This window comes from Lepus europaeus, chromosome 19, assembly GCF_033115175.1.
Source record: "Lepus europaeus isolate LE1 chromosome 19, mLepTim1.pri, whole genome shotgun sequence".
NCBI classification, from domain to species: domain Eukaryota; kingdom Metazoa; phylum Chordata; class Mammalia; order Lagomorpha; family Leporidae; genus Lepus; species Lepus europaeus.
Window position 1 is genome coordinate 14071684 of NC_084845.1, and position 420790 is coordinate 14492473.

General features: G+C 42.2%; 8 protein-coding genes and 1 pseudogene across 32 annotated transcripts; 7 read left to right on the top strand and 2 right to left on the bottom strand.

Annotated features, from left to right (window-relative positions):
- Positions 1 to 11856: 11856 nt before the first annotated feature.
- Positions 11857 to 109128, bottom strand: LOC133747810 (zinc finger protein 585A). 14 transcript variants are annotated; one of them, XM_062176167.1, is made up of 7 exons: positions 108774 to 109128; positions 93655 to 93735; positions 92828 to 93044; positions 74206 to 74332; positions 73860 to 73952; positions 69940 to 71875; positions 11857 to 14445 (listed from the first exon to the last, which is right to left on the bottom strand). In XM_062176167.1, the coding sequence occupies exons 3-7, from the start codon at positions 92915 to 92917 to the stop codon at positions 12681 to 12683; spliced, it is 4011 nt and encodes a 1336-aa protein (XP_062032151.1). In that variant the 5' UTR covers positions 92918 to 93044; positions 93655 to 93735; positions 108774 to 109128; the 3' UTR covers positions 11857 to 12680. The 14 variants fall into 14 exon arrangements, with proteins under 14 accessions (XP_062032151.1, XP_062032148.1, XP_062032146.1 ...); XM_062176156.1 differs by lacking the exons at positions 11857 to 14445; positions 108774 to 109128 and adding exons at positions 94198 to 94226; positions 95314 to 95429 and having other exon boundaries at positions 69526 to 71875; XM_062176155.1 differs by lacking the exons at positions 11857 to 14445; positions 108774 to 109128 and adding exons at positions 94198 to 94226; positions 95341 to 95414 and having other exon boundaries at positions 69526 to 71875.
- LOC133748597 (mesoderm induction early response protein 1-like) lies at positions 76336 to 78133 on the top strand (annotated as a pseudogene).
- Positions 109129 to 109191: 63 nt separating the features above from the next.
- ZNF383 (zinc finger protein 383) lies at positions 109192 to 123712 on the top strand. The gene is made up of 7 exons (XM_062176236.1): positions 109192 to 109282; positions 110240 to 110296; positions 113030 to 113160; positions 116680 to 116730; positions 119043 to 119169; positions 119455 to 119550; positions 121678 to 123712. The coding sequence occupies exons 4-7, from the start codon at positions 116722 to 116724 to the stop codon at positions 122871 to 122873; spliced, it is 1428 nt and encodes a 475-aa protein (XP_062032220.1). The 5' UTR covers positions 109192 to 109282; positions 110240 to 110296; positions 113030 to 113160; positions 116680 to 116721; the 3' UTR covers positions 122874 to 123712.
- A 15303-nt stretch (positions 123713 to 139015) lies between these two features.
- Positions 139016 to 139327, top strand: LOC133747840 (histone H4-like). Its single transcript, XM_062176255.1, has one exon. The coding sequence runs from the start codon at positions 139016 to 139018 to the stop codon at positions 139325 to 139327; it is 312 nt and encodes a 103-aa protein (XP_062032239.1).
- Positions 139328 to 140508: 1181 nt separating this feature from the next.
- Positions 140509 to 154407, top strand: LOC133747667 (zinc finger protein 875-like). The gene is given in 6 exon segments (XM_062175990.1): positions 140509 to 140566; positions 141444 to 141609; positions 153099 to 153472; positions 153475 to 154233; positions 154236 to 154259; positions 154262 to 154407. Coding segments are annotated over 6 exon segments (1527 nt in total).
- An 11841-nt stretch (positions 154408 to 166248) lies between these two features.
- On the top strand, positions 166249 to 180701 carry ZNF527 (zinc finger protein 527). 3 transcript variants are annotated; one of them, XM_062176944.1, is made up of 5 exons: positions 166249 to 166411; positions 168559 to 168636; positions 170873 to 170999; positions 171624 to 171719; positions 178411 to 180701. In XM_062176944.1, exons 2-5 carry the CDS (start codon positions 168604 to 168606, stop codon positions 179979 to 179981), a joined length of 1827 nt encoding a protein of 608 aa, XP_062032928.1. In that variant the 5' UTR covers positions 166249 to 166411; positions 168559 to 168603; the 3' UTR covers positions 179982 to 180701. The 3 variants fall into 3 exon arrangements, with proteins under 3 accessions (XP_062032928.1, XP_062032930.1, XP_062032929.1); XM_062176946.1 differs by lacking the exon at positions 166249 to 166411 and adding an exon at positions 166449 to 166515; XM_062176945.1 differs by lacking the exon at positions 166249 to 166411 and adding an exon at positions 166450 to 166515 and having other exon boundaries at positions 170873 to 170989.
- Positions 180702 to 190908: 10207 nt separating this feature from the next.
- On the bottom strand, positions 190909 to 221812 carry LOC133747815 (zinc finger protein 569). The gene is made up of 8 exons (XM_062176189.1): positions 221676 to 221812; positions 221291 to 221338; positions 212475 to 212634; positions 210239 to 210398; positions 205686 to 205743; positions 202586 to 202712; positions 202175 to 202270; positions 190909 to 193711 (listed from the first exon to the last, which is right to left on the bottom strand). Exons 5-8 carry the CDS (start codon positions 205698 to 205700, stop codon positions 191898 to 191900), a joined length of 2052 nt encoding a protein of 683 aa, XP_062032173.1. The 5' UTR covers positions 205701 to 205743; positions 210239 to 210398; positions 212475 to 212634; positions 221291 to 221338; positions 221676 to 221812; the 3' UTR covers positions 190909 to 191897.
- A 7907-nt stretch (positions 221813 to 229719) lies between these two features.
- Positions 229720 to 417348, top strand: LOC133747816 (zinc finger protein 568). 10 transcript variants are annotated; one of them, XM_062176199.1, is made up of 12 exons: positions 268130 to 268817; positions 268995 to 269107; positions 269928 to 270064; positions 275680 to 275740; positions 283236 to 283371; positions 284477 to 284572; positions 287685 to 288614; positions 307667 to 307680; positions 350095 to 351288; positions 385961 to 385986; positions 412380 to 412480; positions 412640 to 417348. In XM_062176199.1, the coding sequence occupies exons 4-12, from the start codon at positions 275726 to 275728 to the stop codon at positions 413587 to 413589; spliced, it is 3462 nt and encodes a 1153-aa protein (XP_062032183.1). In that variant the 5' UTR covers positions 268130 to 268817; positions 268995 to 269107; positions 269928 to 270064; positions 275680 to 275725; the 3' UTR covers positions 413590 to 417348. The 10 variants fall into 10 exon arrangements, with proteins under 10 accessions (XP_062032176.1, XP_062032177.1, XP_062032178.1 ...); XM_062176190.1 differs by lacking the exons at positions 268130 to 268817; positions 268995 to 269107; positions 269928 to 270064; ... (5 more) ...; positions 350095 to 351288; positions 385961 to 385986 and adding exons at positions 313277 to 313582; positions 318111 to 318390; positions 321004 to 321062; ... (3 more) ...; positions 395122 to 395245; positions 395746 to 395841 and having other exon boundaries at positions 412145 to 417348; XM_062176196.1 differs by lacking the exons at positions 307667 to 307680; positions 350095 to 351288; positions 385961 to 385986; positions 412380 to 412480; positions 412640 to 417348 and having other exon boundaries at positions 268130 to 268702; positions 287685 to 289679.
- On the top strand, positions 362239 to 363141 carry LOC133748598 (double homeobox protein A-like). Its single transcript, XM_062177539.1, has one exon. It carries the CDS (start codon positions 362239 to 362241, stop codon positions 362803 to 362805), a length of 567 nt encoding a protein of 188 aa, XP_062033523.1. The 3' UTR covers positions 362806 to 363141.
- Positions 417349 to 420790: the final 3442 nt, after the last annotated feature.

Sequence of the window (420790 nt, forward strand, 5' to 3'; positions counted from 1 at the left end):
TAGCCAGACCACTAGTAAGAGATAAAAGTTAAGAGATGCTATCTCCTTGGCTGCAGGTAACTTAACTTCTTCCTCACTGACAAACCATCATAATTTAAAGGGCTGGCCTAGACAAGAAATGAAACCAATACCCATTTTTACAAAGAAAGCTAACCTGATAATAAGTTTATGCTTTCCCTTCCCATGCCTATTGTTCTAAATTTTACTGAATGCTCACTTTATTCCAGCCACTATGCTTATTGTTTAGAATGTATCAACGAACAACTCTTGTGTGGAGAGAGAAGATAATGAATGTAGAATGTTAAAACAGTGGTACAGAGTGAAAAAATCATTCAAGAAAAGTTGGTAGGTTATGACAGTTTAGCTTGATACATGAAACACAATGACTCAGGATAGACCATTAAGGAGGAAATATCAGAATCAAGATTTGAAGGGGTGTAGAGTAAAGGAAAAAAGAGGAAGAGCCCTATAATGAAAATTCTATGGTGTGTTTAAGAAATAGCAGGGATGTTACATAATTGTGTACAAGGAGGTGACTGATCAGACAGGAAATTGGGTAACACACGGTCTCATCCAAAGCCTTATAGTCAATGTGGATTTTATTTTAAGGGAAATAGCCATTGGTGAGTTCTGAGCAGAAGAGGTGATATCACATGCGGCTACTGTTACAAAAAAAAAAAAAAAAAAAAAGTTTACCATCTATTTTTTTTTTTAAGTATGTAAGAGTAGGATACTAAGGCAGTAATTCATATGAAAGATGGTGATGGCTTAACCAAGGTGGTAATGATACATTAAGAATTTTACCCTAAATATATGCTATGTAATGAAACAAGCAAATTTTCTTTAGTAGTTAGATGTTAGGTGTGAGAAAAATGCAAGGGGAAACGGACATGGAGACTTTGTTCTTCAGCAAATGGAAAGACAAATTCATGAAACAAGGTGGGGAAAGCTGAAGGTCCAGAAAGTCTGTTGGGGAAACTGGTAGTTCAGTTTGGAATAAGCTTGCAATGTCTTAGACACAAAATGGCAATACTGACTACAGCTATGGATATAACAGCTTCTAGGAGAGATTATCCTTATTTGGTGGTTAGTACTTACATTTATCTAGAATCATCAGGCAACAGGATCATTATTGAGTATAAAGAAAAGAGAAACATGAAGCATTCCAGCATAACACTTCAAGAAGAAAAAGGACATGCAAGGTGGACACATAGAGAAGGCCAGCCTTGCTTCCTCCTCCACCAAGGAGGCCCAGTGCAGCTGCATCTGGAGGTAAGTGCCTAAGCAAGAGTACCTGACAGAGTAGAACAGTGACAACACACTGGGTCACCGGTAATAGGCAGCAGCACAGGGAAAGGAGAAAGAGTAACAAACACAAACCAGCAGTGTCAAAAGCCTCCACCCTGAGGCCAGAGGAGTCCCTATTCTGCGGGGAAAGGTGAATAGGACAGTCAGTGTAAGCAGAGCCTACAGAAACCTCTTATCTGGGTTGTCCTCCCCAGGGAAATCCAAACAGCACAGACCAGCAACAGTCCAGATCTCTAACAGCTACCATCAACAACAGCAAATAAAGGCATAGGGAGCCTATAAAATCTAATTGGAACTAAAGCTAAAGCACTCTACCAAACCAATACCCAGAGAGACACGTCTCCATCAATAAAGCCTTCAAAACCATCCTCTAGAACTGATAGAAACAAGAGATCCCCTAGATGTGTAAAAATCAATATAGAAATACCAGAAGTATGAACAAACTAGGCAATATGATTCCTCAAAAGGAACACAATTAATATTGGACTGTGGAAAAAGGGAGATTGATAAAATTCTTGAGACAAGGATTCAAACGAATGATTGTGAGGTTACTCTAAAAGATACAAGAGTATACAGAGGAACAGTTAAATGAAATAAGGAAACTGGTATATGACATGGATGACAAACTCAAAGAGGTTGAAATATTGAAGAACCACATAAAAATAATAGATATGAAGTACCAATAAGTCACATAAAACAATTCAGTGAACAGTTTTACAACAGACTAAATGAGGCTAAAGAAAAAAATATCTGATCCAGAAGATAAGTCTTTTGAAATATATCCCCCAAAAAGAATAAAAAATTAGAATGAAAAGTGTTTTGGATCTCTGGGATATCACTAATCAACATAATACATATATCTTAGGAATTCCTGAAGGATTAGGAAAAAAACGCATGGTCTGGAAAACTTACTCAATGAAATCATTGAATAGGAGAATGAAATAGCAGAATATTTCCCCAATTTAGAGAAAGATACTGACATTTAAATAGAGAAGTACACAGACCCCAGATAAATGTTATCAGAAAAGATCCTCACCACAACACATTATAGTCAAACTTTCAAAAGTAAAGCATAAACAGAATATCCTAAAATGCAAGAGAAAAGCATCAGGCCATTTTTGAAGGAAATCTCATCAGACTGGTGGAGAAAGATACAACAAAAACTGAGAACTACAGACCAATATACCCAATGACATAAGTGTAAAAACCCTCAACAAAATACTAGCAAATTGAATCCAACACTACCTCAAAAAGATCATCCACCTGGACCAGGTGGAATTTATTCCAGTGAGGCAGGAATGGTTCAACATATGAAAATAAATGTGACACAGCTAAGAAAATGCTTTATGGTTTATTTTAAAAAAGCATGGCCAATCTTAGACCACCCATAACGCAGACCTCCAGCTGCATATACTGTAGTTTTACAAAAAAGTGGGGGAAAAAAACCCCAACTACTAAACTTACTAAACATGTTTTGCACACTCTGCTATTTGTGCGATCCGTAAAGCCATCTGTAACCACAAGGCTCCTGTCCTTGGGATAATTCTGAACAACTTTAACAAGTCTTCCCATACAAGGCCTCTGCCACAATCCCAGCCAGTACCCTACCCTTCTGTTTGCCTAGCAACTGGTCTGGGCACCCAGTCAATCACCTGCCCTGTCTTAGGCAATGTCCAAGGAATCAGACTGTGACTCCCAAAGTACTCAGCCAATGAGGAAATGGGGAAGGGATCTGCACATCGGGGGATGACAGAATGCTTGGTTCCTGTCTGAAGTGTACCTGCCACCAGACACCAACCCTGCAAGGTCATGAATAAAGCTTTGGTTCTTATTACCTTCATGTGTCCTGAGTTCATCCTTCGGTGGGTAAGTCATCTCAAGTGGGCTTATATCCTACATATATCACATCAACAAAATGAAGAATAAAAATCATATGATAATCTCAATACAGAGAAAGCATTTGATAAAACACAACCCCCTTTCAAGATTAATACCTTTAAAAATTAGGTATAAGGAGAGACAGAGAAAGGTCTTCCATCTGCTGGTGCACTCCCCAAATGGCCACAATGGCCAGAGGTGGGCCAATTTGAAGTTAGGAGCCAGGAGTTTCCTCCAGACCTCCCATGTGGGTGCAGGGGTCCAAGGGTCATCTTGGGCCATCTTGGGCCATCTTGGGTCATCTTCCAATGCTTTTCCAGGCCATAAGCAGAGAGCTGGATCAGAAGAGTAGCAGCCAGGACATGAACCAGTGCCCATATGAGACACCAGCACCACAAGTGAAGGCTTAGCCTACTACACCACAATGCCGGCCCCAAGATGATTTTTAATATAGGGAAACCAAGAGACTCCTTTAAAAGCATGCAAAGTGATAAAACAATTCAGCAAAGTTTCAGGATATAAAATCAACACATAAAAATCAATTATATTCTTATACACCAAGAATGAGGTGGTTAAGAAAGAACTTACAAGGTCAGTCCCATCCACAACAACTACAAGAAAAATTTAAATACCTGTGATAAATCAGAAAAAACAATTCTAAAGTTCACATTGAAACATACACAAGAAAATAGAATAGCCAAAGCAACCTTAAACAATGAAAACAAAATTGGAGGCATCACAATCCCAGACTTCAAAATATACTACAGTGTTATGATAATCAAAACAGCATGTAGACCAATGAAATAGAATAGACAGCCCAAAAATAAATCTGCACATCTACAACCAACTAATCTTTGACAAATGGGCTAAAGTCATTCCCTGGAGAAAAGACAGTCTCTTCAACAAATTGTGGTGGGAAAATTGGATTTCTGCATGTGAAGTCTGAGACAACACCCCTAAATCAAATTAAAATGGACCAACAATCTAAACTCATGACATGAGACTATCAAACGACTAGAGGAATTATTGGGGAAAATTCTGCAACATACTGGCATAAATAAATACTCTTTAGGTAAGAGCTCAAAAGTGCAGGCAATAAAACCAAAAATAGACAAATAGATTCTATCAAGCTAAAAAGCTTCTGCACAGCAAAGGAAACGACAAAGTAAAAAGACAACTGACAGAATGGGAGAAAATGTTTGCAAATGATGCATCTGATAAAGGATTAACATCTAGAATATAAAAGGAGCTCAAGAAACTCAATGACAAAACAGTCCAGTTAAAAAAATGAGCAAAGGATACAAACATTTTTCAAACAAATGGTCAACAGGTACTTGAAAAAATGCTCAGGATCACTAGCCATCAGGGAAATGCAAATAAAAACCACAATGAGATTATCACTTTAGAATGGCTATTATCCAAAAATAAGAAAATAACAAATGTTGGCAAGGTTGTGAAGCAGAGTACCCTATAATACACTGTCAGTGGGAATGAAAATTGGTACAACCATTAGGGAAAACAGTATTGCAATTCCTCAGAAAATGAAAAGTGGATCTACCACATGACCCAGCTATCCCAATTCTGGCAAGATATCCAAAGGAAATGAAATCAGCATAAGACAGATCTGCACCCCCAAGTTATAACAGCCCAATTAACAACGGCATAGATGCAGAATCAACCTAGATGTCTATCAGCTGGTCACTGGATACAAAGAATGTGGCAGATATATACAATAGAATATTACTCAACCATAAGAATGAAATTCAGACATTTGCAACAAAATGGACGAACAGAAGATGATTATTTTAAGTGAAATAAACCAGACCCAGAAAGACAAGTATCATGCCTTCCCTTATACACAGTATAAAAATTGTATGGATATCATATCATTTGGTATAGTTATACATATTGCTTCAGTGGATTATACCAGATACATGATAATATATCACTCTTTCTCCACATTATGATCACTGTCACAAATCCTTCATTGTATGATATTAATATCCCTATTTTCAAGAATAGTATATATGTGTATGTATATAATATCTACACAGGAAGTGAACTGACAAAATGTCTATAAATAGTTAAATTTTAAACCTAAAAAATTTACCTAAAAAGAATTTAAAAAGAGAAAAAAATGATGGATCAGTAAAGGAACTAAGATGGAGGAACAAATGGGTGGAAATAAACAGAAGGGAATCGTAAAAACAAACAAAGGTGAATAGAAGGATGATCACTGACAAAAGACACACTGGCAGATTAAATAATACCAGGCTTTGAAAATGACTGTTATATTTACAATTCCAACAATGATAATGTCCATGAGATGAATGTAACTGTTTCTTTCCAAATAACAGGTAGAAAAGTGATAAGGAATAGAGGACAAAATGACCAAACACATACCAATGGGGAACAAAGCACTTAATATGCACAAAGGCAATCTTCAATGAGATATGAACACAGATAGTGGCAGCCGATGCCAACACTAGTAAGTGAAGTCAACATAATATCGTCAGTAAGTCCTGCAGATTTGGAGTGACCAGACTCCTGGGTTGCTCCCTGCTTGGAAGCATGATATAGGAAGAGCTGACTCCCTCATGGATCTGGCTGCAAAGCCGAGATGGCTTGGGTGGGAAGTCTGCAAAATGGTGGCAAGGATGAAATCTGGGCATGGGGCCTACTCAGGACGTTGACACTGTTCAGTCTGAAAGTGAAGGTGTCAACTAAAAACACACTGACCCTGGGTCTGCTGTCTCTCTTCCACCTGGACTCAGCAGGCCACCAGAGAAGTGCTGATGGAGGCTAAGCCAAGTTCCTGGAGAGTGGCAGAGATGACAAAGAGGCCTCTCAAAGGAGCATGGGCCCCAAACAACCAGCACTCCACTCACCCACACTCCAAGTCCTATTTCTTTAGTGAAAACTCTGAAAGCTGAAACATTCACTGTAGACACGGAATCATAGGGTAAAGCAAGAGCTGGATGTCCCCCCGATAAAAAGGACAGGAAATGACACTGCTGCCGACAAGGTGAAGGCTAGTCAGACCAGTGCATCCCATCAAGGGTGGGTCAAAAGGGGCATCTCTGATTGATTACTGAGACCAACAGCTACCTGATATGCAGGAGGCAAAGACAGGTACCCAGAACTCCATGGTAATCCTACCTGCATGGCCATTAAGACATGTGTATGGAAAAGGAAAACCTTATTAACTGTACCCCCAAGTATCTGTCCTTGAGTAACTGAGAAACCCATCTTACTTACAAGTGACCAAAGAAAAACTGGAGCACATGAACCACATGAAAAAAATGTAAGAGGGCACACAGGAGAAATCACTCAGCAGCCAGGTGAATCTGACATCAGTGGGCAATTGCTGAATGGGCCACAAATGTACCTCACTTAGCTAAACAACCTGTTGCCCAAGTTTCTCGCCTTTTCTTGATTACCGAGCTATGGTGAGGATTCCTGTTTTGAAAGACAGGAACGGTGAGACCAGCATCTTCTTTGGCCTGCATGTCACTTTCCTCTTAGGTCTAAACTACGTTCCCGGGTGAGTTCCTGTGAGTGGAGTGGAGTGGGGTGTTGGTTCTGTGCTCCTTCTGTGAGCTGACCTCTAAAGTCCGAGACGACCATTCACGATTCAAGAGCCCTAACAAATTCAACTGAAAAAAGAAAAAAACCACCACATCTGGCCACAAAACACCCAGACAGCTAGACGGGTGCTCAGTCCATTCACAAATCCTTGTACAAAGATGCTTCCCAAGCTACAGGGCTCTGCCCCAGAACCTATGACCCTACGGAAAAGAACAGGGCAACTCACAAGCACCAGCAGTACCTTCCTGAGGTGACCGGGCGGATTCCCCTGAGGGGATGGTAATACGCTGGGATCCTGCAGTCCACCACTTGCTACCAAAGCCGCTTCTTCCGGCTGCCCCCTGAACTCCCGCGACTCTGGCACCATCACTCTAGAACCACACGTGGAGATAGGCCTGAAGGAGCTGGCAGGGCGCACAGTAAGAGATGGCGACCAGATCCTCCCTGCTGTTGGCAAGCAGCCGCAGGCCGAAGCCGGCTCACTGTGACGTCAGCACCAGGCTTGAGGCGAACGCATGCGCTGTGGCAGGTCCTGGAATGCCGGGCGGCTGCTGCCTGATGGGAAATGAGTGCTGCCGCCTGCACGGATGAGGCGGGCCAGCCCCGGCCTCGCCTTCGCGTTCCGTTCGACCAGACGCCTTGCTCACTGCCAGGGGACTCCCCTGCGGACGGCCTGCGTGGGAAGTGGGCTAGCTGACGCCCTGACGAAAATCGGTAACAAGTGAAGGGCCTTGCGAATTCCTCTCCCCTTGCTCATCACGGAGCTATGGTGGGGTTTGTCAGAACCTTTTAAAGGAAGAGTAGGAGTTGTGTCACCAGCAACTGGGTACTCCTCTTCCACGGATTTAAACGCAGCTTCCTGGAAGATTTGTTTGGCTGCGCATGGCTACTGAGTTCCTTCCGCTAGTTGCTCCCCGCTGTCCGGGACAACCACCCAACTCAAGACCCCAAAATACCTGTACAACTGAAAATGGAAAAACCCACACCCTGTCACGCAAGGGATACACCACACACCTGAAGCTGGGATGGTGCAGCTGACTGACGAACCACGCCGCGGCTTCCTAACGATCCGCTCTCCTGGACTCCTGGGATTCCCGCGCTGCACCCTTCGGAGGTGCGAGGAGGCAGGCTGGAAAGCACAGGGGTGCGAAGAGGCAGGGAGGGCACTTACTTACTCGGCTCTTCTGCCCAGCCTCCAGGAAATAGCTCCAAGCAAGCGTCGGGTTCATTGTGACGTCAGCGCCAGGCGCACGCATGCGCATTGGCAGGGCCGGACTGGCCTCTTAGATGCTGGGGCTGCGGCTGCCGGCCCCCAGACAGCTCCTCACAGTCCCATCCACCAGACACCTGCATTGCTCCGTGATTCGGGGCGTGAGATGGGCTCGGTAGACTACTCTGGTTTTGGATGCAGAGGCTGGGTGGAACTGGGTAGAATCCCGGCCGCGAAATCGCCTAAGGTGGCAGTGGGCCTGCCCAGGACAAGGACTTCTATGTCCAAAACGCAGTGAATATTCACTCACTCTGGGCCCAGTGCCCCCTTAGACCTGGGCCTAGCAGGGGCCAGCTGTGCACTCAAACCCCGGGGGCCACTCATTCCATGAATCACCTTGGTGAAAATGTTGATGTAAGTGCCTCAAAGTGTTACCATTGTCAGATGGGCCACACATAAAACTGGGATACCGGGGGTGGGAATGGGAGTGATCAGAGCAAGAGTGGGTTTCAGACTGATAGTGACGCTAAGGGGTGTTTCCTGGACCCTTGAGAGGGCAGCCTCTTGGGCCAAGAAAAGCCAAAATCATAACCTGGAGCTGCAACAGAAGCTGTGCTTAAGGCCAAACCAAGTTACTGGAATGCTACAAAGAAGATAGGCCTCTCAAAGGCCCACTGGACCTTCACCTTGCATGGCCACCATCCCACTTCCACTCACCCAGCCTCCTAGTCCTATTTTCTCAGTGAAAACACTGGAAGCCAGAACATTAAGTGCGGGGAGGCCGTCACACACAGGCAAGGCGGGTACTAGGTATCACTCCAATGGAAAAGGAAATTAGAAATGAAAGACACAGCCCCTGACAAGATGAAGGCTGCTCACACGTGTGAACATTCCATCCCCCCATGAGTCACAAAGGGCTTCCCTCTGATAGGGCACTGAGACCAAGAGCTAGCAGTGAGCGCAGGACATACACAGGGAAACCCAGAACTCCATGGTAATCCCCGGCCTGCACAGCCATTAAGAAGTATGCATGAAAAAAGGCACATGAACTGGAACCTCCAAGCGTTTGTCCTTGAGTACTGAGAAACCCATCATGTTCAAGAGTTACCTAGGAAAAAATCAAGTTCCACTCAGCACATTAAAGATAGTATGATGGAGCACCCAGTAAAGGCTAGAAGTCAGAGGAGAATCGCTCCCCAGGGGGCAGGTGGATCAGGTACTGACAGCGGGAAGCTGCCCAACTGGCTGTAGCGTGTCCCCATTTGAAGTGACCATCTCCTCCCTCAGGTTCCTCTCCTCTTGATCACGTTGTTATGGTCAGCCTTATTGTTACCTTTCACAGGGAGGATGGGAGCGGTATCCTGTGAATCTCCTTTGATCTGTGCTGATCTTCTATAGATCTAACAGAGTTCCCTGACAAGGTTGTGTGGTTGGGATTGGGACACTGGTGCTGAGTTCTTTCAGCTTTCTGCCCCTATACTTCCAGGCAACCACCCAAATCACAATCCCTAGCAGATCCACGTGAGACCCAAAACAAAAACACATCCTGCCATGCAAAGAAAAGTACATACACTGGTACAGTATGTCCAGGAATGAGGTAAACTGGGCAAAGGGCTCAGTCACCATCATCCAAGCCAATCATACTATGGGGCAGTATGCCAGCCCCGATTCCCTAGAAAAGAAAGCTAGGCACAAGCATGTTGGGGGCAGGGGTCCCCTCCTCTGGGTGACAGGGCACATTCCCTTCAGGGAGAGCCACATGCCCTTCCATGAAGCAGGAAATTTGAGGTCCCACAGTGAGCCAGAGTCAACAGGTGCTACTTCTTCACCCGCTGTGATCTCCTGGGTTCCCAGAAGGCTAGCACCATCCCTTGGAACCACCTGAGGAACAAAGAAGCACTCAGGTGTGGTGCAGGGACAGTGTGTTAGGTAAGTACACAGATCACTAAGACCACAGCATCAGGAGGGTCTGGATTGCATGTACGTGCTGTGGCAAGGCCAGTTTGGAACCCTGGAGGCTGGGCAGGAGTCAGGGCTGCAATCTGCAAGGATCAGATGAAGGGCTGGCCCCGACTTGCCCTTATGTTCACATCAATGAGATGCCTGGTTTGCTTAGTGCTTTGGGCTTGATTCAGCCACAGTGAACTCCCCTTGGGACCAAATACAAACACCAGATAGCCTGGGTGGGAAGTAGGTCAGATGATGGCTGAGATGAAACCAGTTAAGACAGGGATGTGGCCTGTGTAGGAACTACAGACCACTGTGTCCAAATGTGAAAGAGTCAACTGTTAACTCACTGACCCTCAGGCCTACCAGGCACGAGGGGTCCCAGGTTAGGAGAAGCACATTTAGGGAAATGTTGACAAGAGAGCTACTTAAGTACAAGATACTTCAGTAGTCACATGGGCCCCACTAGAGTGGGATCCCAAGAAGGCAGGTGGAACAAGAGTGATTAAAATCCAGTATATGGCAATTCCAAGACTGCCCATGATGCCAAAGAGCGCTTCCAGGAACCCTGAGGACCCCAGCAGGCTCAGGAAAGCCGAAACCATACCCAAGACCACTCAAAACGCTGTGTTGGAGGCCAAGTTTTTGGAATGTTATAAAGAACACAAAACATTCCTCTCAAAGGAGCTTGAGCCCAACATCTTGGGTAGCCCCCACCCCACCCAGCTTCTAGTCCTATTTGCTCACTGGAACCAAGAAAACGCAGTGTTAGTAGGCAGTCACACACAGTGAAGCAGGAGCTGGAGGAAAAGAAAGGAAGTGAAAGAGAACAATCTGACAAGGTGAAGGCTGGTCAGAGGCATCTCATCCTAGGGGAGTCATACGAGGCCATCCCTCAGATTGGCATTGAAACTGAGACACTTAGTGCATAGAAGGTATGAATGGAAACCTAGGACAGCATGGTAATCCCGTCTGCCCAGTCAGTAAGACATATGTATGGGAAAGAAAATGCTCCTGGATTGGATTCCCCAAGCATTTGTCACGGAAAGTGACCTAGAAAAAATAAATTTCTATCCAGAACACAAATAGGAATGCTAAAACAGGAAAGGTGGGTGTCACGTGGGAGAAATCACTCCCAGCTGCCCAGTGGATCCACTGACGTTTAAGGGAAATTGCTGAACTGGCCATAATAGGACACCATTTGAGCACATCATCCTGCACCCTAGTTCCTCTCCTCTTTGATCACGTAGGTAAGGTCAGGTTTGCTCCCTTTCTACAGGACGAGGTCAGTGGTATCATAAGCATCTTCTTTGATCTGTGCCCACCCACCCCACCTTCTGTTAATTTAATCAGAGTTCCCAGGATGTTTATGCAGCCAGTGGTGGGGCAGAGCACTGGTGCTCTGTTCTTTCAGTGAGTTGTCCCATAGGATCTGAGGTGACCACTCAACTCACCACCCCTAAGAAAACCCATACAGGAATCACATAAAACCACATTGGGATCCACAGGTAAAACAGAAACACAGGAAGAGAATCCCCAGGAGTAATGTGCACCAGGCCAGACTCTGGGACAAGCCACATTCATACACACACTCATGTAGATCCTCAGGCTATGGGGCTCAGCTCTGGTGCCTAGACCCCTATGACAACAGAGCAGCCCACAAGCACATGAACATTCTCATCCACTGGGTCACAGGGCCAGTTCCCTGAGGAGAGAGCCACATGCCCACCCACAGTGCAGGTCCTTAGGCTCATAGTGACGAATACTAGGAAAATTATCTATTGTTAAAAGAATAGTAAGGTATACACATTGTCCTTATGCTTAATGTATGGAACATCACAAAGGAGGATGGTTGAAGAGCTACACTTTTGAACTAGCCTGGTAGGGATGGGTAGCAAAGGACTCTGAGAATTTTTCCTTGTAGACAGATATGAGGTAGAAACCCACACAGATATAATCATAAACTCTGCTCCTTTTGTAAGCACTGCAAATGCCAAGGCCCTGAGGCAGGAACTAAACTGATGTGTTTGAGGCACTTGGCAGAACAGGTCCTGAAGTATGTATAGCATGAAGATGGACCTAGAGCAGGTAGTTACAGTATGTTTGTATTTGTTTTAACATTTGTTCTTGGGAAATTCAAAGACACTACTGGTGGGTAATAAGGGAGATTACAAGTTGAAAATATACTCTCAGCTTCCCATGTATATAAATAGTTTTTTTTTTAAAATTATACACTTTTTCTTCAAAGAATTACTCAGTGATAGAATAGACATACACAAATGTGTTAACAAAAGAATGAAAAACACCCACAACTGTTAGACAATGTGTTCTGCATCAAACTACTCACAGAATTTAGAATTATCATTATGGTATTTACGGGTATTAGTATTTTTTACCAATTTGTTGAACTGTACCTATTCCACAGCAAACATAATTATCATTAATAGGATTTAACATGATCTTCCCTAAAATAGTTTGCTAACAGTATTCCATGATATTTTAAACATTATTCCATGATGTCTTCTAAGACGTCAAATTGACTCAGTTCCTTCTCAACATGAATGTCCCAGGTTTAATGAGGCTGACAGCAATGAGTTGGAAGTCCCATTTACTTCAGTGCCTTCTTCAAAGTCCTCATTTTAAGTGTGACATTGATGGTGTGGATATTTCTACTTAATCACATAGTATTCTATTGGACGGATTCAAAACTGTACAACCAGTGTCTTCACTGAGGTTTTTTCACTCTATCTCAAGTGTGAATACTCTGATGCACACTGAGCACTGATTTCTGCACAAAGCCTTTTCCACAGACTGCACACTTGTAGGGTTTGTCACCTGTGTGTGTTGTTTGATGTTTATTCAAGTTTGACCTGTCAGTGAATGCCTTCCCACACTCAGCACACATATAAGGCTTCTCTCCTGTGTGAATTCGCTGATGCACTTGGAGCTGTGATTTCTTAGTGAAAGATTTCCCACAGTCAGTGCATTCATAAGGTTTCTCTCCAGTATGAATTCTGTGATGTGTAATCAACTCTGACTTTTGTCTAAAGGTCTTCCCACATTCAGAACAGATGTAGGGCTTTTCTCCAGTATGAGTTTTCTGATGTTTACTGAGATTTGACCTTCCACTAAAGGCTTTCCCACATTCAGCACACACATAGGGCTTCTCTCCTGTGTGAATTGGCTGATGTACCAGCAGCTGAGACTTGGAAGTAAATGATTTCCCACAATCACTGCATTCATAAGGCTTCTCTCCAGTATGAATTCTTTGATGAGTAACAAAGTTTGACTTTCGAATGAAGGCTCTTCCACACTCACTGCATACATAGGGTTTCTCTCCGGTATGAATCTTCTGATGCACGATGAGTATTGATTTTTGATTGAAGGCTTTCCCACATTCATGACATTCATACTGTCTCTCTCCAGTATGAATTTTCTGGTGTATATTAAGGTGTGACTTCTGGGTGAAGGTTTTTCCACAGGTACTACATTCATAAGGTTTCTCTCCAGTATGGATTCGCTGGTGAGTAATCAAGTCTGATCTCTGGGTGAAGGCCTTTCCACACTTAGGACACATATAGGATTTCTCTCCTGTATGAGTTTTCTGATGCGTAACCAGATTTGACCTGTTGGTGAATGCCTTCCCACATTTATTGCACACGTAGGGTTTCTCTCCTGTGTGAATTCGTTTATGCACGTGGAGTTGTGATTTGGAAGTAAAGAATTTCCCACAGTGACCACATTTATAAGGTTTCTCTCCAGTATGAATTATTTGATGTGCAATCAAGTGTGTCTTCCGGATGAAGGCCAGCCCACATTGCATGCAAACGTAGGATTTTTCTCCTGTATGAATTCTCTTATGCACTGTGAGTGCTGACTTCTGAGTAAAAGCTTTACCACAGTCACTGCACTCATAAGGTTTCTCTCCAGTGTGAATTCTCTGATGTATAATTAGTTCTGACTTGTAGGTAAAGGCCTTCCCACATTCAGTACATATAGAAGATTTCTCTCTAATCTGCACTTTCTTTGGTGAAATAAGGTTGGAACTATTGTTGAAGACTTTCCCATATTCAGTGCATAAATAAGACTTGACTCTTGTGTGAATTCGTTGATGTACCTGCAGTTGTGACTTAGAGATGAAAGATTTTCCACAGTTATTGCATCCATATGGTTTTTCTCCAGTATGAATTCTTCGGTGTGCAATCAAGTGTGTCTTCTGGATGAAGGCTTGTCCACATTCGATACATATATAGGATCTCTCCCCTGTATGAATTTTCTGATGCATCTTGAGTGTGGACTTTTGCGTGAAAGCTTTGCCACAGTCACTGCATTCATGGTGTCTCTCTCCTGTATGAATTTTCTGATGTATAATGAGATCTGAATTATAAGAGAAGCCTTTCCCACATTGACTGCATTCATATAGTTTTTCTCCAGTATGAATTCTCTGATGCCTAAAGAGAGAAGATACTTGGAAAAAGGATTTTCCACATTCATTGCATTTATAAGGCTTTTCTCTAGTATGGTTTTTTTGATGTGTAATAAATTCTGGCTTCTGTACAAAAGCTTTCCCACATTCAATACACACATAGAGCTTTTTTCCTGTATGAACTTTCAGATGTACTTTGAACAGTGATTTCTCAGCGAAGCTCTTTCCAAATTCGTCACATTCATATGATTTCTCCCCTGTACGAATTTTCTGATATTGAGAGGATGCTCGTTTATAACTGAGGAGTGTTCCATGTTGCTTATGGTCCCATAATTTCTCTCCTGTTGGAGTATACTCATGGTCAGTATAGGAAGAAATTTTACCATATCTGGCAATTTTCTATTATAACTGTGTAAGTCTAAATTATGCTTCAAATTATTTCCAAATGAGTTGCACTGATGAGGTCCTTGGGGGAAAAGAATAATGCCTGGGCTCAAATGAATTGCTTTTTAATATTCTTATATTCATAAAGGTTTTTTTGGTAGTCAATATTTTTTGATGAAATCTCAATATCTCTTAATGCTCTTTGCTGACAGCTCTCTTATGTGGTCACCAATCTACCATAACACTTCTATAAAATGATATACACACAGTATCACTGGTACCATCACCTTCCCTCTTGAGGTAGAAAGCTTTCATTGAAATTCCCTGCTTAAGGTTGGAAACCCAAACTCTCCTTCTGAAAGAAAATACAGGTGATTTTACTTTAAGGAACAGCTGAAAGAAGCTAGAAAGAAGGGTAGATAGGGCTAGCCCAGGTTGAACACAGAGAAAAGGATGAAGGAGAATAATTTATGAGATTGGTGACAGTGTTGACAGGAAATATTCTGGGACAGAATTCAACAGTTAGAGGAAATAAACTAGATGAACAGACTGTACTATAGCCAGGTATGGGAAAAGTAAGGCAAAGAACAAGATATATGGAACAATGCCATTTGTATAGGCTAATTTTATATATATCCCTAACTCACTTTATATTTTATAATATGCATGAATTTTCAAATGTTTGCATCATATAAAATAGTGACCTATGGTAGGAAAGACAGATGTGGGGATAAGAGACAAAAGACAGTAAGTCAAAGAATAAAATAAAAGAGAAACTTCATCTGGACTCATAGTAATGAATCCTAAACTAAGGACTATGATTAAACTCACACCTCAGCAGGTGAAGAAGAAAAGCAAAACAACAAAACTAATCAATTAACTAGGCAGAGACCCTAGTCAGTATACAATCACTCAAGCAACATTAGTAAGAAATTTTAGGAAGGGTGATTAATAATGTCAAACACAGCAGAAGGGTACCCTTCCCAGGTTAAATGCCAATGATAAAGTCATCGGTAGGATAAAATGTATAGGAAATTGAGAATTTAGTGATCTCTGGGGAGAAAACAGGAATACAGCCTGGTTAGATATAAGGTTCTGAGGTATTTCACAGAAAAAAAAAAAAAAAGAAAAAGAAAAAGCAATTCATAGGAATTATAGTGTGTACCATATTGTAAATTTACAAGAAAGCAGACCCATGAATGCCTGAATGTAAAAAGACAAGACTCTAGAATTATGGGGGAGGTACGGGGAAAATAATAAGAGAAAATGAGAATACTCAAGAAAGATCTCTAATCTTTGGCACATGGCCTAGAATCCAAAAACCTAGAGAAGACAGAGATAATAGATGTCATCTAAGTAGAAGATATTTAGTTACCTTAGTGGTAAATTATCAATAGTTTTCAAGCAATACAAAAATTAAGAACCTTCCAGAAGAGTCTTAAATCTCAACGCTTTTTAAAGGTGCCAGTCTTCCTCATAACAGCTGAGATTAAAAACAAAAACAAAAAAAAAAAAAACCAAAAAAAAACACAGCTGAGATTTATTCCCCTGTCTCCCTCACTCACCTGGACAGAACTGACGTGGGTTCTTACTCTGCAATTCCCGTGGCTCATTTCCTTGCTCCAACATGAAAACTTCTGGCTCAGGAACTTGAAACCCTGTTTGTGGGAAATGATAAAACATTGAGTCCAGCTAATTAAATGAAGTCCAGTTGTGCAATGAAGGCTTGTTCTTCAGAAAAGTAATTATTTCTGTCTGAACAGAATATTACCAAAAATTATCAAAGGACAAGAATCCTGGACAAATCAAGGACAGAACTATCATATACTGAAAATGTCTTATAGCATTTATCAAGAAAACCTGTAACATCCCAGTGAGGCCTCCTTTCAGATACCAAGGCGACTCTGCTTACCTACTGAGAGCAGGTGGCTGAAGGTCTCCTGCATCACATCCCAGTAGAGACTTCTCTGAGCAGGTTCCAGGCGCTGCCATTCCTCACTGCTGAAATCAATAGCCACATCCCTGAAGGACACTGATCCCTGCAAGGGCAAACTCCTGTTCAATGTGAAGTTAGCTTTGGGGGATGAAGAGACTATACTTATGAATATGGAACGTGGATTTTGTTGCTTTTGTTAATTTGTCTCCTCTTTTTTTTTCTTTTTAAAGATTTATTTATTTATTTGAGAGGTAGAGTTGCAGACAAAGGGAGAGTCAGAGAGAAAGGTCTTCTATCCACTGGTTCGCTCCCCAAATGGGCGGAATGGCCAGAGCTGGGCTGATCCAAAGCCAGGAGCCAGGAGCTTCTTCCAGGTCTGCCACACAAGTACAGGGGCCCAAGCGCTTGGCTCATCTTCTACTGCTTTCCCAGGCCATAGCATAGAGCTGGATCAGAAGAGGAGCAGCCAGGAATGAACTGGCACCCATATGGGATGCTGGCACTGTATGCGGAGGTTAGCCCACTATGCCACAGTGCCGGCCCCTGCCTCCTCTTTTTTAAAAACTCAGTGCCAGAGTATGACATCAGCAAGATGACTAACTAGAAGCCCCTAGCATCTGTATACCCCCCTCAAATTTTGATGAAAATAACTGAAGGCAAGTGCTGGAGCATATAAAAGGAATAGCAGAGGGGCCGGTACAACACTGGTATCCTGTATGGGTGCTGGTTCAAGTCCCGGCTGTTCCACTTCCAATCCAGCTCCCTGCTAATGCACCTGGGAAAACAGTAAAAGATGGCCCAAGTACTTGGGCCCCTGCACCCATGTGGGAGATCCAGAAGAAGCTCCTGTTTTGGGCCTGTCCCAGCCCTGGCCATTGTAGTCATTTAGGGAGTGAACCAGTGGATGGAAGATATTCTCTCTTTCTCTGTGTCTGTCTCTGTCTCTGTAAGTCTACCTTTCAAAATAAATAAATAAATCTTTTTTTAAAAAAATAAGGAATAGGAGCTGGCACTGTGGCACAGCAGGTTAACACCCTTGCCTGAAGTGCCAGCATCCCATTTGGGGCTGGTTCTAGTCCTGGCTGCTCCTCTTCCAATCCAGCTCTCTGCTATGGCCTGGGAAAGCAGTGGAGGATGAATCAAGTCCTTGGACCCCTGCACCCATGTGAGAGACCCAGAAGAAGCTCCTGGCTCCCGGCTTTGGATCGGCACAGCTCCAGCCATTGCAGCCATTTGGGGAGTGAACTGGCAGATGGAAGACATCTCTCTCTGTCTCTACCTCTCTCTGTAACTTTCAAATAAATAAAATAAACCTTATAAAAAATAAAGAATAACAGAAACCTTCTTATAGAGCACAGAAAACCAGGAGAGCAGGAAAAACCTCACTTTCATCACCCTATCGCCAAGCTCTGATGAGTTTACAAACAGAGGGACTTCTCCCTGTGGGGAAAAGCTAAAAAAAAGGACCCCAGCAGTCCCCATCAATACCCCAGAAACCTACAGGCCTCACTACTGAGGACTCCTACAGTCCTCACTGGTACTAAGCCTAACTTAGGAGGCTGCCTGGAATCCATATAGCTGCACTTCCCACAGAGAAGAATCTGACACTGTTCTGCCCCTTGTGGCCCACACAGATACTCAGCTATGTAATCAAAACTGGCAACACTGATGGGTGAGGCCATTTCCAGGGCTGAGTAGCCAAGTACCCTTTCAATCCCTGAGGCTTTGTTGCTGTTGAACTGCACCTGTCTGATGACTGACCAGCTGCAAGCTGAGTTGCTGCTTTATCCTACCCCATACAGCCAAGCTGACATAGCTGCTCCATCCACCCCTCTCACTCACTGCTGCACCCGCTCCTCAGCGACTGAGCTGAGAACACCGCCTTCCAGGGAATAGATTACTTGCCTATCCAGAGAACCATGCCCCCCGTCCCTCAACTGCAGCAGCTCCCTGCCTTCTAGGGAACCAGTACTTCTTCCCAAAGCAGTACATTACCATGTACATCACCTCCTGGAGAACAGGTGCCTTGGCTGGCACGAGCAGAGCATGGTCAGCTCTCTGGTCTAACAGGAAACAAAGCACTGGCTCAGCTAACACACCCTGCCTACAGGCCAGAGAATTGGGATGGCCCCTGGTACCCAGAGCCCAAGCAATAGCTGCTCTCCACCATCACGAGACCGTTGTTGCTTCTGCATCTGGCTCACAGATCTGATATACTGCTCAATGTTCAACCACTCCAGAGTCCAGAATCACCACCAGACAGCACATCATCTCCTGGGGCCTGAATTGTCACTATGCCCTATTGACTGTGATTCCTAAATGACAGCTGTACCCTGCTCCTCAGGCCCAAACCCCCAGAGCACCCTCACTCTATGGAGCAGGGCCAGAGCTGTGCTTTGCCATACAAGGTCAGGGTCACAACTACAACCAAGCCCCCTGACAATGAGCTCCAGGGGGTGGGGTCAGAGTCACAGAATTTGGTTTTGTGGGCCTTCTGCATCCAATCCTGCCTCGCAAAGTGAACCTGCATGCTCAAACCAGGTGCCACAATAGATTCAGGAGACCCTAAGCCCAGGATGCCAGCTGCACAGCCACTGTCAGCAAGCAAGACATGGACCCCAGTGCTGCTGTAGCTGCTTGTGAGCCATGTCAGATCCAACAAAAGGATGGATCCCCTCAACTACAACTCCCTGCTGTGAGAAAAATGAGAGAAAGACAATTTACACTGCTATCTCCACTTCTACAAACTCCTACAGCCTATGCCACTGAGGCACCCACAGTGGTCACTGATGTCGGGACTAATGGAAGATGCTGCATACAACTATCCCACTGCATCTCCTTGGACTACAACTACCACAGCCTTCTCAACAGCCACACTAAGACCCTTCTCAGGGGAAACTACTTCTCTATAGAAGTCACTCTGTAAAGTTTGGAAGAGGTATTGCTCTCCCAGATGCACAGATCTTAACACAGGAACACAATAAACACCAAAAAGGTAGAAAACATGACATTGCCTAGAAACATAAATTATCCAGTAACTGAACCCAAAGAAACAAAAATTTACAAAATGCATGAAAAGGAATTCAAAACAAAGATCTTAAGGAAACTTAATGAAATGCAAATAATATAGACATTCAACAAAATCAGGAAAACAAATTATGATCTGAATGAGAAATTCAACAGTTATAAAAGGAACCAAACAATACTTTGGAGATGAAGAATTCAATGAATAAAATTAAAGATACAACACAGAACTGTATCAACAGACTAGATCAAGAAGAAGAGTCTCTGAACTTGAAGACAGGTCTTTTGAAATTAACAACTCAGTGGGCCTGCAGTGCCAGCATCCCATATGGGAGCCAGTTAGAGAGTCCCGGCTGCTCCACTTCCCATCTAGCTCTCAGCTATGGCTTGGGAAAGCAGGAGAAGACGGCCCAAGTCTGCACTTGTGTGGGAGACCCAGAAGAAATTTCAGATTCCTGGCTTCAGATTGGCACAGCTCCAGCAGTTGCAGCCATTTGGGGAGTGAACCAGCAGATAGAAGACCTCTCCCTCCCTCTTTCTCCCTCTTTCTCTTTCTCTCTCTCTCTCTCTCTCTCTCTCTCTCTGCCTCCGCCTCTTTGTAAATTGGCCTTTCAAATAAATAAATAAATCTTAAAAACAAAAAAAAAAAAAGAGTGCTGTGGCCCAGTGGGTTAAAGCCCCAGCCTGCAGTGCTGGCATCCCATTTGGATGCCAGTTCAAGTCCAGGCTGCTCTATTTCTGATCCAGCTCTCTGCTGTGGCCTGGGAAAGCAGTGAAAGATGGCCCAAGTCCTTGGGCCCCTGCACCTGTGTGGGAGACCAGGAAGAAGCTCCTGGCTCCTGGCTTCAGATAGGTGCAGCTCCGGCTGTTGCAACCATTTGGGGAGTGAACCAGCAGATGGAAGACCTACCTCCCTCCTTTCTCTCTCTCTCTCTCTCTCTTTCTGTCTCTGTCTCTCTCTAACTCTGTCTGTCAAATAAGTACAATAGATCTTTTAAAAAAATTATCAACTCAGAGGAAACAAAAACTAAGAAATGAAAAAGAATAAGGACAGCCTATGAAACTTATGTGACACCACAAAGCAAACAAACTTTCACATCAGTGGAGTTTCAAAAGGAGAAGAAACAAAAATAGGGACAGAAAGTACGTTTAATGAAATAATTGCTGAAAACTTCCTAAGTCATAGAAGGGACATGAATATCAGATCCAAGAAACTCAAAAGTTCCCAGGGGCCAGCGCTGTGGCGTGTTGGGTGAAACTGCCACTCGCAGTGCTGGCATCCCATGTGGGTGCCAGTTCAAGTTCCTGTTGCTCCACTTCTGATCCAACTCTCTGCTATAGCCTCGGAAAGCAGCAGAAGATGGCCCCTTGTTCCCCCGTGGGAGACGAGGAGACTGTTCCTAGCTCCTGGTTTCGGATTGGTGCAGCTCCAGGAGTTGTGGCCATCTGGGGAGTGAACCAGCAGAGGGAGGACCCCTTTCTCTCTCTCTCTCTCTCTCTCTCTCTCTCTCTCTCTCTGCCTCTCTGTAACTCTTTCAAATAAATAAATAAATCTTAAAAAAAAAAGTTCCCAGATTCAACTTAAAGAGGTCCACTCCACAGCACATCATAATTAAATCAACAAAAGTCAAAGAGAATTTCAAAAGTAGCAAGAGAAAAGCATCAAATCACATAAAAAAATCTCTATTGGACTATCGGTAGATTTCTCAACATAAACCTTGCAGGCTAGGAAAGAATGGATGATAAAGTAAAAGTGGTAAAAGAAAATAATTGTGGGCTAAGAATGCTGTATTCAATAAAACTCCCTTCAGAAATGAAGAAATAAAGTCTTTTCCAGAAAAGAACTCATCACCAGTAGTCCTGCCTTATAAGAAAGGCTTACAGAAGTTCTTGAAGTAGAAAGAAACAATATTAACTAATAGGAATACATATGATTATTTATGCTCATGGATCAGAATTAATATGGCTAAAATGTCCACACAACCTAAAGTAAAAAATTATATAATATAATCCCTATCAAAACTCCAATGACATTCTTCTCAGAAACAGAAAAAACAATCTTAAAATAAAAGACCTCCAATGGCTAAAGTAATTCTGAAGAGGGAAAAAATAGCTATAGACATCACACTTCCTGATTTACAATTATATAGCAAAGCTACACTAATCAAAGCACTATCATACTGGCAGACACAAATACCAATGGAACAGAATAGAGAGGCCAGAAATAAACCCAAACACATATGGTCAACTAATTTTTGACAAGGGTACCAAAAAGACACAAAGGGGAAACAATAATCTTTTTAGTAAATGGTGTTGGGAAACTACACTTCCACATGCAAAAGACTGAAACTGGGAGCTGGAGCTGTGGCATAGTACACTAAATTTCTGCCTGCAGCACCAGCATCCCATATGGGTGCTGGTTCTAGTCCCAGCTGCTCCTCTTCCAATCCAACTCTCTGCTATGGCCTGAGAAGGTAATGGAAGATAGCCTAAGTGCTTGGGTCCCTGCACCCATGTGGGAGACCCGGAAGAAGCTCCTGGCTCCTGACTGGCTCAGCTCTAGCCGTTATGGCCGTTTGGGGAGTGAACCAATAGATGGAAGACCTTTCTCTCTGTGTCTCTCTCTCTTGCTGACTGTAACCCTACCTCTCAAATAAATAAAACCTTTAAATAAAAGAATGAAATTGGTCCCATATCTTATGCCAGACATAAAAATCAACTCAAAATGGACAAGAGACCTTAATGTAAGACCTTAAGTCATAAAACTCCAGAAGAAAACATAGGGGAAAAGCTCTTGGACATTGGCCATGGCAATGATTCCTTAGCATATCACATCAAAAGTTCTGAGTATAAAAGCAAAAAATGAATAAATGGGACTACATCAAACTAAAAGGCTTAATCTATAACTGAAACAGCCAACTAGCTTTGGAAAAAACGATTTGCAAACCATGTTATTGGATAATTGGTTAACATCCAAGGTTTTTTGTTTTTTTTTGTTTAATATTTATTTATTTGAAAGGCAGAAGTAGAGAGAGAAGTCTTCCATCCATTGGTTCACTCCCCAAATGGCCGCAACAACCAGAGCTGGGCTGATCCGAAACCAGGAGCTTCTTCCGGGTCTCCCACGCGGTGCAGGGGCCCAAGGACTTGGGCCATCTTCTACTGCTTTCCCTGGCCATGGCAGAAAGCCGGATAGTTAGTAGAGCAACTGGGACTAGAACCAGTGCCCACGTGGGATGCTGGCACTGCAGTTGGTGGCTTTACCCCCTATGCCACAGCACCAGCCCCAACATCCAAGGTTTATATAGAATTCACATACTCAATAGCAAAAAATATATAACCCAACTAAAAGGTGGGTAAAAAAACTTAAGACCTCTCTCTAACGATGACATTAAAATGGCCAAAGATACATACTTGAAAAGATGCCTGACTTCACTAATTATCAAAGAAAGGACATCAAAACTATAATGAGATAAACCTCACCCATTAGGATAGCTATTATCAAAAAAATAAGAGATTACAAGTGAGTGTGGTAGAGAAAGGGAAGCCTTTACACTGTTGATGGGAATGTAGACTGATGCAACCATTAAGGAAAACAGCAGAGAGGCTCCTAAAGAAACTAAAAATAGAACTACTATTTGATCCAGCAATCCCCCTTCTGGGAACATACTCAAAGGAAATGAAATCACCCCCACATGAAGATGCTTGTATTCCCATGTTCATGGCAACATTATTCATGATAGCTATGATTCATAAACAATCTAGATACCCACTAATGGGCAAATGAATAAATATATATTTAATATAAAATATATACATACAGCTAAGTATCATTTATCCTAAATGTGGGGGTTAAGTGTTTCAGAATTGGGACTTTTCTGGATTTTATTCAAATGCACAAAGAATAAAACAGTGGTTACAACAGTTAGTGTCAGGGGAACAAAACAGAGGTATATGTCAAAGCATACACAGTGACAAACATGTAGAATGAATAAATTGATAGAGGTAATGTATAATATCAGGATGATAGTTAATAATAGTGTGTGTATTTAGGATTTTTGCCAAGTGAGTAGATTATAAATTGTTCTTGGCACAATTTATAATTGTGGGGGTGGGAGACAAAATTTGGGTAGTTAAGTAAGATGATGGATATGTTAATTTGTTCTACTTTAATGACCATTTACTGTAGGTATACATTAAGGTTTTCAAAAAGTCCATGGGGGCCAGCGCTGTGGAATAGGCAGGTAAAGCTGCTGCCTGCAGTGCGGCATCCCATATGGGTGCTGGTTCAAGTCCCAGGTGCTCCTCTTCTGATCCAGCTCTCTGCCGTGGCCTGGGAAAGCAGTGGAAGATGGCCCAAGTGCCTGGGCCTCTGCATCCGTGTGGGAGACCTGGAAGAAGCTCCTTGTTTCAGATCGGCTCAGCTCTGGCTATTGCAGTCTTCTGGGGGAGTGAACCAGCAGATGGAAGACCTCTCTCTGTGTCTCTCCCTCTCTCTCTCTGTAACTCTACCTCTCAATAAATAAATAAAAATCTTAAAAAAAGTCCATGGACAATGCATATTATAAAAAACTATGCAGGAATTTTAGAAGTTTTTATACCAAAACTCACTTCCCTTTAAATTCCATTTTTCCCATGGACTTTGTTAAACCCTCAGAAATATGTGTATCTTAAAACCTTAAGTTGATACCTTAAATATATACAATAAAATCTATTTTAAAATAAAAATAAAGGGACTGGGGCTGCAGTGCACTGAGTTAAGCTGCCACTTGTGACATCAGTATCCCATATCCAAGTAGTATTAGTTCAAGTCTTGGCTGCCCCACTTCCTATCCAGCTCCTTACTAATGCTCCCAGGAAAGCAAAAGAAGATGGCACAAGTATTTGGGCTCCTGCCACCTTGATGGTCCCTGGCTTCGGTTTGTCCCAGCCCCAGCTGTTGTAGCCATTTGGGTAGTGAACCAGTAGATGGAAGATTTCTCACCCTCTCTCTCTGTCACTGTGCCTTGCAAATAAAATCTTAATAAACACATCTTTCATAATTTTACTATGAAAATTTTCAAATATACAGGAAATTTTTAAAAACTGAAGAGTAAAAATCCATATATACATCAAGTAGGACCTTTTATTAACATTTTCCTCTCCCTACTATATCACTTATCTACTCATCCCTTTATGCGTTGACCCAGCTTACTTATTTGAGCATTTCAAAGAAAACTGAAGTATACTTCCTCCCAAACACTTCAGAATACAAGTCATTAACAAGAGGATAATATTTGTTTACCTTTCTTACGTAAAACTTACATATACTAAATGTACCAATCTTTAGGGTTCAATTCTGTTAAAGTTTCAACAAATGTGTATACCTGTGTAATCCAGGAACTGCCACAAAATTATCTTTTACATAGGGTACACATTAAATAACTAGTTTTACATATTTTGTACAAGAAAGAAATCCAATAAAGAATTTCTACTATTTGTTATACAGTCATTCAATTTATTCATTTTTCAAGACTGCTGATGGAAATAGGCACTCTTTTAGTCTTCTAGCAATTGGAACAATGACCTGTGATACTGTTTCTGATACTATTCCTGGGCAAGCAGAAATGAATTAATTACACTTCTAATCTTTTAGAATCTTAAAAGACTTTAAAACAAACTAGAACAAAGTTTGGAGAAAAAAAAATGGTATAAATTCATTAGGTTGTTGAAAAATAGTATCTACAAAGGATACATGGAGGGCCCAAATGAAGAAAAAATGCCTTCTACATGGGAGAGTGAGTTATATTCCATAGAGTTGATGAATTTAAGCTGAAAGTTAAGTAGTACAATACAGAATAGGAAGTGAGGGGGACATTTCCCACAAAAGCTAAGAGCAAGGTTTTCAGACAGGAAAATATGTAACAAGTTCAGTGACAGTGAATAGGTCTCTATAAATGAAGAGAAGTCTGCATGATGTGTTAGGAAGGTGGTTACTGGAAAAATAGTTTGCTCATACAGCAAGTATGATTTTCCTTTAAGTAAAGGTAATTAAGGTAATCAAATGTACATCTAATCTTTCCCCTATATGATCAATATTACAGGATAGCTAAATAATGGAAAAGTTCTTTATAGACTGATTCTAGATAATACAGAAAAAAGAATACAATAAAATGTTACCATTTGACATTCCAAATGGAATAATGAATTTGGACAATCATCATAAGTGGATTCTCCAATGTTTAGGGTGAAATAGAGAAATTTTAGAATGGACAAGACTGGAAGATCAGTCACAGTCACAAGACCTACTGTACAATTCATGTACTAGAGTATAAATTACGTACTCACCTAAAGTAAGGTAAAATGAATTGCTAAAAGGGATATAGAAGGAAACCAATATTCATTATTAAAGCGGTAGAAATAATTTTGAATATAAAGGTGAGAAAAAAGGATTTAAAAATAATTGTTAGCTTTCATTTTTGAATAACTACGAAGACTGTGATGCAACAGGTGGAAGAACAAAAGGAAGGCCGGCACCGTGGCTCACTTGGTTAATCCTCTGCATTGCGGTGCCGGCATTCCACATGGGTGCCGGGTTCTAGTCCCAGTTGTTCCTCTTCTAGTCCAGCTCTCTGCTGTGGGTGGCGGGGAGGGGGCAGTGGAGGATGGCCCAAGTGCTTGGGCTCCTGCACCCGCATGGGAGACCAGGAAGAAGCACCTGGCTCCTGGCTTCGGATCGGCGCAGCGCCGGCGATATCAGCCATTTGGGAGTGAACCAACAGAAGGAAGACTCTTCTCTTTGTCTCTCTCACTATCTATAACTCTACCCGTCAAATAAAAAAAAAGAACAAAAGGAAGGGGCTAAAGAAAGAAGGCAAGAGAAAGTTATTTAGATTTTGTACATAGTGAGATTCAGTGACAAGAGATGTATGAGGATGTATACATAGAAGCTGTGTAGAAATCTTTTGTGGAGCACAACATGAAACACAGCTTTCCACTGGTAAACAGAAGAGACACATAAGGACTCTGAAAGATGACAGTGAAAAGATGAGCAAAGACACACATGGAAATATCAACAGAAAGGAGCTGAAGTGTAGGGGGGAAATATTAAACATGACAAGGATGCAATGTGAAATGCATTTTAGATGCTATTAATATCACTATATGGATTTACATAGCACAAAGATTTAAATACTAAAACTATAGTAAGATACAGAGAGAAGTTCATTTTTTTTCTTTCTTTTCTTTCTTTCTTTTTTTGGACAGGCAGAGTGGACAGTGAGAGAGAGAGACAGAGAGAAAAGGTCTTCCTTTGCCGTTGGTTCACCCTCCAATGGCCGGCACGCTGTGGCCGGCGCACCGTGCTGATCCGAAGCCAGGAGCCAGGTCTTCTCCTGGTCTCCCATGGGGTGCAGGGCCCAAGCACTTAGGCCATCCTCCACTGCACTCCCTGGCCACAGCAGAGAGCTGGCCTGGAAGAGGGACAACCAGGACAGAATCCAGCACCCCGACTGGGACTAGAACCCAGTGTGCCGGCGCCGCAAGGTGGAGGATTAGCCTATTGAGCTGCGGCGCCGGCAGAAGTTCATTTTTAGTAAGAAACTTTAAACATTTCTCAGATCCATGAAATAAAGTGAAAAAAAAAAAAAAGCTAATTCTGTAAGAACCTTGTAATATCTTGTAGAATCATGTTTCATATCCTAGAAATAGATTTCTTTTCAAGTATCTGTTATCTTTTCAAGTGTCTATGTCACATTCAGAAATATTTATCATAAAATTTACAAACAAAAGTCCTAATGACACTCCAAATGGCAAATGTATCTCTCCAATGTGGCAATACTAACTTTATTAAAAGTGGAATTTTTAAAATGAAAATCTGAACATCTACAAATGAAAATGTGAGACATGGCAATTAAAGATATGGTAGGAAATTTCATGTTTCTAGAAATTCACCCTTTTCATCTAGATTTTAAATGTATATGCATGATATAAATTACTTTTCTAAATTATCTTTAGACTGTAAGTTTCTAGCATTTCTTACAAAGGCATTTAAATCTGTATTAACCCTCTCCCCACCTGGCTTAGCTTTACCTTACAAACTTTAAGATATAGCAAGTTATTTACTGAAATATTGATTTTTTTAAATTGTGACAAAGCGTACTTAACCAAATTTATCATTATAATCTTAAGCGTGCAGTTCAGTACTATTAACTACATTCACAATGTTGTACAAAAGCCTTTTTTTTTTGTTTCTAAATTAATGTTTTTGCTTAGAGAAGAAAAATAATAATATTATGTCAAAGATTTACAGGTTTTTTTCTTCTTTAATCACTAAGCTTTTAAGGGTAGTGTGAATGGTATATTTAAATTTTTGGGGGCCGGCGCTGTGGTGTAGTAGGTTAAGCAACCACCTACGGCGCTGGTATCCCATATGGGTGCTGGTTTAAGTCTCAGCTGCTCCACTTCCTATCCAGCTCCCAACTGATAGCCTCTCTCTGTTGATGGCCTGGGAAAGCAGAAGATGACCCCAGTGCTTGGGCCCCTGAACCCGCATGGCAGAGCCAGAGAAGCTCCTGACTTCTGGCTTCAGATTGGCCCAGCGGCCATTTGGGGAGTGAACCAGCAGATGGAAGACCTCTCTCTGTCTCCTCCGTCTCTGTCAGTAACTCTGCCTCTCAAGCAAATCAATGAATCTTCTAAAAAATATTCTGTTCATGTTTACCTAATAGAGTTAAAAGAAACGTTATCAGTTAAATAAATGTTGATAATTTTATAACTCTTTGTAAACTGTTCCTTTTATAAGTATGAAACATCCTTCTTCATCCCTTTAGGTGTTTTTCAAATTAAATTCCTTTTGATGTATTACAAAAATTATAGCCCTAGCTTGCTTGCTTGCTTTTTTTTTTTTTTTGACAGGCAGAGTGGACAGTGAGAGAGAGACAGAGAGAAAGGTCTTCCTTTGCCGTTGGTTCACCCTCCAATGGCCGCCGCACGCGCTCCTGCCGGCGCACTACGCTGATCTGAAGCCAGGAGCCAGGTGCTTCTCCTGGTCTCCCATGGGGTGCAGGGCCCAAGCACTTGGGCCATCCTCCACTGCCCTCCCGGGCCATAGCAAGAGCTGGCCTGGAAGAGGGGCAACTGGGACAGAATCCGGCGCCCTGACCAGGACTAGAACCCGGGGTGCCGGCACCGCAAGGCGGAGGATTAGCCAATTGAGCCACGGCTTGTATTTTTTTAAAAAGATTTATTTTATTTTATTTTTATTTGACAGGTAGAGTTACAGACAGTGAGAGAGAGAGACAGAGAGAAAGGTCTTCCTTCTGTTGGTTCACTCCCCAAACGGCCACAACGGCCGGAGCTGCGCTGATCCGAAGCCAGGAGCCAGGTGCTTTCTCCTGGTCTTCCATGTGGGTGCAGGCGCCCAAGCACTTGGGCCATCCTCCACTGCCCTCCCAGGCCAGAGCAGAGAGCTAGACTAGAAGAGAAGCAACCAGTACTAGAACTAGGCACCCATATGGGATGCCAGCACCACAGGAGGAAGATTAACCTAGTGCACCACGACACCAGCCCACTTGCTTGCTTTTTAAAGATTTAATTTATTTGAAAGTGAAAGTTACAGGGAGGGAAAGACAGAGATCTTCCATCAGCTGATTCACTCCCTGGATGGCTGCCACTGGGCTAGGTCAAGCCAAAGCAAGGAGCCAGGAGGTACTTCCAGGTCTCCCACATGGGTGGCAGGGGCCCAAGCACTTGGGCCATTTTCTGCTGCTTTTCCCAGACCATTGGCAGGGAGCTGGATCAGAAGTGGAACAGCTGGGACACAAACCAGCACCCATATGGATGCTGGTGTTGGAGGTGAGGGCTTTACCTGCTATACCACAATGCTGGCCCATTCTAGATTTCTTTTGGTTCTTTTTTCTGAATCAATCTTTTTTTTTTTTGACAGGCAGAGTTAGACAGTGAAAGAGACAGAGAGAAAGGTCTTCCTTCCGTTGGTTCACCCCCCAAATGGCCGCTACGGCCAGTGTGCTGCAGCCAGCGCAATGCGCCGATTTGAAGCCAGGAGCCAGATGCTTCCTCCTGGTTTCCCATGCGGGTGCAGGGCTCAAGTACCTGGGCCATCCTCCACTGCCTTCCTGGACCACAGCAGAGAGCTGGACTGGAAGAGGAGCAACCAGGACAGAACCGGTACCCCAACCAGGACAAGAACCTGGGGTGCCAGCGCCGTAGGCAGAGGATTAGCCAAGTGAGCCGCGGCGTCGGCCCTGAATCAATCTTTTTCTGCTCCTTTTTTTTTTTAATTTTTTTTATTTTTTTTTTATTTTTATTTTTTTTACTTTTTGACAGGCAGAGTGGACAGTGAGAGAGAGAGACAGAGAGAAAGGTCTTCCTTTGCCGTTGGTTCACCCTCCAATGGCCGCCGCGGTAGGCGCGCTGCGGCCGGCGCACCGTGCTGATCCGATGGCAGGAGCCAGGTGCTTCTCCTGGTCTCCCATGGGGTGCAGGGCCCAAGGACTTGGGCCATCCTCCACTGCACTCCCGGGCCACAGCAGAGAGCTGGCCTGGAAGAGGGGCAACCGGGACAGGATCGGTGCCCCGACCGGGACTAGAACCCGGTGTGCCGGCGCCGCAAGGCGGAGGATTAGCCTAGTGAGCCGCGGCGCCGGCCTGCTCCTTTATTTTTAAATGAGGAATTAGCTAACTAATGGTATTATCCATGGTGTTATACAAAAACCAATCTCACAAAACAAGCAAGATCACTATTCTGACCATCATGACACAAGGCAAAACCAAGATCACTTTCCAATCATGTCTGAGCACAAAGATCAGAATACTATTCAAACCACAAAAGTGAACATTCCCTTTTCTAGTATAAGTGATTGCTGCTTCTTTACCATAAGTTTTGTCTTACTGCATTATACTTATCTTCCAAATAAAAAGAATGAAGATACACAATCATAAAAACGCCCAACACCAATGGCAGTGGAGGTTCATGGAGATTTGGTTAAAATCTCACTACACTTGACTGACTCCTTGAAATGAAATTCTACTACTTCCTATATATTCCATAGAAAAGGGAGCAATGACAACAATGTCCACTGCAACACTGTTCATAACATGTTCTGCATTTTACCAAACATTAAAAAAGCAGTAAGCGGGGCCAGAGCTGTGGCATAGTGGGTAAAGCAACTGCCTGCAGTGCCAGCATCCCACGTGGGTGAGGGTTCGAGTCCAAGTCCTGGCTGTTCCACTTCCAATGAAGCTCTCTCCTGGGTCTTTTTTTTTTTTAATTTTTCTTATTTCTAGGGACTGGGACTGTGGCATAGGAGATCCAGAAGAAGCTCCAGCCTCCTGATTTGGATTAGCCCAGCTCTGGCCATTGCGGACATTTGGGGAGTGAGCCAGTAGAGGGAAGACTTCTCTCTCTCTCTCTCTCTCTCTCTCTCTCTCTCTCTTTCTTTTTCTCTCTCGGTGTCTCTCTGTAACTCTGCCTTTCAAATAAATAAATAAATCTTTAAAAAAAATAAATAGGCAAAAGTGTTTCTAAAACACAATTTCTGTGAAATCAAAGGAAAAACAATTTGTGGTTGTTTTTATTTATATATAGAATGAAGAAATCAAAGAAAACTAAAAAATGAAACTGGTCATCTATATTAGGAGATGTGGGCAAGTAGGGGACAGAGGTAGGGGCACAACAGTCCCACTTTCTTCCTGAACTTCTATCACCATAATCCTTTTCATGTGCTGCTTTCTAGACTTTTCTAATTTTTAAACTAAGTGAATACACTTCCTATTCTACCCTTCCTAGTAAACTATCATCTTTATCTTCAGATGAATAGGAATCACATAAAAGTCATAAATAAGAACAGAATGCTTATAAAAAAGAATGTTTAGAAAACAAACTAGAATTTATGAAAATTAAAACACTGAATTTAAAATGTTGATAACAGGCCGGCGCCATGGCTCACTAGGCTAATCCTCCGCCTTGCAGCGCCGGCACACCAGGTTCTAGTCCCGGTCGGGGCACCGGATTCTGTCCCGGTTGCCCCTCTTCCAGGCCAGCTCTCTGCTGTGGCCAGGGAGTGCAGTGGAGGATGGCCCAAGTCCTTGGGCCCTGCACCCCATGGGAGACCAGGAGAAGCACCTGGCTCCTGCCATCGGATCAGCGCAGTGCGCCGGCCGCAACGTGCCAGCCGCGGCAGCCATTGGAGGGTGAACCAACGGCAAAGGAAGACCTTTCTCTCTCTCTCTCTCTCTCTCTCTCTCTCTCACTGTCTAACTCTGCCTGTCCAAAAAAAAAAAAAAATGTTGATAACAGTGCTAAGCAGCTCAACAGAATAACTGGAAGACAGGCTTCAAAGTTCTCCAGAATGGCGAATAGTAAAGAAATAGAAGACAGTGGAGGAAAAAAATGGAGAAAACTAAAAAAGAAATTTCAAAGAGAGAATAGAGAACATACTTGTATTTGGGGAGAAAGTTTAGAAAAAAATGGAGAAATACCTCTAAACTCCTAAACAGAAGTGAATTCTAACCACAAATCTTGCCTGCAGCCAAAGATCAATACATTGTGAAGACAAACAAGTCTTCTTTCACAGTCACCTTTCCACTGTCATACAACCCACCTCTAGAGATGGAGATATTATCCATGTGTTGTTCATTCTTGACAGAAAGATCAAATTTTGGGGGTGGCACTGTGGTGCCGTGGGTTAAGCCACCACCTACAATGCTGGCATCCTAATGGTCACCAGTTCAAGAGCCAGCTGCTCCACCTCCGACCCAGCTCTCTGCTATGGCCTGGGAAAGCTGCGGAAGATGGCCTAAGTGCTTGGGCCCCTGCACCCACGTGGGAGACCCAGAAGAAGTCTGGGCTTCTGGATTTGGCCTGGCACAACTCCAGCAGTTGGGCCATTTGGGGAGTGAACCAATGGATGAAAAATCTCTCCTCTCTCTCTATCTCTGCCTTTCAAATAAATATTAAAAAATTTTTTTTTTCTTTTAGAAACAGTAGGTCTACAGTCTGGCTGCTTCCTGTGGCCCATGTATCTCTGCCCTGAGGTTCTGGTGATAGATCAGAGATATATATTGTGGGATGAACTGCCAGCCCCTGGGACCACCTCCTCACCTCACATGAGCTGCCATGATCTTCTGGAGCTAGGGCTGGGGACTGCTGGGTAGAAGTCCAGTTAGCTGGCATGGCCACACTGGGTTTCAATCCTTGTTCTCTCAGGAGTTGAAAGCTTAGGGCTCATCTATAAACTCAAGAAAAACTGTTGGGAAGAGATCGCCTGGAGTTGGAGAAAATCTGGTCTGGGGCTTCCTAGAGACATCAAGAAACCTGGAAGGACAACAGCCATAGTCAGTCATTCAACATTCATTATAAAAACATTCCCAAGTATACCAAAGTACAGGTCCCCGAGCTAGAAACGCAGAGCAGTGGCTCCCAAACCTGACTATACACTGAATCACCTCGAGGGCTTATTACAACACAGTTAAATATTCTCAGCCTCACCCCTCAGTTTCTGATTCACTGGGTCTATGACAGGGCCTAAAAATTTGCCTTTCTATTTACGGCCCAGGTGATACTGATATTGTTGGCCCAGGGATAACACTTTGAGAAAGTGTACTGGGAGAATAGAGTATAAGAAATCTGTCGGGGCTGGCGCTGTGGCACAGTGGGCTAACGCCCTGGCCTGAAGCGCCGGCATCCCATATGGGTGCCGGTTCGAGACCCAGCTGCTCCTCTTCCAATCCAACTCTCTGCTATGGCCTGGGAAAGCAGTAGAAGATAGCCCAAGTCCTTGGGCCCCTGCACACGCATGGGAGACCAGGAAGAAGCTCCTGGCTCCTGGTTATTGATCAGCATAGCTCCGGCCGTTGCAGCCAATTGGGGATTGAACCAGCAGGAAGACCTCTCTCTCTCTCTTTGCCTCTCCTTCTCTCTCTGTGTAACTCTGACTTTCAAATAAACAAAAAATTTAAAAAAAAATTCTAGCAGGACTGAACATTTAAATATATGTACTTTTTAAATTCCTATACAATATTAGAATAAATTTTACAAGTATACATTTCTATAACATTATGGTAGGCTGAGAGGGATATTATTACACATAAGAAGAAACCCAGAAGCTATAAAGGAAAAAACACAGATATTTCTGAATTAAAAACTTCCTAATTATGTTAAAATATACCATAAAAATCAAAATGGTATAAATTTTTTCATGATATTGAAATAGGTTATTTCTAGTGTTATATCTAATACAGTCACTAAGGTGAACAAAAGACCAGGGGAAAAAACTAGACAAAGTATATGAATATTCAAAGAAAAGAGAACTTACATGGCAATTAAATAAAAAGATGTCAACTTTAGCAACAGGAAAATACATTAGAATAATTAAGTATAATTTTTCCTCAGAATGATAAAGCTTTTAAAAAAGGCAACAATTGGGGCCAGTGCTGTGGTGCAGCGGGTTAAAGCTCCACTCTTCAGCACTGGCATCCCATATGGACACCGGTTTGAGTCCCGGCTGCTCCACTTCTGATCCAGCTCTCTGCTGTGGCCTGGGAAAGCAGTGGAAGATGGTCCAAGACCTTGGGCCCTTGCACCTGCATGGGAGACCGAGAGGAAGCTCCTGGCTTCAGATTGGTGCAGCTCCAGCCACTGTGATCATCTGGGTAGTGAAACAGCGAATGGAAGACCTCTCTCACTCTCTCTGGCTCTACCTCTCTCTGTAACTGTCTCAAATAAGTAAATCTTAAAAAAAAAAAAAAAAAAAAAAAAAAAAAAAAAAAAAAAGAAGGCCGGCACCGCGGCTCACTAGGCTAATCCTCCACCTTGTGGCGCCTGCACACTGGGTTCTAGTCCCAGTCGGGGCACCGATCCTGTCCCGGTTGCCTCTCTTCCAGGCCAGCTTTCTGCTGTGGCCAGGGAGTGCAGTGGAGGATGGCCCAAGTCCTTGGGCCCTGCACCCCATGGGAGACCAGGAGAAGCACCTGGCTCCTGCCATCGGATCAGCACGGTGCGCCGGCCGCAGCGCGCCTACCGCGGCGGCCATTGGAGGGTGAACCAACGGCAAAAGGAAGACCTTTCTGTCTCTCTCTCACTGTCCACTCTGCCTGTCAAAAATAAAAAAAAATAAATAAATAAAAATAAAAAAAAGAAAGAAAGAAAGAAAAAGAAAAACTGCTGGACACAGCAATTTTCTAAAAAATAAATAAATAAATAAAATTAAAAAGCAGCAATACCCACTGCTAGAAAGCATTTAGGGAAATGTTTTATAAATTTGTTGCTGAAAGCTTGAAATGCTGTATCTTTTGACCTATTCACTGATGACTATTATTTTAAAATACACATAATTGTTTATAATAATATGGTTTCGAACGTACAAAGAGGAAACAAGAAAAGGACACACAGGTAGACATGCTTCCTCTCCACTGTGAGTTTACCTTCTTAGACAAAATAATTTGTAAGGAGATGCAAGTAGATATGTATGAAATATACGCTCAACACGTATAAAAATACAGTCAGCGAACGCACAGTTTCTATGTAGTAGAGGTGACATTTACGAAAACTAACCAAGACCTAGGCCATAAGGCAATTTTTCAACTCCAGCACTACTCAGACATTATTTCAAATAGAAAACGCGCTTTTTAGGTAAATCATGAGTCAACTAAAAAAGTGATTACAATTCTTTTAAAAATCACTTACACTTGAGCCATAAAGAAAACCGGTGAATCATTATATTAAAGAATGTTGAAAATTAATGAGCTAACGTTCCACCCCAGGTTAGAAAGAAAGCGGTCCCTGGATTCGAGAGACTCCTAAAGCTGACCCCACAGGTTCTCGGCTCCCGAATCCCAATAACTCAGCTCAAAAACTCCACCACTGCCCAAGGACTCCGGTCACAGACGACCACCAACCGACGCCACACACCTTGCCCCACGCCCCATGTCTGAACTCAGAAACCATCAGTATTAACCCCACGGACCACTCCTCACTCCCCCACCCCGCCCTCCATTACTAATTCTACGCAATCCTTAATCGCAACTAACCCAAATCATCTCAGCGACCTCTTCGTATTAAAATAGGGAAATACGTACTCCTGTCAGCGGCGGCAAAAAGCCCCGAGGGCCACTTCCGCTTACGCTCCCATTTCTACGACCGCCCCTTCGTGCTATTGGTGCTGCGCATGCTCCGTATTTACTTGGAAGCCGCAATTCGCCCACAGTCAACAGGGCGCCGAGGCGTCGTTAGAGACAGTGACCAGTACCATAGGAGAGGCTGCGGGCGGAAAACATGGCCGCGCCCACTGGAGTTTCTTCGTGTGAGCCGCCATCCAGGCAGCGGCTCCATTCCGTACGGCGGAGCCATGGGACTCCCGCCCAGAAACTGCCTTTGGAAGTGGGGTAGGCGTCAGGGTGGTGGGGACTCTACAGTTCTGTTCTGGGAAATAAATCGGAGCGAGCAGGGGGAGAAGTCAGGGTGTCCTTTTCTGACAGGCTGGTGGAGGGAATGGATGCTTGAACTCCCAAGTTTTGCCATCAGCCTCTTCTCTAAGTAAAACTATAGCAGGCAGCAATAATTTTAAAATGACAATGGTGTTTAATATGGTCAATGTGTGACTAAAACCACCCACAGAAAACTTTGCTGTTTTTTTTACTTGTACATTAAAACAAATCATGAATAACGTTCTTACTATGTAAATAAAGGCTTCAGTCCACTATTTCATTGTCCCCTTTGCTTTTCCTAGATGGAAATTCTGAAGCAACTACCAATCCCATCATCCCCCCACCCCTCTATGAAGATGCGCACGTGCAGTTGTAAAGAGGCAATTCCTTTCTCGTTGTTAAGACCTAAATATGCTTCAAACCCCATCATAAATACTGCTTCTAACAGCAAGTCTTGCATGGCACTGCTGGGAGGTTCTATGCTCTCCTCAAAATGTTCAGTCCCTGCAGGTGCGGAAAATTTTTTAAAAAAGATTTATTTTATTATTTGAAAGACAGAGTTGCAAAGAGAGATAGAGAGAGAGAGGTCTTCCACCTGCTGGTTCACTCTCCAAATGACCACAATGGCCAGAGCTGAGCTGATCCGAAGCCAGGAGCCAGGAGCTTCTTCCTGGTCTCCCTCACAGGAGCAGGGGCCCAAAGACTTGAGCCATCTTCTGCTGCTTTCCCAGGCCATAGCAGAGAGCTGGATCGGAAGTGGAGCAGTTGGGACTTGAACTGACATCCATCCCAAATGGATGCTGGCACTGCAGGCCTGGGCTTTAACCTGCTGCACCACAGCGCAGGCCCCGGGAAAACTTTTAAGAGGATTGGACCTATACTGTAATGTAAACATCCTAAGTACTTTCAGGCCAGTTATGTCCCTCTCTGGAACTCAGCTTAAAAATAGGTTCTGGGTGTTGGCACCATGGGGCAGCAGGTTAAGCCTTGGCTTGGGGCACCCACATCCCAAATCCAAGGGACTGTTCAAGACCTGGCTACTTTGCTTGGGATTCACTCTTCTGCTAATGCACCTGGGAATGTAGCAGATGATGGCCCACATACTTGGGTCCCTGCCACCCATGTGGAGAGACGTGGATGGCGTTCCTGGCTCCTGGTTTCTGCCCAGCCCAGCCCCAGATGTTATGGACATTTGGGAAGTAAACCAGTACATGGAAGATCTCTCTGTCTCTGTCTTTTGAATAAATATCTTTAAAATAAAGATAGATTCAATTACAGAATTTGACTGCTTATCCTAGGTTCTTTTCTTTCCTCTCAAATGATATTTAGTCTAATGAAAAGACTTTGAGATCCACTAGTGAACACACACTTCTTTCAGAGGCCCAAGAAGCTGTTAATGTTTTTGTGCTGTGGTTTTGTTAAAAAGAAATATTTTCAGAAATGCATGTGCACATATATGAGAAGAATGCTATTAGCCTCTTAAAAACTATCTAAAGAGGACTATAAGTGAATAAGACAAGAATAACGGAATTTTAATAAATGTTGAAGTAGGGTCATGGTACATGGAGTTCCTTATAATGTTCTCTCTTTATTATTTGTGTGAAAATTTCATACAAAAATTAAAGAATAAAGAATTTAAAAAACATTTACAAAGAAATATGAAGACAAAACAGGTATGGTGATACTATTGTGCAAATACAGATTTCAAAGCAAACAGTATTAGTAGAAATAGTCAATATTTTAAAATGATGTCGTTGCCAAGAGCATGCAACACTTCATATATATATCTAACAATATAGTTCTGAAGTAAATACAGCAAAACCTGATAGATTGGGGGATATCTGGGAATCTACAATCACAATAACAAACCAACACATCTCTCAGATCAAGTAGAATAAATGTAGGTAGAAGGCTTTACTGAAATAGCATAATAATTGACTTTATGCATCACATATCTGCACTTTTTTTTTTTGACAGGCAGAGTGGACAGTGAGAGAGAGAGACAGAAAGAAAGGTCTTCCTTTGCCGTTGGTTCACCCTCCAATGGCTGCTGCGCTGCGGTCGGCGTACCGCACTGATCCGATGGCAGGAGCCAGGTGCTTCTCCTGGTCTCCCATGGGGTGCAGGACCCAAGCACTTGGGCCATCCTCCACTGCACTCCCAGGCCACAGCAGAGAGCTGGCCTGGAAGAGGGGCAACCGGGACAGAATCCGGTGCCCCAACTGGGACTAGAACCCGGTGTGCTGGTGCTGCAAGGCGGAGGATTAGCCTGTTGAGCCACGGCGCTGGCAATATCTACACTTTTAAATCAGAGAATGAAAATTTTTTCAAATATACTGAAAAATTCTGAACAAAGTAGCTCATAAAAGAAATTATAAATCCCTCAAACTGACATCACACAAACCACATTTCCCAGGCTTGACTTCAATTGGAAATCAGTAACAGGCAGCTAATGAAACATGCCAAATACCTGGTACTTAAATACACAAATGTAATAACCTGTGGGCTAAAGAGAACACAGGGATATCACAAGCTACTAAGAATAAAGAGGAAAATAATAATATTGTAAATGTAAAAGCTAAGGGGTCCCGGCACTGCAGCAAAGTGGATGAGGCCACTGCCTGCAGTGCTGGCATCCCATATGGGCGCTATTTCAAGTCCCGGCTGCTCCACTTCCAATCCAGCTCTCTGCTATAGCCTGGGAAAGCAGTGGAAGATGGCCCAAGTGCTTGAGCCTCTGACCCAGTGTGGGGGACCCAGAGGAGGCTCCTGGCTAATGGTTTCAGATCGGTGTAGCTCCGGCCATTGCAGCCAATTGGGGAGTGAACAAGCAGATGGAAGACCTCTCTTTCTCTCTCTCTGCCTCTCCTTGTCTCTCGCTGTAACTCCAACTTTCAAAGAAACAAATAAATCTTTAAAAAAGAAAAAATGGTAAGGGATGGGCAACATGCAACATGATCTCCAGGAGGAAATTTAAGCCTAAAATGTATTTATTAGGAATCTCAGAAGGGCAAGATTGATCAAGTTTTAATCCAACCACATTCCAGTTTCATTGAAGAGCACATATAGTCCATTAACATTTGAAGAGATTTTCATCATTAATGATCCAGGAAATGTAAATCGAGCTGATAACAATATAATTTTATATTTGCTTAACAAAATTTAAGACTTCGCTAATTCTGGGGTGGGTGTTTAGCCCAGTAGTTAAGATGCCCATATTCCATATCAGAACACCTCGATTCAATACTGGCTAATGTAAACCCTGGGAGGCAGCAGTGGTGGCTTCAAGTAACTGGGTTCCTGCCACCCACATGGGAGCCCTGGACTGAACTCCTGGCTCCTGGCTTCAGCCTGGCCCTGCCACTTTGGAATGAACCAACAGATGGGAGCACTCTCTTCCCCATTTGTCTCTGCCTCTCAAATAACTTTTTTGAAAACATGATTTTGCTGCATCTCATAAATTTTGATACATTGTATTTCATTTTCATTTGTCTAAAGATAATTTTAAAATTTCTGATTTTTAAAAAAGATTTATTTATTTATTTGAAAGAGTTACAGAGAGAGAAGGAGAGGCAGAGAGAGAGAGATCTTCCATCCTCTGGTTCACTCCCCAGTTGGCTGCAATGGCCGGAGCTATGCCGATCCGAATCCAGGAGCCAGGAGCTTCTTCCGGGTCTCCCATGTGGTATAGGGGCCCAAGGACTTGGGCTATCTTCTACTGCTTTCCCAGGCCATAGCAGAGAGCTGGATGGGAAGAGGAGCAGCCAGGACTCGAACTGGTGTGCATTTGGGGTGCTGGCACTGCAGGCCGGGAACTTAACCCATTGTGCCACAACGCCAGCCCCCAAAATGCTAGTTTTTAAAAATGAGTTCTGAGGCATACCAGTCTTGCCTTCTGAGATCACCACGTCCTGTGGAAGTCACTCATAACTCTTGGTTCATGTCTGTGATTATGCTAGTACAATTATAGCTCAGTTGTTTTATTAACCATAGTTCATTTCCTCCCAGATGTAGGAAGATAAAACAATGAATCTAACTCATACAGGAGTCAACTTTTGCAACCAGAACAGCCTAACTTAAATGGAATATGCTAATAACTTATTTGCCTTCTGGACAAAAAAAAAGTTATTACATGAACTAACACTGAGAACTACATCTATATAAATATATATAAACATGGGACAATAGCTAGATTTATTTGTTAAAATAACTCGTCTTTATAAACTGATTCTAGTAAACATCAGACATTACTGCAAATTATGTACTTGGATCTTGTGTCCTCAGGGGGTTCACATGTTGGAGTCTTGGTCCCCTGTGTGGCAATGTTAAGCGGTGATAGGACCTTCAAGAGGTGGGGCCTCCTGAGAGGCCCATGGGTCACTGAGGGTGCCGCTCTCAAAAGTGACCAAGGTAGTTCTCATGGTATTCTGATTAGATTTTGTGAGAGGGTTATTATAAAAGAGCAAGACGAAACTTTCCCTGTTGCTTCTGGCTTCCTGTCTGTGTGTTCTCTCCCTCTCACACAAGTTCCCACCATGATGCCATCAATCATTAGGCCCTCACTGAGTTGAATTGATGGAGTCACATGATCTTGAACTTTCAGCATCCCAAACTGGGAGTTATATAAACCTCTATTCTTTGTAAGATACCCAGCATCAGTATTTTATTATAGCAGTGGAAAACAGCCTAATACAAACCTACATGATTATACTTACAATACTATATTTACACGGTATATTAAATGACTGTTCTGCACTTGACCTTAGCCAAAAGGCTGAGAAGCGATTAAATGACTGTTCTGTACAATGATATCTTAAATATATTTTCCAAAATTTCTAAGAATCTTTGGGACATTGGAATTTTAATTCTTGAAGAAATCTGAATTTACCAAAATATTTAATGTTAATATTTACATATTCTTATGTACAACTCAGCAATTATGATCTCAAACCATTATAAAAAGTTCAATGACATAGATTATTTTAAAAACTAGAGTTGAGCCAGTGCTGCGGCTCAATAGGCTAATCCTCCGCCTTGCAGCGCCGGCACACCAGGTTCTAGTCCCGGTCGGGGAGCCGGATTCTGTCCCGGCTGCCCCTCTTCCAGTCCAGCTCTCTGCTATGGCCCGGGAAGGCAGTGGAGGATGGCCCAAGTCCTTGGGCCCTGCACCCCATGGGAGACCAGGAGAAGCACCTGGCTCCTGCCATCGGATCAGCGCGGTGCGCCGGCTGCAGCGCGCCAGCTGCGGCGGCCATTGGAGGGTGAACCAACGGCAAAAGGAAGACCTTTCTCTCTGTCTCTCTCTCTCACTGTCCACTCTGCCTGTCAAAAATAAAAAAATAAAAAATAATAATAATAATAAAAACTAGAGTTGTGGGGTCAACTCTGTGGTGCAGCAGGTTAAGCCACCATGTGCATGCCAGCATCCCATATGGACGCCAGTTCAAGTTCCAGCTGCTCCATTTCCAGTCCAGCTCCCTGATAAATCTGCCTGGGAAAGCAGCAGAGAATGGTCCAAATGCTCAGGCCCCTGCACCCATATGGGAGACCCAGAAAAAGTTCCTGGCTCCTGGCTTTGAATTGGCCCATCTCCGGCCATTGCGGCCATCTGGGGAGTAAACCAGTGGATGGGCGATCTCTCTGTCTCTCTGCCTCTGCCTCTCTGTAACTGTGCCTTCCAAATAAATAAATAAATCTTAAAAAAAAAGACTTCCAGCATACCCCTCACTCTGCCTCCCAATAATTATCATCTCACACTTGCATTAATTTTATAGTAACCTTCTCACATTAATACACAGCCTCCCAGCCTTTCCTATTTCTTTTCTTTTTAAAAAATATCCTTTCTCTATGTTAGCTACCACAAATAAGAGAAAAACATGTGGCACTGGCCATTTTGGATCTGGCTTATTACACTTAGCAAAATAATCTCCAGTTGCATCCATTTTGTTGCAAATGTCAGGATTTCATTTTTTTCATGGCTAAACTGGAAATGGAGGAACCAGGACTCAAATCAGGCATATATGGTTTGGGGGTGTCCCAAGTGGTGACTTAGCCACACCCCAAATACCCAGCCTAGACTGCGTATGTCTAATAATTCAAAGTAAACAGATATTTTCTTCTCCGTATTTATCATATTAGAAAATAGACCTATTATTTTGGATTTTTATAAAAAAATGTTTTAATTACATACTGAAAATGAGAATACATTTTAGTGCTTAAATGAATTTAATGAAAGCTTAAACACCTATTGTTAATTCTTTTGACTCTTCAAGGCATTGTGTAAACTTTTTCAGTCAGCAGGAAAACTTACAAAGAGTTATAATGAAGCTTTACAGAAACATCCTTTACAAAGCCTTCATTACACACATAATTGGAAACTAACATGGGAATGATATTTCAAAATAGGTTTGTGTAGAAGTTAGACCAAAATGACCAAACTCACTGTCCACAGCTCTCATAAACGCAAGGAATGCAGCAAATAGCTAACTTAAGCTTTCTATGGGCACTATTAATGAACAGATTAACAGTGGCATCTCACAGGCAGAACTTTCATGCTAGATTATGTAGGAATATATTACTATAAAGCTCATGGAACGATGCCAAACCATCCCTTTCACAGCTGTGTGAAGATCTAGCAAGTGACACAGCAGGATAGTGTCACCCTGGAAATCCCATCATTGGGTTTACATCAAGCTTTACCAGGTACCGGCTTGAGTCTTATAAAAATGACCTTACTATCTACTGATGTTGCAGTCAAATGCCAATGAGTCTCACATTCATGTCTTGCAGAATGCCTTCACTCTTGAACAAATCCTTATCTTAATCTGATTTTCTTTTAGATGGATCATCCAGCAGCACCTTTCTCATTTGTGGTGAGAACAGCAGTATCACTCAGAGCAAAAACTTGGTCAGATGCAAAGAATTCTTGACTGCCAGTAGACCCCCTACTTTAACCCTGGCCCTTTTTCCCTTGAACTATAACTCCTATACCAACATGTCTCCAAATCTGTCACATCCAAGTTCTTTTCACTCATGCCCCTATCCTATTCAAGCTCGAGAAATAAGAGTGACCAATAAAGTTAAAAATCTACATACTGGGTCGGGGCCGCGGCTCACTAGGCTAATCCTCCGCCTTGCGGCGCTGGCACACCGGGTTCTAGTCCCGGTTGGGGCACCGGATTCTCTCCCGGTTGCCCCTCTTCCAGGCCAGCTCTCTGCTGTGGCCTGGGAGTGCAGTGGAGGATGGCCCAAGTGCTTGGGCCCTGCACCCGCATGGGAGACCAGGAGAAGCACCTGGCTCCTGGCTTTGGATCAGCACAGTGCGCCAGTCGCAGCGTGCCAGCTGCAGCGGCCATTGGAGGGTGAACCAATGGCAAAGGAAGACCTTTCTCTCTGTCTCTCTCTCTCTCACTGTCCACTCTACCTGTCGTCAAAAAAAAAAAAAAAATTCCACATACCGTCTCCACATAAGATCCTTATTCATTATAAAAGGAAAGAGTGACTTTATGGAAGAGGAAACTTACAGATATCATCATAACAAAGATAAAGGTTCACATCACTGGCCGGCGCTGTGGCTCAATAGGCTAATCCTCCGCCTGCGGCGCCGGCACACCGGGTTCTAGTCCTGGTCGGGGCGCCGGATTCTGTCCTGGCCAGCTCTCTGCTATAGCCCGGGAGTGCAGTGGAGGATGGCCCAAGTGTTTGGACCCTGCACCTGCATGGGAGACCAGGAGAAGCACCTGGCTCCTGCCTTCGGATCAGTGCGGTGCGCCGGCCGCAGCGGCCATTGGAGGGTGAACCAACAGCAAAGGAAGACCTTTCTCTCTGTCTCTCTCTCTCACTGTCCACTCTGCCTGTCAAAAAGAAAAAAAAAGAAAGGGGAAAAAAAAGGTTCACATCACTGTCAACAACATATGACTATACTGGCAGCATGTCACCTGTGATAGGACACAAAGTATTCCTGTTGCAAAGTATATAACTTCAATATAATCATGAAAAAAATGACTCAAATTGAGGTAACTCTCCAAAAAATCAATTTTACTTCAAAAGCATCACAATCACGACAAGGAAAGACTGAGGAGATGTCACAGTTTATAGAAGACTAAAGAGACTCAAAAATGAAGTGCAGTGGAGGATCCTGGACTGGGTCTTGGATTAGAGAGACTAAGGAAGTAAGTTCTGTAGTTATATCGTCTTACAGTGTTATATCGCCATCAGTTTGTTAGCATTGGTAATTGTATTATTATGTTAGATGTTAACTTTAGGAGAATCCTTTGAAGGGTACACAGAAGTCCTACGTACAATTTGGTTACCTTTTCTGTGAGTCTAGAAATTTTTTTTGAAACAACTTTTTAAAGAAATTCCTAATCTTTTGGAGCCTGTGTTCTAATAGGGTATAGAGATTTTCAAAAGGTAAGTAAAGCATCTATTATTTTTAGATGGTGATATGTTCTAGAAAGAAAAATAAGGCAAGGGGGAAGAACTAGAAGTATTGGGGGGACCATGTTCGATAGGGTGGCTATGCTGAGCGGCTACACAGCCACGTTTATGGGCTGTTACAAAAGATAGTGGCCCATGGGCTTGAAGCTTCTCAGACAAGTGGATCCCACACGCACCAGTATGAACCCAGGCAGTCCCACTCTCCTAGTGACAGGGCAGACTCCCTGTGGGGAGTCATTCACCAACCTGACCAGCCATTCTCCACTCCTCAGACTCCTGGACCATCGATCGACCCCCTGGAGTGGGCCAGCCAGAGCCCAAACCCAGGGAAGTGCCAAGAAAGCTTCTGCTTGTCAACGCTTCAGGGACACGTCGCTAGGCAACCGAAGCTGCCATTGCAACCGAAGCGGTTGCAGCGTGCGCATGCTCAGTTCAAGGACCCGTTGCCTGAGCCCTCCCCCCTCCCTCCAAGCCAGGGTTGGGGGCAGGGGGCAGTCTGCAGCCTTCGTCTCCTGGAGACTGGTTCAAACCAAGCTTTGGGTCACTTCTCCCACCCCAGTGACGGCAGAGCTGTGTGGGGCTGTGGTAGACAAACTCCTCCGCGGCTCGGATTTCAGAGAGGATGAGAATGGAGTCAGACTCAGCGGCGGATGAAACCAGATTGGCTGTGGACAGGCCAGGGAGGCGATGGAGGAGTTTCCTGAGTGCCCAGGTGAAGCTGTCAACGGAAAACTCAGTGCCCCCGAGTCCAGTATCCCTCGTAGGGCAGGGCCTAGGAACCCCTTGCCCTGTGCTCAGACCTCTGAGGAGGGCTTTGTCTTTGAAGTGTGTTGTGAGAAATGTTGGCAGTCTGCGAACCCGTGCAGAACCCTGTCACCCCTGACCTCTTCAGGTACCTGGGGATGTCCAGGAAATACCTGACCACGGAGGAATCATCCCTCTGGAGGGAGCACACATTTTTCAGGCATCTTCTGTAACTCTAATGAACATCTTTCTTTCTCTAACTGGTGATCCTGTGACTAACCAGAATGTTTGCTCTACAGATAAAATAATGCCTACTTAAGAACTCCAGGGGCTGACTGCATGGAAATGGCTAGAATGGTAGATCTCACCTGAAGAGGAAATTTGCCACCACCAAGCCTACTTTTATTTGACATCACCACCTGGACAAGAATCTGTTACTACCAGCTGCAAACAACCATGCTTTATGTCAAAGGAAACTCCACCTAATTGGTGTCAAGAAGATTATCAAAAATGATGCTGGGAGCTGCCTACCAGGCTTTCCAAACTCCCCTTTCTCCAGCACTCTTTGTTATTATTAATGTAAGGGTCTGACTGTTTTGGCAAAATTTCAAAGGATAAATTTTTTTCTTTCTTAATTTTCTTTAATTGTATTTTATTCATATTTATTGTTTTCTTCAACTTAGCTTGGGTTTGATTTGTATATCTTTTCCTATTTTTCTCAGGTAATGACTTAGGTCATTTATTTATTTTAAAGGTTTATTTTATTTACTTGAAAGACAGAGTTACAGAGAGGAGGAGCCAGAGAGAGAGAGAGAGAGAGAGAGAGAGAGGTCTTCCATCCAATGGTTCACTCCCCAAATGACCGCAACGGCCAGAACTTAGCTGAACCAAAGCCAGGAGCCACAAGCTTCTTCTGGGTTTCCCATGTGGGTGCAGGGGACCAAGGACTTGGGCCATCTTCTACTGCTTTCCCAGGCCATAGCAGAGAGCTGGATGGGAAATGGATCAGCAGGGACTAGAACTGGCAACCATATGGGATGTCAGCACTGCAGCCTGGGGCTTTAACCCCCTGTGCCACAGCGCCAGCCCCTAGGTAATTTATTTATTTATTTATGACAGGCAGAGTGGACAGTGAGAGAGAGAGACAGAGAGAAAGGTCTTCCTTTTTGCCATTGGTACACCCTCTAATGGCCGCTGTGGCCAGCGCATCGTGCTGATCTGAAGCCAGGAGCCAGGTGCCTCTCCTGGTCTCCCATGGGGTGCAGGGCCCAAGGACCTGGGCCATCCTCCACTGCCTTCCACGGGCCACAGCAGAGAGCTGGCCTGGAAGAGGGGCAACCGGGATAGAATCTGGCGCCCTGACCCGGACTAGAACCTGGTGTGCCGGCGCCGCAAGGTGGAGGATTAGCCTGTTAAGCCATGGTACCGGCCCTAGGTTATTGATTCTTTTCTAATACAGGTATTTAATGCTGTAAATTTTCCTCTGTGCAATGCTTTGGTTACAAAGATAAGCTTTTTGCCGTTGGTTCACCCCCCAGTGGCTGCTGCGGCCGGCGCACCACGCTGATCCGATGGCAGGAGCCAGGTGCTTCTCCTGGTCTCCCATGGGGTGCAGGGCCCAAGGACCTGGTCCATCCTCCACTGCACTCCCGGGCCACAGCAGAGAGCTGGACTGGAAGAGGAGCGACCGGGACAGAATCCGGTGCTCTGACCGGGACTAGAACCTGGTGAGCTGGGGCCGCAGGCGGAGGATTAGCCTAGTGAGCCACAGCTCTGGACAATAAGCTTTATTTTCATTTTCATGTTATTCAAAATGTTTCAAAATTTCTCTTTGGACTTCATTATTTACAAGTGTTTTGTTTAACGTCCAGATATTTTAGGATTTTTCCATCTTTATTTCTGTTGTTGATATTTAGTAACATTTCATTGCAATCTGACAGCAAATTTTGTATGATTTCCATTCTTTTAAACTTGGTAAGGTGCTGTTAATGGCCCAGAATGCAGTCTACTTTGGTGAATGCTCCACGTAAGCTTGAGAAGAATAGGTAGTCTGCTGTGGTTGGACAAAGTTTTCTACAGATGTGAGTTAGGTCCAGTGGATTGATGGTGCTGCTCAGTTCAACTATTTCCTTTTGATTTTCTACTTGGATCTGTCAATTACTTGAAAAGGATACTGAAATCTCCATCCATAATGTTGGATTCATCTGTTTCTCCTTGCAGTTCTATTAGTATTTGCTTCCCATATTTTGATTCTCTATTGTTAGGCCAATATTTATATAATTCTCTCTTTATCCCTGATAATTTTCCTTAACTGGAAGTTGGTTTTCTTGAATTTAATAAAACTTTCATCGTTTAGTGTGAGCATGGCATAACTGTCTAATGCTTCACTTTTTAAAAAAAGAGTTATTTATTTATTTGAAGGGCAGAGTTAGAGAGAATGAGAGACACAAAGTCTTCTATCCACAGGTTTACTCCCCAAATGGCTACCACAGCTGGGGCTAGGGCAGGCTGAAGCCAGGAACTAGGTGCTGCTTCTGAGTCTCCCCAGCGTGAGGGGCTCAAGGACTTGGGCCATCTGCTGCTGCTTTCTCAGACACATTAGCAGGGAGCTGGATCAGAAGTGGAACAGCCGGGACACAGACTGGTGCCCATATGGGATGCTGGTGTCACAGGCAGCAGCTTTACCCACTGTGCTACAATGCTGGCTCCTACCCCAGCACTTTTAAACTTTCTCTGTCTTTATATTTAAAGTGAATTTTCTGTAGACAACATACAGCTGGATCTTGTTTTTATACGTATTTTGGCAATCTCTTTATGGCTTTTGCATGCTTGTTTTGTGTACAATTTATATACAATGAAATATATAAATCTTAAGTGTACTATTTTCTGGCTTACATTTAGCCACTAACATTTCAGCTAGAAAAACTAGAGGCATATGCATACAACTTGGTAAAAAGTTAGTTGATGTTTGTTTAAAAGTAATGATTATAATATCACTTTAAAATGCTACAAAATATAGGCCGGTGCCGTGGCTCACTAGGTTAATCCTCTGCCTTGCGGCGCCAGCACACCGGGTTCTAGTCCCGGTCGGGGCACCGGATTCTGTCCCGGTTGCCCCTCTTCCAGGCCAGCTCTATGCTGTGGCCAGGGAGTGCAGTGGAGGATGGCCCAAGTCCTTGGGCCCTGCACCCCATGGGAGACCAGGAGAAGCACCTGGCTCCTGCCATCGGATCAGCGTGGTGTGCCGGCCGCAGCGGCCATTGGAGGGTGAACCAACGGCAAAGGAAGACCTTTCTCTCTGTCTCTCTCTCTCTCACTGTCCACTCTGCCTGTCAAAAATAAATAAATAAATAAATAAAAAATTTTAAAAAATGCTACAAAATATAATTCCACACTGGAATATTTTTTTCAATGTTTGAATTACATTCATTATGAATAAACTATAATCATTACCTTCTTTCTTTTACTGATATTTCAGATAGTCATATTATACTTTTTTCTATTAAATCTATAATGCAAGCGTCTTTGTAATTTTTTTTTTTAATTTTTGACAGGTAGAGTGGACAGTGAGAGAGAGACAGAGAGAAAGGTCTTCCTTTTTGCCGTTGGTTCACCCTCCAATGGCCACCACGGTAGGCGCGCTGTGGCCGGCGCACCGCGCTGATCCGATGGCAGGAGCCAGGTGCTTCTCCTGGTCTCCCATGTGGGTGCAGGGCCCAAGGACTTGGGCCATCCTCCACTGCACTCCCTGGCCACAGCAGAGAGCTGGCCTGGAAGAGGGGCAACCGGATTCTTTGTAAATTTTTGAGAATTGAGACATAAAATTCCAGTAGCCAACTACAACATTTCAAAACTTAACATAGTCTTGGGGCCAGCACTGTTGTGTAATGGGAGTGGCGCAGCTCCAGCCATTGTGGCCATCTGGGGAGTGAATCAGCAGATGGAAGACCTCTCTCTTTCTGCCTCTGTCTCTCTGTAACTCTGCCTTTCAAATAAATAAAGAAATCTTTTTCTAAAAAAAACAACATATTCTCACATTTTTATAGCCATTATCAAATTGCTGTTGCTTCATATGTATGTATGTATATTTAAACTACATATATATTTAAACATATGTATTTATGTATATATATTTAAACTAATATATGTATTTAAACTAATATATAAATATGTATATTTAAAGTAATATATAAATAAAATAAATATTTATTTATTTGAAAGACAGAGTTACATAGAAAGAATAAGAGACAGAAAGAGATCTAACTCCATCTGGGTCTCCCACATGGATGGCAGGTGCCCAATCACTTGGATCATTTCTATACTTTCCCAGGCATATTAGCAGGGGCCTGGATAGGAAGTGGAGCAACTGGGACTTGAACCAGCGCTCATATAGGATGCTAGCATCATAGGCAATGGCTTAGCCTGCTGAGCCCCAACACTGGCCCAACTGCTCTTGGCCATGTTTTTAAAAAATAATTTCCATCTCTTGAATAAGATTCCCTATTTGATGAGACATTGTCATCCCAGTGTCCTTTACTTCTCTAAGCATACTTTTTATAGTTATTTGAAGGTATGTGTCATCTACCAAAACAGATTGGAGGAGTTGCTATAGAAACCCCAAGCTGGTGGACCTCTGGTTGATCCACAGTGCACACAGCTTTCCTTTCATTAGTCAGTGATCATGGTGAATGACCTTTACAACATATTATTGAATTCAGGTTTGTAGTGAGGTTCTTTGTTTTTGTTTTTGTTTTAGGATTTTTGCATTTGAAGTCATCTGAGATGTTGTAGTGTGTTTTTTTGTAATGTTCATATGTGGCTTTGGTGTCAAAGTAATGTGAGCCTCATAAAATGGGTTTGGACATGTTCTCTCCTCTACAGTTTTCTTTTAGATGTAATTATTTGAAAGGCAGAGTCACAGAAAGGCAGAGAGAGAGAGAGAGGTCTTCCATCTGCTGGTTCACTCCTCAGACCACAATGACCAGAGCTGAGCCAATCCAAAGCCAGGAGCCAGGAGCTTTTTCCAGGTCTCCCACATGGGTGCAGGGGCCCAAGAACTTGGGCCACCTTCAACTCTTTTCCAGGCCACAGCAGAGAACTGGATCGGAAGTGGGGCAGCCGGGACTCGAACCAGAGCCCACATGGGATGCCAGCACTGTAGGCGGCGGCTTTACCCTCCATGCCACAGAACCAGCCCCCAACCTCTACAGTTTTCAAAGTGGGTTTGAGATGAATTGGTAAGTTCTTCTTTAAACTTTTTATAAATTTCACTAGCAAAAATGTCTTGATCTACACTTTTCATTGTTGCTAGATTTTTAAATTATTGAATCAATCTCCTTAAATTTGTTAAGACTTGTTTTGTGGCCTAAAATATGATCTATCCTGGAGAATGTTTCATATGCACTTTATTAGAAAAATGTGTACTCTTTCTGTTGGATGGAATGGTAAATATATGTTATATCCATCTGGTTTAAAGTACAGTTAAAATTTAATGTTTATTTTTTTTTTCTGTCTGGGTGTTTAACCCATTTTTGAAAGTGGGATATTGAAGTCCCCAGCTATTATTGTTTTGTTGTATATTTGTCCCTTCATATCTAATAGTATTTGTTTTCTATATTTACATACTGTGATGTTGAGTGCATATGTATCTATAACTGCCACATCCTCTTGCTAAATTGATGCCTTTACCATTACATAATGATCTTGCCTCTTGTTAAAATCTCTTACAGACTATTTTGTCTAATGTAAATATAGCAATCCTCGCTTTTGATTTCATTTGCATGGAATATATTTTTCCATTCCTTCACTTTTAGTTTATGTGTGTCCTTAGAGGTGAAGTCACTTGTAGGTACTCTATACTTGAATTTAAAAAAAAAAAAACATCCATTCAGCCACTCTGTCTTTTGGAGAATTTGGTTAATTTATATTTAATGTAATTACTGATAAATAGAACTTACTATTGAATTTTGCTAATTGTTTTCTATCTTGCATACTCTTATTCCTTTCTTCCTCTCTTGCTGTTCTACTTTGAAGATTTTGTATAGTGGTACGTTTTTTTTTCTCTCTTCATCTTTTGTGCATCTAATATAGGTTATTCCCCTGAGATTACCATGAGGCTTGCATAAAATATCTTATAGTTATAATAGTCTATTTCAAATTGTTAACAACTTAACTTGGAGCACATGTAAACATTCTGGACTTTTATCCCTCACAAACACATATATGTTTTTGATGTCACAATGTATAACTTATAATTTATACTAGGTGTCAATTGACAAATTACTGTCATCATACTTTAAAAATATTTTCATCCTTTAGCTTTCATACTAGAGTTATAAGTGATTTATACACCACCATTAGTTTTATTCTCAATTTGTACTGTATACTATTTTTACCAGTGACATTTATCTTGTCCAATTTTTTCATGTTGTTAATTAACTTCTTTTCATGTCAGCTTGAAAAACACCCCTCAGCATTTTTGTAAGGAAAAACAAGTGATGAACTCCCTCAACTTCTTATACATTTTCCTAGAATGTAGTCTTTATCATTTTTTTTCATTTTTGAAAGGCATATTTGCCTAATAAGTAACCTGGGCTGGTGGTGTTTTTCTTTCAGTACTTTGAATATATTTTTTCTGATGTCTCCTGGCCTGCAAGCATTCTGCAGAGAAATCCCCGGATATATGCGTATCTGAATATATTATAAGTCTCTCCTCTTGCTGCTTTCAAAATTCTCTCTCTCCTTGGATTTGGATGGTTTGAATGTAGTATGTCTTGAAGAATCTCTTTGGGTTTAGCCTGTGTGGGAACATTTGAACTTCATGTCCTGGATGTGTTTCTTTCTCCCCAGACTTCGGAAGCCATTATTTCTTTAAATAAATCAAAATGTCTTTCTCCTAGTCTTGTAAGATTCCAAAATGGATATATTAAGCAAGTTGATGGTGTCTCATAAATTCCATATGCTCTCTCGTAATTCTCACTTTTCTTCTTTTTGTTACTCTGTTTGGGTAATTTCAAACAACTAGTGTTTGAGTTCACAGATTCTTTCATTTGTTTGAGCAAGGCTGCTATTGATGCTCTCTGTAGCTTTTTTCCCCCTTAATTTAATGCATTGTATTCTTCAGCTCCAGAATTCATTTGGTCCTTATTTGTGATTTCTATTACTTTCTTGACATTCCCATTTTGTTCATGTTTTGATTTCATGATCTTGTTTGTTTTCCCTTCCTTAAGACAATTATTTGGAATTCTTTGTCCAGCAATTCATAGATCTCCATTTTTTGAGGTCAATTACTGGAAAGTTATTGTTTTCCTTTGTTGGTGTCATGTTTCTTTCATTTTTTATGTTTCTAGTTGCCCTATAGTGATTTTCCCCTCTTGTATTAAAGGATTGGATCACAAGGAGAAGACCTTTACCTGTGGATGGTCCAAGGACTCTGACTGGATGTGGTGTAAAAGTTCTGGTTGTGAGATTGCCACAGTATAGTCTGTGTAGCTCAGTGGCCAAGGCAGCAAGTGTCCATAACAGCAGCAAGAGCTTTTGGGGGTCTTCAGAGGCAAAGGTTACTAGGGTCCTCCTAACCTCTTTTCCTTCAAAGTAAGTTACAGAAAGAAGTCCCTCTCTGCACTGGGTCCAGCTTACAGGTGCACTTGTCAAGCGGGTGGCACTGGTGCAGAGCACCTGTAGAGCAACCATGGAATCAAGATGAGATTGGATCATAGGTCTGGGATCCAAGATGCCTTGGGCACAAATTCCCTTGCTGCAATGTTAATAATGGTGTATAAGGCACAGGCACCTGTAGAGCATCTAAGGAACTGTGTCCAGAGCATGGGCACATGTAGAGCTACAACACCTGTGGGATCCAGTGCTCTTGCTATAATGGTGACTCCAGGGTCTTAGGCACGGGCCCTTGTAGGGCACCTGCAGAGGCAGGTTCTGCAGTTTGTTCATTGCCATTACCACATCTCACAGATATGTGAAAATCCCCAGGCAGCCTTTTGGCATACTGTTTTTCATTGTTCCAATGTGTCGCTGCACATTCTTAGTTGGACTATCAAGCTCTGTCAGGTTTTTGTCCAATTTTTAATCTAATTGTTCTTAGGGTTGGGGAGGCTGGTATCTCCTATTCCAAAGACTGACTCCAAAGTCCAGGTCTTGGACTACACAGCAGCAGCGATGACTCCAGTCTGAGGTGAGGGTGCAATTAGGGCAGCTCCAGAGTTGAATGTGTGGAAGTCATTGCTTTGTTGTCTAGGGTATACACAGGGTTTCAATATAATGGCCTGAGTTCCTGTGCAGCTCAATAGTGGCTCCTTCTTAGGTTGGGGGATTACAATCTCTCCCTCTCCAGGAAGCCACAGAAGCAAAGGCTGCTTACCTCAGGAGCAAAAGTTGCTGGTGTCCTCTACAGAGCAGGCTACTGGGATCCATGCTAAGGAACACTAAGGAGAACTCCACTGAAGGCAGTCTACTGCAGTTATGGGAGCTGTTAGACCTCCCAGCGTGAAAGACTTCTAGGATCCAGTGTAGAGCAGGCCCCTGCAGACCATCCAGCCACCACTTGATTGACACTGAAAGATCCCATCCTCTTGCTTTGTTCGTAGCCATTACCACATCTCACAGATATGTGAAAATCCCCAGGCAGCCTTTTGGCATATTGTTTTTTATTGTTCCAATGTGTCACTGTACATTCTTAGTTGGACTATCAAGCTCTGTCAGGTTTTTGTCCAATTTTTAATCGAATTGTTCTTTGGGTGGGGGCGGCTGGTATCTCCTATTCCACTATCTTGCCAATAACATTTCCTCTTATTCTATATTTTTTAAATGGCCATCCTATTGGCTGTAAGCAGTATCTCATTGTAGTTTTGATTTTCATGTCTCTAATTGTGTTGAACTTCTTTTCACAGGCTTATTGAGAATCTATACCTTTTCTCTGGAGAAATGTCTTTTCAAAAACTTTGGTCATTTTATTTTTTTAAAGATTTATTTATTTGAAAGACAGAGTTACACAGAGAGAGGAGAGGCAGAGAGAGAGAGAGAGAGAGAGAAAGAGTCTTCCATCCGATGGTTCACTCCCCAGATGGCCATAATGGCCACAGCTGTGCCGATCCGAAGCCAGCTGGGACTCCAACCAGTGCCCATATGGGATGCTGGCACTGCAGGTGACCACTTTACCTGCTATGCCACATCACTGACTCCCAGGTTATTTCTTCTTATTGTTCTTTATATATTCTGGATACTAGACTCCCATAAGAAAAATGATGGGCAAAGATTTTTTTTTTTTAATTCTGTGGGTTTTTCCTCCTACTTTTTGGCACTGTCCTTTGATACAAGAAAGGTTTAATTTTTTTTACAAAGTCCAACTTAACTTTTTAAACTTTTTTTCACTTTAAGGTGCCAGATAAAAAAAAGTGTTATCTAACCCAAGGTCACTAAGACTACACCCATGTTTTTTTTTGCAGCACAGCTATGGTGCAAATCACATTTCCCCATTTCAACATACCCCAAAACTCATTCTAAACACAACTAAATTTCTTTCCACTGCCTTCCTCACTCACAACTTTGATGGCTCCAGATGTGCCCTTCACCACTGACCTGTCTTGGAGATCAAGAAAGATTCCTACAGTCAATATCACATCTCTGGCAAAAGGATATTTGTTGTACCTCAGCCATCCATCCCCTTCTCAACTGTCTTTTGGGTTCTGGCCTCATACTTGACAGTTTCAACTCCCATGTCTACTCTTTAGTAAGCTGTGACTTTGAGTGAACCACTGCGTTTTCCAGGTCTGTGGGCTCACACTGTGGTCTGAGTATTGACAGCATCAATATCACCTGAGAACCTGTGATAAAGCAGATTTTTCAAAATGTATTTATTTATTTATTTGTTTGAAAGGCAGAGTTACAGAAGGAGAGAAAGGGAAAGACTGAGGGAGAGAGAGAGCTTCTAACTGTTGGTTCACTCCCCAGATGGCGGCAACAGCCAGGGCTAAGCCAGGCCGAAGCCAGGAGCTTCTTCCAGGCCTCTCACATGGGTGGCAGAGCCCCAAATACTTGAGACATCTTCTGCTGAAAAGCAGATTCTTGGATCTCACCCACTCTACTAAATCAGAAACTGGTGGTCCCAGAAATCTATATGTTAAGAAGCTTTCTTTTTTTAAAAAAAAAATTTTATTTATTTATTTGAAAGTCAGATTTACACGGGGGGGGGGGGGGGGTCTTCCATCCGATGATTCACCCCCTAGTTGGCTGCAACAGCCAGAGGTGCGCTGAACTGAGGCCAGGAGCCAGGAGCTTCTTCAGGGTCTCCCATGTGGGTGCAGGAGCCCAAAGACTTGGGCCATCTGCTGCTGCTTTCCCAGGCCATACCAGAGAGCTGGATCGGAAGTGGAGCAGCCAGGACTCAAACCGGTAACCATATGGAATGCTGGCACTGCTGGTGGTGGCTTTACCCGCTACGCCATAACGCCAGCCCCGAGGTAAAGATATTTTAAAATTACAACTGAGAAAAGGGTTGTTGGCTCTTATTATTTGTATCAGAATGCATATAGAAAGTTTCTTGGGGCTGGTGCTGTGGCGTAGCAGGTTAACTCCCTGACCTGAAGCACTAGCATCCCATATGGGCGCCGGTTTGAGACCCGGCTGCACCACCTTTTTTTTGTTTGTTTTTTTGTTTTGTTTTGTTTTATAGGCAGAGTTAGAGAGAGAGACAGAGAGAAAGGTCTTCCTTCCGTTGGTTCACCCCCCAAACGGCCACTACGGCCGGCAATGCTGAGCCGATCCAAAGCCAGGAGCCAGGTGCTTCCTCCTGGTCTCCCATGCGGGTACAGGGCCCAAGCACTTGGGCCATCCTCAACTGCACTCCCGGGCCACATCAGAGAGCCAGACTGGAAGAGGAGCAACTGGGACAGAACCGGCACCCCAACCTGGACTAGGACCTGGAGTGCCAGGCGCCGCAGGTGGAGGATTAGCCTAGTGAGCCGCGGTGCCCATCCCAGCTGCACCACTTCTGATCCAGCTCTCTGGTATGGCCTGGGAAAGCAGCAGAAGATGGCCCAAGTCCTTGGGCCCCTGCACCCACATGGGAGACCCAGAAGAAGTTCCTGGCTCCTGGCTTTGGATCAGCACAGCTCTGGCCACTGTGGCCAACTGCGGAGTGAACCGGCGGATAGAAAACCTCTCCCTCTCTCTCTTCTCTCTCTGTGTAACTGACTTTCAAGTAAAATAAATAAATCTTTAAAAATATATGTATCTTGGTCAGCGCCATGGCTCAGTAGGCTAATCCTCCGCCTTGCGGCGCCGGCACACCGGGTTCTAGTCCCGGTCGGGGCACCAATCCTGTCCCGGTTGCCCCTCTTCCAGGCCAGCTCTCTGCTGTGGCCAGGGAGTGCAGTGGAGGATGGCCCAAGTGGTTGGGCCCTGCACCCCATGGGCGACCAGGAGAAGCACCTGGCTCCTGCCATCGGAACAATGCGGTGCGCCGGCCGCAGCGCGCCTACCACAGTGGCCATTGGAGGGTGAACCAAAGGCAAAAGGAAGACCTTTCTCTCTGTCTCCCTCTACTGTCCACTCCGCCTGTCAAAAATTTATATATATATATATATATATATATATATATCTTGGCCGGCGCCGCGACTCAATAGGCTAATCCTCTGCCTTGCGGTGCTGGCACACTGGGTTCTAGTCCCGGTCGGGGTGCTGGATTCTGTCCCGGTTGCCCCTCTTCCAGGCCAGCTCTCTGCTGTGGCCCAGTAGTGCAGTGGAGGATGGCCCAAGTGCTTGGGCCCTGCACCCCATGGGAGACCAGGAGAAGTACCTGGCTCCTGGCTTCGGATCAGCGGGATGCGCCGGCCGCAGCGCGCCGGCTGCAGTGGCCATTGGAGGGTGAACCAAAGGCAAAAGGAAGACCTTTCTCTGTCTCTCTCTCTCTCTCACTGTCCACTCTGCCTGTCAAAAAAAAAAAAAAAGATAAAAGGAAAAAAAATATGTATCTTTACCTCATGAGGAACCTAAACAATTTGTTTTTAAAGATTTTCTTATTATTACTTAAATAATTACTGGGTACAGCATGATAATTTGATACATTTATTCAATGGGTGATGACTAAATCAGACTGGCATTTACATCATATTGTTTTCTAAATTTTATTAACATAACTGTACACATTTATGGGATACACTGTGATGTTAGAATAAATATATACCATGTGTAGTGATCAAATCAGTGTAAATGACATTTCCTTCTCCTTGTCAATAATTTGTTTGGAGTGTTTTTCTAATGGTTCATAAAATACATAACAGTTACTGCAAACTATCATCGCCCCCAATCAATACGGTTTTTACTTCTTGTGTGCATCCTCTTCTTTCCTCTCTACACTTTGAAAATCTTTGGGATTCCACTTTCCCCTTAGCATTCACTAGTAATTCCAGCATTTCAACTTGAATAATTCTAGGCCTTCTTATTGTTATGAGAAAAAATTTCAACAGAACAAGGGATAGAAAACACCATTTTTCTCTATAGCTTCTAGAAAAGTAGATAATCACTAGTCTCTATTCACATGCTGTACAACAAATCAGCCTTAGGAAGCCACTGGCCATAAGAGGTTGATGATGTTTTCCAAGGTGTTCCCCTGTAATGTCTGCTCTGCCTCTGACCTTGACCTTCTGCTCTTTCTACCTCAGAATGACTAGCCAATTTATAGGTACATTTTTGACAGAGAGCCAATACTTGTGACTCTCGTTTGTGAAACAGTAAGGATGGCATTAGAACTTCCTTCTTTCTCAACTGAATGAGGTAAAACAAAAAGGACTGCTGAATTTGTTTAAGGCTTTTGAGAGTATTTCATCTAGCAGTTAGCTGCTACCACCTAGTGGTACTAGCAATTAGTGGCAGCACCAGCAGATAATCACTCTATGAAAGGTCATAATGTGGGCTATCGGGAAGTGAGACAAGGATTCCAGAACCAAGGGTGACTAGGCTTTCTGATGTTGAACAATCACATACTGCCCATCCTTTGATGGTTGTGATTAACATCACAGATGTCACAGAAGTGACTTGTGTAGGGTGGTATAGTCTGAGTTGTGTAACCCTTAACTTCATTCTAAAGCTGTAAGCCCTATTGTGACTATATTCGGGAGACTAGGATTTCAGAAGGTATTTAAGCCTAACTGTAGTCATAAAGGTGGGATCCTAATCTAATAGGATTGGTAGTCTTGTAAGGAAGAGGTTCTCTCTCTCATTATGCATGCATCCAGGAAGGGACACACAAGAAGAATACAATAAGATGGCAGTCATTTGCAAGCCAAGAAGTGAGCTCTTGACAGAACCGGATCATGCTGCCATATTTATCTTGCACTTTCCAGCCTACAGAACTGTGAAAAAACAAGTTTCTGTGGTTTAAGCCGCTCAGCCTATGGCATCTTGTTATTGCAGTCCACACGGAAGAAGCCAGAGAAGATACTAATTAAATAGGACTCAGTGGAGCTGCTCTTCTCCTGTTTTCATGGGCTGCTCAGTGCTACCGTGAACCTCAGATAGGGAAAGACTTCCAGGGAAAATAAATGAAGAAATGAAGCCATGTCATTTAAAGTGTTCATCACTCATGCACAACTTTAATATGAAAATATTAAAAGTGTGTCCATGTGGTAGGAGTGAAGGTATAGGAATAATGAACTTTATTAGATAAAGTATTACAACTACTCTATCTATGGTATGATTTATATATACAACACTGTAACCCAGATTGTATTGACCATACTTGTGACATGCTCTGAAAAGCAACACTACACAGAGGTTAATATAATGGACACTAGTCAGCTGGTCTGGGTTTTAATTCCCTGTGCTATTTCCATTACTTTGTATACTTGGGCAAGTCCCTTTAACTCTCTGAGACTCAGATTTCAGATTCTTCATCCATTAAATAGAAATAACAAGTGTGTCTATTCCCAGAATTGTATGGAAGGAGTAAGTTTAAATTTTTAAAGAGTTTAAGTTCAGGGCTTGGTGCATATTAAACACTTAACATATGTTATCAGGAGTGAATTAAGCTGATGGTTGGGATACCCAGGTTTCATATCAAAGTACCTGAGTTCAGCTGGTGCCGTGGCTTAACAGGCTAATCCTCCGCCTTGCGGCGCCAGCACACCAGGTTCTAGTCCCAGTCGGGGCACCAGATTCTGTCCCAGTTGCTCCTCTTCCAGCCCAGCTCTCTGCTGTGGCCTGGGAGTGCAGTGGAGGATGGCCCAAGTGCTTGGGCCCTGCACCCACATGGGAGACCAGGAGAAGCACCTGGCTCCTGGCTTCGGATTAGCGAGATGTGCCAGCCGCAGCGGCCATTGGAGGGTGAACCAACGGCAAAAAGGAAGACCTTTCTCTCTGTCTCTCTTGCTATCCACTCTGTCAAAAAAAAAAAAAAAAGTACCTGAGTTCAAGTCCTAGCTCTGTTCCCAACGCCGGCTTCCTTCTAATGTGCACCCTGGGAGGTAGCACAATAACTCAAGTACTTGGGTCCCTGTTATCTACTTCCGAGATGTGGACTGCATTTTTAGCTCCTGGCCTCAGCTTGGCTCAACCCTGGCTTTTGTGGCTATTTGGAGAGTGAGCTAGCAGATGAGAGTGCTGTCACTTGCTCTAACAAAAATTTAAAAATAAAATTTGCCATCATCATCAACACCATTATCACTTCTAGCACCATGTGCTGGGTTCTATATCATTTAACTCTCAGACATCTTGTAATCTGTGATAAAATGTGAAACCTATTTCCTTCTGGTTTACAAGACTGCTATCATTCCTAATAGTGGTATCAACTGCAATGATAGTATTATAAATGCAAATAATCACAATGTCATCTTGGTAGCCAGCTTCCAAAACTGTTCTTAATGACTCAACTTCTGCTATTCAAATTTCTGCTCTCAGAATGAAAAGCACTGACCATTATAATCAATTCAGCCACCATATGAATATATTCAAATAGTCCTATGGTAGGCTCCATGTCGTTACGAGTTGGTGCCTTCAGCTTTCTGCCAGTAGTCATGTGAGTGGGCTAGGAAACACATCCCCCTCGCTCCAATCACCCTTCAGATGATTGTACCTCAGATAAACATCATGACTACAGTCTCATGAGAATCCCTGCCACCTACTTAAACTCTTCTTAGATTTCAGGCCCTCAGAGACTGTGAAAGTGTGTGTACTGTTATTTTTTCACTAAATATTTGGTCATCTGTCCCACAGCAACAAATACTGTCGCTCTTTAGTATTGTTTGGGCTGCTGTCACACAGCAACTTGCACTGGATCATTTCTAAGCAATAGAAATGTATTGTTCCCAGTTCTGGTGGCTGGAAAGTCTAACAAGCAGCAGCAGACTCAGTGTCTGGTGAGGGCTCTCTCTCTCTCACAGACGGCACCTTCCGGCTGTGTCCCCACATAACAAAAGGGGTAAACAAGCTCCCTTTGGTCTCTTTTGTAAGAGCATTAACCCCATTCATGAAGGTAGCTGCCTTATAACCTATTCAGCTCCTAAAGACCCCACTCTCCTAACATTATCCCATTGGGAATTAGAATTCAACATATGAGTTTTGGGGGATATACAAACATTTACATCACAGTGGTACTCAACACTGTATTATAAGTGTGCACATTTTCCAGAACTTCACCCTGGAAAATATTATTAAGTAGTATGATTGTGCTGATTTCAAAAGAAGGGGCAATATATTATCTGTAGAAGGGGAAATATTGTTAATATAATACAAATACCAATATGAAGATAGCAAATAGCAGACATTTTATTTTTTAGCATCAGAGTTGATATGTTAGATGTGACACCTTAATAATTAGAGGCATGTGGTAATGACAAGGATCTTATGTTAGGTATAAATTATAATTGTTGGGGCCAGCTCTGTGGCGCACTAAGTTAATCCTCCACCTGCAGCGCTAGCATCCCATATGGGCACCAGTTCTAGTCCTGGTTGCTCCTCAGCTATGGCCTGGGATAGCAGTGGAGGATGGCCCAGATGCTTGGGCCCCTGCACCTGCATGGGAGACCAGGAAGAGGCACCTGGCTCCTGGCTTTGGATCAGCGCAGCTCTGGCAATTGCGGCCATTTGGAGAGTGAACCAACGGAAGGAAGACCTTTCTCTCTCTTTCTCTGTAACTCTGTCAAATAAATAAAAATCTAAAAAAAAATTATAATTGTTAATTATACTGAAAATCAAAAGCACATAATTGTGGAATTAAGTGTAACAGTTAAGTGGCATGGCATGAGCAGTGAGAAGTAGGGTAGGATAAGGTTGGTTAGGATAGGATATATAATATAGGTAACAGTCACACTAGCATCAGTAGGTGATTGAATGGTGACGGTGAAGGGCCCAGCTCGTCCTGCCATTAACCAAGCTCAACCCAACTTTGACCATAGGATCAACACTTGCCTACTAAATCTCATTCACTGTCTGATGTGGTGCCGGAAGCCCAGAAGTCTCAACCACAATATTTTTGTCAACTGTATTACAAATCTGCTAGTGATTGCTGTAATGCAGGGAGTGAGGCAGACAGCACTGATGATTGGGGTCTAAGATTAAAGGTGTTGGAGCCAGCATGGTAGCATAGTGGGTAAAGTTGCCACCTTCAACAGTGGCATCCCACACAGGTGCCTGTTCATGTCCTACCTGCTCCATTTCTGACCCAACTCCCTACTAATGGCTCGAGAAAAGCAGCAGAAGATGGCCCAAAGTGTTTAGGCCTCTGCCACCCATGTGGGAGACCCAGAAGAAGTCCCTACCTTACCTGAAATAGCTCTGTGTATGGTCCCTCACTAATGTGCCCCACCTTGTATGCAATCTGCACACTGGGACCAGGAGGAAGCAGAGTAAGGAGACCTGGTAGACACAGAGGGGGAGAATGTAGGTAGGATTTTCTGGGGTAAGAAGATGCAGGATGGTTGGGCAACAAAGAGTTAGGGCTCTCTGTGCTGCAGCAGGGGGAGGAACATTAAATATAGAATTAGAGGAACTGTAACCACCTCCATCCCCAACTCCATGTATTTAGTGCCCTCTGTGTGGTCAACCTTAGTGCTACTGCTTTCACTCAATGATCTATTTAACAAGCTTGTAGTATTTGTGCAGGTGCTGTATTCGGTGCCTTAGACACAGCACAAAAAAGACAGTTTCTGTCCTGTGAGGCTGATGGTCTAGCAGAGGTGGGGGTATGAAAAACAATAGCAAAAACAAAATATTACTATCAGGTCAGACACTGCTACTTGCAACACAAAAATAGTACAAATCCTGGGGTCAGAAGACATGACCCCAGGAATATGTTATTTCAGATCCAATGATAGAAGTGGAAGCTCTCTAAAAGAGGAGAAGACCAAGAGCTGCAAGGGCAGCAGAATATGCTCAGAGATCGCAGTCGACGTGAAGGCCCAGAGCCAGAGCAAGCTTCCTTGATGTTACAAAAGCCAGAACTGGAACTTTTGACAGATAAGAAACACATGGACCACCTAAATCTAGTGACTTTCCAAACACTATGACCCTTTTTATTACAACTTTACACTATAAACATGAAACACAAATAAGTGAAAACAGAAGTAACAATGCTATGTGAATGTTTGATATATAAAATATAAAAATTACATAATCTAATATAGAAATCATATAATAGATATTATATAAAATGGAAACTATATTATTACATTAATATGTAATAATTATTACAGTGGGTCACAAAATATACTATAAATATACAAGATGACTATACAATGATATGCACATATAAAATTATGATAACTCCACTTTTAAACTTTTATCAAATGTAACATGTTCTCATATAAGACAGTAAAATATAACAATACTTTTGAGATTAACCCACGTTGCACACAGTGTCATATCATTTCTTTTCATGTCTGAGTAACATTCCATTTTAGACATGTACATTTTGTTTAATAATTTATTTACTCATTGATGTACCTTTAGATTGTTTCCAAATTTTTGACAATTATTATATAGTTGATTTTAACATCTGAGTATACGTATGTGTGTGAAAATTTTTTGGTTGTTAAAGATAAATACCTAAAGAAGGAGAACCATTGGGTCATATGTTAAGTGTTGTTTAACAATACAAGAAACTGCCAAACTTCTGTGTGGACCTAAGTCCATTCGTGGCAGAAACGCACGGAAGTTTCCACTGCTCTGCATCATTGTCAATGCTTGGTATTTTTACTTTTAGCCATTCTAAAAGATGTGTAGTAGTATCTCATTGTGGTTTTAATTAGCATTTCCCTAATCATGATTTTGACCATCTCTTCATCACCTTATTTTCTCTTTGTATCTCCTATAACCAGATGGATAAATCTCAAGTATATCAAATTTAACAAAAGTAGTAAAATCAAAAGGAGACATCCTCATACATAACATACATTTAATTCCATTTATACAACACTGTAGAAAATGCACAGCTGTAGGCACAAAATATAGGTCAGTGATCAACAAGGGTTGGGAGTAGGACGAGGGACTAACTAAAAAACAGGAGGGAATTTGGGGCAGTGATGGAACTGTTCTATCTTGAATGTTGTGCTGACCACATGATTGTAACACATGTGTCAAAATCTCATAATTGTATAAGAAGTGAATATTACTGTAAAAAGGAAATAACATTTTGAAAATATTTGTTATGTTCACACAAAAACCTGCACAGCGATCTTTATAGCAGCTTCACTATTTTTTTCCAAGAGGCAGAGTGCTAAAGAAATAGAGAGCACACATCCACTAGATCACTCCCCAAATGCCTGCAATGACTGAGGCTGGGCCAAGGCCAGGGGCAAAAATGGAAACACAATGCTGGTCTCCCACATGGATGACAGGAACTCAATTTCTTGAGTCAATACTGCTATCTTCCAGGGTCCACATTGGCAGGAAGCTGGCTCAGGGATGGAGCTGGCCATCAAACCTAGACACTCCAATGTGAGATACAGGCATCTTAAACACTAGATTAAATGCTCACCCCAGCAGCTTCAGTATTAATTGCCAAAATTTGGAAGCAACCAAAGTGAATGGATAAATGAACAGTGATACGTCTAGACAGTGGAATATTACTCAGTGCTAAGAAGAAAGAAACTATCAAAGCCATGGCAGAAACCTAAATGCATGGTATTGATTGAAGAAGCCAATTTGAAAAGGCTATATGTTTCCAAGTATATGACATCAAAAAAAAGGGCATAAACTATGGACAAAGTATAACTTGCCAGAAGTTAAGGCGGAGGGAGGGATGTATAAGCAGAACAGAGATTTCTAGGGCAGTGAAACAAGTTTGTATGCTACAGTATCAATGGATACATGCCACTATTCATTTGTCTCAACCTATAAAATATATAGTGAGCTCTAATGTAAACTATGGACTTTGAGTGATAATGAATGCTAACATAAGTTTATCAATTGCCAGAAGAAAAAAAAAAAAACTCTGGTGGCAGGTGTTGATAATGGAGGTGACTATATGGATATGGGGAGGCAGTGGATATACAGAAAATCTGTTTACCTTCCTCCCAAGTTTGCTATGAATCTAAAACTACTCTAAAAACAAAAAAAATTCATATTATCTATTACAATATTATAATATAAAAGAGGGAGTATCCTCAGAAAACTAGAAATAGAACTACCATATGACACACTGATACCATTATGGGTATAGACCCAAAAGAAAGGAAATTAGTATGTCAAAGATATCTGTACTCCCATGTTTTTTGCAGCACTATTCATGACAGCCATGATATAGAATCAACCTAGGTGTTCCATCAATGGATGAATGGATAAAAAAAACCTCTGGTTACATACCTACAATGGAATAATATTCAGCCATAAAAAAGAACAAAATCCTGTCACAGCAACATGGAAAAGCCTGGAGGATATTATGTTAAGTGAAGTCAGTCAGGTACAGAACGACAATTACTGTATTTCTTACTCATATATTAAAGCTTAAAAGTTGATCTTATAGGAGTAGAGTAAGGCAGTTACTAGAGACTGGAAAGCAGAGGGAGGAATAGGAATGAACAGAGAAGTGGTTAATGGGAACAGAAGTGCACTTGGATGGGAGGAATGACTTCTAATGTTCTACAGCAGAGTCAGATAACTGACAAAAATTCTCTATTTCAAAATAGCAAACAGAGAGGTTTCTGAATGTCCCCAACACAGAGAAAGGATAAATGCTTGAGGTGATGGATATGCTAATTACTCTAATCTGATCATTATATGTTGTGTATTGAAATGTCACACCGTAGCCCATAATTACAATCATTGTGTCAATAATATACTGAAAAACATAAAAGAGGAATAACTTAAATATATGTCTTTCCCCATATGAGGCATGGGCATGCAGAAGACAAATGCTGTGTCAACTAGCTAATATGCTCATTGGCTTCTGCCAGTACTACAGCTATCATGGACCCATATTAAACCACTTCATCCTATAATCCCTGGTCTAAGTCCCCTATGCCTTGTGAGGCACTCAGAGAGAGGCTGAAACCTCGTCTTCATCCCACTCCTGGGGCTCTTGTCCTTGTAAATGTGGAGAAGAAATATTGGGGAACTTGCCGTAGCCAAACATAATGGAGGAGCCGTGTAAAGTAATTTGGTAATGGGGAATCAGCAGACATTGCGTTGGAGACCAACGAGGAACCAGCAAATGTCACCAGGATATAACAGAGGGGTCACAGATGCTTTTAGTGGTTAATGGGCATCAACAGGTACTGTGCTTGTTGCTAATGGAGATGGGGGTAACAGAGGCTCTAAAATACAGATGGGAAATGTAAAGATTGATTCACTATCAGTCATTGCCATTCTTTGAGAGGAGGGGGGCAGGTTAACAATATGTACCATTTTGGTGTTAGGATATATAGATACTGCTAGGAAAGCAGTGGAGGAAACTGGTTATCACAGTGATGGAAAAATAAATGGAGGAAACCCCACCTTGCTAGAGGTTTAATGTAAGTATCATGAGGTAAGAGTTGGATTAGGTGGAGTACGCCACTGTTCTCCATTCTGGGGGTTGTAACCAGTGGTTAATGCTACCAGGCATTATTACAAGTGAGATGAAGTACAGATACTACAGTGGAGTGAGGTAATTGAGGGAGTGGTAATCTGAAGATTTGCAGACACCATCTTCTGGAATTAATGAGGAATAACACACACAGTACTGGAATAAGGTAGGAAGGAGATAAAGAGGATATCCTGACATTGTTTTGGGTTACAAAGGGGAGAAGAGGGTGCTCTCCAGACACTCTACTGAAGGATCAGCAAATATTATCGTAACTTGGGAAGTAATGGTAGCTCAGAAGACATCCTAAAGTGGGGAATAAATACAGTGCTGGATGAGGTAAAGGGGAATAATAGTAGGTCACTAGACATTGTTCTAAGATGGAAAAAGGGATATGGTGATTCATCAAAGATTAGGAAGACATGAAGAAGAACTAATCATGATCAGCAGATATTGACCTAAAGTGGGGTAATTGGATGTGTCAGCAAGCCCTGCCAGATTAGGGCTTGGGGGATGAAAGGGGAATCCTTGGCTCTGTTCTCTCATCTTCACCTCCCCATGCTGGTCTTCACAAAGGCAAGACCATCTTTCTGCCCAGCTCAACAATTCCTCACTGCCAGTATTGCCAAAGGACACCCTCCAAACAAATCTTTCCACTGGCTCCAGTGAGGACACCCAGCAGCTCAGCATTCAGCTGAACATCTGCCAACATCTGTGATCCACTGCTGCCTGAATTAAGTTGGGCACTCTTCAGGAAGATCCACCCCTGTCTGCTCTGAGCCCCTCCACACTACAGACTTTAGGCACACACACCAGGGCAAGAGGTCTGTAGGTTGAGTTACTTGATGGGCTGGATCCTTCTGAGGTGCAAACGAATGGTACAGCTAAGAATGCAGTGGCAGTAAGTAGGCTTTCTTTCCATCACTTTGGAACTGACTTGGGATTTAGCAATCATGGCAGAAAATTTTAGAAACAAGCATTGACATGGGTCTTCCTGTGGTTTATTTTCCATTTTTTAAAATCGGTTGGCTTTGAGACTGGCACTGTGGCTTAGCAGGTCAAGCCACCGCCTGTGATGGCGGCATCCCACATGGGTGCCAAGTTTGAATCCTGGCTGTTTCACTTCTGACTGAGCTCCCAGCTAAAGTGCTTGGGAAAGCAGTGGAAGATGGCCCAAGTGCTTGGGCCCCTGCACCCAGATGGGGCGGGCTTCCAGCTCCTGGCTCTGGCCTGGCCCAGCCCTGGTTTTGCAGTTATTTAGGGAGCGAACCAGTGGGTGGAAGATTGTCTCTCTGCCTCTCCCTCTTTCTCTGTAACTCTGCCTTTCAAATAAATAAATCTTTATATATATATATTTAAATATTAAATAAATCTTTATAAACCTTTGGCCTGAAACATACATACACATACATATATGTATACACACACACACATATAAGTATGTATGTATGTTTCAGGCCAAAGGTTTATAATGACTTTTTTTTTTAAAGATTTATTTATTGTATTTGAAAGTCAGAGTTACAGAGAGAAGGAAAGGCAAAGAGAGAGAGAGGTCTTCCATCCACTGGTTCGCTCCCTAAATGGCTGCAATAGCCAGAGCTATGCCGATCCAAAGCTGGAGCTTCTTCCGGGTCTCCCACATGGCTGCAGGGGCCCAAAGCCTTGGGCCATCTTTTACTGCTTTCCCAGGCCATAGCAGTGAGCTGGATTGGAAGTGGAACCGGCACCCATATGGGATGCTGGCACCTCAGGTAGTGGTTTTACCCGCTATGCCACAGCACCGGCCCCTATAATGACTTTTAAAAAACAGGAAAGGGATATAGGCCAGGTTTAAAGACAGGGTAAGAAAATACCTGGTGTGTTTGAAGCAAGTTGGTTCTCCATTCTGGAGCTTCTTATACTGCAATATATATTCATGTAATGAAGAGGGGCCAACATTCTGTAATGTGTATTTACAGAAAGCGTGCTCTGTGACTGGCATGTACCTAGGTTCATAGTGGTAAACTGAAAAAGGAAAATGGGGGCCAGTGTTGTAGTGCAGCAGGTTAAGCTGACACTTGCAATACTGGCATCCCGTATCAAAGTACCAGTTAGTACTGATAGCTCTGCTTTTTATCCAGCTTCCAGATAATGTGTCTGAAAAAGCACAAGATGGCCCAAGTGCCTGGGCCCCTGCCATCTACGTGGGAGATCCAGATGGAGGAGTTCCTGGCTCCTTACTTGGGCCTGGCGCAGTCCAGGCAGTTGTGGTCCTTTGGGAGGTAAACCAGCAGACAGAAGATATCTTCTCTTTCCCTAGCTCCTTCCTTCCCTCTCTCTGTCACTCTGCCTTTCAAATGAATCTTTTAAAAAAAAAAAAGGAAATAAAATCTTTTAAAACATATGTAGTGTGGGAATCAGACAAATAAGTGAAATATACAGAATACCATGTTGTTAAGTGTTATGGAGAAAGATGGAGGCGGATAGAGCTGGAAATTTATACGACAGGGAAAAACAGGAGAGGACCACGAGGAGGTGTCGCTGAAGGAAAGAAAGAAGCAAGCAAACCACACAGATGCAATGAGTAACTGTGCTCTTTGCAGAGGAACTACAAATGCAAAGGCCCTGAGGAGGGAATTGAACTGCTATGTTTGAGACACATGGGAGAAAAGGTCCTTACAGAGGACATGGCATCAAGATGGACACAGAGCAGAAAGTGAACATATATTGGGGTTTGTTACAGCATGATATAGCAGGAGTACAGATTTGTTATTATGAAAACCCGGTCATTAAGGCAAATGAGTTGAAAGAACTGTGACAGCAGAAGGGAAACTTAAGTTGATCCAAGGTAACCTGAATATTTGTAACTCAGACGCTTTCCTGAGGTTAATGGAGTTCACAAGACACTATGTTGGTGTGTCAGAAGACAACAGGCTGACGGCTTCTGAGTCTCAATGACACTACAGGTAGGCTAATAAGACAGGTAAAAGTAATGGTGCTAAATGAAAATACACTCTGAGAGTGCATCAGAATACAGGATTTTTAATGTGATATCTACTGACAGAAAAAGTCAATGATGGATTTGATATGCACAAATGTGTTACATTAAAAAAAAGAACACAGATAACTGTTAAACATTGTGTTCTGCATCAAATAACTCATAGATATTAAAATTAATCACTATAGTATATATGAGTATGAAGCTGTTTCACCATTTAATTTGTTGGCATTATATTTATTCCATAGTAAACAGGATTATCATTAACATAACATCATCTTCTTTATGAAGAAATTGCTAACAGCATTCCATCAGGTTTCATGAGAAGGCTACTTCTAAGGCTTCAACTTGACTCAACCCCTTCTCAGTATGAATGCCCCAAGGTTCAATAAGGCTGGTGAAAACATAGGAAGCGATACCCCCTCAAGTGCTTTCTCAGAGGTCCTCTTCTGAACAGTGAGTATGAGTGACACTGACATGGGCATTCCTACTCACAATATATGTAGCATTCTACTGCACGGATTCAATAATATACAACCACATACAACCTCAGTGAGACTCCTCATAGTGTTTTTGTCAAGCGTGAATATTCTGATGCACATTGAGCACTGATTTCTGCACAAAGCCTTTCCCACAAACTGTACACTTGTAGGGTTTGATTCCAGTATGTGTTGTTTGATGCTTATTCAAATTTGACCTGCCAGTAAAGGCCTTTCCACATTCAACACACACATAAGGCTTCTCTCCTGTGTGAATTCGCTGATGCACTTGGAGCTGTGATTTCTTAGTGAAAGATTTCCCACAGACACTACATTGATAAGGTTTCTCTCCAGTATGAATTCTGTGATGCGTAATCAACTCCGACTTCTCTCTAAAGGTCTTCCCACATTCAGAACAGAGGTAGGGCTTTTCTCCAGTATGAATTTTCTGATGTTTACTGAGATTTGACCTTCCACTAAAGGCTTTCCCACATTCAGCACACACATAGGGCTTCTCTCCTGTGTGAATTGGCTGATGCACCAGCAGCTGAGACTTGGAAGTAAATGATTTCCCACAATCACTGCATTCATAAGGCTTCTCTCCAGTATGAATTCTTTGATGAGTAACGAAGTTTGACTTTCGAATGAAGGCTCTTCCACACTCACTGCATACATAGGGTTTCTCTCCGGTATGAATCTTCTGATGCACGATGAGTATTGATTTTTGATTGAAGGCTTTCCCACATTCATGACATTCATACTGTCTCTCTCCAGTATGAATTTTCTGGTGTATATTAAGGTGTGACTTCTGGGTGAAGGCTTTTCCACAGGTACTACATTCATAAGGTTTCTCTCCAGTATGGATTCGCTGGTGAGTAATCAAGTCTGATCTCTGGGTGAAGGCCTTTCCACATTGAGAACACACATAGGATTTCTCTCCTGTATGAGTTTTCTGATGCGTAACCAGATTTGACCTGTTGGTGAATGCCTTCCCACATTTATTGCACACGTAGGGTTTCTCTCCTGTGTGAATTCGTTTATGCACATGGAGTTGTGACTTAGAAGTAAAGGATTTCCCACAGTGAACACATTTATAAGGTTTCTCTCCAGTATGAATTACTTGATGTGTAATCAGGTGTGTTTTCCGGATGAAGGCCAGCCCACATTGCATGCAAACGTAGGATTTTTCTCCTGTATGAATTCTCTTATGCACTGTGAGTGCTGACTTCTGAGTAAAAGCTTTTCCACAGTTAGTGCATTCATAAGGTTTCTCTCCAGTGTGAATTCTCTGATGTATAATTAGTTCTGACTTGTAGGTAAAGGCCTTCCCACATTCAGTACATATAGAAGATTTTTCTCTAACTTGTACTTTCTTTTGTGTAATGAGGTTAGAACTACGGTTGAAGACTTTCCCATATTCAGCACATATATAAGGCTTCCCTGCTGCGTGCATTTCTTGATGTACCTGGAGTTGTGACTTGGAAGTGAAGGATTTCCTACAGTTACTGCATTCATACTGCTTTTCTCTAGTATGACTTCTTTGGTGTGCAATCAAATGTGTCTTCTGGATGAAGGCTTGTCCACATTCCATACATATATAAGATCCCTCACCTGCGTGAATTTTCTGATGCATCTCAAGTGCGGACATTTGTGTGAATGCTTTGCCACAATCGCCACATTTGTGGTGCATCTCTCCAGTATCACTATTTGGATACATACTGAGATCTGAGTTAGAAGAGAAGCCTTTCTGACATTTATTGCATTCATCGAGTTTTTCTCCAGAATGAATTCTCTGAAATCTAAAAAGAGAAGACACTTGGAAAAAAGATTTTCCACATTCATTACATTGACAGGGCTTCTCTTTAGCATGGTTTTTTTGATGTGTCATGAATTCTGGCTTCTGTACAAAAGTTTTCCCACATTCAATACACTCGTAGAGTTTTTCATCTGTATGATCTTTGAGCTGTGACTTCTGGGTGAAGATCCTTCCAAATTCAGCACATTCATAGGATTTCTCACCAGGATGAATTTTCTGATACAGAGAAGATGTTTGTTTATAACTGAGGAGTTTTCCACACTTTTCATGTTCCCATAATTTCTCTTCTGTTGGAGCACACACATCGTCAGTATGGGAAGAAATTTTACCATATTCAATCATTACTTTAACATTTTTTGATGTGTTACTTCTATCAAAATTGTGTCAGTATAAATTATGCTTCATACCATTTACAAATGAGTGGCACAAATGGGGTCATTTGGGTGGAAGAATGTATGGACTCACCTAAATTATTTTTTAATGTCCTTATATTCATAATGACTCTTTGTAGGCATTATTTTCTTGAAGAAAGCAACATCAGTTAAGCATTTTTTTTTTCTCTTTACTGATAGCTGTCTATCTGACCACCAATCTACTAAAATACTTGTAGAATGAAAAACAAGGGGTCTTCAAAAAGTTCATGGAAAATATCTACTATGAAAAAAACTAGCTATAAATTTCAACAGTCTTTGCACCAACATAAATTTTTCAAACAAACTTTTGGAAATATCCCTATCAAATATCAAATTTATGATGACTTTCCCTTTCAATGTGGGAAGGAGCTTATGAGAAATGCATTACTTTAGGTTTGAAACCCAAATTCCTCTTCTGAAAGGAGAAATGGGTGATTTTAGCTCAAAGAACATCTCAGCAGAGGCTGGAGGAGGAGGTACATAGAGAAAAGGGTGAGGGGGAGGGGAGTAATCTGATGAGGAAGGTAGTGTTGATAAGAAACCTTCAGAGATATAATTCAATCTAGGTGAGCAGATTATACTATGTATAGATATAGAAAAAGGCAAAGAGCAACATATATAGAACAGTGATATTTATAAAAACTAATGATACTGATCTCTTAAATTTTATAACATGCATGAATTAGAAAATGGCTGATGGGGCCAGTGCTGTGGCACAGTAGGTTAATCCTCCGCCTGCGGTACTGGCATCTCATGTGGGCGTTGGTTCTAGTCCTAGCTCCTTTTCTTATCCAGTTCTCTGCTGTGCCCTGGGAAAGCAGTAGAAGATGGCCCAAGTTCTTGAGCCCCTGCACCCACATGGGAGACCAGAGAGGAGCACTTGGCTCCTGGCTTTGGATCAGTGCAATTCCAGCAGTTGCAGCCATTTGGGGCGTGAACCAGCGGATGGAAGACCTTTCTCTCTCTCTCTCTCACTGTCTGTAACTCTACATCTCAAATAAATAAAATCTTAAAAAAAAAAAAGGCTCATGGTGGGAAAGTACAAGGTTATGGGGAAAAGAAAAAGGATTTAAATTTCAAAATGACAGAGAGAGAGAGAGCGAATCCTCACCTAGATTCATGCATGAGTTCTTAATTTAGGATTATGTTTAAACTCCACCTCATCAGGTAAAACACATAAAGTAGTAACAAAAACATCAGCCACCTGGGCAAAGAGATCCTAGTCAGTATGAAGTCACTCAAGCAACATTAAAAGGAAATACCAATTATGGTGATTAATAATGTAAAACAGCAGAATGGTACTCCCAAAGGTTAAGTGACAGTGACCCTAGAGTCATTAGTTGGATGAAAGGAATGGGGAATTGAGAGTAAGGGAAAAATCCTATGACAGTGCCTATGGAAAAGATAAAGAGAAAACCTGGTTAAAGATAAAGTTCTGAGGCATTTCACTGTGAGAAAAAATAAATAAAAGGAACTAGCCAGAATGAGAATGTGTGCCACACAGGGATTTTCAAATACAGCAATCACCTGAACATATAAAGACAGACTCTACAACTATTGATAAAGTAGAAAAATGAAAAAGGACATTAGAAAGAGTGTCACAATGAAAGATCTTTAATGATACAAATTGGCACATGACCCAGAATCCAAAAACTCAAAGAAGAAATGGCAAAGGTCATGTAGATAGAAGATCCTCAGCTAGTTATCCAAGAGGTCAATGTCAAGGGTTATATATAAGCAATACAAATAATTTAGAGCCTTCCAGAAGAGTCACCTTAATACCATTTCAAAGTTGTCCATTTTTCTCCTGACTGCTGACATTGACTTCCCTGGCTCCCATCTACCTGGTCATACTCACCTGAACAACTCTGATATGGGCTCTCATTCCACAATGCCCACGGCCCCTTTCCTTGCTCCAACATGAAAATCTCTGGCTCGGGAACTTGATAGCCTGTTCATATGAAATGATGAAGGATTCAGTCCAGCTGATTACATTTCAGAGCACAATCAACAGTCTTATTGTTAATGAGGATTTGTTCTTCAGAAAAGTAACTGTATCTCTAGAAATACAGTATTAAAAGTAACCAAAAGACACAGAAAATCCTGAACAAATTAAGGACAAATCATCACAATTTGAAATTCATCAACTGAAAACAGTACACTCTTAGAGAGGCCTCCATTCAGATACCAAGGTGACTGCTTACCTACTGAGAGCAGGTGGCTGAAGGTCTCCTGCATCACATCCCAGTAGAGACTTCTCTGAGCAGGTTCCAGGTGCTGCCATTCCTCGCTGCTGAAATCAATAGCCACATCTCTGAAGGACACTGATCCCTGCAAGGGCAAATTCCTGTTCAATGTGAACAGTTAGCTTTGGGGGATACAGAAACTGTAGGAATATCAAGCTAGGGTTTTGTTATTCATTTACCTCCTCTTTTAAAAATTTTTACTTATTTATTTGAAAATCAGAGCTAGAGAGAGAGAAATCTTCCATCTACTAGTTCACTTCCCAGATGGCCACATATCTGGGGCTGAGCCAGACCAAAGCCAGGAGCTTCCTGCAGGTCTCCCACATGGATGTCAGGGACCCAAGTACTTGGCCCATCCTCCACTGTTTTTCCCAGGCCATTAGCAAGGAGCTAGACTGGAAGTAGAGCAGCTATGATATGAACTAGCACCCACATGGGACGCAGGCATAGCACACAGTAGCTTTACCTGCTATGCCACAATGCTAGCCCTAATTTATCTTCTCTTTTAAAAAATGTATTTGAGGCCGGTGCCGCGCTCACTATGCTAATCCTCCGCCTGCGGCGCCGGCACCCCGGGTTCTAGTCCCGGTCGGGGCACCGGTTCTGTCCCGGTTGCCCCTCTTCCAGGCCAGCTCTCTGCTGTGGCCCAGGAGTGCAGTGGAGGATGGCCCAAGTGCTTGGGCCCTGCACCCGCATGGGAGACCAGGAGGAAGCATCTGGCTCCTAGCTTCAGATTGGCGCAGCGTGCTGGCCATAGCGGCCATTTGTGGGGTGAACCAACAGAAGGAAGACCTTTCTCTCTCTCTCTCACTGTCTCACTCTGCCTGTCAAAAAAAAAAAAAAAAGTATTTGAAAGGCACAGTGACAGAGTGAGGGACAGAGTGGGTGGGGGAGATCTTTCATTCTCTGATTCAATCCTCAAAAGACCACCAGTGGGCAGGCCTGGGCCAGGCTGAAGCCAAGTGCCAAGAACCCCACTGTGGTCTCCCAAATGATGGCAAGAGCCCAAGTACTTGGCCCATCTTCTGTTGCCTTCCCAGGTGCATCAGCAGAAGCTGGATATGGAGCAGAGTAGCTGGGACTCAAACCATCACTCCAATATGGGATGCAGGTATCTCAAGTGTTAGCTTAACCTACTAACCACAACATGGGCCCCAACTGACCTTCTGTTTTGCTTTGTTTTGAAAGATTTATTTACTTTATTTGAAAGGCAGAGTTACAGAGGGAGGGGGAGAGGGGGAGGGGGAGGTCCCTCTCCCCCTCCCCGACTCCCCCAGGTTTATGAGGGGGAGGGGGAGGGGAGGGGGAGAGGGAAAGGGGGAGAGAGGGAGAAGGGGAGAGGGGGAGAAGGGGCAGATGGGGAGGGGGAGGGAGAGAGGGAGAGGGGGAGGGGGAGGGGGAGGGGGAGGGAGAGGGAGAAAAAATCTTTCTTCCATTCACTGATTCACTCTCCAAATGGCTGTAACAGCTGGAGCTGGGACTGTCTGAAGCCAGGAGCCTGTAACTTCTTCTGGGTCTCCCAGGTGGGTGTAGGGGCCCAAGCACCTGGGCCATCTTCTGCTGATTTCCCAGGTGCATTAGCAGGGAGCTGGACTGAAACTGCAGCAGCTGGGACTCCAGCTGGCACCCATATGGTGTCACATATAACCTGCTATACCACAGCACAGGCCCCTTACCTCCTCTTTTTAAGAACTCAGCCCTGGGCCGGCACCATGGCTTACTTGGCTAATCCTCCACCTGCGGCGGCGGCACCCCGGGGTTCTGGTCCAAGTTGAGGTGCCAGGTACTAGTCCCAGTTGCTCCTCTTCCAGTCCAGCTTTCTGTTGTGGCCTGGGAGGGCAGTGAAGGATGGCCCAAGTGCTTGGGTCCCTGTACCTGCATGGGAGACTGGAAGGAAGCACCCAACTCCTGGCTTTGGATTGGCACAGCACTGGCCGTAGCGGCTGTTAGGGGAGTGAACTAACAGAAGGAAGACCTTTCTCTCTGCCTGTCTCTCACTGTCTATAACTCTCTGTTTCTCTCTCTCTCTAACTATGCCTGGCAAAAAAAAAAAAAAAAGAACTTAGCCCTGGTGTTCTCATAGAGGCCATGGGGTGGAAGTGACAGAGACGGTGGCAGTTAGAGTCCCATTGCTGAATCTTACATCTGGGTTCTGGTCATGACCCAGCCATGGCCACTGGGGAAACATGACCCAGCAGCATGGCAGATAAGACAGAGAAATCTGTTCAGTCCATAACCCTGTGTCGAGTCCCTCCATCACTACTATAGTGGTTTACTAAAAATGTCAGATGTTTCTTAATTTCTTGAAGAAATTAAAGAGGTTCAGCAATATTAAATAACCATGAATTTGATCAATCACCTGATATACAGGTATATGATTTTGATGATAAATGAACAGAACAGGAAGAAATGATGGAAGGAGAAACAAACTTCAGTTCTGACATAAGGGATGTTACAAGGGAAGTGACACACCAATTAATTTCTCACCCTTTATGGTTCTGATAGTAGTATTTGACTACCTGAAGAAGATGAGGAAGAAGACAGGGGAAGAGGATGACAACAGAGGCTGTGGTAGGGAAAATAAATGAAAGAATATAAAGGATTTTTTGGGACAGGAGGATGAAACTCAGTCTTCCATAATGATCCATCACAATCTGTTGCTTTTCAAGATGCCCAAGAAATAATCTCCCCATGTTGATGTAAATATTTTGATGCAAACAGTGAAATAGAAGAAGCATGTGAAGAAAAGATTATATTCTATCAGACTGAAAAAAAAGGCGATTATGGCAGGCTCTATGTTTCAGGCAGAAAGTCCCATTGGCATTTGTGAATACAAAGAAAATGAAAAAGTTCATCAGCTCCTGTGGGATTCTGAGTACTCACCAGAAAATAAAATGATTAACTTTCTTAAGGACACATCTAGAAGAACAGATGATGAGAAAGGGGTACAAGCAATTCCTGAAGGATATCACACAAAAGATAATGAACAGGCTTTATATGAGTTGGTTAAATGCAATGTTGATACAGCAAAAGCATTAATATTCAATGTAAAAGCAGCTAGAGAGGAACTGTCTGTATGGACAGAGTGTAGAGCTTTTGAACAGAGTCTGAAAGCCTACAAAAAGGATTTTCACTTGACTAAGAGTAATTCAGTGCAAACAATGCAGTACTGCTGCCCGCAGTGCTGGCATCCCATACACCTGCTGGTTCAAGTCCCAGCTCCACTTCCAATCCAGCTCCTTGATAATGTGCCTGGGAAAGCAGTGGAAGATGGTCCAAGTTCCTGGGCCCTGCCACCTACATGAAAGAAGTTTCTGGCTCCTGACTTCAGCCTGGACCAGCTCTGGCTATTAGGACCATTTGGGAGGTGAAACAGCAGATGGAAAATATCTCTGTCTCTCCTTCTCTCTCTGAAACTTTCAAATAAATAAATAAATGTCTAAAAAATAAAAATAAAGTACAAACAAGGAAACAATATGAACACTACAATCTTGTTGCTCTGCAAACACTATTTGGAAAAAAAGAAATAAAATCCCCATACTGGTGTAATAAACCACTTTGGATGCAAGCGAAAGCACTGCTTTTAGTCTAGCAATGCCCCACATCCCAGTGCTTCAAACAGTACTAACAGCCAGAGAAAGAAGATGACACTAAAAGCAATGGTAATCAAAATAGGGTGTCATCTAAAATACTAACCAAAGAAGAAAAAGTTGAAGGGTTACACATTAATGGACCAAAAGATGGGAATGAGAAGCCATTTCACACGAATATGGACACTAACAGTTATGAAACAGATAACCCTTATCACTGACCCAAAACTTGCCCATATGACCACAGAAATGAAAATTATTTTGATGATGAAAGTAAGAGACGTGCCGAACGGTGAAGGATTAACAGCAAAGGAAAAGAAAGCCCAGGTTCTTCTGAATTCTCCCAAGCCATCTCATGTGGAAGATCTGAAGAACTTGGAAACACAGATGACTAAATTTCAAATATATTTTACTTTCTCTGGAGTAACTAAAATGTTCAGGGTTGATGGGTTACCTTATAAAGCTGATTTCCTGTAAGCAGTTAAAAATTGAAAATCTGAATTGGGTCTTCACTTTAGAGAATAAGATAAAAAGATCCTTTTAAGGATACAAAAAAGGGGCCGGCGCTGTGACATAGCGGGGTAAACCCACCACCTGCAGTGCCGGCATCCCATATGGGCGCCAGTTCAAGTCCAAGCTGCTCCTCTTCCAATCCAGCTCTCTGCTATGGCCTGGGAAAGCAGTAGAAGATGGCCCAAGTGCTTGGGCCCCTGCATCTACATGGGAGACCCAGAAGAAGCTCCAGGCTCTGGCTTCAGCTCAGCTCAGCTCTGGTTGGTGTGGCCATCTGGGGAGCAAACCAGTGGACTGAAGACCTCTCTCTATATACCTCTGTGTAACTCTTTCAAATAAATAAATCTTTCAAAAAAAAATTAAATAAGGAGCCGGCATTGTATCAGCAGGTTAAAGTCCCAGCCTGCAGCGCTGGCATCCCATATGGGCACCAGTTTGAGTCCCGGCTGCTGCTCCACTTCTGATCCAGCTCTCTGCTATGGCCTGGAAAAGCAGTAGAGGATGGCCCAAGTGATTGGGTCCCTGCACCCACATGGGAGACCCAGAAGAAGCACCTGGCTCCTGGCTTCGGATCAGCTCAGCACTGGCTGTTGCAGCTATTTGAGGAGTGAACCAGTGGATAGAAGACCTCTCTCTGTGTGTCTCCACCTCTCTTTCAAATAAATAAAATCTTTTTTTTTTTTTTTACACAGTGAGAGAGAGAGAGCAAAAGGTCTTCTTTCTGTTGGTTCACCCCACAAATGGCCACTAAGGCTGGCGCACTGTGCCGATCCGAAGCCAGGAGCCCGGTGCTTCCTCCTGGTCTCCCATGCGGGTGTAGGGCCCAAGCACTTGGGCCATCCTCCACCGCCTTCCCAGGCCACAGCAGAGAGCTGGACTGGAAGACGAGCAACCAGGACAGAATCTGGAGCCCCAACCGGGACTAGAACCCGGGGTGCCGGCGCTGCAGGCGGAGAATTAGCCTAGTGAGCCACGGCGCCAGCCAATAAAATCAAGCTTAAAAAAAAAAAGATATAAAAATAGTTCAGCAAATTTGAGTGAACTAAAGACCTGTATATTCTCAGTTGATGTATTAATCATAAAATTTCACTACAGGGTAATTTTTGCTTAGTTTGATACAGAAGAGTAGAAAATAAAGTTCTAATTTCTGCTTAACATTTTTTCTGAATTTTTTTAAATGGCCTTAGACATTTTTCCTCTCCAGAAAATTTGAATATTAAGAAAACCCTTATATATTCTGAAAGTTATGTTGGCATGATTTATTTTTATATAGAGAACTTTAAAAATAAACGTTAAGTTTGTGTATATAAAATTGTTGACATCAGTTATGTCTTTCCATATTTTTATCTGGACTTAAGGGATGTATTAATTCTGTATTTTTCCAGATTCTTTGTAGCTTTTTAAAGATGTTTACATTATGTAGATCTTGAGCTGTCCTTTCTTAATATAAAAGTTGGTATAATTTTCTTAATTTGGGGTCTGGTGCTGTGGTCTTGTGTGTGTGTGTTTGTCTAATAAATGACTTTAAAAAAAATAAGAGGTCTTCAGGGCTGGCAAGCTAAGTTGCCACCTACAATGCTGGCATCCCATATCAGTTCGAATTCTTGTTGCTCTGCTTCTGATGCAGTTCCCTGTTAACACAAGTAGGAAAGCAGCAGAGGATGGCTCAGATACTTGTGCCCCTGCCACCCACATAGAAAACCTGTATGGAGCTCTCTGTCCCCGGCAGGAGCTCTTGCCTGGACCAGATCTGTCAGTTGTGGTCATTTGGAGAGTGAATCATAAGGTGAAAGATTTCTTTCTCACTTGCTTTTCCCCTCTAATAAAATAAATAAATCTTTAAAAAGCAGCAGCAAGTCTACTTTACCTAATGTCCTAACTTAAAAAAAAAACAAAGCAGATGAAGAGGATCACACTAGAAATAAACTGTCACACAACAGAACACTTTCAATATAATTCAAGGAATTCACTATAAAATCACTTAAAATAATTAGGGATAAAAGAGCCAAGAAGTAATATTTAAAAAGATAAGCTAAGGAAACAGTTATGGACATATTTGAAAAATAAACTGGTAAAACTCAGTAAAGAAGTGCTAAGGAAAAAAAGATGTTCTCCCTGAAAACAATTAAAGAATCCTGCTAAATCACAAAAGGTAGCGAAGAGCACATCAAGTGTGCATTATTCACAGTAGAAATTTAAAAGATACCGTGTTAAACAGATTAATTTCATCCAAGAAGTTAATGCTATAAAGATAATGCTTAAAGAAAAAATAAAAATGTATCTAAGTATTTCAAATTGCTAGAAGGGTCAGAAAAACAATGCAAACCCACAGATGATATAGAATGATATATAAAAGCGTTCATATCAGAAGTAGAACATAACCTGCACCTTTCCAATGCTAAAAAGAAACAATGCAAAAGGACCCTGACAGTGACAATAAAAGGATGAACAAGGGTATTATTTGGAAATGCCAGCAGAGAGGAAACAACAGCTTCTACTTAATATTAGAGCTGAATTCTAAGAAAAAAATATTAAACATGACAATTTAGAATGAATTTCTATGTCATTACAACCACTTCACCAAATTACATAGCATCAAAATTTATAAACAAAAATTACAGGAAAATATTTACCGAAACACACTTATAGTAAGAGATTTTAAATATCTCTCAGCTCTATAAAATAAGGTAGAATAACAAACAAGTAATACTATAGGAAACTTGTAGCAAAGGTATCTTACAGATACCAAGTTCTACATCCTGGAAACAGCACCTACGTGACATTCAGAAATATTAAATATAAAATTTACAAAAGTCCTAAATGATATTCTAATAGGCAAATAAATCTAATAGTCATCTTATTTATGAAAAATAGGATTTTTTGAAATGAAAATAACACCTAGGAATTAAAATGTGATAGATGGCAATTAAAGATTTGGTAGGAAACCTAATTTTCTAGCAATTCACCCTTTTTGTGTTTTGAATTTATTTGCATGAGACAAATTGTTTTTCTGAATTATATGAATAATTACTTCAGTTTTTTTTTTTTTTTTTTTTGACAGGCAGAGTTAGACAGTGTGTGTGGTTAGGCAGAGTGTGTGGTTCACCCCACAAATGGCCGTTGCAGCTGGCACTGCACCAATCTGAAGCCAGGAGCCAGATGTTTCTTCCTGGTCTCCCATGTAGATACAGGGCCCAAGGACCTGGGCCATCCTCCACTGCACTCCCGGGCCACAGCAGAGAGCTGGACCGGAAGAGGGGCAACCGGGACAGAACCGGCGCCCCAACTGGGACTAGAACCCGGTGTGCCGGCACCGCAGGCAGAAGATTAGCCTCGAGCCGCGGCACTGGCCATATTATTTCAGCTTTGCTATATAGCTATCTTCTAACATACAATGGTTTATTATTTTTTCAAGATACCTTATTTTAGTTTTGACTTCTGCTGAGTGAGAAAACAGTGTTTGCTTCACACTTCCCGCTGATAAATTGTATTAGGGTACTGTTTTCATCTACTCTTGAATGTAGTTAATTAACAACTTGGACATCAGAACCCATGTTCATAATTTATAGTTCTTTAAATAACCTTTGATTTGGGCATCAGATTAACACTGTCCATAAAACAAAAACCAAACACAAAGTAGGAAATAATTTTAGGCATTATCTTTTACCCAAAACTTTGTAATAAAGATATAACTTTAAACGCATGACGTCTTTCCATCATTTTGACTGTGCTGAAAGTGTTGAATCAACATTTTGATCCCTTCAAGGGCTTCTGAACCATATTTCTTATCAATTTTTTTTTTTTTTTTGGACAGGCAGAGTTAGACAGTGAGAGAGAGACAGACAGACAGAGAGAAAGGTCTTCCTTTTTCCGTTGGTTCACTTCCCAAATGGCCGCCATGGCCGGTGCTGCGCTGATCCGAAGCCAGGAGCCAGGTGCTTCCTCCTGGTCTCCCATGCGGGTGCAGGGCCCAAGCACTTGGGCCATCCTCCATTGCCTTCCCAGGCCACAGCAGAAAGCTGGACTGGAAAAGGAGCAACCGGGACAGAACCAGCGCCCCAACCAGGACTAGAACCCGGGGTGCTGGCCTTATCAATTTTTATATTTGTTTTTAATTTTTCCCCTTTTGCTTAGGTTTTATATTATTTGTATTATTTTATATAGTATTTCTCTTTTTTAAAAAAGATTTAATTATTTATTTGAAAGTCAGAGTTACACAGAGAGTGGAAAGGCAGAGAGAGAGAGAGGTCTTCCATCCAATGGTTTACTCCCTAACTGGTCGCAACGGCCGGAGCTGTGCCAATCTGAAACCAGGAGCCAGGAGCTTCTTCTGGGTTTGCCACATGGGTGCAGGGGCCCAAGGACCTGGGCCATCTTCCACTGCTTTCTGAGGCCATAGCAGAGAGCTGGATCCGAAGTGAAGCTTCAGGCCAGGGCATTACCCTGCTGCACCATAGCGCCAACCCTATATAGTATTTCTAAATGATTGTTTTAATGTTAGGTAGAGCAGTAACTGTATGTCCTATTTTATTATCACTGATTATATATTTCTTTACTCTCTTTTCTTGATCATCATCACATAGAAGCAACTTGTGTTGCTGTCAGACATCTTTATCAACTTATCCTCAATCCCTAAGAAACTGATTTCTTCTTTTATTGTTTTTATTCCAGATTGTTATTATACAATTATTGAGTTTTACCTTCTTTACTTTCTTCAGATGAAACCATGACATATTTTAGATCTTTTGTTCCTTCTCACACATCCAGAATTCCTTAAGGCATTTAAATCTATATTTCCCCCTTCTATCTAGTTTAACTTTACCACACAAATTTTAAAATATAATGCCTTATTTATTGAAATATTTTTTAAAATTTGGCTAAATATGAACATTAAATAAAAATGATAATTTTTAAGTACAATGTTTAGTAGTATTAACTAGATTCATATTATTGTATAAGTCTTTAATGCTTTTTTTTTTTGTTTGTTTGTTTTGTTTTGTTTTTTGACAGGCAGAGTGAACAGTGAGAGAGAGACAGAGAGAAAGGTCTTCCTTTGCCGTTGGTTCACCCTCCAATGGCCGCCGTGGTAGCGCGCTGCGGCCGGCGCACCGCGCTGTTCCGATGGCAGGAGCCAGGTGCTTATCCTGGTCTCCCATGGGGTGCAGAGCCCAAGCACTTGGGCCATCCTCCACTGCACTCCCTGGCCACAGCAGAGAGCTGGCCTGGAAGAGGGGCAACCGGGACAGGATCGGTGCCCCGACCGGGACTAGAACCCGGTGTGCCGGCGCCGCAAGGCGGAGGATTAGCCTAGTGAGCCGCGGCGCCGGCCAAGTCTTTAATGCTTTTGGTCAGAGAATAGAATCAACATTATAATTAATATTTGTAATATATTTTGTATGTCTCATAAAACATTGGTAGCAATAATATGACTTAAACCAGTATCGTCAAAAAAAAAAAAAATAAGGAATGGAAAATGATTGACTCAGAAACAAGATCCAAAACCTAGGGTTGCAAATTTTGGAATCAACCAAAAGGAATTTAAGATGATAAATAAATCTTTTAAAAAATAAAATAAAATAAAGCAGGGCCCAGCACTGTGGCACAATGGGTTAAAAGCCCTGGCCTGCAGCACTAGCATTCCATATGGGTGCTGGTTTGATTCCTAGCTGCTCCACTCCTGATCCAGCACTGCTATGGCCTGGGAAAGCAGTGGAGGACAGCCCAAGTCCTTCGGCCTCTGCACCCTCGTGGGAGACCTACAAGAAACTCCTAGCTCCTGGCTTCAGCTCAGCTCCAGCCATTGCGGCTAATTGGGGAATGACCAGTGGATGGAAGAAGACCTCTCTCTTTCTGTCTCTACCTTTCTCTCTAACTCTGTCTTTCAAATAAATAAAATAAATCTTTAAAAAAAAAAAAAAGGAATTTAAGACAAAAAACAACTAAAGGGATAAAGGACGGTTCATACTTAAAGAAATATATACAAATAACCGTAAAAACTGCTAGCATTTAATAACCTATCTTTGAACTCTATTAAGTAAGTGAGAACAGAATAAATATATCATTGCTATTGTATAAATTTCTCTCAAAATAACTGATCAAAGCAGACTCCTGTAAGGTTTACCAAGGTTCATCTTGTAGCATTCCTTTGGCACCAAAGAGCCAAACTGTAACATTTTTTTTTTTTTTTTTTTTTTGACAGGCAGAGTGGACAGTGAGAGAGAGACAGAGAGAAAGGTCTTCCTTTTGCCGTTGATTCACCCTCCAATGGCCGCCGCGGTAGCGCGCTGCGGCCAGCGCACCGCGCTGTTCCGATGGCAGGAGCCAGGTGCTTATCCTGGTCTACCATTTTGTCTATTCAGTCTCGGCTTTGAATGAAGATGACATTATCTCTGACAGGCCAGTGTTTTCTTCAGGATTCAAGCACCTTTCAATTCCAGGTTCATTTGTGTGGCAGCCCTCAGAATTCAAAGGTATTCTGATCTTCCCACAATCCTTAAGGTAGGATGTTAAGTTAAAGCAGCCTTTGACAGCTGGGAGTTAGCCTGGAACTATCAGGTAGGCCTCAGTGTTGCTAAGAGCTAGACTGGCAGGTTTCATCTGTGGTGTTACACAAAAGTAGTATCACAGATAAAAAATAAAACCACCTTATGCACATAGTGCTAGATAATATCAAGGCTACTCTAGGATCATATCAGCACAGACAAAAGTCAGAAAACTGTTCAAACCACAAAAAAAATCATTTCTGGGGGCCGGTGCCATGGCTCACTTGGTTAATCCTCCGCCTGCGGTGCCGGCATCCCATATGGGCGCCGGGTTCTAGTCCCGGTTGCTCCTCTTCCAGTCCAGCTCTCTGCTGTGGCCCGGGAAGGCAGTGGAGGATGGCCCATTTGCTTGGGCCCTGTACCCGCATGGGAGACCGGGAGGAGGCACCTGGCTCCTGGCTTCAGATCAGCGCAGCACCGGCCGTGGTGGCCATTTGGAGAATGAACCAAAGGAAGGAAGACCTTACTCTCTGTCTTTCTCACTGTCTAACTCTACCTGTCAAATTAAAAAAAAAAAAAAAATCATTTCCTTATTCTAACACAACTAACTGTGGCTTCTTTACTATGGAGTCAGCCTCACTCCATTCTTCATTCTTCTAGTAAAAAGTACCAACACACTCATTCATAAAACTGCAAAACAGGAACAGAAGCAGAGGTTCACTAAGATTCAGCTGAGACTCCCACTACATTTGATGAAACCCTGAAATGAAATTTTTCTACCTTTTATGCATCCAACAGAATAGGAAGACATGACAAGAATGGCCACTGTAATGCTGTTTATTTTACCAAATAAACAATAAATAAGATGCAAAAGTATGTTCAATGTATAATTTTTCATGAAATCAAAAGAAAAACAATGTTGTAGTTGTTTGTATTTGAATACAGAACTAAGCAGTTAAAAAAAAAAACTAAGAAAACATGTACTGGGAGAAATGGTCAGGGTGGGGACACAGGTAGGTGAACCACATGTGGTGGAATGAGAAGCCCATGCCAAGATGGCCACTGGCAAGTGAGCATCAGTTACTCAGGAATGGCTTCGGAAACCCCTTGGGAAACCACCTGGCAGTGGAGCCTGCCTGGCAACAGGCTGTGATTGGTTAGGGCAAAAACTGCCCCTTGACCGAATTGGTAGCCTCAGCTATATAGGTTGCTGCACCAATTGAAATAAATGAGCCTGTGGGCTGCTTGCCTCTGGCCTGCTTTCACCTGACTCCCGGGGTCTGTGTGGTAACTCCGCGCCTCTTGGCCCCACCACGCTCCTCCTCTCAGAACGAATCCACAGCAACATCTGGTGCCAATGTGACTGCGTGTTGGACTCAGTAAGGTCCCTCCTTGATTTCGGCAGAATTCGGAACCAAGTCATCTCCCCTCACTCAAGAGAGAGGACACTCAGGAGACACCATGTGGGCATACAGTGTTGACCTAACGAATCAAGGAAGTCCCCCACTAAGCACAGGACATACTTATGATCTGATACAACACTGTCTGTTCGTCTAATGTAGGGAACCCCCTGAATAGTGCCATCAGCCGCTGAGGTGCTAGGAATTTGTGTAGTTATGGCAGTAGTGCTGTGGGTGTCTTTCCTTTGGCTAGAGCTGCTGTGGCGTGCTGCTCTTACGTACTCAAACATGGGAAAGATAGCCTCCTCTCAGAAGCCCACATAGATTACCAAACACAATGAATCTGTGAGTGAAAAGAGCCTGACACTCTAGGCCTCTGCCTCATAAGTAACAGCTGATGACTTAGGGAGAGAGAGCTCTGACAGTGAAAATGACAGTCGACAATGCAGCAATGCCTAGTCAGCCATCCCCCAAATATCCGTGGGAGGAACTTAGATGATCTTGAGGCAATAATCCATGCAAGGTCATCCCATCTGCACCCAGTAAGGATCCCCACATTTGTGGCAATCCCTGGGCACCCCAGGCTCTCAGGGCAGCCGCTAGACCCCATCCCACCTGCATGTTTGCTGTTAATGTAGGAGTGAGTAGACGCAGAATTCAGGCCCTGGATTCCAACACCTTTAAATGACCTCACTATGCTAAAAAAGGCTTCTCAAGAGTAAGGCCCAGGCCGGCGCCGCAGCTCACTAGGCTAATCCTCCGCCTGCAGCGCCGGCACCCTGGGTTCTAGTCCCGGCTGGGGCGCCGGATTCTGTCCTGGTTGCTCGTCTTCCAGTCCAGCTCTCTGCTGTGGCCCGGGAGTGCAGAGGAGGATGGCCCAAGTGCTTGGGCCCTACACCCGCATGGGAAACCAGGAGGAAGCACCTGGCTCCGGACTGGTGCAGCGCACCGGCCGTAGTGGCCATTTGGAGGGTGAACCAACGGGGGGAGCGGGAAGACCTTTCTCTCTCTCTCTCTCACTGTCTGAACTCTGCCTGTCCAAAAAAAAAAAAAATTATATATATAAAAAAAAGAGGCCCTGACTCTCCCTACTTTGAACAGGTGCTCACACAATGGGCAGCGAACCTTCCAACTCATTTTGACTGGGTTACACTGCTCAAAGCATGTTTGTTGAGACCACAGTTCTTACAGTGGAAAGCCTCCTAGGAGGAAGAGGCTGAAACTATGGCAAGGAATAATGCTGCCTATGGAACAGCAGTAACCTTTGATATGCTTACAAGCCGTGGCACCTACACATATCCTCATGAACAGGCCCACATTGGAGTAGTTGCCTATTTTGGTCAGGTTAGAGATTTGGCACTTAGAGCCTTAAAAAATATAAATCCTCCTAATGATAGTTAGCTCTTTAGAAACCTAGTTCAAGGCCCAGGCAAATGGTTCCCAGATTTCCTTGCCAGAGTCTTGGAGGCAGTGGAGAAAATATTACCACTTGGCCCTGATCAAAACAATCTGGTCACACAATTAGCCTGGGAAGGTGCTACCAAAGAGGCAAAAGCTGCAACCGCCCCAGTCTTGTAATAAAGACTTTTCTAAATGGATAGTAGCTATAAAGGAGGTAAACTCTGCTGATACACACATACAGGCCCTAACTACAGCCATTAACATACTGAACACAAGGAAGTCTAATGATCCTCTGGTTTGTTGGGGATGTCAGGATACGGGACACTTACGGCGAAACTGGCCAAATGCTGACAGACGCGGTAAGCCCAAAATGCCATGTCTCAGATGTAAAAAAGGCTTTCATTGGGCAAGATTGCAAGACTAACCCTTTAAACTCCCAGTGCGGCGGCCCTCAGCCCAGCAAGTAAGAGTGAGTTCTACCACCATTAACTGGTCGATGCCTATCTTCAATCTGAGGTCAAAATTAACCCTATATTTAGATGACACTGCATTTGTGGGTTTAATTGATAGGGGGGCAGATGCCATTGTCTTGAAAGCTAGGGATGCAAGGAAAATGCAACACTGGAAGACAGTGCCTGGGCCAGACCTCCAAGGTGTTGGAGGATTAAAATCTGATCAGGCCATCACGCCTGTAACGTGGTGAGATGACAATGGAGATACGGGAACCATCTTTCCACTAGTTGCTGAGGTTTCCATGACCTTATGGGGGAGAGATGTGTTCTCACAAATGCAAGCGGTCCTTACTATGGATCATAAATCTCCACGAGCCAACAGCTTTAATGGAGAGCCTACAAGTAAGATTCACCCCCAATTCTAGGGGCCACTGCTCACCTCATACAAAAGCCAGGCCCAATCCCCATTGAATGGGAAAAAACAGGAAACATCTGGGTAGAGCAGTGGCCAATATTACAACCCAAACTTGGCATCCTTAGAGAATTGGTATAGGAACAATTAGAAAAGGAACACACAGAGCCCTCCACTAGCCCTCACAATACACCCATTTTTGTGATACCAAAGAAACAGGGAAAATATAGGCTACTACAGGATTTGAGAGCCATCAACAAAATCATAAAAAAGATGGGAACATTCCAGGCTGGCATTCCCCATCCAGGGGCCATTCCTAACGGATACCACATAGTTACCATTGATATCAAAGATTGCTTCTTTTCCATTCCCATCATGGAGGAGGATAAGGCCTACTTCGCCTTTACAGTATGGGAGCCCAATTTCCAGCTCCCCGCAAAAAGATTTCAGTGGACAGTACTCCCACAAGGCATGAAAAATAGCCCTGCCATTTGCCAGATACGTTTCTCATGCGACCAGCACACTTAAAGATCAGTGCTTGGTCATACATTATGTGGATGATATCTTACTTGCTCACAAAAATGCAGCAACTCTGAATGCCTGTCTAAGTGAAACAGTAAGAAATTTACAATTCCTGGGTTTGTCTATTGCCACAGGAAAGGTACAACATTTTCCTCCCTTTCAATTCCTGGGTTATCAAACCTCCTCCCATATATCTCCAATGGGCCCAAAACTAAAAGTCAAGCACAAATACTCACTGAATGAATTTCAGCAACTATGCAGCCAAATCAGTTGGCTGAAGCCCTTCCTTCCCCTAACACCTGCAGAGCTTACACCGCTATACAATTTACTAAGGGGAATAGCCCTTTCTCAAAAATCACATTGATATCAGCAGCCGAATCCACTGTAGAAAAGATCAACACCCAGTTGTCAAGTTTAAAAACCTTTAGATATGACCCTTGGGTGCCTCTATTTGCCATAACCCTGTCTACCCTCAAGGCCCCCTTAGGAGTTATTTGGCAACAACACGGACCACTTTTTTGGGCTCACATAGCCTGGAGCGAGTATTGAAAAATAGTTAACAAAGTAGATGCCATCCTTATGATGGGACTTAAATTAAGCTATTATGCCAATAAGATAGTTAACACAGAGCAAGACATAGTTGTCCTACCCCTATCACAATTAGAACTATCCACATTGGTGCATAATAGCACACTCTTTCAAACTTTAATGATACATTTCCCAGGACAGGTTGACAATCACCTGCCGGCGGACAGGCTACTCCACACATTACAAACCTTAGAAATAGACTATCCAAAACTTGCTTTCCCTGCTAATCAACATATACCCCTGGCACCATGTGTGTTTAACAGACGCCAACAACTCTCTGTTTGGAATAGTGATCAAATCCTCCACAGAAAAAGATCCATGCAGAACCCCACGGGGGATCAGTACAGTTGGGAGAAATACGGGAAATAGTCAAGGTTCCACTCCTTAGCCAGGATGGGCTGGTAAATATATTTTCGGACAGCAAATACTCAGTACAGGTAGCAAAGACTTTAATCCGACCAATAAACCTACTGACCAGATGTTCACAACACTTAAAGAGCTAACTGACAATAGAAAACACCCATGGTATATCTCACATGTAAGATCACATACTGGGTTACCTGGCTTTATTTTCCAAGGCAACGAAAAGGTTGATCGTCTTATCTCCTGCAACACAGCTTCTTTGACACCTAGAACAAGACTGTATTCTACACCAAAAATTTCATATGTCAGCAAGCAACATAAAATCACTTTTCCCAGAGCTAACAATGAGCCAATGCAAACACCTAGTGCACTCTTGCAAGAATTGTGCCCCCCTCGCCCCATTAGGCCCACTGCAACAAGCAGGAGTGAACCTGTGAGGCCTTGCTCCTAATAAGTTCTGGCAAGTGGAAGTCACCCACATTAACTCCTTTGGTCAACTTAAGTTTGTCCATGTGGTGCATTTGCAACAGTCCAATCCGGAGAAAAGGCTAGTAATGCGATAAAGGCGGTTAAGTCAGCCATGCTGGTCCTCGGTGTCCTCTGGACCATAAAGACTGATAACGGGCCAGCGTATACATCACAGGAATTTAATTCCTTCCTGAGGTCCTGAAACATACAGTCTGCCACAGGTATCCCATACAACCCACAGGGACAGGCAATCATTGAAAGAACTCATAAGACGATTAAAGATCTCTTACAAAGACAAAAAAAACAATCATATGCCCCCAGACCCACAGCTTGCTTTGAGGTCCTTTTCACTATCAATTTTATTACTCTTGATTCCCAAGGGATCAGCCCAGCTTATAAATACTGGGGATCCTTTCCATCTCAGACCCCGGACCCTATGGTTAGGTGGAAAGACCCCTGACAGGAGAATGGAAGGGACCACACCCTCTGCTAACCAAGGGCCAAGGATATGCTTGTGTCTTTCCAGAGAATGCGGGACAGCCCATTTGGGTACCAGCCAGAAACATCAAGCCTGCAACTGACAGCCAACCAGAACCAGTTGAACAAGACTGAGAGTCACCTTGTTAGCGGACGCATCTGCTACCGATTGTCAAGCTGCTGCCCTCTCATCTTACCCTGAGGAACTGCCCATAGCCACATCCGCTACTGCTTTATACCCCACTTAGCTCTGGTCAGCCACTCGAATGGCCCATAGCCTGTGTGTGGTCACACCATTCCTGATTACCATTGTTCCTCATTCCTACCCCTATCTGAGCAAGCATGCCAGTGGTCTCCCATTTTGAGGGCTGGTTAGTCAATGACAGGTAAGATCCCCTGGGGGACAACCTAAGACAGGCACAGCCGTGTACAGAGACCCCATGGAAATGGGGTCAACAATGGTATGGCCAAGAATCATGCCTCTCATTGCTCAAAAATAAACAAAAAGGGGGAAATGTGGTGGAATGAGAAGGCCATGCCAAGATGGCTGCTGGCAAGCGAGCATCAGTTACTCAGATATGGCTTCAGAAACCCCTTGAGAAACCCCTTGGGAAAGCACCTGGCAATGGAGCCTGCATAGCAACAGGCTGTGATTGGTTAGGGCATAAATCGCCCCTTGACCGGATTGGCTGCCTCAGCTACATAAGCTGCCAAACCAACTGAAATAAATGAGTCTGCGGGCTGCTCGCCTCTGGCCCACTTTCACCCGACTCCTGAAGTCTATGTGGCGACTCCATGCCTCTTGACCCCACCATGCTCCTCCTCTCAGAACGAATCCACAGCAACAACCACACTTCCATTTTTACCTTGAATTTCTTTCACCATAATTCTTGCATGTTGCTTTTTACATTTCTGATTTCTGAACTGTATGTACTGCCTATTCAAAAAATTAGACTGTTTCTAATAAACAATCATAATATCTTCAGAGGAATAAGAAATACATGGTAACCATAAAATAATAATAGAACACCTATAGAAAAGAATAGTTAGGTGTTGGCATTGTGGCACAATGGATTAGGTCACTGCTAGGGACTCCCTTGGCAATTCCACATCTGCGACTGAGTCCTGCCTCCCCCTCAGATTCAGCTTCCTGCTAATCAGTGTGCACCCTCAGAGGTAGCAGGTGATACCTCAAGGATGTGGTTCATGTCACCACTGTGGGAGACTCAGATGAAGTTTCTGGCTCCTAGCTTTGGTTTTGCCAGTCCCAGCTGTTTCAGGCATTTGGGGAGGGAACCAGCAGATGCAAAAATCTCTTTCCCTCTCTGTTATTCTGCCTTTCGAATAAATAAAAGTAAGTATACTTTAAAATATATTTAGACAACTAGAATTTTTGAAAATTAAAACACGGAATTAAAATAGTGATACCTGCCATGAGAAGCTCAATAGAAGGACTAGAAGACAAAATTGACAAAGTTTCCCAGACAGAAGAGTAGCAAAGAAATAGAAAATAGTGGAGAAAAGTGAAGAACCAGCATCTGATAAACAGAATTTCAAAAAAAGGAATACAGAAAATATTTGTATATGAAGAAGTTTAGGAGCAAAATGGGGAAATATTTCAAAATCCCATCCAAAAGTGATTTATAACCAGGAATCATCTGTGGCCAAAAGATCTAAACAGTGTGATAATCAAATAAATTTTCATTCACAGTTTACCTCTCCACTGTCTTACACCTGGCCTTGTGAGTTAACACCCATGTGTTGCTCATTCTTGACAAAAAGATCAGAATTTGTTTTAGGAGCACCAGGGTCTATAATCTGGCTACTTCCTGGCCCATCTGACTGCCCTGAGGTTCTGCTGACAGGTCAGAGATATTTCTAGAATCAATTCCCACACCCTGGGACTCCTCACCTCGCATGAGTTGCCATAACACTCTGAAGCCAGGGCTGGGGGCTGCTTGGATGAGGTGCAATTAGCTGGCATGGCCACACTGGGTCTCATTCCTTGTTCTCTCAGGGGCTGAGAGTTTAGTGCTCATGTATAAACTCATGCAAAACTGCTGGGAAGAGGCAGGCTGGATTCCAAAGGAAGATATGGCCCAGACCTCTCCAAGAGACATCAAAGACACCTGGAAAGACAATAACACATAATCAGTCATTCAACATTACCACATAATCCCTGCCTGGGCACACTAAGGTTCAAGTCCCTGAGATAGAAGCCACAAAGCAGTAGTTCTCAAACTCGACTAGGCATTTGAATCACCTGAAGGGGTTGTTATAACATAAAAACTCCCAGCCTCACCCCCCACATTTTCTGATTCAGTATTTCGAAGACTTGGCTCAAAAATTTGCATTTCTAAGGCCCAGGTGATCTTGAAACTGTTGGTCCAGGGACCATATTTTGAGAGAGAGGACTAAGGAGAACAGAGTTAAACAAAATCTGCGACAGCCATTAGTCATGGGAAAAACCATGGGAGTTGGAGGAACATCACTGCAGAACTGAACTGCAGCTTGGTAATTTTCAGTTATGAAAATATGAACAAGTTTCTTAAGTATCAGTTTTAAAACTGAGGATGAAAATGCCTATCTCATAGCCAAGAAAAGCAAATGAGATGATGGTTGTAAAGTACTAAACACCTCACTGGCACATGAGAATCATGCAATAAATATTAGCCTCTTATGAAGTAAAATTTATAAAAAATTAAAAAGCATGTAATCAAACAGACAAAATAAGCATACCAGACAACTGTTATTTACATGTCACAGAAGTGGTATTTGTGCACAAGACATTCACTGCAAAAATGGTGCTGTTTCATCCACCTGAAACAAAACATCACACTAGTCAGTAGACACACCCTAACAGGACTGAACAGTTAGATATATGTATTTTTTAAACCTCAAAAAACATTAAAATAAATTTTAGTATATTTTTGTGTGCCTTTGAGGTGGGCTGGGAGGAACGTTACACATAAAATTCAGCAACTATAAAAGTAAAGGACAGTTATCTCTAGATGATACTTCCTAATAATGTTATAATACACCATAAAAATCAACATGAAGTTATATGCATAATTTTTTATTCTGTGACAATAGGTTATTTCTAATTAAAAAAAATATAGGAGTGGGCATTTGGTGCAGCAATTAAGTGGCACTTGGTACACCTGCATCCCATATCAGAGTGTCTGGGTTGGAGTCACAGCCCTGCTCCCAATATCAGATTCAACTAATGAGCACTCCAGGAGGCAGCAAGATGGTTCAAGGACTTGGGTCCCTTCTACCCACCTGAAAGCTCTGGGGTTCCCAGCTCCCAGCTGCAGGCATTTGGAAAGAGAACCAGCAGATGAGAGGTGTTTTTTTTTTTTTTTCTATCTTCTCCCTTTCTGCCTCTCAGATAAAACTAATGAATAATTTGAAAATTTTTTAAATCTAGCAATCACTAGGAAAAAGTAAAAAGAGCAGGAAAAAAATCTGGACAAGAAAATGAAAATTCACAGAATAGGAAACAAGTGATAATTAACCTAAAAGATTCCAACTTTACTAACAGCAAAATATATTAGATTAAACCTCACTGCCTCTTAGAACTGTAAAAACTAAAAAAGTAGCTGGCAGGCAGGAGCTCAGATGTTAGAAAGCATTTGGGAAAATGAGCTGCTTTATAAATTGTTGACAGAAGCCTCAATTGTTATATTATCCTTTGAGCTATCTAGTCAGGTCTATATTTAACAATACACATAACTGTACCTAGTAATATACTTTCAAAAATATAAAGCAGAAACGGCCAGAATGAGTGGACATATCACTTAGCCAATGTGAGTATTTTACCTTCTTCTGTAATTCAGCAGACAAAATAATCCAAAAGGAGCTAATATTAAGTTTAAAGCACTTAAATGTAAATATATGCTTAATATATAACATACAACAAGGACATACATTGTTTTCAGGCTATAAAGCCATTTTTTCAACTCAAGTATTAGCCAGAGAAATTAATTGAAACAGAAAATGCACTTTTAATAATGGGTCAAAAAAAAAAAAACCCCTAACACTTTAAAAAATGCAAAAATGCTACACACCAAAGCTTTTCAATCTTTATATTAAAAAAAAAACAAAACAAAACAAAAAAAAAAACAAAAACCTGAAAACTAAACAGCTTAACTTTCAACTCAGGTTAGAAAACTAGCTGAATACAAATCCCACAGACTCCCCATTACTGACCCTACAGGCCTCACTCATGGACCACCGAATCCCATTACTAGCCCCCCACCTCCAAATCCCAACAACCTCATCCCTGAGAGCCGCTCACTGTCAAGAGAAAACGCCTGTCACAAACATTAACGGCTGCCAGCCTCTGCCAGCATTTAACTCGGGGACCACCATCACTAACTCCAGTCCATTACAGACCCCACAGAATCCCTAGTCGCGACCAACCAAAATCGTCTCAGAGACCTCTTGACGTTAAAATATGGAAATACGTCCTCTACTCAATAGCAGCGAAAAAGCCCTTGAGGAGCACTTCCTTTCACGGTCCGCTTTCCAATACCGCCCCTTCCGGGCAGTAGTACCACGCATGCGCGGAATCCCCTTTGCGGTCACGTGGTGCCGACAATCACGATGGCGTAGAAGCGTCGTTAAGAGACATTGTCCCGTTTCCCTAAGAGGCGCCGTTGGGTAGAGAACGTGGCGGCGCCCGAACGGCCTCTTCGTGTGGGCCGCCATCTTGGAGTTGTATCCGCTCGTATGAACTCCTTAAGGGGATTCACGGAGCTGGCAGGGAGTGTCCTATAGAACGCAGACATGCAGGGAGGGGCAGGGTACTGGAGATAGGATCTGGAGCTCTATTTTACATCCAGGACCGCCAGTCACCAGTTTGGAGCCGGCACTCTGCCGGAAACAATTATCCGCGGGGAGAAACCACGGGGAACGCGGCCGGGGGCCGAGGGGGGTTGGAGACAAAGGGAGAAATCAGGGTGGTACAATCCGCTTCGGGGAAAACAGGATGGGAGTCAGCCCATGGGCAAAACCCCAGCAAGACCAAGACACGCTGGAATGGGCAGTACGCTGCAGAAAGTGTGCTATAGCCTCTAACGGGAGAAACTACCTTGGAAAATAGGGTGGAAAGCCGGAAAGGGGCGACACGTCAAGATACGCCTTACTGAAGGGTTGGTGGAGGGGCTACAAGCTTGAATTTCCATCAGTCTCCATTAGCCTCCTCCCTATCGCAAGTTAAAAACTACGTAGGCAGCAATAATTTAAAAAATAACTAAATGGTGTTTCATATGGGCCAGTTGTGGCTAAAAGCACCTAAAGAAAACTTCACTATTTTTACTTCTAATTAAAAGTATAAACAACGTCCTTACTACGTAAATGATGCCTTCAGTCCATTCTCTCATTCTTCCTTCAGCTTCTATGTGGAAGCTGTGAAGAGGTAACATTCCCCTTGCCTCTGCCCACACCACACTTAGTTGTCAAGAGTTCTTTCACCTTTCCTAAACATTCTTCAAAATCCAACCTAAATACTGTTTCTGCCAGGAGCTCCAGTCTGACGGTGGTGAGAGGTTGTGAGAGCTCTTGAAAACATTCAGTCCCCTCCAGGCCAGGGAATTCCCTCTCTGGGTCTCAGCTTAAAAACAAAACCCGTTAGAAGGCCAGGCTGCTTGTCCCAGGTTCTTTTTCTTCCTCCAAAGTATACTCTGAGGAAAAATCTGTGAAATCCATTCTTAAACACACATTTCTAATGGAAGCCAAAGAATTACTGTTAATTTTGTCGGCAATGTGGCTTTTGTTACAAAGGAAATGACTTCTTTTATTGATTCATGTGAAAATATTTATGGCTAGAATATTATGAATTGTAAAGACTCCATTGAGAGGGGCATAAGAATGAAACAAGAATAACTAAATGTTGATAAATGTTGAAGAGTAGATGGAGTTCATTGTAGTGTTCTCTTTTTACTATTTCTATGAAAATTTCATATAAAAATTCAACTTACACACTAAGCAATCAAAAAATTACAAAAAAAAAAAAAAAGTGGGGAAAGCATTTGAGCCAACTGAAGATAATAGTTCCTGTTACCAAGACCTATCAGATATGAGTTAGGTTTCCCATGCTCTGAAGATAAACAGACCCTTTTTCTGGACCAGGTACATACCAATTTAGACAGCCAAGACCTCTGAATCTATGTCAATAGATTGACCTACATTATACATTCATTGTAATTTATTAGCATGTTAAATTACACACATACCAGCCATCATGACAGGAAACATCAAACATATAGAGCAGTAGCTAGATTCTAGGACATCACCCATTTCCTGGGGGGAAAAAAAAAGTATTTCTCCTGCTTATTAGACTATACCTCCCCTTTCACCAAATGACACATGTAATGTTAAACACAGTTTAGAGACAAGGACATTCCTCTCGTGTGTAGGTTCCACTCTGCCTGCAGTGTGTATCTTTACTTTCTCAGTAAAACATTTGCTGCTCGTATGAACTGTTCTCCAGCTTGTTCTTCAGTTTCTTTTTGAAGCAAAGTTAAGGACCTGGGTATGAGGCATCCGTCCTCTCCAGCAGCACAGCTACCAAGATTATACAAAACTTTTAATATTTATAGCAATATATACTGGAACTTTTGGAAGTTTGTGGAAAATGGAATTAAAAGATAAATATAAAAATTGTCAAATTTCTCAAAATTTGTTCCTTCAAGATACTTTTTTAAAAGATTTATGTATTTATTTGAAAATCAGAGTTACACAGAGAGAAGGAGAGGCAGAGAGAGAGAGAGAGAGAGACAAGTCTTCCATCCACTGGTTCACTCTCCAATTGGCTGTGATGGCCAGAGCTGCACCAACCCGAAGCCAGGAACCAGGAGCTTCTTCCAGGTCTCCCATGCAGGTGCAGGGGCCCAAGGACTTGGGCCATCTTTTACTGCTTTCCCAGGCCATAACAGAGAGCTGGATCAGAAGTGGGGCAACTGGGACTCGAACTGGTGCCCATAAGGGATGCCGGCACTACAGGTGGCAGCTTGACCCACCACGCCACAGCACTGGCCCCCCAAGACACTTTTCTAAGTGATGCTACCAGCCATTTGGTCCATACCTAAATACTCAGGGTTCTAGGAATTCAACCATATCACTACAGCTTTTTTTTATTATTATTATTACAATATGCGCTAAGGAAAAATGGTACTCATTCAAAAGTTTTTGTTTCGAAGAGATTCATTTTATTTTATTTATTTGAAAGGCAGAGTTAGAGAGAGAGAGGGAGAGAACTTGTGTCTACTGGTTCACTCCCCAAATGGCCACTAAGCTGGGGCCAGGCCAAGCTGAAGCCAGGAACCTAGAACTCCATCAGGGCCTCCCATGTGGGTGCAGGGGCCCAAACACTTGGGTCATCTTCTGCTTTCCCAGGCACATTAGCAGGGAGCTGGATTGGAAGTGGAGCAGCCAGGTCTTGAACTAGTGCCCACATGGGATGGCAGCATTAACTCATTAAGCTACATGCTGGCCCCTCTCTAAGAGCAAGAAACAGGGGGCCAATACTATAGCTCAGTTTGTTAATGCCCCTGCCTGCAGTGCCAGCATCCCATATGGGCGCCAATTCGAGTGCAGCTGTCCCACTTCCAATCCTTGCTAATGCACCTGGGAAAGCAGCGGAGAATGGCCAAGTACTTGGGCCTCTGTACCCACGTGGAAGACCTGGAAGAAGCTCGTGGTTTCTGACCCAGCTCCAGCCCTTGAGGCCATTTGGGGAGTGAACCAGTGGATGGAAGACCTCTCTTGGTGTCATTACCTCTCTCTGTAACTCTTTCAAATAAATAAAAAATAAATGTTTAGAAAAAAGACCAGGAAACAAAAAGCTAAGCAACCAAATCAGAACTGTAAGGTGACTGCCTAATGATTCCCCATCGAATTGCCCCTGTCTAATGAGAAGCAGGAGCAGGAGCATTGTCCTGTAGCGAAGGACTCCTTGGCATTTTTCTGTTTATGCTAACTTTCTCAAAATGGTCATCATCAGCAGGTGCTATCATGCTTCGGGCTTTCAGACACTTAATCAGAAAATGCCTGAGCACCCCAAAAAACTGTAGCCAACTTGCTCAACTCTCAGATATAACCTTGGAAAGGTGAGTATGTGTACACAGAAGGTAATTAAAGAGTAGGTTAAGTCAGTGTTTCTAAAAGGTTGCAACTTGAAAGCTTGTCAAAAATACATGTGGCACTTCACATAAAGTACTATTTCAGATCAATTGAATCAAAATTGGAAAAAAATCAAAAACAACCTTGGCTTTAGGAAAAATTTCTATTGATTGTGATGCAGTCTGAAGTTACGTTTGCCTTTGTACTTAGTATTTTTCTGAATAACTTAGTGTTAACTACAAGGTGATTCCATCTGCTTTTCCTATCTAGCATTTCACTGAGTGATTCTCCCTCCCCAGTTCACTGTACTCTGTTCCAAGAGCAGAGTGTTTCTCTACATCAGTGATTTTCACTGCCATTCTCTCAATCAGTTAACTCTCAATGTAAATAGAGTTACAAGATACTAAAAAGTGCTGCTTTGAAACAGCATCAGATAACACCACTCTTGTTCTAGTATCCAGATAGCTACCTGCAGTTGTTTTCCCTGGACTGTTTATCTAATTTCCTCATTCTCTGCACTAGATTTAAAGTTTCCTATTGGAAGGGACCATGTCTCCTTTAGCTATTATTGTTTAACCAACTTCTAGCACAGCATCTAAGTTATAGTAAGTTTTCAATAAGTAGCTATTAAATAGTGAATGTCAAGGAAAAGGAATTAAAATGGAGATACTGGAATACATCAAGGAGTTAAAACATAGGAAACTAGTTAAGGATCACTAACATCATTTTTTTTTTTAAATCTCTGATGGAGTCAGAGGAAAGAAAACAAGTCACAGTAATATGCACTTGTTCTCAATGTAAATTGTAAATGTCTTTTGATTTCTGTGATTCTGCTCAGATGTTGTACTTGGCTGTCTTACCAAAGAGTAAATTTCTACTTATCAAAATCTTGCAATCACTAATTGTTCCTTTTTAAGATCTTGGGGAACTTCATGTCTGTAAACATCTGAAAAATCAAAATCAGATTCCAGGATCAGAAACTCTGAACTCTGATGATTCCCTCTTTTGGAGGCCCTTCTAGCGGAACTAATATTTCTAACCATCCTTACGTGTCTGTTATGATTTGGGTGCAATTTTACTCCAAAGCCTCAAGTGATGGAAGGTCTCCAATAATAATAGTTTTTTTTAAAGATTTATTTATTTATTTGAAAGGCAGAGTTACAGAGAGAGGCGGGGGGGGGGGGGGGGTCTTTCATCTGCCGGTTCACTCCCCAGATGGTCGCAACAGCCAGAGCTGGGCTGATCTGAAGCCAGGAGCTTCTTCCGGGTCTCCCACGCGGGTGCAGGGGCCCAAGGACTTCAGCCATCTTCCACTGCTTTCCCAGGGCATCTCTCTCTCTCTCTCTCTTTTTTTTGTGTGTGTGTGTCTTGCCTGCTCTCTCACCATTTGCTAGCACCATTGGACATCTCAGCCACCAGAATCATGAGCCAAATAATACTTTTTAAAAAATTTATTTATTTATTTGAAAGTCAGAGTTACACACAGAGAGAAGGAGAGGCAGAGAGACAAAGAGGTCTTCCATCCACTGGCTCACTCCCCGATTGGCCGCAGCTGCGCTGATCCAAAGCCAGGAGCCAGGAGTTTCTTCAGCATCTCCCACACAGGTGCAGGGCCCAAGCACACGGGCCATCTTCTAATGATTTGAAAATATTACCCAGTATCAGGTGTTTTGTTGTAACACAAAGCAGACTAAGACAGTTGCCATTAATAACATAGCTAAGACCACAGTCAGTTCTCATTTCAATTATCTTCTATTGTAGAAAACTAACAAGTGTTCGCAGGTCTTTTTTTTTTTTTTTTTTTTTAATGTTTCCTTCCAATAAGGCTAGACTCTAAATCCATAACCTTTGTAGTCTGCAAAGATATCCTTTGCACCAGATCATCTTTATTGCTCCCCAGGAACTGCTTGATAATATCAATGCCTTTCTGGTATAACTCAGGGCATGACATGACAAAGAAGGGGGTGGTAGGGAAAGGGAATGCTAGGAATTTATCAGCCATGATGCATGAATTCCAAAAATATTCAAGGTTATTAAAACTGTTATAATTGTCATAATTTGTCCACATTATTATAATTTTTAAATTATTTAATTATAAATTATTCAAATTATTTATAAATCAAAATAAATCATAATAATATAAATTAATATAAATAATTATTATAAATTATTTAAATTATGACTATTATAAATTATTATTTGTCATATTATTGTCTATAATTTTGGGGAAAGCCACAGAAAATTACAACAGTTTAACATCTCCTCTTTAGGGGCCCCTTTAAAAAAGAATTATTTTTAATTCATTTGACTCTTTCAGATTTTCTGTAAACTTTTTCAAGACAAAGGAAAAGTTAACATGAAGACTGACAGCAGGAAACTTCAGAAGACTTAGTCTTGATGCTGACAAATATTTGGACTTTACAAATGTTGGAAAAGCCTTTAATGCATACATAATTGTGCATAATTGACAGTGAGAGAGAGAAAGGTCAGAGAAAAATGCTGCTCATATAGGAGAGAACCACAATAAGATTAATGATGAGGCTTCTCATCAGAAACAATGGAAAGCAAGAAGGTAATGTCATAAACTATTCAAATTGTCTCCCAACATTCTAAAACCCTGGCATTTAAGAATTCTATGTCCAGAAATTATGGTATCTATACACTCTGGAGTACTACTCGGCTGTAAAAAACAAAAACAAAAACAAACAAACATGAAATCCTGTCTTTCAACAAAATGGGTGCAACTGGAAACCATTATACTTAGTGAAATAAGCCGGTCCCAAAAAGACATATACCACGTTTTCCCTGATCTGAGGTAACTAATACAGTATCTAAAATGCGATGTATTGGGGTGAAATGGACATTTTGAGATTCCATGATTGTTTACAGCCCTTGTCTCTTCTGTTGAGGAACAGTGTTTTTTATCTTCATACTATTTGTTGAACTATTTTACTTAGTGTAGAGCTGACTTTATGATCATCAAGCTAACTGAAAGTAGGTGTTTTTTTTTTTTAAGATTTTATTTATTTATTTAACAGGTAGTTACAGACAATCACATAGAGAGACAGAGAGAGAGGTCTTCCATTTGCTGGTTCACTCCCCAAATGGCCACAATGGCTGGAGCTGGGCCAATCCAAAGCCAGGATCCAGGAGCTTCTTCTGGGTCTCTCATGTGGGTGCAGGGGCCTCTTCTGCTTTTCCAGGCCATAGCAGAGAGCTGGATCAGAAGTGAAGCAGCAGGGACTAGAACCGGCACCCATATGGGTTCAGAGGATTAACCTACTGCACCACAGCGCTGGCGCTGAAAGTAGATCTTTATAAAAATTAAGAATGGGAATGGGAGAGGGAGGAGGAAGAAGGGTTGGAGTGTGGGCAAGAGGGAGGACAGGTTGTGAAGTATCACAATGTTCCTAAATCTGTATATATGAAATACATTAAACTTGATAACTTAAATAAATTTTTTTAAAATTATATATCCAGAAAGGGTATTTTACAAAATGAAAGAAAATTAAGACATTCCCAAATAAACAAAACTGGATCATTTGTGGCTAGCAGACACGACTTACAAGATATACTAAGGAGGGGCTAGAGCTGTGGTGTAGCGGGTAAAGCCACTGCCTGCAGTGCCAGCATCCCATATGGGCGTCGGTTCCAGTCTCAGCTGCTCCACTTCTGATCCAGCTCTCTGCTATGGCCTGGGAAAACAGTGGAAGATGGCCCAAGTCCTTGGGCCCCTGCACCCACGTGGGAGACCCGGAAGAAGCTCCTGGCTCCTGGCTGTGGATTGGCACAGCTCTGGCCATTGTGGCCGTCTGGGGAGTGAACCATCGGATGGAAGACCTCTCTCTCTCTCTGCCTCTCCTTCTCTTTCTGTGTAACTCTGACTTTCAAGTAAATAATAAATAAATCTATAAAAAATAAAAATGAATAAAGAGATATACTAAGGAGATTCTTCAGCTTGAGAGCAAGTGGCCCCAAACAGAAACTGAAATTGACACGAAGGAACAGAGACACTAGTAAAGATAATTCTCTTTATTAGGATAGTATAAATGAATATTTCTTCTTTCTTAAGTGATTTAGAAAATGACTTTATATAACAATAATTACGCAATGGCATTTTCAGACTCTAATAGATGGGAACTGAATATATTTGGCAAGAAAAGCACAAAGGAGTTTGAAGCAAGGCTCTATTAGGCTAAGCAATTGAATCCACAGGAATAAATGAAGAGACTAGGCATGGCAAATAAGGTTAACATAAGAAATGCTATAAATACAAGGGGTCTTCAAAAAGTCTTTGGAAAATGTGTACTGTAAAAAAACTATTGGGGCCGGTGCTGTGGAGTAGCTGGTAAAGCTGCCACTTGCAATGTCAGCATCCCATATGGGGTCAAGTTCGAGTCCCAGCTGCTTCACTTCTCATCCAGGTCTCTGCTATGGCCTGAAAAAGCAGTGGAGGATGGCCCAAGTCCTGGGGCCCCTGCACCCACGTGAGAGACCCGGAAGAAGCTCCTGGTTCCTGGCTTCGAATCGGTGCAGTTCCAGCTGTTGCAGTCATCTGGGGAGCAAACCAGCAGATAGAAGACCTTTCTCTCTCTCTGCCTCTGCCTCTCTGTAACTCTGCCTTTCAAGTAAATAAATCAATCCCCTCTCTTGTTAAAAAAAAAAAGAAACTATGCAGGGATTTAAAAAAATAAATTTCTCTTCTAGTTTGATTTTTCTATAAACTTTTCAAAATATGCTTGTACTTGCTCCACTTTTTCTATCTCAGTTTCTTTAAAATATATACGATATATACAATTATAAAAATCTTGCTGTACTGGCCGGCGCCGCGGCTCACTAGGCTAATCCTCCACCTTGCGGCGCCGGCACACTGGGTTCTAGTCCCAGTCCGGGCACCAGATTCTGTCCCGGTTGCCCCTCTTCCAGGCCAGCTCTCTGCTGTGGCCAGGGAGTGCAGTGGAGGATGGCCCAAGCCCTTGGGTCCTGCACCCCATGGGAGACCAGGAGAAGCACCTGGCTCCTGCCATCGGATCAGCATGGTGCGCCGGCCGCAGCGCGCCTACCGCGGCGGCCATTGGAGGGTGAACCAACGGCAAAAGTAAGACCTTTCTCTCTGTCTCTCTCTCACTGTCCACTCTGCCTGTCAAAAATTAAAAAAAAAAAAAAAATTTGCTGTACTATGCCTTTGAAATAAATAAATACATAAATAAATAAAATCTGTTTAAAAAATTGAAAAGTAAGGTGGACATTTTGCCTAACAGTGAAAATACTCAAGTCATACATTTAGTAATTTTGGGGTTTTTAATTTTTTTTATTTTTCATTTTTATTTATTTGACAGGTAGAGGAAAAGACAGAGAGAAAGGTCTTCCATCTGCTGGTTCACTCCCCAAACGGCGGCGACGGCAGGAGCTGAACCGATCCGAAGCCAGGAACCAGGAGCTTCTTCCAGGTCTCCCACGTGGGTGCAGGGGCCCAACGACTCGGACCATCTTCTACTGCTTTCCTAGCCCATCAGCAGAGAGCTGGGTAGGAAGAGGAGCAGCCGGGACTAGAACCAGCACCCAGATGGGATGCCAACGCCGCAGGAGAAGGATTAACCTTCTGTGCCACAGTTCTGGCCCCAGTAACTTCAGTTTGATTCCTGGCTCTGATGCCTGATTCAAGGTTCCTGCTGATGTAACCCAGAGGACAGAGGTGATGGATCAAGTAACTGTTCATGCTACCCAAATGGGAGACCTGGATTGAGTTCTTGACTTTGGCTTTTTCCAGTCGTTGTTCAGTTGTGGCCATTGTGAACATCTGCGGAGTGGATTTGTGGAATATTATTCAATAGTAAAAAAAAAAAAAAAAAAAAAGTGCTACCAAGCCATAAGACATGGAGACAACGTATTACTAAATGAAAAAAGCCAAACTGAAAAATCCACATGCTCTATGATGCACACTGCATAACATTCTGGAAAGGTAAAACTATCTAGACGGTAAAAAGATCAGTGGTTGGGGCCAGCTCTGTGACACAGCAGATTAACACCCTGGCCTTGCCTGAAGCGCCGGCATCCCACATTAGCACTGGTTCTAGTCCTGGCTGCTCCTCTTCCTTTCCAGCTCTCTGCTATGGCCTGGGAAAGCAGTAGAAGATGGCCCAGGTCCTTGGGCCCCTGCACCTGCGTGGGAGACCTGGAAGAAGCTCCTGGCTCCTGGTTTTGGATTGGCGCAGCTCCAGCTATTGCGGCCATCTGGGGAGTGAATCATCAGATGGAAGACTCTCTCTGCCTCTTCTCTCTGTGTAACTCTGAATTTCAAATAAATAAATAAATAAATCTTTTTTTAAAAAAAAAGATCAGTGGTTTTTCAGGAGATGAGGGTGGGGGTAGGGAAGAAGATTAGCAGACGGCAGCACAGAGAAGATTTTTAGGGCAGTGAAACTCTTCTGTATGACACTATAATTTGTGTCATACACAAATTATTATAATGATGCATATCATTAAACGTTTGTCCAAACCCTTGGAACACATATCGAGTGAACTCTAATGTAAATCATGAGCTTTGGATGGTAATGTCAATCTAAAAGTTTATCAATTGTAACAAATGTACCAGTGTGATGCAGATAGTGATATGGGGGTGGTGGGTGCAGGAGATATATAAAAACTCTCTGTAATGTCTATTCTATATTTCTATGAACTTAAAACTAATCTAAAATACAGCCTATTGAAAAAACCTTAAAATAGCCTAGAAGTTATGACACCTGTGTCGACACACTGAAGAACCTGGGTTTCATACCTAGCTCCTGATTCTAGCTTCAAGGTTGTCGTGATAACTCAAGTAATTGGGTTCCTGCCACCTACATAGGAGACCTGAGTTGAATTCCTGGCTCCTGGCTTCAGCCCATCCCAGCCCTGCCTAATTCAGGCATTTAGGAATGAACCAGCAGATGGGAGAACTCTCTGTCTCTACCTTTCAAATAAAATGAAAGTTTAAAAATAGGTAAATTAAAATGTGAATAAATTACACAATGTAATCAAAAGACCAAGACTGTCAGACTTGATTAAAAAAAAATAAAGAACCAAATTTCTGCTTCTTCAGATAAGCGGCAAAAGCTATCTAGAGACTGAAAGTGTAAGGATGGAAAACATACCGTGTAAAAGCAACCATAAGAAAACTAGTATTGTTAAACTAATACCATACAAAATGACTTTAAAACAAAAACCATTACTAGAGATAAAGAGAAATTTATATTATCAACAGTCCATCATTCTTTTGAGTGATACAAAATTATAAACATACATGAAACTAGGAGCTGGCCCCAAAACACATGAAGCAAAATCTGACAGATTAGAGTGCAGAAATGGTTAATTCAACTACAATAGTTTAAGGTTTCAATGTTCCACACTCAATAATAGATAGAACATCTAAGTAGTAGGCCAACAGGAAAACAGATGATTTAAGCAACAACATGAATTAGACCCACAAGACATCTTCATAGCCATTTTCATGCAACAACACCAACATTCTTTGGAAGTACATATGGAACATTTCCTAGGATAGATAATATATCAAACCATAAAATAATAATCAAAAATTTAAAAGGAATGAAATCATATAAAGTACATTGCCCAGCCACAATGCAATGAAGCTAGAAATCAATAGTATTATCTTATAATTACATAGGTCAAAAGTCTGAAATGAGTTTTCTTGCAGGTAAATCAAGAGTTGGAATGGCTGCATTCCTTTCCGTAGGCTCTGGAGAATGTTTCCTTCCTTTTACAAATTTAAGAAGTTGCCTGTCTGTATTCCTATGTGCAGACTGGCTGGATGGAAAAAAAAAAATTGCTGCCTACAAGAAACACATCACTCCAACAAAGATACACACAGACTGAAAGGATGGAAAAAAGATATTCCATGCTAACAGAAACCAAAAAAGGGCTGGAGTAGCCACCTAAATATCATACAAAATAAACTTTTTTTTTTTTTTTTGACAGGCAGAGTGGACAGTGAGAGAGAGACAGAGAGAAAGGTCTTCCTTTGCCGTTGGTTCACCCTCCAATGGCCGCTGCGGCCAGCGCGCTGTGGCCGGCGCACAGTGCTGATCCGAAGGCAGGAGCTAGGTGCTTATCCTGGTCTCCCATGGGGTGCAGGACCCAAGCACTTGGGCCATCCTCCACTGCACTCCCGGGCCATAGCAGAGAGCTGGCCTGGAAGAGGGGCAACCGGAACAGAATCTGGTGCCCCGACCGGGACTAGAACCCGGTGTGCCGGTGCTGCTAGGCGGAGGATTAGCCTGTTGAGCCACAGCGCCGGCCCACAAAATAAACTTTTAACACAAAAACTGCTAAAAAAGGCCAAAAAGTGCATTGTGCAATGATTAAGGGATCAATTCAACAGGAAGATGTTATTATAATAAGTATATATGCACATAATTACAGGGCACCTAGCTATTTAAAAGAAATGTTGATAGATCTAAAGGGAGACATAGACTCCCATACAATAGTAATGGGGGACTTCAATACTCCACTTTCGTAATGGATAGATCAACCAGACAGAAAATCAGTAAGGAAAGAATAGTTAATCAACACTGTCGACCAAATGGACCTAACGGGTGTCTACAGAACTTTTCATCCTACAGTTGCAGAATACACATTCTTCTCATCAGTCCATGGAACTTTCTCTAGGTTTCTAGGACAAACCACAGACCAGGCCATAAAGCAAGTCTCAACAAATTCAAAGGAATCAAAACCATACCATGAGGGTCTGAAGCTATGGCGCAGTAGGTAAAGCCATCGCCTGCAGTGCCAGCATCCCATATAGGCACTGGTTTGTGTCCTGGTTGCTCCACTTCCAATCCAGCTCTCTGCTATGGCCTAGGAAAGCAGCAGCAGATGGCCCAAGTCCTTGGGCCCCTGCACCTCTGTGGGAGACCAGGAAGAAGCTCCTGACTCCTGGCTTCGGATCCACACAGCTCGAGCCGTTGTGGCTATTTGGGGAGTGAACCAGTGGATGGAAGACACTCTCTCTCTCTCTTTCTGCCTCTCCTTCTTCTCTGTGTAACTCTGACTTTCAAATAAATGAATAGATCTTAAAAAAAAAAAAGCACTGTGAAACTGATTCTCAATGAGGCAGTTTCTTCAGAGCACTAACTATACTTTCTCACTTTCTCCTTTGTCACAAATAAATAAAACGTCAAGCAGCTCCTGCTGCAGCCTGATTACTTAGTGACACCCAAGTGAACATGGAACATAAAATGGTGATACATTGGATTCTATCAAGAGTGATACATTGGATTCTATCAAGAGTGAAAACTGCTTTGAAAGACACTGAGATGCTGAGAGCAGATAAAAATATTCCAAGAACCAAAATTAAAAGGGATGTGAAAACTTCATACAGTGCTGGTGAGAATGTAAATGGTACCACCACTTGGTAAACACAGTCTGCTAGTTTCTTGTAAAATTAAATATTCACTTGTGATCCACCAATTCCACTATTTATTTCCCAATATAAACGAAGGCATATGTTTACAAGAAGACTGGTACACAAATACTTCCATCAGCTTCATTCTTATCAAACTGGAAACAAGACAAATATGCGAAAGCACTTGCATGGATGTACAAATTTAGATGCATTCATAAAACGGCACACTAGTCACCAATAAAAAGCAACACTGCCCCAGAAAACAGCACAGACCAATCTGAAGAACGTGCTGAGAGAAGCCAGACCACCCGCACCCCCAAATACCTACCATGTGATTCCATGTATATGGGACGACAGACAAGTAGGGCGACTCTACAGCGACAGAAGGTAAGTCAGCGAACGTCGCGGCTCGGGAGGACAGACGGAGACGGAGCAAGGTCACAGGAACCTTGCGGAGGGAGGGTGTCCTGCGCCTCACACTTCCCAAGGAGTCTCACAGCCCCCGTCCACTTCTAGTGCAAGCGGGCGACCGCCTCCGTTCTCTCAGGGAATGCACGCGTGCAGTGTGCCAGGCCGTCCGGCACCACGGAGGACGCCGGCGTCGCCGGGGAGTTTCAGTACGAGTCTGCGTCCGGGCCGGGTGGCGCGGGGCAGGGGTGGGACCCCCACAGACCCGGGTGCCATCTTCGCCTCGCCGCCCGCCGCGGGACTACATTTCCCAGAGTTCCCGCGCGAACAGGGCTGCCCTTTCGATTGCCTGCGGGACGCTGGGCGTCCGGGGACGGGAAAGTGCACGGTGAGCGGCCTAGGTCTTGCGGACTCCACGAGGCCCCGCGGGTGCGTCCCTGGGCTCCGAAGGGAGGCAGCCCCGGGAGTGTCAGCCGTGTGCGGGTGGGTGGGGTGTGGGCGTCTGTGTGTGACTGTGGGACGCTGGGTGTGCGGGTGTTGGAGCCCTGGTACGTTCCTCTGTTAGGTGTGTCCCTGTCACTGTGACCGCGCGTGGAGCGGTCTGTGCAGGTATCTTCGTTGTAGGGGTGTAGCTGCAACCGCGTGTGGCTGTGTCCTCGTGGGGGGACTGTGACTGTTGGCGACTGTCTAACTTTGTGTGACTTGTGTGCGGGCCGCCAGGGCTTGGGGTGGGAGCTGAAGAGTCTGGTTGTTCGGTGTGGTACTCTGAGGTACGTGCGTGGAACTGGCTTTGGGGAAGTGTTAGGACCACGCTGGCTGGATGCCTGGGACGGTGAGGGTGTGGGAATGTGATCACAGAAGTTTACCTGGCACTGTGTGTGCAGGTGGAAGGCGCATCTAGTTGTGCGCCAGGGTGACAGGACGCAGTCCTGTTGGCCATTGTGTTATTTTGGGTGTGTGATTATGTGTTGTGCTCATCGGGGGCGAGGGGTGTTAGAGGAACTGTTTCTCTGTGTGGCTGTGCACTGCATGTGGTGTTGGGACTGCAGCACTGTACCCCCGTGGCTTGTGGGGTGCTGTGATTGAGGGGTCTGTACGTGATGTATCCCTCAGAGTGGGTGTGGAGCTGTGACTCTAGGGCCACATATAGAGCTGTGGTTTGGGTGAGGTTGCCTGTGAGGGCGGAGAATACGTGGGTCCCCACGGTACGTGACTGTGACATTGGGGATATGGGTGAGGGGTGCCTGACTTCTGCACAGCCGCGAGCCCTCTGGCTGTATTTCCTTCTCTGCCGAGGCGGTGGATGTAGGTCGAGTGGCCTCTGACTTGCTCAGTCTGGGCCACAAGAGAAGCCTGGCATCCCATGATCCCTTTCTGCTCCTGTAGTTTTGCAGAGGTATGGAGAAAGAAAGAGGAATGGCTGTTGACCAAGCCAAGTACAAGGTATGCTGGGATATCTTTCTGCTCTACTTTGCCTGCATGACTCATCAAGTGACCTGGTTCTAACAAACTCCATTCAAGAAAACGATGGGAAGCATTGAGATGGACACACCGATCTCAGTATTCTCCCCGACTTCTTTCTACATAATATTCTCATATTAATTTAGAAAGTAGATCAGTTTCTCTTGTGTACCTAGTTTTTACTTTTTAAATACAAACACAACGTAGGCACACACATATACACACAAAAGTCTTTCAAAAAGTTTGTAGAAAATGAAACAAAGGGGCCGATGCCATGGCTCACTTGGTTAATCCTCCGCCTGCGGCGCCAGCATCCCATATTGGAGCCGAGTTCTAGTCCCGGTTGCTCCTCTTCCAGTCCACCTGTCAGCTGTGTCCTGGGATAGCAGTGGAGGATGGCCTGGGTGCTTGGGCCCTTGCACCTGCATGGGAGACCTGGAAGAAGCTCCTGGTTCCTTGCTTCGGATAAGCACAGCTCCGGCCCTTGCAGCCAGTTGGGGAGTGAGCCAATGGGTGGATGACGTCTCTGCCTCTCCTCTCTCTGTGTAATTCCAACTTTCAAATAAATAAATCTTTTTTTAAAAAAAAGCTTTAAAGAAGAATGATTTATAATAAAAAGGTCAATCTCCCTTCATAGAATGGATTCAAATATGTTTGACAGAACTAAAAGTACTAATACAGAAATTACAGTCATAGTGAGGGCTTGGAACCCCAGCCAGGTCTCTCACATGGGTACAGGGGCTTAAGGACTTGGGCCATGTACTGCTGTTTTCCCAGGCAGATTAGTAGGGAGCTGGGTTGGAAGTGGAGCAGTCAAGACTTGAACCAGTACCCCCATAGGATGCCTGCATTGCAGGCGATGGCTTAACCTGTTGCACCACAACACTAGCTACATGTTAGTCATTATTAAATGTATATTTCAAGAAGTATTAAGTATATTCATATTGTTGTACAACAGATTTCTAGAAGGTTTTCATCCTGCAAACTAAATCTATAATCATCTAACAACAGCATCATATTTCCCACTCTCCCCAGCCTTTGGCAGCCACCTCTACTTTCTGTTTCTGTGAGTTTGACTGCTTTAGATACCACTGTAAATGGAATTACACAGTATTTGCCTTTTTGTGTTTGGTTTATTTCACTTAGCATAATGTCCTCAAAGTTCAAAAATGTAGCTTGTGGCAGTGACATAATTTTTTTAAAAGCATGTAGCTACATTTAATTTAGACAATCTGTGACTTTTTTTTAAGATTTATTTATTTGAAAGGCAGGGTTACAGAGAAGCAAAGACAGAGAGAGGTCTTTTTTTTTTTTTTTTAAGATTTTATTATTTATTTATTTGAAAGGCAGAGTTACAGAGAGGCAGAGGCAGAGAGAAAGAAAAGAGAGGTCTTCAATCTGCTGGTTCACTCCTCAGCTGACTGCGACGGTCAGAGCTGTGCCAATCCGAAGTCAGGATCCAGGAGCTGCCTCCCGGTCTCCCAGGCGGGTGCAGGGGCCCACAGACTTGGGCCATCTTCCACTGCTTTTTTCAGGCCATAGCAGAGAGCTGGATCAGAAGTGGAACAGCTGGGACTCTAACTGGCCCCCATATGGGATGCTGGCACTGTAGGTGGCAGCTTTACCCACTATGCCACAGTGCGAGCCCTGAGAGAGAGGTCTTCCATCTGCTGGTTCACTCCCAAATGGCTGCAACAGCCAGAGCTGGGCTGATCCCAAGCCAGGAGCCAGCAGCTTCTTCCGAGTATCCCACGTGGGTGCAGGGGCCCAAGGAGTTGGGCCATCTTCTGCTTTCTCAGGCCATAGCAGAGAGCTGGATCCGAAGTAGAGCAGTGAATCTCAAACCAATGACCATATGGTATGCAGGCACTGCAGGTTTCGGCTTTACCTGCTACACCACAGTGCAGACCCCAGCAGTGACAGAATTTATTTCATTTTTGTTTTGTTTTCAGTAGATTTTATTTTGCAGAGCAATTTTAGGTTCACAGTGAAATTGCAGAGATTTCATATATAGCAGTCAACATCCCTCACACAAGGTGGTATATCTACTTTTTTTTTTTTAGATTTTATTTATTTATTTGAGAGGTAGAGTTACAGACAGTGAGAAGGAGAGACAGAGAGAAAAGTCTTCCTTCCATTTTTTCACTCACCAAATGGCTACAACAGCCAGAGCTGCGCTGATCTGAAGCCAGGAGCCAGGAGCTTCTTCCGGGTCTCCCATAGGGATGCAGGGGCCCAAGCACTTGGGCCATCTTCTACTGCTTTCCCAGGCCATAGCAGAGAGCTGGATTGGAAGAGGAGCAGCCTGGACTAGAACCGGCGCCCATATGGGATGCCGGCGCCGCAGGCGGAGGATTAACCTGCAGCGCCATGGCACTGACCCCGGTATATTTGTTTCAATTAATGAAGCTACATTAACACATCATTTCCACCTAGAGTCCATGGTTTATGTTAAGAGTTCATTCTTGTTATTGTATGCTCTGTAGGTTTTGACAGATGTGTAATGATATGTATCCACCATTACAGTATCCTATGGAGCAATTCCATAGCTCTTAGAAGCCTCTGTTCATCTCTCCTTCTCCCCACCCCTACTCTCAGTGCCTGGCAACCACTGATTTTTTTACTGCCTCCATAGTTTTGCCTTTGCCAGAATGTCATGTATGTAGCTGGAATCATTTAGTATGTGATCTTCTCATATTGGCTTCTTTCATTTAGTAATATACATCTAAGTTTCCTGAACCACTGATCATTGTGCCACGTCCCTTTGTATACATCATCAGACATGTAAGTTGCTGTTTTTATTACAAGCATACTTCAGAACATTCATGGAGAAAAGGAATTAAAAGGTGAGTTTATTTTGGTGCAAAATTTTTTTTGAGATCCATGCATAAGTTTTTTGTAATATGCATTGTCCATGAAATTTTTGAAGACTACTCAGAGAGGTTCATTTTTGTAACTTAATTTGTTTATTGAACAAGCTCTATGCTTTAAGTTTTATATGGTCTACAATGCCATTACATTTTATTGTCATGAAGGTATATGTGTTTTTTTTTCCAAAATGTACATCTCTCTTGTTGATACCACTGGGTAATTATTAGGAACTTAATAATCACTCCCTGGGTGATAATGGGTTGAGCATCCAATGAGCTTCCACTTGGGACAGTCAGCTAATTTACTGTACTTGGTTTTGCATGTCCACTGGTGCCAACTGCAGCAGATCCCCATTTTATCTTGTGTTAAAGTTCCCTACATTTTTTCTTATCATCTTGTGCAGAGGAAAGAAGAATCTAATGTCAGAACTATAAATAATATGATATTACAATGTATATATTTTGGTTATTATGCACAATCCCTGGCTCATAACTCCCATACCAGGGCAAGTCATAGAAACCAGAATTTTTCTGGGGTGGATGTTTGGCACAGCATCTGAGATCCTGCTTGGAACCTCCATACCCAATAATGGAGTGCTTGGGTTTGAATCCTGGCTCAGGTCCTGATTCCCGCTTCGTTCTAACGCACAAAGGGGGTGGCTCGAGTTGTTGGGTCTCTGTAACACACATGGGAGACCCAGACTGAGTCTCTAGTCCTGGCTTTGGACTGGTCTAGCCCTGGCTTATGCAGGCATCTGGGGAGTGAACAAGTAGATGAGAAATCCCTGTAACTTCTGTCAAATTTCTTTGAGGGCCAGCTGATTTCCTGCCCCGGATGAGTTTTTCCATCAGTAGTGGATCATAAAAAGTTTAGTTTCTTTACAAAATCAGTTTTATTTTAGTAATTACAGTGTTCATTTCACTGTACTAATCAATGCCATAAGGTTTTGTTTTTTTTTTTGTTGTTGTTGTTGTTGTTTTTTAAGATGAATGTATTTATTTATTTATTTGACAGTCAGAGTTAGAGTCAGGGTCAGGGTTGGGAGGAGACATCTTCATTCCACTGGTTTCATTCCCCAGATGGCTGCAAAGGTCAGGGCTGGGCCAGGATGAAGCCAGGAACCAGGAGCTTCATCCAAGTCTTCCACATGGATGGCAGGGGCCCAAACATTTGGACCATCTCCCATTGCTTTCCCAGGCCCATTAGCAGGGAGCTAGATTGAACTGGCGCCCATATGGGATACCAGTGTCAGGCAGAAGCTTTATCCACTATGCCACAACCCTGGTCCCCATGAGCTTTTTTTGTTTAAAAAAAAAAAAAAGGACCGGCACCATGGCATATACAGTTAAGCTGCCGCCTGCAGTGCCAGCATCCCATATAGGTGCCAGTTCAAGTCCAAGTTCAAGTGGCTGCTCCACTTCCTATCCAGTTCTCTGCTAATATACCTGGAAAAGCAGTGGAAGATGGCCCAAGTACTTGGGTCCCTTCCCTACATGGGAAACCCGGAATAAGCCCTGGCTCCTGGCTTCAGACAGTCCCAGCTCCAGCTGTTACAGCCTGGGGAGTGAACCAATGGATGGAAGATCTCTCTGACATTTTCTTTCTTTCTCTTTCTCTCTCTCTCTTCCTTCTCTCTTTGTCTGTATCTTTCAAATAAAATGAAAAATGAGTAGTAAATAAAATAAAATAAAAACAACAAAACCTCCTTAATTTATAAGCTTGACATAAGCAGTTTTTTTCTTTCTAGGTAGAATATAAAAGAATGGTGTATTTCTAAGTCCCATGAAATAATTTATTATTCCTATGTGGCTTTGGTACAGCTGAGTATCCCTCTCTGGGGCAAAAATTAAGTAGGCATCCTAATTCATATTAAAATAATAAATAGGAGCCGGCACTGTGATATAGCAGGTAAAGCCAGCACCTGCAGTGTCTGCATCCCATATGGGTGCCAGTTCAAGTCTCGGTCACTCCACTTCCGATTCAGCTCTCTGCTATGGCCTGGGAAAGCAGTGGAGGATGGCCCAAGCCCTTGGGCCCCTGCACCCCCATGGGAGACTCGGAAGACGCTCCTGGCTTCTGGCTTTGGATCAGTGCAGCTCCAGCTATTGTGGCCAATTGGGGAGTGAACCATCAGATGGAAGGCCTCTCTCTCTCTCTCTCTCTCTCTCTCTCTCTGCCTTTCTATGTGACTCTGACTTTCAAATAAATAAATGAATCCTTAAAAAAAAAACACAAAAAATAATAATATATAATAAAGATAATATAAACATAAGTAATATATGAATATATAATTGATAGCCATATACCATAATCTTTTACCAAATAATCTTATACCAATTTAAATAATTGATTAAAATATTTACTTACAACAAATGAAAGCATTAAAATTGTAAAAGAGAGAGACATTTATAGAAATATGGAAGGTGGAAAAAAATCTTACCCAGAAGCTATAAAAGAAAAGCTGACAGTTTGTTTTGCATGGAAAAACATAGATGAAGTAAAAGCAAAGCTAGAGGATAACAGTGAGTACCTGTGTGTGCACGGACACTCCTACACCCACACCCACACACACCTGCCTGCACAGCAGTGGAAGGTGACTGCCTTTTGGGGTTGGAAAGCAAAAAGAGGTCAGTAGGGAAGTCTTTGGTCCTTCTGGTCTGAGAGAGTACTATGTTCCCAGCCAAAAGTCCCCATTTGAGTGAGTCTGGCTTGGGTTCTGGGGGCTGCAAAGAGGGGATTTTTCAGGGCGGGTTGTAGCAGCTCATCCTTGTGTTCAGAGCACCAGCATCACTAAGGTTGGGCAAGGTCTGGCTTCAGTCCCTTGGCTGAGGCAGAAACCTTAGTGGCTTGGGTTAGAGAGAGTAAATTTCAGCCTCTTCCCTTGGATTCAGCTACTGTGTTCTATCTTGCTGCAGCTAAAGCCTAGAGTTTTTATGGGTATAGGAGCAGTAGTATTTGTTCCATCGTTTCACTAGCTAGAGTTGTATCATAAGAACAAGGGAAGTGAAGGTAGTTTTATCTGGCCATTCTGAGGGATGTAAGACCAGTGTACTCTCTAGAGAATTTCTTCCTTTTTTTAATAATCTTTTTTAAATAATCATTTTTAAAGATTTATTTATTTATTTGAAAGTGAGAGTTACACAGAGAGAGGAGAGGCAGAGAGAGAGAGAGAGGTCTTCCATCCGATGGTTCACTCCCCAATTGGCCGCAATGGCCAGAGCTGTGTCAATCCAAATCCAGGAGCTAGGAGCCTCTTCTGGGTCTCCTGCGCGGGTGCAGGGGCCCAAGGACCTGGGCCATCTTCTGCTGCTTTCCCAGGCCACAGCAGAGAGCTGGATTGGAAGAGAAGCAGCCTGGACTAGAACCAGCGCCCATGTGGGATACCAGCGCCCCAGGCCAGGGAGTTAACCCTCTGTGCCACAGCGCCAGCCCCTCTAGAGAATTTCTTTACTCCCTCCCTGTCTTGCCTTCTCACAACAACTGTCTTTTTTCAGAACAGCCCTGGGGAAAACTGATCATCTTCACTGCTGAAAACCATGGCTGGGGTAAGTTATTGCTTTACCTTGCCTTCCTTTTTATTAAGGGAAAAAAAAAAAAAAAAAAAAAAAAGGTAGGTGAGCATTTGATTTCCTTATCCTGACACCTTGGTGAACAGGTTGCCCCTGTAGGATCCTGGTCCCCATTTCTTCTAGCTAGCTAACCCTATACAATCTGTAAGTGCCCCTCTTTTTTTTTTTTTTTTTTTTCCAACCAGTTTTTCTCATCCCACTCCCAGGGACTATGTTGGAAAGGAAATGTATTCTTTTTAAGGAAACAAGAAGGGAAAATAGATTTATAGAATGAACTTGTCCTGTCTGGAATATGACTTGATGAGGTATGAATTGCTTAACTGAGAGCAAACATGGAAAAGCCAAGATTATCTCTACAGAGTTAACATTCTCCAGTAAAACAACATGAAAAGTAGTATTCGTAGCTCCAAATGATAGTCTGTCACAAGATCTCCTGGTCTATGAGGATTTGAGAATCATGGGCTTGGTGGCTGACACAAAGCTCGATGACTGTTTAGAGTATCCATGGATAAAGTCCAATTTAAAGCTGAACAGGGTTTTGAGAGATTTCTATATGAATTGTCAGGTTTTTTTTATCTCAGAAATAAGGATAGGGGGTGATAGATGTTCCAATGAGTTTGGCCATTGTATAAGTTATTGAGATATTACTGTCATGGCCCAGAAGAACCTTATAATTTGTGTCTAGTAATATAGAAAATTCTGCTAGCATGGTAATAATTAATTTGTATTGATAGAAAATAATTCTTTTTTATAAATTTATTTATTTGAAAAGCAGAGTTAGAGAGGCAGAGAGAGAGAGAGAGGTATCTTCCATCTGCTGGTTTACTTCCCAGATGGCCACAACAGCCAGGATTGGGCCCAGCTGAATCCAGGAGCCAGGAGCTTCTTCCAGGTCTCCCCGGTGGGTACAGAGGCCCAAGCTCTTGGGCCATCTTTCACTACTTTCCCAGGCACATTATCAGGGAGCTGGATCAGAAGTGGAGCAGTCAGGACTTGAACCAGCATCCATATGGAATGCTGGGATGCATCAAGAGTGAACTAGGATGTCTGTACTGTGGCTTTGTAGGAGGGGCCACCGCCTGCAGTGCCGGCATCCCATATGGGAGCCGGTTCAGGTCTTGGCTTCTCCACTTCCAATACGGCTCTCTGCTATGGCTTGGGAAAGCAGTGGAGGATGGCCCAGGTCCTGAGGCCCCTGCACCCATGTGGGAGACCTGGAAGAAGCTCCTGGCTCCTGGCTTTAGATCAGCTCAGCTCTGGCCGTTGTGGTCATCTGGGGAGTGAACCAGTGGATGAAAGACCTCTCTCTCTCTGCCGCTGCCTCTCTGTAACTCAGCCTTTCAAATAAAAAATAAATCTGCTAAAAAAGAAAAGAAAAAAAAGAAAAAGAAAATGGGTAAATATAAAAGCTTTAATATATTCAATTGGATTTTTTTTCAAAATTATTTCATAAGTCAGTGGTACATAATTTCATCAGGCATATTATATCTGGTTATGTTTCTTTTTGTAATATGGCAGCAATTGACAATTATTTTTAGATTCATTGGGGGTTGCCAAGTGATAATTTAATTTTGCCATTCCTTTTTCCTAGATTAAATACTTCTATCTATAAAGTAAAACTTTTCCTCATCAACTGCTTAGTTACCCATAGAGGAAAGAATGTTTTGATTCTTTCCATTTATTCATCAATTTTCAAAACAGTAAGTTGGCTTCTTAGAATCCTCTGAAAGTGATCAATAATTTTTTTCAATATTACAAGCTCAGGGCTCAAACATCTTAATGTAATCAGTCCATGGCAGTTATTGTCCTTTTAGTTTGATATACAAGTGGACCATTTTTGGCCAGGAGTAGATTCCTCAAGTTGACTCCTGAGTCTTTTCAAGTTGATCTTAGTAGTTTGGGGTCACTTTCTTGCTTTTTGATATAATAATATGTTTGATATAATAATATGTTCAGACTCATCCTGTGCATTTTTAATTTTTTCTTGAAATGCATTCTTTCCCCAAAGAACTTTAGTTCTTTTTATTTGAAAACGATACTTAGAAACTACAGTCTATATACTAGTGGTGCTCCTTGCCATTATGTCTAGGTCTTTTCAATAGACACAATCAGGAATTCATTCATTTGTTTAATATAAAATAAACTTATTACTCTTCCATCTATTCCTGAGATACAAAAATACTAGTTCTCAGTGATACCAGTAAAATTATTAATTTGTTTTACCTTAAAATACTTGCATTGAAGTATTTCTTTTAGTATACAATTAGTGCATATGTTTATTGTTTCAGGGACCGGTGACATTCAGTGATGTGTCTGTAGACTTCTCTCAGGAGGAATGGGAGTGCCTGGACCCTACTCAGAGGGACTTGTACAGAGATGTGATGCTGGAGAACTACAGCAACCTGGTTGCCATGGGTAAGGGCATCTGTACGAATGATTCAGAGTTCTATGGGATGTCTGCTTCTTCCACAGTGAATTTCTTGGCTGCTTTTCAAGTTTCCAGCTGAATTTCTGCTCCTTGCTCCCAAACAAGTAGTTTGAGCTGAAATGAAAAGGAAGAGTAACCAATGGGCTATGGCTGAAGCTTCATCTTCATCCTTCTTTGGCTGTTCCTGTAGTGGCATCCCTTCGTGAGCATCAAAGGACTGGATTTGATTTACCCACAACATAATCATGTCCCATATCTTTTCTCATGAGCAGGACTTTATATTCCTAAACCTCAAGTGATTTCCTTATTGGAGCAAGGGAAAGAGCCCTGGATGATTGGCAAAGAGCTGACAAGAGGCTTGTGTTCAGGTAAGTGAGAAAGGCCTCAACAGAAATCAGGACAGCACAGGAAATATCTCCTGCTGGTCAGTGGGAAACAACACATTTTAGGTATTACCATGGTCACTTCCTCTAAGATTCTAGGCCTCTGGAGAAAACTGAAGTGCTTTTAGCAAGAGTTCACAAATAACTTGTTTCATCTCTTCCCTCAACTCTACCACTACTCTTCTCTAGCCCTCTCAATTTCAGGCAGAAGGTACCTTTCACTACCCCTCCAAAGAAAACTCTTTTACTCATACAAGCCTTTAGATTGAAGTCCTTGCTAGCTTTTTTGCTTTTTTACATTAGACTTTTGTAGGTGTTTTATATGTCCGCCCTCAAAAGAATATAACAGTATGTACTCGTGCATATGAATCAGTATCCCCAGTACTGGTCTTCATTACAGCTATCAGTGACTTTTTTATCAATATGACTTAGAACTTTTTCTTTATCCAGCATTTTTTATGTCTTCGTTTGTGTAAGAGACTCCGCTAAGTGCTATAGTTCGTGTCACCCTTAGGAACTTGAAGATTGAAAATGGTGCTAAAATACGCCCAGAAAACAATAAAAGAAAAGTCATGTTAAATATGTAGAAGTAGGATTAGTAGATGCTAACATCTACATACATGATTATACATGATTGAGGTCACTATGTATAGACAGACATTACTGGGGGCCAAAAAGGGGGAGATTCTATGCCTACATTGAAAAGGGGCTGGCGCTGTGGCTTAGTAGGTTAAGCCTCTGCCTGTGGCACCAGCAGCCCATAATGGTGCTGGTTCTTGTCGCAGCTGCTCCTCTTCTGCTCCAGCTCTCTGGGAGAATAGTGGAAGATGGCCCAAGTACTTGGGCCCCTGCACCTGCATGGGAGACCCGGAAGAAGCTCCTAGCTCTGGCTATAGATAGGCCCAGACAGCTGTTGCTGCCATTTGGGGAGTGAACCAGGGGATGGAAGACCTTTTTCTGTTTCTCCCTCTCTCTGTCTGTAACTCTGCATCTCAATAAATAAATGTTAAAAAAAGAAAAAGTAAAGGGAGAGATGGCAGAGAAGAGAGATTTCAGATGAGGTAGGAGAACCAGAAGGGTACTTGCTGAGTACTATTATAAACCAAGAATCAGGCCAGGTGCTAGGATTATAGTATTAATCAAAATTTTTTATATATTATTTATATTTTTTGAGAGAGAGCTTCCATCCACTGGTTTTTTCCACTATATCCCCATAACAGCCAGGGCTGAACTGGGGCTGAAGCCAGAAGCCAGGATTATAGTCTAGATCGCCACATAGAACACAGGCACACCAATGTGGGATGCAGGCATCCTGTCCACTAGGTTAAATACCAATAAAGCAAACCTGTTAATAAAGGTATTAAATAATTTTTTTACAGAGTATATACAGAGTTTTAACTATCCCAAGGAGTCAGCACTACTAACCTCCATGTTGTTCAAGGGTTGACTATTTAATATATGTATTTATTTATTTAGACCACAAATAAATATATAATGTGCTCATGTTATTTATCAAACATATATTAGTACACATATATGTATTTCATAATCACACACACAGACGTGTGCACTCTCTTTTACCACTCAGGAAATGCCAAAGGTTTTTGAAGCTCTGTGCTAGGAACCAGGGACAAAGACTAAATTTATTCTTTATTATACCACAGAATACCCAAGAATCTTCCTCATTTGCATTTATTTCTATTAGGTGGCCTTTAACAGAAGCTAGAAATTCACTTTTCATTACAGTATGATAATGTACTTTATCTTATACGTACATATTTATGTAGATATATGTGACTAGTCATGTTTTAATATGGGAGATGACCCAAGCATTGTATATTTATCAACCTTTCCAGATGACTCTGACCCTCATCAATATTTGAGAATCATTATGGTGACTTATTTCTGTTGTCCCTTCCCTTTGCTGTCTGCATTATATTTTGTTATTTTCTGTGTATTTCTTGCCCATTTTTAGATTAAACAGGTACCCTTGAAAACTGTATGACATTTACCTGCTAGATTTTATTTTTGCTTTAATTTCTACATTTCTGTTATAAAAGGTTAACTTTTCTCAAGTAGGGAAAAGGAATGTTTACTATTCTTTTCTTTCAGATCTGGAGTCAATGTGTGAAAGCAAGTTGTTATCTCTAAAGAAAGAAGTGTATGAAATAGAGTCATGTCAGAGGGAGCTAATGGGACTGACGAAGCATGGCCTTGAGTTCTCCAGCTTTAGAGATGTTTTAGACTATAGAAGCCACTTTCCAAGTCAACCAGGCTATCATAATGGGCATTTGAGCCAAGAAACATACACTCATGAATACATGCCCACATTTATTCAACAGACATTCCTTACTCTACATCAAATAATTAATAATGGAGAGAAACCCTATGAATGTAAGAAATGTGGAAAGACCTTTAGTCAGAACTCACAGTTTATTCAACATCAAAGAATTCATATTGGTGAAAAATCTTATGAATGTAAGGAATGCGGGAAATTCTTTAGTTGTGGTTCACATGTTACTCGACATCTGAAAATTCACACTGGTGAAAAACCATTTGAATGTAAAGAATGTGGGAAGGCCTTCAGTTGTAGTTCATACCTTTCTCAACATCAAAGAATTCATACTGGTAAGAAACCCTATGAATGTAAGGAATGTGGAAAGGCCTTTAGTTATTGCTCAAATCTTATTGACCATCAGCGAATTCACACTGGTGAAAAACCCTATGAATGTAAAGTATGTGGGAAAGCCTTCACTAAGAGCTCACAACTTTTTCAACATGTACGAATTCATACAGGTGAGAAACCCTACGAATGTAAGGAATGTGGCAAAGCATTTACTCAGAGCTCAAAGCTTGTTCAGCATCAGAGAATTCACACTGGTGAGAAACCCTATGAGTGCAAGGAATGTGGCAAAGCTTTCAGTAGTGGATCAGCACTTACTAATCATCAGAGGATTCACACTGGTGAGAAACCCTATGATTGTAAGGAATGTGGGAAGGCGTTTACACAGAGCTCACAACTTCGTCAACATCAAAGAATTCATGCTGGTGAGAAACCCTTTGAATGTCTTGAATGTGGGAAGGCTTTTACCCAGAACTCACAACTTTTTCAACATCAAAGAATTCATACAGATGAAAAACCATATGAATGTAATGAATGTGGAAAGGCCTTTAATAAGTGTTCCAACCTTACTCGACATCTGAGGATTCACAGTGGTGAAAAGCCCTATAATTGTAAGGAATGTGGGAAGGCATTTAGTAGTGGCTCAGATCTCATTCGTCATCAGGGGATTCATGCTAATGAATAATAAAAAAAAGCTCTGTCACTTTCCTGGCATTTTTAAATAGAAATTCATTTTTGCTAGTCTTTCACTACTTTTGGTTTATTTGTATTTAAGTTTTTAGTACAGATGTATTTCATTATAAGTTATGGATTCAGAGTCTGACATCCTTCCCCCTCCCCAACCTGTATCAGTGTCAATTATTCAGTAATTCTTTCCTTTCTCGTTGTTTTGTTTTACCTTGGTGATACTCTATATATTATTCTTCATATTTGCTTGTGTTTGTAGAACTATTTTTTCTGTTTTGTATATTTGTACTTGTGCTAATATCACACTCTTTAAATTGTGTGACCTTTGGTTTTTCTAGTATACTATGGAATTAATACTTTGTTGTTTAAGTCTGTTCATCTTTTTCATTGTAAAAGTTTATATCTTTTATTGTAAAACAGAATAAGAAATCAGAAGCTGAAAATCTAAAATGGTTTTAATTATACTAATTATACTCATATATGAGTGCTGTCAATTTGGTAAGTCTAATCCTGCTAGACTTTTTACAGAATGCTCATTTATCTTCATCTACTTGAAAGGCAGAGCTAGAACTTCCATCCATTGGTTCAATCCCCAAATGCTCAGCAATAGCCAGAGCTTGGCTAGCGGAAGACAGGAGCTTGAAACTCTGTCAAAGTCTCCTACATGTGGGACAGGGTCCTAAGCATTTGGGCCGTCATCTTCTGCCTCCCAGGGTGCATTAGCTGGATCAGAAGCAGATTAGTGGGGACTCTTTAACAGGTACTCTGATATGAGATGCCAGCAATCGAAGTGGTGGCTTAACCCACTACTCCACAACACCTGCCCCTAGACTTTCTTTCTAAAGAAAGTAGTCATGGTGTACATGCTGTGCCTTTACTTGCTTTTATCATGCCAAAAACATGATTTCAATTTCAGTAAGTTTAGATTTTATTATTTTAATGACGTATTTAATAACTTTATAGTGACTAATATTCTTATTATGGTTGCCTCTAAATTTTTAGTTACAAAAACTGTCATTAATAGGAACCAAAGTTTATGTTTGAGTCCTTTTTTTTTTAAAGCATTTATGTTAATTGTTGAAATTATCCATATTTTCTCCTATAGACTGTTTCACTCTTTTTCATTAACCCTAATTCTAGTGCCACACTAGAAAGGTAATTACTGTTACTAAAGTGTTGTTTATATTTCCAGATACTTTAAACTTTTCTTATATATGTTAATGATGTTTTCTTATGTATAACTATATGCAAACATGCTGAATGTATTGGTTTGCTGTGAGGAGTCAATGAGTTAATAAATGTAAAGTACTTAGCACTATTCCTGTCACAGAGATATGTTTAGTAAAAGGGTCCCGCTAGTATTGTGGATACACTAATTATCACAATTATTTCATTATGATTGGTAGAAAAGGTTTTTGTTGTCGCTGTTGTTGTTATTGTTGATCTAAACCTCAGGGCTCTAGGTATTACATGCTTTTTAAATTTTTTTCTCAATGTATTTATTAGAGAGCTCCCATCCTCTGGTTCACTTACCAAATGCCCACAACATCTGGAGCTGAGCCAGGACTGAAGCTGGGGCCTGGGACCTCACTCCACATCTCCCATGGCAGTGGCAGCAACCTAATAACCTGAGTCATGACCAATGCCTCCAAGATTCTGGAATTGAGAGCGGGAGCTGGGAATTGAACCCAGGCACTCTGTTGTAGGACACGGGCATCTTAACTGGTGCCTTAACCACTAGGCTAATTGCCTACCCCTGTGGAAAAGATTTTAACATGTTGTTTATCTTTGTCAAAATTAGAGAACTCAGAATGGATAAAGAAATAATTGTAATGAGTATACAAAAGCTGTTCCCCATCACTCATTTATTATTTATTGTGGAATTTTAAAAGGAAAAGATAAAATATGTATGGGCGATCTTTGTTTAGACTTCATCTTTTATGCTGTATGGAGAATATCAGTTGGAAACTTTGTGGATACAATGATGGATAGTTGGATAGTTGAAGGCACAACTACCAAAAAAAAAAAAAAAGGTAAGAAGAGATTAGAATACCTTTCCTAATAATTAGTTCCAAAAAGAGCAGAAAGCATATAAACCATAGTCTTCAACCAGAATGGAAAAACAGTTGTAATAGGCTAGCCATCAAAAACCTGAGCATTAATTCAGTATCCTACTAACAAAACTAAGGAATTAAATTCTTAAATACAAATTTTTTTTAAAGATTTATTTATTTGAAAGACAGAGAGGTAGAGACAAAGAGGTCTTCCATCCGCTGGTTCACTCCCCAGATGGCTGCAACGGCTGGAGCTGCGCTGATCTGAATGAAGCCAGGAGCCAGGAGCTTCTTCCAGGTCTACCACATGGGTGCAGGGGCCCAAGGGTTGGGCCATCTTCTACTGCTATCCCAGGCCATAGCAGAGAGCTGGATTAGAAGAGGAGCAGCCGGGACTAGAACTGGCGCCTATATGGGATGCCGACCCACTGCGCCACAGTGCCAGCCCCAAAATACAAATTATTTAAATGGTAATGAAAATGAGAACACAACTGAAAACCTGTGAGTCATAATTAGTTTGTATAATCCAATATGCATGCATATATATATATTTTTTAAGATTTATTTATTTGAAAGGCTGAGTTAGAGAGACACGGAGGCAGAGAGAAGCCTTGCATCCACTGGGTCACTCCCCAGATGGCCACAACAGCCAGGGCTGGGCCAGACTGAAGCCAGGAACCAGGAGCCTCATCCGGTCTCCCATGTGGGTGCAGAGGCCCAAGCATTTGGGCCATCTGCTGCTTTCACAGGCTATCAGCAGGGAGTTGGATTGGAAATGGAGCAGCTGGGACATAGGAAGCCATATGGGATGCCAGAGCTGCAGAGGGCAGCTTAACCCAGTATGCAACAGCGCCAGCCCCTCATGCATATATTAAAATACTAGAAAGAAGAGAGGGAGCAAGATGGTGGCCAAGTAAGCCGTCCCAGCAACTACCTCCTCTCAGAAACACCAATTTAAACAGCTATTCAGGCACCAGTTCACCTGGGTAAGAGCTACAGAAAGCAGATGAGAGATCACAGTGCCTGATTTTTGTAAAATAATGAAAGTCATATTCCAAGTAGCACTGTGCACAGAAAGATGCCACCTGCTTGGGGGAGAAGGCATTTAACCCCAATGTTAGCTCACTGGAATAAAGTTCATCATCACATAAGGCCCCTACCCCTAGGGCCCCTACCCTGCACACTGAGTATTTGGACCTCCACAGCCAAGCAACCTCTGCCATCCACTCCCCAACTATTGGCAGAAATCGGGGTAAGACCCCAGCTTCTGGAAGCTAGGCAGGAGAGGGAGTTTTGGAACTTGCCTTGGATTTCAAACTTGACCCACCACCTTGAGACATAACACCTTATGAAGTTCAAAGAACTCTACCACCAGACCAGTGCTGGCAGGCTGAGCCACTAGACTTGTCCTGCATCAGGCAGAGACCACACTCTGGTAGGATGGACTGCTGGTGCGTGTCACCACTAGCTTCAGGCAGGCCTGGCACGCTTGTATCCCTATGACTTTGGGAAGCCCACGGACTGTGGGACACAGATGAGACCCAGCCTAGTGCCAGTCTGGCTGACCAGGGAGCTTCCTTTATCACCCTCTGCCAGCCTTAGGAAGATAAGAAACCACAGGGCTGAGATGGCATGTAGGTAAAGGCCAGGTTTCTCTTCCTCTTAGGCAAGTGCCGTTGGACAGCGTGGGCCTTCCTCAGTATCAGGCAGGCACCTGGCCCTGTTTAAGATGGACTTGATTTGGTATGTGTGTTATCACTAACCTCACATGGGCCTCATGTGCACACTCAAGATTGCACAGGGCCTAATGTCTCTGAGACCCAGGTGTGACCCACCCACGAAGATGAGGGACTGCCTTTATCACCCCTCCTACAAATTTGGCTGAAGAGCAAGGAACTACAGGACTGTTGGGGGATTCAGTACCAAGTTGGTAAAACCCAACATTGGGCAGATCCAAACGGTTCCTGTCTCCAGGTCTACCTACGGAGCTTCTGTGCCTGCTGCAGTGCCAACTGGAGTTCTGTAGCCCCAAGAGATTATACACTAGCCAGCAACACCAGTGACCATTAGGAGTGGCATCAGACAGTGAGTCCTCCTCAGTGATAGATAGACCATAGTAGGGTGGCCTTCAGTCCTAATCCCAGGTGGGCTGTGGGCCACAGGTGTGAGCTAGCATCATGGCATTGTTGGACACAAGACTAGGAGTCTGGGTTATTTTTTTTTTTTTTAATTTTTGACATGAGAGAGAGACAGAGAGAAAGGTCTTCCTTTGCCGTTGGTTCACCCTCCAATGGCCGCCACGGTAGGCGCACTGCGGCCGGCGCACCGCGCTGATCCGATGGCAGGAGCCAGGTGCTTCTCCTGGTCTCCCATGGGGTGCAGGGCCCAAGGACTTGGGCCATCCTCCACTGCACTCCCTGGCCACAGCAGAGAGCTGGCCTGGAAGAGGGGCAACTGGGACAGGATCGGTGCCCCGACCGGGACTAGAACCCGGTGTGCTGGCGCCGCAAGGCGGAGGATTAGCCTAGTGAGTCGCGGCGCCGGCCAGGAGTCTGGGTTATTAAGATCTTTCTTAGTAGATGTATTTATAATTGTACACATCTGTCTATGTTCTGTTTTAGCTGAATACCATAAGTCTTGATATGCTGTATATTAATTTCATTCTTCTGAAATTATTTTATGATTTCTTCTTTGACCAGTTGGTTGTTTAGGAATGAAGTGTTTAATTTCCACTTATTTGTGAATTTCCTCAATTTTTTTTTTTTTGACAGGCAGAGTGGATAGTGAGAGAGAGAGAGACAGAGAGAATGGTCTTCCTTTTTGCCGTTGGTTCACCCTCCAATGGCCGCTGCAGCCAGCTCATCGCGCTGATCCGAAGCCAGGAGCCAGGTGCTTATCCTGGTCTCCCATGTGGGTGCAGGGCCCAAGGACTTGGGCCATCCTCCACTGCCTTCCCAGGCCACTTTTGCATTTTGGACTTCAGCTCTGAGATGAAATATGTGAGGCTGAGTTGACTGCCTCTCCTTGAGGATTCATGGGTTAGACATACTGGACTGAATGGTATCTGGATGCCCTAAGTTCTTTTGTAAATCAGGACCATCCCAACTTGGGATCATAACAAGTAGGGCTTTCTACAGAACTGGCCTCTGTTCTTCAAAAACGTTCATGTTATAAAAAGCAAAGAAAGGCAGAGGAACTGTCTAGTTGACAAGACTCTTAAGATATGTGTGGGGCCAGAATTGTGGCCTACAGCACAGGCATCCCATGTGGGTAGCAGTTCAAGTCCCTGCTGCCCCACTTCTAATCCAGCTCCAGGCTAATGCACCTGAGAAAGCAGTGGAGGATGGCCAAGTGCTTGGGCCCCTGCTATTTATATAAGAGACTTGGAGGAAGTTCCTGGATCCTGGCTTCAGCATGGCCCAGCCCTGGTCATTGCAGCCATCTGGTGAGTGAACCAGCAGATGGACGATCTGCCTCTCTCTGTAACTCTGACTTTCAAATCAATAAATAAATCTTTTAAAAAAGAAAAAGACTAGGGGCTGGCACCATGGCTCACTGGGCTAATTCTCCACCTGCAGCGCCGGCACTCCAGGTTCTAGTCCCAGTCAGAGCACCGGATTCTGTCCCAGTTGCTCCTCTTCCAGTCCAGCTCTCTGCTTTGGCCCGGGAAGGCAGTGGAGGATGGCCCAAGTGCTTGGGCCCTGCACCTGCATGGGAGACCAGGAGGAAACACCTGGCTCCTGGCTTCAGATCGGCGCAGTGTGCCGGCCGTAGCAGCCATTTGTGGGGTGAACCAATGGAAGGAAGACCTTTCTGTCTGTCTCTCTCTCTCTCTCTCACTGTCTAACTCTGCCTGTCAAAAAAAAAAAAAAAAAAAAAAAGACTGGGGCCGGCGCTATGGTACAGCGGGTTAACACCCTGACTTGAAGTGCCAGCATCCCATATGGGTGCCGGTTTGAGACCTGGCTGCTCTACTTCTGATTCAGCTCTCTGCTATGGCCTGGGAAAGCAATAGAAGATGGCCCAAGTCCTTGGGCCCCTGCACCTGTGTGGGAGACCCAGAAGAAGCTCCTGGCTCCTGGCTTCAGATCAGCACAGCTCCGGCCATTGTGGCCAGCTGGGGAGTGAACCAACGGATGAAGACCTCCCTCTACCTCTCTCTGTAACTCTTTCAAATAAATAAAATAAATCTTTTTAAAAAAACAAAAGAAAGAAAAAGATATATGTGACAACAGATTTCAAGACATGATCCTGAAATAGGTTTTATACCAGAGGAAAAAAATGTTATATAAAGAACATTATTATTAGGGCAACTAGAAATGCAATACTGCTCACAAATGCAATACTTTTTAATGTAATCTATGTGACACCTCTTGAATTTGATAACTATACTGTGGTTATGCAAAAGAATAGCGTTGTTCCTGGAAAAGTCACTGGAGAATTATGGGCTAAAGAGACATGGTATATGTATCCTACTCTTAAATGAATCAGAAAAAAATTGTGTGTGTGCGTGGGTGTGTGAGTGAGTGGAGAGAGAGAGTGGAGAGAGAGAGAAGGAGCTGGAATAGTAAAGTAAATAAAGCAAAATTCTTTTTGAAAAGGGTGAATCTGAGGGTCTGGTGTTGTAGCTCAGTGGTTTAAGCTGCTGCTAATGTGCTTAGGAAAGCAGACGAAGATGGCCCAAGTGCTTGGGACCCTGCCACCCAGGAGAGAGATCCAATGGAGTTCCAGGCTCCTGGCTTCAGCCTGGCCTATCCCTGTCTATTGCAGCCATCTGGGGAGTGAACCAGCAGATAGAAGACCTCTTTCTCGGCCGGGGCCACGGCTCACTAGGCTAATCCTCTGCCTTGCGGCGCCGGAACACCGGGTTCTAGTCCCAGTTGGGGCACCGATCCTGTCCCGGTTGCCCCTCTTCCAGGCCAGCTCTCTGCTGTGGCCAGGGAGTGCAGTGGAGGATGGCCCAAGTCCTTGGGCCCTGCACTCCATGGGAGACCAGGAGAAGCACCTGGCTCCTGCCATCGGATCAGCGCGGTGCGCCGGCCGCAGCGCGCCTACCACGGCAGCCATTGGAGGGTGAACCAACGGCAAAGGAAGACCTTTCTCTCTGTCTCTCTCTCACTGTCCACTCTGCCTGTCAATAATAATAATAATAATAATAATAATAATAATAATAATAAAAGAAGACCTCTTTCTCTTTCTCCTTTCTCTTGTCATTCTGCCTTTCAAATATATATATATATATTTATATATTTAAAGATTATTTATTTATTTGAAAGCCTTACACAGACAGAGGAGAGGCAGAGAGAGAGGGAGAGAGAGAGAGAGAGAGAGAGAGAGAGAGAGAGAGAGAGAGGTCTTCCAATTGGTTCACTCCCCAATTGGCCACAACAGCCAGAGCTGAGCCGATCCAAAACCAGGAGCCAGGAGCTTCTTCTGGGTCTCCCACATAGGTGCAGGGGCCCAAGGAATTGGGTCATCTTCCACTGCTTTCCAAGATGCATGAACAGGGAGCTGGATTGGAAGCAGAGCAGCCAGGACTCGAACTGGCACCCATATGGGATGTCAGCACTGGCAGGCCACAGCTTAACCTGCTGTGCCACAGTGTCGACCCCACTTTATAAATTTTATTATAAATGTTAATGAGTACATAGTACTTTTAGAAAATCTAGAAGGACAAAAAATTCATAATGTCATGGCTGGCAATGTGGCATGGTAGGCTAAGTCTCCATCTGTGGCACTGGCATTCCATATGGGCACCAGTTCAAGTCCCAGCTTCTCCATTTCCAATCCAGCTCCCTGCTGATGGCCTGGGAAAGCAGTGGAAGATGTCCCAAATGCCTGAGCCCAGCACTCACTTGGGAGGCCTGGAAGAAACTCCTGGCTCCTGGCTTTGGATCAGCCCAGCTCTGGCCATTGCAGCCATTTGGGGAGTGAATCAGTGGGTGGAAGACCTCTCTCTTCCTCTTTCTCTCCCTCTTTCTGTCTGTAAATCTGCCTATCAAGTAAAATAAATAAATAAATCTTTAAAAAAATTCATGGAGTCATCAGCTTTTAATAAAAACAGTGACTTTCTCCATGGCACTTGCCCTAGTGTCCTTAGCCCACCTTGGACTCCTTCTCTAGCCTCTTCTCTGATTTAATCTCAAGCTTACACTCCCGATTTGTAATCCTGATATACACTTCTGGAACTGTATAGCTTTTGGTGTACTCTTGTTGAAGTTTTGCATCTTTTTTTTTTTAATTTTTTATTTTTAACAGGCAGAGTGGACAGTGAGAGAGAGAGAGAGAGAGAGAAAGGTCTTCCTTTTTTGCTGTTGGTTCACCCTCCAATGGCCGCCGCGGTAGGCGCACTGTGGCCGGCGCACAGCGCTGATCCGATGGCAGGAGCCAGGTGCTTCTCCTGGTCTCCCATGGAGTGCAGGGCCCAAGGACTTGGGCCATCCTCCACTGCACTCCCTGGCCACAGCAGAGAGCTGGCCTGGAAGAGGGGCAACCGGGACAGGATCGGTGCCCCGACCGGGACTAGAACCCGGTGTGCCGGCGCCGCAAGGCAGAGGATTAGCCTAGTGAGCCGCGGCGCCGGCCGAAGTTTTGCATCTTGTCTCCAAAGAAATTTTAAGGGCTGAAAAGTAAAAACATACCTCATGTATCTTTCCCACTTTCTACACAAAATAACATAAACAGGTACATGGAAGTGCTCCAATTTAAATTAGCCTAGGATAAAAACAACCAATTAACCTCCTTGCTCCATGTCAGCAGGAAGTAAAGACAGATCTACCCCTCCTGGACTTTTGGGACCGATATAATCCCATACAACCCCAGCTTTATAAAACAAAAGGGGGGAATGCTAGTAAAATGGTGCAATCTTATCTACAGCTTGATCTACACCCTGGCACCCTCCCAGGCTCTAGACCCTCCCACTACCGCCGCCACTGCTGGAAGCCAGGTGGCCACATGGCCAAACCACCACTGGTGTCAAGCTCCACCCCCATCCTAATGGGATTCGCTGCTTCTGCTTCCCTGCTTAGTCCCTGGCACAGTTTTAAAAGGACCTGTTCCTGAACACGTGGCTCTCTCTCTCCTCCTCCTCCTCTCCGTCTCCTGACCTCTGTCTCTTTCTCTCTCTCTTACACTTTCCTTCTTTGCCCCTTCCCTCCGTTCTGTCGGGTTTCCCCCAATAAACTCTTTCCCTTAAAAACAAAAACAAAGCAAGCCACTTATACATGTCAGAATTCACTGGTACTTGTCAGTAGCACATTCCTTTGGGGAACCGATATGGCTGAGAGTTTCTGGTATGTTAGGAAGTGGTGACAGTCATAGACGTGACTGTGGACTTCACACAGGAGAACTTTACACACTGGATCCTTCTCAGAGGCACCAGTGCATCCTGAACTTATCTGCTCTCCAAGTCACGCAGTGACAGTGCTTAGATCCTGAAGATTTAACTCTATTTGGAGTTTGGGGTTCAGATATTCCAGATTCCTTTGTTACAGAAATCTGAGGTGGGAAGACTCCCTTTGTTCAAACAGCCACCAGAGACAGTGGAGGATCGAAGTAGTTCACTACGCCAGCGGGCTCAGCTGGAATCATTTCCCGAGAACTGAACGACAATCCCAAGTTTCTTATAACATTTCAGGGTTCATCAGCATCATACCTTAGCTGTTACAGCATTGGTGGGTTTAAAGTGCAGCCTACATGACTTAGGACCACACTTTTAATGGTTGGTGGGCCTGGTATGTTTGTAGAAGAGACCCCAGAGGTAGATTTATTAGGACAGATTTAGGACTGGAATTTACAGAAACAGAACCTCCATAGACAAGATAACAGTGGGCAGTTGCTTCACTAGTTAATTGCAAGCAGCCACTTTTCAAGGTCTGTGTTAGAAGGCGGGGCCTGCTTTTCTTTCTTTGTCTCTGGTTGTGGCTGTGTTTCTTCTACACCTTATTGTAGTGGATATCAGATTTAGAGAGTACATAAAAATATCTGAGAAGATACAGCATCCTACTGATGTGCACCCTGGGAGGCAGCAGTGATGGTTCTGTGCTATGTAGGTCCATGTTTGTGACATTCTGGGAGGGTGGCCCAGGATGTGATTTGCCATCTACCGTCTATTATAGGTCATCTTCAGAAAGGAGAGGAGGAGCTGTGCTCACGTCCTGAAATGCTATGCACTAAGTAGAGGGACTTTCTCTCTATATAACTGCTTTGTTTTCACTTTATCTCCTTGCTGACTTCACAATGCCAATGCAATTTGTGTAAAGATCTCTACTGGGTGACACATATCTGTAAGTTTACATATGAACCTATAAAGTCTGCACATCTGGGTTAACTCCTTATATGGTGTCATTTATTTGTTCCTCAGTCCATGTTTATATCTGTGGTATCTAGCTCATTCCTTCACCTTTCTGATCATCGTACCTATCTCTTCCTGAACACATAGTAAATATTTTACGAATACACAAATATTGTGTTTCCTCTGCTTTTTCCTCCCCTCAAGCCTCCTTCCCATTGTGGGACCAGTAGGTCCCAGGGCATTCTCAGAGGTCCCAGCTTCTCCTGCAGCCTTCCTCACTTCTGCTCGAACCACTCTCTCTGGCCACTGAGCCTGATTCATTAAGTTCTGCTGCCATCTGGTAACTGTGGGTGACAAGCAAGGGTGTGGGTATCTCTCTTGACTAACACCCCAGTCTTGCCTTGAACCGCAGTGTTTCTAAATGCAGGGTTTAGATGCTGTGTCTGGGGGCAGGACTGTGTGCCTCTTCTTCATCTTCCAGTGTTTACTGGCTCTCCTTTTTAAGAACTTCTTGCATTCATTACCTGCTGATGTTATCATGTTGCTTCACACTTAACTTTCTTGGGTTTTCTTTTTTTATTTCATTTTCATTTTAATTAATTTTAACAGATTCAATATAATTTATACATACAAGTCTAAGAACATGATATTCTCCTCCTCCCTCCCTCCTTCTTTCCTTCCTTCTACCTTTTTTTTTTAGTTTTTGAGATAACATACTTTAAACTTACTTTATAGTAGAAAGGCTTAATATTTCACCAAATAAGAAGTTTAACATGTAAAAAACAGTTCAGTGGGATTATGCACGATAGCTATACATTTCTTGAGTTTTTTATCCAAGCCTCCTCTAGGGGGTGCCTGTCACCTTATATCTACACCTACGGTGCTCCTTCTGCATGCACTTCCCTGAAGATTATCTCTACATGTTCTTCCTGCTTCCTCTATCCAATCAGCTCCCCGGCCTCCTCTATCAGATTATTTTCTCCCTCTCTCATTTGCTACTGTTGCTGTTGGTTTTCTGCCTGAAGGGTGACTGCTAGCTCTTTAGTGTTTTTTTTTTTTTTTTTTTTTTTTTTTTTTTTTTGACAGGAGGAGTGGAGAGACAGAGAGAGAGAGAGAGAGAAAGGTCTTCCTTTTTGCCTTTGGTTCACCCTCCAATGGCCACTGTGGCCGGCGCATCGCGCTGATCCGAAGCCAGGAGCCAGGTGCTTCTCCTGGTCTCCCATGCGTGTGAGGGCCCAAGCACTTGGGCCATCCTCCACTGCACTCCCGGGCCATAGCAGAGAGTTGGCCTGGAAGGGGGGCAACCGGGATAGAATCCGGTGCCCTGACGGGGACTAGAACCCGGTGTGCTGGCGCTGCAAGGCGGAGGATTAGCCTGTTAAGCCACGGTGCCGGCCTAGTGTTCTGTATTTTCTAAGACACAGGTTACTTTCAGACCAAATTTTTCTCTCTAGCCACCATTTTGGCCTCATTTTAAAGTCTTGGTTCACCATTTTATTCATTAGAAATTAAATGAATTTTAATGATTCCTTGGACTTATCAGTGATTTAAAACTTTTAATTTATTCAAACTAAAATTCTATAGATGTGTATAGAGCTTAGAAACTTTTTTTTTGGGGGGACACCATTTTTAAGATGATGTCTGGGCCCCAAGCTAGTCTAATTCCACAGGTCTAGATCTGAAGTATTTTCACTATTGTTTCTTCCAATATATTTCATGGTTTACAGTTCAGTTTCTTCTTTGGCTCATCAGTGACAAAGTAATTTTTTTTAAGATTTATTTTATTTATCTGAAAGAGAGTTACAGAGAGAGGTAGAGTCAGAGAGGCCTTCATCTGCTGGTTCACTCCCCAGGTGGCCGCAATGGCCGGAGCTGTGCTGATCCGAAGCCAGGAGCCAGGAGCTTCTTCCAGGTCTCCCACATGGGTGTGGGAGCCCAAGCACTCGGGCCATCTTCTGCTTTCCCAGGCCATAGCAGAGAGCTGGATTGGAAGAGGAGCAGCCGGGACTAGAGCCGGCGTCCATGTGGGATGCTGGCACTTCAAGCCAGGGCTTTAACCCACTGTGCCACAGCACCATCCCCTTGTTAATATTTTTAATTTCAAAGAATGTTTTTAAATCTTTCCCTTTTTATTCATTTTTATTTGATATATTGGGTTCATTTTAACTAGATATGTTCCCTAGATGGGGATGACTATGTTTTTTTTTTTTTTTCACTGTGTTTATAATTCAGGTAGATTTTCACATTTCAAGTCAGATAAAGTGTAGGAAATAGGACTACCTAAAACACAGACATCACAGACGGCTCAGGTCCAAGTTGTATCTGGCCCATAGAACACAGCACTCAGCTTGTATCACCTTTGATTTAAATGCATGTAGCTGTAAATGCTTTCTTAGGTGTTTGTTCATTTCTGTGGATTTTAAAAGATACTGCTTGAATTCGACAGCTATACTTCACTATAATAAAATAACTGACATAGGCTACTTATGAAGAAAGAGGTTCAAAGCATGGTGTCTGCATCAGCTTAGATCTGTTGAGGGTCTTCTCTTGGCTGTGTCACACCTTTGTCACATCTTGAGCCAGGAAGCAGAGAGAGCTGGATGGAGCCAGGTCAGAATCTTTTATAACCCTCTCTTGAGAAGTCAAGGGGTTCTGTGAGAACGACTTCCTGTTCCCAGTGACCTAAGGCTTTCCTGCTGTGCCCTACCTTGTAAAAGTCCTACCAGCTCTAATACAGCATCCTGGAGACCAAGCCTCCAATTACATGAACTTTGTGGAACACAAACCGTAGCACTGTTGCTTCCCCAGGCTCTTGTTTTTCCAGAGTCCCACTACCTTCTGATCTGCTCTGTTAAATTCTTGGGTTAATTAAAACACTGTTTCAGCCTGGGTCTCTGTACATAGGAATCTGATTTACCTCAGGATCCTAAATCCTCACTCCACTCTCCCTGTCTCTCCCAGAAGTTTTCCAATTCCTCCACTTCATTTGTGCCCCTCAGGGCCCAGCTGCATACCTGATTTTGATTCACACTGAATTGTTGCAACAATTCTACATTTGTGGATAGTAAATCCCTGTGGAAGCTGTTGGCCTAGGCCGGAATAGGGATCTGGACTGACCCTCTTTCCTAACACCCTCTCAATAGAAGAGGCTGATACTTAACACACAAACCTTGTTTTTACTTCTCCAGGTGAATGGATGTTGGAAGACACTCTGGAGTGGGGTGTAAATTGTAGTGGAACGAGCAGGCCACGCCAAGATGGCCACTGGCAACAGAAACTGCCTGGCAACAGGCTGTGATTGGATGGTTTTGGAAACCACATGACAACGGAGCCTGCCTGGCAACAGGCTGTGATTGAATGGTTTTGAAAACCACATGACAGTGGAGCCTGCCTGGCAACAGGCTGTGATTGGATGGCTTCAGAAACTGCCTGACAACAGGGTGTTATTGGTTAGGGCATAGACCGCCCCTTGACCGGATTGGCTGCCTTGGCTATATAAGCTGCTGTAGCAACTGAAATAAATGAGTCTGCAGGCCTGCTTTCACCTGGCTCCCAGGGTCTGTGTGGTGACTCTGTGCCTCTTGCCCCCACCACACTCCTCCTCTCAGAACAGATCAACTTCAACATCTGGTGCGCTAATGTGACTGAGAGAGAGACAGCATGTCAGACTCCGCGAGGTCCCCCCTGGATTTTGGCAAGTAGGCCCCTCGGTGTTTTGTGTGCTGTTCAGTTCTGTGAGGTTGAGCACAGAACCCCCTCCTACGCCCCTTTCCTTGTCCTTGTCCTCAGTCTAAGTGACCCCAGGTTAGGCACACACTGCCCAGAAGTGTAATGCCACTTCTCAGCTCCTCCTCTTACTTTCAGTTTGCCCGGAGAATTCACATAAGGGACTGATCATCCCAGAATTCAGAACCAAGTCATCTTCCCTCACTCGAGAGAGGTGACGCTCCAGAGACACCATGTGGGCATACAGCCTTGACCTAACATATCAAGGAAGTCCCCTACTAAGCACAGAACATACATACGATCTGATACACCACTGTTTGTCTAATGTAGGGAACCCCCTGTATAATGCCATCAGCCACTGAAGTGCTAGGAATTTGTGTAGTTATGGCAGCAGTGCTGTGGGTGTCTTTCCTTTGGCTAGAGTTGGCGTGGCGTGCTGCTCTTAAGTCCTCAAACATAGGAAAGATACCCCCCTCTCAGAATCCCATGCATATTACCAAACATAATGAATCTGTGAGTGATAAGAGCCTGACACTCCAGGTCCCTGCCTCACAGACATCAGTTGATGACTTAGGGAGAGAGAGCTCCAACAGTTAAAATGACATGACAGCAGCAGCAGACAACATAGCAATGCCTAGTCAGCTACCCTCCAGATACCCGTGGGATGAATTTAGATGACCTCGAGGTAATAACCCATGTGAGGTTATCCCATCAGTACCCAGTGAGTATCCCCACATTTGTGGCAGTCCTCAGGCACCCCAGGCTATCAGGGCAGCCGCTAGACCCCATCCCACCCATATGTTTGCCATTAATGTAGAAGCAGATGCAGAATTCAGGCCCTGGATTCCAATGCCTGTAAAAAGGCTTCTGCTAACCAAGGGTCAAGGATATGCTTGTGTCTTTCCAGAGAATGCGAGACAGCCCATTTGGGTACCAGCCAGAAATATCAAGCCTGCAACTGACAGTCAACCAGAACCAGCTGAACAAGACTGAGTCTGCCTTGTTAGTGGATGCACCTGCTCTATCATCCTACCCTGAGGAACTGCCCATAGCCACATCTGCTACTGCTTTATACCCCACTTAGCTCTGGTCAGCCACTCAAATGGCCCACAGCCTGCATGTGGTCATGCCATTCCTGATTACCACTGTTCCTCATTCCTACCCCTATCTGAGCAAGCACTCCTGTGGTCTCTCGATTTGAGTACTGGTTAGTCAATGATGGGTAAGATCCCCTGGGGGACAACCTAAGACAGGCACAGCCATATACGGAGACCACATGGAAACTGGGTCAACAATGGTATCGCCAAGAATCATGCCTCCCGTTGCTCAAAAATAAACAAAAGGGGGAAATGTGGTGGAATGAGAAGGCCATGCCAAGATGGCTGCTGACAACAAAAACTGCCTGGCAACAGGCTGTGATTGGATGGCTTCAGAAACTGCCTGACAACAGGGTGTTATTGGTTAGGGCATAGACCGCCCCTTGACTGGATTGGCTGCCTTGGCTATATAAGCTGCTGTAGCAACTGAAATAAATGAGTCTGCAGGCTGCTTGCCTCAGGCCTGCTTTCACCTGACTCCCAAGGTCTGTGTGGTGACTCCACACCTCTTGCCCCCACCATGCTCTTCCTCTCAAAATGAATCAGCCACAACAGTAAATGTTTAAGAATAATCAAGCTGGTCACCTGCAGTGCCAGCATCCCATATGAGCAAAGGTTCTAGTCCTGGCTGCTCCTCTTCCAATCTAGCTCTCTGCTTTGACCTGGGAAAGCAGTAGAAGGTGGCCCAAGTCCTTGGGCCCCTGCACTGGCAAGGGACACCAGAGGAGGCTCCTGGCTTCAGCTCAGCCTAGCTCCGACCGTGGGAGACTGGGAAGGAGCACTGGCTCCTGGTTTCGGATCAGGGCAGCTCCAGCCGTTGCGGCCATTTGGGGAGTGAACCAATGGATGGGGGACCTTTCTCTCTGTGTCTCCCTCTCACTGTCTGTAACTCTACCTCTCAAAATAATTTTTTTTAAAAAAAAAAAAGAACAATTGGCTACTCCTGAGCTGGTTCTGATAGCAGATAGAGATGTCTGGTCGCGGCAAGGGCGGGAAGGGCCTGGGCAAGGGTGGTGCCAAGCGCCACCGCAAGGTGCTGTGCGACAACATCCAGGGCATCACCAAGCCCTCCATCCGCCGCCTGGCCCGGCGTGGTGGCGTCAAGCGCATCTCGGGGCTCATCTACGAGGAGACCCGCGGCGTGCTCAAGGTCTTCCTGGAGAACGTCATCCGCGACGCCGTCACCTACACGGAGCACGCCAAGCGCAAGATGGTCATGGCCATGGACGTGGTCTACGCGCTCAAGCGCCAGGGGCGCATGCTCTACAGCTTCAACGGCTGAGCGGCTCGCGCATTCCCAGACCCCCACCCAAAGGCCCTTTTCAGGGCCATGAAAAAAAAAAAAAGAACAATCATTGAGTATTAGCATCATTACAGGTCTTGGAAGTACCTTGGGGGGTGGTTACCAGAAAATTGTGGGTTTTCAGGAAATCAGGGAAGGAAAAGATAAGAGAACTTACAATTCAGCAATTCAGGGAAAGCTCTTAAGGGACTCTGACTAATGAATGCCTGCAAGCATTCACTTCCTGCCAAGGCTACAGACCAGTGGGTGCCAAAGAGATTCATGTAAGAGATAAGTTCTATTCATAGCTTTCATCAGGGTCAGAGCTATGGGAGCAAAAGTTAAGGGGCACAATGTTAGGAGTCCCATATGGGCACTGGTTCAAGTCCTGGCTGCTGCACTTCTGATCCAGCTCTCTGCTGTGGCCTGGGAAAGGCAGTGGAGGATGGCCCAAGTCCTTGGGCCTCTGCACCCGCATGGGACACCAGAGGAGGCTCCTGGCTCCTGGCTTTGGCTCAGCCTAGCTCTGACCATTACAGCCATTTGGGGAGTGAACCAGAGGATGGAAGGCCTCTCTCTCTCTCTCTCTCTGCTTCTCTGTAACTCTGCCTTTCAAATAAACAAATAAATATAAAAAAATAAAAACTTAAAGGGCACCAAATAAACTCAATAATCAGGATAAGTAATATTTTAATGTAGTGTTTTTAAAAGTAAATTTACAATAAGAGCCCATATTTAACATAGCTGTCAGAATGAGGCCTTTTCAACATCCCTCCTTAACCCTAACATAATCATAGGAAGGGGCATTTCCTCCAAACAAAACCTGTCCTCCAGCCTCCAATAAAAGCCTCGAAGACTTGTGGGTCAAGCCTCGGGTTCTCACCGCCCCCATCACCAGGGGAGCTTTTTCTGCTGACCCCAGTTCCAGGCTGCTTCGCCCATTAGAATCCTGGGGGAAAATGACCAGAGTCTCCCTCACTTCCATTCCAAAAGCTTGGCCTAGGCCATTCTCGCTCTCCCGAAAACAACGTTGGAGTTTGTCAATCCTGGAGTACTCGCCTATTCTTGAATCAAGACATAGGACAGTTGTCACCCTCAGACCTGGAGTCCGGGCAGAGCATTGGCCCCCACCTCCCACCCCACCCCTCAGCAGCATCCACAAGCACCTGGCTCAAGGCACCATGCTCCCGACTCTGGTTCTATTAGCGAAAGGGCTCGCGGGGGTGGAGACTTGGGCGGGTGAGCTTGGCTCACCTGAGAAATGAGAGAGCCGCTGAAGAGCAGTGCACACTGGCCACTGCAGAAACACATCTGTAGAGAGCAAGACCACATTTTCCAGAACCCTTAGGCATTCCCGCGACCCTCTGGAGGTGAGCAGATCTCAGTGGCCCTTGGGGACCTCGAGGTCTGGGAATCTTAATGGAATCCTAACTTGGTTGTATGAGCTGTGCGGGTTTCGGAGGAATCCTGCGTGAGTGAAGCCAATCCCCAGTCCTCCGCCTTCCTCCAGAACTACACTCCCCAGAGGCCTCTGCGGTCACTTCCGTCCTCCCTTACTGCTGCCCCTCTGGGAGCCTCGCTGACACACATGAGCACTTCCGGTCGGTGGGTCCAGTAGGGTAGGCTTGTGGGCAATAGGGTAGACTTCTCTAGTCGGGGTTTTTCGCACGCTTCAACACTTCATTATCCGAGCCTCGGCCCCAGGACCAGCAGCGTGCACCCCGCGTTCTGCGAGTGCCCAGAAGTCAGCACGTCCCCCTGCTTGACCCTGTTTTACTCACGGGGACCTGGGATGGAGAAGCAGCGCTGCCTCTGAATTCGGTCACTCTAATATATGCACTACCAGGCTATTTGCCTTTATTTGAGCCCGTAAGACTCAAGACAAACCCCACTTCATTGCTGGGGAACAAGGGTTTCACTGCTTGGCTAGAGGTTGGGACTTACTGAGTCAACCTAGGCCCCTTTCCCAGAATTCTGGATGGGAATTGGGCTGCACTGGTGATTTCTGTAACATCCCTGATCCCTAATTGTGAGGGTCCGGTGCAGACTCCGCTTCAGTTCATGGGGAAGGCATTTCCGTCTAGAGGCACTCTCTCATTTCTCTTCATATCCTCAGATCTGTCTTCTGAGACTTTACCCCTCTCCAGGGAGAGCACCAAGGAGACCAGGAAAATGGCCACCGGGCTCCTGAGAGCCAAAAAAGAGATGAGAATTACCCGCCATTCCATCTTGACTGTCAACAGGATGGATCAGTTACCTTTTCTTGCCCTGGAGGCTGCCATGTTGGTATTGGGCAAAGTTCATTTTTAGTTCTGGAAGAGTGGTTTGTGTCACATATACTCCTCCCTCAATATTCCTTTCTGCTCCATCTGTCCCTCAGTCATTCAAGAAGTGGTTAACTGAACAATACACAGAGAAGTTTAAATTAAAAAGATAACTGGGACATCCATGCATAATTGTACAGTAACGTGGATGACACTCACTCCTCTGTGTTACACTTGTGACCTGAAATGGTTGGGGAGGACTCTGGGGAGAAGTGGAGCTGTCAGAGCTGCCCCTCAAGGATTTGTTAAGTTGGAGAATTGAGCAAGAGATAGGAGTGGTAGGAGATCAGAAAGCATGGTTAGTGTCTCAGACTGGGCCACTGGGCACAGTGTCCTTGCCACAGATTGGGATGATTATAGTGGCCAATGAACCTTTTTTTAAAAAATTAATCTTACTTATTTGAAAGTTACAGAGAGGCAGAGGCAGAGAGAGAGAGAGAGAGAGAGAGAGAGAGAGAGAGAGAGGTCTTCCATCCACTGGTTCACTCCCCAGATGGCCGCAATGGCCAGAGCTATGTCGATATGAAGCCAGGAGCCAGGAGCTTCTTCTGGGTCTCCCATAGGGATGCAGGGGCCCAAGCACTTGGGCCATCTTCTACTGCTTTCCCAGGCCACAGGAGAGAGCTGGATAGGAAGTGGAGCAGCCAGGACTTGAACCAGCGCCCATGTGGGATGCTGGCACTGCAAGCAGTGGCTTTACCTGCTATCCCACAGCACTAGCCCTGGCCAATGAACTTATTTAAGGTTGATTTTTAAATAGTACATGTGAAGATATAGACAGGTATCTATACATAGAACAAGGAGGCAAGGAGTGACTTGAATTTTGTGTTTGAGATTATTTTTAGCACCTGGCAAATGGGAGATTTCACCAAAAATTCGGACTATTTGCTTCTCTGAAAAGTGTGCCCAAAGGCAACATGGTCCTTTGGTGTCAGATAATTTGTGCTGAACAGTATCTTTATCTTTTGAATGAGGTCTGTAGGGTCTATTTGCTGAAGTTTTCTGGAATCTTCATACTGGGGTTGAAACCATTGGCCAGCCACCATTTTCATGCTGCTTTTGTTTTTATTAGCTATTTGTCTCCTCATTGATTTGCATTTTCCACCTCTGGGTCTGAGTGGGCACAGATCAGATAAAATCATGAATGCCAGACTGATGTATATAGAATGTTTTTTGAGTAATTTGAGTTTGGAAGAATGTTGCGAAGAGATTTGAATAAGTAAATAGATGCGCGCTCTCTCTCTCTCTGTATATATATATGCATATTTCTGATATGAGATAATTTAGTTATTTCGGACTTGTTTTTCTTTATAAAAAAATGATAATTTATTTGAAAGAGTGATTGGGAGAGAGATTTCTCTATTTTTCATCTTACTGGTTCACTCCTCAAATGCCCACAAATGCCAAATCTGGGCCAGGACAAAACCAGGAACCAGGAACTCCATTCAAGTCTCCCACAGAGGTGGCAGGAACCCAAGCACTTGGGCCACCATCTGCTGCCTTCCCAGGCACATTAGCAGGAAAGCTGAATTGGAAGTGGAGTTGCTGTGATTAGATCCAGTACTCCAGGATGGGATGCTGGCTTCTCAAGCAGCAGCTTAATCCACTGGACCAAAAGGCAGTCCCTTCAGACTTCTTTGTCCTTCACAACAAATAAGAATAGAATTTAGATAGGAAAAGAAATTAGGACTTATTCTTAATCCTAGACCCTTATGCTGATGATTTGTATGTTCCTGGATTTTATTGAAAAACTGATAGTTCTATGTCTCTTACTTGTAAAATATTTCATTAATATGAAAATGTAAATACCGGCCAGCGCCGTGGCTCACTTGACTAATCCTCTGCCTGTGGCGCCGGCACCCCAGGTTCTAGTCCCGGTTGGGGCGCCGGATTCTGTCCCGGTTGCTCCTCTTCCAGTTCAGCTCTTTGCTGTGGTCCAGGAGTGCAGTGGAGGATGGCCCAAGTGCTTGGGCCCTGCACCTGCATGAGAGACCAGGAGAAGCACCTGGCTCCTGGCTTCGGATCGGCGCAGCGCACTGGCCACAGCACGCCGGCCGTAGTGGCCATTTGTGGGGTGAACCAATGGAAAAGGAAGACCTTTCTCTCTGTCTTCTCTCTCACTGTCTAACTTTGCCTGTCAAAAAAAGAAAAAAGAAAAAAAAAAAGAAAAGAAAAAGAAAATGTAAATACCAAGAATGCATGAGAAATCCAATTCAGGAATTTGCCAACATGATATTGAATCATGTGTATATGTACTTGCTTACTACTCTTAGTGTTAGTAGGGAACCCTTCTGATTTGCTGGGAAACACCAGAAGTTTGTGCAAGTTGAATATTCCTATGCCACTTCTTCAACTGTCAGTTTACTAGCCATCATTTTAATGTTTTCAGAGGCCTTAAAAGTTTGAGTTCTTCAGCCAAACTCTTGATTTGATCTTCATTCTGAGACCATTTGGCATTTTGAGACTCTCTTTGGCTGCAGATATAAAAATGATTTTATTCTCTAACCCAATAAGTGCTGACTTGTATGTATTTCCTTTAAATTATACTTGTAAACTGCCTAGTTGCTTCTTTAGTTTGTTTATATCTTATCATATATATACATATATTTATATTCTCACCTTTCAAAGTATAGCTCTCTAGGGTGCAGAGATTCATCTGAAATTTGCTACTGAAATATAGTAAATAATTTTCAGTCATTTAAAAATATTAGGTTGATAATGTTTGCAGGTTCTGTTTCTAGGTAGCAGGGCAATAGCAGTGAACTGTGTAGGTGGAATTTACAGTCTACTGGAAGACAGGAAAATAAAAATAATACATGTATTATCTTAGAATACAGTAGGGGCTGGCATTGTGGCACAGTGGGTTAAGTTGCTACTGCTCCCACTTCCGATCCAGCTCCCTGCTAATGCACCTGGGAAAGCAGCAGAAGATGATTCAAGTACTTAGGCTCCTGCCACCCACATGGGAGACTCAGATGAAGCTCCTGGCTTCACAGATGGCAGCCATTTGGAGATTGAGCCAGGGAATGGAAAATCATTTTCTCTCGTGCACGCTCTCTCACTCTCTCTCTCTCTCATTCTGCCTTTCAAATAAGTAAACAAATTTTTTTGTTTTAAAAAAGAGGTACAGTAAAGGAGGAGAGGGATAACACCCAAGTGAGGGATGGAATTTTATACAGAATGGCTAGAGAAGTCCTCCCTGGATCCTTAATTGTGTTCAGTATTCAGTTGTCTGAGTCCTTTACAATTAACAGCTCATCTAATCCTCACCAAAACCCCCGAGATGAACACTAATTTTCACTTCACAGAAGAAGAAACTGAAGGTTTGAGCTGTTAACTAATTAGTTAACTTGGTCGCAGTAGTTGAGTACAGAAATGGATTCCAAATTCAGACATTGTAGTTTGAGTCCATGGTCTTCACCACCATTCACTTCCCTTTGGACCTGAGAAGGGTGCATTTTGGAGTGAGATTGAAGGAGACTCCTGCTATATGAGGTAGTCCTGCTATATAGAATATTGGTGGGTTAAGCACTACCACCACTACCACGACCACCCCAGATTCTCTGCTGCTTGAAGAAGAGCAGAAATATTTAAACCAAGCAGTCTCTGAAATTCTTCAGACTCTGCAAGATGATAATTTACTGTATCATTGTAAGTGGCTTCTACTTGTTTTTTTAATTATTTAAAAGGCAGAATGGGCAGTGGGAGAGTGAAAGAAAACCCTCTGATTCATTGGTTCACTCCCCAAATGCTTGCAACAGCCAGGGATGGGTTAGGACAAAGCCAGGAGCCGGGAACTCAGAGTCTCCTGCCTGGGCAGCAGGTACCAAGTAATTGAGCTATCACTTGGTGCCTCCCAGGGAAGGAAGCTGGAATTGGGAGTAGAACCATAATCAAACCTAGGCACTTGGATATGGGATGCAGGCTCCCAAGCAGCCTCTTAACTGCTATATCAAATGCCTACCCCCGTCAGGTTTTAAAACTCCCCATATGTAGAAGCTTTTGTTTTGTTTTGTTTTTATCCTCCATAGCATCTAGCCTAGGCTATTGGCACTAGTCTGCACAAATGATGCTGACTGGTAAGAGCAGAATAATGGTGTTTGAATCCTTGGCATCAGCATTGCAATCCAACATAAAGTCTAAAAATCTTCTCTGTCTCCCTCAGGGAATCCTCTCAGCCTTCCATTCTTACCTGTGGGTAAGGCAGACTCCTGGATGATCAGGGCTCTGTTTTGTGTTAAAGGTATTCATGGCATTCAAGGATGTGGCTCTGGACTTTACTGAGCAAGAGTGGAGGATGTTGAGCCCTGCTCAGAGGACACTGCATAGGGAAGTAATGCTGGAGACCTATAACCACCTGGTCTCTTTGGGTAAGAATGGCTTCCCTTAGCAATTAAAATTTGTCTATCAGAGTATGCCTATTTTCCACTTCTTCAAAAGATTATAACTTTTTTCTTTGTAAATAGAGTTTATGTAAATAAAGTTTTATTAGAACACAGCTACACCCATTTGTTTATAAATTTTTCTGGCTGCTTTCCTGTCATGATAGAGTTGAGAACTTGAGTCAGAGAATGTATGGCCCACAAGTTTACAATAGTTTATTATCTGGCCCTTTAAGAAAAATTTCCAGATGTTTGCTTTAGAAGATTGTATACTATTCCTTTTTTAGTCTGTTTATATTGTGAATTTTTTTTTTTGGGGGTGGGACAGGCAAAGTTAGACAGTGAGAGAGAGAGACAGAGAGAAAGGTCTTCCTTTGCCGTTGGTTCACCCTCCAATGGCCGCTGCAGCCAGCGCATCTCGCTGATCCGAAGCCAGGAGCCAGGTGCTTCTCCTGGTCTCCCTTGTGGGTGCAGGGCCCAAGCACTTGGGCCATCCTCCACTGCCTTCCCGGGCCATAGCAGAGAGCTGGCCTGGAAGAGGGGCAACCGGGATAGAATCCGGCGCCCCAACCGGGACTAGAACCCGGTGTGCTGGCGCCACAAGGCGGAGGATTAGCCTGTTGAACCACGGCGCCGGCCTATATTGTGAATTATATTAAACAGTTTTTGAAAGTTGAACCAGTTGTGCATTCCTGGATTAAGCCTTCTTTAGTCATATAGTAAATCATTTTTATATATTGTTGGATTTGATTTGCTAAGGATTTTTTTTAATCAGTGACCATGAAGGATTTTGGCTGGTAGTTTTCTTAAAATGTCTCGTCTTGGAGCCAGAGCTGTGGCACAGTGGGTTTAAAGCCCCAGCCTGCAGCATCAGCCTCCTATATGGGTGCCAGTTTGAGTCACGGCTGTGCCTCTTCCAATCCAGCTCTCTGGTATGGCCTGGGAAAGCAATGGAGGATGGCCCAAGTTCTTGGGCCCCTGCATCTGCATGAGAGACCCGGAGGAGGCTCCTGGCTCCGCTCCTGGCTTTGGATCAGCTCAGCTCTGGCCGTTGCGGTCATTTGGGGAGTTAACCAATGGAATGGAAGGCCTCTCTCTCTCTTTCTCTGGCTCTACCTCTCTCTGTAACTTTGTTTTTCAAATAAATAAAATAAATCTTTAAAAAAGAGTCTTGTCTGAGATCAGAGTAATAGTGACCTCATAAAATGAGTTTGGAAGTATCCTGTTTTTTAAACAAAAATGTCTATTTCTATATTTAGATGCTATATCTTTTCTCTCATTGGCATCATATTTTCCTTTAGTTCTTTGAACATAATTTCCTTTAATTATTTGAAAATATTTATAATAACTATTTTGAAATCTTTGCTAAATTCAAGAACTGGGCCCACTCCATTGCATAACTTCTATTTCTGTTTTATCATACTTTGCTGTTTCTCATCTGAACTCAAACTGCGAGCCGTGTCTTCCTGGAAGCATGTAGCAGCTGGTATTCCTGCAGCTCTCACCCCAGAAGGAGCTTCTTTTATTTAGCCTGGCCTCATGGGGAGGTTCTCCCATGTGGCTGCACAACTCTGCTGTCATCTGAGGAGTTGAGCAAAGATCATATTCAGATTTTAGAGCCATTTCCAGTGGTTTTCTTGATTTTAGTGATTCACTAATTCCCAGCTATTCTTCTGGCCTTTGGTTTTCTGATATTTCAAGCTCATAAGCCTTCATCTCTACCTCATTTCCCCTAGTGGTAGAACACATCAGTTGAAAATGCAGCAAATTCATAGATCCTATTCCATGCAGCTCTTTCAGGAATAGATTTATATCTTCTCTCTGCCTAGTTTTCTTTTGCCATGCCTCTGTCACTCTCTCTCTAGTAGCATAGGCTACTAGTTGGCCAGTGATTTGAGCAGTTTATTTTAAGGTTTTCTATCTTATTCCTTTTGTGGTTTTCTTGCTCTTAGGAATTCTCAAATCTGCAGCTGCAGTTCCAACTCTGAATACTGATTTCTAGAATCTTGAGCCAGTAAGGCTATGGTTTTTCATCACTGGTGTAGCTGTGGATTTTGCAGGTGCTCTCAAGAAATTATTAACTTTTCCTGTTGCAATGTTTTTTAAAATTATTTTTAATTTTTTTAAATATTTTTTTTAATTTGAAAGGTAGAGTTGTAGACAGAGAGAAAGTTTTTCCATCCATTGGTTCACTCCCCAAATGACCACAAGGCCAGCTAGAGCTGGGCCGACCCGAAAGCCAGGAGCTTCTTCCAGGACTCCCATGTGGGCACAGGGGCCCAAGCAGTTGGGCCACCTTCTATTGCCTTCCCAGACCACAGCAGAGAGCTGGATTGGAAGAGGAGCAGCCAGGAAATGAACCAGTGCCCATGTGGGATGCTGGCACTGCAGGCAGAAACCTGGTCTTCTATGACACCGTGCCAGCCCCTATTTTTTGTTTTTGAAATACACAATGACAGAGAGATGAATCTTCCATCCACTGATTCACTCCCCAAATGCCTGCAATGTCTGAGGCTGAGGCAGGCTGAAGCCAGGAACCTGGAATTCAATATAGATCAACCCCATAGGTGGCAGGGACCCAAGTACCTGAGCTTTCTCCACTCTACCTTGTGGGTACATTAGCAGGAAGCTGGACTCTGCAATAGAGCCAGGATTCAAACTCAGGCCTTCAGATGTGGATAGGAGTGTCTTTAAAAAAAAAAAACAAACTTTTATTTAATGAATATAAATTTCCAAAGTACAGCTTATGGATTACAATCGCTTCCCCCCCCCCCAAACTTCCCTCCCACCCGCAACCCTCCCCTTTCCCACTCCCTCTCCCCTTCCATTCACATCAAGATTAATTTTCAATTCTCTTTATATACAGAAGATCAGTTCAGTATATATTAAGTAAAGATTTCAACAGTTTGCCCCCACATAGTAACACAAAGTGAAAAATACTGTTGGAGTACTAGTTATAGCATTAAATCACAATGTACAGCACATTAAGGACAGAGAGCCTACATGATATTTTTTTAAAAATTGATTAATTTTCTATGCAATTTCCAATTTAAAACCAAGTTTTTTTTTCATTTTCAATTATCTTTATATATAGAAGATCGATTCAATATATACTAAGTAAGGATTTCATCAGTTTGCACCCACACAGAAACACAAAGTGTAAAAATACTGTTTCAGTACTAGTTATAGCATTACTTCACATTGGACAACACATTAAGGACAGATCCCACATGAGACGAAAGTACACAGTGACTCCTGTTGTTGATTGAACAATTTGACACTCTTGTTTATGGCGTCAGTAATCTCCCTAGGCTCTAGTCATGAGTTGCCAAGGCTATGGAAGCCCTTAGGGTTCGCCGACTTCAATCTTATTCCAGCAGGGTCATAGTCAAAGTGGAAGTTCTCTCCTCCCTTCAGAGAAAGCTACCTCCTTCTTTGATGGCCCCGTTCTTTCCACTGGGATCTCACTCGCAGAGATCTTTCATTTAGGTCTTCTTCTTCTTCTTCTTCTTCTTTTTTTTTTTTTTTTTTTTTGCCAGAGTGTCTTGGCTTTCCATTCCTAAAATACTCTCATGGGATCTTGAGCCAGATCCGAATGCCTTAAGGGCTGATTCTGAGGCCAGAGTGCTATTTAGGACATCTGCCATTCTATGGGTCTGCTGTGTCTCCTGCTTCCCATGTTGGATCGTTCTCTCCCTTTTTGATTCTATCAGTTAGTATTAGCAGACACTAGTTTTGTTTGTGTGATCCCTTTGACTCTTAGACTTATCAGTGTGATCGACTGTGAACTGAAGATGATCACTTGGACTAGTGAGATGGCATAGGAACATGCCACCTTGATGGGATTGTACTGGAATCCCCTGGCACGTTTCTAACTCCACCATTTGGGGCAAGTACGATTGAGCATGTCCCCAATTGTACATCTCCTCCCTCTCTTTTTCCCACTCTTATATTTAACAGGGATCACTTTTCAGTTAAAATTTAAACACCTAAGAATAATTTTGTGTGTTAATTACAGAATTCAACCACCAGTACTAGAACAAACAAAAAAATACTAAAATGGATAAAGTATTACATTGTACATCAACAGTCAGGACAAGAGCTGATCAAGTCATTGTTTCTCATAGTGTCCATTTCACTTCCACAGGTTTCCCCTTTGGTGCTCAGTTAGTTGTCGCTGATCAGGGAAAACAAATGATATTTGTCTCTTTGGGACTGGCTTAATTCACTCAGCATGATGTTTTCCAGATTCCTCCATCTTGTTGCAAATGACTGGATTTCATTGTTTTTGACTGCTGTATAGTATTCTATAGAGTACATGTCCCATAATTTCTTTATCCAGTCTACTGTTGATGGGCATTTGGGTTGGTTCCAGGACTTAGCTATTGTGAATTGAGCTGCAATAAACATTAATGTGCAGACGGCTTTTTTGTTTGCCAATTTAATTTCCTTTGGGTAAATTCCAAGGAGTGGGATGGCTGGGTTCTATGGCAGGGTTATATTCAGGTTTCTGAGGAATCTCCAGACTGACTTCCATAGTGGCTTAACCAGTTTGCATTCCCACCAACAGTGGGTTAGTTTCCCTTTCTCCAATAGGAGTGTCTTACATGGCATCTTAACTGCTAGGCCAAATCCTGACTCAGCCATTATTTAAGGAGATATGTTTTCTGCTCTTTTCTCCTTCCTCAGTTTCCATCCCACTTAGGCTCACTGCTTGATGGCACCTCACAGGTTTCTGGGGCTCTGTTTTTCTTTTTTCTCCCCCTCCCCCATCTCTCTGGTTCTTCAGTTTAGTTAATTGCTTTTTGATCTATCTCAAGTTCACTGGTTTTGTTCACTCAAATATGCTACTGTATCTGTCTGGTAATTTTATAATTTCAATTATTTTACTTTTGAATTCTAGAATTTCCTTTTGTTTCTATATAGTGGTTTCTTTATTTGTTTAATCATTGTTTTCTTTAGTTTTCTAAACATATTCATAATATCAGCTTTGAAGTATTTTTTTTCTTAAATCTTGGCCCACTCTAATGTTTTCTGTGGACTTTTTTTTCTGAGTATGGATCACTCTTTCGTGTTTTCTCAAAATTGAATGTTTTAAATGTTTATTTATTTGAGAGGCAGAGGGAGAATGCTGTAGTCCACTGGTTCACTCCTAGTGCCACAATGCCCAGGGCTGGGCCAGACTGAAGCCAGAAACCAGCAAAACTAAGTTTCCCATATGAGTGGCAGAAAACCAACTACCTGAGCCCTCACCTGCTGCCTCCCAGAGTGCACATTATCAGGGAACTAGAACTGGTAGCAGAGCCGGGATTCAAACCCAGGCACCAACTAGTGTCCTATCCACCAGATAAAACATCCGTCCTATAATTGGGCATTTTAGACATGATATTTTAGCTCTTCTGGTACATTATGTATTTCCTGCCTGAAGATTTTTGTTGTTTCTGTTTTTATTTGCTTAGTAACTTTTCTAGATTAATTCTCTGAAATGTCTCTTCTGTGAAGATGATACTTTGGTTTGATCTTTAAATTTTATTCTTGTTTTTATTTTTAATCCTGGCTTCCTAGCTTTCAACCTTGTGGCTACAGAGCTTGGTGGTCAGCAAGAATCGATCATAGCCTGTATTCAAAGACCTTGAATGAGGAAGACTCCTATGTATAGTGACAGTTAAGTGTGTGGGTTGGGGAGTACATTCAAAAATCAGACAGTTTTCAATTCTTTTACAGTATTTTACTGCCCCTGAGCCCTTATTTCCCCTCGGCCTGGTTGTAGCCTCCTTGTCAGGGATGTGTAGATAGCTTTGGCTACCTCTAGTCTTTCCTTTTTTGCCCACAGCCTTCCAGTCAGCCAGGGTTGTGTGGAGACCTTATCAAGCCATTCTGGAGCTGGCTCACTTCCAGGGTTTGTTTCCTTGCTAAATTTCTGAATAGTCAACTAGGGTTTTTTGTTTTGTTTGTTTTTTTGTCAACCAAGACTGCAACCTAAGACAGCAGTTTCTAGCCTTCTCTGTTACACTTAGTTCTGAGATCATTATTTTTTCGACAGCTTCACTGGGTGCTGGTTTCTTGCTTCCACTCCAAATCAAGTGAACCTCTCCAGTAGCAGCAACACTGATCATTTTACAGCCTGTCCTGCTACAACCACCACAGTAACTGTGTAAGAAGGAGAGGGGAGAAAAGGGAAGAGTAACTCCAATAATCTGGGGCTCCTACTGTTTTTATCTGAAGTTCAGTGTTTTCCATGAATAAATACTTCTCTATTTGTATTCTTTTGATTGATTTCTGAAATCCTTGAGCATTTATGGACTGTCAGATAATATGAAAATAAGTCCTTGATAGGAGTTTTTTATACTGTAGTAGGAATGGGATCAATAAACTTTTTTCTTTAGATTTTTTTTGGTAAGACAGAGTGAGGGAGAGGGTTTGAGGTAGGGGGTGCAGAGAGAGAGAGAGAGATCTCCATCACTGATTCACTCACCCAAATGGCTGCAATGACCAGGGCTGGGCCAGGTTGAAGCCAGGAGCCTGATACTCCATCCAGATTTCCCACATGAGTGCCAGGAACCCAATGCTTGGGCCATCTTTTGCTGTTTTCCTAGATGTATTAGCAGGTAGCTGGATCAGAAGTAGAACAGCCAGGACTCCAACTGGTGCTCATATGGGATGCCAACATCTCAGGTGGCCAACTATGCCAGCCCCAAACATTTTCTATAAATGGCAAACACTTGAAGCTACATGCATTCTCTGTCACCTTGTCTATTGCTCTATCCTTTTTCTTTTTTTCATTCTTTCTTTATTCCTTTTTATTTCAACTCCTTAAAAAGGCAAACACCATTTTTAGCTGGTGGGTTATGCAAAGAGGTCACAAGCTGTATTTGGCCTGGCAGATGAATTTGCCAGCTCTGACAATTGAAAATGTAACTCATAAAGTGAAATTAAAAATAGGGAAATTCATGTGTGGGTGAGAGAGAGCTTGTAAATGACAGTTATGAATGACCAATAAGCAAGGAAAATTGGCACTGGCAGAGCCACCTGTGACTCCTCTGAAAATGTGCTTTCTTCCGCGAGATCAAAGCCAGAAATTCAACCTTCTCCCTCCTGCCTTCAGATATTCTCCAGTAGGCAAGCCCTCAGCCAACATGTGTGGTTCAGCCATCTCCCTCAGCTGTTTTCGTGTTTGTGTACAGAAAATCATCCCCATCCGGGGAAATACTATGCAGATGATCAGAAACAACAGCAGGAAAAACTCTTTGATCAATCCTACTTGAACAACACAGCGGAAATTCAAGAGAAAGAAGATTCTAAGCCCCTGTTTGGAAGAGTAAGCAAAAGTGGCACTTCACAAACATTCTCTAGCCCACCTGACAAACAGCCAGTAAGGTCCAAGGAAGACATCACAGTGATGGATATAAGGCCTAAGCCAGAACAGAAAGCAGACTTTGAGAAAACAAAGTATTGCACGGTTTAGAAGTCTCAAGATTTGGAGCAATCAAATATGAAGACTTTGGGCCAGGCTTTACCAAGGAGTCAAACCTACTTAACCTCCAGAAAACACAAACAGGGAAAATACCTCACTTGTACTCCAAGTGGGGACAAAACTTTAGCAGTATGTCAGTTCTCATCAAAAACCGGACATGCTCTGGGGAAAAGCCTTATGTGTGCAGCAAATGTGAGCGAGGCTTTTCCTGGAAGTCAAACCTCATCACACACCAGAGGACACACTCAGGGGAGAAACCTTATGTGTTCAAGGATTGTGGACGAGGCTTTACTTGGAAGTCAAACCTCTTCACACACCAGAGGGCGCACACTGGTGAGAAGCCTTATGTTTGCAAGGAATGTGAGCATGGCTTTCACCAGCATTCACACCTCATCAGACGTAAGAGGACAGATTCAGGAGAGAAGCCTTATGTTTGTAGGGAGTGTGAGCAAGGCTTCAGCCGGAAGTCTCACCTCATCAGACACTTAAGGACACACACAGGAGAGAAGCCGTATGTATGCACAGAATGTGGGCGTCACTTTGGCTGGAAATCAAACCTCAAGACACACCAGAGGACACACTCAGGAGTTAAACCTTATATGTGCCTAGAGTGTGGGCAGTGCTTTAGCCTGAACTCACACCTTAACAAACACCAAAGGTCACACACAGGGGAGAAGCCATTTGTGTGCACAGAGTGTGGGCAGGGTTTTACCCGGAAATGTACTCTCATCATCGGAGAACACACTCGGGAGAAACTTCATGTGCAGGGAGTGTGGGCGAGGCTTTAGCAGGCAGTCACACCTCATTAGACACCACAGGACACATTCAGGAGAGAAGCCTTATATCTGCAGGAAGTGTGGACGGGGCTTCAGTAGGAAGTCAAACCTCATCAGACACTAGAGAACACACTTGGGATAAAAACTTTACATGTATAAGGAATGGAGTGAAGCCTTTGACCAGAAGTCACACTTTCTCAGTCATCAGATTATACATACAGGGCTATACCTTTAGCAAGTTATTCATTGCTAGACACCAAAATGGAGGCATCTTACGTGTGATGGTAGTATGTGTGACTCTACTGCTAAGTGTCACATCTCTAGTCCACCCAAAGGAGAACTGCTGGCTCATTTAGGAGCTCTGACCTTCCTTAACAGATATGGGGGGTTGTAGAAGGTCTGTCCGGCAAATCTTGGAGGAAGTACTTTTAAATATGTTGAAATTAGGGAATGGAGGGGCCGGCACTGTGGCGCAGTGGGTTAACACCTTGGCCTGAAGCACCGGCATCCCATATGGGCACCGGTTTGAGACCCAGCTGCTCCACTTCCTGTCCAGCTCTCTGCTATGACCTGGGAAAGCAGTGGAGGATGGCCCAAGTCCTTGGGCCCCTGCACCCACGTGGGAGACCCGGAAGAAGCTCCTGGCTCCTGGCTTCGGATTGGCGCAGCTCCAGCCTTGTGGCCATTTGGGGAGTGAACCAGTGGATAGAAGACCTCTCTCTCTCTCTCTCTCTCTCTCTCTCTCTCTCTCTCTGCCTCTCCTCTCTCTGTAACTCTGAATTTCAAATAAAATAAATAAATCTTAAAAAAAGAAATTAGGGAATGGAGACTATACCTGTATCATTTTCCAAGTACACTTGAACACCGATTCAATACTGAGTGTTAAAGAAACATCACAGTAGGTTAATCCTCCACCTGCAGCGCTGGTATCCTATATGGGCACTGGTTCTACTCCTGGCTGCTCCTCTTCCAACCCAGCTCTCTGCTGTGACCTGGGAAAGCAGTAGAAAATGGTCCAAGTCCTTGGGCCCCTGCACCCACATGGGAGACCTGGAAGAAGCCCCTGGCTCCTGGCTTCAGATCGGCGCAGCTCCAGCTGTTGCGGCCATCTGGGGAGTGAACCAATAGAAGGAAGGTATTTCTCTCTCCCTCTCACTGTCTGTAACTCTACCTCTCAAATAAATGAATAAAATCTTTAAAAAAAAGAAATAAAAGAAACAACACTGGAGGTTGTCAGATGGCTGATCTTCTGTGAACAAGAGACCTGACAGATACTGTGGCTGATTTAACCTTGGTTCCCCAGACCAAACAAACAGAACAAACAGGATTGTCCCAGAGCAGCCACTGTACCCTGTACCACTCTGTGGTGAGTAGTAGACTATATTCTTCATGGAAGAAACTTTGAAGCAAAGATGGTAAATAGCATGAAATAGTGAATATCACCTTAATTCCATAAGTCTATTATGGTTATCATTAAAACATTCTCTTATTAAAAAAAGTGGCACTAAGTTTTTCATTATTTAATTCTCCCTGAATTCATTAGCATGTGACAGTTATCTGAGTGTGATAAGATGATGTTTGTGGGCCCTGAGACTCTTTTAGGGAATGGTTAAAATAAATTACATAATAACACTATGGTATTACTTACTGTTTTGACATTGTGCTGAATTTTGCACTAATGGTGCAATAGAAATAGTAAGTAAAGCTGCTGGGGCCTTGGCATAAACCAAAGCAGTGTCACCAAATTGTACTACTAGTTACTGTGTTCTTCACAACCACTTACTTGTTATAAAAATAGCCAATTCCACTTAAGAATATTATTCAAGAGGCTGGCATTGTAGCACAAATTATACTTTTTTTGAGATCATTGTAGATTCACAAGTAGTTGTAAAGAAATATACAGCACAATTTCATCCACTCTTTGTCCAATTTATCCAATAGTTAACATCTGAAAAACTGTACTACAGTACCACAATATATTGAAATATATACATGTATATATATATATATATATACATACACATCTGTTTGATATTTTGCATCATGAAATGGGAAATGCACACAAAGGTTTTTTGTGTGTTGAAGTATGATAGGTTATTTCAAGGAAATCTACTTCTGTGATAGTTTAGCTGAACTAGCCACTTTTTTATGGATACCATTTCGGGCCGGTGCTGTGGCACAGTGGGTTAAAGCCTTGGCCTGAAGCAACGGCATCTGGTATGGGAACTGGTTCTAGTCCTGGCTGCTCCTCTTCCGATCCAAAAAAAAAAAGATGGTCATTGTTTATGGTTACCATTTCTATTTGAAAGGATAAATGTCAAATTATGGTGAGTCACATCCAAATAGTAGACTTTTTGTCAAAAATGGAGTACAAACACAAAATTCTTCAATATGATACTAACAAAATGAATTTAAAAGTTCATGAAAAGGATTATATACCATGCATTGGCCAAATGAGTTTTATCTCAGGAATACATGGAAGGTATAACATAAGAAAATCAATTGGCATTATATAACACATTAATAGAGAAAAAGGGGAGAAACTACAAATCTTCTCAATAGACATAAAAAAAGTTTTGACAAAATTTGACTCCTTTTCATGGTGAAAAAAAAATTCAACAAACTAGGAATAAAAGGAAACCTTCTAAACATAAACAGCATCTATGAAAAACTCCTAGCTAACATTATACTAAATGGTAAAAGATTGAAGTGTTCCATCTAAAGTCAAACAAGAAAAGGATGTCCACATTCAATACTGCTGTTCTACATACTATTACTGGAAGGCTAAGCCAGGACAATTAGGTAAGAAGAAGACAAAAAGGTACCCATGGGCATGGACATTTTGCGCAGTGGCTAAGGTGCCACTTTGGTCATTTGTATTGGTATCAACATGCCTGGGTTCCAGTCCTGGCTCCTGTTCTGATTCTAGCTTCCTGCTGCCATGCAGCCTGGGAGGCAGCAGGTGGTGGCTGTGTTCCTGTCATGCATGTGGGCAATCCAGATTGAGATCCAGGCTTCTGATTTTGGCCTGGCCCAGCATAGGTACTGTGGGCCTTTGGGGAGTAAACCAGAGGATGGAAGATCTCTCTCTCTGTGTCTCTTCCTTTCAAATAAATAAAATGAACACAGAACCTTTAAAAAAGGTGTCCAGGGAACTGACTTTAGCCTGCATTCCACATCAGAGCACCAGGGTTTGATTCCCTGCTCCAGCTCTCAATTCCAGCTTCCGGTCAGCTAAAGCAGACTTTGGAAGCAATAGTGATGGCTCAAATAATTGGGTTTCTGCCACCCACATGGGAGACCTGGATTGTGTTTTTGGTTCATAGCTTTGGCCCTAGCTGTTGCAGGCAATGCATGGGGGTTCTCTCTATTTGTCTCTCTTTCTGCCTCAAACAAAAAAAGAGTTTAAGGCAACTAAATTGGAAAGGAAAAAATAAAACCATTGGCAATGAATCCACAGAGAAATTACCATAAATAAATCAATTCAGCAAAGTTACTGAGTACAAGATCAACACATAAAAATAAGTTGTTTCCTTACACCAACAATGGACTATTTGAAAATGAAATTAAGAAAATAATTCCTTCTTATAACATCAAAAATAATAAATTTAACCAGAGGTGAAATACTTGTGTAATAAAAGCTACAAGAAATATGCTGAAAGAAATTTAATAAATGTAGAGCATTTTGTGTTCATGGACTGGAAGACTTAGTATAGGAGTTCCTCCTTACCTATAATATCACTTTGCATATTTCAGTTGCCCATGGTCAACCACGATCTGAAAACATTAAATGGAAAATCTCATAAGTAAATAATTCATAAGGTTTAAATAATTTATTATAGCATATTGTCATAATTATTCTATTTTAATATTGGTTATTCTTATTATTCTCTTCCTGTGTATAATTCATAAATTAAACCTTATCATTCAAGGAGGTATGCATGTATAGGAAAAACACAGGGTTCAGTACTATCCACATTTTCAGGCATCCACTGGGGATCTTGGAATATATCCCCATGGATAACAGAGGATATATATACTCTAATATGAATGATCGCATAATTATTAAAGAAATCAAATCCATAATTTAAAATTTCTGAAAACAAAATCTATAGTATAATTATTTCACTGGAAAGTTATAAAATATTGACAGATATATTAAATCTAATTATAGAAAACTATTGTAGGAGGCAATACTTCTCAAATCATATAAGGCAAAAATTACCTAGCTTTAAAAAAAACCAGAAATAGTACAAAAGAAATAAAACCCTACAGAAAGTATTTCTTATAAACACGGACAAAAAAAATCCTCAATAAAATATTAGCAAATAGAAGCTGCTATTGTGGCACAATTGGTTAAGCTACCACCTGCGACACTGGCATCCTATACAAACACCAGTTTTTTTTTAATTTTTTTTTTTAATTTTTGACAGGCAGAGTGGACAGCAGAGGGAGACAGAGAGAAAGGTCTTCCTTTTTGCCGTTGGTTCACCCTCCAATGGCCGCGCTGTTCCGATGGCAGGAGCCAGGTGCTTCTCCTGGTCTCCCATGGGGTGCAGGGCCCAAGGACTTGGGCCATCCTCCACTGTACTCCCTGGCCACAGCAGAGAGCTGGCCTGGAAGAGGGGCAACCGGGACAGGATCGGTGCCCCGACCGGGACTAGAACCCGGTGTGCCGGTGCCGCAAGGCGGAGGATTAGCCTGTTAAGCCACGGCGCTGGCCCCTATACAAACACCAGTTTGAGTCCAGCCTGCTCCTCTTCCAATCCAGTTTCCTGGTAATGCACCTGGGAAAGCAGAAGATGGCCCAAGTACTTGGGTTCCTGCCACCCATAGTGGAACCTTAATGGAATTCCAGGCTCCTGACTTCATCCAAGCCCAGCCTGGGCCTTTGCAGCCATTTGGTGAGTGAGCCAGCTGTTTGGAAGATCTCTCTCTCTCTAACTCTGCTTTTCAAATAAATAAAACCATCACATTTATCGGAGTGTCTGGTTGGAGTCCTGGCTACTTTGTGCTTCTGCTCTGGTTTCCTGCTAATGTGCCTGGGAAGGCAGTGGAAGATGGCCCAAGTGCTTGAGTTCCTGCTAACCTTCTGAGAGACCTATAAATAATTCCTGACTCCTGGCTACAGCCTGGCCTAGCCCTCCCTAGCTGTTTGACCTTGTGAAGAGTGAACCAGAGAATGGATGCTTACACTTTCTCTTTCTCTCTCTCTCTGTTGCTTTACCTTTCAATCAATAAAATTTTTTTTAAAAATTGGAGTGTCAAATGATGGAGTTAGAAAAGTGCCAGGGGATTCCAATACAATCCCATCAAGGTGGCATGTACCAATGCCATCTCACTAGTCCAGGTGATCAATTTCAGTTCACAATAGATCACACTGATAGGTCTAAGAGTCAAAGGGATCACACAAACAAGACTAATGTCTGCTAATACTAACTGATAAAACCAAAAAAGGGAGAGAAGGATCCAACATGGGAAGGGGGAGACACAGCAGACTCATAGAATGACAGATGTCCTAAATAGCACTCTGGCCTCAGAATCAGCCCTTAAGGCATTTGGATCTGGCTGAAGAGCCTATGAGAGTATTTTAGGAATGGAAAGCCAAGACACTCTGGCAAAAAAAGAAGAAGAAGAAGAAGAAGACCTAAATGAAGGATCTCAGCGAGTGTGATCCCAGTGGAAAGAATGGGGCCATCAAGGTAGGAGGTAGCTTTCTCTGAAGGGAGGAGAGAACTTCCACTTTGACTATGACCCTGTCAGAATAAGATTGAAGTCAGTGAACCCTAAAGGCTTCCATAGCCTCAGCAACTCATGACTAGAGCCTAGGGAGATTACTGACGCCATAAACAAGAGTGTTAAATTGTTAAATCAACATCAAGAGTCACTGTGTACTTACGTCCCATGTGGGATCTGTCCTTAATGGGTTGTCCAAGGTGAAGTAATGATATAGCTAGTACTGAAACAGTATTTTTACACTTTGTGTTTCTGTGTGGGTGCAAACTGATGAAATCTTTACTTAGTATATACTGAAGCAATCTTCTGTATATAAAGATAATTGAAAATGAAAAAAAAAAAAACCCTTGGTGTTAAATTGGAAATTACATAGAAAAGTAATCAATCTTTTTAAAAAAATATCATGCAGGATCTCTGTCATTAATGTGCTGTACACTGTTATTTAATGCTATAACTAGTACTCCAACAGTATTTTTTCACTTTGTGTTGCTATGTGAGGGCAAACTGTTGAAATCTTTATATATACTAAACTGATTTTCTGTATATAAAGAGAATTGAAAATGAATCTTGATGTGAATGGAAGGGGAGAGCGAGTGGGAAAGGGGAGGTTTGCGGGTGGGGGGGAAGTTATGGGGGGGGAAGCCTTTGTAATCCATAAGCTGTACTTTGGAAATTTATATTCATTAAATAAAAAAAAGAAAAAAAATTGGAGTGTCTGGTGTCCCCGCCATTCATGTGTAAAAACCTGGATTCAATTCTGGACTCCTGGCTTTGGCCTGGCCACACCCCAGCTGTTGTGGCCACTTGTTGAGTGAACCAGCAGATGGAAGATCTGTGTGTGTGTGTGCCTCTCTTTGCTTTTCAACTAAAATGAAAATGAAATTTTAAAAAAAATAAGGTTTAATGTATGTATCTATGAATATTAAAATAAAGCCTAATACATATTTAATGAATGATGGGTGTTACAAAGTTGAAAAGATGTTTAGAGTCCATTGGATAGGTTTTAAAGAGAAATATATTAATCTTGTTTTAAAATATTGTAGATGTTAACTTAAAAATGTAAAAAGGGGTATACTATATTTCAAAATTTTTTCAAGGGGAATGTAACAAAACATTTTAAGGAATACTGCTTTGATGAAGACCAAGCTTAGGTGGTAGGTATTTCGCACAGCAGTTAAGATGCCTCTTGGGATGCCAGCATCCCATACCAGAGTGCCTGGATTTGAGCCCTGCCTCTGTTACTGATTCCAGCTTCTTGCTAATTCATATCCTGGGAGGTAGCAGGTGGTGGCTCAAGTAGTTGGGTCCCTGCCACCCAGGTGGGAGACCTGGATGGAGTTCCTGGTTCCTGGCTTCAGCCTGGCCCAGCCCTGGTTGTTACAGGCATTTGTGGAGTGAATCAACAGAAGGAAGATCTCTCCATCTGTTTATCTCCTTTAAACAAACACATAGCATTGTGGGGCAGCAGGCTAAGCTGCTACCTATGACACCAGCATCCTATAAGAGTGCCTGTTTAAGGCCTGGCTACTCTGCTTCTGATTCAGCTTCCTGCTAAAGTGCCTGGGAAGGCAGAGGACAATGGCCAAGTACTTGAGTCCCTGTCACCCACATGGCAGACCTGGATGGAGTTCTTGGCTCCTGGCTTTGGCCTGGCCCACCCTTGACTGTTATAGCCCTTTGGGAAGTGAACTAGCAGATGGAAGATTCATTGTCTCTCTTTCTCTCTCCATCGCTTTGCCTTTAAAATAAACAAACCTTTTAAAAAGAAATAAAAATTTTAAAAAGGTCCAAGCTAGTAAAGAAAAGATGAAGCTTAATAAACTATGTATTGAAGTGTACTTCATGGGCAGATACACTAAAGTGAAATAGTGTTGCCTCTTCTCAGGAGGCTAATGACTCTTGAGAGTTTTGTCCTAAAAGGGCACTGCCTTGGTGTATGGGAGCACACAAGGGCCACCTAAAACTGGCAGTTATGTACTCCCTTACAGCTTTTGCTGTCATGGTTCTAACAGATGGCCAGAGGGCCCATGGATTATGGGCATGAACATATTTCTGTATATATATATCAGGTATGTTGTTTTACAGATTTTTTTGTGAACTACATGTTTTATATTTATGTGCATATTTACATATCTATCTGTTTATGTTCAGATAAGTTGTCACACATCTGAATCCCAATTCCCCCAACTGTAAAACCAGATAAGAATATTTACTTGATGTATTATGAAGAACAAATGTGAACATTTAAATAGGTCATTGCACTGTTTTTGGAACTTAGAAGTTACTTGTTAGGGCCGGCATTGTAGTATACCAGGTAAAGCCACTGCCTGTGATGCCAATATCCTATATGGGGGCCAGTTCGATTCCTGGCTGCTCCATTTCCAATCCACCTCCATGATAATGGCCTGGGAAAGCAGCAGAGGATGGCCCAAGTGCTTGGGCCCCTACACCCATGAGGGAGACCTAGAAGAAGCTTCTGGCTCCTGGTTTCAGATCAGCTCAGCCCTGGCTGTTGCACCCATCTAGGGAGTGAACCAGTGGATGGAAGACCTTTCTCTCTTTCTCTAACTCTGACTTTCAAATACATAAATAAATAAATCTAAAAGCAAGTTACTCATTAGATGCAAATTCTCTCCCTCGGAAATTAACCATGAGCTTTTTATTTTCATGCATTTGAAATTTATGAGTTGTATGGTGTGGTTCTTCATTTGCATTAATTCTAGGGTATAGATTTATTTTAAATGCCTCAATAATCAATGCCAAGTAAAATTATGCTTCATCTTTCCTCCATAGGCAGAGCTATGGAAAATTATTTTCAGTGCAAACACTATGGGTGGTCAATCAAAATAACTAAACCATTCTTGGTTTCTTTGTTCTTTTTTTGACAGGCAGAGTGGACAGTGAGTGAGAGAGACAGAGAGAAAGGTCTTCCTTTGCCGTTGGTTCACCCTCCAATGGCCGCCATACTGCGGCCGGCGCACAACGCTGATCCCAAGGTAGGACCCAGGTGCTTCTCCTGGTCTCCCATGGGTTGCAGGGCCCAAGCACTTGGGCCATCCTCCACTGCACTCCCGGGCCACAGCAGAGAGCTGGCCTGGAAGAGGGGCAACCGGGACAGAATCCAGTGCCCCAACCAGGACTAGAACCCGGTGTGCCGGCGCCACAGGCGGAGGATTAGCCTGTTGAGCCACGGCGCCAGCCGTTTCTTTGTTCTTAATTTTACTTCATTTTCAGTTCAGACAAGAACTCGCTCCTTCAAATAATCAATAGCTAAGATACATAACAGTTTTTAAAAAATCACAGTATCATAAGTCTAACACTTCCTAGTGATATTGAGAGCTGTGTACTGATAGGGACAATTAGTGATTTTTTAAAAATAGTGTCTTATTAACTACCACACTGTTATAATACAGTTTAAATGTACAATAAGGTAGCCTTTATCTTAAGAATAAGAAATGAACAGAATTTCAAATTTTTGAAATAAGTGAACTGCTGCAGTTATAGATATACATGTAGGAAAATTGTGCAGCTCTTACAAGACCGACAATTAGTGATTTGCTACAAAATATATTAGATAACATCAAGAGGAGAAAAATGTATATTTTTAGTAAAAATCACAAAGAAGTAGTAAAAATACGAGTACATATGAATAACTACATATTTAACTAGATAGGATAAGCTTTGCTATTAATATATCTTTACTAAATTTGCACCAATTTTTGGCATTTAATTAGAATTTCCCTGTAAGGAAGTAATATTGTTAAGAAAAATTTCTAAGATGAAAAATTATACCTGGAAAATTATATAATTATATTTTCCAGCAAATTTTAAAAAGATATGCTGATTGCTTTCCTGTCACCTTTCAACTCCAAGCATGCCTTTCTCTGTTCTGTGATGCTGGGCCTGGGACTCCACTGAAGACATTTCCCACACTCACTTGTCAATGGTTTTTTGTTATAGTTTGCCTTAATCTACATTTAAGGGAGATTGCAAAGCAGAAAGGAGGAAGGAACTAGCTTCCTGCTTTCCATTTCTGCCCATGTCTCTCTAGCAACAGAGGAGGGCAATGCCTTGCCTGCAGACTCCTGTTCTCCCAGCCCCGGATTGCAAAACCCCCTGATGGCCGGCCAAGTTGAAATAATTTCCCAAAGCTCTTCCATTCTGGCAAATCCATCTCTTCCTCTTTGTTCCCCAAGAGTGTTAGTGTTAGTGACTTCCTGAAGTTAAAACCTTTCCCTTTTTGCTCTTTCAGTCTTTTAACATCATGTAACCAATTTCCTGTAATTAAATCTATTTGACAATCCCTGTGTGGGTGTGCTGTCTTGGCTAATTGAATTCCTGCTAACACATCTGGGTATATATATGAGAATATGGATGTAATTGTGGGACTGTGTCTACATATGTGATTGGTTGAGAATTTGTAATTGAATGTGAGATCATGAGCTTGACTGTATGGGACCTAGTGGGCGACTGGGAGGCACAGAAAGAATAAAAAGTGACAGAGTGCTACCACTGTTTTAGCAGTGCAATTACTTTCTTGGCTGGCATACTTTGAAGACCACTACCTCACTCTATGGAAATGACAAGTCAAACTTGTGTTGGACTTGGTAATATAAGAAAAATAAATATAAGACAGAATGCCTTCCTATGGCCAGTTACTGATATATGAAGAGGCAGTTGTTTGCTTGTTCAATGTGGGCTTGAGTGCCCTGGTCTTCTTTTTCTTCTTTTTTTTAAAAAAATATTTATTTGAAAGGCAGAGTTACAGAAAGAGAGGGAGAGACAGAGATCTTCCATCCAAGGCAGTCTTACATAGCCAAAGTATGTTCAAAACTATACCTTGCTAGTCAAGAAAGGAATATCTTTGAGTCTGTACCATCTCACTATGAAACATCCCAGATGATTTTTTTTTTTTTTATTTGACAGGCAGAGTTAGACAGTGAGAGAGAGAGACAAAGAAAAGATCTTCCGTTGGTTCACTCCCCTAATGGCCGCTACGGCCGGCACTGCACCGATCCGAAGCCAGGAGCCAGGTGCTTCCTCCTGGTCTCCCATGGCCCAAGCACTTGGGCCATCCTCCACTGCCCTCCCAGGCCACAGCAGAGAGCGGGACTGGAAGAGGAGCAACCAGGACTAGAACCCGGCGCCCATATGGGATGCCAGCGTCGCAGGCGGAGGATTAACCAAGTGAGCCACGGCGTTGGCCCCAGATGATCTTTTAATATAATTGTCAAGTACCAAGCCATAATTATCATCCAAAGAACACAACTAGTAACTTTCATTAAATGAACCAAACTATTAAATGTAGAGTCTTAAAAAAAAAAAACCTTCTGAAAGTAAAATGCTCAGCTTCACAGAGCAAGTAGCACTCATTTCAGCCCCAGTGGTCAGTCTCCTTTTGTCCAGCACTCTCTGCTCCCTGGCCTTGGCTATTACAGGGCTCTCTGGGGCAGGGAATTGAATGAGTTCTCCAAGAACAGATTTTCAAAGAACTTCCCCTGGCTTCCTTCCATACACTACCACGGACTGGGAGCTTGATTTGGGTGCGCACCTTCCGGGAATTCCATGGGGGTGGGAGAGAATTTTGCTTTGTTTGGAATTTTCAGTCAGGGGATTAATTTCCTGTCCTGCTGCCATGGGCGGTTTTCTTAATTAGAGATATAAGGTGAAAAGATGGAAAGAAAGGAAGAACTACACTTGAGCTACGAACTGTTACACTGCTACTAATACACACACACACACTCCTCTCAGACTCCTCCTTAAAGGAAAGCCCAGAAGCGGCTCCGGTGCCTGTCTCATGTAGACTCCTATGACTTCTAGGACAAGAACAGTTACTGAACAGGTCGACCCAAAGTCGGACAGACTCTCTCACGCAATCGCGATCACTCTCACTTTCTCAACGTGACACGCCCCACATTTGTCACACTACCCACAACCACGTCGCCCCGTTGGTGTGTAAGCACAAAAGTGTGCAACATTTACACACAAACCGCCACACCTGAGTTCAATGAAGTTAGCCACGCGTTCAGCCTCACCGCTTCCTCAAATACAACTGTGAACAAAGCAAACCGCTTTCACTTCAGCGCCTAGCGTCTCACACAAGCCCTCTCCACCGGCACTGACCGCGGGCGCCTAGGGCGCAGGCGCACTGGAGGTGGGTCGTGGAGCCCTCTGGGAAATGTAGTTCAGCAATGAAGGCCGCGGCGCAAAGCGTTCTGGGACTCGTGGTTCGCGGGGGTCCTAGAGAAACGCTGAGATACTTGTTCAGATCCCGCCGAGCTAAGTCCTGGACGCTGTGGTTCTCATCCGTGCTCCGCCACGCGGAGGATTCTGGGAGGTGACGTCGCAGGTCTCGGTTACGGGTCCCGTTTTCAGAGCCCGCGGCCCGGGAGGTGAGTTAGGCCCGGCCCTGGGCGAGAGTGGGAGGTCAGGGCCGGGCTCGGAATGGACCAGCCGCAAAGAGGGGGAGGACTGGGCGAGCGCCGCCGGGAAGAATGTGTGTGAGAGAGTGTGTCACTGTGTGTGACAGGCAACGGGTGTGACTGATTTTGTGTGTCACCGAGTGTGCGGGTGCGCGTGTACTTATGCATGACAGTGACCGTCTGTATGTGGGGAGAACTGTGTCTATGTGTGTGACTGCCTCTGCAGGTATAACCATGTATTCTTGTGTATGGGTTTGCGAGAGACTGAGGATCGACAGTGTATGTAGGATATTGTATGTATGTGTGAGTGTGTGTGTGACTGTGTTTGACCCCGCTGTCTCTGGGGATACAATTGCATTTAAGTTTGTGTGACAGCGTGACCATGACCTCGTGTGATACCCAGTGTGTATGTGTGTGTGTGTGTGTGTGTGATTGTGTGTGACTCTTCCTGTTCAGTAATTGTGTGTGACTACATCTTCCTGCTAATACATCTGTGTATATGTATGCTAATACATCTGTGTAATTGTGGGACTGTGTCTACATATGTGATTGGTTGAGAATTTGTAATTGAATGTGAGATCATGAGCTTGATTGTACGGGACCTAGTGGGTGATTGGGAGGCACAGAAAGAGTAAAATGACTTGTCCAAGTTCTCCTAGTTAATAAGTGACAGAACCAGGACTCAAACTCAAGCAGTTTAGCTTGAGGCTTCTGGCTTTTAATTACTAAATTTTCTTAATATTTCCCACACTGTGGGAGTGGAAAATGGGAGCCCTGGGTTCTGAGGGTGTAGGAGAGGATGATCTCTGGTCCTGGACTAGGATCCTTTGGAATGTGGGAAGTTAGTCTGGGCCTCTTCCTTCAGTCCCCTTATGATTCACAAGACCCATTCTAAAGACAGTGTAGTGAGACCTAATATTGGTTGCTTCTGCGGAGGAAAGCCCAACCTGAAAGCCTAGTCTTCCCTTAAGCCAGTAAGTCTGAGATTGTTAAAGCTGTTCCATGTTTGGTGCTGAGACAGGCTGGGGCCAGGCTCTTTTTCTGATGCATCAAGTGAGCTAAGTTTTTGGTTTTTGCTTTCTCAGTTAGTAAACTGCTCTCTGTTCATTTCCAAATGTACAGATTTAAATGGGAACCAGGGCGGCACCTCTCTCTGCCAATCGAATTCTTTCCCATCACACCTTTTTGTTTTTTCATTGATGGCACAAGTCAAACTTAGAAACATACTGTCCAAGGAATATACAACTATTTAACAAAAGAAAATATGCAGGAAATTTCTTTTTTGCAGGTACTAAGGCTTCTGCTCCCAGATGCCAAGAATATATTGATTCTCCTCTCAGGTTGCAGAAGCTTTTATGGACAACTTAAAGCTGCATTGAACTGAGGAAATAAATTTCCTAGAGTCTGAGTTGGCTAGGACAGAGTAGCCCAGAATAGGCACTTATGCATCCTGAATCCTAGATCAAGAACAAGTGTTCTCATTTTCCAAATGAAGAAATGTTGGCTCTGAGAGGACAAGGAACTCCTTTCAAGCCTTACAATTTGTCGTTGGCTTTGTATTTGTAAATAAATCTTGGGCCAGCACCGCAGCTCACTAGGCTAATCCTCCGCTTGCGGCACCGGCACCCCGGGTTCTAGTCCCGGTCAGGGCACCGGATTCTGTCCCGGTTGCCCCACTTCCTGTCCAGCTCTCTGCTGTGGTCCAGGTGTGCAGTGGAGGATAGCCCAAGTCTTTGGACCCTGCACCCGCATGGGAGACCAGGAGAAGCACCTGGCTTCTGGCTTTGGATCAGCGCAGTGCTCCGGCTGCAGCTCGCCAGCCTTAGCGGCCACTTGGGGGGTGAACCAACGGAAAAGGAAGACCTTTGTCTCTTTCTCTCACTGTCCACTCTGCCTGTCAAAAAAAAAAAAAAAAATCTTAGAAACAAACAAACAAAAAGACTTCTAGAACCAGGTTCTGTATTTACCTTTTTTTGAGGTCTTGAAAAATACGAGACTGGCCCATCTAAGAAAGATATGAGGTCAATAAAGGGGCAATAATTCTATCTTTGTGAGTCTCAGACCAGAAATACATTGCTGGGATGTTAATTTTTTTCTTCCAATTTCTCCCTTCTCAGGTCTTTCTTCTTCTTCAAAAGAGAAAACTAAATAAGGAGGCAGGAATGGCTGTTGGACTTTGGAAAGTCATGTCCCAGGTAAGTTTACGTTTTCACTCTGTAGATATTTCACCTCATTTTTTTAAGGACTCCCTTTCACTATAGGGAGCATCCCTACAGACAGCCTGGTGAGCACCCTCTCTATTTTCCTGTCTTCTTCTTTTGTTCATCTTTGCTTCTGTAAAACAACATCCTTTTTACTCAGTGTTGTGCTTCAATGTGTGATGGATCCAACATGTGTGGACAAGTGGAGGGACTGGTCTTAGAAAGGAGCCTAAAGTTTTATCCATAGTAACAGAGGCAAGATAGACTGTATGATTACAAATACAGCTTAGTAGGTGAATATGGTAGCAAGAGGATGAAGAAGTTTAAGATGAGAACAAGAGAGGAGTTTGTAGCAGTTTGAGAGAGAGAGAAACAGAAGGCATGCAATAGTTGTTATGACAGGCTGGCGCTGTGGCATAGTAGGTTAAGCTTCTGCCTGCAGTGCCAGCATCCCATATGGGTACCTGTTAAAGTCCTGGCTGCTCCACTTCTGATCTAGCTTTCTGCTAATGACCTGGGAAAGCAGTAGAAGATGGCCCAGGTGCTTGGGTCCCTGCACCCACGTGGGAGACCTGGAAGAAGCTTCTGGCTCCTGGCTTCGGATCAAGTTATAACTGTAAGCTGTGTTATAACTGATAAACATCTAGTATCTACTATTCTTATCACCCTGTCAACAGTAAATATTTGCTATTCAGTGAATAAATGAAATTTCCTATCACGTATCCATATGAAGAAAGAGTACTATCATGTATCTACATGAAGAAAGAGTACTCAAAAATGATGGGGTTCTAGTGTGTGGAGTATGTTCTTATTTTCTGTCAGAACTAATTCTATATGGTAGAAATATGGCTGAATGTGTCTGGAGAAAACAGCTACACAATTTTACATAGTGTTGTAGAACTCCCAGCTGCCCCAATGCTCCTTTCTGAGTACCAGGAGGTCACCCTCGTGCAGCTTACAGTTCAGTGGTATAGCCTAAACTCAAGTCTGTCCAGATTTTTTGTATAATTTCCCAATGAAAATTGTATATAAAAATCATCATATATACTTCTTTATTTCCCAGTGTTCCTGGAAATTTCCCATTACATATAGAGTCTAAATTTCAGACCATACTAAAAGCCCAATTTAGGGGCCAGCATTGTGGCACAGTGGGTTAAAGCCCGATCCTGAAACCCCGGCATCCCATATTGGTGCCAGTTCGTGTCCTGGCTGCTCCTCTTCCGATCCAGCTCTCTGCTATGGCCTGGGAAAGCAGTAGAAGATGGTCTAAGTCCTTGGGCTCCTGCACACACATAGGAGACCCAGAAGAAGAACCTGGCTCCTGGCTTCGGATCGGCACATCTCCGGCTGTTGCGGCCACCTGGGGAGTGAACCATTGGATGGAAGACCTCTCTGTCTCTCTGTTTCTACCTTTCTCTGTAACTCTGCCTTTCAAATAAATAAAAATAAAAATCTTTAACAAAAAAAGAAGAAAATAGTACTGAAATTAAAAAAAAGCCCATTTCAGGACGTTCATTCACTATTCTACCTTGGCCAGTAACTCAGCTTGGAGAATATGAACACATTTTCTGTTTGTATAGTATTTGTAAATACAGCTTCGACCTTGCTCATGTATTTCTTCATGTTAGAAGTTAATTATTTTTCTTGTGTATGTATTTCTTTTTCACAATATATAAAAAATTTAAGAGGTGAGTCTGTTTCTAATATTTCTCTTTCTCTCAAGTTATGTTACAAATAGGTATGTAATTGTTCTGTAATAATTATTTCTCCAGGATCACTTAGAGGTGTTTTTTTTTTTTTTTAAGATTTATTTTACTTATTTGAAAGTCAGAGTTGGAGAGAGGGAAAGACAGAGAGAGAGAGATCTTCCTTCTGCTGGTTCACTCCCCAAATGGCCACAATGGCTCGGGCTGGGCCAGACCAAAGCCAGGAACCAAAAGCTCCTTCCTGGTCTCCCATGTGTGTTCAGGGACCCAAATTCAGTGGGCCATCTTCACTGTTTTCCCAAGCACAGTAGCAGGTAGCTGGATCATCAAAAGTGAAGCAACCAGGACTTGAACTGGCACCCATATGGGATCCTGGCATCGCAGGTGGCAGCTTTACCCATTACACCACAAGGCCAGTTCCTAGAGCTTTAAACTATAGAATTCATCTTGTTTGCTAAGACCTATTGGAGGCCTCAACACTTGGTGAACTGTTTTTTTGTTTGATTGTTTGTTTGAAATTTCAGGGATTGGTGACATTCAGAGATGTGGCCCTGGACTTTTCCCAAGAAGAGTGGGAATGGCTGAACACATCTCAGAAGGATTTGTACAAAGAGGTCATGTTGGAGAACTACAGGAACTTGGTATGGCTTGGTAAGGATGTTTCTCCCTCATAACTCAGAATCTTCCCTCTGGAGCGCTTTTTGTTTTTTCCATTGGGAGTATCTAGGACATCTTGAAAATGCTTAGTTGAATTTCTACTTCCTGTTCCCAGGAAATGATTTGAAGTAGTTTCAGATAGTTGGAAATGAGTAAATTTCCTTTTGTTTTAGAATGGTGGTTTGGAACAGCAACATGAGCACAATATGGGAACATTAAAAATATGGGGCCCCATTCTAGACCTCCAAAATCAGAAACTCTGAGAATAGGACCACTAATATGGTTTTGATAAATCTTCCAAATAATACTGATGCCCATTACAGTTTGAAAGCCCCTGAACTTTATGATTCAGTAGGTCTGGGGTGGGACCCGAGAATTTCGACTTCTAGTTAGTCCCTAGGTGATGGCTGCATTTGCTCTAGCACTTCAGAAATTGTGCCTGTGGATGAAGCTTCACCTTCCTCATCCTCCATACAAACATCTTTCTATTCTTGGGCCCTTCCTCTATTGCCCTTTCTTGCTTGATGACTAAGAGATTGGATTTGTGTTCTGGATTAGCTGTAGCATGTTGGTTTGTCTATCTGTCTCTCGCTGTCATTTTTCTTCCTCTCTAAACAGGACTCTCCCTATCTAAGCCCAATATGATATCCTTATTGGAGCAAGGAAAAGAACCTTTGATTGTGGAGAGGAAGCTGTCACGTGGTCATCGTGCAGGTGAGTGACTATCTGGGTAAGGAGGGCTGAGGTTAGTGCCCACCCAAGTGGTCAGGAGAAGGCTTTCCTGGACTTCAGTGGGAACTGACAGCTCTTTAGCATGCAGAAAATTGCCCTAGAAAATTCATCTACCTTTGGAGTTTTTTTCTGTCTCTATCAAATTATTTTCTCTAGTCTCTGTCTATACCCTAAATCTCAGACCCTCTCAGATATTTCTTCATCTTTATAGTCAAAATATTATATATTTTTAGATTTATTTCTAGAGTTTTTATTTTTATGAAAATTATTATTGATAATATGCATGCACATTGTTTATAAAGTCAAATGGTTTTGTAAAACTCTTTGCCTTAAAAAAAAGGAATTCTCTTACCCTTGTCTTTCAGTTGTGTTCTTGATAGGAATCTCTATTCTTTGGTAACTTCTTTTGTTTTTTCCTTCATATCTGTAATATACATTTATGTTTATGTTATGTTGTCTTTTCATTTTATTCCTTATTAAATGTCTTCTTACTAATAAAGGATTTAGCACTTTCTTATCTTGCATCTAACACATATATACACAACATACAAATACATGTATTTCACGTCCCTCTTTCTTATTAATGTTAAAATTTCAACTGAATCACTATTCAGGGTTTAGATTATTACAGCTGTTTAGTGCTAGTCATAGCCATGCTGTGCATGTACCTAGAATGCTTTCTGTACAGCTTTTTATTTTCTCCAGAGTTAATAAAACCTGGATTTGTGTGTGTGTATAGTTTTGCTTAATTTCCTGTATATATAGGCTTAACTGAATTACCAACTGCCATCAGTTGTCTAAGTCTCTTAACTGCTTGCACTCAGTTTGAGTTTACCTGATATATTCTCATGATGAGATTGAGGTAATACAATTTTGAAAAGAATACCACAGGTATAATGTTGTATCTCTCAGTACATAATGCCATAGGATTCATAATATTGATATGTCTTGCTAATGATGATGCTAATTATTGCTAATTATGCTCACTTGGTGAAGGTGATGTTTGCTTATTTTCTCCATTGTAAAGTTCCTATTTTTCGATTTATAATTAATACCTATCTCAGGAGAGATACTTGGAGACTATTCAGTTTCTTCTGAAACTATGCCCACTGTTTTTAGCATCCATTGGTGGATCTTGTCTGCAATATTTATTACTGTGGTGCTACCTAATGTCAATTTTTTCATTCTCCCTTTTCATGTATTAATTAGGACTATTCTTTAGAAAAAACTGTTACTGCTCCCCTCATATGCTTATGTGTTCAATTATATTTATAGATTTATGGATTTTTATTTTTTCTATGAGATAAATCCAATGAGTCATTGATTTGATGTTCATATTGTACCAGATTTGACAGTTGGGATCTTCTTCATGTTGATTCCTTTGATCTTTTCATAGGCACTCATTCATTTTTTGAGCACTTACTTCTGATACCATAGTATGTTCCAGGTATTAAAACTATCAGTTTATGTTAATAAGTTGATTCTAGTCCTGCTACACAGGTTTTAGTATAGCCTTTCTTCTTTACTTATTTGTAATTTCTTTTTCTTTCTTTTTTTTTTATTAATTTTTTTTTTTGACAGGCAGAGTGGACAGTGAGAGAGAGAGACAGGGAGAAAGGTCTTCCTTTTGCCGTTGGTTCACCCTCCAATGGCCGCCGTGGTAGGTGCGCTGCGGCCGGCGCACCGCGCTGTTCCGATGGCAGGAGCCAGGTACTTATCCTGGTCTCCCATGGGGTGCAGGGCCCAAGCACTTGGGCCATCCTCCACTGCACTCCCTGGCCACAGCAGAGAGCTGGCCTGGAAGAGGGGCAACCGGGACAGGATCGGTGCCCCGACCGGGACTAGAACCCGGTGTGCCAGCGACGCAAGGCAGAGGATTAGCCTAGTGAGCCGCGGCGCCGGCTTGTAATTTCTTTTTCTAACAATGAGAAGTTTATCTACTTCTGAAAGTTTTCTCAATTTTAGTATATAGATAAAGTCATTTCAAAATTCTGTGAGGAACGAATTTTCTGACTAAATTCCAGGATTTATGTATACTTAATTTTTTTAAAGATATTTTTATTTGAAAGGCAGAGTTACAGAGAGGCAGAGAGGTCTTCCATCTATTGGTTCACTCTCCAGATGGCCACAACGGCCGGAGCTGTGCCGATCCAAAGCCAGGAGCCAGGAGCTTCCTCTGGGTCTACAGGGGCCCAAGGACTTGAGCCATCTTCACTGCTTTCCCAGGCCATAGCAGAGAGCTGGATTGGAAGTGGAGCAGCCGGGACTCGAACCGGCATCCATATGGGATACCGGCACTGCAGGCGGAGGCTTTATCTGCCTCACCACAGCGCCGGCCCCTGTGTAGTTCATTTTGTCTTTAGCCTTGCATTATCTGGTCAGAATACTATTTCCAAAGTTACTTACGTTAGTTCTTTTAGGTTCTCCGTAGATCCCAACCTTTCCACTCAGGTGTGCCAGAATCTCCTGGGTTTCATGCCATTAATACAATAATGATTTACTCACTAGTACAGTTGGCACTCAGTATCTGTACTCAGAAGATACTGCAGAAATTTAATTCCCTTATATAAAATGGCATGGTATTTTTATATCACCGACACACATCTTCCCATGTTCTTTAAATCATCTCTAGGTTACTTATAATATTTAAAACAATGTGTGTGCTATATAAATAGTTGCCCTGTGGGTTTTTTTTTTTTCCCCCAGAGAATAATGACAAGAAAAAAGTTTGTACATGTTCAGTAGAGGTGCATTTTTTTCTGAATATATTTGGTCTGTGGATATCCACCAGTTCAGCATGTGGGAGACTAAGTCCACAATAAAGCCTTTCCTTCTTCAAAAATCATAAATCAATCTACTTACAATATAGTTCTGATTAAACTTCAAATCTGATCATAATCTAACTTTCAACTTCTGTCGAGTTACAGGTTATAGCCAGCTGGAATTTATGTATCTCTTAATATCTAATACATTGCCTGGATACATTTTATCCCCAAAAAGGTTTACCCTTCCTAGTTTTTGTTTTGTCCTATTTATAATCCCTGTTTAGAGATAGATATAATAACACCTGAACATACTATTGGTGTGAGTGCAAGAATTGTGTAAGGAATATAGAATATTTTATTTTATGATGAGCATTACAACGTGTCTGCAGTGAGGCATGTACCACAGGTATGTTACAAATATATTATTCTCATGCCTCACATGCAGGGTAACATCATTTTGCCAAACAAGAAACTGAGCTCAAGAGATATGTTCATGGTGGATGGATAGATGCAGAACTAGGATTAAAACTCACCTTTGACCCTAAAGCCTATATTGTTTGTCCTGTGCCATTTGTCTCCCTCTTTGCCTGAATCCATAATTTTTCTTTTCCCTCAGTGAGTTACTGATGATAGGCGAATTCTCTTCTCTTTTTTGCTGAATGCCATTAAGATATCAATTGACTTCTAAGTATTTTGCTGCTCTAATCGTAGTAATATATCTTCCATGTATACTTACTCCCTGCTCTGTACTTTCCTCAGGCTACTGTCTATGTAGAATTTCTTCCCCTATAGTATCTACCATATCTCTTTTTTGTTTTAAAGAAAGTGGTTGGAGCTCACTCCAGGCATACTTGGCATCTCCTTTGTTGGAAAATATCTGATGTCTTCTCCCATCAGGCTTCTACTAAACATTACATTAGGTATTATATAAACCTGCCATTTACCTAGAGGAAAGACTTATTCTTAGTATAAAGGGAATACAGTGGCCCTGTATGATGGATTCAGGAAAGGAGGGCCAGGAGAGTGAGTGAGGGAACAGAGGTAGCTGTATTTTCAGGGGAAAGAATGACAAATACTATGGATCTTAACAGGGGTGGGAGACCTTTATTATTAACTTAAAAATTAACGTGCTATAGATTTTTTGAATCTTGAATCCTGAATCCTCCTTACAGTTGCCTTGGCAGGGCCAGACTGAATGATTTCATGGGCCTTACACAGTCCATGGCTGGACCTTACCCACCCCTGTAATAGAGTATTAGTGTGAGGCAGCCAGCAGAACCTTCTCCCAAGTCCAGTTGGTTTCCTGACACATCTTAGCTACTGTTGCTTTCAGGATGTCGTTAGTCTTTTCAGCATTTCCACTTAGCTGGGGTGTCCAGGAGTTGGGACCGGACATAATGGAACTTGCTGTGCTTTAACTAGAGTGACTTCCTGACAAAAATGAGGACCCTTCCAGATTAACAACTAGAACATTTCCAGTTCTGCATGATACAGCCTTAAAGGGTTGCAAGATGGAATGGAGTTCTCATTACCCACTTGTCTCAGATCTGAGAAATCAAGTTATAAAACACGTCTAGCAAGCGACAAAGTGGCCTCTCAAGGCAGTCTGTTTGAGCACAGAAAAGGAAATGCCTTTGAAACTCAACATTCAAGGTGGAACCAAATGAGCAGTGTCGTATATTGAGCTCACTACTTGCCATCTTGTCAACTGTCAACTACTGCGGTGTATCTCTGAGGCTAACGAGTGCTTGGACAATTGCAGGACTGTGGGAACACTGTCAGTCTGAGGTCAGTGTATCACAAGAAAGATATCACCTGGAACTAGAGTTCTTTCCCAGGTGCCAATTTGTCATAGAACCTCAAATAAAACCTGATGCGTAGCAAGCCAAAAAAAAAAAAAAAAAAAGAGTATTAGCGTGAAAAGCCCTCTCAGGCCAAAGTTTAGATAGGAATTCAAGTAAGAGAAAATTTAAGGTAATGCATAGTTAGGGTTGGGGCCTTTCCTTGGGTAGAGAGTCTACTGAAAAAGAAGAAAGACATAAATACATAATATGTTCTTTGTTTTTTTTTAATTTTGTGTGTAGGCAACTTTTGTTGTCACTACATGGGAAACTATTATGAAAGGCTATATTTAATTAATATGCAGATGCTGAAATGTACAGTTCTAAAATAACCCCTAATCACATTCAAACATGAAAACAGCTGTTACTGAAATAGTCACTAAATTTTGGAAGCTTTGGAAACCAAGCTCATTTTCCCCAGAAATTATCCATAACAAATCCAGTGAATTTTGATCATGTTTTTCAGATATTTATACTACTAATATACGTATATGTATATATATATATATATATATATATACTAATATACTACTAATAGTCTTATCATTTAGCTAGTCCTTTATTATGTTCCATACTGAATCATTGTATGTAATTTAAGCTCTTTTTGTACATAGTCCCCCGTTATTAGGTTCTGGGAACATAAAGATTAAGTTCTGTATAGTTGAATATACTGTGTGATTATTGTGGTATGGACATGAAAAGGACTCTTTTATTTCTCTTGTTGAGACCATCTTTTAAAAAGTGAGTTTTCTTTGTGCCTTACCCCAACCAATATCCTCTCCTGAAAATATCAAGTATCTCTTCTGTAGGCACCATTTACTCTTAAAAGCCAATCTTTATATTTCTTGTAGCCACAGACAGAAGAAACCACCAACTTTTCTGTGGAGCCTGATAAAATCTTAGAATTTGTTGAGCAGCATTACTAGGAAAAGTTACAGAGATGAATCTGGCAGCATTCTTCATTTCACAGCGTGCTGCTCTTTTCCTAAGCAGTGTATGCAGCAGCAAGAATAGAAAGGAAAAAGCATTAGTCCTTGCCCTCCTGGGACCTTTAGTCTTTTTTTTTTTTTTAAGATTTTTATTTATTGATTTGACAGGTAGAGTTACAGACAGTGAGAGAGAGAGAGACAGAGATAAAGGAAAGGTCTTCCTTCCGTTGGTTCACTCCCCAAATAGCCGCATTGGCCTGAGCTACACCGATCCGAAGCCTGGAGCCAGGTGCTTCCTCCTGGTCTCCCATGTGGGTGCAGCGGCCCAAGCACTTGGACCATCCTCCACTGCCTTCCAGGGCCACAGCAGGACTGGAAGAGGAGCAACTGGGTCTAGAACCCGGCGAGGGACCTTTAGTCTTATGAATATGCATGCAGATTGGATTGGAGGCTTGGAAGAGCAAAGGGAGCAAAACTTTGATTGTGATCTAATCAATCATCCTCAGATCTTTGTCTCCCTCTTGATCCCCTGCATTTTACTTACTTAACCTATACTGCCTTCCCCATCACGAGCACCTACACCTTCCTCCATCAGCTGTCTTCGTAGTTCCTTTGTATTTTTTTTTTAAGATTTATTTATTTATTTGAAAGAGCTACACAGAGAGAGGATAGGCAGAGAGAGAGAGAGAGAGAGAGAGAGAGAGAGGTCTTCCATCCGATGATTCACTCCCCAGCTGGCTGTGATGGCCAGAGCTGCGCCCATCTGAAGCCAGGAGCCAGGAGCTTCCTCCGGGTCTCCCACGCAGGCGCAGGGGCCCAAAGACTTGGGCCATCTTCTGCTTTCCCAGGCCATAGCAGAGAGCTGGATTGGAAGTGAAGCAGCCAGGTCTCGAACCGGCACCCATATGGGATGCCTGCACTTCAGGCCAGGGCATTAACCTGCTGTGCCACAGTGCCAGCCCCAGTTTCTTTGTATTTTGTTCATATTGTGTGGTCATATTTGGGAAATGTTAGAACCATGTAGTTTCCCCCAGTTAAATTCTTCCTCCCAGTGAAATTCTTGAATTTCTTCTATAACAGTGTTGTTTCTCCTAGCAAAGGAAAGAAAGGATACAATTGTTTTCTTGATATTTTTCAGACTGGGAACCTTGGTGTGAAATCAAGGAATTATCTCCAAAATGCTTCATTGATGAAGAAGAAATACCCCAAGGGATGGTAATGGAAAGACTTATAAGAAATGGCCTTGATTGTTCCGGTTTCAGAGAAACCTGGAAATGTGAGGGTGAATTTGACCATCAGGGAGATCAGGAGAGACATTTCAGGCAAGTGACAACTCTTAAGGATATCTCTACTGGGAAAAGAGATAATGAGTATAAAAATTCCGAGGGAAGCATTTCCTTAAAGTCATTATTTTTAACACAACAGAGAATCACCACAGTACAGCAAATACATAAATATGATATTTATGATAGAATTTTCCCCCCAAATTCACTCATAAATGACTGTAGAAGACTTCATTCTGAGAAGGAACCTTTGATAGGTAATGCATGTGAAGAATTCAGCCAGAATACACACTTTTGTAAGGCTATAGGAATTCCTTCTGGTGAGAAACCTTATGGAGGGAGTAATTTTTCAAATCTCTTGGGTTTCCATTCATTGCTTTCTCAACATCACACTTCTCATTTTGGAAAATTATCCCACGAATATAATCAGTGTGGTGATGCTTTCAGCTGTTACCCATTGTTTACACAACCTCAGAGGATTCACAGAGGGGAGAAAGCATATGCATGCAATGACTGTGGGAAAGCCTTTAGCCGTGACTTCTTCCTTAGTGCACGTCAGAGGATTCGTATTGGAGAGAAACCTTATGAATGTAAGGAGTGCAACAAAGCCTTCAGGCAGAGTGCACACCTCGCTCAACATCAGAGAATCCACACTGGAGAGAAGCCCTTTGCATGCAATGAATGTGGGAAGGCGTTTAGTCGTTACGCCTTCCTCGTTGAACATCAGAGGATTCACACAGGAGAGAAACCATATGAATGTAAGGAGTGCAACAAAGCCTTCAGACAGAGTGCACACCTCACTCAGCATCAGAGGATTCACACTGGAGAGAAGCCCTACGAATGCGAGCAATGTGGAAAGGCCTTCAGCAGACGCATAGCCCTGACTCTGCATCAAAGAACCCACACAGGAGAGAAACCCTTCCAGTGTAACGAGTGCGGAAAGACTTTCGGCTATCGCTCACACCTTAATCAGCATCAGAGAATCCACACCGGAGAGAAGCCCTACGAGTGCATTAAATGTGGGAAGTTCTTCAGAACTGACTCGCAGCTTAATCGACATCATCGAATTCATACTGGAGAGAGACCATTCGAATGCAGTAAGTGTGGGAAGGCCTTCAGTGATGCTTTGGTTCTAATTCACCACAGGAGAAGTCACGCAGGAGAGAAGCCCTATGAATGCAGCAAATGTGGCAAAGCCTTCAGCTGTGGCTCATACCTCACTCAGCATCAGAGAATTCACACCGGAGAGAAACCCTATGAGTGTGATGAATGTGGGAAAGCCTTCCACCAAATCTTGTCCCTTAGGCTACACCAGAGAATTCATGCTGGAGAAAAACTCTATAAATGTAATGCATGTGGGAATAATTTTAGTTGTGCCTCCGCTCTTAGACGACATCAGAGAAGTCATAACAGAGAAACGCTCTGATTATAATAGGTGTAGGAAAGAAAACATGTAGTCATCCCTCCATTTTTATTTAATATCAGTGAATTATTTTTGGTTAGTAATTCTGTGAATGTAGTACATATAGAAAAGCCTTCAGTTCATAAGCATCCATTATTTGGAGTAGCCTGAGTGGGAGACATCTGCTCTTTTCCCCTATCTACGCCATCTTCAGTGCATACAATTCCAATGGAACTTAATCAGGGAAAGCAGTGGATTGGTCAGACTGGCCAGTTATTTCCCCAACCTAGTGACTGAGAAGGGATTGGCAAATTAGCCCTTCTAGGCCCATGAAACCCTTTGGGAGTATTGCTGTGGGTAGTAAGAGAGTTGTTTCCTGGAATTGGAGGTTTTGAGGGTTCAGTAAATCCAGTTGGCTTTTTCCACACCTTCCTAAAGAGAAATTCAACTCAGAGGAAAATGGACTTGAAAGACAGAAATCTGATAACATTGATCTTCCGGACCCAGTCATGCTTAATATGTATACCATTCTTTACTTCTGCATCTTTGTGAGCCAATAAATTTATTTTTATTTTGTGTAATTTAATTTAAATTAGGTTTTTGCCTCTTGGGATTAAACTACCAACTCACCCTATGTTTACTATACTTGTATGATGGCCTTAATCTTTTATATGACATATTTGGTTATGCTGAGGATAAATCTTATAATAAACATATGAAAGGTGAATATACAGCCTTCATAAAACTGGGAGAATTATTATATTTTACTTGTTGATAGAAATTAATGTTTATTAATCTATTTCACAACAAGGATAAATATTTTTTAATTTATCCAGTAAAATTCCTTGACAGGCTTTCCGTTAAGGAGTTGAAGTTGTTTTTCCATGGCCTGTAAAGAGCGAATGGAAAGCTAAGAGGATAATGAATCCATCAGTTTAATGAGTGGTTCTTCATCTTAAAGGGATTATTTGATTTTCTTCTTTAATATTGGCTTAAACATACTGTGTAGGAGTACATAATAAGACAGGATTATATATGGGGTCTTTTGTGAGTGGGCTACAAACATGGTTATGAAGTTTATGGATAAGTTCCTTGTATTAGAGATACCAGACAGAGACATTGATGGCAAACAGAAAGAATGAGCCATTTTCAATAAATGGTAAACAGTTGATGACTGAACATTTTAGATAATACATTGTTACCATTATTCACAGTAATGGGGAATGGGAGGGTGTGGAGCAATATATTTCTATGAGTATTTTATCTGAATGGGTGTTGATATTTCTATGAGTATTTTATCTGAATGGGTGTTGATATGTAAACTTAGCCATCTTAAACAGAATCTTTGACATTGTCAGAGCATTTATGAAAGCAGATCAGAGCAAATAAATTAAGAAAGAATGAAGGATTTACATCTATGCATAAAGCAAAATAATTAATTTCATAACTTATTAGTAAATTTCTATTTAGATCTAATAAAGGTCTAAAATTATTTTTCTTAAATATTGACAGATTCCTTTTAAACAAACTATAAATATATTATGACCGATACTTCAAACTATGAGTAAAAACTAATGTAATTATTATAAAACATTACCAAACTTATTTAGATCTAATATAATCTAATATAAAATGTTAATATCCAAAGCTTAATTCATGTCATCATTTTTTGTCTTATTTCTCCGAGGTATAGGAATGCTTGTTCTAATAATTTCTGAGTATTGAGTAACAATTTATTTTGTTTTAATTACCAAACTTTGCAAATATATTTTATTAAGATTACATACTTACCAGGCCTAAAGGAAGAATAATAACTCAGACCAGTAAAGAGTTTGAGTTATTCAGTAATTGATTTTTATCTAGATATTGTGTCTCATTTCTTCCTCCATGATGACATAAACCAAGACAACTGGTTGATTCTCTGTATTATCAATCAAGCCTTTTTTTAACCCATGTCTTTAGCATAAGTATATTTTGCGGTCATATGTTTTCCTCACAATGAGGTACTAAATTCTGTTTATCTGAGACTATATAACCTATTGTCTTTTAGTGACACATCAACCTGATCTTTTAGCATTGTTGAAAATTTATGCTTTTTTAGTATCTGATTGTTGTTGGGACCATTTAGAGATTTGTATTTCTGTGAGTATGTGTGTACATGCATCCAAAGAGGTGTATTTAATTTAAAAATTTTGTATTATGTACCTCCTGTGTGCCAGACTTTGCCAGTGGAGACACAAACAAAATAGACTAAACCAGAAAAAAAAAATCACTGCCTTCATAGAGCTAATTTCTTCTTTTTTTAAATTTTTTTTTAATTTATTTATTTTTTTTAATTTTTGACAGGCAGAGTGGACAGTGAGAGAGAGAGACAGGGAGAAAGGTCTTCCTTTTGCCGTTGGTTCACCCTCCAATGGCCGCCGCGGTAGGCGCGCTGCAGCCGGCGCACCGCGCTGTTCCGATGGCAGGAGCCAGGTGCTTCTCCTGGTCTCCCATGGGGTGCAGAGCCCAAGCACTTGGGCCATCCTCCACTGCACTCCCGGGCCACAGCAGAGAGCTGGCCTGGAAGAGGGGCAACCGGGACAGGATCGGTGCCCCGACCGGGACTAGAACCCGGCGCCGCAAGGCGGAGGATTAGCCTGTTGAGCCACGGCGCCGGCCCATAGAGCTAATTTCTAACGAAGAAGACAGACTATCAAAAAATATGTAAATAAGATACAACATGTAGGAGAGTAAATTTTGAAGAAAAAAAAAAAAAACATGAAGGAAGGGATGGAGGAGCCATGGAAGGTGTCTTTTGAAATTGACATTTGAGTAAAGGCCTGAGAGAGCTACGATTATCTATACATTGATACTTCATATACACACTCACACATTAAGACAGGTTTTATGCTTTATGGATCTACTGGAAAGGAAATCTATGTATATGTATACATCCATATACATCCAATGGAGGTCATTTTAAGCAAACTCCTTGTTTCCTTCAGCATTGCTCTGACACCTTTGCAAGCATCCTAACTTTCTGGCAATAATAAAATATTTCATTCTCATCCTCAGTGTTTGCTTCCCAAATCATGAAGTTAAGCTACCTTCCATAGAATCTACGGAGGGAGAAACAGCGAAAATATTCATAAGGGAATATAAAACCAGGAGTTTCCCTTATAAGACAGAAATAATTTTTATTGGTTTTTAAAAGGTCTTGGCTGGCTAGACTTGGGCCTGAGAATATGTCCAAGACTGAATTTTCTTTATGTATGACATTTTCTGTCTTCCATGATTCCTGTTACCAAAGGAGAAAAAGATTGTTCAACTTCACAGTATAGTTCACTTTAATAAGAGGTGTATAGTATATTAATTACCTTTTATACGGCTTGAAATTGTTTCAGGGTTTGTGAAACATCGTTTCAATAGTAAGTTTTTTATGTGCATTTGAAAATTGCTAATTTAAAACTGCCTCAATTACAGGAATCCAAAGGAAATGTGGTTCAGATGTATTATGCTCTCTTCCTCCTACAGAAAGTTTTCTTTTAAAAAAAAAAAAAAAGTATTTTCAGGTAGCCTTCCTCAGAGAAAACAATGCAAAACTTGCGTGAAGTTTATTTTTTTCCCACCGAGTTCGGGTCCTTTTAGTCACTACTGGCTTTGGATGGAAGGCCTGCACATGAGCTTTCAGCAGAATTACTGCCGTTCTGGTTGAGCCCCTTTTAGATACAGCTGGAGAATTTCCTCCTTTTAGACATGGTTTCACACTGAATTCTGGTTTCTACTTTGCATCTTAATTTGCTATACCCTACTAATATTTTCTAATTTCATAAAGCTCAGTACAGTGATGATAGGTTGAATGGTGAAAAAAAATGTAGATTCCTTGAAGCTGTGAGGTGAAGTAACCTCAGTGACCAGGGGAGTGTGTCACCATCCTGGGCAGCTTGCTCTCTCTCTCTTTCTTCCTTTCTTTCTCTTTCTCTCTTCTCCCTTCTCTCTCTCTCTCTCTTTCATATTTATTTGTTTGAAATTCCAAGTTACACAGAGAGGGAGAGACAGATCTTTCATCGCCTGGCTCACTCCCCAGGTGGCTCCAACAGCCGGGGCTGGACCAGGCCAAAGCCAAGAGCCAGGAGCTTCTTCCAGATCTCCCAGGTGGGTGGCAGGGTCCCAAGCACTTGGGCCATCCTCCACTGCTTTCCCAGGCATGTTAGCAGGGAGCTGGATCGGAAGTGAAGCAGCCAGGATGCAAACCTACACCCATATGGGATTCCGGTATCACAGGTGGCTGCCTTACCTGCTACAGCACAACACAGAGCAATAGTCAGCTTTCTTAAAGGCACTTACTCCATAATATATACCATATCTTCCAGAAAAGCAGTGGAAGTATTTTCTCTTTTGATTATTGGGACAAGTATGGATGATGGAGTAGACTTATGTGTGGATGTCAACTCTTTTAAGTGAGAAGGACTTGAAGTGATTTTACTTTCAGACTCAGTTTACCCATTTATAAAACAAATAATGATTGTAACCTTTCAAGTTTTTGTGAGAGCTACTTTAAATAATTAATATATGTAAACAGTTAACGCATTATTAATGATGAAAGCAATCACAGGAAGTTGAATTCCATGCCTGAGAGCTGGCTGCTCATGGGGACAGAATTGTAAATTCAGCCCTGTGTCATGCTTCCTTCCCATCCCAAACCTTCTTTTATTATTTTTTTTAATATTTATTTATTTGAAAAGAGTTATACAGAGAGAGAAGGAGAGGCAGAGAGGTCTTTTTTTAAAGGTTTGTTTATTGGAAAGTCCGAGTTACACACACAGAGAGAAGGAGAGGCAGAGAGCAGGAGCTAAGTCTTCCATCCGCTGGTTTACTCCCCAATTGACTGCAACGGCTGGAGCCATGCCGATCTGAACCCAGGAGCCAGGAGCCTCCTCTAGGTCTCCCACATGAGTGCAGGGACCCAAGCACCTGGGCCATCTTGTACTGCTTTCCCAGGCCATAGCAGAGAGCTGGAATGGAAGTGGAGCAGCTGGGACTCGAACCAGCGCCCCTATGGGATGCTGGCACTGCAGGCGCCAGCCTCATCATTGTGATTTTAATTTACACTTCCCTAATAACTAATGATGTTAAACGTCTTTTCATACTCTTGTTGGCCATTTGTATATCCTCTTTGTAGAGATGTCTAATCAAGTCTTGATTTGATTGTTTTTTGTTTAGTCAAGAAGCATTCTTAAAATAAGTTAGATACCAGACACCTGTCCTATTGCAAATGTTTTCTCCCAATCTGTAGGTGATTTTTTAAAATTTCTTGATAATTTCCTTCGATGCATGAGTTTTTCATTTTTGAAAGTCCACTTTATCTAACAAATTAGATGTAAACAAAAGAGAAGATCATCATTTCTAGAAAGCACAATGCCTCCTTATGCCCTACTCACCGAGAATTGTAACCTCCTGTTTTCCCCCCAAAATGGAAACCACTTGTTCAGAAAGGTGAGCTACTCCACCAGTCCTGAACTGCCCTCCCCTAGAGTCTTACATGAGGGAGAAATAAATGTATGTGTTCAAGTCATTGTATTTTGGGGGTCTTTGTTACATCAGCTTAACCTACATCCTAACTTCCACGACTCCAGTGTGCCATACAAATATTACCATTTTCTGTGTGTCCCATGAAAAAGTTGGGAGCACTATTACTTAGACCATTTCCTTTTGGTCACTCCTCCTCAATGCTATCAAGAGATGAATCCTGGGGCCTGCACTGTGGTGTAGTGGGTTAAAGCACCAGCTTGCAGCGCCGGCATCCCATATGGGTGCCGGTTCGAGTCCTGGCTACTCCTCTTCTGATCCAGCTCTCTGCTATGGCCTGGGAAAACAGTAGAAGATGGCCCAAGTCCTCGGGCCTCTGTACCCATGTAGGAGACCCGGAAGAAGCTCCTGGCTCCTGGCTTCCAACTGGCGCAGCTCTGGCTGTCGTGCTCATTTGGGGAGTGAACCAGCGGATGGAAGACCATTCTGGCTCTACCTCTCTCTGTAACTCCTCTGTCTTTCAAATAAATGAAATAATACTTAAAAAAAAAAAAAAAAAAAAAAAGGAGAGAGAGGTGAATCCTTTCTGCCATACCAATTCAGGTAATTTATTCCAGTCCGGATAATGGTGGAATATCCCAACTTCTGGCGGAAATTTGAATATAGCACTGTTGGCCAGGTAAAGCCACTGCCTCGAGCAGTCTGCAGTAGACTGGTGAGACCTGGTGCTGGAAACCCTCCAATACGCCCTCTCCACTAACCCTCCCCGGGGACCCACACCCGTGAAAGGCTGCCCTGCATTCGTGGGTTGCCCTGACACTGTGTGTCTGTGCCCTCAAGGGTTCCCTTTCTAGCTGGGCAACAGGAACTGTCCTCCAAGGAGAGACATTTTCATTGCTTCTGCAACCTTCACAAGTCTCTCGTCCTTCTTCGGCTACTTTGGGGCAAACAACGACACTAGGAAAACTGACCTTTCCGAAGTTTGCCTTGCAGCCTTTGAGCCCAATTATGACGCAGTGAGTTTGCTAAATTAACGTGCACTGCTGTTTGATTCTTTTGGACAAACGTCACCACCGCACCCCTCTAGGAAGAACCTCCCAACTCTGGGGCTCCCTCCAAGTCTTCACGCCGTGCTGGCGGGCGGGAGCCTCTCGGAGTCCTCTCTCCTCCACCCTGAAGAGGTGGTCCTTTTCCACCTTGGACTTCCCCGCCCACCAAAGTGCCCTCCTGTACAGGGACAGGGCTTAATGCGTCCAGCGGGCAGTGGGACACTGCGAGGCTTCCCTCCTGGGGTGACCGGGATTCACGCCGCTCGGAGCGCACGCCTCTCTCGCCAAACTACGAGTCCCAGAGTCCTTCGCGTCGAGCCTTTTCCGCCCCTCCCCGAACTACATTTCCCAGAGGCCACTGCGAGCCAATTCGGCCTTAAGAAGTAGCGGAATTCCGAGCTGGGCGGAGCGAGGGAAGCAGGTTGTGCCTTGGGCCCCAGGTGAGGTCGCTCAGTGCGTCAGAGGGTCTTTGAGGGCTGAGGAGCAGCTGTAGGACGACTTGTATCTGGGGCTGCCTGAGTGCCGGTGGCCGTTGTGTTTGGTGGTTGTGCGGCTGTGCACGAGGGCACGTGAATGTTTCGGTCTTGTGTTGCAGGTAGGAGCTCTGCGTGTGTGAAACTTGGGGAGAGTGCTGCGCGTGCAACGGCGTGTGGGCACTGCCGTGTGTGTAACCAAGGCGGGATTTAGGGATATAAATAGTGTATCATGGCAGGCAAGGTGGTAATACAGGCTTTGAAAATTTAGTGGAACAGTGTGAAGCATCCATCCCATTATTAGAGGTTTTCTGACTGAATTTAACATTGACAGATCTCTGTACAGAAGCATATACAATAGCCTCGTGACAAACCTAAACATATTCAGGCAGTTTTAGTAAGCCACATTCAGTCACAAAATTTAATCATCAAACACATGGTTACCTATTGAGGTTGATTTGTTCTGAGAAGAGGAGCGTGGTGTGGGCAAGAGGCGCGGAGTCGCCACACAGACCCCGGGAGCCGGGTGAAAGCAGGCCTGAGGCGAGCAGCCCGCAGACTTGTTTATTTCAGTTGGTACAGCAGCTTAAATAGCCAAGGCAGCCAATCCGGTCAAGGGGCGGTTTATGCCCTAACCAATCACAGCCTGTTGCCAGGCAGGCTCCATTGCCAGGTGGGTTTCAAAGCCATTCCTGAGTAACTGATGCTCCCTTGCCAGCGGCCATCTTGGCATGGCCTTCTCATTCCACCACAGTTACCTTTATGTGTCAACATGTCTAGGCTATAGTTCCCAGTTACTTAATCAAATACTAATACAGATATTTCTGCGAAGCTATTTTGAAATGCACTTAACATCAGTAAGATATTTATAGTATCCTAATTCTACAGTTATCTATAGTAAGATAATTTTAACTGTGGTTCTCATCTAATCAGTTGAACAAAACCAGGTTTTCCTGAGAAGAATCAGCCTGTAGATTGAAGCTTTAACTCCTGCCTGATTTTCCAGCCAGAGCCTTCCCTAGAGATGTGACTTGCCAGGCCCCATAATTGCATGAGGCAATTCTTCAAAACATTTATTAAATTTGTAAAAGTTCATAAGTTTATATAATTTTAATATATCATTACATATTATATATTTATATAATTGAACCTAAATTTTATTTTGGAGAACATGATAGAGATTTTGAAAACGAGAATGGTTCTAAAGGAACACATTCTGAAGGTTTTCTTACTGGTTCTGGGATTTTTTGAGTTAGTTCTCTAATACAATATTATTTAAAGGCACTAGTTATTGGGCCAGTGCTGTGGCGTGGTAGGGTAAACCTCTGCCTGCAGTGCTGGCATCCCAGATGGGTGCTGGTTTGAGTCCTGGCTGCCCTTCTGGTACAGCTCTCTGCTATGGCCTGGGAAAAGCAGTGGAAGATGGACAAAGTGCTTGAGCCCCTGCACCTGCGTGGGAGACCCAGAAGCTTCTGGCTCCTGGCTTTGGAATGGCTCAGCTCTAGTTGTTGTAGCCATTTAGGGAGTGAACCAGCGGATGGAAGACCTTTCCCTCTGAAACTCTAATAAATAATAAAAATCTTAAAAAGGCACTAGTGACTATATTTCCAATGATAAACAGGGCACTCTGATAGTCCATAGCATGATGTAGTAAGACAGGTAAAATCTCACCAGTGAATATTCCTAATCAGTTACTTTAAAAAAAAATGAGGTTCTGTGCAACTGTGTGTTTGATAACTTAGAACATTTCTGACAAGCTAGCAAGTATATTGAGATTTACCAGTTGTTCCTAACTGTGCTTGAGAAAGCAGAAAAAGAAAAATATAATTTCAAGACTTCAAATTCCTACCTCAAATGCAGCATAAATGACATGAAAATTTCTGTTTATCCTAAAAACAAAAACCAAACCTCTTATGAAACCTTATCTCATAGTTGCAGAGCTGAGATTTATGAATACTAAATCCAGAGTCTTATCCTGCAAGTGTCTAAGTTTTAAATTTATTTATTTGAGGGGCAGAGTTACAGACACTGAGAGGGTGAGACAGAGAGAAAAGTCCTCCACCCGCTGGCTTACTCCCCAGATGGCCATAACAGCTTGAGATGAGCCAATCCAAAGCCAGGAGCCAGAGCCTCCTCTGGGTCTCCCACATGGTAACAGGGGCTCAAACACTTGGGTCATCCTCCACCACTTTTCCAGGCCACAGCAGAGAGCTGGATCGGAAGAGGAGCAGCTGGGACCAGAACCAGTGCCCGCATGGGATGCCAGTGCTGCAGGCAGACGATTAACCTACTGCACCATGGCGCTGGCCCCAAGTGTCTAAATTAAAACAGAAACCGAATGCCCAGCTTTCTTCTGACAGGTACAGAAACTTTTCACATACCCTTACCTGGCTCACAGAAAATCACTGAGATGTAATGAAATTGGTCCTGCTCTGATAATGGTAAATATGCTTGGCTTGACACATTAAATACATGAATCATTTTATGTAGGCATGAATTGTCTCTTTCCCTCATTACAAAACATGTAAAGATGTAGGTGGGTTTCTTTTTCCAAATGGAGAATAGCTTTTTTTGGACATATTCACTGCTTTCAACTACAGTTAGAACTTAAGATAAAATTTAAGGGTGGGCGTTGTGGCACATCAGGTTAAGGGCTGCTCTGTGAGGAGTCACCACCATCCGGGATCAGAGTGCCTGAGAGCGAGCAGAAGATGGCCCAAGTACTTGGGTTCTTGCTGCCCATGTGGGAGACCTGGATGAAGTTCCTAGCTCCTGGCCTCAGCCTGATGTATCCTTGCCTGTTGTGGGCATTTGGACAGTGAGCCAGCAGATGGAAGAGGCAGCAGGCAATGGCTTAAGTAGTGCCACCCCTGTGGGAGATGCAAAGTGAGCTCCTTGATCCTGGCTTTGGCTTTGGCCTAGCCATGACTGTTGCAGGCATTTGAAGAATGAACCAGCAGATAGGAGATCTCTTTCAATCTCTCCCTTTGTTTCTTTGCATTTCAAATTAATAAATAAGATAGTAAAGTTAGTGTCTGATCAAGAATAAGAACCCATTTTAAAATTATTTCTGGCTGGCGCCATGGCTCACTAGGCTAATCCTTCGCCTGCGGTGCCGGTACTCCAGGTTCTAGTACCGGCTGGAGTGCCAGTTCTGTCCTGGTTGCTCCTCTTCCAGTCCAGCTCTCTGCTGTGGCCCAGGAAGGCAGTGGAGGATGGCCCAAGTCCTTGGGCCCTGCACCCGCATGGGAGACCAGGAGGAAGCACCTGGTTCCGGGCTTCGGATCGGTGCAGTGCACCGGCCATAGCGGCCATTTAGGGGGTGAACCAATGGAAGGAAGACCTTTCTCTCTGTCTCTTGCTCTCACTGTGTAACTCTGCCTGTCCCCCCCAAAAAAAAATGTTTCTATAGTCCATGTTTCTCTAACTCAACTAAGTCTTATTTAGAGAAATTTGGAAACTAAGAGCAAGAGAGTTAAAACCCACAGTTAATTTTGACAATCAGATTTGTGACCATATTTGTTTTCTCCTTTTATTGAAGAAATATTATAGATAAATGTAACAACTTCTGCCAAAACTTTCCACATTCCAAAAGGCAACCAATGTCATATATGGATCCAAAATCAATACACAGTACTGCTCTTTGTGCCATTTTACTATACAAATGTTGTATCATATTTCATTGTGCATTTTGCTTTTATCTCAGCATAACTGATCCATGTAACTTTGTAACCTTTTAATCTATCTAAATACTGTATTTTTTTCACAGAAAAACCACATTGTACTGATCTACCCATCTATTTATGGCAATTTGTGTTACATCCAATTTAGAGCATACAAACCATGATGCAATAAACATAATTAAAACTCTTTGTGTACATTTGTGGGTGCTTCTGAGGCCAATACACCAAAATAGAATTGATTATTCCATATTTATATGCATTTTAAGAAATTCTATTACTTAAAAGAAATAAATATATTCTATTATAATTTTAGAATTTATTTTTATATTCTGGTCTTCAATCTTTTAGATTTTATCTTTATATATAGTATAAGGTAGAGACCTAACATTTTTGCTCATATGACTCTTCCATTTACTGAATAATTAATCTTTTCCCCACTGATGTCAGTAGCACCATCATCCATAGAATGCCCGTATCTTCTTGAATTTTTGTAGCAATCCTCAGTTGTTGCCACTGATTCATTTATTTATCCACTCAGTTACCCAGTTTAAATGACAACAGCTTTAAATAAAATGTGATGACCTGTAGTTGAGTATGTCTTCTCTATTTGTTTTGTTTTGTCAAACAGGCTTCAACTATTTATGGTCCTTTACCTTTTGAATCAGTTTCTGAAATTCCTTAAAATATAACTGGTGGAAGTACATTAAACTCAGTTGGGAGAGAAGTCACATTTTTATAATGGCAAGTCTTTTCAGAAGTAATGTCATCTTTTTCTATTTTAAGGTGTTCTTTTGTGCCATTAACATTTTATAACTTTATACATATAAAATTAATTGTGTTTATTCTTAGCTATTGTTATCAACACTTTTTTCTGATTAACTATTTCTCATATAAGGTCATTTTATAATTTCTTCAATCTTTTTTCTTAATACATTGGCTAGGAACTCAAGTATGTTGACAGCAGACATCTTGTTTCAGGCTTTAATGAGAATGCTGACTATGCATTATAAACAAATAGGATCTCTGCTGAATGTTTTTGATCAGCTTTCTCATTAAACACATTGTCACTTTGGCAAGACTTTTCTAGTGTTTCCTAAATTTGTGACTTCTTCAAAAGGCTTTCCCATATTCATAGTTTTCTGTTCTAGAACCTATTATGTAATGTGCAATGAGATGTTCGTTCCTTCTGAAAGCTTTCTCATTTTTATGATATTTGCAGGGCTTCTAATGAGTATGAATTCTCTGATGTCTAACAAGGTGTGACTTTTGGCTAAAAGCTTTGCCACACTCATTACAATGATAGGGCTTCTCACCTGTATGTTTTCTCATATGAAGAGTAAGGGATGAAATCTGAGAGAAGGCTTTTCCACATTTGCTACAGTCAAAGGGTTTCTCACCTGTATGTCCTCGTATATGTATAGTAAGGGATGAGCTTTGAGAGAAGGCTTTTCCACATTTATTACATTCATAAGGTTTCTCACCTGTATGGCCTCTCATATGCACAATAAGGGAAGTCCGTTGAGAGAAGGCTTTTCCACATTCATTACACACATAAGGCTTCTCACCTGTATGACTTCGCATGTGTAAATTTAGCAGTGAGCACTGGGAAAAGGCTTTCCCACATTTATCACATTCATAAGGCTTTTCCCCCGTGTGACTTCTCAAATGAAGTGTAAGGGATGCAATTTGGGAGAAGGCTTTACCACATTTATTGCAATCATAAGGTTTCTCTCCAGTATGAACTTTCTGATGTGTAATAAAGTTCTGCTTTTGGCTGAAGGCTTTACCGCATTCATTACATTCATAAGGTTTCTCTCCAGAATGAATTTTTTCATGAGCAATGAGATTTGATTTCTGGCTAAATGCTTTGCCACATTCCTTACATATATAGGGTTTTTCTCCAGTATGAATCCTGTGGTGTCTAACAAGATTTGACATCTGAATGAAGGCTTTCCCACATTCATTACATTCATAAGGTTTCTCTCTAGTATGAATTTTCTGGTGTGTAATGAAGTTCTTCTTGTGGCTGAAGGCTTTTTTACATTCCTTACATTCATAGGGTTTCTCACCAGTGTGACTTCTCATATGTACAGTAAGGGCTGAGCTTTGAGAGAAGGCTTTTCCACACTCATTACATTCGTAAGGTTTCTCACCTGTATGAATTCTTACATGTATAATAAGCATGGAAAACTGAGAGAAGGCTTTCCCACATTTATCACATTTATAAGGTTTTTCTCCTGTATGACTTCTCATATGAAGAGCAAGGGATGCAATTCGAGGGAAGGCTTTGCCACATTCATTACATGCATATGGTTTCTCTCCAGTATGAACTTTCTGATGTGCAATGAGGCTTTGTTTCTGGCTGAATGCTTTTCCACACTCATTACATTCATAAGGCTTCTCTCCAGTATGAATTTTTTCATGATCGATGAGATTTGACTTCTGGCTGAAGGATTTCCCACATTCCTTACATGCATAGGGTTTCTCTCCCGTATGAATTCTTTGATGTCTAATGAGGTTTGACATTTTAATGAAAGTTTTTCCACATTCATTACATTCATAAGAAAGCTCCCTGCTGTGGGTTTTATGATGTTTAATGAGTTTTTCCTTGTGGCTGAAGGTTTTCCTACATTCATTACATTCATAAAGCTTCTCTCCGGTATGAATTCTCAGGTGTCTGATGAGGTCCAATGTTTGACTGAAGCCTTTTCCACAATGATTACACTTAAAGGGGGTTACTCCAAGATGGGATGAACCATAGCCATATGATTTTCCAGCTTCATTATATTCACAATGTTCCTTTTTTATAAGGCATTTCACATTATCATGACAGTAAAAATTATGTTCTAAACACTTTCCAAATAAGTCATATTCATAGAGCTTATGTCTGGAAGAAATAAAATCTGCGTTCAAAGGAAATGCATTTGCGAATTTCTTAGAGCATTCATTGACTTTTTCTTCAGTCAGTGTTTTCTTTAAAACTTGTCTCAAAAGTCTGTCCTGGTTTTTCTGATACTCATCAATTCCCCATATGTCTCCTAAAATAGATTGCAAATAGACAACACTCATGAATATTTTACAACACTGTAGTAGCAAAAAGATTTTAACATATGCTATTATGGGAATTTGGGTATAATGCTTCATTTCTCAACATTAAGCAAATCTCAAGCATTTATCCCCTATCTCTTGAGAAGAAAATCCCTGAAAAGGAAATATACAAATAGCTTTGTTTTTAAATAGGGTCTCAAAGAAACCAACCTAAAAGGTAAATAAAAGGGAGGTGCAGAGTGTACAAATAAAGTAAGAAAAAAGTGACACAGTAAAAAACAAAAACAGGAAGCTAAATATCATACAATCACTTGCAGTACTCGATTGAAATAATTTTATAAGCTTTGATATGAATACTTTCTGGAAAATGTAAATTACCAAAACTGACTCTAGAAGATCTAGAATACTTTTAGGTCAATTTCCATGAAATGAGCAGAAAAGTATGAAAAACAACTACCTAGGCCAGCGCCGTGGCTCAACAGGCTAATCCTCCGCCTAGCGGCGCTGGCACACCAGGTTCTAGTCCCGGTCAGGGCACCGGATTCTGTCCAGGTTGCCCCTCTTCCAGGCCAGCTCTCTGCTGTGGCCCGGGAGTGCAGTGGAGGATGGCCCAAGTGCTTGGGCCCTGCACCCCATGGGAGATCAGGAGGAAACACCTGGCTCCTGGCTTTGGATCAGTGTGGTGTGCTGGCCGCAGTGTGCCAGCCGCAGCGGCCATTGGAGGGTGAACCAACGGAAAAGGAAGACCTTTCTCTCTGTCTCTCACTGTCCACTCTGCCTGTCAAAAATAAAAAACAAAAAAAACTACCTAAAAACAGAAAGACCCATAGAGATTCACATAGGAATTCGAATAATGATTTAATTGACAACTCTAATGCTGTGCCAAATGTTTCAAAGCAACATTTCCGATATTTTGTGAAACATAATATTAATGAGAAGACATGACAAAAATGATACACCAAAAAAGCAAATTATATCCCAGCTTCATTTATGAAAGTTAATGTAAAAATTGTATGTAAAATGTTAAAGTGATCCAGAAGAAAAAAAGTTACCCAAAAGCACATTAATATAAAATACCTAATGAGTAGTTTTCAAGACCATAAATAATTTTAAATATTGTAACATCTACCATTATAAGTAAATCTGTTAATAGGTCAAAAAAACGGAAATTTTTTAAAACTAGAAATAGGTACTTGACAAAAAAGTACAGTACAACCTAAACATCGGCACAATACTTAATAAGGAAAATCCAGAAGTTGTCACGTTAAACTCAGGAATAAGAAAAGTGTACTATCACCACCATTATTGTAATAAATAGAAAGAAATCAGTGGTATAAAAATTTGGAAAGCAAAAGTAAATTAATACTATTTGACAACAATGAAACTGTTTACCTGAAAAATCAAGTCACCTGAAAAATTATAAAAAGTAATTCACTGGGACCAGCGCTGTGGTGTAGTGGGTAAAGCAGCCACCGCAGTGCTGGCACCCTATATGGGTGCTGGTTCCAGTCCTGGCTGCTTCACTTCCAATCCAGCTCTCTGTTGTGGCCTGGGAAAGCAGTACAAGATGGCCCAAGTCCTTGTGCCCCTGCACCTGTGTGGGAGACTTGGAAGAAGCTCCTGGCTCCTGGTTTGGATCGGTGCAACTCTGGCCATTGTGGCCAACTGGGGAATGAACCAGTGGATGGAAGACCTCTCTCTCTCTCTTTCTCTGCCTCTCCTTCTCTCTCTGCCTCTCCTCCTCTCTCTGACTTTCAAATAAATAAATCTTTTTCTTTGAAGATTTTTTTATTTATTTATTTGACAGGCAGAATTACAGACAGTGAGAGAGAAACAGAGAGAAAGGTCCTCCTTCCTTTGGTTCACTCTCCAAATGGCTGCAACGGCTGGAGCTGTGCTGATCTGAAGCCAGGAGCCAGGTGCTTCCTCCTGGCCTCCCATGCAGGTGCAGGTGCCCAAGGACTTAGGCCATCCTCCACTGCTATCCCAGGCCATAGCAGAGACCTGGACTGGAAGAGGAGCAACTGGGACTGGAACTGGTGCCCATATGGGATGCAGGTGCCGCAGGTGGAGGACTAACCTCGTGCGCCACAGTGCCGGCCCCATAAATAAATCTTTTAAAAAGATAAAGTAATTCACTAGGTTCACTACATACAAATTAACATTCAAGTTCAATAACCATACATACAAACAACTACTTAGAAAACCTAGTTTTAAAAAATTACATTTACAATGGCAACAACAATATGGAAAATCTAGGAAAAATTAATAATAAATTTCCAAAAGCCGTAAAAAGAAAACAGACTTGAACAAATGGAAAGCTTTTATAGGTTGAATTGTCTGCCCCCCCCCAAAAGACATGGTGAAGTCCTAATTCCCAGAACCTCAGAATGAGACATTATTTGGTCACACAAGATGTAATTAGTTAAAGTATGCTCATACTGAAATAGGGTAATCAAATATGACAGACATTCTTGTTTCAAGTGAAGAGAGAGACACAGAATGCCATGTGAAGGTGGAAACACAGATTGGAGTTAGACTGCCACAAACCAAAGCAGTCCTAGAAGTACCAGATGCCGAGGCAGGCAAGGAATGATGCTTCCCTTATAGGTTTCAGAGGAAGCATGGCCCTAGTGACACCTTGATTTTAGACTTCCAGCCTCCAGACTGTGAGAATTAATTAGTTCCTTCCCATTTGTTCCCTCATCCCTCCTGATTTTTCCTCTCTCCCTCCCTCCTTGCCTCCTTCCCTCTTCCCTCCCTCCCTTCCTCCTTTCCTTCCTTCCTTCCTTCCTTCCTTCCTTCCTTCCTTCCTCCCTCCCTCCCTCCCTCCCTTCCTTCCTTCTTTCATCCTCCCACCCTGCTTTGACACTAAATTTCTGTTATTATTCATCACCCAGTTTGTAGTACTTTGTTTCATCAACCCTAGGAAACCAAGGCAAAAGGCATAACAAATGCTTAGAAATGAGTACTTACTAGCATAAAGGCAACATTAATTACAAGTTAATCTATCCATTTAAAGTGGTTTCAGCGATTTAAAATATGTCCAACACCAAACAATCAGTTTATGATGGGAGGCCGATATTATAACAGCATTGGTGACATCATAGATCATTATAGAAAAGAGCAGATTGTTGAAGGGTATTATCTTAAGGAACCTGTACCAATGCAAGATCAAGAACAAGTACTCAATGATTCAGTAGATGGCAAGGAAATCTACAATACAATTCGTCGTAAAACAAAAGATGCCTTTTATAAAAATATTGTTAAGAAAGGCTATCTTCTGAAAAAGGGCAAAGGAAAACGCTGGAAAAATTTATATTTTATCTTAGAGGGCAGTGATGCCCAACTTATTTATTTTGAAAGTGAAAAGCGAGCTACAAAATCAAAAGGATTAATAGATCTCAGTGTATGTTCTGTCTACGTTGTGCACGATAGTCTCTTTGGAAGGCCAAACTGTTTTCAGATAGTGGTTCAGCACTTTAGTGAAGAACATTACATCTTTTACTTTGCGGGAGAAACTCCAGAGCAAGCAGAGGATTGGATGAAAGGTCTACAGGCATTTTGCAATTTACGGAAAAGTAGTCCAGGGGCATCTAATAAACGTCTTCGTCAGGTCAGCAGCCTTGTTTTACATATTGAAGAGGCTCATAAACTCCCAGTAAAACACTTTACTAATCCATACTGTAACATCTATCTGAATAGTGTCCAGGTAGCAAAAACTCATGCGCGGGAAGGGCAAAACCCAGTATGGTCAGAAGAGTTTGTCTTTGACGATCTTCCTCCTGACATCAATAGATTTGAAATAACTCTTAGTAATAAAACAAAGAAAAGCAAAGATCCTGATATCTTATTTATGCGTTGCCAGTTAAGCCGGTTACAGAAGGGGCATGCCACCGATGAATGGTTTTTGCTCAGCTCCCATATACCGTTAAAAGGTATTGAACCAGGATCCTTGCGTGTTCGAGCACGATATTCTATGGAAAAAATCATGCCAGAGGAAGAGTACAGTGAATTTAAAGAGCTTACACTGCAAAAGGAGCTTCATGTAGTCTATGCGTTATCACATGTGTGTGGACAAGACCGAACACTACTGGCTAGCATCTTGCTGAGGATTTTTCTTCATGAAAAGCTTGAATCATTGTTGTTATGTACACTAAATGACAGAGAAATAAGCATGGAAGATGAAGCCACTACCCTGTTTCGAGCTACAACACTTGCAAGCACCTTGATGGAGCAGTACATGAAAGCCACAGCTACACAGTTTGTTCATCATGCTTTGAAAGACTCTATTTTAAAAATAATGGAAAGTAAGCAGTCTTGTGAGTTAAGTCCATCAAAGTTAGAAAAAAAATGAAGATGTGAACACTAATTTAGCACATCTATTGAACATACTTTCAGAGCTTGTGGAGAAAATATTCATGGCTTCAGAAATACTTCCACCGACACTGAGATATATTTATGGGTGTGTGTTTAGCATAGTAGTTAAGGCGCTGCTTGGGATGCCCACATCCAAGTGCCTGGATTCAAGTCCTGGCTCTGCTTCCAATTCTAGCTTCTATTTGATACACCCCCTGGGAGGCAACAGGTGATGCCCCAAGTGATTGAGTCTTTGCTACCCATGTGGGAGACTCATATTGAGTTTGAGCTCCTGGCTTCACTCTGGCCCAGCCCCAGCTGCTGCAAGCATTTGAGAAGTGAACCAGCAGATGGAAGATCTCTTTCTCTGCCCTTCAGGCAAAATACATAAATATATATTTTAAAGACTTATTTGTTTGAAAGGCAGAGTTACAGAGAGAGAGAAAGAGAAGGAGAGACAGATCTTCCACTTGCTGGTTCACTCCCCAAATGGCTGCAGTGGTTGAGCTGGGCAGGCCTGAAGCTAGGAGCCAGCAGCTTCTTCTGGGGTATCCCATGTTGATACAGGGGCCCAAGTACATGGGCCATCTTCTGCTGCTTTACCAGGTGCATTAGCAGTGACCTCAGTCGGAAGTGGAACAGCCAGGACCTGAATCAGCACCCATATGGGATGCTGGCACCACTATGCCACAGCACAGGCCCCAATACATAAATTTTTAAAGAGTGTTTTCAATATACATTTTTGAAAATATAAGTAATACCTCAAAGGAAATGGTGCTGTGGGTTACCACCATATGAGTAAAGAGGAAATGAGAAGAATTACTTTCCAGCATCATTTTGTACTTTAAAATATTTGTACTATGAACATGTGTTATATATTCATAAAGTTAAATAAAAGTGTATTAGACAATGTATTAATCGATATGATGAAAACAAACTATGGGAAGGTAGTTATTAGATGAAAGGATTGGCACATAAAACGGGAAGACCCCACCTAAGCTGACTGAATAGGGAGAAATACAACAAGCAGAAAAGGAAAACTGAAAATTGAGGTTAAATATGGTATAGTATTTAATATGTACTCATATGGCATATGAGTACATCCTTGATTCTACCCAAAGCCACACTAAAATGAGATAAACAGAATGGCATCAACAAAGACCACAAGAGAGAACAATGGATGACACACAAAGATAATTTTAGAAAATAGAAAAAGAAGAAGTATCCTGACAGAATTGAGAAAGATGAAACCCAGGTGCCTCAGAGGAAGAGGTCAAAGAGTAAAATCAATTCCTACAATATAACTAAAGAAAGGTTCAAGAATACGAGAAAGCATATGCCATAAAAGATGGGCATGAATTGAGGGGCTAACAACAAGAGGACTGATTGGACCTACATGGCAAACAGATGGCTTCATTGTACACTGAGGTGCCTATCACTCCTCTACCCTAGCGAGGATAGGATACCATTCTCTGCTTCTAAAGAAAGGAAGACGGAGAAGCTCTACAGGCTCCCTATTTTAAGATGGTGGAATAAAAAAAGTTGCTAGTACATTTCCCTCTCTACAAGTAAGGAGTATGATCCAAGAAGGCAGATGTAACTCCAATTATAACAAATGGGTTGGTATTGACGTATATAGTGGAGAATGAAATGGGGAAGAGGATTCCAAGAAGACAGTTCATGCTGATATTGGGCCAACAAAAGCAGTTGAGTGTCAAAATAAATACCACATCTTGAAGTTCAGAAGTAACAAACCAATCAATGTTGTAAGTACAATATTGAGATTTGAGAGTGTAGATTCATGACGAGATACACCAAAGAAGCCAAGACAACAAGAACACATTCTGACATACTATTTTTTTTAAGAAGTCTGTTAGGGTACGGGTGTAAGATTTAGAGTTGAGTTATCTTAGAGGGGATGTAAGATTCAGACTTGTAGCAGCAGGAAATAAAGCCTAAACTTACTTACACACATGAAGAATACAGGACTTCAGCATGAAGTAGAAATGCCTTTCTATAGATTAAGGGTTGAAAAGCTTTTCTTAAAAGTATCAGTAAGTAAATATTTTAGGATTTGTGAGCCATATGGTCTTAGTCAAAACTATTTAACTTTGGTATTATAATGTAAAAGCAGTTATATATAAAAGACATAAATGATTGAGTATAGCTGTGTTCCAAAAAAACTTTACAAAAACCAGTGGCAGGCCTCTATGGCATAATTTGTTGACCCCAGTGCTAGATCAGAGCACTCATTTTCCTTCTCCAACATTATCTTCCTTGTAATAGTAGGCAAAGAAAAACTATTATTGATCAAAAATAGAATGAGCTGCAATCAAATCTATAGAAAACTATCACAAAGGAAAACGAAACATGATAAACAAAAATACAAACTAAAATTTTTACTATAGATGATAATCTTGACTAAATGCGTTACCTTGAATTAAAAAATTTTTAATGAAAAAACAACCTATGAATCAAAAGCTCAAAATATAAATGCAGGAGAAAGAAACAAGAAAGCAGAAAGGGATAAAAAATTTACTCAGCAGAGCCAAGCAAATAATTAGAAGGGAAAAATAAAACTACCACTAAAATGAACAATACTATATAAGTAGACTTCTAAAAACAAAAATATTTTTACAATTAGAAGTATGGTATGGTTTCTTTACATTGCAAAACAATATTATGGATAAAATAGACATCCTGGTGCATCACCAGGCTACGGGAAGTAGCATAAATCTCACAGAAGAAAATGAACAAAAGAAACACTACTAGCTAAAGCTAGATTTGGGAGAGACAATTAGAAATAAGCTGGAGGATGGGTCTGAAGTGAATGCCCTGGCAAACAAAAGCCCTGCTAATGGAAGTATAAGCCTTGAGCCAGTAATAAGAAAAACTCAACTGAAGTTCCCACAAAATGCCAGAATCTTCAAAGATGGCTCTTAATTGATAGTGCCTCTTAGTACCCACTAGAAACACATGCAAGTCATCTTCCTAAGAAAGTAATACCAATGTAGGACAAACCATGTATACAGGACATCTTCCAAAATGGAAAATGCATATATAAAAAATTAAGCATGGATTTCAAAAATTTTATGCATGAAAATAAACATCTTGGGGCCAGTGTCATGGCGTACTGGGTTAAGCTGCCACTGGCGATGCTGGCATCCCATATGGGTGCCAGATCGAGACCCAGCTGCTCTACTTCCAATCCAGCTCCTTCCTAATGTGTCTGAGAAGGCGGTGGAAGATGGTCCAAGTGTTTGAGCCTCTGCACCTTTCTGGGAGACCCAGAAGAAGCTCCAGGTTCCTGGCTTCAGTATGACACAGCCCCAACTGTTGCAGCCATTTGGGGAGTGAACCAGCAGATGGAAGATTTTTCTGTCTGTCTGTCTGTCTCTCCCTCCCTCCCACTGTAAATCTACCTTTAAAATAAATAATAAATAAGTCTTTTTTAAAAATCTTTTAATTCCATTTTCATGAATTTTAAGTACCTTCATATATGTATATGTATGTATGTATAATCATATCTAATATACACACATCACAGACATATACATATATGTCTATGCACACATACATAATATAGCAGAAGATAGATGCTAACAAAATCAGCACTGACTTTAAAACTTTAAGTAAAAGGGTGGTAATCATTACTAAAGTATGTGAAGAAAAGCTAAAAATGCAGTGGAAAGTATAATATGGGTATAGATATGATGCTAAGTGGTTTAGAATGGAAGGGAGAAGAAAATGAAAGGACTATAAATGTACAACTGCAAATCTGTTAACTTCTGTATGCAAAAGAAAAGGATTATTTTATATATATAAAGATCAGCAAAGATACTGAAGATGCTAGTACCAGAATAATAATCAAAGTAAGGTTGAAATCAGTTAATTCGGAAAGGTTGGTACCTAACATACATGAAGGCCAAACAGGCCTCTAAGTCCTGAGGAAGTTAGGAATGGTATTTAGAAATGACACCTTAGGTTTATGAAGAGTTCAATCAAATAGTCTATAGAATTTTTTTTTTTTAAATGTGCTTTTAGAACATTTCATTGATTAACCACCATTATGGTACTGACCCCACCTCACTAACCTGGACAGTGTCTCCTTAGTGCCTCTTCCTCTACCACCCATGGTTCTTCTTCTTGTTCCAACTTGAAAATCACATCAGGTTTGGTGAATGGGTAGCCTGTCAAAAGGAAATGGCATCCGTGTGGGCATAGATTAAAAACAAAGAAGCACCCAAGAAACGAGCCGGCCCAGGGAAGCTAGGCTTTCCGAAGGACAAGAAGACGTGGCTTCTGGGAATGCTGCTTCTTGAAACACAGTTAAGGATGGCCTTTTGCTCTGAAAGCTGCAGCATGGACATTGACACAAAGGGTTCTCAAAGCCAAACTCACTCTAACAGTTAAAAGTGCCATGGCTTTGAGAACACTGGGGGGGGGGGGGGGGGGAGGAGATACTTTATACACAGAATTCGAGTTACACAGTAAACCACTCTTACCCACTGTGATTAAGTTGTTATAGTTCTCTAGCATCACGTTCCGGTAGAGATTCCTCTGAGTGGGATCCAGCTGCTTCCATTCCTCCTGGGTGAAGTCAATAGCCACATCTTTGAATGTCACTGTTCCCTGTAACAACACACTCCTACTCAATCTGAAGCCATTCATTTTGGGTGATGTGGACACAACGTGTTGAACCTTGTTCTGATAGTATTTAGAGGAAGATATTAAAAATAACTTTACCTGGCTTTATTATTTTCTGAAAGAAACCCACCACATTAGCAACACCCTGTCAGTTTATGTTCATTCATTGATTCAGAAAGCACATATCTTGAATAACTATCATGAAATAAAGAAGAGATCTTGGATATCAATTTATACTGAGTGTAAAAGAAATGGAAAAATAAAATTATATTCAAGTTAATTGATTTGGAGCCTCACTAGATATCAAAAGCAGGAAAAATTTGAAGAAGGATTTGGATGGAGGCAAAGTAAGAAGAGAATAATAGGTGAAATGAGGTATAGTAGGTCACCCAGTTGGAGATATTCACTGATTTAGCAGTTGGACACATAGTAATGAGATCAAGAGTTGAAAATAAGGTTTGCTGATTAACCTTTATAATATGTGCCTGCAGCCATGAAAAACGGGATCAGGCTGCTTGAAGAGCTTGTGTATACTTAAAGATGAGGGCCACAGAAAAGATACCCTGATAAAAAGATTTATTTTTCAATGATCAGAAATATTATTATAACTGCAACTATGAAAAAATAACATGAAGAAAGCTATAGGATGAGTTTCTGAAAGGAGCCATGTGAACTGAATATAGAAATCTAATGTACCTTTCCTAGTTCAAAACTGAAATGGCCCAAAGAATATGAACATAAGAAAAAAAAAGTTCAACAAAACAGAAAAGAAAGGGAGCAATTCATAATTCCTACCTTTTAGGCAATTTCTACTGAAGATTAGATGAGATAGAAGGATTCTTTTTTTTTTAAATTAAACTTTTATTTAATGAATATAAATTTCCAAAGTACAGCTTATGGGTTACAATGGCTTCCCCCTCCCAAAACTTCCCTCCCACCCACAACCCTCCCCTTTCCCACTCCCTCTCCCCTTCCAATCACATCATGAGTAATTTTCAATTCTCTTTATATACAGAAGATCAGTTTAGTATATATTAGGTAACGATTTCAACAGTTTGCCCCCATATAGCAACACAAAGTGAAAAAAAATACTGTTGGAGTACTAGTTATAGCACTAAATGAGAGTGTACAGCACATTAAAGACAGAGATCCTACATAATATTTTTTTAAAAATTAATTAATTTTCTATGCCATTTCCAATTTAACACCAGGTTGTTTTTTTTTCATTTCCAATTCTCTTTATATACAGAAGATCGATTCAGTATACAATTAGTAAAGATCTCATCAGTTTGTACCCACGCAGAAACACAAAGTGTAAAAATATTGTTTCAGTACTAGTTATAACATCACTGCACATTAGACAACACATTAAGGACAGATCCCACATGGGATGTAAGTACACAGGAGATAGAAGGATTCTAAGAGCTAACTCACAGCTAATAGTTCTAAAAATTTATTTTTAGGTCCTAAAACAGATGGAAAACATCTGGCCCACAGACCATATAAAACCCGCAAAATCATTTGGTCTGGCCCTACCAAGGCAACCAAAGGCAGGACTCAAAATTCAATAAATCTGTGGCAGGCTAATTTTTAAGGTGATAATTTTATATGGCCCATGAATTATGTCATAAATATTCAAATCTCTCTGCTTCTTTTTTTTTAAGATTTATTTATTTATTTGAAAAAGTCAGAGTTACACAGAGAGTGGAGAGGCAGAGACAGAGAGAGAGGTCTTCCATCCGCTGGTTTACTCCCCAATTGGCCACAATGGCTGGAGCTGCGTCAATCCGAAGCCAGGAGCCAGGAGCTTCTTCCAGGTCTCCCACGTGGGTGCAGGGGCCCAAGGACTTGGGCCATCTTCTACTGCTTTCCCAGGCGATAGCAGAGAACTGGATCGGAAGTGGTGCAGCCGGGTCTTGAACCGGCACCCATATGGGATGCTGGTGCTTCAGGCAAGGGCATTAACCTGCTGTGCCACAGTGCCGGGCCCTCTCTCTGCTTCTAAAAAAAAGTTTCCCCATCCCTGTCCTAAAAGGATCAAAAACTCATTAAGAATAAGAATTAAGATAGAGCTGTTGTACTGATGGGAACTCAGAATTCTTTCTCGCTGAAGATCATGGTATTTGAAACAAGTATATCCAGAAGACAACAGCAAAGTGTCAAGGAGCAGTGTTGTGGTATATCAGGTAGAGTCGCCACCTGTAATGCTGGCATCCCATATGAGTGCCAGTTCATGTCCTAGCTGCTCCACTTCCTATTCAGCTCCCAGTTAATGTGCCTGGGAAAGCAGTAGAAGATCGCCCAAGTGCTTGGGCCCCTGCCACACCCACGTGGGTGAGCCAGAAGAAGCTGTGGGCTCAGGGCTTTGGCTTGACCCAGGCTTGGCCCATCCCTGGCCTTGCAGCCATTTGGGGCATGAACCAGTGGATGGAAGACCTCTCTCTTTCTCTCTCTCTCTCTCTCTCTCTCTCTACCTCTCTGTAAATGCCTTTCAAATAATTATTTTTTTTAAAAAAGGGATAATTTTCTATTGATGTTAATTTGCATCCTTTACAATGTTGGACTATTTAGACAGAGAGTCTTTGTTTTATCCTTAATGAAAAGAAATCAACAAAAAAAGCCAGGTTTACAACTATAAGAAGTTACATTGTAATATTTTAATTGTTCTAGATGCCAATGATAAGCTTATTTCTGATAGGAAATGTTTATTTTTAAACTGAAATACAATGAAAACTATAAATTTCTACTCTGTTTTACATAAAAAATGAAATTCAAATTTGAAGTCCAATTTTAGTTTCTCCAAATGGATGTATTTCATAAACTACATTTTAACTCCTTCCTACTTTTTAATCTTCCAACTCTATTTCCTCTGCCTGTCTAATTACTGTATGGATCATGGCAGTGCCCTGAAGTTGCATAATAGAATAAGATAAGGAACAAGGACTATTTTATATTTACCTGGGATTCAGTCATTTCCTCTTCTTTCCAGGAAAGTACAGAGCCTGTGGAGGTAGAGCTGGGGAAGAGAGTAAGTCATTAGAAAGGGTATCTGCACCCACAGGTAGATTAAAGGTCACTTTGTGGCAAAATGTTACTTGGATCCATCTGAAAGGCCAAAAAACCAATATCACTATAGTTTGAACTTTTATCTTCTTGAACTCAAGAGTTGTCTCCAAAGTTTCATGTTAATGGCACTAAGAGGGTGGAAACAGTCCAAGTACAATGTTTAGAGGTGGACCCATGGGAAGTGATTAATTTGGAATAGGCATTGGAAAGGAGTCCCCAAGACTGAATCCTAGTGGCTTTATAAGAAATACAGAAATGGACATAGTCAAGGGGTAGGCATTGTGGTACAGCAGGTTAAGTTGTTGCTTGGGAGGCCCACGTTCCCTATCAGAGCTGCTAGTTTGAATCCTAGCTACTCCACTTCCAATCCACCTCCCTGCTAACGCACCTGGGAAGCAGTGGATGATGGCTCAAGAACCCGAGTTCTCATCATTCATGTGGGAGACCCAGATGGAGTTCTCATCTCTTAGCTTCAATCTGGCCCAGCCCCGGCTTTTTGTGACCATTTGAGCAGTGAACAGATGGAAGTGGGTGTGTGTGTGTGTGTGTGTGTCCGTGTCCGTCCCTCCCTCCCGCCCCGCCTTTATAAATAAACACATACATACATACATACAATTGTTTTTAAAAAGCTATAGTCAGGGGCTGGTGCTGTGGTGTAGTGGGTTAAGCTGCTGCCTGCAGCGCCAGCATACCATATGGGCACCAGTTCAAGTCTCAGCTGTTCCACTTCTGATCCAGCTCTGTGTTAAAGCACCTGGGAAAGCAGCAGAGCAAGGCCCAGGTGCTTGGGCCCCTGAACCCATGCGGGAAACCCAGAAGAAGCTCCTGGCTCCTGGCTTAGGCCTGGCTTAGCCCTGGTTGTTGAGACCATTTGAGAACTCAGCCAGCAAATGGAAGATCTCTCGCTCTGTCTCTCCCCTCCTCTCTGTAATTCTGCCTTTCAAATAAACAAAATAAATATTAAAAAAAAGAGACATAGTAAAGATATAGTCAGAGGTGTGTGCTCCTGTCTCTTGCCATGTGATGCCGTGTGCCATCTAGGGATGCTGCCAGAAAGAATCCATCACCAGAGGCTGAACAAATAGGTTCTGCTGAACAAACAAATCCTGGCCTTCAGAACTATGGGCCAAGATAAACCTCTTTTTTAATAAATTAGCCTGCTTTGGGTATTTTGTTAAAACGGTGGAAAAATGACAACCAAATATTCACATCACAGAAGACCTTGTAAGTGTGAAGAGGACTGATAGGATCATGCAGAACTTAACCACAGGGCAGATAGGACAGAAGCATGTACGTGGGAGATGCCCCATGACTATTAATAGCTCTGTATCAGAGAACACATGTGTACTGCTTCATGAAAACATATACCCAAGAAAGTTAGGAAACTGACAAAATACCTAAGATAGTGTACTAAGACATTTAAATAAGAAATAATTAAGTAGGAATTAAACAGGAATTTAATAAAAAGTCTGATAATTAGATTTTGAGGAAGGAATGAAAAGTTGGTATGTGCTTAGTAATATGTATCAGAGACAGTGATGGTAAAAGAGTGAGCTCCTTATTTTTAATAGAAAAAAAAACCTAAAACTGAAAAGTACTAAATCATGTAGGATAAGCACATTATTAGAAAATTGGAGGGGCCAACACTGTAATATAGCAGGTAAAGCTGCCGCCTGCAGTGCCAGTATCTCATATGGGTGCTGGTTCGAGGCCCAGCTGCTCCACTTCCCATCCAGCTCTCTGTTATGGCCTAGGAAAGCAGTAGAAGACGGCCCAAGTGCATGGGCCCCTGAACCCACGTGGGAGACCCAGAAGAAACTCCTGGCTTCTGCCTTTGGTTTGGTTTAACTCCGGCCATTGTGGCCACCTAGGGAGTGAACCAACGGATGGAAGACTTTCTCTCTCTCTCTCTCTCTCTCTCTCTCTCTCTCTCTCTCTTTCTGCCTCTGCCTCTCTATAATTCTGCCTTTCAAGTAATTAAGTAGTTTTTTAAAAATTCAAATAGTTTTTCCAAAAAAGACAAATTCAATTAAAAAAATATACACTTGCAATAGGTTCAAGTAATACTACAATGTAGAAGGACAAACACCGATGTCTCCCCTCATGCAGCCTATTTCGCAGATTTAATTTGATTCGGGAAAGTTTTCCTCTTATTTTATGTCCAGCTCCTTTTGTTATTGTTGCTATTCATTTCATTGATTTTGTCATTCATTAAAGTTTCCTCCTAAAGAGTCTTTTAAAGGAAACTTTAGGGGCCTGTGCTGTGGCGTAGTGGGTAAAGATGCCGCCTGCAGTGCTGGCACCCCATATGGATACTGGTTTGAATCCCGGCTGCTCCACTTCCAATCCAGCTCTCTGTTATGGCCTGGGAAAGCAGTAGAAGATGGCCCAGATCCTTGGGCCCCTGCACGGACCCAGAAGAAACTCCTGGCTCCTGGCTTTGGATCGGCACAGCTCCAGCTGTGTGTGGCCAACTGGGGAGTGAACCAATGGATGGAAGACCTCTCTCTCTCTCTCTCTCTCTCTGCCTCTCCTTCTCTCTCTGTGTAACTCTGACTTTCAAATAAATAAATCTTTTAAAAACAATAAACTTTAGGCTACATGACTTATAGTGAGAAAAAGTAGAGATTTGCTAGGAGCAAAGAGATTTGCCTTCTAATCCTCCCTCTGCCACTAATAAACACTGTATCCCCTCCCAGAGTTCTGTTTTCTCAGAGCCATCATCAACCTTTAAGAGGACAGCGGCATATGATGGTTTCTTTTTTTTTCCTTTTTTTTTGACAGGCAGAGTGGACAGTGAGAGAGAGAGAGACAAAGAGAAAGGTCTTCCTTTTCCGTTGGTTCACCCCCCCAATGGCTGCTGCGGCTGGGGCACCGCGCTGATCCAAAGCCAGGAGCCAGGTGCTTCTCCTGGTCTCCCATGCGGGTGCAGGGCCCAAGGACTTGGGCCATCCTCCACTGCACTCCCGGGCCACAGCAGAGAGCTGAACTGGAAGAGGGGCAACTGGGACAGAATCCAGCGCCCCGACCGGGACTAGAACCCAGGGTGCTGGCGCCGCAGGCGGAGGATTATCCTATTGAGCCGCGGCACCGGCCACGATGGTTTCTAAGCAGCTGCTACAGTACTGTGAAATTGCTAGAAAAATTTTACATCTTGCTAAGGATGCAGAACCAGCATGTTTGAGAGACCAGATATGGCAGACACTATTAATTAGACACTAAAACAGCCACTGTTTCCACCTTATTTATTGAAAATGAAACCTCTATTGTATCCAAGTGGCAATGTACCTCTATTGTATCAAAGTGGGGTGAATTGTGATTGTCAATAAAGAGAATCTCATTCTCTTTTCCAGCTTCTTTCTCAGTATTCTTTGCAGATAAGAGTTATTATGTGACAGAATACTGGCCAATAGGAGTCAATAAGATGTCTACTATGGGGAGAGGATATAAAAATTTCTGTTCTCTGGTTTTAAAAGAAATGATAGGCATTAGAATAAAGCTCAATTTCTTCTTCTTGCTTGGATATGGCTACAATGCCTGGATATTTAGCAACTGACTTTGTAACCTGAGGTGACAATTATATGAATAAACAGTGATTAGTTAAAGAGGATGGATGGAGGAGGCTGGCACTGTCACATAGCAGGTAAAACCACTGCCTGCAATCCCAGCATCCCATAAGGACATGGGTCTGAGTCCCGGCTGCTCCACTTCCGAACCAGTGATCCAGCTCCCTGCTAATGTGTCTGGGAAAGCATCAGAAGATGCCCCAAGTCCTTGGGCCCCTGCACCCATGTGGGAGACCCAGATGAAGCTGCTGGCTCCTGGCTTCAGATCAGCCCAGCTCCTTTCATTGTGGCCATCTGGGGAGTGAACCAGCAGAAGGAAGATCTCATTCTCTCTCTCTGTAACTCTACCTTTCACATAAATAAATAAATCTTAAAAAAAAAAAAAGATGATGGTTTGAAAGACAGAAAGCACCACATTTTGATGACAGGGAAGCACTGAAATAGTTTGGAATCTACTTTTAGTCCTCTTGTTAAGTGAAACAATAAAAGCTTTGGTTGTTTAAGCCACAATTAGATTCAGCCAGAACTAATAATAATTCTAAGTACAAGACAGCTTTGGTGTTAAAATTTGAATTTTTCAACAGGGAGAAGTAATAAAGTGAGGTGATATGTTTGCATATTCCAGGGGAGATACATGAATTTTCTCAGGTTGGTTCTTGATCCCGCCAATGCTATACTGCAATATCCTTTAATTTTCTTCTCATCCATCTCCTTTCCTCCACTTTACCTCAACTCTGAACAAGTTCACTACTCTTCTAAAACTAGGGCACAGGGGTGGGCATTTTGTGAGGGGACTAGGGCCACTTGGGATCTCCTATTAGGAGGACTGGGTTCAAGTCCTGTCTCCTCTTTTGATTCCAGCTTGCTGCTAATGTGTACCTGTGGGAGAGCAGGTGATGATGGTTCAAGTATTCAGGTCCTGGCCGCTCATGTGAGACATCTAGATTGAGTTACAGGCCCCTAGCTTCAGCCTGGCCCAGCCATAGATGTTGCAGGCATTTGGGAAGTGATCCAGCAGGTGGAAGCTATCAGTCTCTGTCTTACAAATAAAACAAAAATTAATTAAATAAAACCAGGGGCACACTATCTCATGTAAAAACACATATCAATATTTGTTTATGAATGAATCCTATTCTCAGCAAGCAGATTGTCAAAACTCCAGAAAATGTTACTATCAATTCTGAAGGGACATGCAGTTACTGTGAAGGGGCCCAGAAGAACCCTATGGAGGGACTTCAATCACGTCAACATAGAACTCAGCCTCCCTGAAAAGAAACAGCAGCTCCACGTTGACAAATGACAAATGGTGGGTACATAGAAAGGAACTGGATATGGTTCACACTGTTGTAGTCATATGTAGAATGTTATCAAGGGTATTATACTGGACTTCTGTTACAAGAAGAGATCTAGGTATACTCATCTCTCCGTCAACATCATTATTTAACAGAATGAGTCTCTGCTGAAATCTGAAGTTTATTGGGTGAAAAACATATCCTCAGGGTTCAGGTGAATCCAGGCCTTGCTTATTCAGTACCCCAAGCCCAGAAAGATTAATTATTGAAAGAAATGACATTGAACTTCAGCTGCTTTGATTCAGCAACCTACAACCATTAAAAACAAATACATCAGGATATTTTGGATAGTATCTATCGCTCTAATAAAGGAATGGTTCAGCAAGCTGGTAAAGCTGGTAGAGAAGATCAAAAAGTTGTCCACCTTTGAAAACAAGATGACAGATGATCCCTAAGGCCTTTTAAATATTTTAAAGACACAATAAAAACCTTATATTTGAAAAAGAAAAACAAAACACTGTTTTACAAAATACTTAGGTCAGCCCCTTTTCTCCCTACCACCTTCAGTGATGTTATCATATAATTGTATGTACAATCTGTCATGTTCTACATTCCATCCTGGTTCCACCTCTACCTGGGGTGAATTATTAAAAGCTTGCATGCAGTAAAATTCACTGTTTGTTTTGGAATATTTTGTGGTTTTGACAAATGCAATGTCATACAACTGCATCTCCATCACTCCCAAACCTCTAGGGTGTTTCTCCTTTATATTTAATGCATTCCCCACACACAATCCCTGGAAACTACTGGTATGTTTTCTTTCCTCTGAGTTTTTCCTTTTCCAGGGTGTTGTGTGAATGGAATCATACAATATGTAGGCTTTAGGGGCCGGCGCTGTGGCTCAGTAGGTTAATCCTCCACCTGCGACAGCCAGCATCCCATACGGGTGCCGTTTCAAGATCTGGTTGTTCCACTTCTGATGCAGCTCTCTGCTATGGCCTGGGAAAGCAGAAGAAGATGGCCCAGACTCTTGGGTACCCGCGAGGGAGACCTGGAAGAAGCTCCTGGCTCCCATCTTTGGATCAGGTCAGCTCCAGCTGTTGCAGCCATTTGGGGAATGAACCAGCAGATAGAAGACCTCTCTCTCTGTCTCTCCCTCTCACTGTCTGTAACTCTATCTCTCAAATAAATAAATAAAATCTTTTTTAAAAAATAAAAAAATGTAGGCTTTAGGTCTAGCTTCCCTCATATAATAAAATTTTTAAATTACTATTTAAGCTTTATTTATGTTGTATGAATCAATAGTTCATATCTTTTTACTACTGAGTAGAATTCAATTTTGTAGATGTACCACAGTTAATTCCTTCACTTTTTGAAAGACATTTGGTTGTCCTTTTAAAAAGCTGCTATAAACATTCCCGGAAAGATTGATGTGTGAATGTAAGTCTTCACTTTACTTGAATAAATACTTAGAATTGGGATTGCTAAGTAATACGGTTAGTGCATATTTGGCTTTTTTAAAAAACCCAAACTGTTTTCCAAAGTGGCTATACCATTTTGTATTCTTGCCAGGAATGTATAAGAGATCCTGTTAACAGTATCTATGAAATGCATGAAATCTGTTCTCTTTATATTAATAAAAATTTTTTTAAAAGCGATATTGTCGGGGCCAGTGCTGTGGCGTAGCAGGTAAAGCTGCTGCCTGCAGCACCAGCATCCCACAGGGGCACCAGTTTGAGTCCTGGCTGCTCCACTCCGATCTAGCTCTCTGCTATGGCCTGGGAAAGTGGTAGAAGATGGCCCAAGTCCTTGGGCCCCTGTACCTGCATGGGAGACCTGGAAGAAGCTCCTGGTGCCTGGCTTCAGATCAGCACAGCTCTGGCTGTTGTGGCCAACTGCGGAGTGAACCAGTGGATGGAAGACCTCTTTTCTTCTCTCTCTGCCTCTCCTTCTCTCTCTTTGTAACTCACTTTCAAATAAATCCTTTTAAAAAAAAAGGACATCATACTGAAACTGAAGGAAATTTATCGCCAGCAGAACTACTTTGCAAGAAATGTCAAAAGGTTCTTTAAGGAGAAAAAAAAAAATGATGCAGGTAGAAACTCGGAAAGGAAATAAAGGAGAAGCATCAGAGCAGGACTAATGAAAGTAAAGTCTTTTGGTTCTTTTATTCTTAACTGATCTAAAAGATGAATGTTTAGTTCAACAATAACGAGGGCAGGCATTCTACTGCAGTAGTAGGCTGCTTAGGATGCCCTCATCCCATATCAGAGTGACTGGTTTGAGTCATGGCTTCTCTGTACTTCTAGTTCAGCTGCCTGCCAATACTCCTGGGAGACAACAGACGACGGCCCAAGTACTTAGGTTCCTGCTACCCACAGGGGAGACCTGGACAGAGTTTAGGCTTCTGGCCTTGGCCTAGCCTAGTTCTAGCTGTTGCAAGCATTTGGGGAGCAAACTAGCGGATGGAAGATCTTTCTATCTTTCTCTGTCACTCTGCCTTTCTTTTAAGATTTTATTTATTTGAAAGGCAGAGTGACAGAGAGGCAGAGAGAGCAAGAGTGAGAGAGACAGAGAAAGAAAGAGAGGTCTTCCACCTGTTGGTTCACTCCCCAGTTGGCCCCCAACGGCTGGAGCTGCGCCAATCTGAAGCCAGGAGCCAGGACTTTCTTCCAGGTCTCCCATATGGGTGCAGGGGCCCAAGGAGTTGGGCCATCTTCTACTGCTTTCCCAGGCCATAGCAGAGAGTGGATCAGAAGTAGAGCAGCCAGGACTCTAGCCGGCGCCCATATGGGATGCCAGCACTGTAGGCATTGGCCTTACCCGCTACGCCACAGCTGGCTCCCACTCTACCTTTCAAATAAATAAATATTTTTATAAAAAATTAAAGCAATGATGATAACAATGTATTGGGTGATTATCACACACGAGTAAAGTAAAATGAATGCCAGAAATGTCCTAGGGGATAAGAGGGAGAAATTAAGAACACTGTGCTGTAAGGTCCCTATATTCCATGTGAAGCAGTATAGCATTGTTTGAAAGTCAACTTAGGCTAAAAATGCTATATTCAGGAGAAAGGCGTTTGGGGCAGTGGTTAAACTTCTGCTCAGGATGCCCACATCCCCTACTGGACTGCCTGACTTTGTTTCCCAGCTCCATTCTCCATTCCAGCTTTCTGTTAAGGACTGGCAGCCAATGATGGCTCAAGCAGTTGAGTCCTTGCCACCCATGTGGGAGGCCTGGATTGACTTCATGGCTCCTGGCTTCAGCCTGAGCCAGCCCTAGCTATTGCAGGGATTTGGGGGTGAGGGATCTCTGTCTCACTGTAACTCATTCTCAAGAAAAATAAACACATTTTAAAAATATGTAGAAAACTTTCAGGCAACCCTAAAATTAAAGAAATGTAAATGATACAGCAAAAGAGGAGATAATAAAAAATCATAAAATTTTCAATGAAAGCCAGAGAAATCAGACAAAGGCAAAAAAAAGATCAAATGAAACAAATATTTGTTAGGAGAATGGTATGGTAGATATTAATTTATCTATAAATAAGAGTAAATGGTTTAAACATACCAATTAAACTACTGTGCTCAGGCCTTGCGGCGCCGGCACACCGGGTTCTAGTCCCGGTCGGGGCACCGATCCTGTCCCGGTTGCCCCTCTTCCAGGCCAGCTCTCTGCTGTGGCCAGGGAGTACAGTGGAGGATGGCCCAAGTGTTTGGGCTCTGCACCCCATGGGAGACCAGGATAAGCACCTGGCTCCTGCCATCGGAACAGCGCGGTGTGCCGGCCGCAGCGCGCTACCGCGGCGGCCATTAGAGGGTGAACCAACGGCAAAGGAAGACCTTTCTCTCTGTCTCTCTCTCTCTCTCACTGTCCACTCTGCCTGTCAAAAAAATAAAAAAATAAAAATAAAATAAAAATAAACTACTGTGCTCAGAATGGATTTAAAAAAGCATATTTAATTATATATATCTACAAGAAATGCACTTTATCATAAACACTCAGGTTAAAAGTAAGGAATGAGAATAACACCAGAGAAAACAGAAAAATGAACTCTAGAGATCTGTTCTTAGAAACAAACAAAAAAAATGTGGCAAAATCTGTTAAAATCAATCTTATAGGAACTCTGAGATGTAAGCAAATGCTTAACCAGGAGAAGGATGACTTAAACAAGACAGGTGATCTGTGTGACATTTTACCTAATGTATTCAAAATTCACAAAAGTGAAAAAACTCTAAAACACACAGAATAATTCTAATAAAAACTGTATAAGACCCTAATCAAGAAAATCTGCTCAACTTACTAAAGTTAATAAAAGGAATCCTAAGTTAATACCATACTTAAAAATCAGAAAAGTTAGCAAATTAAAGATGCAAGTTTTCTCAACATTATCTACGAAATTAATAAAATTCCAATCACAAGGTTTGAAAGGTTCTCAAGATAACGCTCAAATCTAGTTAAAATGAAAGACCTGGAAAGAATGAAATGAAAAAAATCAAAGAACATGGATAGGGGCCGGCGCCGTGGCTCACTTGGTTAATCCTCTGCCTGCGGCGCCGGCATCCCATTTGGGCACCGGGTTCCAGTCCCGGTTGCTCCTCTTCCAGTCCAGCTCTCTTCTGTGGCCTGGGAAGGCAGTGGAGGATGGGCCCTGCACCCATGTGGGAGACCAGGAGGAAGCACCTGGCTCCTGGCTTCAGACCGGTGCAGCGCCAGCCGTAGCGGCCATTTGGGGAGTGAACCAACAGAAGGAAGACCTTTCTCTCTTTCTCTTTCTCTCTCTCACTGTCTATAACCCTATCTGTCAAATAAACAACAACAAAAAAAGAACATGGATGGTACAGAGAAGCCATGACTCAAACCAGTCACTCTGATATGGGATGCAGGTGTCCCAAGCAGCCTACCTACTTCACTACAATGCCTGCCCTCATTACTGTTTAAGTAAACATGGATAGTAAGCTACTATGTTATATATATTTGCATATATTAAAAAAGGAAAGAAACGTGAAAAAACTAACAAAATTTTAGAACAATCTGCAGACATGGTATAAAAACAAGATTTCTCTGTGTTTTATATACATCTTCTGCATATAATTTGTTTTGTGTATTTGATTTTCCAACCAGGTAAATGTTTCACATAATTATAAAATAAAATTCAATTAATTATTAAAAGCTCTGCCTAAAAATCAAAAGCAAAATAACACAAATGAACCTAAGCATATATCAACTTTCTGGTTTAACCATACTGAGAGAATTCCTTCTAGCTACTTCAAAACACAATGATTTTTTTAACCTTACTTTCCTAGAAGGATTATACCCTAGCAACAAATACATTTATAAAGAAATGTTAACATATTTATAGTAGAAAGATTGTAAGTACTGAGAATGTTATTTTTAAAATTATTTATTTATTTATTTATTTTTGACAGATAGAGTTAAGACAGTGAGAGAGAGAAACAGAGAGAAAGGTCTTTCTTCCATTGGTTCACCCCCCAAATGGCCGCTATGGCCGGAACTACGCCGGTCCAAAGCCAGGAGCCAGGTGCTTCCTCCTGGTTTCCCAAGCGGGTGCAGGGGCCCAAGCACTTGGGCCATCCTCCACTGCACTCCCAGGCCACAGCAGAGAGTTGGACTGGAAGAGGAGCAACCGGGACAGAACCTGGCACCCATATGGGATGCCGGCGCTGCAGGCGGAGGATTAACCAAGTGAACTGCAGTGGCAGCCCCGAGAATGTTACTTTTAAACTATTTTATTTATGTGTAGATATATAGATGGATGGATATATGAGCAAATAAAAGATACAAAAATAAAAACAAAGATTAAAATCCTGTAATTCCACATTTTAACCTTGGACATAACAGTATGAACTTGTGATTACTATTTTGTTAAGAATGTATTTCCTACTATAATATGAATTAACCTTGAAAACATGCAAAGTGAAAGAAGTGAGTTAAAAGAGTCTACATATTGAGGCCAGCACTGTGGTGTAGCAGGTAAAGCCAATGCCTGCAGGGCTGGCATCCTATATGGGCACTGGTTCAAGCCCCAGCTGCTCCACTTCCAATCCAGCTCCCTTCTAATGTGCATGGGAAAGTAGCAGAAGATGGCCCCAATCCTTGGGCCCCTCCACCCATATGGGAGATATGAAAGAAACTCTAGTCTCCTGGCTTCTCCAGCCATTATAGCCATTTGGGAAGTGAACCAGTGGATGGAAGACCTCTCTCTCTCTCCCCCCCCCCCCATACTCTGCCTTTCAAATAAATAAATCTTTTAAAAAAATCACACACACAAAAAGCCTACATATTATTTAAGTGCCCAAGCACTTAAGCCATCTTTCATTGCTTTCCCAGGCCATAGCAGAGAGCTGGATCAGAAAAGGAGCAGCCGGGACTTGAACCTGCACCCATATAGGATGCTGGCACTGCAGGCTGGGGTTTTAACCCACTGTGCCACAGCACTGGCCCAGAACTGTATACTTTAAGTGGATTAAATGCATTGTATATGAATTAAATCTTAATCAAGCTGTTAATAAAATATTTTCTAGTTTTTTATATATATACACACACACACATATATATACCCTATAGAAACAATAAAACAGTGATCACAATAAGAGCAAGCAGTGTAATTATGGTTTCAAAATATCATTTCCCACTCAAAGGAATCAGGGTATCATACAGAAAGGACAGATCTCATGCTGACGGCGTGTACAAAATGGTCTTTGGAGTTCTTGTCAGACCAGAAATGTAGGACGCCATCAAAACTACTAGGGATGTGATAAAAGGATTCAGAAACCATTTTTAAAAGGTGGCCAAAAAGGAAGACCTTTCTCTCTCTTTCACTGTCCACTCTGCCTGTCAAAAAAAAAAAAAAAAAAAAAAAGGTGGCCAAAGGGCTGGCGCTGTGGCGTAGTGGGTTAAGCCACTGCCTGCAGCACCAGCATCCCATATGGGCACCGGTTCAAGATATGGCTGCTCCACTTCCCATCCAGCTCTCTGCTATTACCTGGGAAAGCAACAGAAGATGGCCCAAGAGCTAGGGCCCCTGCACCTGTGGCAGACCTGAAAGAACCTCTTGGCTCCTGGCTCTGGATCGGCACAGCTCTGGCCATTGAAGCCACCTGGAGAGTGAACCAGCAGATGGAAGACCTTTCTCTCTCTCTCTCTCTCTAACTCCACCTTTCAAAAAACAAAACAAAACAAAACAAAAGGTGGCCAAAGATGGGAACATTTGGGCTTCAAAAGAAAAGTAATTGCAATGGTTTAAAATACATCAACTATGTTAAAATCATATATATGTAAATATATAAGGTTAATAAGTCATCAGGAGATGTTGAGAACGATTCAAAAATCCAACAACTTCTAAAGGACAATGATCTATTTATTCTGTCTTTCCTGTACAAATTGTACCCTGGTTGGGTAACGAAACACTTATGGGAATTTTTTTCTTTAGACAAATATTTCAGCTCATATATGAAGAAGAAATGACAGAATTCAAATATAACTACTTTATAACTCCAATGAAATAATGGGTCTAGCTAATAATTATCCATGTTTCCTAAAAACATAATAGCAAGACCTGTTCTATTTTTAAAATATTTGATAACCAAAGAGAAAAATACCCTTCTATCTCTCCACCTTACTCCCTCTAATATCACAATTCAGTAGTCCTTCAACCCCATCAGGAACTTCCATTCCTTGAATCTACCAATTTTTCACTGTCCCTGACCCCTAGCTATCCTCTCTTTTCTAGTTATCTGTCCTAAAATCCATAGTCAAACAACATAACCAATTCTTAAATCCATGGGCAAACAACATAATCAAATCTTGCTAACTCAGACGACTTTTGCCTCTGTTTGACATTTTTCTAATTTGCTTTATGAAACCAATACATGCACTAAGTCCAACTTTTCCCCTGTGGGTACAATTATACAGATGAACATTGCAGAAAAGAAATCACACAACTATGTGGAATAGGCTCACTTTAAATTCATGAATACTAACATTAAGTGTTTCTTCACTGCTTCCTTGAAAATCATATTTCTCTATGTTCTGTTACACTCTCTTAAGCGATTTTCTTTTTTCTCATTCCTCAAACTCTCAACCTTCCTCTACCAACCTCACTCTCAGCCAAGTCTCTTGCTTCCTACTTCAATATAAAATTGAAGCAATCAGAAGAGAAGTGTTATAAGCTCTCAACAACACATCAGTCCATCTACCTGTATCTGAGACAGGTACTTCTCTCTCTCCTGCTGCTATTATGGTCATGCTCCAAACTAAGGCAAACTCTATCATTAGATCCTGTTTGCTCTGGCTACTTAAAGACATGTTTATGGTATTACTCTCTTTTCTCTCCTGTATCATCAAATTTGTCTATCAGATCATTTTAATTAACATATAAAGAGTAAATTATAGCTCTTAACTCCAACTATCACTCCTTTCACTTCTTCCATTTAAGGAAAAAAAACTTCAGGAATTATCTAAACTGTGGTACAGTGCATTAAGCTACTGCTTCCAACCCTGTATTACAGAACTAGTTCAAGTTCCAATTGCCCAGCTTTCAATCCAGCTTCCTGCTAATGTGCACGTAAAGGCAGCAACTCATGGCTAAAGTACTTGGGCCTCTGCCACCCATATGGAAGACCAGATGGAGTTCCTGGTTCCCGGCTTTGGCCTGATCCAGACCTAGATGTTTTGGTCATCCGGGGAGTGAATCAGTAGATGAGAGAGAGAGAGAGAGAGAGAGAGAGAGAGAGAGAATGTGTGTGTATGTCCCTCTCTCTCTTTTTTTTTTAATTTTAATTTTATTTATTTGAGAGAGTTACAGACAGTGAGAGGGAGAGACAAAAAGGTCTTACATCCATTGGTTCACTCTCCGATGGCTGCAACAGGCAGAGCTGCACTGATCCAAAGCCAGGAGCCAGGAGCTTCTTCTGGGTCTCCCACGTGGGTGCAGGGGCCCAAGGACTTGGGCCATCTTCTACCACTTTCCCAGGCCATAGCAGAGAGTTGGATTGGAAGAGGAGCAGCCGGGACTAGAACCGGCGCCCTTATGGGATACTGGCACTACAGGTGGAGGATTAACCTACTGCGCCACGGCACCAGCCCCTCTTTCTCTCAAATAAATAAATCTTGGGGGTGAAAATTATCTGGACTTGATATTTCCAATTTTTGTTCTTCAGTTTTCTCTTTGGCCTCATACTCCAATGAAACTGCTTTCCGGAACACCAATGACTAAATTCTCAGGCCTCATTTACTTGGCCTATCAATAGCATCTGACAGTTCTCATTAAAACACCTTCTTTCCTTGGATTCCTGGATATCACCCTCATCTAGTTGTCCTCCAATCTTTCTAACTAGTCCTTTTCAGGCTCTTGCTGATTTCTCCTTTCAGCTGTGGCATAGTATGTTAAGTATCTGCCTGCTGGACTGGCATCCCATATGGGCACCAGTTCTAGTCCCAGCTGTTCCATTCCAATCCAGCTCTCTGCTATGGCCTGGGAAAGCAGAAGATGGTCCAAGTGCTTGGGCTCCTGCACCCACCTGGGAGACCCAGAGGAAGCTCCTGGCTTCTGGCTTCGTATAGGCCCAGCTCCAGCTGTTGTAGGCACTTGGGGTGTGAACCAGTGGGTGGAAGATCCCCCTCTCTCTGTCTCTCCCTCTTCCTCTCTGTAGCTCTGCCTCTCAAGTAAATAAATCTTTTTTTAAGAAAAGAGTACATCGTAGCATGTACCAAATAGTTGCTGCTAAACACCGTTTATAAATGCAAGAAATCTAGCAGACCCAAATTACCATCAATAGGAGCAAATGCATTAAAATGTACACCACAAAAAAACTTTTAAACCATGACACAGATGGGTAATTTTTCAAATAAAAACATATTAATCACACATTGTTAAAAAGAAAGATTGCCTGGGAGCCAGTGCTGTGGTGCAGCGGGTTAATGCCCTGGCCTGAAGCGCAGGCATCCCATATATGTGCCGGTTCGAGACCTGGCTGCTCCACTTCTGATCCAGCTCTCTGCTATGGCCTGAGAAAGCAGTGGAAGATGGCCCAAATACTTGGGCCCCTGCACCTGCGTGGAAGACCTGGCAGAAGCTCCTGGCTCCTGGCTTCGGATTGGCACAGCTCCGGCCGTTGTGGTTAATTGGGGAGTGAACCTCGGATGGAAGACCTCTCTCTCTCTTTCTCTCTCTCTCTCTCTCTCTCCATCTCCTCTCTCTGTGTAACTCTTTCAAATAAATAAATCTTTATACATTTTTTTTAATTGCAGAACTGTATGTATAGTGCATTTACAACTTTACGTCATTACGCACCTATATAAGAACATACGAATACATGCATATACATTCGCAAAAAAAAAAAAGATGAGTAAATTGTGACAGTGCCTCGATGGCTGGCAGACGTATGAACGATTTTTGTTCTCTGAACTTTTCCGTATTTTGCGATTTGGGCAAGGAATTGGGGAGCAAAGACAGAAAATTGAATATGCACACAAAACGACATTGTTAACATAAGAATATACAATTAAAAGTAGGTATTGCAGCGTTGGGCCTATTGATGTTTCCTGTTGCTAGAACTAAAGAAACGCTACAGCGACGCAGTGCCACACGTTCACACACACAACCCAAGCCTACCTTCATTCACGGACGTTCCTGTCACGGACGGTGGCGCCCCTGTTCATACTGAAACATAAAACGGAAAAAGCACACCCCCAAAAAGCGTTTGCAGGCTCGATCCCAAGGCCACGCTCAGCCAGCCAAATGTCCAGCGAATTGCAGCCACTCCACGCCACACCCACGGCCTCAGGGAACGGCCGGCCCCGCTCCCTCCCTGCAGAGTCCCCCAGGACTCACTCGGGCCCCGAGTCCACGCCGCAGGCCGCACTCTCGGTGCGGGTTAGGATAGGGCCGCCCCTGAGGTCACAGCTGGCCGGGACTGAGAGCCACAAAAAGCTTCGGTCCGCTAGACGCAGGGCAACGCTTCCCAGACGCCCCCGCGGCTCACCCGGGTGGGACTAACCTGCCTGTCTGCCATTCGTGAGAAAGCCAACGGCGGCATTGAAAGGTGCACAGCTCTGCGCGGGAGCAGCAGCCGAGGGTCTGGCGAGAGCAGCCTCCTTTATTCCCCTCAGGGAGTGCAACCTGGTACTGCGAAGAATCGGCACGGGGCCGCGACTTCGCGGTCCCGAACTACATTTCCCAGAGGCCTTCACGGCTTAAGACGCTTTTTCTACAAAAAGGCGCTTCCTCCTTACAGCTGAGGGGAGCGTCAGGTTGGCGAAGGAGGCGTCGCTCAGTCTGTTTAGTTTTGCCCGGTCGCCCGCGGCTCCACTCTGGGCTGGGCTACATCGGGGTGAAAAGGAACGATCACAAGTCTGCCTGAGCCTCAAGCTCCTAGCAGGAGTCAGAAGAAGAAGCAATGGTGTCCTAGGACTGTGTGTGTGGAAATTCGGCCATGGATTTGGGATTTGGGGTTTATGGAATTGGGAGACTCTCCGGTCCCGTGGCTTTTGAGGTCCTGTGGATTTGCAGCTGTGTGTGTGGCCGTGCTGGCGAATCGTGCATTCTCCTGTCCCGGTCCTGCAGTTTTGTCAGTGACGGTGTGTTGGGGGACTTCTTGAATGTGACAGCATTAATGAACTAGACGAGCTGGGATTGGGAGCGTGACTGACAGGCAGGGAAATGTGACCGGACTATCTGGATTCTAAACAGATAGGGCCATTAACCAGCGTTGTGGCCTCAAACTAATTAAATTCTGGTAACGCTCAGTTTCTGCTACTGTGACAGTTTGAGGCCATGATTTTTAGACCCACTCGAGAAGTTTAGTCAGCTGCCGACGTAGACTCTTTGAGAAGAAGTGAGCCTCAAGTATCAGCAATGTCCCATTTCCCTGAAACCCAGATCGTCCACTGGGACTTCTAGGTATGTCAAATACACCTTAGAACCTACATTGGCTTCAGTAACAGCATGCTACTGTGAATTTGGGCAAGAATCCAGCTCCACAAAATGGAGACCCCGACTTCCCTCTTTCATAAAAAGGTACGCAATTGTTATTAATCTTTCTCTTACATGTAGGTGGTTGGATGTGGAGCCGACTACCCAGCTTAGTCTGTAATTACAAAGCAGGCTGTATCATAATTCCTACTTCCTCTCTCAGCTCTACTCATACCTTTCTTGCAAGAGAGGAATCACAGGAGGATACAAAAAGGCATTACACCGTGTTAGTGTCCACCCCTTCTCCCCTTTTATTAGTACCATAAACTCCCACTTGTTTTAGGAGTAAGAACACTTCCAGGACTTTTGAAATTTTTAGTATGTAGTAACATCTAGTTTTTAGTATGTAGTATGTTTCCTTCTTTTATGTTTTGTTTATGTATTTGTTTTTCAGAGGAAAAGAGAGCACACTCATTCACTGGTTCATTCCCCAAATGTCCATGACAGGTAGGGCTGAGCCAGGGCTGGAGTCAAGAACTTATCCCAGGCAGGAACTCAACTACTTAAACCATCACTGCTGCCCCCTGGGGTCTGCGTTGACAGAAAGCTGGAATCAGGAGCTAAAGCTGGGAATCGAACACAGAGATTTCAGTGTGTGACATGGGCATCTTAAGCACCAGGCTACACACTTCCTCTGCTTATTCTTTCTATACCTGACGTGTGATGGCAACCTAGGGAATATGTCTTCCGTTATTGGTTCCTCCTCTCCATCAAAAGTTCACCACATTCATTCTGGAAATTATTCTACACCATTCTTATTTTGTAGTCTACTCCTAAGGATTCCTAATGACATATAAGTTAACGAGCTAGAATGAAATGTGGGAACATTCATTTTAGAAAATTAGTATCTGGGCCGGCGCCGCGGCTCACTAGGCTAATCCTCCGCCTTGCGGCGCCGGCACACCGGGTTCTAGTCCCGGTCGGGGCACCGGTCCTGTCCCGGTTGCCCCTCTTCCAGGCCAGCTCTCTGCTGTGGCCAGGGAGTGCAGTGGAGGATGGCCCAAGTCCTTGGGCCCTGCACCCCATGGGAGACCAGGAGAAGCACCTGGCTCCTGGCTTTGGATCAGTGCGGTGCGCCGGCCGCAGCGCGCCTACCGTGGCGGCCATTGGAGGGTGAACCAACGGCAGAAGGAAGACCTTTCTCTCTGTCTCTCTCTCACTGTCCACTCTGCCTGTCAAGGATAAAAAAAAAAAAAAGAAAAGAAAAAGAAAATTAGTATCTGGGGGCCAGCACTGTGGCGTAGTTTGTTGTTTCTGCCTGTGGCACTGGCATCCCATATGGGTGTCAGTTTGAGTCCCAGTTGCTCCACTTCCTATCCAGCTCCCTGCTAGTGGCCCGGGGAAAGCAATGGAAGATGGTCCAAGTGCTTGGGCCCCTGCCACCCAAATAGGAGACTTAAATGGAGTTCCGGGCTCCTGGCTTCAGCTTTGTCCAGCTGTTGCCATTTCGGTCATTTGGGAGTGAACCAGAGGATAGAAGAGCTCTCTCTCTCTCTCTGTGTCTGTGTCTCTCTCTGCCTTTATTTATTTATTTATTTATTGTTTGACAGGCAGAGTGGACAGTGAGAGAGAGAGACAGAGAAAAAGGTCTTCCTTTGCCGTTGGTTCACCCCTCAATGGCCGCTGCGGCCAGCGTGCTGCAGCTGGCGCACCGTGCTGATCCGAAGCCAGGAGCCAGGTGCTTCTCCTTCTCTCTCATGCAGGTGCAGGGCCCAAGGACTTGGGCCATCCTCCATTGCACTCCTGGGCCACAGCAGAGAGCTGAACAGGAAGAGGAGCAACCGGGACTAGAACCCGGTGTGCCTGCGCCACAGGTGGAGGATTAGCCTATTGAGCCGCAGCGCCAGCCTCTCTGCCTTTCAAATAAACACAAATAAATCTTTTTTTTTAAAAAGTGAAAATAAATTGTTTAGTCTTTATAAAAGTAATATCAAAACATGTCTGTTCCCCCAAAATATCACAAAAAAGATGATCAGAAACTGTAAATAAATATATCCAAATAATCTCATCACCTGCAATAATTACTATTAACATTTTGCCATGTTATTTTCATTTTAGTGCATATTTTAGGAAGAATCACTTGTGCATATTTTTCTACATTTTATGCATAACAATTTTGAACATATTTCCATTAGTGGTTAGTAAGAAATCAACATGTTAAATATATAACCTAATTTGAATGATGTTTCAAGGCTTCCTTTCCTTTTTTATCCTTTTTGTCATTATAATTCATGCCTTAAAGAACTTCTTTGTACACATGTCTTTCAGCATATGTATAATTGTTTCCCTAGTCTAATTTATAAAAGTGAATTTCCTAGTTCAAACATCAGAAGGGTTTTCAAGGACAAAGTACATTTCCTATTCTAAAATTTATTATAACCCAGTATGAGAAAAAATATACACAAATACTGCCTAAATAGAGTATGGTAATGGCAGCCAAGGAAGTGCGAATGATACACCAGGGGATTTAAAAGAGAAAGGTATTATTTTGTTTCTTTTTTTTTTTTTTTTTTTTTTTGACAGGCAGAGTGGACAGTGAGAGAGAGACAGAGAGAAAGGTCTTCCTTTGCCGTTGGTTCACCCTCCAATGGCCGCTGCGGTTGGCGCGCTGCGGCCGGCGCACCGCGCTGTTCCGATGGCAGGAGCCAGGTGCTTCTCCTGGTCTCCCATGGGGTGCAGGACCCAAGCACTTGGGCCATCCTCCACTGCACTCCCTAGCCACAGCAGAGAGCTGGCCTGGAAGAGGGGCAACCGGGACAGGATCGGTGCCCCGACCGGGACTAGAACCCGGTGTGCCGGCGCCGCAAGGCGGAGGATTAGCCTAGTGAGCCACAGCGCCGGCCGAGAATGGTATTATTTTGATTTCTGGAACTACTGATAACGGCAATACAAAACCAACATACTTTCATCTTTATTTGAAAGGCAAAGAGAAACAGACAGACTGACAGCGATCTGGCACATGCTGGCTCTTTCCTCAAATGCTGGCAATAGCTGGGGCTGAGCCAGGCTAAACCCAGGGACCTGGAGCTCCATCCAGATTTCTCCTGTGGATGAGAGGAACACAAGCACACAAGTCACCACCTGCTGCCTACCAGAGCGCACATTAGCAGGAAGCTAAAACTGGGACATGAACCCAGGCACTCTGATAGGGAATGCAGGCATCCAAGCAGCTTCACCGCTTCTTAGCCACTGCACTGAATGCCCACACTTCCCCTCCAATGCTTATATTTTGTATTTTAAAGCGTGTCTTTTATCAGACAGCATTGGTTTTTGTAAGGCTTCCACAAAACACACCAAACACCAGAATTAAGAGAAAGGTTTATTGTCAGGTGGGGGAAGCCTGATGGACCAGGGGAGAGGAGGGGAGAGTAAGAGAGAGACGGATCAGGAGAGAGAGCACGTGTGCTGGAAGCAGTTCCTGTTATACATTTGCAGGGGTGGGAGGGAGCTGGGCAGGGAAGTAGGAGAAGCGAATCCCATTAGAGTGGAGGTGGAGCTGACACCTGTAGTTGGGCCAAGGTGCTTACGACAGACCGACTGACCGACCGATTGATCGAAGCTTACTATGCAAGGTGGCCACGGGGCCAGAGCCTAAGATGGCATCCGTGGCGTAGATGGTACCACAGATAAGACTGCGCCATTTTTACTAACAGTTTTTTTTTACAGTATTACTCATTTTCCATATTTAGTAAGTTAACATTTAGTATAGTTTAGCTTTGGTCTGCCATCTTAGTATTTATTTTCTTCCTTTTTGAAGGAATTCTAGATTCACATGTAGTCTTAAGAAATTACTGAGAGGGGCTGGCGCTGTGGCTCAGCGGGTTAACACCCTGGCCTGAAGCGGCCATCATGCCATGTGGGCACCGGTTCGGGACCCGGCTGCTCCGCTTCTGATCCGGCTCTCTGCTGTGGCCTGGGGAAGCAGTGGAGGATGGTCCGGGTCCTTGGGCCCCTGCACCCGTGTGGGAGACCCGGAGGAAGCTCCTGGCTCCTGGCTTTGGATCGGCGCAGCTATGACTGTTGTGACCATCTGGGGAGTGAACTGGTGGATGGAGGGCCTCTCTCTCTGCCTCTGCTCTCTCTCTGCCTCTTCTCTCTGTGTGGCTCTGACTTTCAAATAAATAAATAACTAAATAAATCTTTTAAAAAAAAGAAATTACTGAGAGAAATCACATGAAACTTTTTATCCAACTTCCCTCAATACAACTCTTATAAAATCATAAATATATAACAACCTGTATATTTATATTTATACACTCAAGATGTAAATATTTCCATCTTCACAAAAATTCTTCATCTTGTTTTTTATTTTTTAAAAAGACTTATTTATTTGAAAGGTAGAATTGCAGAAAGAGAAAGAGAGAGATCTTTCATCCACTGGTTCACTCCCCAAATGGCCACAACAGCCTGTGCTGGGCCAGACTGAAGTTGGGAGCCAGGAACTTCTGGGTCTCCCATGTAGGCACAGGGTCCCAAGCAGTTGGGTCATCCTCAACTGCTTTCCCAGGCCATAGCAGAGAGCTGGATTGGAAGTGGAGCAGTCAGGACTTGAGCCAGTGCCCATATGGGATGCCAGTGCTGCAGGTGGAGGCTTAACCTATTATGTCACAGCGCCAGCCCCTCTTTCTAGTTTCTTTAAAGTAGAAGATGAAGTCATTGATTTGAAACCTTCCTTCTTTCTAATGTAGGTATTTAGTGTTACATATGCCCCCCTGAATACTGCTTTAGTAGCATTCTATAATTTTTAAAAATTGGTGCCCAGACGTATAATAGTTATACATATTTATGGATTACTGTATGGTATTTCAATACATGTATTCAGTGTATAATGACAGGTAGCTGGCATATTCATCATCTCAAACATTTATCTTTTTTTTACGTTGGAAACATTCAAAATCCCACTAGCTATTCTGAAATCAGCAATTAGTCATTGTCAACCATGGCTGACAATTGTGCTACAGAGCATAGAAAGTGTTATGGATTAAACAGTACTTGGCTCCCCAAAAATCATGTAGATATTTAAGCCCCAAAATCTTGCATTAACAGTTAATGGATTAATGCTAATGGTTGATGGATTAGGGTGGACACTTCATCTGATGATAGCAGACGAGAGGTGGGGCTAGTGGGAGGCTTTTAGTATCACTGGGGGCTTGCCCTTGGAAGGTAGTTCTCTTGAAAGGGTTGGCTTTTTAAGTGGAGTTTGGCCTAGCTCCTCTCTCTGGTTCTTGACTTACCATGTGAGCTTCCCTCTGCACATGCTACATCATAGCTAGCCTCCACCAGATGGCCCACTAATGGAGCTACCTGATTTTGAACTGTGAACCTCCAAAGTGTTAAGTTGAAACAAACCTTTTCCTTCCCAAGAAGCTCAACTAAGGTGTTTTAGTAAAAGTAATGAAAGCTAATACAGAAAACTGGTACCGAGAAGTGGGATATACCTGAATATGTGGAGTTGGAAGAATTTGAAGAAGCAGACTAGAGAAAGTCTAGAATGCTACAAACAGTGCCATTGGTGATTCTGATGAGGCTTAGAAGACTGGAATGCTGGTAGAAGTGTGGACAGTAAAGGCCATGCTGATGAGTTTTTCAGATGGAACTAAATATTCTATTAGGAACTGGACTAAAGATCACCCATGCTGGGGCCGGCACTGTGGTGTGGGGAGTAAAGCCGCCGCCTGCAGGGCCGGCATCCCATATGGGTGCTGGTTTGAGTCTCAGCTGAAAGCAGTGGAAGATGGCCTAAGTCCTTAGGCCCCTGCACCCTCATGGGAGACCTGGAAGAAGCTCCTGGCTCTGGATGGGCACAGCTCCGGCCGTTGCAGCCAGTTGGGGAGTGAACCAGCGGATGGAAGATCTCTCTCTCTCTGCCTCTCCTTTTCTCTCTGTGTAACTCTGACTTTCAAATAAATAAATAAATCTTAAAAAAAAAAAAAAAAAGATCACCCATGCTACATGGTGGCAGAGAATCTGGAGTGTGACTTCATGGGAGGTTGAACTTAAGATGGTGGACCCCGTGTTTGGTGGAGGACATCTCAAGGCAGCCAAGCGTTCTGGCTGCCTGCGTGTTGCTTGTTAATGTTACTGCTAGTAAGTTTTGCAGTGGAAATCAGGAGCAAATGGGAGCAGAGCACGAACAATTTCAGCCTGTCCAGAGAAGGAAGGAAGAAAAAACTTGTTTGGGACAGGAAATTGAGTTAGAGAAACTATTTTCTTTAAACGGATTAGTGCAAGGAAAAGAAAACCAAGTGTTTATGGGCAAGACGATCAGAGAAAGACTCGGAGGGCATTCGGGGATCTTAAATGTCCCTCCCATTACCGGCCAGAACTGCTTCCTGAAATCCCAGGGACAGCTCTGGATTCTGGCTTGTTGGCAGAGTTCTCAGAGGCCACTTCAGTCCGGACTCGACAGGGTGCAGGAGTGGCTCCTGTTGGTGGCAAGCCTTGGTGTGGTCCAGGTGAAGCGGGCTTTGCAGGTGTGCAGAATCCAAGCTATATGGTCACGGTGGCTTCTACCAAGTTTTCAAAGGCAGGCCTCTGAGGCCAGAAAAGAGTTGTGCTGCAGGACTTGGGGGCCTGCATGGAGTGTTACAAAAATGAAGCTACAAGCGTGGAGCTTCAGAAGAAATCTCAGAAAAGTAAAGGTGCCAGCCATGTCAGGCACGCACCAAGGAATATGGCAGGCAAACCCGGGAAAGCTGCAGACGCCAGCATTAGTCTCAGAGAGCAGCCATGGGGGCCTCCACCTCGAATGCAAAGGATGTTTCAGACAAACTTGGGGTCCAGGCAGACACCTGTCACAGGGGCGGAGTCACAGCAGGGTGGCTAGGAAATGCCAAGTGGAAATGTAGGGGTGGAGCTGCGTTCAAGTAACCAACTCCAAAGCAATAACGCGGGCGGCGGGGAGCAGGACCGGGCGGAAGGAAGCAAAACGCGCTTGCGCACTCTATCTCCCGGCACTCCACTTTTTTTCCGGCATTCCAGTAGGATTCTAGGAAGTCAGCCACTCTTGTGTAGTAGTGCAGTGTGCGCGCCCAAACCGCCCCCCCTCCCCCTGCAGTTAGGTTGTGGCTGTGTGTTGGTAACGGAGGTAGGCCGAGCCCTGTGCTTGCACACCGTTCCCTGTGACACCCGGCGCAGTACCGGTGCCCGGCCCAAGCTCGGAGCTGAAAGGAAAACGGACTTTCGGACTCTTTTCTGGAAGACCGGGGGCTGAGGGAGTGCGAGGATGCGGTGCCGAGGGGGCGGTGCTAGCAACCCAGAGCGGCGCGGAGCCGGGGTACGCGGACTCTGCTGCGGACTACATTTCCCAGTGGCACCCGCGGGAACTGGGCCGTCGGTCCCTTTGTGTCCTCCGGAGGCCTAGGCTGCTGAGGCGCTTCTTTCCGGGCCGGCTGTATTTGGGTTCCCCGTAACTCTTAGACGGGGCGTGAGGCCCTAGTGGAGGTTTCCGGGCGGAAACGCGCTCTTTCCGCAGTTCAGTTCTGCAGGTAGGGAGCGGGCTGAGGAGTGGCCTGTGGGTCACCCTGACACCGACCCCAGGCCCCTCTCCGTGTGAGACTGTCACCACACTTGCCTGTCTACGCCTATCTGTGTGACTGCGGGTGTGGGTCGATGATGGGTGCCCTAGAGCGTAAGGCTGTGAGTGCGGCAGGGTTGTGCGGGTACCCGCGGCCTCTTTGTGACTGGGATGTGTGAATGACACCGTCGGCTGTGATACCGTAGTGTTCGAGATTTGGGGTCTGGGGGAAGGTGTCCGGGTGAAACTGCCCACGCCCATGGCGTCTGGAGCAAGCAGCTGGCACTGTAGTTTTTAAGACTGGATATGTGAGGGTACTGAGTGATAACCGGGTGACACCCAGTATCTGCTAAAGCCACCCAGGTGGTGTCATTATGCCACCAAGTGTCAGAATCACTGATTGATTGGAGAGTAGCCCTGAGGATTCAGGCAGCCTTGTCTTTGATGTTTTAACATTTTTATTTACTGTTTCAGTTTTATTTGAAGGGGGTGGGGAGGGAGAGAGAGAGATTCCATCTACAAGTTCACTCACCCAAATAAATGCCTGAAACAGCCAGCGCTGGGCCAGGTTGAAGCCAGGAGCTGAGAACTCCATCTGGGTCTCCCAAGCGTGTCAGGGACCCAAGTACTTGAGCCATTACCTGCTGAATTCCAGGGGTGTGCATTAGCGGGAAACTGGAATCAGGAAGAGTTGCGGCTGGAACGCTATGGAATGGGCCATGCCAACCAGCGTATCAGTTGTCTCAACCGCTGTGCCACGTGCCCACCCATTATCTTGATGTGATTATTTATTAGTTTTGTGACTTTATGTAAGTGATGAAGTTTCTCAGAGTCTTGTTTTGTAAATATCTATTTATTAAAATAAAAATTAGGAAGTAATTTAGGCACAGATTAAAATTCTATGCAAAAAAAATTCTTCATTGGAGGAAAGTTTACAGCAGGAGGAGAGAGAAGCGCAAAGAGCCCAGACTGGTGATTCTGGATGCTGCAACACAAGCCGCGTTGCTTGTATTTTCTTCCCCGTCTCAGTCCTCTGAGGACACTGCCATTTCTCAAGAGAAGAGCCAGCAGGAAGAAAGAATGGCTGTGGGACTGCTTAAAGCCATGTACCAGGTGAGCTGGTGTTTGCTCTCTTTCCTGAAATACCTTCCAGGTTTTCAAACCAAGAACACATTAACTTCCCTTTTGCTGAAACTTTTCTGGGTAACCAGTCTTGCCACTTCTGAAAACCCTCCAGTGGAGCTCCTATCTCAGATAGGGTCAGTGTGGAAGTCTTGGCCAACAGGGCCCTGTGTAATCTGGTCCATTCCTATCCCTCTGACCTGATCTAATTTCTCTCTCCTGATCTTCAACGCATGCCCCCTGTTCCAGCCACAGCAGCTTCCTTGTAATTAGTTGAGAATGTTCTTATTGCAGCTCCTTGCACTTGCTGTTCCCTCAGCCTGAATAACTGTTCCTTCAGATACAGAAACAGGTCAACGTCTTCATTCTAGTTCTGTCCCAAACGTCATTCATTCACTACATGCTACTTAAGTACCTATTAATTTGGGTGTCCCAAAGCTTAGTCCCTGAGCCTCTTCTCTTATACTCACTACTTTGTCTCATGGCTTCAAATACCATTTATGTGCCAACAGTTACTTTTTTTTTTTTAAAGATTTATTTATTTATTTGAAAGAGTTACACAGAGAGAGGAGAGGCAGAGAGAGGTCTTCCATCCACTGGTTCGCTCCCAGTTGTCCGCAATGGCTGGAACTGTGCTGATCTGAAGCCAGGAGCCAGGAGTTTCTTCCTGGTCTCCCGTGTGGGTGCAGGGGCCCAAAGAGAGCTGGATTGGAAGTGGAGCGGCCAGGTCTCGAACCAGTGCCCATATGGGAATCTGGCACTTCAGGCCAGGGCATTAACCTGCTTCACCACAGCATTGGCCCTGCCAATAGTTACTGATATACAGCCTGGACCTCTCTCCCAAATTTCCTGGTAATGAGGCAGGTTTTCATATAGGAGTATAGGCTCAGATGCAGATAAGAGTATAAATGTTGTGGAGAGAGTTTGAGGAGATTCTCTTTGAATGGCTTTGTTTTCTCAGTGAAACAAAGTAAGATCATCAGATGAGAGTAGTGGAATGGAAGGAGGAATGGAAAGTTTGAGCAGAAAGTCAAAAACATCAAATATTCATTTATTAGAGTGGGAAAGAATGGACTAGGGAAATGTTGGTAGCATTTTGGCCCACTTGAGGGTAAGGATCATTAACTTAAACTAATTAGCATGGTGGGTATGATTTTCTCTAGCAAAGTTCAGCTTCTTAGGGTATAGTCACAAAATAAACTAAAAGAGGGATTTAGTTTAATGAGGTGGTTACAGTTACATGAGAGAGGGGTGGGGAAGTTGAACAAATGGTTGTGCTAGGAAGTGAAGGTATGTGGGCACGAGGAACAGTGAAACCAGTGAATCGTTATGTTCTTGTAAGGTCAAGAAAATTTTCCTGATTGAGAGTGTCAGAGAGAAAATTGAAATACAAAAGGTGGAAATGAGAGTGGGCTAACTGGGATTATGGAGAATTTGGAACTTACTGGTAGTGACCAGGTCTGCATCCTAACCGTGGAGGAGTGGAGGACACGATTATTGGAGGAGAGTGGGTGTCAGAGAATTGAGAGGCCAGGTTGTTGGGGGTGTTTCTTATATGGATATGGAAGTGACCAGATTATGATAGGAATAGCACTGGAGACAGTGGCAGTAGCCTGGTGCTGAAGTGTTCAAGCCATGACAGAATTCCTGTCTTTGATTAATTGTAGATAACTAAACTAAGGAGAAATTTCCTCTGATCTCGTAATTTAAAATTAGTTGTTTTTAGTGAGGTTGGGGGAGGAAATGGTCTGGAAACAGATAGGAGGAGCAAAGAGGTTACCTGCCTCACCTCTCACTTCAAGTGCTGTGGTACAAGCATTTTCGGAAATAAGACTTCCCCCCGACCCTCCCCCCCAACTTCCGATGACTGTGCGTCAGAGGAAGGAATCTTTGCACCTAGAAGCCACTGTAGCTCTCTGTTAAAGTTTTTGAAATTTAATGCAATTGAATATTTGCTCTGCCTAGTCTAGCACAATTTTCAGAGGTATAGCAAGCAATTTCTGGTGTCATTGGCAGAGGGTGGGAGAGCAGTTACAATTATTCTTATTTATTTATTTATTTATTTTTGACAGGCAGAGTGGATAGTGAGAGAGAGAGACAGAGAGAAAGGTCTTCTTTTTGCTGTTGGTTCACCCTCCGATGGCTGCCGCGGCTGGCGCGCTGCGGCCGGCGTACCACGCTGATCTGATGGCAGGAACCAGGTGCTTCTCCTGGTCTCCCATGGGGTGCAGGGCCCAAGCACTTGGGCCATCCTCCACTGCACTCCCTGGCCACAGCAGAGAGCTGGCCTGGAAGAGGGGCAACCGGGACAGAATCCGGCACCCTGACTGGGACTAGAACCCGGTGTGCCGGCGCCGCAAGTGGAGGATTAGCCTAGTGAGCCGCTGCGCCTGCAGCAGTTACAATTATTATTATTATTTTTAAGGAGTGCTTTTATTTGTAACATCTGTCAGTGGGACTGATAACCCTGTTATATACCTTTTTAAATTTTTGGTTAATGTGTTCTGCTTGCTCATTTTAAAGTGGGTACAGTGCATTTTTTTAAAAAAGGTTTATTTATTTGAAAGTCAGAGTTAGGCAAGGAGAGAGAGAGAGAGAGAGAGGGAGGGAGGGAGGGTCGGTTGGTCTTCCATCCGCTGGTTCACTCCCCAATTGGCCATAACGGCTGGAACTACGCCCATCTAAAGCCAGGAGCCAGGAGCTCCTTCTGTGTCTCCCACGCAGGTGCAGGGACCCAAGGACTTGGGCCGTCTTCTACTGCTTTCCCAGGCCATAGCAAAGAGCTGGATTGGAAGAGGAGCAGCTGGGACTAGAACTGGCGCCCATGTGGGATGCCGGCACTGCAGGTGGCAGAACTACCCGCTGTGCCATAGCACCGGCCCCTACAGTGCATTTTTGATCCTCTTACAGCTTCTTGAAATTTTCAAACCATTCATTCATTAATTCAGTTTATTCAACAAGTATTTGAATTTCTGATCATGCCAATTACTATTTAATTGGGGATATAGCAGGACCAAAGCAAAAATATATTCTGCCTTCATCACGCCTACATTTTCACTGGGAGTGGGGGAAGACAGACAATAAATAAGCAAAATAATTAAATGCTGTGGAGAAAAATAAAACAGGATTAGTGGAATCATGAAACGGAGTAGGAACATTGCTGTTTTCATATGGAATGATCTGAGGAGTACAAAGGCCCTGAGTGAGAAAATGATTGACATATTTGCAGATGTAATATTAGGGAGAACCCAGTGTAGTGGGGTAGACTAAATGAGGTGGGTGTGGTAAGAGCAGAGGTTATTTCATTTATTTTATTTCAGGAGTTGGTGACCTTTGGCGATGTGGCTGTAGACTTTTCCCAAGAGGAGTGGGACTGTCTAGATTCTTCTCAAAGGCACCTATACAGTAATGTGATGCTGGAGAACTACAGTGTCTTGGTATCACTGGGTAAGGATATCTTCTCCTTGCAAAATTGAATTTCTCCTCATAAGGGACTCCTTGCTACACTAGTGTGAATTTTTTGATAGTATCTGCAATGCCTGGTTGAATGTGTGTTCTCTGTGCCAAGTAGATGGGTTAGTAACTACGGAGTTGGTAATGGATAGTTCTGTTATTGAATTATGCCTAACACATTAGCTTTCCCATCCTTCTAATACATGTCCCTGATAAATTTTTCTTTGACTTAGTGTAAGCTCCCCACCCCTACTCCTTGCCATGATCAATAGGTTGGTTGTGTGTTCTAGGACAGCCATAGCATGATCCAGTTCTGTTCCTTTTCATGTGTGCAGGACTTTGCTTTTCTAAGCCAAGCGTGATATTATTGTTGGAACAAGGAAGAGAGCCCTGGATGGTGAAGAGAGAGCTGACGAAAGGCTTGTGCTCAGGTGAGTGAAGAGGAACTAGGCAGGCCAAAACCTTTGCAGGTGACAACTCAGCTTGACTCAAAGGTATTGCCCTTTCACTCTTCATGAGTGGAACTTCTGCTCAAATGTTCTAGGTTTTAATAATAACTTGACCTTTTAGGATTTTGTTCCTATTTGCTATTTTTAATTGTCTCTGTTTTCATACTTTGTCCTCTCCATTCTAATAGCTCATTTATCTATTCTCTGAGTTGTGTTTCCTCTCAGTTTCATAAGCCTCTTCCAATTTTAAAAAATGTTTTCCTAATCTGATAAACTTTTGAGCTCTATACACAGCTGTAAATGAAGTACTAGGCTCAAACCTTGCCTGATATTTACATGCAGTGACTTTTAGAAAAGTTACTTAACTTCCCTGTGGTTCTGTTTTGTCACTGTAAAGTGAGGTTATACTTTTAGTGTTTTAAATAATTTCATCTCATCTCATACTAAGAACTCTCTCGCTGTTAGCTGCTAGTAGTAGTAAAAGCAACAGCAGCAGTTATAGAAACAGTACGCTTCCAAAAGCCACATTATTTCTCTGAAAGATCAAGTTTATTCATTCCTTTAAACAACATTACTAAATTTGCAATTTAAACAAGGTACTTGCAAGGTGCTGGGGTATTTTACATACAGTTTACAGTTAATCAAACAGTTGATAGGCTAATAGTAGAGATATGACATAGCTGTACTGTGGTATATCTGAAGAGAAAGCTGATGTAAAAGAAGCTCACAGAAAAAGGTAAGAGGCAGGATTTCTTAGAGGATGATGGTCTTTAAACAGCAGCTATAAAAAATCTGAGGGAAAAGAGAGTAAGAGTGTGGCTTTTTGATATGGGAATGATTTTTACATCGATACAGGAGGCATTAAGGTAAATGGAAGGGGTCCAGCATTGTGGTGTAGCAAGTTAAGTTTCCACCTGTGATGCCGGCATCCCATATGGGCACTGGTTTGAGGCCCAGCTGCTCCATTTCCAGTCTAGCTCTCTGCTAATGTGCCTGGGAAAGCAGTAGAAGATGGCCCAAGTCCCTGGGCCCCTGCATACTCGTGGGACTCCCAGGAAAAGTTCCTGGTTCCTAAATTCGGCCTGGCCCAGCCCTGGCCATTGCAGCCATTTGGGGAGTGAACCAGAGGATGGAAGATCTCTCTCTCCTCTTTTCAAATAAATAAAAAATAAGATTTTTATTATTATTATTTATTTGAAAGGCAGAGTTACAGAGAGGAAGAGGCAGCGGCAGACAGAGAATCTTCCATCTGCTGTTTCACTCCCCAAGTGGCCACAGTGGTCGGAGCTGGGCCAGGGCAAAGCCAGGAGCCAGAGCTTCATCCAGGTCTCCCACATGGATGCAGGGAACCAAGGACTTGTACCATCCTCTGCTGTCTTACAAGGTGCTTCAGCAGGAAGCTGGATCATAAGCGGAGCAGCCAGGACTCGAACCAATGCCCATATGGGATACCAGCACTGCAGGCAGCGGCTTTATTCACTATGCTGTAGCGCCAGCCCCAAAAATAAAATCTTTAAAAAAAAAAGGTAAATGAAGGCCTGATACTCGATAATTGTATGTATTTTTGTTAACACAACTCCCCAGCTTACCCCCACCACCTCTGCCCAATCTTTTGTGTCTTTGTTCAGATTTCACAGAAAAAAATTTGATGTGAAACTTTAATGTCAAAGGATATATTATGAAGTTTTATATATTATTTATTATTAAATAAATCATATCCATCAATACATATTAGCATATATATGTAGTCTAAGTAATAATAAGAACAATACTTCATGGAGATACAGAAAATTGTCCATGTCATTTCAGGCGCTTGAGGGCCCCTGCCTAATGATGTATGATGCCCCTGCCATGGCTCATCCTCTCCCTTCATTGGGGTATCTGTTACCCTGAAGTTTTACTTATCACTTCTTAGCTGTTCTTTATCTGTACATGTATCCTCAACTTTTTATGTATGGAAATATATTGCATATGTAATCCTGTGACTTTTTTCCCAACTCAAAATTATATTTGTGAGATTTCATCCATGCTGATTTCTATAGTTCTGGTTCACTGGTGAAATATAATATCTTCCATTGTATAAACTACAATTTATCCTTTGATGATCATTTGAGTTAAGGTTTATGCTGCTATAAATATTACTGCTATGAATCTTGATATTTTATATATTTTCTCCTAATCTGTGGCTTTTCTTTTCATCTCTCTCTTTCTCTCTCTCTTTTTTTAAAGATTTGTTTATTTGAAAGAGCAATAGAGAGGGAGAGAGAAAGATCCTCCATCTGCTGGTTGACTCCCCAAATGCCAACACTAGCCAGGGGTGGGCCAGACTGAAGCAGGGAGCTTAGGACTCCATCCAGGTCTCCCACATAGCAGGGACCCAAGTACTTGGGCCATCAGCTGCTGCCTCCCAGGTGCATTAGCAGTAAGCTGAATTGGAAGCTGGAGTTAAGACTTGATCCCAGGCACTCTGATATGGGATGCAGGCATCCCAAGTGTGGCATAACCTGCTACACCTCAGCATCTTCGCTGTGAACCTTATTATACATGACTGCTGGTTCATATATGCTGGTGCTCAGTTAGAAAAATTACCAAGGAATTTACTAGATAGGGCTATTTAAGCTTCCAAAGCGCTTATACTAATTCATATTTCTAACAGCTGTATGTGAGAGTTCCCATTGCTCCACACCTGGAATTGAAAAATTACCAAATTTTTTTGCCATCTTGGTGTGTGGGAAATATTATATGCAAATACTTTAGTATATTACTTTCCTTGATTACTCTAGAGATTCTTTTCATATTTATAGTTTTTCTTTTGAGACATGCCTGGTTGAGTCTTTCTCATTTAGGGGGGAAGTTGTCTTTTATATATATATATTTTTTTAATTTATATTTTTGATATTTTGAGACTCTTCGTTCTGAGATCAAAAGCCTTTTCTAAATATTTCCCTTCTGTATTTAGGTCCAATTGGAATGGATTTTTGAAAATTATTTGGTGTAAGAATTTAATTTGTGCCTTAGGTAAAAAACAAAATTTCAAAGGTATTTCTTGAATAAATTATCTCTCTTTACCTGTTGTTCTGAATGTTATCCCCTAATATCTTAATTGTTAGTCTCTATAAGTCTGATTTTGAGCTTTATTCTGTTCTATTGATCTCTATTTCCTTATATCAGAACCACATTGTCTTTTTTTATTTATTTATTGTTTTGACAGGCAGAGTTAGAGAGAGAGAGAGAGAGAGAAAGGTCTTCCTTCTGTTGGTTCACCCCCCAATCCGATCCCGATCCAAAGCCAGGAGCCAGGTGCCTCCTCCTGGTCTCCCATGTGGGTGCAGGGCCCAAGCACTTGGGCCATCCTCCACTGCCTTCGCAGGCCACAGCAGAGAGCTGGACTGGAAGAAGAGCAACCGAGACAGAATCTGGTGCCCCATTCGGGACTAGAACCCGGTGTGCCAACGCCGCAGATGAAGGATTAGCCTAGTGAGCCGCAGCGGCTACATTGTCTAATAAAAATGCTTTAAGACTGAATATCTGTTAAGGAAAATTCCTACACTTTGTTTATGTTCTTCAGAATTTCCCTTTTGCCTTTTGGCTGTCTGAATAAAGTGTAGGGCCAACTTGTCAATTTCTATTAGTAAATCACAAAGAGATGTTGACTTTATGATTCAAGTTTTATGTATAATATAATTAGTTTTCAAAATTTTTCCATTAGTAAACATGGGATAGCTCTCCATTGATTTAGACTTTTTCATTTCTTTCAATATTTTTAAATTTTCTCCATAAAGGCCATGTACATCTTCTGTTACGTTAATTCCAAGATGTATTAGTTTGTTGCTATGTTAAATGTTATGTTTTTTATGTTTGTTTGCTCATATGTGGAAATGAAACTAATTTTTAAAAAATATTTATTTATTTATTTGAAAGTCAAAGTTACACAGAGAGAGGAGAGGCAGAGAGAGAGAGAGAGAGAGAGGTCTTCCATCCGATGGTTCACTCCCTAATTGGCCGCAATGGCCGGAGCTGCGCTGATCCAAAGCCAGGAGACAGGAGCTTCTTTTGGGTCTCCCATACTGGTGCAGGGGCCCAAGGACTCGGGTCATCCTCTACTGCTTTCCTAGGCCATAGCAGAGAACTGTATCGGAAGTGGAGCAGCTGGGTCTCGAACTGGCGCCCATATGGATGCCGGCACTTCAGGCCAGTGCGTTAACCTGCTGCACCACAGCTCTGGCCCCAAAACTAATGTTTTAAAAAGATTTTATTTATTTGAGAGGCAGAGTTACAGAGAAACAGAGAGAGAGAGAGAAAGAGAAAGGTCTTCCATCCATTGGTTCCCTCCCCAAATGGCCACAACAGCCAGAGCTGGGCTGATTGAAAACCAAGAGCCAGAAGCTTCTTCTGGGTCTCCTATGTGGGTGCAGGGGCCCAAGGACTTGGGCCATCACCCACTGCTTTCTCAGGCCATTATCAGAGAGCTGAATCAAAAGTGGAACAGTGAGGGGCCCACGCTGTGGTATAGCGGGTAAAGCTGCCACCTGCAATGCCAGCATCCCATATGTGTGCTGGTTGGAATCCTGACTGCTTCACTTCTGATCCAGCTCTGTGCTATGGCCTAGGAGAGCAGTACAAGATGGTTCAAGTCCTTGGGGCCCTGCACCCACGTGAGAGACTTGGAGGAAGCTCCTGGCTCCTGCTTTCGGATCAGCACAGCTCCAGGTGTAGGTGGCCATCTGGGGAGTGAACCAGCGGGTGGAAGACCTCTCTCTTTCTCTCTCCTTCTCTCTGCCTCTCCTTCTCTCTGTGTGTAACTCTGATTTTCAAAATAAATAAATAAATCTTAAAAAAAAAACACCCAAAAAAGAAGTGGAGCAGCCAGAACTTGAACCAGCGCCCATGTGGGATGCCAGCACTGCAGGAAGAGGCTTAACCTACTATGCCACAGTGCCAGCCCCATGAAATTAATTTTATACATTGACCTTATATCTAGCAACTTTGTCTGTCTCCCCTGTTCATGCAAGTAATTTTTACATTTCTTTTAATTTTCTGTATGGGAAGATGTATATGTGAGCATGGCATTTTCTTTAAGTTCTTTAATTTCTTTTTTCTATTTCCCTTTATTGTATTTCTAGTGTGGTATTAATTAAAATAGTGATAGCAAGCATTTGTGTTCAATTTTGATCTCTGTGAGAGTACTTTTAATATTTTATTATTAACGTTCTTGATTCTAAAACTTTTTGTTAAATATCCTTTATTCCTGTTTGCTAGTTTTGCTTGTGGAAGTCTTTTGAACTTTTTTTTGGATTTTTTTTTTATTTGAAAGGCAGAGTTGCAGAGAGAGGAAGAGAGAGATCTTCCATCTACTGGTTCACTCCCCAAAATGGCCCAAGCTAGGTGCCCAGAGCTTCTTCCAGGCGTCCCACATGGGTGCAGGGGCCAAACACTTGGGGCATCTTCCGCTGCTTTCCCAGGCACATTAACAAGGAGATGGATCAGAAGTAGAGAAGGTAGATCTCAAACTGGCTCCCATAGAGAATGCTGGTGTCGCAGGTGGAGGCTTAACCTGCTATGCCACAATGCTAGCCCCAATTCTGATTTTTAGTAACCATTTTCCAGCATTTGTAGATGATTAAATGGTATTTCATCTGTTAATGTGGTGAATTACATGTTATATTTTCAATACTGAAGTAATTTTTTTTAATAAATGGTAGCTATTTGGCTCTGCATATTACTTTGTGGCCCATTTTTTTATGATTTATTTATTTGGAAGAGTTATAGAGAAAGAGAGATAGAGGTAGAGATCTTCCATTAATTGGTTTCTTCCCCAAATGGCTGCAACAACAAGTGATGGGCCAGACAGAGGCCAGGAACCAGAAGCCAGGAGCTTTTTCCAGTTTCCCACGTGCGTTGCAGGGCCCCCAGGTACCCCGTCTTCTGCTGATTTCCCGGGTGCATTGGAAAGGAGCTGGATGGGAAGTAGAGCAGCTGGGATTTGAACCCGCATTCAGATGGGATGCCAGCATTGCAGGTGATGGCTTAGCCTGTTAACACAGTGCCAGCCCCTCAGTGTTACATTTCTGAGATCATCCATCTTTGAATCTTTTCCATTTATAGTAGTTGTTATTTGAAAATTTTTCAACGTCTTTGTGTTTTTATTATTGAGGTTAGCTTCAATGTCCTCTTCAGCTACTCTTGTCAGATTTTGGAATCAAAGTTGTACTATTGTAAAATCTGTTGTTAGTGTTCTTCTTTTTTCTTCTAGAAGAATTTGTTTTAAATCAAAATTACTTGTTTTTTGAACTTTTGGTAGAACTTTGTTCATCTTAGTCTGAGATTTTTTTTTTGTGAAAAGAATTTAAACTAATAGTTCAATTTGTTATGATGTAAGATCCTAGGTTTTCTATTTCTCCTCTAATCAATTATGACATTTTTTTCTTTTTTTTAAAAGATTTTTATTTATTTATTTGAGAGGTAGAGTTACAGACAGTGAGAAGAAGAGGCAGAGAGAAAGGTCTTCCTTCCGTTGGTTCACTCCCCAAATGGCCGCAACGGCCGGAGCTACGCTGATCTGAAGCCAGGAGTCAGGAGCCTCTTCCAGGTCTCCCATGCTGGTGCAGGGGCCCAAGGATTTGGGCCATTTTCTATTGCTTCCCCAGGCCACAGCAGAGAGTTGGATTGGAAGAAGAGCAGCTGGGACTAGAACCGGTGCCCATATGGGATTCCAGCACCGCAGGCGGAGGATTAACCTACTGTGCCACGGAGCCGGCCCTGTGACATTTTTTTTTCTAAGAATTTATAATTTTCAGGGCAGCTTTGGCATAGTGGTAGGATGCTGCTCGGGATGCCTGCATCCCATACTGGAGTACCTGGTTTGCAACCTGGCTCTACTTCCAATTCCAGTTTCCTGCTAATTTGCACTCTAGTCAGCCTGTCACTCACATGGGAGACCTAGATTGAATTCTAGGCTCCTGGCTTTAGCATGGAGTGAATCAAAATGGGGAGTGAGCCAGCAGATGGAACATCTGTCTCTCTTTGCCTTTCAAATAAAGTGAGAAAAAATAAAATTTTAAAAACTATTTTACAGTTTTCATGTAAGTATTCACATTTATTAGATGAAGGTTTTCTTCATTCTCCCTGACATAAAGTTGGTAAGGAACAGGAATTTTGACTGGAGGTTAGGATGCGGCATTAAGAAGTCTACATCCCACCCTGGAGCCCGAGATCAAGTCCTGGCTGAAAGAGTTTACATTTCCTATTTCTCCCATAGTCAGCTATGACTTGATTCCCCCTAAAGATTTATAGTTTTGATGTAAGTGTTCGAATTTATTGGATGAAATTGTCCATCATTTTCTTTCATCTGAAGTTGGGAGGGGATGAGTGTGTTTTGTCTAGCAGTTAGGACACCCATTAAGATGCCCATACTCTGTATTGGAGTGCCTAAGTTCAAGTCCCGGCTCTGTTTCCAGTTCCAGCTTCCTGCTAATGCTGTACTCCAAGGAGGTAGCAGGTGGTGGTGACTCGAGTAATTGGGTAATTGGGTTCCTGCCACCCATGTGGTGGACCCAAACTGAGTTCCCATTTCCCAACTTTGCTCTGGCCCAGTCCTGGCTCTTGTGGACATTTGGGGAATGAACCAGTGGGTAGGAGCTCTCTGTCTCTCTTGATCTTTTTGCATCTTTCTGCCTCTCCAGTGAATAAGTGACAAAGATGGTAGTATAGGTCATTGTGACCTTTTCATCCCTGAAAAAGTCTTTCCAAGAGGTTATCTGGTTCGTGTGTGTGTTTTCAGACATTTACACTTCATTAATCTATAATTTATCTTTCTAAAAATTTCATGTATTCATCCACTTTATTATTTTATTCTACTTACATTTCTTTATCGTAATCTTTTTTTAACTGTCAAAGTTAAACAATTCCTTGCTTTTGAGACTTCTCATTTTATAATAGAGATTTAGGGCTATATTAGTAATATATCCCAGGTGTTTTGTTATATGACATTTTTTGTTTTTGTGCATATCTAAGCATTTTCTAATTTGCATTGATTTATTCTTGATCTGTGAATTATTTGGAAGTTCTAAATTTAAGATTTTTTTATTTGGTATAAATTTAGTTGCATTATGGATAGAGAATTTGGTCTGTTTAATGTACATTCTATGAAACCTTTTAGACTTTATTTATGTATGTCTTGGGGCTAATTTTGGTAAATATTCTAAGTGTCCTTGAAAATAATATGTTTTTATAGTTGTTAAGTACAATATCTGATATATGTTCATTGGATTAAGCTGTAGATATACTAGTCAAATTTTTACTCCTATTGATTTTTTTTTTTAATCTCTGAACAATCAGTTACTGAGAGACATAGGAAAAATTACCCTGGTGGTAAATATATACATTTTCTTGTAATTTTGACAGCTACCTCTTTATAATTTGAAGATATTTTATTTTGACATATTTTTAGAATTGTTTTATCTTTCTGGTGAATTCTTACATTGTTATCCTTATCCAGTGATTATTTGATATTGCTTAATATTTCTTAAAGTTAAATCAGCCTTTTGTTAATATTTACTTGGTGTAGTTTTTTCTACCCATTTAGTCTTCTTTTAAAGTTTTAATTATTTATTTGAAAGGAAGAGTTACAAAGAGAGAGAGGGAGAGAGAGAGAGATATTCCATCTACTGTTTCCCTCCCTAAATGGTCACAATGGCCAGAGCTGGGCAAATCTGAAGCTGGGTCTCCCACATGGGTGCAGGGGCCCAAGCACTTGGGTCATCTTCCACTGTTTTCCCAGGTGCATTAGCAGGGAACTGGATTGGAAGTGGAGCTGCTAGGACTTGAACCAGTGCCCATATTGGATGCAGGTGGCTGGCGGCGTTACCCACTGTGCCACAACACCAGCCTCCCATTTAGTCTTAACCTTTGTGTATTTCTTTTATAAAACACTATATAGGTGGGCCGGCACTATGGCGTAGTAGGTAAAGCCATTGCCTGCAGTGCCGGCATCCCATATGGGCGCTGGTTCCTGGCTGCTCCACTTCTGATCCAGCTCTCAGCTATGGCCTGCTTGGGCCCCTGTACCTGCATGAGAGACCCAGAAGAAGCTCCTGGCTCCTGGCTTCAGATTGGTGCAGCTCCGGCCATTGTGGTCATTTGGGGAGTGAACCAACGAATGGAAGGTTCTCTCTCTCTCTCTGCCTCTACCTCTCTGTAACTCTGCCTTTCAAATAAATAAATAAATCTTAAAAAAAAAAAAAAAAAACGTATAGGCAAACAGTTGTTAGTCCAGTCTTTATTTTTATTGAGTGTGGGACAGGGGAGAACTAGCACTCTTGTTCTCTGGTTCACTCCCCAAAAGCCTGCAACAGCCAGGAACTGGGCCAGGCTGAAACTGGGAGCTATCACTGTTGTCTCCCCAGGATCTGCATTAGCAGGAAGTTGGAGTCAAGAGCTAGAACCACTGAACCCAGGCACTCTGGTATGGGGTGCAGGCATTGTAATCACTATGCCAGATTCTTGCCCCATAATATTTATCTTTTAAGTAAATAATGGTGGCCAGTTAAATTACAGAGTTGGGTTTATTTCTACCCTCTTATTTCCTTTATAAATTGTACTTTTAAAATTTTTTTTCTTGTTTCTTTATTTTTCCCCATCTGTTAATTTTTTTAAAGATTTATTTATTTATTTATTTGAAAGGTAGAGTTACAAAGAGGCAGAGGCAGAGGCAGAGTGAGAGAGGGGGGCGGGTCTCTATCCTCTGGTTCTCTTCCCAAATGGTTGCAATGGCTGGAGCTGAGCCCTTCCGAAGCCAGGAGCCAGGAGCTTCTTTCAGGTCTCCCATGCAGGTGCAGAGGCCCAAGGACTTGGGCCATCTTCTTCTGCTTTCCCAGGCCATAGCAGAGAGCTGGATTGGAAGTGGAGTAGCTGGGACTCAAACCAGTGCCCATATGGGATGCTAGCACAGCAGGTGGTGGCTTAATCTGCTATGCCACAGCGCCAGCCCCCTCTTAATTAGTTTTTCTTTTAAGATTTTATTTATTTGTTTGAGAGAGAGAGTTACAGACAGAGAGAGGAAGAGACAGAAAGGTCTTCCCGTTCACTTGTTCAATTCCCAAATGACCACAACTGCCAAAGCTGGGCTGATCTAAAGCTAGGAGCCAGGAGCTTCCTCTGGGTCTCCCATTTGGGTGCAGGGGCCTGAGGACTTGGGCCATTGCTGTTTTTCCAGGCCATAGCAGAGAGTACTTCATTGTGGGTGACATGGGCATCTTTTTTTTTATTATTTGACAGGTAGAGTTACAGACGGTGAGAGAGAGACAGAGAAAGGTCCTCCCTCAGCTGGTTCACTCCTCAAATGGCCGCAATGGTCGGCACTGCGCCAATCCGAAGCCAGGAGCCAGGTGCTTCCTCCTGGTCTCCCATGCGGGTGCAGGGCCCAAGCACTTGGGCCATCCTCCACTGCCCTCCTGGGCCACAGCAGAGAGCTGGACTAGAAGAGGGGCAACCGGGAATAGAACCCAGCGCCCATATGGGCTGCCGGCGCCTCAGGTGGAGGATTAACCGAGTGAGCCACGGTGCCAGCCAACATGGGCATCTTAACTACATCTTAGCCAGTAGGCTAAACAGTACACCCCCCCCAAAAAAAAAAAAAAACAAAACAAAACAAAAACTCACCCATAAGTTTTATGTGATATGTTTTTATTTTCATTCACTTTAACATATTTTCTAATTTCCCTTCTTAAGAGAATATTTATTTATTTGAAAGGCAGAATTACAGAGAGAAAGAGAGAGATCTGTCCGTTGGTCCACTCACCAAATGGCTGCCAGGGCTGGGCCAGGACTAGACCAGAAGGAAGCCAGGTGTCTGGAACTCCATGCATGTCTCCCACATTGGTGGCAGGGGGCCCTAGCACTCAGGCCATCTTCCAGTGTTTTCCCAGATGCATCAGCAGGGAGCTGGTTTAGAAGCAGAGCAAATGGGCTTCAACTGGTTCTCTTATGGGATACTGATATTGCAGGCAGCGGCTTAAACCATTATGCTACAATGCCAACCTCCCTTGTGATTTATTTTATCCATTGGTCCTATGTTATTTAATTTAATTATATTTGTGGATTTTTCAGTTTCATTTCACTATGATCAAACAAGATACTTATTATATAATTATGTAATTTCAAACTTTCTAAACTTTAAAAATTTGTTTGTAAGGCCTCATACATACTCTATGGCTTAACAAGTATCTGGAAACATTTTTATTTTTAATATACTTCAAGATTTAAAAAATAGTTCTTGCAATGACTTTGCCAAACTGAAATTTGAAAGAGCAGTGTTCCACAAATCACTTTCTTCAGATACCAGCCACAAATTTGGGGTCCCCAGAGTGCCTATCACTTCTTCCTACCCTCAGATTTAGTGATTCACTAGAATTACTGCCTTCTAAAACTCACAGAAGCACTATATTACATTATATATATATAAAACGTAATATATCATATATATGTATATATAAATTAAATTTTAGAGTCAATTTTGAAAAGCAGTAGAAAAAAAGCATAAAGATAGCTAATGTCAGGAAGATATCTTTAATATTGACAGCAAGTACCACCAAGAGGCACAGTGCCCTAAAAATACTTGTAAGCTTTACAAATGAGCAAAACCTTTTAAATTCTAATGAGGGATTCCCCCCAGAAAAGTGTGTATAAGGATAAAGAGGTGCCACTTGCTTTTGAATATAAAGAATTAACGGCCGGCACTGTGGTTTAACAGGCTAATTCTCCACCTTGTGGTGCCGGCACACTGGGTTCTATTCCCGGTTGGGGTGCCGGATTCTGTCCCGGTTGCTCCTCTTCCAGTCCAGCTCTCTGCTGTATTTTGGTGACATTCTTGCCTATTATATTTCAATATCTTATGTTTTCATAGTAATATATTTTACTTTTTTCATAATAATCATGAAACTAGTTGGATTTTACTATAACCTTTAATATCTGGTAGTGTTAATGTTCTCAGCCCTGACTTATTTTTTGTTTCCCTTTGCTCCCAGATCTCTTTCACTGGTTTCTTCTTTTTTGCCAGGTATCTCAAATATAGGAGTGCTCTAATATTCAAACCTTGCTCCTTTAACTTCTGTTTATCTACGCTCATTCCCTTTGTAATACAGTTTCTTTAAATAGCAATTATGTGCTGGCAGCTCCCAATTTTAAATCTCTAGTCCTGACCTGTCTCTTAAACTCCAGTGTCTTTTTCCTAGCTGCCTAATTAATGACTCCGTTTTGAGAGGACACCTTAAATTTAATATGATCGAAATTGAACTATATCTTCCATGCCTTCTTGTCCAAACCTGCTGTACCCATGGCATTTCCTATCATTTTTAAAATAACTATTTATTTTATTTGAAAGTCCGAGTTACATAGAGAGAAAAGGAGAGGCTGAGAGAAAGAGAGGTCTTCCATCCGCTGGTTCACTCCCCAATTGGCCGCAATGGCTGGAGCTGTGCCGATCTGAATGCAGGAGCAAGGAGCTTCCTTTGGGTCTCCCACACGGGTGCAGAGGCCCAAGGACCTGGGCCATCCTCCACTGCTTTCCCAGGCCATAACAGAGCGCTAGATCAGAAGTGGAGCAGCTGGAACTTGAACTGCTGCCCATATGTGATACCGGCATTGCAGGTGGTGGCCCTACCCTCTACGCCACAGCGCCGGCCTCTCCCTATCATTGTTGATGGCTGTTCTGTTCTTCCATGGCTCAGACCATAAACCTTGAAGGCACAATTGCTTCATCTCTTCCTTTCACTTTCCATATCCAATCTATCTTGGGTCTACCTGTAAAATACACCTTGGATCTGTCTACCTCACTATACCTCTGCTGATATTTCCCTGGTCTAAACCACTGTTGTCTCTCACTTGAATTACTATAATAACAGGTGTCCTTAAGTCTCTGCTTGCTTTCACCTTCCAGTATTTTCAACCAGATCTCATTCCTCTACTTAAAACACTTCAGTATCTCTCCATCACACTGAGCACAAAAGTGAAATTCCATAAAGGGCCCAAAAACTTCTCTGCTTACCCTTTACCACCTGTCTTCATCTCCTGTTACTCAGTCCTCCCCAGCCACACTGTTCTTACTATTCCTCAAACATACCAGACGTGCCTTCTACTTTTGGGCCTTTAAAGCAGCTTCTACCCAGATGCTCTCTTCTCAGAACTCTGACTGTTCTTGACTTTCTTCAAATCTATATTTAAATTTAACTTATTAATGATTCCTCCCTTGGACTTCACCAGCACTCCTAATATTACTTGCCTTACTTTTTTTTTTTTTTTTTTTTGCTGTAGCACTTAGTAATTCCAACTTACAATAAAATTTACTTATGATTTAGTTCTCTCTAAGAAAATAAAGTCCATAAAGGTAAGGATCTTTGTTTATGATATTGAAAGCATATAGAACAGTGACTAGTACAAGGAAAATATTTGTTCAGTGTATAATTTTAATGAAGTAGCTATAAGAATGGAGATAATTTCAGCATATGTATTAATAATACACACAAAATTATAACCAAGTCCAATCATATCGTTAATTTATTCTTGTCCTGATATTTCCTTTTACTGATTGTCCCAAATTCTAATCATTCCTCTTCAACTTTCTGTGTGACCTATTTCAAGTTTCTATTTTGGCACATTAAGAACTAAAACACTATTGTTTTTGTGGTTCTTTTTTTCCTATTAAATTCACAGACTTTACTTTACAAATGTACTTTCATAAATGTACTTTTCTTGTATACAATAGAGGAGACTTTTTTTTTGTCTTATTATTACTTTTCAGGCTGGGAATCTATGTGTGAGATTGAAGAATTAATCCCAAAGCAGGGTCTTTCTGATGAACAGTCATCCAGGAAGATAACGGATAAACTTCCAAGTTATGGCTTTGAGCACTCCAGTTTGAGAGAAGAATTGACATGTAAGGACCTCTTTGAGAGGCAGTCAGGAAACCAGAAGGCAGGTTTAAAGGAAGAGACAGTCACTTATGAAGAAGGTCTTGTTGATGCAAGACAACAGGAATATAAAAAATCTTGGGAAAGTTTCCCTCAAAACACGCTGCTTCATACACAGCAAATAATCCCCAAAGAGGAGAAAGTACGTAAATATAACAAGCATAAGAAAAGCTTTAAAAAGACTGTAATGGCCATTAAGCCCAAGACTGTTTATGCTGAAAAGAAACTTTTGAAGTGTAATGACTGTGAAAAAGTCTTCAGCCAGAGCTCATCCCTTACTCTTCATCAAAGAATTCATACGGGAGAAAAGCCCTATAAATGTGTGGAATGTGGGAAAGCCTTCAGTCAGAGATCAAATCTTGTTCAGCATCACAGGATTCATACGGGAGAAAAACCCTATGAATGTAAGGAATGTAGGAAAGCCTTCAGTCAGAACGCACATCTGGTTCAACATCTGAGAGTTCATACGGGAGAAAAACCCTATGAATGTAAGGTATGTAGGAAAGCCTTTAGCCAGTTTGCCTACCTAGCTCAACATCAGAGAGTTCACACTGGAGAGAAACCCTATGAGTGTATTGAATGTGGGAAAGCCTTTAGCAATAGATCATCCATTGCTCAACACCAGAGAGTTCATACTGGCGAGAAGCCTTATGAATGTAATGTCTGTGGGAAAGCATTTAGCCTTCGTGCATACCTTACTGTCCATCAGAGAATACATACCGGAGAGAGACCCTATGAATGTAAGGAATGTGGGAAAGCCTTCAGCCAGAATTCACACCTTGCTCAACATCAAAGAATTCATACTGGAGAAAAACCTTATAAATGTCAAGAGTGTAGGAAAGCCTTCAGCCAGATTGCCTATCTTGCTCAACATCAAAGAGTTCATACTGGAGAGAAACCCTATGAATGTATAAAATGTGGGAAGGCTTTTAGCAATGACTCATCCCTTACTCAACATCAGAGAGTTCATACTGGAGAGAAACCTTATGAATGTAATGTTTGTGGAAAGGCGTTTAGCTACTGTGGATCCCTTGCCCAACATCAGAGAATTCATACTGGAGAGAGACCTTATGAATGTAAGGAGTGCAAGAAAACCTTCAGGCAGCATGCACACCTCGCTCATCATCAGAGAATTCATACTGGAGAGTCACTCCCACCACCCAACCCAGCAAATCACCAAGTTCTATAAATCTATCCCCTAAATATTTTTGGAATTTATACTCTTCTCTTTAATGTTGTCACCCTGGCCTGAGATTCCTCTCGCCTAGATCACTTTAGAGCTTTCTAAAAGGTCTCCGTGTATCCATTTTTGCTATCCTTAAATCTGTTTCCTACAGCACACCCAAACTGACCTTTAAAAATGCAAGAATATACATGTCACTCTTATGAGTTAGAACTTTTTTTTTTTTGGCTTGCTGTTGTCAGACTGATATCTACAGCCTTTAAAATTGTCTATGAGGCTCTCTGTTATCTAGGTTTACATACCATTCAGCCTTATTTTATTCCAGACTCATTCTCTGGGCACTAGGGACTTCCAGGAATAAGAGCTTACATTCTGGAAAAACACAGTTCTACCACTATATGACATTGTATGACTTTGACCTGCTAGACTTACATAAACCTCAGGGTTTTAATTCTTAACATGGGAATAATAAATGAAATATTGTAGAAATGTATTAAGTGAAATAGTGTCTGTTGTAAATTGATACTTGTTAAATGAGAAATTTGCATGTAAAGTACTTCATGTAGTCTGTCAGATATAGTAAATATTCAATAAATAATAATAGCAATCATACACTGAGTGCATATTATGAACCAGGCAATGTTCTGCATACCCAGTACATATTAACTCATTTATTCCTCACAACTAAAACAAAATTGCTTTATGAATAAAACATAATCCATGGGAAGCATCAGATCAAAATTGGAAAAACCTAAAAATTTCAGAATGTAAGTGGAAATCTTTGTACTCCAGGTGAATAGTTGTAGGAATATAAAGTTGTAGAAATATAAAGCTTATAACCACTTGTAGGAAGTTTCCAAAGAGAATGAATGGATAAACTAAGTTTAAATAAAAACAGGGGGTGGGTAATGTGGCACAGTGAGTTAAGCTACTTCTTAGGAAGCCCACATCCTATATTGAATTGCTGGTTCAAGTACTCAATCCACTTCTGGTCAAGCTCCCTGCTTATGCACCTGAGAAGCAGAAGATGATGGCTCAAGTACTTGAGTTCCTGCCACCTACATGGGAGACCCAGACGTAATTTAGGCTCCTGACTTAGCCTGGTCTAGCCCCAGATGTTGTGGTATGGCCATTTGCAGAATGAACCAGCAGATGGAAGATCTCTCTCTCCTCTCTCTCTCATATTGCCTTACAAATAAATAAATATTTTTTAAGAAAAAGGAAAATTGCATTCACTGGAAGGAACGCGGAACTTAAATTTAGATCAAAGAATAGCAATGATCACAAGACTAAAAGAAACAAAGAGAAATCCATTCAGTCCCATAAAAAGGTGCCAGACCTGAGTAATTGTATAGGTGAGTCTGGGTAATTTTGAAATCATGTAAATTCTCCCATAGCATAGAAAAAATACACAATTTCTAAGTTCTTCATTCAGTGGTTGCGAATTTAAAATCACATACATTTTTTTCCCTGTAAAGATTTATTTAAATTGAAAGTGTTATAGAGACACAGAGAGCTTCCAACCTCTGGTTCACTCCCCAGATAGCTACAACAGCCAGCATTGGGCCAGACTGAAACCAGGAGCTTCCTCTGGCTTGCCCATGTGGATGGCAGGGGCCCAAGCACTTGAGTCATCACCTGCTGTCACCAGGTACACATAAGCAGGAAGCTGGAGTCGGGAGCAGAGCCTGACCTCGAATCTAGGCACTCCAAAATGGGATGCGGACATTCCAAGTGGTGTCTTAACCACTGTATCAAGGTCTTACCCACTGTGAAGTGTAAATTCTGAAGAATAAAAACATTAGCGAATCTAATATACTTAGAGAAATTCTGCATGTGATACTGATAGTTTACATCAGAAAAGGTGGATTTGAAAGTATTAGAGTAAGTAATTATAAAGGGAAATGAAAAATAAACTGTTTCAAAAACATCATATTGGAAAAAGCATCACAGTGCCCAATTACCAAAAAGATGTAGAACTATAGGAACATTCATACAATGCTACTAAAAGTAATTGTATTTATAATAATTTGGCAAGATCTAGTGAAGTTGGAAGATGTGACTCTCTTTGACCCAGAAATTCCATCCATAAGTATTTACAGTCTTTCATGTTTGAGGGAGATGTGCATGAAGATTCACCACAACATTATGACAATGAAAAGTCAAAATGTAAATTAAAATGAATGGAGATAGTACTATCAGTGTGGATAAATCTCAAAAATAGTATGATTAGGATTGAACTAAAGAGTATTTGGGGGTGAGCGTTGGTACAGTTGTAAAGACACTGCTTGGGATGCGCACATTCCGTGTCAGAATGTCTGGTTCAAGTCTCAGCTACTCTTTCTAAACCAGCTTCCTGCTATTACACACCCTGAGGGGGCAGCAGATGATGACTCAGAACTTGGGATCCTGCTAACTACGTGGGAGACCAGGACTGGCCCAACCCTAACCATTAGGGGCATTTGGAGAGTGAACCAGTGGCTGAAAGATGTTTTTCTCTCTTTCTCTCTGTCTCTGCCTTTCAAATAAAAATGAAAATAACTTTAAAGATTATTTTGTATAATAGAGTGCCACATAAGATTTGGAAACATTATCAATGTCTACAGTTTCCATTGCTAAATACTATATAGGAAAAATCTAAAAGCATTCATGGAAATAATTAGCAGATTAAGAACAGTGGTGACCTCTGGGGAGGAATAAAATGAGATCAGGGTAAGGGTGCAAATGGAAATATGCTTACTTTTTTATTCTAAAAAAAATAAGCAGATATAGGCAGGTGTTATGATGCAGCAGGGTAAGCCACTGCTTGGGATGCCACATTTCATATCTGACTGTCTGGGATCAAGTCTGACCTCTGACTCAACTTCCAATTTAATTTTCCACTAATGTACCTGGGAAGTAGTAGATATTGCTTGAGAACTTGAGTTACTACTACCCATGTGGGAGGTCTGGATGGAGTTCCTGGCTCCTGGATTCAGCCTGGCCCAACCTCAGTCTTTGCAAACATTTGGGGAGTGAATTGGCACATGAAAGATCTCTCTCTCTCTCCCCACCCCTCTCTATCACTTTGCCTTTCAAATAAATAAAACTTCTAATATATAAATAGATAGGCAAATATAAGCAATTCTTATCATTTGATGAGGCAGATTGTGCTTTTATGAATTGGCTGTTATGCATTGTACCTTTGGACACCTTGCACTGTATTCTTAAACTATTTCATGATAAAAATGGAGAACATTTACAATCACTGATTTAATGTGTTTTATTAATAAACCCAGCTTTTCTAGTTTAATTTCTAATTTCATTCTATTGTGATTTGTAAAAATACTTGGTATGTTTTCATTTTTTAAATTTATTGATGATTTTTGTGGCCTAATATAAAATCCAGGTATACTGAGGGAAAAAATGGGTATTCTGATGTTTTTGGGTATAGTGCTGTATATATTTTTATTAGCTCCCATTGGCTTACAATTTAAGTCTTCTGTTTGATTATTGATTTTCTGCCTCATTGTCATATTCATTGTTGAAAGTAGTGTATTGAAGTTTCCAACTACTCTTCTAAAACTGTATTTCTCATTCAGTGTCATTTTTTTTGCCTCATATATTTTGGGGATCTATTGTTAGATGAATTTTATGGACTATGTCTCACCAAAACTCATATGTTGAAGCCCTACTCTGCAGTATGATGGTGTTTAGAGAAGGGTGCCTGTGGGAGGTAACCAGGGTTAGGTGAGGTCATGATGGGATTAGTGCCCTTATAAAACAAGACATAAACACACACACTCTCTCTCTCTCACTCCCCTTTCTCCCCCCTCCCCAGCCCCTTCTCTGTCCTTACACAAAGAAGAGGTGTGAACACATAGTGACAAGGTGGCCATTTGCAATAAAAGGGGGAAAACCCTTATGAGAAGCAAAATATGCTGGCACCCTAATCTCAGAGTTCAACCTTCCAGAATTGCTAGAAAATAAATTTCAGTCGTTAAACTACCCAATCTATCATATTCAGTTATGGCACCTCAAACTGACTATGGCTGTACCTATCCTTATAATTGTGATGTCTACTTAATGAATTGAAGCCTTAATATTTCACCTTGTTCTCAGAGATAATGGAACAGAAACTTCAGTGACCACACACAACAAGAAATACATACTTGTAAATATAATTTAGAAAGTCACTATGCAAATGGTGGCTTCAATTCTCAATAAGCAACAAGCAGCAATCCTTGATGAAGGGGAAAAATCTAATTACAGAATTAACATTATATTAAAATGTCCACATCACAATGAAAATTACAAAGCATGGCCGGCACCGTGGCTTAACAGGCTAATCCTCCATCTTGCGGCGCCGGCACACCGGGTTCTAGTCCCGGTTGGGGTGCCGGATTCTATCCTGGTTGCCCCTCTTCCAGGCCAGCTCTCTGCTATGGCCCGGGAAGGCAGTGGAGGATGGCCCAAGTCCTTGGGCCCTGCACCCGCATGGGAGACCAGGAGAAGCACCTGGCTCCTGGCTTCGGATCAGCGAGATGCGCTGGCCGCAGTGGCCATTGGAGGGTGAACCAACGGCAAAGGAAGACCTTTCTCTGTCTCTCTCTCTCACTATCCACTCTGCCTGTCAAAAAAAAAAATTTTTTTTTAAATAAAATTACAAAGCATACCTGTTGCTGTTGATTTCTTCTGAGAGGAGGAGTGTGGTAGGGGCAAGAGGCGCAGAGTCACCACACAGACCCCGGGAGTCGGGTGAAAGCAGGCCTGAGGCAAGCAGCCCACAGACTCGTTTATTTCAGTTGCTACAGCTGCTTATATAGCCAAGGTAGCCAATCCTGTCAAGGGGCGGTCTATGCCCTAACCAATCACAGCCTGTTGCCAGGCAGTTTCTGAAACCATCCAATCACGGCCTATTGTCAGTCAGGCTCTGTTGTTATGTGGTTTCCGAAGCCATCCAACCACAGCCTGTTGCCAGGCAGTTTCTGTTGTCAGCGGCCATCTTGGCATGACCTTTTCACCTCAGTGGCCATCTTGGCATGACATTTTCACCTTCTCATTCCACCACACATACTATCACTGATATAACTTAAAAGGAAATTCTGGCACTGAAAATAACAAGAGCTGAAATAAGTAATTCACTTAAAGGAGATCAATGGTGATTTTAGGCAGAAAACTCAACCTGAAAATAAGGCTATTGAAATGGTCTAGCATGAAGAACAGAGAGAAAAAAATTATTGCCAAAACTTCCCAAATTTGATGAAGACCTGAGATAACACATCCAAGATTCTCAACAAACAGGAAGATATTTACCCATTATTGTGCCACTTACTGTTTCACAGTGCCAAATGCCGTACCTGCTCTGCTCTAACAGACTAACTTCAAAACATTTTCTCCTTTTTAGTGAGCATACTTTAAGCTTTTCAACAGAGGACAAAGGTGGAACATTGTGGGAGAAAGGAGGCTTCTCTCTTACAGGTTCTAGCTTGTAGAACCTTTTTGTTTTTCTTTCTCCTCCTGCATGGTCTTTTAGCAACATGGAAATTTGAGAACACTTTGTGGTGTTCTGCCCCAGCTGTGTATTGAGACATAGAGTCCTTTCATGATTACAGCTCAGCCAAACCCAACTGACTGCTTTCCTATGCTGTTCCAGGGCAAGCAGTGTTAACTATCATCCATGGACCTACAGTAGCTCCTAATACCCCCACCACCCCTGCCTCAGGTGCCTGACTGCCAGCCACGGCTCCCCACTTTCAAAATAGTTTATTTCCCATGGCCCTCTCAATGCAGACACTGTATTTTCCAAGGCTTGTGCCTCTATTTCAGCTCTATCATTGGCAACTCAACTGTGTCCAAAACAGTTATTTCCTGCTTTTTCAGTGACTTAAAGGTAAGCTCTGAGTAGTCTTGACAACACCAAAATTTCCCATTATCTAATGAGGCTATATAGCCCCACTCTCTGTAAGGCCTGAATCCTAGTCTGAGAGATTTCACATTTCACATATATTCTTCCTTGGGTATTCTCCCTCAGCTAGGGTACTCTTTAGGGTTCTCTTACATCTTTTACTCTTTTACCATAGTTTAATGCTTCTTTACACTACCTCTTGGTCCAGAACTAGCAGTAAAGTGTACCCTTTAGTAGTCACCTTCTTAGGCTAACTGTAATCAATGATGTGTTGTGTGTTATTTCTATACTGCCATGGAAATTATTGTTTATGCAATTGAATATATCATTTCTGATGTTTCATTAAGTCCTAGGGCAACAACTACAATAGCTTTGTTATAATTTTGAAAGCAGAAAGTGTGATACATACAACTCTATTCTTTTAGTTCAAGATGGCTTTGGCTATTTGGGGTCTTTTGTGGTTTTATGTAAATTTAAGATTGTTTATTTCTGTGAAAAACAACATTGGGATTTTGACAGATATTGCATTGAATATGTTGATCACTTTGGGTAGTATGTACATTTTAACAATATTCCAATTCATGAACATAATATATTTCCATATGTGTTTTCTTCAGTCTCATTCATCAGTATTTTATGCTTTTCAGTATACAGTTCCTTAAATACCTTGGCAAGTTTATCCCCTAAGTATTTTACATTGTAAATGTAAGTGGGGTTGTTTTCTTAATTTCCTTTTCAGATTGTTTAGTATTAGTAGAAATATTACCGATTTTATATGTTGGTTTTATATCCTGTAACTTTATTGAATATATGTGTCAGATCTAACAGCCTTCAAAGAGACAATTTCACTCTTTCTTTCCTATTGATGTGATGCTTTTTTCTCTCTTGTTTAATTCCCCTGACTAGTATTCCCAATACTGTGTTAGAAGTGGAAAAAGTGGGTATTCTTGTCTTATCCCTGATCTTAAAGGAAAAGCATTCAACTTTTCATTGTTGACTATAATGTTGGATATGAGTTTGTCATATATAGCCTTTATTGTATCCAGAGTTTTTATGAAGAATTATTGAATTTTGTTAAATGCTTTTTCTGCATCTATTGAGATGATCATATGCTTTTTTTAATCCTTCTTTTTGTTAAAAGCGTGTCACCCTTATAAATATTCGCATATGTTGAACCACCCTTGCATCTCAGGATAAAACCCACTTGATCATGTTGAATGATTCTTTTTGTGTGATGTTGAATTCCATTAGAAGCATTTTGTTGAAGATTTTTGTATCCATGTTAATCAGAGATACTGGCTTGTAATGTTCTTTGAGTGTCTTTTGTCTGGCTTTGGTATCATGGTAATACTGGACTCATAAAATGAATTTGAAAGTCAGCCGGCACCGTGGCTTAACAGGCTAATCCTCCACCTCGCGGCGCCGGCACACCGGGTTCTAGTCCCGGTTGGGGCACCGGATTCTATCCCGGTTGCCCCTTTTCCAGGCCAGCTCTCTGCTATGGCCCGGGAAGGCAGTGGAGGATGGCCCAAGTCCTTGGGCCCTGCACCCACATGGGAGACCAGGAGAAGCACCTGGCTCCTGGCTTCGGATCATCAGCGCGATGAGCCGGCTGTAGCGGCCATTGGAGGGTGAACCAACGGCAAAAAAGAAGACCTTTCTCTCTGTCTCTCTCTCTCACTATACACTCTGCCTGTCAAAAAAAAAAAAAAAAAAAGTATCCCTTCTACTTCAGTTTTTGGGAAAGTTTAAGAAGGATTAGTTGGCCAGCGCCGTGGCTTACTAGGCTAATCCTCTGCCTGCGGCGCCGGCACCCTGGGTTCTAGTCCCAGTTGCGGCACCGGTTCTGTCCCAGTTGCTCCTCTACCAGTCCAGCTCTCTGCTGTGGCCCGCGAAGGCAGTGGAGGATGGCCCAAGTGCTTGGGCCCTGCACCCACATGGGAGACCAGGAGGAGGCACCTGGCTCCTGGCTTAGGATCGGCGCAGCGCGCCAGCCATAGCAGCCATTTGAGGAGTGAACCAACAGAAGGAGGACCTTTCTCTCTGTCCCTCTCTCTCTCACTGTCTAACTCTGCCTGCCAAAAAAAAAAAAAAAGAAGAAGAAGAAGGGGGAGGGGGAGAGGGGGAGGAGGATTAGTCTTCCTTTAATGTTTGTTAGATTTCACTTGTAAAGCCATTTGAACCCAAGTTTTTCTTGGTTGGGAGGCTTTTTATTATTGATTTGATCATAGTTTCCACTCTTATGATCCAGTGTTGATAGGTTGTATGTGTATAGGAACTTACCCATTTCTTCTAGGTTATTCAATTTGTTGTAATATAATTGTTCATAGTAATTTATTATGATCCCTTCCCTTGTATTTATATGGTATCTGTTAGAATGTCTCTCTCATTTCTTATTTTGAGTCTTGTCTCTTTTTTCCTAGTTAGGAAAAGTTAGGGGGAGAAAGGGCCTGTCAATTTTCATTTTTTTTTTCAGCCCCAAACCAGGTGGGTTTTTTTCAATCACTTGAGAGACTTAGGACCCCTCTCTCCTCTCTCTGTGTAACTTATAAATAATAAATAAATCTTTAAATGTTGGCTTATTTTTATTTATTTTAAAGGCAGAATGACAGAGAGACAAAGACAGAGAAAGAAATCTTCCATCCACTGGTTCACTTCCCAAATGCCTGAAATAGCCAGAGCTGGGTCACACTGAAACCAGGAGCCAGGAACTTGATCCAGATCTCCCTTGGGGGTGGCAGGGACTCAAGTACCGAAACATCATCTGCTGCCTCCTAGTGTGTACATTAGCAGGAGGCTGGATTGAAGCAGAGGTGGAACTCGATCCCAGGTCCTCTGATATGGGATGCAGGTGTCCCGAGCATCACCCAACTCTGCTGTACCACAACTGTCCTTTCTTATATATATATATGTGTGTGTGTGTGTGTGTGTATGTATATATGTATATGTATATATACATATATACATACACACACACATATATATATATGAATTTGTCACTATAAATCTCTTTTAGAACTGCTTTCGCTGCTTCCTATACATTTTACTATGTTGTTTTTCCATTTCCATTTGTCTCACAGTATTTTAAAATTTCCTTTCTTATTTCTTCTGCAACTCTATTAGTTGTACAAGAGCATGTTGTCCATTTTCCGTAATGTTGTGAATTTTCCAAATTTCTCCTGTTACTGATTTCTAGTTGGATGCTATTGTAATTGGGGTTACTTGGCATGATTGCAATCTTCATAAAGTTGGTAAGATTTGTTTTATGGCTTCCTGGAGAATATTTCTTGTGCATTTAAGAAAGTGTGCTCTGTGTGGTGTTGGGCATATTTGGTCTAAAGTTTAATCAAGTCTAAAGTTTCTTTATTCTCTGTGTAAATGATCTATCCATTGTTGAAACTGGAATATCAAGGTCCCCTGTTATTCTTGTATTCCATTCTTTCTCTTGAAATCATTATTTATTTATAATGATTGCTTGTGTATTTATAATTGCATGTGTATTTATAATTGTTATTGCATCTTGATGAGTAGATCTTTTTACCATAATATTATAAGCCTTCTTTATCTATTTTTGCAGTTTTTTACTTCGTGTCTGTTTTGTCTAATGTAAATTTAGCTATCACCATTTCATTTTTATTCCCATTTGCATGTAATCTATTGTCACATTCCTTTACTTTCATTATGTTTTCCTTACTAATAAGGTATATTTATTTCTTTTTACCAATTCTGTCACTATATCTTTCCATTAGATAATTTGGTAATTATTGATAGATAAGGATTTGTTACTGACATTTTGTAAGTTATTTTCTGGTTTTATAGATCCTTTGTTTCTTCCTATCTTGCTGTTTGCCTTTGCGGTTTTTTTGTGGTAGTAGTATACTTTGAATGTTTTCTTTTTCTATTTTGTGCAACTGTTATAGGTTTTTGGTTTTGTGGTTACTGTGAGGCTTACATAAAATATTGTATAATTATAATGTGCTAGTTTAAGGTAATAACAGCAGAACTTTAATGGCACAGAAACATGCTTTGCTTTCATCCCATTACCCCCCATCTCTTCCATAATATTGATGTCAAAATTTCCACTTTTCATAACTTCTGCCCCTCATAGTTTATTGTAGCTACAACAGATTTTAATAGTTTGTCTTTTAACCTGAACAGTATAGATAAAATTGCTTTACACATCATCCTTATAGTGTTAGGATATTTTGGATGTGAATATGTATTACATATACCATTTGGTTTTTGCTTTCATATTTTATGTTAGTTAGTTAGCAGTCATTTGTTACAGCTAAAATAATTTTCTACCAATTCCCAGAAGGCATTTCTAGAAGTAATGGACTTACTTAGCATTGGTGAAACAATTTTATTTCTTACTCATTTCTGAAAGACAGCTAAGCCAGGCAAATATTCACAGCTGCCAGTTTTTATTCCTGTTCAACACTTCGAATATAATGTCTCATTCTCATCTGTTTTTGCAGAATTCTTGCTGATAAACAGTCTGACAAGTATCTAGAAATTCCTTAGAGTGTGATATGTGTCTTACCTCTTCTTTCAGATTTCTTTCTTGTTCTTTGGTTTTACAGTTATTTATTTGTTTGTTTATATATGGAAGGGATGGAGGGATGAGAGAGAGAGAGAGGGAAGGAGGGGCCATGCAGAGAGAAAGTTAGAAGCAGAGAGAGAGGGAGAGAGGGAATGAATATCCCTTCTGCGGATATACTCCCCAGATTTCTGTAACATCTAGGGCTGGGCCAGGCTAAAACCAGGAGCCAGGAACCCAATGTCTAGATCTCCCACAGGGTGGTTGGCAAGGACCACACCTTTCTGCCTCCAAGTCTTCACTGCAAGAAGCTGGAATCATGAGCAGAGCTGGGATTCAAACCCAAGCTCTGCACTCCAATATGGAATGTGGGCATCCCAACCAACATCTTAACCACTTCACCAAATGGCTGTCCAAGTCTTTGTTATTTGACATTTTGATGATGATGGTTCTTGGTGAACCCCTCTTTGGGTTAAATTTCACCAGAGCTCATTGCACTCCCTATATATTGATGTTGTCTTATCCCAGGTTTGGGATAATTTCAGCTGATATTTCTTTAAATGTGCTTTATTGGGTTTTTTTTAAAAGTATATTCTCCTTTTTGAAACCCTATTATGCAAATTTTAGGCCTCTTGATAGTGTCCTAAAATTCCCATAAACCTTCTTTCATCGTTTCTTTTTGCTTCTCTGTAGCTCTGGTCACACTGACTACTGCAGTACCCTAGGTCGGTGTCCCTGAGGTGTGGAAAAAAAGGAGCCTTTTGTGGCATTATCAGAGTTGGTCTCTGCTATTGTCCACTGTAGTAGATTCAGTGGATGGTTGGGACTCTCAGGAGTCCAGGATTGCGGACTAAGATATAGAAGTTGCATCAGGAGCCCAGGAGGCTCCCACAGGTTCCCCTCCTGTGAGCTGCCCTGAGGATGTTCTAGTGACTCACAGGAGTCTGCTTTGTGACAGAAGGGTAGGACTCTTGTGTTCTTTGGGCTGCTGTCTTGGCTGAGAGTCTTCTGCAGCGAGAGCCTGAAGAGCTGCCTCTGTGCGTGTATGTAGGGAAGAATGGTTTCTGCTCAGGAATGGGGCTTCCCTAAGTCCTTATACCGCTTGGTGACCCTGTCCCCCTGTATTTCTATTTTGCCCATGTGGCTGGCTGTGATTTTTTTCAGTTTGGGTTTGTGAAGGTAAGCAGGAGTTAAGGAATTGCCTCAGAACACAAGGATAGGAATCCCCTCCCCAATTCTGAGTGGCACACTACAAGAATACCACTGCTTCCAAAAAAGAAAAACCTCTCAAGAAACTCATTTGAGACTTACAGAGGAGGAATAAAGAGAGGATAACAAAGATGCTGATGACTCCTTTACTTTCTTCACCTCCTGTAACGTGGAGAAGAGGAAAGTCATTTGGGAGCAGTATTATTAACTAAAGCTCCAGCTTTATGGAAAATCCATGTTTGCACATGAATTTGTGGACCACATTTGCACAGATGTTCAAGATCCATGATCCTGTGTGGCTTCCAGCCTTTCCTACCCCTTGCCTTTCCTTGTCTTTCATATCCTTAATGGACCCTGATTAGTGGATGAGTGTGTGACTATTGTGAACCAATAAGGTTCCCCCAAAAAAGAATGACCAAGTTGGGAGGGAGATCTATTCCTTATCCACACATTTTTCCAGATGACTTGGGTGGTGGGAAGACCATAGTATTCTGGGTTTACATATCTTCTGTGTGCAAACTAACTATTCATATAAATGTCCAAACTCTAGCTAGAGAGTACACATGGGATTCAGTGTATCCACCTGTAGCCAGCCTAGGCCTTCTAATAAACCTCACCATATCACTTGCTCTTTTCATTCTTGATTGACTGTCACTCCTGTTTTGCTGTGTGACTATCCAACATCTCTGAATCTTTTGCCTCCCTGTTTCCATCAAGACATTAGTCAACCCTGTGGGAGTAGGGGTAAGAAGGTGTGGTGTCCTGGAGTGCAAACGTTTCTCCTTTGAGACACCACTGTTTTGTTCTCTGCAAGCTTCTAAGATACTAATCTGGTCTTTAGCACAGCTCCAGTTCTTTTTTTTTCTTCTTTCCCTCCTTCCCTCTCTCCATCTACTCCTGTCTCCTTTCCTCCCTTTCTTGTCTTTTTATTTGAAAGGCAGACATAGAGATCTTCCATCTACTGGTCAGTTCCCCAAGTACCGTCAACAGCTGGGATTGGGATAGGTGGAAACTGGGGGCTGAGAACTCAGTCCAGACCTTCCATGTGAGTGGCAGGGAGGAAACTACCTTAGCTATCACCTGCTGTGTCCCAGGAGCATAGCTACTCTTGTGGTCCCAGGTACAGTTATTCTGTTCTTTAACCTTTTCTGGGGATTGTAAATCCTGCTGGGAAGCATACCTTGATGTCACTGTCAGTCTTGGAATCATCAACTGCTTTCTCTGAAACACACTGTCACTCCATCTGACCCTCTGTGTTCCCAGTATACATGTAGCCCATGAGATACTGCTATACCTTGTACTCTTATTTCTGCTTGTGCTTTGTCAAGGCCAGGACCTCCTAGGCTCAGCTCTGAGAGAGGTGATGGACTCAGTATCAGTGAGTTTTCAACTGACATCTTCCTTTGGAGATCCAGGAATCTTCATCACTCCCCTCTCCCACACAGCCCCCTCTTCACCGCATCCGGATCCTTCTGCAACCCCCTCTTACTCCATTACAGTCTACTTCAGATTCAAGATCTACAGAAGAATCCAGTGTGCTTACTTCACGCCATGAAGTTGGCCACACCATAGCAGAAGTAACAGTGGATCAGCTCTTTAGAGGAAGAACCCTGGGGACCTCCCTCCTGCCTGCTCTGTCCTTTGCACCCCTCCCTCTCTACCCCAGTTCAAGCAGCCCTACTACTGCACATGCTTGGGCCTGGAGTGTGTTCTTGTGTCCCAGAGACCACCTAGGAATATGTTGCCGAGGCACTGAGGAGCAGGAGCCTGTGTGGCACTGAGTGGGAGTTGGCCTTTAGCCTGTCTAGTGTAGTAGGGAAAGTAGAAGAATCCAGGAGAGCAATAGGAAACTAAGACAGAATTTGGTAGTGGCTTGCCTGCAATTAACATTAACTATGCCCTGCCTCCTATTGGCTAATGTGCATCCATTTTTCATCTTTTTTGTTTCATCTGTTGTCATCAAATTGTTCCTTGAGATAATTTTCATTTCAGAAGTGTATATTTTAAGTGCTACTCTCCAAATGCATCATCACTTTTTAACAAGCCTTATATAAGCTCTTTGTCTCAATCCAGTAAATAGGGCAGATATATGCTGGCTCCTTCTAAAGTATCCTGTGTAAGTCATTGTATCTCTTCATTGTGGTTATAATTTTTAACTTTTTGAAAATTTATACTTTGACACTCATTTTACCCACTCCTCCTGGCACACACATACACCTTCGAGACAGGATGGGGTGTGGCCTCTGCTCATGCCAAACAACCACAAGACCCCCCTGGAACTGAGGGATAGTCACATTCCACCCCTATACTGGCAAGTTTCCACTTACAAGGGCAAAACCCTGTTCACTCTTGGGTCAAGGCAAGGTCCTTTAAGCTCCAGAGCAAGGAAGAGCTATGCCTCCTTTTAGGCCAAATTTGGGACAAGAGACAGAGAGAAAGGTCTTCCTTTGCTGTTGGTTCACCCTCCAATGGCCGCTGCGGCCGGTGCACCGCGCTGATCCAAAGGCAGGAGCCAGGTGCTTCTCCTGGTCGCCCATGGGGTGCAGGGCCTAAGCACTTGGGCCATCCTCCACTGCACTCCTGGGCCATAGCAGAGAGCTGGCCTGGAAGAGGGGCAACCGGGACAGAATCCAGCACCCCGACCGGGACTAGAATCTGGTGTGCCGGTGCCGCAAGGCGGAGGATTAGCCTGTTGAGCCACGGCGCTGGCCAAGGACCCTGTATCCCTTTAAATGATGACAGTGCCCAGGCCACCAAATCTGCTTCTACAGGCTTCGTTCGAAGTCTAGGCATCAAGCCAAGGAAGAAAGTGAGAGCTGATGTTCAGTGCAACTTGGGTTAGCCCACAGCCTTTCTTTTACTAATCCAAAAATTCATGGTACTATGGTTACCTGGGGGCTCCTTTCTCAAATTCCCTGCCCAGAGAGGGCACTCTCATAAGGGCTGCTGATGGCCACTGAAACAAGATATAGAGCACTGTCATCACAACAAAATCTTCAGAAGCCCCTACAGCCAACTGTTTTCTGATGTATAATTCAATGCATTTGTGTTGCCTGTTCTTGACCTTCTCAGAACTGAAATTATTCATGATGTGCTCTTTTGTGAATACTTTTTTAAAAAGATTTATTTGAAAGGCAGAGTTAGAGAGAGGAAGAGGGAGAGAGAGAGGGAGAGGGAGAGAGAAATATTTTCCATATACTGGTATACTCTCCAAATGGCCCTAACAGCTGGGCTGGGGTGGGCCAGGCTAAAGCCAGAAGCCAGGAGCTTCATCTAGGTCTCCCACATGGGTGGCAAGGACCCAAGTACTTGAACAATCACCTGCTGCCTCCCAGGATGCACATTAGCAGGAAGTTAGATCAGAAACAGAGCCAAGACTCAACCCCAGGCAACTCCTATATGGGATGGCAGGTGTCCATAGTGAGTCTTAATTCTTGTGCCACAATGCCTGCCTCCTAAACAGTGTCTTAACTGTTAGGTCAAACACCAACCCTGAGACTTTAATTCCCAGTGTAAGATCTGCTAAGGTTCTCTTTCTCTCTGCCTTTACCAGTGATACTTTATCAACTTGTGGATTCCTCACCAGTCTAGTCATAGAGTAAGAACAAGCCAGGTTGGGGCTGGTGCTGTGGCGCAGCAGGGTAAAGCCCTGGCCTGAAGCGCCAGCATCTCATATGGGCGCTGGTTCTAGTCCTGGCTGCTCCTCTTCCGATCCAGCTCTCCGCTATGGCCTGGGAAAACAGTAGAAAATGGCCCAAGGGCTTGTGCCCCTGCACCCATGTGGGAGACCTGGAGGAAGCTCCTGGCTCCTGGCTTCGGATTGGTGCAGCTCCGGCCGTTGCGGCCATCTGGGGAGTGAACGAGCAGATGGAAGACCTCTCTCTGTTTATACCTCTCTCTCTAACTCTGTCTTTCAAATAAATAAAATAAATATTTTTTAAAAAAAAGAACAAGTCAGACATGTAACAGACTCTCTATATATAATTGGTCATTTGTATTAATTACTATAATACTTCAAAGCATTTCATGAACCACTTGTATTGATTCAAATGAAGCAAGACTCTTCAACTCTTTCAAATTTCAAAAATCTAGCAGAGCTATAGGCCTTTACTTCTCCCAACATGTGAAAGAAAAGGAAACTGCTAATAATCCGATATGATCTGACAGAACAACCTCACAACGTTAGGAACCTGTTTGGGAATTCAGAAATGTCCATTAAAAGCATCTTTACCACAGCACTGAAGCCATCTGTTCATGCAGAACAAACGCAGCAGCTAAACACAACGAACTTTATTTAGTATCTCACACACTTTATAAAGGGTAAAGAATAAGGGGCTGACAGAGATGTGTGCATTGCAAGGTTTGATTGGGGCTGGGAAATCTGCTTCCAAGTCAACCCACTTGGTTATAGGAAGGCCACAGTTGCTCCCAGGCTGTCGGCTGAAGCCCAGAGTTCCTTGCTACTTGGGCCTCTCCAATGGGCTATCTAGTGTCCTCATGACATAGCCACTACTCCTGGAGTAAGTTATTGGGGTGGAGGAGCTTTCAAACTGAAGCGTCTTTTATAACCTAATCTCAGTGGCATGCCATCCCTTCTGCATTCTATTAGTCTCGCAGACCAACACACAAGAGTGTGAATGCTAGGAGGTAGGAATCATTACAAACAATGGCTTTTTCTTTTCTTTTTAAGATTTATTTATTTATTCGAAAGGTACAGTTGTGGAGAAAGAGAGAGAAGGAGAGATGTCTTCCATCTGCTGTTCATTCCTCTGATGGCCACAAGAGCCAGGGCTGGGCCAGGCCAAAGCCAGAAGCCTGAACCATTTTCAAGGTCAGTTATTACACCAGTAACTATGATAACCAGTTGGAATCCAGGCCAGCATTGTGGTGCATTGGGTTCAACTGCTAGATCATAAATCTACAACGCTGGCATCCCATGTAAGCACCAGTTCAGGTCCCAGCTGCTCCACTTCTGATCCAGCTCCCTGAATGTGCTTGGGAAAGCAGCAGAAGATGGCCCAAAAGTGCTTGGCCCCTCGCCACCCACATGGGAGACCAGGTTGGAGTTCCAGGCTCCTGGCTTTGGCCTGGCCCAGTCCTGGACATTGTGGCCATTTGGGGAGTGAACCAGCAGGTGGAAAATGTGTCTCTCCCTAACTCTGCCTTCCAAATAAAGAAATCTTTAAAAAAATTAAAAAGAGCTATTTTCATAAGCAATCATTTCTAGATGCCCCGCGGCTAGCAGTTCTTTGTTTTTCCCTGTGTAACGCTGGTCATATGCGCCCCATAAATATGCACACATGCACAAAAGAGACACCTTGCTTCTCTCTCCTTCCCTGCCCCTAGAGAAGTTCCCATGCCTGTGATGGGCAGAGCACTGCTTTAGGTTTTATTCAAGACAAGACTGGCTAATGCTGTCAGTACCCGGGATCCCCTGACTTCCTCTTCCTCTGGGCACTCACCATTCCCCTAGGCAGACTAGTGGTTTCTTATTTACAGACTGCCTCAGAACTGCCTGCCAGGCTGACTGGAAATGTTGGCCGGTCTGTTTAAGATTTATTTATTTATTTATTTGAAAGATAGAGTTACAGAGAGGCAGAGGCAGAGAGAGAAAAGGGGGTATATGTGGTGTATCTTCCATCTTCTGGTGCACTCCCCAGATGGCCACAACGGCCGGAACTGTGCTGATCTGAAGCCGGGAGCTTCTTCTGGGTCTCCCACACAGGTGCAGGGGCCCAGGCTCTTGAGCCATCTTCTACTGCTTTCCCAGGCCACAGCAAAGAGCTGGATTGGAAGTGGAGCAGCCGGGTGCAGGCAGCCCCAATGCTGGCGTTTTAACATCTCTGAAATAGTTCGTAAACAACGAAGGGGTGAACTGGGATATAAATATCCAGCTTCATCGGCCGTTAGGTGGGATAACGTGGAGATGGTTTCTACACAAACTCCCGGGGTAATGTGTTCATTGAAGTATTGGGTGCTGGTTTCCATCCCACCCCTTTCTCACTTTCCCATCTCTATCTGCCAAAAAAATAAAACTACCTGCACTCACGGGTAGACACGAGGGTTTGTTTCTGATAAACATAAAGACCTTGCTTTCAATATTTTCTTTCAATAATCACCCAAGAAAACCTTACTCTCCCCTCAGGCGTCCCCGCCCTTTCCTCATAGCCCCGCCCTCTCCGTGAAGTCACGCCCCGTCCTCAGGCCGCCGCAGGTGCCCCGCAAGAGGACCGAGTAAGCTGGCGGCTCCTAGCCTCCCGAAGCTGGCCTAGAACGTTCTACCAAGCCATCTTGGAAGCGCCTCCTCGGAGATGGCCGCGCCCTGTCACGTAAGAAGCGGTAAAAACGGACGCGGCCATCTTGTTTCTCTCTGGGCTGCTGGAGACAAAGAAAACACGGCTTCGAGGTCCGCGCGCCTCCACCTTGGTGACAGGAGGTTTGGGAGTCTAAGATGATGAGTAGGAGCAGCGATGACACTTCTGTCTAGGGATCCAGGGGCACTCGTTTCTCCCTACCGTAAGATAGCTAGCCAAGGGCTCAGCGGCTCGTCGTACGGCAAGGATTTAAACATGGCCGCTCCCAGCCTGAACTTGTCAAACGGGTGCGGCCATCAAAGCTCTGAAACCCAGAATCCTGTTCTCCGAAAGGTTGCCAGGTAGCGGCCGACAGCCTCCAAGTCGTGACTGAGCCTGCGCAACGGCCACTCGGAATGAGAAGACCTTATACCGCGGTGAGGAGGTGTGGTGTACCCATCCATTTCTGGTTATGAGCGCGGACCCAGGATAAAGGAGATCTGTTAGCATAAAGAACAAACAGTGATTGGAAGACTACGGTGGCCCAACTGGGTCAGTTATGGGTACCTGTAGGGGTCAGTCCGAGGGAACGGAAGGGTTAAGTGATGGGGCGTTCGAGTGTCGGTTGCGTTCCGTGGTGGTGGGCGGAGGTTTGTGGGAGTCAGTGGCAGGATCTCTTTGAAGATGAACTTGGAGTATGCAGGAATTACTAAATGAGCGTTCCGGCAGGTGTCTGGATTGGCAGGATGCGTTGGGAGCTTCGTGATTCTGCAGTCAAGTGGATTCCGTGGAAGGCTTTGATTTGGAGAGCATTAGGGCTCCGTGACTGGAAGCCGTAGAGGGTCAGTGATGAGACGTTCTAAGTTCTGTGGGTAATAAAAGTTTGGGGACTGGAATTCTTGATTGCAGAACCTCTGGGGCTCAGTGATGAGAGAGGGTCACTGGAAATCAATGTTTTGGAGAAATGCTGTGGGCCATTACTGTTTGGGATTTACTTAAGATAGTCGAGGACTGAATTAATGATTGGACTTCCATAGATCAGGGAACGGGGAATAGAGGGATCAGTGGCAGAGGTTGGGACTGCCAGTTGTTGGGGGGAGAGATGAGATTGAGTTGGCCAGCAATCAAACCCCAAGGATTAGAATAACATTGGATGTGTGTGTGTGTGTGTGTGTGAGTGGGACCTATCTGAATCACTGTTTGGCAATCAGATAGGATCATTGAGCTTTGTAGTCACTAAACGGAAGTCAGATTTGAGCATATGGGGATATTAGTGTCTGTGAGAACCTCGGGGTTGGAGATCAGAGGCCTGGGGTTGGGGGACACCATAAAATTCTATGATTAGGAGGCTTATGGGGGTTGGTGTTGAGGAGATTTTTGAAATTCAGAGGTTGGGGATGACAGAGTCAAGGACTTGAGGCTACAACCCTGTATTAAGGGAAACACATTTTACACAGCCAACAAGCACGTGTTCAGTCCCTCTTGTCCAAGGCCTACCTCAGAACTCCTCTGAAATACTTGTCTTTTGAATTTTCCCCACAATATTGAAAATACTTTCAAAGCACTAAGCACTAAATTTCTCTAACAATGCATAGTAAAGATTTGGCCTCATTTGCTCTGGTCAGGAATCTAATCCATATTTCTCCTAATATTTTCCTTAAGGTTCTTTCTGGCAGAGTTGTTGACTTGCTCATCTGTCACAGTATGTATCAAGAGTAAGCCTGGTTTGTGACTCCGATTCCATGGCAACTGAGATGGATGTGACCTTGCCTGTGGTTGGAAAGCCAAGAATCTACTGAGTAAGTATCTGAACTGAAAATAGAAAAGATTTGGCTGAAAGAGCACACTGAGAGTGTTTGGAAAATGCTTTTACCTGAGGTAGCAAGACTGAAAAGTTAAAACTATGAAAGCCAAAGCCAGTCTAAACAGCTCAGAATGTCAGGGTCACCCTACAATAGTTACGTCACCTCTCTAGGATTCCTTGTCTGTGAATGGAGTGGTACTAGAGGGCTGTGTGGGGATTTCATAAGTCAATACAAGGAAGTAACTCAGCCTCATGCCCACTTGCTCTCACGACTTAATGTATACAAACTCAATTGTTGATTTTTTTCCATCTATCTTTTCAGTTTCTATGATGTTTCATAGTTTTATTTGCTGTTTTCCAAGAACCATTTGCTTGGTTGCATGAAACATGCTTGTTTCTATTTATCATTATTAGTTTTATTATTGTTGCTGTTGTTCAAGTAAATATGTAATCATGAGGATATTGGAAAAGGCAGAAAATCAAAACATCACTAAGGGAAATTTAAATTTTTTTAAATCTCTTTATTTAGAGAAAATAGCTGTCAATATTTTCATAGATTTTAGGTTTACATAATTTATAAAATTTATTTATTTTCATTTTATTTGAAAGGCATTGAGACAGAGAGATCTGCTCACTGAATCACTTCCTAAATGCCTGCAACAGTTAGGGCTAGGCCAGGCAGAAGCCAGGAGCCTGGAACTCAGTCTGAGTCTCCCACATAGGTGGCAGAGACCCAAGTATTCAAGCCACCATCTCAGGAAGCTGTATCAGAAGCATAGTAGCCAGGACTTGAATCAGGTACAATGATATGGGATGGCAGTGTCTGACGTGACAACTTAACTATGGTGCCAAACAACTCCTCCTGTAATTTGTAAAATGGAATCATGCTCTCATATTGCATGTTTCAACTTGTATTTCCTGTGGTAATTTATATCACAAATACTCTTCCAAGTCAGTCAGTATACTTCCATTATTATATGATGTCTAAACTCACTTCCATTAAATTACTTAAGTCAACCAGACCTTCCATTCATTGCTGGGACATTTTGGTGGCTTCCAGGTGTTTTGTAAGCAAAACTAAAATAAGTGAACATCGTTGTACTTTTTCATTATACCAGCTAGTTCCTTAGGATACATTACTGGATGTTGAAGGGTGGTTTAAAGGGTGTGCACTCTTAAAACTGTGATATAAATACGCTTCAGAAAGTTTTAATTCACACTCCTACCAGCAGTGTGGCAGATATGTTTTTCATCTTTGCTAATCTTATAAGCCAAAAAGAAAAACATTTTTCATAATCTTGTTATGGAAAAGACTTTCCTAAGAATTTTTCCAAAACCAGAAACAATGGGGATTGGGGGGGGGTGTCAACAAGATGACTATTAAAAAAAAGAGTGAGGGGGCCGGCGCCCTGGCTCACTTGGTTAATCCTCCACCTGTGGTGCCAGCATCCCATATGGGCGCCAGGTTCTAGTCCCAGTTGCTCCTCTTCCAGTCCAGCTCACTGCTGTGGCCCGGGAAGACAGTGGAGGATGGCCCAAGTGCTTGGGCCCTGCACCAGCATGGGAGACCACGAGGAGGCACCTGGCTCCTGGCTTCGGATTGGTGCAGCGCACCGGCCGTGGCGGCCATTTGGGGAGTGAGCCAATGGAAGGAAGACCTTTCTTTCTGTTTCTCTCTCTCTCACTATCTATAACTCTACCTGTCAAATAAATTTTAAAAAAATGAAAAAGTTCAATGGTTCAGTTCCATTTTTTGAAATTAGTAAACCTGGCTTGAGGACAAATGGCAAACTATGAAAAATTTATTTATAATATAGAAGAAAAACAGTTAATAACTTCAGTGTAAAAAAGAGTGCTTATAAATTAATTTCTGAAAATGAACACTTAAGTAGAAATGTAGGTTTAGGCACATAAACAGATTGTTTACAAAAGATATGCAAATGATCAAATATATGAGGAACACGCCTTTCTTTATTGGGCAAAATAAAATACAAATGATGGGGAAACATACAGAGAACTAAAAAAAACTCCTTCAACACCACACACCATAAATGGTAAAACTTGCATTTGAATCCAGACTGCCTGGCTTTGGGTCTCTAATAGACAGCCTCTTCTTATTTTAATGGTAAGGAAGAGAGGCCAAGAGAGGTACAGTGTTTTTGGCCCAGATCCCCTCAATAGAATTGCTTGGCTTCAAACTTGTGTCTGAGTCACTCCTGGGCTCAGGGTCTTTCCAGAAGTTCCCCTCTACTTTAAAACCAGAGAGGAACCATTCCTGAGCTGTTTCCTACATAGCCTTTGCCTCTGAGGTCCAAGGGAGTATTTGGAGAGGGGCTGCTGGGTGACAGTCACCATGGGATCTACTCATCTTTAGGTTCCTGGGGTGCCCTGAGAACCTTTGGATCCTGCTACCTTGCTGGAAGGTGGGGCTCTCCAGTTCCTGCCAGCGCTCTCAGCCACAGGGCCTTGGTTCTGTCTACAGAAAGCTCTACCAGGGGCTGCAGCTGAGGGAGAGTTAGCATTGTGAGATGGAGCTGGCAATTTCACCACTGTGCCTGTTCCCATCATTTTTTTTTCTCTTTATTTTTTTGTTTTCCTTCTTTTATTTATGATCCTTTTTTTGTTGTGATTTTTAAAGACTAGTATAAATTGAGTTTTTACAGGCTAAAATTTTGTGGACATATACAATTAAAAAAGAACTGTTGGGCCATGAAGGATTTATTAATTTGGTTAGCTTTTGTAGCTATGCCATTTTTTTTTTTAAGATTTATTTTATTTATTTGAAAGACAGAGTTACAGAGAGAGGTAGAGACAGTGATAGAGGTCTTCCATCCGCTGGTTCACTGCCCAGGTGGCTGCAATGGCCAGAGCTGAGCCGATCCAAAGCCAGGAGCCAGGAGCCTCCTCTGGGTCTCCCACATGGGTTCAGGGGCCCAAGAACTTGGGCCATCTTCTACTGCTTTCCCAGGCCACAGCAGAGAGCTGGATAGGAAGAGGAGCAGCCAGGACTAGAACAGCATCCTTTTGGGCTTCAGGACAGGGCTTTAACCCACTGCACCACAGTGCTGCCCCTCTTCCAGTTTTTTTTCTTAACACTCTTCCTTCCCTGGTTGGAGCCCCTCAAGGTTTGCTCCTATCCCCCCTTGATAAGACCCATCCACTGGAAAAGTGTCCTTGCTTTCTGAAGGATATGTAGCTCTATACTTTGTATTCTTTGTTCCAGATGGACTCAGCCATTTTCCAAGGAGCTACAGTCCTTTTTAGTGAAAATGTGTGATAGAAATTGTTATCTGGGTACTGCGGGAGATGGTAGACTTTTCTAGATGGGGTAACATTGCCCCAGGCCACTTCAGTGAGATAGCCACAAGTGACATAATTGTTTTTTTTAAACTACTCCCTCTCCCATCTCATTCTTCATTAAGATTCATTTTATTTATTTATTTATTTATTTATTTATTGACAGGCAGAGTTTACAGTGAGAGAGAGAGACAGAGAGAAAGGTCTTCCTTTGCCATTGGTTCTCCCTCCAATGGCTGCTGCAGCAGGCGCACTGCACTGATCCAAAGGCAGGAGCCAGGTGCTTCTCCTGGTCTCCCATGCAGGTGCAGGGCCCAAGCACTTGGGCCATCCTCCACTGCACTCCCGGGCCACAGCAGAGAGCTGGCCTGGAAGAGGGGCAACCAGGACAGAACCCGGCGCCCCAACTGGGACTAGAACCCGGTGTGCCGGCGCCGCTAGGCGGAGGAGTAGCCTGTTGAGCCATGGCACTGGCCAAGATTCATTTTAAATTATCTTTATATACAGAAGATCAACTCTGTACTAAGTAAAGATTTCAACAGTTTGCACCACACAGACTCACAAGTATAAAGTACTGTCTGAAGACTAGTTTTACCGTTAATTCTCATAGTACAACACATTAAGGACAGAGGTCCTACCTGGGGAACAAGTGCACAGTGACTCTTGTTGTTGATTTAACAATTGACACTCTTATTTATGACGGCACAAAACACCCAAGGCTCTTGTCATGATCTGCCAAGGCTATGGAAGCCTCTTGAGTTCACTCCGACCTTATTTAGACAAGGCCATAATCAAAGTGAAAGTTCTCTCCTCCCTTCAGAGAAAGGCACCTCCTTCTTTATTTTTTTTTAAAGATTTATTTCTTTATTTGAAAATCAGAGTTACACAGAGATAGGAGAGGCAGAGAGAGACAGAGAGAGGTCTTCCATCCAATGGTTTACTCTACAGTTGGCCACAACAGCCAGAGCTGCATCGATCCAAAGCCAGGAGCCAGGAGCCTCTTCTGGGTCTCCCATGTGGGTGCAGGGGCCCACAGTGCCAGCCCCAGGTACCTCCTTCTTTAATGGCCCCTTCATTCCACTGGGATCTCACTCACAGAGAGGTCGTCCATCTGCTGGTTCATTCCTCAAATGCCCAAAAGAAGCCAGGAGCCAGGAGCTTCTTTTCCCCCGTGGGTACAGGGGCTCAAGTACTTGGGCCATTGGCTGCTGCTTTCCCAGGTGCATTAGCAGGGTGCTGGATTAGAAGTGGAGCATCCAGGACTTGAACCAGTGCCTATATGGGATGCCAGTGCCACAGGCAGTAGCATTTCCTACTATGCCACAACACCAGTTAACTTTTTAAAATAGTTAAAAAAAAAATAGCAAAAAATTGCCCTTTTTCTTTTATGGTTTTTTAAGCCAGCTTTTTCTTAAACATCCTGATTAAAAGTAACATAGGGATTCTCATCTCCAGTTCTCCCACATGGGTGCAGGGGGCCCAAGGACTTGAGCCATCTTCTACTGCTTTCCCAGGCCATAGCAGAGAGCTGGGTTGGAAGTGGAGCAGCCAAGACTAGAACTGGCGCCCATATGGGATGCTGGCGCTTCAGGCCAGGGTGTTAACTCGCTGCGCCACAGTGCCAGCCCCTGGTTATTATTTGTGATCGTATCTTTTATATATCTTGCTAATGTTGTACACTTATTTTACTTTGTATTGAGTTCTTTGTAATATTTTCATAAATATATGCCCTGTCTGGTATAGACTTAGTTCCAATTGTTTGAGTATTAAGGATGCTTAGTTTTTGGTCGGCGCCGCACCTCACCAGGCTAATCCCGCCTGTGGTGCCGGCACACTGGGTTTTAGTCCCGGTTGGGGCGCCGGATTCTGTCCCGGTTGCTCCTCTTCCAGGCCAGCTCTCTGCTGTGGCCCGGGAGTGCAGTGGAGGATGGCCCAAGTGCTTGGGCCCTGCACCTGCATGGGAGACCAGGAGAAGCACCTGGCTCCTGACTTCGGATCGGCGCAGTGTGCCGGCTGTAGCAGCCATTTGGGGGGTGAACCAATGGAAGGAAAACCTTTCTCTGTCTCTCTCTCACTGGCTTAGTTTTTGAAACTGTTATTGCTTGATAGCATCTTTGACTTCCTGGAAGACTGGTTTAATGTATCCATGTTCTGAGTTGAATCGCACGCTTATTTGTTATGCCGTAGTGATTGAAACCATGGATTTCCAGAGGGAAATCCATATGGGATTCCATAGGGGATTTGAAAGATCCAAGACAAGGCCTAGACCCTCACAGCTGTGTTTTCTGTTCTCTTTCTCTGTCCTCCTTCCAGTCTCTACTGTCACAGGTCTCAGGTCTGTTTCCAAGAACAGCAGAAAATGATCGAGAACCAGGTGAGTGTGACACAAAGTGTCCCATTTCCCCATCTGGGGGAAAGTGTCCCCAAGTGGAAAAGTGTATACACTGACTTTGTCATAGGCCGGGTTCCCAGGGAAAAGGATTCAGAGGTGCAGATTTTCACACCGGAAGTCCTGTGGGGAAGCTTAAGGCAGTGAAGGAAGCAGGGCTGTGCAGAGGGAGTTGTTGGCCAGAGGCCTCAGCTGATTACGTAGAATGCTGTGGAGCTGGGATGGCTCTCACTGTTATCCTGAAGGGATCAAAGGGGGCTTTTGCATTCAGAAATCAACCAGTCATTGACATAGCCTGGCCCGGGGAGGGAAGATAATCCTGGATGTGGGCAGCTCCCGCTGCCCAAGACTAATTCTCAGAAAAGTTGCAAGCTGGCAGCCCCAGCCAGACTTTCAGGGAGATCTGAGTGGAACAGTGCAGCCTCCCTCTGCACACAGACACTGGCTTTACCCAACATATAAGTATCCATTTGAAGAGAAACTTGGGGTCCTCAGTTGGTTCACAAGAACAACCAGAAATATCCTCTGGGTGTGCCTGTGAAGATTCAAGGTGTAGAGGTTTAATTCTTAACAGAGGTACCCGGCTAGAAATTCCATGTAATTTAACTGTAGTAGCAGTGCTAAGTAGCACCCAAAAGGGTGCTTTTTATTTGTACTGCAACTGGTCAGAGGGGATTCCTCTCTCCAAGTTTGTAACAAAACTGTCTTGGGGAGATTGGTTTTTTATGACTTTTGGAGTAAAACACTCACTTTTAGAAGTTCCCATCAATTAGAAAATCAGTATTCTTCCTTGCAGTACCCAGAGTCACCCGGGGCTCCAGGAGCATGATGGTCATATGAGTTATGGGAGCTGTGTGAGTTCCTGGGCCCCGTCAGGCCTCAGATAAGGGTATGAGGGGCCTGGGAGACCTCCTCTCCGTTTGGAGCTGAGGGCAATTCCTCTTCTAGTACCCCTGTTGTTTGTACTGAGGCCAGAGGCCAGATGGGCTTTTGAGGTGGGGGACATTCCTTGTGCCAGTGTCCCAGTTTTTCCACACCCAAGAACATTCTCTCTTGGGCTATTCTGCCACGGTTGGATGCTTCATGGCTTGGCCCTGAGGTTGCAAGGTGCTGGTTATAGCAGCTGCTGTCATATGAGCCTGTTTAGGTTGTTGTTCCCCAAGTTGGAGCACCTTTTCCTCTTCAGCTTTGTCTCTATTACGAAACACCCCAGATGCTCTGTCTAGCATCTGGTTCATGGGAGGCTGGGGTCCTGTGGCCAGTCTCTGGAACTTCCTCCAAATGTCTAGGGTGGGCTGACAAAATGGGTACCAAGTAGGACCTGCTCTTCAGGAGTGTCAGCTAGGGACTATGTTAGTACATTTTATAAGGCCCTCTTTGAGCCTCTCTACAAAAGTGGTTGGAGTTTTTTTTCCTGGACCCCTGTTCTGTGGTTTCTCATGTGTTAAAGTTTATTGGCTGCATCTTGCTGACATGCAGTCCCACCAGTGTACAAGCCAACATATGATCCCTGCGACCTCATCTGGTAGGAGTATTAGAATCCCATTTGGGTCCATCCCTTGGCAGGGCTGTATTTGCAATTGAGTAGTTTTGATTTTGTCTATGCAATGCATTCACATAGTCGTGGGCATGTTCTGCCACTGTTTATCTTTTCCTGTGAGTTAAATGGTGCTCATGAGAATTGTATCCTGCCAGGTAATGACAAGCATGACAGTCATCTTATACTACCCATCTATAAAATTTTTAGGGTCATCAGTAAAACTTACCATCTCCCCTTTAATTTGGTTTAAGTCCTGAATTGAAAAGAGGACTTGTATTTTCATAGAGCCAGTTGGCACTGCTGCCTCCTTTGAGGGGTACATCCCTGTGATACCTATCTCGCACAGGCCCTGTCCCTAAGTAAGGGGGAAACAGGTCCTGTATCAGGAAAAGGAGGTTATAGAGGGGCCTTGTTCTTACCAGAACTCTGGGATCTTTTGTGGCCTGGGGAATCTTTAGGTCTTGCAGGGGCATCTTTCTGGATGGCAAGTCTTCTAGCTCTGTAGGCTCTTGATGGTTGGTTAAAGTAAATCTAGCAAGGCTAGGTCCAGCTTGAAACTTAGAGAATTCATGATTTTCTTTTAGTGCTATACAGGCCTGTCCATAGGAGACTTCTGTCCATTACTGCACCCACGATAGACTAGATCTAGCTGTAAAGTGGGGTTATAATTGAAGCTCCCATTTTCCATGATTTTTCATCCTCTGATTTATATTAGGGCCAGGCAGTGTTTCAGAAAAAGATTAAATTGTCCCTTCTTTAAGGTCTGGGATCAAACTGTGACCAATTTTTAGGAATATATCCTAAGTGGAGAGTTGCATGGTATAATGGATTAGTGTCCTAGCTGGCAGAGAATAGAGGGGAAATGGGTCAACATGTCAGGTTTCTCTGCTCATTTCCCAACAAAAAGAGGAGTGAGAGCAAGCCTCTTTGTTCAATTTGCTCGGGCAAGAACCAGCATGTTTTTCTCCAGGTTTTTTGTTGTTGTTGTTGTTTTACATCATGCTTCATGAGAACCTTTTTCTTTTTTTTTTAATAAGATTTATTTTATTTTAAGTTTGATTTATTTATTTATTTATTTGAAAGGCAGAGTTATGCAGAGAGAGGAAGATCTTCCATCCACTGGTTCACTCCCCAAGTGGCTGCAACAGGAACCTGGAACTACATCAGGGTCTTCTGTGTAGGTTACAGGGGCCCAAGGACTTGGTCCATCTTCTGCTTTCCCAGGCACATCAGCAGGGAACTGGATTAGAAATGGAGCAGCCAGGATTCAAATTGGCGCCGATATTGGATGCCAGCATCACAGGCTGGCAGCTTAACATTCTATGCCACAGTGCAGGCCTCTTGTCTTTACTATGTAACCCGGCCTCTACCATCTCTGTCTCCTCCCCAGGGTTCTTCCCCTGTGTAGGAGAACCTTCTGCTTTTGGTCTATATCCTGACCTGGTGACACCTACTGAGGCAATGGGGAGAAGGATTGGCTCTGAACCCCAGTTCTAAGAGCGGTGGGTTGACCCAGGAACACAGGCAGCATTTTAGGAGGTGGGGGTAGGTGAGGAACAGTTTTAAAGATTTTAAAAAGTCCCTAGAGTCTTTTTATTAAGATTACAGTGATGCCTAAAAAAGTCCCCAGGAACATTAGATCTATGTTTGGTTATATAGTTTTTAGAATATTTGTATCACATCAATAACATTTGGATGAACACAACTTAAAATTGGGCATAATTTTAAAACTGACCATACATTCTATACAATCCAAATCAGCTTAAATAACTATGGTCTCTCCAGAATGAGAATCATATCCTTTGAGAGTTCCAGGGATCTGACTGGAAGTCTCTAAGTCAAAAGATGTAATTTAGAACTTTGAATAAATTTTTAAAAGCTGTCAAAGATGTCTGAGGTTTAAACATTTAATCAAAATAAGATCCCATATAATTATTAAAAATGATAATCCATTTAATCAGTTTTTTTTTTTTAATTTGACAGGTAGAGTCATAGACAGTGAGAGAGAGAGACAGAGAGAAAGGTCTTCCTTCCATGGATTCACTCCCCAAATGGCCACTTCGGCTGGTGCTGCGCCGATCCGAAGCCAGGAGCCAGGTGCTTCCTCCTGGTCTCCCATGCAGGTGCAGGGGCCCAAGCACTTGGGCCATCCTCCACTGCCTTCCCGGGCCACAGCAGAGAGCTGGATGGGAAGAGGAGCAACCGGGACTAGAACCCCGCGCCCTTATGGGATGCCGGTGTCGCAGGCGGAGGATTAACCAAGTAAGCCACGGCGCCGGCCCCTAATCAGAATGTTTTAACCAGAGCAATAGATGACATTTAGGGGCTGGTGCTGTGGTGCAATGGGTTAAAGCCCTGCCCTGAAGTGCCGGCATCCCATATGGGCACTGGTTTGAGACCTGGCTGCTCCACTTCCAATCTAGCTCTCTGCTATGGCCTGGGAAAGCAGTACAAGATGGCGCATGTCCTTGGGCCCCTATCATCCACATTGGAGACCAAGAAGAAGCTCCTGGCTCCTGGCTCCTGGCTTTGGATCAGCGCAGCTCTGGCTGCCAACTGGGGAGTGAACCAGTGGATGGAAGACCTCTCTCTCTCTCCTATAACTCTGTCTTTCAAGTAAATACATAAATCTTTTTTTTTAAAAGATGACATTTAATTAGTTATTTGATGATTACTGAAATATTTTAAAATAAGCCAATTATCTTAACTCTTTTAAGACTGAACTCTCTCCAAGGAATCAAATTCAATAAAGACAACAAATAGGCCGGCGCCGTGGCTCAACAGGCTAATCCTCCGCCTTGCGGCGCCGGCACACCGGGTTCTAGTCCCGGTCGGGGCACCGATCCTGTCCCGGTTGCCCCTCTTCCAGGAGTGCAGTGGAGGATGGCCCAAGTGTTTGGGCTCTGCACCCCATGGGAGACCAGGATAAGCACCTGGCTCCTGCCATTGGATCAGCGCGGTGCGCCGGCCGCAGCGCGCTACCGCAGCGGCCATTAGAGGGTGAACCAACGGCAAAGGAAGACCTTTCTCTCTGTCTCTCTCTCTCTCACTGTCCACTCTGCCTGTCAAAAAAAAAAAAATAAATAAATAAAGACAACAAATAACATACGGAACCTTCTCCATTACACACAAGATCCTTGTTTACTAGGTTTGCTTCAAAAAGCAAAGAAAAACCTTGAGTAGAACAATTAGCACATTACATCATCCATTGCTTGGAACGATTTAGACATCAATAAAGGGCCAGAGGTAGTGAATCAGATGATCCTGTTGTCTAGACTTCTGAAATACAGGAGTTGACTAAAAGCTGAAGTGTCACCAGTTACCTGCAAACTGTAGAAACAGGAAAAAGTATAGTCTAGAAGATGGGTTAAAACAAAGAAAAATATATTTTGTTATTAAAAGAGCAAAACTTCTTGTGAACTTAAAAAATTGATTTGTTATTTGAAAGGCAGAGTAACAGAGAGGGGTAGACACAGAAAGAGATCTTCCTTCTACCGATTCACTCCCTAAATGGCCGTAATAGCCAGGGCTAGGCCAGGCCAAGGCCAGGAGCCAGGAATTCCATCCTGGTCTCCCACAGGACTGGCAGGGACACAAGTATGTGGACCATCTGCTGCTGCTTTCCCAGGCCCTTTAGCAAGAAGCTAGATCAGAAACTGAACAGCCAAGGCTCAAACTGGTGCTGTGATATGGGATGCTGGCATCAGAAGCTGCCACTTAACACACTGTGCCATAATCCTGGCCCCTTTGTGAACCTATGTTAACAAAACACCTTCTTGCTTTAATGTATGGGATTGATCAAATTCTAGCTTCATTCAGTGTATCTTTGATATTAATGCTCAGTTTTTAGAAATTCATATAAATAGTTCTTTTCCTATCTCAGCCAACCTGATCTCACACAAGAGTCATCTTCCCTAAGCCTCCTATCATATTGTTACATTCCTTCAGTTATTTGGCCTATAATGTTCCTCCTCCTCCTTCCAGAACATTAGCCATATTACTTTATTATATTACATATATTTAATATGTTATATTTATATTTAATATATTATCTATATTAGGACAAAGATTTTACATACAATGTTTTCCCTTTATCCAAAAAAAATTCTCTTTCCTTCTTAGCCTTCCTCACCAAGAATGCCTTATGCTTATAGATTCTTTCACATCTCTCTCTCTTCTACCTACTGGTTATTTTGATTTACATTTTGAAATCATCCTTTAACACTTATCAATTAAAATTGAAACTTTTTAAAAAAGAAAATGCCTTACAGAATTTTAACCTGTAGTTACTTTAAAGTGTTTTTTTTTTTAAAATATGGAGACATTAAACAGGAATTGGGTCAATGTTTTCTATTCTTGCTTACTCAATTATATTTTACCAAAGTGTTGAAAATATTTAAGCCTAGAAGACATAACATTTAAGTACAGAACCAATGATTTTTTAAGTAAAAGACATGGATATCCACAATTTCATTAATGCATTTAGTCTCTTCTAACTAATTCTTGTTTTATTTGATCTCCCTAGCAGTTTAATTTAATTTGCCAGATTTTTATCAAAGTTCTTGAAATTCTTATTTAGTCCATTGATGTTAAGGCTGTCAGAAATCTGCATTCAAGAATGTTAGGGCCGGCGCCGTGGCTCAATAGGTTAATCCTCTGCCTGCGGCACCGGCACCCCGGGTTCTAGTCCCGGTCGGGGTGCCGGATTCTGTCCCGGTTGCTCCTCTTCCAGTCCAGCTCTCTGCTATGGCCCAAGTGCTAGGGCCCTGCACCTGCATGGGAGACCAGGAGAAGCACCTGGCTCCTGGCTTTGGATCAGCGCAGTGTGCCGGCCGTGGCGGCCATTTTGGGGGTGAACCGGTGGTAGGAAGACCTTTCTCTCTGTCTCTCTCTCATTGTCCACTCTGCCTGTAAAAAAAAAAAAAAAAAAAAAAAAATGCTTGTTAAGAGCCAGTGTTGTGGCACAGCGGGTTAAACACTGCCTGCAATGCTGGCATCCCATATGGGTGCCGGTTTGAGATCTAGCTGTTCCACTTCCTATCCAGCTCACTGATAATGTGCCTGGGAAAGCAGAGGAAGATGGCCTAAGTGCTTGTAGAAGATGGCCTAAGTGCTTGGGCCCCTGCACCCATATAGGAGACCTGGATCAAGCTCCTGGCTCCTGGATTTGGCCTGGTCCAACCTTGGCAATTGTCGCCATTGGGGGAGTGAACCAGAGGATGGAAGGTTCGTTCTCTCTCTCTCTCTCTCTCTGTAACTCTGCCTTTCAAATAAATAAAATCTTTTTTTAACAAAAAAAGAATATTTCTTAGAGTCTCTGAATTGATTGCAAATATGTTCAGAGAAAAATCAGAACTGAGGATGACAGAAGACTTAAAATTGCCACGATTACATTTGGAACAGCTCAGAAATTCCCAAGAGGTAGTTATTTCCTTGACACACAGCATTGTAGAAAGCACAGTTTCACGAGCTATTCCATCCTTTCAGGATGTGTAGAATGCCTCTTCCTGCAGAAAAGACTCAGCTCCACACATCCTCAGGTTCTGAAGCCCAAACAGACCCTGAGAAACTTAATGGGCCATTTGCTTCTCTGCACACCACACCTAGATGTCTGCCATCACGGCTCTGAGGACTTTTTCACCATGCTGGCCTCACACGCACTCTCCCTGAGCCAGACAGGCCGGGAACCATCCACAACTCCAGTAACCATCACTGAGCCAGATTCGCTCTTGGCCCTCACAATGTTTATTGATTTGAGTATGAATTCCAATCGTTGGCAGCTTCCAACTTGATTTGCATGTTCCCCAGAATATGTAACACAAAGCCAGGAATGTAAAGGTTACTGACAAATTACCACGGTAAGCTCAGACCTGTGAACATTATAAAAATCAGTTCCTTCCACCTCGCCCACGTAATCTGCATAACTTAATGCCGTTTCAGCTTCAGCAGAGACCTGTGTCATTCAAAGATTTGGTTGTGGGCTTCACTCAAGAGGAGTGGCACCGGCTGAACCCTGCTCAGAGGGCCCTGTACCGGGATGTGATGCTGGAGACGTACAGCAACCTTGTCTCAGTGGGTAAGAACAGCTTCACCGTGCAGCTCAGAGGCTGCAACTTTACTCTCTATTTAATAATTATCTGGCACTTTCTATGTGCCTGACACAGTTTTAGCCACTTTTTTTTTTTTTTGACAGGCAGAATTTAGACAGAGAGAGAGAGAGACAGACAGAAAGGTCTTCCTACTGTCAGTTCACCCACCAAATGGCCCCTACAGTCAACGCTGCGCCGATCCGAAGCCAGGAGCCAGGTGCTTCCTCCTGGTCTCCCACGCAGGTGCAGGGCCCAAGCACTTAGGCCATCCTCCACTGCCTTCCCGGGCCACAGCAGGGAGCTGGATTGGAAGAAGAGCAGGTAGGACTAACACTGGTACCCATATGGGATACTGGCACCACAGGCAGAGGATTAACCCACTGCACCACAGTGCCGGGTCCAGTTTTAGCCACTTTTAAAACCTTACCTTGCGGGCCAGTGCTGTGGCATAGCAGGTAAAACTTCCGCGTGCAGTGCCAGCATCCCATATGGGTGCCGGTTCAAGTCCCGTTGCTCCACTTCTGATCCAGCTCTCTGCTATGGCCTGGGAAAGCAGTGGAAGATGGCCCAAGTCCTTGGGCCTTGCGCCCATGTGGGAAATCCAGAAGTTCCTTACTCCTGGTTTCGGATCGGCTCAGATCCGGTCATTGTGGCCATTTGGAGAGTGAACCAGCAGATGGAAGACCTCTCTCTCTGTCTCTGCCTCTGTTTCTCTGTAACTTTGCCTTTCAAATATAAATAAATAAATGAATCTTTAAAAAAAAACAAACTTTTGCTTGTTCAGTCTTCATGAAAGCCTTATGAGATACGTCTTATAGTACCACAGTTTTAGTAACTAGAGTCACCCTTCTAGTACATAGCATAGCCAGGTTTGAAATTACAGCAGTCTGACTACATGGTCTACATTCTTACCCCGTACTCTGCTGCCTCAGTGAGTTTGGCTTGAGTGTTAGTGATCCTGAATTACTACATTTGTTTGGATCTGGACAAGGTCTGTGTCCAACCTCCTAAATACATGTAGGCAGCCTTTAAGCTGAGAGGCCCGGATGACCAAGGAGGTTGGTTCAAGGCCCGATTATTTGTCTGGAACAGGTTATGAAGGCACCAAGCCAGATGTGATCCTCAGGCTGGAGCAGGAAGAAGCACCATGGGTTAGCGAGGTGGCGTGCCCAGGCTGCCACTGTCGGGGTAAGTATGACAAATCTAGCAGAGGGGGTACCATGGGAGGCTGCCGTCTTGCACGTTTTGTTCAGGGTCCTGCTCTTAAAAGCCTGGGCATTTCTCTGGAAGCTTCAGCCTTTTTGATGAACCTTCAGCCTTCTTGTCTCCCCCATGCCACTCCATTGTGTGTTCCTTCTGCCTCTGTTTAACTCTCGCATCTGCCCTTGCGTGCGTGGTCCATCTCCCTTTCTTCAGAATCTGTCAGTACACCATCCTTTGACACTCAGGTGTTCTTGCAGGTGAGACTCTGTGATACCCCCATTCCCCTGGTCTCTTCCTTTTTCTTATTCTAACACTGTCCAGAACAAATGCTTTAAACCTGTCTACCATTTCCACAGTCTCCCTACCATCATTTCCTTATTTCTTGCACTTAAATTTAAGTCACTCCAACAGACAGAAGACTATGGGATCACAGAGGAGGAAGGGGTAGAGAAATGACCTGGGGCAGCTGAATGGCGAAGGCAGAGCTGGGCCCATCTTAACCACTTCTAATGAACACTCCCAGTAACTGCCTCTCCCAATAATACCCCCTGATATCCTGAATGTTGGTGGCCTACTTTTGGGAATCCCTCTGAACTCCTGCTTCTCCACAGGCATTGTGGGCTTAGTCAGAGCCAGTGATTTCCAGTCTTAGATCTCTTGAGTCCACTTACATTTTGGTGTTGTAAACACACAATTGAATTACAGGTTATGGGTTAATACTCAGTGTGCACTGTGTGCCACACTCTGTTCTGCGTAACTGATGTTTATCAGTTCATTTAACCCTTACAGCACCTGTCAGTTCATTTAACCCTTACAGCACCTGTGAGGTGGCCAGCTTTACTACTCCATCTTGAGATGAGGAAACAGAGAAGGGTAAGAAACTTGTTTGAGAACTTACCACAACAAAGAAACAGAACAGGAATTTAACCCAAGTCAGCCGACTCCAGAACCAATGCCCAGAACCACTATACTCTGGTCTGTGGTTCTTCTCTGCTTCATGAAACGGTGTGGTCAACCTTCCCAAAACCATGGTAACCTGGATAGCAGTTGTTTCCCTTTGTTGAGAAAGTTATACCTGAAAATCCCACTGCCCTGTATCTAGTCAGCCCTCCTTTCTGGGCCAGGCCGAAGCCAGGAACTCCATCTGGGTCTCCCACACGGGTGGCGCAGCCAAGTACTTGAGCCATCAGCAGCTACTTTCTCAGGTGCATTAGCAGGGAGCTGGGTCGCTACTATGGGATGCTGGTGTTGCAGGCCAAGGCTTAACCCACCCTGCCACAATGCCAGCCTTGTCAGCCCTCCTTTCAAAGTGCTCTGTGTGCTCTATTTTCCTGGTTGAAATGCATCCTTTTCCTTCCAAGGGATTGCTGAAATTTCTGTTTTCCATAACTTGTTTCTCTTTCCAGTGATGTCTCTCCCTTAAAGAACTCATCCATTCTGAGGCTATATGATTTTCAACCTGGCCCCTTTGCCATTTTGTGCCCATTTATTCCCAGCCCCCCATTTCTGCCTCCCCCCATTTTACTAACATACAGATCATCTCCACGGGTCTGTCCTCTTACCCGGTTCTTTGTATGTCAGAAACTAAGGTCATCTTCATTCCTCCTGGCTACCTGTCACCACAAACACACCTCACCTTGCCTTTTGTTACACAGCTTTGCTACCAAGTGGTCATTTCGAACCTTCTGCCTCTACCATTTCCACTAATTACTCTACCCTTATAAGCTGATTTTATAGATGGCCTTTTTCTTTGAGAAATTGCTTTAAATCTTTCTCCTCACTTTTCCCTTTTCCCTGACATCTCCTAAAAGTGGACTCAGGTTATGTTACGTCTGAATCTGTTTAGTCAGGGAGTCTTAGTTATTTTGTTCTGTAGACTTCAGATATTCTGGTGAAGATTATAGAACTCCCTTTTTATAAATCCAAAATAAAATCCATAACATTAATAAGAGGAACAAATTACTGAAACACAGTAACTGTCAAAAAATGAGAAAATAGTTATTAGAATATTTTCAAAATGTATGATATGGTACTAGATGTCCTTACTGATTTATAAATTAGATAAGGATATCTAGCAACAGGTCTAGTAGCTATCTTGATCTCAATGTAGAGATTATTATACACGTCTTGAGAAATCTTCAATGACTATGATGTCACACAAAAACACCATAATCACAAAGCAGTCCACAATCACAGGGTCTGCTAACTACTTGTTTTGCTGTTTATATTCATAATAAAAGGAAATGTTCATTTTCATTTATAGCTTAGTGAGACTAAAGATCTAATTTTTATCCTGTCCAAATTCACAACTCCCCTGATTTCTACCCGTCATGTTAAAAATCCCTTCAGTAAGTCCTAATTGGCTTTCTTAGTTCCATTCTTTTGTCTAGTTCACCTTATAGTGCTTTGTCATTTATATTGTAACTAACTAGGCCAATATGGTAAACTCTGATAACTGCTATACAGTGTTTGACAGACTCTAACATCCCCTAAACATCTTATTTCATGTAGATTCTAATTCAGTAGGTCTGGGGTGGGGCCCCAAATTATGCATATTTAACAAGCTGTAGTGAGATGAAAGTTGTCCTTTGAATTATTGCACATTGAATAACATGGTACTGTGTGTAACATCTTTCCTCTACAACAGGGATCAGCAAACTATGGCCTACAGGTTGTCCTCCTGTTTTTGTGAACAAAGTTTTATTGTAATAAAGCCAAACCCTTAAGTTTACATATTGTCTGTGTTTTCATGCTGTAGTAGGGTATTTGAACAATAGTGACAGAGGTTAAACGGCCCACAAAATATTTTCTCACTGGCCCTCTCTATTTGCCAACTCCTGCTCTGTAATATCCCATTGTTTTTGAAATTATTCCTCACTATACTCTGTGATATGTTGTCTTCCATTTGTGCCAGTGTTCTGAATCTTCTTTACTCACAGAACATTCTTCCTTACATTGGTGCTTTTGGTTATGGTTCATGCTCCCAGTACATGTACAACACACCCTTTAAATTTTAAAGCCATTTCTCAAAGTAGCTTTGTTCCAGATCATACTAGTATAAAGATTCATGAGAAATGATTCACTGTACTTTCTCCAGAAGAGAATGGTCGGAGGAAAAGACAGCAAGACATGCTTTTGAGGCAAGATGCATTCATCAGCAAGAAAACATTGCCCAAGGAAAAACGCCACGAGTGTAGTAAGTTTGGGAAAATGCCACTTCTGAGCTCTGATCTTTTTCCTTCAATTCAAAGTCCCAGTAATCGGGGCTATTGTGGAAAGAGTTTGAACCATAACTTAGACATGACTGGTTTTAAGAGAAACTATGCCAAAAAGCAAGATGAGCGTTATGGGTGTGGGAAATTGTTACAGCGTACAAACCATGATAGAACCCTTAATGGAGAAAAACCCTGGGGATGTAGTCATTGTGAGAAAGCTTTCAGCCATAACCCAGCACTTATGTATAAATCAGCAGTAACCAATTCTCTTGTATGCAAACGGAAGAGGATACCACCTACTGAGAAGCCTCACGTATGTAGCGAGTGTGGGAAAGCCTTCTGCTACAAGTCTGAATTCATTAGGCATCAGAGAAGTCACACTGGGGAGAAGCCTTACGGATGCACGGACTGTGGGAAAGCCTTTTCACATAAGTCAACCCTCATTAAACACCAGAGAATTCACACTGGGGTTAGACCCTTTGAATGCTTCTTTTGTGGAAAAGCCTTCACCCAGAAGTCACACCGCACAGAACATCAGAGAACGCATACAGGAGAACGACCCTTTGTGTGCAGTGAATGTGGGAAATCATTTGGTGAGAAGTCCTACCTCAATGTGCACAGAAAAATGCATACAGGAGAAAGACCCTATCGTTGCAGAGAATGTGGAAAATCCTTCAGCCAAAAGTCATGTCTCAACAAACACTGGAGAACTCATACAGGGGAAAAGCCCTATGGGTGCAGTGAATGTGGCAAAGCTTTCTACCAGAAGCCAAACCTTAGTAGACATCAGAAAATTCATGCGAGGAAGAATGGCTATAGGAATGAAAACTTAATAATTGTGGGAATGCCTTGAGCAAGAAGGCTTCTTCTTATATAAAGGAATTTATCCTTAGGAGAAATCTTAATGTTTTAATGAATTTCAACAAAATATTTTGTTATAAGGAGAGTCATGCTCAATTGTGATATAAACTTTTATAGGAGAGATTACAAAAATACTTTATAAAATATAAACCTAACCATTCTTGCATATACAAATTTTAAAACGTATTACATAGAATCACAACAGACTTAGAGGTATGTTATAGTACATTCTGTTCAACAGTGAGCCACATAATGAGTACTGTTTTTGTATTTTAGAACTATAAATGCACATTTATTATAAATTGTAAATACCAAATACATATATCACATAGCATATAGAAAATTCTCTTCCACAAGAAGAGCTCTTTCACTCTATCCTCATTTTCTTTTGGTGTCTTAACAACAACAAAAATATATACATGGCCAACTATTTTAAAAGAACTCTAATATATTATACCAGCTACATGATCTCCATCTTTAAAAAAAAATCTAGATGGCTACAGTAGTTTTTTTGAGTCCTTTTCTGAATAATAAAGCAATTTTAATGTGTTTTAATAAGACAGCCAAAACTTTACTAAGAATATACCTACACTGAAAATGTAAAGCTAAAGGATAGTTTTAATAACATGATCTGAGATACCATAAAATTGATTACCTGTCATACTGTTTGACAAAAGGTATCATCACTCTGGTGATGTGTCATAGCAAATTAGTGGAAGAGGCATTTTCTTTGGGTCTTATAATTAAAAATGTTTCATAGAGATCAATGCAGGATAATTGCTTTTAAAAATTAATTCAGCACTATCCATGTTTCTTTCATATGCATTTCTTGTGATTGTCCTGGACACTAAATCCCAAGTTTTTCATCATTCCAATGCTTGAAATAAGTCTGCTTTCCTGAGTGGCCAATACTGTTCATAAAAGAAAACAAATGGCCACTTGGAATCTATTTTTTTTTAAGATTTGCCTGTGTATAAGACTGCGTGATCCAGAATTAGAAACGAGATATAGCATAATTATAGAATGATTAAAAGAATAATAAAATACTTTATATAACAATTACCACTGAAGAATATGGAAAATTATTAAAGATCTATAATTGAAAAAATGATTCAGGCTCAGATGATTTCATTAGTTCCATTTTTAAAAGAAAAAGCAAATAATATTTATAATATTTCAACCCATAGACTGTACTCCCCAATTTATTTATAAAGTCAGAATAACTTTTAACAGAAAAAGCAAGTAAAGGTAGTTTGAAAACATTTCCAGATCCGTCTTACTCATGGAAACAAGAATACCAAAATAATAGGAAGTAGAATTCAGTATACCTAAAGAATGACAACTGTAATGACTAAGTAAGAGTTATCCCAAGAATGCAGGATCATTTGATTAACAGGAAATATGTCAATACAATTAGCTTCAAGGGGAAGAATCATATAAATTATCAATAGAGGCTGCCAAGGCATTTAATAAATTGAAGCCATCTTTTTAAAAAAAAAAATTTAATATTGCTTTGGAAGTTCCAGTGAAACCAATTAAAAATTGGTATAAATAATTGGAAAAGGTAAAGTTATCCCTTTTTTCTGATGGCATGGTTACTTACCATTAAGTAAAGAGATTCAGATGACTTTTTGGAGTTTGGGAAGTTCTCTGAAAAGGCAAGGTACAGAAATCAAGAGCTGTTCTATGTACTGACAATAAAGATGCAATAATTTATATGGAACTCTTTTAGAATTACACTAAATACCAATAGGTTTGTTTCCTTATTTGAAATTACCTTAAGTAACAAAAGGACAAATAAATGCCTGAGCATCTAAGGAGAAAATGAAAAAGAAACTTTTCTAACAGATAAGAATATACCATTTTGTCATTCAAATAAACTTAATTGGAAAAGGAACAGATAGATGTTTCAATGAAACAACAGAAAATTCAGGAACAGAGCTTGGTGTATATGAGTTTTTTATATATGGAAAGATTTGGAATCATAAACCATAGTGAGAAAGAGTCATTTTATCTTAAAATAATTCTGTCACAATTGGTTTTTAATCTGAGAGATGGAAAAGTTGGACCAATAGCACAAACCATATCCAAAAAGAAATTCCAAGTGGAGTTAAGGCTTAAAAATTTAAAGTAACAAAATTCTTAAAATCAAAAGTGACTACATACACAATCTAGGAATGGGGAGAGATTACTGACATAGGATACTCAAAAACTATTTAAGAATAAATATTGGACTACATAAAAAGTATAGTCTTGAATGGCAAAAGATGCATCAGCAAAGTCAACAGGTAATAGTGGAAAATTATATGCAGATATAAACAAGAGAAATCACCCTTCACAAACAAACAAAAGAATAAGCCAGTTGCAAAACATGGCAAAGAATATGGGTAGTAGTGAGAAGAGCAAATAAAAGTGGCTGATGAACCTATCAAAAATGTTAAGCCTCAGTACATGATACAGAGTGCAAATTAAAGTGTTAATAGTGCTGTGCATGAATACTTTTTGCTGCCAGAACAAAGTATTCTCATCAACTGTTGGTAGAAACAAATTTTGAAAGGCAATACAAATTACTCTTTTGAAAAGTAAACTGGTAGCAGCTATTAACTTAAAATACTTAACGCCACTTCGGAGAATCTTCCCCTTAAAAGTAAAAACCCTGGTACATAAATGGTAAATGAATATGGTTATTTATTGTAAAATTGTTCATAATAGCAAAAAATAATAAATGCCCATCCGTATGGAAATTGGGGGAAGGAAAGAACTATACTTGATCCATTCAATAGAATGTTTATATCAGCATTAAAGTAGACAAGTTTAAACTATGTTAGTGGACTTGAATGGAATTCCACAATGTTTTTTTTTTTTGAGTGAAAAAAGCATGATATGTATTTTACAAACCATCAACAAAATGTCTTCATGTGATTATGAATGATAGACATGTGTCACTATATGTCTACATATGATTTTATGTGCATGGAGAAACATATAAAAGAGTATTACTGGGTTTGGGGGAGGTGGGTGATGCAGATATGGGGGGTCAGAGGGAGAAAATAAAGGAAAGACGAAAAGAGCATAAATGACTGAACTAAGTATATCTACAATGTGTAAGAAGAGATATTTGGGAAAGGGGGGAAGGGGAAGATAGAATTCTACTAAGTTGTGGGGGTGTTTGTTGCATATTAAGTGAAAAGGGAAAATTGCTTAATACTCATGCTTCTATTTTTTAGAAAAAACTCTATATGTGTATATGCATGTATATGTTCCTATAAGTGAAAAGTGTAGAAGGATATACACCAAAGTATTAACATGGTCACCCTGGTGGAAGAGTGTCTAAGTAATTGTTTAATTTATGTATCTTTGTATTGTTTTAGTTGTTAATAACAAATACTGCTTTTGTCCTTTGAAAAATAAAGGGGGAACTACTTCAAAAATGCATGAAACCTTGAAAATGTATCTATTTTCTGACAACATGGCATCTTGCCCTGATTTTACAGCCTTTCCCCAGCTCAATCCTGGGCTTATCATGAGAGAAAAAGGAAATATGTAGATCTGAAGAGCAAAAAGAGACTTTGAGAACCCCCAGTAGAGAGAAGTGCTTCATCTTATTCTGAATTAATTTTAGACTCATAAAGAAGTCACAAAAGAGTTCTTGTATAGCTTTCACCCAGTTTTCTCTAATGTTACATAACCATTATCAAAAGGAAATTAATGTGGATATAATTGTCATATTTAAACCATAGATATTTAAATTTCAACAGAGGTGGGCTTTGGACATTGCACGTTTGGCAGGGTGGTTAAGATGCTACTTGGGATGTCCACATCCCATATCTGAGTGCCTGGGTTCAAGTCCCAGCTTTGTTCCCAAGTCCAGATTCTGCTAATGCACATCCTGGGCTGGGACCCTGCCACCCCTGTGGCAGACCTGGATGGAGTTTCCAGCTCCTGACTTGGGCTCCTGGCTTCAACTCTGGGCTTGTAGGCATCTGGGGAGTGAGCCAGTGAATGAGTCGCTCTCTCTCTCTCCATGTCTGTCTCTCTGCCTCTCAAATAAATATTCTTAAAATTGTTTTAAAGTTTCAAGTTTTCTCACAAATGTTCTTTGTCTAATCCAAGATTCCCATAGCACACTTGTTACTTCTTTCTTAGTTTCTTCAATCCATAGCAGTCTTTTCTTGCCTCCTATGACTCTGACATCTTTGAAGAATACTGGCCAGTTATTTTGTGGAATTTCCCTCAATTTGTGTTTGACTGCTTCTTGGCCTTTTGGCTAAGATCAAGTGTAATTTGTGTTTGACCTAAAGTTTTCCCAGATTATATTGAGGCTATGCAGTAATGCATAATACCAAAGAAGTGACATATCCTCAGTGCATCATATCAGAGTACATGGTATTGATATGTCTTTTTCCTGCAGCTCAATGAAATATAAACTATAAGGTATAATTGGCAAATAGATTATATCTGTTTTACAGTGTACAGTTGATGTTTTTGATGTTTTGATGCATGTATATGTTGTAAACTGATTTTAAACTAAACCAATTAATATACCCAGCCCTTCATACACTTATTTTTGTGTGGAGAACATTCAGGATCTAATGTCCTTGCGATGTTCAAGTATATAGTATATTGTCAACTATAGTCACCATGCCTTACAATAAATCTCCAGAACTATATTGAACCATATTCATCATAACAGACTTTGTACATGTTAACAAACATCTTGGGGCCGGCTCCGTGGCTCACTTGGTTAATCCTCCGCCTGTGGCACCCAGAATCCCATATGGGCACCGGGTTCTAGTTCCGGCTGCTTCTCTTCTAGTCCAGCTCTCTGCTGTGGCCCAGGAAGGCAGTGGAGGATGGCCCCAGTGCTTGGGTGCCTGCACCTGCATGGGAGACCAGGAGGAGGCACCTGGCTCCTGGCTTCAGATCAGCATAGTTCCGGCCATGGCGGCCATTTGTGGAGTGAACCAATGGAAAGGAAGACCTTTCTCTCTGTCTCTCTTTCTCTCTCACTGTCTGTAACTCTACCTGTCAAATAAATAAATCTTTTTTAAAAATCTTATTTTCTCCTACCCTGGCCCCTGACAATCATTGTTCTACTCTCTGCTTCTGTGAGTTCGACTTTAGATTACACATACAAGGTATAAGAGAGACCATGCAGTAATTTTTTTCTTAGTACCTGACTTATTTCACTTCATGTGGTTGTCCTTTAGGTTCACTCATGTTGCCATAAATGACAGGATTTCCTTCTGTTTTAAGGTTGAATGGTGCTTCACTCTATCCATCCCTTTGATGGACATGTTGGTAGATTCCACATCTTGGCCATTTTGAATAAAGCTGCTACCCCAGTTGCTCCTCTTCCAGTCCAGCTCTCTGCTGTGGCCCGGGAGTGCAGTGGAGGATGGCCCAGGTCCTTGGGCCCTGCACCCCATGGGAGACCAGGGGAAGCACCTGGTTCCTGGCTAAGGATGAGCGTGGTGCGCCGGCCGCAGCGGCCATTGAGGGGCGAACCAACAGAAAAAGGAAAACCTTTTTCTCTGTCTCTCTCTCTCTCACTGTCCACTCTGCCTGTCAAAAATAAATAAATAAAATAAATAAAAAATAAAAATAAAAAATAAAGCTGCAATGTAAATATCTCTTCAACACACCGATTTTCTTTCTTTTGGATATACACCCAAAAGTGGGATTGCTGGATCACATGGCTGTTCTATTTTTAATTATCTGAGAACTTGCTGTAGTATTTTCTATAATGGTTGCACTAATTTACATTCCCCCTAACAATGTATAAGAATTCCCTTTTGTCAACGTCTTTATCCACGTTTGTTATCTTTACCACATCTTCTAATAAATGTAAGGCAATATCTCATTGTGGTTTCAAACTGCATTTCCCACATAATTAATGGTCTTGCGCATTTGCTTATGTGTACTGGCCATTTGTATGTCATCTTTTGAGAAATATGTATTCAGGTCCTTTGCCCTTTTTTAGATCAACTTTTCTTTCTCACCACTGTTAAGATTTATTGGTAATATCAAACTTGATCTCTTTGTTAAGGTGCCAGATTTTACCAATATAAAGTTATTATTTATTTATTTATAAAGATCTTGGGCAAGATACTTAGCAGAACTTTTAAAAGTACTTATTAGCAGGCCCAGGTACCAGATTGATTAGTTCTGGTAGAGGGTTTAGGCATCCCTGGTGATTCTGACGGTCAGCCAAGGATGGGCCTCAGATCTGGATCACACTCCTAATTATAAACCCTAAAACAAAGTGTTCTTTTCTCAGAAGAATATAGAGTAATGAGAAACATTGAATTATGGCATTCATGGGCACTTAACTTTAATAACTTGGGTATTTAATTATCTCATGCTACCTAACACATTATCACAAACTTACAGCTTAAAGCAATACATATTTATGGTCCCACAGTTTGAGTCAGAAGCTCACCCAGGGCTTAGTTGAATCCTTTGGTTCTGGGTCTCACAAAGTGATGGTCAAAGTATTGGCCAGAGCTTAGTCACCTCTGATCCTCAACTAGGAAAGCATCTGCTTCCAAGATCACAGACTGTCGGCAGAACCCAGTTCCTTGTTACCTGTTAGACTAAGGGCCTTGGTTTCTTGCAGGCTGCGGTTTGGAGGCCACTCTCAGTTTCTTGTCATAATGGGCCTCTCCAAAGTGTAGTTTCACATCATAGTAGCTTGTTTGAAATTCCATTACCAATACAGAAGTTATAATTTTATGTCGCATCATAACAGAAATGATATCTCATCACTTTTGCTTTTTGTTCTATCAGAATACTGGTCCCAGCCATGCTCAGTGAGGAAGAATTACACAAATGAATTTTTCTTTCCAGACTACCAGTCAGCAGAGATCACTGGGAGGCAATCTAGAATCCACTCAGCTCATGGAGGAAACACTTAATTGAAAGTAAAAAGGAGTGAGGAAGGCAATTAGTTGGAATAGGGATCTAAGTAAGGCTCATGTCTGCTGCGGGGCACGGAAGTGAATACATTCCTTTAATCACAAGTACCTGCAGAATACTTATTTCAAGCCAGGTACTCTTAGGTACTTAGGATATAGTAGCACACAGAAAAGGAATCATTGATAATTGTCAAGGAGCAAAAAAGAAAAAAAAAAGGGTGAGGAGATATATAAAAGATTTAACAATGTAATGATCTAGAAAAAAGTACTCCAGACAGAAGGAACAATGTGCCTGCAACGTTGGAGAGCAGCAAGGAAGCTGTATTCTTGAATAACACATTACCTCCATAGCTTAGTGGCTTCAAACAACAAACACCTCCCAGAGTGTCTGTGGATCAGGAACTTGGGAAGTGCCACTGGAGCCATGCTCTCCCTAACTAAGCATCCTTCCCTATCTCTGCCCTTCCCATGTGTTTGTCCACTAAGTCCCTCTTTCCAGACTCCAACACAGGGGAACCCAAACCCACTTTGCCTATCGAAAAGGAAACCTCCCCTGCCATGGCCTCTGATTTTTTCCCCCACCTGGAGGCAGAATCTAAGCTGTCCAGAACTTCTCCAAAACAGCAGTCTGCTATACCCTATCAGGGTGTCCTATGACTGTTACCATGGGGTCCCCACAGAAAGGATGGCAATAGGTTATCATCAATCGTTTGTTCCACCTGAACAACAAAAATCTCTGTGCCAGAAGAAGTTGGAGCCTATGTAGTTTGAAAAAAACCTTTGAAAATGTCCACCCCCAGGAATAAACAAGTCAACGGGCTCAAATATCACACATCCCCGCCCATCAGCATCCTGCACAGGGGCGCCCTCTGCAGCCAGCTACAACAGCCGAGAGTGCAGATAGGCAGGCACAGCAGCCTTGCAGGGTGGAAGGCCTCTAGGGCTAAGGTGAGCAATGCATGGGCCTGCAAAAGGATGAGTGCAGGGATTGGGTGTGAGTTATTGAAAATGGGAAGTGGGTGGCAAGAATCTGGGGTTCAGGAATTGTTCAAAAAGCAATAAGAATTTGAACATGGCAATAGCAGAGTATTAAACCAGTGTGGAGCCCTGGAAGGCATGCCTACAAAGTCAGCCCTGGGGGTAGGAAGTGCCTACTAGGATAATCAGGTAAGACCAGTGAATCTTGTTGTCATGGACTGTCAGTGGGTGCTGATGGTTAAAGTTCCCTGGGTCTCCACTGGCGGGAAGAGAGTGAAAGACTTGGAAAGAAAGAAGGGTAGGTCCTTTCTCAGAAGTCACTAAAAATGGTTGGACATGAGTCAGTGTTTCAGAAATTTGCATTTTATACTTCTAGTGCAACCAAAAAAAGAAAACAAAAACTAAGTGATTGTATTATGATAGTCTGAAGACACTTATCCTATTGTAAAGGAAAAACAAATAGGCAAAAATTAACATTAGTGCTATGAGTGTTAGAACAGTATAGGATGGCCATTTATTCTGGGGGATCACCTACAGAAGTAGCTTTTAAAATATGGCCAATAGGTTTGACCTACAGTATATATAGGCCCTCAGTAATTGCTGGTTGAGAAGTAAAATTCTTTCGACTTATCAGTAATTATGAGACAAATGAAACATTGTTGATACAGTTTGTTCACTTGGAAAATTCTAATGAAAATACACTCTCCTACAATAAATAAGACAATGAAAAATAGTTGTGAAATTAATACTGTTCCTGATTGTGTGCTTTGGTTTTATTTACCCATTTATTATAGAGACAGAGAAACCTCCCTTCCTCTAGTTCATTCCCCAAAAGCTTGCAACAGCTAGGGAGGGCTGGGCCAAAGCCAGGAGCCAGGATCCATCCAGGTCTACCACAAGGGTGCAGAAGCCCAAGTACATCAGCAGCCAGATGGAATTCCAGGCTCCTGACTTTGGTCTGACCTAGCCCCTTTCAAAGAAAGATTCATAGGAAGTAAGCCAGTGGCAACTAGACTCCTGGAACAAGGTATCCTCAGGGCATGCCAATCTGTCTGTAACACCCTCATCCTTCCAGTAAATCAGCCAAATGGCAAATACAGGTTACTGCAGGACTTGAGGACAGTAAATGAGGCTGCAGAAAACACTGATAAAGTGGTTCCCAACCCATATTCCTTACTGTCTACTCTTCCACCTGATTACAAGTTGTATTCTGTTTTAGACCTACAGGATGGCTTCTCTTCGTTTCTCAACCCTGAGTCCCAAGACCTCTTTTTCTTTGAATGGCAAGAACCCATTGTGGGAAAAAACAGAAGGTATGTTGGACAGTCCTCCCCCAGGAATTCACAAACTCCTTCTCTATTTAGGAAAGTATTGGCTAAAGATTTGGAGGAATTCACCCTGGAATAGGGGATGCTATTCCAATATATGGGTGATATGTTAATAGCAAACCCCACTAAGGGGAGTTCAGATACAAATACAATGACAATCTTTAATCTTTTGGGTCCAAGGGACTATAGTGTCAAAATATCAAATATCAAGCCAACAGGTCTTGTTGGAGGGAAGGATGAGGGGATTTTCAAAGGAAAGAGAAGGCCATTTGTAAACTACCCATTCCTGGGACTTAAAACAATTGAAGGGCTTCTTGGGAATGCCCAGTAGAATCTGAACACCCAGTTTTGGTCTCACAGTTCAGTTACATGAACTCCCAAGAGGACAAGACACTGATTCTTTTGACCAGAGTCCAGACTGTAAGTGAGCATTTCTAGACTAATTAATAGCTAAACTTTTGAAAGCCCTTTTGCTGGCATTGCCAGACCTGACATTTCATCTGTACATTCCTGAGAGGACAGGGGTTGCCATGGGAATGCAGTTACTAAGGCCCTGTCTGTAAGTCATAGCAGGTATTGTCCTCCATTTTAAAGAAGCAGAAAAGTTAACTTTTGGGAGATGCTGAATGTGAGTGCATAACGGCACTGAAGACACTTATTCCAGCAGACCTGACTGCCAGAGTAAACCTCTCCAAAGTGCTGAATGATTGATTCACCAGTGGGAGCTGCTGTACCAAGGCCAGAAAGAGAAAAGTGGAGAGATCTCCACAGATACCACAATAGAGGCTATAGTCCACCCAATAGGAACCTAACCCCAAAAGGCTGAGTTGAAAGCTTTGGCTTTAGAAGAGAGGGAAGCAAATACCATTTGCCTATACATTGATTTAAAATATTCATATTCCATCCTTTGTGCTCATGGGGCAATCTGGAAACAAAGAGGAATGCTTACTTCTGACAATCAAGTAATTAAACATGGGAAAGAATTTTTGTGCCTTCTAGAGGCAGTGATGAAGCAACAGAAGGTGGCTGTGGTCCACTGCAAACGTCACCAGAGGGGAGAGAGAAGTCAGAAAGGGCAGTAACAGGGCCAACAGAGTTGCTAAAAGTGAAACCATGAATGAAAGATCCCACTTCTTTGCTTAACATCAAACTTCCTGCGGCTGCCTAACATACTAACAGCCAATAATAGTTCTTTGCCTCCTGTTGCATAGTAACTTGCAATCCTATAGTAGTTTCTTTTGCAAAAAAAAAATCTGCTGAGCTGTCTTTCCAGGGTCTCCAATAAAACTGGATAAAAGCAGCTACAGTCAACCTTGAGACTGGAGCCAGGGCAGATCAACTTAGAGTACCATAGTTATGTTATCATTCATTACAATGTTAACTGACACACCTCCAACGATGCTTCAGTAGTCATCAACCTCCAAGAACTTTCTCCACTCCTTTCCCCTGCACCTATCATGTTCTGTCACTTGTTTTATCCAGGTCTGCCCCAACTGTCCTAATTCCATAAATTCCCAAACCTCTCCCTATATGAGGAGATTGATTTGGGCCTTGATATGACTTGCCCTTCTCTCTCACAGGCCTGTAGTAATAGTAACTGTCCTCTTTCTCAGAAGGTGAATCCAGTGTTTTTCTAACAGTAAGCAGGGAACTTGTCCTGTAATAAAAGGGAAGCTGAAGAGGACTCCCTCTTTCTCATGGTGCTCATTCCCTCCTTCCTTTGCCAAAACCTCTTTAACTTCTTATCTATCTCTTAAGAATCTGAAAAGGCTGCCCAAGTGGGTCTTTTTCAAAAGCACAGAATATCCAGGATGGTTGAATAGTCCACACGACAACTATTCTTTCCAGAGAACAGCAATTTGAGCTATCTAGAAGGCCCACTAGGCGCTTACTGAGGCCAGGAGGCCCTTTGTAATTGGCTATGCAAACAGATGAAAGCCCCGTAAAGAGGCCATGGAGGAATGCCCAACCTGTTGCATAAATAACCCTAATGCTCATCCCAGGAAAAAGATACCCAGGTTAGTTCAAGGTAGGGGAAGGAAGCCTGGGGAAAGACTGGCAATGGACTTTTCCTTTATGCCCAGAGCAGCAGAAAACGTTAGATACCTGTTGGTTCTCAACGGCACATTTTCAGAATGGGTAGAAGCCCATTTTTTTAAAGATTTATTTTATTTATTTGAAAGAGTTACAGAGAGAGGTAGAGACAGAGAGGGGTCTTCCACCCACTGGTTCATTCCCCAGATGGTTGCGATGGCTAAAGCTGAGCTGATCTGGACAGGAGCTTCCTCTGAGTCTCTCACCTGGGTGCAGGGGTCCAAGGACCTGGGCCATCCTCTGCTGCTTTCCCAGGTGCATTAGCAGAGAGCTAGACCAGCGGAGCAGCAGCTGGGACAGGAATCAGCACCCATATGCAGGTCAGGGCTTTAACCCACTGCACCACAGTGTCAGCCCCAATTGCCACCCATTCTAAAACAGCTCCCAAGTTCTCTAAGATATTTCGGGAGGAGATCATCCGCAGATATGGACTACCTAAGTCCATACAGAGGGACAAAGGCCTAGTTTTCAGGTTGTCAATACCGAACATACTTATAAGGAGTTGGGGATCAGGCACCTCCACTCAGCCTGGAGACCAATAATCATCTTGACAGGTAGAGAGAAGAAATAAGACCCTAAAGAAAACTCTGGCCAAATTATGCAAGGAACTTTGACTCCCTGGAAGACTTGTTCCGAGGAGGCCAGAGGGAGAAACAGATTCCAAAGAAGCAGAACAATATCTATATGATACTCAAGTAGGCAAAATTAGAAAGGCCCTTAATGACCTATGGAAATCATGAGCCACCCTCCCCTTCAGACTTAACTACATCCACTCCATCTGGGAGACTGCTTCTATTTAAAGGCACGGAGGGGAGATATCCCCCAGATCAGTTACTGCCTAAATAGGAAGGTCCATTTTTGGTAATACATACAACTAACTCTGCCTTAAAGTTACAGGGAGTAACGCTTTGGGATCCACCACTCCAGGGTAAAGGCAGCCACAGAATCGAAAAAAAGAACTCCACCTCATCATCTGATCTAAAGCTCCTATTCCAGAGATAGAAAGACAAGTAACCGGAAACTCATCCATATTTCCTGCCAGGAATCAGTCCTCTTGCCCTACTCAGAGGTATTCTCCTGTTCACCCTAGGAATTACTTAACTCAGTCTGGAATCTATTCCTCAAGAATTTGTCTCCTCTACCATAGTTGCTGTAACCCTCATCTGGTACCCTCAGTAACGACAGTAAAAAGTGCATGGACAGACACTGAACTTCCTTTTCCTAATCCTATTGATCCCATTTCCCATGGAACATCAAGGAATTCCCTTCTCATGGTCCAAAAACACACTGTTCAGACTCTCTTGAGATATAACTCAGGAAGGAGACTTTTGGATTGTTGGATTGTCACCATTTGCATACATGGTCAAATTCCTTTTGACAAGGATGCCCAAATCAATGCAGAAAGGAGTCATTTGAAGAAAAAAAATGTGCTGAGAAAAACTGAGTATGTGTGCTAAAGAACAAACTTGGAATTTGACTTATACCGTACTTAAAACATATCAAAGATCTATATGGTGACATAACCAACAATCCAAAAACTTGAGCCCGTTCTGTGGCAATGTAAGAGTGATCCATCAGTACCCTTACTCAGTATGCCAGGCAATGAATGGGGTCAGTGTGAGGTCTTCTCAGGGGATCATGACATTCTGAAAATGTTTTTGTGGACAAGGACAAAAGAAAAAAAAATTACAAGCCAATATTCTTGTGAACATAGGTGTGAAAATCTACAAAAATACTAGCAAATGGAATCCAACAGCATATTAAAAGCAATTTTAGGCCGGCACCGCAGCTCAATAGGCTAATCCTCCGCCTATAGTGCCGGCACACCAGGTTCTAGTCCCGGTCAGGGCGCCAGATTCTGTCCCGGTTGCCCCTCTTCCAGGCCAGCTCTCTGCTGTGGCCCCGGAAGGCAGTGGAGGATGGCCCAGGTACTTGGGCCCTGCACCCCATGAGAGACCGGGAGAAGCACCTGGCTCCTGGCTTTGGATCAGCATGGCACACGCTGACCGCAGCGGCCACTTGGGGGGTGAACCAATGGGAAAGGAAGACCTTTCTCTCTGTCTCTCTGTCTCTCTCTCTCATTGTTCTCATTGTTCACTCTGTCAAAAAAAAAAAGCATTTTTAAAAAATTGATTAAGATCTATACTTAGAGCAATATTAATCATTATTTACTTTGGCAAGATAAAAGCAGGTTATAGTAAAGAATGCATATTATGATGACTATTTAAAATAAAATGCAGGCCAGTGCCACGACTCACTAGGCTAATCCTCCGCCTGTGGCACCGGTACTCCAAGTTCTAGTTCCGGTTGGGGCGCCAGATTCTGTCCCGGTTGCCCCTCTTCCAGGCCAGCTCTCTGCTATGGCCCAGGAGTGCAGTGGAGGATGGCCCAAGTGCTTGGGCCCTGCACCCCATGGGAGACCAGGAGAAGCACCTGGCTCCTGGCTTCTGATCAGCGCAGCACGCCAGCCATAGCAGCCATTTGGAGGGGTGAGCCAACGGAAAAAGGAAGACCTTTCTCTCTCTGTCTCTCTCTCTCTCTCACTAACTCTGCCTGTCCAATAAAAATAAAATAAAATAAAAATTTTTGTGTGTGTTTTTAAAGATTTATTTATTTATTTGAAAGGATTACACAGAGAGAGGAGAGGGGAGGAAGGGTGAGAGGGGGAGAGAGAGAGAGAGAAAGAGAGAGAGAGAGAGAGAGAGAGAGAGAGAGAGAGAGAGGTCTTCCATCCACTGGTTCACTTCCCAATTGGCTACAACGGCCAGAGCTGTGCCGACCCGAAGCCAGGAGCCAGGAGCTTCTTCCAGGTCTCCCTGAGCGGCTGCCAAAGGCCTTTCCACATGCCTTACAGTCCTAGGGTTTTTGACCAGTGTGAACTCTCTGGTGTCTAGTCAGATTTGAGCCTCTGTTAAAGGCCTTCCCACATCCATTACATTCATAGAGTTTTTCATCTGTATGGATCCTCTGGTGTTGGATAAGTTCTGAGCTCTGACTAAAGGCCTTGCCGCACTCAGAGTTTCTCAGCAGCATGAATTCTGTGATGGTTGGTAAGTGCTGAGGCACTACTGAAGGCCTTCCCACACTCTTTACATTCGTAAGCTTTCTCACCAGTGTGCATTCTCTGACGCTCAATAAGCCTGGAGTGTTGAGTGAAGGCTTTCCCACACTCCTGACATTCAGAACGTTTCTCACCTGTATGAATTCTCAGATGGGGAAACAGTTGAGAACTTTTAGTAAAGGCTTTTCCACCTACTTTACATTCATAGGGTTTCTCACCAGTGTGAATTCTCAATGATCATTAAGAATTGAGCAATAATTAAAGGCTTTTCCACATTCCTTATGCTCATAAGGTTTTTCACTAGTGTGAATCCTCTGATGTTGAGAAAAATATGAACTATAACTGAATGCTTTGCCGCATTCTTTACGTTCATATGGTTTTCCACCAGTGTGGACCCTCTGATGACAAGTAACCAGTGAGCCACAACTAAAAGATTTCCCACACTCCTTATACTCATAGGGTTTTTCAGCAGAATGAATTCTCTGATGTTGAGTAAGCTTTGAGTGATGAAAGGTCCTATCGCATTTCTTACATTCACAGGGTTTCTGTTCACAGTTTTTTGATGTGGAATAAGAAATGTGGGCTAAATGAAAGTTGGCATGGCATGTCTTCATGGGTAAGTATGACTTGACTGAAATGCCCCCCCCCTTTTTTTGACAGGCAGAGTGGACAGTGAGAGAGAGAGAGAGACAGATCTTCCTTTTGCCATTGGTTCACCCTCCAATGGCCGCCGCGGTAGGCGCGCTGCAGCCGGCGCACCGCGCTGATCCGAAGGCAGGTGCTTCCTCCTGGTCTCCCATGGGGTGCAGGGCCCAAGCACTTGGGCCATCCTCCACTGCACTCCCTGGCCACAGCAGAGAGCTGGCCTGGAAGAGGGGCAACCGGGACAGAATCCGGTGCCCCGACCGGGACTAGAACCCGGTGTGCTGGCGCCACAAGGCAGAGGATTAGCCTGTTGAGCCACGGCGCCAGTCCTGAAATGCCTTTTCTTTAGAGATAATATCTTGGTTTCACCCAATGATTCCAGATCTGAAAGAAAATGAAGAGGCAAATATTCATTCTTTCCTATTCTGCGGAAGTTAAGCTTCAAAAAAAAAAAAAAAAATGGGAGGACTAAGCTGAAAATACTATTTGGAAAAGTACAAGGTTAGATATTTCTCAAATACAGCTAAGCAAATATTGACAAGAAAAGCACAGCTGTTAAGGAAAGGTAATAAAATAAGCTGGGAAGGTGATTAGGGAAGTAGGCAGTGTTCTGGCGTGGGTCAGAATCAGCTTAAACCTCTGAATACACAGTATCCAGTGTCATCCTCCATATTCGACAGCAATTCTAATAACTTATACACACATCTAAACATACATATTCATGCACAGAACATCAGATTGTCTGTTTCCAGAATCTGTAGGTAATTATCAGATCTACATCAAAGGACTATTGTGTACAGCCCCTATTCAGTGCCTTGAAGGCAGATACTAGATACCATCAGGATTGAGTGTCCCAGCCTCCCTCCCTTAGCTTAAAATTTCCTTTCCCTGCTTTTATGATTGTCAATAAACTTGTTACTAACCCACTACAGGCACTGTGTAGTAGGTTAAGTCTCCACCTGCGACACTGGCATCCCATATGGGCGCTGGTTCGTGTCCTGGGTGCTCCTCTTCTGGTCCAACTCTCTGCTATTGGCCTGGGAAGGCAGTGGAGGATGGTCCGGGGTGCTTGGGCCTCTGCACCCATGTGGAAGACCCAGATGAGGCTCCTGGCTTTGGATCAGCCCAGCTCCAGCCGTTGTGGCCATTTGAGTAGTGGACCAGTGGTTGGAGGACCTCTCACTGTGCCTCTCAATAAATAAATAGACCTTTTTAAAAAAGTGATTTGCTGAATTGAGGAAGTGGTGCAACCAGCCCTAGTCTTTGGATTCATGAGGTTATTTATTTTGTCCATAGATAGCATGCTGATGTTCAGCTTTGTACTGAAACACTTCCTTTCCAGGAACCTCAAGCTCCAACCAAAAAGTTTTCAGAAGTTTCTCGGGATCACAGAACGAATGAGTGACTGTGTCAGTTTCTTGTGGCAACTATAATGAATGGCCACATAGTCAGTGGCTTCTAACAACAGAAGCTTATCTTCTCACAGTTCTAAGAAGCTTAAAAGTTCAAAATCTGGCATGGCTGCTGAACTCCCTCCAAGGGCCCATGAGGGGAAGACAAGCCCTTGCCTCTTACCTCTGGCAGCTCCTTGACTACCACCTGTACGCAGTTCCTAGACTGAAGCCCACTCGCCATCATCAAAATTCCCCACAGAACACAATATCACCCACCAAGTAAAGAGGACCATAAACACTGCAGATGAACCAGGGACCTGGACATGGACTGAACACACATCTCCATAAGAAACTTTACCGCTAACTTCTTGGGGAGCCTGGGAATTAAGTGATAGCTGATTGGCTCCTTGCTGTGTGCTTTGGAATAAATATCTACTTTTGCCACCCCAGTGTCAGTAATTGGTTTGCTGGGTATGAGATGAACACATCTAGTTTTGAGGGATTCTACAGCAATTTCCCCAACCAGTTTTTGGGATGTTGTACAAGAAGAATAAACATGTTGAAATGTATACATGCAAGAAGGACCAGTGACTCTGCAAAGGTATATGATTGGCAAATTCACATGATGGGTGGCACAGCCGGTGGCAAGTCTAAAATGCTAAACAAAATTGGTGGGCATAGAAGACGAATAAACATCTTCTGTGGATACAGAATGATATAGGGTGAGGACTCACTGAAAACAGTTTGCTTTGGAATTAATTCTGCAATGTTGAGCTTGGGAGAAAAAGTTATGGAAGTGACTAAGAAGGTAGGCAGCTCAAGTTTGAGAAAAGAGTAAGACAGGATGAAATTTGCCCTGTGAGAAGAGAGGAACGCTACATCAACATAGGAAAGGTGAACCCCAGTTTTATGTTCCAAGGCAATTACTTAATCTGAATCTTTTACTCAACTCATGACTGATAGAAAGATGAGGACTGTAACACAGGAAAATGATCTAATATTAAGTGCTCAGTACTAACAGCTATTTTTATGGAAAATGTCAGTGAAAATAGTGATACTAGGCAGCTGAAATTATTTCCAGACATCAAAATAAAGCCAGTTACGCTCTCAAATGCCAAATATGTTATCTTTTTCCCTCTACCCCCCATACAATCATTGGCCAAATCTAGTCTAGGTAAATTGGCAAAAAAAGTCTTAAAACTGCCCTCATCTAATTATTGGACTCTTAGCCCAGCATCATGTCTTTCCTAGACAACCATAACAATCTTGTAAGTCTTCCAGCTACTTCTAAGTTATTCAGCAACTGGAGAGATAGCTGGTCTAGCCTTCTACTACTGAAAATCTAAATTCTCTGGCAATTAACACTATGACCAACAGGAGAGCTTCTGCACGCCTCTGCAGCCTGGTCTCATCCTATTTCCACCTGCTCAGAAAGCCCTAGTCCTTCAAGCATACCAAGTTCTCCCCACCCTTCAAAATCTTTTTAGAGGGGATCTCCCTTTGGCTGGTATATGCCACTCCCCAATAACATCACTAGCCCTGCTAATTTCTGCTCATCACTTAGGCCTCTCCTCAAATACCACATCTCTAGGAAAACTATACTTGATCTTCAATCTTAATTATAGTCTTCCTATTATTAGGCCTCTGATGACTTTGCTTTTTAAGAGAATTTATTATTTGTAATGCTATATACATATGCATAGATCCAGTGAGAACAGGAATGTTTGATAATTTTACCAATGTGCAGTCAGCTCTTGACAAAATACATACCTAATATGCACCAGAAGCTCGATATATAATTTGAGGAATTACTTAAGCAATAACTGAGTTTTTAGATGAACTGTTTTCTTAAAAGTAAAAAAATTTTAAAAAGCATGTAAGGTCGATCATTATTTATAGTGCTTATGATCTAGAAATTCACCATGAATATGGAATTAATGAATATATATTGCTTTCATGAATTGATCAATACATAACCCAGGTGCATTAGCAGAGAGCTGGAATGGAAGTAGAGCAGCTGGGACTGGAACTGGTGCTCATATGGATTTAGACACTGCCAGTATTAGAGACACAGAAAGACATGGTCCTGGGGCTGGAGCACAACTGGGAGCAAGAGCCCAGGCCAGTCAGTGGGTTAGAGTCAGGATAAAGAGAAAGTCTTGCTGCACAGAGGACTATGGTTGACCAGGTGCCTTCAGGTGTTGGTCCTCCACCTCCTGAACTATTAGACCCCCCCCCCCCCGAGCTAGCAGATTACAACAAAAGAGAGAGAGAGACTCATTCCATGTATACTGTTGCTTTATAAATGTTGAAAGATGAAATCCTGATGACAAGAGTTGCCTGGGTAGCAATTACAAACAACAGCTGTCAGCAGTGAATCTGCAGGTCGTGGGGCTCATCTCTCGCCTATTTCTTAATCCATCTTGAGAGGCACAGACTAGTGTCTGGCTCATAGCCCTTTCCCAGGCACGTTGCCAAAGTGGTTGATAAGCTAATAGGAACATGAGCTCACAGGCCAAAATAGCCATATACCACAGTGCAACCACTATGAAATAAGATCACACTTTATAATGTTCATCGTGACAGAAAAACCGCATGATGTGGTCAATACCTATTTATAACTCTTAGAAAATTAGCACTGCAAAGTAGCATATGTAAAACATTACCATGAATAAGAACAAACATTACATTAAATAAAAATATTTTAGATATGCCCCTTGTAAGATAGAAAAACGAAATGGATATCTATTATCACTGTTACCAATTAAAAGAGTTATGGAGGTCCTGGTTATAATTAAAAGCAAAGAAATAACAAGTAGGAGAAATAGAAGGAATAAGTCTAATGATATGCAGATAATAGATGATCTTACTAGAAATACCAAGAAAATTTTAAAAAACTAAGTTCGTTAAAGTTGTTGAAGATAAATTTACAAAAATTAGTAGTATTTCTTTCTATAAACAATAACCCATGAGAAAATATATGCTTACAAAGGCAACAAAATATTTTTTCAAAAAAACTAGAAAGTTATTCAAGTAAGAATAAAGTGACAACTATGTAGAATGATTTATTAAAATTAAAAATAACCTGAATCTAATTATAAAGATGTAAGAAAACCCCAAAGAATCCACCAAAAAATTGTCAGAGCCAGTAAATTCAGCAAAGCTGCAGAATGCAGGTATAAGTCAGGTATAAGAAATCTGTAGAACTGTTATACACAAATAGTGAATCACCTGAAAAAGAAATCAATAACTTAAATAAATAAAATATCTGGGAATAAATTTAACCAAAAAGGTGAAAGATCTCTACAATGAAAGAAAGATCTCTACAATGAAAACTGTAAATCACTGAGAAAAAAATTGAAGAGGACACAAAGAAACAGAAAGACATTACATGTTCATGGATTCGAAAAATCAGTATTAAAATGTGCATATGACTCAAAGTAACTTACACACTCAATGCAATTCCTACCTAAAAATCCAGTAACATTTTCCAAGGAAGTAGAAAAAAAACACTAAAATATGTATGGAACCACAAAAAAACACTAATAGCCAAAGCAATCGTGAGCAAAAAGAACAAGCAGGAGGATTACACTCCCTGACTTTAAAATATATTACTGGGGGCTGGTATCATGGCAAGGCAGGTTAAATCGCCACTTGTAACCCTGGCAGCCCATATCAGAGTGCCAGTTTGAGTCCTGTTTCTTCACTTTCTTATTTTCTAAAAAAAATTATTTATTTATTTGAAAGTCAGAGTTACAGAGAGGGAGAGATAGAGGGAGGGAGGGAGGGAGGGAGGGGAGGAGAGGAGAGAGAAGTCTTCCATCCACAGGTTCACTCCCCAAATGGTTGCAATGGCCAGGGCTGGGCCAGGCTGAAGCCAAGAGCCAGGAACTTCTTCTGGGTCTCTCACGTAGGTGCTGAGGTCCAGGGACTTGGGCCATCTTCTGCTGCCTTCCCAGATGTATTAGCAGGGAGCTGGATGGGAAGTGGAGCAGCTGGGACTCGAACCAGTGCCCATATGGGATGCTACTGCTGCAGGCAGTGGCTTTACCAGCTATGCCACAGTGCCACAGTGCTGGCCCCTACTGTTTTACCTTCTGATAATGCACTTGGGAATGCCACTTGGGAAAGCAGCAAAAGATAGTCTAAGTGCTTAGGCCTTTGCACACACATGGGACACCTGGATGGAGTTCCAAGATTCTAGCTATTGCAGCCATTTGGGGAGTGAATCAGTGGAAGAAGATAACCCTTTCTATGCTTTTCAAATAAATAAATAAATCCTTTAAAAAATACTATAATGCTTCATTAATTAAAACAGTATTATTGGGGCCGGTGCCGTGGCGCAATCGGTTAATCCTCCACCTGCAGCACTGGAATCTCATATGGGCGTCGGTTCTAGTCCCAGCTGCTCCTCTTCCAATCCAGCTCTCTTCTATGGCCTGGGAAAGCAGTAGAAGATGGTGCGAGTGCTTGGGCCCCTGCACCCACGTGGGAGACCAGGAAGAAGCTCCTGAATCCTGGCTTCGGATTGGCGCAACTCCAGACGTTGCGGCCATTTGGGGAGTGAAGCAATGGAAGGAAAACCTTTCTCTCTCTCCCTCTCACTGTCTGTAACTCTACTCTCAAATAAATAAATGAAATCTTTAAATAGTATAATTAATTAGATAGTAATTAATAGTAATTAAAATACTATAATACATGAATAATTAATATGATATTGGCATTAAAAACAGATCCAAATGCCAATGGAACAGAATAGTTTGAGTCCCAGCTGCTCTATTTCCTATCAGCTCTCTGCTAATGGCCTGGGAAGGCAGCAGAGGATGGCACAAGTGCTTGTGTCACTGCTACCCATGTAGGAGACCCAGATAAAACTCCTGGCTCCTCCTTCATATGATGCTAAAATTACTCAAAGCTAAAAATAGTAAGAAAATCCTTAAACCTGCTAGAGGAAGAAAAGAGATTGTTTTCAAAAGACACTATGTGCTGGCATTATGGCACAGTGGGTTTGGCCACCGCCTGTGATACTGGCATCCCATATGAGTGTGGGTTCGTCCTGGATGCTCCACTTCTGATTCAGCTCCCTTCTAATAAACCTGGTCTCTTTCTCTCTGTCTCTTCTTCTCTTTCTGTAACTCTACCTTTCAAACAAACAAATAAATAAATCTTTAAAAAAAACTTTCCCTTTGAAAATAAGTGCAAAAGAGAATATCCATTATCATCAGTTGCCATTCAAGATTGTCTGGAGGTCTTAGCCAGTGCAATGAAATAAGAAATAAAATTCTTGGGATTAGACAAAAAAAATGCTGAAATTTAAGAATCATGTAAAAACTACATAAGTTTACTCAAAACAGACCGTGTGACACTGGCACAGGATATGCAAATAAATCAATGAGACAAATCAAAGAGCTCATACATACACCCATGCACATACAGACACTGGATATATATGCAGATCACTGAGAACACAATGGATTTTCTAATATATGGTATTGAGAGAAGTGGTATTAATACTGGGAGGCAAGATCTGAACCCTTCCCACACAGCATATGTAAGAGCCAATTACCATTAGATTAAATATGTAAGGGGGAAAGTTAACTATATATATATATATAGATAGATAGATAGATAGATTTTAGCATAAATATATAGGAGAAAATGTCCATGACCCTTGGGACAGGGAAGGATTTCTTTAAAAAGATACAAAAAGCATTAATCATAAAGTAAAAAAAAACCCTAGTAAACTTAATCTTGTTGTTAGAATCACTGTTCATATAACCATCTTGGGGACAGCACTGTGGTGTAGTGGGCTAAGCCTCCACCTGTGGCACCGGCATCCCATATGGGTGCCGGTTCTAGTCTTGGCTGCTCCTCTTTAGATCCAGCTCTCTGCTATGGCCTGGGAAAGCAGTGGAAGATGGCCCAAGTCCTTGGACCCCTGCACCCTCGTGGGAAACTGGGAAGAAGCTCCTGGCTTCGTTTGGGTCCAGCTCAAGCTGTTGCCACTATTTAGGGAGTGTATCAGCGATGGAAGACCTTTATCTCTGTCTCTTGTTCTCTCTCTATGGATCTGCCTCTCAAATAAGTAAGTAAAATCTTACAATAAAAACTATCTTAAAGAAATTGATAGAACAGTCTTAACAGTACAATTATATAATCAATAAACTACCTGTACTCAGCCTATATAAATTTAAACCCTTATGAATTAGTAAGAGATTATTCAAGAAAGATGGATAGAAAATTTGAACAGATATGACACAAAAGAAATGCTAATGTACATGTGGAAGAGTTTTTAACTTTATTATTAATTATGGAAATTCAAATTCAAACTTCTATGTGAGTTTGTAGGGGTGTATGTATGTGTGTGTATGTGTGTGTGTATGGGTGCATATAAACATTTAAATAAGTATTTAAAAGTCTGATACAACTGATTTAAAGAAAAGTATAAAATATAGATCCTTCATACAAAGAAATATGTCTTTGAAAAAGTGTATTTTCTAGGACTACTACATAACGTAGGAGGACACTTATGACACTTTTAAGTTAAAATGTAGGATATAAAATAGTAAATGAAGGGACCGGTGCTGTGGTGCAGCGGGTTAATACCCTGGCCTGCAGCACCAGCATCTCATATGGGTGCTGGTTTGAGATCCAGCTGCTGCACTTCCAATCCAGCTCTCTGCTATGGCCTGGGAAAGCAGTAGAAGATGACCCAAGTCCTTGTGCCCCTGCACCTGCGTGGGAGACCCAGAGGAAGCTCCTGGCTCCTGGCTTTGGATCAGCACAGCTCCGGCCATTGCAGCCATTTGGGGAGTGATCCAGCGGATGGAAGACCTCTCTCTTTCTCTCTCTCTGCCTCTCCTCTCTGTGTAACTCTGACTTTCAAATCAGTAAATAAATCTTTAAAATAAAATAAAATGGTAAATGAAGTATGAGCATATATTGGAAAAATAATGAAAGTACATTGAAATATTAAAACCAATTATCTTAATAGTCACACTTTATTTTTATTGGTAATTCTGTGAACATCTCCAAAATAACCGTGTACTTATTTTTAAATTACAATGACTATTCTATCTGGAAAGGAGAAAATTCAGCAAGTGTAAGCGGAGCCACTTTTCAAATAAGTGAAAGTCAAATACACGGACAGTAGTGGGCTTTAATACCAGGCCAAACCATTCTTTTATACAATGAAGAAATTATAGGGACCTATAATCAACCGACATATCTTTATTACCCAAGAATTCTTGGAAAGAGGAAAGCAAAGAGGAAGCCCACACACACCTCGGCTATCGCTTGCAAGAGTTCATCACGCATTCTTTCCTCCTCTTCTGGGAAACCCACATGGAGAAGAGTAGAAATTGGGAGAGGTAAAAGTAATTTTGAGAGGTTTTTCTTGGTACCCAAATCAGTAGCCATTCCCAGCCCTAGCCCAGCCCCATTACCCACCACGCTCAGCGAACAGGGACAGCAGAAGCAAGTGAGGCGTCCTGTCCAACCCCACCACGTCAGGGAAAACCTTTGTTTCCTGTTGTCCAGGATTAGAATCTGACAAGACCTCAAAGGGGTTTCCTGGGGACAGAGCTCTGGAGACACAATCGCACAGGTGACACCCATAGTGTCACAAAGATTTTGATACAGTCATGCTTAACCCAAGGAGCCCCACATGGTACCACCGTTACAATCACACACCCGTGGGGACCCACACCGTCCCCACTGCTCGGGGACAGGCACCCCACCTCAGCCACAGTGCCACAGTTCCACAACCCTCCTTCTTTAACTCGCTCCCACGGCACGGACCTCCAGTATCGTGGCCCAGCTAAGGTCTTTCCGATCTGAGTCGGAATCTGCAGACCGAGCCGGTCCCATCAGTAACCACAATCTCTCAATTCACAGATCTAACGGTCCCGCCAGGCGTGACGCAACTTTCCTGTTCCCGCGAGAAGAGCGATCGGCCACCAGGATCTCTGGGAAATGTAGTCCAGAGCAGGGCCGACGCCGATTGCTCTCAGGCTCTCGCCCGGGTCCACCAGCAATGACTGCCGGGCAGTTCTCTGATGTCCTGCCGAGTCTCAGCTGCGCATCCCCGCAAGTAGGGAAGGAGGACCTCAGCCTCCTGGCGCCAGTCTGGCTCACTGCCTGCCGTCCGGGAAACGCAGTCCGCGCTCCGGCCGGAAGTTGAATAGGGCCGCGCGGCATTCTGGGAGGAGTTGTGCTGTCGGCCGTGTCCGGAGCGGAGGAATGTTTCGGCGGTAGTGTGGTGGGTCTGCGGCGTGTGTGCTGGTGCCGGTCTCATGCTCTGAGGAACTGCGCTGGAGCAGCCCTCGGGCTCTCCGGGCAGGTGGTGCTGCCGCCTGTCCGCCGCGGCTGAGGGAGCGAGAGCGGTTTGCGCTTTCCGACGGCGCCGCCTCGGGCGGCTGAGGGGCGGAGCCTCTCCGGAGGTCGGCGTCCCCCAAGCAGCGGCTGTGGAGAGGGGGTGCTCCTGGGGAGAGCACGCTGCTGGTGAGTGGTCGGAGTTGTTGGAATAAAAAAAACACAACACTGTGATGGGCATGTTGTGTGTGTGTTGTGGTGGAATGGGTGGTCGTGTGTGTGTGATGGCGTAGTGTGATTGTGATTAGAGGTGGGTGTGCTGAGGGCGAGCAGGGTTAAGTGTGCCCGGTTGTGCGATGTGTGGTGGTTCCTGTCTGACTTGAGTTGACTTCTTTGTGACATTTGGCACAGTTGGAAACTGCTTGAGAAGCAAAGAAGCCGCTCTGCGTTTGTGTTGTGGTCCTCCCTCCCCGTCGTCCCATTCTTAGTCTCCTTTGCTGCCTTTTCCTTCTTGATCCCCTCAGCCCTTGGCCTTGTTTTGCCTGGTGATTTTCCCCAGGTTCAGGATCCTCATCGAAGGCTTGTTTCCTTTACTGTGTTGATGAGTTAGCTCTTGGCATAACACCGCCTAGCAGACACCCCCTGCTCCCAGTGCCTTATAACAGAGAGAAGTTTATATTCTCCTGTTCGTGGGTTTACAGGTTCTTTGTGCTCACCTGATGTAGTCTGGTCTGGCTGAGTGAGGAGGCTGCAGGGTGAATTCAGATAATGCGCTTGATTTGTTCTAACTGAGCGCAGGTTAAGAGGGCAGTGGTTACCAGGGCGTGCTGTTCTCATAGTGCATCACCGGGGCACAAGATAGAATATGTAAGCACGCCTAAAACTTATGCTCCCCAGTATACTAATAATAGATTAGCCAAAGCGGGTCACGTGGCTGAGCTTAACATCACTACCCACAGCTGAAGGGCATTACAAAGTTACCTGGCAAAGAATGTGAATGTATAATTCTATTAGAGGAAAGCGATGAATTGGAGCCAAGGTTCCAGCTTACCACATTAAAAACCGTGGCTCTTCATTCTGCTGAATGTGTTTTAGTCCATGTTCTCTTTTGCCTGGTAATACTGCTTTTCAGGTTTTGTTATTATGTATTATCAAGAATTTTATGTTCAGTGTTTATTTTCCTTTCCGTTATGTCTTTATGTTTCAAGTATTAATGTCTTTATGGCTCAGGTTTTCTGCAAAGACCATATTTCTGGTGTTTTTACCCTTTTAAATTTTTGTTATTTTAATAGGTAAATGTAAGTCGATTGTATTTATGCTGATAGCTGATAGAGATTTTATTTTTCCATTTCTTATTCTGTGTTATTTTACCTTTTTGTGTGTGTGTGTGTGTGTGTGCAGGTTTACCTTAATCCTTTTTTCCCATTCTCCACTGGTTTGGTTTCTGCTCTTATCCTGCAGTTTATTTTATTTTATTTTACTTATTTATTTGAGAGGCAGAGCTAGAGACAGAGAGAGAGAGAGATCTTCCATTCACTGGTTCACTCCCCAAATGGCCACAACAGCCGGAGCTGGGCTGATACAAAAGTCAAAGCTTCTTCCGGCTCTCCCACATGGGTGCAGGGGCCCAAGCACTTGGGCCATCTTCTACTGCTTTCCCAGGCCATAAGCAGAGAGCTGGATTGGAAGAGGAGAAGTCAGGGCTTGAACCAGAACTCATATGGAATGATGGTGCCACAGGTGGAGGCTTAGCCTACTACGCCATATGGCTGGCCCCTTCAATTTTTAATATGCATAATTTGCAAAACCCAAATTTAAGAAGACAACTATACTTGAACTCAAAACTACTCACCTATTTCTGTTTTATTCTTGTCTGATATGTTGTTTTCTTCTAGTTTTATGTATTATTACTATTTCATTTGTTCTTTACACATGTATATATATTTTTAGTTTGTGGTAAAATATATAACCTAAATTTTACCATCTTAACCATGCTTAAGTGTATGGTTCAGTGACATTAAGCACAGTCACAATGTTATACTATAATCAGCACCATCCATCCACAGAACTGTGTATCTTGCAAAACAGAAACTCAAGGATCCATTAAGCAGTTACTCCCCATTCCTCGAGTTCCCCAGCTCTTGCCGACCACCATTTTACTTTCCATTACTGGGATTACTGTAGGTACATCATATAAGTAGACTTTTAAAATATTTGTCCTGTTGCAGGTGCTTAGCACAATGTCCTTCAGATCCGCCGGCGTGAGCATGTGTCAGAATTTCCTTTTTAAGGCTGAATAATGTGTATGTCGTGCATGGGTAAACATTTTGTCTCTTCATGTATCAAAGGATACTTAGGCTGCTTTCTTCCTTTTGACTCTCGTAAATAAACAGTGCTATAAATAAGGGAGTACCAATACCTGAATCCTTGCTTGTAATTTCTTTGGGTGTACACTCAAAAGTAGAATTGCTTGATCATATGTGAATTCTATTTTGAATTTTTTGACTGCCATACTGTTTTCCATGGTTGCTTCCTTGTTTCCTTAATGTATTTTTTTAAAATAAGGTTTATTTTATTTAATTGAAAGGCAGAGTGGACAGAGGGAGAGACACAGAGATCTTCCATCTGCTGGTTCATTCCCCAAATGGCCCGAATAGTCAGGGCTGGGTCAGGCTGAATCCAGGAGCCAGGAACTTCATATGTTTCTCCCACTTCTGATCCAGTTCCTTGCTAATGTGCCTGGGAAAGCAGCAGAAGATGGCCCAAGTCCTTAGGCCCCTGCACCCATGTGGGAGACCCTGAAGAAGCACCAGGCTTCTAGCTTTGTATTGGCCCAGCTCTGGCTGTTGTGGCCGATTGGGGAGTGAACAGCAAATGGAAGACCTCTCTCTCTCTCTCTGCCTCTGCCTCTCTGTAACTCTGCCTTCCAAATAAATAAATCTTTAAAAAAAATATGTCTCAAACTTTCCAAAATGTATTATAAGTGAATTAGTATTTTCATTCTGTCATACAATGTCTGTCCATTTAAAAGATGTGGTTAAAGAGGTGTCCACTTCCTATGTCATTTTTGGCATTTAATTTTTTTTAAAGTTTTTATTTTACTTGAAAGTCACAGTTAACGCAGAGAGACTAGAGGCGGGGTTGGGGAGGGGGTGTCTTCCATTCGCTGGTTCACTCCCCAGTTGGCAACAATGGCTGGAGATGCGACAATCCGAAGCCAGGAGCCAGGACTTTTTCCCGGACTCCCATGTGGATGCAGGAGCCCAAGGACTTGGACCATCTTCTGGTGCTTTCCCAGGCCATAGCAGAGAGCTGGATTGGAAGAAGAGCAGCCAGGACCAGAACTGGCGCCCATATGGGATGCCGGTACCACAGGCAGCAGTTTTACTCACTATGCCACGGCGCGGGCCCTGGCATTTATTTATTTAATAGCCATTTCATTTATTCACTCAGTATCACTATGACATGGATATAATTCTCATTTAGAATGAGAAAGTCTTAGGATTCTAAATTGCAACTATCCTCTCAATTGCCTAGGTAACACAGATCAGGAATTGAATAACTGGACCTTGACTGAACATTCTTTTACTCCAACTCTCGGTTGTTGCAGATCTGAGTTTGTTGAGCCAACTTTATATCTGTCACTGCATCAAGACTGCGCCTTTGGCCCGTGCCGTGGCTCACTTGGCTAATCCTCCGCCTGCCGCACCAGCACCCTGGGTTCTAGTCCCAGTTGGGGCGCCGGATTCTGTCCCGGTTGCTCCTCTTCCAGGCCAGCTCTCTGCTGTGGCCCGGGAGGGCAGTGGAGGATGGCCCAAGTGCTTGGGCCCTGCACCCCATGGGAGACCAGGAGGAAGCACCTGGCTCTTGGCTTTGGATCGGCACAGCTCCCGCCGTAGCGGCCACTTGGGGGGTGAACCAACGGCAAAGGAAGACCTTTCTCTCTGTCTCTCTCTCTCTCTCACTGTCTAACTCTGCCTGTCAAAAAAGAAAAAAAATAAATAAAAAAGACTGTGCCTTTATATACTTGGATGATATTTGAGATAAGTGAACATCATTTTGTTTTTAGACTCTTAGTGTCTGTTGTATATTTGGCTCAGCCTGAACTGTTCAGTCTAAATTCTCCAAACTGATTTTTGCATTCAGCATATCCAATCTGGTATCCAGAGAGTATAAATTAATAAGGAAGATAAGTGTTTGGGGCTGTATTTGTTAGCATTATGTAACAAATTACGTCAAAACTTATGGCTTAACCAACAACATTGTCTTGCTGTTTCTGTGGAGAATGACTTAGCTTAGTATTCTGACTCAGGTGTTTCATTAAGTTGCAGTCAAAATGTTGGCAAGGCTGCAGTCATTGGAACACTGGTCCAGAGTTGGACCATTCACTTCCAAGATGACTGGCAAATTAAGAGTTAGCTGTTGACAGGAGACCTCACTGTAGTGTCTACATGGTATGGTGACTGACATCCCTTAAAGTGCACGGTCCAAAAAATGCCTAAGACACAACCCAATGTCTGTTGTGACCTACCTTGAAAGTTACACACTGTCATTTCTGCATCATCCTATTAATTATATAAGTCATCCTTATTCATGTGGGAAGGGGCAACGAAAGACATGAATACCAGAAGACTGTGGTCATTGGGGGCCATCGTGGAGGTTGCTTACCACAGGGATCCAATGAGAAGGCATCAGGTAAATTGGATTATGTTCTAAGCCCACAGATCCTGGCTCCACAAGGATACGACGGATCTGTAGATGTGAGTAAAAAGAAGCCAGAGGAACAAGCATCTATCATGGGAAGAGATCTCTGACCCAAAGCCTGTCCCAGAGGCTGGAAGGCACCAGGAAAGAGTGGACCTTGGAATTGTTGGATCTGCAACCTGTCTTCATCCTGCTTTCAAGAATGGGCAAACTCTGAATCACGTCTCAGCCATTAGCAGTCAGGAGCAGCTGTGTGACAATGGAGCACTTGACCCCAGTGATGGCAAGGAGAGGTAAGGCAGCTTAGATAGGCAAAATGTAGGAGAGAGAAGTTGTACATCCAGGGACAATGTTGAAGAGTTAGAAAATTCAGTACTCTTACTAAGAAAGTTCTCATAGATGTTACTGACTGTACAGTGTAGACTTTAACTCACATTTTTTTAATAATTTAAAAAATGTATTTCTGTTTTTCTTCATGGATACATTTAAATAATATTTTTAAATGCTCATGTAAGTGTAAGCAAAAGATTCCTATTCCATCCCTCCTAATCCCCTGTCCACTCCTTACAATCAACTACTGTGACCATTTTTGTCTGGATTTTCTGGCATTCATCTCCATTTTTCTGAATAACATCTATACTACTGTGCTTGTTTTCTCAGCTTTAGATATTTTTTGTTGATTTGTTGAAAGATTTATCTGAAACACAGAGTTTTTCCGTCTGCTATTTTACTCCCTAAATGGTCAGAACAGCTAGGGCTGAAGACAGGAGCCAGGAACTCCATCCTGATGCCCTACATAAATGGCAGGGACCCAAGCACTGGGGCCATCATCTGCTGCCTTTCTGGCCACCTTAGCAGGAAGCAGAGCAGCTAAGACTTGAATTGGCCCTTCAATGTGGGATGCCATAGTTGCTGTGGAGGGCTAACCTGGTGTACCGCAACACTGGCCCTTCCTATTTTTTTTTTTTAAGATTTATTCATTTATTTGCAAATCAGAGTACACAGAGAGAGGAGAGGTAGAGAGAGAGAGAGAGAGAGAGGTCTTCCATCTGCTGGTTCACTCCCCAGTTGGCCGCAACAGCTGGAGCTGCATTGATCCAAAGCCAGGAGCCAGGAGCTTCTTCTGGATCTGCCATGCCAGTGCAGGGGTCCAAGGACTTGGGCCATATTCTACTGCTTTCCCAGGCCATAGCAGGGAGCTGGATCAGAAGTGGAGCAGCCGGGTCTCGAACTGGCACCCTTATGGGATGCCGGCACTGCAGGCATGGCTTAACCTGTTATACCACAGCGCTGGCCCCTTCCTATTGATTTTTGACAGCATAGATAAGGATTTAGCTCTCATTTGCTATTTAGCCACATCTCACCTCTACCCCAACATTCTCTTTTTTTTTTTTTTTTTTTAAGATTTATTTATTTGAAAGGCAGAGTTACAGAGAGGCAGAAAGAGGTCTTCCATCCGCTAGTTCACTGCCCAGATGGCTGCAACGGCTGGAGCTGTGCCAATTAGGAGCCGTGCCGATTAGGAGCCAGGAGCTTCTTCTGGGTCTCCCACGCGGGTGCAGGGGCCCAAGCACTTGGGCCATCTTCTACTGCATTCCCAGGACATAGCAGAGATATGGATTGGAAGTGGAGCAACTGGGACTTGAACTGATGTCCATATGAGATGCCAGCTGTGCAGGCAGTAGCTGTACCCGCTTATGCCACAGGACCGGCCCCCAACATGCTCTTATCCTTGGCCTTCTTTCTAATTTGGTGTTGGATGTTGAAGGCCAATCAAAGGTCAGGATCTCTAGTCATTTTCTTTTAGGATAGTTGATTTCCCCAGTAAGAAATCTTAAATTTTCCTTGAAGCCTATAAACCAGAACTCCTGCTTTTTGGGAGGCAAACAAAGGAAGTGGGAAGAACACTCATCTTTCTATATGAAAAATTTCATTTTTTTTTTCTCTACATTGCTTCAGCCCCGCGTTTATCTGGATCTAGTATGCCTAAAGTCTAGAGCCTGTGTCTTTCAGTATATGTGGAGGAAATTTTTCTTTTTTTTAGCCAGTATGAAGTGCTATATGTAGTAAAAGAAGACATCAGGTGGTCTTTATCTTTTTTATAATGTTTTATATTCAGTTCCCTGTCTTTCAGCCCTACTCCCAAGTTCTTATCTGTAGAATTACCTAGTAATTCCATTCCTGAATATTTCTAGGGTTCTGTCTTGGCTTCTCCACCTTTACTGAACCACTAGCTTTCTTGGGTTAAGTTAGAAAGTATCCACCTGTCTGTTCTTTAGCTTCCAAAAATTTGTTAGTATCTCTTACTGCTGAAGTCTTCTGTATTCTAGCTTCCTTTGTTCCTTTTTAACATTGTGATTGAGTTTGGGAGAGAGCAGACATAAATGCAAATACTTAACCTTAAATTTTTAACCAGAGGTCCTGAATTTTTTAGAGTGAAAATAAATTAGGTTAAAAATGTCATCAGAATCATGACTACATTCTATCATAGAAGTTTTCCACAGTGCCTATAGCCAGTCTCTAATTGAAGTTTGTTTCCAAAATCTTTATGGTAACATGTATCACCTTAAAGGCCCTCTTTCTCATTAAATCTTTTGTGATATTCATTATATACTTAAAATAAATTTCCTATTAGGAATAAAATATAGCCAAATCCTAAGAAAATTATATTGTTAGTAAATTTATTGGGCATCCTATAATTAGCCCTCCAGAAATTCTTATCAGACCCTGTATATAATTAATCATCCATATACATTTTGGTGTCTCTATACCTTGGTAGTGGTTAGCATTTCTCATGTATCTGAGAGTTATTCATTTAAATGATAAAGCCACTAGGTACTGAAGAATTTCTGTATTCTTTTGTGTGGAAACTCTGAAGCAAATCTGTTTTGTTTTTCTTTCTTCAGCTTGGTGTCATCAGGACTTTGCTCTTTCCAAGGAAGAAGAGGAAACAGCCAGGTCTCTTGTATGTCTTCAGCATTTATTTGTTTCTTGTATTATTTTGCAGTGCAGTTATAGTGAGTTATTGTAACCTACCAGTAAATTAGAGAAAAAAAATCAAAATGAGGAATATGTAAAATCAAAGTGAGGAAAATGTGAATAGAAAATCAGAACCAAGGGCATTTGGGATATGACTACACTGCAACAAATACATACAGAATTACTAAAATTGAATTTAAATTTGAGTATGATCTTGGGAGTTAAAATAAATTCGAACATATAGGTCATTTCATAATTTGCATTGTTTGTGAAGGAAAAATTAAAATCTACAGAAAGAAAAAACTATCCACTGGCACTTAGATAAAAAAATTACCTGTAAGAATAAATGGAATATATATCTTTCAAAAGATTCTGCATATATGTATTTTTGAGCTTTTGATACACATTGAGCTAAATTATACTAACATTATGTGGCAAGTCTTCTGTAGCTTTCCATATCTCTGTTATGGTCTTAGAAGATCTAGTATAGGCCGGCGCCGCGGCTCACTAGACTAATCCTCCACCTGCGGCGCCGGTACTCTGGTTTCTAGTCCCGGTTGGGGCTCCAGATTCTGTCCCAGTTGCTCCTCTTCCAGGCCAGCTCTCTGCTGTGGCCCGGGAAGGCAGTGGAGGATGGCCCAAGTCCTTGGGCCCTGCACCCGCATGGGAGACCAGGAGGAAGCACCTGGTTCCTGGCTTTGGATTGATGTAGCGTGCCGGCTGTAGCGGTCTTTTGAGGGGTGAACCAACGGAAGGAAGACCTTTCTCTCTGTCTCTCTCTCTCTCTCACTAACTCTGCCTGTCAAAAAAAAAAAAAAAAAAAAAGACGATCTAGTATTCTGGGATACTTATTGTATTTTATGGAATGGAGGATTGCTTGTTTTTGGAATAGAAAATAAAGCAAATTAAGTCCTTTGAGAAAAAAAGAATGTTCTTCATCTTACAAAAACCTCTGTTCTTGATTCTTTTTGTTTCCACCTGTAAACCATTTACACTCCTATAGTTTGAACTGCATTGTTTTCCCTCTGCCCACATTTTTCCCATCAGGAAACATATACTCTTATTTTGACCATATGATTCTATAGTTCCTGCAGTTGTTTTTCCCATTAGAACAGTGGCCCTTATCAGACTTGGATTCAAATGTTAGCTCAGTTCATGCCAGTGGGCAAGTGGTTTTATTATCTTACAGAGTATATGACTGCAGGTAAGTTTAATTGCTTCATGCCTTAGTTGCAACATTTGTAAAGGGAGATAATAATGGTACTTACTCTATAGGAATATTAGAAGGTTTAAATTCAGGTAATAAGTGCTACATGAATGATAGGTGTTGTTAATCATTATTAGCTATATAATCTTTCATACCTGAGACTGTCTTTGAATATGTTGACTGTATTCCTTGAAAGTTTAATGTGCAGTCCAGAAGATGAAATTGCTTGCTTTAGGTTCATAAAAGTAATGCTTTTCTTGAGTAAAACTGTGTTAAATGCTATAAAAAGGCAAAGCTAGAAATAATTTTTGTAATACGTACAGTGGAGATTTACTAACAGCTTTTTTGTAAAAACCATTAATTAGGGGCTGACATTGTGGTGTGGCAGGTGGGGCCGCCACTTGCAAAGCCAGCATCCCACAAGGGTGCCAGTTCGTGTCCCAACCACCCCACTTCTGATCCAGCTGTCTGCTAATGGTCTGGGAAAAGCTGCACAAGATAGCCCAAGTGCTTGGTTCCATGCCACCCATGTGGGAGACCTGGAGACAACTCCTGGTTTTGGCCTGGCTCCACCCTGGCTATTGCAGCCACTTGGGGAGTGAACTAGAGGATAGAAGATGTCTTTCTCTGTCTCTTCCCTCTCTCAGTAACTCCAGTTTCAAATCAAATAAACAAAAAGAACCCAATAACTAAATAATAGAATAACATGAAGCAATCAGAAGAAATGCAAGTGGCCAATATATATTTTAAAATAATATCTTAAAGAGACAATTGGGATTTGCAGATACATTTTTTTAGGTAAAATTTAGACTGGGTAATAACCACTTTTATGAGAGAATTCTGAATTACTCACATATACATTTTCTTCACATAGAGTAAAAAGCTAGAAATTGTGTCAAAGGAATTGTGATCTGCAAACTATTCTCTTAGCTATCAGAAACTTTAGATATATTCTTCAGATACAAAATCCAGATATTTTGAATTGAGGTGAGGAAATGTACTGCCTACATTTTAGGCCCTACAGTCTCAAAGTCATTCTAGAATCTGGATGTGATATTCCATTATAGCTGTTACTTATATACATATAGACTACACAATATTTTATTTACTAGCTTCTATGTGCTATGTGGGTTGTGCCATGAACTTTATATAGCTTATTTATTGTAATCAGTATAAAAACTCTGTGAGGTAGATTATTGTTTTAATTCTTATATAATAAGGGAAATGAAAAGCAAGTTAGTTATCAGTGTGTTGTAAACCTAGAATTCAAACCCATACAGTCTGATTCTAGGGCTGCACTTTATGATGCTGAACAGTTTCCATCTGTTCTGCCAACGCAGGAGTGGAAAAATGCAAAGTTTGCCAATTGTCTGTTCTATTGTTTGCCTATTTTATATTGTTAGTCTTTTCTCTACTTGAAATTAAGAGGGGCTGGAGCCATGGTGTAGTAGGTTAGTCATCTGCATGCAGTGCTGGCATCCCATATGGGAGCCGGTTCTAGTCCCGGCTGCTCCTCTTCCAGTCCAGCTTTCTGCTAATGGCCTGGGAAAGCAATAGAAGATGGTGCAAGTGCTAGGGACCCCTGCACCTGCAGGGGTCTGCTTTTCTGAGGTCATTAGCAGGGAGCTGGATCAGAAGCAGAGCAGCTGGGAAAAGAATTGGCACCAACACTATAGGCAGCAGCTTTACCTGCTATGCCACAATGCTGGCCCCAATGTTTCTTAATTTTATTTTTTAAAGATTTTATTTATTTATTTGAGAGGTAGAGTTACAGACAGTGAGAGGGAGAGAGAGAGAGAGAGAAAGGACTTCCTTCCATTGGTTCACTCCCCAAATGGCTGCAATGGCCCAAGCTGTGCCGATTCCAAGCCAGGAGCCAGGATCCAAGAGCTTCTTCCTGGTCTCCCACATGGGTGCAGGGCCCCAAGGACTTGGGCCATCTTCCACTGCTATCCAAGGCCATAGCAGAGAGCTGGATTGGAAAAAGAGCAGCCGGGACTAGAATCGGTGCCCATATGGGATGCTGGCGCCCCAGGCCAGGGCTTTAACCCACTGCACCACAGCACCGGCCCCAATCTGTCACTTTCTTAAAGATTTATTTTATTTATTTGAACAGCAGAATAAGGGAGGGAGGGAGAGAAAGAAAGTCTTCCATCTGTTGGTTCACTCCCCAGATGGCTGGGCCAGACCTAAGCCAGGAGCCAGGAGCATCCTCTGGGTCTCCAATGTGGCTGCAGTTGCCCAAGCATCTGGCCATCCTCTGCTGCCTTCCCAGGCACATTAGCACAGAGCTGGATTGGAAGCAGAGCAGCTAAAGTGGTGCCCACATTGTGGGCAGGAAAGAAACTTGTGCCATATGGGATGCCAGTGTCACAGTGGGCAGCTGCACCTGCCATGTCACAATGCTGGCCCCAATATGCTACTTGTTACGTTTTCATTTATCTTGTTCTGTGGATTCTTAAATTTGGATAGTAACAATTACCATATGATAAATAGGAACATATGGGGCTGGCACTGTGGCTTAGTAGACTAAGTCTCCAGCCGCCCATATGAGTGGTGGCTCATGTCCTGGCTGTCCCTCTTCGAATCCAGCTCTCTACCAATGGCCTGGGAAAGCAGTGGAAGATGGCACCAGTGCTTGGGCCCCCTTGAAGCTGCATGGGAGACATAGAAGAAGCTCCTGGCTTCCAATAAGCCCATCTCTGGCCATTGTGACCATTTGGGGAATGAACCATCAAATGGAAGATCTCTCTCTGTCTGTAATTCTACCTCTCAAATAAAGAAATAAAATCTTTAAATGTGAACATTATAATAAGAGATAAGTCAAAATTAATACACAGTCAATATTTAATAATCCTCTCTCATGAGTGGCCAATGTTAGTCTTTTCTAAGAGATGGCTTTTCTAATATGAGGTTTTTATATTTAGTCTTTTTTTTAAAAAAAAAAAAAAGATTTATTTATTTGAGAGGTAGAGTTACAGACAATGAAAGGGAGAGACAGAAAGGTCTTCCATTGGTTCACTTCCCAAATGGCCACAATGGCTGGAGCTGTGCTGATCCGAAGCCAGGAGTCAGGTGCTTCTTCCAGGTCTCCCATATGGTGCAGGGGCCCAAGGACTTGGGCCATCTTCTACTGCTTTCCCAGGCCATAGCAGAGAGCTGGAATGGAAAAGGAGTAGCCAGGTCTAGAACTGGCCCCTCTATGGGATGTCGGCACCACAGGCGGAGGATTAACCTACTGCACCGTGGCACCGGCCCCCTTATTTTTCTTTATTTAATCTAAATTGAATATATGTTTGTAATTGAGTTGAGGTAGGTCTTTACTGATTAATTCTATTAATAAAATTATTTTTATAATTAGAAAACCAGTTATTCCAATAATCTTTAGTAAATAGGTCTTTCCTTTGTGATCATAAGTATGTTTGTTTCTAGGCCCTTCATTTTTTGCTTTAATCTGTTTGTCTACATCTACATCAGTACTGTGCTGGTGTGTGTGTGTGTGTGTTTTATGTTGTCTTTAATTACTGTTACTGTTACTTTGTAATAACCTTGTGTATTTAAATAGGATTTCTGTACTTTCCTCCAAGCACATTCTTAGTTTTTCAAAAATTTCTTTACTGTGGGACTTCTGATTCCATTTGAATTTTTTAAAAAAGATTTAGTTATTTATTTGAAAGGCAGAGTTACAGAGAAGGGGAGAGACACACAGGGAGAAAGAGCATGATCTTCATCTGCTGGTTTACTCCCTAAATGACAGCAATGACCAGTGCTGGGCCAGACCCAAAGCCAGGAGCCAGGAGCTTTCTCCAGGTCTCCCACAAGGGTGTAGAGATCCAAGAACTTGGGCCATCTTCCACTGCTTTCCCAGGTGCATTAGGAGGGAGATGGATTCGAAGTAGAGCAGCTGGGACTTGAACTGGTGCCCATATGGGATACTGTTTTCGTAGGTGGCAGCATTACCTGTTAAGCCACAATGCTGGCTCCCTCCATTTGAATTTGAAAATCAGTCTATCTAGTGCTAAGACAAAGTTTTGTTAGGGATTTAAGATGAGGTAAAAATTGGGAAAGGAGTAGGCATTTGAAACAGCAGTTAAGACACCATTCATGATACTTGCAACCTAGATGAGAGTCCCTTTTTTAGCAGAGTTGGAAACTATGTAGCTGACAAATCCCTGATTAAAGAGTATTTCAAAGTACTAAGCTGTCATTATGCAGCTGAGCTTAGGTATTTTTACTTGTTAATAGTGAAGCTATGGAGTCTTAACACATAGTCAGGAGCTAGGAACTCAGTCAGTTTCTCCCACATGGGTGGCAGTGACCCAAGTAGTTAAGGAATCATCACCTGTTGCCTCCCAGAGTCTGTATTAGCAGGAAGCTGGAGTCCTGAGCAGAGCCAAGCATCAAACCCAGGCAATTTCATATGTAATGTTTGTGTCCCAACTAATAGTTCCTTAAAAAAAAAAAAAAAGACTTGTATATTTATTTATTTGAAAGACAGTGACAGAGGGAGAGATACGTGATCTTGCATCCACTGATTCACTCCGCAGATGGCCGCAATGGCTGGTGCTGGGCCAGGCTGAAGCCAGGAGCCTGGAACTCCATCCAGGTCTCCCATAGGAGAGGCCCAAATGTGTGGGCCATCTGTGGCTTGGCTTTCCTGAGCACATTAGCAGGGAATTGGATCAGAATTGAAACACTCAGGAGTCAAACCAGATTTTCTGATATGGGATGTTGGCATCAGAGATAGTGGCTTTACCTGCTATGCCACATGCCAGCCCCTCACATTAAAAAAAAAAAAAATGTTTATTCATATAATTATTTGAAAGGCAAGTGGTAAAGAGAGGAAGAGAAGATCAGTCTTCTAGCTGATGATTTCACTCCCTAGATGGTCACAAAAGCTAGTTCTGGGCCAGGCTGAAGCAAGAGCTAGGAGTTCCATCCTCCATCTGAGTCTCCAATATGGGTGGTAAGGGCCCAAGTACTTGGGCCATCATCTACTGCCCAGGTAAATTCAGAAAGTGGATGGGAAATGGAGCTGCTGGGATTCAAACAAGCACTACCATATGGGCTGCTGGCACCACAACCAGCAGCTTAAGCCACTGTACCACAGAGCCAGCCTGAATGTTTCAATTTTGTGATGATACATGCTTAGAAGTATAAAATTTTTTAATTGTTCTGATAGTCATTTTTATTTAAAAATTTCTTGTTTCTTGTGTTTTTGATGTCATATCTAAAAAACTGTTGTCTGAGGTCACAAGTTACACCTGTTTTCTTCTGAGAATTTTGTAGTTTTAGCTCTTATATATAGGTTGTTGTCCTTTTTTAAGTTATTTTTAGAATGTAAAATCCAGTTCATAGTTTTACATTTAGATAATCCCGTTCTCTTAGGACCATTTGTTGAAAAGACTATCCTTTTCTCCAGTGAGTGTCCTTTGTCTAAAATCAATCCACTATAAATGGGAGATTTATTTTTTTCAATCAGTTCTATTCTGTTCATCTATTATGTCTGTCCTCATGCCAGTACCACACTGTCTTTTTTTTTTTTTTTTTTGACAGGCAGAGTTAGACACAGAGAGAGACAGAGTGAAAGGTCTTCCTTCCGTTGGTTCACCCCCCAAATGGCTGCTACGGCCGGCGCATTGCACTGATCCAAAGCCAGGAGCCAGGTGCTTCCTCCTGGTTTCCCCTGCAGGTGCAGGGCCCAAGGACTTGGGCCATCCCCCACTGCCTTCCCGGGCCACAGCAGAGAGCTGGACTGGAAGAGAAGCAACCAGGACAGAACCAGCGCCCCAACCGGGACTAGAACCCGGAGTGCTGACGCTGCAGGTGGAGGATTAGCCTAGTGAGCCATGTTGCTGGCCCACACTGTCTTGATTATTGTAGCTTTGTAGTAAATTTTAAAATTGGGAAATGTAGATCTTCCAGTTTTTTTTTTTTTTTTCAAGATCATTTGGACTTTTCTGAATCCTTTGCATTTCTTTTTTTATTTTTTAAATACTTAATTTATTTGAAAGGCAGAGTTTACAGAGAGAGAAAGAGAGAAAGTGAGGGAGAGAGACTGCGAGATCTTCCATCCACTGGTTCACTCCCCAGATGGCCACAACGGTTGAAACTGGGACTGTCTGAAGCCAGGAGCTTCTTCCAGGTTTCCCACATGGGTGGCAGGGACCCAAGCACTTGGGCTATCCACTGCTTTCTCAGTCACATTAGTAAGGAGCTAATTGGAAGTGGAGCAGCTGCAACTTGAACTGGCATCAATATGGTGGCTTTATGCACTTTGCCATAACTCTGGCCTCTCTTTTGCATTTCTGTATAAATTTTAAGATGTGCTTGTACATTACTGCAAAAAGGTCTTTTGTTAGGTATAGCATTGAATTTATAGGTCAATTTGGAAGTATTATTATCCTATCACTGTGAGTATTAAGTCTTGTGATCCATAAACATGAGATGTCTTCAAATTTCAGTATTTTCTTGCTTTCAGAATATAAATTTTTACATTTATTTTGTTAAATTTATTCCTAAGTATTTTATATTTTTATACTATTGTGAATGGTACTGCTTTCTTAATTTCATTTTTGCATGTTCTCTGTATCTTCAAATACAATTGACTTTTCTTATTGATCTTACATCTGTAACCTTGCTGAACTTATTCAAATGGAATTTTAGTGGAATCTTTAAATTTTTTATATGCAAAATTATACCATCTGAAAACAGTCGTAGTGTCATTTTCTCCCAATCTGTATGCTTATTTATCTTCTTGCTTAATTTCTCTAATGTCTATACTACAGTGATGAATAGAAATGATGAGAGTAGGCATCCTTGTTTTGTCTCTGAACTTAGGGGAAAGCATCCAGTGTTTCACCATTTATTATGATATTCCTGTGAGATTTTTGAAGATATCCTGTATCTTGTTGAACAAGTCCTTTTCTTTTGGTAGCTTGTTGAATATTTTGTTGTTGTTGTTGTAAATCATGAGAATGTTGTATTTTGTGAAGTACTGTTTCTCCATTTGTGCAGATGACCTTTTGTTTTGTCCTTTTTAGTACTGATATTGTATATTACATTAATTGATTTTTTTGGATGTTAATCCAGTGTTGTACTCCTGGGATACATCTCCTTGGTCATGGTCTGAAATTCTTCATTCGATTAGATTTATTAGCATTGAGCATTTTACCTCTGTATTAATAAGACGTAGTGGTCTATAATTTTTTTTGTGCGTGTAATGTCTTGTCTGATTTTAGAATTGGTATAACTGGATTCATAGAATAAATCTTCCATCCTCTTTACTTTTCCTCTTTAATTTGGAAGTTCATAAAGAAGTTAGTATTAATATTTCTTTGTTATAACTTTCCAGTGAAGCCATCTGGGCCTTAGCTTTTCTTTCTTCTTCTTTTTTTTTTTTTTTTAAGATTTATTTATTTATTTGAAAGTCAGAGTTACAAAGAGAGAGAAGGAGAGGCAGAGAGAGGGAAAGAGAGGTCTTCCATCTGGTTGTTCACTCCCCACTTGGCCACAATGGCTGGAGCTGCACCAATCCAAAGCCAGGAGACAGGAGCTTCTTCCAGATCTTCCACGCCGGTGCAGGGGCCCAAGGACTTAGGCCATTCTCCACCGCTTTCCCAGGCTAAAGCAGAAAGCTGAATCGGAAGTGGAGCAGCCAGGACTCGAACCAGCACGCATATGGGATGTCGGCACTGCAGGTAGTGGCTTTATAACCACTAGGCCACAGTGTTGGACCTGACTGAGCTTTTCTTTTTGGGTAGTTTCTTGACTAGTAATTTAATCTCGCTTAATAGAGATCTAGGAAAGCGCTGCGGCTCACTAGGCTAATCCTCCGCCTGCAGCGCTGGTACCCCGGCTTCTAGTCCCGCTTGGGGTGCTGGATTCTGTCCCAGTTGCTTCTCTTCCAGTCCAGCTCTCTGCTGTGGCCCAGGAGGGCAGTGGAGGATGGCCCAGGTCCTTGGGCCTTGCACTCACATGGGAGACCAGGAGGAAGCACCTGGCTCCTGGCTTTGGATTGGTGCAGCACACCGGCCACAAAGCACCAGCTGTAGCAGCCACTTGGGGGGTGAACCAATGGAAAAAGGAAGACCTTTCTCTCTGTCTCTCTCTCACTGTCTAACTCTGCCTGTCCAAAAAAAAAAAAAAAAGAGATCTGCAATTTTTTTTCTTTTTGATACAGTTTCATTAGTTTATGTCTTTCTAGAATACTTCCATTTCATGTATGCCATCTAATTTGTTGGCATACAGTTCATAATATTTTTTATAACCCTTTATATTTCAGATGAGTTTAGTGGTCATATTTGCTTTCTCATTGTTGATTTTAGTGTGTTTTTATAGTCCCCTCCCCCATCAGTTAAATGAAAAGTTTGTCTATTTTGTTGATTTTGTTTTTAAAGATTTATTTATTTATTCAAAAGGCAGAATTACAGAGAGAGAGAGAGGGAGTGGGAGAGGGAGAGTCAGAGAGAGAGAGAGCTTTTCCACCTTCTGGTTCACTCCCCAAATGGCCGCAATAGCCAGAGCTAAGATGATCTGAAGCCAGGAGCCAGGAGCTTCTTCCAGGTCTCCCAAGTGGGTGCAGGGATCCAAAGGACTTGGGCCATCTTCCGCTGCCTTCCCAGGCACATTAGCAGGGAGCTGGGTAGGAAGTGGAGTAGCTGGGTCTTGAACTAGCACCCACATGGGATGCCAGCAATGCAGGCAGTGGCTTTACCTGCTGCGCCACAGCTCTCCTCTGCCTGTGGTGCTGGCATCCCATATGGGTGCCAGGTTCTAGTCCCGGTTGCACCTCTTCCAGTCCAGCTCTCTGCTGTGGCCTGGGAAGGCAGTGGAGGATGGCCCGAGTGCTTGGGCCCCTGCACCCGCATGGGAGACCAGGAGGAAGCACCTGGCTCCTGGCTTCGGATTGGCGTAGCACTGGCCGTAGCAGCCATTTGGGGAATGAACCACTGTCTAACTCTGTCAAAAAAAAAAAAATGAAGTTTTGATTTCATTGATTGTCTACTCTCTTCTCTCCTGGATTTCATTGATTTCCAATATAATGTATATTATTTATTTTCTCTTAGTTATATTGGATTTAGTCCTTTTTCCAATATCAGAAGGTATATGTAGGTAGTTTACTACGAACATAATTTCAATTCTTTCTTTTTTTTTTTTAAAGTTTTATTTATTTACTTGAAAGGCAGAGTTACAGAGAGGCAGAAGTAGAGGTAGAGAGAGAGAGAAGTGTCACATCCATTGGTTCACTCCCCAAATGACCACAATGGCCAGAGCTAGGCCGATCCAAAACCAAGAGCCAGGAGCTGCTTCCAGCTCTCCCATGTCAGTGCAGGGGCCCAAGGACTTGGGCCATCTTCAGCTGCTTTCCCAGGCTATAGCAGAGAGCTGGATCAGAAGTGGGGCAGCCAGGATTCGAACTGGCACCCACATGGGATGCTGGCACTGCAGGCGGCACTTTTACCCACATTGCCACAGTGCCGACCCCTGTCTTTTTTTTAATGAGGGTGTTCACAGCTGAAGACATGTTTCTAAACATTGCTTTAGTGGTGTATTGTAAGTTTTGTATGTGTGTCTTGATTTTAGTTCATCTCAAAATATTTTGTAATTGGGGTCGGCACTGTGGCGCAGTAGGTTAACGCCTTGGCCTAAAGTGCCAGCATCCTTTATGGGCACCGGTTCTAGTCCTAGCTGCTCCACTTCCTATCCAGCTCTCTGCTATGGCCTGGGAAAGCAGCAGAAGATGGCCCAGCTCCAATTTCAATCCAGCTCTCTGCTGTGGCCTGGGAAAGCAGTAGAAGATGGTCCCAAGTCCTTGGACCCCTGCCACCCACATTGGAGACCAAGAAGAAGCTCCTGGCTCCTGGCTTCGGATCACCGCAGTTCTGGCCGTTGAGGCCATTTGAGGAGTGAGCCATTAGATGGAAGACTTCTCTCTCTTTCTCTCTCTACCTCTCCTCTCTCTGTGTAACTCTGATTTGCAAATAAATAAATAAATTTTTTAAAAAAAAATTTGTAATTCCCATAATGATTTTTTATCTCTTGATTATTTAAGAATATTATTTCATTTTCACATATTTGTAAATTTCACAGATTTCTTTCTGCTACCTATTTCTAATTTTTAAAAAAATTTATTTATTTGAAAGGCAGAGTTACATAGAGTGTTTTGCTCCTTTCTGCCAAAGATAGTTGTTGAAAAGGTCATGAAAATCACTTCTTTGTGTATTTTGTAATGTATGAAAGGATATAATTTTTCCCAATGTCCTATTTTTCGGACAGCTTATATATGTAAAGAATACGATATAGTCCCATTGTGCAATCTGTATTTTGTTTTTTATGATAATAAAGGCTATATTGGCTCCTAATTATGATTTCCAACCTATTTTAATGGACCTATATTAATTCCAATGACATAGCATAATTGCAAACTTGGGACTTAATGGGAACATTGCAAAATAGGTAACAAAGTTTGTGCAGTATGGTCACAAACAGTTTTCAAATACTGTTTATCTATTTTGATGGAGTCACAAAGAGAGTATGAGACAGAGAGAGAAATCTTCCATCCACTGGTCCACTCCCTAAATGGCTGCAGTGGCTAGGCCTGGCACAGGCTGAAGCCAGGAGCCAGGAGTTTCTTCTGGTCTCCCACATGGGTGCCAGGGGTCCAGGTACTTGGCCGTGATCTGCTGCTTTCCCAGGCTGTTAGCAGGGAGCTGGATCAGAAGCAGAGCAGCCAGCACACAAACTGGCGCCCATATGGCATGCTGACATCACAGGCGGCGGCTTTGCCTGCTGTGCCACAACGTTGGCCCCGTAGTACCCGTTTTCATTTTAATTATATTTTGACTGACATTAACATATCCACTTTACTTGCTAATGATTGTTCACATGATGCATCTCTTTTTCTATCGTTTTTCTTTCAGCGTGTTTGTTATGTTTGAATCTAAAGTATATCTCTTGCAGACAACAACACATAGTCAGAGCTTGTTTTTCTATTCAGTCTGACAGTCTTGGCCTTTTAAATCTTACTTAACAAATTCACAATTAATGTTAACACTAACATCATTTGGTTTATGTCTGCCATTTTTCTGTGTCCATATGTCTCATGTCTTTTGTTTCTCCTTCAGTGCTGTCTTTTCATTAAGTGAATGTTGTCTATATAAAATGTTAATATCTTTAAGGATTTTCTTTCTTTTTTTAATTTTTTTTTATTAGACAGGCAGAGTTAGACAGTGAGAGAGATAGAGAGAAAGGTCTTCCTTCTGTTGGTTCACCCCTCAAAAGACCGCTACAGCCGGCACGCTGTGCCGATCCGAAGCCAGGAGCCAGGTGCTTCTTCCTGGTCTCCCATGAGGGTGCAGGGCCCAAGCACTTGGGCCATTCTCCACTGCACTCCCGGACCACAGCAGAGAGCTGGACTGGAAGAGGGGCAGCGGGGGCTAGAACCCGGCGCCCATATGGGATTCTGGCACCACAGGTGGAGGATTAACCAAGTGAGCTACGGCGCCGGCCCTATCTTTGAGGATTTTCTTGGTGGTTGCTCTAGGGCTTATTATGTATATCTCTAAAGAATCTACTTTAGGTTTACACTAAATTCCAATGCTGTACAGAAATGCTACTCTTAAGTAACTAGTCTCTTTTCCTCCATTTGGTGCTATTTTTGTTACACATATTTCATTTGTATGTTATAAACAATTATAATTATTAATGCATATAAAGTTACATCTATTTAAGAAGCTAAGAAAGGAGAACAAGTGGCAAGGTAATACAAAAAGATAATAGAGAAATGAAACTAAAAGATATTATAAATTTTCCATGAACTTTGTGAGCCCTACAATGTGCTTATGTATCTATAACCTTGTTATATTAGCTTTTTTATTTACTATTTCTATCATTTGTGTGGACCCGAGTTACTGTCTGGTGTCATTTTCTTACTCCAGTACTACTTTCCTTTCAAGATTGTCTATTTTTCAGCATGTTTGCTGTAATATATCAGGTGTGGTCTATGCATCTATTATACTTGGAGTTAATTGAACTTCATGAATGAAAAAGGTTAATTTTTCATCACATTTGAGAAATGTCAGCGATTATTTCTTTATTTAAAAGTCAGAGTTACACACAGAGAAAGAGGCAGAGAGAGAGAGAGAGAGAGGTCTTCCATCCACTGCTTCACTCCCCAATTGGCTGCAACGGCTGGAGCTGTGCCAATCCAAAGCCAGGAGCCGGGAGCTTCTTCCGGGTCTTCCATGTGGGTGCAGGGGCCCAAGGACTTGGGCCATCTTCTACTGCTTTCCCAGGCCATAGCAGAGAGCTAGATTGGAAGTGGAGCAGCTGGGACTCGAATGGGCACCCACATGGGAAGCTGGCACTGCAGGCCAGGCTTTCACCCACTGCACCACAGAGCCGGCCTAGCCGTTATTTCTTTGAATGTTTTTTTCTTTTTCTTTCTTTTTTTTTTTTGACAGGCATAGTTAGACAGTGAGAGAGAGAGAGACAGAGAGAAAGTCTTCCTTCCATTGGTTCACCCCCCAAATGGCTGCCACGGCCGGCGCGCAGTGCTGATCCGAAGCCAGGAGCCAGGTGCTTCTCCTGGTCTCCCATGCGGGTGCAGGGCCCAAGCACTTGGGCCATTCTGCACTGCCCTCCCGGGCCACAGCAGAGAGCTGAACTGGAAGAGGAGCAACTGGGACAGAAATGGCACCCCAACTGGGACTAGAACCCGGGGTACCAGCGCCACAGGCGGAGCATTAGCCTAGTGAGGCGCGGCGCTGTCCAAATGTTTTTTTGTTCTTTTTCTTTTATCCAATACTATATGTAGTACTCATGCATATTGATGCACTTAATAGTGTCCCACATTTCTCTCAAGCTTTGTTTATTTTCTCACAGTCTTTTTTCTCTTTGCTCTTTGGATTGTAGGAACCCTATAAACTAAACTTCAAATTTGCTGATTTATTTTTTTTTTCTGCCAGTTCAGATGTACAGCTTAGCATATTTGGCAAATTTTTCACTTCAGTTATATACTTTTCTACTTTATGATTTCTCTTTGGCTCTTTTTTATAACTTCTGGATTTTTTTTTATAAGACATTGTCATCATACTTTCCTTACTTTAATTATGATTTTCTAAGTTTTATTTCTATGATGACTGCTTTGAAGTTTTAGTGCATAAGGCAGATATCTAGGTTTGTCTTTTCTGATTTTTCCCTTGCATATGGATTTTTCTTTCCTGTTTCTTTGCCTGCTTGGTAATTTTTTATGAAGAACAGAACATGTAGGTTATGTATTGCAGCAGCTGTGGATACTGATTCCTTTCCCCTCTTTTTCTTATTTCTGTTGCATATTTGTTTGAGTGACTTGCCAAGATTATTATTAGTTTTTCTTTGAAAGTGAGAGATAATGGAAATCTTCTGTAACTGGTTCACTCCCCAAATGCCCACAACAGCCACGGCTGGGATGAGTCGAAGTTAGGAACCCAGTACTTATTTTGGGTCTCACATGTGGGTGGTGCAAGTGCTTGAGTGGTTTATTTTTCTCCCACCGTACCATACAAAATGAGGTAACATGAACACCTAATGTACAGTTTTTAGAACTGGTGACTCCTGGATCCTAGCTAAGTGAGTTTTTACTTGTTTTGACTACAGTGCATAGTTTTGACAACTTAAATTAATCAGTATTGTGGTTGGTCCCCCCCTCCAGGGAACAGTGACATTTAAGGATGTGGCTGTGGACCTCACTCAGGAGGAATGGCAGCAAATGAAACCTGCTCAGAGGACCTTATACCGGGATGTGATGCTGGAGAACTATAGCAACTTAGTCATAGTGGGTAAGGGTAGCTTTGCAATTTGAAACAATTCGTTTCCATTTCTGGAATGTCTAAAACTTTAACTTGCCAGATAAGGGTAACTGTCCTTCTTCACATGATTTTTACCCCATTTTTCAAAGTAAAGAGTAATTATTTTGTGTAGATAATTACTTTTTTTTTTTTTTTTGACAGGCAGAGTTAGTGAGAGAGAGAGAGAAAGGTCTTCCTTCCGTTGGTTCATTCCTCAAATGGCTGCTACGGCTGGCACGCAGTGCCAATTGGAAGCCAGGAGCCAGGTGCTTCCTCCTGGTCTCCCATGCAGGTGCAGGGCCCAAGCACCTGGAGCATTCTCCACTGCCCTCCTGGGCCACAGCAGAGAGCTAGACTGGAAGAGGAGCGACCAGGACAAAACCGGCGCCCCAACTGGGCCTAGAACCCAGAGTGCCGGTGCCGCAGGCAGAGGATTAGTCAAGTGAGCCATGGCGCCAGCTCTGTGTAGATAATTCTTAATCATCAACTTTCACAAGCAGTCAAGACCCCAAGACCCAGCCCAAGGATTGTATGGTTATATCCAGTGTTAACATTCAGCTCCTTTGCTCTTTCCTGTATTAGGCTGTCAAGTTACCAAACCAGATGTGATCTTTAAGTTGGAGCAAGAAGAGGAGCCATGGGTGATAGAGGAAGAAATATTTGAGAGGCAATATCCAGGTAAATAATAACAAATATCTCTGAATGAGAAACCACATGACAGTTTTTCAGTGAGGGTTGCTACCTTATTACATTTCCAAAGTTTCTTAAAACCCTACTTTTCTACAGTGACAAATGGTAGGAATACTTTGAAATACTTATTCTTCCTATGTTGAGACTGTCTTTTTCACATTTTAAAGGAAGAATAGCCATGTCTTATTTTAGGATGCCAGTCTCCCCTAATTCATTTACAACCTGTCTTTCAAAATTCCTGTCCCTGTCTAAGAACCTTGGGCTGTCACTTTCATTTATGTTCATAGTTTTATTTTCTTCTGCACTCAGTATTTTGTGGATGTGCAGTATTTTAAAAACATGCTTGTTTCACACTTAGGTTCCTTTTAATGTATTTCTTTCCTTGCATTTTTGAGAAGCCACAGATTTGTGTCTTGTAACAATATTCACACTGCTCATTATACTTTACAACCCGCACAATCCCATGGCTCAGAAATGTAAATTTCTGGCTTAGAAATCCCTTAGTAGCTCCTCCATCTTCTATTTCTTTTGAAAATGCATTATACACATACTTGGTTAAAAAATATAAACATTTCAAAAGATACATGAAAACAAATCCCCCTCTTGCCCTTGATACTTGGACTCTTCATTTGCTCTACTGCATAGTTTTTTTCTTTCTAATCAAAGATTTATTTATTTATTTGAAAAGCAGAGTTACAGAGAGAGAAAGGGAGACACAGAGAGATCTTTCATCCACTAGTTTACTCCCCAAATGGCTGCAGTGGCTGGAACTGGGCTGATCTGAAACCAGGAGCTTCTTCTGAGTCTCTTAAGTGGGTACTGGGGACTTGGGAACTGGGATATCTTCTGTGCCTTCCCAGGCACATTAGCAGGGAGCCGGATCAGAAGTGGAGCAACTGAGACTTGAACCCATGTCCATTTGGCCGCTGCTGGAGGTGCATGCTGCAGCTTTACTCACTGTGCCACAGTGCTGTCCCTTCTTTCAGAGATTTGATATCTTTATAATGCCAAAGCTTTTGTCCAGCAATATCTGTTCATACCTATCTACTTTTGTGCCCTTCAGAAGTGGAATTTCCCACGTTTTCCCTTTTTGGTTTTTGTACTTTTCTTGTTAAGTTTATACCTAACTGTGCACAAGAGAAAAAGCCAGTGCTATAAGAATTGGAAAGAAAGCTATAAAATCATTTTGTTTACAGATGATGGGATTGCATTCTTGGAAAATGAGAGAACTAACAGAAAAATTGCAACAAATAGTAAGAAAACCCAGTGAGATGGTAGGATATCAAATTAACAAAAATCAGTAGCTTTCTTATATACTTGAACAACTAAGTAGAGGATATAAAGGAAAGGAAACTGCATTTACAATAGTAACAATAAAGATAAAATTCTGTTATGGGTGTGGACCTGCGCATGTAACAGTATACAAAACAGTGTTCATTTAGAACCTGAGGTTTTGTTTTTGGTTTTTTGTTTTGTTTTGTTTTGTTTTGTTTTGTTTGACAGAGATAGAGACAGAAAGTTCATCCTTCCGTTGGTTCACCCCCAAATGGCTGCTATGGCTGGCGCTCTGTGCCGATCCGAAGCTAGGAGCCAGTTGCTTCCTCCTGGTCTCCTATGCAGGTGCAGGGCCCAAGCACTTGGGCCATCCTCCACTGCCCTTCCGGGTCACAGCAGAGAGCTGGACTGGAAGAGGAGCAACCGGGACTAGAACCCGGGGTGCCAGCGCCTTTGGTGGAGGATTAGCCTAGTGGCCGTGGCGCTGGCCGACACCTGAGGTTTTGTACGTGGGAAAATAATCTTTAGCCTTCATATTGGCCTTCAGATAACATTCTTGAGACATACATTTTCCCCCCCAGTGATTTTTGTAAACAGTTTCCTGAGTGCTTTAGACAATTCTCTGTTGTTTCCTAGCTGTGTGTGTTGCTTCAAGAAGTCTGAAACCTGATTATTCCCTATCATGGGTGACTTCGGTTATTTGTCTGTATGCCTATAGATTTCTTTTTCTTTAAAAACTTAGACTAAATGAAACCATATCTTAAACTGATCAGTCAAGTAATATCCGTTTTTGTTTTATTTGTGGATACATTTTTTTTTTACTTCTTGTAGTGCTAGTGCACAGATTTGCTGCTGATTCCTTTTGTGCTTGTTTGTTCATATTTGAGTGAGTGTGTTTCCTTCTGAAGGTACTGTTTATAGAAGGTAATGTTGAAGACTATCCAGAAAAATGCTCTGAGTTAGTAAGATGCCTCTGTACTTCATACTGACCTCTCTTATCATACAAGGTTTTGTGTTATAAATTGGCTTACTGTTTATTTGTCCCAAGCCAGAGATTATCATTTGCATGCTTCCTCGCATTTTGTATCTTTATCACCCTCCTGTAGCAACAGTTAGCTTATGTAAGAATAGTGGCTGTTTGCATATCTCACTGTTTGACAGGGCCAGATGAAGTCCATTATGTTCCTTCCACCATCTCAACATGTCTGGATTCCATTGTTGAAAAACTGATTCATATATTCTGTCCACAGAGGTGTGCCTTGTTTTAGAGAACTCTCTTCCCTGTACTTTTCTAAGAAACAGCAGCCACTGTCTGTTTTTCTTCCCTACCTTGTTTGTAGCTTTCTTCCCTACCTGGTACAACCTATCCTTTGTTCCTACCTTATGTTCTAGAGCTGGAGTTTAGTTCCTGTTATTTTCATTGAAGATGTGTTTTCTTCTTTTCCTATTTGCAGAGTGGAGAAGAAACAAATGTTTCATTCCACCATATTGAAACAAAAAAATCTTTGATTCTGTGAATCAGCCTTCTTCTTCTTCTTCTTCTTCTTCTTTTTTTGAAAGGCAGCGTTAGACAGTGAGAGAGAGAGAGACAGAGAGAAAGGTCTTCCTTCCATTGGTTCACCCCCCACATGGCTGCTATGGCTGGTGTGCAGCGCCAATTGGAAGCCAGGAGCTTCCTCCTGGTCTCCCATGCAGGTGCAGGGCCCAAGCACTTGGGCCATCCTCCACTGCCCTCCCGGGCCACAGCAGAGAGCTGGACTGGAAGAGGAGCAACTGGGACAGAACCGGCGCCCTGACCGGGACTAGAACCCGGGGTACCAGCGCCGCAGGCGGAGGATTAGCCTAGTGAGCCACGACGCCGGCCATGAATCACCCTTCTTAGAAATGTCTGTCTTCTTTGCTCTTCTCTAAAGCTTTCTGATATCTCCTTGCTTCCTGTTCATCGTTTTTCTTCCATTTCCTTAGCTATCACTGTATATCACCCAAAATAATTCTAAATTACATGTAGCCTCCTTTTTCCTCCGTGTGCCTTTATGATTTATATGTGTTCCTACCATTAACTCTGTATTTAACTCCAGACATGAGAATATTTGAATTTGTATCTTTGTCTCCAGAATTGTGAAATTCTCCACATCTTTGCCTTTGAGTATTCTTACCTAGTTTTAGCAATCGTTTAACTTTGACCACAATTTCCAGTAAGTTGTCCCCAGTATTTTGAGCCTATGTTGATCTTTATCTTACAACTAACTTCTGTTTTATTTCTACCAGAGTGACTGGAGTCTAAAACATATATTGTCATATGTTTTCACAATTTTATGTTTGAAATTTAAACTGTTAACCCACCAAGAAAAAGAAAGTCTTGTGCCTTATTCTTCCTATAAATGATAATTGATGTAAGAGCTATATTTGAAAAGATTTTTTAAAATTATTTTTGTTATTTTAAAATGTCTGCTTGCAGACCTTAAAAGTAAATGCAGAGAAAGACAGCATAATCACATGAAATATTATTAGAATCATAAATTGAATATGAAGTTTTTTTTTAGAAATGATTTAGAAAATACCTTGAATTTTTTTTTTTTTTTTTGACAGGCAGAGTGGACAGTGAGAGAGACAGAGAGAAAGGTCTTTCTTTGCCGTTGGTTCACCCTCCAATGGCTGCCGTGGCCGGCGCACCGCGCTGATCCAAAGGCAGGAGCCAGGTGCTTCTCCTGGTCTCCCATGGGGTGCAGGGCCCAAGCACTTGGGCCATCCTCCACTGCACTCCCGGGCCATAGCAGAGAGCTGGCCTGGAAGAGAGGCAACCGGTACAGAATCCGGTGTGCCGGTGCCGCAAGGCGGAGGATTAGCCTATTGAGCCACGGCGCCGGCCTACCTTGAAGCTTTTAAGAGAAAGGCTATAGAAGGAATTACAAGATTGAGAGGTTTACTTTTTTGTTTTTAAAGATTTATTTAGTTAGTTTGAAAGAGTTACAGAGGGAGAAAGTGAGCTTCCAGTCTGCTTGTTCACTCCCCAGGTGATTGCAACAGCCAACAAAGGGCCAGGCTGAAGTCAGGAGCCAGCCAGGAGCCAGCCAGGAGCTTCATCCAGGTCTCCTGTGTGCTTGGCAGGGGTCCAAACACTTAGGCCAACTTCTGCTGCTTTTCCCAAACCATTATCAGGGAGCTATATCAGAAGTGGAGCAGCCAGGACATTAGCCAGTGTATTAAGGTGGTGACATTACCTGCTATGCCACAATGGTGCCTGCCCCACTCCACCCCGCATCCTTTTTTTTTTTTAAAGAGAAATTGCATTCAAGTTGTTTTCTTGTAACATCTATAGATCCTTAAGATTTACAAAAAATGAGAAAACAGAACAAAACATTTGGAGAATAATATTAGCATGACCTGTTTTTGGGGTACAGGAGGGAGGATTTTAAAATATTAGTGAAATTGAGGATGGGCTGTCCAGTGTAGAGTTAGAAAGTTCTGAATCATGCTAGTTTTCATGTCCTCTTTTACCTTCTTTTATATTTTTTAAATGTCAGTCTTTATTTTTTTCCTGCTTTTAATCATGGAAGTTATAGTTTTACTCTATGCATGGAAGATTACCAATAGTTACAAGCAGAGGCTTAGAAGATTACTAAATAGTAAGGTTTAAAAATGTCTCATTATCTGAATTTAAATGGCTCACAGTTGATTGGCCACCAAGGGAATGAAGAGCCAGTGTAGAACTAATGATGTAGGGAAGAATCATACTTTGGGGAGAAATCATGAAAGAATAAAGCAAAGCACAGTGGAATTTTATGTTAAGGACTGTTCCTCTAGAAATGAACTTAAGATAAAATGATAGTACCTGCTATAAGAACAATGCGGTAAATCAAAAACAACTTGCTTCCTGATCTCTTAGGCTTTTCATTGGAAAAAATTAGATTTCCTTACATATTTTTTAAAGATTTTTTTCCCCAGTTACATCAGTTTCTTTAGTTAGATTTTGCCCCCCCCCCCCTTTTTTTTTTTAAAGATTTATTTATTTACTTGAAAGGCAGAATTACAGAGAGGCAGAGAGAGAGAGGTCTTCCATCCACTGGTTCACTCTGCAAATGGTCGCAGCGTCTGGAGCTTCTTTGGGTCTTCCACGCAGGTGCAGGGGCCCAAGCACTTGGGCCATCTTCCACTGCTTTCCCAGGCCACAGCAGAGAGCTGGATCGGAAATGGAGCAGCCAGGATTCAAACCAGCACCAATATGATTTGCCAGCACTGCAGGTGGCAGCTTTAACCACTACACTACAACACTGGCCCCTAGATTTCCATCTCTAATATGCTTTGTCTTTAAGCATATATAAAAATCAATTACAATCGGATGGAAAATTGCCATTCTTTCCATATTTATTACCAATTTTGAATTGGAATTGGTTTGGACAGCCTACACTTCAAGTATGTTTACATAGAAATAAAGGAATCAGAACTTTCTGAGAATTACTTGGCTTGTGGTATACAGAATAAACAAAAGATAAATTTAGGATCATATGGCAGTTAATCCAGGCAAAAGTAATGAGAACTTAAGTTTTGTTTTTCCTTTTTATTTATTTATTTATTTTGGACAGGCAGAGTGAACAGTGAGAGAGAGAGACAGAGAGAAAGGTCTTCCTTTACCATTGGTTCACCCTCCAACGGCCACTGCGGCCGGTGCACTGTGGCCTGTGCACTGCGCTGATCCGAAACCAGGAGCCAGGTGCTTCTCCTGGTCTCCCATGTGGGTGTGGGGCCCAAGGACTTGGGCCATCCTCCACTGCCTTCCCGGGCCATAGCAGAAAGCTGGACTGGAAGAGTGGCAACCAGGACAGAATCTGGCGCCCCGACCGGGACTAGAACCCGGTGTGCCGGCGCCGCAGGCGGAGGATTAGCCTATTGAGCCGTGGCGCTGGCCCTATTTATTTTCTTAAAGTTTTATTTTATTTATTTGAAAGGCAGTTACAGAGAAAGGTAGATACAGAGGTCTTCCATCCACTGGTTCACTCCCCAGATGGTCTCAACGGCCAGAGCTGCACCGATTCAAAGCCAGGTGCCAGGAGTTTCTTCTGGGTCTCCCAAGTGGGTGCAGGGGCCCAAGGAGTCGGGCCATCCTCTGCTGCTTTCCCAGGCCACAGCAGAGAGCTGGATCGGAAGTGGAACAGCCAGGACTAGAATCGACGCCCATTTGGGATGCCAGCGTTTCAGGTGCCAGGGCTTTTTAACCCGCTGTGCCACAGCACTGGCCCCTCCCGCACTTTTTAAAATTTGTTTCTGGGGTCGTTGCTGTTGCTCACTTGGTTAATGCTCCTGCTGCACTGGCATCCCATATGGGCATCGGGTTCTTGTCCTGTCTGCTCCTATTCCAGTCCAGCTCTCTGCTGTGGCCCGGGAAGGCAGTAGAAGATGGCCCAAGTGCTTGAGCGCCTGCACCTGTGTGGGAGACTAGGAAGAAGCACCTTACTCCTGGCTTGGATCAGCGCTGTGTGCCGGCCAGAGCAACCATTTGGGGGGTGAACCAACAGAAAAGGAAGACCTCTCTCTCTTTCTCTCTCTCTTTCTCACTGTCTAACTTTGCCTGTCCAAAAAAAAAAAAAAAAAAAAAATTGTGTCTAACCCAGGCTTTTGTCCTCTAGAAAAAATGTCAGCAGGTTTTCTCGCTCAAGGGCCCAGTAGTACAGTAGCTCCCCAATACCCAGTTTTGCTTCAGTTACCTGCAATGAACCACAGTAAGAAGACATTACTTGGAAAATTCTAGAAGTAAACAACTCACAAATTTTAAATTGTGTGTCGTTTGAGTAACATGATGAAATCTCCCTCAGTCCCACTCCCCTCTGCCTGGATGTGAATCATCCCTTTGTCCAGTGTATCCACACCATATGTACTCTCCACCCATTAGTCACTTAGAAAATATTTTGGTAATCAGTTTGACTGTCATGATGTCACAGCACTTGCGTTCAAGTAACCCTTGTTTTAGTTAATAATGATCCTAAAGTGTAAGTAGTGATGGTGGCTCTCAATTTAGATATTTAGAGAAAGTGTAGAGTGGCCTCCTTTAGGTAAAAGAGTAATGATGTTGGCAGTTTGAATATGCCAAAGAGAAAAGCTGTGCAGTACCTCCTTTAAAGTGAAAGTCCAATGAGGAAAAAAAAGATTATATGTAAGAGCTACAGTAAAATATTTTCAGAGAAACCACATTGACATTATCACAATGTATTGTTATGTTTTATTAGTTATTAATCTCTTAGCCTAATTTATAAATTAAACTTTACCATTGGCACATATGTCTGGGAAATAGGCATATATTCATTGAGGGGGAGGTCTGGTTCTATATGTAATTTTGGGGGAGGAGAGATTTGCTACTATGTGTAAATCCACTGGAATCTTGAACTATGAGGGAGCTACTTGTGGGTTGGCTTTATGGGCTGCATAAGGTCTCTGTTATAATTCCCTCTTTTCTCTCCCTGTTTTTGTGTGTGTGTATGTCTCTCTCTTTTTTTTTTAATAGCCTTTAAAAAATGTAAAACTATTCATGACTGTGCAAAAATAGGCCATGGCTATTGTTTGCTACCCTCTGCTCCATAATGTCTCTTATTCTGAATTTTGCAGTTTGCCTCCTCATGCTGATGTTTAATGTACTCCTTTATCCCATTTCCCCCATAATTGGCATTTGTAGATGTTTCGTAGGTGGTACTATGTATATATGCCTTCATTTTAAGTCAGTTTGTCCCACTTTTAGAAATATCAAGATTGATTAGTAGGCTTGTGTGTTGTCAGTCAAATTCTATTATAATGTTCCCTGTCAATCTTTCAGTTAAGATTTTTCCAGCTACTGATTATCATTGCCTAGATCCATTGTTTTATTAAATGTTTCCTTTTGTTTGTGTTGACTGGAATTCTCTCATAAAGAAAAACTCAACAACTATTTGTTTATCTGAATTACAGTTTTTAAGGATAGGAAAAAGAAATACTCTTTCCCTTGAAAAATTTTTAGAAAAACAATTGGTATCCTAGAAATCTCTAATGTTTATCAAATAAAATCATTATATTTTTATATAATTTGAACACCAAAACATATTTATGTACATATAAGTAATGTTTTCTTATTTATATTGTTTAATACATTGTCTCATCCTCACCCAGAGGATTCTTCAGCCAATATTCTAACTTTCCTACTGCAGACACAGAAATAGCCATTTCTTTTTAAACCCTTGCTTCCTTTAGTGGGAAGTGATATTTTGAGACTTAGTACTGTGGTTGCTCATTAGTACTGGGTTGTCACTGTTTCTAAAGCTTTTAACTGGACAGAACTAGAAAAATATGCATTTCTAAAGAAAAATTTATACTGACATACCTTATTTAGAGTATAAGACTATTATTGTAGTAGTCCATTTTCTGTGGCTAATATAACATAGATTGGGTAAGGTATAAAAGAAAAGTGTATTTTGGCTAACAGTTCTGGTACAAGTGTGAAGGGCCACATCAGGTGATGGACCCTCTTTCTGGCAGTGCCCAAGGTTGTGCAGGGTGAATGAGAGGGACTGCACTTGTGTGTATCCTCTTACCTGTCTCTCTCTTCTCATAAAGCCACCAGTATTCAATCATGTGGAATATACCCAGGCTCTATGTAATGCTCATCAATTCTCAGAGGCCCCACCTCTCAATATCCATATTTTTAAAGATTTATTTATTAGAGTTAGAGAGAATTTCCATCCTCTGATTCACTCCCCAGAAAGCTGCAATGGCCCAGGTTAGATCAGGCTGAAGCCAGGCGCTAGGAAGAAACATCACAATTTTTGACTAATTCAGTTTTCACAGTTTATTTGGTTGGGATTGTTGACATATTGTTTAATACTGAGTCAAGAAATGACAGTTTCATGTACTTAAATACATTTATTCATTTCTAGAGTTATTACTAATTTATTGTGTTTGCTCGGTTTTAATTTAAACAAGACTCAAAATATTTGTATAAGTAAGAAATTTACCAATGTCACTAGTTCACCTGATTTTGATGTAGTGAAGAAGTAAAAAGGAAATTGTAAAGATGTTACTTGTAGCAAACGAATGTGTTTATGCTTTTTTAACTAGAACACTGTACTTAGAATGATCAGATAAGAACCTGTACCTTTAATGTGGCCAGTATCTAGATGTCTTTTATTTTTAATCTTTCCATGTACTACCTGGAGGCACCTGCCAGCATTCATGAAGCTAAGCAATAGAAAGAAATTAGATGTCTCTGTATTCATTGTGTAAATATTGATGATTCCCTGCATATTAGTATGAGCCCCTTCCTCCTCACCTATGTAACTTGTTCCTTAGAATCTCTGAGGTTCATTTTCTCTAGAAAGCAAGACTCTTTTGTTCCTGTGTGGATAGTGTGAATCAGGGTGGTAGTATAGTGGTCAAAATTCATTTACAGAGATAATACATTAGTTGCTAACTTAAACAGGAAGGAATTTATTTGTAGATATTAAATGGTTTACAGACTCTTGGGGAGTACAGATGACAGACTAGGATAAGCCTCTGGGAATTAGTCTTAGATATGCACAGAAGTAAGCTGCTAAGGGAGGACCTTCTCCCACTGTGGCCAAGAAGTTGCTTCTGGTTGGACCAGGAAAATGCATTTACAGCTCTGGGCTCCAAGGCCTTGCCTTGTCTTTTGTAATACCATAAGCAAAATGTCTACTCTTTCCTCTCCTAATTTAATTCTGAATTTAAATGTTGTTTAAATATATGGTAAACCTAAACATACCTGCAGTTATGTCTAGGAAATGTGGTTTTAACTGTCTCAGCCTTTGCATAGTAGAAGGTTTGAGTAGATGTTGCTTAAGCAATTCAAAATACCTGTCCCAGGGGATCTAACTGCTTATTATTCAGACTTTAAGTGAATTCTCTTATTTCGCTCCAAATTTTATCCTGCACCCCCTCTTTGGTTTTGTAATTAATAAACTTTGCTTCTTATGTTTTAGATTCACAAAAAATTGAGCAGAAAGTACAGAGTTCTCATTTACCCCCACCCAACTGTCCCAGCCATGGTCTACCCTACTGTCAATATTTCACACCACAGTGGTGTATTCGTGAATGATTGACAAACATACATGGACACATCTTCAGCACTCAAAGTCCATTACCTTAGAGTTCACTCTTGGTGGAGTACATTCTACGGGTTTTGACACATTTTAAAATAGCACGGATCCATTGTAGTATAAAGAATAGTTTCACTTACCTAAAAGTCCTCTATTTCTCCTGTTCATCCTGCCCTTTCTTTTGACCACTGCCAAACTTTCTATTTTTACAGTCTCCATGGTTTTGTCCTTTCCAGAATGTCATGTTTTTGGAATCCTATAGTACGCAGTCTTTCAGATTGGCTTCTTTGGCTTAGCAGTATGCATTTAAGTTCCTTCCATTCTTTTGATGACTTGATAGCTCAACTCTTCTTAGCATTTACTTCTATTCCATTGTCTGGAGGTACCACAGTTTTTCTGTGTGTTCATTTGCAGAAGGACATCTTGCAAATTTTGACAGTTGTGAATAAAACTGATATAAACATCCACATACAGGTTTTTGTATGGACAAGTTTTCAGTTCATTGTGATAAAAACCAAGAATTGTAATTGCTAAATCATATAGTAAGAGTATCTTTAATTGTTTAAAAAACTGCCAGATTGTCTTCAAGTTGGCTTGCATTCCCACTAACAGTCAATGTGAGTTGCTGTCTGGTCTACAGTGTTGTCAGGCCTTTAATTTTGTCACAGTTTGGAATTTTGGCCGTTTTGATAGATGGGCAGTGGTATCTCATTGTTTTAATTCTCAACTCTCTAATGGCAAACAATGGTGAGTATGTTTTCATATGCTTACTTGCCATCTGTATATCTTGTTTGCTGAGTGTCTGTTCAGTTCTTTTGCCTCTTGTAATGGGGTTATTTATTTTATTAATTTTGAGTTTTCAGTGTTCTTTGTATATGTTGGGTAGCAATCCTTTCTCAGATGTGTCTTTTACAAGTATTTTCTCCCAATCTTCTCATTCTCTTGACAGTGTCTTTTGCAGAATAGAAGTTTTTAATTTTAATGACAGTTTAACATTGATTTCTTTCATGAAACATGTCTTTATTGCATGTTGAACAAGTTATCATCATAAGCAAGATTACCTAGATTTTCTTCTGTTATGTAAGAGTTTTACATTTTTATGTCTTACAGTTTATATGGTTCATTTTGAATTAATTTTATGAAGTGAGTAAAGGCTCTGTCTAGATTCATTTGTGTACATGCAGATGTCCACTTGCTCCAGCACTTTTGAAAGACTGTCTTTGCTTCATTGTATTGCCTTTACTCCTCTGCCAAAGATCAGTTGACTATATTTATGAGGGTCAATTTCTATTCCATTTATTTATTGTTTTATCAGAACTATACTATCTTGGTTACTGTAGGTTTATAGTAAGTCTTGAAGCTGAAAAAATGTTACTCATCCACTTTTATTATTTTTAATATTATCTATTCTTGAGCTTTTGTGTCTTCCAGTAAACTTTAGAATCCATTTATCTGTATCCACAAAATAACCTGGGATTATTGATAAAGGATGGAATTGCATTAATATAGGTCAAGTAGGGAAGAACTAGCATATTGACAATATTGGGTTTTCCAGTGCAGGAGTCTGCCAGTATCTATTTAGTACTTGTTGACATCTCATAAGAGTATTATAGATTTCCACCTATAGATTGAGTGCATATTGGGTGTATACCTAAGTCTTTCATTTTGGGGAGTGCTAGTATAAATGCAATATGTTTTTAATTTCAGATTCCACTTGCATATTACTGATACACAAGCAATCTACTTTTACAGATTAATATTGTATCTTGGCAACCTTGATATAATCAATCATTTGTTCTGGTGGGTTTATTGTTTATTCTTTCATATTTTATATGTAGATAATAATGTCATCTGCAATCAAGAACAGTTTTGGTTTTTTTCCTTTCTTTCTAATTTGCACTTTTATTTCCTTGTTATACTGTTGTTAGTAGGAATTCTGATATAACATTGGAAAGCAGTGGTAAAAAGGAACATCCTCCCCTTGTTCCTGTTTGTCAGTACATTTAGAGTACCTGAATTCTCCAATTCTTGAAATTTTCCAATGTTTTGTTGCCAGTTGGCATTAGCATCTTATTGATACTTTTGCTTTAACTTCTTAGGTCTGCTATCATGTTTACAGCTGTCTGTATGCCTTTCTTACTGTATTCTGTTGAAATCTCGTTTGCTTTTCTTTAAACATCAATTGTCTCAGGGGTTTTTTGGCCCTTTATTATTTAACAGTAATTTTAGAAAGGAGAAGAAATAAACATATTCATCCAATCCAGTGTGTTTAACCAGAAGTCTTAATTTTATCCTTTACCATTTGATTCCCCACTCAGTCATTTCTGTGTTCATCCTTTCATTTTCATTATTCATTTGCTGATTTATACAATGTACATAAACACTTTCAAATCAGTCGCAGGTAGTTGGGTCTATAGTTGTCAGTTTTCTCTCCAGAATGTCATTAATAGTAGTTAACTTCTCAAACCTTAGGGACTGGAAACATCTGCACTTTAGATTTCTTAAATACTTGTTGAGTAAGGCCAACATCAAAGTTTGAAGCCCACATTAGCAAATTTCTAAAATGTTGATAGTAGTATAGTGGTAGAGAAATTCACAAGTAATAATTTTTGGTCCTCCATTTTAGAAGTTTGGGAAGTTGATGAACAGATCAAGAAGCAACAGCAAACACTTGTGAGGAAAGTCACATCAATCTCCAAGAAAACTCTGATTAAGGAAAAAGTCATTGAATATAAAAGAGTTGCAAAAATATTTCCTCTGAGTTCAGACACTGTTACTTCGAAACAAAGCTTCTCTGGATGTGACTCACTTGATAAGGGTTTGGAACATAATTTAGACTTGCTTAATTATGAAAAAGGCTCTGTAAGAGAGAAAAATTATGAGTGTAATGAGTATGAGAAGCCATTTTACCATTGCTCCTCTTACGTTGTAACCCCCTTTAAGTGTAATCAGTGTGGACAAGACTTCAGTCATAAATTTGACCTCATCAGACATGAGAGAATTCATGCTGGAGAGAAACCCTATGAATGTAAGGAATGTGGAAAAGCCTTCAGCAGGAAGGAAAATCTTATTACACATCAGAAAATTCACACTGGGGAAAAACCATATAAGTGTAATGAATGTGGAAAAGCTTTCATTCAGATGTCAAACCTCATTAGACACCAGAGAATTCATACTGGGGAAAAACCTTATGCGTGTAAGGATTGTTGGAAAGCCTTCAGTCAGAAATCAAATCTCATTGAACATGAGCGAATTCATACTGGAGAGAAACCCTACGAATGTAAGGAATGTGGGAAATCTTTCAGCCAGAAGCAAAATCTTATTGAGCATGAGAAAATTCATACAGGGGAGAAACCTTATACATGTAATGAATGTGGTAGAGCTTTTTCTCGAATGTCATCTGTTACTCTGCATATGAGAAGTCATACAGGGGAAAAACCCTATAAATGTAATAAATGTGGGAAAGCTTTTTCTCAATGCTCAGTATTTATTATACACATGAGAAGCCATACAGGTGAGAAACCGTATGTATGTACTGAATGTGGGAAAGCCTTCTCTCAAAGCTCATCCCTAACTGTGCATATGAGAAATCATACAGCTGAGAAACCCTATGAATGCCATGAGTGTGGAAAAGCCTTCAGCCGGAAAGAAAATCTCATTACACACCAGAAAATTCATACTGGAGAAAAACCTTATGAATGCAATGAATGTGGGAAAGCTTTTATTCAGATGTCAAACCTCATTAGACACCAGAGAATTCATACTGGGGAGAAACCCTATGCATGTACAGTCTGTGGGAAAGCCTTTAGTCAGAAATCAAATCTCACTGAACATGAAAAAATTCATACTGGAGAGAAACCTTACCATTGTAATCAATGTGGAAAAGCCTTCAGTCAGAGACAAAATCTCCTTGAGCATGAAAAAATTCATACTGGAGAGAAACCATTTAAATGTAATGATTGTGGTAAAGCCTTCTCTCGAATTTCATCTCTTACACTTCATGTGAGAAGTCATACAGGGGAAAAACCCTATGAATGTAATAAATGTGGAAAAGCCTTCTCTCAGTGCTCACTACTTATTATACATATGAGAAGTCATACTGGTGAGAAACCCTTTGAGTGTAATGAATGTGGGAAAGCATTTTCTCAGAGAGCATCCCTTTCTATACATAAGAGAGGTCATACAGGTGAGAAACGCCAAGTGTACTAGATGAGGCAGGGCCTGCTCTTAAATTCAACTCCATTTAAATATGTCACATAAGTCTAAGAAAAATGAAGAAGATCTTTATGGAGAAAAAAACTAAGTGTTTGTTGAAGGGTCTAAAACTTGAATAAAAAGAGACATACCATACATAAAGATGGAAAAAAAAATGTTACCATAAAGATGTCAGCCCTCCTGAAATGTTAGACTGAATGCAATTCCAAACAGGATTGTCTGGGATCTGTACAAAACTATTCTGAAATTCATGTGAAGTAGAAGCCTATGGATTGCTGAGACAATTTTTTTTAAAAGACAAAGAAGAGACCCTCACCATATAAAAAGTCTTTGATATTTGTGCATTAATAGGTAAATAAACAATTTTAAGTAATAGAGTGCCTAGAAACAGACCCAGAAGTGTACATGAACTTTGTGTATGTTAGAAATGATGTCATGAATCAGTAGGAAAGTGATAGCCTAGTTAATTAAAAAAATCGGAATATTTGATTCTCTGTACTAAGGAAAATAAAACTACATACAACCTTACAACATACAAAAAGAATATTGCAAGAGATTTCAGCATGATGTGAAAAAGTCAAACACTAAAACCACTGAGAGAAAATACAGGATACTGTCTATGACTTTGAGGAAAGGGAGCATTTTTTTTTCCAAGACAAAAGGACTTTGCAATTCCACTTCTGGATATAAATTCTATAGGAACTCATAGTAATGCATAAGAAAAAATATATATATATATACACATATATATGAATTGAAAACAGCGTAAATATTCATCAGTAGGAAAATATGTGAATAAAATGTGATTTATTCAAATGATGAAATAGTATCCAGCAGTTAGAAGGAATGAACTAGATCCATATTGTATAACATGGATAGTTATTTAAAACAGTGTTAAGTAAAAAAATAAGATACAGGTGAAACATGTTGTAAACTGATATTCATATAAATTGGAATGAAATTTACAAAGAACAGAATTGTTTACTATTGAAGTATGTATGTATGTAAAACAATTTTAAATGGATTGGAAAGATACATACAAAATTTTTGATAGTGTTATCTTTGGCAGGCAATTGATATTGGGAGGCCTTTAGCTTCACTTTTAATTTTTATGCCTTAGAAAAATTGGTTACATATAAAATAAAACCAAAAACTTAGTGAAACATAGCATTAATATTAATGCTTTGTCTTAATAGTGTTTTTCTAGCTATCTCTAAGAATTAGCAAGCAAAGGAAAGCGTGTGCCAGTACAGAGAAGTGTTACAGTGGATTCATGTGCTTATCAAGTGCTAACCTGCTGTATCAAAAATTATTTCATAAAATTAGTAATTAGGCTCACCCTGTTTATAATATGAAATTAGCATGTTTTATTTTGTAATTTCAGTTTTATATTTTTAACATTTCTGAAATTGAGACATCTTTCAAACAATGACAAATTAAGTAAACATTTAATTACTAAAAATTTGAAAACCAGATGCCACTGTAACAAATGAAATGTGTTTTTATTTACCATTTTAGGGCATCATGATCTACTGTTTATAGCCCCTGCCTTCTAAATTTGTCTAACTACTTGAAAACAGATTTGTTAGATTCATAGCTAACTAATTATTAATATTGTTAGAGTCATTTTGGAGAGAATGAGATTTTCCTGAGCAATTGGCTTTGCAATTTTAATTTTCTAGCTTTGTAAGTTTTCATACAACCAGCATAGGGTTTTGTGTTATTATCAATTATTATATTTGGAAATGAGCCTTTTTGCTTTCTTGGGGTGACCATAAACAGTTGTGTTAAATTGCTTCAGTGTTAACCTACAGATCATTTTATTCTTTCCACAACTCTTGACTTTTACAACCCAGCTAGTTCTGGTTGGAAGCTGTGGTGGTCCCAGCCCCTGAACAGTGATAATAGAGCCCTTTAACAATACATGAACCAACCTTATTTAAGGAAACTTTTCTTATGCCTTCTGTACAATGTTATTTGATATATAGAAAGCCACTAAGTATCTTTTTTAAAAGGAAGCAATGGGGCCGGTATTGTGGCACAGTGGGTTAAGCTGCAGCTTATGACATTGGTATCCCATATATGAATGCTGATTCAAGATCTGGCTGCTCCATTTCCAGTCCAGTTTCCTGCTAACATTCCTGGGAAAGCAGAGGAAAACAGTCCAAGTACTTGGGTCCCTGCCATCTATGTAGAAGACGAGTTCTTGGTTCCTGGCTTCGGCCTGCCCAGACCTGGCTGGTACAGCCATTTGGGGGAGTGAAGCAGGAGATGGAAGAACTCTCTGTCCCTCTCTGTTTCTGTCTTTGTCCCTGTCACCTTGCATTTCAAACAAATCTTTATTTATTTTTTTTTAAAAAAGGAAAAAATCCGAATATTGGTCAAATAGGCTAATCCTCCGCCTGCGGCACCGGCACACTGGGTTCTAGTCCCGGTTGGGGTGCCAGATTCTATCCCAGTTGCTCCTCTTCCAGTTCAGCTCTCTGCTGTGGCCTGGGAGTGCAGTGGAGGATGGCCCAGGTCCTTGGGCCCTGCACCCGCATGGGAGACCAGGAGAAGCACCTGGCTCCTGGCTTTGGATTGGCGTGGTGCACCAGCAGCCATTGGGGGGTGAACCAACAGAAAAAAGGAAGACCTTTCTCTGTCTCTCTTGCTGTGCACTCTGCCTGTCCAAAAAAAAAAAAAAAAAAAAAAAAAGCTTTTTATATGTGAACATCAACTGCATGAATTTGAAGTTGATTTTACAATAGTAAATCTCAAACTAAAGTTGTGAAGTACAAGTAAACATTAGACTGTTACTAGGTATTTTTGAATCTTGACAGTTGCATATATAATTAGAATGTTTGATTTTAATAAAACAATGATTTACTAAAACTTAAATAAGTGAATATTGTCATTTTAGTCAGATAGTTAAAGGTTTTATACTAAACCCAGTTTGGGCAGCATATCTTTGTTGACCTTTCTATTTAAATTGATTTCAAATCTCAGTGTTATCTACACAGGAAATCCTATATAAGTATTTTCTTTTGAAAGACAGTTTATTATCTAAACTATCATTTTTCTTGGATTTTATTATTTATTTCGTACTTCATATGTCTTAAAACCTCTTCCCTTTCTTAACATAACTGTGGAGTCAATAGAGCAGTTTAAATTTTCCAGTAAGATTCGTAAAGGTCACTAGGATTCTCTTTTGTCTTCACCTTCACCCCCATATACTGGCTGAGGTTATCAAGTATAATAAAGTCCCTGAGAAAATGGAGGCGTAAAGTCTAAGAAGGTTGTTTCAGTGCTGGTGTGTCAGCAAGCAAATGATATGATCTCTGTAAATTAATTTTCCTCCATCCTAAAGAGTAGAAACAATAAGATAGGTTTAAGTGATCAAGGTAACACTCTGGCAAATCCCTCTTTACCTGAACACACATTCACTACTTGAAGAGTTCCCATTCTAGTTTTCAGACTCCAACTCTTGTGGAGGACACAGAATTAAACATCAATTAATAGTGGCTTGGACTAGATACCTGGCGGTAGAAAATGGTAGATGTGAAATACACTTTGGAAGTAATTCAGTAGAAATTGCTCATATGAAAAATAAGGAAGAATGGGATAAATGATACCAACTGGCTGGGTGGTGGACCATTTGCTAAAAATGCATTAGGCTAGGAAGATATTTTAGAATAAGGGTTGAAGGATAGAATCTCTGTTACAGACTTTTCTTTCTGTCATGTTTCCAAGAAGCAGACCTTGAATTGAAAATTTCTTGCAAGTGATTTATTAAGGAAGTGATCCTAGGAAGAAATATGAAGCCATGGAGGAAACAGGTCTAGAAAGAGAAATAAGTGAAGGGTCTGATCTCAGATGTAGGCCATGAAAGGCTGACCCCCTAGAAGAACTCTGGAGTGTAATGTTTGCCTCGAAGTTGTCAGGATTCTGCTTTCAAGATGAAGGCATTTGTGCTACCAACTGCTGAGAACTTGACCGCTGGCAACTCACTGCCAGGTTCCTCTCCAGGAAATGATCTTGGATGAAGGAGCTGCTTATGGAAGGGTACACTGTCTTCAATAGTTCTACAGTTTTTGCAAACATCTTCAAGTGGCTTGACAGATGGCTTCTTATCTGTGCTTTTCTATTCAGGCTAGTAATGTCATATTCACGTAGTTGGGAAACCACTTTACACCCACGTGTACAGAGGGCAAAATAAAGGAAATCAAGGGGCTACAGGGAAATAATGTTTGAGCATTATTTTTTTGTTTTGTTTTGTGAATTTTACATTTTTTTTTTTTTTGACAGGCAGAGTGGACAGAGAGAAAGACAGAGAGAAAGGTCTTCCTTTTGCCGTTGGTTCACCCTCCAATGGCCGCCGCGGTTGGCGCGCTGCGGCCGGCGCACTGCGCTGATCCGATGGCAGGAGCCAGGGGCTTCTCCTGGTCTCCCATGGGGTGCAGGGCCCAAGCACTTGGGCCATCCTCCACTGAACTCCCTGGCCACAGCAGAGAGCTGGCCTGAAAGAGGGGCAACCGGGACAGAATCCGGTGCCCCGACCGGGACTAGAACCCGGTGTGCCAGCGCCGCAAGGCGGAGGATTAGCCTAGTGAGCCACGGCGCCGGCCTGAGCGTTATTTTTCAATATTTTTTACTCAAGGGCCTTTAGGGATTACCAGAGAACTACTTTTTTTTTTTTTTTTTTTTTTTTTAGTTCACAGAGTTAGACAGTGGGAGAGAGAAAAAGGTCTTCCTTCCATTGGTTCACCCACTAAATGGCCACTATAGCCAGAGCTACGCCGATCCGAAGCCAGGAGCCAGGTGCTTCCTCCTGGTCTCCCACGTGGGTGCAGGTGCCCAAGCACTTGGGCCATCCTCCACTGCCTTCCCAGGCCACAGCAGAAAGCTGGACTGGAAGAGGAGCAGCCAGGACTAGAACCCGGCATAGGCGGAGGATTAGCCAAGTGAGCCACAGTGCCAGCCCTTCCCAGATCACTTTTTAAGATCTGTGATGTCATGGACTAAAGAGGTGTCTATTGAGGAATCTCAAGAAGAGGTATAGGCATGCTATTAATAATACATGATCCTAGATGGAGGACTTGAAAAAAAAAAAAAAAAGAATAGTAAAGAAAATGTCAAATATGTGAAACATATATTAATAGTGAAAAAGGAGAAAAATTGATGTACAGGGATAAAAAGGAAAATATTGGAAACTGGATTAGCAAAATTGACCTATTGAACATACATGAAACATGTATCTGAAAACTTCAAAATCTACGTCACAGCAATGATGAAACATTTAAAGAAACTGATCATTAAGAGCATATGAACATCATTAGATTGATATCTTAAACTGCATTTGCATCACAGTGCAGTTCAACAGGCATCAATTATGAAAACCTGGCATCTTTACATGTCAAAAAGCAAGAATGTAACCAAAGACTAATGTGGCAATTCTAAAGTATGTGGGTACCAACTTGAAGGTTCTCTCATTGGCCAAAGACAAAATGGTTTTTTAGTAATAAAAAGATTAATATAAAATTAATGTATACAGGTCTATACAATTTGTAAAAGTCCACATTATCAAATGATACTGAGAAAATAGCAAGAAATTTTACTGTTTTTATCACTGGTGAGTGTATCAACTCCTTATTCTGAAAATATGACTGTTAGTATTTAAACTTATTCTGCCTTCGCTGTATGAATATTGTCTCATAGCACCCAATAAAAGAGGTTGCAAATAACCAGTTATTTAACCAAATAGTTAAATGAAAGTTCTATACAAAACAGTTGTAGTTAATAAATGTAAAAAGAATGCTAGAATTAGAAAAATCAGCATTTTACAACTTCAAATCATTGCATGCTGAAACATTAAAATGAAAGACTGAAATCTGGTTATTTTGAGGATGCTAAAGTATAACCTGACCTAAAGTGAAACTTCAAAATTGAAAAATCACTTTCACCAACTGCTCAGTCTCTACCTAAGAGGGCAATTAAATATTATGTTTCAATTTTATACAACATAAAGATAGCCAAAAATATTTACATTCTAAATTACAAAAAAGGAAGAAAGTTTAGTAATATCAGTAAGAAGCAATCAGAGGAGCATTTAGTTTAGCCTAGTGTTAAACATGTTTTTGTCTCACATAGAGTATCTGGGTTCCATACCTGGCTCCAGCTCCTGACACCAGCTTCCCACCAGTGCAGACCCTTGGAGGCAGTAGTAATTGCTCAAATAATTAGATACCTCCCACTGACATGGGAAACATGAGTTGCATTCCCACCTCCTGGCTCCAGCCCTGGCCATTGTGGGTACTTGGAATGTGAACTAACAGAGGCAAGCAAGCTCTCTTTATCTAAAAATTTTTATAAAAAAGGCAAGTCTTGAATGTTGCATTGGAATGTTGCATGTTCTACAGGAAACTGATGTGCTCATTTTAGTGAGTCAATGGCATAAAAAAAATAGTATTCTATAAAACATTAGAGACTTACAATCAAACACATGGTATAGACCCTGTTTGGATTATTTTTTAAGGAATCCAATGAGTAGTGGTATCTCACATTTTCTGACTAATTATGTCAAGTACCTTTTCATACTTTTATATAACTAGCCACTTAGATATCTTCATTTATGGAGTGCTTGTTCTGGTCTGTTGCCCATATTTTTGTTGGGCCATCTGTCTTACTAATATAAATCTCCTTTATCAGATGATGCATCTCACTATGGCTCTTTTTTTTTTTTTTTACCTCCTTCATGATGTCTTCTAGTGAACAGAAGTTATTACATTTTAGTGATACGTATTTTAATATTTTTCTCTTATGGTTTGCTTTTATGTCCAGTATTTTAAAGTCTTTTGCCTACATCAAGATCCTAAAGATATTTTTCTGTAATTTCTTCTAGAAATTTTTAAGTTTACTCTCCATGTTAGGTCTAGAATTGGTTTTTAAGTAATTCATATGTACATTTTGAAGTAAGGATCAAGGTTCATTTTTTCCCCTCACTTGAATATATAGTTGACCTAGCATTATTTATCAAAAACATCATTTTGTTTACCCATAATATTCACTGTCATCATTGTAACACATTTTTATGAATCAGATATCTGAAAATGCTAAGTGTGTTTTGGACTTCGATCCACTTGTTTATCCTAGAACCACTACCATGGTAGTAACTTTATCACAAGTCTTGTTGTAGCACCTTTCAGCTTCATAGTTCCTTGCTTATTCCAGTTTCTTTATATTTTCATACACATTTTGGAATTAGTTTGCCAGTTTCTAAAAAATTATGCTGCAGTTTTTATTATTAGTGCACTGACTCTATACATCAGTTTAAGTGAGAGTTGACTCTCTGCATGAACATGTTATGTCATTCCATTTATTTTGGTTTTCTTTACTATGAGAGTACTTTGAAAAAGTCTTGGAAAATGGAATTGAAAGGTAAGTTTCTTTTGGTGCAAAAAAAAAAGAAAATGAAACCCACGTGCAGTTTTTTCATACTACGCATTTCTGTGAACTTTTTGAGGACCCTTCATTGTGTCAAAAGTGATTTGTAGGCCGGCGCCGTGGCTCAGTAGGCTAATCCTCTGCCTTGCGGCGCCGGCACTCCGGGTTCTAGTCCCGGTCGGGGCACCGGATTCTGTCCCGGTTGCCCCTCTTCCAGGCCAGCTCTCTGCTATGGCCCGGGAAGGCAGTGGAGGATGGCCCAAGTCCTTGGGCTCTGCACCCGCATGGGAGACCAGGAGAAGCACCTGGCTCCTGGCTTCGCATCAGCGCAGTGCGCTGGCCGCAGCACACCAGCTACGGCAGCCATTGGAGGGTGAACCAATGGCAAAGGAAGACTTTTCTCTCTGTCTGTCTCACTGTCCACTCTGCCTGTCAAAAAAAGAAGTGATTTGTAGATTTAAATATGAAACTTTGGCAAGTCTATCTTTAGATATGTATTTGGCTCTTTATGCCATTCTAGATGGTACTTTTTAAAGTTTTGTTTATTACTAGCAAACAGTGATTTTTAAAATATTGACCTTACTTCGAGTGAACTGGCTAGTTCACTTATTTTTTCTAATGGTTTGTGGGTTCTTTGGCACAAAATCATATCACTTGTAAATAATGACAGTTTTACCTATTTTTTCCTGTCTGTGCATATTTATTTTTCTTGCCTTGGCTGTGACATCCTGTATAGTTTTGTATGGAACTCTCATACAAGTATAGTAGCATCCTTATCATTTTTCTTAACTTTGGGAGAGAGGTGTCCAATATTTCACCACTAAATTAATGTCAACTGTAGATTTTTGTAGACATATTTATCATATTAAGAAATTTCATTTCTAGCTTACAGAGAGTTAGATCAGCATTAATGCTGATTTTTATCACTTTTTAAAAATATATTGAAATAAGTGTGAGTTTTCTTTATTTTTTAATGTGGTGAATTACATTGATTTTTAAATATTAACTAATCTTACATTTCTGGAATAAACTACTTGGTCATGATTTATTACCTTCTTCATATTAGATTCAATTTGCTGATACTTTGTTTAGAATTTTTGTGTCTTTATCCATGAAAAACATTTTCCTTTCCTTTAAGAAATTTTATGTAATGTTATCATGTTTGGTGTCAAGGCTGTTCTCCCATCACTAATGAGTTGGAAAATATTCTCATTTTTTGTTTTCTGAAAGAATTTGTAAAATTGGATGAATCTGGAATGTTGGGATGCATTTACTAAAGCAGCCATCTGAGCCTGTTGAGTGACTATGTCTAGATTTCTCTTCTTTCTGATTCATTTACTTGCCTCAGTCATCACAAGTTACTCGAAAGTGAAATATAAGTATCATTGAGACAATATAGTATTGTCACACGAGCAGGCAAATTGATCTGTGGAATGCCAAAAGGAACCCAGACTATCCCTCATGTGTATGAAAGATGTTTTAGTTCCTAGGGCTGCTGTAGCAAATTATCAAGCTGATTGGTTTTAAATGATAAAATTGTATTCTCTGACAGTTCCAGAGACCAAAAGTCTAAAACCAAGATGTCAATAAAGCCAATTCCTTCCAGAGCCTATAAGAGAAGTTTAGTCGTCCACTTTCTGGTAGCTCCAAGTGTCCTTGGCTTGTGGCCACATTGTTCCAGTCTCTACCTCCACAGCAGTATTGCTTCCTCTATTCTATATCACATATAAAAACATAAATCATGAGATTTAAGGAACACTTAATCAAAAATAACCTGAGATACTTTGATTTCATCTGTTAAGTACTGTTTTCCAAACAGTCACATTCACCTGATTTAGAGATTGGGAGTTATAAGGTCATCATTCAGCCCTTTGCAGATGGAGAAAGACAACAAATCAGTCGGGAAAAAAGGAAAACTTCAATCAGTAGAGTAGGAAAAAAACTTACTTTGCAAAAAGATGAAGTTAAATTGCTGTTGCCTATAGAACTCAAAAAGCAGCACCACAGAAATGAAGGATTTTAATGCTAAAAAATGGGGGCCGGCGCCTTGGCTTAACAGGCTAGTCCTCCGCCTTGCGGCACTGGCACACCGGGTTCTAGTCCCGGTCGGGGCGCTGGATTCTATCCCGGTTGCCCCTCTTCCAGGCCAGCTCTCTGCTATGGCCCGGGAAGGCAGTGGAGGATGGCCCAAGTGCTTGGGCCCTGCACCTGCATGGGAGACCAGGAGAAGCACCTAGCTCCTGGCTGCGGATCAGCACGGTGCGCCAGCCGCAGTGGCCATTGGAGGGTAAACCAATGGCAAAAATGAAGACCTATCTCTGTCTCTCTCTCACTATCCACTCTGCCTGTCAAAAAAAAAAAAAAAAAAAGCTAAAAAATGTTAAACATAGTGTGGTAAAAAAAAAAAATCTAGAAGAGAGGGTTTTTAATGTCTTCACTACAAAGAATTGACAAATGAGAAAAGAGATATGCTTGCCTTGATTTGAACAAGTTCACCATGTATAAATGTATACAAACATCACATGGTCCTCCATAAATTTGTTCAATTATATGTTCCAATTAAAACATACCAGTACAAGAGTCTGAAAAGAATCCATGGAAAATGTGTATGATGAAAAAAACATGAATTTCAAAGCACTTCTGTAGGTCTAGCAGTTAAGATGCAGATGAGGCGGCACCGAGGCTCACTTGGCTAATCCTCCGCCTGTGGCGCCGGCACCCCGGGTTCTAGTCCCAGTTGGGGCGCCAGTCTGTCCCGGTTGCTCCTCTTCCAGTCCAGCTCTCTGCTGTGGCCCGGGAAGGCAGCGAAGGATGGCCCAAGTGCTTGGGCCCTGCACCCACATGGGAGACCAGGAAGAAGCACCTGGCTCCTGGCATCGGTGCAGCGTGCCGGGCGTAGCGGCCATTTTGGGGGTGAACCAATGGAAGGAAGGCCTTTTTCTGTGTGTCTCTGTCTCTGTCTCTCTCTCTCACTGTCTAACTCTGCCTGTCAAAAAAAAAAAAAGGTGCAGATGAGATGGCTGTGTTCCTTACAATAGCTACCTTAATTAATTAATTAATTAAATGCCTAGGAATAAATTTAACCAAATAAGTAACTGATGAAAGAAAGTTGGGCTGGGGCCACAGCTCACTAGGCTAATCCTCTGCCTGCAGCACCAGTACCCTCGGTTCTAGTCCTGGTTGCTCCTCTTCTAGTCCAGCTCTCTGCTGTGGGCCCGGGAAGGCAGTGGAGGATGGCCGAGTCCTTGGGCCCTGCACCCACTTATGAGACCAGGAGGAAGCACCTGGCTCCTAGCTTCCAATCCGTTCAGTGTGCTGGTCTTTTGGGAGGTGAAGCAATGGAAAAGGAAGACCTTTCTCTCTGTCTCTCTCTCTCACTGTCTAACTCTGCCTGTCAAAAGAAAAAAAAAATTGGAGATAGACACTTAGACACTGCGATTGTCTTCCAACATGGCCGAAGACAACTCTTCTAACGTTCTTTTCACAGAGAAGCTATCAAAAAATTGTAGGCGCAGTCGCACAAGATTCACAAAAGAGCAACTGAAAATCCTTGTCAATGCCTTTAACCAAAAACCATACCCTGACTATGCTACCAGACAAAAGCTCGCTTCCGAAATCAACACTGAAGAGTCAAGGATCCAGGTTTGGTTTCAGAATCGAAGAGCTCGACATCGATTCCAGAAAACACCAGAGCTTAAGGAAGCTTTAGAATCAAGCCAAGGCCATGGAGAAAACTGTCCTCAAGAAGAGACTCAAAACCCACCCTCCCCAGATCTTTATACTCTACAAAGAAAATCCAGACGGTGTCGTATCAACTACAGCTCCTCTCAATTGCACACCCTCATCAAGGCATTTATGAGCAACCCTTACCCAGGAATTGATTCCAGAGAACAACTTGCCAAAGAAATTGGGGTTCCTGAGTCAAGAATCCAAATTTGGTTTCAAAACCGGAGAAATATCCAGAGAAAAAGGAAATCTAATGAGCTCTTAGAACAAGACCCAGGGGAAGAACACTGAGACTGCTTCAAGTCTTTCAAGAAATCTACCTTTTCACCGAGAGTTCAAGATAAACCTTCAAGAAACAGTAAACAGGACTTCAGAAGGCAAATACAAGAGAAACTACACAGTCTGACTGACCCATCCTGGTTTCAAAATTCATCAGACATCGAGACAATGCAAATGAATCTATTAGGAGCCAGTGTTGTGATGCCGGAGTAAAGCCACACCTATGCCAGCATTCCATAAGAGCACCAGTTCAAGTGCCAGCTGCTCCTCTTCAGATCCAGCTCCCTGCTAACGTGCCTGAGAAAGCAGCAGAGGATGGCTCAAGGGCTTGGGCCCATGCCTTCCATATGCAAGACCTAGATAGAGTTTCTTGCTCCTGGCTTCATCCTGGCCCAGTTCTGGCCATTGCAGCCATTTGTAGAGTGAAAAAGCAGGTGGAGGTTCTCTTTTTTTCTCTGTGTGTCTACCTCTCTAACTCTAATAAATAAATCTTAAAAATGAAAACAAAAGTTGAAGAGGACATAAAGAAATGGGATGATGATATCCCACTTTCATGGATTTGAAGAATCAGTATCATTAAAATGTGTATACTCAAAGCATACCCAAATTAAAATGTGCATACCCAAAGCAATTTACAGATTCAATGCAATCTCTATCAAAATTCCATTATATTTTTCACAAAACTAGAAAACACTAGAATTTGCATACAGCCCCAAAGATTGTAAATAGCCAAAATAATCTTGAACAAAAGGAACAAAGCAGGAGATGTTATACCATCTGAACTTAAAATATGTTACAAAACAAAACAGTATGATACTGACATAAAACCAGATCCACAGACCAATGGAACAGAATGGAGACCCTGAAAGTAACCCTGTGCATTTACAGCCAACTAGTCTTTGACAAAGGTGCTAAAAACATGCATTGGAAAAGGTCAGTCTTCAATAAATGACACTGGGAAAATAGGAGACATACAGAAGAATGAAGCTAGGCCCATGTTTCTCATCATGTACAAAAAAATCAAAAAGTAGAATGAAGACTCTAATTTGAGACCTGAAACTTTGAAGCTACTAGAAGAAAACACAAGTGAAACACTTCAAGTCATTGGAATGATCAAGGAATTTTTTTGATCAAACCCCAGCGAGAAACAGAAGCACAAACGGATTTCATTGAACTAAAATCTTCTGCACACCAAACGAAGCAAACCACAGAGTGAAGAGACAAGCTATAGAGGGAAAAAATGTTGGCAAGCCAAAAATCCAGAATATAAAATCCAATTGAAAAATGGTCAGCAAATCTAAACAGAAATATCTCAAAGGAAGGCATACAAAATCAGGCCAGTGTCAGGGCACAGCAGGTTAAGCCCTCTTGTGCAACAGCAGCATCCCAAATAGGAGTGCCAGTTTGAGTCCCTGCTGTCCTACTTCCAATCCAGTTCCCTGGTCATGTACGTAGAAAAGCAGCAGAAGATGGCCCAAGTGCTTGGGCCCCTAAAACACACGAGAGGCCCTGAGGAAGCTCCTAGCTCCTCCCTTCATCTCGGTCCAGCTCCTGCTGTTGTGGCCACTTGGGGAGTGAACCAGTGGATGGAGCATCTCTCTGTCTCAGCCTCTCTGTGTAACTCTGTCTTTCAAATAAATCTCTAAGAAAAAACTAAGTGAGAAATCAGTTCATTCCAGTTATATTGGCTATTATCAAAAATACAAAAGATAAGTGTTGGCTAGGACATGGAAAAAGCAAACCCTTGCATACATTTGGAATGTAAATTATTAGTACAGCCATTGTGGAGAACAGTATGGATGTTTCTCAGAAAACTAAAAATAGCACACTACTTTATGATCCAGAAATCTCACAACTGAGTATACTTCCAAAGGAAGTGATATCATTGCTGTCAAAGAGATATCTGGGGCCGGCACTGGTGTAATGGGTGTAACGGCTACCTTCAGTGCTAGCATCCCATATGGGGACTGGTTCAAGTCCTGGCTGTTCCACTTCCGATCCAGCTCTCTGCTATGGCCTGGGAAGGCAGTAAAGGATGGCCCAAGTCCTAGGGCCCCTGCACCCCTGTGGAAGAAACAGAAGCTTCTGGCTTCAGATCAGTGCAGCTACAGGCGTTGGCGGCCCTCTGGGGAGTGAACCAGCAGATGGAAGACGTCTCTCTCTCTCTCTCTCTCTTTATTTCTCTGCCTCTCCTTCTCTGTATAACTCAGGCTGTCAAATAAATAAATAAAATCTTTTTTTAAAAAATAGACATCTGCCATCCCATGTTTTTGCTGTATTTTTTCACAGTAATCAAGAAGTGGAAGCAACCTATGTGTCTATGATGAATGGATAAAGAAAATGTGGTACAAATACACAATGAAAAAAAGGCTAAAATCTTGTCATTTACAATAGTAAGAATAAAATTGGAGATGATTATGTTAAGTAAAATAAACAAAAAAACTTGATATCATTCATATGTGGAATCTTAAAAAAAGTAATAATAAAGGATGATCTCAAAAAAAAAAGTAAAAATTTAATGGTGGCTATCAGGCTAGGGAAGGAAGCAAAAAGTGATGGATAGGGAAAAGTTGATTAACATGTACTAAGTTATAGTTGGATAGGAGTTCGTAGCTCTGGGGTTCTATTGTACAGTAGGGTGACTGTAGATATGTACTCTTTATTTCTGGATTTAAAACTAACTAGAAAATAGTATTTTGGATATTTTTACCATATAGAAACATTCAGTGTTTGAGGAGATAAATATATTTAACCTGATTGGACACTACACATAATTGTAATGAAACATCTATAGTACCCAATATGTATAATTTTTATATGTCAAAGTTTTTCAAAAGTTAAAAATAAAAATATTGAATGGCAAAGAAAAAATGCATGTGTCCCACATCAAAGTCCCTGGGTTTGATTCATAGCTCTAGCTCCTCATCAGCTTTCTGCTAATTCGGATCCTCGGAGCAAGCAATGAAGGCTCAATTAATTGAGTTTAAGTAATTCGTGGGAGGCCTCCATTGTGTCCTGACTCACACCTTCAGCTTAGTCCTGGCCGCTCTGATCATTTGGGGGGTGAACTGGTGGATGGAGGTGTTTGTTTTTCTGTCTCCCTGTCTTCCTCCTCACTTCTCAGGTAATTTTTAATTTTGCACCAAAAAAAAAATTTCAATTCTATTTTCCAAGAACTTTGCAGAAAGTTTTACATATTCATTCATTCATTGATTGGAGAAACGAAAAGGTACATTGGTCACTAGTTCACTTCCCAAGTGCCCACAACAGCTGAAACAGCAAGGCTGATGATAGGGGCCGGACACTCCATCTAGCTCTTATGTTGCTGGCCTGGAACCCAAACACTTGAGCCATCACCAGCTGTCTGCCAAGGTGCACACTAATAGGAAGCTGGGATTGGTCGTGAAGCTGAGCCTCAAATCCAGGTGCTCTGATTTGGGATGTGGGTATCCTAGCTGGCATCTTAACTGCTATGCCAAATGCCTGCTCCTCCAAGAACTTTTTAAAGTACCATTTGTGTGTGTATGTATATACAGGGCTTTCAAAAAGTTTTTGGACAAATGGAATTAAATCCCAACCCTGCTTGGCCTGGTCCTGGAGGTGCTTGTCTTTGTCCAGGAAAAGTATGAATTTGGGTTTGTATCTGTCCAGCCTGATTGACCCTGAGACAACATTCTTCCTAGAGCATGGCACAGATACCTCCCAGAGCAGAAGTTAGCATGTCCAATATTTCTTTCTTTCATAACCTTTTGTGACTTCCATACACCCTCTTCAACTTACTTTAAACATTCCATCATTTCTATTCCAGTCTAGAGTAAACTAGCCATCAGGATAAAGTCATTCTTACAAAACATGTCCTTTCCTTATTAAAAAAGAAAACTCTTTGCTTCTTAGCCTTTCTTACCAAGAACACTCTTTCCTTCATAACCTTTCTTACCAAGTGCACATTTCTATACTTGTGTTTTCCATAGAGTCTGGTGGCTCTTTCTACCTTACCGGAAGACTGAGGTCTCCATGCAGAGTGAAGGGCTGGGTTATTCCTAGGGCCTTACAAATCCCTTGTGTAATCTGGGAGATGAAGGAAGGCCCATTGTCGCTTTGTAAAGATTTTGGAAGACCAAAGCGTGGAATAACTTCCTTCAGGAGAGTTTTGGTCACATCATGAGCGCTTTTAGTTCTGGTTGGGACGGCTTCTACCCATCCAGTAAAGGTGTCTGTAAGTACAAGCAGATACCTATAGCATTGACAGAGGCTGTGTAAAATCTGTTCGCCAGCCTTCCCCGGGGTAAGTTCCCTTTTGCTGTATAGACCCCTGGGAGTTATTTTCTCTTGTCCTTACCTAGTTCTAGAGCTCTGGTTAAGTGATCAGTTCTGCTAACTGAGCAAAAGTTCCTGGGTGCAGAGCATGTTTCAATAACATGCCATGCCATAACTGTTGCATACCCTGGCAAATGAAATTAAAACTTAAAAATATGCGTTTTCTCAACATAAACTCCATCAAGTTCAAGTTCACATTTACAATCATGGCAGGCGTTTAGTGCATCTCTAAGGAACAGAGGGTCTTAGGAATTTACTCATGTCAATGCAGTCGTCTTCTCTTTTTTTTTTTTTTTTCTTTTTTTATGTTATTAGCTGAAGAAAAATGAGTGCCCTTTCGAGATTTTTTAAGATTAGGAAGCAAAGAAATCAGTGGATGCTTAATGATGTCCTATCATACGAGCCAAAGCATTGTGATAATGGAGAAGGACTCTTGTGTTGGAGCTTTGCTGGACATTTTCTGCTGAAGGTTTGCCTTAGTTTCTCAAAACACGCTTCTAATAAACAGATGTTCTTGCTCTTTGACCTTCTGGAAAGTCAATGAGCAAAATGTCTTGAGCATCTCAAAAAACTTTTGCCGTGGACTTTGCTTTTGATCAGTCTACTTTTGCTTTGACTGGCCTACTTCTACTTCTCAGTGGCCATTCTCATGGTTGTGCTTTGTCTTCAGGATTGTACTGTAAAAAGCTCTGCTCCCATCTGCAGCTGATTGTGCGGCAGTTTTTGAGGCAGAAAGTATACTCCCTGTTAATTGTTCAGACAGAATTGTGTAAGTTGAACAAATTGAGATGTCTGTGGTGTTGGCTATTTCTGCTTATTCATCATCAGCCCTCTTTAATAAATAAATGAACAAGATAAATTGATTTATCACAATTTAATGTCATTGATCTGCCACTGTAGACTTCCTTCTTAATATCCCCTTAACCCTTCTGAAAATGAGTTATCCATTTGTAAGCCTCTGATTTCTTTGGGGTATTGTCCTTATAAGCTTTTTATGAAGCACCAATGATTTCACCATTCTTCCATGTTTCACAATCAATTTGCTATTTAATCTTGCTTCAATTTTAAAAGAATTAATGTTGCTCTGATAGGAGCTCTTTCAAACTGGTATTTTATCCTTCAGGCACCTCAAAGTACATCTGCTTTGGACATGTTAACACAAGTTGGTAAAAGTTTGTTTGGTTAAAAAAAATATTTTGAAATCCACACATTTTTTCATGATATGCATTTTCCATGAGCTTTTTGAATACTCTGTATGCTTGTGTGTTTTGGATATCCTTTAGACATTAGAGTAGGGAAATGTATTTGGCTATTTACTGTGACCATTTATCAGGTACACTCCATGCTCCACTGTCATCTTTATTCTAGGACCTCAGTTGGTAAAGCAGTACTTTATATAGAACATAACAGTCTGCACCAGAGGGAAACAGGAGGGGAAAAGGCTCTTAAGTTTCTGCTCTGAATGGGCACATGTCACTTTTCTATTTCATTGGCCAGCAAATCACATTACCAAGCTTAATATCAATGGGCAGAGATATAATATTCCCTGGAAAGTCCCAGAATGTCACACTGCACACACCAACCAGTAAAATAACTAAAGGGAGGCCTTAATGGACCAATAATGAGCATGTGTATAATAACCCTAGGGCTGTGAGGAAAAAATATAAAACATCAGCAAAACCAATGACCAAGTTGGGGGATATTTGTCTAGTATCTACATGTCTTCTCAGTAGAATGCACTCCTTATGATTTCCAAGTCAAAATAATGTTTTTAAAGCTGACGGAACATCTTCAAAAATCAATTTTGGAGAAAAAAAAAATCAATTTCCCAAGCCTTTTCAAAAGGTTAGCTAGAAGTCTCCATTCCTATATAGATGTTCCCAAAGGTTACTAGGAAAGATGTGAAATGGTTTTGCTAATGTGGGAAGAATGAGTCCATGCCTTGTTTAATCATGTTGCATTATTCTTTCTTACAGATTTTAGTGTAATGGTTCTCAAAGTTTTTTCCTAAATGCATCCTAGATTTTGGTTAATTTTGTTTGTGTGAAAATTTGATGGTTATCATATGTAGGTACTATAGAAAGTTTGTGGAGATTTTGAATCGAAAATATGAGTTTATTTGGGTGAAGAAACTTTTCATAATTCATGGAAAATGCATTGGCAGGAACTTCGAATTGTTTTTCTACATCAGTACTGGTATCCGTGGAGGTTTCTAGCAAGTTGTAATTCTCATGTCTGCCTGTCTCCCTGATTTTGAGGGAGCCACAGATTGCCCTGTGACCTCACTTGTCTGACAGTTTTAAGATTAGTTGATTTTTCAGTTTGTTCAGCATTTTACTTGTTGTTAGGACATTGTGATGACTTCTAGTTCTTCATATGCTGGGCTGGAAACCAGAACTCTTTTTTTTTTCCTCTCATTCTTTCAGTTTATTGCTATATAGAAAACATTTTACAAAATAGGAAGGTAGGTGTCCCCTTTAACATTTTCATGTAAAAATTTCACAGTGCAAGAATATGATCACTTTTAAGTATGAAGACATCAAAATCCAGTCAATACTTAAGAATAGCACAGAATATTTTTTGTATCACTTCCTTAAAAATATTGGCACATTACTTGCTTGGGTTCTAAAAATTAGTGTCCACTTCTTGTCCTTTGAAACATTTTATATCCATACTGCATCACATTAATTCTGGTGCTCAAAACAGCTAAGAATCTCAAAAACCTCTCAGGAAGCTCAGATGGTTTGATACCAACTGGTAAAAGGTATATTTTGCATATAAGTTTCTGTCATCACAATAAAAAATTATAAAGCTATTATACTTTTTAAAAAAAGCTAAAGGAAAATAATTTCATTTTTCCTTTGCAAACACCATGTCTTAGTTCTTAAGAGAGGAAAAACTTTCTTGGGGAAGTATTTTATAAGTAAAAACATCAGGTTTAAGTTAGTCACACAAATGTCTCATTTAGGAAAGAAAGTGAACATTTTAATTCAGAGGATTCTAAAAATTTCATCATTATAAGCTTAATTTAAAGCTAAAAAATTGGAACATGTCCAACTAATATAAATCAGTATATTCTATTGTTTTTCAAAGAATCCATAATTGAGGAACAATAGTTCGTGTAAAATCCCTGTTTCCAACATTTGGACAGATTTGCTGGTATAAGAAGCCCCAGGCAAAGGGTACCTCCTCTGACTCTCCAGGTCCTCATTTCTGCAGTGAGGGAAGTAGACTGAGTGCCCTTTAATAGCCCTCCCAACCTACAGATTTATACAGAGTTGTTAACCTTGTGTGATCGAAAATAAGGTGTTTCAACTCAATGCTATTTTCCAGATAAATACAGTTCTCCCATAAGTGGCAAAACTATTCTTTAAATGTTTAGATTTTTACTTTAAAATTTATTTTCAACATATTTGTCACCTTCAAAAAAGATAAGGTATGACTAAGAACATAGCCTCCTACTTTCGGCTTCCGCTCCAATGCTTTGCAACTTGGGGCCATGCTCTGTGTGAAAATGAGGACGGTGCACCTGCTAATTGCCTTGAAGACCAATAGAGTGACCATAATATATCAAAAGTATTTCCAGACTACAAATTACCACATGGAAGTAAAGGACTGTCATCATAAATCTAGGTTGACTTTTCCCTGGTTAAAAAAAAAAAATTCTAGATTTCTTTTAGAAAATGGGCATTCTTTGTCAATAGTTATGCATTTATGATTCTGACTCTGGTTACCTATCTGTTCCCCTGCAGTCACTCTGTTCTGCCTCTCGTCACACTTCTAACTGCACCAGGCCTAGACTCAGTTTCTCTCTCCTGGAGTCCAGAAATCCGACCTTGAAATAGGGGGAAACCACCCTAAAGATCGCTATTTCTTTAGCAACTATACTGTCATCACTATTCACTCCACAGGAGTAGTATAACAACTAGCATCAGGCTCACCTAGGAAGTGTTTTAAAAAAATAAAAAAAAAAATTTGGCCGGCGCCGTGGCTTAACAGGCTAATCCTCCGCCTTGCAGTGCCGGCACACTGGGTTCTAATCCTGGTTGGGGCGCCAGATTCTGTCCCAGTTGCTCCTCTTCCAGTTCAGCTCTCTGCTATGGCCCGGGAAGGCAGTGGAGGATGGCCCAAGTCCTTGGGCCCTGCACCCACATGGGAGACCAGGAGAAGCACCTGGCTCCTGGCTTCGGATCAGCACAATGCGCTGGCCGCAGCGGCCATTGGAGGGTGAACCAACGGCAAAAAGGAAGACCTTTCTCTCTCTCTCTCTCTCTCTCACTATCCACTCTGCCTGTCAGAAAAAAAAAACACAAACAACAACAACAAAAAAAAAATCTCTGGGCTCCTGCCCACAAGATTCTGATCCAGCCTGTCTGCAGCAGGACCTGAAAAAACTGCTCAAAAGTGTCCCAAGCAATCACCAACAATCAACTGATTAGGTCAGTTTCAGGGATTCACTGCTCTATCTTCAATTTCTTCTCTATAATTTTAGCAGCTGCCAGTTCATGTTTAATATAATATTTTCACCTTGCATTGATCAGCAATAGATTGTCCATGATCTTGGCTTAGCTCATTACAATCTTTTGCAATAAAAATATAAGATTATAAATTAACTTCACAGCTATGACAACACATGTAGGCAGTGAAAGGTAGCTGGTCCTAGATTTACATGGTATATGTGTTCTGCTTTATTTGTAGTTGGTCATCATCTTATTTTAGTTGTCACTACTCAATAAAGGATCCAGGAATGCCTCCAAATCACAGAAACATGGTTAACCAACTACAATCAGTATTTACAAAATGCCTAGCCGACATAAATGAAAGTATTTTTTTAAAAGGTTTACTTATGTATTTGAAAGAGGTATACAGAGAGAGAGAGAGAGGTCTTCCATCTGCTGGTTCATTCCCCAGTTGGCTGCAACGGCCAGAGCTGCCTTGATCTGAAGCAGGAGCCAAGAGCTTTTTTTTGCATCTCCCACGTGGATGTGGGGACCCAAGGACTTGGGCCAAATTCTTCTGTTTTTTAGGCACATTTCACAGGGAGCTGGATCAGAAGTAGAGCAGCCAAGACTCACTCAGACTGGCACTCATATGGGATGCCAGCGTTGCAAGCAGTGCCACAGCAACAGCCCCCTTTTATCTTTTTTTTTTTTTTTTTTTTTTTTGACAGGCAGAGTGGACAGTGAGAGAGAGACAGAGAGAAAGGTCTTCCTTTTGCCGTTGGTTCACCCTCCAATGGCCGCCGCGGTAGCGCGCTGCGGCCGGCGCACCGCGCTGTTCCGATGGCAGGAGCCAGGTGCTTCTCCTGGTCTCCCATGGGGTACAGAGCCCAAACACTTGGGCCATCCTCCACTGCACTCCCGGGCCACAGCAGAGAGCTGGCCTGGAAGAGGGGCAACCGGGACAGGATCGGTGCCCCGACCGGGACTAGAACCCGGTGTGCCGGCGCCGCAAGGCGGAGGATTAGCCTGTTGAGCCACGGCGCCGGCCCTTTTATCTTTTTTAAGATCTATTTTTCCTATTAAAAATATTTTCAGGGGCCAGCTCCGTGGCGCAGTAAATTAATCCACCTGCAGTGCCAGCATCCCACATGGGCAACAGTTCTAGTCCCAGCCGCTCCCCTTCTAATCCAACTCTCTACTGTGGCCTGGGAAAGTAGTAGAAGATGGCCTAAGTGCTTGAGCCCCTGCACCCACATGTGAGACCAGGAAGAAGCACCTAGTTCCTGGCTTCAGATCAGCGCAGCTCCAGCCGTTGTGGTCATCTGGGGGGTGACCCAACGGAAGGAAGACTTTCTCTCTGTCTCTCCCTCTCACTGTCTGTAACTCTACCTCTCAAATAAATAAAATTTTAAAAATTCATAAAATAGAAAAATATTAAGTGTGCATAATGATAAATTTTAGATACGTAAGTAGTTGCCTCCCAGATCAAAAAGCATCTATTTCGATTCCCCTAGAAAATTCCCTTTGCTGGGACCAGTGCTGTGGCATAGCAGGTAAAGCCACTGCTTGGAGTGCCAGCATCCCATATGGGCACTGGTTCGGATCCCAGCTGCTCCACTTCCGATCCAGCTCTCTGCTATGACCTGGTAAAGCAGTCGAAGATGGCCCAAGTCCTTGGGCCCATGCACCCACATGGGAGGACCCAGAGGAAGCTCCTGGCTCCTGGCTTCAGATCGGCACAGCTCTGGCCATTGCGGTCATTTGAGGAGTGAACCATCAACTGGAAGTTAGTCAGTCTCTCCCCCTCTCTCTCTCTCTCTCTCTGCCTCTCTTCTCTGTGTAACTCTGACTTTCAAATAAATAAATGTTTATGAAAAAAATAGAAAAGAAAAAATTCCCTTTACCAGGCCTGCGCTATGGTGTAGTAGGTTAAGCCTCCACCTGCGGTGCTGGTATTCCATGTGGGTACCACTTTGAGTCCCCTCTCTGTTCCACTTCTGATCCAGCTCCCTGCTCATAGCCTGGGAAAGCAGTGGGAGATGGCCCAAATCGTTGGGCCCTTGCACCCATGTTTGAGATCCGGATCAGCCAGGGAGTCCAGGGAATCTGACATGCAGCCCTCTCCAGTTCAACAGTCTGATTTTTACCCATGTCTTAAGCTCAGAAACATTGCTGTTTACCTGAAATCTTCACTCCGGGATTCAAATTCTTGTCTGTCCTTCAAAAAACCAATTTTCTGGTGGTGAGGGCTTGTGTCACACACTAAGTGTTTGAAAGATACAACAGATGGCTCCGGGCCCCTTTTTCTTGGTTTATTTCTATTATAGATGTTGGAAGAATTCTGTATTTTATTGCCTAGTCTATCTTCACCAAGGTAACTATGTGTATGAATCTAGCCAGTGAAATATAAGCAGAAATATTTGGGGTGAGGGGTATTTGACAGCATTTTCTTCCTTAATAAAAATGGTGTAATCAGCTGGCAACAGTTCTTCCCTTTAGTTTTTGCAATAGTAGACTAGTATCGAGTCCCTAATATGGCTTCATTCTCTGTGAGGAACACCTGACCACCAGCTCGAAGGTCAGATACACTGGAACTTTCCACTGTGGATGGGACAGATTCATCCTCACAAGTACAGTCAGTTTTCTGTATACGCAAGTTCTGTATTCACAGATCAAAAATGTTTTAAGCAACACTACACTAAACAGGTACACATTTGTTCTTGTCACTAATTCACTAGAGTACAGTTTAAACAACTATTTGCATGGTGTTTTCATTGTATTGGTTATTATAGATAACCTGGAAATGATTATTTTAAAGATTTATTTATGTTATTTGAAAGAGTTACACAGAGAGAGAGGAGAGGCAGAGAGAGAGAGAGAGAGCGCTTCCATCCGATGGTTCACTACCCAGTTGGCCGCAATGGCCAGAGCTGCGCCAATCCAAAGCCAGAAGCCAGAGTCCCTTCCGGATCTCCCACGTGGGTGCAGGGGCCCAAGCACTTGGGCTATCTTCTACTTTCAGCCACAGCAGAGAGCTGGATCGGAAGTGGAGCAGCCGGGACTTGAACTGGCACCCATATGGGGTGCCGGCACTGCAGTTGGCAGCTTTATTTGCTAGGCTACAGCGCTGGCCCCTGGAGATGATTTAATGTGTGGAAGGAAGGAAGAACAGATTGGCATTTCCTATAGTGGCTGCAGTAATACAAAGAAAGAAAAAAGGCAGAATGATTGAGGAGTTAGCTTCTTCAGGATTGAAGGAATAGGTTACCCTACAAGGTAAAGAACCCAGAGTATCTGAGGTTGTCACTGAAGGCAATGGAAGTATGGAATGGATTGTTGAAGAAGGAGTTCATAGGGGCTGGTGCTGTGGCACAGAGGATTAACACCCTGGCCTGAAGTGCCGGCATCCCACATGGGCGCCAGTTCAAGTCCCGGCTGCTCCACTTCCAATCCAGCTCTCTGCTATGGCCTGGGAAAGCAGTAGAAGATGGCCCATCTCCTTGGGCCCCTGCACCCATGTGGGAGACCCAGAAGAAGCTCTTGGCTCCTGGCTTCAGATCAGCACAGCTCCGGCTGTTGCGGCCAATTTGGGAGTAAACCAGCAGATGGAAGACCTCTCTCTCTGCCTCTCTCTCTCTGTTTAACTCTGATTTTCAAAACAATAAATAAATCTTTTTTTTTTTTAAAAAAAGGAGTTCATATATATCAACCATGACCTAATATACAATTACAGATAAGCACCACAGCAGCTTTGCATATTTTATCCCATTTTTTTTGTTTGTTTGTTTATTTGAGAGGCAGAGTTACAGACAGAGGGAGGGAGAGAGAGACAGAAATGTCTTCCATCTGCTGGTTTACTCCCTAAATGGCTGCAACAGCTGGAGCTGAGCCAATCCGAATTTAGGAGCCTGGAGCTTCTTCTGGGTCCCCCACACAAGTGCAGGGGCCCAAGCAGTTGGGCCATCTTCCACTGCTTTCCCAGCCGATCAGCAGAGAGCTGGATTGGAAAAGGAGCAACTGGGACAGGAACCAGTGCCCATATGGGATTTCAGTACCACAGGCAGAGGCTTAGCCTACCACACCGCAGCACTCGCCTCTATACTAACAGTGTTAACATATACAAATTTTTAGAGGTTAATTTTCCAATTTACTCTTTAAGTAACAGCATACTCAGTGGAGTTATAATTGAAATTGAGCTGTTAAACAATTAGTAATTAATGTAGCCAGCTGTTAGAATTGTGCATCTTCTCATTTGGATAGCTTTACCTTGCTGGATAGAAATAGAGTTGTTTCTTATAAGGAAGTTTAAGTGTATGTAAAAGGGTGTGGAAACTGAGTAGCCAGGCCGGCACTGTGGCTTAACAGGCTAATCCTCCGCCTTGCGGCGCCGGCACACCGGGTTCTAGTCCCGGTTGGGGCACCGGATTCTATCCCGGTTGCCCCTCTTCCAGGACAGCTCTCTGCTATGGCCCGGGAGTGCAGTGGAGGATGGCCCAAGTGCTTGGGCCCTGCACCCACATGGGAGACCAGGAGAAGCTCCTGGCTTCGGATCAGTGAGATGAGTCGGCCGCAGCAGCCATTGGAGGGTGAACCAACGGCAAAAAGGAAGACCTTTCTCTCTCTTTCTGTCTCTCACTATCCACTCTGAATGTCAAAAAAAAAAAAAGAAAGAAAGAAAAAAACTGAGTAGCCAAAGGGGTGGAGTGTGCCAGTTACAATTTATTGCCTCTCACCTCTCAATTCCCCTTAATACTTACTCTGTGAAAATGGACTGGACCTTAAGCATATCCTTTAAAGTGAGTGTAACATTAAGCTTTGTCAATAAAGGGTTCTGGAGAGATATTGAAGGCTGTGGTTGCTACATGTTATTTTTTCATGCCCTTTCTTCATAGTCTGTCAGCAGGAGGTGTTGCTTTTGATTTCTCAACAATGTTGCAGTGGATTCATTTCTGAGAGGAGGAGCGTGGTGGGAGCAAGAGGCAGGGAGTCACCACACGGACCCAGGGAGTCAGGTGAAAGCAGGCCTGAGGCAAGCAGCCTGCAGACTCCTTTATTTGAGTTAGTACAACAGCTTATATAGCCAAGACCAGCCAATCTGGTCAAGGGGTGGTCTATGCCCCAACCAGTCACAGCCTGTTGCCAGGCAGTTTCTAAAGCCATCCAGTCACGGCCTGCTGTCACTCAGGCTCTGTTGTCATGTGGTTTCCGAAGCCATCCAATCACGGCCTGTTGCCAGGCAGTTTCTGTTGTCAGTGGCCATCTTGGCATGAACTTTTCACCTCATTCCATCCCAAGGAGGTATGTGTGTGAGAACATTCAGTGATGCTTAGTACCAGTTGTGCTCCAGGGCCTGCAGTCTCTTTCAGTATCTGCATGTGCAACACTGCCTGGTTCAGTGACCACCTTGCTATGGCCCCTTTGATGGAAGACTGCTGCACACCCCAAGCCCACAGGAGCACTCCAACTCCTCTGTATCCTGCCCATCAGTCTTGGCTTGGGTGTGTTACAGCTGTTTCCTGCAGCCCTCTTAATAGGGACACCATGTACCTCGGGTCTCATGCTTGCAGTGCCACTCAGACTCTGAGTAACCGGTAATCCAGTGAACTTCTCTCCCATCTCGAGAGTTCAAACCACATGTTCTCCAGTGAAGTCAGAAATAGCCTTGGAGAAGAACCTCCTACAAGGTTTGTCTTTCCTTGGATACTCTCCCTTATCCCTAAGGAGGCCTCTAGAGTTCTCTGTGTCATAATTCTTTCTGTTAGACTTCTATTTAAATTGTTTTGTGGTTTCTGTTACCTAATTTAACCCAATTAGATAGAAACTGTCTAGAGGAATCGGCTGCAGATTCAAAATGCTTCTCAGCTATTCTTTTTTGTTTGTTTTTTAAAGACTTATTTATGGGGCCGGTGCTGTGGTGCAGTGGGTTAACGCCCTGGCTTGAAGTGCTGGCATCCCATATGGGTACTGGTTCAATACCCAGGTGCTCCACTTCCAATCCAGCTCCCTGCTATGGCCTGAGAAAGCAGTAGAAGATGGCCCAAGTCCTTGGGCACCTGTACCTGCGTGGGAGACCCAGAGGAAGCTCCTGGCTCCTGACATCAGATCAGTGCTGCTCTGGCTAGTGTGGCCAATTGGGGAACGAACCCTCGGATGGAAGACCTCTCTCTCTCTCTGCCTCTCTGTCTGTGTAACTCTGCCTTTCAATTAAATAAATAAATCCTTATTTATTTATTTATTAAAATTTTTATTTTATTATTTAAAAATTTATTATTATTAAAAATATTTATTTAATTGAAAGGCAGGAGGCAGACAGAGTGGGGAAGGAGAAAGAGAGAGGTCTTCCATATGCTGGTTCACTCCCTAGATGGCCGCAACAGCCGGAGCTGCGCCCATCCGAAGCCAGGAGCTTCTTCCAGATCTCCCACGTGGGTGCAGGGGCGCAAAGATTTGGGCCATCTTCCACTGCTTTCCCAGGCCATAGCAGAGAGCTGGATCGGAAGTAGAGTAGCTGGGACTTGAACCGGCGCCCATATGTAATGCCAGCACTGCAGGGAGCAGCTTTACCTGCTACGCCACAGTGCTGGCCCCATCTCAGCTATTCTTGCCAAAAGCCCATCATCATTCACCAAGATGTTACACTTAAACTCTGCACAATACCCAACTCCTAACAGTCTCATCAGGCAGGGCAGTTTGCCCTCACCCAAAAGCACCCATGAGTTGTTTCATCATAGTGTTCCTGCCTTGTTGGCAGATTATAATCTCTACAATAAAGAATTCTGTCTTTCTCTCCAAAATGTGTTTCTGCCCATCAGTGCTTTGAATATTACTCTGAGTGTGATTGAGAATCTCAGCAACTTGAAAATGAGTACCTGTTTACAGTGATACTGTATTCTCCTGAGGGTGAAATTCAACAGTCAGGAACAAAGTTAAAAATTCTATCTTATTTTAAAAAATTGTATCTTGAATGTTCCACAAAACATTAACATGGATTGATTATCCAACACTACAGAAGAACATGGGGGTCGGCATTGTAGCTTAGTTAAGCTGCTGCCTGGGATGCCAGCATCCCATATGGGCAGCAGTTCAAGTACTGGCTGCTCCACTTCTGATCCAACCCCCTGCTAATGAGACTGGGAAAGCAGCAGAAGATGGCCCAAGTCCATGGGCCCCTGCGTCCACATTGGAGATCCGGAAGAAGCTCCTGGCTCTTGGCTTTGACCTGGCCCAGCCTCAGCCATTGCAACCATTTGGGGAGTGAACCAGTGGATGGAAGATCTCTCTTTCCCTCCATGTTAACTCTGCCTTTCAAATAAATATATATTTTTAAAAAAATATGTGTATGTGGTGGGTCAACTATATACCATGATGTGTACATATAAAGACATCCACAATTTATATGAAAGAAAAGCATACATGTATTAATTTATATGAAACTGTAACGTATATTAAATATGCATGTCATTGTTGGTAAGTACATATAGTCCTAAGTTACTCCCTCTCAGGTTATTTAACCAGTTCCAAAGGGAGAAAAATACAACTTTCAGTGGTGATATCTGACCATTACTACCTTAACAAAATGATCAGATTTATCACCATTAGTGAAATGACCTGATTTCATCTGTCTCCTGATACGATACATGAAGAACACAACATTGTTTATGTAGTATCCTTACTAAGTATATTTAATTTGAACTTTACCATGAGGAAATAAGCACATAAATGCAGAATAAGAGATATTTGTAGACAAGCCTAGATTCTTTAAAAAAAATAATAAATAGCAAAAACAAAAAAGCTAAGGGAATGTTCTGTATTAAAAGAGACAACATCAAATGCAGTGCATGAACTCTGACTATATCCTGCTTAAAGAAAAATGTATATGGGGTGAGCACTGGGGCAGCACATTTAAGTTCATGCTTATGCCCACATTCCATGGAATGCCCAAGACAGGTCCTCCTCAGCTTCTGCCCCAGCCCAATGAGCCTGGGAGGCAGCAGGTGAATTCCCGGCTCCTGGCTACTACCTGGCTGAGCTAGCTGTTGCAGGTATTTGGAGAGTGAATTAAGAGATGGAAGATCTCTGTGTGTCTGTCTCTGTTGTTTTGCTTTTCAAATAAAATTTTTTAAATGAGTAAATATTTTTAAAGCATGCAAGGCATTTGGGAAACATTCAGGGGAAATTTCAATTTTAATAAATTGTGGAATTTTTGTTAATTGAGGTTAGAGATATATGGAATATGTGTTTTGTGTGCGAGTACTTCAGAAAGTCTGTAGGAAATGGAATTAGAAGTTAAGTTGATTTTGGTGCCCCCAAAAAACCAAGTTGAAGTCCAGGCTGTGGTGTTGTGGCACAGCAGGTTAAGCTGCCAACTACAACACCAGCATCCCGCACCAGAGCACAGATTTGAATCCCCACTGCTTTGCTTCCCATTCAGCTCCCTTCTAATGTGCCTGGGAAAGCAGCAGAAGATGGCCCAAGTACTTGGGCCTCCAGATGGAGACCAGGCTCCTGGCTTAGGTCTGGCCAAGCACCATCTGTTGTAGCCATTTGGGAAGTAAACCAGCAGATGGAAGATCTCTTTCTATGTCTCTCCCTCTCTTTGTCTGTCACTCTGCCTTTCAAATAAATAATAAGTCTTTCTTTAAAAAAATTGAAATCCTCTTCAGTTTGGAAAATGTACATCATGAAAAAACTATGCATGAATTTCTATTCATTTATTTATTTATTTGAGAAAGTGAGCAGGACAGAGAGCTCCCATCCACTGGTTCACAGTGGCCCAGGTGAGTCTGGAACTGGGTACTCAGTCCAGGTCTCCCGTGGCAGGAACCCTGTTCCGTGAGTCATCACTGCTGCCTCCCAGGGTCTGCATTTGTAGAAAGCTGGACTCAGGAGCTGGAGGCAGGTCTAGGATCAGGTAGTCTGATGTGGGGTGTGGATATCCTAGCCCTCAGTTTAATAGCTAGGCCAAACACCTGCCCTGGATTTTAATTTTTTTAGACTTAAATAATCATTATAATATCATTCCTTCTCTTCCTTGAAACATTTTGAAGCACCCTTGTACTTCTGTCTTTCATGATGTGAGATCAGCCACTGTGTGTTGTGGCGCTTTTTGTTTGTGCTTTTGTGTACAGTGATATGTGTGAGACACTCTGTTTAGTTGTATATTGTTATAAAATATGTGTTTTCTTAGGAGATACATACTGACATATTTAGTAATAAAGTAATATGATACTTGACCTTATTTTTAAATAGTAGTGCGAATCATTAAGTGACAAATTGCTAACATTTGGTGAATCTAGGGACCAGGTATCTACCTCGTATAAGAGTTCTTTGTACTATTTTAATTTTCATGGAAACTTGAAATTTTTTTTTTTGACAGGCAGAGTGGACAGTGAGAGAGAGAGACAGAGAGGAAGGTCTTCCTTTGCCGTTGGTTCACCCTCCAATGGCCACCACGGCCAGTGCGCTGCGGCCGGCGCACCGCGCTGATCCGATGGCAGGAGCCAAGTGCTTCTCCTGGTCTCCCATGCGGGTGCAGGGCCCAAGCACTTGGGCCATCCTCCACTGCACTCCCTGGCCATAGCAGAGAGCTGGCCTGGAAGAGGGGCAACCGGGACAGGATCGGGGCCCCGACTGGGACTAGAACCCGGTGTGTCAGCACCGCAAGGTGGAGGATTAGCCTATTGAGCCGCGGCGCCAGCGAAACTTGAATTTTTTAAAAATAAACAATTGAAGGTACCTATGAGATGACTGCACTCTATCCTAGGGGACAAATAACTTTGCGAGGACACTGAACTGCTTAGGGATTTACCCAGTGATGCCACCAGAACAGGAAAGGTAGGGAACCTCTTCCTCAGTCTGTTTCTGTAAGAGAGGAGGTTTCGGGGAAGAAATGTGTATGCTTCTGTATCCTATAGTTGAGGGACAGGGAGAAGAATGTAGCTCAGGAAGTAAGGAGGAAGGACTGACTTAGGAGGTGCCTGGTTTTCTGGTGAATGACAAGTCACTGCACCCCTCCCCTCCTGCTCCAAGAGAAGTTTTCCTCATCCAAAGACTGGGGTCAGGAGTCCAAAATGGCTAAAACCAGGTATCAGCAGAGCTGTGTTCTTTATGTAGGCTCTAAGGGAAAAATCTATATCCTTGTCTTTTCCAGCTTCTAGAAGCTGCCTGAATTTCTTTACTTACAGGCTCTTCCTCCCATCTTCAAAAGCACGTGATTCTAAATGTTGCTTCTATTGACACATCTCTCTGATTCTGACCCTCCTGCCTTTCTCTTAGAAGGACGCTCCTTGGGTCTACACAGATAATCTAGACAATCTTCCCATCTCAAAAGACCCTCAGTTGAAGCATATCTGGGGATTAGAACCTGAACATCTTGGAAGACAGGGATATAATTCTATCTCATGTCATCTTATGGGCTTCAATTGATACATGGCATGGATTTTTTTTTTCCTTTAATTTGTTCATTCAGTGCATTTTGTTGTAAGATTTCCTAAGGTTAATGCTCAAACATTAGGAAATCTTACAGTTCATTGTGTAAATTTTATACCATATTACTGAAATAAGCCTTTTATTTGGAATTTTTATATCTGTAATCTCAAAAGAAACTGATTACTACTTCTCTTTTGGTCTTTATTGGGTTTTATGCAAAGTTCATTAGAGAATAGTTCATCTTTCCTGTGATATTAATTATTTGAATAATCATTATTAGTTCAAAAATTAAAACTAAGCTATAGGCTGGCGCCGTGGCTTAACAGGCTAATCCTCTGCCTAGCGGCGCTGGCACACCGGGTTCTGGTCCCGGTTGGGGCGCCGGATCCTGTCCCGGTTGCCCCTCTTCCAGGCCAGCTCTCTGCTGTGGCCCGGGAGTGCAGTGGAGGATGGCCCAGGTGCTTGGGCCCTGCATTCCATGGGAGACCAGGATAGGCACCTGGCTCCTACCTTCAGATCAGCGCGGTACGCCGGCTGCAGCGCGCTGGCCGTGGTGGCCATTGGAGGGTGAACCAACGGCAAAGGAAGACCTTTCTCTCTGTCTCTCTCTCTCACTGTCCACTCTGCCTGTCCAAAAAAAAAAAAAAAACAAAAAACTAAGCTATAATGAACTTGATACAGTGTCTTTTTCAAAAGCACATATTTTGTGACATCGTTAAATTTTATTGCAGTCAATGTTCTGTTCAGGCTTTATACTTCTTAGTATAAATTATTTTAAGTTTTACTAGAAAATGTACAGTTTCCTCTACCATTGTTACAGAGTTACACATAATAGCCTCAAAGTCTTTAAATTCTATGACTCTTGCTTTAACCTTTCTCATTTCTGTTTCTGTTTTAATTTTGGTTGTATTATTATGTTTGTCTTTTGTTTCACTTATCTTTCAAAACCAAGTTATGGATTTTTAGTCTGGTGCAGTATTTTGGTTTCTGGCTCATCAGTTCCAGTCTGTTTATATTTACCAAAATTTAAGAAGTAATGTTTCACAAGTAGGAAATCATAATGGCCAGCCTATAAGAGAATACCCTGAAACTGAAAAGCAGTGTTAAAAAATCTCTCACAGTTACACATCCAAGAAATTAGCTGCTGTTAACAATATTATTGTAACTTTTAGAAGTATTTTATCCAATATTTAGTACCCAAGTGCCTTTTTTGTGTGTTTATTTTAATTTCAAAAACAGCATTACACTGTAAATAAAACTTAGTAACACTTCTACCTAAAGTATTTCTCCACCGTATGTCTGTCATTAAACATCCTGCTTCTTATTCTTAAAATACTACACTGATATTCCATTATTTCCTTTCAAGATTCAGGGTTACCGCCTTCAACCTCTTCCAGTCTCCTCGCGCTCATCCTGAACCCAAGACGGACCCCCTTTAGTCTCTCCTGGACCACATCCCCAGCTCTCTCTGCTGGGACTGCATTTCTCACCTCCAGGGTTATGCCCAGCCCCTACTGGTAGTGCCTGTGACCCGACTTGAGTTGTGCGAGAAGCCAGGAGCCCTGGCATTGCCACATTCCTCACCACAGCCTGCACTCTGCACTTCCCGTCTCAAATTTGGGCACCAGGCTGTAGTGGGATGTGGTCAATCCTGGACTTTCCACATCCAAGAAGACTCCTATTTCCTGGTAGTTGAGGAGTCCTCTCCTAATCCCTTGCCCCTTGTGGACAGAACTTTGGGCAGTCCACAACTTTTTTTTTTTTTACCAGCAGCTCTTGAGGCCTCTGGACACCTGTTTGGGCAAGGATGTTACTGGACTTAGCAGAGTCCGGACATCCCGCAGCTTTCACTGCCCCACGATCTTTTCCTACCTCTCAATGGCCACCTATTACTGCCATGGCCTGTAGATTCACCTAGGTCCTTGGCGGGTGGTTGGGTGCAGCTGGGAAGTCTGGACTGTGCTTTTCAGAGGCTTGGAACAAGGAGGACTCCTGGCTGTAAGATAGTCATTCCGGCCGCGGCTCTGGGCCATCTGGGTTTTTCCACTCCTCTTCTGGAGTACATTTACCACAGGGCGCTGTAGCCTGGGCCACTTCCTGCCAATATTGGCTGGCACTTGTTAATTGGTAGTGTTAATATGTAAAGGGTTAGGGCTTGCTGATCACCTTAACTTACTGGTTTGGCATGGACTCTGTCAGTCCCAAGTATCAGGGTCCCTGAGGAGTGGACAATGAAGAATCCTGGAGCTGGGAGGGGCAGGGGGTTGCCTGACATTTTAATTGTAGTTAGCTATTGGGGTTGTCCAGATTTCCCAAATAAAGGACATCAGGACCATGAGCCATTGGGATAGGAGAGGAGTTTCCAGCATGCTAGTTCTTACTTGAAGAGGACAGTGTCATTGTTTAGCACTTGCACGAAATGGATGTGGTTTGAAGGGGGCACCAGAATGTGCTCGGGCTGTGTCCTCTTTCCTGGGTAGAAGTCCGTGCTATGCTCCCTGGATAGGAATTGTGCTCCTAGTGTACCCCAGGGGAATGTGATGGGTGCCCTACCTCAGTGAAGTTCTGTAGGTCTCGGTCTCTGTGTGTGTGTGTGTGTGTGTGTACATACATGCACTGCCCCCACCCCCAACCCCATGTGGCCAGGTCATCAGCTCTGCATTTGAGCGGTGGGAGAGGTTGGGGCACCGCCCTCTTTGTGCATTCTCGGCCTACACTGGGAGAGGTTGACCGATGGATGAGTTCTGGGCATCTATCTAAAACCCCTGACTTGGTGGCTAGCTGCTGTAGCCACCATGGTACTTTCAAGCCCAGCTGGAACACACACAACCCAGGCCATTCGGTCTACAGAGGCTATTGGGGGTGGGGGAAACAATGAAATGAGGCTGTGTTCCTATTTCCATTTCTCTGTTCTTTCATCCTGTTGCTGCCAGGGATCTAGGCCCATAGAGTTAATACCAACACTAAGGACACAATGTGAGCTACTGACCCTTGGGCCCACTTAGGCTGTGTCTTGGAGCCACAAGTTTGGACTCAGTATAAGATGCCGGGCCTGAGAATATCTCGTGTTGTACTGTTACTGAGAAAGAAGGCTACTTACTGTCTGGGAGGCTCTCCCAGGACTCCTATTAGGGCCCTAAGGTCACCTGCTTTTCCTTTGTGAGAGTGAGAGAGAGCCATGATATAGCAGGTTTCTTTGGTCTTCCTCTGAGTGCCTTGGGATGGGGCAGGAGTTTTTTCTGACTTGACTTCCTCTGGGCTGGTCATGAAAAACTGTTGTCTCATGGTTTCTTAAGGCTTTTCTACATTTTTCTTCTTTAAGGACCCAGAAGAAGAGGAGAGAGGAACAGCTGTGCATCTAAAGTTATGGTGGGGGTAAGTTGGATTTTTCACTTTCTTCGTGGAAAGCCTTCTTGGTTTTCAAGGTGTTAAAACCTTATAGATTCCTATCTATCCAGAAGACTTAGAATAATGATTTGGGAAAGGGGGAAGAGAAGAGGAAGCCATACCTGTGCAGTAGTTTTCCTCAACCAGTCCCAGGGCTGTCTGCTTTTATATATAGACTTTGTCTGATCTAGAATTTTCATTTCCCTGGATTTTGTTCATTCTCAGAACGGTCTTCTTCTTCTTCTTTTTTTTTTTTTTTAAGATTTATTTATTTATTTGAGTCAGTGTTACAAGGGTGGGGGGAGGGGAGACAGAAAGGAATCTTCCATCAGCTGGTTTACTTCCCAAATGGCTGCAACGGCCAGGGCTGGGTCAGGCCAAAACCAGGAACTGGGAGCTTCTTCCGGGTCTCCCACGTGGATGGCAGGAACCCAAATACTAGGGCCATTTGCCACTGCTTTTCCCAGGTGCATTAGCAGGGAAATAGATCTGAAGAGGAGCAACTGGGATTCGAACCAGTGCCCTTATGGGATGCCAGTGTCACAGCTGGCAGCTTTACCTGCTGCACCACATGCTGGCCCTGCTCGGAACAGTCTTACAGGGAACATGCCTCTGTGATGTGACAGGGAAGTTAGAAACAGAATGAAGTTACTTTCTTCAGTATCACTAATTTCTTTGTTATAGTCCCTCCAGGGTCATATGCAGTAGCCTTTTGTTTATAAATTCTTAAAAAATTCCTAACTGCTGGGGCTGGCGCTGTGGCGTGGTGGGTTAATGCCCTGGCCTGAAGTGCCAACATCCCATATGGGTGCCGGTTCCAGTCCCAGCTGCTCCACTTCTGATCCAGCTCTCTTCTGTGGCCTGTGAAAGCAGTGGAGGATGGCCCAAGTCGTTGGGCCCCTGCACCCACATGGGAGACCCGGAAGAAGCTCCCGGCTCCTGCCTTCGGTTTGGCTCAGTTCCAGCCATTGTGGCCAGTTGGGGAGTGAACCATTGGATGGAAGACCTTCCTCTCTCTCTGCCTCTCCTCTCTCTGTGTAACTCTGCCTTTCAAATAAATAAATAAATCTTTAAAAAAAAAATTCCTAACTGCTTGGAATCTCCCTTCTGCCCCCCCTTCAGCTCTAGAAAATTTTCCCCGAGGGAGAAATAAGCAAATTGTCTTTTTTCTAATGGTTAGAGTAATAAAGGATTCTTGCAAAAATTTCAAAACTTGAGGCAGTTAGTTAAGTCACCCATAGTCCCACCATCCAAAGATAGTCACTATTAATATTTTCTTTTTTTAAAAAAAAAGATGTATTTATTTATTTGAAAGGCAGAGTTACACAGAGAGTGGAGAGGCAGAGAGAGGGAGGTCTTCCATCTGCTGGTTTACTCCCCAGATGGCCACCAACAGCTGGAGCTGTGCCAATCCAAAGCCAGGAGCCAGGAGCCAGGAGCTTCTTCCAGGTCTCCCACGTGGGTGCAGGGGCCCAAGGACTTATGCCATCTTCTGCTGCTCTACCAGGCCTTAGCAGAGAGCTGGATTGGAAGTAGAGCAGCCGAGTCTCAAACCAGCGGCCATATGGGATGCTGGCATTTCAGGCCAGGGCATTAACCAGCTGCGCCACAGTGCCAGCCCCACTATTAATATTTTCAAGTTAATTCTGCTGCACATATGTATAGTTATGTGATTTTTCTTTTCAGAGTGGGATCTTAGTACCAATGGAAGCAGCTAACTTACTGAGCACTTAGTTTTAGCTACTTATATATAATTTGAAGGTCTTTCCAATGTGTGTGTTTTTTTAATAAGATTTATTTTTTTATTTGAAAGTCAGAGTTACACAGAGAGACAGAGAAGCAGAAAAAGAGGTCTTCCATCCGACGCTTCACTCCCCAAATGGCCGCAATGGCTAGAGCCGTGCCGATCCAAAGCCAGGAGCCAGGAGCTCCTTCCAGGTCCCCCATGCGGGTGCAGGGGCCCAAGGACTTGGGCCATCCTCTACTGCTTTCCCAGGCCATAGCAGAGCTGGATCAGAAGTGGAGCAGCTGAGATTTGAACCAGTGCCCATATGGGATGCCAGCACTGCAGGCAGCGGTTTTACCTGCTACACCACAGTACTGGCCTCTCCAATGTGGTCTTGTTTAATCCATATAACAACTGTGAGACAGATGTGATTGTATTTCATTAATTCTGTCACATACTTTGTTTTCACATTTCAAACTCTGTGAAATCAGAGTTAGACAGTGAGAGAGAAAGGTCTTCCTCCTGTTGGTTCACCCCCCCAAATGGCTGCTATGGCCGACACACTGCGCCGATCCGAAGCCAGGAGCCAGGTGCTTCTTCCTGGTCTCCCATGTGGGTGCAGGGCCCAAGCATTTGGGCCATCCTCCACTGCCTTCCTGGGCCACAGCAGAGAGCTGGCCTGGAAGAGGAGCAACCGGGACAGAACTTGGCGCCCTGACCAGGACTAGAACCCAGGGTGCCGGCGCCACAGGCAGAGGATTAGCCTAGTGAGTGAGCCACAGCACCGGCCTATAGATTAAACATTTTATTTTCTCACTTATGAGTTGTTTTAGAAATATTTGTTACAGAGTTAATCTATTTTGTATGTTTCTAGATTCAGGTTTTTTTTTTTTTTTTTTTTTATTTGAAAGAATTACAGAAAGAGGTAGAGACAGAGAGAGTGGTCTTCCATTTGCTGGTTCACTCCCCAGATGGCTGCAACAGCCAGAGCTGCGCCAATCCGAAGCCAGGAGCCACGAGCTTCTTCCTGGTCTCCAGTGCGGATGCAGGGGCCCAAGGACTTGGGCCATCTTCTACTTCTTCTACTGCTTTCCCAGGCCATAGCAAAGAGCTGGATAGGAAGAGGAGCAGCCAGGACTAGGACCAGCGCCCATATGGGATGCCTGTGCTTCAGGCCAGGGCTGTAAGCCACTTCACCACAGCGCCGGCCCCGATTCAGTTTTCTTTTCTTCCTTCCTTCCTTGTTTGTTTGTTTGTCAGAGTTACACAGAGAAAAGGCGAGGCAGAGAGAGAGATCTTCCATCTGCTGGTTCACCCCCCAATTGGCCACAATGGCCACAGCTGTGCTGATCCAAAGCCAGGAGCCAGGAGCTTCCTCCAGGTCTCCCATACGAGTATAGGGGCCCAAGCACCTGCACCATCTTCTACTGCTTTCCCAGGCCATAGCAGAGAGTTGGATGGGAAGTGGAGCAGCCAGGACTTGAACCAGCATCCATATGGGATGCCAGCACTGCAGGTGGCGGCTTTGCCTGCTATGCCACAGCACCAGCCCCTCAGAGTTTTAAAAATACATTCAGATAACAGTTTCATTAACTCTTTATGTCATCCCAGAAGGTCTTTTCTACCACCACCAAAAATAAAAAGTCATTCATATTTTTCTAGAGTACTTTTGTCTTTTGTCCGATCTAAACCTTAATATACCTGCGATGATATATGACCAGAAAATATTGTGTGTAAAAATCCCTAATTTTGGGCCGGCGCCATGGCTCAACAGGCTAATCCTCTGCCTTGCAGCGCCGGCACATCGGGTTCTAGTCCCGGTCAGGGCGCTGGATTCTGTCCCAGTTGCCCCTCTTCCAGGCCAGCTCTCTGCTGTGGCCCGGGAGTGCAGTGGAGGATGGCCCAAATGTTTGGGCCCTGCACCCCATGGGAGACCAGGAGAAGCACCTGGCTCCTGCCTTTGGATCAGCGCGGTGTGCTGGCCGCAGCACACTGGCCGCAGCAGCCATTAGAGGGTGAACCAACGGCAAAGGAAGACCTTTCTTTCTGTCTTTCTCTCTCACTGTCAACTCTGTCAAAAAAAAAAAAATCCCTAATTTTTAGTGTATAATGAAATCTTTTTCTGTGACTTTGGAGTAATCAACTTTAAAGAATGGCATGGTGTTTGTAGGATGTAAAATTTGGGTTGCTTTCTTGGATGTGTCTGGGTATGGCACTATTCTGGCAAGACAGCTCTCAAAGATTCTTTTCACTCAGAAGAATGAAGCAATACTACTTAATCATTTTCTTACTACGTCTTTGATTTCTCATCTGAATTCTGTGAGGCCTAGTTGAATTTGTCTTCCCATTGCCATGCAGCCCAGAACCTTCCAAGATTCTCCACAAGAGCCCACTCTCTGCACACTTTGCTGGGGAAGGAGCATCAACTCCCCTTGCTCTTCAGCCCTTGACTATTCATTTCTCCCTGTATTTCCTCCTGTCCTCCAAGTCATGATTGCCCTTTGCCCAGATTAATGGAGGGCTGTGCACTGTGATTAAAGTGTAGAACCTTACACTGTTTCTGTTTACTGCCTCTATGACCATGGGCTTCCTTTTAACTTCCTTTGTGTAACGTAGTCTACAAAGCTGGAGAATGTGGAAATTCACCCGAATCTGCATGTACACTGGAAACATGGGGTCACCCAAATCCTACTTCCTGTTCTTTCTAACATATATTGAGATGCCAAATCCCATTGCTTCTTTCCGTTTCCTACTCCCTTAGCTCATGCCTTATGGCCTCATCCACTGTCTATTTTTCCTTGTTTTTCAAGCTTTGATTTTAATTATTGCCTTCTTACATTGATTCCACCTCCCAGAACAATACTGAGTCGTGAATATGGGCACTCTTGTCGTACACCCAGTTTTAGAGGAGATTCTTTGGATATTTCATTTTTACCTATAATGCTCATTCTTGTTTTCTGGTTTTGTTGTTTGTTTTTTTTTGGGGGGGGGGGAATTGGGGTTTTGTTTTTGTTTTTGTTTTGACAGAATGTCCTGGAATGGGTTAAGGACATTAGTTTTTATTTCTAATTTAATCCTGAGTTTTTATCATGAATGAATATTACATTTTTGACACACCTTTTCTATATCTCTTGAGATGATCATAATGGTTTTCTTTAATTCATTAATGTACCTAATGAGTTTCATTGATTTCTAGTATCATATATACCTAATCTTAACATAATACCGGATTCAGCTTGTTAACTTGTTTTTAATTTTACACCTATGGCATGTATAAGAATGGCCCATAATTCCAATCCTTCATAACATCTTTGGGTAAGTTACAACTGCCAAGGTTCAAGTAATGCAGTTATCTTTGCATCCCCTAAGAATGCCAGTGCTCTGAAGCCAGTGTCATGGCACAGCGGGTTGAGCCACCACCTACAACTCTGGTGACCTGGATGGAGATTCAGGCTCCTGGCTTTGGCCTGGCCTATCCCCAGTCATTGCAGCCATCTGGGGAATAAACCCAGTAGCCAGAAGATCGATCTCTCCCTCCCTCTCTCTCTCTCTCTCTGTCACTATGCCTTTCAAATAAATCTTTATTTTTTGTGGGGAGTGCTGTACTTCTAGTTTTTTTTATATTCTGAGAGCATGGTTCTACAGGTCTCAGGTCTTTGCAGTGTGCAACTAATTAGTCTCTCATACTGGCCAGCTATAAGCTTAGTCTCCTTTCCCTCTAATGCACAGTTTCATGAATGGCAAAGATCATGGTGTTCTGGGCACAGCAGATATTCCAGGGGCCAAATAAGCCTCCGTGACTCAGTATGCCTTTCTCAGTTTCCATTTTGACTTAGTTTTAACCTTTGAAGATTACTTTCCTCCTTTATTAACTTCACATTGCATTCCAGAATTCTTTAAATAGTCCATCCGTTAACTTACTTTGTAAAAAACAATGTGTTTATTTTTACTTTATTTAAAAGTCAGAAAGACAAAGAGATCTTTTATCCACTTGTTTTCCAAGCGCAGGGCTAGGCCAGGCAGAAGCAGAGAGCCCTCAGCTCCATTCGGGTCTCCCAGAAGGGTAGCAGGAACTTGAGCCATGGTTTGGTGCCTCCCTGGATGCATGTGAGCAGGAAGCTGGGTCAATAGCAGAGTAGCTGGGACTTGAACCAGGCACTCCAATATGGGATGTGGGCTCCCAGGTGGCAACTTCACTGCTGCACCACATGCTTGCCCTCAGTCCGTTGAGTCTCAGCTAATAATTTGGTGATGTTGACTATCCTCCACCAAATCTGATGTCCTGTGATTGTCTCTACTTTTGGTATGTGTTTTATTCTTCTCTTCATTGTGAACTTTTCAAGGGCAGGACCTGTGTCAGAGGCATGGAGAACACCGATTGATATTTTTTGGTAAAAGAATTTTATTAGCACATCTGTTTCTCTCCTCCTATTCCCTTCTGCCTCTGATTTCACCTCATGGAAGCTGCGCTCTGCAGTGACCAACAGAGCAGACTGGGCTGTTTCCGCCCCCTAATTGCAGGGTCTAGCCGAGGGCAGAAGTAGAAGGCAACCAACTGTGCATTTGGGGAAATGTGGATTCAGACCCCCAGCGGTGCCACTGCTAACTGTGCATTTGAGCAAACGACTTCCCTTCTCCAGACTAAAGCTTCCTTTGAATTATGATTCATGGAGTTCTCCTGAGGATTAATACATACAGGTATAAGGTACCAGGAACTTAAAGTGGCTAAAGCACAGTAATTGTGGCTGAGGTGCAGTGAATGCAGCTGTCAGCAGAAAGGCTGGGGGTTGTCACAGGAGGGAGTGTCAGGCAGGAAAGCTGTGGGTGATCTCGCTTAGGAATCAGGATACATTGGCCATGAGGATTCTGGGAGCAGTGCTTTCACATACAGCCATTGTGGTAGGGTATATCAGGTAGATGAACCCTTCCGAGGCTGCTGAGGACCCACTGATCCTGGGGTGTTTTCTGGCTCAGTATAGGTGATTCTTAATGGGTCTTTGTGGAATGAGATTTCACTGTCAGTTCTGAGGGGCCCTGTTTTGGGAACAAAGCCAGGGATTGTCCTGTGAGGCTAGAAGTCTTCATTATAGAAACCTTTCCAGAGCTGGGCCTAATAGTCATGTGCTCCTGAGCCTCAAAGCTTTGTTAGATATTTGGGATACCTCCAAAGGCTGGGGGGGCTCAGTGTCTCCCAGGTTGTAAATAAAGGGTCTGCCCACGGCAGGCCACAGCAGGTTCCCCTGGACTCAGATCAGCTTTGACAGTGTAGAAGTTGTTTCTTCTGAATCGGTTATGCTGCAGAAACAGATCGTGTGGGGGAGGGGTTGCCAAAGGAAGAGATGATGAGGGAGGGACTTCATTCTCAGCCCTTTGGGAACTCTGAGGTCATTCAGGTGGCTTGAGGCTGCATTTTCTTCCTCTCTTCCTCAGGCTCTGTGTTTTTCCAGAACAAACCCAGGGTATAACTTTTGCAATCCTAAAATCCATAGTCTGTATGAGTCAATATTTCTCATCTCCCTAACTGAATGTATTTTTTGTTTTAGAAGACTTTGAACAGATTTCTTTCCTCTGAAACTTCCTTCCTTTCTACACCCCTGCAGGAACTTGTTCCCCAGTTCTTCCCATTGCAATCAGTGATGTTGTCAAAGGCTGCTGTCCCTTAATTTTCCCTGTGTTCAACAAATATTTAGGTGTTCATCAGCAAACCACTTAACATTTCTTTATCTAAGATGCATCCTTCCTTCTAGACTGTTGGTGGTGTGCGAACACCAAAGCTTGCTAGAAATTACCTACCTCCTTAGAACTGCGATTTGATGACATACAAGTGCATGGTTCATTGGAATCACACGTTACAAGCCAGGAAGGGAATCATGATTAGATTGTTTTATTGCTGTCCAGTATCTGCCAGTACCTCTATCTCTGTGAGGATTTTAGGCCCGCAGATGTGATAGGAATATCATAGATTGAGTGTATATAGTTACAGGATATTTCCAAGAAGTCTGCGTCAGATGGTTACCTATAAATGGGTCCATTTAGAACTTGTGTAGTGTATACTCACCGTGGGTCACATCATTATAAATTTGCATCTTTCTGTCAGTTCCAGGAGCTCAGGAACAAGGAGAGTATAGTTAGGGACGATTTATCATAGCAGGAACAACTTATCTAGTTGTATAAATTTTTTAGAAATGACTCATAATTGAAAAGACCTTAGTAAACTCTCCAGCATATTGCCCAAAGTAAGAATATTGAATACATAAACAAGAGTTAGGGGTCATGCAGCCTGTAAAATGATATCTATTTAAGAATTTGTGGTGGCCGGCGCCGTGGCTCAACAGGCTAATCCTCCGCCTTGCGGCACCGGCACACCGGGTTCTAGTCCCGGTTGGGGCACCGGATTCTGTCCCAGTTGCTCCTCTTCCAGTCCAGCTCTCTGCTGTGGCCTGGGAAGGCAGTGGAGGATGGCCCAAGTCCTTGGGCCCTGCACCCGCATGGGAGACCAGGAGAAGCACCTGGCTCCTGGCTTCGGATCAGCACAATGCACCGGCTGCAGCGGCCATTGGAGAGTGAACCAACGGCAAAAAGGAAGACCTTTCTCTCTGTCTCTCTCTCTCTGACTATCCACTCTGCCTGTCCAAAAAAAAAAAAAAAAAAGAATTTGTGGGACCAGTGCTGTGGCACAGCAGGTTAACAGCCTGGCCTGAAGTGCCAGTATCCCACATGGGCACTGGTTTGAGACCCAGCTACTCCACTTCCAATCCAGCACTTTGCTGTGGCCTGGGAAAGCAATAGAAGATGGCCCAAGTCCTTGGGCCCTTGCACCCACATGGGAGACCCAGAAGAAGCTCCTGGTTCCCAGCTTTGGATCAGTGCAGCTCTGGCCGTTGTGGCCAATTGGGAAGTGAACCAGTGGATGGAAGACTTCTCTCTCTGTAACTCTGACTTTCAAATAAATAAATAAATAAATCTTAAAAAAAAATGTGGGGGTTGGTGCTATGGCGTAGCGGGTAAAGCTGCTGCCTGCAGTGCCAGCATCCTATATGGGTGCTGGTTCGAGTCCTTGCTACTCCACTTCTAATCCAGCTCTCTTCCATGGCCTGGGAAAGCAGTATCAGATGGCCCAAGTCCTTGGACCACTGCACCTCTCTCTCTCTCTCTGTCTCTCTGCCTCTCTTTCTCTCTGTTTGTAAGTTTGACTTTCAAATAAAATAAATAAATCTTAAAAAAAAAAAAAAAGAGATGACCCAAGTTCTTGGGCCCCCTGCACCCGCATGGGAGACCTGGAAGAAACTCCTGGCTCCTGGCTTTGGATTGGCACAGCTCCAGGCATTGCAGCCAGTTGGGGAATTAACCAGCAGATGAAAGACCTCTGTCTCTCTCTCTCTGCCTCTCCTCTCTCTATGTAACTCTGACTTTCAAATAAATAAATAAATATTTCACACAAAAAAAAGAATTTGTGGTGGCACGAAAAAGTGATTAGGATTTAATGTTTTGACATACTTGAGATTGAGGTTTCGTTGAATTCACCTGCAGGTTTGTTTTTGTTTTGTTCTTGAGCCTGAGTTTTTAATAAATTATTATTACATAGATTATATGCAAATCCTATTTTCAGAGATAGATTTTGTACAGTACCTTGGAATGATTTTTTTTTTTTAATTTCTCAAATGTGAGGATGGGGAGGAGGCAATGAGAAGTGTGTGTTTAACCAATGGTGTGCTGTATACTTGCATGTACTGTTCTATTTAATAGGGAAAGACAACTTACTTGGGCTGTGTTTATTCCCAGATCTGGGTGAATAATGGGAGTTCCGAGGGGTGAAATCTCTAGAAGTTTATATGCTCAACAATCATGTGGTGACTTGACTCTGATTATCCTTATTTCCACACTGATCCATCCATGATGAAGGACCTAGCACAGCCTGTTTTCCCAGTAGAGCTTCCCTATTGAGTTGCTTTCTCTGGTTTGTTTTATACTATCTTAAAGATTTTGTCCATTAGTTTCACAAATAATATGTTCATTTTATGGTTTCAGGAATTGAACTTCAAAGATGTAGCCATATACTTCTCTCAAAAGGAGTGGGAACGCTTGCACTGTGCTCAGAAGGATTTGTACCGAGATGTAATGTTGGAGAATTACAGCAACTTGATTTTCCTGGGTAAGTTTATCCCTCCTGTCCCCCAGTACAGAATTGGCCTTCTGGAATTTTTATGTTCTTTGTTGTAAGTTTTTCATGAATACTTTTCAAGTACCTAGACAAGGGTGGGAAACATCCAGTCCATGGGCCATGTAAGCACACTAAATCATTTGGTCTGGCCTTACCAAGGGAACCATAGGCTGTACTTGAAATTTATGGATCTGTAGAAGGCTGATTTTTAATCTGATCATTTTGTACAGTCTGCAAATGATGTTATTCATATCCAAGTGGCCACTGGCATAAAAAAAAGTTTCTCCATCCCTAGCTGAACTAATAATTCTTGCTCACAAAAAAATTGTTTTGTCCCTTGTGAAGTTGGGAATGGGCTACTCCATCGGGCACCCTCGTCTTACAAGTCCTTCTTCTTGCTTCTTCCTTAATCTGCTTCCTTCCCTTTCTGGAAAATCAGGAACTGACTTTAATTCTACAATATAGCCTTGTTCCTTTTTTTCCTTGAGCAGGATTTTATGATGCTAAACCAAGTGTGATCTCTTTACTGGAGCAGGGAAAAGAGCCCTGGATGGTTCAGAGGAAAGATACAAAAGAATGGCGTCCAGGTGAGTGGTAAAGAATTGTGTTGGGGAGGCCATGACACCTAGTTACCAGCTTCTGAGAAGGCATTAATTCTGAGATTTTGGTGGTAGAGCTTCCCAAAATGGCCTAAGATCTGGAGAAGGTAAGGATGTTTTAGCATAAGCCTCCAAATTTTTATTCCACTTGCCACTTTCTTACTACCTTACTGTCCTATTTCCTCCTCATTTCAGAGAGGAAGTGCCCTCCTTCCCTATGACAGCCATTTTAGCTGCCTTTGAGTCCAGTTTTATCCTGCCTTTTTTTTTAATACAGCTTTATTGAGCTGTATAACCACATATTTATAAAATTCACCCATTTATAGTTTTACAACTGTTACAGCAATCCTATTGAAGAATGTTTTCATCACCTCAAAAGGAAAGGGTATGCCCTTTAACAGTCATTCCCCACGCCCAACACTAAACAACCACCAATCTACTTACAGTCTGTGTAGCTGTGCTATTCAGGCAGTTCACATTAGTATTTGTGACTGGCTTCTCTCATTCAGCAAAATGGTTTCAAGGTTCATCCATATTGTAATATGTACCAGTACTTCATTACACTATGCTGCCCAATAATATTCCACGCTATGGATAATACCCTATTTTGTTTATCCGTTCATCAGTTGGTAGACGTTAAGGTTATTTCTACTTTTAAGCCATTATGAATGTTGCTGCTCTGAATGTTTATTTATATGTTCCTTTTTTCTTAGTTTGTTGAGTATTTTTATCAAGAAAGGGTTTTAGGGGCCAGCACTGTGGCATTGAAGGTTAAGCCTCAGCCTGCAGTGTTGGCATCCCATATGGGTGCTGGTTTGAGTCCTGGCTGCTCCACTTCTGATCCAGCTCCCTGCTAGTGCACCTCGGAAAAGAGTGGAAGATGGCCCAAACACTTGGTCCCCTGCACCCATAGGGGAAACCCAGAAGAGGCTCCTGGCTCCTGCCTTTAGCCTGGCCCAGCCCTAACCGTTGCGGCCATTTGGGGAGCAAACCAGTGGATGGAAGATCCCTTATCTCTATCTCTCCCCTTCTCTCTGTGTGTGTTTCTGACTTTCAAATAAATAAGTAAATCTCAAAAAGGGGGAGGGTAGAATAATTTTGTCAATTGTTTCTCTGCATCAATTAAAATATCCTGTGATTTATATCCTTTTTTTTTCTATTTTTAAAATATTTATTTATTGGTTGGTTGATTGATTTGATAGGCAGCATGACAAAGAGGGAGAGGGAAAGACAAAAAAAGGGATAGATTTCATCTACTGGTTTACTCCCCAAATGGTGACATAGCCAAGTTTGGGTCAGGCTGAAGCCAGGAACCAGTATTTCCGTCCAGGTCCCCCACGTGGGTGGCAGGGGCTTGGACCATCTTCCGCCACCCTCCTAAGCACCTTAGCAGGAACTGGAATAAAAGAAGAGGCAACCAGGACTTGACTTGGCACCCTAATATGGGATGCCAGCATCAAACCCAGCCCTTCCTTTGCTCTATTAGTATGTGTATATTACATTCATAAACTTTTGGCTGTTAAACTGTTCGTGGCATTTCTGGGATAAATTCCATCAGGTTGTGGTATAGAATCCTTTCTCTGTTTCTGGATTCAGTTTGGTTTTATTTGTTGAAGATTTCTACACCTGTATTCATTAATGATATTGGTCTGTAATTTTCCTTGCTTTGTCAGATCTTGATATGAAAGTAAAATCCACCTTAGAATTAATGGTGAGAAATATTCCTTCCTCTTTTGTCTCTTGGAAGCTTTTTTTTTTTTTTTTTTTTTAAGATTTGTTTATTTGAAAGGCAGAGTTAGAGAGAGTGACAGAGGGAGATGGATCTTCCATCCACAGGTTCCCTTCTCTAAATGGCCACAATGGCTGGGATTGGGCTAGGCTGAAGCCAAAAGTCTGAAATTCCATGCATCCCACATGGGTGCAGGGACCCAGGTACGTGGGCTGTTCTCCACTGCTTTTCTAGGCACATTAGCAATGAACTGGATTATAAGTGGAGCAGCCGGGATCTGAACGAGGACTCAGACCTGGAGCTCACATGGAATGCCTGCATTGCAGGCAGGGCCACAATGTAAGCCTCTTGGAAATATTTTTGAAGGATTGGTATTAACTTTTCGTTTTTTTTGTTTGTTTGTTTTTTGTTTTTTTGTTTTTGTTTTTGTTTTTGTTTTGACAGGCAGAGTGGATAGTGAGAGAGAGAGAGAGACAGAGAGAAAGGTCTTCCTTTTTGTCGTTGGTTCACCCTCCAATGGCCGCTGCGGCCGGCGCGCTGCAGCCAGCGCATTGTGCTGATCCGAAGGCAGGAGCCAGGTGCTTCTCCTGGTCTCCCATGGGGTGCAGGGCCCAAGCACTTGGGCCATCCTCCACTGCCTTCCCGGGCCATAGCAGAGAGCTGGCCTGGAAGAGGGGCAACCGGGACAGAATCTGGGGCCCCAACCGGGACTAAAACCCGGTGTGCCGGCGCCGCAAGGCGGAGGATTAGCCTGTTGAGCCACGGTGCCGGCCTTAACTTTTCTTTAAATGCTTAGTAGAATTTGGCGTGAGGCCATTGGGTCCAGGGCTTTTCTTTGTGTGAAGATTTAACTACTGATTCAGTCTTAGTATTTGTTATAGCTCTATTCATATATTGCTTCCTTTTGAATCAGTTCTGGTCATTTTTAGGAATTTGTCAATTTTGTCTTAGTTACCTAATTTGTTGGCATATAGTTATTCATAGCAGTTACTTATGAGCCTTTTTATTTCTGTAAGATCAGCAGAGATACCTCTTCTTTAATTTCTGACGTGATTGTAATATTTTGAGTCTTTTCTCCTTTTTCGTTATTTAGTCTAGCTAAAAGATTGTCAATTTTATTGGTATTTTCAACACTTTTTTTTTTTTTTTTTTTTTTGACAGGCAGAGTGGACAGTGAGAGAGAGACAGAGAGAAAGGTCTTCCTTTTGCCGTTGGTTCACCCTCCAATGGCCGCCGCGGTAGCGCGCTGCGGCCGGCGCACCGCGCTGATCCGATGGCAGGAGCCAGGTGTTTATCCTGGTCTCCCATGGGGTGCAGGGCCCAAGGGCTTGGGCCATCCTCCACTGCACTCCCTGGCCACAGCAGAGAGCTGGCCTGGAAGAGGGGCAACCGGGACAGGATCGGTGCCCCGACCGGGACTAGAACCCGGTGTGCCGGCGCCGCTAGGCGGAGGATTAGCCTATTGAGCCGCGGCGCCGGCCTTCAACAGACTTTTGATCTCACTTTCTTCTGCTTTCTGTTCTCTGTTTTTCATCTCTGCTATGATCCATATTTCCTCCTTCTAGCAGCTCTGAGTTAAATATGCTCTATATTATCTGATTCTTGAAGGTTTATAGTTAGATTGTTAGCTTGAGATCTTTGTGTTAATATAGTTGATTTCCCTTTAAGCCCTGCTTTCACTGCATTGCATAATTTTTGGTATGTTCTTTTCTTTTTCCTTTATCTCAAAATATTTTCTAGCTTCCCTTGCAATCTCTTCTTTGATCCATTAGTTATCTAGGAATATGTTATTTAATTTTCACACATTAGTGAATTTCCCAAATTTCTTTCTCCATTGTAGCTTTAGAACATACTTTGCATTTCAGTCCCTTTCAATGTATTACGGCCTTTTTTATAGCCTCTAATATGTGGTCTAACCTTGAGGACATTTTATATATGCTTAAGAAGAATGTGTATTCTTTTTTAGATAGAATGTTCTATTTGAAATTTAGTTGCTTTATAGTGTTGTACAAGTCTGTTTTCTTGTTGAACATCTGCTACTTGATCTCCATTATTGCAAACAGAATCCTGAAGTGTGATTTACAGAATTGTCTGTTTCTCCAATTCTTGCCTCATCTATCTTGGGGCTCTGTTATGAAGTACATATACACGTAAAACTGTTACATTGTTTCCTGACCATAATTATACCCTGCTTTCATTACAAAATGTCCCTTTTTGTCTCTAGTTACAGTTTGTCTTAAAGTTTATTTTGTCTGATACAAGTAATGCTGTTCCAAATCACTTTTGGTTACCCTTTGTATGGCATTATCTTTTTCCACTCTTTTATTTCAACCTGTTTGTGTCCTGAATCTAAGATTTTTCTATAGTAATCAGCATATACTCATACTTGGATCATGTTTTTTTAATCCATTCTGCCAATCTCAGCCATTTGTTTGCAGTGTTTAATATATTTATACTTAATATGATTACTGGTAGGATTTACATCTGACATTGTAGTGTTTAATTTCTACATGTTTTATTTTTGTTTTATTCCTCAAATCTTTGATTCCTTCCATCTTTTATGTCAAATAGATATTTATTTTCTAGAGTACTATTTTAGTTACTTTATATTAGTAGGCAGAATAATGATCCCTTCCAAAATCATCTATATCCTAATCTCTGAAACCTTTGAATATTTTAATATAACAGAACAAAGGAGAATTAAGTTTGAAAATTGGCTGACCCTAAACTAGGGACAGTATTTTAGATTATCCAATGTAATGTAATCATAAGAGTCCTAAAAGTATTAGAGAGGTAACTATAGAAGAAATACACACAGAGATGCAGTGTTGTAGCTTTGAAGATGGAGGCAGGGGCTGTGAGCTTAGGAAAATGGACAGGCTCTATAGCTGAACAAGGCAAGGAGCATATTTCCTTGAATGCCTAGTATTCTCCTACCCTTTGCCAAGGAAATTTGTGAGAAGTTAGTCTTATCTTGTACTTCCTGTTTGTGCAAAGCCTCAAAATTAAGCAGTCATGAAAAACTGAGATCTCTTCTTTCCAAGATCTTTCCTGGACAAGCAGACAACACTGCACCTGTGCAGCTTTTCTGTTCCCATGCACACGTTAGAATGTTTTAAAGCTTTTCCTCTGGTTGTCTGGATCTTACCATTTTCTTTTAAAGTCCTGACTGGTACTATTTGTCCCCACTGAAGTCGGCGTTGTGCAGCTGCAGTGTTGTCCGAGCCGCCTGTTGTTTCCAGCACTGCTCTGGAGTGGGCTTTCCCTGCTGCTCTGGCACTGCCACCTCCCCCAAGGTGAGCCCGAGTCGGTCAGATAGCAACAATGTTCTGTGGAGACATTTTCCAGGAATCAAAGTTAGGAGAAAACACTGGGTGGTGGTGGCACTGACTGCAAAAGAGGTCGGAATACTGCACTGGCTATAAGGCAGCTGGCCAGCTTTTGGCAACTACATGAACGAACTAGAAGGGGGGAGGGGGAAATGAATGTCACAAATCTTAGTACTTTCTGGAAAGGCAGTTTTCAGTTTGTGGCTTTGGTTAAATCCCAGAATTCTGATGTGGCTTATTTTAGTTGTTTACCCAGTATTTTCAGTTTTTTTCTGGGGGTGAATGAGTGCACCACATTTCCTATTCTGAAGAAAATCTCTGGTCTTTTCTTTCAAATTTAGAGTTGTCTTTGGATCACCATTCAGTTACTTTATTTGTTAAATTATTTTTAAAATTTTTAATTCTTAGCAGAGTCAGTGTGCTTTGTAGATTCAGTCCTAAGAGCATGATATTTCTTTCTCCCCTCCTCCTTTCTTTCTCCCTTTTTTTCAGCTTTTGAGATAACATTTTAATTTTACGTTAGAGTAAAAAGGCTTAATATTTCACTGAATAAGTTTAAAAAGTAAAAAGCAACAGCCCTAGTTTAGTGAGAATATAGACAAAGACTATAAACAATAACTGAATGGAAAAATGACCATTTCATCCATATACATTCAGTTTTAACATAATCACAGATCATTAAAACTATATTAGTATAATATTCTTAACCATTGGCTTCACAAGGTATAGAACAAAGTTTTACAAAACTGTATTTGCAGCAGTACTGATCCACACAGACATTTCTTTCTTTTTCAATTTGAACTCCCACAATAAGGGAGAACATGCAGTGTTTTTCTTTCTGGGTCCAGCTTAATTCACTCAACATGATGTCCTCCAGTGGCATCCATTTTGCTGCAAATGACAGAATTTCATTCTTTTTTATAGCTGAATAATGTCCTTGTGTGTGTGTGTGTGTATTATAGACACCAGATTTTCTTTATCCATTCATCTGAAGATGGACACCTTTGTTGATTACAAATTTGGGCTATTCTGAACAGTGCTACTATCAACATAGTGCTGCAGGTATCTTGTTGATACATTGTTTTCAAGTCTTTTGGGTATTGCTGGATCATATGGCAAGTCTATTTCTAGTTTAAGAAATCTCCACACTGTTTTGCACATTTGCTGCACTAGTTTACATTCCCTCTAACAGTGTATAAGTGTTCCCCTTTGTCCACATCCTTGCCAGCATTTGTTACTATGTTTTGGATTTTAGCCATTCTGACAGGACTGATGTGATACCACATTGTGGTTTTGATTTGCATTTCCCTGGTGGGTAGGGATATTAAGCATTGGCCATTTGTATTTCTTTTGAGAGCTGTCTATTGAAGTCCTTTGCCCATTTCTCAATTGGATTGGTTGGCTTTTGTTTTTTTTTTAATTGCTGATATATTTGGGATATTAATCCTTTGTCAGATAGGTGGCTTGCGTATATTTTTCCCATTCTAGTGGATGTCTTTTCATTACTGATCATTTCCTCTGCTGTGCAAAAGCTTCTGAAGTTTGATATAGTGCCATTTATTTAGTTTTACTCTTGTTCCCTGTGCTTTGGGGGTCTTGTGCAAGAAGTCATTCCCTACACCAGCATCTTGGAGTGCTTCCTCTGTTTTCTTCCAACAACTTCACAGTCTCAGGTCTTCAATTTAGGTCTTTGATCCATCTTGATTTGATTTCATTCTTCTACATTTATACATCCAGTTTTGCCAGCACCATTTGTTAAAGAGACTTTCCTTATTCCACTGCATAGTCTGAGCACTTTAGTCAAAAATCAGTTGGCTATATGTATGTGGATTAATTTCTGGGCTCTATTCTGTTCCACTGATCTATGTATTGATTTTTATGATAGTAACATACTGTTTTAATTAGTATAGCTTTGCAGTATGCTTTGAATATTGTGATGCCTCCACTTAATTTTTCTGGTTCAGGATATCTTTGGCTATTCTGGGTCTTCTGTTCCATATGAATTTTAAGATTGTTTTTTCTAGTTCTGTAAAGATTTAATTGGTATTTTGATGGGGATTACATGTAGGTTGCTTTAGGTAGTATAGACATTTTAATGATATTGATTCTTCTGATCCATGAGTAAGGAATATCTTTCCTTTCTTGTGTCCTTAAGGATTTCTTCATCAGTGTTTGATAATTTTCATTGCAGAGATATGTCACTTCTTTGGTTAAATGTATTACTAAATATTTGATGTTTTGGGCTATTGTGAATTGGATTCTTTTTTGATTTCTGTATGAGTTCATCATTAGCATATACAAAACAGCTACTGGTTTTTTGAACATTTATTTTGTAACCTGCAACTTTACTAAATTGGTTTATCAATTCCAGCAGCTTTTTGAATTGTTTAGGTTTTTCCATGTACAACATCATATCTGCAAACATGGATAATTTAACTTCTTTTTTTTATTTTTATTTTTTATTTTTGACAGGCAGAGTGGACAGTGAGAGAGAGACAGAGAGAAAGGTCTTCCTTTTGCCGTTGGTTCACCCTCCAATGGCCGCGGCGGTAGTGCGCTGCAGCCGGCGCACCGCGCTGATCCGATGGCAGGAGCCAGGTGCTTCTCCTGGTCTCCCATGGGGTGCAGGGCCCAAGCACTTGGGCCATCCTCCACTGCACTCCCGGGCCACAGCAGAGAGCTGGCCTGGAAGAGGGGCAACCGGGACAGGATCGGTGCCCCGACCGGGACTAGAACCCGGTGTGCTGGCGCCGCAAGGTGGAGGATTAGCCTATTGAGCCGCGGCGCCGGCTGATAATTTAACTTCTTTTCCAATTTTAATGCCCTTTATTTTTTTCTCTTCCCTAATTACCCTTGCTAGAACTTTCAGTACTATATTGAATAAGAGTGGCAAAAGTGGACAGCCTTGTCTTGCTCAAGATCTGAGGGGAAAATACTTTCAGCTCTTCCCCGTTCAGTATGATATTGACTGTTGGTTTGTCGTATATAGCCTTTATAATTTTGAAGAATGTTCCTTCTATACCTAAGTTGTGGAGAGTTTTTATCATGAAGTGATGTTGAATCTTACGCTTTCTCTGCATCTATTGCGATGACTGTATGGTTTTTGGTCTTAATTCTGTTGATGTAATTTATGACGTTTATTGATTTGCGAATGTTGAACCATTTGATTGTGATAGATGATATTTTTGATGTTGTTTTGGATTTGACAGTATCTTGTTGAGAATCTTTGCCATCTGTGTGCATTAAGGATATAGGCCTGTAGTTTTCTTTTTGTGTAGTGTTGTTCTTTAGTTTTGGTTTGCTGGTCTCATAAAAAGAGTTTGGCAGAGTTCCATCCTGTTCAATATTCTGGAATAGTATGAAGAGTATTCCTCTTTGAATGTTTTGTAGAATTTAGAAGTAGAGCAATCAGGTCCCAGATTTTTCCTTGGCAGAAGACTTTTGATTACTGCTTCAATCTCATTGCTTGTTATGGGTCTGTTTGGGTTGTCTGTTTCTTCTTGAGTTAATCTTGGTAGGTTATATGAATCCAGGAATTTATCTATTTCTTCAAAGTTTTCTAGTTTATTAGCATATAATTCTTCATAGTAGTTTCTTTTGATCCTTTGTATTTCAGTGTTGTCAGTTGTAATGTCTCCTTCTTCATCTCTAATTTTGAGTTTTTTCTCTTTTTTTCTGTTAAACAAAATAGATAAATCTCTAGCCAGATTATCTTCTCAAAAAAACCAACTTTTTGTTGTTGATATTTTGTATTAAGCTTCAGTTTCATATTCTGCACTGATCCTTATTATTTCTAGCTTTCTGCTGATTTGTTCTTGTTCTGTCTTCAAGATGCATCATTAGATCTTTGAGACATTTATCTTTAACATAAGCACTCAATTCCGTAAACTTCCCTCTTAATACTGCTTTTGCTGTATCCCACAGGTTTTGATAGGTTGTGTTTTCATTTTCATTTGTTTTAAGAAATGTTCTGATTTGCTTTTTTAATTTCTTCAGTGGCCCATTGATCATTTAGTATCATGTTTAATTTCCAAGATATGTAAGTGTTCTGATGTTCTTGTTGATTTTTAGTGTTATTCCTTTATGGTCTGAGAAGACAAATGATATGATTTCCATCTTCTTAAATCTGCTGAGACTTGATTTGTGGCCTAATATGTGGTCTGTCCTAGAAAATGTTCCATGTGCTTATGAAAAAAATGTGTATTCTGTAGCTGTTGGCTGAAATGTCCTGTAAGTGTCATTTACTAGATAGTGTGTTTCAACTCCGATGTGTCTTTATTGATTTTGTCTGGATGACCTGTCCTTTGATAACAGTGACCTCAGTCAGCTCTGCAGGCTGAGGTAAAAGTCAGTGGGTGACTGGAATTCCCACCCCGCTAACACTGCCCGCAGGACACACAGCAACTTCTTCCTGCCTTGTGGTGGTAAGATGAGGGCTCACAGCCAGTTGCAGCGGTGTCTCTGTCTTCTCTCCTGTCCCACAGGGTCCTCATTGATTTCTTTTGTATTTTTCCGCTTCTTTGCTGAAAATTTCCATCAGTCAGATCCCTGGAAACATAGTCCTTCCTTTGTTCTCTTCATATCCCGGAGCAGCTTAAGGTGTGGCTGTACCCTATTCAGCCATCTTGTACTCCCCTCAATACTGCTAAGTTATTTTTTATTTTTTTTATTTGAAAGTAAGAGAAGGATCTTCAGTGTTCTGGTTCACTCCCCAATGTCCACAGCAACTGGAACTTAATCTGGGTCTCCCATGTGGGTGGCAGGAGCCCAACTACTTGGCACATCTGCTCCTTGCCAGGGTGTGCATTATATATAATTGGAAGCAGAGCCAAGACTAAAACCAGGCACTCTTGATATGTCAAGCAGCATCTTAGCTACTGTGCCAAATCCCCTGCTCTGTAAATTATTTTTAATTTTTATTTGAAAGTCAGAGAGACAATTCAGCAATTCCTTATTGTAGATTCAACAGTAAACAAGTGAAAGACTGTCTCATGGAGTTTATTACATATTATAATAGGAAAGATTAGCCAAAAATAGATACATACATAATATTTAGGTAGCAATAAAAGTTTTGAAGAAGAAAAATCTAGGTTTGAAGCTAGAGCATGATGAAGTACTGGTGTTGGGGATGGGCCTCTGAGGAGGTGACATTGGAGTAGGGATACCTGAATGAAAGGGGAGAGGGGTTTGATAAAAAGATCCAACAGGGAGAGAGTACCAAAATAGAGAGAACAGCCAGTGCAAAGGCTCTGAAGAGGAAATGGGTGTGATGATTGAGTGGCAGCAAGACGCTGGCCGTGAGGTAAGTTACAAGTATAGTCCTCTCTGTTAAGAATAGACACATAGATGCCTGAACAAGATTTCATTTTATTTTCATGGCAGTAGAGGGGTCCAGACCTATGGTGGCTCAATTCTACCCAGTGTGAGGCTCCAGATATCTCTGCCATGATGATGGATGGTACATGAAGGGTCCCCACAAGCTCATCTGATTCAAGTAGTATGAAAGGAGAAGAGGAAAAAGCATACTTTTACTTATTCCCATTTTAATCACATTGGCCAGAATTAGTCTTATAACTCCAATTGTAAAATGGAATGTTCTGTATTACTGGGTGCTAAGCTTACAATAGGGTATCATGTAGGGTAGAGAAAGGAGAGCTAGGCAGTGAGTGGGGAACAAATCAGGAGAACGTATCCACAGCCCTAGTGAAAATAGAGGAGGAAGTGAATAGCTGTGTAATTCTTCGGATAACTGAGAATAAATTAACTATTAAAATTGACTGCATGTAGGGTTAGACCTTAAAATAGTAGTTATAGTGGAGTGATAGGGCCAAAAATTTGATTGTAGAGCTTTTACTAATAATACTCACAAGGAGTTGCAAAAATAGGGGAGTACCCTTTATCCCGCTTTCCCTAAAAACATCCTACCTAGCCCTAATACAGCATGCAAACACATTGCTGTTAGCATAATAGTAGTAATTAAGCTGTAGACCTTTTATTCAGATTTCACTATCTTATACACTCATGTTTTGTTTTGTTTTTTTGACAGGCAGAGTTAGACAGTGAGAGAGAAAGAGTGAAAGGTCTTCCTTCTGTTGGTTCACCCCCGCAAATGGCTGCTACGGCCGGCGCACTGCGCCAATCTGAAGCCAGGAGCCAGGTGCTTCCTCCTACTCTCCCGTGCAGGTGTAGGGCCCAAGCACTTGGGCCATCCTCCACTGCACTCCCGGGCCACAGCAGAGAGCTGGACTGGAAGAGGAGCAACCGGGACTAGAACCCGGGGTACCAGCACTGCAGGCAGAGGATTAGCCTAGTGAGCCACGGCGCTGGCCCACACCCATGCTTTTATTTTTTTATTTTTTATTTTTGACAGGCTGAGTGGACAGTGAGAGAGAGAGAGAAAGGTCTTCCTTTGCTGTTGGTTCACCCCCCAATGGCTGCTGCGGCCAGCACATCGCGCTGATCTGAAGCCAGGTGCTTCTCCTGGTCTCCCATGGGGTGCAGGGCCCAAGCACTTGGGCCATCCTCCACTGTACTCCCAGGCCACAGCAGAGAGCTGGCCTGGAAGAGGAGCAACTGGGACAGAATCCGGCGTGCCGGCGCCGCAAGGTGGAGGATTAGCCTATTGAGCCGCGGCGCCGGCCACGTTTTTATTCTTATTTTTTGGTGTACATTACTATGAAGTTTTATCACATATAAACATTGTGTATGTGTGTGTGAAATGTTTTTTAAACAGTGCTATGATATTTGGTGAAATAAAACCAGTTATATTAGTGTTGTTTCAGTCATATAATAAGGATGCTAGAAAACATTGAAGAAAGTATAAAAGGAGATGATGCATGTCCTGAGAAGCAGCTAGGATCTAAAGGAATGCTAGGCCTGGAGTTAATTGATCTTCTAGAAAATAAGGGTTGTTTAGTCACAGGCTCCTCCTGACACTGTCTCAGGAGGGGAGGGACCTGGTATGGTCATGTTTGGCTGCTGAACAGTACTTAAACCAGGTCGTCTTACCAGCAGCCTGCGAAGGACTTAGGGCCTGACTTAATTTCCTAGTCACTGAGAACTCTGCAGGTATCATTTGATACCTGACCTGTGATATGGCCGTGTGATATCCTAGGGGCCATGGTCATGTGTGCAAGAAAGCTATGAGAGAGTATGAGACTGGAAAGACTTTTCAGATGGTGTCAGATGAGATGAGACTAGAAGGATGTGTAGTAGGAAACAGGCAGAATGCTGAGAATGAAGTGTCATGCCAGGTAGAAGAACCCATACATTAAAGGTGCTGGGGAGAGGAAGCTCTGTGGGCTCTCGAAGGCATGAAGTGGCTCTGGTCATGCAGGGCCTTCTTACCAAGTCTCGGAGTTTTAAGTATTCCTCTGATTGTCCTGTAGATATTGAATCAGAGTATGGAAGCTAGTTAGGAGACTCTTGGCGATCCAGATGGGTTGGCCATGTGCTAGAATGAGACCATAGAGTAAAAAATAAATTAAAGATTGATTTAAGAATGGTTTTTTAGCATTGATGAGTAATTTTATCAAATAAGAGCATTCTTAATAGGTATTACTTTTCTGATTTTAAAGTCCATATTTATAATTCAGTCCATGGTTTTTGAAGTTTCCTTTTCTACCAAATTGTTCTTCCAAAATATTTAAAATAACAGCATCTTCAGACATCTGACTTCCCACCACAGCATTTTACCAGTCTCTCTGTAGTCCTTGTTTATTGCCCTTCTCCCAAGGACAGCCATTCTGTATCCCCCAGTGAAAGTGGTGTTGTCATTAGATCACAGAAATAGATCACATAATAGTCTCAGAATCTTCTCTGCTTGCCAGTTATGCCAGCCTTTTTCATCACTCTAGATTTCCCAGGTTTTGGATTTTTTTTTTTTTCTATCTTTTTCTACAGCCTTATCTGGGCTGTTCTAGCATCCTAGGTAATAGCAATGGCAAGGGAAGTAACCCAAGCAGCAGGGCACCTGAACAAAGGTCTGTTACTTTACTGTGAACATCTAAAGTACGGGCATCTCTCGTGTCTCAGATGAGCCTTGATTCTGAGTAGTTAACTGCCCGGTGCTGTCTGACCAGCAAATTGTGGCTCCAGGAGTCATTCTCCAGCACTCTGCTCTGGAGTTTCTTTGCCACAGCCCCATAAAAATGTTCATTATATAATTGCCATAGTATCTTTAAAAAAAAAAAATATTTGAAAGAGTTACAGAGAGAGAGAAGGAGAGGCAGAAAGAGAGAGAGGTGTTCCATCCACTGGTGCACTCCCCAATTGGCTGCAATAGTCAGAGTTGCACTGATCCAAAGCTAGGAGTTCTTGCAAGTCCCCGTGCGGGTGCAGGGGCCCAAGGAGTTGGGCCATCTTCTACTGCTTTCCCAGGCCATAGCAGAGAGCTGGATCAGAAGTAAAGCAGCCAACACTTGAACCGGCGCCCATATGGGATGCTGGCACTGCAGGCTACACCTGCTACACCACAGCACCGGCCCCTGCCGTAGTATCTTAACTACATTCTTGCTATAATATCCAAATGCTGTAAAACTAGGTAACTTCAAAACTATTTTGTAAGGGAGACCCAAAATCAAGGGAGCAACAGATTCAGGGGCTAGTAAGAGACAGCCTTTCAGCTTTTATAAATGATAAAATACCTTTTTGCTAAGTCCTCATATGGTCAAAGGGGAAAGGCAGCTCTCTGCAGTTTTTTTTTTTTTTTTTTTTTTTTGGACAGGCAGAGTTAGACAGTGAGAGAGAGAAAGGTCTTTCTTCCGTTGGTTCACTCCCCTAATGGCCGCCACGGCCGGCGCTGTGCCGATCCAAAGCCAGGAGCTGGGTGCTTCCTGCCGGTCTCCCATGCGGGTACAGGGCCCAAGCACTTGGGCCATCCTCCACTGCCCTCCCAGGCCACAGCAGAGAGCTGGACTGGAAGAGGAGCAACCTAGTGAGCCACCACGCCGGCCTATGCATTTGTTTTTACAGGGGAACTAATCACATTCATGAGCATTCTCCCCTCATGAACTAATTAATCCCAGAAACCCTTCCTCCTAATACACTAGTGATTAGGTTTTAGCGAGGGAAGTTTTGAGGGGGCATAGACATTTAGACCATAGCACATAGTATTCTCAATTTCTATTAGAATTTGCTCAAAGCTCTCAATATTCTAGGGAACTAATATGAACACGCATAGATGTGCTGGCTTGCCTGTGTATTGCTGCAGTGTACATGGGAAGTGGTCAGACCACCGTGTGAAACCTCTGTATTAAAGCAGGAAGGAATCAAAAGCAAGAAGATATGGATATCATCATATTTTACATAATTAAAGCATGAAGCAGTTATTCTCATTTTTAAATCACTCCTAATTTCATTTTTTAAAAATATTTCCATCCAAATACCTTTAATCTGATTATTTAACCTCAGTTGAACTATGTGCTAGGGGTTGATTCTATCATGGTAAAGCATTATGCTAGTACTACACCACTTTGGGGGGAATTATAAAAGTAGTTAAATTAATGAACAAATAAGTACATAATTCCAGAGTTAAGAGAAAGGTATGAGGGCAAAGAATGGCATGTTTGATAAAAATTAATGTGTTTAGAATGAGAGAAGCTAACTGTGCAGAGATCTTGGAACAGAGCATTCAACAGCAATGAAAACTGGAAGGGTTTAAGATAAAAAAACAATATTATATAGGGGTGGCGTACAGCCCAGTATGGGGGGTGATTGGGGAATGAAGATGTAAGTGCAAGGGGAGGGCAGTATATTTAAACTAGTGATTCTCAGCCTTTCAGTTGCCTCAGATTCATGGAGATTTCTGAAAAATACCAGTTATTGAGTATTTACTTTTGCACAAGCATAGTAAGGGACATACAGGTAATGAAAACTAAAGTGGCCAGCGCCGTGGCTCAACAGGCTAATCCTCTGGCTAGCGGCACCGGCACACCGGGTTCTAGTCCCAGTCGGGGCGCCGGATTCTGTCCCGGTTGCCCCTCTTCCAGTCCAGCTCTCTGCTATGGCCCGGGAGTACAGTGGAGGATGGCCCAAGTGCTTGGGCCCTGCACCCCATGGGATACCAGGATAAGCACCTGCCTTCGGATCAGCACGCTGGCCACGGCGGCCATTGGGGGGTGAACCAACGGCAGAGGAAGACCTTTCTCTCTGTTTCTCTCTCTCTCACTGTCCACTCTGCCTGTCAAAAAAAAAAAAAAAAAAAAAAAGAAAGAAAGAAAATTAAAGTATAAGCTGTTGAATTTAAAAGTGAAATATACTTAAATCTTTCAGAAGTCAAGTACACTCTTATCCTCAAGGTGGACTGAATGACAGATACCTAGATATGTGATAAAGCAAATAGAAACAAATGTCTATTGTAGAATCTAAACAGTGAGGACATAGGGGTTCTCTGACGAGTTCTTAGCCTGTTGTTTGAAAATTTTTATAATGTTGGGAAAGTAGGTGAGCTGGTGTAACAATAAATGCCCTTCAGAAAGTAGGGTAGGTAGAAGGATGGCTTCTTAAGTTGCCAGGTGAATAGAGATGAGGATGAAGCAACTGAATGAGCAGTTTGATGTCTTGAAGAAGACATTTGCAGGCAGAGATTCTAAAGGAGGTAGGTGCTTGACAATTTTGAAGAATATCCAGTTGGTCAGGGAACTGGTGCAAAGTCTGAAAGAGATAGTGCCAGACAAGTTATTGGAAAACCTTGTAGACCGCATAAGAACTTTGACTTTTACTCTGAATGAGAAATCCGTGGAGGGTTTGGAGCAGAATGACATGATCTGTTTCAAAGAACATCCTGGCTCTTGTGTTAGGTATGCAATATTAGGAAAGCAACCATGGAAGCAGAAAGATGGGTTAGAATTCTATTGTGTTCATCTTAAGGAGAGGGGAACATGATGGTGGAAATACAGGTAAAGAGGAGAAGTCAAATATTTTGGCTCTATGTTTAACTGAAGTTGAGGATTTGCTGTTACATGTAATCTCTTCCTCCTTTAGATTCTAATGTAGTTAGTGTTACATGGTTCTTAGAGATCCTATTTTGAACCTATTTTCTTCCTGATTCTCTGTTTTTATCTTCCTTTTCACACTCTCATTTTCTCTATTCTTACTCGCCATGTGGTCTTTTCTTTCTTCAAATTTCAATAGAGTGTTAAAAATTGTTTAGATTATTATTTTTAATTTGTCAGATTTTCCTTTCTCTTGCACTGTAAAAATACCTCCTGTGTTCTTTCTTACTGTCTTGCAGATCGGGCATCCAAAAGAGGAACTGATTCAAACTTATCTTCAAAAGAGAACAGTTCTGAAATTAAGTCATTGTGCCCCAAGACAACAAAAAGATTTACACAATCTAATTTTGAGTGCCCCAGAGTCAAAAATAACAGAGAAATCAAATGCTATTCGGAGAGACAACAAGGACATTTCAGGCAAGCCATAATAACCTCTGAAGTGACATCCAGTTCTGTTCACCGCACAACCCATAGAGAACATCAGATAATTCATACTGGAGAGAAAGACTGTGAATGTAAGAAATGTAAGAAAGCTTTCAAATGCCAGTCACATCCTATTCAACATGAAATAATTCATAATAAGGAAAAAGATTCTAAATGTGGAGAATGTGGGAAAATCTTTAATAGGTCAGACTTAATGAAGCATGAGAAACTGCATGAAAGCAAAAAAAGTAATGAAAATAAGAAACGTGCCTTTACTCGCGAATCTAAAAGTGCTCAACCTCAGAGCAGTAATACTGGTGAGAAACCTCACAAATGCAAGGAATGTGGGAAAGCCTTTCATTCTAGCTCACAACTTAGTCAACATCAAAAGATACATGTAGGTGAGAAACCCTACAAATGTAAGGAGTGTGGAAAGGCCTTCCCATCTACTGCACAGCTTAATCTCCATCAGAGGATTCATACTGACGAGAAATACTATGAGTGTAAGGAATGTGGGAAAGCATTTACCCGTCCCTCACACCTTTTTCGACATCAGAGAATCCATACTGGTGAGAAACCCCATAAATGTAATGAGTGTGGGAAAGCTTTTCGTTATGACACACAGCTTAGACTTCATCAGATAATTCATACAGGTGAAAGGTGCTATGAATGTAAAGAATGTGGGAAAGTATATACTTGTGCCTCACAACTGAGTCTACATCAGAGAGTTCATACTGGTGAGAAACCCCATAAATGTAAGGAGTGTGGGAAGGCTTTTATCTCTGATTCACATCTTACTCGACATCAGAGTGTTCACACTGGTGAGAAACCCTATAAATGTAAGGAATGTGGGAAGGGCTTTCGCCGGGGCTCAGAACTTGCTCGACATCAGAGAGCTCACGCTGGTGAGAAACCCTATAAATGTAAGGAATGTGGAAAGGGCTTTACTTGTAGCACAGAACTTGTTCGACATCAAAAGGTTCACACTGGTGAGAGACCCCATAAATGTAAGGAATGTGGGAAAGCTTTTATTCGAAGGTCAGAACTGACTCATCATGAGAGAAATCATACTGGTGAGAAACCCTATGAGTGTAAGGAATGCGGGAAGACCTTTGGTCGTGGCTCAGAGCTTAATCGGCACCGGAAAATTCATACCGGTGAGAAACCCTATGAGTGCAAGCAATGTGGGAAGGCCTTTATTCGTGGCTCGCACCTTAGTCAACATCAAAGAAGAAGTCATACAGGACAGAGAAGTGAATGAGTGCAGAAGGCTGAGAATTTGATTGACATCAGAAAACTCAGACTTGTTTTAAGAAAACCTGTCATTGTAACAAACGTAGGAATGCACTGAGGCTAACCAGTTCCTGAATTTCCGAAGTGGTACTGTAGATGGAAAACCTGCCAGACCATTAAGGACCAGAATTGATTTGACACTTGTTAAAGTAAGAAACCTTATGAATGTCAGGAACTGGGAGTTTAGTCTGTATCAGTGGGTTCCGCACATGTAGAGGCAAGCAACTGAGGATTGAAAATATTCAAGAACAACTGTATCTACACCAAATATGCACGTTTTTCCTTGTCAGTATTCCCTAGACAATGTAACAGCTATTTACATAGTTCTTACGCTGTATTAGGTATTAGAAGTAATCTGGAGTTAAAGTATATAGAAGGATGTACATAGGTTAGAAGCAAATACTGTACCATTTGATATAAGGGCATATGCATCCATGAATTTTGGTATCTGCAGTGGGTCCTTATGACCAGTTCCCAGTAGATAGAGGAACGTCTGTACAAGGATACTTCAAAAGATTTATGGGAAAATATAGTTAAAAAGAATGCCCATTTTCCACAAACTTTTGAAGACTCCATGTATTTGTTTCAGAATCAGACGTCCAAGTTCAATTAGTGAAACAATGGAAAACTACATGAATGTAAAGAAAATGAGAAGGCCTTTTTGGTGGTCCAGAACCAAGTCTACCTCAAGGAATAGATAATAGGGAAAGCTTAGAAAGACAGTGAATGTGTAAGAGAAATGAGCCATTCAGACCTTTCTCAACATCAGGTCCAGAAGCCCTTAGGGAAGGTCAGAAGCTAACAAATCATCTGATAATTCTTACTTGAAGATGGCTACTTTAGTGTTAAAAATGCAGGAAATTCTTCCATGCCATTCAGATTGTTAAATATTTGCACATTAACTCTCTAAAATCAACCTGAACTGAACCAAAGTAGGAAAAAGTTTAAACAATGTTCCATTTTACACACCCTCACAACCACAACTCATTTCTAGAGGACAAATTACTTAACTACATTTAAATTTTCTCAATTACAAATTAGTATTACTAGCACCCTATTTTTTAGTTGCATTGTGGATATTAAATACGTTTATTTTTTTTAAACAGTGTCTGGCTAATATTTAAAGTGCTAAATTAGACCTGCTTTTGTTATTACTTGGTTGTTTTCATGATTGTGTATTATTAGAGATCATATGATAGGAAGACCTTATATTTGTAGTGACTACAGGAATATCATGCTTCATTTTTGAATGTTTAATTCATCCTGGGGAAAAATTTATAACTGCAAGGCTTTCATTCAGAGCTTGCCCTTTGGGCTCATCAGAGGCTTCATAATGTAAAGAAACCTGGTAGAATAAAAGTGAGTTGTTATGGCGATAGGGGAACAATTTAGATGATTTATTGAACACTTCCAAAAACAAAAGACATGTCATGATCGCTGATGTATGTTCTAGGTTATTAGAAAATAACAGAGCCTTAGTCAAAATCAATTTCTCCACTAGGAAATTTTTTAAATAACTATTCTATTGAAGGTATTTATATTAAAAAGAAAATTAAGGAAAATTGCCATTAGTAATGAATTAACAGTACATGTTCATCTTCCTAAATTCAAGATGCACGTGTCTGTATATCAGTGTCTGTGACATCTGGAATTGCGACCATTTTGCAACCAGAGTGTTGAGAGGTTGGCACAGGGGATTTGTTGGAATGACCTGTGTCCTCAGTGTTACTGATGTAATGAAACGGTTCAGAACCACCTTGTCTTTGGACTTGTGTGAAATAAGTATAAATTTATAATTATATGCACGGAGTTTCTTAACTTTTTACAATATATCTGAATTCTGGGAAATTATTTTTATAATATTTTTATATATACACTTTTATTTGAGTTAGAAAGTACTTACACTCACCTTTTTATGGTGTATCTGACATTATAGAAGAGCATTACTTTCTTAAACATATAGTGAAATATATACATATTTTCAATTTTGATTTAGTAAGATGTAGGCAATATCTATTTACATTTAGCATCTAGTGTATGTCTGTCTTTAGCTTTTCAGGGTAGGTCTGAAGTCCTGAAAAAGTATTATTTTCCTGGGTAAAGTAAAAGCCAAAAGGAAGTTGATTGAATAGCTACATGATGTAATGCCCCTAGTATCGGGTTATCTTACAAATAAAAATATTTGGCAGCAGGCGTTTGGTGTAGGGGTTCAAATGTCCACATCCTACATTGGAGTACCTTGTTTTGAGTCCTAACTCTCCTCCCAGTTCTAGATTCCTGCTGATGCATGCACTAGGAAACAAGGTGATGGCTTAAGTGCTTGAGCCCCTGCCATCCACCTGGGAGGCCTGGATTTGAGTGCCGGGCTCCCAGCTCTGTCCAGCATATGATAACTCTTTCACTGTGTATCTACCTCATAGAAATTTACTTTTAAAAAAAGGTCCGAATTCCTCAAGATAAAAGGAAGCTGCAGCTATGAGGCTAACATAACCCTTTTACCAAATTTGGAAAATGACATAATCTGAAATCCGTGATAAAGAATATCTGTTTTATTCATATGGTACAATGTGGAATATTTTACTTAAAACAGCAAGTCAAATCTAGCATCCTTTTAAAAAGATGAACCTGTTTTGCAGAATGTTCATTACTTGACCAGTTATTAAAGGATGTGTTATATAACTACACATTAGAAACTAGACACTACAAATATTACTGAAAGTAGTAACAGAACTCATACCACATTTCATATTCAACTTGTGAAGATACTACAATTGCCCACTTGACCTATTCAACTTGTGAAGATACTACAATTCCCCACTTGACCATATCTCCTGGGCTATGGACATTATTCACATTTAGAAATCCATCTTCCAGATTTCTACTTCTGTACTCACTATAGAAGAATAATACATTTTAATTAAGTTAAATGTAAATATGTGTTATGTGGTAATAAAATAATTCCTAGATAAATGTTAATCTGTTGGAGAAAATTTTATGGTAAATTAGGATATTTTTTATAAGGGAAAATGATTAAATACTGAAGTTTATCTACACTAGTATAATTATTTTTTTCCAAGAGGAGAATTTATGCCTGCCAGAAGAATTGAATTATTAAATTAAGACAAAAATAGGTGCTGACATATGACTGATCTTGTTTACAATTTCTAACACTTAAAAGCGTTTCACCAAAAACCAAGAGGGTACTTATAGGGATTTTTTTAAAAAGCAAAACGATATACACACTGATTCTCTTAAGGGCTGATACCAAAATCTGGAAGTGCATGTTTCCATTCTCCATACTCCTAGACGTACACATCTAGATATGTTCTGTAATGAGGGTTAGGAGTAGGAGAGTGGTTTGAATGGGATCATGCACACACTTCTGAAGTGCACCTCCTTTTCTCTCTTGCTAAAACACTATGGACGGCCGGCACCGCAGCTCAATAGGCTAATCCTCCGCCTGCAGTGCCAGCACCCCGGGTTCTAGTCCCAGTTGCTCCTCTTCCAGTCCAGCTCTCTGCTGTGGCCTGGCAGTGCAGTGGAGGATGGCAAAAGTGCTTGGCCCTTGCACCCACATGGGAGACCAGGAGAAGCACCTGGCTCCTGGTTTTGGATCAGCGCGATGCGCTGGCCGCAGTGGCCATTAGAGGTTGAACCAACGGTAAAGGAAGACCTTTCTTTCTCTGTCTCTCTCTCTCACTATCCACTCTGTCAAAAAACAAAACAACAACAACAAAAAAACACTATGGACTTCCAGTCCCTACCTACATGCAATCTAAACAGTTTTTGATTCTTGCATAATTTAGAAAAGCCAAAACAAATACAGCCAATTCTTCCACTAATGGAAGTTCACATTTGTGATTTTACCAATAATTATACAATTTTGTTATTCATGTATTATTGCATGTTGGTGCTTTTATTTCTGTAGAGTTGGTGGATTCCTACCATTTGATTCCCTGCCTTAACAACATAGCATATTTAAAATGTAGTTGTTAGTGCCTTATTATTGGCTGGAACTTGCCATTAATCTTAAGAGGAATGTATGTCTATTTTCTGACAATTTTAAGCAGGACTGGACTTTTCTGTGATTAAGGGGGGGGGGGTGTGCCTTCTAGTTCTTTAACTGCCAGTGAAGCTGAGCATTTATTATACCTAAGGAGCAACTGAATTTTGTTTTTGTGAATTGCTTGTTTGTGTCTGTTTCCTTTCTTTAAATTGGAGATTTTTTAAAATAATTTTTAGAAACTTTGCTTAGGAGATTATTTTGTTTTATGCTTTGTGGTTTATTTTCTTAGGCTAGCATGTAACTTTTGCCTTTGTTTATAGCAAAAGGAATCAATTTTTTTTCTGTAAAGGGCCAGAGTAAATATTTTAGGCTTGGAGCCTCAGAGTTTTCTCTGCCATAATAGTAATTATTGACCAGGGGTAATTTTTCTTCCACTACCCACACTCCCAATAGACATTTGACTATCTTCAGAGACATTTTTGGTTAACAGTATGAATGGGGGTGGGGGTGCTGCTGGTGTCTAGTAGGCACAGGCTAACATTCTACATTGCACAGTTCGTCCCCCCAAAGTAGAATTACCTGGTTTAAGTCAGAAGTGCTGAGGATGAGAGATTCTGATCTTTATGTAAATGGACAATGACTATTCCAAAAAAAACTTGTATTTACAAAAGAAAGCCTCAAACCATATTTGACCAACAAATTGTAGTTTGCTAACCCATGTTTTAAATATCCTTTTGGGCCGGCGCCATGGCTTAACAGGCTAATCCTCCGCCTTGCGGCGCCAGCACACCAGGTTCTAGTCCCGGTCGGGGCGCCGGAGTCTATCCCGGTTGCCCCTCTTCCAGGCCAGCTCTCTGCTATGGCCCGGGAAGGCAATGGAGGATGGCCCAAGTGCTTGGGCCCTGCACCCCATGGGAGACCAGGATAAGCACCTGGCTCCTGGCTTCGGATCGGCACGATGCGCCGGCCGCAGCAGCCATTGGAGGGTGAACCGATGGCAAAAAGGAAGACCTTTCTCTCTGTCTCTCTCTCACTATCCACTCTGCCTGTCCAAAAAAAAAAAAAAAAATCCTTTTGCTGTATGATAGTTTTCTGGTTTTGTGCTCTCATTGTCTCACCCTAAATATCTTTCCAAATTTTCTTCTCTTTTATGCCTTAAAATCTTATTGGATAAGTAAAATATTGGAGAAACTGAACTGTATCACTACCTCCTAGATATTAAGCATGCTATGTTACTGTTTTTAAACAAGGTTTGTAAAAGAAATAAATCATATCAGAGAAAAAGTGAAGTCTTTTCCCCTCTGTTCCTTCTGTTAGTATAAAAAAAAAAAAAAAAAAAAAAAAAAAACAAAAAACCAGTACTTAGGGATATGGGTGCTAAAGCCCTAGCACTAATTAGATCCACACAGCAGGAACTGGGGAAGGTTCTATCCACATCACACAGTCTGATGGCCATAGCTATTAGTGCCACAAGTCTCAGCATCACTCAGGCTTGCCTGATGCAACAGAGACAGCCTCCCCCTTACCTCCCCTGTGCCCCATAGCACCAGAAATGTGGCTACAGTCACTAAACCTTAGTATGACTGACACCCAACTCTGAAGAATAAGACACAGCTTTGGGAGCTCATGACCACTTCAAAGTCCTACTACTACCTCCACAAACTGCTGCAGACTGCACAACTGTGATACTTGTAGACACTGCTGACACAGGTTACTGCTGGAGAAATCAACATTTATGGGCTCATTTAGAACCAAAGCCAAAAGGCAACCCACATTTCTTCTAAACAAGGTCTTTTCCAATGAAACCTACACCATAAAAAGAAGGAACTCAACCACAAAGGGACACAGGAAACAAAGAAGCAAGATCTGACACCTCCAGAAAAACACTGTAGTTCTCCAGAAATAGATCCTGATCTGAAGGAAATGTATGATTTGCCTGAAAAAGAATTCAAACTAACGATACTAAGGAAACTTAGTGAGATGTAAGAGAATACAGAGACAGCAGACACTAACAAATTAGGAAAACATTAGATGAATGAGAAATTAAATGAAGAGATGGGAATAATTAAAAAGAACCACCATAATCTTGAGCTAAAAACTAATAAATGAAACGAAAAATACAGTCAAGAGCTTCAGCAACAGAACAGACCAGGCAGAACAAATAATTTTGATTTGGTGGACAAGACTTTTTAAATAATCCGTTCAGAGAGAAATACAAAGAAAGTAAGCCTGTACAACATGGGTACCATTAACTGAGCAAATATACATATTTTAGGGATACCTGAAGGAGAAGAGAAAGATAAAGGCATTGAGAACCCACTGAACAAAATAATAGTTGAAAACTCCCCAAGCCTTGAGAGAGATACAGACGTCCAGATACAGGAAGCTCAAGGGACTCCAACCAGAAAACCAAAAAAGGCCTTCTCCAAGGCATATTACAATTGTTGGAAGTGAAGGACAAGCAGAGATTTGTAATGATGAAGTAAAAACATTCAAGTTACATATAAAGAAAAACCTGTTAAACTAACAGCAGACTTCTCAGTAGAAACCATATAGTCCATACGATTGTGGTCAGATACATTCAAGTTTCTGAAAGAAAAAAACCTTCCAACCAAGAACATCATATTCAATGAAGCTATCCTTTAGAAGTGAAGGAAAAATGAAGTATTTCTCAGACAAGCAAAAGCAAGAGTTCATCACTACTAGACAGCCTTACAAGAAATCCTGAAAGGAGTCCTGCATTAAAAGTAATCATGGGGGCCAGTGCTGTGGCATAGCGGGTAAAGCCATGGCCTGCAGAACTTGCATCCCTTATGGGTGCCGGTTCTAGTCCCAGCTGCTCCACTTCCGATCCAGCTCTATGCTATGGCCTGGGAAAGCAGTAGAAGATGGCCCAAGGGCTTGGGCCCCTGCATTCACGTGGGAGACCCAGAATAAGCTCCTTAGTTCCTGGCTTCGGATCAGCTCAGTTCTGGCCATTGGAGCCAATTGGAGCATGAACCAGCAGATGAAGGATCTCTCTCTCTCTCTCTCTCTGCCTCTCTTTCTCTCTCTGTGTAACTCTTTCAAATAAATAAATAAATTTTTTTTAAAAAAGTAATCATGAAGACACATGACAATACCAAATTCAACATGAGAGCAGATACAGCCAGTAACCAATGAA

What these genes read in the sequence shown, in the direction of transcription:
- LOC133747810 (XM_062176167.1), bottom strand. Translation starts at nt 92,917, where the DNA reads ATGAGACCCAGTGTGGCCATGCCAGCTAATTGCACCTCATCCAAGCAG. An exon ending in GTTATGGCAACTCATGCGAG is followed by an intron (nt 74,333 to 92,827) that starts GTGAGGAGTCCC and finishes TTGCCCTTGCAG; the next exon opens with GGATCAGTGTCCTTCAGAGA. An exon ending in ACTGGAATCAAACCCTACAA is followed by an intron (nt 14,446 to 69,939) that starts GTGTACAGTTTG and finishes AAACCATACTAG; the next exon opens with AGAAAAGCCTTATAAATGCA.
- ZNF383 (XM_062176236.1), top strand. An exon ending in CAGCAACCTGGTTGCCATGG is followed by an intron (nt 119,170 to 119,454) that starts GTAAGGGCATCT and finishes TCTCATGAGCAG; the next exon opens with GACTTTATATTCCTAAACCT. An exon ending in GACAAGAGGCTTGTGTTCAG is followed by an intron (nt 119,551 to 121,677) that starts GTAAGTGAGAAA and finishes CTTTTCTTTCAG; the next exon opens with ATCTGGAGTCAATGTGTGAA.
- LOC133747840 (XM_062176255.1), top strand. Translation starts at nt 139,016, where the DNA reads ATGTCTGGTCGCGGCAAGGGCGGGAAGGGCCTGGGCAAGGGTGGTGCC.
- ZNF527 (XM_062176944.1), top strand. Translation starts at nt 168,604, where the DNA reads ATGGCTGTTGGACTTTGGAAAGTCATGTCCCAG. An exon ending in CAGGAACTTGGTATGGCTTG is followed by an intron (nt 171,000 to 171,623) that starts GTAAGGATGTTT and finishes CTCTCTAAACAG; the next exon opens with GACTCTCCCTATCTAAGCCC. An exon ending in GTCACGTGGTCATCGTGCAG is followed by an intron (nt 171,720 to 178,410) that starts GTGAGTGACTAT and finishes GATATTTTTCAG; the next exon opens with ACTGGGAACCTTGGTGTGAA.
- LOC133747815 (XM_062176189.1), bottom strand. An exon ending in TAACAACTTAATCACAGTGG is followed by an intron (nt 202,271 to 202,585) that starts GTAAGAGTGGTT and finishes TCCTTTTGACAG; the next exon opens with GCTACCCATTCACCAAACCT. An exon ending in ACTAAGGAGACACTGTCCAG is followed by an intron (nt 193,712 to 202,174) that starts GTTAGTGAGGTG and finishes AATCTATTTTAG; the next exon opens with GAGACATATGGGGAATTGAT.
- LOC133747816 (XM_062176199.1), top strand. An exon ending in CAGCAACCTTGTCTCAGTGG is followed by an intron (nt 283,372 to 284,476) that starts GTAAGAACAGCT and finishes TGTCTGGAACAG; the next exon opens with GTTATGAAGGCACCAAGCCA. An exon ending in TATTCAACATGAAATAATTC is followed by an intron (nt 412,481 to 412,639) that starts ATAATAAGGAAA and finishes CTCAGAGCAGTA; the next exon opens with ATACTGGTGAGAAACCTCAC.
- LOC133748598 (XM_062177539.1), top strand. Translation starts at nt 362,239, where the DNA reads ATGGCCGAAGACAACTCTTCTAACGTTCTTTTCACAGAGAAGCTATCA.